This window comes from Acinonyx jubatus, chromosome A1, assembly GCF_027475565.1.
Source record: "Acinonyx jubatus isolate Ajub_Pintada_27869175 chromosome A1, VMU_Ajub_asm_v1.0, whole genome shotgun sequence".
NCBI classification, from domain to species: domain Eukaryota; kingdom Metazoa; phylum Chordata; class Mammalia; order Carnivora; family Felidae; genus Acinonyx; species Acinonyx jubatus.
In genome coordinates, this window is record NC_069380.1 from 170,029,102 (window position 1) to 170,581,373 (window position 552,272).

At 43.7% G+C, this 552,272-nt stretch overlaps 5 protein-coding genes, 4 long non-coding RNA genes and 1 other non-coding gene across 50 annotated transcripts; 7 read left to right on the plus strand and 3 right to left on the minus strand.

Moving 5' to 3' along the window:
* Nucleotides 1–5,146: 5,146 nt before the first annotated feature.
* Nucleotides 5,147–430,608, minus strand: MCC (MCC regulator of WNT signaling pathway). Of its 4 annotated transcripts, none has more exons than XM_027035816.2 (19): nucleotides 430,109–430,608; nucleotides 345,772–346,019; nucleotides 316,721–316,935; nucleotides 117,088–117,201; nucleotides 103,790–103,932; nucleotides 94,411–94,553; nucleotides 77,981–78,144; nucleotides 74,907–75,113; nucleotides 55,874–56,020; nucleotides 54,843–54,932; nucleotides 53,592–53,740; nucleotides 49,089–49,229; nucleotides 46,183–46,286; nucleotides 42,671–42,854; nucleotides 32,814–33,048; nucleotides 27,784–27,990; nucleotides 23,186–23,286; nucleotides 9,365–9,487; nucleotides 5,147–7,575 (listed from the first exon to the last, which is right to left on the minus strand). In XM_027035816.2, exons 1-19 carry the CDS (start codon nucleotides 430,591–430,593, stop codon nucleotides 7,395–7,397), a joined length of 3,381 nt encoding a protein of 1,126 aa, XP_026891617.1. In that variant the 5' UTR covers nucleotides 430,594–430,608; the 3' UTR covers nucleotides 5,147–7,394. The 4 variants fall into 4 exon arrangements, with proteins under 4 accessions (XP_026891617.1, XP_026891613.1, XP_014925702.2 ...); XM_027035812.2 differs by having other exon boundaries at nucleotides 430,097–430,608; XM_015070216.3 differs by lacking the exons at nucleotides 316,721–316,935; nucleotides 345,772–346,019; nucleotides 430,109–430,608 and adding an exon at nucleotides 276,298–276,437.
* On the plus strand, nucleotides 276,771–374,637 carry LOC113593012 (uncharacterized). Of its 12 annotated transcripts, none has more exons than XR_008300105.1 (6): nucleotides 276,771–276,909; nucleotides 279,224–279,476; nucleotides 281,373–281,565; nucleotides 291,188–291,388; nucleotides 300,036–300,159; nucleotides 314,856–315,184. It is a non-coding gene; the product is annotated as an uncharacterized LOC113593012 (long non-coding RNA). The 12 variants fall into 12 exon arrangements; XR_008300107.1 differs by lacking the exon at nucleotides 281,373–281,565 and adding an exon at nucleotides 308,141–308,215 and having other exon boundaries at nucleotides 314,856–315,182; XR_008300108.1 differs by lacking the exons at nucleotides 281,373–281,565; nucleotides 314,856–315,184 and adding exons at nucleotides 308,141–308,215; nucleotides 308,899–309,111.
* LOC128316351 (uncharacterized) lies at nucleotides 281,842–283,553 on the plus strand. The gene is made up of 2 exons (XR_008300115.1): nucleotides 281,842–281,999; nucleotides 283,025–283,553. It is a non-coding gene; the product is annotated as an uncharacterized LOC128316351 (long non-coding RNA).
* A 20,909-nt stretch (nucleotides 430,609–451,517) lies between the features above and the next one.
* Nucleotides 451,518–451,624, plus strand: LOC113594965 (U6 spliceosomal RNA). Its single transcript, XR_003415448.1, has one exon. It is a non-coding gene; the product is annotated as a U6 spliceosomal RNA (small nuclear RNA).
* Nucleotides 451,625–474,663: 23,039 nt separating this feature from the next.
* FAM193B (family with sequence similarity 193 member B) lies at nucleotides 474,664–508,397 on the plus strand. Of its 20 annotated transcripts, XM_053225876.1 has the most exons (15): nucleotides 474,852–474,990; nucleotides 475,614–476,080; nucleotides 476,422–476,540; nucleotides 481,256–481,316; nucleotides 486,609–486,688; nucleotides 487,605–487,667; nucleotides 489,131–489,373; nucleotides 490,151–490,379; nucleotides 491,616–492,003; nucleotides 494,065–494,266; nucleotides 495,188–495,427; nucleotides 501,514–502,534; nucleotides 502,692–502,767; nucleotides 503,606–503,703; nucleotides 505,704–506,086. In XM_053225876.1, the coding sequence occupies exons 7-14, from the start codon at nucleotides 489,260–489,262 to the stop codon at nucleotides 503,700–503,702; spliced, it is 2,367 nt and encodes a 788-aa protein (XP_053081851.1). In that variant the 5' UTR covers nucleotides 474,852–474,990; nucleotides 475,614–476,080; nucleotides 476,422–476,540; nucleotides 481,256–481,316; nucleotides 486,609–486,688; nucleotides 487,605–487,667; nucleotides 489,131–489,259; the 3' UTR covers nucleotide 503,703; nucleotides 505,704–506,086. The 20 variants fall into 20 exon arrangements, with proteins under 20 accessions (XP_053081810.1, XP_026891439.1, XP_026891437.1 ...); XM_053225883.1 differs by lacking the exon at nucleotides 486,609–486,688; XM_027035697.2 differs by lacking the exon at nucleotides 476,422–476,540.
* On the minus strand, nucleotides 502,646–508,306 carry LOC113593000 (uncharacterized). Its single transcript, XR_008300172.1, has 3 exons — nucleotides 507,104–508,306; nucleotides 505,675–506,053; nucleotides 502,646–503,214 (listed from the first exon to the last, which is right to left on the minus strand). It is a non-coding gene; the product is annotated as an uncharacterized LOC113593000 (long non-coding RNA).
* Nucleotides 508,398–508,625: 228 nt separating the features above from the next.
* On the plus strand, nucleotides 508,626–514,074 carry DDX41 (DEAD-box helicase 41). The gene is made up of 17 exons (XM_015072750.3): nucleotides 508,626–508,790; nucleotides 508,872–508,982; nucleotides 509,237–509,396; nucleotides 509,474–509,548; nucleotides 509,675–509,735; nucleotides 509,863–509,999; nucleotides 510,386–510,458; nucleotides 510,580–510,733; nucleotides 510,810–510,946; nucleotides 511,800–511,962; nucleotides 512,142–512,273; nucleotides 512,565–512,636; nucleotides 512,772–512,868; nucleotides 513,008–513,157; nucleotides 513,241–513,312; nucleotides 513,429–513,539; nucleotides 513,720–514,074. The coding sequence occupies exons 1-17, from the start codon at nucleotides 508,764–508,766 to the stop codon at nucleotides 513,854–513,856; spliced, it is 1,869 nt and encodes a 622-aa protein (XP_014928236.1). The 5' UTR covers nucleotides 508,626–508,763; the 3' UTR covers nucleotides 513,857–514,074.
* Nucleotides 514,068–528,988, minus strand: LOC113592998 (uncharacterized). Of its 2 annotated transcripts, none has more exons than XR_003413009.2 (3): nucleotides 527,557–528,985; nucleotides 526,657–526,756; nucleotides 514,068–514,627 (listed from the first exon to the last, which is right to left on the minus strand). It is a non-coding gene; the product is annotated as an uncharacterized LOC113592998 (long non-coding RNA). The 2 variants fall into 2 exon arrangements; XR_003413011.2 differs by having other exon boundaries at nucleotides 514,552–514,712; nucleotides 527,557–528,988.
* On the plus strand, nucleotides 514,479–520,665 carry DOK3 (docking protein 3). The gene is made up of 6 exons (XM_015072751.3): nucleotides 514,479–514,631; nucleotides 515,990–516,185; nucleotides 517,150–517,455; nucleotides 519,245–519,344; nucleotides 519,455–519,627; nucleotides 519,748–520,665. The coding sequence occupies exons 2-6, from the start codon at nucleotides 516,120–516,122 to the stop codon at nucleotides 520,444–520,446; spliced, it is 1,344 nt and encodes a 447-aa protein (XP_014928237.1). The 5' UTR covers nucleotides 514,479–514,631; nucleotides 515,990–516,119; the 3' UTR covers nucleotides 520,447–520,665.
* PDLIM7 (PDZ and LIM domain 7) lies at nucleotides 527,079–545,277 on the plus strand. 7 transcript variants are annotated; one of them, XM_053225918.1, is made up of 14 exons: nucleotides 527,079–527,236; nucleotides 528,180–528,286; nucleotides 532,071–532,222; nucleotides 532,303–532,333; nucleotides 532,823–532,941; nucleotides 533,343–533,363; nucleotides 533,607–533,743; nucleotides 533,905–533,941; nucleotides 534,906–534,976; nucleotides 535,134–535,371; nucleotides 536,372–536,552; nucleotides 544,454–544,574; nucleotides 544,667–544,782; nucleotides 544,937–545,277. In XM_053225918.1, the coding sequence occupies exons 2-14, from the start codon at nucleotides 528,191–528,193 to the stop codon at nucleotides 545,021–545,023; spliced, it is 1,407 nt and encodes a 468-aa protein (XP_053081893.1). In that variant the 5' UTR covers nucleotides 527,079–527,236; nucleotides 528,180–528,190; the 3' UTR covers nucleotides 545,024–545,277. The 7 variants fall into 7 exon arrangements, with proteins under 7 accessions (XP_053081893.1, XP_053081903.1, XP_026891531.1 ...); XM_053225928.1 differs by having other exon boundaries at nucleotides 534,915–534,976; XM_027035730.2 differs by lacking the exon at nucleotides 533,343–533,363.
* The last annotated feature ends 6,995 nt before the right edge of the window (nucleotides 545,278–552,272 follow it).

The following is a 552,272-nucleotide window of genomic DNA, read 5'->3' on the forward strand; positions in this document are numbered from 1 at the left end:
TAACTAAGGTGAGATATTCTTATATATGAGATTGTCTTTCATTTAATCAAAATAAGGATATGCAGTTTAGTTTGGATGGGAAAGAGGATAAGAATTTTTTTTTTTTTTTTAACCCTGCTATTTCCAAAACAAGGGTTTGAAGTGTCTTTTATGCTGTGGAGACTAGGTAATGTTCATGGAAGATGTGTAGTCTTAAAACCGTTTTCTTGGAAGTAGGTTTTAGTGTATACAAGGTGAAGCTATTTATGCTGAGTCATGTTAAATTTTATGTGGGACCTAAAAAGCTGGCAGAAAACAATTGAAGTGGTCTCACTAAATAGGATATTAAGAGAACTGGACTTTAGAATAAATGTTATAACTAGGTTTGTAAACTATTCAGTAATCATTTGTCTTATGTGGAATGATTTAACATTTAATTTTTGCCTTAATTATCACAGCATTTTATTACTTTACCTTCTAGGGCATTGTAATGTTTGGAAAAAGACTCTCAGTAAACCATTGGAGCAATTCTATTTATGGTAGTAATGAAGTTCCTGGTGCTTGATTTGGTTGTCAAACAATTAGAGCAGAAAAGGTACCCTCTGAAACACCTGTGGGGTTTACCGCGTTCTACAAATTGAGACCTTTAGAGTGGATTTGTGTTTCTGGATTTATTATATTCTGGCTAAACAGTAGCTTGGTCTCTTTCCCTCTGTGTTAATGGAAGGATGAGGACTGATTTTCACTTAATTTGGGTGTGGCTATTATAAATTAAGAATTTCCAATGAGTTTAAATGTTTGCCGGATAAAGTCTACTAGAAATGCCAGCTGCACTCTCCACTGAGAAAATGAACAAAGACCTGTCTTAACAGTTATTCTTTTTTGAAAGCTTTTTGATGTAAATAACATCAGTTTAGAAATTAAAAACCTTTTATCATACAGAATACAATTTGGATGAAGGGAAGTTTCCTTTGTATTTTAAAACATTTTTACGGTTGATTGTTCAAATATTGGCTTTCTGTAAAAATATTATCGTGTTACATTTAGACTGTTTGTAGTGCAATATCAATAAATTTTGCTGCTCCAGCAGTTCTAATTACTACCTTAACCTGGTTTCTGCTGCTGTTACTTGTTACTATATTTTGGTTGTGTCTCTTTGGACCGATAAAAAATGACAAGTATGAGATAAAGACCTGCTTACATGATGAGAAGAAATCTTAAAAGGTAGAGTGTGTCTGCAAAAGTGAAAATAAAGAACTGGTATGTATTCTCCATCTCAACAGTTTGGTTATTGCTTTAAAGCAGAATTACAGTTACATACATACAATCCCTTATATTTCTTCTAGAACCAGGCTTTCCAGATAGAATGCTTGACAGTCCCAAATAGAATGCTTGACAATCCTTGGATCTTCAGAAAAATCTATTCTTCTCCACTAGAGACCTCAGCTGTATGATAATTTTTATTTAAAATTTTAAGAGGCAGCCCAAGCTTTCATACTGAGAGCTGACCACACACTTGCAGGAAGAGTGTTTCTCTAACAGACGTGTTGCCATCCTTTCTTGTATTTGTGTGTGACTTCCTTGCTCTTCCAGTTCTTTTTATTTTTTTAATGTTTTATTTATTCTTGAGAGAGAGAGCATGAGCGAGGGAGGGGCAGAGAGAGAGAGGGACACATAATCTGAAGCAGATTCCAGGCTCTGAGTTGTCAACACAGAGCCCCACGTGGGGCTTGAACCCACAAGCCATGAGATCATGACCTGAGCCGAAGTTGGTCGCTCAACCAACTGAGCCACCTAGGCGCCCCCTCCAGTTCTTAATTATATTCCATTTCCCTGATTTTTCGTTAGATAACTTCCCATTCATTCCAAGTTTTAAAAGGCAGCTAAATAGAAATTGGCGATAAATGAGGTTTCTTTGGCTGTTTTGACCTAATATACTATTTTCTAGTCCCCAGCTCTGACCCGGGCTTTCGATTTAATGTGAAGCATCACAGGTTTGATATTTACATGTTAAACAGTATTGCAGGAGGGGCACTTGGGTGGCTCAGTCGGTTAAGTGTCCGACTCTTGGTTTCAGCTCAGGTCGTGATCTCGGGGTTGCTAGTTAGTTTGAGCCCCATGTGGGGCTCTGCACTGACGGTGCTGCAAAGCCTGTTTGGAATTCTCTCCCTCTCGCAAAATAAACTTAAAAAAAAATTAAACAGTATTGCAGAAGGACAGCCTTACCCTTTAATGAACACAGTTAAAGTACATCATGGAATTAGAAATATTTATTCAGAATATAAGAATGTTTGTAAAATATTATAAATGTCTCTGTATAAATAAATGGAGTTTTTTTTTAAATTCTATATCAAATAACACAAAGTAGCTATTTTACAGCAGCTAAAACTAAAGGCATCTGGAAACATTTAAAGCATACAAGTGAAGAATCTAAAAAATTACAAGGTATAGTACAGTGTTAAGTGGCAACTTTAAAATGAGACTCTCAGTACAAACAGTAGAACAATACTGACAAATGCAAACTTAGTCACATGTGCTTTAATAACTGACAGTACATTCAAGCAGGTTTTTCTAATTCAAGTGGTTTAAAAAGCACATTTTCAAATAGGAAACTGAAATCTCATGCAAAGTAAATAAGTCTTGATAATATGTCAAGAAACTGATTAGAAATAGAAAAGTGAACATTTCATTATCTTTGCATTAGGTTCAAACAAAAGCAGATTCTTATTAGGGGCTCTCACTTGGCAGTCCTGACAGGAACACTCTCCGTGAATTCTAGGAGTTCTACAAACAGAACATTTTCTACATGGATTTGATTTGCAAAAAGTGCCAAAGTGAACAGTACAGCAAGAACTACCTAAAGGCAGGTCATCTGTGTGAATGGAGGGTGAGAATTCTGTATATAGCTTGCTTTATTCTGCTGAGCTGGGATTTCAAATGATTAGTGGGTGATTTGTAGCAACCTTGACTATGGAAAAAATCAAGTCAAGGGTATGGTTAGGGTCTGGTTATTCCAGTAGCAGTTGCTGTTACTGGGCAATGATTTCTTGGTCATATGTAAGATCTTAGATGCAATGTGATGAGAATTTATCAAATATTAATCACAAATGCAACCATTGTCTATGTGAAACGGTCTTCCTCTGTACAGGAATTGGTAAAATGAGAACGCACGTATGGCTGCTTTTCAGCTTGTACCCTTTTCACTTGTTTATATTTTAATAGCCATGGAGTGCTCAGTGATGATACGGTGGCAGCAGCCACCATCATTAATAGTTCTTTTTCCAATTCTAAAAAGTCCATGCTTGGCAGCCTAAGGCATGTCTCTATTAGTGAGTCACATGAAATTAATTAGAAAGTAACTTCAAGTGTGTGAAATGGGGAACTTGAGAAGGCCACAGAGTCAGCGCTCACTTGAGCCCGGCTGACATGAACACAGGTTTCAGCGACCCAGAAGAGGGTTTGGATAAACTTCAGTAAGAACTGTGTGTGCAGCAGGTAGAGTTTGCAAGCCTCAGTGAGAGGTGATGATTGTGGCAAATAGGCCATTGGACTGGATAAATCAAAAAACATTTGCTGTGTTTTTTTTTTTTTGGAGATTTTAAAAATACGATTCTACAAAGCTGTCATTTAAGAAAAAAACCTCCACAATGTTGCTTCTGCTCCCTTCCCTCCCAAAATGCCTTGGCAGCCCTATGACTGCACCCTGTTGAATTCAGTGAAATTTCACTCTTCAGGTGATTCTTTCCCTTTGGGTCTCTGCTGCATCTAGAAATGTACGTACAGCTGTAAACTAAGTGAACATGATCTTTGCACTTTCTGCAGTTTCACAGATGAGACCTAACTCCCAGTTAGGCATTTGCAAATGGCTTCAAGTTTTATGGATCCTTAGGATTTCCGTAAGTCATTAATAAAAGCTTTGGTCATTTTCTGTACTCCTGATGTCTCTTCTCACTACTTTACTTAGAACATGAACATGATATTCCAAACACGTGAGAGCTTTGAGTTAGGTAATTGATAGAATTAAGAATTTTTAGGATACTATAGAGGTTCTTAAATTCATGCCATTGACAGACTCCAGTCCAGATGAGCTAAAACTATGGGGTGTTTTTTTTTCCTTCATTTAGAATAACATAATTGGATCTATATGTAGGTGGGAATTAGGAGATCTTCAAATAGTTTCAAGTTTTTCTTAGAGCAGTAAAATCCTTACTAGCCTCATCCTAACAGTTTTTGAGAAAAAAATCGCATTGGGTCTAATTGGGACTGCCTTTCTGGAGTAGAATGTCAGGGCTCTAATTAAGTTCTCTGAGATCCCTGTAGAAAGTACTGACGCAGGCTCAGAGGAGGACTTAGCAACAGGTGCATGCATCTCCAAGGAGAATTAAGCAATTATGTTTAATTGGCGCTTAATTTTTTTATTAACTGAACATTCCAGTTTCAGGCAACATGGATATTAACTTCAGGAACTTGACATGCTTGCAGATGAGAGCGAATATGAAACAGTTAATTACCTGCATTGGCAGTGATGAAACATCTAGTGTGTACCGCTGGGACTGGAGCATGAGCTGGATGGAGGAAGGGCATGAGAAATCTCACCTGTCTGATCACACAACATACTTAACCATAAATAACTTCTGGTATGTCTCAAAGAGGAATCTTCCCACCTGCAAGTCCGTTGAAGTTCGGCAGCTGGTGCAGATGGGGTTTGGCAGAACATCAGATCAGTTGGCGGGCCCACACATGGATGCCGCTCCAGCCACAGACTGCAGTCTCTTTTGCCTGATTTTTGCCTTAATTCGGCAGTGGGAAATACAACCCTAAGGAACTGTGAGATGGATCCTTTCTTCCTGTGCCTGTTTCTCTGAGAGCCAGAGACTGAACTCTGAACAGAGAAGGTGACTGCCTAAAAGGAGTAACCACTGAGGAAGCCGCAAAACAAAAACATGAAAGTCAAATCTGTTTCATTGTTTACCTTTTATGGAGAGGTCAATTAACCAGCTTCTATTTAGAAAGAAAAACTCAGGTTTTCAGGCACCTGCAATTTTTTTACTTTTAATCAATGTGGTTTTAGTGGGACTCATGATTAGAATAAATCAGTGCCTCTTGGTTCACCTTCAACCAGCATCTTGTCTTAGGGAGTATTTGAAAAACACAAGGAAAGGAAATCAACTATTTAATTGCTTTTTTATTCCATACCTTTATAAAAGTAACAGTTTTCTGGGGAAATAGTTTGGATCTAGTCACCACATATTAAAAAGTATGATGTTGAAGGATAAACTCAAAGGAGACCAGGTAGGGTAATACCGGGCTTAAAATGGAGGAGCTGAGACCTCCCGAGTCTGAAAGAGTTACATGACCCTATATGACTTACCTAACCTAAAAGAGTGAGTTCTCTTTTAACTTGGACCAAGAATGGTAGACAGAGGTCAGCAGACGATTTTATTCCTGTGTCAGCTATACCTTTCAGTGTTGGTGAAATTAAAACTTCTGATGCCTGTTCAGTCAACAGGAGAGCCATGAGTGGTTTCCCACCCTGGACATCCCAGTTGGCTAAGGGGAGGCTGTTTCCCCTAGGCAGACTGGAAAAATGGGGAAAACCAGCATTTTGCCTTTTAAACCCCTTTTGCACATACTTTTTTAGCCATAAAATTTTCCTTATGACAAAATGAAACTTTATCACACGCGTAAAAATTAAGAAAAAAAAATCACAAGAACCATCTTTGCTAAATAGTAGAGATACATAACAGAAACAGGAGCCAGTGGGCACTTTCACAGTGATCAAAGCAGCCAAAAGCTGGTCCTTCCAGACTTACACGGGTTTTTGTTTTGTTTTGTTTGAAGGCAGGCAGCTTCACTGCTGGCCTGAGAAAGAAGGGTGATCACTTTTGGGAAAGAACTGCCCTGCCCTCCAAGGTGGTGGCTGGAGTGGCCTTCGCCATTGCAAAGAAGGCTTGATGAATTCAGCTTGTCTGAAAACAGACCTTTAGTAGCTCACGGATATTGGGGCTGTAATGTGACCTGGTCATAAACAAAACTTCGTGCACTGTGGCATTGAGATACAGTTCTCAGGAGACTGGGTGGATCTTCAGGTGCTACAGAATGAAAGGCAAGTGGTGTTTGAAAATGTCAGTGTAGGGTAACTACAGAAGAACTGAAAGACAGGAATGGAATAATGAATTTAAGATGGTGGAGGCCTTCCTGAAAGAATTCAGGTACTTTGGTCCCCGCCCAGCCCTGTCAGCATTTTTCTTGAGATTTAACCTGTTTAAGGACTAAGTACCGTATACTAACTGCCATTTCTCTAGGGGGATAAAAGGAGGTCTCAACAACCATTTCTTCACCCCCTGCCCTTCCTAACAGCAGAAGTGAAGTTGAACTGGTGGTTCAGTAGCAGTCTCTTCAATAGGTGGTATCAGCCTGCAAAACATTCAGTCTACTCCATGTCCTGCCTCTTGCCTTTAGAGAAAGAGAGGTCCAGAGCTATGTTTCTCGTCCTGTGCATGAGCTTTGTTTGATTCATGCAGAACAGCAATTATGTGGTGCCCTGGGGTGGGCAAAAGTACTAATGCTCCTCTGCTCTTGAAGAAACTCCTGGTAAAATTTTAGTTCCACTATATGTATCAATAGGACTATCTCAGCTCTAAGTCTTGGCTTTAATAAGGCTCCACTGGGAGGGAAAATCCCAGAGTCAAAAGAAAGTGCCCTTCCCATCCCTACATCCACAGTGAGAGGTGAAAGAAGTCTCATTCTCCCAAACAGAGCTGTCAGGCATAGCCCTGGGGTTGCTCCCCCATAACTTCAAATGTATCAGGGACCAGAAGCGATGCCTATGCACCACCCCCCTGTAATCTACCTTCCAGAGCACCTCTGAGCGACCGTCTGTCTTGGGGTTGGTAGTGGGACTTGAACACCAAAGGCCTGGTTGCAATAAGCAAATCAGTTCTAGAGGCTGAAGACAACCCCTCCCCACTCCCATGTTTTGTCAGCATTTATCTCTGAAGAAGAAAGAGGAGAAATGGGGTGTCAAAGATAAGGAAAGAATGGACAGTCTTGTAAAACAAATGCCGAGGGTACCACCGATGCACAAGCTCCAGAACAGGTGGGAGAGTGACTGCCGGGGCTGAGAGCAGAAGCAAGGCCTACTGAGCATGGCGCACAGAGCAGGTATTTACAGGCTGTCCGTGGGCCTGGGAGGGGAGGGGCGGGAGCCTCTGGATAGTCTACACGGTGTCACCAGGCCACTCGCCCCTGGGGCTGATGAGTCCATGGCACTCCACTATGCAGGTGCTGACCTACCTGCCAACCTTCCTTTTTGTCACTCTCCCACCAGGTGCTCTGCCTCCGGGGTGCTTCTGTCCCCGGTTAACTGCTAGAGTTTAGCTTCCATGGAAGGAGCTTTGGTGCCCAAGTGCTGATTAAAGTGAAGTTTCATTGGTGTGTGGCCTTGAGTTCTCCTCCTCCAGCAGAGCTATTCTTTGCTTAAGCATCCTCACTTGGGTCTCGTGTCTCTCCACCATGGCCATCATCTGAGACTCCAACTTCTTCAGTTTGTTCTGATGCTTCTTCTTTGCTTTCTCATAGGCAGCCACCAAGTTGCTGTGGGAGGAAGAGGGGAGGAGAAGGACGAATTATTTGGAGTGTTGAGGCACACACTACCGTCTGCTGGGTAACCAGGTCCAGAGAGCGGTCCCTCGGTCTCTAAAGTAGGAATCTGAAGTCAGGTGTTCTGCGCTCATGGCCATTCACCTGTTGGCTTAACTGTAGTTAGTTTCCGTGCTAGAGACTTCTCCCTAATCTGTTAGGAGGAGTGTAAACCAACAACCCAGACTAGCCACATCCAAAATCAGTAACAGAAAAGGCAGCTGAATTCCAGAAATCTGTCATTTAAATACAAACGGTGAATCTGGATCTTTTTGTTGTTCCACGGCTGCCTACAACAGATGGTCGAGTGTAAACTACCAAGAGTGTTCCTCAAGCCCTGCAGTCTAAGTGACCTCACCTAGGAGGTGGGCACAGAGGCTCGATGACTTCTCTTTACACTTTGGGCTGGTGGGATTCAGAGCACGAGGCCATAAACTAACATTGCCAGCCAAACATGGAATATAAGCCTTTGTGAACTTACAAAGTTCTTACAAAGAACTTATAAAGAGCATGGTGGAAGAGAACAGGGGGTGATCAAGTCCTAATACCCTGTCTGGTTCAAAATAGCACCCCAGTCCATTCCATGTACAGTGAGGTCCTCCAAGTGTGGTCTGAGAACAGACTCCCAGAGATTCCCAAAACCCCCTCAGGAGAGGCCTTGGAGGTCCTTTACCTCTTAACTACACATCTGTGTGAAGCTAGATATTCCGGATTTATTTCAAAACAATATATTGCCTGTAGAAATGGATGTGTGTCCTATTACACCAGTTTATTTTGAGAGCGTGCGCATGTGTGCAACAGGTGGGGGGGGAGGGGCAGAGGGAGGGAGGGAGAATCCAAAGCAGGCTCTGCGTTGACAGCGTGGACGCACTCCTTCGACAACCTGTAAGATCACGACCTGAGCAGATACCAAGAGTCGGATGCTCAACCGAGCCACCCAGGCGCCCCTAAACCAGACATTAAATAGATTTCCAAATTGTAAAAACGGTACCACTTTTCTAATTATCTTTTTGGAAAATAGTTATTTTTTAAATAAGTGCCAGTTGCATTATATGTAAATTTATTTTATTTTCTTGTAAATGAATAAAAAGTTACAGACATTTGTCTCGGTTTTAGTTTCTAAAGTGAGATTTATCAATAAATAATTTGAAAACAAAGTTCTTTGAGTTCCTCAAGTTTTATGAACATAAAGGGGTCCTGAGCCCAAAAAGTTTGAGACTGCTGCCTTAGAGCAGTGCTCTGTAAAGTGTTCCACCGGATATTAAGTGTTGCTCAAATAGGGGTGCCTGGCTGGCTCTGTTGGTAGAGTGAGCGTCTCCATCTTGGAGTTGTGAGTTCAAGCCCCACGTCAGGGGCAGAGTTTACTCAAGACAAATAAATACAAAATAAATGCTCAAGAAAGGTTCTGTAGCCAATTTTGTTTGGAAGACGTTGGCTTAAACACAAACATATCTTTTCATTGTAGGACTTCTCAGAACCTTTACTGTGTTAATTGTTAAGGGGACCACAGTGTGCTGTATTTCCCAAACATGTGGCCCAAGGACAGGCCTTTACTGAGTATTTCTTAGTCATCTATGTAACATACGTAACACTATGTAATGCTCTAGGGAAGACCAGGCTGGGGGAGTGGGGGAGGGCAGGTGAGGACTTTTCATTCCAGTACTGGTTTCCAGTAATTATGGACCTGCCCTCCCTGGTGTGGGAGTCCAGGCACCCTTGAGAATCCCACAAATGGAGATTTTACCTGTTGGCTCGCTTTAGGTCATTCACGAACTCTGCTGATTGCTGGTGTCGGATTTCACTGCTCTTGGTGAGTCTTTCCAAAGCGCTCACCAGCTCTTGCACTCTGGCCTTTAACTTCTTTTCTCTGTATCAAAGGAGAGACAGAGCACGCCTTGAGTAACTTGACATGATGGGGGCGGTGGCTATTACCCTGCAAGTGGTGGCAGAGAGGAAGGTTTAGCTTGTGAAGTCAAAAGGCAGGTACGAAGAGGAAGTTACTAGAGGGTCAAGAGTTCACCTTCCGCTCAGCAGAACCAGAACATCTCAGCACTGCTTTCTTTAATGAGAAGAGCCCCTTAGAGATCTCAGCTGTCCGTCTTGTGTCACAAAGGAATAAGGCGGGAGGTTGTAGCCTTCCAGCTATGGGAAATAAGGCAGTCTAGAAGTTTCTGCTTGGGCATACCAAATGCTCAGCCACAAGTACAGCTTGACCACAAAACCTTATCTGGGGCCCACACTCCTCTTTTCCAAGTGTGCTGAAGCATCTCTTGAATCACCCTGATTTGAGTACAAAACCTCTGGTCTGGGCTGCCTACCCTGGACAAGTCCCTACTAGGTGAAATCAACATGTACTACTTCTGCAGAAACACAAAAAGCAGTACTGATGGAGTGGAAATCAATATTCTCATTTTAAAGGTCCTTGTTCCCCCTTTAAAGTATTTAAATTAGATTTGCACTTTGAAAACCCCCTGCCCCATGGTTTCAAGTTCCTTGGGCTCTTTCCTGCTAGAGGAACTCAAAGTAATTGACTTAGGGTTCAGTTATGGGAGGTTTCTGGTGTCCAATGTGCATATTGCCTTCCTGTGATTTCCTCAAGAGCGTGAGACCTGGGCAGGGAAGCATTAATGAGACCTTCCCTCAAGAGGCACAGTGTTACCACATAGTCCCAAGTGTCACATGCAGCACCATCTGATCTGTTTTATTTGAATTCACTCACCAAGTTCCCCCATTAGCATGTAGGCTCTAAGGTGGCAAAGACCTTACTCAAATATACTCTGGTGGTACCCAGCACCATGCCTGGGTGACAGCTTCTCCGGGACAAAAGTTGTTAAAATAGCTTCATAACAACTCACTGAAGGTATCAGATTCCTTGGAGCATAATGAGAAACCAGGATTTACGGAAGAAATTCCTCTAAAAATGATGCATGAGTGGACGACAAATGTACGTGAGCACAACTGTTCTGGAAGGCAATTTGGAAGCATGTAGCAAAATAAAAAGTGAACATACTCCTTGAGTAGACAACCTGATTTCAAGGAATTATTCTTACAGCACATGTAGGTGCCTAAAGACACATGAGATTACAGCTGGACTCACTTCAGTACTGGTTACAACAGCTAAGAATGGGGACCAACCAGGGGACTGGCTAAGTTCATTAAGGTATACTGGTTCTATTGAAATGCCCTGCAACTATTTGTTAAAAATGCAGATCATCGTGCACTGGCATGGAAAGGTATCTGATGTATCGTTAAGTGAAAAGGACAAGTTCTACTGGATGCCAGTTTTGCAAAGACAACTAAAAATCTGAGCGGGAACGGCTCAGACACTCTAACAACTACCAGACGAGACACTCTTAACAGACCAGAGAGCTACCCACCACTCAACAACGGGTAACTCCCAGAAGGGGTGACTGATGGCTCTCTCATGTTTTACTTTACTCACTTCTGCATTGCTTACAGTTTTTGTAATTTCTTGTATGCTTTTTGTAAAGTGTGTGAGAACCAGTCTCAGTGGTAACGCTTCCTGTAGGAGGGCTGTGGGAGGGTGCACAGATGGGCTAGCCCTTCCTGGCTTTTCAAATATCTTTTACGTTTCTGCTTCCAGTTACTCTAAGCGCAAGTCGGGCTTTCCGACAAGCTCACTAATGAAAGAACTGCGACACAAAAATCTAGGCTTGCTTTTGTGAGGATGGAGGGGGAAAGGTCTTTTTAAAGGAAACCTAACAACCAGCCCTAAGTCCCTATGACTACTCAGTGAATCCTCGCACCCACCCTAAGGGAACTGGAGCCAGGGCGGCTGCAGAGCAATTCCTGAGGAATGTGAGTGTCTTAGGGGCCCTAGCAGCACCCAGGAGATCTCAGATCTGGTTGCATTTACTACTGTAATGCAGAGAGCGGACAATTTTCTAGCAGAAGTGAGAAGTGTCATGGAGGGTGGTGACAGGCAGCCCTCTGTCAGTTGAGGCAATGTGAGGACAACAGGAAAGATTTCTCCCCCTTCCTTCTGGCTATTAAGAATGGGGAAGGGGTTATTTGTCCTACATTTTTTGTTACTGTTCCGATTCTTTTGTCTTTTGTTCTAAAGTTGATGAATAGTGTAAAGGGGAAAAAAAATCATGAAGTGAATTTAAAATGTCACCATGAACTCAATAAATTCAAAACAAAAAAACTGCCCAGAGCGATACCCTTTCCCACCCCAATTCCATCCACACCCCTGCCCCACCAGCCTAGAGAATATGGAAATCCCAGGCTCACCACAAAACAAAGGGTTCCTTTGCCCCAATACCCAGGCCCCTGGGGGACCGGAGGGAATTTTTCCGGACCTGGCAGGCTTTTCAGGACTGGGAAGACAGAGGAGAGGCCCTGCCCAACTGAGGGGCAGGGGCACACTGGGAGCTGCGAGTTGCCTCTAAGAACTCCCTGGGCCTCAGGAAGGAGATGAGAGTGCACCTGTTTGTACAGATTCCAGGACAGAACCAGGATGCTGATTTATTTACTGATACAAAGATGAGGCCAAATTTCAAACCTACCCCTAAAACATGGGTTACTTTACCTGTTTTCATTTGAGTGAGGCAGACACCTGTCATAGGAGTCATGGTTCCAAGTGTCACTCGTCGACTGAAATACGAAACCACTTTGAAGTGACCATGAAAGAGGACTTTACCTCCATTTTGACCTTAGTCTGCACTTTCCAATTAAGTTTTTCTTTCCAGTTTATCTCTGAACTCAGGCAAAAGACGTGCAGGCAAAGCATCCCCTGATGGGAACCGAAACTATCCCCTTAAGCAATGACTACCCTGAGCCAGCAAAACCCTGCATGCACCCGCTGACCTCTGTCCCACCTTTTCCCTACATAAACCTAGAAGTATCTTCAGCACTATGGAGGCAGTATTTAAGCCAACAGTCCACGTCTTCCCGGTGTTGGCCTCACTCAAGTAAATTCCCTTCTTGTGTCACTACCACTCACCTCTCTGCCTTTGGATTTTGTCAGTGGTGAGTGGCCAAACTTGGTCTGTGTGACCCCCAGCACCAGGTGCTCTTGCACCCCTGCGCCCCAGCTACAACTCTACGTCCACACCACCAGTAGGGCAGCACTAGCCACCGCGGCCATCTGAGCACCTGAAGCATGGCTGGTCCAAACCCAGATATGCTGCAAGTGTAAACACACACCAAAATTTCAGGACTTGATGTGGAAAAAAAAAGAAAAAACGTAAAATATTTCAACAACTTTTAAAATATTGCGGGGTGCCTGGGTGGCTCAGTCGGTTAAGCGTCCAACTCTTGATTTCAGCTCAGGTCACGATCCCATGGTTCGTGGGATCTGTGAGCCTGCTTGGGATTCTCTGTTTCCCTATCCCTCCCCTGCTTGCGTGCTCAAGCACGTGCATGCATTCTGTCTCTAAATAAACTTAAAAAAAATATTGGGGTGCCTGGGTGACTTGGTCAGTTGAGCGTCCGACTTCAGCTCAGGTCATGATCTCATGGTTCGTGAGTTCAAGCCCCATGTCGGGCTCTGTGCTGACAACTCAGAGCCTGGAGCCTGCTTCGGATTCTGTGTCTCCCTCTCTCTCTGCTCCTCCCCTTCTAGCTCTCTCTCTCTCTCTCTTAAAAATAAACATTGAGGGGCTCCTGGGTGGCTCAGTCGGTTGGGCGTCCGACTTCAGCTCAGGTCACGATCTCGTGGTCCATGAGTTCGAGGCCCGCGTTGGGCTCTGGGCTGATGGCTCAGAGCCTGGAGCCTGCTTCAGATGCTATGACTCCGTCTCTCTCTGCCCCTCCCCCGTTCATGCTCTCTCTCTGTCTCAAAAATAAATAAAACGTTAAAAAAATTAAAAAAAAAAATAAACATTGAAAAAATATTGATTATATGTTAAAATGATATTTTGGATATATTGAGCTAAACATTTTACTAGAGTAAATTTCATCTTTTGTTTTTTTAAGTTTTAAACGTGGCTACTAATAAAGTTTAAATTGCCCACATGACTTCCATTTGTGACCTGTGTTCTGTCACCAGGGGACCAGCGCACGTGCTTGCAGCACAGCACCAGGGGTCACCCTGGATTCCACGTCAGTAGGTTTGGGGTGAGGCCCAAGAGCACCCAGGTGATTCTAACTACCAAGCAAATTTACGAAATGGGTAAGGCTAAGTGTTCCTCGCCAGATGTATGATGTACCTCACGCGGTCTCAGAAGGTTCTGGATCTGAATGCGATAGGACACGCAGGGGGGCACACTTTCCTTAAGTCTACCACTTTCCTTGGTTTCTGGAAGTTCTTATTCCAGTCACTTTGGAACCTCAATCATTCACGTCCTGTTCCCTCTAGTTTCTGGTTCAAATTTTTCTTGGCCTTTAGCCGAGAAAGAATTTATACTGTGTCTAGATAAGATAATGAGGCTAACACACCACTTTCTTGGCTCCACACAGAAAAGAAAGTAAACATTAAACACGACATGCTCCCTCTGCCCCTCCAATACGGTGTTTTCTGGAACGCCCAGAACAACATCATCCTTGCCTTCTTCCTGGTTTCCTGACTCAGGAACACGAGCCTCCCCCAGCAGGTGAAAAGTCTCTCTTTTTGGTAGCACTCTGTGCAAGCCTGTGGCACCCGCCTGCGCACACATTTCAGTCAAGGGTCCCCCGCTCCACCCAAAACGATGGTCCTTCCTGCTCCCCGAGGGTCCTGTGAGCCTCTCACCACAGAGCCAGGGGCGGTTTTTCTTTTCAACGTCAGCACCTGTAAGTGGCAGCACATGTGTGGTCCAGAGAGGGCCGCAGTGCCCGGGAGGAGGGGAGGGCTCACCAGCCACGAGGGAGGGGGTACGCTGTCTCCAAAACAAAAAGGCCGGTGGGCACTATAATCACAAACCCAAACGTGGTGGGCACGCCAGGGGAGCAACAGGGCGAGAGGCTGTGAGGACGTCAGGAGACCTTCCGCACAGGCTGCGATCAGACCAAACCGCGGGGAACTGCAGCCACACAGCCACACGGCCTGCAATCTCTGGGTAATTGCTCGTTATACACACAATTACTCAATAGCGAGAATCGTCTGCATATGTGGTTCCTCTCTCCCTCCCCTTCCACTTGTGAACCCCAGCAGGCTTCCTCTCCACTGCCACTACTCGTCAGGTCACCCAGGACCTCAGCTGCCTACCCCTTCCCCTCTTCCTGGTGCACGCGCACCTTCATCCTTCACTCGGGAGCCCTGAGCCCACTCGGCCTTCCACCGTGTGGTCCCAGCCGTCCCTCCCTGTTCCGCACAGACTCCTCTTTCACTGCCCGACTCGAAATCCCCAAGTATTTAGGACTTGGGCCGAATTTTGGGTCCTACCCTTTCTTTACTTGCCTCTCTCCATTCCCATTTACGTTCCTAAAAGTGACCTACGTGCTGGAAGCTTCCAAGTTGTTATTTCCAGGCCCTTCCTTGGATCTCTGGACTTGTCTATTTGACATCTCTACTCAAAAGGCGTCTATTTATCATGCCTGGAGCAGAACCTTCCAGATCATCGTTCCAATCCACCCTTCCTGCCCTGTCAGCAGACAGCAACACAGCCCAGCTGCAGTCACCAGTCTAGAATCAGCCCAACTCCTCCCTTTCCTTGTCCTCCACCTCCACTCAATGGCAATCCCCATCCACCAAGCCTTGTGAAAATTCTGCCCCACCGCCTAGAGGTCCAGGCTGCCCTCACTGCCGACCATGAGCGCCTCCTAACTGGGGTCTCTGCTTCACTTCTGCACCCTCTGGACTGGTCCTCACACAGCTACTGGCTAATTCTTTAATAGGACAAATCAGATCATATTATTGTCCTTCAGTGCCTTCCACCTGCACTTAGAGTCAAGTCTGCGGTCTCACATTGATCTCAGAGGCCCTGCTTGACCCGACCTCTGCCTACCCAGTGTTGGGTATCACCCTCCCCCTTGCAGCCTGGAATCCTCTCAGTTCCCCGCACACACTATGCTGTTTCCCACCACACAACCCTGTACTAGGTTCCCCCTGCTCGACATGTGCTTCTTCCACTTGGCTACCTTTCCTCTTTCTCATGTCAGCTTAAATGTCACCTCTTTGTGAAAGCCCACCTTGCCTACCCATCTAAACATATGTCCCAGAGGTATGCCGTCACAGTACCTTGTCATTTCCTCCATACTATTCATTGCAATCTGTATTTAATTTAAAAAAACCCATCTCCATAGTGACTGTATCACATCACTCTAGTTATTTCCCTCATGGTCATCATCAGAGTCTGTAACTGCACTGACCTTTGAGAAAAGCCAGGCAGCGCTAACAGCAGTCTCTAAGTCCGTCACACAGATGGAGTTACTTACTTCTCACAATGACCCTTGGCGGTCAGTGCTATTAGTACTCTTCTAGTTTTTCAGATGAGGAACTTGAGACCCACTTAAGCGACTTGCCAGTATGCCCATGGAATTGGCATGTGCCCCACGGTCTGTGTGCAAGCCTGTGCTCTTCAGCAACTCGCTGTGGGTCACAAAGGGAGGCACGGGGCAGGGGGATAAAGACCTCTAGAGAAGAGCCCATGCCTGTGGCGCTGAGGATGAGGTGGCCCCAGGTAATGACGCTCTGCAGGTGTTAACGTTGGAGCGTGGCTACATTTTGCTGGGAGTAGCAGCAAGATGAGCATAACCATCTTTTCTGGCCCAGACTTCCCGTGACCATGTTTCTTGCCCAGGAAATGCAGCTATGTGTCCACAGGCGGGCCACTGCTTTTACCTGCGGCTGCAAGGCACTCTGCTTCTAGGAGATCTGGGGAAAGGCCTTCTGTCTGGGCTCTGGGAGTGGAGGGGATGGAGGGGACGACAGAAATGAAAAGAAATGTCAGTTACCCAAGCTCCGCCCACCTCACGGGGGTGTGTGTGGTGAACATTGGTTTTTACCTATGCCCTTTGAGGCCCTGGCTCAGCAAGTTATTTACATGCTAATCAACTCACAGGTGCACTTTGTACCCCATTAACATCCTGCAGATCCACGTGCATCTACAGAATTCTAAGCACAACTTTTGTTATCTGATTGCTATTCTAAATCAGCCAAATATGAAGAATCAGCAGATACAAGTTTAATAAAATAGCACCGTTTAAAATAGTGGCCCTACTGACAAAATAGTGAAGATTCTGCTGCTGTTTTGCTCACGGGGGCTCCTGCTCTAAAAAGGACCACAGCTAATTCCCTCTTCATTTATTCTACTCTTTGTATGGCTCAAAGCCATTATTAATCCATAGCTGCTAATAACAGGGGTCAACTGGTGCCATCTTTTGTCCTTTCATGGACATGTGCTTCCTACAAGTCTGGAAGACTTCTAGAGCCGGGCACATTTTTGTAACTTGGACTTGGCTTTGAACTGAGAAGGCTCCTGGTCAGCACCTGTAGGGGCATAGAGAAGAGCAGGTAGGTACATGGTGGAGGTGATAGGAAAGCTTCAGGAAGGTAAGTGTCCTACTGGAGGGGATGAGACGTGGGGTCCACAGGTTGAGAGAGACAGGGGCATAAGGTGAAGAGGATGCTCCCGGGAAGATGATTGTCCAGATAAACTTGGACTACAGACTCTGTACAGGAGAAACACCTGAAAATGGGCTAGCAAGCTAATATACAGACGATCTCAGATGCCAAGACTCTGAAGATGTCTGCAGAGCAACCTGATCGGAAGTGTGCTGCTCAAAGGCATATTTGGTGGCAGAATGCAGGGTGAGCCTAACGGCAGAATGACCAGTCAGGATGCTACTCCCAGAGTCCTGAGGAGTCGAGGGCTAACCTCAGGAGAAGACAATGCAAATGGTCAGGAATGACTAGGATTTTAAGGGAAAGAACCACCTATGCTAACAGGAGGTAGAGAGAGAAACTTCAAAGTTGTAATCCTGGATCATTAGAAAAATATAATTTGTAATAAGTAAGAATTCTGAAGAAGAGGCCAATTTCAAAGTGCAGGAGCCAACAGATTACAATTTGTTTTGGACATGCCGTGGTTTTTTTTTTTTTTTTTTTAATACTTTTGTTGTTGTTGTTAAGTTAGTTAGAGCATGAGCACGCACGTGCAAGCCAGGGAAGGACAGAGAGGGAGAGAGAATCCCACGCAGGCTCCATGCTGTCAGTGGAGAGCCCCACACAGGGCTCGATCTCACAAACTGAGATCATGACCTGAGCTGAGATCAAGAGTTGGACACTTAACTGACTGAGCCACACAGATGCCTCTGGACATGCTGTATTTTGAGGCTCTAGCATTTTCTCTCTAGCAGAGAGAAATGAGGCTGAGAGAATTTAGGGACCATTTAGAAGGAACAAAGGCATCCGAGTTGAGGTCATATACCTGGGTGAGTAAGCCATGATCCCTGCCCAAAAGGGACTCTCCTTCTGCAAGGGGTGGCAGGTGAAACAGAGGCACAGTGACTTGAGTGCTTGGGGTGTGGGGTTAGGTGATATGAGGGCAGGAGCAGCAGCAGGAGTGAAGTCCCAGAGGCACAACAGAGAATAAGTGGTCTGGTGTGACTCAGGGTGGCGGTGGGGGCGGGGGGGCGGGGGGGCGGGGGGGTGGTGCACATGATAGGAGGTGAGGGTGGAGAATCAGGCAGGGGTCAGATCACACACTGGCTAAGGAATTTGGACACCGACGACTGTGAGTCACTGGAAGGTTTTAAGTAACCAGGAGAACTGGGTAGAATTCTAAAATGGCCCCCAAGATCACAGGCGTGAATAGACACACCTTCAACACACCAGTGATTCAATCAAAACTAACCTAGGTGCTGCTGTGAGAGATTTTTGCAGATGTAATTAAGACCCCAAACAGCTGATCTTTTAAGATAAGAAGATTATTCTGGGTAGACCTGACCTAATTAGGTGAGCCCTCAAAAGGGGCCGGGCTCTTCCTGGAAAAGATTTAGAGCAGGAAAGGGATTTGATGAGTGGGGAGGTTCTCCTTGCTGACTTTCAGAATGGAAGTGCAGAAGGTATTTCAGAGGCCTCTAGGAGTCGAGTTATCACTGGCCAACAACCAGCAAGAAAATGCGAGGTGAGCCCTACAGCCACAAAGAACTGACCTGCCAACAGGCAGAAGGAGTTGGAGGCAGATTCTTCCCGAGAGCCTCAGATGAGAGCATGGCCCTAAGCGAGAGGAGCCAGTCATGCTGTGCCTGGTATTTCTGACCCACGCACAACACGAGCTAATAAATGGGTGTGGTCTTAAACCACTAAGCTTGTGATGATTTGTTACATGGCAACAGAACGCCGATGCAGGGTAACCATCAGATTTGCATCTCACAAAGTCACTTGGAGAGGCCCAAAGACCCCCGCCCAACTCCGCTGCGGCATTCTCGAGCACACACACGTGCTCCGGAGTCTCCTTCCTTGGGCCCGTTCCTCACGGATCTGCTCCTGGCACAGCACCCTTCTCCAGCCAGCTCTCCCATTCTCAACCAACTCCAGTTTGAATGGCTGGCCACCTTGCTCTCAAACATCTTTTCCTGGTTCTTGTGTCACTCCTGCAGGTAGGTGTGTCGAGGTCTGTCATCTGGAATTCTTTGCCTCCTGCCTTGCACGCACACTGGCAGGCCCACGGGCCAGAGAGAATAGGAGGTGTTCCCGCTCCATCTCGATGAACTCTGAGACATTGCCTCCTGCACCCACTCCTTCCTGCCAGCTCCACTCCCAATTGGGACACATCCAGGTGACCCAGATCTGGTGTCTCATGACCACACCAGTCAGGGGGGGCCCACCTGCCCTAGAGGTCTCCTCTCAGGGATCTGATATGCAGCTCTTCTCCAAACTGCAGTGGGCTCATTACTCATCAGAGAGAGAAAAGGATGTCTAGGTGCATCTCTGCTTGATGAGTCGGGCACATCTGGTCCCTGGACAGAGTGGCCACGGTCATGTGTGGATGACACCTTTAGGTGGCATTTTACAGAATGATCTGGCACACGTGCATGCACAGGTGGTAGATTCCAGTTCCCTACAGGGCTCAGCAGCGCCCCTCGGGGGCCTGGGACTAGATGCCCCCAGCAGGGTGGCCGGCTTCTGCAGGTGGCTGTGTCGGAGTCGGAGCCAGGTCCTGATCTCCCCAGGTGGGGTCTTGCCCTGCTTGGGGGCCTAGTGACAGGTGGATGTGCAATCGTCTGAGGTGGTCACCATGTCACAAGCTCCATTCTTGTTATCTAGCACTGAAGAGCACAGTATCCCTACCTTTTAACCAACAGGACCCAGAGTCTGTGCGTTTGAGGAAGTTTGCCCCCCGGACCCCAGCACTTCATTTGCCCTCAGCATCTGCTAGACAGATGCACAGTCATGTACCAGGGGCACAGATGTTCCTCTCTGGCCAGACCATGCACACTACAGTGGGCGGATTCTTCAAGTGAGCCCATACATGTGAGCTCAGCTCACACTCATCTGTTAGCACTTCTGCCAGCACACGGCTGGGGGGGGGGGGAGCGCAGCAGAGAAGGTAAAAGCGCACAAATGTCCCACTGCCTCCCTGTGTGACCTTGGGAAACTACTCAGCCTTGCTGTGCTAGTCCCCAGCCCACCCCCATCACATGGAGAGCAGTGCCTGCTCCTCACTGCCTCCCAAGAATATGATGGAGATGAAACAGCCTCTCTTTTCAGCTGTGCTCAGGTCCCAAAGGCAGGCTACGCAAACACCATGTAAGTACAGAGAGTCATTTCTGAAAATACATTCTCGACTGCATTTTTACAGTTCACTTCTTCGGTGGAAAGGTCATTCACTTCCATTTTACTAGGACAAGAGCAAGAGAGGGATCTGAGAGGAAGCAGGGTTTCGTGGCACACAGCTTGTGTGGACCACAGCAAAAACAAGGTGCCCTGATAAGAAAACTTCTGTGCAAGACTGGAAACCTGGTCATCCAGATGGGGTTTTATGGTCATGCTGGTGCCAGTAAAGCACAATGAATGTTCGTGCAAGTGGAGGGAACGAAATCAGACCAGATGGGAGTTACACAGTCAACGTGTGATTGTCTGGAGTCTTGGTTTGATTCCAAACAGAAGGTTGGGAGAAGACCCAAGAGGGTGGGGGTTGGGTGGGGAAAGACTGACGGAGGCTGACACCCAGAGAGGTAGCTGGCAGGGAGACTTGCCTGGGGCAGTGACCTAGAACCAGCAAGGCACCTACCTTCCTGAGAGGTTTCTCCTCAAAAAAAGAGTGCTGCTTAGCCCGTCTCCCAAGCCCCTCTCTACCCCCGCTCTGTGCAGCCTGGATGCCTGGGCCCACAACTTTGTTGTTTGCAACCATCCTTCTTCCAAGGGAGAGATATTGCTGAAAATAGAGGGCGATTCCCTCAGCTAACTTCCACCACTAGTTCGGCAGTGATTTAAGAGCTTCAAAGAAGATGTGAGCTTCCACTTGATTTTTAAAAATAAAAACACCCCCAAAACCTCAGCTCTCAGGTTATTCGTGTTATATACCCTCATGAAATGATTATTCCAGTTCCTAAGCTATATTTACGGTATAATGATGTTATTTTCCTTTTTCCTGCAGTCCTGTGGGTTCTTTCTTGGCTCCATCTATCTGGGTCTTGATTAGAAATCCATGCTAACCAACTTTCGGCTGGTGATTGGAAGCCTGTCGTGACTGACAGAACAAATGAAGTCTCTCTCTGTTTAGTCAGCAGAACCTGCATCCTCCTTGTGCCAGCAAAGGCCTTGGGGGTTTGGGGAATGTGAAAAATTGAGAATACAATATCCAAATGGCTCCCAGTTGGAAGCAGGGAGTGGATTCGCATCCCATGTTTCTGGCACAGTCAAGTCATTAGGATTTGTTGCGGGCATTTTCCTTGGGCTGCTTTTCTCCTCCCGCCTCAAGCAAAGCAATTAAATCTCACCTCATGGCCAGAGGGGCTGGCAATGTGAAAACAGAGCCACTAAGGCTTGGAAGGGGAGACGAAACGGGACAGTGAGTAAATCAGGAGGGTAGTGAAGTTCCCCACAGGCAGCCTTCCATCCCCCCCCCACGCCCCATGCTTGGAGGCCACACTGTAACATAAACAGCCCCAGCTGGGTCAGCACAGCAGCCGGAAAGTCTACTGTAGCCGTCCCCTCTGACCCCCAAGTCCCCAGAAATGACAGGAAACCCATTTTTTAAAAGTCCTCAAGCATGTCAAGAAAGCAAGGAGTGCTCTTTGTATACCAGAAACCATGAGCAATCATAAAAAAATGAAAGGCAGGTTTTTTTCCTTATTGAAAAGGGAAACAACGCAAAATGCACAGAGAAAAAAAGCTGCTACAAAAGGAGGGAGGGGATTCTGAAGTGCTCCAACTGGAAGCGCCAGCCATCTGGACAGGAGGGGACCAGACAGGCGGGCCACATATGCAGCCAGACAGCTGTTGTCAGCCGGGAGAACAGGAAGCCCAGAAGTTGGGCTTGTGACCCCAGACGGAGAGTCACAGAACTCCACTCTAAAAAGAACTTACGTGTGAGGAAACAGAGTTAATACAGCAGACAAAATAATGTCTTAGAATATGTCTAATAAATATCCTCAGATAGCCTCATCTTGTTAAAAAAGAGAGGATAGTTTTCATCACCCAAATAAAAAAAGAGATTATCGATTTCATCACCCAAATAGGAAAACTCAGTATGGAAGCCAGACACAATGGGTGTAGCTTAGAATCCATTTGTGAGCTGGAAAACTGAGTGGAAGAACCTCTTCGGAAGGGCTACGTGAGCTCCTGTGCACTTGACACTTGGTTTGAATTTGAGATGTGCTGTGAGTGTAAAATAGATACTATATTTGAAGACTTAGTGAAGAAAAAGGAAGAAGGAGAAGAGGAAAGAGAAGAAGAAGAAGAAGAAGAAGAAGAAGAAGAAGAGGAGGAGGAGGAGGAGGAGGAGGAGGAGGAGGAGGAGGAGGAGGAGGAGGGAAAACTATCTTAATACATCTTTTAAAAAAATACTCTACACGTTGAAATATTTTGGATACACTAGGTTAAATAAAGTGGATTTACTGCTTTCTTTTTACTTTTGGAGTGTGGCTACTAGAAAATGTTAAATTTCCTAGGTGGCTTGCATTCCATGCCTACTGGATAGCGCTGCAAAAGGATGGCGGGAATATGCAATGTTACGATCTGGGAGAGAGATCTGGAGGAGTCAGCACCCTCCTTGCAGGAAGAGAGGAAGAAGGGAGGGGTAGGAACACTGAAACAGTAGAGAAAAAATGTCCAGGACTGAGTAAATACACATATGACGACTTCACATATGATGCTGAAAGGCAGTATTCCCCCTGACGATGCCTGTTTGATCATCACCATTTGACACTGTCCTGAAGGTTCTAGTCAATACAACAGCACAACAAAAAAGCAAAGACATTTTCTACTCGCTGATGAAATGACTGCCTATATGCTGTCCCCTGCCACTCCCCTTTCCAGAGGCCTGGCACCAGCAGGGCTTCTCCATGTTGAGCCTCCAAGGCCTGGGTAAAAGTGGACATACCAGCACATACTCTTTCCCGGGCCAGTCTATAATGACCCATGAAGAGCTGACATGAGCAGCCAAGAGAACTCAGAAGAAAGCCATTGCTTCCGGAATAAACTGCTCACCAGGGTCACGGGAAGGGTGCTTACCGACGGATGGCATTGGCGAACTCGGCAGCCAGATCACTGTCGCTACATGATGTCCTCAGTTCAGCCAGTGACAGAGCTGGGGAGGCGGCATCAGCACACTCCTGGGAGGAGGGGGGAGGCAGTAAACACATTCTGGTTAGACCTGGAGTCAAGCCTGAGCACACACTGGAAGCACAAGGCAGCTCTGCCCCACTTCTTGGGACCTTTGTAGGCTGGCCGGTGGATGAGGGGGACTCCCAGTGTTCTCTGAGCACTCCACACACATGTTCTCCCACTTAATCATCGTGGTGACCCTTTGAGGCAGATACAGTCGTTATCCCCATTTACCAAGGAGAAAACTAAGGCACAGAGAAGTTACGTTGCCCCCAAGTAACCAGCTAGGACGTGGTGGAAGCAGCAAACCCAGGTCAGCTGGCTCCAGGTCCGTGCTCTTCACCACCGGATTAAGCCTCTGGTGGCTCGTAAAAGACAAGTGGGAAATACACCTGAGTTTCCTTGCTCCCCTCCCCCAACCCACTTCTTGGGAGAAAACCAATCTTCTCTAGATTTAGGGGCTTTAGTGGGTTCAGTGTCATCACCTAGAAAACCCAGGAAAAAAGGAAGAAAACAGAAGTGCACCCTCCATGTTTGTCCTTTTTAATTTTTTTTTTTTAAGTTTATTTATTTTGAGAGAAAGAAAGTACAAGTTGGGGAGGAGCAGAGAGAGAGGGAGAGAGAGAATCCCAAGCAGGCTCTGCACTGTTAGCACAGAGCCCAACACAGGCCTCAAACTCACAAACCACGAGATCACGACCTGAGCCGAAGTCAGATGCTTAACTGACTGAGCCACCCGGGTACCCCTGTCCCCCCCCTTTTTTTTTTTATTTAAGTACAGTTGGAACATGTTACATTAGTTTCAGTTGTGACCCCACTCATATCTTAACCTTAGACAGGAAACTTGGCATCATCTAAACCCAATCCTCTCGTTTTATAGATGAGGAAGCACAAGAGCCAGAACTCCTAAATCCTAAACTGAGTTAGGACTACTCACAAAGCAATCATCACACCCTCTGAGCACTCTACTTTCCTGTGTGGAGACAGAGGTCAGCAGCTACATAACCAAGTGCCTGGAAGGCCCTCATCTGACCACCTGCTCAGCAGACCTTTACTGCACCCCAGGCTTGAGAATGAAAAGCTTGTAGTCTGTTGCAGGAGACGGCAAATAAACAAAGTTATATCATGATTGGAGGTGAACCACAACGAAGTATGACCTGGGCACTAGGAGTCCAGATGACCAGAGGGCACAGGGTCCCCTCAGCACTCTCCAGCCCAGGGACCACACCAGAAGGCCTCTGCAGCGGCACCGCCAGCCTCGGAACGATTCCCACCACCTGCACTGCCTTCCCTGCCCCTCTCCACCTTGCTCCTGCAGACCCAAGCCTCCATCTACCAGCCCTGGGAGCTGTTGCGATTCCAACACCCTCTCTTTTCGTGCATCAACAACCACGCGAATATTTCATAAGACTACCTGGTGCCTCTCACCGAACATGTTTGGTAGTTAGTCTCTGTTGCAGAGAGAGAGACAAGTGCTGCAAAAACTACAACTTAAAACTGCTCCCAACAAAAACCGCTCCAAATCTGCAACTTAGTAAGATTTGGAACCCAGGTTGCTGGCTGGAGAGAAGTTTTAGAATAAGCACAACACCCACCCTACGTAGCCAGCATGGATGTTCTAGATCCAAACCTGGCTTGCCACCTGTTTTTATAAGGCCTGCAAGTCTAAGCGTTGTTTTCTAGTTGTTGTTGTTTTTTTTTAATGTTTATTTTCGAGAGAGAGAGAGAGACAGAACCCAAGAGGGGGAGGGGCAGAGAGACAGGGAGACACAGAATCCCAAGCAGGCTCCAGACTCTGAGCTGTCAGCACAGAGCCTGATGTGGGGCTTGAGCCCACAAACCACAAGTTCATGACCCGAGCCAAAGTTGGATGCTTAACCGATTGAGCCACTCAGGCACTCTGCATTGTTTTCTATTTTTAAAATCATGAAAAACAGAGTATTTTGTGATGTGTAGAAATTACAGGAAATTTCAATACCCATAAATGAAGTGTTATTGGAACACAGCCCACACCCCTCTGTGTCTGCGTGTTCTCTGCTTTCACACTGCAGTTCTAAAACGGCAAAGTTAAGTACTTGCGGAGGAGTCTGTGTGACCTGAAAATTGTAAAATAGTGACTTCTGGCTCTTCACAATTAGGCAACCCCTCTTATAGACCGCCCACCTCATTTACCGACAAACAAGACCAAATCAATAGCCCAGAAGGGAGATTTCATTGAAATAGTAAATGGATCTAATATTTGAAAGACAAGATAATCAGCTTACAATAATTTCATTACCTGAACAACACAAGGTACTGTTGGATAAAGCTTCTTACTCCAATGTAAAAAAAAAAAAAAAAAAAAAAAAAAGAAAAGAAAATTAAAAATAAAACCATCTGGCCTTTTTGTGTCAGATTTCTGTACTTTGAAGCCATTCCACAAAATATAGCGCTTCCCTCAGTCAAAATAAACACCAAGAACTAGGAGGAAATGCTCAGCTCATGGGCCTTCTGGCAAGAACGCGCTAAGTCCATTTCCACCACACCCTAAGAACACATAGGCGAACACTGGAGCTCTGTCAGCTCCGTCCCGAAGTGACTGGTGACAAACTCAAATGGCTCTACAAAGATTTTTAAGGTGTTGACACAGAATGGGAAACCCCATTTTCTTGAGCCCCAGATATTACTATATGAAACTCTTCACAGGCCGCTGCCCTCCCCAGGCTCGACTCCCCAGGCACTGGGCAGATGGTTTCCTGGGGCATCCACACAGTGACCTTCCCTAAGCCCAGCCTGTGTACATCACACCCTACTGCAAAGCCTCCAGTGATTTCTCACTGTCCTCAGGACAGCACAGTAGGCTTCAGCCAAATCAAATCCTCTTCCCCCTGGGGGTCTTTGTCCTTGGCGTTCCGTTGACTTTACAGTGGACCGACCTCTCGGCCCCAGCCCTCTTCCTCAAGTTAGCGCCCACTGTCCATTGGGTCCCAGTTCAGGAAACCTGTCCCAAATCTCCACATCTGGGTTCCGTGTTGGGTCTGTGCCCTTCCATCGCACTGGGAATTGATCCTTGGCCTTAGGTCACCGTGTGACGATCACCTGTGTCCCTCTCTGGAATGTAAACCCCTGAAACTGCCTCCAGTCCCCATCAGGACCCACTCACATCTATCACATGAAGGGATGACTGGAAAGCAGCCAGGTCTTGGGAGAGGTGGCCCAGCTGGGTGCCACGGCCATGAACTCCCTTTGCTCCCTTCTTAGGTAAGAGGTGGGCAGAGTGTAGTGGTGGCCCTTTGTGAAGCATGCTCCAAAGTTCTTAGTTGTTTAGGCAGGGACCATTCACTGCCACACCAATCAGCAAGTTGCTTCCTTTCCAAGTACTAACTCTCTCAGGGACACCCCTCCATTTGGGCTGTGAGATGCCATTCATTAGACTGACAAGTCAACATATGTCTCCATGTCCTGGGCCGGAAACAAACTGGGGTCTGGAGAAGCTAGCATTTATCAGGAATAGAAAGTAGGACGTAGAAAACAGAGGTTCACTACCCTGGGGTGAGGGATGTAATTCTTTAGGGTCCAGAGTATTTTTTTCTCCAATGCAATATTTGGAATAATTCTGAGATACAGTATGATGGAATGAGCTTGGATTCTAGAGAAAAAGACTTCTGGGCTCATGGGAATGTGAGTTTGAGAGATGACACCACCTGACCGCCCACACTCTGTGACACTCTCTACGTGATCCAGTGCTTGCCTTCCTACTCATCTGCCTCAGCTGCTTCCGGCTTCCCACCTCACCCACGGCGGAAATGCCAAGCTGGGGTGGCAACATGGATGAGAGGGGGGAGGACGGTGAGCCAAATCTGGGTTAAATCCCAATTCTGCCACTTATCAGCTGTGAGACCCCTGACTTCATGTGAGCCTCATTTCCCTCATGTAAATGGGGGTACCTACTCCTTCAGAGATGAGATTTACAGGAAGTAGCAAATGCAATGATCAGTTCAGATGTGACCAACAGGCGATGGCCGCTGTGCGAGGTGGGGGAGCCAAGGAGGCAGCCTGGTACCAGACCACTGGACGCCAGCACAGATCACTCCGCTCATCAGACTATGGCATATGAAAATGCTTTCACTAGTACATAAAGTGCAATTTTTAAAAACGTGGATCTGACATACACCTGGGTGGCTCAGTTGGTTAAGCATCTGACTCTGGTTCAGGTCGTGATCTCATGGTTCGTAAGTTCGAGCCCCGCATTGGTCAGGTGCTGTGCCGTCAGTGCAGAGCCTGCTTTGGATCCTCTGTCCCCTGTCTCTCTGCCCCTCCCTGCTTACACTCTCTCAAAAATAAATAAAATGTTAAAAAAAAAAGTGGATTTGGTTTTTTTGCACCCAAAACGTTACCTTCTTTAAGGTATCTAGAATAGCTTGTAGTCCTCATGCAAATAAGGAAATTGAGGCTGTGGGGCAGTGAGGGGAGGTGGCGGTCACTGGGTGGGAAGAGCCCCAGGGGTCCCCGTGCCTTTGTCCTACCTTGCCGGGCTTGTCTTTGCCACCGCTGCTGGTGGAACTGAGGGATCGCATGCGCTGCTCCTTCTGCTCCTCCACCTCGGACTTCAGGTGCTCGATGTGCACCAGGTAGGCCTGCTCCTGGGCCTCCCGCGTGCTCAGCTTCAGCTCCAGCGCCTTCTTCTCCTTCTCCAGGAGGTAGAGCTGGGCCTTCAGCTCGGCCATCTCCTCCTACGGAGCACACATGGTATGAGGCACCCACGCTGTGAGAGCAGGGCCAGGTGTGGGAAAGCAGGCAAGTGACAAGGGGCCCTGAGGGTGTGACCCCCAGCCCTGCGATGGAGTTACCACTTTGCAGCCGGGACAAGATGACTGGGAGGAAATAAGCCAGCTGTCTCTACCATCTGAAGGACTGATGTGCGGACAAAGCCATGTGCTTTGTCATTCTACAGACCAGAACTGAGATGAATGAAGGAGTTACAGGCAAGCAGATTTTTGGTTCATTCTAAGAACCTAGTAACTGGAACACACGTCCCCTGCTGCCCCTCACCCCCCACAGTGGGCACACCAGTCTTGCTGGAAACCACTCTTCCGGCATGCACAGGCTGCGCTTGTCAAAGAGGTTGTGAGGGAGGGGCATCCACACAAGGCTGGGCCTGGCTAGTTCCCCACCAATTCCCACTCCCTTTCCCTTTTCCATGGCACCAATCCACATATTCAATGCCCCCTGGTGGCACCCCTGGCACCCTGCAGCTGAGCCAGGGTATCACCTCAGCTCTTGTCTACCTCAGGAGGCCCAAATAAAATCACTAGAAACTGAGTCCTTCAGAGATGACTACTCATTAGATAGCTTTGCAAAGTGTCTTAGAGAACTCAAATTAGAGTTTTCTGGGGAGACAAACAAGTAACTCCAAAACAGGGAAATGCTACCTTGGGACCAGCAGCCAGAAAACAATAGCCACCAGCACTTACTGAGCATGTAATGCTGCTTTAAAGGTTTATACAAAGTAACCCATTTAATTCTTCCAACCTGAGATAGATATTATGAGCATCTCCATACTTGGATGAGAAACTGAGGCACACAGACAGAAATCCACCTGCCCGCAATTACTGCATAAATTGGTAGCCAGAGTTTGAACCCAGGCTGTCTGGCTCAGAGCCCAGGCTCTTAACCACTAAGCTACAGTCCCTCCCTCAAGGTGGGCCCATGCATGACTCTTGTCATGTGATTCCACCAGTACATGACTGCCAGGTCAGTCTTCCCACCTATCTCTGGGATAGACTCTCTATAACTGAGTTTCTATAACTGAGTCTGAGCCTTAAGAAGGATTCACCTAGGTCACTGATTCTAGTTATCCCTGAATGGATCCTTCGAGGTAATAAGCCACGGGCCTAGTATGCTCTTCTTGATAAGCCAGACCTGGAGTGTAGATGTTCTCACCCTCCAGTGTGGGGAAATACCTAGAGGGCACCCACTATGGCTTATAATATTCAGATCAGGGTAGAGGGAGGGGGCATTAGACATGCAGAGGGCAAGGTGCTCAGCGGCTACTCAAAAGAAGACTCCAGATCTTTCATAAAGATGAGATTATAAAACCAGAATGAAAGGTGGTTCCATACACCGGAGCCTTCTCATCTTTTGCCATTAGAAGCAGAATTCTGAAGGTTCTGGCAATACTGCATACTGAGCTAGTGGGGACAGTCACACCCAGAACAAACATATAAATAAATGCAAGCTCAAAAGAAGGAAAAATGAATCCATGGGTGCCAAAAATGAAGAGGGGAACTCTGCCCAAGAGGAAAGGCAAGGTGGCCATAGTACAGGCCAATGGAGGTGTTGGACCAGGATGAAGGCCCTAGGATCTAGGGCTTTTGGCACCTGTGCTAAGGGCAGGGCTGAGTGCCAGAACAGAGACCCTCTACATGAGCCAGGACTCTCAAAGTACTGCCTAGAGTAAAAGACTAGATTTATTTTCTGGAGATGTGGTGAGGGAACTTATCCCTCAAGGTCTGGGTGGGAAAAGGAAGAGCCTCTTTTGAGGAACCAGAACCACAAACTTGTCATGTGAAGATGTGAAACAGGAATCCTAAGCAAAGAATGTAACAGAAACTAGTTCTCAGTCTTTGAAACCCATGGGTCCAAACAGATCCACGCACAGAACTATTCTGTAGGGACATCTACTACCCAAGAGGACTTGGTAGAAGATACGATCTCCACTGAAGATGAGCTGGTGTTCTCCCAACCCACACGGAGAGAAAATGGAAATGAATCATGATGAGATAAAATCCACCTTTATAAGAACCAGAAATAACAGGCCAAACACTAGAAAACAAATCTTTAAAACAAAGAGAGAAAGAAGAGTTGTAACAGAAGGAAAGGCTATTCAAAAAAGAGTGGATTTGAAAAGCAACCAAGTAGATCGTCTAGAGACAAAAAGTTCATGTACAGGAAGTGAAAAACCCAGAAAACTTGAGTGTCTCAGCAATTGTATCCTAGAGTGAAATGGTGAAATCCAACATAACCTGCTGCTAGTGGCCCTGGAATGGTGTGCATACCCTTGAACATGCTGTGTAGGGAAGGGAGAGGACTCTGATGTTTACCCTTCAAAAACCTCAGAGGAAGGGAACCAAGCCAGATGGCTGGCAATGGCTGCCTCTGGATCATATTATGGGTTATTTTCTCCCAGCTTTTTATAATTTCTGCTCTTTTAGATAATTTCTATGATGTATACACATTTTATTTTCAAATAGCAAAGGGAATATTAGAGCCTTTATTCCACCAAAAAAGTCTTTCTTGGCCAGAGTAACCCGGAATTTATCGCACAACATGTTGGCTTGAACATAAAAAGGAAATCCTTAGTCTTTGGCCAAAGGAAACGTGTTTGGAACACATAACGAAAGGGCAGCTTCACAGCTCATGCCGTGGGGTGCAAAGGCCCACAAAGAGGGCTCCTGATTGGGGAAAAAGGCACTGTGATGATGGACCCAATGCCTGGTTCATGGGCAATGAGCAGAGACATCAGCCAAGGGTGCATGAGGATTCCCCAGAGGGAACAGAAATCAGGGTCTGAGCTGAGTGGGAAGGACACAATAAACCAGCTTAGAAGCAAAGAAGCTGATTCCTAATTTACTGCCACAGCCCAAAGTCTTCCCAGGCTTCAGTTAGACTCAAGACTGAGCAGTCGCTGAGGACAGGGACACATTAAGCAAGTGACCCGAGTGTGTTGGGCTGACCACAGCTGGCAGCTCCTCTCTGCTCTCCAGAGGTGAGCTAACCAGAGGGGACCCTGCTCTTTTCTGAGGACAGTGTTGGTCCCAACAGGAGACACCAGTTACTAGCCAATAATTCAGCACTTCCTTGACCTACCTGGCCCAGTGGACCTGCCTATGGTTTTAAGCTGGCTTCTGTCCCTGAGCCCCTCCCTCACGTCTCAGTACCTGGGAGTAAGAGACACTGCGGAATCCAAGGCTGTGCAAACCACACTTTTGTGCAGAGGAGAGTGGAGTTTGGAGAGCAGGCTTGGGAACACAGCTCCTGGCCCTGACTCCCCATGTTAGTAGGTCTGGCAGCAGAGTCCTGTGCAGAACCAAGACCTGCAGGAGCAGCCCTTACCAGTGCCCACCTCTGCCACAGGCAGAGAGCTGGTTGCAGCCATATAGGAGCTCGGTCCTGGCAAGTGGTTCTTTATTTCCACTCCAATTGGGTGTATACAATACAACACACTCTGACCTGAACTTCCTGGAGTTCTCCCAGGCCCCACAAGGTAAGGATAGAGTCCACGACTGTCTTCACTTCAAACACCAGCCATGAGTGCTGGGGGCGGGTGACGTGGGGAGGGGGTTGTCCCCAGGTCACTTGCACTTCCCACCAACTGCTTCCAAAAACCAGGTTTCCACAATCCACTCATGATCAGTAACTCGCTAGACTCCAGAAATCACTATCAATATCTAGTTTTACCATAAAGGGTGTACACAGGGTGTGCCTGGAAGTGTGCTGAATGCAGATCTTCTCTGCTTCAGTGTCGAGGAATTTCACTGGGGTTTCAGGACTAGGCACAATTGATGAAATTGCAGGCCACTCAGTGGAGCTCAATCTGCAGCACTCCCTACCCTCACTGGGGGTCAAGGGGCTGGAAGTCCCAACTCTATAATCACATGCTAGATCCTTCCAGGGACAGCCCTGGTATTGCAGCTTCCAGGGGGCCTGCCTCCTTAGCATAACAAAGACACTCTGGAAATTCCAAGGGTTTGCAAATTCTTGGCCTGAATTGGGAACAGACACCAGATACAGTCTTCCGGCACCACAGCAGTCTTCAGAGAAAGCACTCAGGAGAGTAAGGCCAAGTGCTTGGCACCCCTGGCCGGAAACATGCAGAGTGTGTGCTGCTGAAGGGATGGCAGTTTAACCACTTCTCAATGAGGGGCACCAGCTTTCCAAGAAAGCTCCCCCTGCTCTAAAGATGCCAGCAGATAACTCAGCCAGCTGGGCAAACAGCCCAAGATCTTGTCAGAAACACTGACCTGAACAGCGCTGGGAAACTTCACCAGAGAGCAGAATGATGCAAGCAGGCTACACATGGCACCAAAGGGACAAGGGCGTCAGGAAACTGGGGCTCTGGTCCAAGTTACGCACCTGCCCTTGCCCTATCCTCTCCCCCACTCCACATTAACATCAGCCTCAACCCAAGAAGCACCATACGCTTCTGGAGATTAGGGGTCCTTTTATGTGGACACAGGCCAACCTGGAGGGATCTCATCTGGCTTCTCTTGGAGAATGAGGTGTTCCAAAGTTGAGCTGGGACACCCCTAGGCATTCTCCTGAGTTCAGCTGACCCCTCTAGGGACATATCCAGCTCAAGTGACCCCAGGCACACTGATACTATTCCTGCCTACAAATGAGGCTCTGGCTGTCCTCCAGAGGGAGGTGACTGAACCTAGACGGGGTTCATATATCATCATCGTGGACCTGCTTTCAGAGGGCCTTTTCTTGTCTCCTTCTGATGACATGGAAGCAAATGGGCACACGGTTCCAGGGGGCCCCACCCCCACGGTACCTTCATGGCCATCAGTTCCTGCATTAGCACGGCATTTTCTAGATCCAGCCGCTGGCTGTCCCCCCGGGGCTTAACATCATAGCTGAGGGGATCGATGTGGATGCTCTCCAGCTCCAGCATGGTCAGCTTGACTGCGGCCCTGTCATTCTTGAGCTGCTGGATGTAATCCTTCAGCCTTTGCTCATCTTCTTTAGTGAACTCTGTGTCGCAGCTACTGGCTGTGGAGCTGGTTGTGCTGAGGAGACAGAGAAAACCCGTCACATTCCCCCTCCACTGTGAACAGGTCTTTTTCCTGACTCTTCCCCATACCCATCTCTCCAATGGTGTTTAAATGGTAATCTCCCTGCACCTCCAAAAAAGAAAAAAAAAAGCATTCTTCATGGCATGGTAAATTGATACAACTTTTTAAGAGAGAAATAAGTCTGAAGAGTAACAGAAATGCTTACCCCCTTTAACACAACATGTGGACCCTAAAAATGAATTCTGAGGAAATAATCCCGCAGAAACAAGATACACCTAAAGATATTTCATGGCATAGAGGGTGTAGTTAGTTATGGTACATTCCAAAAGGCCGTAAGTGATGTGGACGTTACAGTAATAATTATGACAATGGTAGAAATATTTTAAGTGGAGAAATAGGATGAAAAGTAGTATATAATAAAAAAAAATCGGTGTATGTGTGGACAGGACCTAAAAAGGGGAGATGTTAAGGAACAAAGCTGGAGAAAAAAATGCCTATGGTGTGATCTATAGACATGCGTGTGTGCACATACTCACTTGCGCAAACACACGTCCAGGACTTTGAAAGCAATCCCCTCGGGGTGGCAGTGGAAGGTGTGGTAGAGAAAGGGGAGTGCTGTACCGTGAAACAAACCCCTACGTGTGTGTGCTGTTACTGTGACAACTTAGAAAAGCAGGATGCCCCTGGCCTCCCTGCCATTCCTCCTGCGTCATGGCTGAGTATAGCATCCACCACAGGGACTCAGGCCCATCCAAGCGGCCCTTGGATGCTCATGCTGAACGGTGATGGCTGCCAGATCTGAGGAGCACTTAGGATGAACCCTGAGAACATGGTGGCCCATGAAGGTTTGTGTGGGACCCAGACCACCATGCAGGAACAAGCATCATAGGAAAACTCAGGCTCTGGCTCTTAGAGAGGGCTCTGGCTTTTTCTGGCAGTGGGCAGGCTGCCCCCACTGGCTCAGAATGAGGCCCTCTGCACCCTGTCAGTCCTCAAGCATTGAGGCCAGTGTGGACCTACAGTTTCTCTGGATCTACACTAGACTTACCTACACTTGATGCAGTCCTCGTGGCTCTGGCCTTAGCACAATGGCAGACAAACAGGCAGAGGCCCATTTAACTATCATCAAAACAGGCCAGTTTGGCATTATCATCTGTTATTACCAATTTGGTGACTGAGGCTCAGAGATATTAGGTGGCTTGCTCGGTCATGAGGCCAGACACCGGACTTGGACCACCGTCTTCGCATGCCTCAGGCCAGCATTCACACAGCTCGCATTTGTAGAAGCTGTGCCAGGAACAAGGAGCGGTCTCCATGGGCTGCTGGCTGCCGTAGGCCCAGCACTGCCCTCCTCACCTCAGCCTAGAACAGGGGTAACAGGCCTGGGATCCCAACTCAGCAGATGCAATTGCTCTATAACCTAGGTGTGACCAAGGCCCATTACACTCTTATGGGATTGACACATATCTAGACACATTATAGAAGACTAGGCTTCTGCGGAGACAAAGGTGAGGAGAGGTGATAAGCTACAACTCCCCGACTCAGCTGGCCGTGCACAGGAGGAAGAGAACCCCCTAGGGCGAGAACTCCTGCTGGGACTGGAAGCTCCTGAGGACCACAGACTCTGGGATTGCTCCCCCCACCCCCCAGTCTCTTCAGCCCATCAGGACAGGTAGGATGTATCTCATAGATGAAGGGAGCAAGATCAGCCTGATCAACACACAACACCTCCTCCTCATAGGCTGCGACAGTTAATTTCGTGCGGCAACTGGGCTGGGCTACAGTACCCAGGTGCTTGGCCAAACACCCATCTAAATGTAACTGTGAAGGTATTTTTAGATGTGATTAACATTTAAATCAGACTTTGAGTAAAGCAGACTACCGTCCATGATGTAGGTGAGTCTTGTCGAATCAGTTGAATGTCTTCAGAGAAAAGACCCAATATCCCCCCGCCCCAAAAAGAAGAAATTCTGCCTCCAGACAGCCTTCAGATTCAAGATTGCCACATCAAGTCTTCCTTGGGTCTCCAGCCAGTCTGCCTGTCCTACAGATTTACTACTTGCCAGCCCCCATAATCATATGAGCCCATACCTTAAAATTAGTCATTCTATTCATATATTGACATACCCCCACCCTATCCCTATTGGTCCTGTTTCTCTGGAGAACCTAATTCAGAGGTGCTACCTTTACCTGTGACCCAGGCATCTTCTACACTTTGTAGATTTACCGGTAGCCTGACTCAACCTCTCTGTGCCTATCTCCCCAGCTATAAAAGGTAAAGTGTTTAGAACAGTGCCTAGCACATGGTAAGCACTCGACAAATGTAGCTATCATTCGTTTAAATAATACTGGAGTACCACTATGGGGTACTCTTCTAGGCCCTAGAAAAATCTGTGCTCTCATAGAACTCATTTTCTAATAGGGGAGACAAACAAGTAAAATAAGCAGTAGATCAGACAGTGAGCAGTACCATGGAGAAAAAGGAAGCAGTTATGGGTAGCACAAAGAGAAGATGGAATTATTCTTTGCAACAGGGTTATAGGGAGGGCCTGCATGATAAAATTACATAAAGCAGACCTCATGGAGGTGAGAAAGGCAACTGTGTGGATTTCTGGAGGAAGAGTGATCCAAGCAGAGGACACACTGAATGCAAAGGCCCTGAGGCAGTGGGTGTGGCCATCAAGAATTAGACTGTGGCTGAGTCAGAGACAGCTAAGGGAGAGGGAGGAAGAGAACTGGTCAGAGAGGAGAGTTATGTAGGGGAGGTGGCAGGGTGCCAGGTCATGTCAGGTTTTATCAGGTTTTTTCTCCAGAATTAGAAAGGAAGCCATTGGAGGGTTTGTAACAGGGGTGATGTGATCTGCCTTACATCTTAATAGGTTCCCTTTGGCCACTGTGCTGAGGGGAGATGGGGAGATGTAGGGAAGCAAGGGGAGAGGTAGGGAGACCCATTCTGGGCTATTGCAACAACCTCGGGAAGAGATGGTGGACGCTGGGAAGGCAGAAAAGAGGATAAAATTGTTATTATCAATCACCACTACTTTGTTTTCTCAAGCTGTATTTTATTTTAATTTATTTATTATGAGTGTGACAGGGACAGCATGAGTGGGGGAGGGGCAGAGAGAAAGAGAATCCCAAGCAGGCTCCACACTGTCAGCACGGAGACCGATGTTGGGCTCGAACTCACAAACCATGAGATCATGACCTGAGCTGAAATCCAAAGTCAGATGCTCGACTGATTGAGCCATCTAGGCACCCTCAACCTGCATTTTATTTATTTATTTATTTATTTATTTATTTATTTATTTATTTATTTTTGAGACAGGGAGAGACAGCATGAATGGGGGAGGGTCAGAGAGAGAGGGAGACACAGAATTTGAAACAGGCTCCAGGCTCTGAGCTGTCAGCACAGAGCCTGATGCGGGGCTTGAACTCACGGACCGCGAGATCATGACCTGAGCCGAAGTCGGATGCTTAACGGACTGAGCCACCCAGGCGCCCCTCAACCTGCATTTTAAAAAGGATGAGAAGGGAGAGGCAGGAACAGCCTCTGGCTGGAACACTTGAGGGACAATTTCCCTGAGAAATGAAGCAGCTCAAGAGAAGGGAACAAGCTAACAGGACCCCCAGCAGAGGGCGCTGGGGAGGCCGGTGGGACTTCTGAAGGAGAGGGACCTTTCTAAACAGCCTTCCTCCTTCTAAGAGAGGAAACAGCCTCCCTCTCAGCATCTCAGCCTTCTCCAGTAAAGACCTGCCTCCCTGAGCCAGAAGGGGTGGGGGCAGGCATGCCTGGAACAAAACCATTCAAGTAGGGCTCAGGGCTCACCTCAACATGGACACGGAAGGACAGACATCCAAATGTCCCACAGACAAATAAGCAAACTGAAGTGGTGGCATTGTTCTCAAAGCATTCCACGGGGCTGAGTGTGTTTGCAGGTGCGGCATGTTTGGACAGCGCGGCGCTGGGAAACATCAACACTTCTCCTCCAGTGACTCGGGAGGAGGCTTCAGGTATGAGATCCTTTCCCGTGAAGATGGGGCTCTGGACCAGAGGTTCGCATTACAACCCTCGTCCTTCCTTACATTAACACTTATTTTGAAAAATTTTAAACACACAGAAAAACACAGAGATTCGCCAACACCCATGTGCCTACCACCCAGATGACTTTGTCATATTGTCTTTGGCCTACTTTTTTACCACTAGAACCCTTAGACTTGAGGTAACGTTTGTTATCTTTCACTTAAAAAAGAATTTTCAAAATTCAAAGAGAACTAGAAGCTAGAGTTCTGTAATCAGCCTGCAGGCACTGAAATGATACTACTTTGGCAGATTTTCCATTTAGCAGGACTGGCGTACCCCAGTGGTTGTCAAAGAGTAGTTGCTGGTCTAGCTGGAGCAGCCTCGCCTAGGAAGTTGTTAGGAATGCACATTCCCAGCTCCACTCCCAAGACCTCTAGAATGGTGAAGGAGCAGAACCCAGCAATCTGTATTTTCATGTACCCTCTCATCATCCTGAGGCACAGCTAGATTTGAGAACAACTGGTCTACCCCATAGGGTAAGTAGGCATTTGCACAGTAGCCTATGAGGTAACGGGACCCTTCCGAAATTCTCTAGGGAGAGGCCACTACACTCTTGGGCTGATCCGGCCGGTGCCAGGGATTATGGGATCTTTGGTATCAGACAGACCTGAGTAACTGTGCCTCCTCTGACACTGCCTAGCTTTATGGCCCAGATGAAATGACCCATCCTTCCTGGGCTGCAGTAATGTGGGGATACGAATAGCTCCCACATCACCAGGTTGTTGGAAAGGAGACAGTGGGTCCTGAAGCAGGCAGGGCCAGCTAGTGTAGCACTCCTTCTGGAAGAGGAGAGACAGCTGTGCCAACATCTGGCACCTCCCTACACAGACTTAGGGGCTCCCTCTAGCTACCTAGCAAGTCAGGCAGAATACTTCAGCTGAGGAAGAAGCAATGCAGCAAGTGCTTGACCAAACTTGAGAAACCACCTAAAACTGTCTAGGAAACACCAATGTGAGTGGGCAGGGCTGACAGGCTTAGGGGTCTCCTTGAACCCTTGAACACCCCTTAGGGGTGTCTGGGGCCTGATACTAGGCCAGGTAGGGAGGGCCTTTATTTCACCATCTCTACCATGGGTATAATTTTCAGAAAAGAAGAAAAAAGACCCCTCCACAGATCTACCCTTCTGGGAAGCTCAGCACTCTAAAATACTCTTACTGGGATAAAGTTTGATTTCCAGATAAGCACCTCGTCCCCACAGCCCCTCTGGCCTCCCTCTCTCCCTTCTGGGAAGCCAGTGGGGAGAGGACCAGGGTTAATTACAATTCTGCTTTGTGCCCTAATGTTCCAGTACAGAATATGATCATGACAAGTGTAAAAGGCAGGGAAGCCGCTGGCCTCTCCTCTGCCTCCTGCAGACAAAGGCACTGCTGGTCTCCCGGGGGCCCGCCGCTGGCTGCTGGGCCTGGGTTAGGTCATCCATTAGCTCTCCCAGCTTGAAATGCTGGATGGTCTTGGCTGTCAAGGGGGAATGAATCACTGTCCACATAGGCCGGTTACTCCCCGTCTCCAGGATGGGAGGCCTGTTCTCTGAGAGGGATTGTGGGGAGGGCCGCAGGTGGGGAGCCCCAGCCCACCCCAGAATGGCTGAGCAGCACATCTTTGCATTCTGCTCTGGTTTTCCAACAAGCTGGGGCAGGTCACATGGGTTTCTCCTTTCCGGGATGTTCTGCTGGAGCCCCCTCCTGCTGGCTTCACTCCACGGCTATGACTTGCCAGCAATCTACAGCCAGCGGGGTGCACGCTGGCGGCCTGGGACACCCCACCATTCTGCCTGCCCTGCACAATGGGACACAGACTCAGGTTTGGTCAAGTAGTCATGGATTTCAAATACCTCTCTTCGGTCCCCCTCCTTCATGTCCCAGCCTCGTCCTCAAGACAACCCCCTATCCTATTTAGAAGAAAAATCCATTTTTTCTTCAGCCTCGTCTTGTCTTGGCTAAATGCTAGAATGGCATTTCACTTCTTTGCCACAAAAACCAGAAAGGGATTTTTCCTCTAAGTTTTTATCAATCAATGCCTAACCTGGCACCCTAAATTAAGATCTCATTTCCACCAAGGGACAACTCATTTTCAGAAGGAAAAAGCCATCAGGCTGGCCTTCTGTTTTGCTTAGCATTTTAGATTTGGAGGAGGTGGTCAAGGCCAGGTGACATTTGGCCATGTCAGCCACTCCTAAGTGGCCCCATTCTTCCAAGTTGAAGGTAGGCTTTGTCACCTGCCTGCATCTTTTAGTGTCGTGTTGTGGTACTCCCCTCCCTGTCAATTCTTTGTCACAGAGGACTAAAGACACCTAAATACAATCCTAACTCGGGGCACCTGGTGGGTCAGTGGACTGAACATCTGACCCTTGATTTCAGCTCGGTCATGATCTCAGCGTCGTGGGATTGAGCCCCCATGTCTGGATTAGAAGGTGAAAGCAGGGCATCGTGAGCTCCACTGCCCTTATTCCAATTTGGGGGTGAGTGGTCAGTCTGGTGGGACCCTGACTCCCAGGAGGTGCCCAGCAGCTCACCCGCAAGGTTACAGTCACAGATCTCCCACGGCTCACCATAATCTCCACCTGACAGTGGGACAAAAAGGACTTAGCTCTAGTCTCTGTGAGGGCAGATTTGCTGAGGCTTCCTCTGTCTTGGCCACATGTCCTTTCGTAGATTTAGATCAATGATTGTGCGTCCATGGAATGAAGTGATATCGTGATGCTTGACAGAAAGGGTGGGCTTGATTAAGGATTCCCTGTTCCCACTTCAACTAGTCCACTGGCCCTTCTGTCATGAGAAGCTGATAAAGGTATCCAGGAAATCAACATTACTTAGCTACTCAGTCCACGGAGACAATTACAACTCCTGACAAAGCTATGATATGGCCATATTTTTCAAAAGTAAAAGAGCAGTGTCTCTGGGCTCCTGCCAACAGTCAACTGAGAGGCTGGCTACCATTTTTATTCTCCTTGCTGGTAACCACTCTTCTTCTGCTCCTTTCCCAAACCATGACCCTCCTGTCATCAGGAGCTATTTGCCCACTGCCAGCAAGGCATCTGGGAGCCTGACACTCAGCATTCCTTTCCTGAGACCTTGAGGAAGAGCTGACACTGAGTAGAATGCTCTGTGCCAGTTGGTTATAGTGGGGGGAAAGAGGACGACTAGCTTTCTTTCTCCCATAAACTCAACAGGGGGGGATGTCTGAGCTGGAACAGCAAGATGTACACACAGAATTAATCACTGTAATTATAAAAAGGGTTGGTGGTTTGGGACTTTTTCTCGGAGCTCGCATTTAGTATAAAGCCGTCTGGTTGTGTCACGACCACAGAATGTGGTGCGCCGCACAAATGGCCTGTGTGTGGTTCTTTGTACCCACCCTGGCTGTTCTGAGTTGGGGGGGGGGGGAGGGGGCGGGGTGTGGAAGTGAATTTTTAAGAAAGACAATAGAGTGAAATCTAAAGTCCTCTGTATTTTGATAGACCTATTTGAGACTGAAATTAGTTCAAGGGCCATTCTTTCATGAGGTCATCCTTAAAAATAAAGGCCATGTCCTGAATTGATCTCAACCTGAGTTACTATATCACCAAAAATTAAATTTATCTAAGAAAACTGTCTTAGAATCAAAGCTCATCTATACATTAAAGTATTTCTAACAAATGTTCATAACCAGGATCTCCACTAAATAGATGGTTAGAGTTCTTACTTTTGACGGACTCCAAATGTACCCCTGATTTGGATGAAAACAAAGTTATTCTGGGGATGGGGAGGTGTGAGCAAAAGATCCATAACACGTCCCTTATAAGCTACTGAAATAGCATATATTCCTTGTCAACTTACTTCTATGTTCACCAATTCAACAATGTTGCTGACAACACAAGGTCTACGTTTCTACTCTAAATGACAGAAATTATAGATCATACACATCTGGAAAAGTCATTAAGAAGAGCATCTGCTTGCTGTATTAAAACAGAAGAATGTGGTTTTAAGAAAAAAAATAAATTATGATCTGTGTTTCATGGAATAAGACAGTCGGTGCTGGAGTCACAAGGAAATAATTCCCTTGAGTTTGTGAGCACCTGGACAGCTACGTTGTTGGAAATGTCCCCTCTCCTAAGGCACCAGGTCTGGGACACGTAGATAGATGCACTTAGACAGGGGCACCTGGGTGGCTCAGTCAGTTAAGCGTTCGACTTTGGCTCAGGTCATGATCTCACGGTTTGTGTGTTCAAGCCCTGTGTCAGGCTCTGTGCTGACAGTTGGAACCTGGAGCCTGCTTCAGATTCTGTGTCTCCCTCTCCACCTCTCCCCTGCTCATGCTCGCTCTGTCTCCCTCTCTCTCAAAAATAAATAAGCATTAAAAAAAAATTAAAAAAAAAAAAAAAGATGCACTTAGACAGATGGCTGGGTCCTGCCAGTGGGAACGGAGATGGGGACAATAGATTGCTTTCAGGCACCAAGAAAACATCAGTCTTTCTCCTTTGGTGCTTGAGATTCGATCCACCCTTATGTGGTTCTTGTCACTTAATTTGCAAGTAGACACTGTTTTTTAATGTCATGATATTCAACCTGGTATAGTGGAAAGAATAATGCGCTTGATGCCAAAGTCCTGGGTCCCAGTCCTGATTTCCCTCTATCAGCCCTGAGACCTTATCTAGGCAAGTCACTTAGAGATCTCTGAGCCAAGGCTTTCTCACCTGTGTGAGTGGGTAAGTTACCTGTCCTGTCTTTTATGATTTGGCTACCACATGAGAATCTCTAACAAAGTACTTTCTAGATGGAGAACTGATATATAAAGGGAAGGCATTCATGTGCTTCTGTGGTAAGAAATGAGAAGATCACTAGAAAAGGCTTCATTCTGATCCTCTACCCGCCTCCGAAAGAATTCAATGGCTTCAGCAAATTATGCTCAGCAAGGTCTTCACTACTTTCCTCCCCTTGTTTTTCATGTACCCAGTTCAGTTCTTGATTCACAGACACTGAACTTGAACTCAGGTTCATGATTGGGTGTCTGCTAAGTACCTGCTGTGAATATGGTATCACTCTGGGAAGCAAAGAGATGGGAAAAGAGAAGGCTATTGCCCAAGAAGAGCTTATAAAGGGCAGAAGCCCAAGGGGAGGTGGGGAGAGAATGGAGCCTAGAAACAGGATGCAGTGTGAGTCGTGGGTGCTTAGGAACTACTTGCAGCAAATGGGCCTTAAGCTACCCCCAAATACTCTTGGAAATCAAGAACTATGAAGAAATGGAAACGGAACAAAATGGGAGAGAGGGAACCAGACAGAAAGGTAGGTTCAGGTTCCATCTTCAGGTGACACTTTCTCAAGCAACTCTCCCCTTCTCTCTGGGCTGTGGTTCCCACGCTGGCCACAGAGAATGCCCTTTCCAGCCCTTCCGTGTTGAGTCACTGACCCCCAGATGGGGCAGGCTGCAAGCAGGGGGACAATTCCGCCCTCACCCAAACCTCACCGTCTCTGAGAGCTGGGTCACCGCACGTCAAGCCTAGTGAGCAGACCACATGTGGACACACGGCCATTTTGTGGCAGAAGGGCTGCAAATTACCTGGTGTGGCTGTTGGAGGAGAGGCTCTCCCAGGGCTGAGCGCTACAGCCAGCCACGGCAAAGGCGCCCCCGCAGCTGCCGTCCAGCTTCATGAGCAGGGCCTTGGCAGCATTCTCAGCTGTCTTCCGGCAGTCGTGAGCGCGCTGGAGCATCTGAGTGATGTTGTCATCCCCTGACTGGTCTCCTATGTCGCAAAGAAGCCAAAGGATTAGTCAACCAGGTCTACATGAGCCAAGTCTGGGAGTGAGCTTGGATCATCAGTTCTCAGTTCCTCAGGGCAGAGGTGGCCTGCTGGAGAGAAACTAGCAGTGGATGGCCAATGAAGAGATCCACATGCTGGGCCGGGCTCCATCACTTAGAAACTGTACTTAGCATGGCATGTCTCTGCTCTGGGCTCTACTGTCCTCACTGATGAAGAGTTGGTCAGTGTGATCTCTGAGGTCTGTCTCGAGCTCTAACATGCTATGATTTTCTAATTATCCAGGCTCCTGACTTCTCCCACTCAGTTTCAATCTACCACTAGGCCATTCTTTCCTGTGTCAGCACTTCCTTGTGAATGAGGCCCAACTGTCTCCTCCACACATCCAGAACTTTGCTCAGAGCTTCGTGTAGGCTAGAGAAACAAACCTAATAGTTAAAATGAGAACTTCAGCTTGGCAGTGTATTTTCTGTACCAGTGTTATCCCTTTTTCTCTCAGCTTGGGCACTGTCAGTGGCGAGCCCAAATGCCTCCATGAGCCAGGGAGCTGCGCTGGAGCAAGACCTCAAGAGTGGTGGGCACCAACACAGAGTTAGACAGCAAATTCCCTGCCTAAAATGGACACATTCTTGTTGTGTTTTAGAAACCATACTGGCCACACAGGTTACCAGTTTGCTACCTCTGCAGCCTAGATCCCTAGTCTTCCAAATATTTTCCAATGAAATTATATACCAAAGCCTAAGATACAAAAATGGTAAAAATGGTAAACAAAAGAAAACAAAACAGTTGAAGTGGGCGAGGGTGGAGGTCATACATTCAGTTTCCCCCACTCCAAGCCCACTGCTGAGGCCCAAAGACACTCTTTCAGCTTCCCAGGGTATAGTTTGAAAACCATTGGTCTAAATCATCTAGAATGAATGTAACAAATGCCTGTGTAGTCAACACAAACCAGAAAAGGGGCACCTGGGTGGCTCAGTCGGTTAGGCATCCAACTCTTGATTTCGGCTCAGGTCATGATCTCACAGTTTGTGGGATCGAGCCCCATGTTGGAATCTGTGCTGAGCCTGGAGCCAGCCTGCTTGAGATTCTCTCTCTCCCTCTCCCCTTCCCCTTCATGCATATGCACATGGTCTCTCTCTCTCTCTCTCTCTCTCTCTCTCTCATAAATAAACTTAAAAAAAAAGAAACAGAAACAGAAAAGAACCAGTGACTGGTACTGTGGGTAAATGTCAGTACATGCTCTGCTGTGCAACTATAGGGCCCGCTAGAGCAAAACGCAGGTCAACGGCTGCCGTCAGCAGAATGTAAGGGAGGTTTAATAGGGAACTGCTCATGATAAGCCAACTCACAGCTTTATGGAGAGTGGGGAAGAAGTGTGGGTGTATACGTCCTGCAGGGCTAAGCTTACCAGGCCAGCTTCCCTCTGGCCATTTCTCGGACAACATTCATAACTTACTTCCTTCCACAAATGAGATATTTTCCATACATCTCACCAATTGACTATTCTTTGAATTCTGTTCTAAAGTAGGCATAATATTACTGACTGGCTCATTTTATAAATATATCATGAGCTACCCAGGATTATGTTAATACAAAGCATTTCATTATTGATTTTAAGTATTTTAAATGCAGATTTGTATAAGCCCTTCCAGCTCTTACCCAGTAACTGTGCCAAGTAGATACAAGCCTAATAAAAGGTACCTTTCCAGGACAGGATGGTTTAAGACAACCTCTGATGATACAAACTGGAACTAAGAGGATTGATTTTTTTCCCGTTAATTGATCATTTTCCTTAATACATATATTTAAAAAAAAATTTGACAGCAGGCCAAGATCATTTTAGGATCAGTTTAATATGAGGTATAAAGTTTTATGGTCTAGTGAAAAGATCCTGAAAAATGAGGTTTCTAATGGAAATGCTGGCAGAGTTTCTACTTCTGGGCTGGGATGTTAATACTACAAAAAATATATATAAAAATAAAAATAAAAAGCAGAAAGAGGGAAAGGAGGGTGGCCACCCATACAAATGCTCCCTTGCCTGGTAACTTGGATATAGAGAAGGAAATTAATGCCCAGGATACTTCCTTTCCTTCAGATTTGCTGCAGATTCCTGGACAGGTCAAAACTGAAGGGGAAAAAACTTGTGAGTATTTAGTGCAAACGGTAGACTCCAGGCGAGGGGGAGGAGCTGGTGAGAATGTCAGGGTCGGGGTGGGGATGCACTTGGGAGGTGCCATGAAGTCGACCTTCTTTGCCAGGTGTATCCTGGAAGGAAGGCCCTCCTGGAGGCTCCCAGCCCTTGCCCAGAAGCGGGTCCTTGACCAATGGCCTGGTTCCCATGGCCGAGGACTCCCGGCTCACCCACACCACCCAGTTTGGCTCTGCCATTATACAGTGTTCTGGTTACGTGCTGTTGCTTCTCCCAAGAGGCTGCTGCTTTAAAGTGCAGGCTGAGGTAACGTCCAAGCCTCAGTGCTGAAATACGGCAACGTTCTCCCTTGATCTCTCTTTCCTTTCAAGCACTATTTCTACTGTGTCCTCCTCACGTTAATCCAAGGCCCAGAGCCATGATCACGGGCCAAGTTTTAGCAAATGTTGCTAACCAGAATGCCACATTTGTGCCTTTTTCAATTATATATCCCTTCCAGTCACTCAAAAGTGACGGGTACTCGTGGGGGGTACTGCAGATCTAGAGGGACAGATTGGGCCAATAAGACACATGACATGACCCCAGGGCGGGGGAGGTGAGTGGGTCAGCAGACACCTCCGCTCCCCCACAGGGCTGGACTCCAGGGATAGCCTCTGAAGCAGACGGCAGGGTGTGAAACCATTTCCTCTCTGTTCACAAGGCACCTGGAGACGAGGTAGGGGGGACCCATGCCTCAAAACTACCCAAAAAAACAAACCTGGGGGAAAAGGACAGCCAACAGAGCAGTGAGTCGCAGCAAAGGCCACGAGGGCAGCAAAGGGACCCTTAACAATCAGCATCACAGAGAGGCTGCGGGAAAGTTGGTCCCTTTCATCACAAACTGTGGGCTTCCTGCTCCATCTGGTCCTCCTGTTGGCCCGGGAGAGTATGTTTCCTAAGAGGGCCTGTTTGTTTTAACTTGTCTGTAATTCTGTTTCCACTCCAGTTCTTGCTGCATTCAACATAAACAATTTACTCACTCAGTCATGAGGAAAAAACGAAAAACACACTTGACAAGCGAATTTCATGTTGTTGGGAGGTGTTCCAATGCCAACAGCAAAATGAGGGCACCGCAGAGCAGAAGAGGCGGGGGACAAGAAGGAAGAGGGAGGGAGACACACTTACCAGAAGAGGACCCCACGCCGGCTGCCCGGAACTGCCCCAGGATAAGGCTCTGCTCACTCTCAGCCAGTGCCAGGAGGAGTTCATAGGCTTCTATGCACTGCTCACTGAAACAGAAGCACACAGTGTCCTCAACTCTGGCAGAGGACAGCGAGCCTCTTCAGTGCAGCACTGTCCCCCTGGGCGAAGTGGCTCCGGACCTGCATCTCAGCACTGCTGTCCATGTAAGCAAGAAAATATCCACAAATATTCCTGCACAAAGCCAAGGGCGTGCTTTGCTATGTTGCCCCTCCTTCCCTTTTTACTTCACTTACACTTTTACTTTAAACTAACATCTAGAAAAATACAAGAGTAGCAATAAAAGTGAGAGAGTTAAGTTCATTGCCTCTTTGATGATCAGCAAAAAAGGAAATGTAATATGCCTGTGGTAGCCAGCCTCAAAGATGGCCCCCGCTGATGGCATACGCTGGTATCCACACCCTTGTGTTATCCCCTTCTGCACTGTACCAGAGTTGGTCTATGTGACTAAGAGGCTATGGGATGTCACTTCCAAGATCACGTTATTAAAAAGCATGGTGACTTCCATCTGTTCTCTCCCTTCACTTTCTCTCTTGGCTCACCCTCTCTAGAGAAGGCCAGGTGCCATGCCTTGAAGACTCTCGAGCAGCCCCATGGAGAGACCCATGTGGTGAGGAACTAAGGCTTCCAGCCAACAGTGAGTGAAGGACGGAGGACTCCACCCAACAGCTGTGTGAATGAGCCTTCTTAGAAGCAGATCCGCCAGCTCCAGTTAAGGTTTCAGATGACAAGGCCCTGGCTAGCAGCTTGAGCAGAACCTCCTAAAAGCCCCTGAGCTGGAACACTACCTAGCTACACCACTCCCAGCTTCCTGACCCTAGAAACTGCCACAAGAAACAGTGACAAAGGAAGGGAGGGAGGAAGGAAGCCCCAGAAAGAAGACTATTTGACCTAAACCTTCAGGAGCCACTAGCCACATGTGGCTAATTAAAAAGAATTTAAGTAAAATGAAAAATTCAGTTCTTCTGTTGCAATCGCCATATATCATATGTTGAAGAGCCACATGTAGCTAGCAGTTACCATATTGGACAGCACAGAGAACAGGTCTATCATCACAGAAAGTTCTATTAGATGCTTGTAAAACTATCCCTTGAATCACACAAAATCTCTGACAAGTTTGGATTTCTAAGAGGAAGATATGTCTCTCTTCTTTTGCTGATCATCAGTGAACACACCAGGTATAGGTTCTAAGAGTGACCCTTTCCACACTGCCACCCGTGACCCACGTGGACCTGCACAGGAGGTGGAGCGTGTGCTCCTGAGTAGTCCTGACAAGTAGTCCTGAGTAATGCCTGAGTAGTCCTGGATAAGATGCCTGCAGTGCAGAAATCTCCCTGCTAAGCAAATAACTGATTAGCTTCTCTAAGCTAAGCAGGGGAAATGTTGCTTTATTCAACATTTAGTCATCAGACCATCTGTTTTTCGATTTTCTCTACTCTCATCTTCCTTCCCTAAGAGATCAGGAGCCATCACTAGCTCCGGGTGCCGGTAGCCCCTCCTTTCAAGGGCAGTCCATCTTTCAGGTTAGAGACATGGTGACACTGCTTTATCCACACAGATCAAAGGCAGACTGTTGTCACAGAACAGCCTCTTTCAAAAGTTATCGTAGGTGGATTGTCTGTTTGCTTTGGTGTGTCTGTAAACTAGCATGATTGTGTTTTAGCTGTGGTCTCCTATGATTTGGTTTGATTTTGTTTTTTGAAGAAACAAAGCTTCTTGAAACATGCTGATCTTTTCAGAGGATGCTAACAGTAGGGTAGTCACTACTCTGGGATCTTGGCAAATATGCCTAAGTGGTGCCACTAATAAAATAACCTCTGAAAACACTAATGCATAGCTTTGTAGTTAGTAAACAAATAGTAATTTAAAAATAAATAAATTCTGGGGCACCTGGGAGCTCAGTTGGTTAAGTGTCCAACTCTTGGTTTCGGCTCCGGTCATGAGCTCACAAGTTTGTGAGTTTGAGTCCCACATTGGGCTTTGCACTGACAGTGTGGAGCCTGCTTGGGATATTTCCTCCCTCCCTCCGTCCTTCTCTCTCTCTCTCCCCCCACCCAAAATAATCTTAAAAAAACAATCTTCTTAAAAATAGTTAATTCCAAAGCTGATGAGGCTGAAAAAAAGTGGTACATTCATATACCCCTTGCTCATTGATGAATGAATTGTATTCACTTAAAATGACTTGTTTGTCTGGGAGCATGCCTGAAGAACTATGGAAATATTCATATACTTTGACCTATAATTCCTGCTTCGGGGATTTTATCCCAAGGAAAATATTCAAAAGAAGGAAGATATTATCTGTATTAAATTATTTCCCATAAAATTATTTTCAATATCCAAAGCCTACAAAAATCTAAACGTATTTTAGAGAAATGAGTAAATAAAATATGTAAGCTTGATGTAGGGATACAGTCATTCAAAATGCATGCAGACTATTGACCAGCATTACAGAACTACCATAGATGGAAGAAACAGAATATCCTAGGTTTTAACAATGTAAAATACACACAAACATGAATAAAGACTGGAAAGAGCAACAAATGAATATATAAATGCAAAAATAAATATTTTCAGTGATATTGCTTGGATGGAATAATATTTAAGTTGAACATGCTAACAGAATGGTTTTCTAACACCATACTCATTTCTCTTATTTTCTTAATTGCCACAAGAGTGCTAATGGATTTTCCATACATATCACATTAGTATTTGCTGGCCCAACCCCCTGTATATGTTCTAAAAGCCTGTTTTCTACTTTTATGCGGGTTACTGTAAATGCATTTCTCAGCTGAAATGCCCCCCACCACCCTTATGCAGCCTCACTTCCCCACCTGTACTGCAGGGCCAGCCTCAGCGCCGTGGCGTTGGATTCATACTTCCCCACCAGCATACTCATGCGCTCAGCGTTGCTCTTGCATTCTTCCAGGGTTATGGTCAGGAGGTCATTTTGGGATTTGAGGTGTTCAATGCGGCTACAAAGGAAGAAAAATCTCTTTCACGATTTCACGCTGGGATTATAAGTCATTTGCCAGTATTTGAGTCATCTCCTGTAGACCCAGGCCAGACACGTGCATTAGGATGTGAGCTTGTCAGAGGTTTTAGCAAATGGAACTGACATGAAGTATTTAAAGAAAGCAACTCTGAGCACAAGAATCACTTAATTCTGTGTGAATTAGAAATACATGGAAGTCCCCTGAGTATTTCCTACTCAGCCATCAACACACCATGTGCCATGTATGGTGTGAGGCTCTGAGCATACACCAAGGAAAGAAGCCAACTGTGTGACCTCAGGCGCTTCAATAAACCACCCTCCACAGGGACAAACAAAATATCAGTGCCATAGTAATAGCTACTATTTATTAAACCCCTGCTCAGTGACCCTCTAATGGCCCTCTGACTTAAGTACTATTATCCCCATTCTCAGAGGAGGAAGTAGAGTCACAGAGGGGTTAAGGACATTGCCCTGGGATTTGAGTCAAGAAGTTTGACCTCAGATCCTGTACTGTTCACCACTCAGGGCAGAAGCAAAAGATGAATCAGGGAGTGAGTACGAAACTCCCCCTAAGGGTCTCTGAATGGGCAGTGGACCAGGAACCGTGGATTATGTCCAAAGCTCCTTCCACTTTGGACACTCCTGCAACTGTTAACTACCTGTAGGGCAAGCAGCAGGAACTTTACGCTTTATAGGAACCAGAACTATAAATTCAGAACAAATGAGTTAATGGCAACGGCAGAAAAACATAAGCATTCAGTTTCTCTGTTTTCTGTCCTAGGACAGAGGCTCTGGATGCAATGATTCATTTCCCATCGACACACCCATTTATAGTACTCTGACCACCAAGTCTTCAAGACACAGGGTTTCACACATACAAAATGCAAGTGACTCGATGCTTTGGTTTCTTGCATAAATCTTTCACCTTTTACAAAATGCAAGTGACTCTTGAAAAAGTAACAGGCTTCGAAGCCATTTGCTTTGTGGATCAATCTTAGGACCACATATCTTAAGAGAAGAATGTGAACACACTCACCAACATTGGAGATGGCTGGTGAGTGTATAATTACGACCACTGTGAGACTTTGGCAACTCCAAGGTCAAGTCAGTGTAAGGTGCTACAAGAACATACTTTTCTGTTCTTGTTGAGATTAAGACTTCTTGAGACAGTCCCCACTTTCCTTTATACTCCACCTTGCTCCAATGTACATTTGGACCCCACCAATTAGACGAAACTCTTTTAGCCAGCTCACAGACCTACATGCGACCAATCACATCTCAGGGCCCTTCTCAGGCAACCCCACTTAATAGGCTACTCCTTCCTTCTGAAAATGTTGTCTCTCACTTAGGTCATGACAGGTCTCTACTGGTTTTCTTCCTGCCTTAAAGGACGTTTCTTCCATCTTCTTTGCTGGCTCCTTATTCTTTATGAAATCTGTGAGGGTTGGCATTCCCTCAGGACTCAGTCCAAGGTGCCCTTCTGCATCAGTTCCCATCCCTACCCCAGGGTAATTTTATCCAGTTCATGACTTTAACAGGCATTTATGTTCCTATGGCTCCCAAATTTCTCTAGCCCGGACCTCTCTTCTGAGTGCCAGTCTCACATCTCCAGCTGTTTCCTGATACTTCCATTTGGGTGCCACACCAGCACCTCAAATTTAATATTACCAAATGAGACTTATTTCCCCCAAACCTTGCCCTCCCTCATCTTCTCCATTCAGTAAATGCCACCACCATCTTCTCAACGATACAGGTGAGACACATGAGAATCTTCTTTGAGACCATCCCTTCCTCTTACATCCAGATCTACTACAACTACAGTTTCCATTGATTGCTTCGCATCATCTCCACTTTGGCCACACTGGGCCACTGCAATCATTGCTCTGCTTCCACTCTTGCCCCCACCCCCTTCCGTTCTTCACACCTGAGTCATCTTTCAAAATCTAAATCAGGTCTGTTCTTCTATTACTTAAAACTCTTTAATGACTTCCATTGATACTTAGAATAAAGAGCAGACTTGGTCCATGGCCTCAAAATCCACATCCCACCAAGCCCTGCCGACTCTGCCACCTTATTACATGTGACTCCTTCTTTCATCCACCCCATTTCAGTTCCATTGGCCTTCAAACAGCTCCTACTTCATGTCAACCTTCTTTTTGGCCATAAGATTGTTAAGTTGGTTTGTAAGACTCTTAGTTTGTCATATGGCTGCTTCCCTTTTCCCTTAAACTCTCAACTTACAGCCCCATCTTCAGAGATGCCTTCCCTGGCTACCTATCTAAAATCAACCCCCTCCCCTCTTACTCTATCACAGTGCCCTATTTACTGGGAGTTTTCTTATGATCTCATTTGTTTGCTTCTTATATAGCTTCCCTAACAGAATACAAACTCCATGAGAGTGGACACCTTATCTCTTTTACTTTCCCCTGCATGACAAATAGCTTAGCATGGAGGAGGTGCTTAAAACAGATTTGTTAAGTAAGGACATACTTCTGAGGAAGTATGGCCTCCCAACCCACACACTATCACAAAGCTACAGCTCTCATATTTGGACGTGTAAGAGGGCCTCCAACTGTGACATAGGTAGTTTAACATGAGGATACACTGATAGATCATTTCTAAGATTATTCCCGTATTCTCGCTATAGCTACAGTCATAGACAGGACACTGGAGGGGAAGTCCAAGGGCAGGGGGAGAATTCCAGCTAGGCTATTTAACAGGTCTGGACTCAAGGCAAGTCACTCAACACCAAAGCCTTTGTTTTCTTATTTGCAAAATGAGACTATTCTTCCCTCCCAAGTTGAAGATTAAGTGGTTGTTTGTGAGAACCCTTTGTAAACTGTTAAACACTGTAATAACGTGAGCTACAAGCACCAAATATTTCCCTTTCCTTTGGTGTCTCCTAGGTAAACAGAACTGAGGAGAAAGGAACCTCCCCCAAGTTCAACCACAAAGCAGGCTTGTTAAATCCCAGAATCTGTGGAGAGGAGATCCTCACTCAACAGAGGGTCCCTGAAGGCATCTGACTTCATTAAACTGCAAAGGGCATATCTGATTCAGTTCTTAAGCACTCCCTGGCAGTGGTACTGAGATGGCGGCTTCTTTACTGCTACAAGGTAATCATCGGGATTGTCACTCTTAAGTATTTTGGATTTAATAAGGAAACCATTTAATTTCCAGATTTGAAATAACCTAGATTGCCATATTTCCTTAGTCCTCAAGCACTGTATTAAACAGCTTCAAATCAGGGAATGCTAATATGATAATTCAATTTATTTAGGTTTGCCAGACACAAGGGGAATGGCATTAAGCAACGGTGGATGGGGACTGGCATCCACATTTCTTCCTGGTCAGTTCATAAGCCTTTCAAATTCTAACTACCGTCTCCCACTGAAGACTGGTAGGTCAAGGCAGCCATGCCATACTTGGATATGATTTAGCAGTGCACTCTGTCCCTGCGGGACTCATTCTGAGCCAGGGTGGTTTACCACGGTTTGGCCCTGGTCCTTCTCCTTTGCTTTTTCAGCAACTCTCATTGCTAGGATGACCTACCAGCCAATCTTTGCCGAGAGGCTTGAGTGCAAACTTTAACTACCTCTGTTGTGAGATTTGAGAAGAATCCATAAAACTGGCAAAAATTTCTAAGTAGGACAGTTTGACCTACTTAGAAAATTATTCTCAGTAGGCCTAAGTAGGATAGAATGTAAGGACTGAGGGTTGTGTACCCTGCAAAAAGCATAAATAAAATTAGGCAGCCTTCCAAGAGAAGCAGGGAGGGTTAAACCAGCATGCCTGGTCAATCCCAGAATGCCTCCATCAGACCGCCTTTGCTACTTCCTGGTTGCTCCAGGCGCCCCTAGGATGCTGACTCAACATTCCAGAGTTTCTCTCTGTGGTTCCTGGCAGCATCGGCCTACATGCTAAGTAGCCATCTTGTAATTCTGACCCACTCGTCATTCTATACAACTGCTCCCAGGACTTGCTACATAATTTGCAAGGGCCGGTGCTCAATAAAAAGGTGGGGCCCTGGTTCATCAATTATTAAGACTTTAAAATGGTAACACTAGAGCAGTAAAGCCAAGAGTGGGGTCTTCCCAAACATGAGGTTTGCACATTTGAAAACACAGGTCACACAACACCCTTGAAGCCAGCCCCAGCTGCTGTAAGCACTCCTGCAATGCACAAGGAGGTGGAACTCCCCACCCATGAGCCTGAGAGCATCTCTCTGTGTCACAACTCATAAGCCAACTTGAATTGATTTTTGAAAGGGAAAGGAGGGCCGTTCCACATCCCCCGCCCCTGCCCCAAAGCAACCACTCCAATATATAGGATTTCTCCTTACCTATTCAACCGCTCTGTTTCCACCTCAAACTCTCTAATTTTGCTTTCTGAGATGGCAGATCCATGTGAGTAGAGTGTTTGGAAGATCTCCTGGATGTTGGAGCAGTCCTGAAGAGAGTGGGCCAGGTGTTCCGCCACACTGCTGGATACCTGTATAGGTGAGCACAAATCCTCCTCTAGACACGTTGCTTGGGGGACCAGTCCTCAGGCATGCTTTGCATGCAAGAGAATTTAAAGCTGATATCCCTTGACAACCAGGCACCAGGAGATGGTTACCCCGATCTTTCTCGGTTTGTATGATACAATTCTGTGATAATAAGCTAACTACTGTGAAAACAGTACATAAACAGAATCAAAATACAGCTGTATCCTCCAGGCATATACTGCTGGGTGGCAGGCCTGGGGCAGCATGCTGCTTTACAGTTCCTAAATTTGGGGATATTGAACAGAGTGTGGACTCCTTTCCCCTTCCTGAGCTCCCTGTCCCTCTAGGTCCTCGTCTCTGGTTGCTGCAGCCCAACAGAGCAGCTGGTTCCTTTATTTTCACAGTTTGGCTTCTGCACCAAATCTGGATGCATGCAATTGTTCTCAGTGCAAAATTCTAAGTTTAGGGCCTTAAAAAAAATACTATTCAGGCTTTCCCCCACCGCTGGGGATCAGACAGTTGGCTCTCTCAGCCTCACCCCCAATCTTAAAAAAAAATCCTTAGGGAACTCCAACTACTCCCTTTTCACCATCCATCAGCTGTTATGGGCCCAAGGGGTTTGTAGGCTCTCTAGATGAAAACCCTGATAACTAAGCAGGAAGGTTCCAGTCTTTCCTGGCATCAGGCTACACTTCAAAGGCAGCACTCATCTTCACTGGACAGCACGTTCCCTTTTAAGAGCCATGTGCAAAAGGTAAAATTCTCTTAGAGCTTCCTGACCTACTCGGTCTCTGGGGTAGCAGGGTGATATACAGCAGGTACTTCAAGACTTTCATCTACATCACCAGTAATGAGACCTAAATCATTTCTTTCTGAAAGGTTTCAAGTAGAGAAAAAGAAAAATTCCCTTAAAGCCGAATGAGTAATTCCCTGATGAAGAAACCACTCTACATTTTAATCTGATCCTCTGGAAGGAAATGGGGTAGGATTTATTATTATAATTAACTGGTTTATGGGAGGTGAACTTGGGAAGTTCTGTCATCTACGAGCTGCAGCCTGTGCAGCTCTACTGGGCACTTTCTTGCCTTGCTTCTTGTGAACACTTACCCCTATACTACTGATTTCTGATCCCAGGACTGGTCGATCAGATGATGAAGACTCGGACCTGGTCTTCGATAGCTTCACCCTCTCAGCAATCTTGAAAAACAAAAAATTATCGAAAAATGACATATCACTCTCTAGATACACTGTTGAGACTGTGTTTTACAGGGCTCTTGTTTAGCCATGGCAACTAAACTGATCAATGAATTTCTTAAAAATTACTCATCCAATTTTTCTACCATCTGCTTAACCCAGGGTTTTCCAACCTTAGCACTAGTGACATTTGGGGTTGGATATTCTTTGCTGTAGAATTCTGTGCACCATAGGACGGTTAGCAGCATCACTGGCCTCTAGCCACAAGATGCCACTAGTACTCTAGTTGTGACCACCAGAAAGGTCTCCAGACATTGCCAAATACCCATTGAAGGGACAAAATCACTGCTGGTTGAGAAACACTGGTTTGACCCAACTTATTCAACTTGATGATTGAGAACTAACCTTCTTGTGGAGACTGGTAGATTACCATGGAAGAGAATATGTGTCATCTGACCAGTCCCTCTGGGGCAGACTCAACATATAAGCAGGCATGAGGCTGCCTCTCTAACTGACATGGCGTGCCCAGCAGAGCCTATCTGTCTGCAGGCAGGGCTGTTGGTCCTATGAGAAGGGAGATCATTGATTTATTACTCAGGGTCCCCTCCTGGGCTGAATCCCAGTCCTCAAGAGCAACTATCCATCCACCCCTTCTACTGTAGAACCTGACAAAACATCTTGCTTTCCACAAGTTGACAGCCATGATCTGCTCCTGCTAGCTGATTAATGAGAATTGGCATCCAGGTCACAGCTGAGAGAGACTTAAAACTACTAGTGGGTTATCTCTCCCTGCAGCCCCAGCATAGGAGGCCTGTGTGAGATGCTAGGGAAGAGCCCCTCACAGCCTTGTGCACTAATCACATGCCTGCACAGTGGCCATGCTTGGGAGGGGCTGGTGCTTCCAGATAAAAGAGGTGGTGCTCCCACCCGCTCCTGGAGCTCACCTTGGCGATCGGAATGTCATTGCTGCTGCTGCTCGTGCTCAACTCCCCGGTGCTGGGGTTAACTGGGCGGTTGGCGGAAGTGAGGCGGCCAGGGCTGGCGGGCCCTGTGGCCTGAACGCTCTGTAGTCGCGTTTGAAGCTCTCGAACCTGAAATAATAATGCCTTTAGACACAGTCTATAGTTTCCCTGGCCAAAGAGCAAAATAGCCAGATGGGTGGATGGCTGAGTTTTCATTTACATTAAGAGATCAGCTTCACTGAAAAGCTAACTTGGTTAAGTCCACATACAAGTTTGCCGTATTCTTAACTAGACCTGCCACTGGCTGGCCATCATCTGTTCTTCACAAGTATGATGTAAAAATGGTTTTTAAGGCTCTGGAAGGTTCCAACAGAGCTGCAAGGACCATCTTTAAGGAATGCTTATTCCTTGAACCTCATGGGCCTGAACGCCTGAATGGCACTGCAGATAGAGAACCTGGGATGAAATCGCCACTCTCATGGAACTCAAACATGAGAGAACAGATAATTTCAATGCAAGTGCACATTAATGTTATAGATATCCACCTAAGGTGTTGTAGGAAGCAAAAAAGAGGAAGAATGTGTCTCCATCTGAAGTCGACAGGGAAGGAGGGGGTGGTGCTGGAACACAGTCTTCGAGGTGAGCTGGTTGTAACAGACAAGAGTAGGGGCTGGCTCTCGTGGTGCTATGGGTGAGCTGAAGTGTAGCTGGGAGAAGAGCATGCACAGGAGCACAGGCAGCCGGGTGACACCCTAGGCCTGAAGAGCTGCATGCACTGGCACTGAGGGGAGCCTAAGGGGAAGACACAGATGCACCTGAGCTTTTCCCCAAGAGACGTCAAGGAGGGCTTATCCTGGGAATAGTGGAGTGTGTCAACAGTCTTTCTGTATAAAAGAGAAACACGGGGCCCTTTGAGTTGAATTTAGAACACACATTTACCTACACAGAATTTAAATGTCCAAACTCCTTTCTCTAGGACTATGGCTCAGCGATTTCCAAAGTGAGAAGTGTTCCAAGTAAGTGAAGGTAATTGTTTGAAATTGGTCTTCCTGATGACCTGGATCACAGCTTTATCATCGGGTACAGTGTCTACCTTGAAGGGCAAACGGACTATGGCACCCGAGGGACCTTCCAAATGGGCACCAGGTCCTGCTGGGAAGAATCATCACTGGCACATCTGAGGCAGTGCTTTTCAAACTTGTCAGTGCACCAGAATGTCAGGGAGGCTTGTTAAAACACAGAGTACAGGGTCCCACCCCCAGGGATTCTGAGTTAGTAGATAGAATCTGCATATCTACCAGGCTCCCAGGACCTGCAGATGCCCCAGTTGGGGGCTCACACCTTGAGTCTTAAGGGACTCCCAGGGCCACACAGCACCTCAGCCACATCCCTGATACCAAAACCCTTTTCTAAAAGCGACTGGAAAGCTTTTTATATTAAATATCTTGGATGTCTCCATCCTGCTAAATTGGGAACCAAAAGTAATTGAAATTTCAATAATTCATCAACATATTAGAAGCCAAAATTGGAAAGTTCCCTCGGAGCAAATTGCATTCAATAGGGTAACAGCTACAAAGTGCCTAATGCTTTGCTGAAGCTTCCAGTAACTGTGGGTTGATGGAAATGTGGGTCGTCCTCATAGTACACCAGACACAGAGCTGACCTCAAAATAGTTTAAAGACTAGAAAAACATATGCTTGTTAAAGCCAAATGGTATTGCTGGGGAAAGATGACAGGGCTCATTCTAGACTGGTCCCCAACAAATCAAGAAGAGGCATAGCGTGGAGGCCTCTTTATGCTGCATGGCAAAGGGAGAGGGCCCACTTTCCCATCAAGCTGGCTTCCTGGCACCTGGGAAAACTCCCTGGTGGAGACCATGGATTTCAATTACTTATTGCTGTTTAAGTCTGATGAGGGCCTTAATAACGAACAATGTTAACACCACTCCAAAATCTAAAGAGTATCTGGATCATTCACAAAGCAATCAATGGTCTGTTCCCAGAATGCCAATTGGCCCACCTCATCTTACTTTTAAAATATATATGTAAGGCGTACGTGGGTAGCTCAGTTGGTTAAGCCTCTGACTCTTGATTTCGGCTTAGGTCACGATCCCACGTTTGTTGGAATTGAGCCCCACATCGGGCTCTGCGCTGAGCGTGGAGCCTGCTTGGTCTCTCTCCTCTCTCTGCTCCTTCCTCTCTCACCCTCTCACTTTAAATAAATAAGCCATATATATATACACACACACACACACACACACACACAAAAACATATAAATTTATTTGTAAATATATATTAATTTCATTGGGCAAATTTATAAGAACTTCATTAAAACTACCTAGGTTATTGGGGCACCTGGGTGGCTCAGTCAGTTAAGCGTCCAACTTCAGCTCAGGTCACGATATCATGGTTCATGAGTTCGAGCCCTGAGTTGGGCTCTGCTGCCACACCTTGGATCCTCTGGTCTCCCTGCTTCTCTGCCCCTCCCCTCTGTGCATGCGTGTATGTGCATGTCCTCTTTCTTTCAAAAATAAACATTAAAAAAACCTGCCCATGTTATTAAAAAAAAAGTTTCTTCTTCTAATCACTAAAGTGAAACATGTCCACTGTGGAAAATTTAGATGGCACTGAAAAATAACAGAAAATGTTCTTTTTTTACTGCGTTTCCATGGCTTGTTTGCGCACAGGCATGCATGCTTAAAACCATTTCTAAATCTAAATATCCATTTTCCTTGAAAAAGTTTTAGACCTAGAGAATGTCTTTGAAAAGCACAGAATGATAAACATGTTTATTTTTGGTCTACGCTTTATCATTTAATGATAATTGTTAGGCAGTGAAAAAAAATCCAGCTGAAGGGAGTAAAGTGAGCTTGTTATGAAGATAGACAGCCAGTTGGATTAAACAGCCTTCTCTCTTTTCTTGATTTGGGGGAGGGGGGGTAGGGCTTAATTAATTTAAATGAATAAATGCACAGAAATGAAGGCTACAATCAATTTGCTGATTCAGCACAGATGAGGCTTGGGAGAAGGGAGAGACACAGCTCTGTCCTCATTCCTATTCTCACCCACTATAGGAGATTGTGTCATGTATCCCCCACCCCCCCCAAAAAAAAGACAGGCCAAGTTCTAAACCCCCAGTACCATGGCATCTGGGTGGCTCAGTCAGTTGAGCATCCCACTCTTGGTTTGGGCTCAGGTCAGGATCTTGCAGTTTTGTGAGTTCAAGCCCCACATCAGGCTCTGCGAAGGTAGCAAGGAGCCTGCTTGGGTTTCTCTCTCTCCTTCTCTCTCTGCCCCTTCCCCACTTGAGCTGTCTCTCTCAAAATAAATAAATTTAAAAAAAAAAAGGTCAAGTAGTTGTTCAACAAGCAAATAAAAAGGAAAAGGCAATGGGGGCAGGGTGGAATGGGGTTGGGTGGGGCGGGGTGGAGAGGACTGTGAAAGGTTCAAATAAGGAACTGACATTAAAATGCCAGAACTCTGCATTTCTCATTTATACTCTGACTCCCACAGAGAGTAAAGGGTCTTATAAAAATCATTTGATTAGAAAAGAGAATGAGGGGCACCTGGGTGGCTCAGTCAGTAAAGATCTGACTCTTGATATGGGCTCAGGACGTGATCTAGAGGTCATGAGATAGAAACCTGCATCTGGCTCTGCACTGAGTGTGGATCCAGCTTGGGATTCTCTCTCTCCCTCTCTCTCTGCCTCCCTCCTGCTCGCAAGCATGCACATTCTCGCTCTCTCAGAATAAACAAGCATTTAAAAAAAATTTTTTTTAATGTTTTTATTTATTTTTGAGACAGAGAGAGACAGAGCATGAGTAGTGGAGGGGCAGAGAGAAAGACACAGAATCTGAAGCAGGCTCCAGGCTCTGAGCTGTCAGCATAGAGCCTGATGTGGGGCTCAAACTCATGGACTGTGAGATCATGACCTGAGCCAAAGTCGGACGCTTAACTGACTGAGCCACTCAGGCGCCCCAAAAACAAACATTTTTTAAAAAAGAAAAGAGAATGAACTAAATGAACAAGAAAAAGGAGGTAAGTCAAGAGATGTACTGACAGTTCAAGAAAAAGATAAGGTTCAAACATCACAATGGAAGCAAAAATGGTAAAATACACCCTAGACTAGCATTACCCAACAACTTCTGGTACCAATGCTGATGTTGTACAGCTGCACTGGCCACATGTGACTTCTGAGAACTTGCAATGTGCCTACTAGACCCAAGGAACTAAATATTTAACTGCATTCTATTTTAATCAATTTGAATTCAAATGTAAATAGATGTAGCCAGTAATGACTGTATTGGTCAGTGCAGTTCTAGAACTATTCTAGGAAGTTAAACACACACACACACACACACACACACACACACACACACACAAACACAAATTGGTGGCTGGTGTGATTTAGTGAATCAGGGTGCCACTCAGCACAATGGCGAAAACATAAGAAGGAGCAGATTTTTCAAAGAGAAATAAAGACGCTAGCTTTGGACATGCTCAATTTGAGAAAACCATGGGGGTATCTAAGTGATTCAGTCAACAATTAGAAATAGAACCCAAGGGAAGGAGAGCAGAATTGGGCATACAGTTTAGGAATGTTACATGAAGATGAGGCTGCCCAGGGAAGAGGCAGAGCAATGGGGGTGGGAGGAGAGCCCATACACAGGCAATTGATCAATGGAGGACTGACAAGAAGGTGCTTTTGCTCTGGGATGGAAAAGAGGTGAGGATAGGCAGTAAGAAAGGGAGTTTGCAGATAAGAGGAGGAGGATGGGAAACAGAAGAGCTCCCATCAGATGGGATGTTTCTCTAAGAGAAAAGAGTTAAAGTCCTCTGCTAGGAGTGAGGGAGGGAATAGCAGGTATCAGAAATGACAAAGGAAGCTGAGGACCAAAAAAAAACAAAAACAAAAACAAAAACAAAAAAAAACCCCTGTCAACTGAGAATGCACTGAGCTCTTTCATTCAAGACAGTAGACTGAGTCAATGCATTGTTCTCTTCAAACTCTGGAGACCTCATGGAAATAATAGTGAAGAATAAAAAGAACAGATTAAAACCGTAACAGTGAAAAGCACATGCTTAGGGCATTAGCAGAAAGATTTGGGCACATTCTGTACATGCAAAGTAGAAAGAAGAGTAATGATAGAAAGAACAGAATGGAAACACCGAATTCTATCAAATACACGAGGGAAGGCGGCCTGTCTACTCCCAAGAAGGTTGGCAGGGCTTAGACGCAGCCTTGGCAGGTACTATGAAGGACGAGAATGAAAAGTAGGCTGAAAACAGGAATAAGACTGTCTGTATACAGAACAAATGACAATTTCCAGCATATGACAGCCTCAGCTAAAGTAAACAGGCATTCCTCTTACTAAGAATGCAGAGAAATGCTGCATAAAAGAGCAACAATGAGAAAGAAATTTACTGCCAAGGTTAAAAGAAAGGCGGTGAGAGCTCCAGGTGCCAGAAATGAAGTGGGAAATAAAACTACAGAGGTTAGGGGGAGGTGGTGCCACAGCAGCCCTGGGAATTGAGAGCAAGGTATAGCATGTGGGGCCAGGAGGGGCAGAGAGGCACCCCTGTCAGGCTCTCTGAGCAGATCCTCCTCTATAAGCCTGGAACTTTCCTGCTCCGCTGTTCTGTGACCAGTGCACTAGCACAAAGGGAGTTGCTGGAGAAGCCAGAAAGAAGCCCCAGAACTGTGCCCAGGGGTAAACCGTAAGAAGCCAAAATCCCAGACCCAGGACGCATTTAGGTGTTAAATCCAAATCTACAGTATCTGTGTATGGCAGGGCCCCAATCTTATAAATTAAGAGTGAACACTGGTCTGGATTTTGCCAGCCAGGCACTGCCTCAGAGACCTTATTTGTAAATCACCCATTATCTCTGGGGGACATAAGGCTCCCGTGACCAGAAGCTGCTGGACATGGGGGGATGACTGCAGAGAAGGGACAATGACACAAGAGAGGCAGCAATCTAAAGCAGAGATGAAGCCACCCAAGAAGAAATGAAAATAAAGCAAACGGCAAACTATGTCACAATCAGTCTACTGAGGGCCCTTCGAGAGAGGAAAGGAATAATTTCTATAAAAAACAGAAATTAGGACACAGGGGCACCTGGATGGCTCAGTCAGTTGAGCACCTGACTTTGGGTCAGGTCATGATCTCAGGTTCGTGAGTTCAAGCCCTGCATTGGGCTCTCTGCTGTCAGCATGGAGCCCACTTCAGATCCTCTGTCCCCCTCTCTCTGACCCTCCCCCACTCAAGCACTCACGCACACATTCATGCTCGCTCACACTCTCTCTCTCTCTCAAAAAAAAGTTTATAAAGTTAGAAAACAAAATCAGGAAAATATCAAACAAGACTAGGTGGATAAAAAAAGCCAGGAGAAAATGTAGCCAATAAATAAAATCAATGTACTGGTTAAAGTCTAGACTGGATAAAACTGAAAACAGAATTAGTGACCTGGAACAGAGAAATTAATTCAGAACCCAGCACAGGGAGCTGAAGAGATACAAAATATGCACTAGTCACTGATACCACAAATAGCCACCGAGGCTCCAACATACTTTTAAAGAAGTTCCAGAGGAAGAGAACATGACATGCAATGTCATGACAGACAAGGAATATTTGAAAAGAAAATAGATGGGTTTTCCAGACATGGAGGCAGACCTAAGTCCAGACACTGAAGAATCACATTAGGTTCTAGCCAGGTGTGGTCATTTGCAGATACATCTGCAAATTCTTTGATATTCCCTCCATCAAGGGGTGGAGTCCAATTCCCCTCCCCTTGCCTGTGCCTGGCCCGAAGGTCTGCTTCTAATGAACAGAATGTGGTAGAAGCTAGACCATACAACTTCTGAGGCTCGATTAGAAAAGAATAATCAGTCTTGCCCACTCGCTCTTGGGATGCTGGCCTTACAAGCCACTGGCCACTCCACCATGAGGAAGCCCAGGCCACCTGGAGAGGATCTTTGCAGGTGTTCTGACCAACAGTCAGAGCTTAAGGTCCCAGACAACAGCCAGCCTCGCTCCACAGACATAGGAGTAAGGGGAGCCTCCAAGATGACTCTGCCCTAGCCACCATCTGACTGCAATCACATGTGAGCCCAAGTGAGAACTGTCAACCAGAGCCTCTTGGTTCCCCAGAACCATGCAGATAGTAATGAATCATTGTTTTAGGTCTTTAAGTTTGGGGTGGTTTGTTGTACAGTTAGAGCTACTTGGAAAGTGAGGATGAAGTCAAAATTGCATATGTAGCAACAATGTAGTGCAAACGTAGGGGGGAAAAGGAATAAAGAGATAATCTTAAGGCTGTCTGGTGGGATGCCTAGCCACTTAGGTGAAAGGAAAAAAAAACCTAAAAAAACTAGAAACTGTCATCCTAAAATTTAAAACATAGCTAGACTATTGTGGTAGGCCCAATAATGGCCTCCAAAGATGTCCACATCATAGTCTTAGAAAGCTGTGAATATGTGACTTTACACAGCCCAAGGGAACTTGCAGGAATAACTAAGAATCTCACGATCAAGAAGAATCTTGAGATGGGAAGATTATCCCTGATTATCTGGTGGGCCCAGCAGCCGGAAGCATTCTTGCAGGAGAAGCAGGATGAAGGGGCACGAGGCCTGCTGCTTCTAGAAGCTGGAAAAGGCAAGGAAGCAGCTTATCCTCTAGAGCCTGAGAAGGAATGCAGCCCTGACAACATTCAGATCTTAGGGGGTGAGATGCACTTCAGACTTCTGACCTTCAGAACTGTAAAATACGAAATCCATGTTATTTGAAGCCACTAGGTTTGTGGTAAATTGTTACAGGAGCAAGAGGAAGCTATGTAATCGTCATCAAGAGCAAGGGCAAAAACAAAGACATGCTCAAAGATTAAGAATTTACCCAGCGCAGACCTTTATTGAAAGAACTTCTTTAAATTTTTTTTAATGCTTATTTTTGAAAGAGAGAGAAAGAGAGAGGGAGAGAGAGAGAGCACGTGTGCATGCGTGGGGGAGGGGCAGAGAGAGAGAGGGAGACACAGAATCTGAAGCAGGCTCCAGGCTCCCAGCTGTCAGCACAGAGTCCGACGTGGTGACCCACAAACCATGAGATCATGACCTGAGCTGAGGTCAGACGCTTAACCCACTGAGCCACCCAGGGGCCCCTGAAAGAACTTCTTTAAGGATACGTGCTTTCAGTAACAAGAAAACCGAACCCTAAAAACAAACCCTATGAAAGAGACCACAGTGAGCACAGATGGCAGGATGAAGGGGCAGGAGGAACCCTCCTGAGCTGCCCATGAGTGGAAGGACTGGAAAGCCGTTCTGCAAAGCCATGCTGTGGGGCTTGGTCAAAATATGAATATGGAGACCCAGGACTCTGCACCCTAACTGCTGGACATGTACTGCAGAGAACTTCCCACCCAGGCCTGAAGGATACAAGGGTACAGGCACTGCAACCATGTGTGTGGTAGTGAAGTCTGGCTGTCAGGTACAGTCCATGTGGCAGGTGACTCTACAGAACACGAGGCAGCCGTCAGCTCACAAGGCCGGATGGATGTGCAGCAATATGGACAGACCCAGAGTGCTGAGCGGGAGAAAGAAGTCTACAGCACAACAACATTTATATAAGTTAAAACACAAAACACTGTGTATAAAAACATATACAAAATGGGGAAAGGAAATGGGATATAAAAGGAATAAATAAAGCAAGGAACCTTTCACAGATCAGTGAGTGTGCCTTTAACAGACGAATGTAATTAGCTTATCTCTCTTCCCTTGCAGGCCAAATGAAAGCAAACAAATGCAAGAAGGTAAATACCAAGATGAGAGATCAGGAGCCTAAGAGATTATGGTGGCCAGACAGCGAGATGCTGGTGATGAGGAATCTGGTGCTGGAGCTGACAAAGGCAAACATCCGGTGGGGCGGGCACAGGGAAGGGTTTCCAAAGTGAGGGGAAGTCCCCTGAAAAAGTGACGTTAGGCCAAGTGTAAGATGGGTCAGCTGCTGGACACTTTGATCTCCCAGGACAGCTGTAGGAACAAAGACAAGGCCACTGCATCTGCTGATGAAGTCATCTGTGAATGTGGTCCACAGACCAGTGACAGGCAGGAATGAAAGGTGGCCTGGGAGTCCTGAGCAGGATTAGAAGCACCATCATCACCCAGAGAAGGAGAAGTTTGTTCCACTTACGATGTGCAGCAGTACTGGCTGGGTGGTTGTAATTTCAGGCAATTAGGGTGTAATTCATAATTTCACTGTGTAATAGAGCTCGTTGAGAGGAGAGGATCTACTCTGCAGAAGGGCAGAACCGCTGGGCCGCAGAAGCTCTACTTAACAAGCTTCAGGCAGTTGGTCCCATGTGCTTCTCAGAGAGCAGCCTCCTCCAAGTCCAGATTTGTGGGTATTCTGCAGAGAATCACTTTTTTTTTTTTCTTAAATGTTGGTTTATTTTTGAGAGAGAGATAGAGAGGGAGAGAGAGAGAGACAGTGCGAGCGGGAGAGGGACAGAGAGAGGGGGAGGCACAAAATTCCAAGCAGGCTCTAGGCTCTGAGCTGTCAGCACAGAGCCCGACGCAGGGCTCGAACCCATGAACCATGAGATCATGACCTGAGCTGAAGTCGGAAGCTCGACTGACTGAGCCACTCAGGAGCCCTGAGAATCACTCTCTTACTGGAGATTTTAGAAGTCTTTTCTTGGAGTCTTTAAACAAATGAGGAATCCGAATTTACTTACAGAAAAGACACACATTTGTTCCTATTAATCTCATTTCCACAGTGTTTCAGGAAAGTTGTATTTTATGGGTTATGGCAATTCTGTGTAGGCTGAAACACAAGGGGAAGGGGACCACAAGACAGAAGAAGGAAAACAAACCCGACAGCATTTCCATTCTCTGAAGATTTGATAGGTGCATTGTTTTCTTTGTGTTCCACAGCCCACCGAAGAACCTAGACTGGATTATCAAAATGGCTCCATCAGGGAAAGGGGCAGAGTTTTGGCTGCCATCTTAATTTCTCACCGGCATTCCAAAAAAAGGGAGTCAGCTATTTCACTTATAGCCAAGAGTTCGCCTTTAAACAGCCTGACCTGGGATTTAGGGGTCGGGGTTGGAGAAATGGTAAGTAAACACTGGCGCCCACAACTAAAAAAGTTACCTCACAATTTCCATGGCACAAATGTGCATGAAGTGTTTTTAGAGTAAGTGGAACTGTTTTTAAAGAAGACATGAAAAGAATCATAGTTCTGAGAATTCTCGATCTTGGATCCCACTTCACACTTCCTCAAGCCACAGAAAGGAGGGGTGATAGGTTTTACCAATAATGCTTTGTTGGGCTCAAATCAAGATAAATACACCCACCATTAACTTCTTCTCTGTGAAACAAACTCATTTTGCCTTCATTTAGTATTGTCTTAGCATGCTAGCAAGATTGATCTATAGAAGCCTAAGGAATCTGGTGTCCCTGTTACTGTCACAAAGGATGGTTTATTAATTTGATCTGTGTAGAAGCAGGAGATAGGATGAGGAAAAGGGGGAAGAGGACCCAGGAAAAGCATTTGAACAATAGGACAAGAAAAACTGCATCACATATTAAGGCTAGGAGAGCCCAAGTTTCGGTGCTAAGAATTAATGTCAGTGTAGACGAGGACAAGATTATCAAACTTCTGCGAGCGTTGGTTTTCTCATCTCTAAGAAGGGTATAACACTAGTACCTATCTTGTAGAATTCTGGTGCAGATTAAACAAGACATGTATAAATCATCGTTCATCACAAGTAAATGCTCAAAGTATGTTTTGTCTTTGAATTTCAGTTTTAAATCCTGCTTTGCCTTCAGAGGTATCTGTTTTTAGTCCAAGAGGGGTATGTTTACTCTGAAAACATTCAGAGAGTGTTAATGGTATCAATGTTAACAGGTTTTTAAAAAATAAGCTATCAAGATTGCATTAAAAAAAAACAAGATTGCATTGGTAAGTGGTACCTTGTAATCCTTTCCTGGATGAGCACAAAAAGTTGTCACTCTGCTAGGTGATGCCTCCTTGCCTTTGGAGCCCCAGGGTGCCCATGTCTTGCCTGGTTCCATGACAATCACATCCCTCTCCAACCTCCCTCCTCTAGCTCCAGTGACCCTCCTGAGTGAATGGAGCAGGTCAAGCTCTTTACAGCCAGTGGCTTCCCCCTCAGACACCAGGCTCATCACTGCCACACTGTGGGTGCCAGGAGGAACAGGCCAGGTGTGAGGAGAAGGTGCCTGAAAAGCTGAGGTTCTCGTTTTCACTCACCCTGCAGGAAGAGAGGTAAAGATGCTTTGAGAGGGTCTTGGCCCACATCCACTGGGTGACTGAAGGACACTTTGTTCTCTTTCCTGTCCCAGAGCACTTGCTGGGATCAAGATGAGGAAGTGTGCCAGGGTCCAGCACCCCATCCTTTGATTCAGTGGCTCATGGAAGGGCCTGAGCACATATCCTTCTAAAGAGCTTCCCAGTGACTCTGACATATACACGGAGAGCCACCACAAGATGGAGGGTCAAACGGCCTATTTCTCTGGCATCCTGATTCACATCCAAGTCTGTCTGGTATAACGCTCAAAGCAAACATGCCAGCTGAGTTAGGAACATTTTCTGCTCAACAAATATCCACATGCACTTTCACATTTCTCAGGCCCTCTGTGGTTAAATGGAACATCTGTCCAGTTCTGGCCAACTGGCTGTGGGCGGAAACACGTAAGTGCAGAGATGTTGTAGACAACGGGTGCCATCAGCCTGGGTCCCTGGAACAGTGCTATGTGCTCATCTCCAAATATGCACTGGACATTCAGTGCAAGCAGGAAATCAGCTTTTTTGGTATGCCATGCCACTGAAATTTGGGGGTTAATTTGTAACTGCTGTATGACCTACCCTTATCCTAATATATCAGTCATACAAAAGAAAGAGCCACCTGAGACCCCAAAATAGGAGTTGGAAGGAGAGCACTGGGCCAGACCACACTCCTCTCAGCTCCCTTCCTCATGGCCAGATCAGGGCTGGGGGTGTTAAAACAGGTGGCCTTTCTCATTCTCTTTCTTTCTCTCTCTCCTTCTGTCTCTCTTTATGTCTCTCTCTCTCTTTCTCTCTTTCTCTGTCTCTCTCTCTCCCCAAACCGCTTAACTAATACTAGCAATGTCTTTCTCATATAAAGAAAGTCCTAAGAAGAAATGGAATAAGATATGAACAAAATTCCATTGAGGACAAAAGAGAAGACTATTTGTGTCTGACTACTACTTGCTAAAGCTGGGAGACACAGATCACTGTCCATAATCCTTCCTTTTTCTTAATTTGAAAATTAAGGTAAAGTATAAACAAGAAAAATATGCCTAATGTTTCACTGCCTAGATTCAGCCTCTATTAATATTTTGGCACATTAGCTTTCCTTCTATTTCTTTTTTTTTCCACCTAAGTATTTATTTATTTATTTATTTAGAGAGCAAGCGAGCGAGCACATAAGCAGCGGAGGGACAGAGAGGGAGAGAGAAAGACAGAGAGAAAGAGACACAATCTCAAGCAAGCTCTGCACTGTTAGTACAGAGCCCAACATAGGGACCAAACTCACGAACTATGAGATCATGACCTGAGCTGAAATCAAGAGTTGGACACTTAACCCAACTGAGTCACCCAGGCACCCCTCATTCTATTTCTATGTATATATCTCCACCTATTAAAAGTTATACAAAAGAACACATTCATTTAAAAAATAAAATTAGAACATCGTGGAAAAGTTTGAGTACCCTTTGACCTACATTCCTAGGTGCTTGCTTCCCCTTCTTGCCATAACTATTATGAGACTGGTTTATATTGTTCTGGTCTATCTTAAATACATGCACATGTAGCCAATGTAAGTTTATGCATATATAAATTCATAGTAAATATAAAGTACCATTTTGCAGTGTTGCACTTTCCATATACAGACACTGTGGTCAAGAAAAGCAACATGGAGGGGGAGGCAGAGCGGAAAGAGCTCAGATGGGGCTTAAAGCCAAATAAGGCAAATCGGAGATGAATCTTTATTTAACCTACATAAGGTCACAACAATTTCACTTCCAGAAATATTCCACTGTTACTGATTTTTAGTTAAAAATATCAAAGAGATACTGAATTAGCATATAACAGGAGACCATTCAGACAAAGTGAATGGCTGCTTCAGGGACAGACAGTGCTCTAGACACATCCGTATGATACTATAAATCTCATTTCCTGGTAGAGGTGGGCAGCCTACTAGTAAATATGCATTGCAAATGGATTAATTAGTAGACAAAAGTATGTAATAAAATACACAGTCAACCTATAAGGTAATTATTCTAACAGGCTCTTTGGCTTAATATGGATTCTTCTTTCCAATTTCTTTAAGCATGACCACTGATGGACAAGTGCCCTTGGAGATAACACAGGTGAATACTGAAGACGGATCTAGTGTTTAGAACCAGTTCAGTGTTCAGAAGCTGGCACCAATGGATTTAGAACTAACGGCTCTAGAGGAGGACCTGGTGGTCATAGAAGATGATGCTCTGTAAATGGCCCCAGTTGGTGAGTTCATGGGACACATGCACACCCGGTTGAGACGAACAGCCCTGGACCCTCACAACCTCCTGGAACTTTAGGATAATGACAGTGGCAGACACAGTGCACCTCTATCATGTGTGTCATTAGCACAAACTTAAAAGTAGCCTGAAGGATATCAGCCTCATCTCCCCGAAGCAGAAGCAGCTGGGAATTGAGGTCAGCCACATGGCCAATAATTCAAGCAATCACACCTACATCATGAAACCTCAATAAAAACATTGGATACTGAAGCTCGGGTGAACTTCCCTGGTTGGCAATACTATGAGTATTGTCTGAAAAGGAAGTAACACCGTCCAGGATTCTACTTAGGGAAGACAACAGGAACTTCTGCATATGGACCCCTTCCAGACCTGTGGCATCTTTATTTTGGCTCGTTCTGATTTTTGCTATAATAAAACTATAATCCTAAGTTTAAAAAAAGTGGTCCAAAGTAATATATGACAGGATTATTACTCTGAAAAGCTTTAGAATTAATGGTCCACAGACAGTACAATGTGTGAAGGAAATTTCTTTTTACCTGTGGTCCTCCTTTCCCAGCTGTCCCCTCCCCTCCTCCCCAAAGGCTATATATATGACTAGGAACTTGAGGCTACTTTCTTTAGGAGGGATGAGGTAAGGGGGAAGGATAGGGGCACTGCAGCATTCTAGAAATTTACTCATCTTTTTTCCTGGCCAAGGAGCCAAGTGGCAGCCATTAAAAAATCTGAAGCTGAGACCCCATTTATATTTTAAAAGACTTTAGCTGAACTGATTCCATTTGTATTACATGGGCCCTATGAACACAAGACAATGAAATCCCTTCACAAATGCAACACTACATTTAGGAATCAAGAGTAATTGGTTTGGAAAAGACACACACTTGTATCTTCTTAGCACTAGTGGAAATACTGCCCTTCCCCTGCCCAGCCAAGTCAATTAACTAACACTAAGGGTTTTTAAGACATTTTGAGGGAAAGTAGAGGGGGAGAAACCTGAGATTAACATCACTTTTATTTAGTTCAAAACAGTGTGTCTTCTAGTCTCTTGAATTTACTGTGGTGATAACCAGAGACTCAAACTTGAAGTCAAACCCCAAGGATGAAGGAAGCTCAGGAGACGTTGATGAAATTCACTTCCAGACACGCTGGAAATACCCAGGTAGGGCATGGGGTATACAGAAGAAACCCTCCTACCACCACTTTATGCCATGAATTTGTAGAACTTTCCGAAGAATTTGTACCAAATCTCAGAAGGAACTGTATGGCCTGATTGTGATTTAAGTCTATGACTCAACGGGATACAGATTCATGAGCCCGTGGTCATATCCAATTTGCTTTACCCAACTATCTGAGGAAAGCACTAATGATTTTTGCTACATGGCAGTTGACCTAAACAATTAGGTAAAAGATGCAAATAGTGTGGTGAGGCTGGACCTACTGTCCAATGACGCTCCTTTGGACTGCCAGGGTGCCCTCTGTGTTCATCCCTCCCTACAACATGACATACACCATTGTGACAACCTGTTGGCTTGCCTGTCTCTCCAAGACCCATCAAGCCAAGGACTCTGTCCTATTTGTCACTATAACCTCTCTGCCCAACACAGACAAGATGGCCTATCATGTTTATGAAATGAATAAATGAAGAGCAAAGAGCTTCCTTTCTAGAGAAATTAATTCTACCTTGCCTAAATTAAGCCCACTTCTTAAAGTGTGAGGAAATGAGTGGTTATATTATTGAGCATGCAGACATAAATGATTATCTCATTTAATAATGAGCTGGGCCCAATAATAAAAATTGTCTGTCTGTTGTTCCTTAGTTACTGCTCTGCCAAGTAGCCCAATCTGTTAACTGACATTAAAGCTCTAATTTAATTAAATCTTGAATCAGGCCTAGAAAATCTACTGAGAGCACTTTGTTTAATTACAGGCAGGGGGCAAGCACCAGTCCTATCGATCTGGTCAGTTCAAATTCTACTCGATGAATGTGAGCAGTGAAAAGAAATGTGGCCCCACTTGCTTTTCAGGCAACTTTGATGAACTGTGGATTCAGACCTGCTCTAAAGACAGCCAAGGCAAACAAGCCATGTGCGATGTGGCATCACAGAGATGGAAACAAAACTGTACCTTAATCTTTCCAAAGAGCGACACATCAGGCAGGAACAGAAGAAAACAAACCACAAAAGACAGATTCCTCCTCAGGGAAATGAAATATATTGGGTGGTGGTGGGTGGAAGTCATCCAGCATTTAAAGTCTAGCAAACTGGCATTCTAACACAGCTGGCAAATTCTATGAGACCCACAATTATTTTGCAATAGAGAAATTAATTGTGGGTAGGTATACAAATTTCTGAGGACATTTCCCATTGACGAAGAGACACAAGGCTACTCAACATTTTATGATTGGGATGTAACGGAAATATAAATTATATAAAATCATATTAACTGCAAACCTTCAAAGATATTAAGTGTGATCAGAATTAAGGTTATCTGGGGCACCTGGGCGGCTCAGTCGGTTAAACGTCTGACTTTGGCTCAGGTCACGATCTCACAGTTTGTGGGTTCGGGCCCCTGTGTCGGGCTCTGTGCTGACAGCTCAGAGCCAGGAGCCTGCTTGGGATTCTGTATCTCCCTCTCTCTCGGCCTCTCTCCCACTTGTATGCTGTTTCTCTGTCTCAAAAATAAGTAAAAAATATTTTAAAAAATTAAGAAAAAAGAATTAAGATCGTCTAAGTGCTTTATGAGTATTAACTAATTTTGGATACTACAGTGGATACTATTCTTATTCCCACTTCATGGCAGAGTAAACTGAGGCTCAGAGAGGTTAGGTAACTTGCTAAAGGTTCATGGTGACTTGGCAGGTCAGGCTGTGACCCCAGGTACATAGTACTACATAGTACCACCACAGTATGCTGTTCTTAACACTAACCTCCAGAGTTGGAGACGATACTTGAAGAAGGGGGACTGGCTTTTCATCCTTTGCTTGTCACAATCCAGGGATGTTTTGTACTTTAGTAACTCAAGTTTAGAGGAGAAAATTTATTCTAATACACAATATGTAATTACATCTAAGACCAACATTTCCTTCACAAAACATGCACCATCCGAACGTGCACACTAAGAGCAAGCATGCCTAATTAGGGCATTAGTCATAATGATCAGGGAGTGTAACCCAGGAAGCTCCAGGTGGTGTGGGCCTCAGCACTAAGTAAATTTCACCAGCTTGCCCAGATAAAGTCTTTGCTGACTGGGATGATTTACACCTGCTGATGCAAGTGCAGAGAATGGCATCCCATACAGCTGGGGACTGAAAATAAGCTTAGGCACGTGAGTTCAGACAAACACGTTCAGATACGGGAGATAGGAATGCGGGCCTTTTAATTATGACATGAGCCAGAAATGAGGACAAGAGCTGATCATGGTTAAAAATAGTAATTTCTTCCATATTCATATGTAACGGCAACCAAGAAAACTTGTCTGTGGATTAAAAACAGAATGATGGGGGCCGCCTGGGTGGCTCAATCAGTTAAGCATCTGACTTCGGCTCAGGTCATGATCTCGCAGCTTGTGGGGGGGTTCGAGCCCCAGATAAGGCTCTGTGCTGACAGCTAAGAGCCTGGAGCCTGTTTCAGATTCTGCGTCTCCCTCTCTCTCTCTCTGCCCCACCCCCACTCACACTCTGTCCTTCTCTCAAAAAATAAACATTAAAAAAAATTAAAAACAAACAAAAAATCAGAATGATGTACACATGCTGACCTTAGTGAAGACAAGTTAAATGTAAAGGAGAGGAGGGGCGCCTGGATGGCTCAGTCATTTAAGTCTCAGACTTCGGCTCAGGTCATGATCTTGTAGTCCGGGAGTTCGAGCCCTGCGTCAGGCTCTGTGCTGACAGCTCGGAGCCTGGAGCCTGCTTCAGATTCTGCATCTCCCTCTCTTTCTACCCCTCCCCTGCTTACACTCTGGCTCTCTCACAAAATAAATAAGCGTTTAAAAAAAAAGGAGAGGAGGGGCGCCTGGGTGGCTCAGTTGGTTAAGTGTCTGACTTCAGCTCAGATCATGATCTTGCAGTGAGTTCAAGCTCTGTGTCAGGCTCTGTGCTGACAGCTCAGAGCCTGGAGTCAGCCTCAGATTCTGTCTCCCTCTCTCTCTGCCCATCCCCCACTCACATGCGCGCACGCACACACTCTCTCTCTCTCTCCCTCATAAGTAACTAAACATTAAAATAATAAAGTAAATAAATAAAAGTAAAAGAGAGGGGCATCTAGGTGACTCAGTTGGTTAAGCATCTGACTTTGGCTCAGGTTATGATCTCGCAGTTTGTGAGTTTGAGCCCCTCATCAGTCTCTCTGCCGTCAGTACAGAGCCTGCTTCTGATCCTCTGTCCCTCTCTCTGCCCCTCCCCTGCTGGTTCTCTCTCTCCCTCTCTCTCAAAATAAATAAATAAACTTAAAAAAAAATAAAAGGAGGAAAAGCAATGGTGAAGGATGAGGGGATCTACTAAATGTATTTTACCTAAGTCAACTTTATCTTTGTGCACAATTGCCAGTCAGAGCACAACTAGAAAGCAAGCTTCTAATATTGCCAAGATTGAAAAAGAGAGTAAAGTACGTCCAGTAATTGAAAGTGAAGTTCAGAGGGAATGTGTTTCTGATTGAAGAATTCATTGCTTTACCCCAGACCAATCACAGATCAAAATCACAGCCAAAGAAATACTTGTAGGTTCCTGAGAAAAAAAACTCCATCTTTGAAAAACCAAGTGCTTTAACAATTCTGCCAAACATTTTTCTCCTGAAACATCAGCTCCTTTAGTAATGGATGTATTTCCTAAGCAAGTTGCTCTTAAAACTGGTTCAGGCCATAGAGCCATTTGGTATGTTGGGGTACACTGGGGTGAATGCCAAGAATTACACACACACACATACACACACTTAACACACAGAACATGTGTATGCACACACATATACACATGATTATTGTAACATTAATACGTGCACTAGAGGAAATGACATTTCACATTAGACTCAGTGTAGATAAGCGAAAGCAAGTACTATAAACTGAAAGGAAGTTTTATAGAAGAAATTGCAAAGGGGGAAATTCTATAAATTTTAGCCAATTATAAAATATTTTTAGTCTACCTTAAAAGAAGATAATTTAATTGAGCTTGGGGAAGATGTGCATACACTGGAGAATGGTTTGAGAATCACTGAGCTGATATAATTTTACCATCTACTTAGATGTGTGATTCTAGAGAGTGGTGTTTTTTAAAAGCTTACCTGCACACCTCAGCACTTTCAAAATACTCCCCTTTGCAGAATGACTTCATGATCAGAAAGGGATGGAGATTCCTAAAACTGCAAATCCCACAACATTCTTGGGGCTGCCCCTGGCGGTATACGCTCATTTGTCTTTCAGCCCCACAGCCTAGGGGAAAGGCCTGGCCATGTTGGATTTGGTGCACTCACCCGCCTCCGGAGCCGGTCCCGCTCCTCCCGGATAGCGTTCATGGTGGCCTTGGTCCTGTTCAGCTCCTCCTCTTTGCTGCACAGCATGGCGGTCAGGCTTTCATTCTCTTCCCTCAGCCCAGCCAACTCCTTCTCCCAACGAGACCGCTCTTCAGCCAGGTTGGGATACAGGTCCCGGCCAAGTACCCCCTCAATCTCCTCGACTGTCTGGAAAGCACAAAGACAAGGTGAGTGGGTTACCTGGGAGAAAGGTTGGGGGAAGAAAACAGGCACGATGGGAGCAAGTACTGACAGAAGAGTAGGTTCTACAGCTCTTTCACTGCAAGCAGTAACCGTGACTACCCTCAAATTATCCCCTCCCCATTTTCAGATAACTTGCCTGGGTCACAGTCTGTGTTTCCCAATAGTCCCCAGAGTAAGAACAACACAGTCCCTCCAAGGTAAGTTGGTCTATCTGTGGCTCTAACTGCCATGTCCACACAAATGTTTATCTCCTCTGCCCATGTTCTAGAGTCAGAGAATACACATAACTGGACAGCAAGCCAGTTGATGATCATCATGGTTGCAAATGTGAAGTTGCAAACAGCATACAAAATCTAACTTGAAGTTTCCCAAATTATAAGCCTTGCACATTCCAACTCCAAGATAACCGGGGGTCACATCACCATTTCTAGCTTTTAGTGTCACATCAGAATTCAGAAGGTGTGAATGAGGTTCACTCCCAAGATGTGAAAGATAAAAATAAACCTCAGTGACACAGAAAAGATGAAGCTCATTGTGGATGCTTCTAAGACAGTAGGGATTTAATTAATTAATAAGACAGCTATGAGCTAAAAAAGAAAAGAATCTTAATAGTACTTGGAGTTTTTTCCCCCACAAATTCATTTAAAACACAGTATTAATGGAGAAGAAAAATGCGTAAAATTAGAAAAAAGGAAGAACTCATTCCACTTGCTTTCAGAAACTATTTGTTCACATCCATTGCCCTTTGACATAGGAAGCATAAGCCAAAGGACATGGAAAAAAGAGGGAGTATTACCATGTAGCATAGAAGGCAGTGAGAAGATGTGAGGAGAAACAGGTGGTCTCAAAATTTCAAGAATGTGAGGGAATGACTCCCTTGGACACCCACGTTGGTTCCTTGATGAAAAGTTACCCAAATCTCGTTGCCACTTTCCCTATGTAGGGCTTCATCCTTTCTCTCAAATCTGATGCTCTTTTCCTTGTCAGCCCGGCTCCAGGCTCTTGCTGGTTGGCAGAAATCCTCAGCCCCTTCCTGCCCTCTCCAGGCTGAGGCTAGGGCTGGGCACCTAAGCTGACATTACAATCAAATCTAGGGCCTGGGAGAGGCTCCTGCGTGGCTCAATCGGTTAAGCATCCAACTTTGGCACAGGTCATGATCTCATGGTTCGTGAATTCGAGCCCTGCATCAGGCTCTGTGCTGACAGTGTGGAGCCTGCTTGGGATTCTCTCTCTCTGCCCCTACCCTGCTCACTCTTTCTCTCTCTCAAAATAAATAAATAAAATCTTAAAATGTTTTATAAAAATATAGGGCCTGGGAGGGGCACCTGGGTGGCTCAGTTGGTTAAGCATCTGACTTCAGCTCAGGTCATGATCTCACGGTTTGTGAGTTCAAGCCCCGTGTCAGGCTCTGTGCTGACAGCTTGAAGCCTAAAACCTGCTTCAGATTCTGTGTCTCCCTCTCTCTCTGCCTCACCTCCACTCACACTCTGTCTCTCAAGGATTAAAAAAAGAAAAAAAAAAATACAGGGCCTGGGAGACTAACATGAAAGAAACATCTGTGGTTTGCTTCCCCAAACCACATCAACTGTATATTCATAACTGAGATGAATAAGATGGAAAACCAGTTGTGCTACACACATGAATCATGGTTTACCTGGAAATACCACAGCTCTTTTGTGAAATCCAGAATTCCTGTGGACAGAAACCTGCGCCTAGCATCGAAGGTATTTTTCAATTAACGTGTCACATTTTCCCTTTACACAGGCTCCTCCCAGACTTTTCAGTGTGAACCGCTGTCTAGATTACGGAGCTCGGGTGAAGGCGCATAAAGATGCCAGAAGCCCAGTAACAACAGGACCTGGAGTTCCCATTGCTCATGAGGAGTTTGTGCAGATGCAGCACCTTCCACTGGTGCTTCCTAAGCAGGAAGACGGACGGCTGTGACAGGCATGGCTGACACCTAGCCTAGCATGCTCAGGATAGAGGACTCATTCAGACCCTAAATTAGCACCATGAATGGGTAACTTCTGAAATAATATTCTAGGAGCCTTAAAGGTGAAATAAAACTTCCAAGTTAATCCTACAACTTGCAAGTGCTACATGATGGGCCATAGTAAAATGATGTGGTTCAATACTAGCAGTCTAAGAGTTTTCAAGGAAATCTCTGCCCCCCCCCCCCCGCCTTTTTTTTTTTTTTTTTTTAAGAGAGAGAGACAGACTGAGCAGGGGTGGGGCAGAGGGAGAGGGAGACACAGAATCCAAAGCAGGCTCTAGGATCTGAGCTGACAGCACAGAGCCCAACACGGGGCTCGAACTCACAAACAATGAGATCATGACCTGAGCCCAAGTCTGACGTTTACCCAACTGAGCCACCCAGTCGCCCCAGGAAATCATTTCTGCTGCAAAGCCAGTGACTTTGCTGAAATAATGAGTTGTTTCTAACATTTATTTATTTTTGAGAGAGAGAGAGCACAGGGGACAGGCAGAGAGAGAGAGGAGACAGAGGATCCTAAGCAGACTCTGTGCTGATAGCAAAGAGCCCGATAAGGGGCTTGAACTCACAAACCGTGAGATCATGACCTGAGCCGAAGTCGGACACTTAACCAACTGAGCCACCCAGGCGCCCATGACTTTTTCTTTTTTTAATGTGACTCAACCCAACAAAAATTTATAGGACTCCTACTTCTCCCTGCTGCAATGTATAGTATGGTTTTCTTAGAAACACTCATTCCTAACAAATATTTGCAAAAACCACACTTCAAAAGGGAGAGAGATGTGACCATTTCCCTTGGATGCTCTCAAAAAGCCGGCCAAAGGGTGGGGTGGCGTACCTTGATGGCCAAGTCACAGTGCTCGCTGGCCGTGGTGAGCTGCTCAATGTGCCTGTCCACTTCAGCCACGGAGAGGCCACAGCTGCTCTTCTTCCTGCAGCAGACAACATTCTCCAGCCCCGTCAGCACCCTCTGCAGCTCCGAGTTCAGGTCACTGCAATTATCTGTGAGCAAATGTGGATGTGAGGAGTTAAATAGGCAGGTGGGCAACAACGAATGCTCTCTGTTTCACTTACATGAGGGACCCAGTCACGTAAAATGGAATGGCAACGGAGCTTCATATTTCCAAATTTCATGCCACGTGGCCTCATCTTACAGGCTGCTGGCACTGCCTCTGAGGCTTAGAGCCAACATAAAGCCTTAACTTATGTTGGCCACTTTCGAGATAGCCATGCCATGCTCAATGCTCTCGTCTTTCCCTGGAAGACAGCTATGTTCAAACTCTTTGGTAAGAATGAAGAAGGGTCCCAGAAGGGGCTGTTGGGACTTCAGAAGCCTTCTGGTCAACTTCCTCCTCAGCCATTCAGATGAGCAGACTTCAGAAAGAGTTTCAGCTGAGATCTCATAACTTTATTAAATAAACAAAACAAAAAGGCCCAGAGTGAACAGGGACACCAAGCATTTAAAAAAATAAAAACTGTTAAGAGACAGTCCTTGCCTTCAATGAGCTTATAATCAGGATTTTTTTTTCTGATATGACCACTGAACGTGTTCTACCATTGCAATTTAACCCCCTTTTCCATCAGGGGAAAAGTAAACTGTTCTAATAAAGTTCATTTTGTTCTCCATGTCAAGGTCTTGTAAACAATTCCAATAATTTGATTCTGACTTAAAAATATGGGTTACTTTTAATTGCTGGACACCTAGGGCCTGGTTTGGGAAGAAAAATTAATTATAATTTAATGTGAACTACAAATATTTTATAAGATAATTTTGTTGGGGAAAAAAATCCCCTTAAAGCCAAACCCAAATAACCTGTTACTTTGGATTCTTTTCTTATTGCAAGACAGGTGTTAGCTCTAAGCAGCCTCTCAGGGTACATTCTTCCCCTACAGCCAGTCTGCCTCCTGCATGAAAGGAGCTCAACGTCTACAGTTTCTCTTCTCCATCCTCCACCCCCTTCCTCAGTACATGCACTACAACAGTCCATTGTTTTTGGTGTTTACCTTTGGAAGACTTCAAAACACTCAGTGGGCTTTATCAGAATATTTTGGCCAACCTTATTTGACTTCCCGGATCTCCAAGTTACCTCAATCTAGAGAGAAGACAGCCTGAGGCTTTCACACCAACCAATGGACCCAATTATTCACCCTCCTCTCCCACCCGTTCCTGCCCATCTCTGGAAGGGCATCACCATCCACTCAGTTACTCAGGTTAACTCTCAGGCAAGCTTCATTTCTTTTTGCTTCACGTCCAGAACCCAATCCATCTTGTGAGTGCAACCCCCAAAGTTTATCCCCAAAGTGAGTTCTTCTTACCATCTCCACAGATATCAACACAGTTCAAACTACCACCATTTCTCCATGGAACCACCTGAACAACCTCCAACCTCCGCTCCCCACACTGCAGCCAAAGTGAGCCTCTTAAGGACATAAGTCAGCTGTTATTCCCCTAGCCCAGACCACTTAATGGCTTCCTGCTGTCATTCAACGAAAGTCCAAACTCCTCACCAGAGTCTGTGAGACTCTGCATCATCAGGACTGATGATGTTCTCAACCCAGGCTGCACCATGGAATTTTCTGGAGAGCTTTTATAAATTACCAATGTCCAGGCCCCACCCCAGACCAATTAAATCACAGTCTCTGGAGGTGGGGCTTGGGTACTGGGAACATTTTTAAAGTTCTTCAGATCACACTCACGTGCAGCCAGCGTGAGAACCGCTGACGCTGTCCTTGCCTCATCTGCTCAACTTCCCTTCCCCCTCACTCCATTCATACTCCTGACCTTCTCTCCATCCCTGGAGCATGCCAATCTCCTGTCTGCTCCAGGACTTCCTTTTCCTCTGCTGTTTCCTCTGCCAAGACAGATTTCTACCCAGGTCTCCACTTACTCAGTTCTTAGTTCAAATGCCACCTCCTCATCAAGCCTCTTCCCTACCTAAAGCCTGGGGTTCCAGCTCCTCTCCCAGCTCAGTCCCTACCCTATTATCCTATCTCCTTCATGCCAATTACCACTATCTGATCTGACTTAGGTGTTTCTTATCTCATCTCTGCTGAAATGTGAAAAGAAGAAACTTTGATCTTCCTCACCAGTGTGGAAGAACAAGAAGAGATCAACAAGAATAGATCACTATTCTTCAACAAGAATAGTGTAGGCGATCAAGAATTAGTTTTAAGTGGGCAAATATGAACCTCACATCATATATTTAAGAGACAGACTACAAACACAGGCTGCCAGTAGCATCATGTTTTCTATCAACCTTACTCTTTTTGTCCTCATCACAGACCATGCCCTGAGCTGCTGACAACTGAGAGGCACTCCTCACCATAGAAGGCTCTCTGGAGATGGAGTACAGGCGCCTACCACCAACTCAAGGCCAGGAGGTCCGGAGCATGCCAATAGAACTGTCTCTGGAGCACACTTCATTCTAAGTAATAAGCAGAGAAGTTTCTCCAAATCATCTTTTACCTCGAGGTGCACGGTTCCTGCTCCACTGTGATGGAGTAACACACACTCCCGAGTGACTTGTATTATTTTTTTTTTAACTTTTTTAAATGTTTACTTATTTTTTAATTTTTTTTTCACGTTTATTTATTTTTGAGACAGAGAGAGACAGAGCATGAATAGGGGAGGGGCAGAGAGAGAGAGGGAGACACAGAATCTGAAGCAGGCTCCAGGCGCTGAGCTGTCAGCACAGAGCCTGACGGGGGGCTCGAACTCACGGACCGCAAGATCATGACCTGAGCCAAAGTCGGATGCTTAACCGACTGAGCCACCCAGGCACCCCTAAATGTTTACTTATTCTTGAGAGAGAGAGACAGAGACACAGACAGAGACAGAGCATGAGTAGGAATGGGCAGAGAGGGAGAGAGACAGAATCTGAAGCAGGCTCCAGGCTCTGGGCCGTAAGCACAGAGCCCAATGCGGGGCTTGAACTCAAGAGCCACAAAATCATGACCTGAGCCAAAGTCAGATGCTAAACTAACTGAGCCACCCAGGAGCCCCTGCATGATTTGTATTATTAAGTGCTTAAAAGTAGGATGAGGAACAAAGATGCCGCTATTCAGCCATTCCATACGGATTTCTCTAGCACAGCTGCACTTGATACAGTGGTTGCAATGTATCACACGTCTGCTGATGGTCTCTCATGGCAGGACCTGAGAGGTGGAACCAGCCTGTATGCCAATGATATTGGGTCATAGGGAACAGGAGGAGGGTATATAAATCTGGCCAGTGCGTCTTTCTTATTGCTTAACCAAACAGTTGCTGAGCCCCACCTCAAGCTAGAAACAGGATACAAAAATGAATAGGAGACTCTCCTCAACCCTGAGAGGCTCACAGATGTACGAGAAAATGCCACGGTCCCTTCTCTCAGCTGTCTACCAGCATCGTGGGGAAAGTGACCATAGGGAACATGGTGCTAGTACAGGATGGAGAGTCAGGAGAGCTGAAGAGGGGATGTATATTAACATACAGACTGAAAGCAGATGAGCGTCTTCTCTTCAAACCAAAGAGAGCTATAAATGCTTTCTCTGGTCTTAGGAAGCCAAATGTGTAATGCATAGGTTGGAAGATGAACGCCACACACTCCTGCCTATTATCCGCAGAGCTCTGCACCGTGGCTTTACACGAATCAGGGGACACTTGGCTGTCTCTTGCTATTGTTCGGTTTAGGAGCACAAGGTGGCTAGGCGGGCAGAAGCAGATATTCTCCACCCCCCCACCCCCCCATAGCACGAGTCACTCACTACCATTCACCTGAGCACTGGGGCTGTTCCATACAGGGTGGAGTAATCTTTCTGAGTCTGTGGTATATTCCTCTAGACACTGACTTGGAATAAACTCTCCATCCCTTCTCCTGGCCTACAGTGCCCTGCATCACCTGGCTCCTGCCACTGAGAGTCTCTACAAAAGGCGAGCGAGATGAAGGGACTGCTTGTTAAGTTAAGGGACCAGAGGAGCAGGATAAGACAGGGACCAAATATTCCAGACTGAACAAAAGGTGCCTCATTTACAAATCAAAGCCACAACAAGGTATCACCTCACACCCATCAGGTTGGCCACTATTTAAAACAACCACCGGAGAAAATCACGTGTTGGCGAGGATGTGGAGACAAAATTAGAATCCTTGTGCTCCACTGGTGGGAATGTAAAAGGACGCAACCTCTGTGAAGAACAGTACGGCAGTTCCTCAAAAATTAAAACTAGAACTAGCCTATCATCCAGCAATCCCATGTCTCAATCCAGTTTCAAAAGAATTGAACATAGGGCTCAAACAGATACTTGTATGCCCATGTTCATAGCAACCTTATTCACAACAGTCAAAGGTGGACGCAACGCAAGTTCGCTGACCAATGAACAGGTCAACAAAATGTGGCCTATACAAAACAGAATGTCATTCAGCCTTAGAGAGGAAGGAAACTTGGACACATGCTACAACACGGATGAACCTCGAGAACATTATAGTAAGTGAAGTAAGCCAGTTAGGAAAGGGCAAGTGGAGGACTCCTCTTATAAGACGTACCTAGAGTAGAGGCAGAAAGAAGCACAGAGGTGACCATGGACTGGGGGGAATGGGGCAATACACACTTTCAGTTTGAGAGGATGACAAAGTCCCGGAAGTGGGTGGTGGTGAGGGTTGCACAACTCTGAATGTACTTATTGCCACTGAACTGCACGCTGGTCATGGGACGGCAGCATGAGGACTACACTGAGGCAGACTCGCTATAGTACCTCAGGCTGTGCTGTGCCTTATGTCACAAGGTGATGGCTTGGTCCCTTGTCTAGAGGACAAAGAGGAAAGGCCCTTCATACCGAATACACATTCTGTTAATGGAGTTAATGGAGGTTATTTTTATCTTTCCAAAGAAGAATCTCAAGTAGCACATAGCAAACACCACATGTAAGGGGGAAGGACAATAATCGGAACCAGGGAAAGGCTGAGGATGCAAATGGAGACTCACACAACTGCTGGGGCGGACACTTCCACTTAGCCCTGAGCTTCCTGGCAGCCAGAGCAAAAATGAAACATGTCCTGTCAGAAAGGAGGAAGCATGCCAGTTTCACAAGAGAGACAATGTGTTCTTAAAAACAAATGCTAAAAGAATTTAGGTATAAGGGACTTCACATGTGCTGTAAAGCGATGTGACTGCCAGTCTCCTCAGACACACTTTTAAACACAGACGAATTTCATGATTTCTTACACTAACCTTCAATTAAAATTAAGCTGTGGGCCATTAAAGTACAATGTGGAGGGAATTCTGGGAAGGCGTAAGTTCACACAGTCTTGGCTTTGTGCCTTTTAGTTGTTTAATTTGCTGGAAAGATGAAACAGAGGACACAGATGAATAAATGGAATGAGCATCTCCCTTTGGCCAGAGGAGGCAACTAGCCACCTGCAGTCCAGGATGTGTTGTGTTTGGACAAGAAGGGGTTGGTATCTGGCACAGCCCTTTTGGTTTTTTTGAAAACAGTTTTGAATTAATTGTCAACATTTGAAAGTCATTAGAATTTATGGCTATTGTTGTAAAATCAGGTCTGGCAATACTGGGCCTGGCTCCTCACACGACAACCATCTGTGGAGTGGCCAGCAGCTGGCCGCTTTGGACTCAGCATGGCCACGGTGCTCCTCTGCTTCCCTCACAGCCGCACACTGAACCCCACCTGCCACGTTCCCCCCCCCCCCCCCCCCATCCATCAGTCTGCAGCCCTGCCTCTGCTGTTAGTTCTAGATACAACTTTTCCCAGTTAGATTTCAGACAGGAGCTGAAGACAAGAGAGCTCAGGTTCATCTTCCAATGAGAACCCAGAGGCTTAGGTTTTTACGTTGCTGTCTGAGGGAAGACCCAAGTACTGGGAGAATCGGGAAAGAGGGTAAGAGGGTGTTCGTGGCTACGAAAACTAACCCAGACCAGCATTCTTGCTTGGTTAAACACACACAGTAGTTTTCTTCTTTCTTTCTCAGGATCAATGAAGCCTAGCTCTAGAGTTCCATACAAGAAACTATCCCAGAGTTAGTTCATTTTGCATCAGGTGTCAAAGGCTGCCTGTTCTCTGTTTTTTTGAACCCCCTGTAAAAGCCCTAACCCTGATAAAACATTAGACATTAGAAACACTTCCCCTGGTCCGCCCGATTCTGAGCTGTGCACCTTTACCAGAACAGCTCTGCTCCAAAACACGGTTGCAGCTTCAAGAGCTCACGCTCCTAGGGCTTCTGCTCCAGAGTTAACGGTCATTTGCCGGCTTTGTTTGGACGCTTCTCCCTCTCTTCTTCCTAGCAGCTGTTTTTCAGGCTTTGCCTCGAAATACCCTTTTTCTAGAAAGCCTTCCCTGATTACCCATGGTCTTAAAAAAAAAATTATTCCTTAAAATTTTTTTAAATCGTAGTGTAGTTGACACGCAACATTACATTAGTTTCAGGTGTAGAGCGTGGCGACTGGACAAGTCTATACACTATGCTGTGCTCACAAGTGTAGCTACAAGTGTAGCTCACAAGTGTAGCCACACAGCACAATTATAATGCCACTGACTATATTCCCTGTGCTGTGCCTTTCATCCCTGTGACTCCTTCATTCCAAAAGTGGAAGCCTATATCTCCCACCCCCTTCATGCATTTTGCCCACCCCCTACCCACCTATAGTCTTGTATTTACTTCTTTTTTGGAGGCATCGCATTCCCTGTAATTACTTATTAACTGACATATCGACCCTACTAGGTCCAGCCCTGGGGACCAATGACTGTTTATTAGTCCTTGTGTTCCCAGATGCTCACAACAGCGGGCACGGAGCAGTGCTCGAACAAGACCACCTGAGCTGAACGTGTAAAAGAAATGAAAGACTTTTTTGTGAATCAACTTTTACAAGTATCCAGTTTCTGTTAGTCGGCTCACTGGTAAAGAATCATCAAATCTAAGACCTATCACGTGGCATACCACACCCTGTTAAAAAGGCAGAAAGCTTTCAATCGGGTGGATCCCTAAGGTGGATGGGTCCACTCAAGTTACAGATGCTAGGCACAGTGAATTTGAGCAAGTCTTAGAGAGAGAAGCATCAGAAGGCCTGCTGTGAACAGTCCAAAGGCCTTACCTGTGTGGTGCAGCAGCCTAGGGCATAATCATAACTCCCACGGCCTTCCAAGGGCCAGCACACGTCCCCCCTACTGCTGTTTCGCCTGGGCATACATTGTGCCTTGTAAGGCAAGTCAAGTGGAGCAAAGGGCTACAGATTCTTTCAGCACTGCCCTAGACGTTCCATTAAGAGGCCAGATGTGAATTCCTAAGGATGTAACAGTTCGGCTGCTGTCGTGGCTCTAAGGCTGAAACCAGGAGGGCTGTGGCTTTCCTTTGTAAGCAGTCCCCTTCACACAGCATGCAGCAAGGAATAAGCAAAACCAGAACAAAGCAAGACAGAAAAGGAAGAAACAGAAGACAACAGAAGGGTCCGCAAGAAGGGAGTAAGACGGTATCCATAAAGGTTGCACACTGTGTAATGTACACAGGGCCTGTGTCTCCTGAAGACAGGAAGACTCAGAAGAACAGTGCTGTGATAGCTTAAAAGCACCTCAAGATTGCCATTAACGGACAAACTGATTATCATGAACTTCCTGTGGCAACACAGTACTAGTGAAGGCACATCATCACCCATGTATATTCTTGCAAAAACTACTAACCTCAAATCTAACACTAAAAAAAACCAATCAGACCATCTAGATTGAGGGACTCTACTAAGATGCTACTAACCTGGCCTCTTCAAAAAGGTCAATGTCATGAAAGACAAGAAAGGTGGGGGACCTGTTTTAGATTAAAGGAGCATAAAGAGACATGGTAACTAAATATCATGTGTGAGCCTTGACTGGATCCTGGATTAAACAAAAGCAACAAAAGACATTAATGGTACATTTGGGAAAATTTGAATATGGACTATATATATCGTTCCATCTGGGTTAAAATTCTCGGGTATGATAAAAGTGCTATGGTTAAAAAAGAGAAGTTCCCCGTTCTTAAGAGGTTTGTGCTGATATATTTAGGGTGAGGCATGAAGTGAGTTGCATGATGTCTGCAACTTACTTTCAAAGAGTTCAGAAAAAAAATTCATGCATGTGCGCAAAAATCAAATAACAAAAATCGCATAACATTAACAGCTAGTGAATACAGGCAATGGGTTTATAGGGGTTCATTTTACTCTTTATGTAAGTTTGAAGTTTTTCAAAATAAAAAGTTGAGGGGGAAATAAATACTTGAGCATTCAAGGCCAGAAGGTACGACAGAGCATGGACACACTGAGTCTAGATTTAATGTAGGGACCCCTGTGATGTTCGATTTCTCCGTGCAGCTACGAGAACCAGAATGCTTTCTGGAAAGTGTCACTGCCACACCCAAATTATCCCCCAAGACCACAGACATGAGTCAGGCTGGGAGCCACCAGCTACCATGCCGGCTGGGTCCTAACTTCGCTGGAAGGGATGTGTTTCTTTTCCCAAAAGAAACCAAGTTATACTTTAAGGATTTTTTTTTTATGTTTATTTATTTTTGAGAGAGAGACAGAGACAGAGCATGAGCAGAGGAGGAGCAGAGAGAGGGAGATACAAAAGCAGGCTCCAGGCTCCGAGCTGTCAGCACAGAGCCCGACACGAGGCTCGAACCCATGAACCGTGAGATCATGACCTGAGCCAAAGTCAGATGCCAAACCTACCTAGCCACCCAGGCGCCCCTGTACTTTCAAGACTTCTATTTCAGCCCAAACGTACCAGCCTGAATTTGTTTTCATTTCTGCTAATGTCACTTTGCAGTTTTAACACGCTTTGTTTCTCTGCAACATCACCTCTGATCACTCTCTCCCCAAGCTCACTAACCTCTGGTCCAAATGGTCCTTCCTCAGTGCCTGGATCTTCCATTTCAGCTCAAGGGCCTTTTTCAGACAGGCCCGTCTCAAGCCTCAAGAGCCAAGAGTGGCAGTGCGGAGCAGGCTGTCAGTACCAGTCCCAGACCCCGGGGCTCTCACTGTGGTAGGGATGGGAAAATTTCCAAAGCTTCCAGGAGAAGGGAGGAGATGTGCCTCTGACATCCAAATATGGTTGACACAATCCTTTCTCCCAGGAACAATGGCCACAGTGCTGGTCCGGGTTATAGTAACACAGATGAAGGTCCCGTACTTTATTCCCATTACAGATTAAAGCAGGCTTTCACAGGCTGGTCTTGGAAGCGAACACTCCCTTATAATGCTGGTTTTAAGGAAAAACATGTCATGCATTTCCAACAATCAAAAAAACAATTTCACCTGAAGAAACACAGCCTGTTTAAAAAATTGAGACAACTTACATTATAAAAGGAGTTCCTGAATCCCAACATTTATGGAAACTCGCTTCGAATGAATGTGGTGGAGTCTTTTCGAAAAGTGTCTTTTCGGGGGCTAAAAAACGATTTGAAACATTTTCCTCAAATTGTACTCAAGTCACATAAACTGAAGTAGAGCAGTGACCCTGCCTGCTTTCAAGCTTGATTACTGTAAGGAAAGTTCCAGAATGATTTCCAATGCACTCCTCACTCTGCCCTGTTGACATTCGCAGACAGGTCTTATTTGACCAGGCTCAGATCCCATGGAGAAAGCACACAGCCACCTCAAAGAGTCCTCCAGTGAGTCAATGTTCAGAACTTCAAAGTCTCCTCTAGGCTTGGTTCTCAGGGATGACCAACACTGTGCACGGCTTAGGGGAAATGTAGCCGCCCAGTTAAAGTGAGGAGAAGGAAAAACAAAAAGGCAACAAAAGGCTTGGCCTATTCCATCAACTACTCAAGATGCTATTTTCAGTCCCATCTAACCTTTCCAACCTGTGGCCTGGTTCCTCAAAGTTCCATAAACAGGTTATAAATGATTTGACTGTCAAACATTTTTTGCTGCAGGATCCATTCTAATCACCCTCATTCCTAATAACATGCAAATTTTCTCCAGACAGGCTCCCTTGCCTTTGTCAACACTTCTCTCCAACCCTACAGAAATCGTTTTTGGAGGAGGCAGGGCTGCCTTTCCCTGCCCCGACCCCCCTTTCTCCTCACTGGGAGTGGCTGCTTGACACTTTGGAACATTTTTCCTGAAGCCATTAAGCCTCATCGGCCATTAAGCCGGGAAAATCTGGCTTTAACGTTAAACATATTTCATAGTCACAGCTGTGCCAAAGAGCCAGGTTTCATGTGTAAATTCTTCCTTGGTTGTCCTCCAAAAACTATGCATAAGGAGGAAATCTCTATCTAAATGATCCCACCAGCAAACAAGGTATCATATGCTTCCTTTCATCCCCAAGGGTGGAATAGTTGGGCATTGCTAGATCCCAGAAAAGAAGAATTTCTCACCTAAAACAGAAGAGATCTCAAAATAAGGAGCAGAACCCAACGCAGGCTGTGCAAAGGTCCACTGGATCAAGGATTTTGTTTTACAAACAATTGCTCCAGATGAGCTCTGCTGTTCCATTAGCAGAGCTGGGAGAGCAGCCTGCTGGAGAGTGTGCCACACACGCACGAATATGCACACACATTTGTGTTCTGCTCTATGGCAAGAGCCAGAATCGTTTGGCCTAAAAGTGTTGTTTCTAAGATGGAGGTCTGCAAAATCTCGATTAACAACAAATACTCTGCTACGAAGCCAGGTGCTGTGATCACACAGCTGCTCCCTAAATTCCCCCATCAGCACTAGAGACCTCAAAGGATCGCAGTTAAGTGGAACACACTAACCGTAGGCACGTTTTACAATTTAGGCAGAGGCACGTAAGAGCAAAGCCATCTACAGAAACACGGGCGCCAACAACAGTAACAACTGCTTAGCTGTGTGGCCTTGGACAAATGACTCACCCCCTCTGAACTCTGTTAGCCCAATTTTACAGATGAGGAGATTTACAGGGCCTCCTTTCAAGGCTGAAGATTAAACATGAAGATGCATGTAAATGCTCGACACAGAGTGAGCAAAACACGTTATCTGTTCTAGCCACCCTCTCCCTAACTAGAGCTCTTTGCCAAATTGAGGGAATAAAATTCCCAAGCCGTAATGCCTACCTTGTCTTTGTCTACTTAATTACCTTTATTTTCCAAACAACTGTGTGACCAGGTTTGAACAGAGGTAAAGCAATTTATTTTAAGATGCCGTGTGACACTGCTGGGATCTGTCTCCTTCATAGGACTGGTTAGGTGTGTCGAAGCACTTTCTAAATTGCTGGTTTACTCCTTCAGGGCCCAAGGACACCACCTAGGAGCCAGCTCACTGACTGGGTAGCCTGGCTCTGATGGGTGGGGTCGGAAAACAAGAAAAGTGCTTCTGATGAAGGGAGCAGATTGGACTTAACTCCTGCTATCTTGAATGAAGACTGGTGAATATACTGCAGCAAATTCTGCCTATAAAATCTGGCTCAAGAAAACCTCTGGGTTGCTAATGCAGGTTTGCAAATATAGCAACCATAATGAAATGGCTGCTTTTTAATGATTTCCTATAACGGTGTTTATATGTGGAAGCTTTTTCCCCTATTGAAGCCATTTAATTGGAAAATGGCAAAGGATTAAGAAGGGGCAGCCGTCCAGTTCCGATGAACGCACACAGGGGCGGCACTCTGCAGAAGCCCTGATGCGCTCCTCCTCCTTGATGTCCCTGTGCCTGCCCTCCTCAGGGACCCGGCAGGTGCCAGCCCTCTGCCTCCTAGGCTCTCCCCCTGCATCGCTCCCGCCTGTCCCCCGAGTTCTGCTAGATGTGACCTCTGGGATGTATTTTCCGATGCTCTTGCCCAAGGGTGTTGCTAGGAGCCCCTGTCCACCTCCTCTTGTGGCCCTTACCTCAGTGCTGGTCATTCCCTGTTTTCTTGTGTGCATCCTCTGGAGAGCCGTGAGCTCCCAGACGGCATTCCCTAACACTTAGTACTGGGGGCCTCCTCTGTGTGGGCACTGTTATACTGGCACACAGGACAGCGGAAGTCCCTGCCCTCGTGGTGCCTGCATTCTAGATTCCAGTGTGAGGGACTGGTAACCACTGGTAATGCACAGTGAAATAAATGCACATACAATGTGTCACCAGGAAGCACTAAGTGCTGTGAGGAGAAATGAAGGCAGAAAAGGAGGACAGCACCTGGCAGTGAGGGTGAGGGAAGGCCACAGTGCTCCACCAGGGCCCTCTGACTGGGGCTGGCCAGCAGCCATGCACAGGAAGCCGAGGGTTGGCTCTGGGAAGGAGCACTCCAGGCAGAAGGAGCAGGGAGACAAGATGAGCTGGTCAGGCGTGAAGGGCAGCAAGGAGGCCAGTGTGGCCACAGCTGGGGGAAAACGAGGGATGGTTAGGGAGGGGGCCGCCTGAGGTAGGAGATGCTCAGCTCTGTGGGGGCCTATTGTCAATGGTCAGGAATCGGGATGTTACTCTGGGTATGAGAGAACAAAGTGTGAGAGTACAGATATCTGAGGGCAGATCCTGTGACTCATATCCCCCTTGCACAGCACCCAGTGAGTTATTCAACAGATGAATAAGGGCCGCCTGTGTGGGCAGAGAACACATACAGGCATTGCGTCGACAGAGTCCTTTCCACCAGGAGCTCAGTCCCATCAGCAAAGGTACGATCCCTGGCTATAACAAACATATATTTGTAATGAGGAAAAGGATGGAAAGAAAGGATTTGAGATTAATGATTTGGAAAAACTAAGCCAGCTCATAGCGCAGACAGCCTGAGCTATCGAATGCTCCATCAGGAGCCCCGAGAAGCCCCACCAGAAAGATGCCCGGTCCACTCAGGCAGGTTTATCCCCCCACTCCCCCACTTTGCTTAAGCAACATTGTTGGAGTATTGGGCACTGATTTAATTTCATAAAACACTTTCAGAGACATGAATGGAGGGATCAGTATAGGCACATCTCTCTGCTTGAGTGGGAACATCTTGGCCGTCAGCACCTGTCCCACTCCCAAGGCTGGAAGACGGAGTCCAGAAGCCTGGGACCACAAAGGTTTGAGACCCCGATGCTGATAGAGCAGCACGTGGGACTTGAGCCCACAGCTGGGATGGTCCCAGGAGATTGTGTGTGTTCTAATTTAAGGACTGGGATATGGGTTCAGGTGAGTTTAGAGAGGCAGTTTCAGCCTGAAGCCAAGAGCTTGAGGACCTAGAAGGTGTCTCCACTCCTCACTCCTTTTCTGTTGAGGTCACATCGGTTTCAGTTTACAGCTCTCAGTGACTTTGCTGGCATTAGGAGCAATCCATCCTGCTGACCTCTTCCTTCCTTTTTGAGTTCTCTCTGCCCCGCTGGCTTCCTAAACATGGCTCTCCTCGTTTCCTTCCTACACCTTTGGCTGGCCGACTGCTTGATGGACTCACCGACTGCTTTACTTGTTCATTCCAGCAAGTATCTCTGGACACACACCGTGTACCAGGCCTGGTGGTGGGCTCTGGAACTCTATTAGTAGAATAAATATACTTCTGCCCAGTGGAGTTTAGTGGGAGAGTCAGTCAAGCAAAGAACTAGAAATATATCATTTAAAATTTCAATTCGAAGGGCACCTGGGTGGTTCGATAGGCTAAGCGTCTGACTTCGGCTCAGCTCATCATCTCACCGTCTATGAGTTCAAGCCCCACATCAGGCTCTGTGCTGACAGCTCAGAGCCTGGAGCCTGCTTCGGATTCTGTGTCTCCCTCTCTCTCTCTGCCCCTCCCCTGCTCACGCTCTGTTTCTCTCTCTCTCAAAAATGAACAAACATAAAAAAACCTTTTTTTTTTTTTAAATTTCAATTCAGTAGAAGGAACAAGTGGGGCAGCAAAGAGTCAACTCAGGAACGTACACAGACTGGTGCTCACGAGATGCTTTCAGAGGAGATGCATTTAAACTGAGACTAAAATGATGAGAGGCATGTCCCTGCCAGGAGCTCTATAGAGTCTCCTCTTCAGCTGGCGGCCCCCAAAGCCCAGGCTCCCATTCCCTGTACTCCTCACTCTATGCATGGCCTCCCACTGCTTCAGCAACTATCTGCAATAACCCAGTGTCTCCTAACTGCTTTCCTTCAGCCTAGACCTCTCCTCTTGGCTTCTTATGTATACCTGCTGCCTTCTGAAGCATCTACACCCACAGACTTCGAGACAGACACCTCAGACTTATGCCCACACAAAACATATGACCTCCACCCTACATTCCCATCCCCTCAAGTAAAAGAAAACCAAACAAAACTCGAAGCAAAACCACCTGGCTCTTTTTCCTGTGCTCCTGTGCTGGCGACTGGCAGCATCATCCGTCCATTGTACAATCCAGACACTTAGAGAACATCTCCATACACACACTTTCTCCTTTCACCCTCTGTTTCTATTCCTTCAGCAGATCTTGCCAGTTTTATACCTTTCTGGATCTCAACTACCACCACCCTGATCCTAGAGATAATTGTGCCCATTGAGACATTAGCAATGGTTTCCTAGCTGGCCTCCCCCATTCATACTTTTTGTTTTTTTAACGTTTATTTATTATTAAGAGACAGAGAGACACAGAGTGTGAGCAGGGGAGGGGGAAGACAGAGGGGGAGACATAGAATCCGAAGCAGGCTCTAGGCTCTGAGCTGTCAGCACAGAGCCCGACGTGGGGCTCGAACTCACAAACTGTGAGATCATGACCTGAGCCAAAGTTGGTTTCCCAACCAACTGAGCCACCCAGGCGCCCCACTTTTTGTTTTTTTTAATGTTTATTTATTTTTCAGTGAAAGAGTGAGAGAGTGAGAGCACACAGTTATGCAAGCGCATGTGGGGGAAGGGTGGGGGGCGGCGGGGACAGAGGATACAAAGCAGGCTCTGCACTGACAGCCCGTGAGATCATGACCTGAGCTGAAGTCAGACGCTTAACCCACTGAGCCACCCAGGCCCCATTCATTCTTGATCCACCAATTCTCTTACTACAGAACGATTGATTCAAAATGCAAATCTGATCATCTCACCCCCTTCCCCCACTACTAAAACCTTTCAGTGGTTTCTTGTGCATCCTTGAATATAGGTCAACCTTCCTCACATGGTCTATAATATCTTGCATGCTATGGCCCCTACCTATCTCTCCAGCCTCCGTCTCACACCTCTGGGCCCTCCATACATGATGAGCTTTTTTCATCTCCTAGAATGCATCCACTTCCCCCACCCTCCCCTGAATGCATCTCTTCATTTACTTGGTTAATTTCTACTTACCCTCCAGCTCTCAGCTCAAATGTCACTTCCTAGAGGAAGCTATTCTAGAATCTTAAACTGAATCAAATTCCTTTGATAAACTCTCATGGTACTGTGTTCCTAAATTTTATAATGAATATAAATGTGTACTATTAAAGTCTCTCCCCAGTGAAATTTTAGGTTCCAAGAAAGTTACACTATATTTACAGCTCCTTCTTTTTCCTCCACCTCCCCCCTATATGTGACCATTTCCTAAGATATGGTTGGTGCTCCTCCTCCTTCTGACCCCACACGCTTTGGACCACAGAGATCACCTTACCTCGTAACTTCAAAGGCTTTATCCTCAACCCCAATCTCTCCAAAGATCCAGTTAAGCATCTCCAAGCAGACCAGTGGTTTTGCAACATTTTGTGGGTTGACTACAGCCCACAGCTGAAATGTTTCATTTCGCAACTTACTACATACATACACACACACACTCAACAAATAAGTCTCATGAAGCAGCATTGTCATTCTATTTTTTTCCTATATGATTTCACTTTAAAAGTATTTTTCATATAATCTCAAGATCCACTATCAGGTCACGACCTGCAGTTTAAAATACCAGGTATTCCCAGATGGGCATTTCTCTACAACCTCAAACATAACGTATCTATTTCCCAACTCATTTCTCAACCAAACTTCCTGACTAAGAAATATGAGCATGTCCTTAGTCACTTAGGATCAACATGTTGGAGTTATTTCAGATTCCTTCTTACCCAACAGTTGCTAAAAACGATTGGTTCTTCCACTATAATGTGTTGCCACCCATTCCATCCTTCCCATCCCCGCCATCATGGTTCAGATTTTACTCGAACTTGGAACACTACAATAGCCTTTTCCTTACTTCCAGATTTTTCAAATAGAGGTGGCATATGTTTGAATCACAAATATCAGGGCAGAAAGCTAATTCAGCTCTTCAGTTCCAATAAAGGAGCATATAAGGGACCTTCAAATGGATATGCCTTCATCTACTCACCAAACTCCTTGACTAATTAAATTTTAATTCAGGCTGCCTCATATTTCTAAAATTCCCATTACAATCCAGAAATCAAACTCTGGTTTCATGCAATGGCAGGCAGACTCACCCATGTCAGCGGTGACCATGGTGGACTGGTTTTCAGGGATGGAGACAGAGGTCTGGTCTTGGTCCATGCTTCGAGAGTCTTCGTTGACCTCGTGCTGACTCTGGCTGAGTTCTGATCGCAGTTCTGAGTACTCATCTTCCTCCCTGAGAAAAAAGGAGAGTCAGCTACCACTGACAGAGATAGAAGACAAATTCCTAGAGAACATGGCTTTGAAGGGCAGGAAAGAAATTCAGAGAGAAACAGATCTTCCCCACCCTATCCCCTCAGCCATATGAACTAGCTAGGACTCTTTTCAGGCCAGATAAATGGTTAGTCACATCCACAGTCAGTATGTGAAACTGAAAGGTTGCTTCTGTGTCCACACACACACACACACACACACACACACACACTGAACAAGATTCATCTAACAGCCCACTAGAAACTTTTTTCCTTTAAAGATTTCCTGAAGAAATTAGATTTCTTCACCTCCTCAAATTCTGAGGTACAAAAGAACCCAAGATCCGAAGCAGTGTTAGTCTGAGTATGGAGGCTACAGTGGGCAAAATAAGCAGGAGTCTGGTGCACAGGAATGTCACATCCCATCAGCTGGAGAGTCCCACTGGTGGGCTTTCTCCTTGGAAGGGGATGTAAAAAGGTGTTGGGGCTGGAGCTACCAGAAAACCAGTACCTCACCTGTGCAGATCAAACTGGATGCTTTGAGAGGTATGTCTAATAAATACCACGCTTACTTTCCCCAAAGTAAGTCAGTGGCATTAGGGGATGGGAAAAGGTGGGGAGAGGAGAAAAATGGACACAGTGAGTGAGTGCACCCCTCTCAGTAGTCTGTTTCCACCAGTTAGCACTTGTAACAGGAAGACAACATTTAAATGCTGCCATACACACACACACCCACCCCTTCTCAGCCCTTCACAGTCCCTCAGTCTTTGGTTCCTGAATTAGCTATGAGCAAGCGAAGGAAACTTAAAATTGTACCAAGTCTTTCAAAGCACATGCATGCCTCTTCCTCACATCACCACCATCACTACACACACAACGGACACAGACATGGAGAGCACAACATTAACTCCCTCTGAAGCATCTACTTAGCAAGTAGATGAGAAGAGCCAGAAGAGAAAAGAAGAGAAAGCCAGAAGAGCCAGAAGAGAAAACTGTCAGGGGATTTACTATGGGGGTGGAAAGCCCATAGGTGTCTATGAAGAAAGCCAAGAAGAGAAGTCCCCTTGGCTTGGCATTCACTTAAAGTAGTTGACAGCAGGAGGGCAGAAAATCTTACAGTCTTGGGTTTGGGGTGGACCAAGATGGTGATGGCTGACCACTGGAATCTGCAGAAGAGGCAACTGCCATTTTAAGCTGGGGAGACACATCTATAAACTAAAGAATGTGAAGAACTCTCCAGAGTTCTTAGTTCACTTCAGAAATCAGTATCCTCACAGGGAAGGAATTCAGCTGAGCCCCTGCTTTATAAGGTGTTTTTAATAAAAGCCATCCTGAAATCTGGGGAGACTTTGAATAGATATTAAGCCCCCAGACATGCAAAATATGAATTAGAACGGGAGTAGTGAAGGCAAAAAATATAGGTTAATGTTCTATGAATAAGTTAATTATTAGCCACCTGCAAAGCTAACAATAATTAGGTTTAGGAATGAAAACAATTAAAAAGTACCTTAAGAGTAGCCTTTTTGGTCCAGAGGGTAATTGTGTCCTGATACATCAGTTCTCCTTTCAATCAGCACTTAGAAATCTGATTTTAGTTAACGGGAGGTTTTGTGTGTGATGAATAAATTACCTTTGTTGCATGGCCAATGTAATCAGCTTCAGCTTGGCTGAGACTCTTTTACAGCCAAGAAAGCCAGATAAATGCTGCTGTATCTCTGGTATAAATGGCATTTGCAAAATCATTAATAGCCACCTTAAACACTTCTGGCTTGGCAGGTTCTAAAACATACAGTGGCTGCCAAATCTCCTGCTTTGTAAGGAATTACTTCTAGGGATTATTAGGATGAACTTTATACAGCAATGAAGAGGGAAGGGGTAGGAAAAGGAGGCTGTTGATTGCAGGGGCCATTCCTTACCGAGGTCAGAGCACACTCTGAAGGAGAATCACACCATACTAGAAATTTTATCTTAGGCAGAAGACTTTCAGGGTCATGAAATGTAAAGCAAGGATCCTTGGTCAATGTATCTGAGCACCAAAATAAGGACAGGAAAGCAAAGACCAGATGGATGCTGTCTTCCGGGAGTCAAATGTGTTCACAACAAATTCTAACCTAAGAAGGATGCTGTGTGTGGGCACAGGAGGGGCGTCTGGCACTGCAGGTGAGTAGTGACCAGGGAAGACTCCTGGCTTTCTTCACAGACACCTACGGGTTTTCCATCCTCACCGTTTGTTTTGAATGTGAATGACGATGGGAACGGAGAGGAACAAGTGACCAGTAGAGCTGAGACCACATGGGGTGCAGGATAGCAACATGAGGCTGGAGGGAAACTCAGGCTGCATGTTGAGTGGGCAATTTTGATCAGAAGGAGAACTTACTGTACTGAAGGAGGCAAATCATGAGGGTTAGACGGTAGAAATAAAAAGAAAATGAGTGAAGTCCAGGAACTCGGAAAGAAGTGTGTGCTGCTGAGCTGTCATATGGAAACAGAACAAGCAGGAGGGAAGTGTGGAAGGTCTAGGTTCTCGACCCCAAAGGGAGGGGCTGAGCTGAGCACACAAAATCTCTGGGTAAGATTCCTCCTTATGGTAATCGTGTTGAGCACTATAGTACAAACCAGCATGTGCAAACAAAGTAAATAGCAATTAGAGGCAGAAAGCAACCTTGTGAGATCAGGCCAGGTTTTGTACCACGAAGAATGAGGTATAAAAATGGTTACACAGAATCTAAATATTAAAGTTGGTGCAACCTTGCTATTTCTCCCACTGACTTTGGTTAAAGAATTCATAGAGCTGCATATTCTTATCATCTCCTGAACATCATGACTGGGATCATTCTTGAAAAGAGGCTGGACTCTGGGACTGAGAAAGAACAAAAGCCAATTCGCTCAGGGCCTTTTGTAAGCTGATAGTCAATCTGTGATTGCAGAATATGTAGAACACTCATGCTTGAGGTCTTCTCTCTACTGTGTTATTCGGGAGCACGGTTCACCCAGAGCAATAGAGCGAGAAATCAGAAACATCCCACCGGTGCCAGCAGTTTTACAAAAGCAAGAATATGAGGTGTGTTTTCAAGGCTGCTCGGTGCGACAGGAGTCTCCTGGCTGGTAAAGGTCTAGTTAACAACACAGCATCAGTGCCTCAAAGTGACTTCATTATTTGCTTCTTTCTGTTATGTATACAGTCGCTCTTGGCAAACGATAACTTATTTTGGGGGGGGCGGGGGGAGGAAGAGAACCTCCCCAAAGAACACCAGCTGCCAGTGACGCTGGTGAAAAGGAAGAAAACATGAAAAGATCCAAGAAGTGACCATTTTAAGCCAAAAAAAAAAAAAAACCCCAAAGCCAAAAACGAACAAAAAAACCCCGGAAGCTTTGATATACTGATAACTGTTGATAATTAGACACTATTGTGGTAGTTTCGCAATTATGGAATTACAAAGTTCTCAGGTGTCTCTCTTTGGAACATCAAGAATCATCTCACAGAATTCTAAATGTACCTTGTTTCATTTCATTCACTTAGAAGCATTTGTGAAGTGCTTCCAAATTGCTCTTAGAGTAGCAATGATTAGTGCTTGCTACTAGCTTAAACGACAAAACAAAAGAAAAACGCTCCCAAGGAGGCAGGCATTAGATTGTCCCCACCACCTGTGTAACTAAGCTGTGGCAGAAAAGTCCCAGACTGGCAGAGATCTTAGGGCTCATCAAAGCTGGGATCAATACCTTTATTTTACGAACAAGGCAGTTGAAGCTTCAAGAGGCTTAAGCAGTTTACCCAAGATTCTACAACTAGTGAGCAGTACAGCGTCACTCCTAAATTTAGGACCAGTGAAACAACAATCAAATATGGTGACCCATGGAAAAGATTTTGTTGTTGTTGACGATGATTTTTAAAGATTCCTTCTCATTATTGGCTAGGGATGAAATGATCCCTTTTCGGAAAAGGGAACAGTCAATGAAAGTGTAATTCTTATCCTGCTTTCCAGACCTTAAGCTGAAGTACTATGGAATTAGTAGTATTTGATATAAATATTATTTCATTAGCAATCCCCATGCCTTTTTATTTTGGCATGCACATTCATGCCTTGTCACTGGATTGATTTGTGAATAAGACGTGGATGGACATCTGCCTGCCTTGACACCTGTCAGTCAACTATGTCCAGCTACCCCAGCCTACCTGACCCAGTGGGGGGTTTTGCTGAACTACATTCTTCTTATAAGTAAAGGCAGACTTGCCTTGAAATGCCATCATTCTTTTAAAGAACAAAGATTTTTTTAGATACAAGGAGGAAATGTATCCCTTTCAGCTCTTTTAGAAGATCTAAAGCAGGAAATCAGTGATGAGCCCTGATTCTTCCTGCAATTCCATCTCTCCCTATTTTTCCATCTAGCACAAAGCAAGATCAGTCTCATCTATGAATCTTTTGGTGAATAATTGGGCAAATGGAAAGGTCAGGCTCATGGAGCAGGCATGAGATTTTAGGGGCTAGATTATGTTAGAGTAGATGGAGACTTTGGATATTATCTCTGTTGGCAAATGAAGAGCATTTTGCAGACAAAGAGGCAGAAGAGTGAAGTGGGAGGGAGGTAACACAGATAGGCGGGGTCAGCTTTTTAGGGCTACAGCCCTTCAAGGTGAAAGGTGGGGAGAGAGCACCCAGGGTAAGAGCCAAGGCTGAGGGTCAATCTTAGGGACAGAAGAAATGATCTAGGTCCTAGGAGTTCAAGAAGAACATACCAGGAAGGAGAGAAGATTTAGGGGCACAGGCTGCAGAAAAGGACCAGAAACAAGAAAAGGTCACTGGAGTTTTCAGTTAAGAAGTCACTGGTAGTTTTCAAAGAAGTATCGTAGCCTAGGCTACTGTATAAAATACTGTGGACTAGCTTAAACAATAGGACCTTATTTTCTCTTAGTTCTAGACTTTGGTTTGAAGTCCAAACAAAATCAAGGTGCCCACAGGGTCAGTTTCTGGTAAGGGCTTTCTTCCTGGCTTACAGATGGCTGCCTTGTCACTGTGTCCTTACACGGCAGGGAGAGAGTGTACCTGTGAGCAAGCCCTCTGGTGTCTCTTCTTATAAGGGCACTCACTACAAGCACCATATGGTCCCCATCCTCCTGACCTCAACTAAACAGAATTATCTCCCCAAGACCCCAACTCCAAATGCTATAACATTGAGGGGGCAGGGCTTCAACATATGAATTTGGAGACATAATTCAGTCCCTAGCAAAAGAAACTTCAGCAAACTGTTGCACTCAGAAGCCAGACAGCCGTGGGCTAACAAGCAACAGGAAACGGAAGCGGAAAACATGACTGATCGTGAGAGCCGGCAGTGAAAGGGTGATGTTATGAGAGTAGCTTTTGGGCAAAGAAAATGATCTCCTCAGGAAACAAGAGTTCATGTTTAATTTGCTTAGAACCCACCCACCCCTCCATTCCAAAGTGAGCTACTGATGTATTTTTCCATTTTCCCCATCCCATTATATAACCTCTCCAAGTCAGATGAGCATTTAAAACAGCCATTCATAATATACAGTTAAGTGAAAAAGCATAGATTACAAAACATTGTGCGTGCTATGATCCAATTTATTTAAAATATTCATGAATAAAATTTTTTAGAAGGCCATATATACAAAATGTTCAGTGTTTATTCCTAGGAGATGGGATTTAGGATGCATTAGGCAGGGTTCAGTTAGGAACATAAACTACAGTGGATGTTTCAAGTAGAAGAAATTTAATTTAGGCAGTTCCATGCTTGCATAACGGTTAGAAGAACCAGAAAAGTGTGGGTGGAGGCCACCAGGAGCTGTCACATTTGCCATCACAGTTGTGGACCCCCCCCAAAAGTCAGGTAACTACCTCTGCCTTTACACCTGCGCACAGCCCCAGGCTCTGGCCAGTCAGTGCAGGACCTCATGCCCACCAAAGCTTATATGTCAGCTGCTGCCATCCTGGCCTGAGTAATAATGGCTCCCACCTCCTTTTCCAAATCCACGTGAAGGCACCTCACTGGCAGACAGAACCCAAACTGTATCCAGATCACAGCTATTAAGGCAATCTGGGAAGTAGTCCCAAGTGTCCAGCCTCTTTGATTCCCGGGAGAGTAGAGAGGAGGAGTGGGAATGGTACCAGGTGCTAGATAACATGTCACAGGCCACATTCCGTGGCTACTTGACAACCACACACATGGTTGAAATTTCCAAACTGACATTTCCAATTGCAACAGCAATGACTCCAACCTTCTCTAACTATCTCTCATTCAAATGTAAATGAAGTCACCTTCTCACCAAAATGGGAGACCCAAAGTCCCAGCAGTTATTGTATCCATTGTCAGGTAACCACTTCTCTTCTAGTTCAGGGGCAAATCCACCTAGATACCATCTAACCTAACCATCAGACAAGTTTCATCACCAATACCAGCTCACCCGATGTAATAGGAGAGAATAAGAAGGTAAAAAAAGGAAATTGGATATATGCATAAACAAGCAAGAAAATATGCACAGCCTTGCATCTTTTTTGCAACTGACCATGAGGCTACAGTTGATGTTTCTAACTTCCTTCTTCCACTAGGAAATCCCTATTTCCTTTGTGTTTGGCCAGCATCTTAGTTGGTTAGAATTCTTTACCTAGTGAAATAATTATAAATCTTTATTCCTGGGCGACCTGAGTGTATACACCTGGCACCCTCTACCTGGGATCAGATTGCTGTAGAGTCTCCAAGCTTTATCAGACAAGGAGGAGAAGTGTTTCTGCAGAAGGGGAAACTCAGTGGAGTTTGTAGGCTCTAGGAATTGTGATTCATTGAAATCTACCCCAATGTTTCCATTCAAATTCTCACCATTTCATCTTTTCCTATCAATGCTTAATCTTTACCTAAAAGATCTGATGTGGCCGTGACTTCAACTTACACTGGAATTCAGCCACCTGCAGTGTCTGATTCTTGGCTACATTAGCCCTGTGGCTATAGGAGATGGGAGAGTGTCTTGTAGGATAGTCACAGAAGGTCCCAGTTCTGACTGTGACCTGACATAAAAGTTTAAAACTATGAGATTATCATTTTTCTTACTTAAGCAATTTAGCTTATGGATAGCTTATGTACAGATATATCATAGCTTACATAAACTATTCCCGTATTATTTTTCAGCATTTCCAATACATTTATTAAAAATTTTTTTTAACATTTATTTATTTTTGAGAGACAGAGCATGAGTGGGGGAGGGGCAGAGACACAGGAGACACAGAATCCAAAGCAGGTTCCAGGCTCTGAGCAGAGAGCCTGACACGGGACTTGAACTCACGAACCGTGAGATCATGACCTGAGCCAAAGTCGGATGCTTAACCGACTGAGCCACCCAGGCGTCCCTCCAATAAATTTCTAACTCAGGCCCAACTAAAGGGACAAGAAAGTCTGGAAGGTACTAGTATTGTACCTGACTAGTATGACAATCAATTCTCTAGACCCTGGATATGCTAGGGCATCTGGAGTTCCTTGTAGGTGTGTGCCTCCTTACCACTCCCACCCCTGCCCAGCTTGGCCTAGCACAGCATCTCAGCACATGAGGGCAAACCCATTTCTGGCAGTGCTGGGAGCAGGAGACAAGCCTTAGCCATGGAAGTCAGAGGACAGGAAGAGCCTTGTCTTACTGGCCCACAGTCTGCAGGGAGACCCCCGAAAGGCGGGGGATAGCTCATTTACATAATGAAAACTGGCAAATTTAATGTGACATCTGCACAGATGCAATCTCCCTTTAAATAAAAGGCACCAATAAATGTTTATGGTCAAGAAGCTCACTGTATTTTAACATGAAGCCATTTGGCCATTATATTCAATTTAAACATCCTGAAATTGAGTTTTCCAGGTGATGTGTGATGCTTTTTTTCACAACTCACTGAGCCCATTTTCCCTCACCTTCTCAAGGGTTTAAAAGTGCAACATGTTTTAATGGAAATTACAAATTTACCAATGTACTCTGCCAGCCTCCTATAAGTCGGCTCTAATCATTTCTTTGGTCTGAAAATTCTTCTCTGCTCATGCGTTTCTAACCTACAATCACTCCGAAGACCAGGATACAATTTAAAAGATTTGAGGTTCTACATTGGAATATGGAATTTATCGTGTGGGTCCAGTTCAGTGTCAAGTTTTCCATGATTTTTCCCAGAAATCAGAGGCTGTCAGTACTCTCACCAAGTAGTCCTGTCATTCCTGTAACTCTCAGAGTTGGAACAAAATGCACCCAAAGTTTCTTCTAACCCACTAGGACTTCTAGAGGGACAGTTTAAAGTAGTTGCCTCTAAATGGCCATAATTGTGGCTTGTACAAACATTCAGTGAACAAAGCTCTTTTCTCCAGAAAGGTAGATGCCAACTGTTTGCTTTCCTCAGGGCTGTTCCCTGAGCACAAGCAGCATGATAAAAAGCTCTCATCCTTGGCTAAGTCACTCAAAGTAAACCCCTCCTCTGAAAAGCAGGGCAGACACACGCCAATTAAAATTGTGCTGCGTGCAGGAGACTTTGGGGCTAACTGATTGATAAGGAAGGCAGGACCACCAAAAGTCACTTTCATGGAAAGACTATTAAGTAAAAGCAGAGAGACTGTGGGTTCTAACTCTGCTTCTACCCTCTGCTAAATTTAACTTCAAAGTCATCAACTTAGTATTTTTAAGCTCTCGCCTTTTTGCTAGGTAAAATGATGTATCAGATCTTGCCCCCCACATTAGGAGTTTTTATAAGGCCACATCAACGTTGGTAGATCAACTCTAGGTGAGCTCAAAATATTAGATTACCTAGAAGCATATGTACTATTTAGTTATAAGCCACATTCACAGTGCTCTCAAAATCCCCAAGGGAGGCACACAGTTTGCCCATCTAGAGAAGACCACCTAGATTCAAGCAGTGGTAGGGGTGTTGGTAGGGAGACAGAGGGGCTCCATCCAGAACTGGTTAATAAAGCATTTCACCAACTTCTGGCTCCACACTCTTATCAGTACCTGAGGAGTATAACTCCCACCCTGGCTACCTTCCAGGACTATCCTGACGATCAAGATGAGAACAGAACAGTGGAGGGGAAAGTGCACGACTATCAATGTAAAGAGAAAGTAGTTATCAACAGCAAAAATCTTGGTTGCAAATAAAACATCATTATATTTCATTAGGATGATTTCAACCCCAGGAGCCACGTCAGAGCCCAGAAGGGCAGAGAGAAAGCTGCACTAGGAGCCCACTACCTGATGGTGGTGCCTTGCAAACGGTCTATCTTCTTATTGAGCTCAGCAATGATGCTGTGGAGTTCCGTGATGCGTTCCTCGTACCGAAGCGTTGTTCGCTCCTGGACGTCCTCATGTTCTCTCATGAGGTGGGACTGTTCACACTGGGATCAAGAGAACAAGACAGAAGGGCCAATGAGTTGACGCACCTATGGGTGAATGATTCCAAGTTTTATGGTTTCAAGCCACCACAGCCTCAACATTGAGCACACTCCAAATAAACATATGCCTGCTCATTGGCCGGAATCCCAGAAGCCACAACACCAGCTAACTTTTATCATATCCTTTGCCTTTGTAGCATTCATTCTGTCTTTAAGAGGGAAAGTCCCTCTGCCATTGCTCACAATCTCTGTGGCATTATCCAAGTCTCCTGCTTTCCACCCCCCTCCAAGAAGTGGGCAAGTGGTCTGAGCTGGATCCATCAGATACCTTCTTTTGGGAATGTTTAGTGAATAGACTTAAGATTGCGTGGAGTTGATTCACTTGACTGAGGGTCCTGAAAAGACTGTCCCTTAGTTCCTGAGACCTATACCCCTGAGCTGTCGTCCCACATTCCTTTATGGCTGTTCAGTTTCTATGTACCCTTTTAGCTGATGTTTGCTAGGGTACATTTCAGCTGCTTTTCAACCAAATAGTCCTAAGTGGTGTGACAATTATTTCTATCTGGCCAGTTATCTGCAGACTTAATTTTTTCCAATATCCTTTTCTACCAGACTATGAACTCTGGCAAAGCAAAGACTAGGTGATTCTGTAATTTAGCCCTAACACCTGGCATGTGGCTTGCTTCACTGTGGGTGATCTAGTAGCGTTATGGAATGAATGAATTGCAATATATCACACTGTCAAGGAGGCTGCTTTGCAGAAACAATGACAGAAGAAACTGAGGCGCTTCCCTTGCTCAGCATCTGATGGTGTAAGAGGCAGCAGATGCTATAAAAACATTTTTGAAGCTAGAGTTTAAATCCTAAGGAACCTGTTCATCTCTTTCACTTCTCTAACCCCTCCTCAACGCCCTACCAGTCACCGAGCATTTGGTCTCATTTGCATAACAATAACACACTCATCAATGATGGAATAAGGAATCTAGCTTCTGTCCCTGTCTACTGCGTTCAGCGCTGATTAATTTCCTGTCCAGCAGAGGAATTTTAATTTCATTTCAGCAAGGTTTTCCTAATGCCAAGAGCCATATGTACTTGCCAGCTTTGCACCTTCAGGGCTAGTGGCAGACGGAAAAGGGTAAGACTTCTCACCCACCACGTCCCACTGTCCTCCTACCTCCCTAAATCTGTGGTTTCCCATGGTGTAACCCAGAAGCTACCGGGCAGGGACAAAAGCCTTCAAAGATAAGCAGAACACTACACCAAGCCCAACTCAATACTGAAACAGAAATACACAGCAAAGAAGTCTGATAAATATGGTGGTATATATCCCGGCAGGGACCACACCTATGAACGACTTGATCAGTATTAATGTGGTAACTTCCTGGGGGCTGCTCAGAGCTCCAGGAGCAAGATTGAAGGCAAGGAGGTTGTGGAAGCTGTGTCACAGATCTTTGGTGCGACAGCTGCTTTCACAGAAATAGCGATGTGAATTTCTGTTCTTAGGGACAACCTGCAACATCAAATAATGTCACTCAAGGTCACACGCTCAGGAAATAAGTGGAAGGAGAGGCAAGAATGAAGGGTGAGTCTAAGTCCCATTTATAGGGAAGCTTTCCTAAACAGAACAAAACTGTAACAGGCCCCAAGTACTCTTTGCATGAAATTATGCTTTTCATCCATGATCCACCATATTTTACAAGGGACAACGTAAGTCCACAAAATGACAGGGTGTCAAAGACAGTATCTGTCAAAAAGTGAAAAAGGCTCACATTTCTTTGGAACATAGCCACAGCAGAATACTGTTTTTCTCCATCCCCACAAAGTGTCTGTGAGTTTTTGTTATCAGTCTTTATTCCCACCTTCAAATTGTGTGTGTGTGTGCGTGCACGTGTGTGTATGTGGTATGTACATGTGTCAGTGTAGCTGGCACTCTCATGAAGATCACCAGTTCTAGATCTTAAAATAATTACAAAATCATGCCCAGTTTGACCTGAATCTCATTTCCACCACGACTCTTCCTGCCATCTTGCTGGCTCCTCCTCTTTGCTTTTCCATATTCAGCTCTGTAGGGCTACAAATCACTGTGAAAGGCTTCCCCTCACAAACTTAACAGCTCTCCCTCCCCACCAATTCCTCACTCACTCTTCCTCTTCCACAGTCTTCAGAGGTCAACAGCCCACTACAATCACCAAGGCAGACCAGAAACTGCCAAATTCACTTAAAAATGAAGGTGTGCAAATATTCATACAAGAAAAAGGCACACAATCAACTGATAACCACCAAGACAACTCTGGGCATCCCTGGTGACTGTTGTGAGCTACTTAACAGGCAAGATTCGGGTTGCTGGAAAAGCAGATGGCCAATGCCCAGATAATGAGAGCATGTTATCTGGGACTAAAGCATCTTCGCTCCTGCCTCTAACTGGGGAGTCTGCCTAGAGGGTATGAGTATGAACAAGAGACAACAGGAAGCCTGATGATTCAGACAGAATGGCACTTGTAGCTAAAAGGAGACAAAAGACTCAGAATGTATATTTGGAACTTACGGGTTCATTTGGGAGTAGCAACAAGAATATATTGGAGAAAAAAAAATTCCTAGCTGAAGGCAAAGATATCTGGTTTACATTCCTATATTTTTTTCCATAAGTATGGTTTCCTAAAATAGTGGAAAGCCTCTGTAATTTAATTCTTTCTCTACAAATAATAGATATGTCTCGATTTCCTATAACATTTAAGATGGTGTGCTGGGTGCCACAGTGGGGGTCACTATGACACATACTTTGAAGCAAACTGTAGTCACAGCTTCCGGGTGGAATTCTGTGCTGGAGGACAAAAGTGGGGGTTGGGGGGAGGAGAGATGGTGGAAAGGTACTCTGGGGATTCTTTACACAGTGACAAGAGAACACTGGAAAATAATTATCCTCTTAGCCTCAAGGTGAATGAATGGCTGGAGAAGACATTGCCCAAGTCCCACCTGTACGTGTCCTTGAGGTGTCACATTAAACACACTTGACCCATTCTGTCCACACTCATTGCAACCAGACCAAGATATATTGAGGCACTCATCTCCAAGCTTAGTGAAAATCCCTTGAGCTTTTCCAAGCTGCGGTGCCTGCACCACAACTCCCATGAAAGCAACAGGGCAGGAGAAAACAAGTCGTGACCTGCAGGAGCCAACAGAACCCAACAAAACACCCTTGTTAAATAGTCCTCATAAAGCTGCACAAGACCAACCCCAGCAAGGGACACTTTGGTGCAGGAAAAGTAGAAGAGGAGTAGCGGCACCCAGGACAGACACAGCCATTCTGTGCACGATCATGCCTTCCTGCCCTGGCAAGCTCCTGCACGGGCAAGCCTGGTTTGTTCAAGTCATGACGGATTTTATTATCACACTCCAGTATTGTTACTGACCCATGCCTCTCCCCACCCTCAGTTTTCATGATCTGTGAGAGCAATTTTTTTTAGCCTGGGAGGGTGTGTGATTTCAGGCATTCTGTTTCACAGGGGCACAGGTGAGGTGAAGCTGCATATCATACCACCACAGAAGAATCACCCAGGGTCAGGTAGCCCAGTAAACCCTCAATTGAGAAGGTAATACAACAATGACAACTAAGCAGGAAAAAGGAGCATTACCTCTATGATTATAATTTTTTGACTTTTAACTTACAAGTTTAAGTACTTTATACACATTAAAAAATGATAGATGTCCACTTTCTCCATAATCCATGAATAAAACCCTTTTTCAAATGATGTTCATTTCTCTCCAGTATTTTCTTATGGATATGCGGCTCTACCGGAGCCACCATGTGGGATGTGCATCCCATAAGCGCCAGCACCCCTGCAGTACCCAGCAGGGGCGGTCATCAAGACTCTGGTTCACCTTCACCCTTGCACATGGTGGGATTATACTTCCCCTTTCCCATGAAGCCGGATATGTGGCCATGTGACTTGTTTCAGCCAATGAGATCTCAGTGAATTGATACCATTTGCACCTGGAAGCCTTTACCAGCTCCTTCAGCATTTGCTACATTCCCTTCCCAGGCCATGGCTGCTGGCAATGTTCCAGACGGTGGAAGCCCTTCAGCTTAGGAGGCTGGCTGAGGACAATGCCACACAGAGTTTTCTGCCAGCACTACTGAGCTCCTAGCAAGGAACCAGAAATACACCTTTCATATCTTAAGCCACTGCAAATCTGCGGTTATGTGTTATCACTGCATATTCTGATGATACAACCATTTTACAGATGAAAACAAATTAAATGTAAAGTTACTGATTTGTTATATCCCAGACAAGCAGAACCCTCTGAAAAATCTTTCTGATTCCTGTTCATGCCATCAAAGGGTTAAAGCGATTGTAGCCACAATCTTCTCCCCTCAACTCCCTCCCAGATCCCTGACCTGTGGGCTGGTCTCTGTACCATTTGCCTAAAGATCTCCAGGGGCACCAGAGTCGCCCTCCTTGGTCCCCTTCCCTGACCTGCCTCTGTTGAACTCCAAGAAACACCAAGTATTATGCCTTCCAACATCAGAGGAGAAGTAGAAAACCCAGACAATTCTCTCCTCAACCCCCTGGAGCACCGAAATAAAAAAGCAGACACACGGGGCTGTAAGACAGGACATTCTAGATCCCTCCAGTTCCCATAAAGCCAGCGTTAGCTGCCCAAGTCAGTTACTCAGCGATGACTTTCTTAACAGGGAGGAATGGCAGCTTCTTCCTGCAAAACTTCCAAGTGAGAAATTATTTTCTTCTCTTCACCATACACAAACGTTCCATAGGATTTCAGTCGAACAAAGTAAGAAATGGTCTCAAACAACATGCTGCCTATGATCCCAGGGAATTGCATCCAGGGTTCTCCCTCCTCCCAGCCTGTATTCATCAGTTTTTGGACTGATCCTGCAATACAGCAGAGAAAGCAAGCCCGTGGTTGCAGCATCTTGCCTGCCATGAGTTTCCGGAGGTCAGAATCATTAGGATTGCTCCTACAACTACCAACCGTTGGTCTGAAAGGCAAGGAAAAAAAGACTGGGGTTGGATAGGATGAAATTGCGTTTTTCCTGAATTTCATCCTGACACTTAATGTATACTCTGAGCATTTTCCCTAGGTATCAGCTCTCCTATTTGATGATGAAGCAAATTTAAAATCTATATAAATACGTATGTCTAGCCACATATATTGGTGAAATTGCCTATATGCAAAAAATGTTTATTAAAAACAAGCAGTATCATTACAACCACCAAGAATAAAACCCTTTAGTCTCATGTCTGCTATTGGTGCAATCCAGGGATAAAGCCATGAGTCAGCCTTGAGACAGAATGGTCTGAGAACTTGAGCCCTTGTTGGAAAAACCCTGTGCAATGTGCTGATGCTAAGGAGCTTTATGGTTTTGTTAATGTTCTTCACTGGGTTTTATCTTACCCCCACAGAGGCCACTGATCTTTAATCATCACATTAGTCTCAGCTGTCAAACCTAAGAGCATTATGAACTCCATTCTTGAAAACTGCAATGCCATCATTCATCTGTTAACCCTCTCAACCGTCCTGGGGAAGGGGGTCAGCACCACTCCCTTTTAAAATACCCAAAGAAGTAATGCTACTCTCTCAGGATCACAATGGATTGGTCTCAGTAATATTACTAAGGGTATTTTCATCTTCATTCTAAGGCCTGGCCCAGGTCCTCCCAAGGGGAAGGTGGGAGGAACAAGGCCAACTAAACAAAGAGGCCCAGCACAAATGGAAATGCCTTTGATGAGCAAAACAGCAAGAGCAATTTACCAAAGAAAAGTATAAAACCAGTAAGAAAGGAATAGAGAACATTCCTGACACAGAGAATGCATGCCAACCACATCTGTAAGTATTTCATACAATGAGAAAAAGAGATAAGAAAGGACTCTCTCCATTACATTTAATGAAAACTATTTATGTTTTCTTCCTAAAAGCCAAGAGGCAGAAAATTCAGAAGACTTGCTTTCCAAAGACAGAGGGCTTAGAAATAGAAAGTGTTCTGAGGGCGCCTGGGTGGGTCAGTCAGTTTAGCGTCTGACTCTTCATATTGGCTCAGGTCACGATTTCATGGGTTCGTGAGATGGAGTCCCATGCTGGGCTCTATGCTGACAATGTGAAGCCTGCTTGGGATTCTCCTCTCTCTCTTGCTCTACACCTCCCCTGTTCTCTCTCTCTCTCAAAATAAACATTTTTTTTTTTATTTTTTAATGTTTATTTATTTTTGAGACAGAGAAAGACAGAGCATGAACGGGGGAGGGTCAGAGAGAGAGGGAGACAACAGAATCTCGGAAGCAGGCTCCAGGCTCTGAGCCACTGGCCCAGAGCCCGACGCGGGCGGGGCTCGAACTCACGGACCGCGAGATCATGACCTGGGCTGAAGTCGGACGCTTAACCGACTGAGCCACCCAGGCGCCCCAAAATAAATAAACATTTTTAAAAAATCTTTATGGAGTGCTTGGCTGGCTCAGTTCGGTAAGTGTCCAATTTTGGATTTCAGCTCAGGTCATGATCCCATGGCTTGTGGGATCGAGCCCCATTTTAGGCTCCATGCTGTTAGCATGGATTCTCTCTCTCCCTCTCTCTCTCTCTGCCCTCCCCTGCTCACACACGTGCATGCTCTTTCTTTCAAAAACTCAAAAAAAAAAAAAAAACTTTAAACAAGAAAGTGTCTGTATTACTACTGACTGATTTCATTTCAAAGGGATTCAAAAGCTTGTTTGAATTATCATTTTATAGCACTTAAAAATGCAGCAATTTAAAACGGTTGGTACTAAATAAATAGCAAATATGCTGAAAGCATCAAACTAGTACTATATATGATCTTTGCCAGCTTCCCACAAGGCTGTTCCCTATGAGGCTATTTAATGTTGGTGCAAATGCATGCATGTATCTATGTGCCTGTTTGATTGGGATGGAAGGGATGTTTAAACCAAATGGACCTGTGCATCATCCCCTCCTTGTGACTTCGAGATCCCCTCTGGATGCTAAGAGCAGCCTGGGCAGCTTAAGAGACATACAGGGATCAGTACAGCTGTGGATTCTCACAAACCCTGGCTTCAAATTCTAACTCTTGGTTACTTTCTAGCTACATAATCTCAGGCAAGATACTCAAATTCCCTAAACCTTAATTCTTTCATTCATAAAACAGCCATGTTATTAGTACCTGCACCATAGGTCACTATGAGAACTCCCTGAGATAAAGCATGCAGAATGCTTGGCACACGCCTGGCACAAATATAGCTCAAGAAGTATGGTGATTATCACTACTGGCATAAGCTAATAGTGGTGTTGTTAATCAAATCCCCCAGGAAGTTGTGACGAACAGCCTCCAAAATGCCCTTATGATCCCTGAATCTCCTTTGTGTGATACCCTCTTACTGAGCCTGCATGGGACCAGTGACTGGCTTCTAACTAATACAATGTGGCAAAGGTGATGGACATCACTCCCATTACCTTATATAAGACTGTCTTATCAGCAGACTTATTCTAGAATCTTTCTCTGCATGGATGGCTTTGAAAAAACAAAGTGTCCTGAATCCTACAACCACAAAGAAATAAATTCTGCCAAGGACATGGGTGAGTGGACTCTTCACCAGTTGAGGCTTCAGATGAGTATTCAGCTCTGGCCAACACCTTGATTACAAACACGCATGGAACCCAGTTAAGCCATACCTGAGCTTCTGATGCACAGAACTGTGAGCTAATAAATGTGTGTTCTTTAAAGCCAGTTTTTGTGGTAACTTATTACACAACAATAGAAAATAAACACAGAAGTACTTTGCCTTCCCCATCACACTGATATAAGCTCCTTATTCTTAGAACTCTACTGGCAGGTTGACTTTATGACCACGTATAATAAACATTTTTGTATTCATCTAGTTCCAGTGTCACCATCAATAGTGACTCAACAGATGTTGAAGCTCTTTTTGCAAATTACTAATGAATACAGCCACTGTTTGCATTTTAGTTTAATCATGGTTCCATAGTATTTAGAGAGCTGGTAAAACTTACTAAAGCCACAGAGCATAAATGTATGCATGAACTTGCTCTTCCACAATCTGGTCAAGCCTCAAACATCAATCACTCACCAAGGCATATAACAAAGGAAGCGTGGCACAGCCATTTCATTTCTTATTTTTTCTTGCATAAATCTTAACTTCATAAAAGATATGAGACTGGCGAGTCTGACCTTTTTTTCATGTTCTCTTTCTGGGTCCCAGTATCTGAACTGGGGAGACATCTCCATTGAAAGGAACAGAGAATAATTTTTAAGTATATTTAGTATAAGAATGCAAACAGGATAGAGTCAATTAATGGCACTATGATATAACGAGCCACCAAAAACTCTTACATAAGATTATCTTAACCATAAGTAAGTTAAAAGGGAGCTGACTCAATCCTTGATCTAGCAAAGAAAAAAGTTTTCCATTATCCTCTACCATCCTCTGCACAAGATGTTCTGTCTTTGTAGTCTTACATTTTAATAAATACCCTCCTGGTCATCTTTTAAAAATCCAAGGCTGTAGTACATGTCAGCTTCCAGTTAAGGGCTTTCATAATTTCTTTCCTCTTAAAAAAAATACTCACTGATAAGAACTAATAACAATAGTTGACTTTGGATGGTTGTAAATTAGAAAACATGGTCACTTTAACACTATTTTATATTTTTCTTCAATACAAAAATAATCACTCTCTCAAGAAACCCTTATGAAACAAACAAACAAACATTAAAACATGTTTTAATTCACCAGGGCCCATTACTGAAACATTACAATGCTTTCTTTCCAATTTTTCCTATCATATTTTTATTACTTTTACTATCAGAAGGAAAATATTTTAAGTCTTCACCTAAGTACAAACTGACAATTTTGATCTGAATAACATCCTATATGAGGAAAGAACACTGGGGACCTTGTCTTAGCTCTGGTGCTAAGCTATTCACTTGACCTTCACTAAGCAAGTTAACCTCTCTGGGATGCCTGACAAATGTGGAAGTAAATGATCTCAAGTATAAAGGGTCTTTCCTCCATACTCAAACCATCTACGATTATGAGACATGAGTTTTCAAAACTTTCCATAGGTCATCTAGACCAATGACTGGCAGCCTGGTCTTTAGATCTCTCTTGAATTCCCACGTGAAAACAGAGCACCTATGCAGCACAACTAAAGCTTAGAGGCAAGGTATCCTCTTGAGCAACAAAATACAAGTAAGTAAGGACAAATCCACACTATCCACAAGCCCGGAAGGGTGTCTGAGTGGGCAGAAGCATGGAGGGAAGCAACAAGGTTGGTGGACTTGAGAACTGGAAAACCCCAAAATAATCAGTAAAGTATACATAGGAAAGTGATGAGGGCCAACTAAAGAACAGTAGCTAACACTAGGAAGCTTCTGCCTGAGCCAAGAGTAAATAAAGAAGGGGTCCACACTAAGATCTGAAAGAGCTAAAGCAGCTAGTCCTTGAGAACTTGCAAGACTGGCCCCAGGACTTGCTTCTAGGAGGAGAAACTGCTGACAGTGGGATCAGGATTGAACAGGATTGAACTGACTCAGGCAGTTGAGCACCTGACTCTTATTTAAGCTCAGGTCATGATCTCACGGTTCTCAGGATTGAGCTCTGCACTGGGCTCTGTGCTGACAGTGCAGAGCGTGCTTAGGATTCTCTCTCTCCCTCTCCCTCTCTGTCTCTCCCCTCTCTCAAAATAAATAATAAACTTCAAAAAAAAAAAAAAAAAAAAGGACTGAACAGAATGGGGTAACAGAGACAAAAGAAGGAATAGATCCAAATAGAAGTAGGTGAGGGGAAAAGATCTAGGAAGTGTCAGAGAGCGGTCTGCCTTATTTCTGACAAAACGAAAACAACAGGAGACTAAGCCTTATGAACTTATAAAGCCACCTTAAATCCTGCCTCCTAAAAGTTCAAGGAAACTATTTTTCACATAAAAATAAAAAATGGAAAAGTAGTGAGGTCAAATTCTATATAAAGTTATAAGAAGAAAGAAAAAAAGAGTAGAGTAATATCCCTATATACCATGAAAGCATACCACAAAAATGGAACATCTCCCCCCACCCTCAAAAGCCCCAAACAATAGCCTACTATTTCAAAATAAGCCAAAAGACTTGAAGGAAATAAAATGACATAAGACATGAAAGAATGTAATTCAGAATTAGAAAAACTCAGTAACAGAACACAGACAAAAATCAGAAATAAATAAAAACGCATTTCAGGAATAAAGACTAAACTAGAAGGCACACAAGAGAGAATAAACACAACATATAATGTCCCAAAACAAATATTAGATGGACAACAGGAAAAAACAAGTACAAAGGGAGAGATAGGATATGGATAGTGAGATACTGAAAACAGTCAAAAATGATCTAACATACAAATAATAAGCATCCTTGAAGAAAAAAAATCAAAGAGAACAGAACTAATATTCAACTCTATAAATTTTTAAAACTTCCCTGACATTAGAAGATTAAAAGAGATAATCAAAACAATACACAGAAAATCTGATAATATCAAACCAGGATGACTAAAATTAAGAGTTAACTCCACCCAGAAACAAATAATCCAGTGAAGAAATGGGCAAAGGACATGAATAGACACTTCTCCAAAGAAGACATCCAGATGGCCAACTGACACATGAAAAAAATGCTCAACACCACTCATCATCAGGGAAATACAAACCAAAACCACAATGAGATACCACCTCACACCTGTCAAAATGGCTAACATTAACAACTCAAGCAACAACAGATGTTGGCAAGGATGAGGAGAAAGAGAAATCTCTTTCACACTGTTGGTGGGAATGCAAACTGGTGCAGCCATTCTGGAAAACAGTATGGAAGTTCCTCAAAAAACTAAAAATATAACTACCCCATGACCCAGAAACTGCACTACTAGGTATTTATCCAAGGGATACAGGTATGCTGCTTCGAAGGGCACATGCATCCCCATGTTTATAGCAGCACTATCAACAATAGCCAAAGTATGGAAAGAGCCCCAATGTCCATCGATGGATGAATGGATAAAGAAGATGTGGTACTCAGCAATCAAAAAGAATGAAATCTTGCCATTTGCAACTACATGGATAGAACTGGAGGGTATTATGTTAATCAAAGTTAGTCAGAGAAAGACAAATATCATATGACTTCACTCATATGAGGACTTTAAGATACAAAACAGATGAACATAAGGGGAGGGAAGCAAAAATAATATAAAAACAGGGAGGGGGACAAAACATAAGAGACTCTTAAATATGGAAAACAAACAGGGTTACTGGAGGGGTTGTAGGAGGGAGGATGGGCTAAATGGGTAAGGGGCATTAAGGAATCTACTCTTAAAATCATTGTTCTACTATACGCTAACTAACTTGGATGTAAATTTAAAAAAATAAATAAACATGGTTAAAAAAAAGTTACTCTAGTAGGGGTGCTTGTGTCTGGCTCAGTTGGTGGAGTGTATGACTCTTGATCTCAGAGTTGAGTTTCAGCCCCACACTGTGCATAGAAATTACCTAAAAATAAAATCTTTTAAAAAAGTTACTCTAGTAAAATTACTGGACTTAAAAAAAATAAAGAAAAAATATGCCATGGATGTCTAGAGTAAGTGTCTTGTGAGGCAAAGAAAGCTGTATTATCAGACTTTGAGGGCAACGCTCTGTGTTGAATAAAAGAATAAGGAGACATAGCCAAGAAAAGATGGGCCAAGGGTTTTATATCTAGCAGAAATGCCTTTCGAGTACAAAGGGCACACACGCACCATCATTAATGAGCAAGAGCTTGGTGAAGATTATTCCCCTGAGCCCTCCCTGAGGAATCTACTAGAAAATAAGCTTCAGGCAATAAACAAACAGAGGAACATTGACATAAGGACCACAGTAAACATGAAATATATATTTACTTGTCGAAGACCAAATGAGGACTAGAAGGGAAGAATATGAGTTGCAATGGCCATATGGTCAGGCAGGGTGGATAGAGGACAACTGCAAGTAACTGGAGGAGTGAAGAGAGCATAATGCAACCAAAAACAAACAAACAAAAAAACCAAATTAAATTCTTCTCAGGAACTGCATTTGTCATAGTGGTAGTAATATTCTTTTTTTTTTTTAATTTATTTTTTAACGTTTATTTATTTTTGAGACAGAGAGAGACAGAGCATGAACAGGGGAGGTGCAGAGAGAGAGGGAGACACAGAATCGGAAACAGGCTCCAGGGTCTGAGTGGTCAGCACAGAGCCCGACGCGGGGCTCGAACTCACGGACCGCGAGATCATGACCTGAGCTGAAGTCGGACGTTTAACTGACTGAGCCACCCAGGCGCCCCTATTCTGAAACCATATATACTATGGAATGAAGCAAGTAAGTAATTACAGAATATTCTAATTTAATCATCCTCTGAAACCTTAAGAACCAGGATTCTTAGCGTGAAAGGAAGGAGATACAGATAAACATACAAGAAGCTAAATAAAAAGTGCCTTTGTAATCCGAATTTAAACCGCAGCTATTAGTATGAACTCCTAAAGTATTTTATCTTAATATTAATATCTAAATAAATAAGGAATAAAGAATTCCCTGGCTGTGTCTAATAAAGGAAGCTTGAAAGCAATGACTAACCTAGAAGCAGTAAGCAACCTTTGCACCCAGACTGTGGTACTGAAGTATCATTTTCTGCAGAGAGAAACAAGAGCTACTTGGGGAATGGTCACTACCATATTTGGGACAAAAAATGCACTAGATGAGTCTGGAGTAACTACCAGACTCATGTCAAAAGACTCAAAGCCAACATCAAGACATTCATACTGGCCAAAGATAATACGATTTGAGTTTCTGTAAGGAAAATAATTACAACAGAATAAAACCCAAATATGTTTAAATCTACAATTTCGTAATAATATATTTAAAAATTCACTGGGCAATTTCCAAGGATTATAGGTAATTAATGAACTTGAAAAATGTTAATGGAAAGATGAAGCATTCTGCTCTTCATTTGTTGAAAGCATGGTTTCAACAAATCAAGGATAATGGGACATGTCATGACCTGAGCCAAAATCAAGAGTCAGATGCTTAACTAACTGAGCCACCCAGGTGCCCCTCTGTGTTTTCTCTTAAAATAAAAAACACAAATGTTTTCTAAAAACTTTCCAGATCCCTTACCTGTGCCTTGGCCAATTTCTTTTCCAGAAGGTCTCGTTCCCGCTCTGTTTGCTGCAGACGTTTATTAAGCTCCACTATATCTCCCTTGAGTGATGCCAGGGCTGCCAAGTGGAGCTGTGGCAACAGAAAGAAAGGAGCACAAGGTTAGTTAGATCCTTTGGCAGAAACATTCCTTCCCTTCATTCCTTGTAATTAGTGTGATCATATTAAAAAAATGCATCATCTCCAATGGGTGCTATTAAATCAGGTGTCTTCCAGGCAAGCCAGGTTATATGGTCACCCTAAATGTAACAGGGAGAAGATTTATGTGTGGGCAGCAGGACCTAATTTTGGTGGTTAAATCAGGACAGAGAGCAACGCTTCTCATTCTCAGGGCCTTCACTGAGTTACTCAGTGAGAATGAGATTAAGAGCTGGTGTGGGGTCGCCTGATTCTCAACCTGAGCAGCAAGGGAAAGGGAGAACCAAATTAGCTTTTTACCTTTGGGAAATATGAAAGGTGAATAGGGCAGTTCAATCACCCATATTGCCACATGTACAGACAGACCATGGGGCTGAATATTAAGAAAAACTGGGAGAGGTCTTTTTTTTTTCCCCCAGGACCTCTTTAAAGTGGTCCTTGCCAGCTCATCTTTCCTCATTGTCCCCCACACAGACTACCCTGACTAGATGCTCCTTCTGGGCAAGTAGACCCTCTCGTAGGAGCAGAACTAGAATGCTGATAAGGATGCTAGGAAAAGACAAACAAAGAACCCCTCCAGATCTCTGTCCCCAGCCAACATCCTCAGGTTAACAGGAGCTACAAGTGATGTTCTTCAGCACAGTAGCAAAGGGGTACCACCCTGCACTTCTGGGATCTCAATCTGCTCAACATCCAAGCTCAAACACTGAGCTGCAGCTGCACCAACAGCTACCACACCTGCCTTTTGTGGCCTTCCAGGCCAATGGCTTAAACAGATCTGTTTAGGATCTGTTCAACACACTGATCCCAGAGCAACACCCTTCAACCTTCTTGGCCCTTTGAGTCACTACTTCTCATCGGTCTTCATCACCAGTTCCCAGGGGGAACTCAGACTGTTCCCCAGCTGAATTGTACACTATGTTTGGGTGAGTAGCTGCAATCAGAACAAACCTTCCTTCCTTGCAGGTTTTTAGTAGCTTCTGCCAAGAGGGAGTTAAAGGAGTGAGCAAATAAACATGATCTTTAAAGATGGACGTGGCACGACAGTACACAGTTCAACTTTGAAGATTTTAATTTCAGGTTTAGAAAATGCTTTTCTGCAACTGCATGTTGGCTGGTAGGTTTGTTGGGGGGCGAGGGGGAGTACAGGACAAGGATGTACAGGGCAGAGTCTGGGCTATCAAAGCAGTTGTTTATGTTAGACTAGAACAGCAGTGAATGTGACTTCGCTTAATTGCATCAGGGCTGCAAACCAACAGATCAATAGCCGATTTGAAATTAGGAATGCTTGAAATTTAAAAAAGGAAATGTCAGGCAATCTGGTGGTATTTGCCTTCTCGTGTAGGGCTACGGCTGCCCAGAAAAAGGTCACTTTGGGTTTCAGATACAAGGTTTTATGTGATGAATTCTCAGCACAAATACCACAGTGTTCCCATTGTACAATCTTTTTGAGGCTGTTCTGCTTCCAGGAGGGTGGAGAGGGACTCAAATTCACTCCTTTAGACAGCTGGGTTGCCCCCTCTGCCTCTGAACTGTCAATCTGAGAATTTTCTTTCAGTGTCAGACATTGTGGTCTGTTACACATTCTGTCGAGTCTTGGGAGAGGCTTTACCACTTCTCTGGAGAGAAGGATAAAATACTTGGGGAGCTGAAATGTTCTTTAAGAAATACAGGAGTGGAAACAAAGATTCCAACTATATAAACCTAGACATGCCTCCTCTCTCCCACATCTCCCTCCTACTTCTGGGGGAAGGACAACCTGAAGGACTTGGGGGAGAATTAGGAGGGAAAAGTTGACAGAGGAAGCTCTACATTCCACACTAACTTCATAAACTGGGCCAGATGAGGAGACACACAGAGTAGTTATTTCCATCAAAGCACACGGCAGAGAGGGTCCAGGGGGTCATCCCTACTGGGGAGAGTATCCAGCTTGGAGCAGATAACACCTTTGGGCCTATCAGCTCTCCAGATTGCCAGGAAGATCCATACGATGTGCATCTGGGCCAAGTCTCTTTGTTTTCCTGGATGGAAGATGCCTCTCTATGAAATGAGAGTAGACTAGTTGTTCTTCACCTTCTTTGGGTCACAAATTCCTTAAGAATCCATGCGGGTGACAGATTCTTCTCTTAGAGAAGAATATAAATTTGGGGTTGATGCATGTATTTCACCTAATTATGGTGATAACACAGTCTGGACTCTTTCCATAAACTCCAAATTAAGAAGCCACAGATGCCACATAAGTTTTGTAGACTCTCTCATGGGTCATAATCGTAGTTGTTTGGGGAAAGGGCCCTGGGTACTTGACATCTCCCATTCCAGATTTGCCGGTGAGGACCTAAAACCCAGAGATTGACTTGCTTACTCAAAATCCTATGGATAACTCAACACTAGCACCAAGGCCACCAGTGTCCTTTCCCCGCTATATGATGTTGTATGTGATGGTAATTTTCAATTTTTTATGTGGATGAAAACTTTACTTAAAGTATTTCCCTCTGATTATAAAAGAAAAAAAATGTAACAGAAAAATAAACATTCTAACGTATTAGCTAGAATTAGAATTGTTTAATAAGAATTAGAATTAGTTAGAATTGTTTAATAAGTTTTTTTTTAATTTATATGTATTATTTTTTAATTTTTTTAATGTTTATTTTGGAGAGAGAGAACACACACGAATGGGTGAGGGATGGGCAGAGAGAGGCGGGGACAGAGGATCCAAAGCCAGCTCCATGCTAACAGCTGAGATCCTGATACGAGGCTCAAACTCACAAACCCCTGGATCATGAGCCAAAGTCAGTAGCTCAACCAAATGAGCCACCCAGGCACCCCAAGTGTTATTTTTAAAAGAGGCTTTTGTATTAAAGAAACAAAAGAGTTGTGGCTATATATTCTGCACATGATGGCTGTAGCATAAAAACTACGAAGGGTTCTTTCTCCTCCTGGCTGCATCTTCTTTCCCCATCAACCAGCTCTTCTGATAGAAGATAAAAATTAAAAACAACAACAAAGTAGAATATACACATGTTCTTTAATGTTGCTGACAGTTACTCAACAGAAACTAACTACAGAGTGGGGGGCAGAGTGGCTAAAACAGACATGTTGCTTAGAATCGGGCTGACGGCACCCCCTTACTGCCTGATGACTGAGCATGAAGTACGCTAAGTTGTCACTACAAGAAGACCCCCCCATCAATAACTCAGTAATCAAAAGTTAGTTCGACCTCCCATCTTTTTGGGTTTTGTTCCCCTTCATTCTGACAGACCTCCTGATATCCCTGCAAATTCAAAGGCTAGAGGGTTTGAGAGCAACACTACAAGTTATCACACAACCTATGTCCTGCCAAGGCAAGTATTAAAAAATAAGAAGCCGAGAGGTCTTTTTGGGTATACTTTTTTAAATAGGCTTCACACCCGGCTCGAAGTCCAACATGGGGCTTCAACTCACCACCCTGAGTTCAAAAGCCAGATGTTTAACCAACTGAGGCACCCAGGTGCACCTATCTGGCTAATTTTTAAAAGGGCTAACAGTGGGTTTTAATTCTAGAAAGATAAATTTAACAAAAGTAACCAAAATTGTTAAATATCTGTAATAGGAAAATTACACGTATACCATTTTTTGAGATCTCTTTACTTGTCTTCTGAGTTTGGAAATGCCCTCTACCTTGACTCAGAGCTTCAGACATATGACCCATAAAGTACCATTAAAAGATGTTTCACTAACCAAAGAGAAAAAAACATATATAACGTTCAGAGTTTGTGCTAGTGTCCTCCCCAATTCATTCTTCTCTTCATACTCAGGAATGAGACCCTAATTTTGGGCTGGTCATACTGTCATTCAGCTAAAACATCCCAGTTGCCAGCCTCCCTTGCAGGTGGAGCTAGGAGTAGCCGTATGATGAAGTTCTGACCAATGAGACATAAGCAAAAATATTATGTGGGAGTTCTGAGAAAATCTTTCTGAGAGAAGTCATACCCTTTTTTTTTTCCCCCTATCCTTGCTGCTTGGGGTACATGAATGTGGTAGATGGAGCCCCAGCAGCCATCCTCCTCCTTAAAGATGAGGTCTATACTCCAGAGAGCCAAAACTTGCTCCTACCACCTTTGGACTGTTGACTCCAGACTTCTGTTGTATAGGCCACTACTATGCTGAAGTATTCTAGCAAATGAAGTCGATCTAATCCTAATTTATAAAGAACCAGAGAAGCCTGGATTCCAATCTCATTTATGCCACTTGTAGGTGGACTACCTTTAGATAGTTTATTTAATCGCTTTGTTATAAGGTTGCCATAGAGACAAATGAGACAGCATCCGTAAACTAACTCGCACAGCGGTGCCTGGGTGGCTCAGTCAGTTGAGCGTCTAGCTCTTGATTCTGGCTGAGGTCATGGTCTCACAGTTCCTGAGATTGAGCCCTGTGTCGAGCTCTGTGCTAACAGCATGGAGCCTGCTTGGCATTCTCTCTCTCTCTCTCTCTCTCTCTCTCTCTCTCTCTCTCTCTCAGCCCCTCCTCTGCTCTCACACACACTCGCTCTCTCAAAATAAATAAATAACTTAAAAAAAAAAAATAACTCACACGTTGTGTCTGGAACCACATAAGCTTTCAACAAAGGCCCATTTTCCCTTTCCCAGCCAAGTTTTAAGTCAACAAGTTTCAAGTCAACAAGCTTCCCAGACTAAGCCCCATCAAAGGTAGTGGGTAGGACACTCAGATGAGTGAGTAAGCCGGTCCTGTCATGGAGCAGCTTACTTCCTTGTGGATATCAGCATAGGATTGAGAGACCATAGCTGCTTTGTCTGATTCTGCTGAAGTCCTAAGGTTTATCTTAAGGAACTGACTGCCAAGGCTCTTAAATCTCTGTGAAAATTTTACCCGAGGCCTAAGCAAGGTGGGGATGGGACCTTGACAGACGGATATAAATCCATACTTACTTCATCGTTCTGGAGATATGAGGCACTAAGTCCCCAGGCTGCTTTGAGACCTGCCTCACATTCATTTTATAGTGTGTGTCCAAATGAGACTAAACCACCTGGAAATTTGACTGCAAGATAACTGTCAAAATGGCTGTTATTTTTGGATGAAACATTACTTCGCTAGTATTTCATCATTCAACTAGCTCTAAGAACAGGCTTGCTTAGCCTAGGACAGACGCCAGAGGCCCGGGTGACAAGCCAGCAGTGCCTTTGTGACAGTTCCTCCTGGGCTACATGGATAGATGCTTCTCCTGTTACATATTAGCTGTGTGACAAAGGGCTTTTTCACACTTCTTAAGATGCCCTTTTAAGCCAGCAGCCCAGTGACTCAAAGGAGTCTCCAGAAGCATCGCTCTGTATTTACAATTGTAAGGTGCTTCTCCACCTTGCTACTACTGGCAACAGCAACAAACATGTCCCCACACTATCCAGTTTGCACAGCACTCTCCCCTGCATCAGCCCACTGGACCTTCGCCATCACATTCGAGCTCTGTGGCCTGCAGGGAAGCCAGGGTTTCCTGTTTGCTGAGGGACAAGTACTTTTCCCAAAGTCCACAGTTGGTGAAGGACATCCAGGACCTGAATCTAGGCTGCCAAATTCTACACCCGCCATTTTAACCCATCTTTCTGGGACTCTGGTTTACCCTTCAACAACACTGTCTTCAAAGGGGCCAAAGTCTTCCATAGCCACACCTGAGACAGAGGAATGAATTCATTCCAGAATCTCCATCCAGACACAGGCACCATGGAGCACTAATGGTGTGATGGCAGAGGCGGCCTTCCCTGCATTGGTGGGAGGTAAGCTCATCCAGGGCAAACTGTGCCTGTTCTTTCTTTCTGTCTTACTTGCTCTGGTGCTACCTGAGGTGTTCTAGAAGTCATTCCCTGCCAAGGTACCTCTATTTCCTTTCTGCTACGTGATGATGGGAATTACCATTCTGTCCTAATTGAGCCACCTGCCTTCCAAATACAAGGTATACCCCATTTTTGCTTAGGTTTGAGTGATGACGACAGGTAGTGCCAAATTCTTTCACCTAGTGAACTGTTTTCTTTGCTAAAGAGGAAGAAACCAGCACAACTCAACATTACTGAACGTACACGCTCTTGACAGGTTCTGCTGTTTTCTACACATTACCCAACTGAATCAGCTGCAGAGCCCTGCAGAAGAAAGGGCAGTGTCAAAACCCCAATGCCAATCTTTAGGCATACTTTGAGAATTCTATCTTGGGAACTGCTGCTTGGGCTAAGTGCATTTCATGCAGTATCTCATTTAATCCTTGCCACAATGCTGGGAAACCGGTATTGTTACCTCTTGACAAATGAGGAAACGCAGGCATGGAGTGGGGCAGAAAATCAGTCAGGGGCAGAAAACCGATAAAAAGTGGAACAGAGGCTAATGCAAAGGCACTCGGTGCTCTAATCTCTGCCATGGGCCTCGCTGGCACTTCTAAATCATTACATCACTGTTCAACCTTGCTCGTGGGATGCGTATGCTTGTGCCTGTATGTGTGCATGTATGTGGGTGGGTGGATGCGAGGTCAGAGGCCAAATGCATGCATTGGCAGGGGAAGGATCTCTGTGGATGGGAGGAGCATGGGGAGGCGGCAGGGCAAGCCCTTGAGCAGCAGTGATGACATTTGGGGCTGGCGGTCAGCTGAATTCAGTGTGAATTTGGGGGAATCACTTAACTTCCTCAGCTTTTACACTCCTCTGAGAAGGGCTTGTACCAGATGGTCTCTAAGATTCTTCTGGGTTTACACCTATACGCGTGTGTTCCTGGCACGTTCCACCTGACCAGGCCTCATGCTGAGTTCTGCACTTGGGGCTTTAGGTACTTTATTTGCCCAGTAGTCCCAGAAAGAATCTGCTGAAGCTCACCATATAAGGATGCTTCACTATACATAGAATTGATCAGCAAAGATCGTTCTCGTAGAAACTGAAAGAGCACGCAGAATCACACGCAATCTTCCTGCTGGCGAGGGAAATCGAGAATATCTAGTCTAATTCCCTCACTGTAAAAAAATGAAACAGACCCAGAGAAACAAGGCTCATCAAATCCACATTTCCTCTTTCCCACTCTCCCATATGGCAATCCAGGAGCTCCCGGGTAGTGAATAAGTGTGTGTATCCCAGCCCTGTCCTTGGAAATAGCAGGAGACATCTGCACACGAAAAAGCAGCCTCACTCAGCTTCCACTCCAAGACTCCCCACATCCCGGGTGCTCTAATTCAGATACACAAAGAACAAATTCCCTGGCAAAAGGGTAATGTTGCCTCCCAGATGGACACAATCAGGCCTGTTCAGTGGCTTCCAGGACTAGAACATTCCGATTTATTGCTAGAACTCCAGCTAGGAGTGCCTGCTGTGTATTAACTTCAAAAAACGTTGCTCGTGGCCTTAAAACTCAAAACTCATTAAATATCATCTACGATTTTGCTCACTGCATGCAAATCACTTTTTGCTGCCCTCCATCAACTCAGAAAGCATCAGCTTTTTGTCCTTCATTTTTACCTGATACTTCCACCGAGAGATCAGTGGCCCAAGTTACTTTTTAAACCTCCATTGAAATTCAGTTGTTGAAAACAGCATTTAAGTCTTCTTCAACATGGTAACACGAGAGTATCATTCATAGAAGAAAAACTGTCCCCATCCAAGGGTGCTTGACATAGGTGATGGCACCAAATCACAAAGCAGGGCTCAGGTACTAACCGTGAAGGTGGCCACACCTAAAGCCACTCTTTCTTTGTCTCAAATAAATGGTCAGGGAGGTGGCTCTCAAAAAGGGGAGCTGTCCAAGATTGGGCATCGCAGCTTTGAAGCAATCCTCCGTCCTACCCATCCATGAACATATGCTTCAGTAAAAATACATCACATGACTAACAAGTGGGTACTTACTATGTGCTAGGTGCTACACTAAGCATGTAACATGCACTTTCTCAATCATTCTTCACATTGCCTTATGAGTATGCTTCGTTGTTAGCCCCAATCTAAGGAGGTCAGAAATTGAGGCTTACAAGTTCAGCACCTTGTCAAACGAGGAAGTGGCAGGGCTAGCATGAAAGCTCAGGTCTGTCTAATCCCGGAGCCCGGCTCATAACTGCCATGCCTCCTGATTTGCAAGAGACTATCCTAGCCCTTCTGAGATCCTCCCAGACACCCATGAAACTGTTGAGAAGATAAGGTCTCGACAGAGGGTTCTTTTTATAAGAAGGGAAAGCAGAATTGCAAAGTTAGCACGGGCAAAAGGACATCAATTCTTTAAAACTTCCAACACTGAGAAATAAAAGACCATTCAGCTGATATCACACGCAGGTAGTTATCAGAGAGAAATTAATCTCCAGCTATTTCCACACCCTACAAGGTAAAGAGGAAAATACTGCAGCGTAGGTGAAAAGCTAAATAAACAGAACATAGGAGAAAAGGTTACTTTAACTGATCTTCAAAAATAAAAAAAAAATTGAGCTCTCTCCTTGTAACTTCATTATTGCAGTATGTGCAATTAACTGTTCCTCACTGTGTATTCTCATGACTTTGAGGATCCAGAGATTCCTGGCCAAGAAACAAAAGCAGAACCTGAACTCCACCCCCACCCCAGCCATCCCCTTGTGGATCTGGATGAAAACTGGTGATAAAATCAGGTACAGCTCCAGGAGGCGGCACTGGAGAAAAACCAAACTGGGTCTACAAGTAATCACAATGAGATGGCATACCTATTCATGCCCTATCAAGGTCACGTGAGATGGTGCATATGTTCATGCTTTATCAAGCTCACACTTGATGGTGCCCATATTCATGCTCTATCAAGCTCATTCGCTCATACCTATCACTTTAAGTATCACTACCACCTGGGCAATTGACATTTTTGCTGGAAAAATGATTTTTCTGTTCCTGGAAAAATGATTTTTCTGTTCCTGGAAAAATAATTTTTCTGTTTCTGTACTTCCGCACTGGTGGGTTGGTTCAGTAATAGGTGAAACCTTTTGTTTGAAAAAAAAAATGATAAATTAAAAAAAAATCTGTTAAGTTTACTAAATTAAAAAAAAAATCTTAATAGATTTTTAAAATTTACTATACAAGTATTATAGTACAATATTTGCCAGTAAGTTGCTTACTACTTTCTGTTAACAAATTCTTACTGTTTGTAGTGTTATTTTATTTTCATGGAAAACCAAAATTACATGTATATACAAGGATATTTGGAAAGAAACACAGACAAAATAAAGACACTGCAATAAACTGGTAGCACCCACTTAAATTTCAAGGTGTGTTGCATCCTAATGACACATCATGGAAGAGATGACAGTGTAACAATGAAATCCTGCTAATCAGAGGACATTAAGATTTCAGCGTGCACTAAATACTGATGTGATCCCTGAGGCAGAAACTCCCACAGAGAATTCTATGAACAGGAGTAAAAGAGTTCCCTGATAAGGCCTGCACTGTTCATAAATTTTTATACTGATCCAATTTAGCAGGTATTGAATTCCCCATTCTAGGGAAACCAAGTACCTTTAACGGCGAAACAGTCAATAAACTCTGCAGATTAGCAAAGGACAAGGTATGTTTATAGCAATAGTTGAACTGCTCTGGAAGGACCCTATTTTTTACTGGATTGAGGACAGTGTTTTTTCTTTGGGAAAACTACTGAACACTTAGATTTGAGTGTCTGTGTGCATACATACACAGATACATACTTATACATATAACACTAACACATGTATACATACATGCGAAATTTCTAAGTATACAAAACTCCAGGCATGTGCTTTCAGACTTTTCACTAAAGCACAGGACACAGCTAAGATGTTGACTACTGAAATATTCGATACAATCATTTTTAAGTGCATACCTAACCATTAAAATTACTGAGGGGCGCCTGGGTGGCTCAGTCGGTTAAGCATCCGACTTTAGCTCAGGTCATGATCTCATGGTTTGTTGGCTTCGAGCCCCGCATTGGGCGCTGTGCTGACAGCTCAGGGCCTCGGGAGCCTGCTTCAGATTCTGTGTCTCCGTCTCTCTCAGTCCCTCCCCTGCTCGCACCCTGTGTCTGTCTGTCCGTCTGTCTCTCTTTCTTAAAAATAACCATTTAAAAAAATTAATAAAATACTTTAATATGCACTACATTTAAAGAAAATCCCTTTAAAACGTCTGATGCCAGTTCTCATTTCAGCAAAGGCACAGGCAGGAGAAGGCACTGACTTCTCCCTCCTCACCACAGGCTGCTAACTGATGGGCCATTTTACACTCACTGTTACATCTAATCCAAAGCACCAGGAAAGAGCAAGAGACACACATTTCAAATCTGCTCAAATGTTCTCTCCCATCAGGGGTCCTGCTGATTGTTCAGAGAACAGTGCGTTCAGCTACAGAGAAAAGGTCTGAATCCTCTCTCCTTTCCAAATCGCCTAACCCCGCCAATATCAGCCACAACCAGAATTATCTTGCTCTCTGAAAAGGAAGAAAATGGGAGAAGAGGGAAGAAAATGATGGCAAAAAAACGTTCATGATTAAATACAAAGCTTTATCACAAACAAAAATAAATAAAAACCCCAGACCTGAGTACCAGTTCAACCTTGGGTACACTTTTACAATTTTCCAAGCCTCAGTTTATTCACCCTGTAAAATGGAAACCATACCCACCCACCTAACCAAAGAGAGTTGTAAAGGGTTCAACGAACATACTATAAGTCAATCACTTAACCACAGTGCTGCCTGGCTGAACGTGAGCCACAATGACCATTATCGTCTTAATTATGCCACACGTTGAGCTTGCTAAGAAGCGTGAAGATAAAATTGAGCCTTGAAAACAGTGATGGTTACTATTCTATCTTCTTGTTTTCACAAACCCTGACTAAGCAATCAGAATGACTCATCACACTGAGGCCTAGAACACATTAATCACAGTAATCTACACTTTGATTTCCTCTTGTGCAACTGAATCCACTGCTCCTGCACCAGGGCTGGTCCTGCAGAAAAGCACGCAAACACATTAATCCTCAGCAGCCTAGAAACTGGGTTTAGCCTCATGCCCAGTGTGTTCCCCCGGACTTCCTAGCTCCTCATATCACAAGGTAAGAGATGATCAAGAACCAAGTGGGATACATACAGTGACCCCAAAATGAATTTTCATGAAAATATATCTGAATGGTAAAAAGATACAAGTTACTGTGAACAGGGATGTGCACAAAGCTCTGTTCATGATGGTAGAAAAAACAAAAGATTAGGTGAAAAGACTGCATGATATGAATAATACACTATGCTGTCAACAAAACAGAAATATATATATAATAATCAACATGGTATTCATTATTTCACATATGTATGTTCATTCCCTTGGTTCATTCAGGTTGCTTTCTACCTGTCTCCACCAGCCACCTGGAACAAATTTTCCTTACTCCTACCCCATATCTACCCTTTTACTCCTCTTTATTTTTCATAACACTTATTAGTACCTGACAATGTATCATATAGGTTTTTTGCTGACCCATTTCCCTCGTGAGACTATGAGTTCCTGGGAGGCACACAAGTCAACATACCAGGGATACAGCCAATACACAAGATGAACTAAGCCTGGCCCATGATGGAACTTCAGACAATATTTATTAAATGGACAAATTTAGAAAATTCAGATAGAATTTACATTATCCTTAACCCCACCACCTACAGATCACATCACTCGCAAATATAGGTCAGATATTTTTCTACATGTAAATATATACTTAAAATAGCTTATTTTAAACAATACGTTTACTATACCAAATTCTTCAGGTAATTCACCAAATCGTTAACTCCTCTCCAGGTTATCAAACCTCTAGGACAATTCTCTATCCCTCCAGCAGGTCAATGTTCTTTTTGTAAGTACTACCTAGAACCAAGCACAGCACTCCAGATGAATTTTGGCCAACATACTTCCTATGAGCCAGAGACCATGCCAACTGCCTTCCACGGGTTTCACTGAATTCTTACCCAACAAGATAGAAGCTATTATTACCTCATTCTGCAGATAACAAAACCAAGGCACAGTCAGTTTTTCTAGTACTTGAAACCCCAAACTCCCAAGCTGACCTATCCCATTTACCATTACTGCACCTCATCTATCACAGCTATCCAGGGTTGCACATTCCCAGATCCCGCGACGTGACTGGACCAAGAGAGAGAATCAGAGTCGTCAAGATTGCAGACTTGGATGGTGTCCAGCACCAGATGGTTTACAGCAGTGCTGCACAAACTGGAAAAGCCGCTGGTACCAGAAGGGAGTTGCAGTGAGATCCCCAGTACTTGCTTTGACTGTGTTCAGGGCTGAAGGGAAGGAGCTACAGGGTAGGAGAGGGGCCAAACAAACCCACACAGACCCTGTGCATGCAAGTGAGCCATTAACCCACCAAGGCGGGGGTGCCCCCCACCCGATCTGCCAGCACCAGCTTGGCCAGGATCGGTGAGTGTTGCACAATCCCTTGCCAAATCACAAAGATGTCACGACTGCAACTCCAAACTCTGACACAAGTAAGTGAGCCGCTAATATGAAACACTGTGGTTTGCGTCCAGCTTGACAGCATTCCTGCTCCTTTCCTGTAAGGAGCCCTCATCCTTCAAAGGCACCCGACTCTCCTCTTTTGCCTCTAGAAATCACAACACAATAGAAATTCCAACAGGTACATCACAGCTTGGCGTTATTTTAATAAACAAAGCTTCAGGGAGCCTGGGTGGCTCAGTCGGTTAAGTGTCCGACTTCAGCTCAGGTCACGATCTCGCGGTCCGTGAGTTCGAGCCCCGTGTCGGGCTCTGGGCTGATGGCTCAAGAGCCTGGAGCCTGCTTCCGATTCTGTGCCTCCCTCTCTCTCTGCCCCTCCCCCGTTCATGCTCTGTCTCTCTCTGTCTCAAAAATAAATAAACGTTAAAAAAAATTTCAAAAATAAAATAAAATAAAAGAACAAAACAAAGCTTCCTTCCCCCCCCCCCCCTCCCCTACAAGGAGCACATTTCATCACATATGCCTGGACAACTTTCTTATTGGTTTATTCCCCTTTCCTGGACCCTCTGTTTCACGGACTAACTCTGAAATGAATAAATTCCAGTGGGAGTCGTGGCAGAACTCACCGACTGCAGGTGGGGAATTAAGGACAATGTGAAATCTCCTGCGCCAGGGCCCATCTCTGCCCTTCTGCTGTCCTGGCACTTCTATAACAACCTGGTAGCGAAGCAGCAGAAAAGATAAAGAGGCGGCCACACCAGAGGACTGGTGAAAGCAATGTTCCCTTGGGCACAGATACTATGAGCTGTTTCTGACTTTCTCGAGTGAAAGGAGCCCCCAGTGAAGAAGGCACTGTCTCCCAGCCTGTAAGGCATGGCTCGCAACAAATCCAAACATGCTTCTGGACTTAGCTCCATGATGGGGACAGAGACAAACTATCTGGCTGCCCAGGAGGTGGGGAGCCTTAGCACAGGGCCTCCTAGAGGTAAGGTGTTCTTTTATCACGTATTTTGGATAGGGCATCGCTTTCTTCCCATCACACAGGTTCACCTGCAAACTACATTCCTCCTGTGCTTATAAGGGATGAACTGTGTTTTCCCAAGCCCAAGAAGTTTGGCCTGATAGGAGTTCAAACATGCCACAGCCAAACAAGGGGACATCTAACCCTTGACTTTCTTGCAATGTTTACTTCCTCCATGCCCCTTACTTCCTTCCTTAGAGACAGAGCACTAGTAAAAGAAAAAAAAAATTCCCCTAAAACTGCTTTATTTTGTTTCCTGAGAGCAGAAAGGCAGTGAGCAGAAAACGTATTAAAGATTCCTAGGCAGTTTAAGAATGAAACATTTCCAATCTAAATAAAAGTGTCAAAGGAAAGCCTAAATCTGGCAGCGACTAGAAATATTGCAGTTTCAACAATACAAAACCCAAAATTTACCCAAACTATTAAAGCTTAGCGTCACTGCTAAAGAAGTTGACGCTGTCAGTCATGAGGCATAGGCCTAAACGCAGGGGTGGAAAAAACGGTGAACAAGATTTTGCCTGATATTTAGACGCACTCTCCTTGGAGGCTGGCATGCACCGCCCTGTGCAGTCACAACTCTGAAATGCTAACTATAAAACTGTGCTGATTCTATTATACCATTTTGAGATGGATGAACAGGATTACAAATCTAAAGACACGGTGAGATAATCTTCCCATCAATCTCAATCCAGGGCATCATTTTATAAAAAATCGTGAGCTTCGTTCTGGGCTCCCAGAAATATATCACAAATGTGAAATGGGATTATTTAGCTCTGAGGCAAGAAGGATGAAGGCAAATTAGCACTAGGTGAGAGGCATATGATGAGCTCTTATGTGGAGAGTCACCAGAGTGCATACAGCTGAGATAAAGAATTTACATTTCAGCATGAGGATTCGGGTTTGCTCCCAAAGACTCTCCTGACACTGAGGCTTGTTAGGTCTTAGAAGGTGCCACAAGGGCTGTGGAATTTCACTCCCAGAAAACCTTTCAAGATAGGGGCGAGTCTCAGCTCTCTGGGCTAATGTGGGTGCAGTCCTGCCTGGGAGTTTAGTCTACAGCCTCTTGAAATTCATTCCTGTCTGATGATTCTCTCGTTTTACACCAATAGACTAGCTGGGGCAAAAAAAAAGGCGAGTCAACACACAGAGCAATTATGGAGGACATTTCTTCTTATGTGGCAAAGAAAAACAGAGGCTATTTCAAGGGAAGCACAGGCACCTCAAAGTAAGCCTTTTGTTTCTTCTCTGGGTTTTTTAAAATCCCTAGCGATAGCGATTGCTAACAGAACAGCATTTACAGGAACACAGGATTGGTGCACTTCGTTCCCTGCTGCACTGTGGCCAGAGAACTATAGCATTTACATACCTGCAGGGGCAATAGCTACCCACAAAATGACTGAAACGGAACTGGATATTTAAAGTGATTGATACATAAGGAACAGCTCCCCCTCTCCCAAAATGACAGGGTGAAAAAGTTACAGAGAACTTCCACCTTAAATGGCAATGGAAGAGATGGAATCTCCCCTCACACCTTTAAAACAATCTCTCCTAGGGGAAGCACACCTAATGTGTGGTATGGGTTTGCCCTTTCAATTGCCATCTTAAAAGAAACTAAAATTATTCAAAGAGTCCCTACTGCCTCAAAACTTTTAAAATTACAAACTTAACCCACCTCATTCCAGATTTTATATTCTTTTGGGCAGTAGATTTATGTTCACAGAGAAAAAGTGGGAACATATCACATCATTTCCGGAGGACACACAGAGCCTGAGAGAGTCCTCGTAAAGCAACAAGGTTAAGCTGACTTTTCCTTAGTCATTTCACATAGCTCGTGCGCATTAAACTGTGGACATGACCCAGCAAGCCTATCTGGAGCTTAGAGAGCGTATGCAGTACCCCCTCACACCAACATGGCAGCTAGGGAGCCTTAAGGAATTGATAACTTAAATGTGGAGCATTACAATTTTGCTGAATATGTGTTCTTTTTTCCTAATAAATTCCAGATGTTAAGAGTAGCTTCATATCCATTCAGACCAGTGCTTTAAATGATCTGTTCTTTGGAACCTTCTGAAAAAACATACTTGCATTTCTTTTTCCCGCTGCATTTTATGGACAAAAACAACGTTTATTCATGTACTTAAAAAAAAAAAAACTTTTAAAAAAGATTAGCCATGCCCCATAAGTTAAATGATTTCCACAGAAATACATTAATAGAGATACAGAATGATAAAGCTGTGCTATGAAAGATGATAATGTAAAGCAGACCTCTCCTATAGTGAGTTCAAATTCCAAAATATATCATATGCACAAAACTCTTGTGGTTTATGGAATTCTGGATCTCCAAGTTTGAGTGGGGTGCAGGCCATAGCAACCCATGCTTTTCTGCTGTGTCTGTGGTTTTTTATTAAGCCCTCTTAGTGACTGGGGGTGGGGAAGAAGAGGGCAAACAGACTGGAGGTGGGGAGGGGAGAGCAAGGCAGCGACAAAGGACTGGGCAATGCTAATTCCATGTACTGCATTTTACCCCTTAAAGTCTGTAAAGCAAAGATCCCTTGAATTTGGGCTAGACTAGTAATAATAGCTTAGGCAAGCTTCAGCCCCCATAATACCTGCTAGCTCTCCTGCAGGCATCTAATAGAAGCAATCAATCCAGGTAGAGATTGTGTTGGCTAAGAAAATAGACAAGGTAAGACCTCTGTGTCTCCCCCTCCCCAAACCCCTGCCCCAGAGTATACTGAGTCCTTGCGGTATAGAAATTTTGGAATTGTCACCATCCCAGATGCCTGCTGGGGAGGAAGAGATACTGATTTGCATTGCTCTTGCTCTTTTGTAGGTAAGGGAAGAGAGAAAGGGGGAAGGAATTCAAACCAAAGGACAGGGGGAAAGGAGAAATGAAATGGACATGCCATATACAAGGAGGCAGCCATTAATTCTGAAGGAAGCCAAGAAATCCAGAAGGAGAAAGTAAGGAAATAACAATGATGAAAATTAACATTGTAGGTTTTAAAAAAAAAAAAAAAAAAAGAAGGTGGGCTCTTTGGGGAAAACAAAACAAAACCAAGCATACAGATGCAGAGAACAGACTGGTGGTTGCCAGAGAGAGAGGAGAAGATGGGTGAAATTGGGTGAAAGGAGTCAAAAGGTACAAACTTCCAGTTATAAAATAAATTGCCATGGGGATGTAGTATACAGCATGATGACTGTAGTTAAAACTGTATTGCATATTGAAAGCTGCTAAGAAAGGAGATCTTAAGAGTTCTCATAACAGGAAAAAAATTCTATAATTATGCATGATCATGGATGTTAAATTAGACACGGTGTTGATCATTTTGCAACATAGACAAATATGGAATCATTATGCTGTATACCTGAAACATAACATTATATGTCAATTATACCTCATTTTTTTTTAATGGGCTGTTTGAAAGACTTCTTGAAGGACCACTCACTCCTGTACCTAAGTGTGCCAAAGCCTTCATTTTGCATCATCTCCTATAACACCATGCCCACACCTTCCCAGCCAAGCACACCAAGGAGCATTTATCCTTAGATAATTAGGTGGAGTTGAGTTGTGGACCAAGATACAGCTTGAGGTTGTTCTCAAAAAATAATTCTCTCATTCAGACCTGGTCAAACTGCTCAGGTGCAGAGCCAAAGAGGTTAATGTTCAAGTTCAGATATTCTGTGCAGGTCACATTCTGGCTGTGGGGAGAAACAAGGCTGGTTTCTTAAAATGCATTGACTTGCACTCTTCCCCGTGACAGATCACCTTTTGAACTGCTGTGGGATGACCTAGGAGAAAAATAGAAAGCTCTGCAGCCAGGCACTCCTGTGTGAGTGTAGGGAACAATCAGAGGGCTGTCTGGAAAACAAAATGCCTCATTTCTTTAATAGTAGCTATTCACGCAGCAAGAGGCAATTCAGAGACCAGCCAGCAAAGTGCACTGCTTGGGAGATAGGCATAAATGATATGTTTCTATTCTGCCCCAGCATTTATGCATTGTCCAACTTCACTTTGGTTAAATAGCGTACTTTCTTCTGGGGATGGCAAATGCACGATACCTTGGCTATAGCTACTGTGATAGATTAGATGAATCTACCCCATATCTCAACTCCAGTGTAAAATTAGGAATTTTAATAAAAAGCACAAAATTTATTGTCAAAGGACAAGATCATTGACAGGTCTTGTCTTCATGGAAAGAAATAATTAATTAATGTGGTATCCACATTATTTTTTTTTCTTTCTTTCCTTCCAGCAACTACTTCTTTGGAACGAGGACAAATGGAGCCACAGGATGTACCTGGTTCCATTATTTCTTTCATTTTTTTCCTTCCTCTTCTTCAATGTACTTTATTTCTACCCCATGGCAGAATCATCCTTCTCTTCTGGATTGGGCAATATGCAATTTTCTACCTTTCAGGCAGGAAGCCACATTCCTGAAAATTTCTGATAAAACACAACCACATGAATGATGAGAAGCTCACTGCTTTTTTTGTGTGTGCCTGTAACTAAAGTACCTCAGGGCCCAACCTCTGTCTACCCCCACCCACTCCTGTTTACTTTTCTGTGAAAGCTCATATTCACCTTATCTACCTCCCATGGATACTGGGTATAAAAATATACGATACAGTTCAAGGGGGTATTTACTGACTTTTATATTTAACTTATCTTACTTAGGTCTTTAAAATTCATCTCTAACACACTTTATGCTGCCTCTGTTTATTAAGTCTGAAAACAAGTCATGTTATGGATGACAGCCTCTTTGCTAATGGAGTCAGCAGTTACAGTATAAGCAAGCACCTCTGATGTTTTCTGCGCCCACAAAGGAGCCTTAAGGAGAATGGATCTTTAAGGGCAAGTCTTGAAATTTGAGGGTCAGGATGCAAGTATTTCCAAATCACTTGCACTACTGTTACACTAATGGTCTCCTAAAGTCAAGGATAGGCATCTGGCTCCCATACTGGGATTTCTGCATCCTGAACTGACACTTCACTAAAGTGTTGGGAATGACTGTCCCTAAAAGCTTTGGCTTTTAAATATGTCTGGTGCTTCCGTGGAGCATTTCTGCTTTGTTGGGGCATTTGGCCATGACCTCAATGAATCACAGAAAGTGAGTTACTGCAAGTTCACTCAGATATCTGCTTTCAGCACAAAACATCTTATCACAGCTTCGTACATCCACAAGGAAGTTCCAGAGACAAATTCTGCAAGGCATAACCATAGCAAGGTACAAGGTAATTTCCCATCAGACAGGGAGCCATAACTCTGGAGACTAAAGGAGGATGCACAGAAAATAAAGCTGTTTCATCACGTGGGTACCGATTAGTCTGCATTCCTGCCCCAAACGTATTAAGGTTTCGTCTGGCAGTTAGCTAACAAGGGCAAAAATGCACAGACAAGCAGAAGGTGGAAACCCCCTTAACCCAAAAAATGTAGCTCCGTGTCCCACATCATTTCACAGTGGTTCTTAGGCAGCCTCCAAGAAAAGAAGTTATTGAGAAGGAATTCTCCAGAAATTGTGAGGTATCAAAGCACAAGGAGTTTCAGAGAGATCTGTTTGTCAACCAAAGAGTCATGGAACTCGTCAGTAATTGACACTACTGCAGGAAGCCCCGCCTAAGGAAGGCTCTCCCCTCCCTGCCTCCATGACTCATCTAGCATCAGTTGAACATTTTGTCCTAGAGAAAGTAAAATGGAAAGCTATCCAGATGTGGCTGACTGACTTCAGGCACTGCGTAAGCCTTAGAAAGAAAAGTATTTAGGGAAAGGATTCTTTATGAAAACACATAGGATACTTTTCTCCACTCATTGAGTAGAGACAGATACCAGTGGAAAGTTATTACCAAAGCACATAATTCAGTTCAAACAATCCAGGTACCTAACTTAATACTGATGACCAAATTTCACTTAAAAATGAGACAGGATTCTGGGGTGCCTGGGTGGTTAAGTATTCAACTCTTGATTTCAGCTCAGGTCACTGATCTCACGGTTCATGAGACTGAGCCCTGTGTTGGGCTCTGTGCTGACAGCAAGAGCCTACTTGAGATTCTCTCTCTCCCTCTCTTTGCTCTTTCCCCACTTGCATGTGCATGCTCTCTCAAAATACATACATAAACTTAAAAAAAAATGAGACAGGATTCAGAGCTGACTGGCACAGCTTCTCCATGTGACCACAAAACAACACAAGTAAGTATCTCAGGTGTCAAAATCACCTCCTCTTTAAGGTTATTGAATAGCCTGGGTAAGGTTTTGGAGGTTATCACAGCTTCTTTGCTTCTTCAGCAATTCATACGGATACAGAATATGCCTCATTTTCTTTTCATTCCATATGTGGTCGCATACTTCCTACAGGTTTATAGTTGAGAAATCTTTATTTTCCATATACATATCTTCCCCTTCTAAGTAATCTTGTTTGAATAAAAAGGACCAGGGTGGCAGATCCAAGAGTTTTCTCTTTCTCCACACTTTTTACACATTGACAGAACCAAGAACAAATCAGGCTACAAGAAAGACGACCTCACCCATGGCCATCTGTCCATCTTAACATAATTACCTATGTGCTAGACGTACCATATTTAACCAACAACCAATGATTGGATGTGTAACCAATCTTCCTTGTCGTATAGTGCTGCAGTGAAGAACATTAGGACAAATTCCTGGAAATTGAATTATTTGGCCAAAGCCTCTGAATATGAAATTGCTTCCCCACAACAGCTGTTATAAAATACTTCTGTTAGGTGTATCTATTTTACTTTACTGCCAACAAATCTAGACACATCATTTAAATACTCTTTTTGCCAATATAGTTCCAAAATGACTTCTAGTCTTCATTTCCTTGGTTATTTGAGGCTAAACTTTGTTCAGAAGTTTATTAGACATGTGGCTTTACTTTTCTAATTGCCTGTTCATGTTCTTTGCCCATTTTGACAGGATGTTGACTTCTTAGAGTTTGATGTGTATTAGAGATACTAATCGTTCACCATATGTATTGAAAATATTCTTTCCTAAGTGGCTGTTCACCTTTTAACTTATATAGCATTTTTTTACATCTGTGTTTTATATTATTGTCTTTTCCTTTACAGATTTCTTCCCTCTGCTTTTGTTTAGAAATTCCTTCTCCACTCTAATCAGATAGCTATGTGTATTTTCTTCATTCTAAAAATGCAGTTGTTGGGGCGCCTGGGTGGCACAGTCGGTTAAGCGTCCGACTTCAGCCAGGTCACGATCTCGCGGTCCGTGAGTTCGAGCCCCGCGTCAGGCTCTGGGCTGATGGCTCAGAGCCTGGAGCCTGTTTCCGATTCTGTGTCTCCCTCTCTCTCTGCCCCTCCCCCGTTCATGCTCTGTCTCTCTCTGTCCCAAAAATAAATAAACGTTGAAAAAAAAATTAAAAAAAAATAAAAATGCAGTTGTTTTTAAAAACTTTACTCCATTGGGGAATTGCACTGTATACATAAATTACAAATCCAAATTTGTTTTTACTTAATAATTATCCTAGTACTACTAAATAATTAAGCCCTTTGTACTGTTCTTATTGCAGCCATTATGATATAACTAAATCCTTTTATGCTATTTTAAATGACAGTATTTTAATGTTTAATGTTACATTAATGTAAAATATTCCCTTTGTTTTTCAAAAATATTTTAGCTATTTATTATTCAGATAAAATTACTATGAAGATTTTTTTTTAAATCTCATAGGGCTTGGATCAGAACTTCCAGTCTCCCCATCCCCACCTCTCCCAAAGTCAGTGAAGTCAAGTATAAGACTGAATGCCACCTGAAAACATGGACATTTATCAACTGCAATTTTCTTTGTAGTGGCTCTCCTTACTAGACACAAATTCCTTGAGGAAAAACACATCTGTTTTATCCTCAGTGTATTCTATTCCTAACAGCTAGTACAGTGCAAGCACACATACAGTTACTGAAAGACTGAAATCAAAGTGACCTACGACTTTTTTTTTGTCTTGAATATCTTATTTGGGTTAGTAGCTCTAACCCAAAGTGGCTAAAACAGCATCCTTACTCTGCACTTGTTGTATGTAAACTGAGCAAAGGTGTACAAGGGAGTTACAGGCCACTGCACCCAACTCTGACCAACGGCATAATGAATCCAAAGATGGGGACCTCTCTAAATTATGGCAATAGCAACACAAAGGGCAAAAGAAAGAGGAGGGTAGCAATGGGGTATAGTAAGATGAACTAAAATCACAGATTAGGAATGTATGCTTGAGAACCACAGAAACCTTACTAGAGTGGGGTCCTTTTTATATCATTGCCATGGAGGAGTAGAGAGAGAGGAGGAGAGAGATCAGAGAACTACTTTTTAAAAGTCCTAGAGTTGCCTGGGTTGTTCGGTTGGTTGAGCATCCAGCTCTTGATTTTGGCTCAGGTCATGATCCCAGGGTCATGAGATTGAGCCCCGTGTTGGGCTCTGTGCAGAGCATGGAGCCTGCTTGGGATCCTTTCTCTTTCTCTCTCTCTCTCTCTCTCTCTCAAATAAAAGGGGAAAAAAGTCTTAAGAGCTGAAAAACAAAAACAAAGTCCTAGAGCCAATGCTAAGAAAGATTTAGGACACTTAAAGAGTGATAGCCCAAGGACATGGGTAGGTAGAGACAGAAGCAACCTGGGTCCAAAAGATGGCTTGACTCAGTGCTCCTGACCCATCTTCTTCCCAATGTGCTGCTGAAGGAACTCAACTCAGAAAAATCAACCTGCTGGTGGAGCCTGGAAGGAATGATGTGAATCATGTTCAGTCTTCCGGTAAGGATCACAGGATCACATTCATTATTTAGGATATCCAAGGAGCACCTCTTTTGACTTAATTTACTGGTTTTAGGATATATTTACAAAGGTGCTATAGCAATGTAATGATGACAACAACTGAACTAAACAACCAAAACACAGTGATCATCTACAAGGGAGTGAATACATAAACTGTGGCATACCCCATATTTTGCGTCTTTGAGAAAGAATGAGGTCTATTGGAGATCTTAGAAAACTATGGTATAATATTTCATTTAAAAAAGTTAAAATTAGGATATATATAGTCTGATCTATTTTTATAAAAATGTTCACCATATTTGTGTATTTTATATGAGGAAAGATAGGTATTGAAGAATAAACACAAAGTTGTTAACACGCATCGAGGAGGAAGATGGAAATATATGGAGGAAAAGGGACTGAGTTGGCTATTTCATGGGATACTTCTATGTTGTTTGACTTATTACAATGGGCATGCATAGCTTTTGTGCCTTGAAAGGGAAGCCTAATAAATTATTATTCCTGAAAATAAAGACATGTCAACAAAATTTGAAAAATGGATATTAACAATGCAAATGTAAAATTATCTCAGAATTATCAAATGTAGAACAAACAAAATAATGAACCCCATTAGAACATACTTGAGACAGTCAAGCTTTGATGACTCAAAGCTGGAAAGAGGTACTACAATTAGTTTCCCTTTGATTTCAGGGACTCATTTATTCTGCTTATCTCAAGACAGAGCTAATAGACCAAATGGTTTTGAAAAGTCTTAAATGGTTCTCAACATTTGGGTATATTCCAGGAAGACTAGTTAATTTAGCTATTCAGAGAATGGCACATTTGACAGGGAAAATGCAAATCAGATTACTATAGTTGGTGTTCAATTAGCCTCTCACACTGGAGGAAAAGCAGTGACAGATAAGTAGAGATGATGCTATATCCACCATAATTTATTGGACTTTTGAAAGCCTCGTTCAACTTGCTCAGGAAAATATTAAGAAAGCTGTATGCAATTGCAAATTTGCTATGGAGGAACTGGGGGATAAATTAACAGTCATATGACATTCCTTCTAATATACTCTAAAACATAGTTAAATCCAAGAAAGAGATAAAATGATCCCCAGTCAACTATCCCTAGAGTACTTTTCATGAGTGTTTTCAACCTGTGGGTCTTGAGCCATGAATCACTCTAGAAATAAATTTAGTATGTTGTGATCAGTATAGGTCTAGATAAACAATCAAAACAAAACAAACACGTTTGAAAACCACTGCACTACATGAAAAGATGCCCAACGTCGCTCCTCATCAGGGAAATACAAATCAAAACCACACTCAGACACCACCTCATACCAGTCAGAGTGGCTAAAATGAACAAATCAGGAGACTATAGATGCTGGCGAGGATGTGGAGAAATGGGAACCCTCTTGCACTGTTGGTGGGAATGCAAACTAGTGCAGCCACTCTGGAAAAGTGTGGAGGTTCCTCAAAAAATTAAAAATAGATCTACCCTATGACCCAGCAATAGCCCTGCTAGGAATTTACCCAAGGGATATAGGAGTGCTGATGCATAGGGGCACTTGTACCCCAATGTTTATAGCAGCACTCTCAACAATAGCCAAATTATGGAAAGAGCCTAAATGTCCATCAACTGATGAATGGACAAAGAAACTGTGGTTTGTATACACAATGGAATACTACGTGGCAATGAGAAGGAATGAAATATGGCCTTTTGTAGCAACGTGTATGGAACTGGAGAGTGTGATGCTAAGTGAAATAAGTCATACAGAGAAAGACAGATACCATATGTTTTCACTCTTATGTGGAACCTGAAAAACTTAACAGAAGACCATGGGGGAGGGGAAGGGAAAAAAAAAGGTTGGAGAGGGAGGGAGTCAAAACATAAGACGCTCTTAAAAACTGAGAACAGGGGCGCCTGGGTGGCTTGGTCGGTTAAGCGTCTAACTTTGGCTCAGGTCATGATCTCACGGTCCGTGAGTTCGAGCTCCGCATCGGACTCTGTGCTCATGGCTCAGAGCCTGGAGCCTGTTTCAGATTCTGTGTCTCCCTCTCTCTCTGCCCCTCCCCTGTTCATGCTCTGTCTCTGTCTCAAAAATAAATAAACGTTAAAAAAAATTTTTAAAAAAAACTGAGAACAAACTGAGGGTTGATGGGGGGGTGGGAGGGAGGGGAGGGTGGGTGATGGGTATTGAGGAGGGCACCTGTTGGGATGAGCACTGGGTGTTGTATGGAAACCAATTTGACAATAAATTTTGTATTAAAAAAAAAAGAAAAGAAAAAGAAAACCACTGCATTACATATTCTTTTTTTCCCTGCCCCCATCCCTATTCCTACTCCCAACCAGCAGGAGCAAAACACTTTCAAGTCTGTTGGCCACATCCTGTGCTGATTTTCAAAGAGCTGATTTTGCCATTAAAAAAAAAAAAGTCAAATTCCAGTATCCACCAGAAAATTAAAGAGATAATTCTATTCTCTCCACCTCACAACAAAGTGTTTATTATAATGGGTAAGTGCTTTGCGTTTGGATTTCTCCCTGAGAAATAATTCGTAAATTCCCCTTATATATTAAAATGCCACATACAAATGAGGGGGTTACAACAATAAAGTTGTAAGGCTGGGATCAGGCTAGGTTCCTAAGGATTGCATTAACAGTCCAGCACCAGCAAGAGCACAGGAACTGTGCCCTGGGAGCAACAGCTAATAGTTAAATTCTCAAATCTCAAAAGTTACTTCTCACAATGTGTTGCTGGCACCTGGAATTCCCAAGACTGCTGTTGTCAGCAGAATTCAGGGTGAGTGACATCTCCTGTTGAAGCTCTACCATGTGCCTCACAAAAGTAAAATACTGATTTCAAACCCAATAGCCAGGAGGATATAGCTCCTTGTACCTCCGACCTGTATGTTCAGCAGCCTACCTGACCTCTGCACCCAGAGACGCACTCAACGTATTTCAAACTCAACCTGGCTTCTTCCCTTGCCAGCCAACCCATCCCACACATCACCAGGCTGCCAGGCTGGTTGTTCAACTAAATGAGCAAGTAAGTGCCAAGAGCCAGGTTCTACATGCCTATTTGCCCAAACCAAAGCCTTTGGCATCCTTTTTTGAATTATTCCTCCCTACTCCTTGCTCTTATCATCAGTTTCTTTCTCTCTCTCTCTTTTTTTTTTAAGTTGATTTATTTATTTGAGAGAGACAGAGCACAAGCAGGGGAGGGGCAGAGCATCTCTCAGAGGGAGAGAGAGAAGCCCAAGTAGGCTCTGCACAGTCAGCACAGAGCCCGATACAGGACTTGAACTCACAAACTGTGAGATCATGACCTGACCCGAAACCAAGAGTCAGACACTTAACTGACTGAGCCACCCAGGCACCTCTTATCATCTGTTTCAGTTCATCTTATCTCATAAATCTTTCTGGAAACTGTTCATTCCTCCCCATGTCCACTATCATCATTCTAGCTCAGGATACCATTGCTCACCTGGATTGCAGAAACAGAGCTTTACCTGGCTTTCCTGCCTCTGGCCTTCTCTCCAGACTGTTCTCCAAAGCCAGAGCCAACAGTCTACACACAATTCTAAGCACTGTGTATCACCTGTCATGCTACAAGATCAGTATCAACAACAACAACCCTTCAAACGACTTTCCTTTGCCCTTAGGTAGATCCAAATTTCTCAAGGTGGCCTAAGAACCATCCTCTCTCCTCTCCCCTCAAAATCTAAGTTCTCTGGCCATACTAAACAAACTGCATTTCTCCGGGTAAGTTGCAATCCCTGCCTTCCACCCCAAGCCACTTAACTGCACATCTCACTCAGGTGGTTTCTGGAAAGACTTCTTGAATCCTGGTGGGCACCACCCCCACGTGCCCTTCTTCCTTCCTACCACAGCACCTACCACACCGCCCACTGGCTCCATTTCTTGGGTCTCCTCCTCCAGATCCCCCCTGAGGAGCAGGCTCGTGTCTGACTGGTTTACAACACCCAGCACTATGCCTGGCTGGCAGCAAATATGAAATATGTGTATGTTAAAATTTAACATCACTCAGTTTCTCTATATGGGGCAATGGAAACTATGGAAAAGTTAAACCAGGCATTGGAGGGTCATCGTGTGATTTGTACAGTTACACAGTGTGGACTTTCGGCAGTGGCTGGGAAGCCACAAAGCCTCTCAGGCACACAAGGACGGATTGTATGTCTGCCACACAATCTCAAAACAAACCGGAGCATGAAAATCAATTATGGAAGTCTGCTTGGGATTATAAACAATGTTAACATTAACTATGTTTTATCTTTAAAACCACTTTGTAGAAAGAAATTACATTCAGAAATCACAATTATAACAGCTATTAGATTTTTCTACGGTCCTTTCCATTTTTTTTTTTTTTTCAAAAAAAATTTTTTTTTTCCAACGTTTATTTATTTTTGGGACAGAGAGAGACAGAGCATGAAGGGGGGAGGGGCAGAGAGAGAGGGAGACACAGAATCGGAAACAGGCTCCAGGCTCTGAGCCATCAGCCCAGAGCCCGACGCGGGGCTCGAACTCACAGACCGCGAGATCGTGACCTGGCTGAAGTCGGACGCTTAACCGACTGCGCCACCCAGGCGCCCCGGTCCTTTCCTTTTTTTAACCACATATTTTTGGTCTTTTTAAATGGCTATCATCATCGTATACATGTATTGCTAATTTAGGTTTTCCCAAGTAGGTATTAATATTCATGTTTTTAATGGCTGAGTAAAGTCCATCAAGTAAGTGCACAATTTTCTTAATCTTATTTAGGAAATTTCTAATCTTTACTAATTTAAATAATACTGTAACATATACATAAAACACGTATATATAGGGGCACCTGGGTGGCTCAGTCAGTTAAGCGTCTGACCCTCGATCTCAGCTCAGGTCATGATCTCACGGTTCGGGAGTCAGGCTCTGTGCTGTCAGTGCAGAGCCTGCTAGGGCTTCTGTCTCTGCCCTCTCTCTGCCTCCCCTCCCACCCCCCCATCCCCGCCACTTGCACATGCTCGCTCGCTCTCTCTCTTAAAATAAACAAACTTAAACACCCACACATAAAAATTTTTTCAAATTAGAACAGAGTAGATTTTTTTTTCTCATTTTAAAGGACTATTTCACCACCTCAAAGAACCACAAAAGAATGCCTGCTTGGACACTGTCCATACAAACAATATTCATAACAGTGGCTAACATAATTATAGAAAAGAGGGCTTGCAGATCAAAACATGTGCGTGGTACACAAAGAGGAATAAGCAAGAAAGGAAGCTGTGAGTGGTGACAAAGACCAGAGAAAGGAAGAGATGCTGCTGAAACAGATAAGGAGAAGCAGGAATTCAGACAGGCAAGGTGCCAAGCGGAGTATGTTCCTGAAAGACAGGAGAAGGGCAATTCTAGAGTTACTCTCCGTTCTTAGTTAACTAAGATGCTACCTTTCAGCTGTCCCTAAAAAGCACATCCCAGTAGTGAGTGGACCATCTTGACATCTCATCGCCCAGCAGCTTTTCTACCAAGATGGCTAGGTATCCAATTTAAACATGAAAGCCATGACTGACAGCAGAGGACTTTGAAATTCTTCCAGTAGCTGGGGGCTAGGAGGCAGGAAGAGCCAACAAGGGAGAAGTGGCTACCAGGGCAGAAATGTATTTATGAGGGACACTGTGGGGAGCATATCCAAAGGAACAGCAGAATCTCTACCCACTTTGCCCATAACCAGTGGTCACTCTATCATACTCCCTCCTCACCCCCACGTCCTGTCCTGCCAGTGACAGCTGAACTTCTGCCAGCAGCCCGATCCCTTCCTCAATAGGCTTCCTATAATTAAAATTTGATTCAGCACTCATGTAAATATTATTTCTCACACAACTGTCATCTTCTATCATTCTTGTGCTAACCTCAACAATTTTCCCACTCCACTTCCACTGTCAAAGAGTAATAAAATCCTCCTAGATGTCTCATTCTTAATGAATGTGCTGTTTTCTTTTTCTCCCACCCTGGTAGCGCGGATCCAGCTCTAATGGAAGGCAAGGGAGATCTCAAGTCTCCGTGCGAACACCAAGCTGTGGTCTCAAGTCATTACAGTCCTAGGTCTGTCTATTCTATTTATTTTATCAAAAAAAATCTTCTAACAATATTTATATATCCTCTAAGAAGCCAGGTTACTGTTAAGCCTTGAATTCAGCAGAGCTTAAAAATAAGAGGACAAAATGGTCAACAAGTCATACTTTACTGTTAAAAATGCTATATATCTCATGTACCATTCCCCACCCCCACACCTCTTCTGTGTCTCATTCAATACCCTACAGAGACCCTTTAAGAACACAGTCTGTGCTTTCAGCAATAACTGACATCCTTGTAAATCCATGTAATGTTCAGAAAATAAATCCAGTGCTCTCTCTGCCCATATAGCAACATTAATCTTATGAACAGTACTAGAGAGCACCATCCCCTCCCCCTCTCCTCCCCTCCCTCCATCTGCTTTAAGTAGGGCAAGTATTTTACTCATGTTAATTGTTCTGACAGATGAGGATCAACACTGCTTTAATCCATTTGCAGCCTAGCACTGGGTACATTTGTCTTCTCAAATGCTGTTAGAGGCAAGTACACGGGCTGTTAGTAACACAAGAGCTACTTCAGGGCAATGCTCAGTACTCTTAAGTGACTGGTTCTACATTCCTTACAGAGCAAATCCAAGGGAAATTCTTCCCCAAACTGGTTCAAGGCTTTTTGATTGCCATTGTGCTTGTGCTTCAAGACTTTAAAAACACTAGATAGTAGGATTTTGTTCAATTAAGGCAAATTGAATCGGTTACTATTGATTTCTTTTAAGATGTTAGTGTATTGTCTCATTTACTAACTAATTGTATGCAAGTTCTCTAAAAGACAAAAGGATGAAGCTGAATTCAGTAGGACTTGACTATAAAATTGGGCAACTCAGGAACCATGTGTGTTTTACAAGGATATACCACCTATTTACAGCTCACACTGGGGAGCATTAGAGCCAAGGTCTGCTGGTGTTGACAAAAGCATGAGCCTTAGATACAGGCAACACCTGGGTTCAAATCCCAGCGCCACCATCTTTCACCTCTGTGCCCAGCTGCCATGGGTACTGTATCAAATGATTTAGCACATTTAACACCCAGCCCCATACTCTCCCTACCCAAGGACTTTGGGTGTGTTCACTTAAGCTACTGTTATGCATACCTACATCTTGATTTTGAATTACCTGAAAAGTAGCTTCATATGCTGCACTATGTATTTGCTAGATAGTTCTACTCCCACCTCACAAGTGTAGCCAAAAAGGACTTCTACAGACAGGGAGCACAATGCTGGCCTGACACCCTCCTCCCAACATTTTAGCACAGATGTAGCTCATCGCACTGTGCTCCCTGAGCACTATTTCTTTGCTGGCTCTGGACTCCACTGGCCCATTTCCGCTGCTTACCCCTGACCTGGTTTTTGAATTTGCCATTTTCTCTTTCCTAATGCCTCAATTGGTCTTACTTCTATTTCTTCTTCAATTCCATCATCTATCTCCCGTGTTTTCAATTTAATAACCTTATACATTTCAAGTTTTCAGTATAGTCCTTTCTAGTTCAGAAATTTAATGAAGAAAAATATGGTATGATTCAGATTTATGGAATATATTGCATAGAGAACCCACCTGCAAAACTTGTTATCCCTCACAGACAGGGTCACTGATTTCCTCCCTCACCACTTCCCCCTCCTCCTCCTCCTCCTCTCTCTGCTTTCAACCCTACTTAGGCTACATTGGTGAACAAAGAGTAGACAGGCAGAAGAACGGTATTCTAGTTTGTTGGCTCTTTCTTCTTCACCTTTCAGGTGTGTGTGGCAGGGAGGGGTGGCCCATGAGAAGCTACTTAACAGAAATTCCTACTACAGACATGAGAAATGCTTATACTACATTCCAGCCCTTCTTATCCAAAACAAGTATACATTTGCACATGTTAGGATCTCAACAATGTAAACAAGATCAACTTTTTCTCTATACAATAGAAAATATCAAAGATAAATGGTAGGGGTGCCTGGGTGGCTCAGTTGGTTAAGCATCCAACTCTTGATTTTGGCTCAGGTCATGATCTCACAATAGTAAGATCAAGACCCGTGCATGCTTGCGTTCGCGCGCGCGCGCTCTCTCTCTTAAAAAAAAAAAAAAAAAAGATAAATGTTAAGTTTATCTGACTACGGGATTTTAGGTAATTTTGGTTTTAGCATCTTTCTGACTTCCTATATTTTACAATGAAGAGTAGAATTATTTCTCTTATCAGAAAATAACTGTAATTATGTGAAGTCATTGATGCCCTATCCCCATTCAGCGCCCTACTTTGCCAACCATCATTAACTGTTTACAATTTAGTCTGAAATAATCCTGAGTAGCCACTTCTAATTTTGAAAAGCCAGAGTTCTGACTAGCCAAATTGATTATATTGATGGAGTAGTGCCCTAAAAACCTACATGCATTCTTCTAAGCTCCAAGTTTAAGACCAAAAAACGTCTTCATGAGCTAGCAACACCCATTTAAGATAACTTAAATCACGAGAAACAATTTAGACAGTTGCCAAATGTAGACAATTCCTAAAGGTGGATTTTGATGGGAAACCTTGATTCCCAAGAAATAGTTTTCCTGGTTCTACTGCTAACAAAATACACGCGGATGCACACGGGCCTTTTTAAAGACCAAATCAGGCAAATTTTAGACCAACACAATGTGTCATAAAACCAGGGCCAGCCTTAAAATGTCCGAATCAGAATTCAGAAATGGATTCTGGTGAGCTACACTTTTACTGAGACTCTAAAGGAATTTAGCTTGGCTGTTGTATTGTTTCTAATAGCTGAAATCAGTATTTAAGGAGATAAAAGGTAACATATATGAACTCCATAGACTAAACTGATAGCGCCCAACAAAAATCCCTTGCATCTCTAACTACAAAATGGAATATAACCGGAGAGAAAGCACTGTGCCCTGCAGTCAGAAGAGTGGGGTCAAATCTGACTTTATTCTCTGGGCCCCAGTTTCTCCAGCCACAGGATAATGAGCCCACTGGAAATGGTGCGGTCCAAGGATGAGTATGAATGAGTGGACGTGGTGACAGGGCTGACACGTGCAAGGTGTTGGGCTTCCAGTGTTACCCACAAAATGCACATCTCAAACCAAAATGAAGATCTTAGACCTGGATTGTTCATTTCTTCTCATGTAAAAATCACAGCTCCAAAACCAACACCGCGTAAAAATACCAAGAACATCGTGAAACTGGTAATTCTGAAGGACAAGCGAGTTTCTTCAGCTGTGACTGCAGCCACCCCTGCTACATTCCGAGTGCCTGTCCTGCCCAGGTGCTTGTAACAGTCCCCACACAGACACAGCACTCTCCACAGGACCAGCTCCCTGTATCATCTGTTCTTCCCGAACCACCCAGCCAGAGGCCCTGCTGCTCCCACCAGGTAGAGCCAAATTGTGCTCTGTGTCAGCTCTCTGGGCTCCACTGGAAGGGTTTTTTTAAGGTAACAGCCACAGGGCTCTTCTTCACTGGGGTCACTCCTTGCCCGTCAGTTTTGTTTCTGTATCAGGGGAGCTCCCCACAACTGAAATGCTCTTAAGGAGGTTTTTATAGGAGAGGAGGGATTAAACTGCCTTCTATACATTATACAAAATGTCTTCATTCCATTAGCATTTACCAAACGGCTTATGCGAAAGGCACTCTTCATGTCTGTTCTATTAGAGCATTCAAATCAGACCCGCTGTTCTAGTGCAGTTAATTGGGCACACATGCTGTCTGCTAACTAAATGGTAAGTGATTCATTTAATATGCACATTCTGGGTACCTATCAGGCACTGGGCATTCTGTTAGGTATGTAAGTCAAGATTGATAAGACAGTCCCCAACTTCAAAAGGGAACACCTCAAAAAGCTATGCAGAGGCACTCACTTCTAAATATTAAAGCATTTGGGGCCCCTGGATGAACCAGTTGGTTAAACGTCAGACTTCGGCTCAGGTCATGATCTCGCAGTTCATGAGTTCGAGCCCCACATTGGGTTCTGTGCTGAACACTCAGAGTCTGGTGCCTGCTTTGCATTCTGTGTCTCCCTCTCTCTCTGCCCCTCCCCTGCTCATTCTCTCTCTTTCTCTTTCTCTAATAAATAAACATAAAAAACCCTTACAAATAAATAAATATTAAACCACTTGCTACCTCCTTTCACCATACAATATATATCAATCACTGTGAGTTTTGTATTTACATGTCAGCTCCACATATGATGGTGAGCACCTAAAGTTAAGCTATGTCTAGTTCCCAGCACAAAGACTGGTAGTCAACACTCCTTGCATGTTTAGCCAGTGTGGACCTCACAATCTAGACAACAGGAAGGTATACACCGAATAACAGTGCTGTCCACACTACCACAGAGGCTTACGACAGGACACAGTGCAAGTTCCAATAATTTGCCATCAGACAGCAAAGGGGACTCCATGCAGTTCCCACCTGCGGTGATTTAGGAAGATTTTACTGGAGAGTGGGCATTTGGGCTAAGCCTGGAAGTAGGATTTCAACAGGTATAAAGAAGGAGGGAGGGGGGAAGGTGTCCAGGTGGGCAGAACAGCTTAAATGAAAGCATCTTATGATTTATGTTGGGTACCTAGCTGCAGGGAGATGGCCTTACACAGCTGGGGCTCTGGATCGCTCAGCATCCCCAGCTGCTCCTTATTGTTATGATTTAGAAGGTTAGAGGCTGCTCTAGCAGCCAAAATGCAGGCCCCCTAGCCTTCTGATTCAAAGTGGAGGGAGGTTTAAAAAGTTTAAGCTGTGTGTGTATGACAGAAAGACAAAGTTTTTTTTTTTTAATAATAAGTATCTCTAAATTCCAATGCTGTCAATATATGACTCCTTTCAAATCTTTTTTCCTTTAGGTACCAGGTTAGAGAAAACCTACAAAACTACTCTTTAAAAACCTTCTTTCCTGGGGCGCCTGGGTGGCTCAGTCGGTTAAGCGTCCGACTTCAGCTCAGGCCACAATCTCGCGGTTCGTGAGTTCGAGCCCCGTGTCGGGCTCTGGGCTGATGGCTCGGAGCCTGGAGCCTGCTTCCGATTCCATGTCTCCCTCTCTCTCTGCCCCTCCCCCGTTCATGCTCTGTCTCTGTCTCAAAAATAAATAAACGTTAAAAAAAAAAAAACAAAAACGCCTTCTTTCCTTTCTTATCTCAGAAAAGAAGAGTACACAGTCGGTCCTCAGCCCTGATTAAAACATCAAGGTCATAGACCCAGCAGCATCCTTCCCCCTCAGACATCTCCCTCCTCAGCAGGGGCCTGGCCTCACCCAAGGGTTTCACAGTTCCAAGTAAGCCTGGAGGGGACACTGTATTAACTGCCCCAAATGACAATCCAACCTTAGCTGCATTAATAGGAATACTGTATCCAGCACAATATCGAGAATATCGACCCCGAGCTAGTCAGACGCCTGGAGAAGTACGCACATGCAAAAACCCCATCCTAAGAGCGCCAAAGGGAAACCCGACCATCCAGAGGGACGTGAACTATCTGGAAACCCTCACTAGTGAGGAATAATTGCCCAAAGTCTCTGATGTTCTGCCTGACACAAGATATGCGGAGGAGGGAGGGTAAAGAACTACCATTACCCAGCTCCTGCCACTCCAGCTCCTTTGTTACCTTCCCCCCTTCCAACATTCCAACACCCGCCCCTCTATCTTCCCAATTCCCAATTCTGTTCTCCACTTGCACAAACTGAAGCCCATGTAGGTTAGGGTAACTATCCAAAGTCACAAAGCTGTGAGCAGACCAAACGTCTGATGCCAAAACCCATCTCCGCCTAGCTCCAAAGCTCATTACAGGAGAGAGCTGGCGCTTAATTTCTAGTAATCTTCCGAAGAACTGTCATCTCTTCATGTTACAGTTTGCTCTTATGAGATTGTTTTCCTGCTTATTAGCACCATGTATTTGTTGAGATGAACTTGGCAATACAAAGTATCAATACTTTGGCAGAACATAATGGGATAATTCAGGTCCTTAACCCAAAGCTTTGTTTCTACTTAAGATAGTCTAAAAAAGCTACAACATCAGCTTCTAATTCTCTGCCACCCACTCTCCCACCAGCTCAGTTGGTTTTCCTTAACTTCTAGGCATAACTTTTTTTGTTTGGGCTGGTCAGAGAGATGCTAGAAGAAAATGAAACCAACTTGTAAAACTTTATTTTGCTAATTTGTGGAACAGCACATGGCTTTCCTCTATAGTGGTTCAGTTTCTATAATCCTATAGGAAGAGAGGTCAACCAGGCTTTTTATTAAAAAATCAAAAGAAGAAATGGACAGGTATAAGTCAAATGAGTCTGTCCAAAGGCAGAACTTCCATGTAAAAACTCTCTATTCCATCGACAGAAGTGTACTAGACAGCTAATGGCTTGAACTTCACATCTCCAATTCTAGGATTATACTCTAAAATAGGCAATCTTAATTTTTTTTAAAGGACTTACAGACATACACTGTAGTCAAAGGAAAATTTGCTCTGAGAACTTCTGTCCCCAAACTAAAATCTCATCTCCTCCACCTTTTAATTGAAAGGAGAAGAGGGGCGCCTGGGTGGCTCAGTCGGTTAAGCATCCGACTTCAGCTCAGGTCACGATCTCGCGGTCCGTGAGTTCGAGCCCCGCGTCGGGCTCTGGGCTGATGGCTCAGAGCCTGGAGCCTGCTTCCTATTCTGTGCCTCCCTCTCTCTCTGCCCCTCCCCCGTTCATGCTCTGTCTCAAAAATAAATAAACGTTAAAATTTTTTTTTTTTTTTAAAAGAAAGGAGAAGAGAGAAGGATGACAAAGACGCCCAGGGGGCCCCATGGAGGATCTAATGACCATGTACCATTGCATCTACTACAGCACATTGGTCAAAAACCATGGAATAAATGTTAAGCCACAGAAGGCTGTTAACCATTCCACGTGTAAATGGCTTTTCCATGATGGTCGAAACTTCACCTTTATAAGGAGAGGGTGGGCGTTAAGAAGTTGAATGCATCCATGATCGAGTCCTGTCTATGTGGTGTTCAAGACAAGGCCTCAGCTCCCCAGGCAGTTGGGAGAGACAAGACGGTGAGGAAGGGCAGCTGTTTGGGAAGAGTTTCTCAGCTGTCAAGTCTTACTTGACAAGATAGAAGTCCTAGAAGGGACAACTCTTCCCCAGACCTGAAAACTGGGAAGCAAAATAAATGGCTCTGACCAGCCAAAGAGACATTAACGTCAAACCTGTGCTCAGATACTTGACCCATACTAAGGGTCCACACACAGAGACCATCTATCTTGTCTGAAATTCTAGAAACTCTGGTTATATGATTCTAAAATTCCTGGATGCATGAATTCCCAACACTAGGAGATTAGAAGCAGCAAATAAAAAGGACCACAGACAGCCACACAGTGACTGCCACACTGACAACTGATGAAAAAGTAAGAAGGACAATTATGTTAAAAAGCAAACATATTTAAACACTCAGCAGCAGCCCAGGATTGCTGAGAGGAACAAACAGCTTTACCAACTTCAGGCGTTCAAGTAATTACCATCCCCAAGCATGCTAAAATAATTTATTACAACTGTAGGAGAGAAATACAGCTTGGTAGCAGAATATATAAAAGAGATTTACAAATTCTAGTTCATACTAAGTTCATGGTGAATTAAGCGTGCCCATGGCTGCCAAGGAACTCTGCAGTCTCAGGACACGGTAACAGAGGCTGGGTGGGGAGTATGAAGAAGGAGTTAATTCCTCCCCACCCCACACTGGTCAGATGAGTTCATTTCTGGAATCCTTGACTCAAGAAGGAAGAGTAAATAAGCGTGCATTCAAATGAGAGGCACCAGCACCCTGAGATTTGGAAATGGGTAATATGAGGAAGTTTGTGGGGCTTTTTTTTTTTTTTTAGTGGAGGGATGGTGCATGTATGTTGGAGGGAGGGGGTGATACATAAACCCAATACATAGGATTGAATCAGAGCTGCTGCTAAAAAGCAGGGTAAGGGTCCCCTGGGGTTCCCAGAGGTCCCAGCACACCCCTGTGCTACAATGATCCTCTCAGGTTACTAGGGCTCTGACCACATCTGCTTGGTCTCCCTGGCTCAGAGGCTGTACTTCTCACACTGGGGGGACCCCACTGTGGGTTACAGGGTACATGTCAGTAGGCACTTGAAGCCACAGCATATGTGGCTCTGGGGGGAAGAGGAGGTATAAGCTGGCCATTCAGATACATTGTGTTTGGTTTGCACAGTCTTCCTTATTTAAGCCTCTCTTAAATATTAATGGATTTAACATGAAAACCTGTGGATTTCTTTAAATGACCTGAACTCTAGTAACCCAGGGCCTGCAGCAGGCGTGGTGACAATGGACTTGAAGTGAAGACAGCTTTCCCTCTTGACCACGGTTCTCCATAATTAACACCATCTTTTAGACAAAAACAAATAAACCTTCTAAAGCCCACTTTGTTGATTTAGCCTACCTGCTTGGCATTTGGGTTTGTGGAAGGCTGCCCTACAGCAACACTGTACTTGATTTAACCAGAACTTAAAAAAAAAAAATTTAAGATTGGTGTGGATATATTAAAGAACAAAGTAAAGCACATATGCACTTTCAAGAAAAAACCTCTATTAGCCCTGAGATGTTGAAGAACTTTCAAGTCATGAATCCTTTGGAAGGTCAGCACTGTCTGCACTCTTGCTTCCTGCAAGGAGGGCAGTTTCTAAGCCTGCCTTATTTAAGGGCAGAGTCTAGTCCCTGTTGTGTGTCTTCAACACAATTCCTAAAATAGATATTTATAGTTTACTATGACACACCCCTGAATGCCATTTCATTAATACATCATTTAGAGTCTACGCTGGCTGTGCAAACACTCAGCAAGCTCCCAATCAACCTGTAAGTATCATTTAGTCTGGCAGAGAATGTTGTGATGAAACACACCAACAAAAGCAAATGTGTACACTCATGATGAGAACAGAAAAAACTAAACTCTTTCCCCAAGAGGTAACTTCTCACAAATGTGAGCCACACCAGGTTAGCCAGACCCCACATTATAAGCCAAGCTCCTCACAGTTCTGTTACATACTCAGAACAAATTGAAGAACAAAGATGTAACGACAGGGGCATAAACAAGTCTAGTGCACAGGCCTGCTGGAGCATGATCCCATTACCATTCTAGAGATGGAGAAGTAGAATCAAGTAAACCACGCCATCAAGAAGCCTCTCTCATTCGCAGGGGTTTGCAAAGGGGATGTAAAAGGGGTCATGCAAGATTTAGAATTAAGGAGGCGGAGATCTCAGATGGGAATTGAAACAACAGATATAGTTGATATCAGAGCCAGCTTGTCCATGTTACAGGCAAGCCTCTGGTTGTTTCTGGATGCCCCATTTTTCCATTATAAATTCATCGCAGCCACGATGGGATATTGTTAAGCTTCACGAAAAAGACAAGAGCCAGCTGACAAACGAAATTTCTTTTGGTTACCAAAAGGAGGCCAAAAAAAAAAAAAAAACATTCAAATTATTCTAGCATCTTCATCAAACAGGTAACCAAGAAACACAAAATCACGTGTTCTGCCATAGAATACCTTGTAGTCCAAATTTAGTTTCAAAAGGACAGCCACAGTGACTGCAGGCAGCAAAGTTTCTATTATTTAATAAATAAATTTGAACAAGAGTCTGAAGGCTTTATGTTTACATGATCATTAAGTAAAGATGTATTACAAACAGCCCAATAGCACAGAGGCGAGGAGGGGGAAATCAAGACTGAGGGCACACACATGGTTAATCAGAGTAAGGTAGGAAGATGCTGTTCAACATTTAACCTGAATGTCACGATGTCATGTGCAAGGTATTACACACTCATCGGATCATTCAATCATCACAATGGCCCTTTGAAGAAGGCGCTATTGATATCCTCCTAAGTGGGAGTTAACAGAGGCTGAATAACGTGCCCAAGGTTGCAAAGCTGGGTCAGTGGCAGAGCCAGGAATCAAAATACCTGACTCCAAAGCCATACTTTTTACTTAGGTAAACTGAGTTCAATGAACTATTAAAACAAAAGAATATCAAAAGCCAGTATTAGATAGCATGGATGAGAAATGGATACTAAATAAGTAAGTGTGAGGGGCGCCTGGGTGGCTCAAATGGTTAAGCGTCTCACTTAGGCTCAGATCATGATCTCGTGGTTTGTGGGTTTGAGCCCTTTGTCGGGCTCTGTGCTGACAGCTCAGAGCCTGGAGCCTGCTTCAGATTCTGTGTCTCCCTCTCTCTCTGCCCCTCCGCACCTCGTGCTTTGTCTCTCTCTCAAAAATAAACAAACATTTATAAAATTTTAAATAAGTAAGTGTGAGAAGAGAAATGCTTGTTACCCCACAGGACAAAGTAGAACTTTGTACAACAGATTTTCTGACTGCAAAGCCTAGAGACAGTTTCACCTTCAAGAGTCAGGATGTCTGTCTACCCAGCCCTGTGAAAGCAATCACTGGAACGCATCCAGAAGATGTGCCTGGACAGAATCCCTAACACCTCAGACTTGACTTGCCCACTGCTTGCTTGCTTCCAAAGGCTTCTAACCAGAGTTCAAGAACAATCCAGTGTGTCCACCCTGAGCCCACTGCCAGCCACAGCCCTTAACTTGCTCTCATGTCCTGTCTGGAAAAGGCTGACCTCCTATATGGTGACCAACAGTCAACTGGGCCCTGGAGTGTGGCTCTGGTGGAGGGACTCACTATAGGACATCCCCTGATTTCACAGGACACGAGACAGAACCTTTGAAGTTCTAGCTTAATTTTACACTTAGAAAAGAATGGCCTGAAGGACCCGGTGACAGGAGCAGAGACAGACCACGAGGGTCCAATGGAAAACATATCAGACTGGCTGTGAGGCAGGTCAGTAACAAGGATGACCTATTAACAAGTAGGCCTAACTTATACATTGATGTGGTTGCATTCTGTCCTGAGAAGTCTGCTCCGGAGGACAGGCGCTTGCTTTCTCAATGCTGCTGCCACTCAGACACTTACTCTCTCCCTGACTGCCACACCAAATTCTTAATTAAAAAACAGCATTCTCCTGATTTATTATCTACCTCACTCACATTCAATGCCAATTGCCCTTTACTTTTAAAATAATCCAATTTGCCCTCAAAGGATGAAGATGTGTAGCTACGAAGAAAAGGTCACAGCAAGAACATGTGACAATCTTTGTGAGGAATTCCAAAGGAAAAGTCCCCTGAGTGTCGTCTCACTGTATTTTATCAGAAAATATTTAGAACATACACAAAAGTAGAGAGTTGCGCTATGTATTGACTACCTCAGTTTAATAAATGTCAATCTTTGGTCATATTTGCTTCCAGAGTTTTTGAAAGGAAGTATGTTACAGCTACACATTGAAGCCCTCTTTTGTGCCCGTCCTCGATCCCATTCTCTACCTCAAAGACAGCTACCCCACCGAAGCTGGAGCCAACCTGCCCTCCCAGGTTTTCACATAACACATCTTTCCATAAATTTCTAAAATTGTTTATCTTGCTCTAAATATTATACATGGCATTCTCTTATACACAGTCTTCAACATGACACCGCTCCCTCATTACCAGTATGCATTTTAACTGCTTCCTTTTCCCTAGCTACAATCTTCAGAAAGTGCTCATTTCAAGTGCCATATGGTATTTCATCATATGGTGATTCCATGATTTGTCAAGCTGGAAGTTTCAGTGCCCTTCATTTGTTTACTGATATGAACAGCATGGTGATGTAGTGTTCTCTACTTGTCTCCTTGTGCTCATGAAGGAGCATCTCCCAGATACACCCAGAAGCAGATCTGTTAGACTACCTTCAGTTTTCTGGAAAGCTGCACAAATGTTTTTCATTTTTTTAAACTTTATAATTTATTTCGAGAGAGAGCACACACGTGTGTGTGCACAGGAGTGCAGGGGAGGGTCAGAGAGGGGAGAGAGGGGAGAGAGGGGAGAGAAGAGAGAGAATTCCAAGTAGGCTCCTCACTATCAGCCTAGAGCCTTATGTGGGGGGTTGGTCCCGTGAGATCATGACCTGAGCCAAAAATCAAGAGTTGGACACTTAACCAACTGAGCCACCCAGGCTCCCCCCCAAATGCTTTTCTAAATGGTGGTAACAATTTACACTCCCATAAGCACTGCATGAGAGTGGCTACTGCTTCTCAGCCTAATACAAATCATATAATTGGAGTTTAATTTTTGATAAATGGGTGTTGAAACCTTCCTTTAATATTTACACCGTTCACATCTCAATGTGATGAGGAATCTGAGCTTTTGAATCAGAATCATGGCTTTGAATTCTGGCTCTATCATTTGTTGCTCATGCGACGTTAGTAAAGTTCCTTGGCCTCACTAAACTTTGGTTTTCTGGCATGTAGCATACATGGTGGGTATAAAAATAGCATCTTCCTCAGAGGCATTATTATGGTTATATAATGTACTTAAAGCAACTAATACAATATCCCTGGCACAAAGCAAGTTCTCAATTAATGTCAGTTGCTATCATCATCATCAAAAAAGTCTCTAAGTAAAAGCCTGTCCTTCAGGTATAAGTCCATTTTACAGGTGATAAAACAGAGTCTGAAAACTTAACTGGACTGACCCTCTAGAATCAGTGATTTGCTAAAGCACAGCCAGGAATCAGGTGACTCCAAGCTCCCCCATCTACCACTAGACCACACTGATTCACATCTCCCTCTGTAATCATGCCGCACAACAGAGAATAAATCAAGAGTGAGTACAAACCCACTGAGCAAACAAGAGCCTCCAGGTGCTGAGGCAGTGATCAGAGTTTGGTAGAATCACAGTTTCAGCTTGGAAAAGAGAAGTACTTTGTGTTCAAGGACATGGATGAGACTACCAAATTAAGTTTTACAAGGCTAGCTGCTTACTATTCATCAGCCACAATCTTAATTAGACAGTCACACAGAAAGAGGAAGACCTATAACCGCCACAGCTGTAGAATGTTTCCCGCAGGAGGGACCCCAGGGTTCCTTCTTTGCTTGGGTTACCAATATGGCAGCCTCTGCGGACCCTGGCCTGAACAGTCAGCTGTACCCAGTCTAGCCACCTTGCAGCAGCACCCCACCACTCCTCCGCCCAGGGTCTTCCATTAGCATCCAATCAAGTGTCGAAGTGCCCATGGCATCCCCTATTTCCCGCCCTGAGAGCTGTTCTAACAATTTGGCCAAACTGTTGTTGTAAAGTGGTCTAGCTCCACAGCTTACAGGTCAGGTGACAAGAGGTGAGGGGGCTAGCAGTCTTCCGCTTGCATTTGCAAGGCTGCTCCAAGTCCCAAAGGCTTTGACTAGCTGCTTGGTCTCCATTTCCATGAGAACCAACAGGTGACCGCTAATTGTGCCTTCCCAGATCCAGGCTGCTTGGCCTACCTGGCAAGGGCAAAATCTGGCACAAAAGGAAGGCTATCAGAATTCTCCAAGGTGGGAGAACTTCAAGTGATGCAACCCACAAGAAAAGGACACCCTTGGAACACAGAAGAGAAATGTTCTGGATCAGGTGCCCGGGTGGCTCGGCTGGTTAAGCATCAACCCTTGATTTCGGCTCAGGTTATGATCTCACGGTTTGAGTCCGAGCCCCACATTGGGCTCCCTGCTGACAGGGCAGAGCCTCTCTCCCTCCCTCCCTCTCTCTCAGAATAAATAAACTTAAAAAAAGAAAGGGTTCTGAATCAAAACACAGAAGATCCCCACTGCAGAGAGGGATCTTACCCCAGAATCACAGCTGAAGAATGCAGAGCTGGTCAGTATGAGCTCTCCCTTCTGATAAAACTCAACAAACAGACAAAACCACCACAAAACTTAGGGTGTAGTGGGGTGAAAGCAGGAGCTGGTACAATACAGAAATAGGTTACTGGTCGAGAACTACAGCATCTAGAGATGCAAAGAGGCTGTGTGCCAAGGGACCCCATGGCAGAGGCAAAGGCAGTGTGAGAAAACACCCTCAGAGCTGACTGCTTGTTCCGAGCATCTGCCTCATTCTGAGAGACAATGAAAAAAAACATCTTCAAGTTTCAGAACAGAAACGGAAATGCCCCTTGGAAACAAGAAACAAGCCCCCTCACCACATCCACAACTGTGCTTAGGGCCAAACAGAAGTACCCTGAAGTAGGTGGGAGAGGGAGATGAAGGGAAGGTCAGAGCTGGGGGTGGGGGCGGGGAGGCCCGAACAGAGCAGGCAGGATCAGAACACCAGGACCTGAGCGGCCAGCCTGCAGGGCCAGGGCCAGGGCCAGGGCCTCCAGATCATATGAACAGAGTTTTACAACAACAGAAATCATCAAATACAAAAACTACGGTCACCCCCGTTTGGAATTATCCACCACACTGCATATAGGTTCCCAAAGGTCTCTGAGCAGAAGCTGGAGGCTGTTTACCTGTACATGTTCCTGATTTCTTGCCATCCAGATGTGACACGAGTCAGAGGTGGGAGAGTTAAGAAGGGTGGTGTGCCCCTATCAGCCTCCACAGCAGACTGGCCACACATTTTTCTGACCCTAGCTCTCCTGGCCTCTTGGGTTTTGAGAACTCCTTGAGGTGTCCATCCCATCCTCCATCTGCTCAGCCTCGCAGTCTCCACATTCCAGACCCACTGGGCTTTGTTTCTGCCACTCTCCTCCCCTTCTACCCCTTCAGAGGAGCAGGGTGTCCCTGATCTTTTTTAACCTCTTCTTCTGGCCCTGGCCTGTGCAAAAGCATTGTGGTCCTGGGGCGACCATGTTCCAGACCGCACTGTGGGGAAATGGGGGCGTTCTCGAGCATGACGTCATGGCACCCGGGCAGCACCCCGACGGTCTTCCTGCTGGGCCTGTGTCCCCACAGCCGGCCTGTCGCCCTCAGCTGAACAAAGGAAGGCCAGCAGACAGGGGAGAGTGGGGCCCACGGAGAGGGAAGAGGACAACCACGGGGGCTCCCTGGTCTCATGGTGATGCCGGTAGAGAGTTCCTCCCTATCTTCAGCAGCACTTTTCCTTGAACTACACCTCTGTGTGCATGAGGGAGAAGAGAAAGGAAGCAAGGTCATGGAGCTGAGGATGGGGTAACTTTTTTTTTGAGATTTTGTTTTATGTGACAGTTAAAGTGACACAACTAACGTGCCCAGTGGCACACATCCCATGTTGCCTGTGCCCGGAGCCATGTGTCCCACCATCTGTGCTCCTCACCTGGCCCCGGACATGACCCCACACCTGAGAGTCATCAAAGACAAAACGTGGAGATGTTTTGATAAGGCCACACTCTTAGATCAGAGCGCCCTTTGAGACCCATCTTGGAGAGGGCTTCTGATCCAGAAGAGAAACATTCTCTGGGAGACTTTATTGTCAGGGACGATAAACCCTAAGAGGCAAGATACCAGTATTCTACTAACAGTGTTTTCCCCTCCTCTTGAACATAAGATTATATATTCTCTGTAACAAATGTGTAAATTAAAAAAGCAAAAAATACCATAAGCAGAAAATATCACTTGTAACCCCAACTACTGCTTACAATTTAACATGTGTCCTTTGCATGTACTTCTAAGAAGTAAGGGTTAAAGACACATACATATGCATGGGCTTTGGGGTCATGCGGGCCAGAGAGAATCCTAGCTCTGACACTAACAATTGTGACATAAGATTCTTTTTGTAATTAAAAAAAATTTTTTTTTAATCTTTATTTATTTTTGACAGAGAGACAGACAGAGCATGAGCAGGGAAGGGGCAGAGAGAGAGGGAGACACAGAATCCGAAGCAGGCTCCAGGCTCCGAGTTGTCAGCACAGAGCCCAACGCAGGGCTCAAACTCACAGACTGTGAGATCATGACCTGAGCTGAAGTCACTCAACCGACGGAGCCACCCAGGCGTCCCAGTGTGACATACAATTTAAGCCTTATACTGAACTTATTTGCAAAAAGGAGAGTTACACCACCTTCCCCATAGGTTTGTGAGGACTCAGAGATGACACACGACATAGCCTAGACACAGAAGCACTTGCTGAGTGACAGCAGACATCATTAGGGAAGTTTCTCATCCATTCAGATTCTTAGTTTCCTGTTGCTACTGTAACCAATTACTATGAAATTAGTGGCTTTAAACAACACACGTTTACTACCTTACAGTTCTAGTGGTCATGAGTCTGAAATGGTTTCACTAGGCCAAAATCCAGGTGTCAGTAGGTCTGGGCTCCTTCCAGAACCTCTAAAGGAGAGTCCCCTCCTCTCCTCTCCCAGCTTCTACTGGCTGCTGGCATTCCTTGGCCTGAGGTCCCTTCTTCCATCTTCAAAGCCAGCTGCCTCGCTCTTCAAATTGCTCTCTGACCCTCTGCTTTCCTCATCACATCTCTCTCTTCCCACTTCCCATCTTCCTGCGTCTTGTTATAAAAGCTCCTTTTGATTATATTAGGGCCACTTGGTGATCCAGGATGACACTTCTATCTCAAGATTCTTAATCACATATACCAAGTCACTTTTATCCTGTAAGGTAACCTATTTGCAAATTCTGGGGATTAAGATGCGGACATGGTTAGTGGGGTGCATGTTCTATTCAGCCTACCAGATGTTTTTACTGTATTAAGCTCTTTGAGGATGGTAAAGTAGATTTGTTGGAAATATTTTCTCTAGTTTATCTAAATTCTTTCCACAAAAGTAACACGTTTGTTGTCAAATCCTATCGATCTAGTCTTTTGTTATTTCTCCCACTAATTTTAAGCCTAGAAATTCCTTCCATATCCAGTCAGTTTAGTACTCGTGTGTGTGTGCATGCATCTGCACGTATTTTATGCATTGTTACAAATACAAACACCACAGGGATGGGGAAAGTAAGAGTAAATTCTGCTTCTTATAGGAAACCACTTAATAGCTTAGGATCCACTGTCCAGGAGCCTATGCTCTTCAATCACACACACATGTGCATTCCCATCTGTTTGTGGGGCCAATTTGTACACCTCTGTCTACAGACCACCTGGGATTTTCCTCAATGAATGCTGTACACCTAAGGATTCCTCCTCTCATTTGTTTGTTTCCTAAGAATGATTAACCAAAGCATCACTTAGGTAATATGTGCTATTTTTCTATGAAAGCACGTTCGGCGGGCTATTCCTGTTTTTCCCCCTGGTTACTCACACCTGGCGATCATCCACCTGTCGCTTCTACCCCATGTCTGCAGGTACCACTGGGCACCTGGTGGCAGTTGCACAAACTACAGAAATAGCACTTTGGCAAAATTAACCAGCGTCCAGAGAACTCACTTTGTAACCCAAGCATATGAAGTGACAACCATCACATTTCTAGTTTTATGGCTAAGGGAAAAAGAAATGGTTGCACCTGACAAGTCAATGATTCTGCCTATCATCTGTCACAGCAATCAGGGCACCCAGCAGGCATGCATGGTGTGAACTTGTCTGTTACTCACTTTGACACCTCCACAGCTTTGCCTGATGCTTAGTGCACACAAAACACACTCAAGACACTTACGTTGAATAAATGGGTTAAACAAGTCCAGCAGAGCCCCATAGAAGAGAAAATAACTGGACACTATTTGAAAGGCCTCCTGATGCCACATGGTCGCTATGTGATCGCCACTCCGCTCACTAGGAAGAGCTCTGCAATCTCGAATTCCTTTATTAACAATCATTTCTCAAGGACCCGTTGTGAAACGAATTTAGATGCAGTGCAAAAAGCTAACAAAATAAACCAAACCTCAAAGTGTCACCAAGTCAACAAAGGAGAGTGCACCCCTGCAGCTCCAAGGGCAGGCCTCACTTCTGTGCTTCCTGTGGGGACACTCCAGCCAGGTTGGCAGTGTCATCTCTGGAAGCAGTGACGTTAACTCTGAGTGAAACCAGATCATCCCAGCTAAGAAGCATCTGTATGCGTTTCTAATGGCGACTGCACCATAGGCTTTCTGAGGGCACAGAATGGACTAGACACAGCCAAGCATTCATCAACGGGAGCAGAATAAGCCAGCTCCAACATGGCAGGTGGGTCTCATTTGGCGTGAGGACAGCGGCAGACTCGTGCAGATGTCAATCAGTAATTACTCAGCTGCGGCACTTCTCACCATCACTGGAGAAGACAGAGCATCTCAGCCAGCACTTGCCGTCAGGCAGCGGATTATAACCATCAGATCCCAACCAGTCCCACTTAGAGAACGGAACCCACAGTCTGGTTGGAGCCAGACACAGACGACTGTCCGAATAGGCGTGACATCACCTAGAGCAGCCCCAAACATGTTTCCAATCTCTTTATTAGAGACAGGTAAACTCCTTTCCAATTATCACCACCCCCCTTTGATGTACTTAAAACTGCATGTGAAATTTATCACTTGTCTCTGGGCCTGGGGTCACTGGGGCTCTGCCAACCTGACAGAAGCCACAGGCCGGAAGGAAAACGGACCCTTCCCACATCATTGGAGCACCGCGTGAAAACATGGTTTTCAAGAAAAAGCAGGAATAGAGGGTACAAGGGCCAATCAGGCAAACATGTTAACAGCCATTTCTGCCCCTGCGATGTTTGCTGGCAGTTGAAAAGAATGAATGTTCATTTCTCAAGCTCCTTTGATCACAATACTCTCAAAAATCTTTGGCAGCTTCCTAGTGCCTATTTCCCAAATGCCACTGTCTGGCCTTCAAGGTCCCTTGTCTGACCCCTCCTCCCTTTCCAGCTCCCTCTGCTCCTCCATGTGTGGGTCAAACTGGTCATGTCACAGCTGTTTTTTCCTGCATAGGTCACTCCCTCCAGGGAGAAGGCCATTTTCCCCTCTAGATGTTGAAATATTATCCCTCAAGAGCAAAGCCTCATTCCTGAGACCTCCGCCCCAAGCAGCTCAGGCAAAATTACACACCACTCCGTTCAATTCTGTTTCCACCACTCACCTGGCACCTGTCACCTTCTACAGCGGCCACACCCAAACGTGGACCACTGTCCTACTATGGGTATACCTATCGGTGATATACATGGACTAATCCTGTTCTTCATTCCCATCTCCCTCGCCCTCCCCCAGCACCCAGTGCCAGGTTTTAGAAGCAGCACTGAATGGACGACTCACCCTCCTTCCTGGTATCAGGCTCTCATAACACGCTGCGGACAGGCGACAAACTCCATTCCCAGGAGGACAGACAGGTGAGACACGAGGGAAGCAGGCTGGGTGAACGTGATGGAGCAGGGGTGTCCATGACAAACGGGACAGGCGTGCCCTGCTTACTACTGGGCATGTGCTTCTCAACACCAGCATTCATTGCCAGATGGGAATGTGGACCCCATGTTGCTAGACAATTTTTTAAGAAAATCCAAAAATCTGGATTTTTAAATGAAATATTTTGATGTGAAAGGGCTATTTCCCAACGCTAATAAAAAAAAAAAATCTGTGGGGTAGCCTGGGTGGCTCAGTCGGTTGAGCATCCGACTTCAGCTCAGGCCATGATCTCGTGGTCTGTGAGTTCGAGCCCCACGTAGGGCTCTGTGCTGACAGCTCAGGGCCTAGAGCCTGCTTAGGATTCTGTGTCTCCCTCTCTCTCTGCCCCTACCCTACTCATGCTCTGTCTCTGTCTCTCTCAAAAATAAATAAACATTAAATTTTTTTTTTTAAAAATCTGTGGGTAAATAGAAGCATGTCTAGGGCTCCAGGTTTCAACAGGTCCAGTGATCTAGAACCTCTACTGATTTCCTTTCCAACTACTTATTAAGGGTGTCATCTTGCATGTCACATGGACAATAAAAGACACAGTCTTTGCCCTCAGAAAGCTTGAACCTTAGTTCTGAACACATAACATGTCTGTGTAGTAACAGGAACAGGAAATGGCAGCGTGTGTTAATAGCATGGAAACAGGACTTTAGACTTTTTGAAGTGAGAAAGGTTGTCCTGGGCCAGAGGTCACCCTGACAGGCTCCTTTCTTACTAAAAGAAGCTCTTATTAGACCCCTTCTAGCACCCAGGAAGTCTGGTATCTCAGACTACAGGTGACAGAACCCATCTCTTTCATTTTCACTTCCTATTTCTTGGGCCATGGCAGCCCAAACCAATTAGAAGTGACATCAAATATTGAGAACTTACTGAATACTATGTACTAAAGCACTTTATTTCATGGATTAATGAAATATGGGCATTTGGATCATTCAACCTCATAGCACCTTATGAGGGAGTTATCACCATCGTCGCTTTGCCCTCAAGGGAAGACAGGAGAGGGCACTAAGTAATCTGCTCAACACAGACCACCTGGGAAGTCAGGACCTGAACCCAAGGCCACAGATACTGAGTCCTGTGGTCTTCAAACCACACTATGCTGCCTTCCGTAAACCGAGGTGGGAAGAAGGGGAAGGAGAGTCATGTGAGAAGAGGAAGGCGCATCACCAAATGCCGTGTGAGCTGGAGGCACAGCACAGGTCTAAGGAGGAAAGTGGGGGCTGCTGGCTGCACCGTGAGCTGATACAGGTTCAGACCCAAGGGAAGTAGGGGCACTGTGGGTTTCCTTGTTCATAATATGTGTACATCTGACTTAAAACGGGTCTCTTACCATACAGAAATGGTATCACCCAGAGAAGGTGATTCAATTTGTTTGTGTCTCTGCTGGTGTAATTATTTGAACGTAAAGGGTTTTGGCATCTTCTTCCACCTTCCCCTGCCGTTCAGTATCTAACACCTAGTAGGTGCTCAGGTATTTTAAAATAAATAAAGTATTTAATACTTAAATTCTTTTAAAAATTAAAATATATTCAAAATATTATAATAAAAAACCTCAGAGAACTCCTAGGTTTCTTGAGAGGAATTAGGAACTAAAACTGTATCCCTGCTGACCCTTTAGAAACGTACATACATGGCAAAATTATTTCTGAAGAAAGCAACTCGACAATTGGTGTAAGATTCAGGAGAGAGGTGACACTGGCTTGGGTTGGTAGGACGACACAGGTGGAGGTAAATACGGTCAGGTTTTAGTTTCTGAGCTCACAAGTGTTCGTTGTTACACAGAAATACAAGTGATGCAAGAGGGCCCTGTGTGGACCAGTAAAGAGGACGACATGAGCTATGATTGGCCCTATTCTGTATACCCGGGGCTGAAAGTAAATAATAAACGAAACCACACAACATGCAGAACAGACGATCTGTAACACAGACTGTAATAAAAATAAATTGCCAAGTTTCAAAGCCACCATGTGTACGGCTTATGCAAAGGATCCTTCACCTGGAGTTCACACACCTTGGTCAGCATCTGCCAAATCCCCTGAAACTGGACACAAATTGAACATGTGTGTATTTCCTCTGGGAGGAAGGCTTGCAGCTTTCAGACTCCTGAAAGGATTCATTATCTAACACGAGTCACAAACAGGCTACGGGTTAAGCAGGGAAGCCCCAGCCTGGCAGCAGGGATTGCAACCATGGAGCACAAAGGAGTCTCAGGGCCACAGCAGGGGAAGAGGGGGAAGCTGCTGGAGACCCTCATGGATGAGATCATTACTCCCCAAAGGTGCAGACTTCCTGAAGAATATGATAAATGGTACAGAGAAGGATGCGACAGCTTGCCAATGCTGATCCCACCCTCTCTTCTCCTCATCTGCTTTTTTACGCAGGAACAACCATTAAAACTTCCTGAACTTTCTGAGGACAGTCCTGAAAGCGAAGGGAGGTATTTTCCTGGCTTCTTCCAGGTGAAGGTCATTGATTTTCAAAGATAAAGTGGACATGGATTGTAACAACATTTGTGATGATGCCCAACAGGATTTTTATATTTTAGGCAATGTATAAGGCACTAGAATAAAGACCCCTAACGGGGAAAAAGGGTACCTCCCAAGCTCGAGTGAAAAGAAATTTGCAATGACAAACTGACCCAGTGAACAAATTTTAATGTGAAATATGGGAAGTGGAGAAAGACGCTTAGGTGAAACTTAAAACCTAGCTACAGAGGAAGGAAGGAAGATAGAATAACAGGGGATTCAAACCCAATAGGAAAGAATAAAAGGGAGCTGGAATGCCATCATAAATGCATGGACTATGGGTAATAAACACCATGAACCTGAATATATGAAGGAAAGGTGATCTCATACAAATATAGCCTTGGTGGAAGCAACAGAATAGGAAGGGGCATCTTGTTCAAAGAAAGCCATCCAGAGAAGCGCATAGGAAAACAGCCGTGTGTCAAGATGACAACTTCACAGTGGAACCACTTGTTGCTGTAAGAATACATCACTGCCTACATGTCCACAGATCCACTCCCCACTAGAACACTGTACAAAGGAGGGGCTAATAGGGTTCCTTCCAACACTAACACTTACTGGTTCAACTTAGAGAAATGTTCTATCATCTTCAACTTCCCAGCCCACTTAAGTTTAGACGTTGGGTCTATAAAGCAGACTGAGCTGACACAGAAAGCCCCTTACTTATTTCAAATATACAGTAATTTTAGATAAAACTTAAGAAAAAAAAATCTATCCAACTTCATCAGCAAGAGGGTCAATTCCCAGAAACAAAGCAGAATTTCAAAGACAGAGCAATGAAGGGGTGTGAAGCTAGACAGCACCCCCAGAACTATCTGGATGTGTCAGATGTGTCCAGGAGTGAGGTATGAAGACCTCTTAGCTGGCGGGGAACTAGCGCTGTCCTCCATAAACCCAGGAGAGGGAGATGACTTTTATCAGGTTCAATCTTTAAATATATTTGCATTTCTTCAACACAAACCAACTTGACCATGCAGTTAATGGGAGGCTAATTTTCTGCACTGGGTCATTGACAGGTCATCTGGAATATGGCAGGTTGAGATCAAACACTTCAATTCTCATTTTAACCACTACACATGGGAAAAAGCTTCTGATCTATCCCTCCAAAATTCATCTTCCGTTACATATGCTCAGATCTAGAGTTAGAAATGACTGGCCCACTGCAATCTAGCGTCCCACGCCCCTCCATAAATCAAGAGCTCCAAGTTAGGTGAAACTGCATCTGTGGCTCCTTGCTGGTGACTTACAAAATCCAAGAACCGATTAGCTTTTGTTTTTCTCCCCAGTTATGAGTGTTGTTAAACAAACGTCTTCTATTTCAGAGTTGATGCTTTTGACATTCTCCTTTTTTTGAACTTTTATTAAAATTTGAAAAAAAAATATTTCAACTCTATTCTGGATCATACTTCAACATTTTTAGGTGCTCCTTCACTTCAAAGTGAGTAATTTAATTATGCAGGAAGGTTAGTTTAATAGAGGTTCATTAATGCCCAAGACACACATTCCTTTCTCTTTAAAAAGGGAAAGTCTTATTCTGCTAGAGGGACAGATTAAACCAACCAAGTTTTTACACTCAAGCTAATTGAGACCAGGGGAGCCAGGAATGAAGTGGTTTCCTGACGGGCCATCCAAGCAACATGACATCAGACAGGCTACACTCACAGCAGCCAGGAAAGAGGTGACAGGGGCAAGGAATGGACTCCCCCCGCCCCAACACACATATACCCTGTTCTCTTCATCTTTGCACTCTTTCCTGCCCAATCCTTACTGGCTGCCAACACAACCAATTAAACAGCAAACTTTTCTTGCACCAAAACAAGGTTTCCTTCTTCCCTGACCCTGTACAACCTCTATCCTCCATTACTAATATCCCCCATTTACTGAAGCCACCAAACATCTGCTGTCTGCCTTCCTTGCCTTGGACACCTCTGAACAAATTGAGATGAATAGAACTCAATGTTCAGCTCTGCAAGAGGGGGAGAAAAGGGGAGAGCTAGAGAAGAAATTTAAAAAATAAAGCAACCTCTCTCTTCCACCTGAAAGCACAGGGAGCTTCAGGAAGAAATGACTTCTTACTTTAATAAAAAAAAAAAAAAAAAAAAGAAAAGAAAAAGGATTCGTCTAGTCCAAGCAGCCATTTTTTCAATCAAGATTTGCCCAAATGAATTCTCCAGGACTCATAACCTACAGTGGAGAGTTCCGTCATTCAGAGTTTACCTTGAAAGGTGTTCTGCAGCCACCATCAATTTCCAATCTTTATTGACAATGTACACACAGAACTGGTCCACAGATTCATCTCTATAGTTCCTTTTTTTGGTCATGTTCACTTATTAATAGTCATTCAGATGTATCTACAGTGTCTGTGGTGGAGACACACAAACACACATGCCTTGTCCACCTGGCCTGCAGTACGCCCTCATATACACCGAGTGCTGCCATCTAAGGCTGGGGACAAAACTTAAGGCAAAGACCAGAAAACTACCCTCCTTTCCTAGAGAGATGAGACTTCAGGACTTCTGTCCCCATTGCCCCCCACCCCAAATACCCTCCATTTCCCATACCCCCAGTCCCAGTTCAGACAAAAATTGGCCATTTTTGCACTTTTTCTAGTAGCACAGAAGCTCCAGACTAACTATATGGAGCCCATGAAAGAACAGTGACTTAACATCCTTAACCCTGTTTTTCTCACCCACACCAACAACGCCTGCTCACTGCCAACTTTAAACGGGACCTTAAATGATGCCCGATCTGGAGAAATAGTATTTGTGACTGCTGGCTACTCGTAACACATATACAATTTCCTCTCTTCCCTTTCAGAATTTCTGAGCCACCAAGACAGGCGATCTTCTGGTGGCCAACCCCCTTTGCATCTGCACAGAGAAGCCCGCACTCAGGACCAGAGGCTGAGGTCCTATGTTCCAGCTGGGGCCTCACTCTTCCACGCCCATGGATCTGCCCAGGGGCTCTCAGCTGTGTGTACCTGGGGCCTGAGACAGAGATTAGCTTCTCAGGTTCCTACCTTGTCAAGGGCTGCTGTTCTCCTCGCCTGGCGTGGAGTGGAGTCTTCACCAACCCAGAGGTGTGGGTGTGGTGGCGGCACAGTCCAGGGACTGGCCTTGCTGCCCGCCCGTGCAGTAGCCTTTTAATGAACTCAGTGACTCAGCAGCGTCCCCTTCCCCCCACTGGCCTCCCACCTCACTCCACTCAATTGCAGTGATGCCCATGTGACAGCGCGTTGTCTCCACCGAGACTAATCTCATATCAATAAGAGCTTTCAGCACGACCCAGACCAGATTACTCTGTCTCACAACCACTTTGCTGACCTTCCCCGGGGGCCAGAGAATACTCCCCCAGCGCGTACTATTTACAGAAGAGTCGACATAAGCCGGATCGCTTGGTGTGATGATTTCACTTCCAAAGTTTGTAGCTTTAACAAAGCAACTCGGCAACCAATATTCAACCACACAACCAGGCACTGTGCAAGCCACCAGGATGAGAAAACTACGTCGGGTTTCACACAGAGGCAGTGATAAAAATCGTTCTTGGGCTCCATAAAAGAGTACATACATCACCACTACCACCAGATCAAAAGATTACGTAATAAAAGCTGCATATGAAATGGCAGGTTAAGAGGGGCTCAAAACCACCAGATGTCTGGGCTTTGCTATTAGATTTCTTTGACAATAGACCCAAGGCAAGGCAACATGGCATTTTATTCTCAGATTAATCTAGACTAATTACGATGCATTTTTGTTAAAGAATGCTAAAACAATTAATAAGGTTTTTCATATCCAAACTAGTCTAAAGCACTCCTTAACCAGAGGTAAATGAAACTAAACTTGAGAGAAAGTGCCAGGGAACCAAACTGAGTACAGATCAATCTTCTCTACTTTCTCATCTTTCTCCAGCAATTTTTATCCTGTTCTTAAAATATGATGGCTGGCACAGGGGAACACTGGTCTCTCTCTACAGCCTTTTTCAGCAGATAAGATAAATAAGAGGGATGAGTACACAGCCTACGAACTGTCAGGGAGATCTCTGGGTGTTCCCAGAGAACCATTAACATACGTGCCTGGAGAGGCAGTCTTGAGATTTTGTAAGAACAGTTTAATCAGCATTACGCATAAGAACAAGAATGTGAGGCCATATATAAAGTCGTCACAAAGGATTTTTCCAGCACTCGATGTTAAGTTACGAAGCCGGCTTGGCAGATGAAGCTCTTTGCACACAGAGCTCTCTCCCTCAAAAAAGCTCTACTTATTGATCTTGAACACAAACGTTTTTAGCTCTAAAACTGTGATGATAGCAATTCAAAATTCAACCTCTTTTCCTCAGAAATACACAAAGATTAAAAAAAAATGCACCAAATAAAAATTTACTTTGACTATTGAAATACCTGAAGCTTATATTCCAGTCTCTATTCCAACCAGTGGGGCGGCTCTGAGGGGTGCTGGGGCAAACACTACAGAGGAGAAAGCCTGGGGGGAGAGCCGCTCTCTCCAGGCAGGAAAACAGAAGGGGAGAGCAGAGATGCCAAGAAACCAGGAGAAATTAAGGGGAGATTCATTCCAAAGGGGTTTGCTTTCTGACAATTACTACCAGAAGGGAAGCTAATTCCAACGACTTTCTGATCACAATGCTTTCTGCACTTTGTCAGATATTAGACCTCGGATTCAAGGTGGATTAATTTGGAAACTTAAATTGAATCCATTTTGAAGTCTTAATTTTATATGCACCAACAGATAAATGCAAACAGGTAATGATAGATCCCCAAATACTTAGTGGGAAAGTGGAAATGTCCCTAACTTTCCCCTAAACACATGACGAGGCTGACACAGGCAGTCGAGGCTGACACAGGCAGTCGAGGCTGACACAGGCAGTTGAGGCTGACACAGGCAGTCGAGGCTGACACAGGCAGTTGAGGCTGACACAGGCTAACCCCCTGACTAGGGGGGCTAGCGTATGGTTTTACAGACAAAGCAGCAGGGGTTTCCATCACAAGGTTGCTGCCCACTGTTGGTTAAGGAGGCAGGCAATCCAAGTGCTGATCTTGGTCTTTTTCCCTCTTTCTCCTTTCTCCTAGCATTTTCCTCAACGAGTCCCTAAAACATGATGTGTTTTATGCTGGCGAGATGGTGGCGCTGCCTGAAGCTTTTACATTAAGTGCTGAAATGGAAATCAACTGATAGAGTGCAAAGAGTCAGAAGAGGGGGGTTGGAGACAGAAGAGTCAACAGCCACAGGCTTGTGCGCAAGGAGTATGACTTTTGAGACTTCATTTCCTCAGCTATAATGAGGACGTTACCTGCCCTGCTTGCTTCCTTCATGGGACTGACCTGGAGCCTCTATGGGTCAAGTCCATGAACATGGCTTTGTATCATCGAGAAAGGGCCTCAACAGGATAAAGGAGACAAAGCCTGAGACCCAGCTTGCCATGTCTCTTGTGCACTTTTCTTCCCGTTTAGGCCATTTGTAAAGCGTGGATTGTCATTTCTGCTCTGTGTACCTGCCAGTGTCAACATGGAGCTTGAACAATGCACTTGAAAATGAATGTTACAAAACAAGATGCTATCACAGGGCACATTCTTATCAGTCCTAAAAACTCTACGTTTTTAAAATGTAAGTAAATAGTTCTAAGATTGAAATAAAGTCTTAAAGAATATTTTTATATTGTACTCCAAGGGAAAAAAATGCACTTGCTTTAAATAAGGGAAATCTAATAGTTTCAAATTGATGGATTGAGGGTGTGGGGGGTGGGGGTGGGGAATAAAACATTCTCCCAAGTACGACTACTGCATTAGAACTAAAGGTGTGAAGAGAAGCTCAGTTGACATGGTGCACAGACCAGCTGTGGAACCCAGCACTGTTCTACAAGACATTTGAAGGATACACAGGGATCCTGCTGTCCCAGCCTGTGAGGTTCTATCCAGCCCTTTTGCCAGCAGGGAGAAAGGCCAGATGCAGCACACAGACACCGTGTGCTGGCACCCAGCACAAACAACCACACAACTGGAGAACTCATTCAGTCCCGCAGGACTGCCCTAGACCCTCAAGTTTAGAATGACAGATACCACTAGAGCCTGGAGTCATTCAGTTCGAGTATCTCATTTTACAGATAGGGAAACTGAGGCTTGGCAGCACAATGAAGGCACTTCCTTGGGAAAGGTAGCATCCCAGCTCCACTGAGCACCCTCCCCATCTGCTCCACTAACCTGGGATGCTTATTGTCACCTCGCTGTAACTGTACTGTTTGCCCCCTTGCCAATATGTGTATACACACCAAAAGACCTTAAATTATCTTAAGGCATTTTCTCCTCCCAGCTTGATCAAAATCTTTGTTCCCTTACCCTTTGCTTAATTATTTTCTAAATATTTAAATATTTCAGGTGCTTTAGGGGCCTCGATGGCTCAGTCAGCTAAGCGTCCAACTTCTGCTTGGGTTATGATCTCACAGCTTGTGGGTTCGAGCCCCGCACTGACCCATGTACTAACAGCTTGGAGCCTGGAGCCCACTTCAAATTCTGTGTCTCCCCCTCTCTCTGTCCCTTCCCCACTCATGTGGGCTCTCTCTCTCAAAAATAAATAAACATTAAAAAATTAAAAAATATATTTCAGGTGCTTTCAGGAGCCCTAGAGCCTTGAATGGTTTTGAACTTATAAAAGAGGTAAATTAGGTAATTAGTCTATGAATCCTTCCTATATAGCTCCTTGTGGTTTCCAAAACTTTTTTCTTTTTTTTCTCTTTTTAAAAAATATTTATTTTTACTTATTTTTGAGAGGGGGAGAGAGGCAGAGAGAGAAGGGAGAAAGAGAATCCCAAGCAGGCTCTGAGCACAGAGCCCAACATGGGGCTTGAACCCATAAACTGTGAGATCATGACCCGAGCCAAAATCAAGACTCAGATGCTTAACCAACTGAGCCACCCCGGTGCCCCTCCATAAGCTTTTTTCTCACCTGACCCTCACAATAGCTCTGTGATGTAGGCAGGGCAAGGATTATTTCCCTAATTTATGTGGTGCTCTAGAGAGGTCAAATGATTTATCTGGTACCAGAACCAGAGTTAGACCCAGGTCCTCCAACCAAAACCTTGACCTTTCTTTCTCCATTCATCCACACTGGGAGCCTATTATACACCAGGCACAGCAGGACAAAGGTGGACAAAACAGAGCTCAGGTTTTCAGGGAGCTGGCATCTAGTGGACACACACAGAAGTTACAAACACATGGCTTCAGGGGCTAGAAGCTTTGGGGTCAGACTCACATTTGAAACCAGACTCCAATATTTACCAGTTATGTCAACATGGCAAGCCATGAGCAAGTATCTTTAAACTGAGGTTTCCTCCTCTCATAGGACCTGCCTCCAGGATCACAGGAGCTAACAGATGAGAGATATTAGCACAGGGCCCAGTTCACAGTAAAGCATCAGGTACACTCTGTTTTAATTAACATTAGCATAGTACAACATACAAAGGTCATTATTGGAGCAGGGACCAAGGACACCCATACTTGATTTGGGAGACAGGGCTTCTGGAGGAAATGAATCTTAGAGAATGGCTCTAATGAAAGGGTTGTCATATAAAAGGATCTTCTTTTCATCTGTCCATCCATGTAGCTATCCTGTGCCTACTCTGAGCACAGCGCTTTACAAAATGATTCTCAGCAGGGCTCCCTTGAATAAGCATTTTCCTAGAATACTTAAAATATGAGCTCATTTATAAGAGTTATACTCACAACTTTTCAGAGTTACACCTACTGGGTGAAATGAGGCATAGCTGCATGGTAATAGCTTAAGAGATAGACACCGATAAAAAGAACCTCAACGAAAGACTTGTGTTAGCAATACAAAAAAAATGCTTCCCCCCACCCCCAAGGCTCGACATTAGAGTGGCCTGCTGAAAGAGGACCTTACTCTCATAGCAGAGGTGGAGCCTGAGAAGTTTGAGAGTTCAGTCATGTTTGAACCTCACCTTCCATTTGAAGGAAGAGATTTTACCTGGCTAAATGCTTACACATAGGCAATATTTGCTTACCAAAGGTAACGTAGATAATAATCCCACAGTTTCCACTTTGTGCTATGATTTCAACTTCCTCCCCATTTATACATTTCAACTCACCTGCTCCTGGTATCTAAAGAAGCTAACATGGAAAGGGGCGCCTGGGTGGCGCAGTCGGTTAAGCGTCCGACTTCAGCCAGGTCATGATCTCGCGGTCCGTGAGTTCGAGCCCCGCGTCAGGCTCTGCGCTGATGGCTCAGAGCCTGGAGCCTGTTTCAGATTCTGTGTCTCCCTCTCTCTCTGCCCCTCCCCCGTTCATGCTCTGTCTCTCTCTGTCCCAAAAATAAATAAACGTTGGAAAAAAAAAAAAAAAGAAGCTAACGTGGATGTAGTAAAGATAAGGACAAAATGGGCTAGCCTATGAATTGTTTTTTAAGAAAAAAGTTCTGCTACTAAAGATATAAGAAAGTCACAAAGTATGATAATTCGTAAGCTGGATAATTCAAATTCATAATAAATCAATCCTTTGCATGGCCAACTTTAGGAGAAGGAAGTTGGCATCTATCTGTGCTTTAACCCAATGGACAAGATTAACTTCTTTCTACAAAGTTCCTAAATCTTATGCAGAAGAAAGACTACCAACTTTCAAGAATACCCAGAAGCTATTTATAGCTGCCTCCCAGATGGCTCTCATCTGTCTCAGGCTGCAGCCCTGTAAAAAAAATGAGGGACCAAATCCTTTGGATAATGATCTTTGTAACTTTCTTCAACCCGATTCTTTGAGATGGGAGATTTTCCTTCTCCTCTGAAATGAGGTGAAAGAACTGAAGAAGAAAAAAAAAAAGACCCACAAGTTTTTAACCATAACAAATATAATTGCTGTGAAGAAGCTAACACTTGCTTTTAAGTGTACCAGAAACGGAGACAAAGAGGAAGTCACAGAAATTTTAGCAAACAACAGTACCACATTAAAAAGTAAAAACACTCGTTTCTTAAAAAAAAATTAAAGAACTGAATCTTTTAAGTTTTTTTTCTTTTTTAGTGTTTATTTATTTTTGAAGGAGACAGAGTGCAAGCTGGGAAGGAGCAGTGAGGGAGGGAGACACAGAATCCAAAGCAGGCTCCAGGCTCCAAGCTGTCAGCACAGAGCCCGACGCGGGGCTCGAACTCACAAACCATGAGATCATGACTTGAGCCAAAGTCGGATGCTTAACCAACTGAGCCACCCAGGCGCCCCAAAAGATTCAGTTCTTTACAGATACATCTCTTGCCTGAAGAATTATAGAGGTCCCTACTGTATTACCCAAACACAATGTCACCAACAACATGGCCACAAAAATGCTGGCCTGTGTTTCTTAATGCTCTAATGTATTACAAACTCACCATAAAATTCAGAGGCCTAAAACTGAGGTCAGATTCTGAAGTCATTCTGTGAGGGGTTAAGGGATGTGGTGTACATCCATATCCTATAGTGATCTAATTTTATCCAAGAGCAGATCCTAAAATACTTCAAGAAGTGAATACGATTGCCTCTTAAGTTCCTTCCTCTAAATATCATCTCTTATAACCAGGGTTTTTAAAGAAGCTGTATATCCAACAGAATAAGATTATATTCTGTATCAAGGGTCTGGGTTTTCCTGACAGGTTCTTACATCTCAAGATTGATGTTTTAAGTAATTCATTAACTCATGCATACAGAACTTATTCAGATTTTAGGGAATACTTGACATGTTTACCTGAAGTCGTAAAGAACAAACTTATTAAAATGCTTTAGAAGTAGAGAAAGTAAGGCTTCAAAAATTATTTTCATTCCCAAAGTGTTATTGTTCCCAACGGTCATATATCAACGGTTCCCAATCAGCCATGCTCTGCTTAAGCAATGCAAGAAAACACCAGACTGTGCCTAAGGCAATTCCACTGGGTTCCTCCAAACAGAGCCCATAAAGACTACAAAGGAAATAGAAGGATGACAGAATGTACAGTTATTTTAGACCTATCCTGATTTCCTTTAGGCTTTGGATACATGACTACATTTATGGCTGCAATAATTTTATTATAAAGGCCCAGTACAGAAATTTCTTCTGGGAAAAAGTTTTATATTAAGTTGTCAAGCAAAAAGCAAGGTATGTTTTTTTCTCATTCAAGGCCACCACTGCACTCAGAACAGGAAAGGAGCTGCTTTCAAACATTAGACCATAGCCCCTGGTGTCTGTTCATCTACTAACACTCTCCTTCCATGGCTTTTCCTATAAGGAATCATCTACTTCCTGGGATATCATGTTTTGGTTAAGTTCCACATTCATCTTACCTATTCTCCAGGGGGGTGGGAGGGAACACCAAATCTGGCGCGCGCGCGCGCACACACACACACACACACACACACAAAAGTGGAAGTAGAAAGAAGTAGATAATGTTTTTGTTAAATTTGTAAATGAATGTGTCTACAGGCTATTTAATTTTTGCTTATAAAAATGGTGTCCATACTTATAGCCATTTTTGTCAACAGTGATCAGATTTGTAAGATTTAATGCCAATAGCATTTTTCACAGAACTAGAACAAACAATCCCAAGATTTATATGGTACCATAAAAGACCCCAAATAGCCAAAGCAATCTTGAAAAAGAGGAACAACACTGGAGGTCTCACAATCCCTGATTTCAAGATCTACTACAAAGTTGTAGTAATCAAAGCAGTATGGTGCCGGCATTTAAAAAAAAAAAAAAAAAGGCACAAAAGTTCACAAAGAACAGAAAACCCAGAAGTAAACCCTCAACTATATGGTCAATTAATCTTTGACAGAGGAGGAATGAATATACAGTGAGAAAAAGACAGTCTCTTCAACAAATGGTGTTGGGAAAACTGGACAGCAACATGCAAACGAATGAGACTGGACCACTTTCTTACACCATACACAAAAAAAACCCTCAAAACGGATTATGGATGTAACTGAGACATGAAACCATAATAATCCAAGAGAAGAGCACAAGCAGTAATTTCTCTGACTTCAGCTGTAGCAACCTATTTCTACATAGGTCTCCTGAGGCGAGGGAAATAAAAGCAAAACTAAACTACTGGGACTACATGAAAAATAAGCTTCTGCACAGCAAAGGAAATAATCAACAAAATTAAAAGAGAACCAACTGAATGGGAAAATGACATATCTGATAAAGGGTTAGTACCCAAAATATATAAAGAACTTACAAAACTCAACACCCAAAAAAACAAACAATCCAATTAAATAATGGGCAGAAGACATGAACAGACATTTCTCTGAAGTTGACATCCAGATGGCCAACAGACACATGAAAAAACGCTCAATATCACTCACCATCAGGAAAATGCAAATCAAAGCCACAATGAGACACCACCTCACACATGTCAGAATGGCTAAAATCAAAAACACAATAAACAACAAGTATTGGTGAGGATATGGAGTGAAAAGAACCCTCGTGCACTGTTAGTGGGAATGCAAACTGGTGCAGCCATTGTGGAAAACAGGGAGGTTCCTCAAAAAATTAAAAATAGAATTACTGTAGGGCACCTGCGTGGCTCAATTGAGCGTCCAACTTCGGCTCAGGTCATGATTTTGTGGTTTGTGAGTTCAAATCCCCATCAGGCTCTCTGTTGTCAGTGCAGAGCCTGCTTTGGATCCTCTGACCCCCTCTGCCTGCCCCTACCTGCCTCTCACACACATACTCTCTCAAAAATAAATAAACATCGGGGCGCTTGGGTGGCTCAGTCGGTTGAGTGTCCGACTTCGGCTCAGGTCACGATCTCACGGTTCGTGAGTTCGAGCCCCGCGTCAGGCTCTGGGCTGATGGCTCAGAGCCTGGAGCCTGCTTCCGAATCTGTGTCTCCCTCTCTCTCTGCCTCTCCCCCATTCATGCTCTGTCTCTCTCTGTCTCAAAAATAAACATTTAAAAAAATAATAATAAATAAATAAATAAACAAACATTAAAAAAAAAATTACCATACAACCCAGTAATCACAACAAATACAAAAACGAGAATTCAAAAGGATACATGCACCCCTATGTTTATAGCAGCATTATTTACAATAGCTAAGATATGGAAGCAGCTCAAGTGTTCATCAATAGATGAATGGATAAAGAAGATGTGGCATGTGTGTACACACACACACACACACACACAATTCAGCCACAAAAAAAGAATGAAATCTTGCCATTTGCAACAGCATGGTTGATCTAGAGAGTATAATGCTAAGTGAGATAAGTCAGAGAGAGACAAATACCGTATGATCTCACTCATGTGTGGAATTGAAGGAACAAAACAAGCAAAAGGAAAAAAGAGGGGAGACAAACCAAGAAACCAACACTTAACTATAGAGAACAAACTGGTGGTTACCAGAAGGGAGGTGGGTGGGGGGGTGGGTAAAAGAGGTGACAGGGTTTAAAGAGTGCACTTGTCAAGATGAGCACTGGGTGAGGTATGGAATTGTTGAATCAGCATATCGTACACCAGCAACTAAACACTGTATGTTAACTATGCTGGAATTAAAATAAAAAACTTAAAAGATTTGTAAGATACACTCTCTGACTTAAAGGACATATGGTTGAGTATTTTTTTTTTCTTTTTATTGTAGCACCACAACTAGATGTCACCTATTACATTCAGTAGGCTCTTGTAGCACATATTTTGACATTAACAGAGGGATAAATTAGGGCAAGGAATGTGGTGACAAAGCTGTGGCTGTAAAGAGTGAAGTGTTAAGCCCTCAACAGTACAACAGGACATTTTTCTGCCAGACAAGTGACTCTGACCAGGAATTAGAGGGCATCTAAATACACCTTTCCATAATTTGTCCATATCCTCCCTTCCTGCTCCCCAATTCTCCCTCTTAAATATTCATCCAGCACCTATTGGCACTTGGTGCTCTGTTAAATCCGGGTGGGAGTAGTTTAGAAAACGCGTATGAAGCCCTCATCATAAATTTCTATTTTAGTCTGGAATGCAAGGAATATAATAAGACTAACACACACCCCCACTCAACACACACATAAAATCTACACTGACTATGAGCCAGCCAGTGTATCTGATGAATGTATGTCCCTAGACTCAATGTGGCTGGGATTCAGAAGGAGATTGGCAAGTAGGAAGACAAGTGTGGTGAGGAATCCGAAGGTGGAATTTGCAGAGGTGAAAGCAAACAGGATGTGTGGGGGCACAGGAACATAAATACACAGGCAAAAAGAAGGATCTGACCTGAGTGAACACAGTAAGGAGGAGAAACCAAGGTTTGTTTACTGGTACTACAGAAGTTCCATAAAGGACGAAATTAATCTCCAGTGAACATAGAGCTATAGGAACAATAATTTAGCACAGACCATAGGATAGGGATGTGTTCATTTTAATCTACCCCTTAGGCACCAGGATCCACCCCAACCAGGCACACATACTCCCAATATTCCAGAAATGTGCGGCTAGCATTGGCAAGCTAGCCTCACACCAGAGGCATCTACTTCACCTCTCTCCGGACCCTGAAGCCTTTGTAAATTAGCTCAGTGGAGGTCAGAAAACATTTCTCATTGGTGAAAGTAGTGGTGTTTGAGAGATGTAGGTGGGCTAGAAGTGTGGTAAGGCACTCTACCCAAGGACAAACAAGATAGGGGAATCTAACAAGCCCAACCTTACCCTGTGTAATGGTGCCCACCTCTAGATTCATGAACAATCCTGCATATAGCCACTGGCTTGGAGGCTTCTCATCATCGGATCCTGACTAGGTTGGCAGAATTTTGCCCCCAGAAATGTCACATTTGCTTCACAGTAACTTCTCACATACGGTATTGACAGAACATCTGAAAGTTCAGAGAACAGGCTCAGTGGCTGTTTCATGCCTACTTAGTTAGCCAATCAGCGTCTGCATATGCAGCAGGGTGGATAGGAGTCCAGTCTCACAATGGGAACATGACAGAAGAGTAAGACTTCTAGAAATCCCTCATCTACCTTGACTGCTGAAGGTTAGTGATGGCCACCCCAAACCCCACTCAATCAAACATAACCAAACTAGCTGAGAGGTCAGTTTGCAGCACACGTGAATGAAGACGTTTTATTAGAAACTAACGTATCATAAAAACTAACATTTTTTAAAGTTTATTTACTTATTTTGAGAGAGCAGGCAAAGGAGAGAAGGGAGAGAATCCCAAGTAGGCTCTACACTGCTATCGTAGAGCCCGACACAGGGCTTGAACTCACAATCTGTGAGATCATGACCTGAGCCGAAATCTAGTTAAATCCTTAACTGAATGAGACACCGAGGTACCCCTGAAAGTTAACATTTTTTAAATCATGAAAAATGAGAGTAGTTATGTGTGACACATGCCTGAAAAATGGATACTGCAAACTAAAATGGATTTTCCTTAAAATCAGAACCTAAACATGAAAAATAAAACGCTCTAAATTTTAAACTCATTCATGGTTTCTCCAAGAGAATGTCCCTAAATGCTGTAAGACTCCAAATGATTCCAAGAAGAATACATATTTGCAGTTTAGTATAGTGCATTTTGCTAACATCTGACATTTTATTTTAATGTTTGTTTATCTTTAAGAGACAGACACAGACTGCGAGCAAGAGAGGAGGGGCAGAGAGAGGGAGACACAGAATCTGATGCAGGCTCCAGGCTCTGAGCTGTCAGCATAGAGCCTGATGTGGGGCTCGAACTCACAAGCCATGGTATCATGACCTGAGCTGAAGTCGGCCACTCAACTGACTGAGCCACCAAGGAACCCCTTGCTAACATCTGGCATTTAAAAACCAGTGGGTCGGGGCACCTGGGTGGCTCAGTCAGTTAAGCATCCAACTTCGGCTCAGGTCATGATCTCACAGTGAGTTAGAGCCCTACATTGGGCTCTGTGCTGATAGCTCAGAGCCTGGAGCCTGCTTCAGATTCTGTGTCTCCTCCTCTCTCTGCCCCTCCCATGCTCATGCTCTGTCTCTCAATGATAAATAAACGTTAAAAAAAAATTAAAAATAAAATTAAAAATAAAAGCCAGTGGATATTTGAACACTCTACTAGATCTCTCAATAAGAATACATCAGCAAATAAAATTATGTTGGTACATAAATTACATACATAACCAATCTTTACCAATTCATTATACATACACACACACACGTATTTATATTTATATGGCCGGGGTGGGGAAGGGGGGACGACTAACAATACATACATATCCCGTGCTAAAAGGCAGGAAAAGCCAGACCCCTCTCTTTGCCGAGCAGCATGGTACACATTTCCTTCTCACTAAAGTTAAATCCCTAGATACTTTGAGCATGAATGTTGGTTGCTGACAACCACCATCCGACAGAGCTCTATGACCTGACTCCTCCGCAGGGAAGGCCAGAGACAAGCCTTCATACCATTCTTGGAAAGTATTCTCACTGCCTCATCTTTTAAAACCAAAAGAATCCCACACCACAGACAGCTTTGCTGTGTTTGCTTGCAGTTGTTATACTTACACAACAAAATGTAAGCCTCAAAATATAACCATCTTTTTTTTTTCTTAACTTTGCCAATATTCAAACACAAAATCTCTACCGGTTCGGGAAACATTTATCACCACCTGCAATTTCATTCTCAATTCCCAGCCCCTTACTCTGAAAAACTGTTCCTACTGGTCATGCACCAACACACACCAAATGCCAAGGCACAGAATCCCAGGCACAGAGCACAAAACTGGACAGAACGCACTTCCTGCCTGCATGGCGCTGGGAGGGAGACCTTCTCATACTCTCCAGATTGCACAATTTCTACTGTGTCAGTCTGCTCTGTTGCTTCAAGAAAAAGCAAAAACAAAACCCACCTTGCTCCAAAGCTTTACCCTCGTCCTTGCTGCTGCTTCCCTTTCCCGCTCAGTTCTGGTTTTTCTTTACCTTTGATTTACACTAATCATTTTCATCTTTAATTCCTCCCACTCTTCTGTTTGTCGTGTTCCTTCTTCCTTCTGAAGTGTACTTGTTTTTCTGCATTTTATATTTAATTTTTTTAAATGTTTATTTTTGACAGACAGAGAGCACGAGCAGCGAGGGGCAGACAGAGGAAGACACAGAAGCTGAAGCAGGCTCTAGGCTCTGAGTTGTCAGCACAGAGCTCGATGTTGGGCTCGAACCCATGAACGGGGAGATCATGCCCTGAGCTGAAGTCGGACACTTAACCAACTGAGCCACCCAAGAGCCCCAAGTTTTCTGCATTTTAGAATTGTACTCCGCAAGTCTTGTTTTCCAGTGAAAAGGTTCCTTGACCTGTATTTTAGAATAACCTAACCAAAACTGTTTTCTGTAAGATTGCAGTAACTGATTGCTGCTCTCATGTGCCATGTCATCACTATTCCTATTTGCCACTTTATCCTGGGGTCTCTGTTCCTTAGTGACCACCCCACACCTCCCTAATCTTCTGCTGAGGAAGCAAACTCGTGGAACTAGGAATAAATATGCAAAAAATCAGAGTCCTTGGGAGCTAGGGTTTAGCTAGTTGATAAGATAGGCCATGAGGCATTCAAGCAGTCAACAGATTGTGAGCATGGCCCTAAGAGTTACACAGTGCCACGGAGGCTTGGAAGGGACAATGAACAAAATCTGTTAAATCTCATTCCAGAAGCCGTGTGACAAGTAAAGCATGATGGCCACAATATCCATAGCTTTTCAGAAATGCTCATAACCACCATAACCCTTCAGGCAGTGCACAGCAAGCAGGGTCCTAACAGAAAGATGTAGTCATAAGGAGAACACTAATGTCAACTGAAGCACGTGCAGACCCTTAACGAAGGAGGCCAGGCTAGCTACACCAACAGGCTGCCCATGGTGTTGATGGTCTTGTCAAAGGGTGTCTGGTAAGAGAGAGAGGCGGGCTGAAGGTCCTTCCCAGTGCACGGAGAGAGGGTGGCAACAGTTACCAGGCTTACACGTTTCAGAAGCCGCTGGACAAAAAAAGTAAGGTCAATTTCTAATTCCAGACACGTGCTGTCTTTCACACACACTCACAGTGGACTGGCCACTTCCTTTTGTTACCCTTGTCACTCAGTATTCTGTATTTCCCTCCCCAGAAGCTACTCTGTCCGGAAGAGGGCACACACCAGCTAATCCCCAAGTCCTGCTGAGCACTAAAGCGTTTCCCCACAGGGTGCATCATTCATTTGCTTGCCACTTCCTAAATCCTCCTCAGACACAAGACACAGCACAAGAGGACCCAGGCAGCCAAGTCAGAATTTGTTGGATTGGCAGTTTTTGCAGAGGTATTGTCTCTCTGCGTCTCTCCTCCCACCCTGTCTCCATATTCTAGACTTTGAATACAAGACCATGCACCATGGTGTGAATGCACAAAGGCTCAAAGCCACACACCAAGCAGCTCTGAAAAGTGCCCTGGGTTGTGGCCAAGGCCTGACATGCCCCCTGTTCACTCCCCTGAGCCTGCTTTCAAAGCCCACAAAAGGCACCGGTGTGGAGGATGGGGAGACACCACCCCATGCTCAATCCTGTGTGCTCATGGGTCCCTTCTTGTCAGCCACACCCACAGATCTTTCCATTCAACCCATGGCCATAAACTGAGGCCACCTTGCATGTTCATGTTGCTCTCTTATGCTGGGTTCAGTGGATGCAACGTTGAATCCCTGAGTAGCTTTCAGTCCAAGTGGAGAATCTCAAAAGTAAACACTTAAAATACAAGGTGACATGTGCTAGGATAAAGACACACATGAGATCCAGTAGCAAGCCAGGTCTGTACCTTGACTCCTCCCACTTTGTCAGTCCCACAACCTGTGTTATCAACTCCAGCCCCTAAATTCTGAGGAATTTCTACTTCCCCACTCAACACTCACTCAGTTCATCAGCCTCTCCCTCCAGGATCACTTCAGTCTGCTGACAGTTCTTTCTGCTTCTGTTCTCACCTCCACATGGCAGCCAGGCACATCTTTCAGACCTCTACTTCAATGCAGTGCCCTGCCCCCAATCCTTAAAAATATCAGTCAGTGGTTCCTCATTACCATCAGGATAAAGTCCATAGCACAATGCCATGTAATAACCCCTCTTGCCTTTCCACATTCCCCTGGCATCTGGTTTAGCCATACTGAAACACCAGTGGTACTCGCCAATCACCATGCTCAACACTGCCCCTGGGACTTGGCACACAAACCCTTCCCAGAACACAATCCCCACCTCCCCTCACATCCACACCCTTTACTTGGCTAGCTGCACCCAGGCCTTTGAAGTTTGAGTTTGGATATTTCCTCTGTGCTGCTCCTTTAAGCTCCTGGTATAAAACCTATACCTGTATCACAAATGCTTGGTAGCCTAACTCTTTCCTCTATCAGATGTCAGGCAACCCAAGAGGACTAGAGCAGAACCTCCCATGGTCTCTTGATATCTGTTACAAGTAAGAAATCACAGGCCAGGAACTAGGACTTGGTTGCCTTTGTATCTTTGTCCTTAGATTTTGGTTTTTTTAATGTTTTTATTTATTTTTGAGACAGAGAAGAGACAGAGCATGAGCAGGGGAGGGGCAGAGAGAGAGGGAGACACAGAATCCGAAGCAGGCTCCAGGCTCTGAGCAGTCAGCAAGCACAGAGCCCGATGCAGGGCTCGAACTCACAGACTGTGAGATCATGACCTGGGCTGAAATCGCTTAACCAACTGAGCCACCCAGGCGCCCCAGCATCTTTGTCCTTAGCATAGTGCCTGACAGAAGCAGGTGACCATTTATGGAATGGACAAACTCTGTCTGGAGACTTCAGTGGAAGGCTTCAAACAGGAAGAGATCGTATGAGTCTTGAAAGAAAGAAAATGGTTCACCCAAGGTTTGGGAAGACCCAGTTATGATTATGGTTTTGGTGGCTGTCATTCTAGGAGATCCTCATATTAAAACAAAGGCAAAGCCTAACTTCCCATTAACCTTGTGCTCCCACATCAATCATGGCTGCCAGAAACAGGCCCTGTCTTCCCCAGTACAAGACAAAGCACTTCATTTTGGTACACCCTAAAAGATGACTAAGCTGAATTACTAAGACTAATTTTTATTCGTACAACTGACCTGTGGACAACTATAACTCAACGACTGTAACTCAAATGATAGAGCTGGTTTGTTACATTATTACTTATGTTCAGAGGTAAGAATATAGTGTGAAATGCATCACAAATATTCTTACATTAAATGAGATGTTACTAAAATCACTTCAAAGCAACAAATAAATGGATACCTTTAAGCTTAAGCCTCACCAAACCTCTGGCCATATTCAAAAATCTTTCCTGTGCCCTGCGGACAATACACATCCTCAGATTTTTTTTTTTTTTTAACATTTATTTATTTATTGGGTGGGGAGGGGCAGAGCGACAGAGAAAGCGAATCCCAAGCAGGCTCCATGCTGTCAGCACAGAGCCCAATGTGGGGCTTGAAACCACAAACCATGAAATCATGACCTGAGCTGAAATTAAGTCACATGCTCAAGCGACTGAGCCACCCAGACACCCCAATCCTCACATTTTTAGTAAGAGATCAAAACTTTCTTCATTAATTACCTGAATATTTTTGGACACTAAGTACCAGCACTTCCATTCTCCCCCGCACCACCCCCCCACCCCCGCAACAAAGAAATAAATAAAATAAAACCAAAAACAATAGAATGCCTGCTGGGCCCAAGACAGGTGGCCAGCATTACAAATCAATTTAAAAGTAAGACTAAGCTTTCAAACAGGCTATTTTTTTCTTTAGAATAAAACATCAAGTATTTTATACATAATTCAGTTAGAACTTGACTCATACTCCTACCAAATTCTCTCCCTCCACTATCATATTGCCTCAATTACTTAACTATAGGCTAAACAGAAACCATAGTTTAGTCGTTTGACAAACACTTACTAAATGCCTAAAATATGCTAGGTAGGGGCTAGAATAACCACACTCCTCTCTCAAAGTAGCCACCGATTTCTTTGTTGTTCAGTCAAAACTGTTACTTTTCAGTCATACCTTGTTTGGTAACAAGCCTCTCTCCTTCCTCTATTCCAGGGGTCAGGAAACTACAGCCCATAAGCCAGATCTGGCCTGCTGCCTATTTTTATAAATAAACTTTTATTGGAACACAGCCATGCCCATTCACTGACACGGAGAGGATGTGCTTTTGCTGTTTTCAGGGCAAAGTTAAGTAGTTGTGACAGAGGGCATATGGCCCACAACACCTCTAATATTTTCCATCTGGCCCTTACAGAAAAAGTTTGTCAAGCCCTGCTCTATCTATTATAACTTTTCCTTTTTGTTTCCTCCCTACCTTAGTGACTGTGTCTTCACAGGCTTTTGTCATTCTGTGGCCCAGTGAAAGTGTAAGCTGGTGTCCCCAGGATCTGTCCGTCTTTCCACCTGACATTCTCCCTCCATCCCTCCATCATAGTTCCCACAGCACCCAAACATCCCTCCATCACAAACCTGGAGGGTAATTCTCCGTGAGCCTGTCTTCCCCAGCAGACTAGGCTCCTTGAGGACAGGGCCCATGTGTTACAGCCGTAACTCAGCATACTACAAGGCACACAGTAGCCATTCAAAAAATGTCCACGAGACAGACAAGTGTTTACAAGGATAAATATATTTAAAAGCTCTGAAGGGGTGCCTGGGTGGCTCAGTTGGTTGGACACCCCACTCTTGATTTCAGCTCAGGTCACGATCTCACGATTTGTGAAATCAAGCCCCACATCAGGCTCTGTGCTCACCCTGCAGAGCCTGCTTGGGATTCTCCCTCCCTGTCTCCCTCCCTCCCTCTCCCTCTCTCCTCCCCTACTCTCTCTCTCTCTCTCTCAAAATCAATAAGAAAAAATAAGCCTCTGAAAAAAATTCAGCCATAGTCCCCCGGGAAAAACACAATAGTTGTTCAATTCACAAAATTTTTATTCTTTTGTGTTATCAGTTCTGATGTGTCTATAGACAACACAGGTGGGTGACAAAGTGGAACCCCTACTAGAAGGTTTCTCTTTGAAATAAGGGTTGAAAGCCTACGTTTGCCATCTACTAGCTGTAGAATTTCAGTTAAGGTGTCCACTCTCTGACCTTCAGTTGCCTCATCCAAAAAATGAAGATAATTAGATAGTAGGTGGTTGTGAAACCAAGAATATGTGTCAAATGCCCACCACCTTGTCAAGCAATTTCAGTGCTTAATCAACAGGGGCTATTATTTTTATGGACAAGTTCTTCTGCTTTAAGGCTCCAAGTACACTGGCAATGAACATGGCTAGAATTATCGTTATCTGTGTGTCCCAGCAGCACACTTCAGCTTTTCATAGCAGGAGCCCAGGTTCAGGTGGTTGGTTCATATTTAACATATGACAAGCATTTGGGTCTTAGAGCAATAAAATAAAACCTCCAACTATAGGAGCAGAGCTTTTCACTCTCTTCCATAAAGCTTCATCAGGTACAAAACATCAGTGCTGGGGGCACTTCGGCGGCTCAGTCGGTTAAGCATCTGACTCTGAATTTCAGCTCAGGTCATGATCTCATTGTTCGTGAGTTCAAGCCCCACATCGGGTTCTGGGTTGGCAATGCAAAGCCTGCTTATGATTCTCTCTCCCTCTCTGCCCCTCCCCTGCTCACTCGCTCTCTCAAAATAAATAAACTTTAAAAAAAATAGTGCTGATACAGGGTGCCTGGGTGGCTCAGCCGGTTAAGCGTCTGGCTTCACCTCAGGTCACGATCTTGTGGTTCTTGGGTTCAATCCCCCCACATTGGGCTCTGTGCTGACAGCTCAAGGCCTGGAGCCTGCTTCGGATTCTGTGTCTCCTTCACTGATCCTCCCCTGCTCATGCTCTGTCTCTCTCTCTCGCTCTCAAAAATAAATAAAAATTAAAAAAAAAAATTTTTAAGAGTGCTCATGCTAAATGGAATCAACAAAATATTCTGTAAATTGTCTTTTCCAGATAGGTTTTACCATTATGGTTTTTTTTTTTTAAGCTATAACACGTGCCTTGGAATTCAAGCTGCCAATTTTTTAAAGTAGGTATTTAGGTATTCAAAAGGACAATTTTAAGTGAATTTTTAACACTTATTTTTAAGTTAAATATTTTTAACATTTATTGTCAAGACACTTTTTCTAAATCAATGAATATGTGTGAAACTTCATCTTTTTTCAGGTAAAGGCTGTCATACGGGCATTGGGACAGACATACATGGGACAGACACGTCAAAATAAGAAGAGGGAGTAATACTAACAAATGCACCAAAAGGGGAACACACAGATATCCCACAAGCATATTAAGACATTTGGAGAGGCTGGGAATTAAGGAGAAGGATGGAGTCTTAAGCTAATCAGGGGAAAAGCTCTGCCCTCCACCTCTACCCCTAAACTGACGCTCTGGTTCCATCATGTGACTATGATGGATGGCCATAGCACTGTCATTTATCTTCCAGAGTGAAACCGGAGAATCCAGGCAGAGCTCACTGAGCATTGCTCATGGAAGTATTAGCCTATCTATTCCCAGGAGACAGGAGAAACACTGAAAGGTCAAAAAGGACATGTGCACTATGTGCACACCATGCCCAAACATCTCACTCTTCTTGCAACAGAGCACATTTCTGGGAGCCAGGGAAGTATGCAGTAGATATGCAAAACCTAATTCTTCAGTATTTTTATTTTCTGCAGCTTGATCTATTTTCTATTGACCAGACTTCGCAAATGGCTTAGCTTAGAAAGGAACCACAACTCCTAACTGAGCATCTGGCTCCTCAGAAGATGGGCAGGGAAGAGGGTAGGGGCTTCTCTTACTCACCGACCTGAGTGAGGCTGGCTTATAAACACTTCATCTATAATAAATAGCTTTTAAAATGTATGCTGGGTAGGTGGATCCATACCCTGGCTTTTATTAATTTTATTCTTTTGCATCTCTAACATTTGCATCTCTTGTGATGAGCGGGTAGTTTTATCACTAAGCTGAAAGGTTGGGGGCTGGGCCGAACAGTTTCAGAAGCAGAGTGAATGTCAGACAAGGGCAAAGGGCACTGTGTGATCTGCTGAGTGCCTCTGCTTTCTCCCTATTACTGACATTACCATCCACTCAAACAGGAGGATAGAAGGTAGGTCAGGATAATCAGTTAAGTGCATTAGGGTTTCCCCCCCCCCTTCTTTCTTACAAATCCCACATGGGCAACTAATGAGAAAATGCCTAGAGGTAGAAATGAACTTCAGGACACCAAAGTGTGGGTGCATTTTGATTCACGCAAGTCAAAAAGTAAGTTACCCACCAATAAGTTAGGGAGCTATTTTTTCACATCACAGATGAACTCACTGTAGAATTCTGTTAGAATACAAATGTCTTCTCAGGCATTTTCCATCATGAAAACCTTTGATTTGTACACAATATGTTTGGCAATTATTCCAGGCAAGTCAAGATATGCTCAGACATGAAGAAACCTCAGTTTTAAATGTTTAGCTACTTTATCAAATAAAAAATAACTATCATTCTAATAGAGAGGCAACATTCTAAGAATGGCTTTGGAAATAACCTAGAATGAAGATTACCCATAGAAATTGCTGACATATTATGGACAATATGTAATTTGTGTGTTTTTAACGGGAGTAGGGATAGAGTCTAAAACAAATCCCTATACAAGAGAGAAATGTAGTAAGACAGCAGTTTCTAAACTGTCCTCTGCCTCCTGAAAGGGTTCACAGCTTCCTGCAAACAATCAGGTATTTGCTGTCAAACCCAAAATGCCTGGAGAGGTAACTTGTTAGTTCCTTTTAATGTTTCTGGTTGTTTTCAATGGTGGGGTGCTGAAGATTTCATTTGAACAAAGAGTTCCGTTGCCAAGTCAGTTTGGAAACTATTGTTTGGAAGGTGCCTAGCAGTCTGTGCACAGAGAAGTTTGAGGAAACAGCCTTTGGCATTGAATTCACTCCAGCGGGCTTTCCTTGGGGCCGTCAGCTCCTGCTGTGACTTCCAATAGTAAGTTACTGGCATTAAGAATCAGCAATTAAACACACACACAATGATCAATTGTTGTCTTTATCTACAAATTTATCTACAAATGGTTTTAACATGATGTTTTTTATCTTCAAAAATAGTTTATCTGAAGAAATGTGAGGTTACAACATTAATGTCTCCTAGAATAAGTCGTTTCTCATTTTATTAGTAGTAGCCTATTATTGATAGTCATTCATTTTTAAAATACAATGTGTAAGAAGTCCCAGCTAAGGGACAATATGACGAATCCCCTTCTATCTATTTTCTTGACTTTTACATATGGCTAAAATTTGACGTAACAGAGACCTCTCAAATCCCAGCAGGCCGGACAGATGTTGTTTATGTTAAAGGTAAACTTCCTGTCCCTTGAACACAGTCCAGAGGGTTTTTGGGTTCTGCTCTGATGAGGGTATTGATCCAGCTCCAACCCCCTAAAAACTGGCCTTTCTGGTTCTCGTTGTTGTTCTCACCTCCTTTTCTGCTTTACACCCAGGTGTGCTATGGAACCTGACCGCCCAGGTCCAAGTACCTGGTTCATCACACCCTCCTGGTGAACAACCAAAATAAAACCAACTGAACTGAGCAACAAGCCTTCTCTCCAATTCATTTCACTTGGAGTTTCTAAAAACATCCATATGGGGATCCAAAGACAAAGTGACCAAGGTCCTTTACAGAAGAAATACCAAGGTACATTACTGAGAATGATTTGTACCCAGCGTTTACTCAGGTTTCGTTGAAGTAAGAATGACCATCCTCTCTCAGAATCAGGCAGGAAACTAACTGGAGTGTCAGTGTGACTTACAGAAAGCATCGGCCACATAGAACTCATTAATCAACAGGATTGCTCATAAAAGTGAAACCGTTTTAGGCAAAGGCTTCACTGCAGTACCAGCCTGTGTTCTAGAACTACTCAGGCCCAGTTTACTCACCTATAAAAACCAAGATTGCTTTCCTATACCTCAGGCCCCTCTGGGCATATACGTATACAAGCTCAAGGCTCTGTCAGAGCCAAACACAGTTCTATTTTAGTCTTTCTTTCAGAAACAAGTCTATTAAAGACAAGAACATAAACGCTGGGGTAGTTTAAAAGGACCGGTGGTCCCAGCCATAAACGAAGCTTTGACTTGTAGACTCTGTAGTGCTTCCTCATGTGTTTTCCTAACCCACTTTCTCCCACATCCAACTTAAAAAAAAAAAAAAAATCAGGAAATAATTAACAACCACCTCTTATTAACAAGGGTGTTTTCTAGACAAATAGACAAGATCAAAGAAATATAGGTCCTGCCCTTTTTATTCAAGTTTTGAGGTATAATCGCCCTATAATCAACCTCACATATTTCAAGTATACAGAACGGTTTTGACATTTATATACCTGTGAAACCATCACCACAATGAAGAGAGTGAACACACCCATGACCCTCAGAAGATTCCCTAGCCCCTTCCCACTTTCCCCAGCCCCAGGCAACCACTGACCTGCGTTCTGTCACTACAGATTACTTTGCATTTTACACTTTCATATAAATGCAATCATACACTCTACTTTTTCTGTCCTGTTTCACTCAGCCTACTTTGAGATGCAACCATGTTGGTTGTGGCATGTACCAATATACTTTTCATTGCAAAGTACTTTACTGTACCCATATAACACAGTCTGTCTATCCATTCACTTGCTGATGGGTAACTGGGTTTTTTCCAGGTTTCGGCTGTCGAGCTGTTCTGAACGTTCGTGTGTAAGTGTTTGGAATGGCAAGGTGATATAGCAGGTTTATGTTTAACTTTTAAGAAATTGTCAAACTGCTTTCTAAAGTGGTTGAACAATTTTACACGCACACCATCGTGTCATCAGGGCTCCATTTGCTCCACTTTCACGCCAGTCTTTGTTTACTCAGTCTTTTTACTTTTAGTTATTCTTGCGGGTATGTAGTGGTTCTGGGTTTGCAAAGATGTGGAAATTCAGGGGAGAACAGCAGGGTCAGAGAGCACGGAAGCCCCACTCCTCCTCCAATATAGCCTGCTCTATGTATCTCTTCATCTGGCTGTTGATTTGTATCCTTTGAGATCCTTTGTAATAAATCAGTCATCTAACGAGTAAACTGGTTTCTAAGTTCTATGAGCCACTATAGCAAATTAATCGTACCCAAGGACGGGATCATGGGAACCTCTGATTTATAGCCTGTCAATCACAAATTCAGGTGACAACATAGACTTGCAATTGGCATCTGAAGTGGAGGGCAGTCTTGCGGGACTGAGCTCTTAACTTGTGGGATCTGATGCTCTCTCTGGGGAGAAAATAGCAGAACTTAGTTGAATTGTAGGACAACCCAGCTGGTATCTGAGAATTGCTTGGTGGTGTGGAACACACACATCACAACTGGGTGCAGAATCTTACTGGGATAGGTTGCAGAAGAGATCACCCAGGAAGACCCCCTGAGGGCATGATACTTGAGCCAGAAAACACAAAGGCACTCAGGGGGAGGACTTTCCCACCCAGCACTCAGCACAGTGCCTAGGGCTCAGGTATTTTCCCCAAAATGTAAGAGCAAGACTTGCCAGGCCAAGTGTGAGGATGTCAAAACACACATTCCAGGAAGCCAGGATTTTACTAATAGGGGCAGAGGCACAGGTAAAATAAGGGGGTGCAAAAGAAGAACCACCAGCTGTTAAGACCAGCTTCAAGTGTGATCCAAGGAGTGCCACAAGATGGGGATAGAAGGCAAGCAGGAGAGTGGACACGGAAGGTCTCGTGTCCCTAGACTTGGACATTGAGAGATGTTGCAAACTAGCAGCTGTAGACCTACTGGCCCACAAGCATGTCCTGTTTGTGAAACATTTGAACTAATCACAAAAGTTTAAAACTCTGGGGATTTATATGCAAATTGGGATTTTTGGCTTCTATTAAGAAGATCTGACCATACAGAGTCTGTGACCCCCAGAATCGAGAAGCATGGGTTCCCCTTGGAGTCCCCCTAGTTCACCAAGGTCCCCACCCAGCCTGGGCCCTCCAAGGCATTTCAGTTTGTGGAACTAGGTGCTAGATAAAATCACTGTGGTGGCAGTGCCAAGCCTGGCACAGGATGACTGGTTGTAAGGACTGGGCAGAAGAGGCAGCAAGCCTCTATTAGGGCAGTGGAAGCAGGAATTAGAGAGGAAGGAGAATTTTTTTTTTTTTTTTTTTAAAGCAAGGGTTAAAATGGTGATTCAATCAAGACAGAAGTCAACGTTCCTAACCTAGATAAGAGAACGACACTTGAAAACTGGCACTCTTTCCAAGCCCTGACATACTGGCATGCTCTTCAGGTCTCTAGGCCAAGGATTCCTGAGGCCTTCACTTGAACTTCAAGCTCCTTGCTTTGCAGCTATACCAGCAACACTCCCTGAGAGCTTACTATGTGCCAATCTCTACTTTTAGCCTTCTATAAACAGTAACTCGAGTAATACACAATTCTTGGAGTAGGTATTGTTAATATTTTTTTTCTACAGGTAAGGAAATAGAGAAGTTTATCAACTTGCCCAAAGAAACACAGTGAGTAAGTAACAAAGATGGAATTTGAATCTAGGCACTCTGACTCTAGATAGACCATATGTTCTTTACTACATTTTACCCTGTACTTGAATGATCTGTAACCAACAGACTGAGAAAACTCAAAATATAAAGCAACTTTATAGGCTAATATGCTGATCATCTCCACATTTTTCACCACCCCCTTCCTAGACACTGTCTAGCCTTGTGGTTTCTAAGCCTGGCTCATCACATTCTCCTAGAGAACTGTTTACAAGTACGGATCTCAAGTTCATCTTGAAAAAAGCCATGTTGGAAGACCTGGGATCCCCACCCCCCACACACCACACCCCTGGCTACACACCCTGGCTACTCAGCCTGGGGCACCAGATGCCCCACAGTGCTCGACTCACTCTGCAAGCATGCTGAATGGTAGAGCACATGGGTTACAATCTCTTACTTTACAGTTACAGATCCTACAAGTTCAATCAAGTGTCCCACAAATCTCGAAAGGCAGACCTGATGCCATTCTCATGTGAGCATCCTTCAAAAACCTCAAGTCAGCTACCATCTTCCCTCAAGCTCTTCTTCTCCAAGTTACTTCTGCTCTATGGATAGGGTCCCTAAACTATTACATGCAAGTCAAATTCTCATGCCTTTCCAAACATGAAGGTATCATACATGTTTAATCTCTACTTCTGATCTTCAATTAATTTTCACTTCTAACATTTAAGCTTTAAGCTCCATTGCCACCAGCCTGTATTTTAAATAATTTAATGATCTACAAAAGACTTGGAAATAATTATTAACAATTCTTTTTCAAAGTCCATGAATTCCCCTCTATCTCCATTATCTTTTAAAGTTCAAATTTTACAATGGAAGAATCTTTCTTAATTTTTTTAATGTTTATTTATTTTGAGAGAAGGAGAGAGAGAGCACGATTGGGAAAGTGGCAGAGAGACAGAGAAACAGAGAATCTGAAGCAGGCTCCATGCTGACGGCAGGGAGTCCAATGTGGGGCTTGGACCCACGAACTGCGAGATCGTGACCTGAGCTAAAGTCCAACACTTAACTGAGTCACTAGGGCACCCCTATAATGGGAGGGACTTTAAGTGGGGCACACCTGTATGCTATTTCTCCTTTGACCCTTAATGGTTTTCCCTCCCCTCCACCCTCTTTTAAAACAGCCTGCTTTTATATACTGAATACATGCCAACTATTTTTCCTATTCCAAGTCTGAATTAGAGGGGCCTAAAACTAAAAGTGCTTGTTTTCCTCAGAGGAAATATCCTTATCCTTAAGGATTTTCTAACAGTGACACAACACTGAATTTTTTAACATCACTGTGGGAAAAACAGAAGCCTTTTAAGAGTCCCCAGGCTCAGTCAATAGTATGTTTTCTTCTGTGTAAATTCCAAAAGTACCACCACTAATCCAAAAGGCGGCTCTTCAAATGGGAGTAAATAGAGGAAAAACCTTAGCTTAAAGGTCATAAAAAGGACCTTTCTGAAGTCCAAACAATGGCTATGCATAGTAGCTACTAATTCCAAATCTCTTACAGAGGCAATGAGGGAAATCTAAGTTGACATTCCCAGTTTCACAGAGACCAAAAAAAAAAAAAAAAAAAAAAAAAAAATCAACCAGGGGATATCAAGTGACTCTTTAGGAAAATTTTTTGTCAGACATCAATTACATAGGATAGACAGGCTGAAGAGTGAAAAGAAGCTGGTAGGACATAAGAGATGTACAAGTGGTGGCCCTGCTCCCAGCTCACGGTCTGCAGAACTGAGAGGAAGGGCTTAAGAACGAGGTCACATCCACGAGGACCAAACAACAACCGACATATCTACACAGTGCTTTCTTGATTGCCTACGGCCTTTATATACACTGCCTGATTCTGCAATAACCTCTCAGATGGGTATTTACAGATTTGTATAGAATCAAAGATACCAGTATCACTAAGCTGGTTATTACCTGAATTTGTGATCTGAACCCAGCCCTAATACTACACCTTACATGCTTTCCCCTGGGTTCCACTGAATTAACATTATCAATGAATTTCCTTCTGAAATTTGCAATGGAGGTGTTCTGATGGCCGCCATTCTAAAGATCTCCATCCCAATCCAACTCCGGCAGTCACCATTTAGACCCTGCACCATTTAGAATTGCTCTACCTCTGAAAGCTCACTACTAAGGTTCCCTTCTTGAATCAAACCTCCTGGCCACCCTTCCACTTGTCCCACCCTACTCCTATTGAACTTTCTTTGGGCCTCAAGAATTCCCTCTAGGCATTTACTGAACATTGGTGCAATTTGGCTAAGTTCTTCCAGTCACTTCCTCTGCACACTCACACTCTATCAACCCTCCACTCCAATGAGTACTTCATGACTACAAGGCCCACCCAGTCCTTCACCTCCTTGATCTTCTCACATAATTACAACACAAGGTTGTGGATTACAACCCAGGGAACCTGTACAGGCACCAACTTCCTCCTGGGTCACTGGTGTGTGCTGGACAGTCACAGACTGTCATCACTGTCATCTGAGAAGCAGTGAGAATCATTCAATGTCAGAGCTAGAAAGTATACTGAATGACTCCTCTAATGTCTTAACTGTAGAGATGAAAAAAATGGTGTTAAGGTGAGTGCTAGCAGCCAGTAGGCTGAGCAAGAATTTTACTAGAGGAAAAAAAGTTTTACTAATATATTTAAGAAGAGCCAGAAAGGACCAAAAACAATGACTTATAAGGGACTAATGTCACTGGAAAGCCAAGAGCCAGGATAGAAAAAAATGACATGTGCTCAAACATTACTTTGCAGGCAAAAGGAAATCCATAAACACTTCTGTATAAGACGCAACACTATCAAAAAGTTCAGAGAACACTGTTCTGGCACCCATGCATGGGACAAAACAGGCTTTCAAATAAGAGCTTTTATTTTCAAATTATATTATATGTATGTCTAAATGCTACATTTGCAAGTAACTAACCATTTAATGTGAAGGTCTAGGTCATTAAACCCCATTTTTGAAGAGAAGATGTTATAACTTAAATAATTTCCATATGTTTTTCATAAGCTTTAAATTAAGCTAACTGAACACTGCCTCAAACCAGTAATGAACAATATCTCCTAAAATATTAAAAGCTTTTATCACTGGGATATGAAATTATGTGAAAACTACAACAGTTTTCTTTGCAGCAAATACTATTTGTCATCAGGTGAAAAGTCTTCTAGAATGGTTTTGGTAGAGTTCAAAGTCTGTCTCTGCTATTAGCCCACTAAGTCACTTCAACTGGATTACTCTATCTTAATATTGGTTTTTGCATCTGAAAATGGGGACAATTGCACCTGCAACTGTATAATATTGTATATTGTTGTGAAAATTAAGGATGTATATTGTTATGTGCTAAGGATAAAGCAATGCAGTTTTATCAGATATATTTAACAGTAGCAGCAAAACCAAGCCTCAAATTTCATTTTACTTTTCAACCAAAGTGATAAGACAACCTACTCCTAAAAGGAACTAATTAAGTATTTTGGTTTAGCATTAGAGCATTATAAAATTTTGGATGGCTAACAAAAATTGCCCATAATGCTCTAAGGCACATAACTTCTTACAATGGTCTCTGCCTATTATCTCAAGGTTAACCAGGGTCTCCCGTGTCCCAATACCATCTTCAAATAATAACTTTTATCTTTTCTCCAACATACCAGAAAATGTAAGCATTCTCAATTTTGTCAAATAATTTCATATTAAGTACTATAAAAGATATCAAAACATTAGAGAAAATAGAATAGGAAACCTCACCAAAAGATAGCATATTGTATATCTCAAATAACTCAGGCATACATTTTCCAAATCTTTCTTTCCACAATCGAACCATACTTCGTGGCAACTCAGGTTGTCTATACAGTGCCTTCCAGGTAGGGAACATGGTTCCCAAATTTGACTTCAGTTCCTATCCTGTAGCTGTGGTGCTTCATTCACTCATACACTAATCTTGTGCTTTAAGTAAATATGGCTTCTACTACCCCAGTGATTTTTATCCTTAAACAAAGGTCAAATTACATGTTTTAGTAGACGGTAGAGTTTACTTAAGTCTGGATGAAACAACACTGAGATTGCTTATAAAATCCTCATGGGCATATACTACTTTTCTACAACTATAATAGCTATAAAGTAGGGGGTGGATGTCAAACATATTCTGTTCCTATCATACAAGTGAAGTAAGAGGCAGTCTTTTCCCATTAGATCTATTACTTTCTCTTATTCCCCACTTTTTAGCACCTGTTATGAAAATCCTATAGAAGAAACCTGTAAGGAAGACTGCTCATCAACTATGCTCCTCATCATTCACTCTTGAGTCAACCCCTCCTTCTGCTTAAAGACTAGTCCGGGCTAACCAAAACCAGTTAAAGGTATTAAGTACAACGGAGTCGATGCCAGGCCACTTGCAATCAATCCACAGGTTTATGCCTTTTAGCCCCAGTCAGTCTAGGGTCAATGAAACCCAAAAGACCAGAATATCTGACTACTCAAGTCCCTGTTAAAGAAAAAAAACCTATTTCCAAACTGAAGATAAGAAGATCACCAGGGGAAAAACCTTTAAACATTCAGAATAGGTATGGAGCCCTCCAAAGAGTTAGATTCTATAAGTCTACATGATGCACTAAAACTATGAATGAACAAATGAATGAATGGCTAAATAAATACATAAAATAAAAACAAGCCAAAATCTCTCTCCTGATGATCACATACATTTGGAAACCACTGCTAAAGTGAGAGACCCAAGCCTTCTTAGACTCTGCCAAATTGTCCTACTCAGGGTGGGAATGACTCCAGGAGAGAAGGAGCCCAGTTCCAGACCTGCCTCAGCCCGAACAGCATTTATTGAGTAGCTGGCAGAAAGTCAGCTGAACAAGCTGTTCACCCTGGGACACCCAAGGCCTCTTTACTGTCCCCATGGACAATCTACCATATATCTGTTCCCTTCAATGTTATACACTTCTTAGTAGACTCCTTTTTATCTCCTCAAATATCTAACCATATTGAAAAAAGGTACCTTGATTATTTCCTCATCAAAACTGGGATACAGAACTCATCCTAGTCAAATGTGGGACAATTTGAGTATCAAAACTAATGACAGTAATGATTATACCACACATGATAGAAACTACTTCACTAATTTATATTTACACTGAACAAGACTTAAAACAATGGAGAGACAGAAGTGAAAGCTTTTTACAGAAGAATATCGACTAATATGGAAAGAATCATAGAAAAAAGAAAACTACCATTTTACAGCCACCACAGTAATTATTTCAGACAAGACTCATTGGTAGAAATTGATACCACTGCATGAAAGGTTGTTGGGAAACAGGATAACCACACAGTCTCAAAGTGTCACTTCAGAGACCACTTACTAGGAAAGGAAGAAAGACATCTTTACAGTAAATAAATTAGTCGACACCATCCTAACCAATGACCTCAACTGGCATCACCAACAATGAGACAAAGTGACCTCATGTGCCCTACTGATGATGGACTGAGTAGCACCTGTATCTCCTGGTTAGTCTCCTGCCAAAAATATTTTCTCATGACTAGACTCCAATTATACAATCAGATAAATCCAAATTGAAGGACATCCTATCAAACATCTGGCCTGGATTCTAAAAAATGTTAAGTTATAAAAAAACAAAATCTAGGGAACTGTGACCTAGATTTAAGGAGATTAAGGAAGCATGACTACTAATGCAATTGATGAACTTGATTTTTAAAAACAGTTAAAATAGACATTATGGAAACAATTGTGAAATTCAAATATAGACCATATTAGGTAGTAGTAATATATCAGTGTTAGATTTTTTTGGAAATGATACTTATATCATGGATATTTAGGAGAATGTCCTTGTCCTTAGAAGATACACCCTGAAGGGTTTTATGCATGAGGGTCATGATGTCTACAACTAACTCAAATTCAGAAAAAAATTATAAACCCAGGTAGAGATAGAGGGATTTCTTAAAAAGTGGCAAAATGTTAGAGTCAGTGAAGGGTATACAAGTGTTAACTATGCCTGCAACTTTTTGCAAGCTTTGACATTTTTCAATAAAACTGTAATATGGATAGTTAGGCTTTTTAATAGAAGGAAATTATTCAGGAAAATAGAAAAGGATTACTGATAATTTAACTATCAAAAGTGGCATAAAATGTATTCATGCAACTCTGGCAGAGGCCCAAAAAAAAAGGATCCAAACTCCATTCATTCTGTTAGTATCTTTGGGTGTCACGTACCCAGCAGCACTGCACCAGCTGCCGGGAAAACAAGCCCCTGCCCTTGCAACTTGTACTTTAGTCGGGGGACAATAAAGAAAGATTTTAGGTTTTTTTAGATTTATGCGTATGTATTTGTTCATATTATAAATGTATTCATAAATACACTTAATAGAAAATATGAATGTAAGTAAATAAAAACATGTATGTAAACAAGTTATAAACATTAAAAACTCAGATGGTGCTAGGAATGCAGGAATGGAGGCACAGGGAGCATGTTTATAGGCTCATCCAAAAGGCCTCATTGATAAGGTGGTATTTGAGCAGGGACCTGAAAGAAGCGAGGGAACAAATCATGTGGCTATGTGGGTAAGTGTGGCCCCAAGAGAGAAGCTGTCAGCATGCCAGAGGGACAGCAAGGCACCCAATGTGTCTGGAGCAGGGAGAACGAGGGGGAAATTATAGGTGGTGGTGGCGGCAGATGACCACATAGGGCCTTATGGCTCACTTTTAGGACTTTCAGCCTTTATACTGAACGAATGGAAAAAGAGGGTTTGGGGGCAGAGGAATACCATGAACTGACTCACTTTTTAAAAGGATCACTCAGCTGCTGTGGTGAAAACAGACTGTGGAAAGGCAAAGGAGGATACAGAGAGACCAGTTACAAATACAAAAACAGACACACAGGGGACAGTGAGTTGGCTGTGTGTACACACACTACCTAGATTCCAGGGGAGCTTTGAAAGGCAGACACAATAGGACCTGGAGGTATGAGAAAGAAGGCTCAAGGCAAACCCCAACATTTCCAGCATGAGCAAATGGAAGGACTGGGTCCCCATCTATACCCATGGGACAGACTATGTGAAGTGCAATTTGACTTCAGCATATTTATTTTGAGATGCCTCTTAGATACTCAATAAAGATGAGGAAGAGGCAGTTGGACATGGATCTAGAATTAGGAGAGAGGTGTGGGCTGGCAGTATGGACTTTGAAGTCCCTGTTTAGATCGTTTTACAGCCAGGAGATATGGCTTTAGGACACCTTAACGGTAAGAGCTGGCGAAGGATGGAAGGACCAGTCACAGAGCTCAAGAAGGGTGGCCAGTGGGGAGGGAGAAGAGCCCAAAGAAGCAGCGTTCTGGCCACACTATTACATGTGAACTAAAAGCCAATTTAAAATTGCAGAAACTGATAAAAAGACTGCTTATTCTTTTAGGGAGTGTACAGGTAAATACCTCGTGAGTATATACATAATGGTGACATTGCAACTATGTATTTTTCTAAGTGCCTAATAATGTAAAATATTAGTGATTTCAATTTGTACACAGACAGAGAAGCTGGTTTTAAAAAAAGATGGAGGAGCACTGGGGTGGCTCAGTCAGCTGAGTGTCAGATTTCCGGTCTTAATCTCACAGTTTGTGAGTTCAAGCCCCACATCAGGCTTTGTGCTTACAGTGTGGAGCCTGTTTCAGATTCTCTATCTCCCTCTCTCTCTCTGCCTCCCCCTCCCCGCCCCCCACTCATGCTCTCGCTCTCAAAAAAAAATAATTAAACTTAAAAAAAGATGGAAAATTCTCAAGTCAGCAAAACAGTACTTTTGAGAACCACAGGTCTGACTCTGCCTTTTCTAATGCCCTCTATATTGGTGTGAACACAACACTCCATGCAGGGCTAAGCAGTAACCTAGAGAACTAGAGAACTTTTTGGAAGTTACTATATTCGCTACATTTCTGCTCCACGAGAATTCTTTCTGCTCATGTGTCATTGAAGGAGGAAAGTACATTGCCGTCTTCATATCACCTCGATAATTCTCAGTCCGAGAAGATAAATAGTGGATGCTAAAAATGGCCATTCAATCGTTCAATTATCTAATCCTTTTTCCTACTAAATTAAAGTGGTGATAGGATTTTTTTTAATTGGTCATGGATTTTAAAACTTGCTTTCACCATTTAAAAATATCCTCATTAAAAATTCAACCTGAAGACACTTAAGGCAATGAACACGTCCATGTCCTTGAGAAATGACTTTGAGTCCAATTTTAGATGACACGGCAGGAGAACTTCCATCTCATGAACACAGAACACCACTGCAGTTTCAGAAACTCATCTATCTGATATCACAAATGTTAAGAGGGCCCTAATCAAATTCTTCTATGCGACACTGCACATCTTACTATTCCTTCTGGCACGGTGAATAGAAACCTACAGTAATCTGACATTTCTTCCTTTGAGAGAGAATAATTCACAATAATTTTTCAATTTGGCAAAATTGTGCCTCTGATCCAGTAAGAATTAAGTAACTAGTCCATCCAAAGCAGAGAGAACATGCTAATGTAGCCTGATTTGGAAAAAGGTTTACTCTTCTTCCTCATTGGAAGCTAAAAATTACTAACTTGCAGATAAAAAAAAAAAGAATATTTGGTGCAACTAGCGAAGAACCCTGGTGTCCATTCCACCTCAGGTACATGAACCTGGCCATGTGACTGCATCTCCTCATTGTGGTTTCTCCCAACAAAAACTATAGTTGCCTTGACTCTCTTCCAGCAGATGAGCCATATTATTTCAAAAAAAAAAAAAAAAAAAAAAAAAGAATGGACCATTACCTTTCACCTCTGATTAACAAGCTCCCATGTACTTCCTATACCTTGCAAGGAATTATTTCCCAATTCTGAAGAGATGAGCCCAACACACGCATTTTGCCAGCTACAGAAATTCCTTGGATTGCAGAATTTACATACTGCAATCAAAATGTTCAAGTCGTCATTCTGAAAAGCAAACCCTATTCTTCAAAACTCTTATCTAATTCCAGAAATGTTTCCTTGGGGCAGAAAAAATTTCAAGAACCCAGCCCTCAAACACTGGTGAAAATTGCAGAGCTTAAGTCTTAGTTTTTAAAGGGAGTATTAAGGTACAGGAATGCTTTCCTATTTCAATGTTTCTCACGAGTCTCACCACTTCCTCATAAGAGAAGTTTCCCAGTTTTAAAATTCTGTCACACTTCCAACTCTAATTTCATTTAAGAGCTCAGCTTGTATTGTACTCTCACATATCACCAGTAAAGATGCTCCCACCTAAAAACAATCTTAGAGTGCAAATCCTTAAAAAGAATCATGCTTTTTCAGTTTTGCAAATGAGATATTCTTAACCTGTTTACTTAAAATGAATGAAACCTGTTATTAAGCCAGATCTCACCTGGAATAGTCACCTGACCACAGGACGTAGGTGAGGTTTCCTTCATTTGTCATGGCGGTCTTCCACGTTTGCTTTCTCCGTATAACCAAATATGCTAAGGAGCTTTCTCATTAATCCTCCCCCACTATAACACCTCCAGACTGGAATTTTCTCCTAGAAAGGAAATGCTCACAAGTTTTTTTGACAGCTATGAAAAGTTACAAGTAGTGTGTCTAAGATTACCATGATTACCAATTTGCTGATGTGTGAAAGATATGGAATATTTGCATTGAATTTTGAAACAATAAAGAATATCATGGTTTTGATGATCCTCAATGCGTTTTGTGAGCTTTCATATTTATTTCAAGGCTACTTCACATAGTTAGTGTTCCTTATAAACATCCAAATCATCATCTACTCTTTAGTACATACACTTCAACTGTTTATCTATACTAATCCCTAGTTTTTACTATATCCAACAATTTATTACCTGAGACTAAGTTCTACAAAACTTTGACTTTGAACTTAACCCTTTGGTTTTATATGCACTAAATATTGGATTCTTAAGCTACAAAATACAGTTACCAAGATAGTTTATCACCACTTCAAGCACAAAGATTGCACACTAACTCTCATCTTACATAAAACTCTTAACACACAAACAAAAATAAAGTTTACCACTTCTAATGTTGGATTTTCTAAACTCCAGGGGAAAAAGACCTAATAAGTGTGAAAACACCACTTATGCACATGAGGTAGGGAAACAACATACTCAGAAACTTTTTTCAGATGTGAATACTTAACCCATATAATATAAAATAACCATATAATATAAAATAACCATATCTCATCTCCCAGTGCTGGAAGATTGGGCCTCAGTGTGTAAATGAGAGCTTCAGTTAGTTGGCTTCTGGAGTCACTCTAGCACACAATAGCGATATCTGTGTGAGTCAACACGTCCACACTTTTGCCCACATCCATCAGCCTTTAGGTCACCCCAAATGCTCCTTTTCCCTTCTTCTTCTGGAGTCACAGGCCCAAAAAGCTCCAAACAGCTAAGACCTGAGAAACTGTCAGTTTATTTTGCAGGTTTTCTTATTTTGGGTTCAAATTCAGATTAATGAGTAATCCTACACACATATATTCAGTATGTCAACACTTAAACCTCTAACTCTTAAGAAAGGTACTTTGAAAATTGATTAAAGCAAGAAAGGACCAATTTGAACACTAAGAGAAATCTAGAATTGCAAATTAAGTATAATTAATGTACGTTTTACATGAAGCAGAACTTTCATATAGATCTTCAGAAAAACACAGACTCTTATCCGTGTGCAGAGTGCTTTAGGGGTTTGGGGCCCAACAATCCAGGCTTCAAGCCCAGTTCTTCCACTTCCTGTATGACTTGGGGCAAGTGTCTTAACTTCTGTCTTCTCAACTATAAAATGTAGACCATTAAAACTATCTACCCAGGAGCAGAACCAGGTTTTGAGAAGCTGAAGTTTATAGAGTTGAGCAGTTCTTTGCCAAGATGTATGACTGTATGAACCCATAGCTAGGCTCTTCCAGAACTTTGTAAGTGGCCATTCAAGTGAGGAATAGCCACATAGTAAATACACCTCTGTACCAACCACAGAAGCTTGTTATAGGGATTAAATAACACATGCAAAGTGCTTAGCAAAGCATCCAGCATGCAGTAAGTGCTGTGTAAACTTGATTATCACTAATATTAATGAAACAAAATTGAACAAGAGAGCAAATGGGTGGTAAAAGCCCATTCACTTTATTTTAAACTTTTTAAATTTTTGTTTTTAACATTTATTCATTTTTGAGACACAGAGCTCAAGCAGGGGTGGGACAGAGAGAGACAGGAAGACACAGAATCCGAAGCAGGCTCCAGGCTCTGAGCTGTCAGCACAGAGCCCAACGCAGGGCTTGAACCCATGAACGGTGAGATCATGACCTGAGCCAAAGTCAGAGGCTTAACCAACTGAGCCACCCAGGCGTCCCTATCTTCAACTATTAAAGCAAAGGGAAGAGGCCCCTTTGAAACAAATAGTTTGGAGGACAGATAGAATATTTATTTACACAAGTTCCCATAGGAGTTGTAAAGGCTGAATACCCATATTCAGGGAGGGGCAGGGGGAGTAACCAAAAGGGTTTTAATGTTTCCCTTAAATATCTTAAATCATTAAACTTAGATCCCAAATTATCCTCAATGGCTCAAGACCATGAAGTACCTCCAGTGATGAATTTAAGAAAAAGTGACCAAAGTAATCATGCTACTGGCTCCAAACACAAATATGAATGCAATTAAGTCTCAACTGGTCATTCTCTGAGACTCCAGGTATTAAGTCTTATTATTCCAAGAGACTCTCCAGTGATTTAGAATAGGCTCGGGCACCTGGGTGGCTCAGTCGGTTAACTGTCCGACTTTGGCTCAGGTCATGATCTTGCAGTTTGTGGGTTTGAGCCCCAAGTCAGGCTCTGTGCTGACAGCTCAGAGCCTGGAGCCTGCTTTGGATTTTATCTCCCTCTCTCTCTCTGCCCCTCTCCCACTCATACTCTGTCTCTCTCGTTCTCTCAAAAATAATAAATAAATAAACATAGAATAGGCTCAAAATTCTCACTTCTCTATGGTTTAGAGTTTTGAGGTGATGCTAACTTGCATGTGTGTGCATTCTCTTTTCCCTCCCTCGAGTGTCCTCCCTTCCCCCATTCCACATCTGTCAGTTTGGGGTAGAAAGTGGCATTTCATTTACCATTAAATCAACATTTTGAGAATTAGACCCAAATCCATCCCAAGTCACCTAAGATATATTTAGCTGCCCCAAATCCCTAGATTACAAATAATATTCAATCTTAACTACTATGAAATGTGTCACACTAACAGATGGCCTGGGAGGACCTTGATTGTCAGAACCAATTCTGCTTATCTGATCCTCCCCTGCTCCCAAACAGAAAAGAATTCAACAGAATGGGGAGACCCTGTGGAAAAAAGAATAGAGAGACAAAAGTATATATGCTAAAGAATAAATTCTTCCACATTCTACCATTAAGAGTAGGGGGAAATGTTCTGAGCCACTTGGCACAACAGTGTGATGCTAACATACCGTGCAAATATAAAGAACCATTCTTACTAGCATTGAAAAGAATAATAGGCACTGAATATTTGTTGACTGACTGAACTTAGTGGTGCTGACCCACTTTCAGGAACATTTTGATACTTCGTGAAAATGAAATTGCCTCATCATTGCTTTGATGAGGAAAGACATTTAAACATGTGAAGAAACCTATCACACAATATACTGCCAGAATACTGAAAATTACTTTTAAATAAAGCTGCTACTTTGATCCATGGTCACTTTCAACAGCTAACATACATGAGATCAACTCTTCACATTGACTCACATTACCAGAAAAAGTCCAAGGTCTCATACAAATATAGGTTTGGATAAAATCAAGTGTTATGAACCTGCCAAGAAAGGAAGGCCTCTGAGAGGAACATTTCAGTAATAAAATGCAAGTAAGCTTACCAATTTCCTCCTTTGTGAAATGTGACTAGAAGCAGGGAGTCTGCACCAGATCAGAGTAGAGGAACAAACTGTAAGACCGTGTTATGCTTTAGGATGCCAGAGCAGGTCCCCCCTAGATAGGCTTTCTATAATACCAAATCCCTGAAGAAAAGGTCTCTATCTCTACCCATAGTTTTCAGTTTTCCTTCAAAAAGATAGAAAAGTAGAAAGCAACACTGAGTACAAATATTATATATAGAAAACAACCAGTTAAAATAGTACTCTTCTTCCCACCCATTTCCTCAAGGAAACTCACCGCCCCACCCAGCCTCATACATAATACTATACTACTTCACGGATCCCGGATATGCAGGCTCCAAATAAAACCTAAGCTGCTAAAAGCAGCTACAGGTTTCTCACAGAATAACAAACTCTTGGGTTCTAGCAATTCAGCCCAAAGATACATGAAAGAGACAAATGTCTGAAGAAAAGGAGACAAAACCAGGGTCCTGATCCTTTAGTCAGGAGTCTTGAGCTCCCGGCCACAGATTTAGGCAGTAACTTCAGTCTTCTTTCTAACTTTCAGCCACCTTCCCAACAATACTCCTAAAGGGTTCCCTTGAACTTCTGCTTCTCCCAGGCTGTGCCTGACAGATTTTCTACAACTTTAGGGATGAGATAACTCTGCTCAAGGAACTGCCCAACATGAAAGGTGCCATATAAATTCTAGACTGTTCCACAATGAAAATGGGCTTGATTTAAAAATATATCAATACAGGCAACAACACAAAACTCCTATCTTTCTTTTCACTTCACATCTTGGGTTCTCCAAAAGTTTCATTTCAGTAGACAAGAAAAATGAATCCTAGAAAAATTTTCCTCTGAGTAAAAACATCAGCTTCCTTATTAACTTAGATGCCAATAGCCAAACATACACATACCACAGTCTTTCCCAAAAGAAATTCCCAAATAAAATTTAATCTGATTCGGGTGCAAGTGGATTAGTTTCTTTAACCCACTTAATATGAGAAAAGTAAATGAGCCACAGATAAAAAGTATATTTAAATGGAATTTAGCACTTGAGAGTTAAGAAGATCCAATTATACTTAGAGAAGTGGGGGAGAGGGGTTATAATAAAATCAGATGCTGACTTAACTGTCATGCCACTGGAGGGCAGAGTGCCTGGGAAACACTCTCCTGATCCCCATCCCTTCCGTGATAGAACCATACAAGGAGATTTAGAGCTTGGAGAAGCACATCTTCACTGCAGGGGTAAGGAAGTTACTTTGGGTATGATTTCTACTATAGAGATTCCATTTTGATTAAAAAAACAAAAAACATAAAAACTTTTAGAACTTACATTTCTCCAGAAAACAAAACCATTTTGAGGGGACATCCTTTTAACTTCATTATATCCAGCTCTACAGCTCCAACTCTACAGAAGCAGAAATAGCTAGAATCTGAACATTCTGCTTACTTGGCCTAATTTTGAGAACACAGCATTTTGTCAGGGTCTGCCATACCTCTTGGGAGTTCAGAAGACCAAGGCAGCATTAGTGATGCTCCTGCTACCACATCCCTGGTTTCCCAACCTAAGTAGTCCAGATTCCCCATGTTCACGTCAGACCCTTGAGTGCCTCAAAGGTGGAAATCTTGTAATAGGGCAAGATGCTGGATGCAGTATCCCACTCTCAGGTTTTCTCTGATTCTGATTCTCTGAACTAAGCCATGTTCCTAAGAGCGCACAAGATGGCAGTTAGTAGGTGAGTACACATGACTTTAGGTTTGAAATGACATCACTACATTTATTGCATAAACCCAGAAGGATACTGATAATCTGGAATGCAAATTTCAACAAATCCTAGAAATGCTGGTGGCAGACTTATCAGATGCTAGCTACATTTGTGGTCAGCATAGCATAACCTATAGAGTTCTCTATTATGTTGTACACCTGAAACTAATGTAACATTGTGTGTTCACTATACTTCAATAAAAAAATAAAACCGCAAAGGAGAGAGAGACAGAGACAGAGAGCAAAGAAATTAGAGCCTCAAGTTAAGTTGCATTCACTCTGACTGCTTTTTAAAAGTTGGGGAGGATGGTTAAAAAGAGCTCCTCATGTACTAAAAAGCCCTCATGGTATTCAATAAATACTTGCTAATTGACTGAACTTGTCTGTTCAAAGAGAAGTTGGAAATGTATATGCCTTCAGGGAACAAATCTTGGTATATACAATTCACTAAGCAGCTCGCTTTTTTTTTTTTTTTTAAGAGAAAGAGCGTGCATGTGCATGCATGAGTGGGAGTGGGAGAGGGACAGGGAAAGAGAGAATCTTAAGCAGACTCCATGCTCAGTGCAGAGCCCGATCCCATGACCCGGGGATCATGACCTGAGCCAAAATCAAGAGTCAGACACTCAACTGACTGAGACACTCAGGCACCCCTTGCTTCTTGATAGTAACCACAAAATACAGTTTATATTTAAGTTAAATATTTAATTGGTATAAATATATTACTGAGATCACAAAGGTGAAAATGTCTATTTTATTTCTATTTTTTAATGGGTACAGTTTTGGCCATTATGTTTCAACTCAGAAATTTGAGTTTCATAGCTCAAAGATACTTTGTGATTTAGGGATTTTCACTGACATCATGCACCACATTATGGGGAAATAACCGGGCATGCTCCATGGAAAGCAACTGCCACCTGCTTCTACAGCTCATTTATCTTAATGTTCTTACAATATTTTTCTGGAGAAACCCAATAATAAAATTGCAAACTAGGAAAACTGGTGCCTCTAGGATTAAGAGGTCATAAAACTATCTAATCTTATTTATGCCAAGAAAAATCCAAGTAAAGTTCAAATCTACAGAAGAGTCATTTACTTTAAAATGACAGCTGTCCACCAAGGAGCCGGAGAGGAAAACCCAGAGACTTCAGATCTCAAACAAGTAAGAGAATAAGAACCAGTTGTATTTTAGAGAAAAAATGGCATATGCATGGGCTACAAGAAAGACTGTGTTTGAAAAATAAAACCAGGCTTCCTCATGGATTGGTCTCAGCTCTATCGTAATTTCTAACTGATTCTGAAATTTCTAAGGTTCTCAAAGCAAAACACAGACAGGGGTTTTGATGTGTGTTGGCTGGATGCAAAATATTGCTGGTGATTTAATTTCTTCTAAGGCAAGAGCAGTGAAAAACAATCTGGGTCATCTCATGCTTGAAGTTACCCAAATTGAATTATTTTTCAGCAACAGCAGAAAAATAATTTCCATGAATTGAGTATGGTGGGGAGAAGGAAAGCAAAAACCAAAGTAGGAATTCAGAGAAGGAAGGAAGTGTGCCTCATGGATTTTCCCTCCTTCAATAATAATGGAGAGTACAGATATTTCTGGCTATTAGACTAGTACCAGACAGACATCAAGAATGCAGCCATATTTGGTTTCTCACATGGCCTAAGTAGCAGCCACACCAACAACACACACTCAGCCTTACAGTCGCTTAAATTCAGTAAGGAGGTATTGCAAGAATTACAAAGCTTTGGGGTTAGGGGCACCTGGCAGTTTAGAATACAAAATGTAGTAAGACATTAACATACCTTACCATCCCTATCACTACCTATAGATGTACACATCTTAAATCAGGCTGATGCATTTTTGGCACTTTTAGAATGGCAATAACATTCAGAAATTCTTTTTCTGTTTTGTAAACAAAGCGATTTTATCACTGGAAACTGAGAAGAAAAAAAAAGCCACCTACACTATCACTGTCTACAACTAATTGTTAATATTTTGGGCTTGTTTTTTTTTTTTTTTCCCTATCTTCCTATTTGGCAGTTAAACATGGTAACACACAAGAAACAAAGTCTTGCATTTTATTCTCTCTTCTCAAGAAACTCTTCACTGAAGCTGTTAAAACAAAACAACCCAGGGGCGCCTGGGTGTCTCAGTAGGTTGAGTATCTGACTTCAGCTCAGGTCATGATCTCGCAGTCCATGAGTTCGAGCCCTGCATCGGGCTCCGTGCTGACAACTTGGAGCCTGAAGGCTGCTTCAGATTCTGTGTCTCCCTCTCTCTCTGCTTCTCCCCTGCTCACACTCTGTCTCTCTCTCTCTCAAAATAATAAACATTTTTTAAAAAAACAGTAATTTAAGCTAAAACTAATTTTGCTCATAGATTTCTCCCAATTTTAAGTTTTTGTGGTGGTGGTGGTGTTTTTACTTCAAAAACAAAGGCTGTTGGGGAGCCTGGTTGGCTCAGCCGGTTAAGCATCCGACTCTGGATTTCGGCTCAGGTCTTGATCTCACAGTTCATGAGATCTGTTCGGGCTCTGTGCTGACAGCGTGAAGCCTGCTGGGGATTCTCTCTTCCTTCCTCTATGCCCCTCCCTCATTCATGCTCTCTGTCTCTCCCAAAATAAATAAATCTTTAAAAAAAAAAAAAAGAAAGGCTGTTAAATCTAAGAGTTAAAAGTATAGATAAAGAGCCAGGAGATTAGGGAAAAAACCCGTCAACACCTTGAAGAACTCCGGGGCTTTGTGTTTGTGCTCCTACACTCCAAGGGGAGGTAGTGAGGATGCTTACATCCCATCCTTCCTACAGTTTATCTCATAGTCTCAAGGTGATACAACATGGCAGCAGGGAAATACTTGGGGTATCAAATATATAACAAAGTTACAGCTCCCACTTTTGCAAAAGTGGTTGTTTGCAACTTAAAACACATTGTCCAAGAGCCCCCAAATAAATCCACATCTATATGGTCAATTAATCTATGATAAAGGAGGCAAGAACATACAATGGGAAAAAGACAAGTCATTTCAGTAAATGGTGCTGGGGAAACTGGACAACTACATGCAGTGAAACTGGACCACTTTCTTACACCAAATACAAAAGTAAACTCAAAATGGATTAGAGACCTAAATGTGAGACCTGAAACCATATGTCTCCTGAGGCAAGGGAAAACAAAAGCAAAAATAAACTATTGGGACCAAAATAAAAAGCTTGTGCACAATGAAAGAAACCATCAACAAAACTAAAAGCTAACCTGCTAAATGGGAGATGATGTTTGCAAATGACATTATCTGATAAGAGTTAAATATCCAAAATATACAAAGAATGATACAATTTGACACCAGAAAAAAATAATAATTTGATTAAAAAATAGGCAGAGAATTTGAACACTTTTCCAAAAAAAGCAGATGGCCAACAGACATATGAAAAGATGCTTAACGTCAGTCATCATCAGGGAAATGCAAATCAAACCCACAATGAGATATCACCTTCACCTGTCAGAATGCTAATATCGAAAAGAAACAAGTGTTGGCAAGGACGTGGAGAAAAAGGAACCCCTGAGTGCTGTTAGTAGGACTGTATACCTGGTCCAACCACTGTAGAAAACAGTATGGAGGATTCTCAAAAAATTAAAAATAGAACTACCATCTGACCCAGCAATTCCACTACTCGATATTTACCCAAAGAAAACAAAAACACTAATTTGAAAAGATGTGTGCATGTATTGTTTACTGCAGCATTATTTATAATAGCCAACATATGGAAGCTGCCTAAATGTCCCTCAATAGATGAATGGATAAAGAAGATGTGGTATGTGCGTATACATGCATGTGCGTGCGCGCGCACGCACACACACACACACACACACACACACACACACAGACAGCAATATCAGCCATAATAAAAGACTGGACCTTGGGGCACCTGGGTGGCTCAGTCGGTTAGGTGTGTGCCTCTTGATTTCAGCTCAGGTCATGCATGATCTAATGGTTTCTGAGATTGAGCCCCTCATTGAGCTTTGTGCTGATAGCATGGAGCCTGCTTGGGATTCTCGCTCTCCTTCTCTCTCTGCCCCTCCCCTGCTTGCACATGCTCTCTCTCTCAAAATAAACAAACATTAAAAATTTTAAAAAAAGATTTAGATTTTGCCATTATGACTTAGAGGGTATTATGCCAAGGGAACTAGGTCAGACAGAGAAAGACAAATACCACAGGATTTCATTTACATGTGGAATCTAAAAAACAAAGCAAATGAACAAAAAAATAAAAAGGCAGACAGATTCTTAAATACAGAGAACAAGTTGGTAGTTGCTGGGGGGGGGGGGGGGGAGGTAGGCCAAAATTGGTGAAGGGGATTAAGAGTACAAACTTCCAGTCATAAAATGAGTAAGTTACAGGGATGAAAAGTACAGCATAGGGAATACAGTCAATAATATGGTAATAATGTTGTATGGTGACAGATGATAACTCTACTTATTGTGAGCACTGAATAATGCATACAATTGTCAAATCAGTGTTGTACACCTGAAACTAATAACATTGTACGTTAATTATACTTCAATTAAAAAACTGAACAACAACAACAAAAAAAACCCAACACATTTCCAGGGAAATAGTACAAGAATGGGGGTGGGACACATTTCCAGTTGACTCTGCAAAATCTAATCCATGTAGTTTGAACCGAAGTTCTCCAAGACAAGGTAACTGTGACAATTCATTGCAGTGTGAGAACATTCATCTGTTTATTTCTCACCTTTTCCTTTAATGCCTAGTTCACATCTTATAGGATATGTAACATTAATATAGTAGGAAAAGTAATTTCTAAATATACAGAAATTGGCAATATAAGCTGTAAAAGCTCTGACTTGTTACTTTTAAACACAGAGGTTTGGAGACCATTAGTCCATGCAGTAACACCAGTATTCCTCATGTTTGCTACCATATTAATAACAAGATCTCTTTATAAAACCATGTTCCATGTTTCAACTGGGACAGTCCCAGGAATAAATCTGTCACTGCAACATCCCATTACACTGTGGGTCTCTCACATAAATAAACTGAGTAATGAGAGTTTGGAATCCCAGAACAGGGGCTCTGAGAGGAAGCTAGGCTACTTCATTTCTCCAGGGGGACTCTCAGAAAGCAGTGGTTCTTCATCGCCTTCAATTTAGCCCCCTCTTAATCTGGTAAGTACAACAGACCTTCTCAGACATTTTCAGGGGTTTGATTGATGTACCTGCTGACACCCTTCCATGGATCCCCGGAACCATGATTGTAGGAAGGAGAATGTGGATTCAGCCACAACTAGAAAGGCCTTCAGGTGAAAGTCAAGATGAGGGAGGGGACCTGAGGTCTGACCCATCAAAGTACAGCACACTCGTGGCAAATTCTCCAGTGGGAAATGGCTTGTGTGGATGGAGCCCAAATCTGAGACGCTTATCATCATCAACCATGGTATATATGCTCATTTGTCACACACACATTTCTCATTTGTCAGATTTCCCACAGTGAACTGCCAACTCCTCTCTGGGTGAAATCCAAACACTGAAAAAGACAGATCCCTGGTTCTGTGCCAGGTGCTACCAGTTTCTGATCATTACCTGGTCTCCTATTTCCAACTCAGTTTAACTGACTGATTCTCCACACAGGGCCCAGATCCAGCTTTATGACACAAGTCTCAACAGAGTGTTCGTATGTCATTCATATCCTCCAATGGCTCCCTCCTACTTTTAAAAATCTAAATCCTGCTCCTTTCTGGTTTCCTATTCTGCAAATTAAGTTTTTACAAGTGACTGTACTTCCCATGTATCAAACAGAGAGGTGGTGGGGCTATTGTTATTACCCACCCTAGTCCTTTGGGAAAAGCTCCTCTCTTCTGTGTGGTTGCGAGAGGTCTACTGCCTGAGAAAACACAGTCATGATACCCTCTCCCCAGCATAGTGACTGGCCTGGGGTTGGAACCTGATCCAAGGGAGTCTTCTCTGAGGTCAATATGCACAAACACAACTAATAGATGAAGAGAGAGTAAGGTGTAAATACCTGGCCTCAGGATCTGGCTATGGGTAAAGTCACTCCTGCACCTGTAAGTTTTGTAAGCTAATTTTGTTTGTTGTTGTTTTAAGCTAATGTGGAAAAGTTTCTAATTTTTTAACTGATCTAAACCTAGAACTTAGACCATATTGAACTGCCCTGCCTATAATAGTCGTGTAGTCTATTTATAAGGCTACAGGAACAAATATGTCCAGATCTTTCAACTCAACAAGGCAGAAGCATATAACATGCTCCATGAACTCCACTCTCTAGTTTATGTAGCTTAACCATACTGAATCCTTCCCTCCTCGCTACAGTATGGCTTGTTTAATAGATCAGCGGGACTAATGACAGGAATACAGTTTCAATGGAGACTGCACTAATATCACATGGACCTTCCTCAGAAAGTGTAATGCTAACTGTGACATAGTTTCTAGCCTCCTAGCCTCTACTCAGCAGAGAGCAAGCTGGGTGATTTCACTCACACAATTAACACACCAGCTGCCACAGAAGAGCAGATGGGAGTTTGCATTATAGCCAACCAGAATCTGCTCCAGGAACTAGAGCCTCTGGACCAGAAGAGCTGGGAGCCAGGGTGGGCCGCCGTGCTCCACTTTCCAGACGAGGCGATGACATTTCCCAGGTATTTCAGTTTCTCTGGGCCTGAGTCTCAAGATCCACATTAACAACCCCGCAGTGAGGCACACACAGACAAGCCATCCTCCCTTGCAGCCATTAGCACAGAGAATCACAGACTGTTTACCCTAAAAGTCACCTTGAAGACCAGACCCTTTATTCACAAAACAAGGAACTAGGTCCTACAGTGGGGAATAATTCAACTCCCAGCACCACAGAGTTAGGTGAGAAGAGATCCTTGCCTAGCCCCACGCCACTGCCCTTCCAGGACATCACACAGCCTCAAACACACAAACACCAACATACTGCCATATTCTTCAGTTGCCCTATAGACTGGTTAAATCAGAAACTGAGGAAAATCACTAGGTCATTTAGAAATATCTTCAATTTCTGGGATGCCTGGGTGGCTCAGTGAGTTAAGCATCCAACTCTTGATTTCAGCTCAGGTCATGATCTCATGGTTGGCAGACTGAGCCCTGAGTTGGGCTCTGTGCTGACAGTGCGGAGCCTGATTTTCTCTCTCTCTCTCTCTCCCTCTCCCTCGTCTCTCTCTCTGCCCCTCCCCTGCTCATGTGCATGCTCTCTCTCTCTCTCTCGCTCTCAAAATAAATAAACATTTTAAAAAATCATGGCTAATGTTGTGGGTTTTAACTTTATTTATTTTCTATTTTGAAAGAAAGCACAAGCAGGAGGGGCAGAGAGAGGCAAGAGAGGATCCCAAGCAGATTCAGTGCTGTTAGCACAGAGCCCGACACAGGGCTCAAACCCAGAAACTGGGAGATCATGACCTGAGCCGAAATCTAGAGTCAGATGCTCAATGGACTGAGCCACCCAGGTGCCCCTCATGGCGAAAGAAAGAAAGAACGAAGGAACGAAAAGAACGAAAAGAACGAAAGAAAGAAAGAAAATTAAAAAAGAAAACCACATCTTCAATCTCATAGTAATAACAGGGTGAGTTATAGGACATTGATATATTGATATCACTGTATAAAACCTCAACTAACTTCCAGTCTTTTCTTTTCAGTGTGATAATATAGGCCTCTGGTTAAACGTAGCAGATTGACCACACACTGTTCACCTTTCCTTTCCAAAGCCACCTAAATGATGGCAAGACATTTATTCTACAAACATGTGTATGTATATATTATATACTTATGTATTGCTTATATATTCATTATATGTATTATATATTCAAAGTATGTATTTATAATGTATATGTGTGTGTATATATAAATGTGTACATGTGTGTGTATGTATATATACACATATAAGAAATCGATGAGAGCTAGAGAACAGGAAAGGAAATAGCAGAAGATTATTTTCAACAAATTTCAGGAAGACAAAGCAGACAGAGCAATGCCTAACCTAACTTCCTCAACTCTGCTATAGCCAAAAGAACCTGCAGAGGAGATATCAAGAATAATTTGCCTTCACAAAAGCCAAAGAGGCTCAGGTTTGGAGACACTGAGTACCTGGAGGACAGAAGTAAGACATGACCCTGCAAACTTAGGGTCATGTTTGACCCTAAGGATTGTTTGAAAGTTTATTTAGAAAGAAGCCGGACTCCCAGATCTCTGCCTTAACCCTTCATAGGTAAAAGCATGGTGTCTTCTCACCTTGACCAACTTCCCTCAACTAGAGAGCCCTGGACAATGTAAGGTATTAAGGACTGCACACCTCAGGCACTTACAGCCAACACAAGTAAGGTTTGGAATGAGGGGGAAAGAAAAGGCATTAAATAAAAATATGCATTCTGAGTCATGGGACTCAATTGCTCCTTTTCTTCTCCAAAGTTTTGTTCCTCCAAATGTCAGAAGCCAGATAGAGATCCCCAAAGTAGGAGATTAGGAGGCTTCTTTGGAAAAACTTAGACAAGACCTCCAGTTATCGTATGGAAATTCAGATTGGCAAAGCGGTTGGCTCCAAAGCCCACCTGTCAGCTAGGCCACCCTACTCCCACAGAGCTTCCAATCAGCTTTTTCATATTCTTTTAAACAAGAGCCAATGACCAAGAGCACCACACATTTGAGGAATTACTCCAACAGAAATGAGAAACCAAATTAAATAATATAGTATAAAATGAGAGCTCTCCCTCTCATAAACCACACTTTAATTTTTTCCATCACTCTTTCACCCCTTCCTTTACCAGAGCTAATCCAATCCCTCACCATAACCATCTCTAGCAGCAGACCAATATGCCTGGTATGCCTGGACTCATTCACAATACTCTGGGCTTCAGCAAGGTATTAACAAATTCCTCCAAAAGATCACTTGAGTTTCTTGTGTCAAGAGATGGCTAGGCTGAAAGATTAAACTTCAGGGAGGAGATGGCCTCCTGTGGGATGTTACAAAGCATCCACTCCAGCTTTCTCAACACTTATTGACAAGCATGTCAGTGGTATGGTTCTCAAACTTGAGAGGATGTCACTCCAGCTGGGACACCAAAAACATAGGCTGACAGAACCAGGATGCCACCCAAACAGAATTTGAAATGATAGGCAGAATAAGGACAAAATTGACTGGATCAAAAATGGTCTTATATTCTTATTTTTTAAAAAGCTATACAAATAGAGGGAGATTTAAGTAAGGGTGACTTATTAAGAAATTTTAAAGAAAAATATAACGTCAAGACTCTGAGTTTCCTATACACGTTCAGTGACTCTTTTATAAAAATAGTTGCCCAGAAGACTACCAGTCTTAGACGGCAGCAGCAGAAGTAGAATGCCCAAGACACTGGGCAACTTCTGGACTTAGCTGTGGTGATGTACAGGCATCACACTTCAAGAGGGTGGTGAACAGGGCAGAACATGACCAGAGAGTGTTACCAGATTGACAAGGCTCAAGGTGATGCAGGAGGAACAACTGAGTGCTGGCCACTTCAGTTGCTCAGAAAGCCATTCTCTCCTATCTCGTCAAAAGGAATAGAAAACAGAGTTGTGGTGGGCCACCTGGGTGGCTCAGGTCATGATCTCACAGTTTGTGGGTTCAAGCCCTGCGTCGGGCTCTGTGCTGACAAGTCAGAGCCTGGAGCCTGCTTCATATTCTGTGTCTCCCTCTCTCTCCCCCTTCTCTTGCTCTCTCTCTCAAAAATAAATAAATTTTTAAAATTTAAATTTAAAAAGAAAATGGTGTTGTGGAAACTTGAGAAAGTAAAGCTGTGACTTCACAATAATAGGGGTCAAACAAGACCAAGACAAGAGAACAATCCCAGGGTGGAACAATCAGCGGGAGCCAGTTTCCACTCCGCATTCGGACTAGGATCATCAAATAGATCCAATTCACATTGAGGTGCCATGTAGAGTCTTTTGTTTCTAGTGAATTAATTATAAAAAGAATTTAAGCCAAAACACCCAGTCAAGCAGTTTACTGAATTCTGAAACTAACAACCATGCCCTCTGCATCCTACATCTTGCAATCCATATATTCCAGAAGCCCAGGTCTAGAAATGGCAGTCTATAACCAGGTTTTTCTTTCTCTTTAATAGGACGGGATCAAGTAATGGCATGATCTAGCATTTTATTGCAGTTACACCAACCCTTCTCTAGTAATGAATCATCAACACATATAAATGGGAGGTTTTAAAAAAAGATTTATATTTAAAATTAAAAGAAAAAACCAGGCACACCTGGGTAGCTCAGTAGGTTAAGCCTCCAGCTTCGGCCCAGGTCATCACCTCGCAATCTGTGGGTTTGAGCCCCGTGTCAGGCTCTGTGCTAACAGCTCAGAGCCTGGAGCCTGCTTCATATTCTGTGTCTCCCTCGCTCTCTGCCCCTCCCCCGCTTGTGCTAGCTCTCTCAAAAACAAAAATAAAAATAAGAAAACAAGTATTAACTCACATGCCAACAAAGCTTTGGCAAATATAAACACTCATGAAAGCCAAGTTAGTTGGTTAGTGGAAAATAATTCAAGAGTACTGGCCACACCTACTGTTTTCACCCTTCTTCGTGTTTAAAAACTACCATCAGCTCCCTAGGACTCCTGAACTAAGTCACCAACCCAGCCTGGCATTCAAGGCCTTGGCAATGAGACTCATGGCTCTCCGGCCAAGCTCTCAGTGATGCCCTGCATTTGCTCCACGTCGTAGCCAACCAGCACTATGACAGTTCTCAATACATCTGGCATTTACCTACTTCCTCTCCTAGCTTCGGGCTCTACTACCATCATCCTCTGCTTCTCCTAACCATCCAACACTCAGCTTGACCCAGATTTGAGTTTTATGTATGATGCCATGCAAGTGGATCAGAACACTAAGTGCCTAGCAGCAGGAAGCGGGTAATAGGATCCAATTCTACAGAATGGGCAAAAAACTTAAAAAGTAAACATACAAAAATCTGGTTAAGAAGTTTCCTTGTATAGTATATATGGAAATATCAAAATTATCTAAATCTAAAATAATTGATTCTGACAGACTTGGTTTATGTAATAAACAGATTTCTAAATGGGAACATGCTGTCACCCCCAAACTGCATCTGTAATATACTTTGGGTCTCAGTTATGTATGCACTTTTAACACATGGAATGGTCATCTATATTTCAATGGAATATAAATACACAAAATAAATACCCACAGTTACGTAATCTGTAAGGAGACTTAAATATCAAAGCTATTAGGAACAACCATGATATATTTTTATCTTTCAATAGTTAGACTCTAAGTAAATGGAGGAAATACTCTGCATTATATAATACTTGATATAATCTCTAGAACTGGAGGGGGAATGTGTTTAACATCTGCTCTGACGTTTAGCCTATACATTATGAAACTTTAGTCATCTCAGCTTAAAAAAAGACCAAAAAAAAGACTTAAATAACATTTCTAAATACATTTGGCTACTAGGAGTATCTCTTGTGACTGAGAATTTACTTAGTCTGAAAGATGAAATGTCAGATTCCAAAAGGAAGGGAAAAAAAAAAAAACTGCAAATCCAAACCCACTCTCACACTGAAGAAATGATGTCACTTAGTTTACCGAGTTCTGCTGTTGGAGGCTGGTAACACAGATAGCAATGCGAAGAAACACCTCCCTAAAGTAACTAATAAAACAATGTTTCTTTCACTTTACTACTGTCCTCCACCACCACATCTATAAATTCTTATAAGTAGAACACTCCCCCAGTATATATGCAAGTCCACTGTGACAATAAATTTGTCAGATAAAATCAGAGTTTCTCCATTGTCCCACCAGCAATGTTGCCCAAAAGTATGCAAAAATTAGTATCCATTAGTCAATGTTTGTTAAAATTTTAAAAATCAGGGGCACCTGGGTGGCTCAGTCGGTTAAACATCCGACTTCGGTTCAGGTCATGATCTCACAGTTTGGAAGGTTAGGAAGTTCAAGTCCCGCATCAGGCTTTGTGTTGACAGTGCAGAGCCTGCTTCAGATCCTCCGTCTTCCTCTCTACCTCCCCAGTTCACACACTCTCTCTCTCAAAAATAAACAAACATTAAAAAAAAAAAAAAATCACACAAACCTGTTCGATTAAGTCACTTGGGTAAGCTCTTGCTTTTGGGAAGAACATAAATTTTTTTCCCCGTGGAGTTTCAACCCAAAGACCCTTAAGGAGCAAACCAAAGAAATCTCTTATATACTCTCTTTTGTTTTCTCCAAATCATCTGATTTTTTTCACCCAATTGAATATTTTAAGTTGATTAACTTAACTGTGCTGAAGCCAGGAACCATGTAACTAGTCAAAGATAAGGGTTAGCAGAATCGAATTTTAAAGCTTTAGAGCAACCAACGACACAGGCCAGTAAGACAAGACGTGTACCACCAGGATAATAGGTGGTTTGGAATTCAGTGTTAGAAACAAAACTCCTAACGATTAATGTTGAAGCTGTGCTATCACCCTGCAGCCATCCTAGGAGGTACAGCTTCTCAGCTCCAGTAACACCTATCTGACAAAGCCTCATACTTTTTATTTTCATTCCCCTGCCTGAAATGATGGAAAATCCAAAGGGATCTGAGCCATAAAGAATTCCTACTGAGACAATTTAAAACTCATTCAATCACAGCAACTGCCACTTTGAAAGAGAGAGAAAAGTCACCAGGAGTAAAGGCCAACAATGTAATCAACATCTAATGGGATCAGAAAAATGTCTGGAAGTCTGGGCAGTCAATGACACAGAGGCCAAAGAGAACAGTGTTACTTCAGAGGTTTTAGAAAAAGATCTTGTTAGAATGGCTTTGAGATAAGGTCCTAACCAAAAATATTCCCCCAAGGGGAAGATGGGGAACAAAAAGAATGAAGTTTTAGCAGAAAAGAGAAACATCTGGATTCAGTTATCAAAAATGGTCTATATTAGAAGAAAATTTGATAAACAACGGTAGGAGAGAGTATTTGGCCAGAATTTCAAGACTATCCCAAACAACTCAGATTCTAGAAGTTTTAGACTTCCAGAGACAGTTAAAATGTTTCTACTTGCTTGCTCCTAGTCTGAGATTTAGTCCAGTGAGATTCCTACCCATGGAAACATTTTTAATTGGTAAATGGTAAGTCTGCCCATTCTTCCACGAGCAATTTCTTGTACAAAGTAGTCTCATCTTCATTTCGAGGACAAAGGATATAAAGGGGAAAGAAAAGGAGAAAGAAAAGCAGTGCTGTATTGTGGAACTAAAAGGAATTCTGATTATGTCTTCCAGATCGAGGGGTGGGGCAGGGAAGAAGGGGCGGATTTGATTTTTAGAACAGGAAAGCCAAGTTAATGGTTTGGTAAGTGCCTGCTATTGCCAATTCAACCAGGAACTCAGGAATGGAAAGAAGGGGCAGCTAATCCTATTTAGGACAGCCTGAGGCAGAGAGCCAAGTAAATGAATCCTAAGAGGAGATACTGTCTTTTGTCTCCAGTTGGGCTTTTCATTATTTTCTGAAAGTTGTCTCATCATTTTCTGTGACTGTAAGAAAAAATCCTCCCACTTTATTTTGGAACTCTGTTGTCTTTATTAAGTTATATATTGCTTTTGCTTTTGTAAACCACTCTACTCCACTGCTTGTAACAGGGACAGGAAGGCTGCAACACAGATATTGTTTCCAAATCCAATCACTGGAGCCATTCATAGAACATTAGGTTTAGGACCTGAAAAAGGACTTATTTCCCTTCCCTTCAGCAAAAACTGAGGCCCAGAGAGATCAGGAGACATGGTAAGGTTCTCTGTGACTTTTAGAAGTGAGATTCTAACCCAGTTTTCCTCACTCAGTTCATTGTTCAGTCCATTTTGGGACCTGTTCTTTTCTTTGTCCTCACATTTTTTGATGAAGAGGAAGGTGTTAGATACTAAAGAAGTAATCTTGAAATCTTGAATCTCCATTTCAACCTTAGTCTATACTTTCTAACTGATGACGTTCTTTCTAGCCTAGGACACGTAGGCAAAGCATCCCCTGATGAGAACAGAAAATACCCCCTCAAGCAACTGACTACCCTGCGCCAGCAAGACCCTGAATGATTGACTCCAGGATAATGATGGACCTGACCTTTCCTGCCCACTTACATGTACCCCCCCTGACCTCTGTCCCACATTTTCCCTACATAAACCTAAAAGTATCTTCAGCACTTTGCAGGCAAAGTATTCACAGTCTTCCCAGTGTTTGCCTCACTGAAATAAATCCCTGTCCGGTTTCACCACCACTCATCTGCTTTTGGATTTTGTCAGCCACAAGTGGACAAATCTGGTTTATTTGGGACCCCTGGAGCCAGATGCTCTTGTACCCTTGGGCTCTGGTTACATTCTTAAGATATGATCAGTGCCCTGGAACAGTTTACAACCACTGAGGAAAACAGGGCTTACACATGAAAACATAGGTGGTAATATGGTTAGCAAAAATCCTACAGGAATCCAAAAGAGGGAGTCTTTGCCAAGGGCAGGGGCAGGGCAGGGGCAGATGACCATGAGGGGCATTTGGTGGTAAGAGTAGACCACAGGTGAGGGCAAGAGAGCACTCTAAGTGGGGGAGGACGGTAGGGATATGGTCCCATCCCCAGCACACAATCACATTGGAATGGCTCATGACATATTTCAGACGACAGAACAATGTAAACAGGGATGAGAAGGGAGTAGAAAAACTATAGAAAGTTTTCAATGCCAGGCTAAGGAATTTCAACTTTATTTACCAGGCAGCTAATAAAAATTTCTGCTGGTAAAGATAGAAGTTTTAGTAGAAATAAAAGTGATGTAGGAGCACCTGGGTGGCTCAGTCCGTTAAGGGTCTGACTCTTGGTTTCAGTTCACGTCATGATCTCACAGTTTGTGGATTTAAGCCCTGCCTTGGGCTCTATGCTGACAGTGCAGAGTCTGCTTAGGATTCTCTCTCTCCCCCTCCCTCTGGGCCCCTCCCCTGCTCATGCTCTCTGTCTCTCAAAAAAACAAATAATTAGGGGCACCTGGGTGGCCCTGATCATCTGACTTCTGCTAAGGTCATGATCTCGTGGTTGATGAGTTCGAACCCCAAGTCAGGCTTGCTGCTGTCATCCTGTTAGAGGCCACTTTGGATCCTCTGTCCCCCCTCTCTGCCCCTCCCCCACTTGCTCTCTCCCCAAATATTTAAATAAATCAATAAGTAAACCTTTAAAAAGGGGAAATAAAAGTGATGTATACAAGGCAGCATTTTAAGGAGTATAAGGTGGAACTGCAGTATAAGGTGGACTGAAGAAAAGACTGGAGTCGGTAATTTGAGAGGAGACCAGCAGTTCAGGTGTGAGGTTGGGGCGGGCGGCGGGTAGTCAAAAGAGGAAGACAAACGGGTGTAGGAAAGAACGTTCAGAGAATGATCAGTGGGATATGGCCATCAACTGGATGTGGGGCAGGAAAAACAGATGGAGGAATCAAAGCTCCAAATCTTCACGTACAGGTATGGGAGGATAGTGTCTCCGTGACCAGAGAGAAAGACGTCAGGGAGACCCCAACAGGTGGCAGCAGGGGTAGTGTGCTGGTCCAAGCACACTGATGGAAGACAGATCCAAAGGCAGAGATCAGATGCTGAACTGCAGCTCTGGAAAAACACTAGGAAGCAAAATGTTGGGAACCACACAGAAGTAATGACCAACCCCTAAGGATGAATGAGCTATCCAAGGAGTTCCAGAACTCAGCCTGGCATACACCCCATTGTTAGGGGGCAGCAGGAAGCAGGAAATGTCAGGAAAGCAGAGAGGAAAAAGCCTTAAGAGGAGGCTAAGAATGAAGACAGAGTGTAAGAGAAAGCCAGGAGGAAGTTTCACAAATCAGCATTTAAATGTCCAAAGAATCAAAGTCCATGAACATGGAAAACACATGGAAAACTACGAGATCATGGGTATTAGAAGAAAAAGAAAGCTGATGTTAAGCAATAAAATGGTCCAAAAGGGGATATGACAATTTGAACAATCTACATTAATTATCTTTAAGTAAATAATATGAAGTTAGCAAAATGTGAAAGGCAGAGAAACTGGAGATTTGACCATAACACCGGCTCTAAGGTGCTGAGCATGAAAGGGTGCCATGCGCTGTACTGAGCCTTGTATCTGTGTTAATGAAGTCAATCTTCACAATAGGCCCACAAAGTGAACCCTACTAGTTCCTTTTTTTTTAATGGCATAAAATGTAGCACTGAGAAGTACTAGAACTTGACCAAGGGAGCAGCTGGGTGGCTCAGTCAATTAAGCATCCAACTCTTGATTTTGGCTCAGGTCATGATCTCACAGTGCATGGGATTGAGCTCCATGTTGGGCTCCGTGACAACAGCACAGAGCTTGCTTGGGATTCTCTCTCTCCCTTTTTCCCTTTTTTTCTGCATTCCCCCCACTCGCTAAATAAATCAATTTTTTTTTAATTAAAAAAAAAAAAAAGGTACTTGACCAAGGACACAGCCGTTAAGTGCGCCGACTATTAAGTCAGAAGCCTTGAGTGCACCTTACTCACTGCTCTTCTCCTCCAGGTGTTGTGTAGCCTTGGACAAGAGCAGGTCTTTTGAGCTTCAGCTTTCTCACTTTAAAAATATGGTTAGGGGGGTGCCTGGGTGGCTCAGTCCATTGGGCGTCTGACCCTTGATTTCGACTCAGGTCATGATCTCACAGTTTGTGGGACTAAGCCCCACATCAGGCTCTGTGTCCTAACAGCCCGGAGCCTGCTTAGGATTCTCTCTCTCTCCCTCTCTCACTGTCCCTCTTCCACTCATGCGTGTGTGCACACTCTCTCTTTTAAAATAAAGTTAAAAAAAAACACATATGGTTCGACTTCACTGATATGCAACATTTCTAGCCTTAACGTCCTGAGACTCTTAGGCTTGGTGTTACAGAACATCTTTGCAAAGTCTTCCCTAAACACCCAGCTTCCCTTTCCTGGCTTCTTTACATCTCAACAAAGGGCTGCTTTATTTACAATTAAGCCAGGAGCCCAAAAGAGTGACTTATCCTCAGCTTGCCTTCTCCTTGCTTTTAACAAGCAGCTAGAGATCAGAGTCACACAGGAGAATGTGAAGGAGATCAAGTACAATACCCAGTTTTATTACATGTGACCATTCTTCAGGGCCCGGGGAAATATAAAAATCAATTCTATATGTAACTAAAGTAGAAATAGGAGGATAGCCTAAGAGATGATCTGGCTGCTTTCTGAATTTCCTCAGCATTGCAACTCTAGTGATTTTCTAGGGGCGCCTGGGTGACTCAGTCAGCTGAGCGTCCAACTTCAGCCCAGGTCATGATCTCACAGTTCATGGGTTCCAGCCCCACATTGGGCTCTGTGCTGACAGTTCAGAGCCTACAGCCTCCTTTGGGTTCTATGTCTCTCTCTCTCAAAAATAAAAAACATTAAAAAATTTTTTTTAAAAGACAGAAACTCTAGTGATTTTCTAAATGCTAAAAGGGACATGGGTCAAGACTTCTTGGGCTGACATATTTAGCAACAAGGGTTCTGAATAGTAAAGCTATTGCCACCCTCTTGTTCCCTGGTCACAGCAGGGCTCTAATAGTAAAAAGTTCTCTGCACCAGGAACAGGACAGAATGACAATCTCTGGTTCTGAGGGCACATGAGGCAATCCCTCTTTTGTTTAAATGCCTGATTAGACACCACACTCTGCAGATTCGGAAAGGGAATAGTTAGCGGATGTAGAGCAGACCGAGTTCTGTTGTTTACAGTTATTCTCCTTCAAATGTCCATCCCAACAGCATAAAGGTCCATTTAGAACCAAATAAAACACAGAAAGATCAGGAGGTCGGCGGAGAGAGGAAGACGGTAAGACTTCCCTACTTTACTGAGGACGAGTCAGATTAACAATTCCTGAAGGCCCCATCTCCCCTGTGTTCAAACCATATACTATTCTTTTATTTCACAGCTTTCTGTGATAACAAGATTTCCTCTCACGTCTGACAAACCCTTACACTCTACCTACGTTCCAATCCCATCCTTTCCAGCCTCTGTCCAGCTCTGGTTGTATTAGCAATTTCCTCTCATTTGTATCTTCTCTCCCCTCCTCTTGGCTCACCCCACAAACATGCTCAGTGGGACGTGGCTGCTTCTGTTTGTGTCTGTGTGTTCGGGGCAAGTACAATACACCTGTCACTGTTGAGTGTCAGGGGCAGAAAACAGAGCTGGTGCATAGCAGCAGGCTTCATCTCACTTCCATACCTGCTCAACCAGGACCAGGGTGGGCAAATCTATCAGAGTGGTGAACCTGGCCTTCAGGCCCTCTGATCCACTATCCCTTATTCTGGTGTCCCCGTCTACCCCCAATCCTTCAGTGTTGCCAGCCACTAATCTTTTCTGATTCTAAGACTTGCCATGTTACTAGCCTCTTCAGGCTCCAAAACAGTCTTCAAGAGGGCCAGGGCAGTGGCGAGGGGGAAGACTAAAGAAAACAATATTGCTGGATTTCAGAAACCACTACACAAGAGTAAGAGAAACATCTAGAAGGAATAGAACTTCCCTGGCATTCTGAAACTCAGACAGAAAAGATGGTCTCCCCATGAAACCAGTCTTGCTTCCCACGGGATCTCCAGATGCACTGCATACAGCAGGAATTGAAGATGGTCATGAAGACTCGCCAACATCAGAAATTACACAGGACACTGTTACCTCAGAGAAAAAGAGGCTGACAAGATCACTGATCCGACTGTAACTGAGGAGCGTCTTGCCCAGGATTCTCAATCTCTCAAGCAAAGACAATGGGAGTAAATGACTGCTCGAATGTCAGAGACGAGAACACTGGAAGACCATCCATAGTTCAACTGCTTCCGTTTATACAAAAGGAAAAGGAGATGCAGAGGAAATTTGCTCAAAGGTCACACAGCAAGACAGAGACAAGCTGGGACTGGAACCCATGGTTCTTGAGTCACCATCTCAATTCATCCTGTTACCACAGTCCACGGCCTCCCCATGTCAGTCTTCTTACATGCTGAGACATGTCCCTTTGTAAAGTAATCAAAGTTACTTAGATTATCAGACCTTTTCTGTGATCGTGTGTTGCTACTGGAATTTTAACATCAATCACAAAGTTATGTCACACACTTCCTGAGAAGTGCATGGAACTGTTTATGTAAGCAGCATGGGGAATTCAGATCAAGTATTCAGTGAGTGACTCAAAACTGAAGACAAGGAGGGCCAACACTGGAAACCACATGTGACTTCTGCTAATGGGCTGGGTTCCAAGCGTATGTAATACTACTCCCTCTACTTCCTATGTCCTGTGACTAGAAATCTTGGAGTTAGTCCAAGGTCGACCTACACGCACAAAGGGAACTCCCTAGGATGGTCTTAGGGAAATATGGCTTCCAAAAGAGGTAGATTTAGGGCACATCAATCCAATAAACTATCTCAAGTGACAAGGTTCTTTCCAACTGTTACAACAAAGGATGAATATCTTTTCCTTATTAACTGAACGGGCAGAGATTTTATCCAGAAGGATTTCATAAGGTACTGCTTCAACAATGCAATTAAAACCGTTTCATTCAGCTCCACTTTCTTCCATGTTAATACATTACTATTGGGGCACCTGGGTGGCTCAGTCGGATAAGCATCAGACTCTGGCCCAGGTCAGGATCTCACAGTTCATGAGTTCCAGCCCCACGTTGGGCTCTGTACTGACAGCTCAGAGCCTGGAGCCTGCTTCAGATCCTGTGTCTCCCTCTCTCTCTCTGCCCCTCCCTCCCTTCCCACCCCCCCCCCCTCAAAAATGAACACTAAAAAAAATTTAAAAACAAACACATGGCTATTGTCTTGAGGAAAATCAAGTTATCCCATCTCTTAGCTTATGAACTTCAGAAGGAGAATTCCAGTTGTCACCTCACCGCCTTGTGAATAGCAGATGTGCTAACCACATCGTCAAGAATATTTACATCAGTCTGGCTAGTAAGTATTCCCTTTCATAACTTTTAATCAGTGCTGCCTGCTCTTTTCTTTTTCAACAAAAACACTGGATTTCCCTAGGTTAGATTTCAACTTTTAGAATTAAAGTTTCCGTACGATCCCATTCATTTGTGCATAGAGACAAAAAAAATACCACGAAGTGTACTAAAAGAAATTTTAAGCTACAGACAGCTTCCCTGGTAGTTTGGAATCTTTTGCAGATTTATCTCTATAACCAGGATGACTAATGCAGGACCACAGGGTCTTGGCAGGTAACTAAATGAGTCAAGACGTCAAGGCCAAGTTCACATGCAAACACAGAGTGGTAGGGGCTCCTGCCAAGTGGAGAAGGGACAGCCTGTCTACAGGGGCAGCAGTTGGGAAGGCTTAGCTCATTACTACTGTGAGGAAGACCATTTCAGTGTAGCCAGATCTTCCTCTTTGTCAACAGAAGCCACAAATCCAGGTTTGGAGGGAGGTCTCCATTTTTTAAAATGTCAACTCAAAGTGAAAACAAAACACTGTGCCCAACTAAACATGCCCATGGGCTAGACTTGGTTGCTGAGTTTCCAGTTTGCTATAGGAAGTGGGAATAATATCTATTCAGTGAGTACAACAGTGTTAAAATTCCTTTAGAATGTTAGTCTCAGAGGCCCCTGGGTGGCTCAGTCGGTTAAGCGTCCAACTTAGGCTCAAGTCATGATCTCATGGGTCGTGGGTTCAAGCCCCACATCGGGCTCTTTGCTGACAGGTCAGAGCCTGAAGCCTGCTTCAGATTCTGTGTCTCCCTCTCTCTCTACCCCTCCCCAACTCATGCTCTGTCTCTGTCTCTCAAAATTGAATAAACGTTAAAAATAAAATACAATAAAAAGAATGTCACTCTCAGAAACCCTCCAGTGGGCTAAGGAAATGTGTAAAATGAATAGTAACATGAGCAGAGACGGCAAATTATTAAAGTTTCATAGACTTAGGGGACAACGAAAGCATTCCGATTCTCTGTAAAGTCACTGGGTTAATGCAAATAAAACCCCACCCTTCATCCACTGCAAAAGTCAACCAAGAGTCCTGCTCTCCTTTACCACTCTCCATGCCCCCATTTACTCCAGCCATCCAACCATGCTGCTAACACCCAGCCAGTGGCCAGCACCAACAAGCACCCGTCCCTCACTCCCTTCCCATGAGGCCACTGCCATCACTATGGTACCCCCAAATTCCAGTTTCTCTCTCCTCCTGCCTCTCTCCAACCCTGGTTCATTCTACACAAAACTACCAAAGTGATTTTTCTTCAATGTGCACATCATCAATCCTCTGGAAGTAGGAAGGAAACTGCTAACAGTGGTTGCTCCCAGGAAGGGGACCTGGAGAATGGAAAGCCTGGGTTTGAGGAAGTCTTACCTGCCCCTGCACCTCCTTCTGTACTTTCTGAATTCTGTTTTCAGCATGTATCACTCTCTCAAAAATATATTAAGTTTTTAAAAATGTAATATTCCAGGGCTTCTAGATTAAGAAGCAAGGCATTGCCCCATTCTAACCCACAGGGACACAACCGTGGACTAACGATGTTAATAAGATCAGAGCATATTGAGAAGTAAAGCACAGGAGAGCCTGGGACACAAGCAAGCAAAAGCCAGAGCGGAGCCGGCAGCTGGCAGGAACTGAGATTGCAAGTGTAGGTACTAAAAGGAGAGTCTGTCTGAAGCACTGACTGCAGAATGGGGGCCAAGCTTGAGCTCCCCTTCCTTAGCCTACAAGGGCAGGGTAGGACTGCTCCCTGTCCGAAGTCAGACATCTACTCTCCAAAACAAGCAAGTGACCTGCCAGGAAGGAAGGCACCCCTTAGTAGGGACCTCTTCTCTGGCACTGAGGGAACCTCAAACATGTTATGCTGGCTCCACCCTAAATTGTTACACCCTAAACTGAAACCTACTCTTTGACACACTGTGCCTTCACAGTTTCAGAACTCACAGCCAGCCCTGCCAACAAAGGAAAAGGTCAGCAGGGACAGATGTTTGGAAGAAAAGGGAAATTAAGTGAGCTACCTAGAACCATAACCTTGTCCTTCATTTGTGAATATGGACGGGTAACCAAGGATCACCAGATTTGAGGAATGCTAAAGGAATAAAAGAGAAAGACAAGTATGAAACAGAACTGATCCAGAGAGAAGAGAGACAGTAAATTCATGAAGTAGAAGAGAATGGGGGTGGGGCAGGCTAGATCCGAATACAGTCAAAGACATCAGAAAACACAAAATACGCACATGAAATAAAACACGTTATGAAAAGGAAAAGACTACAGAAATTAAAATTTGACTTTTGAAGTTAAAAATTCAATAGAAGGGCAAAATGAAAGGGTGATGACATTCTCAGAAAACTGGTCAGGGGGAAGGAGAGAAGACACAAAGTGTGATTAAGGAGACTTAAGAGTTAATCCAGGAGATGTAATATCAATCCATTGAATTTATCCCCAAATAATGGGGGCGTGGGGGAATTATGGAAAAGAAGTATTGAAAGAAATAAGAAATTTCCAAGAACACAAGTCTTGACATTACAAGAGTCCACAGGTGCTGAGCAGGATAAATGGAAAAAGATTCTCATGAAAGTTTACAGTATCAAGGAGAAAGAAAACATTTCTAAGCTTCCAAAGAAAAGTCCATATGAAGGCACAAGACTTAGTAACATTGGCTGCTAGAAAGAGATTCCTTTCATATGCTGAGGTAAAATTATTTTGAATTTAGAATTTCATACCCAGCCTAATTACCAATTATGAGAGCAGATAAGCATGAGTTCAAAGTATGCTTGCCATGCACTCTTTCTGAAAACTTACTTCAAAATATACTCCAGCCAAATTAAAAATATATCTAAGAGGAAGATATAGAATCCAAGAAAAAGTAGAATTCAAGAATAAAAGGAAACTTCAGGATGACAGGTATATAAGCAGGCCTAGAAAGCAGTTAGTTAATTAAAAAAAAAAAAAAATACAGGGGTGCCTGGGTGGCTCAGTCAGTTAAGCATCTGACTTCGGTTCAGGTCATGATCTCACAGTTCGTGAGTTCGAGTCCCACATCAGGCTCTGTGCTGACAGCTCAGAGCCTGGAGCCTGCTTCAGATTCTGTGTCTGTCTGTCTGTCTCTCTCTCTGCCCCTCCCCTGCTTGCGCTCTGTCTCTCTCAAAAATAAACATTAAAATTTTTTTTAAAAATCCAAAAAGCTGTATAATTAAGAGAATACGTTTTTATAGCAGCAAAAGAAAGAAAAACACATTACTTCTGTTCATGGAAAAACAGGTAATTAGAAGGTCCAGGAAGAACAAAGCTGCACAAGAATGTCATGGCCCACACATGAAGCAAACAAAGGTGTGCCATGATCCTGAGTAACTGATAGAGAATTTGACTTCAATGATCAGACTATCTCCTTTCAAATGGCCTACATTGTAACACAGATTTCTACATTTCTGGTCCATTTGGATACCATTTTAGTTGGATCTAACCAACTAAAAAAGCAAACTGTCTCCTGCATTTTCCTAATATAAGAGTGTGAAAGGTACTGTTAGTTGGCTGAGGAAACCTCCATTTCCCATTCTTGATTTCCTAACCTCCTTTTGAATGTGACCACAGTTAGAGCCAAGGTCTTTGGGTGGATAAAAAGGCCAAGACTTGCTAAAGAGAATGGCTTGCCCTTTTCCCTTCCCTGTTTTTCCCACCATTTTGCTTCTTAAGATGAAAGCCACATATTAAGAATGGCGGGCATGTGGGGTATGCATGTGGCTCAGTTAAGCGTCCCATTCTTGATATCGGCTCAGATCATGATCTCACAGTTCGTGAGATTGAGCCCCGAGGTGGACTCTGCACTGAGAACATGTGGTCTGCTTGGGATCCCCTCACTCCCTCTGCCCCTCTCCCACTTGCATGCACATGTGCTCGCTCTCTCAAAATAAACAAACAAAACAAAAAGAATGGTGGGCATGAGATCAGAGAGTCCAAAATGACTTCCATGAGCACCTCTACCAACCCTGGATGGCCTTCCTTTGGGCTCCATGTCACAGAAGAGTAACCTGTGTCTATTTAAGATGTTATCTGTTTTTGTTGGGGATCACATTCCTAACTGAAACAAGAAATCAGTTTCTATTTTGAATAAAACCCAGTTTGAGTTGGATTACCTGTGAGCCAGAAAGATCTAACTAATACAGGCTCTTTTTCCTTTGGAGCAACGTGCAAAGAAAGAGCATCACAAAGACCAAATATTTTACCCTAGCCTTGAGAGGAACAGGATGTTATGTAGGATTTTCCACAGAGCTTTCATTTAAATACCTACTTGGTTCCAACCACAGGCTAATTCCTAGGCTGAATTTGGGACACCAAATTCTTGTCACCAAGCTGACAAGACACATTCGTCCTCGTGGGACCCAGTAAAATGGGACAGAGAGTTTACAAACACATGAAATATTGCCAGAGTATGGGATTATGTTATGCTAGCAAAGTGAAGGGAGTAATTTAGATCAATCTAGTACTATTTCAAAACATAGCAAATTCTCAAATTCAGGAGTGCTTGTTTGGTCTGATTCGGTCACAGCAACATTTCATTCACCAGTAAACTCTCAATAATTTACTGAACAATTCCATAGAAAAGCCAAAGTAATGTTTTTCTTGAACGAATGTATATGTTAAACTGGGTGTGTCTGCTGTTCTGGTAACTTATCACACCCCAAATAGATTGAATCCAAATGGAAGGGTCCAATTCAAAAGAAACCAGCATGATGTGCCAACCCTATTATCCTTAGTAGAGTTATTCCTGGTTCTCCCCCATCTCCACGTTAGAGGCAGCTGGCTGACACCACCGCTCTATCCTCATCCTAGCACTGCTTATTTCATTCATTTTGCAATATTAAATGAGTACCTACTGTGTCAGATGCTCTGCCAAGTGTTGTGGGTATTCTAGAATGTAAGACAATATTCGCCTTCAAAGGGCTTATGTCTAACAGATGGCAGGAGCAGGGTAAGAGTTTAGACAGAGGAAAGTCACCAAGCTATTATGATATATTATACTGAAAGGGGAAATTAAAGAGTACTATGTTAATACAGAGCAGGGATTTGGAGAGTAGTCAGGAAAGGAGCCCTAGAAAAAATATGGGATGCTAAGGATGGGGTCTCCATTTCCACTAGGAAATGCACAAGTCTAGAGGCAAGACAGGACATGATATAGTCAACGAATCTAAAGTTCAAGTTGAAGGAACTGGTCTACCTGTGTATTTAAGCAGATAGCAGGTTTGAGATATTCAACCAGGATTCCAATGGGTAGTCACGTAAGAGTTGTACAATTACTGCAGACTCCACCTCTTTCGAGATTTCAACCGGACACACTTAGCATAGCCTCAAATCAGAGACGAGTCACTGTGGCCTTCAAACCCGGATAATGCCAGTTTTTGCTTTCTTTCTACACCATACCAGCTTTTTGCTTATTTTTCAGGAAATGCTAGTAAAGCAATACACAGCAATCATCCCAAGAGCCAGATTACAACCTTCCTTGGCTTCTCCAAGGTAACCAATTTCAGCTAATCTTTTGAGTAAGAGGCGAGACCCAGCAGGAGGCTATCAAGCTCCATTACCCCTCTTCCTTGATCTGTCGGCACCAAGCCAGTGTCAAAAAATCATCCTATTTTGCCTTGTACCTTCTATCTTGTTGGTGGAGATGACCAGATTTTTGTGGTATCAAGATACATAGGCAGCTGGGTCTTGTAGGGCTGAGCATGTTCAATCTTAAGATTCAGAGGATTTGGCAAACACTCCATCCAGGCACCACTTCCAGTCATCCTGGCCCAGCAGGGTGAGACTATGGTTCAAATGGTGATATCTGGAGCCTGCGTGGACAAAGGGCACCTCTCCCATTAAGGGAGGGAGAGGAGACAGATGGACAGATGGTACTAGTGCAGAAACTTGCAGGTTGGTGACAACCTGAGGAAGTCACAACTCAATGGCTCCGTAAAGCAGGAGATCAGGGCAGCTGCTGAAATTGACAGAAGTGATCAGCTAGGAGTACAGAAGATAGCAAATAGCCATTGGGGTGAATGGCAGAGTTGTCCAAGTCAGTGTTTTCCAGTGAGCTGGTTGCAAGGGATCCTGAAATCAGTTTTGTTTTTGTTTTCTTTTTTTTTAAAAAGGTATTTTAAAAATGAGAGTATGGGGCACCTGGGTGGCTCAGTCGGTTGAGCATCCGACTTTGGCTCAGGTCATGATCTCACGGTCCGTGGGCTCGAGCCCCGCGTGGGGCTCTGTGCAGACAGCTCAAAGCCTGGAGCCTGCTTCGGATTCTCTATCTCCCTCTCTCTGACCCTCCGTCCCCATCTCTATCTCTCTCTCTCTCTCTCTCTCAAAAATAAGTAAACATTAAAAAAAATTTTTTTAAAGACAGTACATTGCATACAGTAAAAGCAGTAATTGTATATAATAAAAATTAATATAACATGTTCATATGCATACTGAGTCATGATATGAAAGTGTTCTTTCTGCAGTTGGGAGTCAAAATAAAGAAAAGCCAACAGACTAGCATAAACAGAAGGAAAGGCTCAGAAGCACAGGGGGAGCACCAGGGAGACCTGGTGATGTTGGAAAGAATTCCATTTGTGGCTATACCCAGCTACATCATTACGATTTGTGCCTCACACCTGGCCTGCCTTAGAGAAGATAATTAAATTGGAAGGCTCCTGTTAAATGCAGTGACTCAGGGAGAGAAAGCATATAAAAACACATAAAGTAATAGATCTTATAACTTATTCTACTTAATTATGCTAATTAAAAATTTTATGGTAATTTGACAGTAAATTAAGAGACTGTACTTCTCTGCTTGACCACGTAATTATGCTCTTTGCTATCCATTAAAATTCTTCTATCAAAAGATCTTTAAGTGATCTATTTAACTTGTAAGATAGATCATGCGCTGGGAGTAAAAAGGTTAAAAGATGTTTTATTTTAAAACCACCCACATTTTATGATTTACAATACCAAAAAGCAAGACAAAAAAAACTCCACAGAAACCCCATTCTTGTTAAATACTCTCTAATAAATGAAGCCAAATAAATCCTCTCTTAGAAAGGTGTTCCTCCACCCCCAAAGGAACAGTAAAAATAACTCCTTTAGAGAGAAATGCATTTACTTTTCCAACCTCCGTCATTTGTGAGATGCCTCATTGTCACAGATGAATCCCAACTGAAACAATCAAAAAAATGAATACTTTCTCATTTAGCCAAATAGCAAATACTATTCAGAGAACAAGGCTGTCCTTCAAAATCATTCAGCCTGGACTTCTAATTCCATGTATCTACTTCTCAGGTTAGAAAGACAGACATCCTTGGAAAAAACAAAGTTGCCAGGTAATGGACTCTACTCCCACCTCCAAGTCATTTAATGACTCATTATTTACCACAGGAAAACAAAATTAATTGGAAAGCATGTTGCTCTTAATACGCTTCAAAAGTTATTTGCAAAGAACTGTGAAGCATTTGTTTCTTATCTCCAGGAATCAGCTTCAACCTTGGGGCTGGAGCAGGTGGGGTGAAAGGCATGGCTATGATTCCTCCCTCTAGGAGGGTTCCAACCCCTAGCATATATTAATCATCACAATAAAAGTGAATAAAAGTTATTTCATATGTGACTATTTTGGGTACCGCAGAATGCAATATTTCAGGTAAATATTTATTTCTAGGGAAAGTTAAGCCTCAACTTAACCAAGATGTCTAAGTAAGCTCTCTCTACAAAATGACTCTCAAACAGATAGAAAAAGATGAACAAGTTAGCTCATTAATGAACATTATCTTTCAAGGTGCCTGAATTGATTACAAATTCATGGTAGAAACAGGAAATCAATGACATCCAACTCTGGAAAAAACTCAAAAATTTATCTAACCCAATGGTTTTCAAACGTTTTGGTCTCAGGAATCTTGTACACTCAAATTACTGAGGACCTCACAGACCTTGGTCATGTAGATTATAACTATCACCAATCACTGTATTCAAAATTAACAGAAATTTTTAAAATATGTATCCACTTAAAAATATTTTTTAATATTTTTTTTAATTAAGTAAACTCTATGCCCAACATGGGGCTCGAACTCACGACCCTGAGATCAAGTGTCAAACGCTCTACTGAGCCAGCGAGGTGCCCTGATTTTAAAATATTTTAAATTGCATGTTAGCATAAATCCTTTTAATGAAAAATAGATCTTCCAAAAGAAAAAAGATTTAGTGAGAAGAATGGCATTGCTTTGCATTTTTGCAAATCTCTTCACTACCTGGATTAGGAGAAAATAGTCTCCTGCCTGCTTCTGCATGCATCCTGTTGGGAAAGGCTGTACAGGCTCAAGTTCATGAAGAAAATCCGGCCTCACAGCTAAGTAGTTAGAAAACGGAAGGATAGGGGCGCCTGGGTGCCGCAGTCGGTTAAGCGTCCGACTTCAGCCAAGTCACGATCTCGCGGTCCGTGAGTTCGAGCCCCGCGTCAGGCCCTGGGCTGATGGCTCAGAGCCTGGAGCCTGTTTCCGATTCTGTGTCTCCCTCTCTCTCTGCCCCTCCCCCGTTCATGCTCTGTCTCTGTCCCAAAAATAAATAAACGTTGAAAAAAAAATTAAAAAAAAAAAAAAGAAAATGGAAGGATATTTTAATGGCCTTTTTGGATAACTGGATGCTCTTCTTTGGTATGTCCCTAAAATTCACCAAGTAGTAATTCCTTTTTTTCTTTCTTAACCTCCTGATTGAAATAGGATTGACATGCAAAAAGCTGTACATAATGTATACAACTGAGGAGTGCATACATTTTGGTCAGGGTAGTTTCTTAAAAGTTCATTGCAATGTGGAATCTGAAACAGATAAACTCACTATACTGTTACATTAAAATCCAATGGTCCAGGGCTCTGCCAGATTTAGGAAAAATCTTGGTTCACTGAGAAATGATGACACATTTCTTCAGGACATATAAAAAAAAAAATCACATTCCTTAAGATTACCGTCAGTCTTAGCAAGATGTCTTTAAAGTGTTGGGAAGCTGTCAAGTACAGAGTTGTGAATACAAATTTTCCGACAATTTTCACTTCTTACTCGACGGCTCAAATTTTATGATTGGCAACATAGACTGTCCAGGGTTTTTCCTGAAGTGATATGAGGAGCCTATCAAACAGCTTAAGTGCTCAGAAAGATTAAAGTTAGGATATGTCCTGATGAATTACGCAAACATTGTATTGCTGACAAATAATTTAATGTATAGAAAAAGGCTCATGATATGTTAAGTGGAAAAATGGAACAAAAAATGCTGATTATGGTATCAGGTATGCTCTAAGAAGTTTGTATTTCTTGCAGTTTTTCTGTATTAGACAAAACAGCCACAAAACCAAACCCAGAAACTTTTCTTAAGCAGAGGCAGAGATCATTCCTGTGAAATAATTTACAAATGAACACTCATCAATACCAAATTTTAACACTGATGGGAAGCCTTACCAATATTATCATCTTCAAATTTAAAAAACAAAAAACAAAAAAACCTTGACTTCAACATCACTGATACAAGCTAAAAAGAATGAAATACAAATCCTATTCCATCCCATCCAACATGAAAGAAGTGAAGCCCTGTCTTTTGGCACAGGAGGTAAAAAAGCAGCATAATTTCAAATGTCTTTTCCCCCAAAGACTGCCCTCGTGTAATTTTGACAGAACAAATGAGTTGTCCAAAATCCAAGACATTTCTGCTAATCACTTCCTTCTATTACAGAATCAACACAATGCTACAGAATTCCTGAAAGCTATGTTTAAACTATGAATAATTTGACATCATTTAATGTTACCTGAAGTGATTTTTTTTTAGTTGAAGGGTCCATGCATCCATCTAGCCATCTGCTAATAAAGAATAGGGGCGTCTGGGTGGCTCAGTTGGTTAACCATCTCTCTCTTTGGCTCAGGTCATGATCTCACAGTTCATGGGTTCGAGCCCCACATCACAACAGGCTACACAGCCTGCTTCAGATCCTCTGTCCCCTTCTCTCTTTCAAAAATAAAATAAACATTAAAACAAAAAAATTGGTAATAAAGACTTATTAACCAGGGTGCCTGGCTCAGGCAGTTGAGCGTCCGACTTCAGTTCAGGTCATGATCTTACAGTTAGTGGGTTGGAGCCCCACGTCCGGCTCTGTGCTGACAGCTCAGGCCCAGAGCTTGCTTGGGATTCTGTCTCCCTCTCTCTCTCTGTCCCTCCCCTGCTCATGCTCTCTCTCAAAAATAAACAAACATTACAAAAAAAAAAAAAAAAAAAAGACTGGATTAACCAATCCCTCACCAACTCAAAAGCATTAACTTCTTCGTGTCTGTCTCAACAGATTTTTTTTTTTTTTTTCAATACAAGGTTCATGCAGAACTTAAGGCCTGTTGCGTAAAGTTCCCTGGTGTATATACACACACACATACATTTATATATATATATATACACACACACATACATACATTTATATATATATATACACATACATACATATATATGTATGTCATGTCTTCTTGACTGCAAAACCAGGGCTGAGCCCATGTTTTAGGCCTTTATCTTCCCATTGTCTATCACCATACCTTGTAAAAGATGGTACCAGCAGTTACAGTTTATAAGTACTCATGTACAAGTATTTATACATATCAGCTTAATAATCCCACAGTGACTGTGGAAGGTAGAGATGGTTGCCCTCTTTTTATAGAAGGAAAACTAGTCCCCAGTTAGCATTTAGGTAACACAACTAAGATGCAAACACAGGCTTGGCTGTAAACAAATGGTTCTCAAACTCTGGTATACATCAGAATCACCTGGAGGTCCTGCTAAAAAAAAAAAAAATGCCTGGGCCTGCCCCCTGATTTTCTAATTCAGTAAGTCTGGAGTGGGGCCTGATAATTTGCATTGCTAACAAGTCCCCCCCCCACCCCACCCCCCGCCGCCACACACACACACACACACACACACACACACACACACACACACACACATACTGCTCATCCAAGGATCACACTTTGACAACTGTTGTTGTAAACCACATCAGCCAACACGACTTTGCGGAGGGTTCAATGTGCATGCAGAAAGCAAACGCAGGGTAACAACACAAGTTTATAAGGAATAAAAAGGTTAGAATTCTGACATTTTTCAAAATTCAACTTTCATACTTGTGTATGTTTCTACTATTTATGCCCTTCAAGAAAACCTACTTCTGGTTTCCATTTGCCTCATGGCACCATCAACAAGTCTGCAGAGCAACAACCACTCCCCCCCTGCCCCCCAAGCATATAGAGAAGAGCTGATAGGAAATCGTGACTATCCAGTCCTCCACGTGGTAGACGGGGAGTGTTCTCAAGTCAGGAAAGAACAAAGAGACTAGCCCTAACAACCCGAGTGTTCAGGTCTCTTCTAGAGCAACAGTTCAGCAGCATCTGCTGGAATTAGACGGCAGACAGCCTTCCAATTTGACTAGTGGGGGGGGGGGGGGCGGGCAGGGGACTGCAGCTAAATCTAAGTGACTGTGACGGAGAAGACCCTTAAAGGGAATGGAAGCTGAAGGCAAAAGACAAAGGAAATGGGATGCATGAGAGCAGACATCTTCTTGGTACATTAACTCTGGATCAGATATTGGCTGCTATACCCAAGAATCATAGCTTGGTTCCTATTGATTAATCAATAGTGGCCCTGATTCACTTGGACAGCTGAAGAGCTACAGGTTCAACGTAGCAAACCTCCCCCTAGTAAGCTGCGAAATTGGCACCGTTAAAACGTGGCTCTTTCAAATTGTTTAAAACTCGCCTACTGAGATACACACATTTTCAGCAACATTTCATTTCTCAGAGTAACATAACTCAAGGACAGGGCAAAAAGACGGCAATAATTTCATTGCAGGGAAGCCACTCTGAAAAGTAAAAGCTGTAATACAGCTATTACCTAAGGGGTTATCTCCAGGAGCATCTTAATTTTCTGGAGAAATCCGTGGTGCGGCCGACAACAGCTGGACTCGCGGATGCCAATTCCACACAGATCAAGACACAAATCTCACATGTCAATGTGGCAAAAGCAACATAACCGAAGGGACTAAAAAAGGAAAGGAAGAATACCAGTGGGCTTATATTTAAGGAGAAGGAGAAAGAAAAAGAAAAATCACAACCCTGGTCAGACTGGAAGCCAAACAATCGGACTTTGCCTCTGTCATGCATCTTATTTGCTCAGTTTACAGGAATGTCCATGTCCTGTGAACGAAAAGAGATGCCTAGGTATTAGCGCTCTTTGGAAACAAAAATTAAGTGATCCACAAGGATGTGATTTTCTGTATTTAAGAATGTTTATAAGGCAAATGCCCACTAACACTGCCTTCCTAAGTCCAGCACACTTAGTCAGGATTTAGAGGAACTAGAACCCTCCTACATGCTGGTGGGAATGCCAAGTTGTCACAACTTCTCCGGGAAACAGTCAGAGTTTCTTGAAAAGTTAAACATAGGCTTTCCATGTAACCAGCTATCCCATTCCCAGATACTTACACCCAAAGAAATGACACCATAAAAAGACCTATTCACAAATGTCAACAGCAAATTTATTTGAAGTGTCCAAAAAGTGGAAACAATTCAAATGTCCATCAACAGATGACAGGATAAATTGTAGTACACTCATATAATGAAACATTACTCAGCCACATGGAATGGATCACTGATACATGCAATGTGGATGAATCAAAGTCATTACACCAAATGAAAGAAGTCAGACAAAAAAAAAGAAAAAAAAAGGCAGAACATATTATAAGATCCCGTTTACATTAAATTCAGCAAAATGCAAACTCATCTATAGTGACAGAAAGCAAATCTGCAATTATCTAAGAAAGAGAAGGGGGATGGGGAGTAGAGAGAGGAAAACTTTGGGGGATGAGAGATATGTTCAGTTTCTTGACTGTGGTCATGGTTTCATGGATGTATACATATTTCAGAATTTGTAAGGTTATACAACCTTAAATATGTGCAATTCATGGTTAATTATTGCCTCAACAAAACAGCGTTTTTTAAATTTTTATTTATTTATTTTGAGAGAGAGAGCGCGCAAGCACGTGTGTGCGAGAGCAAGGGAAGGGGCAGAAAGAGAAGAAGAGAAAGAGAATCCTAAGCAGGCTCCACACTGCCAGCACAGAGCCCAAACTGGGGCTCAAACCCATGAACCATAAGATGACGACCTGAACTGAAATCAATAGTTGGACCCTTAACTGACTGAGCCACCCAGGTGCCCTAAAACAGGTTTTTTAAAAAAACAACATACTTTAGATCTTTCAACTATTGAGTAAGGGAAGGCGTGAATTTTAGCAGCTACACTACAGAGTAGAAAACTAAACTCTAATTCTAATCTGGGCTGCACATAAAGCATTACACAATACTCGAGGAGCATGAGGAAACTGCATGGGCTCCAGCTTGCTGCATTGCACAGGGGGCCTCAGTCACGGGTCAAGCACCTCAAAGACTGGCCTGGCAATCATTAGCTCCCGGTTCTAAAACTAGCTCACTGAACGTGAAACCCTTCCTCTATCTCCAGGGTTAGTTACGACACTAGCCAGCAATCTTACAGAGATCTGGTGAGGTGAATGAAACGGTTAAAATAGTCAGGACTCACATTTGATGAAAGCCGTTCTCACCCACCTGAGCTATTATAGAATAAGGGTCCCTTGGCTTCCCTGTCATGCTCTAAGGTCTGTCAACTACAGCCCATGGACCAGATCCACCTCACCGTGTGCTTCTGCAGGACCTACAAGCTAAGAAGTATTTTTACATTTTTAAATGGTTATTTTTAAAAACATCATCTCCTAACATGCAAAAATTTTATGAAATTCAAGTCTTTGTGTCAGTAAATAAAGTTGTCCTGGAACACAGCTATACCCATTTGTTTACATGTTGTCTATAGTGGCTTTTACCCTATAATGACAGAGTTGAGTGGCTGAGACATAGATCATGAGCCACAAAAATTAGAGAATATTTACTATCTGGCCCTCCGTAGAAAATGTCTGCCTTGCTCTGGGCCCAAGTCCTACATGCCTCTCAGGGTTTTGAGACCCTTAGAAAATTAATGCTGGAGACACACAATTATAATGAAAAGCAGTAAGGTAGTTGTTTTATCCCACCCCAACGTGGCATCTTTAACAAATGCTTCTCCTTCTAATTAACAGCAAGGCTATGGTGTGCCCCAGCTTCAACGTCTGTACTCAGAGGACAGAGCAGCTCTCTCCATGAGGCCACTTTTTCAGTAACTCAGTCCCTACTTCTATCCTCTACTTTACCTTCTAACAGGTCCTTAAAGCAGCTATAAAAATCTCAGACTGCTTTTAACTGCTGTATTAGTTAGGGCTCCTTTGGTTTCAAGTTCCCAAAACCACTTGAGATAATTTAAGCAGAAAAGTGAACCAACTCCCCTTTTTCTTTGTTATCAGTACACAACAGTCCCCAGGAGCTTGCAGGTACCATGCAGAAACATGAGCACATCTTTTAATTCTGCCCTTCTATGCACATCTCCGCCATTCTTTCCTCACTGCAGACCAACCCCCACCCCCCTTCCCAGTTCTTACGCCACCAGGGTTTGCATCTCCCGTTTCAGAGACAATCAAGCTAGGAGTGAAATTATACCCTGCTTCCAAATGCCCAGGAGCCAGGTGGAGCACAGGGCCTAATGTAGCAGTATAAATAGAATGCAGGGTGGTTCCTAGAAAGTGAGGAGAGACCTAGACAAACAATACTTTAAGTATCCACCTTGCCTACCAAATACAGGGGTAAAAAATAAGCTACGTGCATTTAAGAAAGGAGACCGTAAATCTCCTTCCAAAGCCAAGTTTAATAAGACTCTCACAGTATGGGGAAGTCTCAGGCAGTTGATTTCAACTTTTATTAAAACCATGAGTCCCACACCGAACTCTAGGAAAAATGGATGTTCTACTTTATGGTTCCCTTTGTTTCATTCCCTCTGGAAATTTGAAAACTATCTACACTTTTTGGTCCTAGCTCAGATGACCACCACCTCTACTTTCCATCTACATTTCTTTTTTAACTTTCTTCCCGTCTCACTGCACCTTCTCCACACTCCCCTCCCTCTAGGCACACAAACCAACCACTACCCCCTCCCACCAGGGAAGCCTCACCAACTCTCCTTGGGGGCTCAGTGGGGAGAGCCTAACAGGAAAAATATTCAGCCTGATGTTCCATCTCCCAAAATGGGACTCTTATTTACCCAGCAACAATCAATTACACCAATTACAAATGTGTTACACAACAGAGCAGGGCTTCCTGCAAACGCAACCACAGTCAGTCCTTGGGAAATTCCCATTATCTTACATCTGGCTTTATTTCTGTTTATTTGGGAGAGGGATGGGCAGCAGATGGGATAGCACCAGTCCCTCACATTTAAAGGCATCTCAGCACTTACAAAGCCCATCTGCACATCTTGCTGCATGTGAGGCGATCTTCAACACCCCAGCAAGGAACCTAATGATCACGAACAGACCAAAAAAACAAAACTAAACTAAACTAAAGCTCAAAGCAATTGGGTGTCAAGCTCAAGACAACACACTATCTAGTGGAATCTTGGCCCCAAGATTCAGGTCACATTTCCAGCCCAGGGCACTTTATTGTTTTGTTTCGCTGTGTTTTAACTAAGGGCCTAAGTTACTGACCAGTTAGCATGTGGGCCTGGGCCAATAATAAATTGGGTCAGAGAATCCTGCACAGACATGACTTGGCCAACAGTTAGCTAATTAAGAGAACTGAGCAATGATTGCATTATTAAACCATTTCAGCAGAACAGGTTTAGCGTTACCATGTATCCTAGGGCTCTCTCTCTGGAGCTCCTTCCTCCCACACTCCCCCACCAGCAGGCCTTCTCCTCATCTCAGCCCTCTGCTCTCCCTTCTCTAACCTCTGCCCCGGGGAATTTCATTGGCTCTCATGGACTCAACTACTGACTCAACAAGCATGACTTCCCAAGAGGCTCTTGCAGCCAACAATTCACACATGACCTGCTATCAACCCAAATGGGAGGAGGCCTAAATTTTATCCCCTTACCCCTAACATTCACCTTCTCTTCAGCAAGATAGGTCACGAAAACCCCTACGTTTATATACAATAAAGGTTCATACAAGTTACCTGGTCTTCACAGTAACTTTGGAAGGTGCTGTGATCACTCCCATTTAATAGGCCACTCAACCTCCAAGCTTCTTTCTCTTGGGGCACTATTTCCCATCCATCTGACAGCCAAATCAAAACCCAGCTTCATAATGAGACACGCTACAACATAGCTAAACCTTGAAAACATTATGTTAAGTGAAAGAAGCCAGTCACAAAAGCCACATGCTGTAGGATTCCCAGAACAGGGAAATACGCAGTGACGGAAGTAGATTAGTAGTCACCTAGGACTGGGGAGGCAGGGAGCGTCTACTAATGGGGTTTCCTTCAGGGATGATGAAATGTTCTAAAATTAGATGGTGGTGACGGTTGCACATCCTGTGTATATAAAAAAAAAAGCACTGAATTGTACACTTAAATGGATATATTGTATAGTATATGAAGATCTTAATAGAGCTACTAAAAATAAGTTGGTTTTTTTAAGAGTTTATTTTTGAGAGAGAAAGTGGGGGAGGGGCAAAGAGCGAGGGGGGGGGGGAGAGAGAGGGAGAGAGAGAGGGAGAGGGAGAGAGAGAGACAGAGAGAGAGAGAGAGGATCCCAAGCAGGCGCCACACTGTTGGCACAGAGCCCACCATGTGGCTCGAACTCACAAACTGTAAGATCATGACCTGAACCAAAATCAAGAGTCAGACACTTAACCAACTGAGCCACCCAGATGCCCCAAAATAAGTTCTGTATTTATCGGTAACATCGCATAAATAAGGTATGTCTGTTGAAACAGAACTGGTCTTAAAGTAGAATGACAATAAAGTAGAATGAACAATGGAAAACCATTTCCACCACCACCCCCCAGCTCCATCTTCAACCCCTCTCTGTTTCTTTCCTTCACAATCCTCACTCGGTCCTATCACCCTCGTACCCAGCACTTCCTCTTCTCAGTCCAGGCCCAGTCTCTACAAACATGGGTTATGGAGACAACTCCCCAAGCGTTCTGCCTCACACCCAAATGGCATCTCCCTGTCCAACAATCCACACAAAGATGTTCAAAATTCATCTACCACCAAGCAGCGTTTTCTGCCCTGCTCCCCCACTCCACAATGATTTCTCCTCAAGTGGCCAGCAGATGCTGGTATCTAACTCCACCTGGAATACAGAGGCCCTCGGGAGCCTGGCTGAATCTGGCCTTTCCCACTCCATCTGGAGTCCCATCGAGTCGTACTTGTCCATTCAGCTCTCCCTGGGTCTCTCTCTGCCTCGCTCTCACAGCACCAAGCACCACCAGAAATCTCTCTTCCTGCTCACAGGAGGTTGTCCAGGATGTACACCTTCATCAGTTTCCCAACCATTCTAGACCTTAAGTGTCTTTCTCTCAACACCTACCATTAATCTCTAGGACTCAAATGACCACTTACATAACAAGAGGACACAATGTTGTGTTCTGCCTCCCAGTGAGCATCAAAGGGCAGCTCAGGCAGTTAGAGTCGCATCTCTTGTGTCCTCCCTCCATCAGACCTAAAACAGAACACTGTTATTCAGTGTCCCTCAATTTATCGACCATTAAAGAATACCATGAAATAATAGTTACCCATTCACTGCCTATATAACACTCCAGAAGCTGTTGGCAAAAGAAAGACTTTTGGGGGGGGGGGGGGGGGAGTGGATTTTTTTTTTAATGTTTATTTATTTATTTTGAGAGACAGAGACAGAGCATGAGCAGGGGAGGAGCAGAGAGAGAGACACAGAATCCGAAACAGGTTCCAGGCTCTGCGCTGTCAGCACAGAGCCCGACGCGGGGCTCGAACTCACAAACCATGAGATCATGACCTGAGCTGAAGCCGGATGCTCAGTCGACTTGAGCCACCCAGGCGCCCCTAGATTTTTTTTTAATCCATTAATCTTTGGTTATTTGGGAACTAGTTTCAACTGGCTTCTAGAATGGTTCCCAACATTGGGTTTGAGGGGGAGAGAAACATCAGCTAAGGCAGACCAGCTTGGAGAAGCTAAGGATTTTACCCACTAGTGTCCTGATTGGTTAGTACAGAACACAAAGACAGGAATATTAACACTGACTGGTGTTATCTGCAAAGGCCAGACTTGCTTCTCAAAGGAATGCAGGAAAGAAGCAACGGGGACCAAGGGGACAAAAGAAAAATGGCAGCAAAAATCACAAATAGTGAAGGTAAATGCAGAAATAGCAAGGCCATGGGGTGGGTGAGGTTCGACAGAGAAGCCAGGGATGAAGAAACAGAAGTCAGACCAGCTTTGCAAGCTGGAGGGAGACAAGGCATAATAATTCCCTGCTTACAAAAATCCAAGGAACACCAGCAGGCAAGTTCCTTTCCTGGGGTCAGGGCCTTAAGATCTCTCTCCAGGTGGGGACTGGGCTCTTTGACTCCAACAGGCTCTAATGCAGGGAACCAGAGGCCAATGGACTCCTAGCCATAAGCCTTTTCAAATAAGGCCTGAATGATAAAGAACGCCGATGTGGTTAAACACCACATCGGAACTTAACTACTATAATGATAACAACAACAACAACAACAACAAAAAGCATTTCCTTCACATCTTTAGAATATGTTTTTTTCACCCTGACTTTGAAACAAATTATTAAATTGTATTCGCTTTCTAAATCTGATGAATGTTATTCAGGGACTCCCACAAACTGTTTGCCATTTATTACACTTGCTAATTAGGAGTTCTAAGGTCTTTATCTTCCCCAACCTACAGTCACATGCCCAGGATGGAGCTTTGCTAAAAGCAGGACTCCTGGCTAATACTGTTAATGAGGTTAGCACTGCCAAAATGTCAATGGTTTTTTATTTGGTCAGAAAGGGCCTAATTTATCTAGTTCAGCTGCCCTCGGTAATTTGCATGGAAATGTCAGAGTAGCAATCAGGAGAATCGTATGGCGATAAAGATGATTACTAGCAGGGTAGCAAGAATACCCCACTGATAGACTGCTTGTGTTTTCCCTTCACCACTGCAAGATTTAGTTCAGAGATAAGGCAATGGAGTACAGAGAGCTAAGAACCAAAGCATAACTCCACATGCTTGTATGAAGTTTGTCTGAAGTACAATTACATTTTTGAGATTTTTAAACATATAGGGTATAAGAAGCTTAACTATAGAAGGAAGAGAGCGTAAGAAAATGTTTCAGGGTAAGAGATGGAAAGAGCAGGGCAGTTGAACAAAATTTGCTTCAGTTTACAACGAATTTTAGGGTGCTATATAAGAAAAGGGTACCTAAACGAACTAGATCTAGATTGCTTTCAGCACTTTTGCACTGGAAAAAAAAAATCTGCTAATGACTTAATCAGGGCAGAATAAAAAGAGATTTCTTCTTTAGCCAGTTCAATTTATCCCTTCCTAAATAAGTGTTAAGTGGTAACAAACATAATCATTGTTAAGAGTCGGTAATGGATAATAGGGCTGTTCACTTTTAGGTCATCGATGTCTGGAGGTCCAAGCTCAGGAGGCATTCACTTAAGCTAAGTGCAACGGAAGGGTGGGGTGGGCAGGGAGAGCCCATACATGTGTGTTGATTTGAGGGGCTGGACTCAGCCTTTCATTGACAGAATTCCAAAATTTACAATGGGGACATATCAAATTCATTATGAGTGTCATGAAAAAGGAGAATCATACGAAACAAAGGATAAAGAAAATAAAGCACTCAGTCCAGTCCCCACGGACTGACCTCTATGGAATAAAAATTCCAGGCTCCCAAGATGTTCTTGTCATCCTCTTTGCCAGCCAGCCTGATTGATACAAGGAGCATTGCAGCTCTTTAGTTTACCAGATGAAGCAGAGAAAATGCTAACAGGGCCTCTGCTCAGAAAGTAGAGAAGCAGAAATCCCAGTACCAAACTCCATGCAACCAGAGCTCCCCACTAACTCCCACACATGTGGTCTTCCAAGTAGCCTGGAAGGTCTTTGCTTTCAATTAAAGGGCCCAAATATTACCAACATAGGTGTTTAAGAAAAGCCTTGGGGACGCCTGGTGGCTCGGTCAGTTTGAACGTCCTACTTCGGCTCAGATCATGATTTCAACAGTTCATGGGTTCGAGCCCTGTGTCCAGCTCTGTGCTGACAGCTTGCTCAGAGCCCGGAGCTTGCTCGGATTCTGTCTCCTCCTCTCTCTGCCCCTTCCCCGCTTGTGCTCTGTCTCTCAGAGATAAATGTTAAAATTTTTTTTTTCTTTTAGTTAAAAAAAAAAAAAAAAAGCAAAGCCTTGGACAGAAAAATAACTATTTCACTTTACCTCTTCAATTTCCCTGCAAAAACTAAACAAATCTACAAGTAAAATGTTGGCATACATGGGCTTAAGATTTAATGTCTCCTTAAAGAAAATTAAGTTTGCTGTGACAAGGACAAAAACATTTGCTTCATGAAATTTTCAATCAACTAGTCTACTTAACTAAGCAATTTAACCAAGTCAGTGATTGCAGCTGTACTATTTAGAATTGGACCTTTAAACGATCAAACAAGTTTACTTTAATGGAAGGAAATATTTTTATCTAAGAGGTCTTTGTTTACATTTCCAAGCACAAACTCACAAGGATGTAATGCTACTACTTGGCTACTGTGGATTCTTATGGCAATATTTTGCTTTTCCTTGATTCCGTTTCCCCATCACTAACACTGGCATAGTTGTTATCTTTTCCACTAACCTCTCAGAATGCTGGATTCACAAGTTATCAGGTAATTGCTAAACACAGTGTAGGCAATGATGTCTCCAGGCTCAAATCTTTTTTTTTTTTTTTTATTTTATGTTTATTTTGAGAGAGAGAAACAGAGGAGAGTGGAGAGGAGGAGATAGGGAGAGAGAGAATCCCACTCAGGCTCCGTGCTGTCTACGTAGAGTCAGATGTGGGGCTCAATCTGACAAACCGTGAGATCAGGACCTGAGCCAAAATCAAGAGTCAGAGTTTTAACTGACAGAGCCACCCAGGTGCCCCCAGGCTCAAATCTGAAACAGAAGACAGACATAACCCACAGGCTGGAGACCTAGCTCATTTAAAAACAAAAACAAAAAAGACAAAGAAAATTTTAATCTGAGAGAGAATGAGAGAGCACATGCGCATGTGAGGGAGGGGCACAGGGGGAGAGAGACAATCTTAAGCAGCCTCCATGCTCAGCATGGAGCCTGACATGAGTATTGGGGGGCTCAAGCCCACAACTCTGGGATCACAACCTGAGTTGAAATCAAGAGTCAGACAGTTAACCAATTGAGCCACCCAGGAGCCCCAAGAACAAGAAATTCAAATGAGTAAGAATATCTGCCTAATCAAAGAAAACTAATTGAATATAGTTACTTTAATTCGGGGTCTTTTTGCATTAAAAATTGGAGCCTGACTAGCTTTAGCCTGTGTATATCTTCTCTGTCTCTTGATTTTTTTCAGTTTCACCTAAAGAGAACTAGGTGTGTGGGTTTACGTATCCAGGGCTCTGCCACTTACCCTGTGACCTTCAGCAAGTTATTTCACCACGGTCTCCAGTTCCTCATCTGGCCAGGCACACAGTAAGCATTCAAATGCGAGCCAGCATCATCACCTCTAACACTGGAGGCCTGGTGCTATAGCTATAGCCATGTCAGTCCTGCTGGTAACTTTTAGATAGCCGTCATCATCTGTATAAATACTGTGGATTTCTTCTTAAATCTCAGAAGAATCTACAAGTACAATCAAGTTAATGTGTTCTCACTTAATTCCTCCCCTTTTTCCTGACAGAGCTATATAAAGAATAAAGATGCAATTTGATTTCCTTCTTCAATTTAAAATCAGGCTCTACCATGCTCATTTTAGCATAACCAAGTGTTAGAAAACTCTTATAATGACAAAATATCATTATTTCTTTCTGAGTAATTTCTAATTACCAGAATACACTTGTCCACTTTAGGATATGTTCCCTTTTCCAACAGCTAAGCTAGAAATAGGAACAAGCTTATTAGAATTCTAGCAACACCAGTAACAAAATATAATTAGCTTCTTGGAATTTATGAGCCTATTCTTTCAACAAAATACAGTAATTATTCTTTAAAAATGAATACGATAATGCACGGATTGCAAAGAAACACTTCACTGAATGAATTAAGGGACATTACTCTCGTATCTATGTTTCTTTTACTTTGTTGTCCCTTTATTCATTTGAATTTTCAATCTCGAGCTAATAAAACCACTGACTATCACGTGAGTAGGCAGCACAGAATCACAAAAATGTAATAATGTTGACAAGATGGCTGCTGATTCTTGGGGCTGCTAGCAACAAGGACTGCAGAAATGGGGCGAGCAATAGTTTAAAGAAGTTACCATTACTATTTCACCAATGTTAATGAACTAAGGAGAGAGATTAGTCCCGTGATAATAGAGAAGAAAATAAAAGAAACTCTCTATCTACTGTATTTATCAGAACAGTACCTAAGGGGCTGAGAGCGACACTGGACAAACTTTTGGAGCGGAAAGAAAAGCAGCATTTCCTCCAAAGCAGGAAATTGATTCAATACCAATGACTGAACCAAAGCACAGTTCCTGGCAAACACTAGGAATGCCATGAATGTGTGTCCTTTTCCCCTTCTGGCAAAGTTCCATTATCGGCTACAGCACATTACATAAAGGGATCAGAGTTTTCCCACTTGCTCAGGGTTTTCTAGCTGCCTGCAGGGAAAACCCTGTGGATGAGCCAGGAGATCTTGGGGAGTTTATACAAAGCTGAGAGTCAGGGATTCGGGCCTCAATTTGGAGTCATGCCTTCAACGTGCAGTCTTTTCAAACAGGTCTTTGATTTTCCCGTATTGTGTTAGGTATTACAGGGGGTCAGCAGGAGAGCACAGCAAGTACCAGACATTCCAAGCCACTGAAGGTGTTTACAAGCTTGTGGGGCAGGGAAAACTTCCGCAGGAGATGCAGGATGAGGCCACACATTGTAAAGTCCTTAACATGTGCGTGTAGAGAGATTAAATCCAGTAAGATTTTTAGAAAAGCAGTGAGAGTAGGCATGTAGTGGTGCCAGGTTGAGTCAGCTGGATCGAAATAAGGGCATCTTCATGATTAATTTGGATTAAGAAATGCAAATAACACTATGCAAATGGCCATAGTAATAAAGATCAGGAATCTCTTCATCCATAATAAACTAGATGATGAAAGAAACACAGTAATATCAAGGGTGGATAAGTTAATAAAACCTTCCTCCACGAAATATGCTCTGTTCCCTGTTTCCGTTCTTCATCCTCCCAGTCCTGCCTATCTTGCTCTGCCTCTAAATTCTACTCCTAATTATGTACAGTTCACAGGTTTATCTGTACTATTGACATTCAGAGGAAGAGAGTTTTATCTCTACATGGAGAAATGCTAGCTTCTCCAGTACACACAAATTGCTGAACATTGTACACCCACCAGCCATATGAAGCAGGGTGCGGGACTTCCAGGAAGTCACCGATGAGTGCCACATAGGGACTGACTTACTTCAGTCATGCAATCAGATAATACCTATTTCCTAAGATGGCCTGAATTCTTGTCCCAGTATGTAGTAGCAATTCGAGCACAGCACAAATCAGATTCCAGGATTAGTTAGTTCCTTCCTACCTTGCGGAGAATGGTAATTCTTAACAAACTAACTTCCTTCCAGAAAAGAGGGAAACCAATAGAGAAGCATCTGTACTAAGCTGGGATCATTTCATTTTGACTAAAGATACCCCGAGGGCTACTGAAATGGAGGCCAGACTGGCACTCAGAAAACTACTTCCAATCATTCAGTCAAGTTTCTACTCCAATCCTTTGTTGGGCCTAATACTAGGCTATTGGAATCACCAAGTATGAAGGCTTCCGTCATTCAAGTTCCCACTATCAACTCTTTCTATTTGCATACTCATTTCTGAATGTTCTGTCTTGTGCTTAAGAAAGTATGTTTACATTCAGTGACATCTCTGGGCAGGAAACCCGGCTGTGACACCTCCCTGCACCCTGCCTATATTCCCAGGTTGGCTTTCAACATGTCAGAGAAGAGGAGAATTGGGGTACAGAGGACAGCAAGGCCAAATTGCAGCTTGCGACCTTCCCTTCGCTTCTTAAAAGCAGCAAAGACCTGACACCATCCTAGCAACCAAAGCCTCCAGACAGGTCATCCGAGGTTTGTCACAGGATTACTGAGCTCCTTAAAAAACAACAATAAACCCCCCCCAAAAAACAACTTGAAGATACAAGCAGGCCCTTTAGCTACAAAAATAGCGACTCTGGGGGGAAAAAAATAGTTACTCTGATTCCAAGAGCTAAACCGACTACCTGGCATAGTTTGCCAAGCTAGTAGGTTAAATGTTGCTCTACATTAGCATTTTGGTCCTATCCACTTGAAACAAAAATTAAGTAAAGCCTTTAACCATAGACTGGTACTTAGCAACATAGTTCAATTTAGGGATTTTCAAGTAATCATTTTGTTATTTATAGGAAGTCACCATTAAAACAGAGAAACACCAGGGTGCCTGGGTGGCTCAGTCTATTAAGACTCCGACTTCGGCTCAGGTCATGATCTCACAGTTTGTGGGTTCAAACCCCACATCGGGCTCTGTGCTGGAGCCTGCTTTGGTTTCTGTGTCTCCCTCTCTCTCTGCCCCTCCCCAATTCGTGTGCACATGCTCTCTCTCAAAAATGAATAAACATTAAAAATATATATATTTATATATGTTATATATAATTATATTATATATAAATTATATTATGTATAAATACATAAATATATAAGTATATAATGTATACAAATATATAGGGAGTATATATACATTATATATAATTTATATATATTTATATATAATATATGTTATATTATATGTAATAAATATATAAAATATAAAATATATATAATTATATATATATAATATATATAAAGAGAAACACTAGCGATTCATAATGGTAACACTCTTTGGCCAGAAAATAAATTTCAGCAGCCCCTATAATTAAAAAGGATTCCACTGGACCACAGGAATTAAGCATCCTGCAAAGAGAATGGTTCTCAGAAGACTCTGCAACAATAGATTAGTAGGAGATCGTGCAGAGACAGGTTAGTATCAACATACATGTAAGAAGGAAGTAATACATTATTAGATTTACATGTGAAATAGTCTCTTTAAAAACACCATTCTAGGGGCACCTGGGTGACTCAGTCAGTTGAGTGACAGACTTCAGCTCAAGTCATGATCACACAGTTCATGCGTTGGAGCCCTGCTGGGCTCTGTGCTGACAGCTTTGGAGTCTGGAGCCTGCTTTGGATTCTGTGTCTCCCTCTCTCTCTCTGATCCTCCCCTGCTCACACTCTGTCTCTCTCTTTCAACAATAAACAAACATTAAAAATAAAAAATAAAAAAAACACCATTCTAAAATTGAAAGAAAAAAAAAAAAAGGCAGGCTAGCTCACTCCCTAACCCCTGCATCTTCCTGCCCGGTTACACCCATCCTACTGCCATGGATCAGAATGTCAAGACCACAGTAGCCAGTTATGTTGGCCCCAAAGGGTAATCGGATGGAACTATACAGTAACCCATTCTGGCTGCAGACTTGCTGCCCAGCCTTGCTGGCTGTTCTGCACTCCGTCCGTCATGCCATCTGACACTGGTCAGCACTCCGTCACCCCTGTAGAGACATTCTTAAATAAGCAACAGGCAGAAAACTACATAAGTGGGCCTAGGTAGAACAACAGATGGTCCCAATTTATTAGAGCCCATGTGTGGTTTTGTTTTGTTTTGTTTTTAAATTGACCTCTTTAGTCTTTGGATTCTGTTACAAAGACCATCCCAGGCCTCAAGGCACCCTTGTTTTTTCGTCTTTAACATTAGACACCAACTCTGTACAATATACTGTTCAGTTTCTCCATTTACACACATTCTCGCGCTCTCAATCTCTCTCCGTCTCCCTCCCTCCATCTGCCCTCAAGATACAAGAAAACACGAAATTGTGTTCGTACATTACTTACATGAACAAGGATTGAAAACCTAAGCATTTATTCCATAGTTAACAGTCCATCTCGTATACCATAAAATGCTTTAGAGTTATTAAAATTCAAGTTTTTAAAAAAGAAAACATATCAAGGAAAACTTGAGAAAAAGTAGGATCTAACACTATAAAATCCAAGTATGATCCCTTTAAAGAAATTTTACTTCAAGAATATATTAAAATGTTACCTGACAGTATAATTAAGAGACTTTGTTTACCCATTTATTTTCCAAATTTAATATGTATATATATTACTTTTATGATCATTCCCACATGCCCCTTATTGCTTTCCCTGCCCTTTAAGGACCAATCAAAGGTAGAAAAGCTCACGTGATTCGTAGTGAGTTAATCAGATTCTTTAATTAAAAAAGCATCACTTTAAAAAAAAAACATAATTTCAATTATAATGCTGATTCTGAACCATCAGCATCAATGTATATATTATAAATACATAAAATGCAGGGCGCCTGGGTGGCTCAGTCAGTTGAGTGGCTAACTTCGGCTCAGGTCATGATCTCGGGGTTCACAAGTTTGAGTCCCATATCAGGCTCTATGCTGACAGCTTGGAGCTGCTTGTAGCCTGCTTTGGATTCTGTGTCTCCCTCTCTCTCTGCTCCTCCCCCAGCTCATTCGTTCATTCTCCCTCTAACATAAACAAACATTAAAAAAATTTTTTTTAAATACATACATACATACATAGGGGCGCCACATAGGTGGCTCAGTCAGGTAAGCATCCAACTTTAGCTCAGGTCATGATCTCGTGGTTTGTGGGTTTGAGCCCCACGTCAGGCTCTATGCTGACAGCTCGGAGCCTGAAGCCTGCTTCTCCCTCTCTCTGCCCCTCCCATGCTCATGCTCTGTCTCTCGATAATAAATAGTTGAAAAAAATTCTTTTTAAAAAGTACATAGATAAAATCCTAGAAAGCAGAGACCATAGTTCTTTGACCTGCATTTGAATACACAAAGTACCTTGTTGCTTCATTCTACTCCTTAGTTATGTCTATGAGGTACAGGCATCTACTGGGCAGTGGCTAGAACAGAGCACAACATCAGCCCCTCTGTATTGGGAGCTAATAGCCATGAAGGCCAAAGATTCCCAAATCCTGGCCAATTTTTGAGCCTTATTATCCCACAGGCCACACCTGCACATTTCCACCTAGAGGAAATTCAGCACAAATTCAGCATGCCCAAATCCATACTCATCATTCCTTACAAATTAGATTTTACATGAAATCTCCAATCTCGCCTATCAGCATCATCTGCTCAGAAAGCTGGACATCATCCCCAATGCCGCTCCTTCCCTGCAACCTATCAACCCACCCACCAACCCCAGGTCCTACAGATGCCAGTTCTAGAGACCATGGCCACACAGCCTGAGAAGGCTGTAGGGACTATGCACACAATAGGGACTTCTGGAATCAGACCCCATTTTAAATTTCGCCCAACACACCTACTAGATGTATGACGTTGCGCAAGCCCCTTTATCCGTCTGAGTTTCCATTCCCTCACTACCAAATGCCCCTAAGATAGGGCCTGTGTCACGGGGCTGTTGCAAAGTTTAAATTAAGGTCATTCACTCTAAAGGAAATGTGGAGGGCTAAGTTGTGTGCGAGTATTAGTGATGGGCAGTGAACAGGAGCCACTCTTGTAAGAAATCCCAAGTCCACAGTCCTGTGCAGTATATTAAGTGCCATATCGCAGACATAGCTGATGCTAATGGAACCCAGGGGGCAGTATGGCATCTAGACCAGAGTGGGAATATGGGGGAAGACTTTCAGAAGAACACACACTTGAACTAAGTCCTAGGAGATGAACAAACAGAAAGTAGATACACAACAGTTGAGGATATGGACTGTACAGAACAGCAGATGTGAAGTTCTAAGGCCATGAGATAGGCCCCTTGAAGGTACGGAAAGTAGCTGAGTTGTCTGGAGACTAGGATGTGAGGATGAGAAGTGGCCAGAATGAAGCTAGAGAAGTCACCAAGGGTAACCTGAAATGAAGGGCTGTAAGCAAAGAATGGGCATAAAAAAATGCATTGCAAAGTGCTTCACACTTTTGAATGCTACTCCTCAATACTGTATGTAACTGCCTTCGATTTTACCACGATCTAGTCTGCTTTACGCTTTCCGCAAATATATAACCTAATGTCTTTTTTCTTAAGCTGGCCTCTTCCTATTAATTATTAATATGTCAGAGTATTTTTAAAGAGCTATTCAGGGGTACCTGGCTGGCTCCGTCAACAGAGCATGCAACTCTTGACCTTAGGGTCATGAGGTCGAGCCCCATGTTGGGAGATTTCTATAAAGATTGCTAGGGAAAAAAATCATTTTAGAATTTTTCCACAATTTACTTGGTAAATTAACGGTGGGAATATAACGGGAAAAGCTCATCACTCTTTGACAGTCAGAAGAGCATGAAAAGGTAAATTTCTTATCATAAACCTCAGAACTCTCTGTAACTGATCACACTAACTTCCCAATTCCACCTGCTGTGCTAAGGTGTTTAGAAGATACCGCATCGGCCTCATTATTTCAAGGCATAATACATGCCCATCTTCCCATCCAACCCACATCAGCTCCAGTGGTTCAGGGCATTCAGTCACCCAGAGCATCATCTGCCCTCTGCTTTGATGAAAACTTCATTCAACCACTGAGGAATACTGCAATGCCACATTCTGGAGGTAATCCACCCCAGTAACTCAGACCTCACTGGAATGCCTTATTAGCTCCATATAGTAACCTACGAATACTGATATTTTTAAAATTAGTGAAATGAATTGAAATCTTTATCCTTCCCACCAGATTAAGAATCATTCATCCAAGAAAAGCAATTAACATATTTCTGTCACTTGCAAATGAATACAGAAGCTTAACTGCAGGGACTTCCCTACCTTTTTAAGAAAGGATGTCTTTTTGCATGTAGGGCACAATAATATATAGAATTACCCTCCACATCCTCAACCTTAAATACCACATATTCATTTCTAATTTGCAGGGGGGAAAATATCCTGATGAGGTTAGAGGTATCAGATTAGCCATTCTTGTGAGTTCTACATTTTCACTTTAGGTCAATCATAGTATCAATGAACAACAGAAATTTCTAATGGGATGCTTTTGAATATAAGAGCTTTCTTGTACTCAAAGTGATGCGTTTTAGAAAGTGTAATTTAGGGGGCACCTGGGTGATTCAGTCGGTTAAGTGTCTGACTTTGGCTTAGGTCATCATCTTACGGTTCATGAGTTCGAGCCCCACATCGGACTCTCTGCTGTCAATGCAGAGCCTGCTTTGGATCTTCTGTCCCCACTCTCTCTGCCCCCCTCCCCTGTTTGTTCATTCATTCTCGCTCTCAAAATAAGTAACTTTTAACTGAAAACAATCTGAGAGTTGATGGGGGGTGGGAGGGTGGGTGATGGGTATTGAGGAGGGCACCTGTTGGGATGAGCACTGGGTGTTGTATGGAAACAAATTTGACAATAAATTTCATGTTAAAAAATAATAATAAATAACTTTAAAAAAATATAGATTTAGACTTTGATATGCATAGGGAAAAAAAACTTGCAAGATGAAACAGAAGTAATTGCTTCAAGTATTTCAACAAAATCTTAGTATTGCTGTCCTTCACATTTATTTCTAATACAATAGCACACTCTAATTCCAGCTCCTGGAGCTACTCCTACCATCCCAGGACCAGAACCTACCTCCAGCCAGCCTCCACTCCGATCTCTCTTCCTAAGACAGAACACCAAGCCAGGCTCAGGTACTCCTGTGAGTACAGATAGAAGCACATCTCTCCAACCCCAGCTGTACTGGGTGCGCCCCTGAAGCCAAGACCAGGGTTTGCCTTCAGGATGAGAAGGCAGGCGGGTATAGCCAGGATCCATCTTCAGGGACAGAGAACCTGAGGGTGGAGGGTGGGGCTTACACCACTAGCTGGTACATAAGTAGTTGTCCTTTCTGTAGTTTTTTTGTTCGTTTTTTGGGGGGGGTTCTTTTAATTCCTCTTCATGATTATTGTTATGTATCCTGTCTGCCACGCTGCACGAATGTGCTCTGAGAAGAAAGCATTTCTCTGGCCACAGGCCACCTCCGCCAGCTAAGCTTCTGAGAAATACGTGAATACACCGTATGGTGGAGCACTGGGGGGTGTCAGTGAACAAGTAATGCTGCCAGACTGCAGGGGGTACTTGGCAAGCACTGACTGCAGGTTGAGAAAGGCCTCCTGAAGAAGGTGACATGTAGGGTCTAGGATGAGCCGCGGTCCCCAAGGAAGGAAAAGAATTGCAGGAAGAGGGACTGGTGTGCGATCCTGTTTTTGAGGGAGGAAGAGGAAGTTTTGTATTACACACAACCTGTGCTCCAGCTTTCCCAGTTGGACATTCCCATCATTAGACACAGACCTGTGAGGCAACAGCTTAGCTAGAGACTAGCTTCAGCGGTGGGAATGGGGGTCTACGGAGGTCAAAGTTCAGGGAATCTAAAACCTGACAACCAAAAAGCGAGACTCACAACCTCAGGCTTATTTAGGTCTACAGCCCCCGGCCATCTCCTTCCTACTGCCCTCAGGTATATACTCATCAGCAAAGGACCAAACCTTCCAACTTCAAAAGATGAGACAGAATATTCTACCACTTACTTCCTCCTTTCTGACCTTTAGACAAAACTGCAATCAAGAGACTTAAGGAAAAAAAAAAAAAGTCTTTCAAATGAAAAGTCAGCCAGCCATAAGCAGTACCAGAGTGGCCTTCACTACTGTGGGGCACACTCCCACTCTCCCAAACCCATGGACCGCAGTTCCTCTCTCACCTCCAGCAGACGTGCCCCTCCAGCACCATGGCTAACCCAAGCAAATCTCCCAGGGTGCCGCTGCTATCTTCCCACAGTTAATAGATCAAAACTTGTAAGGGAATTCACAAAGTATGTGTCATTGACAAAGCCTTATCTTCATGAAATAAACAGTTACACAATACACGATCACAGTCCATTTCTCTGCAATGCGTCCTCATTCTAGGCTTGGGGGGGGGGGGGGCTTCCCTCCCCCACCATTAACCATTGTGGTTGTCCTAAGGTCAGTTCCTGGGCATACGAGGGGCTGAGGACACTACAGCCCAGACAAAATAAAAACAAAATTAACAGAGATGAGAAGCCAAAAGAGTAACACTGAAAAAGCAATTAGTGTTGCCATTTGTTAGCTCATTAACATTCTCGCTCTATGAATCCAAAAAAAAAGAAATTAGCCACCTTTCTTTTCTAAGATTTGCCAATATTTGGAAGAACGTTTTCCCCAGGTAGCTTTTGGCATTAAGGTCCAGAGACAAAACTACCAGCAGGCTAGAAGACTCTCAGGATTCCTGGATATGGTCTTCATGACTTATTTGTCTACACTTAAGAACTACTTCTACATTATTTCAGCGCTCACAAATAACAACCGCTAATGTTTTGTTTATAAATGTTTCTGTTCTACTTGGCACCTTCACTGTATCAAGTAAGCACTGTAGTAGCAAGTAACAACACAATTGTTGTGTTGTTAGGATTAGGGCAAGAGCTAACAAATAGTATTTACCATTTTTTTTTTAACGTTTATTTATTTTTGAGACAGGGAGAGACAGAGCATGAACAGGGGAGGGTCAGAGAGAAGGAGACACAGAATCCGAAACAGGCTCCAGGCTCTGAGCTGTCAGCACAGAGCCCAACGTGAGACTCGAACTCACGGACCGCGAGATCATGACCTGAGCCGAAGTTGGCCCCATAACCGACTGAGCCACCCAGGCGCCCCAGTATTTACCATTTTGATAAGCACTGCATAGACTATTTCACTGGCCTTCAAATATCTGTCGAAGGTGGATATTCTTATCATCACCACTGTATAATAGGGAATGTGTAGCCCAGAAAAAGCAACTTTTCCCAGATCACCTAGCCAGGACATGGCAGAGCTAGGATTTCAGATCACACTTCACACCACACAGTTTTGCACACACACCAACTGAGGTGACTGATCAAGTAACTTGACCCAGGAAAGAAGTTAGTACAGAAGGTGGCCAAAGAAAACACAACACAACAAAACAACAAAAACAAAAACAAACAGCCTTTCCTCATCATTCGACATATTCCTCTAACCCCTGTATTAGCTGGGGACATTTTAATGCCAAATAAGAGATATGCCCCATCTTTCACACTTGAGGAATTAAAGGGTCTGAAGGCAGCTTTCTTTCTCAGCATCACACACTTTCTTCGGCAGTAATCACATGTGTGTCCAGACAGCATTTTCGTAAGCAACTCAGAAGCCCCAAATGAAAACACAGTCTTGGAAGTCATTATCAGTCTTTCTGCCCCACACGTACATCAAGGCATCCTGAAAAGAGGGGACCCGACATTCAAATTAAAACCTACCCATTCTCAGCTGCAAGTAAAAACTCCTCCTGTCCTGGGGGTCCAGCTCACCTATTTTCCCCCTACTGACTACTAACGCTCTATTAATAATCAGTCTGGGCCAGCAGCCCCTGGACTCACTCATTCCCGCAGCACTAGCGCTCCTATATGATGCTTACTCTCATCCAAACACTTCATCAAAAGTGCTCCCAATCAAGCATGAAAATAAATTAGATTTTGGTTTCACCAGGATTATATTCACAGCACCAAGAAATAAAGTAACAGTTATCTAATCTAACAGGCCAGTCTCAGACTTCTTGGCTACTCTCCACAGGCCCCTCTTTCTAAAAGCCTTTCCTAAAACTCCTCTTTAAATACTGTGAAATCACAGCATGTTGTGGAACAAAGTAACTCTTCAAATGCCAGGGACATAACACTTGTAACTCTCAGTCAACTAAGCATCTGGCTTCTGGCTTCAGCTCAGGTCACGATCTTGCGGTCTGTTAGTTCAAGTCCCAAGTCAGGCTCTGTGCTGACAGCTCAGAGCCTGGAGCCTGCTTCACATTCTGTGTCTCCCTCTCTCTCTGCCCCTCCCCCCACTTTCTCTCTCTCCCTCTCTCTTAAAAATAAATAAAACCTAAAAAAAAACCAAAAAACTCGTAGCTCTGGTGCCTGCCTAACACTACTAGAGAGCATCAAGCCAGTCCACAGGCAAAGCTGCTGGTCGCCAACCTATGAAGTGCGTGCTGGCCCCACAATGTGTCCGGAAGCACCTTCTTCCTGGACACGGAGGAGGAAGGAGCCTCCTGGCTTGGGCGGAGCCTGTTTGTTTTCCGTGGGGAAACCTCCATTCTCCTGCCTGGCTTCACACTCACTGTCTCTCCATCTGGAACTAAGCAAGGCATAAGCACCTGCAAAGCCCCAACCATGGAGAACACAAGATCTGCACAAAGGAGAAAGGGATAGGGAATGAATATCCCAATTATAGGAAGAACTGCTACAGAGCAACAACAACAAACAAACAAACAAACAAAAACCCAGCTCAATTTGAAAACAGGCAAAGGGGGCACCTGGATGGCTCAATCAGTTAGCATGGGACTCTTGATCTCAGCTTAGGTCTTGATCTTGGGGTCCTGAGTTCAAGCACCGAGCTGGGCTCCACACTGGGCATGAAGCCTACTTAATTTAAAAAAAAAAGGGGGGGGTTGGGGCGCCTGGGTGGCGCAGTCGGTTAAGCGTCCGACTTCAGCCAGGTCACGATCTCGCGGTCCGTGAGTTGCAGTCCGTGAGTTCGAGCCCCGCGTCAGGCTCTGGGCTGATGGCTCGGAGCCTGGAGCCTGTTTCGGATTCTGTGTCTCCCTCTCTCTCTGCCCCTCCCCCGTTCATGCTCTGTCTCTCTCTGTCCCCCAAAAAAAAAAAAAAAAAAAAAAAAAGTTGTAAAAAGGGTGGGGGGGCAAGGACAAGGTCTTGAACAGACATTTTTCCAAAGACGCTATGGCCAATAAGCACGTGAGAATATCTTCAACATTCAGGAATCATTATGAAAATGCAAATAGAACCCAGGATGAGATACCACCTCACAGCCATTAGGAAGGCTATTATATAAAAAGCAAAGCAAAACCAAAAGAACAAGTGCTGGCAAGGATGTGGGGAAACTGGAACCTTTGGGCACTGCTGGTGGGGATGATGGAAAGTACAGCAGCCACTATGGAAAATGTGAAGGTGATTGCTCAAAATTTTAAACACAAAATTACCATATGGTGTAGCAATTCCACTTCTGGGTGTATACCCAAAAAAAGTAAAAGCAGGGAGTAAGATATTTGCACACCTGTGTTCATTGCAGTGTTATTCACAACAGCCAAAAGGTGCAGGCAACCCAAGTGTCCACTGATGGATGGATGAATGGATAGACAAAATAGGATATGAACATACAGTACACACCCTTACATAGGAAGAAAACTGACAAGCTACTGTACTGATGAATCTTTAGTACAGTACTGATGTACTTAAGACCTTATGCTAAGGGAAATAAACCAGTCCCAAAAGGACAAGTTTTATGATTACACTTACATGAAGGATCTAGATTGGCCAGATTCACAGAGAGTCAAACAGTGGTTGCCAAGAGGGCGGTAGGGTAGAAATGGGGAGTTAGTGTTTAACAGGAACGGAGTTTCAGCTGGGGGAGATGAAAAAGTACCAGAGATGCAAAATGAGGATGGGTGCACCGCAGTGTGAATGTACTAATGCCACAGCCCTGTGTATCTAAAAATGGTTGAGGGCGCCTGGGTGGCTCGGTCCGTTGCACCAACTCTTGATTTTGGCTCAGATCACGATCTCACTGTTTGTGAGATCAAACCCTGCATCAGGCTCTGCAATGACACCACAGAGCCCGCTTGTGGTTCTCTCTCTCTCTCTGCCCCTCCCCCACTTGTGTGTGTACACTCTCTCTCTCAAAACAAACATGAAAAAAATAATAAAAATGGTTACAATCGGAGATTTTATGGTATGTATAGTTTACCACAATTTTTAGAAAAGGATAATATTGACCAAGTCATGCAAACATCAACAGAGAGCAGCTGGCAAACCAGCCCAACACTAAGCACATCTCTCCTTTCACCAAAACAGAACACAACTGCCCCTCTGGATTTTTAAGATTTTTAGGCCCCAATAATCTCAGCCAATTAAGAACCCACTGAGAGGAGACTACTAAAATATACCCAAAAGATCAGAGCAAAAACTAAATTCTAATTATTTTAATAGTGCAGTTAGTAGTAATGTATAAAACAAGATTTGCTAAAGAATTATGCTTCCTCTTAAGATAATGACAGAACAATAGAAGACACATACTTTACAGCAAATCCTGTGATACAGAAACAAAGTAAGTTGAGGCAGAAGAGGAAGTATTATCCCTAGGAGTTTAAAAAAAAATCTGGGTTCCACACTTCCTCCTCTGCCCCTAGCCTGCCTTATTCAGCCCTCAGTTTCCTCATCAGTCATGCAAATGGCTTGAATAAGATAAACCTCCAATCAAAAATGGCTAAATGGTACCACCCAATTGAAAAATCTCCTTTGTCCAATTCCATGCTTACCAGACAACTTTCTGGTATAATCTGACTACCAAGTAACTTTTTTTTTTTTTAATGTTTATTTACTTTTGAGAGAAAGCACAAGCAAGACAGGGTCAGAGAGCAGAACAGAGGATCAAAAGTGGGCTCTGTGCTGACAGCAGCAGGCCAGATGCAGGCTCAAACACAAACCATGAGATCATGGCCTGAGCCAAAGTTGGACACTCAGCCAACTGGGCCACCCAGGTGCCCCACATTTTTAATTTGAGAGAGAGAGAGCGCGCAAGCGAGTGTGCATGTGAGTAGGAGAGGGGCAGAGAAGGGCAGAAAAAGAGAAAGAGAGAGAGAGAGAGAGAGAAAAAATCTTAAGGAGACTCCATGCTTAGCATGGAGCCCAATGCAGGGCCTGACCCAGGAATTGTGACCTGAGCCAAAATCAAGAGTCAGACACTCAACCAAGGGAACCACCCAGTTGCCCCCACAAATAACTTTTCAACAGGAAAAAAAGTGTCAGCATTCCAGGCTCCTCAGAACTGATACTGAATTTCATAAAAAATAAAGTCAATGATTCTAAACAGTGGAAGGAAACTGGTCCAAGTGATAGTGGAAAGGAGAGCCCAGTTTTCCTAATTCAGAACCCAACTATATTCTACATCATCATCCATCAACACTGAACCATCCATCAAGGGAAGGCAGTTTTCAAATCATTTGTGACCAATGTCCATGCCACTCAGTTCTTTAAATCATTCAAGAGGAAAATGATCTTAAATATTCTGAAAATGTCCAAAAATAATTTTAAAATCACACAATTTGAAAATTTGGGAATATGCCAGGCTTTAAGGTAGTGAATGAAACAAAAGGGAGGGATGGGGCATTTGTGAACTTCACTCTCTTCTGAAAATAACTTCTTTAAATTGGCTTTTGGGACACAATCTTCCTGGCCTTTTTTTGCTAACACCTCCTCTTCCCAAAATTTCCTCCACCCTGCCCCACAAATAAATAAATTATGTAAATAAATTATGTAAATACATATATGTGTGTGTGTGTATATCCACATGCACACACATTTATATATCGGTTCAGGCATATCAAAACTCTCCAGAGAAATCCAAATTCTTTTCCATAGCCTAGGAGGCTATAGGTAATCTTGGCAGAACCATTTTTCTCAGACATCTTCTCTTTCCACTGTCCCCTTGCTTCAACCCCTTGTTTAAACACACCATGTGTATCTGACCTCTGCCTTTGTTCTTCCCCCACTTAAAATGATCATCTCCCATCTTTGCGTGGCTCTATCCCTCATTTCATTCAGGTCTCATCAGTTCAAAGATTCCCACAGACAGGTCTTCCCTGATCACTACAATGGCATCCTCCCTCCTTCATTCCCTGTGAATTTTCTCTTTCCAGCACATACCATCAGTGGACATACACCTGTCACATGTATGGTCTGTCTCCCTCTAGAGTGTAGGATCCATCAGAACAAGGACTATAGCAGTTTTGTTTCTGTACCCCCACACCTAAGAACAGCACTTAGCATGTAGAAGACCCACTGTATTTGCTGACTGAATAAACCAATGGGGAATAGAGGGTAAGTTATGGTAATAATGACCAAACTAAACGGGGCGCCTGGGTGGCTCAGTTAAGCAACCGACTTCGGCTCAGGTCATGATCTCAGTCCGTGGGTTCGAGCCCCGTGTCAGGCTTTGTGCTGTCAGTTCACAGCCTGGAGCCTGCTTCAGATTCCGTGTCTCCCTCTCTCTCTGTGCCTCCCCCACTCATGCTCTCTCTCTCTCTCTCTCTCAAAAAATGAATAAATGTTGGGGCGCCTGGGTGGCTCAGTTGGTTAAGCGTCCGACTTCAGCTCAGGTCATGATCTCGCGGTCCGTGAGTTCGAGCCCCGCGTCGGGCTCTGTGCTGACAGCTCAGAGCCTGGAGCCTGTTTCAGATTCTGTGTCTCCCTCTCTCTGACCCTCCCCCGTTCATGCTCTGTCTCTCTCTGTCTCAAAAATAAATAGATGTTAAAAAAATTTTTTTTAAATAAAAAAATTTAAAAAATGAATAAATGTTAAAAAAAATTTTTTTTTAAATAATAATGACCAAACTAAATTCCCCCAAATGTGCCCTTCAACCAAATTATAGAAGTGGTTAATCCAACACATCTGTCACACTCTAATGCCAAGCTGAAGTTTGGTCCAAACAAGTAGCTTCAAAATTTGTTGATGTGGATGCTCTACCATGTCACATACTGACTAAGTGCTGGCAATAGTGAGGGGTTTTCCTCCGTCCCTGCCTTCAAAGATCTCCTGGTCTCACACGAAAGCTATGGATAATTATAATAAGTGTTGTGAACATAGGTGAGGGCAGGAACAACCAACGTGGGAGGCCAGAAACCGCCCAAAGTGAGTGTGCCACATATTCTGTGCACAAGTCCACACAGCCCATAGGAAACAGGGACAAGCAATTACTCCCACTCTTACCATGCAACCAACCAGAGGACTCCACTGCTTTTTCTAACTGCCAGGCAATCTCTTCCCATGTTGGCATTCTTCCCTTGACAACTGCTTCAATATTTTTCACAAATCCAGCTGGAATCGTTAACTGACGTGCATGCATACACACAGAGGTTTCATGAAACTTTCTGTTCTCAGGTAATCAAACACTACAGCCTTTGGCTTAAGATGCATTTCCATCTCTGGTCCCATATGCCCCATCATGGGTTGTTCCAAGCACTGTTCAAACCTCAGGACAAGGGATCTGCCTCAAAATATCCCACCCGCCAAAGCTTCAAGTAGCTTTTAGCACACAATGTTCCCAACCCAACAGGTTTTTATTGCTTGTTTACAAAGTTAACAAACCCTAACCTACAGCTTCTTATATAGCAAGTGGAATCAACAGCTGCTAATTTGGGATTTTTGTTTCTCCTAGATTTGATTTGGTTTAACTTCTTTGCTGAGTTTAAGAAATATCTGAAAAGATTTGCACATATAAAGTACTCTGCAACCTCAATCACTCCTTATGGTAACACAAACCTTTCAAAAGGTGTCCTCCTTCCCCCAGGAACTAATTTTGGCTATTTCTGTTCAGTGAGAGAAAAGGACATTTGCTAGAAAGAGAACAGCTGTATGGTCCCAGTAAATATTTACTCTATAAATTGAACTTCTGTTTATCTGTGTAATCCAGGTTATTCTCTCCTTATTTCTTTCAAAAGTGAAAGATACCAATGTTAGGAATCTGGGTGTAGTTGGGGGTGGGGGAAGCAAGTGAAGGGATGGAGAAAATAACTGCATATAATCTATCTCTGCCCTGACATGCCCTCCCTGATGCACAAGTCCACATCCTCAGTACCGTCAGTTTTCAGAGTTTTTTGGCTTATCTGATTCTACAATCTCACCAATACAAACCTCTTTCCCAGAATCGAGAAATTACTTAAAATGTAATCTTGGTTTTCTGAAATTTGATTCCTTAGATCAAAACCTGAATCTGAAGTCTTTGTTCAGCAGCATCTTCTTAATGTTGCCATAAATGCAGCTTTTATCTTCCGTTCCAGTCTCATTTTGGAGGAAGTGTTCCACATGGCTTGTGCTGGGGTAAAGGAGCTTCAGGCAGCTACTAAAGCACCCTGGAGTTTACCTCCTGAGTATTGCCACCCCTTTCCCTATCCTGCCCCCACCCAAAGCTCTGGTGCCTCAAATCCGGTAGCCACACATCCTGTAAGTACTTCCTTAATATGGAGAAGTCTTGGGATTCATTTTACAACTACCCAGTTGGACAAAGCACACCCTTGGAATCAATGTTCTCTCTGGGCTTTCACGTCTATGGCCACCTCAGCCCCAATCACCTGCCTGGTCTTTGACTAACCTCCTACTCTCCTATCCCATTTCTCCTTTTTCTTGTTACTTTGGCGACCCCCTGGTTCCAGCCACATTTAATCTATTTCCCCTGGCCAGCTGGGACTGAGTCATGGCCTCACTGCCACATTCAGCACGTGCTTCCTCAGGACCTGACCACCAGCAGCTGCCTTGCCACGTGGCCCTGGCCACCAACTTCACTGTGTTTCCTGGCTTTCTCTGCCAACCTCTGCCCTCTGCAGTGCCACAGTGTAAATTTAGCAAACTGTCGTAGGAGCCTAGAGCCCCACCTGCAGGGGTGGGAGCACACCCATTCTGTGACAAAGGAAGCCTTATTCTGGCACCTCAAACATGGTAGGTAGGACTAATCCCTCAGGTGCCTCTGAGTACACAGCCAGTGGGACCTCTTAGTGGGGGACAGAGGTCGCCGTGCCCCTGTCTCCCTAGCAGTAAACAAGGACAGAAAGGAAGGCCCTCCTGGATGAGGATCACCCCATTCTTTATTGACAAATCTGCTTTTAGGGCTCTGGGAAAATCAATGCATAGAATTCCTCAGCCAGTTGAAGGTGATGGCAGTGACCATATCCCTTTAATCATATTCATTTCATTTTTATCAAAAATATTTATCTGTGTATTGCACGGAGATTACAATACACATCAAGTTAAAAAGGTCTATTATACAGAATGCTCCCTCCTGGAAACATGTGATCACAAGCTGAGAGCACGAAGAGAAACTGATGAAAGAAAACCATGTACAAATGATGGACCTGGGAGAAAGACTACTAGGGCTGGAAACCTGATTCCACCACTAATAGTCTGTAAAACCTCAGTAAGTGTTTTCACCTCTTTATGCCTCAATCTCCACACCTGTAGAGTGGGCCTAACAGAATGTCTCTCACAGGGTTTTGATAATGAAGCAGGTCAATACCCTGGAAAACCACTGAATTAACAGCTAAGAGACCAAACAAAAACTATTGCCAGGCACTGAGAATTAAGAGAAGAGGGTTTTAGACAAGGCTTTGTGTTTTTGAGGCCTCTGGAGTAGATTAAAAATGGTTGCAAAAAAAAAAAAAAAAAAAAAAAAAAGTTGCAAATTCTTTGTTATATACGCCTTGGAGAGGTAGAGTCTATTTCTTCACAGCTTTCAATCTGGGCTAAGCATATAGCTGTTTTTGACCAACAGATGCACAGAAATGACTCTGTGCCAGTTTCAATCCTACATTTTAAAAGAACTGCCTGGGAATGCAAGCTGGTGCAGCTACTCTGGAAAACAGTATGGAAGTTCCTCAAAAAAACTAAAAATAGAACTACCCTACGACCCAGCAATTGCACTACTAGGCATTTATCCACGGGATACAGGTGTGCTGTTTCGAAGGGACATATGCACCCTCATGTTTATAGCAGCACTACCAACAATAGCCAAAGTATGGAAAGAGCCCAAATGTCCATTGATGGATGAATGGATAAAGAAAATATGGTGTGTGTGTATATATATATATATGTATATGAATATATATGTGTATACACACACACACACACACACACACACACAATGGAGTATGACTCGGCCATCAAAAAGAAGGAAATCCTGCCATTTGCAACTATGTGGATGGAACTGAGGGCATTATGCTAAGTGAAATTAGAGAAACACAAAAATCATATGACTTCACTCATATGAGGACTTTAAGAGACAAGACAGATGAACATAAGGGAAGGGAAACAAAAATAATATAAAAACAGGGAGGGGGACAAAACAGAAGAGACTCATAAATATGGAGAACAAACAGGGTTGCTGGAGGGGTTGTGGGAGGGGGGATGGGCTAAATGGGTAAGGGGCATTAAGGAATCTACTCCTGAAATCATTGTTGCACTATATGCTAATTTGGATGTAAATTTAAAAACATAAAAAATAACATTAAAAAAATAAAATAAAATAAAAGAACTGCCAGGGGTGCCTGGGTGGCTCAGTCGGTTGAGCATCCGTCCGACTTCGCTCAGGTCATGATCTCACAGCTCTTGAGTTTGAGCCCTGTGTCGGGCTCTGTGCTGACAGCTCAGAGCCTGGAGCCTGCTTCGGATTCTGTGTCTCCCTCTCTCTCTGCCCCTAACTGACTTGCATTCTGTCTCTGTGTCTCTCAAAAATAAACAAACACTAAAAAAATTAAAAAAAAAAAAAAAAAGAACTGCCAGCCTCCACCTCTCCTCTTGGAACCCAGCTGCCATGTTGAGAGGAAACTCAAACAGTATAGGGGTACACCCACATGGAAGAGAAGAAGAGAATAGGGGTGATCTCCCATCCACAGACAGCACCAGTTTGCCAGCCATGTGATTAAGCCATCTTGGAAGTGGATCATCTGAGTCCAGTCAGACACAAGCCTTCCCTCCATGAGCTGTTCCCAAAATTGCAAAATCATGCACAAATAAGATTTTTTTTAAAGTCTCTTAATCTGGGGGCAGTTTGTTACACAGCCATAAATAGTCACACACACACACAGACACAAGCCTCAGACCAAGCACTTAAAGCAGTTCCTCAAATTCCATATGTATAAAAAGGGAAAGGGAGGGGCCCCTGAGTGGCTCAGTCAGTTAAGTGACCAACATTGGCTCAGGTCACAATCTAATGGTTTGAAAGTCCGAGCCCCGCATAGGGCTCTCTGCTGTCAATGCAGAGCCCACTTTGGATCCTGTCAGCCTCTCTCTCTGCCCCTACCCCACTCACGCTCTCACAAGCTCTTGCTCTCAAAAATAAATTAAAACAAAACAAAACAAAAACAACTATTTGCAACTAAGTGGATGGAACTGGAGGGTATTATGCTAAGCAAAATTAGTCAGAGAAGGACAAATATCATAGGACTCCATTCATGAGGACTTTAAGAGACAAGACAGATGAACATAAGGGAAGGGAAACAAAAATAATATAAAAACAGGGAGGGGGAGAAAACAGAAGAGACTCTTAAATATGGAGAACAAACAGGGTTACTTGAGGGGTTGTGGGAGGGGGGATGGGCTAAATGGATAAGGGGCATTAAGGAATCTGCTCCTGAAATCATTGTTGCACTATATGCTAACTAATTTGGATGTAAAATTTTTTTTAAGTTTAAATTAAAAAAAAAAAAATGGAAAGGGAGATGCAAGGTGTTCATTCATTCAAATGTGTGTAGAACACCTACCATGTGCCAGACTCTATAACAGGTCTTCACACTGTTCTTCTGGTGCTGATGGTCTATGGCTGGGAGAGACATTAAACAACTCGTTACAGCGAAGTTGATTCTATAAAGACAAAGGAGTATAAAGGGGTATGGGAATACTAGGTGATTTCACAGGCCCCTCCAACTCTGGTATTTTATAACTGGATGACGAAGCCTACATCTATCTGTTAGATGGCCCCTGAGAGACAGTCATACAGGATTATCCATGTAGAGAACAACTTTCTCCTATACAAATCCACTTCTTAATTAGAGTATCAACGAAGATGTGGAGTTTCCATAGCTACCCAACAAGTAAATGGTGAAAGCACACGAAGAGTTGCCTCTATAGACTATGTTCTGGAGTGGAATCATGTCATGAAAGCAGCTTTGAATAAAGGGATAAGGAAAGAGTAAGAGAAGTAGGATTTCCAGGGGCAACTAAGGTAAACATTGTTTAATGTTTAAAAGGCAAAAAATATGTAAGTTGATTGCTTCAGACAAATTATTATATTTTTTTTTATTCCCCAGGGGTTTTAATGATCACCAGGAAAGAACCCTTAAAGATAATTTTTTATTTTGCTGCATAAATAAGTAGCTTTCTACCAGACAAGCAGATCCAGTAGACAGCTCTCCTGTAAAGATTTAGTGAATTCAAATCAAACCTTGCAAATACTGTGCCTTGAGACCTCCTTCTCCCCAAATCTGAACTATTCTAAGAACTAGGAAACGCGACCATGGTAATGCAGCAATGTCAAACTATATACAGGTCCCACAAGTTTCATCAAGACAAACATAACTGAGTGCAAACCAAAAAACCATGGTGAGGAGGAAGAATTAAGAGCCTTCCCTTGATGAGATTTGGGAGAATTTAATCCAGTGCTGCTGACCGTGTGCTTGATTTTCTAAGGACTCTTGATTTGGCTGGTGTTGAAGTCCTTCCTTTTAACCTCACATTAGAAAAGAAAAACATCCTTTGATTCTTTGATAGGGTCAGCTAAGAGCCAAGAAAAGAGAACAGCCAATTCCTGCCGCTCAGATTTTCCTTTCGCATTACTGTGGTTAATGCTAAGGATTAGTTTGCTCTAGTTAAAGTGTTCAGACTTGATATAAGCCATCTGTGGTCATGGATAAACACAAATGTTTTGAATGCCCACAGGTAGGAGTAATTTCACTATCTCCTAGAATCATCTCACAGGATCTTAAACAGCTATTGTTCCAGCTAAAGACACAAAAGGAACACATTCATGAATTTCCTGTTTTTCGACCTTAAAAGTCCTTACACATGCAAAACACCTCACGCCCAACACCCAGCTCTAGGTCAGGTAGCCCTCACACCCAAATCCCTCCTGCCTCTCTTGTATCTGAGCATTCCTGGAGTAATTGTAGGCAGAGGTCAGCACCTCAGCAGCTGACCAAAGCTCACTGCTCTCATTGAAGGGACCAGCAGATTACAGCTGGAAAACTGATGCAAGTCTCTCCCCTTGTTGAAGATGTGATAGAGTCCACGCCAATATTACTGCCAAAGGGTCAGCGATTCCTGGGCCCACAGGGCCCCTGTACAAGGGGTCAGCTCACAAGTCCACGCCAACGAGAGAGGCCTCTTGTTTCTGACCCCCAGCATCCTGGGCTCTTTCAGGGTTTTTCCTGCCCCTGAAATGCCTGGTGAACAACAGGCTGAATCTGACCCCGCGGTGACCTCCAGACAGCCTAGAGGCTCCTGGGCAATAAAGACATGGTACTAAAGGGGTCCCTGAGGGGATTTTATTAGCTCTGCTTCCAGGTGAGGAGGAGGAACCAACCATCAACAGGGGCTGGCAACTTTGCCGCCCAAGACGTTAAAGCAAAGCTAGCATTTAACAGAAAAATTACGTGAAAAGAAGAAACAAACGCTCCTTTACACCAGAGACCTAGTTGTGAGAAATACAAATGAATTGTATTCAGAAATAGAGGTATTATAAAAAAGGTCAGGGGGGTGGGGGGGGTGATGAGCATTGAGGAGGGCACCTGTTGGGAGGAGTACTGGGGGTTGTATGGAAACCAATTTGACAATAAATTTCATATTACAAAAAAAAAAAAGTCAATCCTCCAACTATTGCCCGTGATAAACTGACCTGACATTTAGGGTCCACAAGTATGACCCGCACATACCCCCTTGCCTTACAAATTCTCTTACACATACCCTAATTGAAAACATGTCCAAAAACTAAAAAATAACTACCCTTACTGTCTATGGCAACTACCAGATCTGCAGGGAAACTGGGACAAGGGGAGACAGAGGGGCAACTAAATCACTGAACCTAGAAAGAAGACCCCAGAGAAGTTAAGAAATGATCAGCAGATTTTCTCTCCCTTTTCTCAGTGTCTGCTCAAGGATATGAATGGGCAGAAGCTTATTTCCTCAGGGACTAAACGGTGTTCCATAATGCTCAAGTATTACCGCTCCAACTAACGCGGGGGCCACGAAGCACCCTCCACCCTTCCCTTTGGCCACAAGTTTTCTAAGGAGTATATCGGAGTGGATACAAGTAGGCAAGGAACCCCCCTAACTCTGGGTTCAACTAATGCCCTTCCCTGATCACCCCAACACCAGGAAAGTCCATTAGGACCTCCTCTCTCTCTCTAGCCAGTATCCTAGCCACCTTCATCCTAAACCTGGAATTCATTCTGAAAACAAAAGGAAACAACAACACACTTCAGGTAAGGAGAATTAATGCTGCCACAAAGAAATAATGTGAAAGACCAGGGAAAGACTTTCTGCAGGACAAACACCTTTAAGTTTTTGATTTTTAAGTGACCTTACAAGGTAAGTCACAGGTTTCTCCTTAAATAGGGTTTCTCCTGGGTCCTTGGTCCTAGCAGGGCCCTAGGTTCTATTTTTGATGTGAACTTCTCCCTGCTTGTAAAATTGGCAAAAATCACTTAGGTCTTCCTGCCTCTTCCCTTAACCTCTTGTTTTCAAGTTACGTCCTCCCCCTCTTAGCATCTCCTCACCTTGTAAACCACAAGGGAATCCACCAGGATTAGGAAATGCCTCTACCTCATTCACCAACACCTCCAAATGCTACTCTAAACCCTAGCAGGGACAACACACAGAGCACACAGAGCACCAGACAAGGGCCCAGGGCATTCACTGCTGGATACCAGCTGCAGACCCACTCAGGTTTCCCCGGCCTATGCCCCCCCCCACCCCTTCCCCATCTCCAGCCCTCTCCCACAGCCAGGGCTGCATCCTTTCATTTTTCCTTCATCCTCGGTAATCTCACATCACCTCTGTCTGCCTTCTGGCTGTTTTTACACTGGTCTCCTTTTCTTTCCCTTTCCTCTCTTCAGCCATACTCAAGAAGCACAGACTATTTATTCTACTTTTGCCCCATAAATAGCTCAGGGATGATGTTAGGAGGAAAACCTACAGCCACCAAGACTCCTGCTGTAGACATCGGTCACACAGAATCCTCCTCTCCTCTCTTTTGAGCATCCACTTAAAAGAATACTTTTCAGGTATTCAAAGCCGGGGGGGGGGGGGGGGGGGGGGGAGGGCGCTCAGGGGCATGGGGCGGGGGAAGAGGGGCTGTGCCCGAGGCATCCCTAAAGTCATCAAAAAAAAGGTGGCTTTGAGCATCTCACCGCTGACATATTTGCATACCGTTTGATGTAGCTTTAATTTCAAAGACAGTCTCAAACACTCAAGTGGGTATGTTACAGTGAGAGCCAGGAATTGCAAATGCGCTTGCCTCAAAGACTCAGGAGTCCAGTCCAGGGCAGGAAATAAAGTTCTAAGCGGCTTTGATGTGCTTCCTCCCCACTCCCCTCCCCAGCGTGGGTCCTTCATCTCCGCCGACGAGAGACCACCTTGCCCGAACTTAACCAAACGCATTACACGTGGGAGCCAAGTGGTAGATTTAACAATCCAATGAGCTCCGCAGCCCCACCAAATTAGTTACCAACGGCTTCGGCTCAGCTTGGGATCCCCGACTGCTAAGAAAAGGAATGTTGAGCCTAAACTGGAGGAACCGGGGTAGGAAGGGACGGAGGACCCAGATCCGCGGAGAGCAGAAGGTCTTGGCGGCGCGGTGAGAGCGTTTCTTTTTTGAGCCACTGATTTCAGACTGAAATATCAAGCCAGTTCAGGTCATTTCCTGAGTAGCACTACAAGTTAAAACAAGATCCAAAAAATCTATTAATCTTTAATTGCGCTGCCTCCCGCCTGGGAGCACGAGGTGGGTAGGGCGCAGGGGTGTAGGGCGCAGGGGTGTAGGGCTGGGGGCGATCGGGAGGGACCGGCCGTTTGTCGGAAACCAAATGCCTGAGAAGCCAGAGCTCGCGACCTCAGCTGTTCCTTACCTCACTCAGTTCCGCCGAGGAGTCGTTTCCATATTTCATGGCAACTCCAGAATTCATGACTGCACTTTTCAGAGCCGAGCTCCTCCTCCTCCTCCAGGTCTCGGAGCTTCTGAGTTGGGCTTACCAGGCTCGATAGCCACCGCTTGGTCCCTTCTGGCACATTTTAGTCTAGACAGCCATTTTCACCCAAGACAGTGGGGAAGCCCCAAGGAAGGATGCAAGCTCTCCTGGAAGGCACAGAGCCGGCTGGCGTTTCACGGACGAGCCATTGCTGCAGGAGGCTCGGCGGTGTGGCGCGCTCGCAGCTGCTGCAGCGGCCGAGCCGGCGCGGGGACCCGCCCGCGCGCTCCCACCGCTGGGTCCCGGGGAACTGCCACCCTCCGAGCCGCCGAGCCGCTCCTACGGGGCCTCGCCGCCCCCCATTACCAGGCTGGAGGGCACCTCCCAGTAGGATCCGGCACCCCGGAGGGCTTCAGCGAGCTCCCGAAGAAACCAGGGCGGCGGGGAGAGCGAGACCCGCGCCTCGGGCTCCAGGGAGGGAAAGAAAGCTACAGAAAGCCGGAGCGGGGCTGCACTTCACGCTGAAGTTTCCCTTTTGAATCGTCTGGAGTTGTAAGTGGTTTCTGATTGAACACAGCTGTCTAGCTGCTCGGTGCGCGGAGAAGGCGGGGCCAGAAAGAGAAAAGAGGCGGGGGGGGGGGGGGTGGAGGAGGCCGAGTAGAGGGGACCTTGCCGGGAGAGCAGGCATCCTTCCAGCTCTCTGCGATAGTAATTACAGGACCCAAGTCCAGGAGGAAGAGAAGAAACAGAAAAGGCCACCTGAGTATTTGTGCAGAATTTTTTTTTTCAAAATTCCTCCTAGAAGCCCCTTTCCATGATCTAATAAGGTCAAGACAAATCTGACCACTTGTACATCAGGCAGCGCTGTGCACTTCTCATGGCACATTAAGATTTTACAAGAGTGTAGGACGGTCATTTTCCCCTGATCTGTCTAAAGTCAACACCGAGGGTGTAAATTCACTGTGAAACTCCCTCTCTGTTGCTGGGGCAGATTACATTTTCTGCATGTCGATAATAAAGATGAAGATGCCCCATTCCTTGAGAGGTATAAAATAGGCTTAAATTTTCCATCCTCCCCAACGCTAGACTGTCCTTTTAAATGTTACATTCTCCATCCTCTTCAACCCCCATACCCTCCTTAAAAATCTCACTGCTCATCTGAGCAGAGCTAGGTCCATATTTCTGGGGTTTGGAGTATGAATCAGAAAAGATTCAATGGACTGTTATATCCAGTAGACTGGTGAAATCAGAACTCCCCTCAGTTTTGAGTTTCCCTGAAGTAAAAGCATCCCTGTGTAGGGAGGTGACAGGGAAGGGATTTTTCTCCCCCTAAAGGTTAAAGTCCCTCTGAACTTGAAATACACTGAAAAAATGTTCTGATCCTTCCAACAGTAGGTCTGCAGGATTGCTTAAGAGGCCGCATCAGTCTCTTTCTACACAATGGGAACAAAATGTCTCCATCTCCAGTGACAGACTTGGCATTTCCTAGAGCCTTCTATGAAAAAGCCATTGTATTGTTAATTTCCAAGCTCTTTTTTTTTTTTTAACTCAAATAGGATGTTTATTTTGCTCTTTAAGAAGGAGCAAAGAGCTTGACCATTTGCATTTATCTTCTTACCCAGCTGCCTTCCTGGTGAGTTCATTCATTGCCTGATAGAGGCACTATTGGAATAAAAAAAAAGTTTGCTGCTTTGGGGGAGCACTGGGTCCCAAGTTTCGGGGCACTGCCAGACTAGAGCACATTGGGAGAAGCTCTTCTGCATGGGGAGAGGCTAGGAAGCCACATTTATTTTTCTTATTTACTCATTAAAACCTATTGAGAACTGGGGTGCCTGGCTGACTCAGTCAGTGGAGCATGTAACTCTTGATCTCCAGGTTGTAAGTTCAAGCCCTGTGTTGGGTGTAGACATTACTTAAAAATAAAATCTTTTGGGGCGCCTGGGTGGCTCAGTCGGTTAAACGTCCGACTTCAGCTCAGGTCACGATCTCGCGGTCCATGAGTTCGAGCCCCGCATCAAGCTCTGGGCTGATGGCTCAGAGCCTGGAGCCTGCTTCCGATTCTGTGTCTCCCTCTCTCTCTGCCCCTCCCCAGTTCATGCTCTGTCTCTCTCTGTCCCAAAAATAAATAAACATTAAAAAAAAACTTTTTTTAATAAAATAAAAAAAATAATAAAATCTTTAAAAATCATTAAACAAAAAAAAACCCTATTGAGAACTGAATGTGTGTTTGAAGATGGAGATGGTGGTGAAAGACTATAAAAATATAAAGGAGACTCAAACACTAGCCCTGCCCATAAGGTGTTTATAGTGTCATAAAACATAAAGAACATCACAGTTCTGGATAGAAAATGAAACTTACCATGAAAGCAACACAAATGAAGATCTAGTGCAGTTCAGGGGAGGAAATAGGATTTTGGCTGGACTGAGTTGGAGGAGAACTGTGAAGGAATCTTAGGAGAGGCAGCATGTGAGTTGATCTCTGGAGGGCGGAGTCCAGCAAAGATAGGGAGTAAGGTGAAGGTACCCTGGACAGAGGGACCATGTGAAAGAAAATATGGATGGAGGATGGAATGTGCTGGGCGTGTGACGGGAATGGCAGGTGTTCCATTTTGGAGTGGAACCTGGATTAGGTAAGTCAGTTACAGCCAGATCATGAACAGTTTTGAGTGACAGGCTAAAGGAATGGGACTATGATAGGCAATGGAGATCCACTAAGGGTTTCTGAGCACAGAAATAATAGGATCAGAGCTTTGCTTTGAGACATTCCAGTGGATTTGTACCACCCTCGTGAGCAACTCACATGAATTCAAATAGACTAGTGTTGAGTGTGATTCTGGTGTTTAAAGAAACATATTTTTCATACTAGATGGCCCCTAAAACCAAGCAGATGACTTCATCTGGTGTTCAACCAAAAGAAAATGATCTGTTCCAAGACTGAAGGAAAAATTGGCAGTGTTGAACTTATTAAGAAGCAGTATGACTGCAGATTCTACTTTACGGACAATATAAGGCATTTTCAAGAGGAAAGTTGAATATATGGAATTTTCTTCTTAAATAGTGACTTGAATACTTAACCACCACAGAAGATGCAACTCCATGACAATCTGGCAACAGAGAATGTAAGTTGAAAGTGGGACCTGAACATGCCAATGAGACTATCCCAGTAGGTCCAGCAAGAGGCTACAAAGGCCTGAATTAAGTTGGAGCAATGGAAATGGATGGGAGGGGACAGATGGAAGAGATTCTATAGGAAGAGAGTAGACAGGGGCACCTGGGTGGCTCAGTCAGTTGAGCATCCAACTCTTGATTTCAGCTCAGGTCATGATCCCACAGTCATGGGATCAAGCCCCACATCAGGCTCCATGCTGATCATGTGGAGCCTGCTTCGGATTCTCTCTGTGCCCCCCCTCTGTCTCTGCCCATCCCCTGCTCATGCACACTTGCACATGCATTTACACGTGCTCTTTCTCAAAATAAATAAAACTTAAAACAAAAATTTTTTAAAGACTCTCTCTCTTTCTCCCTCTACCCGTCTCCCTTGCTCCATTCTCACTCTCTCTAAAAATAAAACAAATAGGCGTGTCTTTCCTGACAGCTCAAAGCCTGGAGCCTGTTTCGGATTCTGTCTCCCTCTCTCTCTGCCCCTCCCTCCCTCATGTTCTGTCTCCCTGTCTCTCAAAACTAAATAAACATTAAAAATTTTTTAATTAGGTAAATAAATAAATAAGGAAGAAAGTAGACAGAGACTGTGGTGGAAGGAGGAGAACTTAAATGTGACTTGTAGATCTACAATGTGGCTGAGTGTGGTTTCAGGCAATGTCCTCAACAAAAACAGGGATTCCAAAGAAGGAATAGGTTAGGGAGGAAACTATGTTTGAGATATCATAAGTTTGAAGTGACAACTGGATATTCAAGGGGAGCTGTTCAGCCAGAAGCTTGCAGGGGAGCTACAGGGATAAATCAGGGTTGAGATGGAGATGAAGGTTTGGGGTTACCCTATTAAAACAATAAATAAAACCGTGAAATCAAGTATGGTTGCCAAGGAAGAAAAGACAGGGAAAAGAGGTCTGAGGACATTATCTTAAGGAAGGTCTTTTCATGGAAGGTAAAAAAAAAAAAAAAAAGAGGAACCAGCAGGGAAGGCCAGTTAGCAGAACTAGGGAGATAACCAGAAACTCTGGTCTGGGAGTCTAAGGGAGATGTTGTCAAGGCAAGAGGGCAGCATCTATATTATAAGCTACAGAGAGAGCAGAAGCCTGAAAACTGATAAAGGAGCACTTCAAAGACATTAATGTCCATCGAAGAGAAATTTCTACAAAGCTAAGGAGACGGAATGCAGATTACCAGAGCGAATGAAAAGGACCTGTGATGAGTAACTGTGTACTACTCTTTCCATGAATTTGATGCTGACAGGAACTCGGCAGATGGCATAATTTCTTAGAGTAGGTAAGCAGTACTGAGTAGAGGATAGGAGGGGCATATGTGAAGTCTGGAGATAAAGAGAGAGAAGGCGGATGGACCAAAGTTCCTGAGAAGGGAGGGAAGGACAGAGCCAAGGACCATGAGATTAGCTTTGGATAGGCTTGAGGAGGTAGAGGATTCTGATGCTTCTTCCCAGGAGAGCAGTAAGGGTTGAGAGAGCTGGAGACTTTACAAACTAGTAGCAAGAAGACTTCAGACATACATACTAACTAATAGCACTTATTGAAGAGCCATCCAACTTCCCTCTGTGTGATTGTGGAGGGGGTAATGAAGACTAATAACTTGTAATTAAATTTTACTTTAAGGAAAGGAAGACCTGTCGATGCAAGAATAGAATAGTCGTGACCTTGACCTCTGAAATTGTTCAAGAATGGGGGAAGGCTGGTGGGACACACTGAAAGTCATTCGAATGTGGAGAACGGTTTCATGCAGAGCTTTTCCCAATCTAAGATTCCATGAAATGAAGTGTTTTTTTGTTTTGTTTTGTTTTTTGCTATCATTTAAACATTTTGTTATTTTTCTTAACCTGTTAGTCTAGTCAGAAATCAAGCTGGGAATCTCTACCATCAAGAAAGCTAAAGATAAATGCTGTACACAAGATGTCAACTGGGTCAACATCCTAAGTACCTGAGAAATGCAAGGAGCAGCCCAGCATGTCATCTCAGCACACCGGAGGGGAATAAAGCCCCAAATGCATTTCCAGTATAATAAGAGAAAGGTCTCAAGGTTAGCACTCACCATAGTTTACCAAGTATATAACTGAATGCCTACAAATCCTTCCACATTGTGGCCACCTCAACGTGATACCTCTAGAAGAGCTTCTCCAAGTTCTGCTTCAGCAGAGAGTCGGCTCCAGTCAGAGGTGTGGGTAGGAGGTGGCAGAGGTGTTTATCAGCATCAGAGAGCAGGGCTGGGAGGAGCAGGAAAACCTGCTTTCTAATGGGGCAAGACCCTGAGTTCCCTTCCTTCCTGGGCCTTGTCTTCCCTAAAGGCTAATCTCTGGGATAAGAGGCAGCCACAGCCCTGGGAAAGTTTCTGGGAAAGCAGAGGTTGCCGTTTGCAGGAGTGGATGGGACTGTGCGCTGATCACACACTGTAGCCACACTGGCTTTCTGCTGTTGGGGGCAGTCTGACCCCTCTATGTATGGCTGCTGACCTTGGTGAGTTTCTATACAGTAGGGATAATATTCTGGGTCTTGTCTGTAGTCTCTACTGGTAATGAATATCAGATTAATCAAAGAAACCTTAGGCAAAGATCTTGAACCTCCAGCATTAAGGAAATTGACTGAAACTTTGGGGCTGGCTAACCTGAGCCCTCTGTCTCTACCCCCCGGGTATCCAAATCACCCTTGCTTGCATAGCAGTCCTCTGTGCTGGGTCAGGCTTGTCCTCCTCCAGCCCACACAAGAACCCAAACTCCAAAACTGTTCCATGCCCCCTTGAGTCTCTCAACCTAAACACAACAGTTGATACCTCAGATTTTAAGAAGAAAGCAGTAGTTAAGCTAATTCACACAAAGGTGAAAAACACCTCCTAATCTTCTCAACCAAGCCCAAAGCATTTGCATTGGAGAAAGAGAATGCTTTTTTTTTTCAACGTGTTTTTTTGTTTGTTTGTTTGTTTTTTTATTTTTTTATTTTTGGGACAGAGAGAGACAGAGCATGAACGGGGGAGGGGCAGAGAGAGAGGGAGACACAGAATCGGAAACAGGCTCCAGGCTCCGAGCCATCAGCCCAGAGCCCGACGCGGGGCTCGAACTCACGGACCGCGAGCTCGTGACCTGGCTGAAGTCGGACGGTTAACCGACTGCGCCACCCAGGCGCCCCGAGAATGCTTTTTAATGATGCTAAAAGGTGGGATTTCTTGAAGAAGAAAGTTACTTTTCAGGGGAAAGGGAGATTTCAGATCTGTGGGGATTCAGGAAGTCCCAAACCCCTAATTCCTTGAGGGTCATAAAAGTCAAACTATACACTCAAAAGAATTTCCTGCCCTAAATCTTTAAGCCTACCCCACTGTCCCACCCCCATGAGTCCAGAAATGCTCTCCATAACCCAACTCCTATGGCCCCCGTGCTCAATCACCAAGCCAGCTTTTCTCTCAGGCACTGGGCCAGGCATGAGTCCCAGGTTGGGAACCTCCCGACAGCTTTGATGGCCTGTCCCATCACAGACCTCAGTTGCTCCAGGTGCCACAACATAAAGAATTCAGAGAGCATTGCACTGGACAGTCTTTGTCTTGGTCTCCATGCCCTCAGAGAACAACATTAAAAAACTGGAAGAAATCCTATAATCACCTAGCTCCTCCCTGCATCCCACTTACCTAGATGACGATATGCAGAGTCAGCAAGTTTGTGGTGTTCATTCAAAAAAAGAAAAACATCCACTATGTGCCAGACATGTTGCTATGCCTTGGGATTTAGCAGTATATGGGGCAGAAAAAAATCCTTGCTTGGTGGAAAATGATTATAAACAAAGAATACAGCCTGTGATGGGTGTTATCAAGGAATTAAACAGGAGCTGTGATGATGGAGAGCAGGCCCATTAAATGAAGCAATCAGAGATGGTCTCAATGAGGAGATGACATTTCAGCATGAAGGTCAGGAAGGAACCAACTAGGCAGAAAGTGGGAGAAGACCAAGCAGTGGGAGCAGCAAGCGCAAAAATTCAGGGGCAAGAAAGGACTTGACTTTTCCAATAAATTTCAATAAACTTCAAGTCTGTTATTTAATTTTAAATATTGAGAAAAAGTAGTGTGAAGGAACATGATGAAAAAGATGATGGAGGAAACAGACCATGCAGAGTATGTGTAGGCCATAGATTTCATTCTGTGTACATGAAGATGCCACAGGAAGACTAAGTGGGCCAGAGACATGTTCCAATTTACATTTTTAAAAGGTAAATCTATTCCTATACAAACTTTACCACTGGGCAACCTAAAAAATAGACAAAAGAAAGTTCTTGCTTTATAGAAGTATTCCTTTTTTTAATGTTTTATTTTACTTATTTTGAGAGAGAGAGAGAGAACGTGTGTGCACACGTGATTGGGGTAGAGGGCAGAGAGACAAGAGAGAGAATCCCAAGCAGGCTCCATACTGTCAGAGCAGAGCCGAACATGGGGCTCAATCCCACGACCCTGGGATTATGACCTGAGCTGAAATCAAGAGTTGGACCCTTAGTCGACTAAGCCACCCAGGCGTCCCCTAGAAGTAATCCTGTGAATAAGTGAAGAATTGATTGGAATGGAATATCCCTATTTTACAACCACTAAAGAATTGATAGATTTAGGTATAAAGCACATCTACTAACATCACAAAACAACATAACACCACCACACACACGACTTCTGATGGAAGAACACACCTATGAAGACATCTCAGCAGTGTTTAACATGAGGAAACATGTTAAATTAACCACAGGGTGCAATCAGTGAAATCCAGACTCTACAGGACAAACAATCTGGGTTCTTCAAATAAATTGCAAGGGGAAAAAACACAAGTGAACGAGTAAAATATTAATGGAAGGGGAAACCTATAGACATATCAGCCAATTATAATGCGTGGTCCTCATTGGGATCTTGAGTCAAACAACCTGACTGTAAAAAATTAAGATATTTATGAGACATTCAGAAACAATACTTTTCAGATATTTGATGATTTTAAAAGTTACTTTTTAGATGTGTTAATGGTCTTAAGGTTATCCTTAAAAAGAGTCGTTACCTTGTGTAATTATATATTGAAATATTTAGGTGTGAAATGACACAATGTCTTGGATTTGTGTCAAAATACTAGAGGAAAAAAAAATACTAGAGGAGACAAGGATATAGGTGGGGTTTTCAGTGAAACAGACTGACATGTCCTTTGGTTTTGGAGATTACTGGTGACCTTGAGAGAAGCAATTTCATTGAATGGTGGAGAGAGATAGAAACTAGATTTGTGTGGACTGAATAGTGACTAGGAAGGAAAATGTTGAGAGAGCACAGGGAGAGAACTTTTGACAAGCTTATTGCCCAAAGTCTCACTATTACTGAACTATCAGATGAGATCTTGAACCAAAATCCTAACTTCTACTTCTGAGCTTTTTTCTCCCTGCATGAGGCTCCTTCAGTCAAGTTATCCTGGAATCCGTTCTTGGCCAGGATTAGAAACTGAGTTGTTACCATGGTGGATCTCTCCCTAAACTGGTACTTGAAGTCTGTTTCGTCATGCTGGGTCCTCACCTTTTTGTTTATGAAATCAGTCACATTGTTTTTAGACCCAGTGACTTACTGCTGTGAAATAGATGGAATGCAGTAGATAATTTGGTTTGTCTGTGTTTAAAAATCTGCTAAGAAAAGAAATACTTGAAAACTATTTCCAGATTAAATCTCACACATAGAACACACAAACCCAGCCTTTTCCAATGGCAAATGCAACTCAAGAGAAGAAAGCACCCCTGTGGTGTTTGTCTGTCTCTTTAACTGCATTCATGGTCTGCCTCACACCCAGACTAGGCATTCAAATAACCCAGAATCGCATAGACACCCCTGACATTATTAGTGGGGAAATCCTAGCTGAGATTCACCGCCTTATGCAAGCATCATGTGATGCTTCAAAAACCTCTTTGCCGTCTGATAAGATATTTTGGAGCCCAATAAGTATCTATGTCATCTTGCCTTAAATATTCAAAGTATCTTTCCAAATCTTTACTCATTTGTTGTCCAAATGTCTTTAAAATATATCAGGTTCTTCATAGAAAGGAAAATATAATCAGTGGAGATTAGGGATTTGGAAATCCAAGGGAGTTTAAAAAGGCCGGGGGGTGGGGGGGAGGCTAAATCTTCCCAGGAGTACTTGCATATGGTCAATCTCCTGGAGAGGAAAAGGAAAAAAATATATATTAAATAGATGCATGAAAATAGATGTAGTAAAATTGGAGAGCATGCTGAAATTAAATGAATTCCAAATGCCTGCCACTGTTATTTGTAGGGCTCTTTGGGAGGCTAAAACAGCATTATTCCATTACTCTCTTTTAGCTAGAATATGCTACAGGAGTTGCCCAAAAGGAGTAGAGAAATAATTAATCTAATATGCCTCATAGACCTAATGACAAAAGAGGCAATTCACTTGGCATCATACCAAGCTGATGGGTGAAGAAGGAAGATCTCGGGCACAGGCGGGGAAAGTCATTCCCAGACTTTGAGTCCACAAGTGCCAATGGATGGGCTGCTATGGAAGAGATCTCCCACAGGAACAAGCCAAGGCATGAGGAGCAGGCTCCTGCCTATCCCTCCCAGCCCTCCTCAGTTGTTCTGCATGATTTGACACATGAGCTCAAACTCTCCCTTCCAAGCAAATGCTGTGTGATCAGCAACTCTAGCCTTGACCCTTGCTTGTGCTCCAGTTAATGTTTTTTCAGGTAACTACCAGATACTTTCATTAAGTCTTGCCATCACCACCATAAAGCCTGTCTAAAACTGAGCTTGTCATGTTCCACCAAAAACCAGCTTTAATTTCAGCTTGCAAATTTCTGTTAGTGGAATCAGAGTTTCCAGTCTAGAAACATTGGAGTCATTTTCAGCCCCCTCCTCCGTCATCTCCTCTGCCAGTCATTTAGGCCTTTCTCTCCACTTGGTCTCCATTTGTACTGTTAGCAGCATCTTCCAGGCCTTGTCTCTTTATATTTTAGTAACTATAACTTAGCAATATGACTCAACTCCAAATCATTCTGCATATTCTAGCCCAGCTATTTTTCTCCAAAATACAGCTTTCGATCATATCATTGCACAAGTAAATCTTTTTTTTAGATACTTTTATATGCTTTGTTGAGATATAATCCACACAACATAAAATTCACTTTTTAATGTGTACATTTCAGTGATTCTCAGTATATTTGCAGAGTTGCACAACCATTACCACTATCTAATGGCTGTGTCAATATTAGAGAACAGAAGCAGTTTGGGTCCAGTTGGTAAATAACCATCGACCCAAATCAGAGGGTGCCCACTCCCTAACCAGTCACTGCCCAGGCTACCCCAATTCCTATCTCCAGAAACTCCCAGAACTTTCTATAGTTCAGCTGCCATCAGACTCACAGCTGGCACAATCAAGGACTCTTGGCCCTTCCTCCATTTCTGTGGCTACTCCCTGCTATCAAGTATTTCGTAAATCACCCCTGGAGAAAAGAGGTATTATTTCTTAAATGAAGACAGAATCAAAGAATGCTTTTCTTTATTAAAGGTACGCAGTTACATGGTTCGGTTAAATCATCCTCATACTCGCACAGAATTTCCTTACAGCATGTGAACCCATCTTCCCCAGCGCCTTTACCACTCTCCAAATATGAAACCCTTTTAAGGTTCCATATTCTTTACAATGCCAATCCATCTTTGCTTTCCAGCTCAAGTTCCTTTCTGTTTGTGTCTCATACCCCCAGGATCTTTTTAGGTTTCATATTCCTGAATTAACCAAAATATTTGGCTTATTTTCCCAGTTATTAGGAACAAAGCCATTTGAATGCACTGTCAGCCTCCTCTTGGCCCTTCAGAGTCTGTTTTGTGAAAGTCCGTGGCATATGAGGAAGTGTGCACAGGCCACTATCCAAACTAACAAAAGCTACCCTGTTTTTCCTTCACATCCCAAATATTAAGTTTTTGCCCTCTTTCTTCATACAACTCATGTTTAAATCTTTTCATTTGAACTTATTTTTCAAACACCTTCCATTACTGGCAACAAGGATAAAGAGAGAGAAATGTATCTCATGGGAAATAAAAGCTAGCCCCAAGATGCAAACAGCTGTCATTTGGGTGAATTTGGAAATTTGAAGAACAAGAAATGGAAAACAATTTTGAACTAATTTCTTTTACTTTTCTTAAGGCAGGAACCTCCTCAAAAGTGATCATTCCTCCAGATTTTTGAGACAACAGTGTCAGATTGATGCCTTTTCAGATGTAGCCTTGCCTTCATTCAAGAAATATTTATCAACTACTATGTGCCAAGCATCTTGTTAGGGACTAGGGACGTAATGATGAATAAAAAGAGATACCATCATTGCCTTCCACTGATCCTAGAATCATATTGTGGGAGGACACCAAGATGCCCCCAACCTTCACAACTCCTTGTCAACATGTCCTTGTCTGTAACTTTGCAGTGCCCTCCCACTCTGATTCTGGACTTGTCCGCGTGACTTACTTTGGCCAGTAGAATGAGCCAGAGGTAATGGTGTACCTGTGCTGCCTCAAGAGCCTTTCATGTGTCCTCCTGAACATCTGCCACTAACATGAGAGCGTGCCTGGGCCATTCTAGAGGATGAGAGACACAGGGAGCCGATGCCCCAGTCTTCAATCAGCAGTCAGCCAGCTCATCCTCAGATATATGGGTTAGCCCAGCCTCTCCAACCAAGATCAACAGTTGCCCTGCCAACCTGCAGCTGACCCCAAATACATGAGCCATAAACACTTACTGTTGAGTGCTACTGAGATTTTGTGGTGTTTTATCACACAGCATATGTGGCAACAGATTACTGCTACATTACTTAACCATAAAAAGGAAACACAAAATTAGAAGCTGCAGTGTGTGCTCTGAAGGGCAGGAGTATAGAAACACGAGAGTACATGAAAGCTACATCTAGCCTACAATAGTGGAGAGGGGAAGGTCAAAGAACACTTCTTTAAGGAAGAGATGTGTGGGCTAAGATCTAAAGGATGTACAGAAGTTAACTAGGTAAAAAACGGGAGAAAGAGTTATTTAGGTCACTGGAACAGCATGTGCAAAGGCTTTGTAGGGAAGGAATACAGGCAGTGAGTTACTAATAAGAAGGCCAGCAGGGGCGCCTAGGTGGCTCAGTCGGTTAAGTGTCTGACTTTGGCTCAGGTGAGTTAGAACCTGTGCTGACAGCTCAGAGCTTGGAGCCTGCTTCAGATCCTGTGTCTCCCTCTCTCTCTGCCCCTCCCCTGCTCACACTTCGTCTCTCTCTCAAAAATAAATAAACATTAAAAAAATAATAATTAAAAAAAAGAAGGCCAGTGTTGGGTTGCCTGGGTGGCTCAGTCGACTAAACATCCGACTCTTGATTTCAGCTCAGGTCATGATCTCACAGTTTATGGGACTGAGCCCGAGGTGGGCTCTCAGCTAACAGCATCATGCCTGATTGGGATTCTCTCTCTCCCTCCTCTCTGCCTCTCCCCCACTCATTCTCTCTCTTTCTCTCTCTCAATAATGAAAAATGAAAAATAAAAGCATAGAGAAGGAACATCAAAGTCTGTGAGGGCCAAATTACACACTGGAAGAAAAATGGGTTTGAGGAAATCAGAGCTCCTATTCCGGCGTAAGAGTTTTTGTCCTATCTGACCCTGGTGGGTGAGTATGCAGCTGGGCTGGAGACATAGGAGAAATGGGCAAATAACAGGAATGTCCCAAGGCACCTTCCTCTGTGGAAGTGTGTCTCCTAATCCAGAAGTCACAGGTCAGTATCAGCACTCAGCTATTTTCTTAGGTTCCTGTTGTTTTGGGGTGTTTTTCATGCATCCTTTAGTGGAAATCATAGTCCGAGAAGATATCTGAATTCAAAATAGATATTGTACGCTCTCTCAAAGCTCCTGGAGAGGCCCATATAAGAATCTGCCATTTTATAGGCAAAATGGTAGAATAAAATCAAAAGGTCATGGGGCTTCACTTTGCCTTTATTGGCCTTTAAAAATGATAGGCATACAAAAGCTCATTTTTCCAATTACAATATGGTTGGACTTGTGAGTCAGGGTTGGAGAACTTAGCCCTCTGTTTTAGAGATTTTTATGGGGATGCTATTTTCCTGCCAGTCCTGAGGTGTTTGTACTAGAAAGGGGGCACACGAGCACCATTACTGCGGTCTCACCTGAGAGAGGTGTTTTGCTCAACTCCGCACAGCATGCAGCCAGTGTGATATGGACCAAGAAAGAGCCTTGCTGGGGCTCCACTGGGCCACAATGTTCATTTCGGCAGGTCAGCTGAGGTTCAGCAGGACCTTCTCATTTCTCGTCCAAGGATCTGGATCATTCCGGGCCTTGGACTCTGGCCTCCGATTTGCATACTCTGTTTGCAGATTTAATCTGCCCAGGAGCTTTGTTCTCAAGCAACAAGAAAGGATTTTTTAACAAAATGCATTATAAGCTCTATTTAGTATTCATGTTCTCCGCAAATAAAGTTGGTGATTTTTTACTACTGGATGAGGTTCTTTTAAGGTGAGGATTATAAAATGTTAAATTATAAATCCCAAATTTAGTGCCGTGCTCTCATGCACATATCCTCATCCCTGCTAGGAAATCCCCAAATTCCTAACAACAGCCACATCAGTGAGCTCTTCTTCAACAGTAGTTCCCAAAGCTCTGTCTCTTTTATTGGTAGAATTTGCATAGTCTCCATATACTGAGCACAGTCATTTATCTAGTGGGGGCTCAACAACTTACAGGTATTAGATTGAACCTGATGGGACTGACAATGTTCATAGAACATAAATGGTAAACAGCATGATTTTTAAACAGTTCAACTTAATACTAAGTTCTGTGGCACAAAGCCAGTTTAGAAAGTCTAGTTTGAATTGTTATGTAAATAATCTCAATAGCATCCAGAGAGGTCAAATGCTCTTCATTTGACCTTTTTTTTTTTTTTTAATGACAGCAAAAGATTGGGATGAATGGATTATTTCTCCTTACAAAGTACCCAGACCCTGCTGGACACAAAGTAGACTCTCAAGAGATGTTTCTTTTAATAAGTAGGAGAATCTACTTCACATTAATCATATTCAAAATTGAAAGACTATACAGATAACTTGAGAATATTGCTTAAACTCCTTTGTATTGCTAACTGAATTAAAATAACTATTACAAATAATAAGAACAAGGGAAAAATAAATTTAAAGGCCACATCTGCTAGCAAAGCCAACTACCTATTCTTGACGGAAATGAATTCATTTAAGAGTTGCATGTTCTCCTAGAGCTCGTTAATATTTCTGTCATGATCCAGTAAGTTCTGGAGTGAGAGAAACTACATTTCACACAGCCCATGTGAGCCCTGGCACATCTAATCTGCAACCTCCACTTTTAATTTACATCTGGAAAATGAATGAATGAGCCACTACAGGGACATTAAAGGCAGGGTCACACAAACACAGTGCATCATCTTATTACACCTGCTGCCCAGCTCTGCACAAATAAACTCCGTTTTATGTGCTGGCTTTGTATCTAAGAGGGGAAACCAAACTGCTCTCCCATCCTGGGGCAGACATACAAAATCCTTCAGCTAACACAACACTCAGCCCAACCCACTGACTTGGTCCTATGTATATCTGTATTTCTAAAACCAAGTTTTCATTTTAATAACATTCTTTTATAACTTAAGCAAAGCAAAATGGAAACAACACTGGAACAGATGCAGAAGTCTAATAAGAACGTCTTCTCGGACAAAGTTATTTTAATGAAAGCGACACTCTGTGCAACCTCCCTGATTCCTCCTCGTGTTCAACCACCCAAATTAGATTCACTTCATTGGCTGTTTTCATCAGGTTTCACAACACTGGGGACTATCCAAAAGAAATAAAAGGTGAGCATTTTCCTTAAAGCAGGATGCTAGGTTTTGAACACAAACATTCACATTAAGTGAAGGAACTTGATTAAGCCCACAATTCAAGATGATGATGAACCGAATGCTGGAACTCAGCTGCCTGACACACTTTAGCATATGAATTAAATTTTCTGTTAGCTAACTCACTTAAAAAAAAAAAAAAAACAACTGTATTTAAACATCTCCCTTCAGGGAACTGGCCATATGTGGAATTAACAGACTCTTGGGTCCACATGGGACTTGGGTTGCAATTTCTGAGTTTGCTGGGAAAGTGAGTTTATTACATTGTATTAAAATGGACACGGGGAGATTTATTTGAGCATATGACACTCTAATAGGGATGTCTACTTAATCAGATGTGCCATCACTCAAATATATACAGGTGTACCGGCAGTTGTTTAATGAGTGATCACACCAAAAAGGGATGTAGATGGCCAGATGCTAAAGAAGGCACTTCAAATAAGGAGGCGAGTGCATGTGCTGATGATAGGGAAAGAGCTGTCATGATGTACGACATGGATCTTCCTAAGTACATTCACAACTCTGTAGCAAAATGTTTTCCATAAAAACTTCATTCCACAAATAGAATTAAAAAAATGGAATAGTAGCATATGGCCATGTAAATTGTACATGCAATCCACATGTCTTCAACAATGCCAGCGCCGATGGGCTCATGAAGATGCAAACGGGGAAGGGCATACTATGGAGTTGGCGACCTCACAATACCCAGATGTCCCAGAAATTCCAGAGCCATTTTGTGAATATCAAAAGGAAAAACCTGATCAGAATACAATTTCAGCTTTGATCTTTACAGTCTTACAGACTTCAGATGTTACATCGCTTAAATATCATCAGATGCATCAGGAGACTTAAGTGCTTTATAAATCATACAAGGACAAAAGGGAAGCAAATCAATTATGAAGAGGTGGAGGCCAGATGATTTCCAATTATTGATACCGCACTGTAGGGAGATGGCTCAAGATTGATCTGTGAAGGAAATCAGATATAAATGATGAAGTCCTGAAGAGTTTAGTTAGCTGGGGAGGGACTACGTTTTTAGTACATTCATTTTTTTAAAGCACTAGACTACGTACTTTACATAAATGGTAAGTTACTGCCATTTTGAGATGAAGATGACAAAAACTCAAAGATGAAATAATTTCTGCAAAATCACAAAGTAAGTACCCCAATAGATATGTGAACACAAGTATTTACAAGGCTGTCTTCCATGTATCACCTTTGTAACTTTTGCCATACCATGGACCATCTGTGTTATATTATATTTAATACTTTTCTCTAATTCATAGATTTATATTTTTAAATATTTATTTAAAATAAAAAATTTGGGTCGCCTGGGTGGCGCAGTCGGTTAAGCGTTCGACTTCAGCCAGGTCACGATCTCGCGGTCCGTGAGTTCGAGCCCCGCGTCAGGCTCTGGGCTGATGGCTCAGAGCCTGGAGCCTGTTTCCGATTCTGTGTCTCCCTCTCTCTGCTCCTCCCCCGTTCATGCTCTGTCTCTTTCTGTCCCAAAAATAAATAAACGTTGAAAAAAAAAATAAAATAAAAAATTTATGGGGCGCCTGGCTGGCTCATTCAGTAGAGCATGCAATTCCTGATCTCCCGGTCATGAGTTCAACCCCCATGTTGGGTGTAGAGCTTACTTTAAAAATAATAAAATTAAAATTGTATAATACTATTATTGATAGAAAATAATTATCATTTGCAGAAGGCAACTATAAAAATAAATTCTATCTAAACAGTGTTACCCATCCAAAGCTCTGAACCTGGGGCCGGCCTCTTTCTTATAAGGAGGGCTTATGGGGTGCCTGGGTGGCTCAGTTGGTGAAGTGTCTGCCTTTGGCTCAGGTCATGATCTGGCAGTTCATGAGTTCGAGGCCCACGTCTGGCTCTGTGCTGACAGCTCAGAGCCTGGAGCCTGCTTCAGATTCTGTGTCTCCCTCTCTCTCTACCCTTACCCCCGCCCCCTCTTAAAAGTAAATACACATTTAAAAAATTTTTTTAAATAAGGAGGGCTTGCAAAATTAGGGAGGTATTAAAGACCTCCATGCACCAAAATGAGGCTTTTCTCTTGATATAAACAGAAGGACTGAAAGAGCACTAAAATGAAATTCTATTTTTCTACTGTGGTATAGTTGTATTTGATGACCGTATGTGCAACATGTGGAGGTACCAACTGGAATTACCCTACCTACTACCTGTGGCATGCTGGCCACACTTTGGGGAATGATGCGTCATTGGATGAGCATTTTTTGCATTGGAGCAAGGGAAGATAGAAGGGAGTTGATTGCATCTTATCTTTTTCAAATCAAAATTCAACTTGAAATAAACTAATCTCTGCTTCCATATACAATTTGATTAAATTTTTAAAAAAATTTTTATTAAAATTTTTTTCTTTATTTATTTTTGAGAAAGAGAGACCGAGCATGAGCAGGGGAGGGACAGACAGAGAAGGAGACACAGAATCTGAAACAGGCTCCAGGCTCTGAGCTGTCAGTACAGAGCCTGATGCAGGGCTCGAACTCGGGAACGGTGAGATCATGACCTGAGCTGAAATCGGATACTTAACCGACCGAGCCACCCAGGCACCCCTCAATTAAATTTTATATGTAACAAATCTGAGACCAAACTCAAAATTAAACATAGGGCTGAATTCTTTCAAAATACTGATATTCAACAGGCTTCAAGCACATTGGATCTAGGAACTATTGAGTATCCTTTACCATGGTTCCTGGTTAAACTACTGCAGGACATCATGATAAAAGGCATCACCAGGCCCCTCTGTCTTACAAAACTTGGAGAAGACAGGCTAGAAGTTCCTCATACCTTGCCTATTCCAGGACAAACCTGACTCAAAGAGTGGCCACTTGGGGCCCAAAAGTCATTTCTCAGCATCATTTTGTCCTGACCTTCCCATTTCTTTTCTAAACAGTACAGAATGGCAGCGTGGCTATTAAAGTACCAAGATTATCACCATCATCACTTCCATATGTCCAACAGAAGATATCTACATCTTTGTTTCTTAAGTATTTTGTTTCCTAATCTTCTGTAATTTGACTCACTAGCATGTTTAACAAGGCATATAAACTTCTGCAAAAACACAGGGGTGCCTGGGTGCCTCAGTCGGTTAAGCATGTGACTTTGGCTCTTATCTTTGGGTAAGATCTCATGGTTCATGAGTTCGACCCTGGCATCAGGCTCTCTGCTGTCAGTGTGGAGCCCACTTCAGATCCTCTGTCCTGCTGTCTCTCTGTCCCTCCCATGCTTGTGCACTCTCTCTGTCTCTCTCTGTTTCTGTCTCTCTCTCTCTCTCTCTCTCCTCTCTCTCAAAAACAAACAAACATACAAAAAAAAAACACCCCACAATATCTTGGCTTTCTGTATTTTTATATGCATGTACTTGTCTTCCCAGAAAAACCCACATTCATAAGTGGACCAAACTTAATATGTAATAATACATATACACATACACACACATGCACATACACACATAAGCTGTCTTTAAAAAACTGAATGTCAATAGCAGATATGGTAATAGATCCTAAGTGAGAAATACATTGAAAATGAAAGAAATGCAAATTCAGAAACATGTCAGGAAACAGATTTTCCAATGGTGATAAAATTGTACACGAGACAAGACTATTTAAGAAAATGCACCAGAGTCACTGCAAAAAAAAAAAAAGAAAAAGCAAAAAAAGTAAATGTCTGGGAGGAACAGAGTACTTACTGGCAAAGAAGCCTGATAACCTATAAGCCTCTACTCGGTCCAAATATTTATATTTCTGGAGAAATACATGTTTATTTTAGCATTAGGAAAGCATACTGCTTACATCTTAAACTTTCCACTAGTCAGTAACTAGTTTGATTATTAACAGAGTTCCCTGACCAAACTATTGCTTCAAAAAAGGTAGTTCCCTCACAGATTACACCCTTCTCTTTGCAGTCCAAGGCGGGGCCCAGTCACTGGCATGCGGATATTGCTGAATGAAACCTCAGTGGGCAAATCAGTATATGGATGAGATCTCGCTCTTAAATATAATTTGGCCAGATTTTGGAAACGTGACAGGAAGCTTGACGTGAACGTCAGTCCTTTTGCTTCTCTGTGGGGTGTGAATATAGCACTAATGACACTTTCTCAAATATTTTTAATGTAATATCCTGTACTTTCATAGTTGACACAATTATATAAACAGCTTTAGGAAATTCAACTGCTCTCATTTTCTAAAGCTAAATTTTTATTTAAGAGAAAAAGCACAGGGGCACCTGGCTGGCTCAGTCAGCAGAAGCATGCAACTTTTGATCTCAGGGTTGTGAGTTTAGGCCCCACATTGGGCATAAAGCTCACGTAATAAAACACACACACACACACACACACACACACACACACACACACAGACATGAAACAATATTTGATCGTACACTTGTGGCTCAGTAGTCATTTTGCTCTGTTTTCATGAAAAACCCTCAGAGCAACTGAAACTGCAAAATATAAAGGAAAGAAAATGAGAATGATAAGCAATTCTCATTTCTACTGAAATCTGAAAATACAGAATGTCTATTTTTAATCTGAAGTCTAGACACTAAACTAGAATATGTCTTTTCATAGCCGAGTTCTAAAAACCAATGTTTCTTTCTAAAATAAAGCAAATATGAAATTTTTTCCAAAAAAAACAATATGGAAAAGAATTATTCTCAGGGTCACATAATTTTAATAACTTTGACCTCAATTATCAAACTTTGGTTTTGGGAACCGAAACTGGTTTACTAATGTGAGGTAAAAACCTAAGTCAGAGCTCAGCCTTCTGGATGTAGGAGGAACTGCACCAGGCAGGTGCTGAGGCCACATTAGGAAACCCAAGGACAGTGATGTTTTGTAGTTGACGCCTAGAACACATAAAAATATCTTAATTAGAAGCATCTCAATTATTAGAAGATGGGGACTTTTATTCCTGGACTTGACTCCAGAAAAGCATATGCTCCATTTTTGTTAAGTAAAAAGGCTTTCTTAAATGTGAAGCCCCAGGTTATGTATTAAAGAGCAGTGCTTCTCAAACTTTAATGTGCATATGAATCACCTGAGAACTTGTTAAAATGTAGGTTTTGATTCACTAGGGTTTGGAGTGAAGCCCAAGATTTGCATTTCTAACAAAATCGGTGGTGTGGATGCTACTGATTTAGTCACCATATGTGAGTGCAAGGATATAGAGAACATAAAACGGTGGCTTCCCCAACTTTACCATCTAGTGGAGAAAACCCATAAGTAAACAAGTAACCATTGTAGTTTGCCTTTAAATCACTTCTACCTACTGATTCTCATATGATGGTAGTACTTTTTTGAATCATTTCTGCATTAAAACTTCTTTTCATGGATGGGATTGAAAAAACTACAGCTGACCCTTGAACAACCCTGGGGTTAGGGGCACTGACCCTCACACAGTTAAAAATCTGTAGATAACTTTTGACTCTCCAAAAACTTAACTACTAATAGCCTAATGTTGATGGGAAGCCCTACAGAAAACACATATTTGCATATTATATGTATTATATACTGTATTTTTATAAGAAAGCAAGCTAGACTGGGGCACCTGGGTGGCTCAGTTGGTTAAGCGTCTGACTTCGGCTCAGGTCATGATCTCACGACTTGTGGGTTTGAGCCCCACGTCAGGCTCTGTGCTGACAGCTCAAAGCCTGGAGCCTGCCTCCTTCTGATTCTGTGTCTCCCTCTCTCTCTGCCCCTCCCCCGCTCATGTTCTGTCTCTCAAAAATAAACATTTAAAAAAAGAAGAAAGAAAGAAAGCTAGAGAAAAGAAATTGCTATTAAGAAAATCATGAGGAAGAGAAAATACATCTGTAATACTGTATTTACCAAAAACAAACAAACAAACAAACCAATCTGTGTATAAATGAACCCATGTAGTTCAACCTTGTGTTTTTGTAGAGTCAACTGTAAGTAAAATGATCCCACAGAAAAGGACACAAATAACAAATCTGTTGTGAACAGTTTCACTTAAAAAAAATCAAGGAAATCATTTATGAAAAAGAATTTTAATTGTACAAGTTTCCCAACTGAAATAAATGAGAATGTTTCAGTAAATAAAGAGGAAATCACCTCCTCTTACCTCTATCCAATTATTCAATTAAAATTTCTTGGATGAAGTCAACATTAACCAGCAAGGTTCATTTAATCCCAATTTATACCCCTGTTTTAAGCAATCAGCTGAGATAGAAGGTAGGGGTTTCCCATTCATTCAATAAACACTTATTGTGAACCAACAATGCAGTAGGCACCGGTCTGGTGCAGAGGACAGAGAGTAAATGAGTAGGGAGAGACAAACAAGCAAATAAACAATTAATTGGAAATAGAAAACATCCAGCACTGCCTTGGCAGACAGGTGAGTGAGCCACTCTGGAAGCAGAGCCCACAGCCCCAGTCGAGCCTTCAGATGACCCCAGCCCAGGGTGACCCACCCGGCCCCGCCACACTTGGATTAGTGACCCACAGAAGCTGTGTGAGACAACAAATGCCTGTTGTTTTAAGCCATTAAAGTTTGGGGTGATTTACTGTGCAGCCACAGGTAACTACTATAGAAGAGACCGGGTGAGAGGCAGAACATGCTGATTTAAACAGGGCAGTCAGGTAAGCCCTCCTTAAGAAGGAGATAGCTAGGCTGAGATAGATAAAATGGAGTCAGTACTCAGTAGAAGGTGGCAGTAGTGGTAGCAGGATGAAGAATAAATAGCATTGCAGAACAAGGGCACCAAGTGAGGATCCTGAGCTGTGTGTGGAGTCCGTGTGGCCAGAGCTTATTCCTACAGGGAAGTGGGAAAGGTGAGGTCACAGAGGCTGTCTTAGCCAAATCGGAAGGGCCTCTTGTAAAGAGTTTAAATCATATTCTTAATGCATTGGGGATCCTTTGATGAGTCTTTACCAGAAGATTAATGTGATCCGCTCTGTTTTAAAAACCTCCATGGGGCTGCAGTATGGGTGAGGAATACCGATGCCTCATCTGCCATCTACTCTTGAGTTATTCAGAAGCTCAAACAAGAATGATCAGGAATGTTTTGAAAGCATTAGGAATGATGAAAAGACCTAATTACTGTCACTATTACTGATGCCATTATTCCAGACTCTGGCCTGGTGTGGTCTCTGGGCTGTTGCAGGGGAGAGAGCAACAGGGGTCTCTGCTGGTTTCTGCAGGACCTCAGGGCATTTCTTTTCTTTTTTTTCTTTTTTTTTTTTTTTTTTTTTTTGAGTGGGCTCCACACCCAATGTGGGGCTTGAACTCACAAGACCCTGAGATCAAGAGTTACTACTGACTGAGCCAGCCAGGTGCCCCCTCCGGGCCTTTTCTGAAGCAGTCTCTGAACCTCATTGAACCCAATTCCAAACACAGGAGAGAGTTATCTACTTGCTAAGCCTAAAATGTTGATGTGGAACAAGAACAAATTTACAGTACAAATATTTGCATTTTGGTATGGGCATGTTTTTTTTTTTAATATAAACTTAATGTTTTATTATATAGATAATGCTTACTATAGAAAAATGCTCATTTATTATGCAGGTAATGTGAACTGTAGAATAATTAAGAAATGCAAATGTGCAAAAGAGAAAGAAACCTAAAAACTTCCAGTCACCCCAATTACTCCAAGATAGACACTGTTTTCATGTTGTAAGTGTCCTTCTAGTATCTCCAAGCTTATATGTAACATATACTGGTTACTACTAAGATTTTTAAGTTTTTTTCCTTCTCTACTATAAAAGCCATAAGTACTGATTTTAGGTAGTTCAGAGATACAGAAAATATAATGAAGAAAATAAGTAGCACCAATAGTGTTACCTCTGTTTCTTTCTGAGAATCTAAAGGCAGCTGATATAATCCATTCAAATCTGCAGCTGTCATTCAGCACTGCCATTTTACAAATATTCAATTCCCTAATTTCAGCCTCCCTCCTTAGCTTATTAGTAAAGGAAAATGAAAGTTGAGGACTGTTTATTACATAGAGGATTTTGGCACCATTTTTTGTACCTCCCATTGAAATAAATAAGTTGGGGGTGGGTAGAGAAAAGAGGTTTCTTCTTGCCACAAATTCTAAAGAACAACTCCCCTTTGTCATGTTGTAAGGGCAGTAATCTATCTGGAAAAGTATATTAAATTCTGGTTGTCCTGGTTGTCTAAGTTTCTCTCAAAACATATTTCAAAACATATTTTTAATCACCTGAATCCAAGTTTGAAATAAAAATTCTTCCCCTCCTAGACATTAGCCATTCTTATTTTCATATGATTCCCTGGACATCCTTTGCAAAGTCTTTTGTTGCTGTCTTAGGCAGTTGCCCAGAATCACAAGTGCTGTGGGCCCAGAGAAACTTAAATCTCAGTGATAATCTTGCATATTTTATTGAACAACTAAAAGCCATTTACTTGATGGAAAGTATTACAATACATGATGCCATTCCAATCAGGGTTTAATTCATTTGAAGGCAGAATTTCAAGAGTGTAAACCTGTATTTGCTTATAAAAGGAGCCAATCCAAAGTTAAATTTCATAGGAATTTTAAACTATCCAACCACAGCCAACCCTGATATAGTTTTACCCCTCTGTTACTACAGTTACCTTTTTGGATTCACTGGAAACGGTTTTAGCCAACAAGCTCTGACAGAGACATAATCTTAATGTACCTGAACTCTAGAAAGCCATGGTGAAAGCCAGGAATTTGGACTGCATTGTAAAAAGGTAACTTGAGATGATTCTAGGTGGGGGCGTGGGGGAAGGGGGAAGACAATGAGCAAATACAGGAATTAGGGTTTCATTTACACCTTTGGCTGTAAATTAGATGTTTTGTCTAGATTAAAGCCATTAGTGGTTACAATTGGAGAAAATGTGTTTGAATGTGATATGGTTTGAATTTTTCACATCTAACTATGAATCAGAACTAGGGATAAGAGTAATATGAGGCATACGGAAGAACTGAAACAGAACCAGGACTGTCTGGTTAAAGGTTATATATAGTTTCATGGTAAAGGGGAAATTAGGACACACAATAGAAATCACTATATGTGGAGTACCCGGGTAGCTCATTTGGTTAAGCATCTGACTCTTGATTTCGGTTCAGGTTAGGTCATGATCTCACCATTGTGAGACTGAGCCCCACGCTGGGCTTCACGCTGGATATGGAGCCCGCTTAAGATTCTCTCTCTCCCTCTGCCCCACACTTGCTCACTTTCTCTCTCTCTCTCTCTCTCTCAAAAAAGTCAATATATATAACTGATGTATAGTTTTGGTGCTATATTAAGTTTTGTTTTGTTTTGTTTTGTTTTGTTTTGTTTTGTTTTAAGTAAGTTCAATGCCCAATGTGGGGCTTGAACTCATGACCCTGAGATCAAAAGTTTCATGCTCTACTGACTGAGCCAGCCAGGCACCCCATGGTGCTACATTAAGTTTACAATGAATTTTCTGTGGTTCTCACTAGAGAGTATGGATTCAGTCATCCCTGATACTGTCATCTTCATAAATTCCCGTGTTAATGAACCCCTTCAATTATTGTTAAACATAAGATATCTGAATTGGGGTGGGGGATGTCAGACCATTTAGAGTCAAGATTCTGTAAATGGTCCCTCATTTCAGAATTCTGCCTTAATAAGGTCTATTTCTATAATGAAACAATTTTATTCACATATAATTTCCTGCAGAGTTTCTTTAAAAAGAATACTTTGATAAACCACAAAGGGTGGAAATGTAAGATGCTAAGGACCTGTTTAGTAACAAAGGATGGTTTCTACACTACAACATATAGTATTAGGAGAGGAATTTGCATCCCTCCTGTGAAAGAGAAGGACATAGAGAAGAGTGGGCAAGGGCTCTGCTGGGGAAAAGGGTGTAGAACATAGAGAGAAAAGCCTCAGATCTGGGATGGAGATGGTCTCCAGAGGACATAAGTATCTAATATGGACTCTTAAACTCCTTGCTTAAGAAGAGGTGTGTATGGGCACAGTGTGTGTGTGTGTGTGTGTGTGTGTGTGTGTGTGTGTGTGTGTGAAAGAGAGAGAGAGAGAGAGAAAGAGAGATTTACATGTGACACAAATCTCTCCATGTCCTCATCCCTTACAGAATCTATGTTGCTCACCAATTCATTTGTTGTTGTTGTTTGTAAGATTTTATTTTTAAGCAATTTCTATACTCAACTTGGGGCTCAAACCCACAACCCCAAGATCAAGAGTCCCATGCTCTACTGACTGAGCCAGGCAGGGGGCCGGCTCACCAATTCATTTGTGAACATAGATTCCTCTTCTCTGAGTTCCAATTCAGAGTTTCAATAAGGACAAAATTAGAGACAGCACAGACAGATCCTGAAGCTGAAGGACAAAGAGGCAGTTGACATTTGGGTTATTATAACCCTACTACTACTAATTATTATTATAATATTTAACATGAAACACATTACACTGACATCTGTAAACACAGAATACAATCTAACAACAAAATGATTCTTCTTAGAAGTAAAACTGATGCATACTTCATGGACCCGCTAATCCTTTTCTGCCTCATTAATTGGCAGTGTTTATTTCCTCTTGAGTGTATATGAATGCCACTCTTACAAGCAGGCAGTGCCTTCCCCCAACCTTCAGAGAAACAAATGGCACAATAAGTGATAACAAGTTGGGGGAGGGCTGGAGAGGGTCGGGGGAGGGGCTGGCCATCTAAGGTTTAGAGGAGATGATCCAGGCAAGATCCTCTCAGAAATATCCAGCACATCATACACACTTAACAAATGTGACCGATTAGTAGTAGTAGCAATAGTAGGAGCCGTTAGTCCTTCTGCCTGCTTCTGTCTCTAGCGACAAGTTTGGCCCTTATCCATGGCACAAGGATAATTACCTCAAAGACCCAAGAGACACAGGACTGGGGAAGAGATTCTCCTTTGCCCCCGAAGAATCTACTGACAAGTTAAAGTGAGGGTCCACCTCTCTCACTACTACCTCTTCTCTCCGCCTTTAAGTTTAGCTGAAGAAAGCCTGTGCCATTCCCAGCAATTAGACTGAGGCCCCTGCGTTCCAAATGCATCTTTGATAGATGCCTGTAACTGCATCACAGTGGCAGGTGCATTTCTCTCAGCATTTAATGCTAATCTTCCCTGTCATCTAGGTATAAATAACTACACAACCATGCCAGAAGGCCTCACCATAAATCCACCAGGGGTTTTAATTACTCTCCAGTGACAATGTCTTATACAAAATCAGACACATGAAAACCTAACCAATGAATGTGTGTGTGTGCATGTGCGCGCTCGCGTGTGTGTGTGTGTATGTGTGTGTGTGTGAGAGAGAGAGAGAGAGAGAAAGAGAGAGAGAGAGATGGTGCAGTCTATCCCCAGAACAGCCAGATTATCTGTGCTGTACTTGGAAGGAAGAAGGTCAGAAACCTTTACCCAGTTCAGGGTGTGTGAGACAGCAGCACGCCCTGTAGGTCTGGCCAGGAGAAGGGAGGATTTTGTGATGGCACCACCTGCAGCATCCTTCCTTCCTCTGGGGGCACATAAATGATGGTCACAAATTCATGCTGCAGAGTCAGAAGACCTGGGTTCAAATCTCAGTCCACTGCATCCTCACTGTTTCACCACAGGCAACCTCTCTAACCCTCAAATTCCTCATCTGTAAACGGGGATCATAACCATACATAAGGCATAAGGTTATTGTGAGGATTAAGCAAGATAACCTATGCATAGTACTGAACACAATACAAGGTGTCCAGTAAGTGCTCAATAAATATTAGCAACAGCAGGAGAAATGCAGAGGGAACCGCCGTCCCCGTGGGGCAAAGCACGGGCTGTCATGAGGGTCCGGGTATCCTTTCTCCCACCCAGGCCTCTGGTTGGGTGAATCCGAAAAAAGCATCTTATCTCCCACAAGTACTTAAAAATAAACATAGTGAACAAACCCTTCAAACGCTTAAAAAATATATATATGTATGTATACGAACACAACTGCTATAGATCTCACTAATTCAGAAACAAGCCCCGGATGTTTATTCTATGTCCCTTTTATAAATCTAGGGACTCACGTAATCCAGGTTCACAAGGTTATCCCTTTCAAAGAAACGATGACTAGAAGTAATTTAAAGTAAATCAAACTCTTTATTTAGGTTCCTCAGATTCCGTCTTAAGTAGACTCATAAATAATACACTGATGTACTTCTCAGCATCCCTTTGCTTTCCTCTTGAACTCCGTGCCATGATTCAGTGTCATTGGAACTTCTGTCTTCAATACTCCAGAACTCTGCAAACACAAAGTCTCATGGCTGCATGGTCTCTAAAGCTGCTCCCCCAGCCCCCTCTCTTTATCATACAGACCTGCTCCACCTCTGTCAGCAAGCAGGGCTCCTACTACTTAGGAGCTGAAAGAGAGGTAAACAGAGTTAGTTGAAACATGATTCTCCTTAGTGATCATGGCCCAGGGGGCAGCTCTGTAGACTTGGGTAAATGATTTTTGCCTCTGCATATGCAGAATACAAGAACCCTTCACTCACTGTACTTTTCTTCTTCCTCATTCTTTTTTTAAAAGTTTTTTTATTGTGAGAGAGAAAGAGAGAGGTGGAGGGGCAGAGAGAGAGAAAGAGAGAGAGAGAGAGAGAGAGAGAGAGAGAGAGAGAGAGAGAATTCCAAGCAGGCTCCCTGCTGTCAGTGCAGAGCCGATGTGGGTTCAGTCCCACAAACCCTGAGGTCATGACCTGAGCTGAAATCAAGAGTCAGACGCTTAACCAACTGAGCCATCCAGGAGCCCTTTCTCCCTCATTCTTAACTCATGACTTCATTTGCAAATGGAAAGATGCAAAGCTAGGAAACATTATTCCCCCCAAATTAGGGGTGTATATTTCCCACCTTTCCTTAACCTTGTCTTTAAAAAAGAAAGAGGACATTAAGATGTGAACAACTAACTCTATTGTTAGAGCCCCACTGAGAAGTGATAGGAAGAAGGATGGAAAAGAAACTACACGGAATGACAGACAGGATGCTTGCCAAGCAGCTGATTTATATTCATAAAACACTTCAGACATAAATGGTTTGTCTGATGTGGAGAAGACTCCTCCCTTCCTCCCCTACACAAAAGAAGGGCAGAGAGATGTGAAGACAGTGGTAATTGTCGGGTGTGTACATATGGGGCCACTGCCCTCTAGTGTACACTTTAAAATTCACAAAATTCCTTTATCCTGGCAAACCAGAGAGGTCTTACCCCAAAGGCAGTAGAAAACGGAATAAAACATGAACCCCTGTTGAACTATTCCGCAGAATCATTTTTTAAGATTTTATTTTTTTTTAATTTTTTTAAAATGTTTATTTGTTTTTGAGACAGAGAGAGACACAGCATGAGCAGGGAAGGGGCAGAGAGAGAGGGAGACACAGAATGTGAAGCAGGCTCCAGGTTCTGAGCTGTCAGCACAGAGCCTGACGCGGGGCTCTAACACATGAACTGCGAGATCATGACCTGAGCCGAAGTTGGACCCTTAACCGACTGAACCACCCAGGCGCCCCTAGATTTTATTTTTAAGTAATCTCTACACCCTATATGGGGCTCGAACTCACAACCACAAGATCAAGAGTCACACGCTTCACACACTGAGCCAGCCAAATACCCCCTCCCACAAAATCATTAAAAAAAAAAAAAAATTTGTTTAGGGGCGCCTGGGTGGCTCAGTCGGTTGAGCGTCGACTTCAGCTCAGGTCACGATCTCGCGGTCCGTGAGTTCGAGCCCCGCGTCGGGCTCTGTGCTGACAGCTCAGAGCCTGGAGCTTGCTTCCAATTCTGTGTCTCCCTCTTTCTCTGCCCCTCCCCCGTTCATGCTCTGTCTCTCTCTGTCTCAAAAATAAATAAACATTAAAAAAAAATTAAAAAAATTAAAAAATTTAAAAAAATAAAAAAATTTTGTTTAAATGTTTACTTATTTGTGTGTGTGTGTGCGTGTGAGAGAGAGAGAGAGAGAGAGAGCGCAAGCAGGGAAGGGGCAGAGAGAAAAGGAGACACAGAAGCTGAAGCAGGCTCCAGGCTGTGAGCTGTCAGCACAGAGCCCGACATGGGGCTCGAACTCATGAACCGTGAGATCATGACATGAGTCGAAGTCAGACACTTAACCGACTGAGCCACCCAGGCGCCCCTCCCACAGAATCATTTTTAAAAATTACTGAGAGAGTAAGATCCAATGGCTGCCTGTCACCTTGCTATCTGTTGATATCCACACTCTTATCAGGCCCTAAAACTGGATTTATTGTTTCAGTCCAACAGGTTGCCAAAGGGCAGAAGAGATACTAAAAATATTTAACAACTGGTGTGGCACAGTCAGCAGAATCTAGAACACATGCCTGCAAGATGCCAGGTGGCAGCAGTGCCGGGCCCCTGCAGGGCAGTCCTTACCCCTTACAGGCTGAATCATGGGGGGGTTGTGGGGTCCTGGGAGACAGCACCAGGTAGCAAGGACAGTGGGGGCCTGATACAGAAGTATGCCAATATTTTAATAACTGGTTGTCTGTACTAGGGAGTTCTGGCTGAATGTTAGCTCTATAAAGGAGAGTAGAGGACATAAGAACAACAATCCAACACCACACAGCAGAGCAGAAGAGTGACCCAGAGCCCAGTAGCAAAGATCCGAAGGAGAGGACACAGGGGTCCCTCGTAACCCACCGGCAGCTGTCCCTTCTCTTGCCAGTGGTGAGGGACATCTCCTAGTCCTAGGGAGGGCATGGTGGGGTGTGAGGAAACCCACCCTCTAGTCTAGGTTTTACTACTTCTCTCTATGTGACATTAAAAGGATATTTTGATCTGGGCCTCTACACCTCCATTTTTTATTAAAAAAAAATTTATTTTTGAGACAGAGAGAGACAGAGCATGAACGGGGGAGGGTCAGAGAGAGGGAGACACAGAATCTGAAACAGGCTCCAGGCTCTGAGCTGTCAGCACAGAGCCCAACGCGGGGCTCGAACTCACGGACTGTGAAATCATGACCTGAGCCGAAGTTGGCCGCTTAACCGACTGAGCCACCCAGGTGCCCCTACACCTCCATTTTTTAAATGGAGGGTTTGGACAAAGGCAGGAATTATTACCTTTTTGCATGATCTGATATTTTCAAGTGAATTCTACATACAAGATTGCTCGGCATAATTTTTAACAACATCTTTGAGACAGCTCGTGGCTCATAAAAAAGTGCTCAATATCTGGAAATCTCAAAATCTTGAGAGATGTCATTTCTTCAGAATGTTTTAAGTTTTTGTTTCCAAATTCCACCCCAAACTTATCCACTTGTAAGTAACTCTTGAGGCTTATTTCTGATAATTAGGTGGGGAAAACAGCAATAACAACCACGAATATTTACTGAGCACCTATTTGCATGAGACATTGTATTAAGCCCTTTCTATGCATTACCTTGTCCTATTCCTATTTTGTGAGAACACAGATACTAGCAGAGGCTAAATGACTTGCCCAATGTCAGACATACAAGCACAGTATATGTGGCTGAAGTCCACATCCACAGTTACTCTGCTAGAGAACGTCATCCATGCCGAAGTTCCCACTGGTAAATGGAGAAATGGGAAAAACAAGAACAACTGTGAATTCCTCCATGAAGTTAAATTTACCTTTTCCATGTATTATTTAGAGATGCCTACCTACCTTTGTGCCAAAAAAGTCCTCTCGTTTATGGAATGATGGTGGTATTAGATGGTAGTTTAGAGTGGCTTTTGATTTTTGGCAACATACAAAGTTGGCAAGTCTCAAGTTTTTGACATGTTACTGGTCCATGGATTTGCAATATCTGGGAGTCATTGTTCTCCAGTAGAATGAACATGTGTTATGCAGGGACTCTGTTCATTCCCAAGAGTAAAAGCTTCAAAAGGATGGTATGCCTGTCTTTTGTGCATCTTACTGGTGATAATTTGTTGATAGGGAGAGTCAGGTTATCATTTCTTCACAATCCAAATAAACTAGAGGGGAGAAAGAAGAGGATTCCTCGGCCACCCTATAAGTTGGTTAGTCATTCCATTTGTGACAAAGACATGGAAACAGAAGCTAAACTAAGAGCAGAGGGGGAAAAGTAAGAATAAGTTCAGATTCTGCTAAATAAGAACAGAGAACCTCCCCAGAGAAAACCAATAACTTATACCACTGCTCCTGTATTTGTAGATTTTATGCTAACAATAGCAATAATAGTGAAGCATCCTTTGAGAGCATCTTCATTTTCACAAATAAAGACCTTTGTCAAATTTAAAATTCTCCCTATAACAAGTATTGTAATTTCAATAGGATGTTAGAACTTAATCTTAAATTTATCACTGTGGAGTACTTCAGAGATTAAAAAGTACTTTGAAGGCTTTTTAATAACTCAGTCTTTACAAAGAATTAGTATACACCAGAATAATCTCTGTACAATTATGGAGATCTCCCAAAAGGCAAATAAATATCCAGAGAAATAACTCTTCCACTCTAGTGCCTTTTTTTTTTTTTTGTGGCAACTTCTGTATGCTTCCATGCTATGAAATGCATGAACTGCAATGATAGTTTGTGTATACATCCATGTTATCTTTTATACTGACCAAGGATTGAGCTAAGGTGACTCGTTTGTAAAACCTGGCAGAGCTTGCCACCACTGGTTCCAAGTTTTCCTGGAGATGTAAAGAATTTCTTTGGGACTAAGGGATTTACAGGACTCTATATTTCTTTCTATTCCCTTCCAGGAAGCACCAGCTTCAGGACCTAAAACACATAGGGAGATTTTTCTCAAGAAGAGAGTTGAAGGTGGTGGGGTGGAGGTAGATATAATAGACAAAGAATAAAAGGATGTGTGTGTGTGGGGGGGGGGGTCTGTGTGTTTATTTCTTGTGAAGTCAGCTAACAAACAGTGTAGTCTTGGCTTCAGGAGTAGATAACCATGATTCATCACTTACATAAAACACCCAGTGCTCATCCCAACAAGTGCCCTTCTCAATCCCTCCACCAATTTTCCCCACCCCCATCAACCTTCAGTTTGTTCTCTGTATTTAAAAGTCTCTTATGGTTTGCTTCCCTCTCTGTTTGTATCTTATTTTTCCTTCCCTTCCCCTATGGTCTTCTGTTAAGTTTCTCAAATTCCACATATGAGTGAAATCATATGATATTAGTCTTTCTCTGATCGACTTATTTCCCTTAGCATAATACCCTCCAGTTCCAACCACATTGTTGCAAATGGCAAGAGTTCATTCTTTTTCATTGGCGAGTAGTATTCCATTGTATGTATAAACCACATCTTCTTTATCCATTCATCAGTTGATAGACATTTGGGCTCTTTCCATAATTTGGAAATTGTTGATAGTGCTGCTATAAATATTGGGGTACATGTGCCTTTACAAATCAGCACTCCTGTGTCCTCTGGATAAATTCCTAGTAGTGCTATTGCTGGGTTGTAGGGTAATTCTATTTTTAATTTTCTGAGGAACCTCCACATTGTTTTCCAAAGTGACTGCACCAGTTTGAATTTCTACCACCAGTGCAAGAGGTTTCCCCTGAAGAAAATGATTCAAAGTCCTATAAGAAATAAGAAAGGAAAAAGCTAGTACGAGGCTGACTGGGTCTAGCCTAATCTAAAGGTAATGACGGGGTAATTTACATGGCAACCAGTAAGTGCTGCATTTGTTAACTCCTACCCTATCCTATCCTATCCAGCAGTAAATAAATTAAAAAAAAAAAGAATAGAGTGTCAAAGTATAACTTTCAATAAAAGGAAAAACCATGACATTTATATAAATATAGAATGTCATATAAATATAGAATTCATATAAATATAGAAACATTCTATATTTTTCTAAGATTTATTTAATTTATTGAAGAACCTAGCAGGATGGTAATGCTGATTCAAAGGACAGGAGTCACCATGCTCAGTCGGTTGAGCATCCGACTTCAGCTCAGGTCATGAACTCATGGTTCGCGAATTCAAACCCCATGTCGGGCTCTGTGCTGACAGCTCAGAGCCTGGAGCCTGCTTTGGATTCTGTTCCTCCCTCTCTCTCTGCCCCTCCCCCGCTTGCGTTCTGTCTCTCCCTCTCTCAAAAATAAATGAACATTAAAATTAAAACAAAAACAAACACAAAGGATAGGAGAAGCTATATAAACAATGGGAAAAATGCTGGAATAAGACGTCAAAGTTAGTTACGAAACTGGTTAATGGGGACTCCTGGCTCGCTCAGTCGCCATTATGACTCAGCATATGACTCTTGATCTCGGGCTCATGAGTTTGAGCCCCACATTGGGTATAGAGATTACTTTAAAAAAACTGGTTAATGTCTTATCAGAGCAAATAAAATGTGACATTTGAGGTTATATTTTCTGCTTGGAAAAAAAATAATTTGCATCTTTACCTAGACAAAAATCATTTGATAATTTACCAATCTTCTGCAAATTCATATCCAGATTTATAGAGTCTAGATCCTAATTAATAGTATAGTGGAGGAAAAATAATTTTCCCCTCTACCCTTCTTTTTTTTAGATTTTATTTAAGTAATCTCTACACCCAATGTGAGGCTTGAACTCACAACCTAGAGATGAAGAGTCACATGCTCCATTGACTGAATCAGCCAGGTGCCCCTTCCCTCTACCCTTCTGAGTTCTTAGTGGAGACCTCTATAATAAATAAATTAACAAGAGGAAAAGAACCAAAAGTTTATTAACATGTATACAATGGAGATGCCCAGAAAAAATGAATACCTCCCTGAGGTGGCTTAGAATTCAGGATTAAATACTATCTTAATAGGGAAAGGGTAGGGGGATATAGGACTCTCAGGGGGAGAGTAAACGACTTTTAGGAAAGATGAATGGGCTCTTAGAAGAATAGATGGAAGGAATGGCAGTTTGTGATCAAGTTTGGGTGTGGGGTCAAATTCTAGTCTTCTCTCCTGTAATAGGAGTCAATTTGCTCTAGTTGATGAACTTCCGGGAGGGGATCAATTTGAGTTCCTTTTGGAGAAACTCCTTTAGTCAGATAAAGGGAGTTCAGAGAAAGTCTCTCCCTGAACTTGCTGTTTTTTCAAGGCCTAAAGCTCAAAATAATCAAAATACCAAAGTGGAACATCTGGAGGTGACATGTCCTTAGCTCTGACACTCATATTTTGGGGTGGCATTTTCTATTCTCCTTCATTTGTAAACAGTAAGCCCAACAAAGCTCCATCTCCTGTAGCATGAGATGGCTTGCAAGGGGCTCTAATAGGACTTTGAAAGGGCCACCAGTAATCTTTCTGTTCCAAAATGTTGACAACGTCTTGACAGTTTTCACACCCCTTGATTCTAAAACACCAAGGCAGCTGATCCAAACAAGAGGGCAATAGGATATGGATGGTGGCAGCTGAAAAGTATTAAAAAACCTCAGTATCCCACACTTGGAATAAAGAAAAGGGAAACAAATCAAAAGTTAGCATGAAACATGAGACGTTGGTCAAGTGGTTAAACCAAAAAGGCAACTCTTATCTGTCTCACCACTACTTATTATTTCCTTATTTACTGATAAATTCCTTATTTATTTACATACATTTTGAAAATTTTTCTGTATTGGCTGAAATAAGTGGATTTGGAGTATTCCTCAAAGTAATATCACTCTGAACTCTACATCTAATAAAGTTGAGTTAATAGTGAATTATATTAATAATTATGATCATATAGAAGATTTGCATGATAATGGACAGCATTTTAACTCAACTTCCAACACCTGTATGTTATCACCAAAGAAAAAAAAAGCTGCTTGGACTGTTGGATAAACAGAGTAGCAAAACTTGTTATGTCCATTTTTTTAATGTTTATTTATTTATTTTGAGAGAGAGAGAGAGAGCGGTCATGCACGCACACACTCGCATGAGTGGGGGAATGGCAGAGAGAGGGAGGGAGAGAATCCTGACTCTTGGCTCAAACTCAAACTCATGAACCGTGAGATCACGACCTGGGCGGGAATCCAGAGTCAGATGCTTAACTGACTGAGCCACCCAGGAGACCCGTTACTCCCATTTTTTAAATTCACTAATTGTATTTGCACAACTCATAACTGTCTTTTTTTTTTTTCTCCTTTAAAAATGTAAATCACAGCAGACACTGGCACAATGCATAGCTCACTAGACTTCTAACACAGGGGAAAATGTAAACCACCTTTGCAAAAAGACTTTAAGCATGAAATTAAATCTTTAAAATGGGCAAATTTGAAGCCAAATTGTCCAAAGGATTCTAAAGGAAGCTGGCCTTAGACAACAGGATGCACAGAATTACTCCATCTGCATCAAAATGAGGCAACTCTGCTTATAATGTCATCATTTGAAATATTAGGGAAAACTCATGAAACAGCGATAGCTGGCTTTTCAAATAACAAACAACACAAAGTCAACTGGATTATTTGCCTCTCCATATAACCCACTAATTTGTTTATTTACTCTAATTCAGCTTCAATCATTTGGAAGTAAATGGTTCAAGATTCTGATAAGTTTCTATCAACCCTATATTCTAGACACTTCTGTAGCTCCTCTCAGAAATCCAATATTTTATTTGTACTGTCCCAATTCTCTGAAAACCTAAAGGGTGATAAGCTTGCCCTGTGCTGAAGAATCTCTTATTCTTTGATTCTGAGCAATCACTCAGAGCCCAGAAGAGGGTGCTCACAGAACAATCTGCTTGCTTTAACCACAGCCAGGATACATCCTCTCGACCAAAGGTTTCAATATGGTAATCCCAAATTAGGCAAGAACCATAATGATCATAGCATCTTAAAATTACAAAAGGAGAAACGGAAAGTTCCCTAAATTAAAAGCAATTCAGGGATACATAAACAAAACTGGTGAAGACCTTCTATTTTTTTATTTTTTTTAAAGTTTGTTCATTTATTTTGAAAGAGAGAGAAAGCATGAGTTGGGGAGGGGCAGAGAAAGAGAGAGAGAGAGAATCCCAAGCAGGTTCTGTACTGTCATCACAGAGCCTGACATGAGGCCCTAACCCATGAACCATGAGATCATGACCTGAGCCAAAGTTGGACACTTAACTGATGGAGACACTCAAGCACCCCTGAAGACCTTTTAAATGAGGGAATATGGGGAGACAAATGATGACTTTAACTTTTCATTAAATTTCTGTATTGATTCAAACACTTTATATCTTGTGCATGACTTCTTTTATAGTATAATTACTTTTCATTAACATCAATTAGTTAATGTCTTTATTAGTAAAAATTAATAAAGCTGATAATGAATATTTGAAACAAGTAGCGTGGCTGAAAGAATCTATCAAGAAATTGGTATTTTCTTGAGAGGTTTATCAGTATTGTAGCTAGAAAATAAAACTTCAGTTATGTTTTTTATTTTAAGTAGGCACCATGCCCCACGGGGGGCTTGAGCTCATGACTCTGAGATCAAGAGTCACACGCTCTACCAAGTGAGCCAGGCAGGTGCTCCTGTTCTATGTCCTATACTTAAATTATGTCACTACTCAGAACCTAAAGCATCACGATTAATACCCTCTTCCCTGAAATACAAATCTTTGGAGAGAAAATCCATCAGAGAACAGATGGTACCCCTTTCCCATTGCCTCTCTTCTTTACTAAACTCCCCGAGGGTCTCATCTTGCTTTGCTGATAGCCATATGAATTAGGTTTACACGGTACTGGGAGTTTCGCCGCTGGCCTGTGGTAGCTTGGTGCTAAGTCAATTTAGCTAACCTGGAATGTTTCCCAGAGGTTTTTTTTTTTTTTTCCTGTGTGATTCTTTATGGCCACGAGAGACATTCTGTGTGAAATCCAGAAGGTAGAAGTGAAGAAGTCATATTTTTTATGCCCTGGACATTATTGTTAATCTGCCGTTAACTTACTGGTGTATCAGGCTTGTAGCAGCTCCAGGTCCCCCGGGTCTTCTCTTCCTGCTTCTCTGAGTCCTGGGCCAGGTATGTGTGCAGCTCCATGATAATGGGTGCCAACTTCCCCTGCAGGGTCACCCACAGCATTGGGGTTGGTCATAGTAAGAGACAGAAGTGGGTTCCAGTGTCTCCTTATGGGTTCCAAGTTTTCCTCATGCATGCTGGCTTGTCTTTGCCTCCTCTACACCCAGCTTTCCTTCTGGTGTGCTGATCTGACAGACTTAGAGTAACTTCAGGCTCAACCCTAGACATAGAGTCAACAGCCTGCACAGATCACTCCACCAGCTCCCACATTCGTGTAAAATCTACCCCTTGTAATAAATCCCTTATTCTATGTCAAGTGCAGCCATCTGCTTCTCAGATGAAACTCTAACTGCTATAAGCTTCTATGTACATCGCCATCTTGTTGCCTTTGCATTTTGAATAGTGTGTTGAGCCTCAAACTCATAACATCCACTGTCTTCGGTAGAAGGCAAAGACAGGTGGTATTTGGTTGTAGGAGAAAAGGAAGGGATGCTTAGAATGGTAAAAGTTTGTAGAGTAAGCTCCCAGAAGCTTTTCAACACTAAAAATGCCTGTTCCAGTTACTGATTTCCTCTCATCTCCAAATCCATCTTTCCTTGCCTTGCTTTGTGATGCTGAACCTGAACCTGTAAACATTTATTCCATAAGAAGCACTGGAGGGACACTGGAGGAAGAAGGGAATTCTCATCCTGGTTTTGTGGTACTCTTCTCCCCTGCTTGCTCTTGGGGTGGATGGAGGCCAGAAGTGTACGGACATCCAGTGGTGCTCACCCCTAATAAGTTTGATGGCACCATTTGGGGGACTTTCCAGTGGGTTTTGCCACCACTGCAGCAGGCAGCTTCCCAATGAATTCCTCTCGCACCTTGAGTGGCACCTTCTTAGTGATGCTCAGTGAGTCTGGCAGATGCCCAAATGGGTAGCTTCCAGCAAGTTTCCTACTTACTAGCCCCCTCCTGTAGCATCTCAGGGAATTTCTCTGCCATCCAGTGGTCCCCAGCCACTCCCTTTCAATGGAGACAGGTGAAGAGAGGGCCCTCTTCTAAATTTGTTTCTTCCTTGAGCACCACGCCTCAGCCTTAGAGGGAGTGGGTACTGTTTACACGTGCTACTCGTGTGTTCATTAGAATTTTCTTTACTCCTTAGTAGGTAATCTGCTACTAGTTAATAATTTTTATGTCAGACTTCCCCCGTGTGAATTACTGTGTGCTTTTTGGATGCTTGATAAAATGTCTTTTGCTCTTAGTAGCTATTAAAGAAATAAAACTTAATCTTAGTTCAGGATTTGTTTTAGGAGGAACATAAATTATGTGTAATGTGAGTGCATAAGAGAAGGGATCACCCAGGTGTGCAGTTTAGAAAAGCTATTTGCTTTCTCTGGCCACCTCTACGAGGTGATCCTCAAAATGGGATCCATGGTTCCCTGTGAACAGACCCCAAGTCCACTATTGCTGTGAAGCAAACCACCCTAAAAATAATGGTTAAAACCATAATCATTTATTATTTCTCACGTTTTTCAGGAAGACTCCAAAGTCACACAACAAATGGTGAAGATACAGGAAAGGGTGAAGAATCAAGGCTCAAAAATGCACCCTACCACAGGGTCCCAGGGATATTACCAAAGGTCTTCAAGTTTAAACGGTATTTTGAAATTTGCAATTCAGTGAGAAAATAAATAATGTGATCACCTTGTGATAATGAAGTCACAGAACTTCAGTGCCTGTATTTGCATTATGGTCCTATTCTCACCAAGGAATCGCCTTAAGGGAGCATGTACCTCTGTTTGTGGAGTTATAGTTTCTTTCTTTCTTTCTTTCTTTCTTTCTTTCTTTCTTTCTTTCTTTCTTTCTTTCTTTCTTTCTTTCTTCCTTTCTTTCTTTCTTTCTTTCTTTCTCTCTGTTTCTCTCTCCCCTTCTTTTTTTACTTATTCACTGTAGTCCAATGAACAGTCACCATTTTTATTATGTTTGTCATAAGCTTTTTATTGAAAAAAAATTTTAAGTTTATTTATTTTGAGAGAGAGAGAGAGAGAGAGAGAGAGAGAGAGAGAGAGAGAATGGCAGGGAGGGGCAGAGATGGAGAGAGAGAATCCCAAGCAGACTCTTCACCCTCAGCACAGAGCCCAATGTGGGGCTCGAACTCATGAACCTCGAGAAGATGACCTGTGCGGAAATCAAGAGTCGGATGCTCAACTGAGCCACCCAGGCGCCCCTGTCACAAGCTTTTATACACATAAAACATGTATATGAAAAGTGTACAAACTGTAAGGGTATACTTCATGAATTTTGGTAAAATGAACACTTCTGTATGTTATAGGCTTACAGAAAAGTTGCAAAGATAGTTCTCATATACCTCATACCCTGTTTCTGCCATTATTAACACCTTACATTATTATGGTATAGATGTCACAATTAATGAACAAATATGGACACACTATTATTAACTAAAACCCATAATTTATACAGGTTCCTTAGTGTTTTACCTAATGTCCCATCAGGGTGCCATATTACATTTGAGTTTCTTTTTCTGAGACTTTCCTTGCCTCTGATATCCTTGACAGTTTTGAGGAGTACTGGTCAGGTATTTTATACAATGCCCTTTTAATTGGGATCTAAGAACTGTATTTTAATTATTGCTGGAATATTTAGAATTGTTAGCTCCTTTGAACATGTCACCAAAAGTGTCAGAATCAGAAAAGTATCTCAAACACAAAAAGTTTGAAAATCAGTTGTCTACATCAAAGCAGACTATAAGTATACATAAGTGAAGTTGTCAAGATGTCTATTCTACCATTCAAACTTCAATTTTAAAAAGCAATGTAGGTTTGCAGACCATTCTCACAGTGTTTGGTTAGTAATCTTAATTTATAAGCCGTCTGCCTGTCACCCAAAACAGCCCAGACTATCAGCCACCCACCTGCATTCCCCTGCTCTAACATCACATGGAAGATGTTCCGAAGTCAGACGCTGAACTCACTGAGCCACCCAGGTGCCCCAACAGAAAATGCTTTTAAAGTACAAGCAGAAACAATAATCAAACTTTCAATGAAATATTTCCCTCTTTGCATTTTAAAGGATTAACATCCAAATTAGGGAGCAGAAAGGATTACATCCTATCAATTTGCACTCTGGTCATGGAAAAGCTGTTGTCAATACTCTAGTAATTAAATCCATGCAAGTTACAGACTTCATTGAAAAGCCTTTGACAAGAGTGAAGTCACTGATAACAAGTGTTTGTGGAGCACTTAACATTATTGGCAATGCTGTAAACAGTATATGGTTGTTTAGCTTCATAAGAAAGATAATACCAGAGCTCAAAATTAAAATACCTGTATTGGAATACATACAGGCCTAAAGATGTGTTTTATGAACCAGAAAGTACTCACTGTGTTGGCCAGCTCCAGATAGCTTCCTCCTACAGAGCTGCCAAAATGCCGTGACTGTGTGAGCAGTTTGTGGAGGGCAGCAGCCTGCTGATGCAAAGAGCGTCCGCCACACTCGAGAAGCTTCTGCAGGGCCCACTGACTTTGCAAGTCCGGGCTCTGGAGGTCCCTGGCACCGGAGTCATACTCCCAGCTCTCCCTGGCTGCTGACAGGGCACCTACGTCCAGGAGAGGCAGGGGAAATAAAAAGATATTTCCTTCATTAGTCTCTGGGTGGCCAATAAGCAATGATTTGGAACCCCCTAAGCCTTCCGCGTGCCAGCATGTCAGAACACACGCGGTGCCCAGACTGCAGGCTAAGTGCTTTCTCTTTCAAATTGACACCCGGGGAGCCTGGAGATAAAAGTGGTTTTAGGCAAATCATTCAGAAATAACTATCCAATGACTTTGTGCCCCCCAAACAGAATTACTTAGCAAAAAAGCACCAGAGAGCCAAGAAAAGGGAATCCGGAGCAAAGCCACCTCTGTCTGTGATCAGCCTTCTTTTTTAAAAAAAAATATTTTTTGAGCATTTACTTATTGTTGAGAGACAGAGAGAGATGCAGAGTGTGAGCAGGGAAGGGGCAGAGAGAGAGGGAGACACTGAATCTGAAGCAAGCTCCAGGCTCTGGGCTGTCAGCACAGAGCCCGATGTGGGGCTTGAACTCAGGAACTGTGAGATCATGACCTGAGCTGAAGTCAGACGCTTAACCGACTGAGCCACCCAGGTGCCCCTCTGTGATCAGCCTTCTTACTGTAAACCTTTTCTCCTGGTTGAGGAAGAAGGGAGCAAGTGAGAAGACAAAAAGTTAAGATATGGCACTTTATCATGATTTTCTCTCTCCTGGAAGTAGCTACAGGAAGCTGAACCGTGTTTGCCAGTTAGGTGTGGCCATGCAGCTGAGTCCTGAGCAGAAGGTGAGCAGAAGTGACAAGCATCGCTTCAGGGCCCGGCTCCCAAAACCACCGGCGTGCAACTCTCCATGCCCTTTGCCTTCCAGCCTGGTGCAAATGGCCAGGCACCCTTGGAAGCCATGTGGTACAGATGGTGAGGCCGTAAGATGGACGATGCCCGAATCCCTGAATTATCTCTGGCAGCAGGGCTGGCTGCCCATTTCAGGCACCCTGCTTCGACTTCATGTGATTAGAAAAGGGAAATGCCTTTGGTGTTTGAGTCACGGCATATTTTTTATTTGTTTCTCAGAACAGTTAGTATGACCTTAACTGTTACAACAGATTTAAACCTAATAAAAGATGCTAATAATTACGATACAATGACAAAGTAGACCTGGAAAGGGGTGGGGATGTTCAAGGAAAGCTTTCTGGAGGAGAAAGCCTGATGCTTCAATTGTCCCCTTGGCTAGAAAAATTAGATTTGAGGCATAGCGCTCTTCTTTGTGTTGCTCACTTCTGAACAGAAGACCCTTGGGTGCAGCTGGCTGGTAGAGTCTGGGTCACGTGCCTCTGTCTCAGCTGCAAGGGAGGCTGGGAAATTTGTTTCCTGGCTTCTACTCTGGGGAGGCAGGGTTTGTAAGGTGAGACCTTTCCTAAACATAGGAGTGATTCAAAATGCCTGGGCAGATAGAAAACATGACAAAGGTCTATACACAAACACTGTGCCCGGTACTGGGGATGAAGCAGTGAGCGCAACAAACTGTTGTTCCTGCCCGTAAAGTTTTCATATTGGTGCATCTTCAATACGTAACTTTTAATGGCAAAAAGAGGGGGACTCATTAAAATGATTTAATTTGTACTATGAAATGAGAACTTATACAGATTACTCTATAATTTATTTGAGTGTAATTACATACAGCAAACTACAAATTATGTTCATTGGTTTCTGATATGAACATCCAATCTTCCCTTAATAGGTATTGGTGAGTTTAATCAATGTGATTGGGTAAACTGTCTTTGTCTGGAACCACCCCTATGGTTCATGTTCTGATCTTCTTCAGTCAGTTTGACCCAACACACTCTCTCTCTCTCTCTCTCTCTCTCTCTCTCTCTCTCTCTCTCTCTCTCTTTTAAGTAGGCTCCATGCCCAGCATGGACACTGACCCAGATGCCCCAGACCAACACTTCTTTTGTACAGTGCTGTATGGCTGGAGCAACAGTCTTTGTATCAAAGCAGACAATCAAAGCAATCACTATGTTTGCAATTGTTTAAAGTTTCTTTTAATATTAAACTCTGTCAGCTGTATTGCAAGGACAGTTTTGTTTTCCTTCAACATAGACTGCAATAGGCCTGCCCTCCCTCCGCCTGCTCCTCTGAGTGATTGCTGCCATTTGTCTAGCGCCTCTCATTCTCTGTCCCAGCCCAGCAGCATGTGGCAAGAGGACTGACAGAGGTCAGAGCTGAAAAGTGGGTTGAATCACAGAGGGCCTTCTATCTCCTATATAAACAAGCATGGGCATGGACCCTTGCCTTTATGTTCCACCACAGGACCCAGTACCTTGCACACACACAGCCTGAGACAGCAGGCATTTAATATACATTTAGTGAGTGGATGGCTGAATTATCCATGGTTGTGGTACCATAGGGTTTCACTTATTAACAGGAAAAGCAACATGAAGATTAATTTTTAAAATCAAAATAAATTATACACTTAAACTTTATCTCTATGCAAACAGGGAGCCTCGTTTTCAAATAATAAAATACAGCAGTTGTGGGATAAGACGGCCCAAGGAAGCTTCATTTGAATTTATGATGCTGTACTAACAGACCTAAACCCAGTTTCTGACAGAGTCATATAATCAGGTTAGCCAAGCTCCATGTTAATCAGCAAGATCAAAAGGCCCTCACACTATTACATAACAATTTTTGCTGAAGTGATGCTGAGGAACTCAGGTCTTCTGCTAAGAAGTCAAGTCAATCACATTAGCATCCACATAAATGGACCCCAGAAAAGGAAGTGCACATTTAAAATACAGTACACAGGGCGTCTGGGTGTCTCAGTCGGTTGAGCTTCTGACTTCGGCTCAGGTCATGATCTCACGGTCTGTGAGTTCGAGCCCCGCGTCGGGCTCTGTGCTGACAGCTCAGAGCCTGGAGCCTGCTTCAGATTCTGTGTCTCCCTCTCTCTCTGCCCCTCCCCCGTTCATGCTCTGTCTCTCTCTGTCTCAAAAATAAACATTAAAAAAATTTTTTTTAATAAAATACAGTACGCTATTCCCATTACTCTCTTTCAATCTGATTTTTCTGGATATAAAACCAACATTCTGGAGACAAAATTAGTCAGTAAATTGGGATGATCTCACTGAAAGCCATCAACAGTGTAGGTCTGATAACTGTCTTCCTCCCCCCCCCTTTTAAAAATTCATTTATTTTTGAGAGGGGGAGAGGGGGAGAGAGGGGGAGAGAGTGGGAGAGAGGGGGAGAGAGGATCCAAAGCAAGGCTCTGCACTCACAGCAGAGAGCCCGATGTGGGGCTCAAACTCACAAACTGTGAGATCATGACCTGAGCTGAAGTCAGATGCTTAACCAACTGAGCCACCCAGGCACCCTCATCTTCCTTTTGCCCTTTGAAATATCATGATGCCTGATGTTTCCAGGCTCACACTCAGCCTCTTGTTGGCCCCATTTCACTCCTTTGCTAACCTCAAGAAAAGCCTGTTGACCTCAGGGAGATGGCTGTGCTTCTTTTCCTTCACATGGATACCATTACAATTCTACTGTCTCCCTGTGCTCACCATGCTCTCTGGTCTCTTCTAATAAGGACACTGATGTCATCATGAGGGTACCATCATTCATGGCCTCATCTGACCCTAATTACCTCCCAAAAGAAACACCTCCAAACCCCATTACATTGAGGAGTTAGGGCTTCAACCTATGAATTCCAGGGGAACACAAACAGTCAGTCCACAACAACCAATGATGAGCTGCTGTCCGGGCAACTTAGGAAACCGACGGCATGGCATCCCTTTAAAGACCAAAGGCCAAACCACTGCCTGGGCCTAGAAATCTCTGCACACACAGAATCAAAGAAGGCCATCATTTCTGCCATGATAATTCTTTAAAATTTTTTTTTAATGTTTATTTATTTCTGAGACAGACAGAGAATGAGTGGAGGAGGGGCAGAGAGAGAGGGGGACACAGAATCCGAAGCAGGCTCTGAGCTGTCAGCACAGAGCCTGATGTGGGGCTCGAACTCACAGACTGCAAGATCATGCCCTGAGCCGAAGCCGGACGCTCAACCGACTGAGCCACCCAGGCGCCCCTGCCATGATAATTCTTTAGGGCAATCTGAAGTAAGGGATGAGGTGTATTCTTTTATTTTAAATGTTTAAAGGCGGCAGGCACATATTCTAAATGTTTCCCTGATCAGAAAAGCACAGAAAACAAGTGGCATTTTAACATGTTTATAAAATACATCATTGCAGAAACCCTGATCTCAGAGAAATGATGAAACAGAAAACCTGCCACACATGAGACCTTTATTCTGCTGGGTACATGGCAGCTATCAGCCAGTGCTCTAATCCCACCTTCAAAGTGTCACCCAGCTTCAGGTCCGAGGCCTGCAAATACTGTGCCTATTCACCAAAGGCATTATGAGACCTTCCTAGTAGGCCAAACCCCCCATGAGGATAAGGCAGGACAAAGAATTTAAAACACCTATAAGTTGGGTGCCTGGGTGGCTCAGTAGGTTAAGCATCTGACTCATGATTTGGGCTCAGGTCATGATCTTGCAGTTCCTGGGTTTGAGCCTGCTTGGGATTCTTTCTCTCTCCCTCTCTCTCTCTCTCTCTCTGCCCCTCCCCTGCTTGCTCTCTCTCTCTCTCTCAAAATAAATAAATAAACTTCTTTTAAAAAATTAAGAAAAAAACACCTAGAAGTCACCTTAAAGATAGTAACAATTTGGGGTGCCTGGGTGGCTCAGTCGGTTGAGCCTCCGACTTCAGCTCAGCTCAGGTCATGATCTCATGGTTTGTGAGTTTGAGCCCCGCATCGGGCTCTGTGCTGACAGCTCAGAGCCTGGAGCCTGCTTCAGATTCTGTGTCTCCCTCTCTCTCTGACCCACCCCCGTTCATGCTCTGTCTGTCTGTCCCAAAAATAAATAAACATTAAAAAAAATTTTTTTTAAAAAGCAACAATAATCATGATACCTAACATCTACTCAAAGCCACTAGGAGCTGGGCACTGTTCTAAGTATCTTCCATATATTATCTCATTCAGTTCTACCCACAGCCTATGAAAGACAAAATCATTTTTCCCAGTTTTAGAAGAGGACGTTTTCTCTCTTTCAGCTTCATTTTGTAGACATTGCCCGTTTGCATAGGATAGCGGTTAAGAGCTGGGGTTTTGTAGTCAAGTTGCTTGGGGTCAAATAAGACTCACCATGACCAGCTAGCTACGTGACCTCAAGCAAATTATTTAAACTAAGCCCAGGTTTCTTCATCTTTAAAATGGGGATCATAACATGTTCTTCACAGAGGTGTTGTGAGAATTAAACAAGATAAAAATATGTAGAAAATTTAGACAATCCCTGGCACACAGTAAACTGATCAATGAATGTTAGCAATCATCTGGTCACATCTCACAATTTTAGTTATTTGGAATCCATTTTGAATAACTCCATAGGGACAAACATAAGGGAGAAATATATACTCTCTCCCAGCTTTTAAAGGTTACCTGTTGAAAAACAAACCTTTGGCACCTAACTAGTGGCTAAAATTTCATCAATGATTTTATATTTAATATTAGGGCTATTGTAAAGAAAAGAGCCAATTAAGTCAGAGCCAAAGTTATATTTCTCTGAGTAAAGAATACTCCATTAGTAACTCAAAGTCTTTGGTTATTGGGTTTGAAAGACTTTGCTTCCCTATTCTACTTGGCCTACTCTTATCTCCAGAGGACAATCCACCTTCCTAAAACTGGTGGCAGCAGCTCAAAAGCAGAACAAGTATGAGTTATTCATCAGATCTGTGCTCTGGCTGCTCTCACCACTCCTCTGTTTTCTACCTGCATTTCCTTCTTTTCTATTCTTCATTTGAATGTTGGGGCCTCACATCACATTATGGGCAGATGATAATGCAGAGTGGTTAGGGGGTCCCGAGACCTGTATTAATAGCATCCTATGATACTGTCTGTATCTAGTGATCGTTAATTTTTCATTTCTGTGGATTATTTAGACAACATTACCTAATTTATTCCCTTAATGGCAAGAGAGAAAATACTCCTTTCAAAACACCAGGGGCAGCTACCTTTCTGAATTTAGACGTACCACACCGATAGAAAGAAGCATGGGAGAATTTGAACAAATCAGCTTCCAGGTGTCAGCCTTCCCTGTCATAGCACATTTACTATTCCCAGATAATAGTGACATCAACAGAAGCAGCAGTAAATCGTTTAGTCCAGAAGGGAAGCACTGTTTGAGTCTTTAGTCATTTATTAATGTCAGTGCTTGGTACAAAATTCAGGAGCGCAACTCCCATGAGGACCTCTAGCTTCCTCTAGCACAGATTACATTGCAAATGCAGGCCAATTGTCTTAAGAATCTGGTCTGTGATCACAAGGAAAACTGGGTGGTAAAGGATTGATAAATAGAGCCTACCTATCTTTCTGGGAAAAACAAAAACCAAGAGCAATTCAAAGCACATGTCCTACCTACTAAGGGAAGATAAATAATATTAGCTCCCAATGATAAAATTCAATTCTTTGGCCTTTGGCTATCTTCAGGAAGTGAGCCTTTTAGTGTCCTATTTTGAATATATGTCACATGTGTCCTATCTAGGGACAATGTACTGAATTTCAATGAAACTTTGGGAATAGAGTGGAAGATGTAGTTTGAAATGCAATTCCCTTTCCCTGCCTTAAGACTGTTGATAGGTGGCAAGAAGCAAAGAAATGAAAAAATGCATTTTTCTTACTGAAGTGTGCTTACCAACATCATCATCACTGGCTATTTCTTTTTTTTTTTAATTTTTTTAAATGTTTATTTATTTTTGAGAGAGAGAGAGAGACAGAGACAGAGAGACAGAGCACGAGCGGGGAAAGAGCAGAGAGAAAGGGAGACACAGAATCCAAAACAGGGTCCAGGCTCTGAGCTGTCAGCACAGAGCCTGATGCAGGGCTCAAACTCACAAACCGTGGGATCATGACCTGAGCTGAAGCCAGATGCTCAACCGACTGAGCCACTGAGGCACCCCTACTGGCTATTTCTTAATGCTGCACTCTTTACAAGGAAGTTCAATGATCCTTGGTGTATTTAAGCACAGGCTTGAGAACGTCTAATGGAAGGTAGTTCAGAGACAACCAAAAGGAAGCAAGAATAAATAACCTTTAAAATTCTTCTCCAGCTCTAGATTATTCCCAGATTCTATTGTCCTGGTTAAATTTAATATAAAGGAGAAAATGTCTGCCCTTAGGCAGTTAATAATTTAGTTATAAAAGCACAGCTGAGGCAAGCATCTTTAACTCTAAAAAGACAATTAAAAATAATATTTGGCAGCTTATTATCTTGGCTTGTCTAAACTAGATATATGAAGGAGATAAGCAAGAGGGTTGATTTAGGGCTAAAGAATTCAAAGGATTGTTTAGGCAAAGTGTTAAAATGAGCATTAGAGCAAAGAAGTATTAATTGAATTTCACTTGAACCTGAGGCTGGCTTGGGGTTAAAGGGGCTAATGTTCATGGTCCACAAAGTTTAAGATTTTATTATTAGATTTTTTTTAATGTTTATTTTTTTTGAGAGAGAGAGAGAAAGAGCACAAGAGGGGGAGAAGCAGAGAGAATGGGGCCAGAGGATCAGAAGCAGGCTCTGTGATGACAGCTGAGTGCCCAATGCAGGGCTCAAACTCATGAATGGGGAGATCATGACCTGAGACGAAGTCAGACTCTCAACCAACGGAGCCACCCAGGTGTCTCTAAGATTTTTTTTAAGACTTGTCTCTCTTGGTTAGAAGGCAGAGACTGTATTGTGGATCAACTTCTCTTCCTCTTACAAGGCATATTAATGGGCCATGTATTCAGTAAGCCCTTGTTAGTCACTAATTTTTAAGTACCAGACTGAATGAGGAGAATGCTAATCTGGGCCTATGCTCTGTAATGAGAAGCATCACACAGATCCTTTGATTGGCATGGCCATAGGGTTTGTCATATTTCTTGGCTGAAGATTAGCCTAATCAAAATGGAAAATGCCAGGCAGGAAAAATACACAAGCAGGAATTTAAAAAATGATTCTGATTCCAGCTTCTTAGCAAAAAATAGAATTATATTATGCTTTATTCCTAAAAAGTTGCTACTTTTCACTTAAGTTTTTTAATGTGTTGGATCATATTAATTTTCTAATGTTAAACCAAACTTGCATTCAAGAGACAAACCCAACATAGTCAAAATATGTGATATCTTATTTATTATTGATTTTGGTTTGCTAGTATTTTGTCTACTATTTTTGCGTCTCTGTTCAAAAGTAAAATTGGCCTTATAACTTTTCCTTCATATACTGTCCTTGTCACATTTTGGTATTAAGTTTATGTGTGAGTCTAATTATTTGTTTTTGAATGTTAAGTAGGCCTCACAGTGAAGTTATCTGGGCCTTGTGGACATTTTGAAAATTACTGTTTTGATTTTATTCTTAGTTATAGAACTATTCAGATTTTATACTACTTAATAAATTAGTTTTAGAAAGTTATATTTTCCTGGAAGTTTCCTTCTTCCTTAAAAAATTTTTTTTTAAGTTTATTTATTTATTTTGAGAGAGAGAGACAGTGAGTGCAAGCAGGGGGAGGGGCAGAGAGCAAGGGAGAGAGAGAACTCCAATTAGGCTCTGTGCCATCAGCACAGAGCCCCACATGGGCCTTGATCCCACAAACACTGAGATCATGACCTGGGCCAAATCAAGAGTCAGATGCTTAACAGACTGAGCCACCCAGGCACTGCTCCTTATTTCTTTTAAAATTTTAAAATATATTGGCAGAGCTGTTCATAGTGTTTTCTTTTTGTTCATTTCTGCAGTATCTTTGTACTCTTGATATCAGTTATAACAAACCCTCACTTGGCCACCTAACCTGCCAACAGCTAGGCTTGGCTGGATGACACAGTCTTGACTTAGTTGCTATGTGTGCATATCAGAGGCCCCTGGATGTCCTATTCCTGCTACACACATGCCTCACCTACATAGCATATTACCTTCGGCCAGCCCAGTGTGTAGCCAACCAACAAACCCAGATATTGCCAATCAACAGTGCCCAGGGGCTTCGCATTTCTGATAAGGACCTAGACAGTTTGTGGTCTTCTTTTCCCCCAAACTGCAACCTAGAGAACTTTCCTGGACTCCATGCTTGATTGAGTTGCCGGTTTCCCCACTCAGCAATCAATCCTAGGTCTCTAATGGGCTCTATTTGTTGTCTTTAACAATTATTTGTGCCTTCTCTTTTTTTACTTTAGCATTCTTGCCAAGAAGTTATCAATTTCATAAATCTTTTTAAAAACTCATCTTTTGTTTTTATTGTGCCTCTATATTGTGTGCTTGTTTCATATTTCATTAATATTTCTTATTTTTATTATATCCCTTTTTCTATTTTGTGTTTATTTTGCTGCTCTTTTTCTAAATTCTTGGAATGGATGCTCAACTCAGCCCTTTTTTATTTTCTTATAAAGCCATCACATTTCCTCTAAGTGTTGCATTTCAATTAATATTTTCATAATCCTTCAATTCAAATTATTTTTAAATGGTCATAATTTTGTCTTAGTTCCATGGGCTATTTCAGAGTATGTTGCTTAATTTCCCATCATATGGGGTTTGGGCAGTGTTATTGATTTATAGGTTCATTCCAATATATGTAGAACGCAGGGCAATGAACCTATAGATCAATAACACTGCCAAGGAGATGTTTGTAATGTTTATTTATTCTGAGAGGTAGGGAGAGAGGTAGAGAGAGGGGGAGAGACAGAATCCCAAGCAGGCTCTGCACTCTGAGCACAGAACTCAACATGGGGCTCAATCTCATAAACCATGAGATCATGACCTGAGCCAAAATCAAGAGTTGGATGCTTAACTGATTGAGCCGCCCAGGCATCCCTGTCAGGCAGATTTTTACAATCCATTCTTACCATCTGTTTTTTAACTATAGAATTTAATCTATTTATTTTCAATTGAATTACTAATACAAGGATTAATTTCTTTCACCTCATTTTCTTCTTCCTATACATCTAATTTGTTCTATATTTATTTCTCTTTTCTTGCCCTTTGAAAAATATTCTCATTTCACTTTTTAAATCTATAGGTTTGACTGTTAAACATTTTCTTTCTAGGGGTGCCCGGCTGGCTCAGTCAGAAGAACATGAGACTCTTGATCTCGTGGTCATGACTTCGAGCCCCATTTTGGGTGTAGAGATTAGTTAAATAAGTAACTAACTAAATAAATAAACTTTTGAAAATAAATAAAAATTTAAAAAAATATTTTCTTTCTGGGAATGCAAGCTGGTGCAGCCACTCTGAAAAACAGTATGAAGTTTCCTCAAAAAACTAAAAATAGAACTACCCTATGACCCAGCCATTGCACTACTAGGCATTTATCCATGGGATATAGGTGTGCTGTTTCGAAGGTACACATGCATCCCCATGTTTATAGCAGCACTATCAACAATAGCCAAAGTATGGAAAGAGCCCCAATGCCCATCGGTGGATGAATGGATAAAGAAGATGTGGTATATATATACAATGGAGTATTACTCGGCCATCAAAATGAATGAAATCTTGCCATTTGCAACTACGTGGATGGAACTGGAGGGTATCATGCTAAGTGAAATTAGTCAGAGAAAGACAAAAATCATGACTTCACTCATATGAGGACTTTAAGAGACAAAACAGATGAACATAAGGGAAGGGAAACAAAAATAATATACAAACAGGGAGGGGGACAAAACAGAAGAGACTCATAAATATGGAGAACAAACTGAGGGTTGCTGGAGGGGTTGTGGAAGGGGGGATGGGCTAAATGGGTAAGGGGCACTAAGGAATCTACTCCTGAAATCATTGTTGCACTATATGCTAACTAATTTGGATGTAAATTTAAAAAATTAAAAACAAATTAAAAACAAAAACAAACAAAAAATATTTTCTATTTTAGTGATTATGCTAGAAATTACAACATGCATCCTTAATTTATTAAAATCTAAAGCTTATGAATTTATTTACCTATCTCTGGACCATATTAGGACCTTAGAAAATTTGAAATCTATCCATCCCACTCCCAACTTATAGGCTACTATTGTTTTATATTTATTTTCCCTAAAATCTCCAGAACACAGTATTATTGTTTTACTCTGCTTATTTAGGTTTATCCACGTGTTCACCACTTTCTTTATTCTTCTTTTTCTCTTGCAACTCAGAACTTCTGTCTGGAACCACTACCATTTTGCTTGAAATATATCTTTACAACTTATCTTAATGAAGAGAGGGATAGGGGAGGAGAGAGAGGGAGATACAGAATCTGAATCAGGCTCTAGGCTCTGAGCTGTCAACACAGAGCCTGACGCAGGGCTCGAACTCACAAACCGCAAGATCATGACCTGAGCCAAAGTCAGATGCTTAACTGACTGAGCCACCCAGGCGCCCCATTTTAATGTTTCTTTTTATCCTATTCTTTGTGTGTGTTTCTGTATGTGTGTGTGTGTGTGTGTGTGTGTGTGTGTGTGTGTGTATTTTCTCTTGTATTTCATAATATATTAAAGAGGGATTTTTTTCTATTTTTTAAATTTGGGGCAGGCAGAGGGAGAGGGAGAGGGAGAATCTCAAACAGGCTCCAATCCCAGCATGGAGCCCAATGTGGGGCTCAAACCCACAATCCTGAGATCAGGACCTAAGCTAAAATCAAGAGTCAGACATTCAACCAACTGAGCTACCTAGGCACCCATGAAGTGGGATTATTTTGAGTGTTCTACTTGCAGAGTCTCCATTCCATTTAAATTAAGTTTTTCCTCTTGTTTTGGTCTCTATTTCTCATTTTAGAGGAATTTCTCAGACATCTGGTGCTTCTTGGTTGTTTGCCCCATTAGGCCATATGATGTATTCCAGATTTCAGATCAACATTCCCAAAATGACTATAGTTTATTGGGTCCAGTTCAGGAAACACTGATCTCTGCCATCTTAGATGAATGGGAACTTTATCAGACCAGGCATAGGCAGGAGTAACACAGACAAAATGGTTTTCATAAGCCTCACCCCCCCTTCCTTCCTCAGATTTTTCTCCACAACTCAAATTTTCCTTCATCTACTGTTGTCCTTCAAGACCTTTCCTGTGGCTCCTCCCTCAATAGAATCACTTCAAGTAAAAATCTGGTTATCTTATTAATATACAGTATGAATGACTGATAAGACTAAATATGTTGTCTGGTATTTGGTTTTTAGAAAATGGGGACAAAGCATTTCTTGGGGATATACCAAAGGAATAGACTCTCAGGATATAAATTAGCCAACATCAAAGCAAATCAGCAGAAAGGTATATGAAAATAGTCAACTCCCTTAATAAAAACAAACCTCTTATTCTACAAGACTGGCAATGGATGGAGAATCTCCACAACGGATGATGAAGAAGAACCTCATAACCTTAACTGTTGTCCTCTATGATTCACCTTCCCCTTTAGGATTTCCATCTAATTATGCCTGCATCCATTCCCAGGCCATAAAGAGGTAGAACTAGTTCCCTTTGGTATGGTGGCCCAAGAATGGACAACTCTTAATTCCTTAATACCCCAAACAAAGCAAAGTGGCAGCATTCATAGATCATTTTGCAAATGTCTAAAGAGAATTAACATAGGAGTGGCAAGAAACTACTACAGCATATCTGAGTGACTTACCATTCGTGGGGTACTAGCCCTACCCCATCGTAATTCCCCGTACAGCCCTATCTATCGGGTATTATCACAGTTCCCAATATTTACAAGCATAAGACCAGATAATCTAATTCCTCTCATCCCAAAAGCAAGGTAATGAAGACTGAGAAAGAAGCTATCTCCTACACAAGTAGCAGACTGGTGGGCTATGAACTATATCTAGCTCACAGATATATTTTGTCAGTTCTGCTCTACTTAAGAATCCTCTTTTAAAACTTTAGCCATCAACATTGAGAATCTGGAGAAATCATATTTAATAAAGGCAAAAATATGTTTTGGCATTGAACACACACACACACACACACACACAGGCATGAAACACACACACAAGATCTGGAAACATGTGGCCCCTTGTCCCACAGGGCAACATTCGGCTACAGTTGAGCATTAGCTACCCTTGGCAAACAGGCACATGCCTTCCAGTTTGCTGGAGCCTCCATCTAGTCAACTTTGCTTGCTTACATTGTCTACCTGCCTTCGGTAAACATTTGCAACCCTCATGAACTGCAGGTCTGCGTCTGATGACCTACTCTTTCTCAGGTGACAGACTGGGAGGAACTACTGGCAATCACCTTCCCCTTCAGAGGACACCCCACCCTTCTCAGGGCTGTGGCTTCATAGACCTAAGTATGCACCATATTATAGTCCCGATAGTCATATAAGAGGCATACACTTAAAATGGGGTGCTTTTGTTATGAAGAGGGCTTTTGCCCAAAAGCCAGTACCATTTCACTAAACACTAACACACCCTTAGTGAGATTAAATCTCACTAAGTACTGTGTTGACATATACACAGCAAGGTGAAAATGTTGATGTTTACATCCCTGAGATTCTGGGTCTAGTTACTGTTACCCAAATGAGATATATGTGAAAAATCCTTTGAAAGATAATACAAACTAAGTAAAAAGAAAAAGGCATTGTGTAAAGTGCTAGAAAAATCTAAACATTATGAGTGTTTTGGTTTTGGCATGAAAGCAACTGAAATAGGTGGCAATGGTAATTAAATTAACTCTTTAGGAGTCCAGGGTGGCATTTTCACACCTAAATCTCGATGAAGAAATTCTTAACAAGAAAATGAAAACCATCTTGGAAATTGGAATTCTAAGTTTTTGTTAATACAGCAGGAGAAAAATAGAAAAGAATACAGTGGTGTGAACTGTTAGAAAAACAATTAAGTCAGGAGTCAGGAGAGGTATAGTCTAGCCCCAGCCATGTCACCAGCTAACTCTGTGACATGAGAATTATCATTATTTAACACTTCCTCTCCATTTCCTCATCTATACTATGTAGAGTAAAACTAGATGATATGTAACAAACCCTCTGGGCTGTACTATAATTCAAGGGCAAACTTTTATCAAAATACTCTAAATCTTAAGTCAGATAAATCAAAGAAAACACTACAAATACCAAGAGACAAATCTGACATGATAATTAGTTTGCATTAAAATTTATCTAGAACTGACTTATACACATCCATAAAATGAAAGCTAAATAAAAACACAACATATCAGATTAAATTCTGCTTCAACTAGAAGTGAGAATGTTTTTCTTGTAGATAGCAAACATAAATGGATCCACTGGAAACCATACAAAATGCTTCCAAAACAACCATAAAAATTTAACTGATTTAAACAGTCACTTACTAATGTCCTTTTATTAATATTCTCCAATGAACTTGCAGTAGCCTTGAGAGAGATAAAACAGAAAGCAAAAGCCTTCCTGAGCCTTTTGTGATTTTAATGTTGAGTGACAGATTCTCTAGAATGAACAATGGACAATGAAAGAGTCTGGCCAAACTAAACACTTTCTGTGAGCAGACTGAGCCTTTATCTCAGCCAAGAAATCATTTTTACTCCATGAAAAATATCTAAAATCTTGCCAAGTTGTACCACTGCCACTGAAATTGGAATGGCTTCAACATCCCATAAATACAGTGACACTTAATGAATTGCTTCAGTTAAATCATGCTGGAGGGAAAATAGATGAACAATCTTATTGTGTTATATGTCATTCAAAAGATACAATCAACACAGGTAATCAGGGGCGCCCTTCATGCCAGGATTACCCTTGAGATAGGCACATCTGGATTCCCATGAACTTTTTATTTTTTGCTGACTAAAATGAAGTAATTTATACCATTGGGAAGTGAGTTAAAATAGTATATTCAAAAAGAGCAGCACCAAATAGCCAGAAAAAACAGCAAAAAATTAAATCAGAAAGTAAGAAGGACCAGTGTGTAATACTTGAAACATCATTTTCCAAGAATTTCGACCACCACAGAACAGCATAGTGACTTATAGGAGGTAATGACCTGCAAAAGAAATATAAACTATTTAATATCTCAAGAAATAAGGGTGCCTGGGTGACTCCGGCTTGAGTCACTCTGGTTGAACATCCGACTTTGGCTCAGGTCATGATGTCATGGTTTTTGAGTTCCAGCCCCATATTGGGCTCTCTGCTGTCAGCACAGAGTCTGCTTCAGATCCTCTGTTCCCCTCTCTCTGCCCCTTCCTGCTCTCGTTCTTTCTCTCAAATATAAACATTTAAAAAAAAATCTCAAAAAATACCTGAGAATCCGGTGATCTTATATATGCTTGCTTAAAAGTTTAAAAAGGAATACACCAGGGGTGCCTGGGTGGCTCAGTTGGTTGAACATCTGACTTTGGCTCAGGTCACGATCTCATGGTTCGTGAGTTTGAGCCCCGAGTCGGTCTCTGTGCTGATGGCTTGGAGCCTGGAGCCTGCTTCAGATTGTGTCTCTCTCCCTCTCTCTGCCCCTCTGCCGCTCGCTTCTCTTTCTCTCTCTCAAAAATAAATAAACATTAAAAAAAAAAAGAATGCACCCTGTTCTTTCCTTCTTACATTGTCCTTTATTGTTTCCTTTTGCCTGCAGTGACTGCAAAATGGACAGATGATAGTCAATGTACTACAAATAGATTTGACATCTTTAAGTGCAAAATTCAGAGTTCAGACTATGAAAAGCCAAATAAACACAAAGAATCAAAGTCCAAATATATCCAATACAGAAACATTTTCAGCCTGATAAATAACATACATCTGATTCTTGATTATTTTCACTTTCTCAGATGGTGTCAAAGTCATTTGTTATCTTTGATTTCATTAGCTGTTTAGCACTTACATTCTAATATATGGGTTCAGTTATCTGAGATCCCACAACACCTAAAACAACCAGTGAGGTCATAACTTGGTAGGGGTTTGAGGTGAAGTGATTTACAATATCCTCTCCTATTCCCTTGTTCAGAAGTTCTCTTGGCCTCTTCATGACAAATTACATGATTTCTCAGGCTAAACGCAAACAGATTTTCTTTCTATTTCAATATTTTCTATTTTCCCTGAGTTAGGAAAAAGGAAAATATTTAGTTTTAGTGGATGCTGCTGATCTGTAGGTTACTAGATCTGAGATATATTAAGGAGATTATCATATTATATCCTTAATTATGCTCATAATTTGAAAGCAATATATGCCACATATAAGCTGCTGTAATAACCAAGATTTTTCTGCATTAATACACTTTCATTGTAGGATTATGTCCCTGTGTAGGCTGAGTTGAGCCGCCTTCTTCTCCTCCTCCTCACCTTCTCCCCTTCCTCCACCCCTCCCCCCCCTTCTTCTCCTTCTCCTTCTCCCCCTCCTCCTCCTCCTTCTCCTCCTCCTCCTTCTAAATAGCAAAGCCATTGCAATAGTCATTCTAGAAAATGTCTTTGCTGGTAATCTTAACAGTGTTTGGGCAACCTTATATCCTTTTTACCCCCTGACCCTGATGGGCTCTGTAAGTTACTGTCTGATAACAAAGTGATCATCAGCTTAAATGTCAAGAGCCCTAAACAGCCCAAGAAGACAAACTAGAAGAGAAAAAAAGCTCTAAGGTTTGTACGTGAAAGAATTCTTTAATACAGTGCTTCTCTCAGTCTTCACCCAAGTACTCCAAAGGCAGTGGGCAAAGAAGTGTGTAATTACCCCAAGCCAGAGATTTCTTTCAAGTCTCATGTTTTACATTGAAAATTCAGGGGCGCCTGGGTGGCTCAGTCAGTTGAAATTCTGACTTCAGCTCAGATCATGGTCTCATGGTTCATGGGTTCAAGCCCCGCATTGGGCTCACTGTTGTCAGCATGGAGCCTGCTCCAGATCCCCTGCCCCCACTTCCCCTTCCATGCTTGCATTCTCTCTCTCAAAAATAAACAAAACATTTAAAAAAGAAAGAAAGTAAATTCATATATATTTTGAATTCTACTACTCATATATCAGCATTTCCTTTAATACAATTTTTTAAAACTTATCAAGTTATACAACTTTTCCTCCAAATAATCAATTACACTGATGCTTGAGATTATGCACCATGTTTGTTTGGGGGCATTTAATAACCTTCCCAGCACCCCCAACCACTTCCATGTGCTTCCCAAATGTTCACAGAACTCAGTGTGAGGTACAAGGACATTTAACTCAATTACAGGTTAAATACTCTCTAATGAACTCTTCTCTACCTCATCACCACCTAGGTATGTTTTCTTATTTCTACATCCTTTTACTTCTTTCCAATTCTCCAAGATCAGCTTGGGCTTTATTTACTTATTTTTTTTACAAGAATCTTGTCTTGTTTCTCTATCCAACAATGATTTTCCTTTCTCATCTCCTTTGCATACCTTGTTCACCTCACATGTGTTTTATTTGATCATATAGAACTCTGAACTAGTTCTATTTATATATTTTGTGTTTTTTTCCAGCTTTATTGACATGTTACTGACATATATATAACACATGTAAGTTTAAGGAGTGTAAAGTGATCATTTGACACACCATATATATTGCAAACCGATTACTGCAGGAAGGTTAGGTAACACGTCCATCCCCTCACATGATTATTATTTGTGTTTATGTGTGGTGATAACATTGAAGATCTACTCTTAAAAACTTTCAAGTATATAATACAATGTAATTAATTATAGTCACCATGCCGTACATTGGATCCCTAGAACTTACTCATCTTATAACTAAACTTATACCCTTTGACTGACATGTCCCCATTTCTCCTGCCTCCAAACCCCTGGCAACCACCATTCTACTCTATTTCTTTGAAATCAACGTTTTTGCGTTCCACATATAAATGAGAACATACAGTACCTGTATTTCTCTGACATATTTGCTTAGCATAATGCCCTCATGGTTCCATCCATGTTGTCACAAATGGCAGGATTCCTTCTTTTTCATGGCTGACTAGTACTCTGGTATAGATATATATGCCATATCTTCTTTATCCATTCATCCATCAGTGGACACTCAGGTTGTCTCCATGTCTTAGGTATTGTGAATGATATTGCAATGAACATGGGAGTGCAGATACCTCTTCAATATAATAATTTCATTTCCTTCAGACATACACCCAGATGTGGGATTCCTGTATCATTTGGTAATTCCATTTTTAATTTTTTAAGGAACCTCTACTATTATCCACAGTGGCTGCACCAATTAATATCTACACCAACAGTGTACAAGGGTTTCCTTTCTCCACATCCTTGCCAGTACTTGTTATCTCTTGTCTTTTTGATGGTAGACATTCTAACAGGTGTGAGGTGATATCTCATTGCTGCTTTGATTTGCATTTCCCTGATAATTAGTAATGTTGAGTATCTTTTCATGTACCTGCTGGCCATTTGTAAGTCTTCTTTGGAAAAAAAGTCTATTCAAGTCCTCCACCCATTTTCAATTTGCATTTTTTTCCCTGTTATTGGGTTACAGGAGTGCCTTATATATTTTGGATATTAGTCTTTAATCAGATGGATGGTTTACAAATATTTTCTCCCATTCTATAGGTTTCCTTTCACTTTGCTAATTGTTTATTTTGCTGTGCAGAAGACTTTTAGTTTGATGTAGTCCCACTTAACTTATTTTTGCTTTTGTTGCTTGTGCTTTTAGGGTCATATGCAGAAAATTACTGCCAAGGCCAATGTCAGGGAGCTTTTTCCTATATTTTCTTCTATTAGTTTTACAGTTTCAGGTCTTATATTTAAGTCTTTAATCCATTTCAAGTTAATTTTTGTGAATGGTGTAAGACAGGGGTCCAATTTCATTCTTTTGCATGTGAATATCCAGTTTTCGCAATACTCTTTATTCAGGAGACAATCCTTTCCCTATTCAGGATTCTTAGCTCCCTTGTCAAGTATCAGCTGATACTATATGCATGGGCTTTTTTTCTGGGCTCTTGATTCTATTCCTGTGGTCTAGAGTCTGTTTTTATGCCAATACCATATGGTTTTGATTACTATAGTTTTACAATATAGCTTGAAATCAGCAAGTGTGATGCCTCCAGCTTTGTTCTTCATTCTCAGGATTGCTTTGGCTATTTGGGTCTTTTGTGGTTCCATACAAATTTTAGGATTGTTTGCTCTATTTCTGTGAAAAAAATGCATTGAATTAAAAAAAATTTTAATGTTTATTTATTTTTGACAGAGAGAGAGAGAGAGACAGAGCATGAGCAGGGGAGGGGCAGAGACAGAGGGAGACACAGAATCCGAAGCAGGCTCCAGGCTCTGAGCTGTCAGCACAGAGCCCGATGCGGGGCTTGAACTCACAGACCGCGAGATCATGACCTGAGCTGAAGTCGGACGCTCAACAGACTGAGCCACTCAGGCACCCCAAATTCATTGAATTTTGATAGGGATTGCATTGAATCTACAGATGGCTTTGGGCCTTTTGTTTTCATTCATATTCATAATAATTTCACAAACTTAAGGGTAATTCTTTATGTGTATCACTTATCTACTGACACATAACAAGCCATTACAAAACTTAGTGACTTGAAACAGCAATAACTCATTGTTTCTTGTGATTCTGTCAATAATTGGTCAATAATTTGGGCGGGGCTTACATGGGCAGTTCTCCATCTTATCTCATCTAGACTCACTAACATAACTTGTAGTCATCTGGTAGCTTGACTGGGGATGGAAGAACTAAGACATGCACACATATGTGTCTAGGCCATGATGCTACCTATTGCCTAGGCCTCTCTGTGTGGTCCCTCACCGTTGTTAGTCTAGCCCAGACTTCTTTTCATGGTTGCAAGAATGTTCCAAGAAGTGGGGGTGCCTAGTGGCTCAGTTGGTAGAGCATGTGACTCTTGCTCTCCGGGTCGTGAGTTCAAGCCCCACATTGGTCATAAAGCTTACTAAAAAAATAATAATAATAAAATTAAAAAAAAAAAAAAAGAATGTTCCAAGGAGTGAAGCAGGAAGCTGCAAAGCATTTTGAAACCTAGGCTCTGAGAGGTATGAACAGACAAATCAGGAGGGTTTAGGAACTGCTCAAAAATAGGAAAGGCAATGATTAGTAAAAAGAGATATAAGTCAACTAAATTAATCAGAGAACTGACCAAATCTACCCAAACTAAGTCTAAAGACCAATCAAACTGCAGACAGTTGCTTGACAGTATTATTATTATGCAACAAAAGAATGTGAAATGACTGTTCCCATAATTTGGCTATTGTAGATAATACTGCTATAAACATAAGGATACATGTATCCCTTTGAATTAGCACTTTTGTATTCTTTGTGTAAATACCTAGTAGCGCAACTGCTGGATCAGAGGGTAATTCTATTTTTAATTTTTTGAGGAACCTCCATACTGTTTTCCAGAGTGCCTGCACCAGTTTGCATTCCCCATCAACAGTACACCAACACCTGTTATTTTTTGTTTTTATTTTAGCCATTCTGACAGTTGTGAGGTGATTCTCATTGTAGTTTTGACTTACATTTCCCTGATGATGAGTGATGTTGAGCATCTTTTCATGTGTCTGTTGGCCATCTGTATGTCTTCTTTGGAAAAATGTCTATTCATGTCTTCTGCTTTTTTTTAAATTGGATTATTCATCTTTTGGGTGTTGAGTTGTGTAATTTCTGTATATATTTTGGATATTAACCCTTTATCAGATATGTCATTTGCAAATATCTTCTCCCATTCTATAAGTCGTCTTTTAGTCTTGTTGATTGTTTCCTTCACTGTGCAGAAGCTTTTTATTTTGATGTGGTCCCAACAGTTTATTTTTTATTTTGTTTCCCTTGTCTCAGGAGACATATCTAGAAAGAAGTTGATATGGCCAATGTCAAAGAAGTTACTGCCTGTGTTCTCTTCTAGGATTTTTATGGTTTCAGGTCTCACATTTAGCTCCTTAATCCATTTTCAATTTATTTTTGTGTACGGTGTAAGAAAGTGGTTCAGTTTCATTCTTTTTCATGTCGCTGTCCAGCTTTCCACAACATCGTTTCATCGTTTGTTGAAGAGACATTCTTTTTCCCATTGGATATTCTTTCCAAGTGTCCATCAATTGATGAGTGGATAAAGAAGATGTGAGATTATATATATATATATATATATATATATATATATATATACACACACACACACATGGAATGGAATATTACTCAGCCATAATGGAATATTACTCAGCCATAAAAAAGAATAAAATCTTGCCATTTGAAAGGACATGGATGGAGCCAGAGAGAATAATGCTAAGTGAAGTAAGTCAGTCAGAGAAAGACAAATACCATATGATTTCACTCATATGTGGAATTTAAGAAACAAAATAAATAAGCAAAGAGGAAAAAAGAAAGAAACCAAGAAATAGACTCTTAACTATAAAGAACAAACTAAGGGCTACTGGAAGGGAAGTGGGTGGGAGGATGGGTTAAATAGGCCATGGGGATTAAGAAGTGTACTTATGATGAGCACCAGGTGATGTATGGAGGGTTGAATCACTGTATTGTACACCTGAAGCTAATATGGCACTGTATGTTAACTAACTGGAATTTAAATAAAAACTTAAAAAAAAAAGAAAGAAGGCAATTCCTTCTCCAAACTGCAAAATTTTGGCAAATCAATATAGGACCTTGTAATGCAACAAAACTATGTTGTACTTGTTGGAATCATAAAAAAAAAATGTGAAATGGTATCTATTACTTAAAGACTTTAAAAGCCTATTCTAACTCCTGATTTAGGAGTAGAATAAATTAAATAAACATATTGTTCACTCTGTGACATAGAGCTTAGAGTTTGCAAAAAAAACTACCACTACCGCCAGTAAAAAAACAAACTTCCAGAACCTTCAAGTGGGACCAAAATCTACTGTGATTTCAGTCTAGTTTTATGCTAGTTGGGCAGTACGTTTAACACTGAATCACTCTCATGAGTGATTTTATTTAAAAGGCTCTGTGTTAATTATTAATTGCTCACACAGAACCCATAGGGGATTTAAAACATTTTTTTATTTTCTTAATTCACCAGCCAGAAACCTACATACTAGGGATAACCCAGCTGAATTGGAAAATGCCTTCTTGTTTCACTTAATTTAACCTGTTTCAAGAGTTTAGAAGAATTTTTATATACACAGAAGTTTCAAGAGTTTAGAAGAATTTTTATATACACAGAAAAACCCCCAACAATATTTAAGAGTAACATTCATTCTGGAAAAAATTGGGATGTGTCAGGACTAGACAGGTTTTATGTATATTAACTAATTGTGGTTTTGATTTTTTGAAAGCAAGATACTAAACCAACATTCAGGGAGCTGCTTATTTATTTCTTTAAATCTGATAAGCAATCAGTATCTCCTTACATGTGGGGTTTGGAGACCTTTCTGCCTAAACTATATGTTCTTTGATCTATTTTTTTTTACTTTGAGTTCCTGTTAAGTAAAAGCCTTGCTATTTTGGTCTCTCTGAGACACTACGGTACTTTGTATGTTCCTGCTGGACCACAGGGGCATTACCAGAGCAGTAATGAAGTCTGAAACATCAGGTGGGAATATAACTTAAGGCAAGACCAATAAAGTATCTTTGAAGATACAGGTTATTGGAAAATGTGCCCAGTGTTCTAATCTTAGCATAAATTAAACTTAGTTGTATTAATTAACAGGTTTTAATGTCTGCTGTCTTAAACAATGTTTTAAAACTATAGGGATTTGATTCAAATAAGTTCTTGGGGTCTCTGAGATCTGACCAAAGGAAGAAAAACAAGTGCCCCCAAAGATCTAAAAAGCATAGGCTTGTAACAACCTCATTAGGCAAACTTGAAGGATTTTATCAATTCTCCTCAGGCAATTCAGTGGTGTTTTTCAGTGGTCCTCACCCTGAAGCACTATCTCTTTCACAAAATTCACACATTTGACAAAAATATGTGGAAATCATGTGTAAAGTTTACAGGTTGGTTGAAGTAAAAAACTATTTATTTAAAAGGGCATGTTTAAATAAAGGCTTCAATGGAATGGTGAACATGTATAAATATCTAAAGTTAGGATTTTTTTTAACTCCAGTCTTTCCTAATCACAAAGAAAATTGAAAAAAAAATTAAATCATGGTTTTTAAAATGTGATTTAATTTTTAAAATTTACATTTCAAAATGAAAAAAATTAAATCACAAAATTTTAAATGAAAATTACAAGTGATTATAATAAACCTAAACCACTTGTTTTCCACTGGGAAATTAGGGAGCACACATTAAACCTCATAACTATTTTGATGTAATGTATGCCATCACTTCATTGCCAAAGGGATGGGTTTACCTAGCAGGAATTGTCCTCTCAGATCCCTTCTCAAGACCCTGGGGACCATGTGCCAACAATTTCTGGGAGTGGCCTCTGGATGGCAGTATTCTTTTAGTTGGCATCTTGATCATTAAGACTAAGTTCCAGGGGACTCCGAGAATCATCTTTTTCAATAATCAACGTTTTAGTGTTCTCAACTCCTTATTAGCTCTGTGGCTTAGAGCAAGGCAAGTAACTTCTTCAAGTCTCAGTGTCTTCCACTGTCTATGGAGGATTCTATTCTAAACTTGGAAGGTAGTCACAAGGATTAGAGATGATAATGATAATTATTATAGGAACACTATTATTTATTGAAAACCTAATGTGAATAGGCACTGTGTAGGAACTTTACAAATGATATCTCACTAAGTCCTTCCAATTATCCTCTAATGCAGGTATTACCACTTTATCTTTACAGATAAGAAAACTGAAGCTGAGAATGATCAAGAATGCAACCTAAATCCCATAGCCACTCAGTGGTAAACCTGGAATTTCTTTCTAAGCATATAATACAAGTAAAGTGCCTACCAAATTGCCTTGTGCACAGTAAATATTAGTAATTTTTAACCATTTTTAATATTGTTATTTCTATAACTTAAGTTTTATATAACTGTTGTCTGAAAGACATTAAAAATTTTTAATATCATTTCTAAGTGGACATAAAAGAGATATAAAAATCTATTATGATCTAGTTGTTCAGATATCTTAATTTTTCCCCAAAGTATATTTCAGCAGAGAATGTAAGGACAAAGAGAAGATTTGTAAATAAAAGTTATGGTCAATTAAATGTGTGAAATGTTATATATTTTATTCTTCTCCTGGAGAGTCGCAAGAAATATTAGCATATTAAAGACTCAGAGATGTCTTGTAATAAAGAAAACTATTAATCTAGTTTAATCCAAAGCTTTCAAATGTATTTTAAAAAGTAATTCTTTCTTCACAAAATATTTATGACCATCCTTTGAAATCGGTGTTCTGTGGAAAACATTTGAGAAAAATGAATCTTTCGAAATTCCTCTTCCAACTTGAGCATGTAATGTTTTGATAACTCTTCTTTTTCTGCCAACTCAACTCCCTGCTGTGGATGTGGTGTGAAATGTCAGGACTGACAATAAAATCTTTCTGACACTTTACTGTTAAACCTAACTTTTTCTCAGGCTTTTCTTACAGCAGTACAACATTCTTTCTACTTCTGTCCATATTGCAACCACAGGTAAAACTTGCCTGAAACTCCTGCTCACAGTCTTTCTTATCTTCTGCACCATTCAGTTGCTTCTAAACCTCTGTTGACTCTAACTTAAATTTTATTGCTACTTAAATTGCCATGTGATTATAACTTCACATTTAAATTATAAGTTCCTTGGTGTCTGGACCCATGCATTGTGCTGCCATTTATCCCTGAAAAAGCATGAACACTGTGCACTGCCCATTCAGCAAATGCAACAAATATACACTAAACATCTCTAATATGCCAAGCTCTGTTCCAGGTGCTGGGGTATAGTAGTACCCCTGTAAGGCTGTCAGTACTTTAGTGGAACTTTCATTGTACTAGGGGAGATACATAAATGAGTCTTAGAATAAGTACATAATGTAATGTCAGATAAGAATAAGTGGTATGAAGCAACAGGGCATGTGAAAAGGCCTCTAGGGGCGCCTGGGTGGCTCAGCCGGTTAAGCGTCCGACTTTGGCTCAGGTCATGATCTCACGGTTCATGAGTTTGAGCCTCGCGTCGGGCTCTGTGCCAACAGCTCAGAGCCTGGAGCCTACTTCAGACTCTGTGTCTCCCTCTCTCTCTATCCCTCCCCTGCTCACTCTGTTTCTCAAAAATAAATGCTAAAATTTTTTTTTTTAAAAAGAAAAGGCCTCTAATGAAGGAATATTTAAGATGAAATCTGAATAACCGAAAATGAGGTCAGAAAGAAGAGTGTTCTAGACAAGAGGAAAGGGCCAGGGCAAAGGCTGAAGGCTGGCTCAATTTTCTAAGTTAGAGGAAAACAGGAAGGTCAGTGTGGCTAGAACAAGCATAATAGGTCAGGACAATCAGCATGATAACACTTACAGTGGTGGGTATGAGCAAGACTGCAGTATGGAATTTGGACGTCATTTTAGATGATATGGAAGCCATGGAATGCTGCAGACATGGGAATGAGCTAAGCATGTTTCCATAATGTTAAGAAGACCACTCTGACTGCAGGATAAATAATGGAATACAGGGGGTCAAGGTAGGCATCAGGGATGCCAGTTATAAGCTATCTTAGTAATCAAGGCAAGACATGATGGTGATTTAGGCAAGGGTGGTGGCAAGGGAGCAAAGGAGAGTAGACAGATTCTGGGTGTGTTTTGACAAAAGAGACAACAGGACTTGCTGGCTTGAGCAAATGAGAGGGTGGTGATATTGGCAATATGGGGATATCTGGGAGATCAGTGACCCTGAGAGGAAGACTAAGGAAGGGGGTCAAGAATCCTTTTGACCGTGTTAAAGGTGAGAGGTCTATAAGACACCCAGGAATATGTGTCATTTTTACCTGATTTGGCAGCTCATGGGAAAAAGCAGGGCTAGATACATACATTGGAGTCGCTGGTACAAAAAACATTATTTGAAGTCATGGGCACTAAATCATCCTGGGAGAGATCGTAACTCCAAGGCACCCTAGAGACCAAGACTGAGAAAGGGAAGCCAAAATGGCAGGCAGAAACCCAGGAGAATGCGGTGTTGAGAAGTCCAAAAGAATAAAGTGCAGCTGGAGTGAGGGAGTAGTCAGCTGAGCAAAATGGCAAAGATCCAGAAGAGGACCCATCAAGTTGGTCAACATGGAGGCAATCGGAGCGGGTTCATTGGAGCAGTGATGACCAAAGCTGGGAAGAGTGGGTTGAAGGCAGAGGTGAGGACTGGTAAACACTCAGTGTAGACAAACTCTTCATAAAGTTCTGCTGAGAAGAGGAGCATAGAAGTGGGACAGGAGCTGGAAGGGACGCGGAGCCAGGAAAGGGCTCCCCTGACCCCAAGATGGGAAGTACTAGACTCTACCTACATAGAGTCAGAAGGGAAGATTGCAATGTGGAAAAGAGAGGGACTCATAACTCATTGTTTAATTATTGTAGAGTTTTAAATGTATTTGTCTCACATTGGATTGAATAGGAGACTGTTCTCCAACATACGAGTTGCAACTGTGACAATCAATAGGAAATGAAACTGAGTGGCAGTAACGATAATATTAACTTGTATATAGGGCTAATTATGTGATAGGCACTGTTTTATGTGCTTTTCATATGTATATTTAACATCTAAATTCCTCTAAATAACAATTATTGTTCTCACACTACACTTGATGAGGAAACTGAGATATGGAGAGTTAAGTAACTTGTCTGATGTCATGGAGGCAGGAAGTGACAGAACCAGGATTCACACTCAAATGACCTGACTTTGAAGCTTTAACTACCAGGATAAACTAGCACAGGGTTGCACATCTGCTGGCATTTCCTCAGTTCACAAACTGTTTTATGACTCACCAGCCCTCAATTACCTCTTTTTTCTCCAAGTCATACAGTTACAAAGGTTGAAAGGAATTGTTTTTCAACTCTTTCTCTAGTTAGGGCAATCCTATGAAATGGACTGTTCAATTAGATGTGGGCAGCAATTCTATCAAAACTGTCCCTTTTAGAATATTTATAAACTACACATTAAAATAAAAATTTTGACTGTATAGGTTGTTTTCCATACAAGCATTCCTCCTATATACACAGTAAATATTACTTCAGTGACCACATGGGATTCACTAATTGGGATATACCACAGTTTACTTCAAATGTGTCTGTGTGTGTGCTTATTAATTTATGTAAGATGGCCATGTTCTTGGCAGAAAAATTAGAAAATACAGCTTACAAAAAGAATTCCACTCATTCTTTCATTTAATACACATTACTGTGTGTGCATTTTAGGTCATGCAAGTATTACAAATCATACTTTCAAATGCTATTTAAAAGCATGAGGAGGGGCACCTGGGTGGCTCAGTTGGTTAAGTGTCCAACTCTTGATTTCGACTCAGGTCGTGATCTCACGTTCATAGGATCGAGCCCCATGTCGGGCTCTGTGCTGATAGCACAGAGCCTGCTTGGGATTCTCTCTCTCTCTCTCTCTCTCTCTCTCTCTCTCTCTCTCCTCTTTCTCTGCCCCCCACCACATGCATGTACACACACATACACACACACACACACACATGCTCTCTTTCACTCTCTCTCTCTCTCTCAAAATAAATAAATAAACATTTTAAAAAGCATGAGGAAAATGCAAAGGAAGAATTTCAGGATACAAAACTATAGAAAGTATGTGAAAAAATAGTAAAAAACAATTAAATCACATATACACACATGAGAAAGAGAGAGAGAGAAATCTAAACAGTAGCTATTATTTCTGGATGTGAGATATTAAGGATGATTTTTATTTTCTTCTGATTGCCTTTCCCCCCTTATTTTTCTATAATGAACATATATTACTTTAATACTCGGAAAAACGTTACTTCAAAAATTAAATATTTCTACCTATTATGCTGAGAGCACATGCATTACCAGACATCTGATTTGAAGCTAAAATGGAATCCATTAAGATAGTAAGGCATAGGGGATATGAGGACACGTTTATTATTTCAATTACTCAATAATAATGTTCCAAATGATTTCACTGCCAAGAGCACTGTTCAGGATGTGTGTGTGTGTGTGTGTGTGTGTGTGTGTGTGTGTGTGTTGTGGGGCACTACATAATTATCTATGCTAATTAGTATATATTTAACAAATGATGGACAATTAACATGGAGCTTTGTTTCCTGCCACTAGATCTACCTCGGAGAAAAAGAAACAGAGAAACAGAGAGATCCAGGAGACATTTTCAAGGAAATTTTTTTTTTAATTCCTTTAAATATAATAGAAAATTCAGATACTTTCCTCTGGCCCTTTGTTCAGGCTACCCTTTCAGATGCCTCTTGTTTTTCCCTTTAAATCTTGTAAAAATTGTGAAAAATTACAAATATACTAACAATACGTAAACATTTGAGTGCTCAAAAAAATGTACTATAAACCCCATGCTCCCATCACCCAGCTTCAATAATTATCAACATTTGTGGGGCCTTTCTTTCTAATTGCTTATCTTGCACTAGTAGGAAACAATAATACTTATGAACAGGAAAACTCTGTAGAAAAAATTTTAAAGATTAAGCAAACAAGAGATGGGTTTTTTAAAACTGCACTGCACAGAGCTGCACTAAACTTTGAAGGAGTCCCCAAATAGCTTCTGAGGCCTACTGGTGCAGTCACCACCTTTCCCATCCAATGTGCCCCCTTCTTCTCCAACAGCTAAATAGCTATGCATTATTACGCTTGGAAAATGGAAGAACTAAAATAAAGAATGCACTAAGCTCAGAACTGAAACTGTAAGACAGAATTGGGGGAAGTAGGGAACATTCACCCAGGGAAAGTGTGGCCAAGAAGACAGCCTGCGGATGAGCCAGCAGCAGGCTGGGCAGGCTACTCTCATCTACAGAGGTCACCAAGCAGGGCTAGTGCAGCACTACCAAACTGTCACCTGGTTGTACCTACCCAAACTGTTGTCGCTGCTCGTGGGCCAGGACGCAATTCTATCCCTCAGCTTCTTCTTTTTACAGGAGTTGTCTGACTTCTCAGAAAGACCTACTTCCTCCTTCCTAATTTCTCGAACGAGCTGCATGCGGCACCTTGTAAAATCCTGAAAGGAAATCTTCCCATGTTCATCTGCGCCCAACTGGTTCATGATCTCAGCCACAGACTCTTCCATATTCAGTTGGCGGCAGACCATCAATAAGTCATTTCTACAGGAGGGTTGGACAGAAGAAAACTCGTTAGGAGAGACATTTGAGCTGGAGAACGTGGTCAATGGGGGTGGGGGAGGGGTGGAAAGAGCATTTCTTGAACATATCCACACACAGGAAACCTATTTCCAACTTCCTCATTGCTTCTAGAAAAGTGGTAAGTGTGCAAAAAGATCTGTTTCATCTGGGTGATTCTAGACAAGAACTCTATTTAATTATTTGGAAGAGTGTGGTGCCTGGGTAGCTCAGTTGTTAAGCATCTGACTTCAGCTCAGGTCATGATCTCACAGTTCATGAGTTCAGTCCCACATCAGGTGAGCACAACCCCTGCTTTGGGTAAAAACACAAGCCCTGCTTCAGGTGAGCCCTGCTTTTCTCTCTCTCTCTCTCTCTCTGCCCTTCACTCACTTGTGTTCACTTGCTCTCTCTCTCTCCTCAAAAAAAACCCAAAAAATTATTTGGAAGAGTGGAGCAACTTAGAATCTTTTGGTTCTCTTTTCCCTCCTGTCTCCAGGCCTCTTCCTCCCTGTCTTTCTTTTGAAATTGATGGAGCACCTGTAGAGTGCAGCCCTGTAATCTCACTACAAGATAAAGTTTCAGAACATAGAAAAGACATTGTTTCTCCCTTTGGCAGAGTTTAAAATCTAGTCCAGTTCTAAAAGAACAACAAAGATTTTAACAAGCTTGTTCTGAACCAAACTTCAGCAAACTTCAGCACTTCTTTCAAAGACTATTTAATCTCAACTTGCATGACCCACTGCTGGCCTACCTCTGGTTTTTCTTAATCTTCTTTGAGTATTTTCCATCTTCTCACCAGCAACTAGCCCTAAGACTTAGAGCAGGAGTCAAAATCCCACACATCTTCCAGGACTAGGACATTATGTAAATGTGAGAAGTGGATGGATCTAAGACAAGAGGGGCTGGTCGAGTCTGGGGCTGGACTAGAGAAGGATACCCAGCCTGTATGTTCTCAAATTTAAAAATCAAAAATAAAACTAATTAAAAAGGAACAATAAGAACAACAACATGATGCTGGCCAAGAGCACTTATCTAGAGGACATCATTTGACCCCTGACACATAAGTCTTGTTCTTTTCTATCTGCATTCCTTGGGGAAACATATTGTTCATATTGCTCCAACTAGAAGTCTCAATGAAGGTCAAAGGATTACAGAATTTAAGAGCTGGAAGAGACATAAGAAACTCGTCCATGGTCACAAACAAAGCTAACTTGTGCTCCTGTCTCAACACACCACCAAAGCTCAATTATTTTGAGGACATGGCCAATTTGATGTTTGCTGATATCTGAAACCTAACCATGCAAAGTAAGACCAATTGCTGTCTTCCAGCCACCCTTCACCACTGCTGCTCCTGGTCAGTACTACTACAGTTTCCCCACCTTCCCGACGCTCACGGAATGATAGATAATTTTAATTTCTTCTCCTTCACTCCATCTTACCCTTAATTTCCCCCTCCCTGGTTCCCAGTGTCCAGTTTATTGTCAAATTTCTGTTGCTCCTGTCCTTGGAATGCTTTTATATTTACTCTTAATTGGGGTTTTCTGCTATATTACACTAGTTTCTCTGGCCAATCACCCTGCTCCCATATGTCATTCCATCTTCATGTTTTAGAAATATTTTTACACATAGCTACATGTTTTATTTTATCTTGTGTGTATGTGTGTGTACATATGTGTATTATGTATATGCCTATGTACATTTAATTGTATCTATTTGGAGGGTAGATGGATGGGTAGATGAATAAATAAACATACACATAAAAGTAGGAATGGCAGATTAAATTATTAGTCTTAATTTTTCATTCCCCTGGAGTAGTGCTATACATCCATATCCTTGCCTTGACCTCAGGGCTAAGGACACTCATGGTAGGTATGTCTTTCCTTTTCCCTTAACTTTAGGCTTGACATCAAACTTGCTTTGGTTCCCTGGGATGTTAGCATATATATATTTATGCAGTTGGGCTTGTCCCCGGCCATTTTTCCCTTCATTGTGAAAAGAACAAACCACAGTAGCCATTAACCCTCTAATTTGGACCCCACTTCAGCCAACCTGTAGACCCGTAGCCTAAAAAGAGCCACTTCAGCTGACCCCAAGATGTGTGATCAAGGATAAGTTCTTGTTTCTGCCAGTGAGATTTTGTGATTCCTCCCCAGCAATAACTAACACTGGAACAGTGTTTTGTTTTGTTTTAGTGCATTCATATGCTTATCTTTTTTTCCCTTCCCTGAATACAACCTAATACTCAGCTGGATTCATCCAAGACTTCAGGATGTTAGGATCGCTAAAGCAGTAATCCAAATAGAAGGCAAGGGTCAATGTTCTAATATAGAAATTTCTTTTTTATATTTTCAGATAATAGTCTTAACAGTTAGGCTTGGTAGGAAATAAAGAGGTTTTCTAAATTCCAGAAGTTGACGTAAAAAGATGTCACTAACATTTTCTGAATGGTAGGAAAATGGTGTCTTCACTCTTATGTTTGCCTATCTGTATTTTGTAACTTTCTATAACATACTCCACCACTTTCATAAATTCCTGTGTCATTTTTCAGGTTTTAAAAATGAGAATAATAGGGGCACCTGGGTGGCTCAGTCGGTTAAGAGTCCAACTTCAGCTCAGGTCACCATCCCACGGTTCCTGGGTTAGAGCTCTGTGTTGGGCTCTGTGCTGACAGCTCAGGGCCTGGAGCCTGCTTCAGATTCTGTGTCTCCCTGTCTCTCGGCCCCTCCCCCACTCACACTCTGTCTCTCTCTCTCTCTCTCTCAAAAATAAATAAACATTAAAAAAACCTGAGAATAATAAAAGCACCTATCTCAGAGCAGTTTTCTGAGAATAAATGACATAATGCATGTAAAGCACTTAACAGTTCCTGGCATATATTAAGTACTCAATAAATAGTATCCATTAATGATTACGTTATAACTATTGATCGCACATCTTTCACAATGCCCCAGTTTCGTGATTAAGTCTTTAGTAATTAAGCACAAACTGCTCAGGGGAAAACAAGTGCTAACTGACTACCTCACTAAGTGGAGACATCTGTCTGCAGAGGATGCCTTTCCTCTGCCTGTGGCACACTTATGGGCGCACCCTGGTGAGAAACCCAATTCTGTCCAGACTTGTGAAGCTCCAGTCTACAAAAAGTGGCTTAAATAAAGAATTTGTGTTCTAGAAAAGCCACCTCTGAAGAGAGTGCGTAATGATACACTTTTATTTTAAAACGGGGCCGCTGAGAGGCTCATCTAAAAGATCAAAAACAAAATACATTGCCCTCAACTAAATATAGTCAAATTGTAATCTTTAAATAGAAATACGAGTTTCTTTCTTTTTTTTAAATTTTTTAAAATGTTTTTATTTATTTTTGAGACAGAGAGAAGACAGAGCGTGAATAGGGGAGGGGCAGAGAGAGAGGGAGACACAGAATCTGAAGCAGGCTCCAGGCTCTGAGCTGTCAGCATAGAGCCCGATGTGGGGCTCGAACTCACAGACTGCAAGATCATGCCCTGAGCCGAAGTTGGAGGCTCAACCGACTGAGCCACCCAGGTGCCCCAGAAGTATGAGTTTCTAAAAACTAAATGAAAGCTAAATTCTTTCAGCTAGTTCTTCAGAACTAGCAATAACGGCCAACATGCCTGCAGAGGCAGTGCTATTATCCCCATTTCACAGGTAAGGATGTGAAGGCTGAAAGAGGCACAGCACTATTATGTGGCAGAGCCAAGAACCTAAATCTGGAATCAGTCTGATTCCAATGCTCTTACCCTTTCCCTTCTATCATCCACCATCTTGAATGTCAGCGATACCTAAATTTTGGCAGGTGAACACAAGTGAGGACAGCTTGATTCAATATCATTAATTAATAATACTTTTATATTAAACCATAAAGACTATATATACCTATACATTATTACCTACTATGTTAAATATGGATGGAATAATAAATTACTTTTTGTTATCAACATGATGAGAAAACTAAGTTACACGAGAAGAAAAAAAATTGCCAAAGCTCTCCTTTACATACCAGGAGCTAAGCCTACAGAACTTGGATCACAGAGTTTTACCATGAGCCATTGTGCTAGGTTGTTTAAAATGGCTCTCAGTGAATTATACTCTCCTGTGACTGTGCGCCTCTACAATGTGCCTTGACTATCCCTCCCTTCAACAGGCAGAGGCGATTTCCCTGCCCTTGAATCTGCGTTGGCTTTGTGACTTACTTGGACCAATGGCATGTGCCAGAAAGAATATTTCAGGATTGCTGAATACAGGCCTTAGGAAGCCTTGTAGCTTCCACTTTCAGCACAAGTCCGTCCAATCCAGGCAATCCTGTAGCCCACTCAGGCCCACAGGTGAGCTCTTCCTTCTAACAGCAGTTAGCCCCTGCACCATTCACTCAGGGCCTATACACAGTTGCATGACAACTTTTGGATGCAATTTTGGAAACTTGCATTTCTCTCCCTCTCTTGTTATTATTTTCACATGCTCGAGTCTAACCTTCCCAATGTGACCACAAGGTCCTGGACGCCAGTGTGGGCCATGCATCAATCTCCCTTAAGATCTGTGCCGCACCTAGGACATTGCCCTATACATGGCAGAGCTCCATGACATTTGTTTTGATGGACTGATTTATAAAATTCTCAGGAGTTAAAAATGATGACTCTTTGGAAGGGAGTTCCCAATTTATTTGATATTTCCCCACATATACCTCTCCTGGTATTTTCTCACATAAGGCAGCACACGGATGCTCAGTAAGTATGAATGACCAATGGGCACCATAAAAACAACAGCCCTGTAGCCTTAGTGACAGAGCAGCATGACAGTTTCTTTGCTCTAGGCCAGGAACATGTCTCAAAGGAAGAGATACTAAACAGCACTTGTCCCAGACCAAGATCATTTAGTGAAGTACTATTTCAGTAGCAGCAACATCTCACAGAAGACACTTGCATTCAATCCAAAACTCAACCAAAATTTTGTACATTATTTCAGAAAATACATTCATTCATTATAGAAAATGTAGACAAGCAAAAAGAAGAAAATACGAATTACATGCAGTCACTCTACCCAGCAATAACCACAGTGAACATTTTGGTTAATTTCACAAAATTTTGGTGAACATTTCTACCTCTAAAGTTCTTCTAAATAAATAAATGTCCTCTAAACCCGTTTTTTACTTTCATCATTTCTACAAGGTTTTTCATATTTATTCATATTCATGTATGCATATCTTATCTTCAGAAGATGTTACCATGAGCAAGAAAGGATTCCAGTTTATAAAAGAGGAACTGGCAAGTCAGATAATATTTAGTTCTGTAGAGAACACCAGTCACCAGGCAGCAAAATTAAAATATGACTGAAGACCGATGACTCTAGCTCAAAACTGCATGTTTTTGCAATGTACAGCTATTACTTTATATATAAAAGCCTTTTTGTCTCTTGGCTATTCTTCTTCCTTTAACTTATAAAGAAATTGAGTAGGAAGTGGAAATTCAATGAAGCTATTTATCATTCAGGGAAATTCACAGCCTAACATCAGGAATAGCTAATGGAAAAGATGGGCTTACATCTACAGAGGCTCAGAGGCAGAGAAAAACATTATTCTTCCCCATAATGATACTAAATCCCAAGCCCAGTTGGAATGAAGGCTGAGCAAAAGCAATCATTACTTTGAGTAAGAGGTAGATGCCTCTATTCATAATTCTCAGCAGACACCTTTGTAGGTAGGCCAGAAGGAGTTGCTTATGAAAGAACTAAAAAAAAGTCTGAAAGTTCACTTTGCCCCTAACTGTTCAATTGGAGTCACACAAAAAAAATGTAATTTACAAGACTCTAATTTCAGTTCTATAAATATTCAAAGTGTGAAAAATCATAAATAAGACATAAAAAAAGCCAGGCTCTGGGCTACTGTTGGTAATTTCTGGGGATAGCTGTTGGATGGAATGAATACATCTGCCTTTCATCATTGCTCCCAAGTGAAATAATTAAAGTGATGAACAAAACAAATAGGGAAATAAGGAAACAAACCCATAGTTAAGATAAAAACAGAAGAGCTTATCAAAGATAAGGGATTTCAACAAATTCCAGCAACATGTAAGAGAGATGGGAGCAGCTAGCCAGGATGATGAATGGTAATATTTAGAGCTGTGTACAGGGGGTGGCCTTACCTTTCATAGCATGGAATACAGAGATATTGTTCACGTTGATATATCAGGATACAAGGTATAAGTACTTATGGAGAAAATGATCAGGAGAACTAAAAGCACAATTGGTAGAAAGAAACTACCCTAGGGAGTGGTGTCGGCGTGGGGAGGGAGGGAGGGCAGAAGACTTGCATTTTGTCACAAGCTCTTCTGTACCATTTTATTTTGTTTTTTTTACCACGTGCATGAAGTGCTTTGATAAGTCATGTTTTCAAATTTTAAAAAACCAAATAAGTCATTAATTTAATTTGAGATATGAGAGACAAAAGATTAGTATTTAAATATAAAATGAATTCCTACAACGCAATAAGAAAAAGATAACAACCCCACTGAAAAATGGGCAAAAAATTAACATAAAAGAAAACCTGAATGGTCAAAAAAGATGTGCAAAGATTCTCAACCTCACTACACACAAGGAAAATGCAAATTAAAGCAAACAATGGGGGCTAGAGTGCCTGAGTGGCTGAGTTGTTTGAGTGTCATGATCCCAAATCATGATCCCAGGGTCATGGGATCAACCCCCATGTTGGGCTCCACACTGAGTATGGAGCTTGCTTGGGATTCTCTCTCTCTCTCTCTCTCTCTCTCTCTCTCTCTCTCTGTCCCTCTCCCCTGCTCATTCTCTTAAATAAATAAATAAATAAATAAACAAGCAAACAAATAAATAAATATTAAAAAATGGGATACCATTTCAACACCAAGGATTGGCAAAAATGATTGTCTGACAATAACAAGTGTTGACAAGGAAGCAGAAACTTTCATGTGTCGTAGGTGGAAGAAGGATTGGTACCACATCTTTAGAAAGGATGTATGCAACATTTATAATGGTAGGGTTAGACACAGATTTGGTGTTCTGGTGTTAAACACACCAGAAATTTGACTTTTAGTTATATATGATAAAGAAACTTATGCATAGATATAAGGAAAGAAACACAACATTTCACAATATGTGAGCATGTCATATCAGAATGTGACAGCAAAGATTTGGAAAGAACTTAATAATAATATTATTGGTCATACTGATAAGAATAGCTAATGTGCATTGGATGATTATTGTGTTTCAAGGCCTGACTAGTGTTTTACATATATTAATTACTGTAATCCTCAAACCTCCTACGAGATTGATACTATTACTAGCTCCATTTAATAACTGAGGAGTTCAAAGAACAGAGGTGTGCAGGAACTAGTCCGGGTGCCTGCCAACAGAATGAATATATAAATTGAGGTTTTGTCAGGTAACAGAATACTACAGAATGAAGTTTTTGAAAGAAATATAGGTACCATATATGATCATAAATAAATCTCAAAAACAGTGACGAGTAAAAACCTCAAATTGAAGAATAATATGAATAGTAGGATAGCACTTATTTAAAGTTTAAAAATATGCAAAACAACACTATAAATTATATATGAGTTTACACACAAGCAAGTTATTAAAAAAAAAGCCAGGAAGCATAAATATCAACTGTAAAGTGGGGAGGGAGGGAGGAGAATAGGATTGGGGAAGGGTATAAAGGGGATTTAACATGGATTTGTAATATATTAAAAAATCATAGGCAGATATGGTACAATGTTAACATCTTTTCAATCTGGGTAATGGGTACATGCATGTTCCTTGTATACTCTAATGGTCAGTATTTTAAATATTTCTTAATTTAAAAGCTCTAATATATAAAAGCTAATGCAAACAAAACAAATTTGGTCTGAGGCCATGGTTAAAGGGTAAAACAGTTACTATGTCATTTGTATCAGTAAGCACTTACAGGGCATGTTTCTTGGAATTGATCAAATTAAATGATCCAAAATGTCATTTTGGAACTTTTGTTCACTGTTACCGACTACAGAGCATATGATTATGTTCCTGGCACGATTTTCTAAGAGTGAAATTACTTGTTTTTAAATGGTGGTATCTCTCAATACAGTTTTCCAAACATCTGTTGAGAAACATCTACCAATTTATAGCTCCACCAGCAGTGTCTGAGATGCCCATACTTCAGCTAAGTTTCTGGGGAGCATAGTCTCATTCCGATCTCTAAGGCCTTGCTTTTCTTCTCTGCAAAGGTATCCATACCACAGAACCCCAGAGACACTTTTCTCAGCACTGACTGCTGCCGTCTTGAAACTCTTCCCTTCAGCCTGGGTAACAGCCCTGTCTTCCAGTTCCCTCCCACCTCGATTTGACTGCTCCTTCAGAATTCTGGTTCCATATATGCATATTACCCAAGGTTTTCTCCACTGCTGTCCTGTCTATTTTGACACCTTACAGGCTCTCTGTGGGTGACCTAATCTAAATGTGTGGCCTTATCTATCACTGGGCACACTGACTCCCGAATCTCCACGTCCACTTTAGTAGCAATCCGTTTTCTATTGGGGAGCTACACTTCAGTGCCATGTATTTATCCTGAACTCAAACTCCTGAACAAATTCATCATCTTCTACCCCTCCCCAGGTTTATTTCTCCTGTCTACATAAATTACATCACCCAGTCACCCAAGCCAGAAATCTAGAAGGTGTCTAAGATGTTTCATTCTCATTTATCCCCATGTGCAAGCAGTCACCAAGACGAGAGATTCTGTAGTCTAAACAGTGCTCACATGAATCCCATCCTGGTCATGCTTGCCACTCAACCATTTTCCGTCTGGTTTACCACAGTAGTACAATGACTGCATCTCCTCCTCTCCAACGGGCAGCCAATGAATTACTCTTCCCTGCTTAAAATCCTTTATTTGCTCCTCCCAAGACTGTTAGCTCCACACCCATGCTTCTCACTTCCTAACCAAGGCCCATCAGAATATGGCCCAGCCTCTCTAGCCCCATCCTTCTGCCCAAGTAGGCAACCTGCATTCTAGCCCCACTGGATTGCTTTTAGTTTCTAGAAGAGGCAGTGTTGTTTTACATGCCCATGCTTTGCACGTTTGTCCCTCTGCTTAGAGCATCCTTTCCTTTTCCTTTCTCCAAACTCCAACCCGTGCTTCATAATCCACTTGAACAGCATCTCCTTCAGAATCTTCCCTAAGTCTCTCAGGTACTGATGGCCCTTATCTTGTGTCACCTGTGCTCACTTTGATCACATACTCTACTCTACAGTAATTATTTATTTTCTCTTTCTTCTACCAGACCAGAGGTTGGCAACTAAGGCCTGCAGCCGAATCCAGACCATTGCCTGTTTTTGTAAATCAAGTTTATTGGAATGTAGTTATACCCATTTGTCTAGATATTGCCTATGGCTACTCTCTCACTACAACAGAATTTAATAGTTATAACAGAGACTATATGGCTCATAAAACCAAAAATATTTACTTTCCAGAAAAAGTTTGTGAACTCCCCTACTAGATTATAAATTTGTAGAGGATAGGGCTCATTCTTTGTTCATCTTCCAATCCCTAACACCTGGAATATAATAAGTGCTAAATAAATAAATAAGTAGATAAATAAAATGTTAAATTTTAAGTAAAAAGAAGCTTCAATCCCATTTCTCCTTTGCTTCTTGTAAATCTCAATTTGCAATCACAAATCAAAACAAAATAAGTTGATATCATTAGATTTAAAAACATCTTCTTGTATATATGCTGGCTCCATATCCCTTAAGCCTTTCTATGCTAGTAGCACTCAACTCAGGCAGCATGCATAATTACCTGGAGTGATTAAAACATATTGATACTCGTGCCCCATGACAAACTAAATCAGGATGGGGCAGGTTTGGGCAGCATCAGTATTCACTAAAAGGCTTCCTAAGTGATTCAGAGTAGAACTTTGGTTCTACACCAATAGTACTAAGGAATGAGGGCTTTAAGGCAACCCAGAAATCTTAGTAATCGAAATCAACCAAACACACTAGGTTGTGATAATTCATGTACTTGCAGGATGAAGGGAAATAGATATTTTCAAAAGATTATCTATGGAAGTGGAACAAAAAGGATTCTGCTAGAATTTAAGCTCCATGAGGATGGAGAATTTTATCTGTTTTGTTCACTGTTGTATTCCCAATATTGAGAACATTACCTGGGATATGACAGGTTATCATAAATAAATGATGAGTGTATGAATTATTTTTTTCATTTTACTTTTGATCAACCAGAAGCCCCTAGTTGGAAATATTCCACTTAATTGAAATTATATATATATTACATATATTTTATACATATATTACATATTTTATATGTATTATATATAATATGTATACGTATATATACAACATATATACATATATGTATATATACAACATATATACATATATGTATATGTACAATATATAATATGTATATGTACATATAATATGTATTACATATAATATTGCATATATTGCATACATATAAATTACATATATATATATATATATATATATATATATATATATATATACACACATATGAAGGCAAATTGGCAAATACAGTCTCCAGTTATTCAACAGACAACTTTCTTTAGAGTCACAATCACATTCTATAATTTTTTAAAGTTTATTTATTCAAATAATCTCTATACCCAATGTGGGGCTTGAACTCACAACCCTGATGATCAAGAGCCACACACTCTTCCAACTGAGCTAGCCAGGTGCCCCAATGTTCTACAATTTAAAATGGTGCTTTGGGGAAGGCAAAGACAAACTGCTATGGATAAATGTATCCCAGCTCCTTTTAAAAATTCAATCCTTATTTTTTAAAAAAGGTCAGTAATACAAGCAATCCAATTAAAAAATGGGCAGAGGACCTGAATAGACATTTTTTCAAAGAAGACATACAGATGGCCAACAGATATGGGAAATGATGCTCAACATCACTAATCATTAGGGAAATGGAAATGCAAATCAAAACCACAATGACATATGACCTTATACCTGTCAGAACGACTAGAATCAAAAAGACAAGAAATAACAAGTGTTGGTGAGGATGTGGAGAAAAAGAAACCCTTGTACACTGTTAGTGGGAATGCAAATTGGGGGAGCCACTGTGGAAAACAGTATGGAGGTTCCTCAAACAATTAAAAATAGAAATATCAGGGGCATCCAGGGGCGCCTGGGTGGCTCACTTGGTTGAACGGCCCACTTCAGCTCAGCTCATGATCTCGTGGTCTATGGGTTCGAGCCTCGCGTCGGGCTCTGTGCTGGCAGCTCAGAGCCTGGAGCATGTTTCTGATTCTGTGTCTCCCTCTCTCTCTACCCCTCCCCTGCTTGCTCTCTGTTTCTCTGTCTCTCTCTCCCTCTCTCTCAAATAATAAACATTAAAAAAGAAAGAATGAAAGAAAGAAAGAAAGAGAGAGAGAGAGAAAGGAAAAGAAAGAAAGAAAGAAAGAAAGAAAGAAAGAAAGAAAGAGAAAGAAAGAAAGAAAGAAAGAAAGAAAGAAAGAAAGAAAGAAAGAAAGAAAAAGAGAAAGAAAGACAAAAAGAAAGAAAGAAAGAAATATCAGGGGCATCTACCTGGCTCAGTTGGAAAAGACTATGACTCTTGATCTTGGGGTTTTAAGTTTGAGCCTCATGTTGGGTGTAGCAATTACTTAAAAATAAAATCTTAAATTAATTAATTAATTAATTAATTAATAAAATAGAAATAGAAATAGAAATACATATGATCCAGTAATTCCATTACTGGGTATTTACACAACGAAAACAAAAACACTAATCTGAAAAGATATATGTACCCCTATGTTTTCTACAGCATTACTTACAATAGCCAAATTATGGAAGCAACCCAAGTATCCACTGATAGATGAATGGATAAAGAAGATGATGGTGTCACAAATGGCAGGATTCCTTCTTTCGCATGGCTGAACGGTATTCCATTATAGATATATATACCACATGCATATGGCTATTACTTGGCCATAAGAAGGAATGAGATCTTGCTATTTGCAACAACATGGATGGACCTAAAATATATAATGCTAAGTGAAACAGAGAAAGACAAATACCATATGATTTCACTCATAAGTGGAATTTAAGAAATAAAACAAATGAACAAACTAAGGGAAAAAAGACAAACAGACAAAAACAGACGTAAATACAGAGAACATACTGGTGATTTCCAGAGGGGAGGTGGGAGGGGAATGGGTGAAATAGGTGAAGAAGATTAAGAGTACATTTATTGTGATAACACTGAGTAATGTACAGAATTGTTGAATCACTATATTTTACACCTGAAACTAATATAACACTGTATGTTAATTACATTTCAATTAAAAATATTTTGGGGGAGCGCCTGGGTGGCTCAATCAGTTGAGCATCTGACTCTTGATTTTGGCTCAGGTCATGATCCCATGGTTGTGGGATCGAGCCCCAGGTTGGGCTCCACACTGAGCGTGGAGCCTGCTTGAAGTTCTCTCTATCTCCCTCTGCCTCTCTCCCCCATTCATGCAATCTCTCTCTTTCTCTCTCTTTAAAATAAAAAAAAATTAATTAAAAAATATGGTCTTAATTAAAAATTTTTGAAAAGGTCAGCTGTAGTTCGCAAACACATGGAATGAGATTATGAAAAGACATGAAAGAAAGAGAAATGCCATAACAAACAAAACACCATACGACACGCATCCTAAGAAATTAACTGAAATCATCTTGGACCTCCCACTATGGTCTTAAAGCCAAGTCAGCAAAAGTAATAAACATCTGAGACTGGCTCAAAGTTTAACATATTCACTCTCTCTCCCTCTCCTTGCCTGTCTGCCTGTCTCTCTCTCTCATAAAAACATACAGCTAGAAATGATAAAGCTGTTGACCTAATTTTTATTATATCTGAAAAATGCTTTTGGTTGAAGTTACCAAATTGAAAATAAATATGAAAAAATAGAAAAGACAACATAAAAGTTGAGATTGAAAGAAGAAACAACACTTTATTATCTAATTTATATTATAGAGATCATTTTTTTATAAATTCCACACCCAGTGGAACATTGAGATAAAACTTTTTGTAAAACCAGAATCTCCAACTACTAACCTTCTCAATATTGTCTATGCTGAAACCTGTTTTAACTCTTGTGAATTAATACTTATGGTCTTGCATTGTGCTGTTCAATAGGGTAGTCACTACACACAGGTGGCTGTTTTAAGTTTACATTTAAATTAATTAAAATTAAATACAATTAAAAATTCATTTTCTCAGTTGTGCAAGCTTAATGGCCACATTTCAAATGTTCAAAAGCCACATGTGTCTAGTGGTTACCACCCTGCCCTGTACAGATATAGAACATTTCTGTCATAGCAAAAAGTTCTATTGAATAGCATTAGGATTACAATATTCTTAAAAATCTTCAGGCAATAGTATTAGTCAAGCAAGGAAATTGTTACAAATGTCAGTTATTACTTCTAGGTAAAGAAAGAACAATGAAACTGGAGGCATTTCCCCTGAATATAGGGGGGAAAAACCATCGTATCATAAATCTGTTGGTTTTCTTTGCAGCTGATTTTCCAATTTTGGAATTACCCCTATTTGGAAGACACACACAAAAATGCCCACTTTTTACATAAGGAAATCTGATCAGATTCAAATTCATGTCCAATACACTACCACTCACACACGCGCGCGCGCACACACACACACACACACACACACACAAAACTGGAGTTGAAAGATTTATCAGACTTCAGGGAGCAGGTGGAAGGATGTGTTTCCAGAGGAAGCACCAGCTTTGTCTTCTTAGACTTGAGTTACTGTGATATTAATTCTTTCTGATGTTCAGACTGAACTTCCTGAGAGTTCACGGAAATGATGAATAGCCAAGATCAGTCACTGACACGATGGTCTCCCTTTCTCCAGGTAAAATGTCAAGAGTGACTAAAAGTCAACATTCAAGAAGAAAGCATCTGCAGACAACTAAAGTATTACTTTTACATATTTTTAAAAAGCTCTTCTATAATTCCTTTCCATGTGACTGTTTTCTAATACTTTTACTCTTCAATGTTTTGGCAATCTATCAATTTGGTGTTTCCTATTGATATTCCAAAAGAAGAAAATATACTTTAAAAAATGTTTTATAATATACTTTTTATATTTATTTATTTTGAAAGAGAGAAAAAGAGAGGGGGGGAAGGAGCAGAGAGAGGGAAAGAGAGAATCAAGAATCCCAAGCAGGCTCCTCACTGTCAGTGCAGAGCCCCACATGGGGCTTGATCCCATGAACTGTGAGGTCACACCTGAGCCGAAATCAAGAGTCAGATGCTTAAATGAATGAGCCACTCAGGCACCCCAATAGAAGAAAATATTTTAATGTATTTTTTCTTTGGATTATTTTTTTTAATGTTAATTTATTTATTTTAAGAGAGAGTGAGCACGTGTATGAGCAGGGCAGGGGTAGAGACAGAGAAAGAGAGAATCCCAAGCAGGCTCCACACTGTCAACGCAGGGCCCCAAATGGGGCTCAGTCCCATGAACCATGAGATCATGACCTGAGCTGAAATCAAAAGTCAGAGGCTTAACTGACTGAGCCACACAGGTGCTCCTGATCAGCAAATTAACATTCAAATTTTTTTTAATGTTTATTTATTTTTGAGAGAGAGAGAGACAGAGTGTGAGCAGGGGAAGGGCAGATAGAGAGGGAGACAGAATCTGAAGCAGGCCCCAGGCTCTGTGCTGTCAGCACAGAGCCCAATGCGGGGCTTGAACCCACAGACTGCGAGATCATGACCTGAGCCCAAGTTGGACACTCAAACGACTGTGCCACCCAGGTGCCCCTAACATTAGATATTATGCAAGATTCAGCTTATCTTCTCAATGACCTGCAAAAACTGCCATTCAATCTCTGCCATTCCTGGGGGAAAATACTCATTCAGAGTACCTGTTTCAGGTGCTTTAGAAATATAATTTCATTTAATCCTCATAATACCTTTAAAAGGTATTCTCTCCATTTTACAGAGTATATCAGTTCCTTATAAGAGGTACCTGCCTCAAATTCCTGGCACAGCAGGTATTTAAACAGGTTGGTGGATGAATGAAGGAACAGAGGGCACCTCTTTTGTAATCCCAGCAATAGACCTAGAACCTTGCAGTAAGCACTCAGCAATAATGGTCAGTATGACAAATAGATAAGTGGTTCCTAATATATAAATGGTCCTCCCAGACCCCAAAATTACGCAAGGCAGTCATATCTGAAAGATAATAGAATGAAAGGGTACTGGGAAAAGACTGGAGGGATTTCAGTGTGGAGGCAAAAACGATTTGGGGAAATGTTCCACTTTTTAAAGATGATTTTAAGTGTATTTTAACAACACTTCCAGAATAGTTATCCTTTCAGATCATTTTAGGTCACACTTTTATGGGGAAATTACAGCACACACATAACACCATAATTATAAAAAGATAATTGCACCCACATTTTTTCACCAAGGCAAAAAGATTCATATTACAACATGTTTTTGACATATAAAAGACCTCATAACCTACTGTGAATGATAAACTTGTAATTGTATTTATTTTTTCCAATGTAAAAGAGGAGTAGCTAGAAGCGATAACAGAAGATAAAGCAGAAATTTTCATCAAGTGCTCTTCAGTTGAATAACCAAGGCTAATAAAATTTTTTATGCTAGGCTCCAAACGTATACCTGATCCCTGGCCTTTATAAATGTAAGTGGTCCACCCACCAAGCCTGTCACCAGGAGCCTCAAAGCCCAGCCAGCCTGGAAGCCTCCCACCTATCCCCATCCTTTTCAGTTCTCTTTTGGTCTCTTTCTTTCTACCATATAATATCCCTCTCAGTTCTTCTTGCTTCACCCGTAACTTAGACCTGTACGCCTGACCCCCTAATCCCTATCAACCCTGCTCTCACTACTAATGCCTGCTGCCTAGACAAATGTTGCCACTCAGAACAAGGCGGTGTTGTCAATGTTTACTCTGGCTCTGTGGTTGTACTTTGGCTGGGACAGAAACCCAAACCTCTCCCTGAGGCTGACACTGTGACTCTTGCTAATGTCCCCAAATTTTATTATTTATATACTCTTCACCAGCATTTAAAAACATTTCTGAGTGCAAACCCATCATGTTAAAGTTCTCCTAAATATCTTCCAGAGTACTTTACTTTTAGAAAATGGCACTAAAGTAGAAATAATATGGGAGGAAATGTTATTACACTTTTCTTTGAAGGGTAAAAAAAAAATGCAATGTTCTTTTCATGACTAATTTTCTCTTATTCCACTCACTCTCTCAGATTCTAATTAAAATATCTTAACATGAAAAGCAGACGAGGCCTTGTAGTCTGATGACAGAAATGAGAAGGGAAAGATTTAATCTTGGTGTGCGCGGCAGCCGCAGGCGAGGAATTTTGTCATTGTGTCTCATTTCCTGAAGTTTTACACGGGTATATATCACTTGTCACACTATGAAAGCAAGCCAGGTCAACAACTTTTAGAGCAATGCATCTGCCTTATAAGCGAGAGAGTCATGGAAATTTGAGGAATTTTCTAGACTATTGTAGAAAATCTAATCTGTGATAGATTGACATTTGGTAGAATAAAATAAAATGAGTTTTCAGGAAAAAAAAGATTTTAAAAGGACCTATAAAAAATATAAGCTCAATTTTAAAAATTAGATTCAATTCTTCCAAATTGATATAAAAGTTTCTGAACTTTTTAAAATTTCCAATTCCTGTACTTATTTCCAATTCTTGTACTTACTTTATTGCAGTCAGGTAAGAAAAACACTTAGTCTGTGGGCCATTCTTTGAGTAACACTGTCCGAGGTATTGTGCATGTGGCTAAAGCAATTCCTTAGTCCCTAGAAACGGATGTCGGAAGCAATGGTACCGAACAGCAATAACACCAGGATCCTTCATAGCTCTCCATTTTGTTCACTTGGACAGATCATTCTAAGGAAAGCAAGTATACAGTGCAACAACATGTAAGTCTATATTCAGGATTAGTAAACACCATATTGGGGAAATAACCCACAGAAAAGCCATCATAATCTTATAGTTATATTTAAGTTAAAATACTTTTTTTTTTTTTTTGCTGCTTGGAATCAGAAGGTAGATTTAAAAAAAGAAAAGAAGAGGGGCGTCTGGGTGGCTCAGTCGGTTGAGCATCCGACTTGGGCTCAGGTCATGATCTCATGGTCCATGAGTTCGAGCCCCACGTCGGGCTCTGTGCTGGCAGCTCAGAGCCTGGAGCCTGCTTCGGATTCTGTGTCTCCCTCTCAATCTGTGCCCCCCCACCGCCCCCCACACTCATGCTCTGTCTGTCTCTCTGTCAAAAATAAATAAACATTAAAAAAAAAGGAAAAGAAGAAAAAAACTATACTTACTTGACTGAATTCAAGCATTTAGGGTTGGTTTGTTGAATTAAATTTACTCAAATTGTGTACAGAACCACAGTTCTAAAAAACATTTATATTTATATTTATATTTATATTTATATTTAAAAATATAAATATTAAAATATAGTGCTGTGAACTGTACAAAAAGGTTCTTTATGTTTTAGAAGTTTGGCATACAAACTATATCACAGATTATAAAATAGCAAGCCCAGGAGGGAGATCTATAGATCTAAAAATCAAAGAGAGCTCCTCCTGGTTTGTGCCTGGACCTGCTATGTAATGATAATGGCTTAGGGTGAGGTGCTAAAGTCCCAACAGGAGTCATAGAAAGTTGTTTGGATAAGAAGGAGGAGAGGAGATGGGCAGGTGAGGAAGAGGAAGGAAGGAAGTAGCAGAGGGACAAGGATATAGCCCCCCAACACCCCACTCCCTGAGGTGGTAGGGAGGCAGACCCTGGAGTGAGCATGTGATGTCTGGTTAGCAGAGACAGTGGCTCAGTGGTGAAGTGGTAACTGTAAAACCAACACTTTAGTTTTAAAGGTGAAAACTTGTTTGTTTCTTTTACTGAAGGTTGGGCTGATTCACCTCCTAGGGTGATTTTCAAATCAAGAAAAAGAAACCAACCTCTCCAATGCCTCCACATTACCAAAACTCAGGGGTTCTCAAGCATCAGCACCTTCCCTAATTCCCTCATCTATGAGGAAACATAGAGAAATATGTCTACTTCCTATTAAGGCCGTAAGCAATGCCCTCAAATGGTTGGAAAAAAATACAGTGTCTTGGAGTGTTGGAAAATGAGCACTGATCACAGACAGAAAGTCACTAATGTAACATGAGTAAGGCCAGAAGCTCTGGACTGTGACCAGGTTCAGAAAAATACAACCTTCAGTGACAAAGGTCAGGTTTAGGATTTAAAAAGAGCATACCCCTCTCATACTCTGCCAGTGGGCGTATAACTTATACAAGGTGTACTGCAGTTTAGCAGCATCTGTCAAAATAAAAAATGCATATATCATTTGACCAGCAATTTTACTTCTAGAAATATCCACCCCATAGATATGCTGATGTACACAAAGCAATGAATGTACAGAGTCATTCAATGCAGCACCGTTTGTATTTGCAAAAGACTGAAAATCATATAAACATCCACCAGCGGGGGTGTGGTAAATAAAATAAAGTCCATCATACAATTAAATTAATACTAAACAGACTTTAAAGGGGTGCTTGGATGGCTAAGTCGGTTAAGCATCTGACTCCTGATTTTGGCTCAGATCATGACCTCATAGTTTGTGGGATCAAGACCCACGTTGAGCTCTGTGCTGTCAGCACAGAACCTGCTTGAGATTTTCTCTTTCCCTCTCTCCTGCCTCTCCTCCGTGCTCTCTCTCTCTCTCTTTCAAAACAAATTAATTGATTAAAAATAAATAAAAATAAAAAGAATGAGGCAGCTCTATATAATGAGGGCATAATCTCCAAAATATATCAAGTTTTAAAAAGGGCAGATGCAGATCAGTCTATATGTTATATGACCACATGTTTAAAAGAAGAAGTAGAATGTGTGTCCGTGTGCCCATGATATGCACAGCTTATCTCTGGAAGGATATCTAAGAAACTGTTACCAGGGACTGCATCTGGCAGGTGGCACCGTTATCTGGAGAACAGGGGTGGGACAGAAACTGATTCTGCCACCTGCCCTTTTTTGGCACATTGTGAATTTTTATTCATGTACACATACAAGGCTTTTTTTTTTCAAGCTACATAACAGGTCTACAATGACAGAATCCTGGTATCTGAAGAGCAGTGTCAGAGAAAAGTGAGCCAAGATTAGCTTTGGCATCCAGCGCCTTGCCAAGAGGAAAATCAGATGCCTCCTTGTGATGTATCAGCTTACAGGTTATTCCAGTTATTATCCTGCCAAGAGATTTTAGCGGCTTGCAATTCACACTTGGCCTTGACAATAGTTCACTTCGATTGTCCAAAACTCATTAGTTAATCTTTGGTAGGTGACTTATGTAATATGGACAACAATATATAAGATATTTTTAAAAGATTTAATTACTTGGGAGTTGGGGAGGATTTGAATTCTTCTCACTCTCCAAACTTTGTAAAGATAAAAACAAAAAAGTGCTCAAAACCTACCCAGCAAAGTGATTTAGGGGGAAAAGAGCCATACAAAATTTTGCAAAAAAAAAAAAAGTATAAATATTTCAAGTATATAGCAAAGTCTACATGACTATGCTATATTTTCCTTTTAAGCATCATTGTATGATTTTCAGTGAAGGGTATCATTTTTCTTCTGAAGATTCCAGAAAATCAGGATGCTTTCATGGTCCACCTCTTTTCTAAACAATTACGTCTCAAAAGCTAGACAATTCATGGGCTAATTACTCCAAACCAATGTATAAATTACAAGTTCATAGGTTCATCTTAGAAACTGAGACTGGAAAAAAAAAAAACATTTACACTTGTTAAAAGCCTTACTTCTTGCCTGCACTAATGTGCAATTTGTTCATCCTGAAAAATTATGGTGAAGTTAAACACAAACAGTACTTTCTAAGTTAATTACAGATATCTTCCCTGCAGTTTACATTTTAGAATCCAGCTCTATGCCGTTTTTTTTTTTCCTTCCAAATGAAGGAAAGGAGTTGCCACCTTAAGATCATTCTTCATGTGCATATCTGATTTTCATCAAAAAAATCAGAGGAATCACAAATTCACTTGCACCATGGAGTGATGACTCTAGTCCCACTGGGGAATTTTCTAAAACTACCCAAATCAGACCCATTCTGCTAGGACATAATAAACCCTGGCCTATGTAAATGTAATGTAAAGTCTCCTCAAGCTGAAACTCTATCATGGTCCTTTGACCTCTCTTCTGAACCAGTAATAAAAATAATCCTCTACAATCTCATTGGTAGTCTACATCTGTACCCACTAGTGAAAGCATAATTAAACCACATTTTTAAATCGTCTACATATAGCTGGATATTCATTCAGAATAATATTTGAAAATAACTCATTCACAGAAAAGAAAATAAGAAACAAATTAAGAAGTAAAGATTATTTTTATTTAAAAAAATTTTTTTTAATGTTTATTTATTTTTGAGAGAGAGCAAGAGACAGAGTGTGAGAGGGGGTGGAGCAGAGAGAGAGAGGGAGACACAGAATCCAAAGGAGGCTCCAGGCTCTGTGTTGTCAGCACAGAGTCCAACGTGGGGCTCGAACCCACCAGCCGTCAGATCATGACCTGAGCCGAAGTCGGATGCTTAACCGACTGAGCCATCCAGGCACCCAAAGAAGTAAAGATTATTTTTAAATTTGAGGTCATGCATCTTACATAGAGAATTGAGTATCCCTGCTATCCTACCAGCAGGTTCAAGGAGATGACCTGCCTGCAGAGAATCTCAGTGAGGTTTGCACGGATCCATGAATAGAGCTTCCACAGATGGGGGCAAATGCCATCATTAGGTCTGCTGAAAAGCCACCTTGAGCCTTGCCCATCTGGTGAAGGGGAGAAAGAACTAGCATTTCTTGAGAGTGCATGATGCACCTGGCAAAGTGTTAAGAGTTTTATAGCTCTTGCTTGCCTTACTTAATCTTCACAACAATGCTGCAAAGTAAGTTTTATTATTGCCAGAAAATTCAAGCAACTAATCCAAAACCAAAGAGCAGTAGAATTAGAAATTTTAACTCAGGGTCCCCTGGGTGGCTCACTCAGTTAAGTGTCTGACTCTTGGTTTCACGTTAGGTCATAATCTCATGGTTCATGGGATCGAGCCCCGCTTTAGCTCTGTGCTGACAGTGCGGAGCCTGCTTGGAATTCTCTCTCCTTCTCTATCTCAAAATAAATAAATAAATAAACTTTTAAAAAATAAAGAAACTTGGGGACACCTGGGTGGTTCATTCAATTAAGTGTCTGACTTTTGATTTTGGTTCAGGTCTTGATTTCACGGTTTGTGAGTTGGAGCCCCACGTTGGGCTCTTGGTTGACAGTGCAGAGCCTGCTTGAGATTCTGTCTCTCCTTCTCTCTGCTCCTCCCCAACTTGTGCACACACACACTCTCTCTCAAAATAAATAAACTTAAAAAATTTTTTAATTCAGCTACATCTGATTCTTAAGGTCTGTATTCATCCACTGTAATAAAACAAGCAATAGGACCTAAATATCAACTGCAGCAGGATAGATGAGTAAATACTACTTCTCCACTTAGTGAAAACAGATGCAGCCTCTAAATACAAATATGAAGATCCTGGGCAACGTAAGAAATGCTTATAATAAGCTGTACAAGAGAAAAAGGCAGAATACAAAAGTTTACCCACAAGTACTATAACTCCAGAATAAATTAATATAATTATTAAGTATTGAGCCATACTTTGTGCTCAGCACTTGACATAATCCTCATGATAAAGGTGCAAAGAAGATATTATTATCTTCTTTTTAAACTGAAGGAGACTAAGGATCATGCAGGTTGAGTAACTTGTTAGCTGGGATTTTGGCCAAAATCTACCTGGTTTCAAAGGACACACAGGAAATGTTTAAAAAGAAAACTGTTTAAGGAAAAGCTAAGCAATACGAGTATTATGGCAGCAAACAGAGTGAAAAGCATTCTTTAGACTCAGAGATAGATTGAGATCCTACTAATACTAGCTGTGTGACTTTGTTAAGGAACTCTGTCAGTCTCTATAGCCACTTTCTATTCAGGATAAAATCTGAGAAAGTGGTGAGTCCAGGGCCTCCCCTGCAGCAGGGTCCTTACATTCGATCCATTCTGCACATTACATTATTCACTTGGCCAACATCACCTGCAAGCTATAGAATATGAGGATTGTGAGCGCTGCATACAACTGGTTAAACCTCCTCAGTTAACAGATTAGAAATCTGAGGCCAGAGCTGAGTTTGTGGCTAGTTAAAGGCAGATCTTAAGTAGGTCTCCTAACTCCCAGTCCAGTGCCCTTTCCAGTTCATCAAGAGGCCTGGCTAGGAGAGGGGAGCAGAGGAAAAGGAAATGGAGATGTAGTAACACAAACTCCTAACATGACTCTAGCAAACAACCTCAGGTCTATCTGAAAGAAATATGCCTTGGACAGAGAAATGCTCACTCCCAACTCTTCCATTAGGTTGGTTTCTTAACGTAAAAGTTATACCTAGGACAGTGGTCTAAGACATAGAAGGCAAATTCTGGGGCAACAAAAGTAAACCTCAAGTATAGTTTTGCCCTGATTGTGTTCCAATTTTTCTAAATTCCACCTTTGACATACTATATTATTTACCATGTTTACTCTATTTTTAAAAGAAAAAAGAGGGAGGGTGTTCTGTGGTAAAAATACTAGATCTTTCTCTTAGGGATGTAAAATGTACTGTATCACTAAACACTACAAATTTAGAAGAAACCTGTTTAATCTTCTTAACCTAACATTTTCCAATCTTAACCTGACAATGGCCCACTAGGTATGAAACAAATGTTCCATACCATATACCCAGACCTGAGGTTCTCAAAATGTGGTCCCCAGACCACCAGCATCACCTGGGACCTGGTTAGAAATGTGAACTGCCAGGTCCAAACCCAGACCCATGGAATTAGAAGCTCTTGGGGTGTCTTACCAATTCTGCCAGGGGATTCTGGTGAGAGCTGAAGTCTGATAACCACTAATCTAGGCAAACCATGAAGGCTGTTTTATCATGAATACTGGTTGTTTTGGGGGGGTTCCCTTGGGCCAGTGCCTTCAAACCTCTCCTCTCACCTGAAGGAACAAGGGAGCAGGAGATGGATGAAAGTGTGCCAGGTTTCAGGGCAAATATCCACCCTGTCATCACTGTGCTTGTCTGTTTTGTATATTAGGCTACAGATTAAGACTTTATTTGAATGCAAGTTTTCACAGCTTAAACAAAAGTTTGAAGCTCACTATTAAGGAGCTTCAGGATTTTAAGGAGTTCAGGACCTAGATCAATTGTAGTGCCTGCTAATTAGTCAAGGGGTCCTTTGATGGCTTAGGCTGGAATGGCAGCACATGGAGTCCGCACAGCAAAACAGGGATCGAAATTCTCACCGCATAACCCTGTAGTTACCCTTCTTCTGCACTTGAGAATTTAAAAATGTGTATTTGCACTTGTCTGGAATGTGGCTAACTAGAAGAGGCATTTCTGGACCTGGGCTCTGATCTTCATTTCCAAGCCTCCTTATAAGTCTTTTTTTTTTTTTTTTTAAGATTTTAGTTTTAAGTAATCTCTACAACCAATGTGGGGCTCAAACTCACAATCCCGGGATCAAGAGTCACATGCTGCACTGACTGAGTCAGCCAGGTGCCCCAAGATAAGTTAAGTCTTGCCACAAAGCCCTCTTTTCAGGGACAATGGAAATGCAAAACCCAAATTCTATTAACAGAGTTAAATACTTGCGCATTACATCTAAATCATTAAGATAATTCTTACCAATTGAGATTCAGTAATTTTAAAGAAACGTAAGAATCCTGTGCTACTCACTCAATCCTGCCCCACTCCAAAACTCAAAACGTGTACATCATATTGGGAGGATAGGGATATTTAACTGGTCTCTGTCCCTTCCCCAACACTTAGACCAAAGGTTCACGTGGAGCAGGCACTTAATAAATGTCACCTGAATAAATTATTTTAACATATTTAACAGTTATATTTGGTGCTATGGATTGCACATGAAAGTTTCTTTCCATTCTATTATTTTGTCATAAAAAATAAACAATATGCTTGCTACATACAGTGTTTTAATATGGAAAATAATAAAAGCAAAGAAAAATTATCTGTATTTTTGGTAGTATGCTATGATCATACTTCCCATTACAAATTTGTGCATTCTTACAGACATTGCTCAGGTATATCTACACATAGATATAGATATGTAGATCTTCATTTATGTGATTGTATCATCTATGCAATGATATTTATTTCTCAAATCACACATCTATGTTTCTACCTCTCCATATCTTCCCACTAAATGGAATAATGCTAAATGTACTGTTTTATAATCTGTGTATTCATGAAACAAAAAATCAGGAACATCTTTCCATGATAATATATATGTGGCACAACATATCTTTAAAGTACCTGCATGGGGGCGCTTGGGTGGCTCAGTTGATTAAGTGTCCAGCTCTTGGTTTCAGCTTAAGTCATGATCTTGCACTTTGTGAGTACGAGTCCCACATCGGATTCTGCTCTGGCAGTGTGGTGCCTGCTTGAGATTCTCTCTCTCCCTCTCGCTGCCCATGCCCCACTCATGCTATTTCTGTCTCTCTCTCTCTCAAAAATAAATAAATAAACTTTATTAAAAAAATAAATTTTAAATTAAATACCTACCTGCCTGGTATCCATTGTATAGATATAGCATAATAATATGTTTTAAAAATCTATTTCATTGGTTGTTTCCATAATTTTTCTCTTATAAAAATGCTGTGATGGACATCCTTGAGTATTTGATTACTTCCTTAGGTTACAGGTAGGACTGGTAGAAATGGGATGGGCTCAAAAAAAAGTATACTTAGTAAGGACTTTCACAGCCCTACGGAAAGGCTGAATTGATACTACTTTTACCAATATGTAAAAAAATCACACCTACACCAACACTGAGTATTCTCATATTCTAAAATATTTTCCAAAACAATAGGAAAAAGGTAGTCTCTTGGTTTTCATCCATTACTGTTGACAAAAATCAAACTTCTGATAACATTTTTGGTGACTGTGGAGTAACAGCCAATTTCATACATTGTTAGTGTAAGTGTAAATTGCTACAATCTCTATGGAGAAAATTTGGCAATATCTATGAAATTAAAAAATACACACTCCCCTGACCTAACAATTCTGCTTTTAGAGCATTCTTCTGCTGATATATTCTCAGATATGCCAAATTACCTATGCATAAAGATTTAAATGCAGCATTATTTTCTAAAGACAAACGATAGGAAACAATTTAGATATTTGTCATTACAGGAGCGGTAAAAAGAAATTGTGGTGTCTACATAATGAAATACTATGAAACTGTTCAAAAGAGTCATGTCCCAACTTTACTGTATGCTTGGAAATTTTTACTTTAAAAATGTTAGGGGAGGGACGTCTGGGTGGCTCAGTCAGTTGAGTATTTGACTTCAGCTCAGGTCATGACCTTGGGGTTCCTGATTTCGGGCCCTGTATTAGGCTCGCTGATGTCAGCGTGGAGCCTGCTTTAGATCCTCTGTCCCCTTCTCTCTGCCCCTCCCTTGCTCACACTCTCTGTCTTTCTCAAAAATAAATAAACATTTAAAAATAAATAAATAGGGGGGCCTGAGTAGCTCAGTCGGTTAAGCATCCGACTTCGGCTCAGGTCATGATCATGCAATTCATGAGTTCGAGCCCTGCGTCAGATTCTGTGCTGACAGCTGGGAGCCTGGAGCCTGCTTTGGATACTGTGTCTCCCTCTCTGCCCCTACCCTGCTCACACTCTGTCTCTCTCTGTCTCTCAAAATGAATAAACATTAAAAATTTTTTAATAAATAAATAAATAAATAAATGTGTTAGGAGAATAAAGAAAAGACTGCTTATATGTATTATATGGAAATATTTTCAAAAATAACTGTTATAAGAAGAAAGAAAGGTGTAGAAAAACAGTGTTGTAGTGTTATATAAATATGTGTGTGTGTGTGTATATATAAATATACATATATACACACACACATATATATACAGATACAAAAATATATGTGTGTATACCAGTGTTCCCAGACAACCACAAAGGAGGCCCCCCAAAATGGTAATGGTAATTGTCTTTGGGGAGGAGAATGTGGTAGCTGGAGAACAGCATGGGAGGAAAAATTTACTTTTTGTTGCACATAATTTTGTATTCTAGGATTTTTTACCATGTGCATATTCCTGTTCAATAATGAATAAGTACATAGGTAGAACTTATATCTCATTTTGATTTATATTTTATTGAACTAGAGGTTGGCTAGATTTTTATTCACCTATTGGCCATTTCTATCTCTTATCTAGTGAATTACCTTTATACACTCTTGCCTAAGATGCTTTCTAAAATCCGGTAACAGATTTTAAATCTACAAGCATTTTAGGAACATCTAGATTTCATAAAGCAGAGCTGTTTGTTACGACACTATGAGGGGCCACGCTCTCATTTAGGGAAATGCTGTTACAGCTCGTACTGTGCTTCACTAAGAAAGCAGTGATTTCCCTCAGCACCAGTACAGTAAAGCAGGTCCACTGAGGCACAAGACAGTTTCCACATATGAAAAGCTACAACCATGATGAATGTTGGAAAGAAAGAACTTTCATCTTGGGGATCGAAAGCCAATAATGATTAGTGTACACTTTTCTAGGTTTATGATGTGTATGTGTAAAATACCACACCAAAGTGAAAATAAGAAATAATCTCCCTAGTGGCACTTACGAAGGATAGTAGACTTAAAAATTACAAGATTTACCAGGGCGCCTGGGTGGCTCAGTCAGTTGAGTGGCCGACTTCAGCTCAGGTCATGATCTCACGCTTCATGAGTTCGAGCCCCGTGTCAGACTCTGTGCTGCCAGCTCAGCGCCTGGAGCCTGCTTTGGATTCTGTGTCTCCCTCTCTTTCTGCCCCTCCCCCACTCATGCTCTGTCTCTGTCTCTCTCTCTGTCAAAAATAAATAAACATTAAAAAAAATTACAGAATTTACAAGGTGATTGCATGCTGCTTCTGTGGTCATTCCATCTCTCACGTATTTTTTCAGATACAGGATTTGAAACCACATGGTGGGCTGTCAGGTTTTTTTTTTTCTAATTTTTTTTTTTTTTGAGAGAGAGAGAGAGAGAGAGAAAAGGAGGGAGAGAGGGAGAGAGGACAAGTGGGGGAGGGGAAGAGAGGGAGACAGAGGATCTGAAGTAGGCTTCTCACTGACAGTGAAGAACTCATTCGAATTCATGAACCATGAGATCATGACCTGAGCCAAAGTCAGACACTGAACCAACTGAATCACCCAGGGACCCCACCACATGGTGGTTTTGTCTAGGGCCTTCCGTTTTCTTTTCTATTTGATATAGGCTTCAGGTGTGATGTCTGTTTGCAAGTACAGTAGGGCAAACTAGAATCAAAAGAACCACATTTGAGCAGACACATGTTAACCCTTCCAAGAAGTGGGAGGCCCCGGCACAGCAGCACCTTCTCGCCCTTCTGCCAAGCTCCAGTCACGTGAAACATCATTATCAATTTAAATGTTGGTCTGGGTAAGTGAAAAGGGGATTTGAAATATCCATCTCGGAGGTGTATTGTGAGGTCTAAATAAAATAATGTCCCTAAAGCTCTTGGTACTTGCCTTACACAGGGAAAGCACCCAATAAGCTGTGATGTCATCACCATCACCACCACCATCATCCTCCTCAAGCAGATGAACACAAGAATGCAGCCATTTATCAAGGTGAAGGCAGAATAGACACAGAAACCACAAAGGAATCTACACACCACGGTCCTGGGACTATGAGGGTCTTTAAATAAATATTTCCCTACAAGTAGCAAACAGAGCAAAATGAACGCAGCTATTCCACAAGTGACACCAGGCAGCACCTCATCATGGAAGTCAGCTGTATCATGTCTCCCACAGAACATCCCAGCTGGCACAACTGACCAGAGAGGGATGCACATTGTCAGAGAACTGAACAATGAAGGTCATAAGAGTAAGCGACTAACCAAAATGAAGCCACTGGGAAGCCGTTTGGCATTTCCCCAAAACGTCAAACACAGAATTACCACGTGAGCCAGCAATTCCACCCTAGGTGTATGTCCACGAGAACTGAAAACATACCTGCTAAGAGGTATGGGGATTCTTTTGGAGGTGATGGAAAGAAATGTTCCAGAATTAGATAGTGGTGATAGGTGCACAACAGAGTGAATATATTAAAAACCACTGAATTGTACACTTTAAAATAGTAAATTGTATATTATATGAATTATATCTCAATTGGGGAAAAGTGGGGAAAAGTCGTGGATTGTGCCACAGGCTACCCATATTTAAGATTCAAAGAATGATTTCATGGGCTCAGTCCATTAAGCATCTGATTCTTGGTTTCGGCTGAGGTCAGGATCTCACAGTTCATGAGTTCAAGCCCCGAATCCAGCTCTGCGCTGATGGCGTGGAGCCTGCTTCGGATTCTGTCTCTCCTTTTCTCTGTCCCTCCCCGGCTTGTGTGCTCTCTCTCTCTCAAAATAAATAAATAAACTTAAAATAAATAAAAGAATGATTTCATGTTGTCAATGAAAGGGAAGAAAGCAGAGGAAACAACACCACCAAAACCAAGTTAAACACAAACTAGTAACAGTGAAAAGAAAGGAAAAAAGTCATCTGATGGGACTACTTGTAAAATCTCTGTTATATTAAGATTATACCCAACAACCCTGGAAAACATTTTTGCCTCATCTCCTGAGCAACTTTATGAAGTCTTTCAGTTCATTTCAAGGGCTAACACTTCTCTGTGAAGCAAATTTTAATATATAAACCGGACAGCAATTCTTCCTCCACCAAAGACAGGACACTACAGGGTCCCCAAACCAGAGTTTGGAACAAAAACAAAGAATGAGTGTGATGTGAGGCCCAGAGGTGCACCTTCCACTGCACACTAATATTCTTGTGACTCTGAAGAGGAATGTTTTATTTTTTAAATATAAGCAGTTTTTTCATGGCAATGATAGTAATGGGGGACAGTAGCCTACTATTTTCTATTTTTACCTCCTATGTCGAGGTTTTCTCCCTCCACTGTCTTTCCAGACATATATCAGTCAGATCTTTTTGTTCTTTGGGAATCCACCTAAAGTTAAAGCACCATCTAAGCACTAAACTTAAATCTAACACATTTTAAGTCTCCTAAAAATAATTACTGACTTTCCATTATAAGTCAGTAACCTGAACTTCCAAAGATCTACAATTAGTAGAAATTTTGTAAAAGAATTTTAAATATGATTTTTTTTTTACTCCCGGGTTTTTCTGGAATAACTATTTCAACAAACTGCCCTTGAGCTACTGCTCAGGGCAAACACAACTCTTTAATTTCACAACAGTAGTAACTGGTCAGAGAAAGAACATGTCATACAGGTCGATCATCTCTTATTCAAACATATTATAGGTTTCCTGTGCAGTGTTATTCCAACTTGGTATCAATAATTTTTAATCTCCATCTCTTAATTATAGAAGCTTTAGCTTTTTCAAGCTTACATATCCAAGATCCTTTGGCTCAGCTTGGTCATACCCTTCATAATACATTGCTAGAAGGGCCCAGATTTTTTTTTTCTGTGACTCAGTTCTATCTTCATTTCATTTCCTTCTTTATTTCTGCCTAATAAAATCCAGGTAGCTAATACATACCTTTGGGTCTTTGGTTCTAACTACTCTCTCCTTCCCCATTGCCTCTGTCAGTTAATCTCTATTTTTACTCAGTTCCACACAAATTTTCAGGCTACAGGGGTGTGCTGGTGAATGTTTCACAATGGGCTCTCTGGGGAGAAGAAGCCCAGATTTGAAGCATTTGCTGATTTCCATAGTATAAATACCTCTGCCACTGCTGATTTTAAACCATCACTGTCATATCACCGAATGTGAATTTGGAAGAGAGGCACGCAATAACACACCAAGATCCAAGAGACACAAATAACCTCAAGAACATGGGTATAGTCACTAGGAAGTGACACGTTTTGAGTATTCATTACCTATGCTGTTAATATAATATATTTGATTGCAAGTTTATGTGATTTAGTTTTTAACCGTGCTTATGTTTAACAATGGCCTGACAAAATTCCTAAAAATTTCGCAGTTGGTTTTTGTTAGCCAGTATGAGCCAGCTCCAGCACACCACCGATCCTGGGATATTTTAAAAACCTATACATTATATCAGTATTTTGTGGCATGGTTGGGCACAGCCAGGCTTGTTGGAGAGGCCTGCGTCACCTGAGGAGCATTGGGGTCCAGGCCTAGATGAGCCCAGTGGGGATACATAAGGATGGAAGAGACAGACTGAGCCAGAAGAAATCTGAGAGGTCACTGTAGACAAGTAGGTATCAGGGGGTCCCATACAAAATAAGGAGGATGACAGAGACTTCTAGCTAAATATGGTGGATTTAATATGCTTATTTATCTCATTTCTTTTCGATCCTTCCTGAAGCCATCCTAAACAGATAAAGGAATTTTAAAAAGCATAAAACTACAGTTGATCCTCATTACCTACACATTCTATGTCTGTGAAATTGCCTATTCTCTAAAACTCATTTCTATTCCAAAATCAATACTGACAGTGTTTCCACAGTCATTGTGGACATGCTCAAAGCGGTGAAAAATTTGAGACTCCTGATGCTCCTGTTCCTGAGGTTGAACGTGGCCACCCTCTAACTTCTTGTTTCAGCTCTCACACTGTAAACAAACATCCTTTTCATAGTCTATTTAGTGGCATGTTTTTTGTATTTTTTGTGCTTTTTGCTGGTGATTTTGCTGTTAAAATTGTTCCCTGAGCACGGTGCAGAAGCAGTCTAGTGTTCCTGAGCGCAAGAAAGCTGTGATGCACCTTATGGAGAAAATGTATGTGCTGGATAAGCTTCACTCAGGCGTGAGCTCCAGTACTGTGGGCCATGCCTTTGATATTAATGAATCAATAATGTGTTTTACATAAGGTTTCTTGAAAGAAATACACATAATAACAGGTTATGTATTGATTAGTTGATGAGGCTTGCAGGTACCTAACCCTGCATTTCCTTGGAGCAATGGTTCAGTGTTAATTAATTAGTATTTGAAGCAACTTCATAGAACATAATTATTGCAAATAATGACAGCTATTCTACAATGGCAAGAACAGAAGGGAAGATCAGAACGAAATTTCAGAAGCTGCAAAGCATACAAATGAGTAGATTTAGCACAGCAGAGAAAGAGTGAAGCAACACCTTGGACCGGCTCAAAAACTAGGGAGCCAGAGAGTACACATTCAGCTCAAAACGGTGGATTAGTTGAAACCCAGCACAGTCAAGTCTTCCCAACCCAGGAAGAAAACCAGAGGTTTATCCTCTACAGTAGTTGATTCCAAATTGATTCTCGATTCTGGGCCTGAAATTGGGGAGTTAAGGGAAAGCCCACATGTTGAATGATAAAACCATTGGCTCCTTTTCCCCCACTCAGCTCTGAGAACCCTTGCTACTAGCTTTATAACATCCAGGCAGGAGACTGAAGGATGTCTCTCTAGAGATACTACCTGGGCCAAAGGAAAATACCTGTATATATTGGGCAGGGGAGGTATGGATCACCCAATGAAACAGCCCTCTAAGATCATCCTATAGTGAAGCCCACTGACCAAACAGTCCTCCTCACCTAAACACACACACACACACACACACACACACACACACACACACACACACCCATACCTTCTAATTAGTTTTGTTGTGCCTTACTCTTAAATATGAAGAGATATATAATAACAACTACATATTTGAAAAGAGTATCTAACATAAAAGGGAGAGACAAAAACAAATAACAAAAAAGGGAAAAACAACTCAGATGAAACGGAGAAAAAATGCTGGAACATAAAAAAACAAAATTTTCTAATTTTTTTTAAGTTTATTTCTTTATTTTGAGGGGTTGGGGGAGGGGAGAGGGACAGAGAAAGGGAAAGGCAGAATCCCAAGCAGACTTTGTGTTGTCAGAGCAAAGCCTGACCGTGGGGCTCAATCTCACAAACCACAAGATCATAATCTGAGCTGAGACCAAGAGTCAGACGTTTAATTGACTTAACCACCTAGAGGCCTCAAGAAAATTTCTACAAAATTATCATGGGTACCCACAGAGAGTTAAACAATGGTATAATATTCATGGAACAAGAACAGGAAATTTTTTTAATGTATTGATAAATGTCTTTTTTTTTAATATGAAATTTATTGTCAAATTGGTTTCCATACAACACCCAGTGCTCATCCAAACAGGTGCCCTCCTCAAAACAGGAAAATTTTTAAAAGAACACTCAGAGGGGCACCTGGGTGGCTCAGTCGGATGGGCATCTGACTTCGGCTCAGGCCATAATCTCATGGGGGGTGGTTCAAGCCCCGTGTTGGGCTCAGTGCTGACGGCTCAGAGCCAGGAGCCTGCTTTGGATTCTGTCTCCCTCTGTCTCTGCCCCTCCCCCACTCACGTTCTGTCTCTCTCTCTGTGTCAAAAATAAACATTAAAAAAAAAAAGAACACTCAGAGACAAACAACATAAAAAACCTTGGGAAATTAAAAGCAGAAATTAAATTTTAATTAAAAAATTAAAAGGTAAAGTTGAGTAAATCTCCCAGAAAATAGAATAGCAACATTAACAGTAAAAAGAAGTAGAGAATATGAGAGACAAAGTAAAATTATGAGGAGATATTTAATATCCAAATTATAGGAGTTCCCAAAATATGACAGAAAAGATGGGTGGGAGGAAACTATCATTGATATACATTTTTTTTTAATTTCCTAGAACTTAAGGTTATCTGTTTCCATAGGAGAGGGTCCTTCATGGTACCAACATAACAGATTTTAAAAAAATGGTACAAGAACAGATACTCAGATCAATGGAACAGAATAGAGAACCCAGAAATGGACCCACAAACGTATGGCCAACTAATCTTTGACAAATCAGGAAAGAATATCCAATGGAATAAAGACAGTCTCTTCAGCAAGTAGTGCTGGGAAAACTGGACAGCGACATGCAGAAGAATGAACCTGGACCACTTTCTTACACCATACACAAAATAAACTCAAAATGGATGAAAGACCGCAATGTAAGACAGGAAGCCATCAAAATCCTCAAGGAGAAAGCAGGCAAAAACCTCTTTGATCTTGCCCGCAGCAACTTCTTACTCACCATGTCTCCGGAGGCAAAGGAAACAAAAGCAAAAATGAACTACTGGGACCTCATCAAAATAAAAACTTCTGCACAGTGAAGGAAACAATCAGCAAAGCTAAAAGCAACTGACAGAATGAGAGAAGATATTTGCAAATGACATATCAGATAAAGGGTTAGCATCCAAAATCTATAAAGAACTTATCAAACTCAACACCCAAAAAACAAACAATCCAGTGAAGAAATGGGCAAAAGACATGAATAGACACTTCTCCATGGAAAACATCTAGATGGCCAACTGACACATGAAAAAATGCTCAACATCACTCATCATCAGGGAAATACAAATCAAAACCACAATGAGATACCACCTTACACCTGTCAGAATGGCTAACATGAACAACTCAGGCAACAACAGATGTTGGCGAGGATGTGGAGAAAGAGGATCTCTTTTGCATTGTTGGTGGCAATGCAAGCCGGTGCAGCCATTCTGGAAAACAGTATGGAGGCTCCTCAATAGAACTACCTCAATAGAACTAAAAATAGAACTACCCTACGACCCAGGAATTGCACTACTAGGTATTTATCCACAGGACACAGGTGTGCTGTTTTGAAGAGACACATGCACCCCCATGTTTATAGCAGCACTATCAACAATAGCCAAAGTATGGAAGGAGCCCAAATGTCCATTGATGGATGAATGGATAAAGAAAATGTGGTGTATATATATACAATGGAGCATTACTCGGCAATCAAAAAGAATGAAATCTTGCCATTTGCAACTACATGGATGGAACTGGAGGGTATTATGCTAAGGGAAATTAGTCAGTCAGAGAAAGACAAAAATCATATGACTTCACTCATATGAGGACTTTAAGAGACAAAACAGATGAACATAAGGGAAGGGAAACAAAAATAATATACAAACAGGGAGGGGGACAAAACAGAAGAAACTCATAAATATGGAGAACAAACTGAGGATTGCTGGAGGGGTTGTGGGAGGGGGGATGAGCTTAATGGGTAAGGGTCACTAAGGAATCTACTCCTGAAATCATTGTTGCACTATATGCCAACTAATTTGGATGTAAATTTAAAAAAATAAAATTAAAAAAATCATAAAAGAAAGACCTACACCTATACAAGACACATCAACATGAAATTTCAGAACACAGGCAAAGAGGAGTCTAAAAGCTTGCAGGAAAGAAAAAGAGAAACAACAACAGGTCTCATGCAAGAGACTGGGAATTGTAATAGCACTTACTTTTTCACTAGCAGTTCTGGGTACTGAAAGATACTGGGACAATCATTTCAAAATCCCTAGAGAAAAATACTTTCCAGCTTCAAATTCTATGCCCAAACTATCAATAAAATGCAAAGGCAGAACTAAGATGTTTCTCAAAACACTGAGCTGTCATGGATGCTTTCTCAGGAAGCTACTAGAGGAAGGATACACCAAAAACAGGCTGTTCACAAGAAAGACAGAAACGTGGTATATGGCTTTGGTTGCACAGAAGCGATGACCAAGTAAAAGCGGCATAAGCAAGACAGTTGATTCTCCTCTTATGTAACAAGAAATCTGAATATTGACCTAACCAAAATTTATGATTAGGAGAACAGGCAAAGTGGAAGTGGGTGTGTATTTGGAGAGGGCACCAGATTCACATATTCCTTGTAGAAAATCAGTACATAATATCTAAAATTGAAGTAAATAGCAATATAACAATGGAAGAAAAGCAATATAAACAAATCATAATTATAGAGGGAAATGAGAAGAAACAGCTAAAAGTGTTAAATTGTTAAACAGAAAGGAACTAGAAGTAGGAAGGGGTGGACAAAACAGTGCCGTTTCTCATTATGAATCTTGAATATCTATCTGATTTTTTCTTTTTTCTTTTTCTTTTTTTAAAGTGTTTATTTATTTTTAGAAAGAGAGAGTGAGCACGAGTGGAGGAGGGGCGGAGAGAGAGGCAGAGACAGAATCCCATACTGTTGTCACAGAGTCTGACTCAGGGCTCAATCTCATGAACCGAAATCATGACCTGAGCTGAAATCAAGAGTCAGATGTTTAACCGACTGAGCCACCCAGGTGCCCCGAATGTCTATCTGACTTTTTAAACCATGATAACTTCGATCAAATATGTGTATATGCATACATGTGTGGTGGTGGTGGTGGTGGACTGGTAGGTGGAGGCCAAGCCAGGGATGTGGTGTCATGGGAGCCTGGCAATGTTCTGAAGCCCGAGGCATCATTAAGTGAGTTTGTCAGCAGCGGCAGATCCCTAGCCATTAGGCAGAAGCTCAAAGATAGAATATCTCTCCCTAGAGGGAAACAAGTGAGATCTAGGCAGGCCAGGTCCTCCAGTGAGAGGACTGAGAGTTGCTGGGTTTTCAAGGCAGCGAGTCAGGCCCAGGAAACAAGGTAATGTGGGGACTTGGGTATCAGAACTGGGACACCACATTGGAGCCTGTCTGGCAGCCAACGTGAGCAGATGCTGAGGCCCAGAGTACTCGGGGCTCACTCTTTATCTCCATCTTGCCTGAGCTCAGAACTGGGATCAGGCTGAGTGGAAGATGAGAGCAACAAAGGAAGCAAAACTAGAAACCTGTGTGGCCTGACAAATACAAAGTCAACAACAGCTACTAGATCTGAGAGCTACAGATCGTTGTCTTCCTTTAAAATGTCTGTTATTCCCCAACTGGGTGCCATACAAAGCACCCCCAAAACCTAACCTCAGGACTAGTTAAATTGTGCTTCATCCATACAATGAAATGGTATGCAGCCAATGAAACAAATGTTAAAATTTCCAGGCTAAGCTTTTCTTTCTTGATATAGGTGCCACCATGTCCTATTCCTCTTTCTATCCTCTTGATGCCTGCAATATGGTACCTGAAAATGGGCAGGGAATCTTGCAACCCTGCAGCAACAAGCATTCTGAGGATGGCAAGCAGAAAGACAGATTAGGTAGGTAGGTAGGTAAGTAGATAGATAGATAGATAGATAGATAGATAGATAAGAAAAGGAAGGAAGGAAGGAAGGAAGGAAGGAAGGAAGGAAGGAAGGAAGGAAGGAAGGAAGGAAGGAAGGAAGGAAGAGAAAGGAAGGAAGTCAACAAAGGCATAATTGAGCCACCTACCCCAAAATTCTTGGCGCCTGAACACATTCCTAACTGGTGTGCCTTCCCAATATGATGGGAATGGATTTGACTGGAAACCACAATTTTTAGGGTTTTGTAATATTTCAGAAACTCAAAATTTACTCCTGTATGATCTACTAGGAGTAGAAAATGAGTTCAATATTCTCCCCCCAGGACTCCTGTCTGGAGTAATTACCTTTCCACAAACAAAATCCACAAAACTCATCCTCAAATAAAATTGCCCTTGAGGACTATGGAGAACTCAAAGTGTGCACACTTAATCACACATTGCCTTATCACATCCTAATTGGCATTATTTTGTGCAGATGGGAAAACTGAGGGGCACACCTTCTCCAGGTCCAAACAATTCATTAGGATAATGAATTACAAAAGACACTTATCCTGAAAAGTTTGCTAAAAATAATCTTGAATATATCACATGAAGGACATTTATAACCAGTTTAAAACTTCTTAGGCAATTTAAATGTATTGCTGATTTTGAAAGGGGTATAAGAAGTTTGTGTCACTTCACTGAAATGCAATTAAAGCAATTAAAAACATTTCCCAAATGCTTATGTGGACCACCACTGATACAAGCTGCTGCTGTTGAGGAGTTGGTTGGAAAGTTCCCACTGATTTCTCTACATGGAAGAAACATATTGTTGCCATCTTGCAAGAAAATCAAGTTATTCAATTTAATGGATCAGTACAGAAAACAAAACTCTGTTTGCCAAGCAGAATATTTTGCTGTGTTTGAGTTTCCTCTGATCTAAATTTGCTAGCTTTGAATGCTGCTTTGAAATAAATGCACACAAATGGCATTTGATATGGCCTGCTTTATTCATTAAAACAAAGCGAATAGCATTATGGAGTCACTTTGAAAGGTAGTTTGGGCTTTCTTATTTAATTAATCCATTACACTTAACCTTCCATTATTTCATTCTCTGAAAGTCCTGCAACCATTATTAACACTCCAAAAATATGTTTTGCATTATTAAATTTAAGAATTTAGTACCCAATAAAATTCTCAGCAGGAATATTGTTATTAAATGAGTTCATTAAACCTAACCACACTAATTAACAGTCAAGTGTTGAGGAACACTTATACAGCACTGAGCCATATTCCATATTCATAACTCCTCTGCTAATTCTAGCAAATGAACATAAACACTCTCAGAAAAAAAAAAAAGTCCAGGAAGGTTACTGAAACCACATGTACCTCTGCAGAAATGAGCTCCTTCAAAATAAATGTCCAGGCTTGTCTAGAACTTGCTCCTCGTCACATCCTCTATCAGTTATTTTCAGTTAAGTGCACAACTAGTTCTAGCTCCTCCCTCCCTTATGCTTGTAATGACATGACTGGAATTATTGTGCATTTTAGTTTTACAATTAATTACTACTCTTAGCTGGCCAGAACCAGCATTTTCAGAGGGCTTCTACATACAAAATCTGTAGCCTCTAGCACAAGGGTGATCTTTTAACCACACACGCGTGCGAACACACACACACACACACACACACACACACATTGAATCCCAACTACAGGAATATACAACAGATTTTTTTAAACATTTTTTAAAGTTTATTTATATTGAGAGAAAGAAAGCACCTGTGCAAGTGGGGGAGAGGCAGAGAGAGACAGAGGGAGAGAGTGAATCCCAAGCAGGCTCTGCTCCGTCAGTGCAGGGCCCAATGCCAAGCTCAATCCCGTGAACTTTGAGATCATGACCTGAACGGAGATCAAGAGTCAGACACTTAACCGACTGAACTACCCAGGTGCCCCTATCAACAGTTTTAATGCATAACTAAGGGCTCCTTGGCCTTAGCTCCTATCCTGTGGAGTGGATGCAGTGATACAATACCAGATGCCCTCTTTATGGGCTAAAGCTGTGAGGAATGTTACCTGCTGAAGGCTCATGACCAAGTCCTTTTCTGGGAAATGCCCTCTGCAAAAGGCGGTCACCTTGCCCAAAGTTATACCCCTTCCCCAGAGGCAGCCAATATCTCATGACTGGTTGACAAGGGGGTGCAAAGGCCTGACCCCCTTTCTTCAACTCATAGAGGTGCTAAAGGGCCATCTTACTTCCAGAGCTTCCCATAAGATCAGCTGAGACATCTCTTGTAAATGTGTCACAGTTCAACTTTTCTATCTGCCTAATCCTGCTTCCTGGGACTCCCTCACAGGTGGTGACCCCAGAGTGCTCCCCAGCAAGCCTTCTGCACCCAAATCCCCATCCAAGTCTGTTTCCTGGGAAACCAGAACTATGATATCCTTACCTGAAGAACCCAAACTCAAAGAAGGACTTAAGAGGAATCTATCTGCATAGTTTGGCTTTCTGTAAAGAAATAAATTAATTCCAACCAAACTCAGTTGAACTTTCTAGATTACGGGTTTGATCCTTCATAGTCGAAAATATATTAAATACAATTTAGACCTCCCAATAGAAGAACTGCCTTTGAAGCCCCCAGGCTCACTTATCTTAACATAACAGGTGGTATCAAGCTGAGTTGCTTCCTGGTCTGGCTAATAACCTAGATCCCTTAGGCAGTTCTGTTGGTCAGAACTTATTGTATTCCTAATCACACAATACCTGAGTATCCCACTATCCAGTTGCTCTCCCTCACTAAAGCAATGGGGGGACAAAAACCTTTACACATACTTTTTGTGAGGGAGAGTGTTATGGACTGAATTGTCCCCCGCCCCCCAACAAATTCATATGTCAAAGCCCTAACCCCCAATGTAATTGTATCTGGAAAGAGGGTCTTTAGGAGGTAATTAAGGTTAAATAAGGCCATAAAAGTGGGGGCTTAATCCAATAGGCCTTCTAAGAAGAGGGAGAAGGAGAGACATTTCTTTCTTTGCCATATGAGAGCACACCAAGAAGGTGGCCATCTGCAAGCCAGGAAGGGAGCTCTCACCAGGAACCAAATCAGCTGGCACCTTGATCTTGGATTTGCTGGCATCCAGAAGTGTGAGAAAGTGAATTTCTGTTATTTAAGCTACTCAACCTATGGTCTTTTGTTATGGTGAAGATCCTCCAGGGGGTGAGGGGCATGTAAGATGAGTAAACTACAGCATGGTGCTAGTCCTCACAAAGGCACCACTTGTTTTCCCTTTCAGCTCTGCTTCTCTCCTTTCTCTCAACTTCTTTTCTTCAGTTCCTTTTTCCCCCTCCTCATTCAGTGTCAGTGCCCTTAACTCATGAATGCTGTACATTTTTTTAAGTTTATTTATTTTGAAAGAGTGAGTGGGGGAGGAGCAGAGAGAGGACAGGGGGAGAGAGAATCCCAAGCAGGCTCCAAACTGTCAGTGCAGAGTCCAACACGGGGCTTGAACTCATGACCCATGAGATCATGACCTGAGCCAAAATCAAGAGTAGGCGGCTTAAAAGACTGAGCCACCCAGGTGCCCCAATAATACCATACATTTTTATTTTCTTGCCCTGGCTGGACCAGCTGGTGTTGTTCTTTTCAGGATTTCAGAGACTGCTAAGTGGTAGCCTAAAACTTATTCAGAGAAATTCTGAGGAGCTCAATAGTAAGGAGCCCTTAGAATTTGAAGATAAGACTGTTTCTTATCTAAATTAGAAAACATAAACAAATGAATGAACAAAGGAACCAACACTATAAATGAGGTTAGCAACCTACAAAAGTAACAGGATTGTGAGACAATCATGTGGTTAGGGAAACACTAAAATCCAATCAAGGCCACATCTTTGTATACTCAGATATGAAACACAATCACAACAGACGCTATGTCCTTCATGAATTTTGTTAATGTGAACTAACTCAGCTGAGCCAGGTCACCTCTGACAGAATGATAAAATCTAGTTTCACACCATAAGTTTCTATTAACAGATGGTCTAAGTAAAGCTCTTCCTGTTGGGCTATTGGTCTTCGTTGGTTATTTTAGGGGACAATATTGAGGTAAGCTGGGACCCTATTAAAGAAGGGCCTTGGGGCACCTGGGTGGCTCAGTCGGTTAAGCGTCTGACTTCAGCTCAGGTCATGATTTTGCAGTCCATGAATTTGAGCCCCGCATCGGGCTCTGTGCTGACAGCTCAGAACCTGGAACCTGCTTCAGATTCTGTGTCTTGCTCTCTGTCTGCCCCTCCCCTTCTCATGCTCTGTTTCTCTCTCTCTCCCTCTCTCTCTCTCAAAAATAAACATTAAAAAAAAAGTTAAAAAAAAAAAAAAAGAAGTGGGGCACCTGGGTGGCTCAGTCGGTTGAGCGTCCGACTTCGGCTCAGGTCATGATCTCACGGTCTGTGAGTTCGAGCCCCACATCAGGCTCTGTGCTGACAGCTCAGAGCCTGGAGCCTGCCTCGGATTCTGTGTTTCCCTCTCTCTGCTCTTCCCCTGCTCATATGCTGTCTCTCTTTCAAAAATAAATAATGGTTAAAAAAAAAAAAAAGAAGTGCCCTGAATGACAAATTTAAGATAGGCCTTTCTTTTGTATGCAGCCAGGGCCTAACCCTGTACGGCAGTGATGTGAGCATAACTGTATGTCTGGCAGCGTATGAATGACAGGCTGGAAGCTAGCGCGAGTAGACAAGAAGGACAGTAGGCAAGCTGGTGCACTTGCTCAGGGGGGGGATGTAAAACAGTCAAGTGAAATTGGAAGCATGCCCATGGAAGACACTGCAAAGAGAATCAACATGTCTTGGCCATGTCTTGGCAACTTTGTTGGCAGGAGGGCATGGGAAAGAACGTTTGGGGTCTGGTTGACTGTGGAAACGAGAGAAGAGAGAAGCTGCCATAGAGGTCAGATGACTTGCCATGTTTACAGGGCGAGGGCGGTCAGGACAGAAGAGGCTGCAGGTGGGGCTGACCACCAGGCAGCTGTAAACGAGAGCCATGGGCTCTGGAGACAAGCTGGGTTACAGGAATAAGCTTCAGAGTTAAGGGAGCAAGGCCGATATTGGAAATTATGGAAATGAATATGAGCGGAACACGCGGAGAGAGAGAAGGACAGGAACCAAGCCATGGAAAGCTAACATGTGTGTGGTGGGAAGCGCAACAGCCCAAGGAGGATGAGGGAAGGGGGAAGGTCTCACAAGAGGCAGCTACGGCCTCAAGGGAGTAGAAAGTGCAATCTTCTGTGGACACATGAAGGAAGGGGATGAGTCCAAGGTGGTGAAAGGATGGGGGAAAGCAGTGCAGTGGGTTAAGATGCAGAGTTGAGAAGAGGTGAAAAGCAGGCTGACTGAGTGGTGGTAAGGGACCAACCACGGCAGCAATATATGGTTGGTGCTTGCTGGGGCCACCGTAACAAAGTACCACAAACAGAATGGCTTCAACAATGGAAATTTATTGCCTCACTGTTCTAGGGGCTAGAAGTCCAAAATCAAGGTGTAGACAGGACTGTGCTCTCTTTATAATATTTTTTTAAGTTTATTTATTTTTGAGAGAGATTGAGCGAGCATGTGAGCATGAGCGAGCAGGGGAGGGGCATAGAGAGAGGGAGAGAGAGAGAGAGAGAGAGAGAGAGAGAGAGAGAGAGAGAGAGAGAATCCCAAGCAGGCTCCACGCTGTCAGGGCAGAGCCTGATGCAGGGCTCAAACTCACAAACTGTGAGATATGACCAGAGCTGAAACCAAGAGTTGGATGCTTAACCGACTGAGCCACCTAGGTGCCCCAGGACCATGCTCCCTTTAAAGGCGCTAGAGAAGGACCTGTTCCAGGCCTCTGTCTTTGCTGCTAGTAGTTACCTGACTCACAGCTGTGTAACTCTTAACTTCACATGGCAGTCTCTCCTGTGTGTGTGTCTGGGTCCAAATTTCTCCTTTTTACAAGGACACCGGTGTTAGTGGATTAGGTGCTCAGCCTACTCCAACATGATCTTGTCCTAAATAATTACAGGTGCAATGACCCTATTTCCAAATAAGGTCATGTTCTGAAGTACTGGGGGTTAGAACTTCAACATATAAACTTGGGAGGGAGGGCAACAATTCAAGTCGTGACAGTGGATGAAGGGCTTTCTGAGGCACTGGAAAGCTGGAAACAGAGGTGCTATTCGAAGACACCTGGGCACTGACTCTGAATTCTTCCTGCACTCAGCAGCAACAATCCATGATGATATGGTCTTCAAGGGGTACACTTGGAAGCAACAGCTCAGAAATTAAGAATGTGAGCTCTGGAGCATGACGGTTTTAAGCTCAACTCTGCCACTTATTTACCATGTGACCAGGGGGAGGCAAGATGTTAAAACTGACTTTTTCCCAATCTCCTATTTATAAAAGACCTGTCCCATAGGGTTGAGAACTAAACGCATTAATAAATAGCACACCTAACATTATTATTCTCATTTTATAGATGAAGAAACCGAGACTCATCCTGGTTGACTAACTTGCCCAGGATCATGCGTGTAATAACAACATACAGAAATCAAAACTTCATGCTCATAACAATTCTGTTCTATTGCTTCCCATTAAGTTGATATTAGCATTTAAATAAAAAAGTATATGAGCGAAAAAGAAAAAGAAAACCCTTTCCTTAGTTTAGCAAGTTTTTTTCTGGGGAGTATGACAGAGAAGAAGTAGTTATAATATCAGTTACAAAAAGAAGGATCAAGAATACAGAAGAATTAGAAATGGAAATAAAATTTCCATATTCTCTTTCTAAAACATTACCACTACACTTTCAATAGGAGAGAGAGTACTGAGATAAGAAAATAAAAATTGAATAAACCAGAGGTTAGATTGGCTTCTATTTCTTCTTCTCTTCCCTCCCACTTTCTCCAGTCTCTGTGCTACCCCTGAGAATCCAAGATAATATTGAAAGAAGCATATATGGGGTAAGAGATTTCCAGCCTTTCTGTCAGCTTAATGCTTTAAAAATATTTTTCAAGCCTTCTTTAAAAGTTTATCTTTATTGCTGTCTACAATGACAAACATCCAATGTTATGTTTACCCTTAGGAATAAAACAGCTAAGACAATTTTATTTTGGTCCCAATGCTGTTATCTTACAGAGGAAATAGGGAAAGACAAGCAGAGGCAAACAAAAGAGAGCATCAAGGACGCCAGCTTCTTGCAAACTGGGCTTTCTCATCTGTGTCCCCTGGCTGCCCTCAGCACAGAGCCTCAAACAGCCGTGTGCTGAATAAACACTGGCTGAACCAACCAACTGTGGCCCAGGAGGGGAGAGGGGGAAGCCCATTCTTTGTTATTACTCCTTTATCTTCTTTGTGTTCTATGTGGTCCAAGGATAAAGACAGGGAGGTATGAGGTAGTCACACAGAATACAAGTAATTTCCTTAAGATTATGCAGGAACATCACCCCTAAAATTCTAAATTGATGGGATCATTGAATATTTGCATTTCACAAAAATCTGGGCAACAGATGACACACACACAGGCTCACATGTAGACATATACACTCACAACACTTGGAGATAAAGCAGAAATAGTTCAGCACTCAGATGATATCTGTTTTTGCTCAAAATTCCCTGAGCCAAACTTCAAAATTCAACTCCCCAGTCTCCCCCACCCAATTTTTGTCCTGCTTTGATTCTTTAGATGCTTTCAGTACAAAGGGTTCCTTATCTACTTTCCAGAGTAATAGAACTATTCCAGAACCCTGACTAAGGCATTTTATTATTGATTAGGTTGCTCTTGGGTATAGAACGAATGGGTATATATACTCTGTAAATTTTGGTGTGGTGGAGTGGGGGGCAGCGAGGGACAAGAAACCCCTCAACTTTTGCTGCTTTCATGCTGAACGTCTGATCCTTCAGTGCCTTGTGGGATTCCCTGTGGAAACCATCCCACAGTTGATGAAGGTGTCCTAAAATCAACACGAAAGCTGTTGGCCATCACCAGTCCATAAAACCTAGTGACAGAGCAAGCAGAACTCTCAGGATCTGGACAGGAAGACAGGTATCCTATGTGGAATGCATAAAAGGAGACCTGACTCCTATTCCAAGAGCTCTGACAACTTATTTTGTGATCTTAAGCAAGAGATTTGTACCTCTTCTCCCTTAGGGGAAAAAAAAGTATTTTCACTAGAAATTCTTAATGTTCTTTCCACATCTAACACTTTGTGATTCCATAGCGAATGAGCTGCATTCTCAGGGCCCCATCTGCCACATGGTAAGGCCCATGAGCTGAGTCAGGTTAAGAACACCAGATATGGAGCAGATAAATCTGGTTTTGAACCCCAGTGGCTCCTTCTTATTAGCAGGATGATGTTTGGAAAGTAATTTACATCCTTCTCGGGATATCATCTGTGAAATGGGGATGCACTTCACACAGTTATTGTGAGGGTTACATGTGGTAACTCCCAGAAAATTATCTCTTATTATCCTGGGACTGCATTATGTCATAATGGTCTAAACCAGAGCTATTAGACTATATTGGGCCCAAGTTATGTACAAAATGACATTTATATATACCTTAAGAGCATTTTAGAAGGGACCAGGTAAACAAGTAAGTTTCAAGTATCTATTGAGCACTTTTCTCAACACTATTAGGCACTGTGGGGAAGCTAAAAAAAAAAAAAAAGATGAGGTATGGCCTAATCTTTTAAGAAATTTTTACATTTAGGTGGGGAAATCACTAGAATATATATGAATGTTATAATATGAAAACATTAAACTTAAGTAGATGGAGAAGTGCTAATTTTATAACAAATTTCCTTAATCTTAAGGAGAGAAGACAGGAATCAGAGAGCAGGGGTTGCCTGGGAAGGTGTAAGAGCTGCCTCATCCCCTGAGTGTGGGGGCAGTGTCTTCTCAGAACACAGTTCCTGAAACCAAGGAACAGATACCACAGACATAATTGTTAGGGGTCAAGGATCACTCTGGGTAGACATTCCGCAATGCAGGGCCAAGGTCTGAGCTAAGGAAACAATAAAAAAAAGCAAGTTGAAAAACACAAAGGATCAGATGGAGAAATGGGAACCAAAGTTCAATTTGGAGAAGTCGTAAAGAGCAGACCAGACCCAGGGGGTGCAGGTGTGAGACTGGCGGTAAATAAGAGGCTCAGAGTAAAATTTTGGCCAAGTCCTAGACTTGACTGTGAAGGCATGCTGATGCATTGAAAGTGGCTCACAAGGGGCAGATGGAGGCTCATATGGAGATGAGGAGACAGCAGGCTTGAAATAAGGGGAGGAGTCAGGTAGCCGTATATAGATCGAATAGGAAAGAGAAACAGTATCTGAATAAATCACAGAGAGATATAGTAAAGAACAAACCCTTATTATAGGAAAATTACCCCAGGGGAGATAGGGGTGAATATAACATGGCAGGTACCCTCACAAGGTCTCTCAGTGCCCTGGACACCTCACAACTGACAGGACTAGGAAGAAAAATCCAATGGTCAGTAACACATTTTCTGTTAGAGATCCCTGCCATTGATGATAGATGCAGAAGCAAAATCCCACGCTGGGGCCACAGGTAATCAATCATCTCATTCAATCTCCTTGAGCCTCAGTATCCACATTTGTAACATAGGGCCAGTGACATATCTACCCTGTAGGATTATTGCAAGGACTCAATAAACAATGATGGATAATGCTGAGCAAAAGGCTAGCACACAGTAGGTGCTTAGCTAGTGCTGGCTGTTGTTATTATTATTAATGGTCATTTTATTACCTCTGGGCCTTAGCTGCTGATGCTGCCTTCATGCATCCCCTCATCTTTCCTCACGCTGTTGCTGTGACAGCCCCCTGACTGGTCTCTTTATCTCCAGTCTGGCACTTCTCCTCAATGGAGCCTCGGTGTTCTTTTATTAAAGACAAATCTGGGGGCAACTGAGGGGCTCAGTCAGTTAAGCATCCAACTTGGGCTCAGGTCATGATCTCACGGTTTGTGAGTTCGAGTCCCGTGTCAGGCTCTGTGCAGACAGATTAGAGTCTAGAGCCAGCTTCTGATTCTGTGTCTCCCTCTTTCTCTTCCCTCCCCTGTTTGTGCTGTCTCTCTCTCTCTCTGTCTCTCTCTCTCTCTCTCTCAGAAATAAAGAAACGTTTTTAATGAGTGGGGGAGGAGCAGAGAGAGGGAGACACAGAATCCGAAGCAGGCTCCAGGCTCTGAGCTGTCAGCACAGAGCCCGATGTGGGGCTCGAACTCACAAACTGTGAGATCATGACCTGAACCGAAGTCAGACGCTTAACCAACTGAGCCAACCAGGCGCTCCCTTTTCTTTTTTTTAATGTTTATTCATTTTTGAGAGAGAGAGAGAGAGAGCGTGCATGGAGGAGGGGCAGAGAGAGAAGGAGACACAGAATCCAAAGCAGGCTCCAGGCTCTGAGATACTAGTACAGAGCCCGATGCAGGGCTTGAACTCATGAACCGTGAGATCATGACCTGAGCCGAAGCCAGACGCCTAACTGACTGAGCCACCCAGGCGCCCCCAATTTTTTTTAATTTAAAGACAAATCTGAATATTTTTAAAATAATTCTTTAATGTTTAATGCTTCAGATTCTGTGTCTCCCTCTCTCTGCCCCTTCCCCACTCATACTCTGTCTCTCTCTCAAAAATAAATATTTAAAAAATTTTACTTTGAATGAATTTTATTTTTTAATGTTTATTTATTTTTGAGAGAGAGAAAGTACAAGTAGGGAGAGGGGCAGAGAGAGAGAGGGAGAGGGAGAGAATCCCAAGCAGGTTCTGCACTGTCAGCACAGAGCCCAACAGGGGCTCTATCCCATGGAACTTGAGATCATGATCTAAGCTGAAATCAAGAGTTGGATGCCCAACTGACTGAGCCACCCAGGTGCTCCCAAGTCTGGATATTTTATTCCTCTGCTTCAAATTCCTAAATAGATTCCCACAGATTTCTTTGGAACCTCCAGCCCTTCAGCATCTGGTTCTTGCTATTCTCTCCTGACTCTCAGATATTATATTTGAACTACATTCTCCACATCTCTCATCTCTGAGACTTTCCATGTGTTGTCAACACTGTCTAGATTGCCTCGTCCCCCCTTTTCTGCCTGGCTGTGTCTTCATTTCAGCCTTCCCTGGCTTCCCTCTTTACCTCATCCCCAATCAGACCACAACACCTTGATCTCATTTTTACCATGGGCACATAACACTCTGCAGTGTAGTTGTTCATTTACTTATCTGTCTCCCCAACAAAGTGTTTCCATGGCAAATATCACATCTTATTTGTCCCTGGAGTCCCAGTGCAGTGGTTTATAGGTCCTCAATAGAGACTTGTATAATGAAAAGAAGGAAAGAAGCAAGAAAGTAGGAAAGAAATGGAAAGAAAGAAAGGGAAAGGGAGGGAAGGAGGGAGGGAGGGAGGGAGGAAGGAAGGAAGGAAGGAAGGAAGAAATGGATGAAGCCTAGATCCTTTAAGAGAACTGTAAGAAACTCATTTCTAGTAAATTTTTCAGCAAATCAGCAAATGAAGACAGAGGAGGAACAAGAGGGAACAGGAAAGAGAAAAGAGGAAGAAAGAAATAGGGGATATATCAGAAGTTAGAAAATGACATATAACTGCTCTGGTTGATAATGAAAGACACCACCTGATTTTTTAGATTATTGCTGCAACCACGGTGTGACTGGGACAAAAACTGTTAATTGTTAATGTATAAGAGTTCATAACTTCTTCCCCTCTCTACCTCCATCCCCACTGTGTATTTGCAGATTAGGTTAATAGGGCAGATGAATAGCCAACAAAGATAGAGAGGGAATTAGAAAAAAAAAAGTTATATTTGCAGTAGAGAATGGTGTAGAACAGGTGTTCATAACATTTTTTATAAAGAGACAGATAGTAAATATTTAATGCTCTGAGGTTTGAATGTGGTCTCTGTCGCAAATTCTTTAGTTGTTGTACACTTTAAAAACAAAAACCACTTTTAGCTTGAGAACTATACAAAAGTAGGTTATAGAACAAATTTGGCTGACAGGCCATAGTTTGCCCATCCCTGGAAAGCAGGGTAAAAAAAACCAAAACAGCTTGAAAACCTGGAAAAGGTTTCAGTTGAAAGTTGAAAGCAAGAGATGAGAAGAGAGATACTAGGTAGCTACAAGGAAAAAGATAAAGAGATATTGGGATTATTAAAATTACATTTGTAGGTTATGAATTGGATGTCCGTTGCTATTCTCAAGAGTTACTGGATTGAGTTTTCTTTGAAGCAAGCAAGAAGGAAGCAAGACTGGGTCATGTGGACACCACATTTATTTGGGTAACAATTGTATAGTCCAGATCCAGACCATACAACCCTGAAGACAACCAAGCGAAGGGTGGGTAGCCATTGTCCTTGAAGACAATCAAGGAAGGATGGGGTTTGGCCCTCAAGCCAACGTCTGGTTTCATTACTGGGATTAAAAGGCCATCTGTCTCCTTCTTACTGCTGCTACTGACTCCTGGCTCTGTTGGTTATGTTAATGGAAAAGGCTTTTATTGTTCATCAATTATTACAGCTCTTTTAGGTTAGTGGCTCATTTAGTATTCTAATTCTCTGTATTGAATCAGTTTCTGGGCCAATGACCCAATGATAATAACAATAGTAATGTAAAATGGGCTTTACATTGTTTTAGGTCACTTATCCCTAAAATAACCCTATGAAGGAAGTAACTGCTGTAGAGGAGAAAGCTGAGGTTAAAAGAATATAAGTAACTTATTCAAGCTCAGAGCCAGCGAAGGGCCGAGCTGTATGCTTAAACATAACACAATACAGTCTCTTCATCTTAGATCAGTCTCCCTGAATGATCACAAATCTGTAACTCAGATCCAGCCCAGGCACTTCAACTCTCTTTATCATGGAATATAGTCCCCTGTCTGACTTTCCATCTCCACTTTCCAGGAAGGCTGGAGCAGCTTTCTTTGTCTGAGAGCTAAATCGGTTTCCAGGTACCAAGTCTGGAGAGTCTTGGGAACATGACATTCCTATAATTTGTAGTAACTGGTCCAGCCCTCTCTGCATCCACCTTTCCTCAGCTCTGATTAAACCTCTCTCCCTGGGGGTTTGCAGGTATCTGTGTACATTAAGATCCCACTTTGATTTTTCAACAGCTGAATTTAGAGCTAGAAGAGGTCTTAGAAATACCTAGTCCAACCACCTCTTTTGACAGATGAGGAAGAACACATGTTCAATGTGAATACATTTTGACATTCACTTATAGTTGGCTCATCCCCCAAGGATTTTTTTAAAAGATATATCTTTCTTTTTTAACTGGAGACACTATTAAATTGGCTAGAGTTCAAATAAACACGTCCTCCCCACATTCTCTCTCTCCAGATCGGCTTTCTCAGAGATGGAAGGCGCTACCTCTGAGACTGTTCAACACATGGGGCCTCTGTGCTCATGCCAAAAGTCCAGCAGTGTCTGGAACTGCCAAGGGGCAGCCCACCGAGGGAGAGCATTTTGAGACAGAGGGCCAGCTGCCTCATTCCGGGGGAATCTCTGGAAGAGAGCCAGCACATAGTTGTGGTTTGTGGACCTTCTTCAGGAGTCTTATGGGGCTGGAATCTGGCCATTATTTGGGGAGAGATGGCAGGGCCTATTCAAAGGGAATAGGAGGAGGAAAAAGGAAAATGAAATCTGTCTTGAAAACAATACATTCGAAATGTGAATGTTACCACCACCATAAATAAAATAAGGAACACGTATGACATCTCACAATAGGACAGAATCACATCCCATTTCCATCATCTGCCTCTTTTCAATTTCCAAAATTTTTTAATTATGCCAAGACAGAGAGCCCTTTTTTGAGAGATGGAGCACCCCCGGGGCAGGGGTGGAGGCTGTTCTGTCAGTGCGGTCAGTCAGTCAGTCTTGCCTCTCCTCTCCTTTTGGTGCATAATCTCTGAAGGAGGAACATATGTGGAAGAGCTTTGAGTCTGGTAAGGACACATAACTCGTGAAAATATCATAGTTCCAGACACAACTGGCTTTACATCAGAACAATCGTTCCAGGGTAAACATTTTGTTTAAATATTAATCTTAAGTAAAGCCAGACACAAGAATACAGTCTTAATAACAAAGAAAGGCAGCAAAGTCCTCAAGTGAAAGGGAATTAATACATGTTTCACCAGACTGACAAACCCTACTGACACAGAATGGCAGCTTTAGGTCCAGTGACCCCCTACGGTCTTTTGGTTTTCAGATTTGATACACTGCCTTCATCTGTAATGCATACAGACCCAGCTTTTTTTTTTTTTTAATGTTTATTTATTTATTTTTGAGAGAGAGAGACAAAGTGTGAGAGGGGGGAGGGGCAGAGAGAGAGAGGGAGACACAGAATCCGAAGCAGGCTCCAGGCTCCGAGCTGACAGTACAGAGCCTGATGCGGGGCTCGAACTCACAAGCTGCGAGATCACGACCTGAGCCGAAGTCAGACGCTCAACCAACTGAGCCACCCAGGCGCCCCCTTTTTTTTTTAATTAGCCATTAGGGGCACCTGGGTGGCTGAGTCGGTTAAGCATTCGACTTTGGCTCAGGTCATGATCTCATGATTCGTGAGTTTGAGCCCAATATTGGGCTCTCTGCTGTCAGCACAGAGCTTGCTTCAGATCCTCTTTCCCTGCCCCTCTCTGCCCTTCCCCTCTTCTCTCTCTCTCTCTCAAAAATAAATAAACATAAAAAAAATAGCCTTTATACCGATATTAGGAATAAATACTCTGTTTTTGTATATTAAGAATTTCTTCTTTAATACTTTTTTCCCTGGCATTATAAAATTGTCACCTTAAAAACATCAATACTGGGGCGCCTGGGTAACTCAGTCAGTGGAGCAGCTGACTCTTGATTTCAGCCCAGGTCATGATCCCAGGGTCATGGAATTGAGCCCTGCACTGGGCTCCATGCTGAGCATGGAGCCTGCTTAGTATTCTCTCTCCCTCTACCTCTGCCCCTCTCCCCAGCTCACGTGTGCACACGCTCTCTCTCTCTCTCTCTCTCAAAACAAAAACAAAAACAAAACCGTCAGTACTATAAAGTCCTGAGATTTCAATGCCAATGGGGAAAGAGAAGGTATTTTAAAACAAGGAGGGATGATCTTCAAAGAATTCTCCAATGCAACTACACAAATAAAGGTATAACATTTGATTCTGATCTTGTCACTCATATTTGATTTTTTCCTCTCCAATAAAGAAGGTTTGGGGTACCTGGCCAGCTCAGTTGGTTAAGTGTCCAATTCTTGATTTCAGCTCAAGTCATGATCTCTCAAGCCCCATGCTGAAAGCATGGAGTCTGCTTGGGTTTCTCTCTCTCCTTCTCTCTTTTGCCCCTCCCCAGCTCACACATGCCTGTACACTCACTCTCTCTCTCAAAATAAATAAACTTGAAAAAAAATGAAGAAGGCTTGCAATATAGATTAAATATATATATATATTATATATAGTATGTCACATATATTGCATGTAACAAATAAAAGTTAATACTGTTTGTCCCATGCTCTAATTTGCTATTAATGTCCAACCATTCATCACTGCCAGCCTGATCTCTAACAATCACCAGGAAAATCCTACAAAGGGCCAGCTCGCCTGCTTACTGGGAATGAAATAGCACAAATGGTTCATGAACTAATAAATTGTGTAATTACTTTCAGGTCAGGGAGGATACTTAACAAAAAGCCAGTTTGATATCCCTCAGGACCAGGGATTTAAGTGAGAGAAAAACAGCTAATTGTAAAAGCTAGAGAATAGGACCTATGAGGAAAGCTAAAAGAAACAAGTTACTTAGCCTGGAAAAGACATAGCTGAAAAATGTTCTAATAAAGATATTCCTGCATATGTGAAAAGTAGAAAAGATGATTGAGGCAAGGAAGAAAGAACAAGAGTAAAATGAGACCAATATAATGATGTCAGGGATTCAACACTGTAACCAGAAACTGAGAAAGAGTTGTTTCCTTCTTCCCTGACTTCCTTCCTTCCTTTCTTCTTTCTTTCTTCCCTTCCTCCCTTCCCCACCCTCCCCCACTTCCTTCCACAGTGTGCACTAGGTATGTACTGTCAACAAGATACCTGCCTCAGCAGAGGCCAGTAGCCCTTTCCTGTGATGATTTCTCTGGACTTTAAAGACAAATTGGGAGTTAGCTTATTTAAGATTCGTATTTTCTTTTTAAGGGAAGCAGAGCAGGGTAAAGTGAAATAGGAAAAGAGCAGTATTCAAGCTTGGAACAGTCAGTGAGTAGGCTCTGAGGTGAAACTGCCCATGGGTTACAAGTGCTAAGCCCCAGGACAGGCTACATGTGGATCTGGGAGATGGAAGAAGACAAAAACTAGCCATGAGCTTATCTCTTTGGTCACATACGTCTAAACTGATCCAAGAAGTATCTGCAAATCACAACAAATAAATTATGATATTAAAATGTATGTATTTCCAGAGTAGAAACTTTTAAAAATTTATAGTTCTGCATGGGACAAAAAAAAAAGATCACCTTTGTTTGGATGGGGAGGCCTGGGTGGTCTCACATGTAGGTAGAGAATATGGCTGCCTTTGCAGTATGACTTATTTCTATTACAAAAAAGTTTACTTTTTCCTTCATAAAAGGAACACATGCTCATTATGTACAATTTAAGGAATGCACTGCCAATATTTTAGTGAATTTGTTTAAAATACGATTTTACACACATTAGAAGGGTCTCTCCCTGTATACACCCTCCCACAGGTCCCCAAGAATGAAATTCTTTCATTAGACTCTTTCCTTGAGTTAAAGTTCATAGTTAAAATCAAATATTGGGTCAGGAAGAAATAACATTAAATATTACCCTGTTATTAATACCTTACTTTGAATTAGTTTATTAATTTAAGCCTGAAAAACTGCCTGCCTCTAAGAACTTGAGAGGCCACAGAGGTGTTCAGGGTCCTGAGGGGTCTCTGGGAGAAGGCCTCCATGGAGGTAGCATGACTCCATGCTACCATGGGGTCAGTTGTGGGCCTGGCCCTGCTGGGGACCCCGCAGCCTGAGACAGTTCTTTTGGCAAATATAACAAATGGTCTTTGACTGACATGGTGCCCCCAAACCGGCAACATCATGAACAGAGATGTCTGCAAACCCCAGGAGATAAAGCACTTTGGCTAGGATCATTTACTTATCATGACCCATATGGGACCTAGCACTGCTTCTGAAGCCACTTAACAGATGTTCTCATAGCATATGCTACATTAAGAAGTGCTTATAAGGTGGTTCAGAATTTCCACAACTCTCTCTAAAGATGATTTTGAAATTCTTTTCCTAAGCATTTTGAAACACATTCCCCTTAAACTGACCCATAGTACACCTCTACACACACGCCAGAGAGAATGTCAGCCTCGAGAGGCAGCATTTCTGTAATGCACCATCAGCATCTTTGATGAAGTCTACACAATGCAAATTCCTGAAGTACTTTTACAAACACTCATCTTTCTCTTCAGGAGGACAGTTCGTCTTCATTCTTAGCAATCAAAATGTATTAACAGAAGGGCCTTGTAGGTTGTGATTCATCCTTTCTGAGGACAGCACTTAAGCTTTTTTTTGTTTTTTCTCCTCCATTCTCTCTGCCCTACATCCTCTCTGCCGTTTTTATTCTCGTGCATCTTTCCTTGTCCACAATTGTATATTCTTCTTTCCTACCTATGACGTAGGCCAGCACATGCTGCCACAGAGGAAGTAAAATAAGAACTCCTAGCTGGTGGCATTCTTCTGACCATCTGATGCCCTTCCACCTCTTCTACAGACCCCTGAGATGAAGCCAAAGTGTCTGTGGAGGGCTTCGAGTGTGGGTGGAGAGATTAGAGTGAGGGAATATGCATTTATTATAATAATAACAGCTAACACTTATGAAACACTTACTGTGTTCCAAACACTGTTCTACATGCTTTCCATTTATGTAAAGTTCAATACTTTAATACTTTTTCAGCTGCATACTTCAAAGCAGAAAACTGACTATGCTCCACGTCCAAACCCTGTCATTTGTATGACCTGCATGAAGAAATTTAGAGGCAAGCCTCTTCCCAACCAAACACTGACATGTTCCTATATTTTCAAATAAGTAAACACATACAGACATATATACATATCAAAATGTCAAAAGAAAAAAGGCTAAAGGTAGAGAAAAGTAACACCAAGAAAAATGTTTAAAATATCTTAACTGAGGTTGTATTTCTTTACATGTAGACCCTCCACAGGGTCTTTCCTTCCCTCTGTACTATAACAAAAGGCCCTAAGGTAAAACAAGGGATTCTTCAGGAGATGAAAAAGAGTAACAATTCAACAACTAGCTTTTTAAATTCAATTTATAATTTATCCAGAACATTTACTTATGTTATCTTACCAGTCACTGTGACAACCCTGTGAGGCAGGTATCACCTATGTAATGTCCATTTTACAGATTAAGAAAATTGAGGTTTGTAACTGTCAAAGCATTTGCTCAAGCTACATACCAAGTGTTTCAGTTATCTACTACTATGTGACAAACTACCCCAGAATGTCGTGGCTTAAAAATCAATTTATAATTACTCATGACTCCGTGGGTCAACCAGGTTGGCTTGGCAGTTCTTCTGCTCCACAAAGCATCAACTGGGAGGTTGGCTGAGGCTGGAAAAATTGAGATGGCCTCACTGTCATGGCTGGCCATTGGCAGGGCACCTCAGTTCTCTTCCACTTGGCCTCTTCTCTTCCAAGATCTCTTTTTTCACAGTCTCTCTAACAGGATAGCCCAGACTTCTTTACATGGCAGGACTCAAGAGGGACAAAAATGGAACCTGTCAGGTCCCTTAAGGGTAGGCTTAGAAGTCACACAGAATCACTGCCACTGCCTTCTACTGGTCAAAGCAAGCCACGGCCAACCAGATTCAAGGGGAAGGAAGTGGACTCAGTCTGTTGAGACAGAAGCCACATGCATGCACAGGAATGGGAAGAATCATGGGCAGCTATGTTTGCAGACAACTTACCACACTGTGAGGGGCATAGCTGGGACTCAGAAAGATCAGTAAGGATGCCATTATGTTCAAGTCTAGGGTTATGGTTTCATTACAGACCCATACACACGTGCAGGGGAGTAGTTCCCCACTTGCTCTCAGGTGGTCCTGGCATCATTGCAACTATGCCTTTATATGTCATTTATCTGGAAGGCAGAGATTAAACAAGGCCCATATGTAATTGTCTGTTGATTTGACTTAATGTGCCAAATGTTAATGTTCTCAGTGACAAACAACTGGCCGAACAATGGCTACTCGCTGATGAATGTTAATGACAAAGAGCCACTTGGCAGCACAAATCAAGGGAAGAAGGTTGTCTATGTGACTGACTCATGGCCTTATTGAATTTTCTAGCTTCTAGACACATTTAGCAGTCATCCCATCAAACCCTCTCCTTTGACAGACACACTGTCACAGCTGAGATTCTTTTAGGCATGACACTCCTCCAGTGTCTAACTCACCTAACACACCCACTTGTCCCAGTCCTGCACGCACCTGTGCACACACACACACACAATGCACACAGTTCAATTATTAAAAATGCTATAGAACAGCTAGTTTAAATAGGTGAAAATTAAAGTTGACACTTTTTCCCTAAGATTTTCACAAAGCTTGGGAAGTAACCAGAGCCACCATGGAGTGCCACAGTCTGTCACAACTGGTGCTTCACAAGCAGTCACCAAGCAGCGGTGGTTGTGGTTCTTCCACCTCCTTAGCCAAGGGCAATCCTGACGATGCCCTTTCTGTTTTTATGAACCATCACAAAAGGTGTTTTCCTCTTGTGTGAAAGCAGGCCTGATTTATAAGGGAATTTACAGGGGCACCTAGGTGGTTCAGTCAGTTAGTGTCTGACTTCAGCTCAGGTTATGATCTCATGGATCGTGGGTTCAAGCCCCACATCAGGCTCTGTGCTGACAGCTCAGAGCCTGGTGCTTACTTCAGATTCTGTGTGTGTGTGTGTCTCTCTCTCTGTCCCTCCTCTACTCACATGCTCTCTCTCTCAAAATAAATAAATTTTCAAAAGCATTTAAAAATTAAAAAGAATTATATATATATATATATATATATATATATATATATATATATATATAATGAAATTTACAGTTGCCTCCCAGGTGTTTTATGTGTCTCCACAGTTAAACTGGATGGGACAAGAAGAAAGACACAGAAGAGACGATCTCTGGGGTAGGGGTGGTGCAGGGACTAATTTAAGAATTATTAAAGCAGTAAGCACTAAATATAAAATGAAGAATATTTTTTAAAGAACAACCTAAAAAGCTGTTCATATCCCTCCTTACTTAAAAAGGATTACAAAAATAAACAAACAAACAAACAAACAAATAAATAAAAAGGATTGCTTTGTTTGTTTCTGTTTTCATGTAATTCAGTAGATTTTGTAGCAGAATCCAGGGCCCAAGGCAGATGGGTGGTTTCCTTGATAATATGTCATTCTTCTAGCTAGATATCAGTCATAATAAAACCTTAAGGAAGACTAACTGAGCTAAACATTTTTAAAAAATTTGGTGGGGGGGAATGCAAGCTGGTGCAGCCACTCTGCAAAACAGTATGGAGGTTCCTCAAAAAACTAAAAATAGAACTACCCTACAACCCAGCCATTGCACTACTAGGTATTTATCCATGGGATACAGGTATGCTGTTTCGAAGGGACACATGCACCCCCATGTTTATAGCAGCACTATCAACAATAGCCAAAGTATGGAAAGAGCCCCAATGTCCACTGATGGATGAATGGATAAAGAAGATGTGGTGTATATATATATACAATGGAATATTACTTGGCAATCAAAAAGAATGAAATCTTGCCATTTGCAACTACGTGGATGGAACTGGAGGGTATTATGCTAAGGGAAATTAGTCAGAGAAAGACAAAAATCATATGACTTCACTCATATGAGGACTTTAAGAGACAAAACAGATGAACATAAGGGAAGGGAAACAAAGTGATATAAAAACAGGGAGGGGGGGACAAAACAGAAGAAACGCATAAATATGGAGAACAAACTGAGGGTTACTGGAGGGGTTGTGGAAGGGGGGATGGGCTAAATGGGTAAGGGGCACTAAGGAATCTACTCCTGAAATCATTGTTGCACTATATGCTAACTAATTTGGATATAAATTTAAAAAAATAAAAAATAAAATTAAAAAAATTTTTTTACATTTATTTCTTTTTGAGAGACAGAGTGAGACAGAGTGTGAGCAGGGGAGGGGCAGAGAGAGAGGGAGACACCAAATCCTAAGCAAGCTCCAGGCTCTGAGCCGCCAGCGCAGAGCCCAACGTGGGGCCCAAACCCAAAAACCGTGAGATCATGACCTGAGCCGAAGTCAGACGCTTAACTGACTGAGCCACCCAGGTGCCCCAACATTTTAATTTACTTTAACTATATCAACTGACTTCAAAGAGAGGATCATCAACAAAATTATAAGAGCATATAAATTCAAAAGATGCTCCTACACCATCCTCATCAACTGGAAATACTGAAATTTGCTGTATGAGAGGGACAGATATGCTGTTACACAGAATATATGAAAAGTATTAATCTGGGAGAGGAAATAATATGCACACACACATAGATTTATACACTGAATAATATGAAGCAAATAATAACTGACTGAAATAAATTACATCCTGAGGATGTAGACATATACACACTCAGAGTTGTCACTCATCCTTCACTATGTGTCCATGGCCTCCAGAGTAAAATCCAAACCCTTTTCACTACACAAACCAAGTATTTCATGTTGCCCCCTGCTTTCCACCCATTTGCCTCCTCTCCACACTCCCACGGCTCCAGTCCTACATGACTTCTTGCAGTCCCCAAGAGCACCGCAACCCCACTCTCTGGTATCCTTTATCCTCTACTCAGAAAAGCCTTCTTTGTGCCCAGCACTTGGCTCAGCTGACACCCCATGCTAGAAGACTCCAGGTCCCTCCTTAACAAGCCAAGCCTGCAAGGCCACCTGCCATCCTGCCTCGCTTTCCTCACCCTGCATGTTTGTCCTTCAGTGGACCAGATTCCTCGAGGACAGAGGTGGCATCTTTTATCCTGCCTTGTCATCACCACCATCACCCTCCACCCACACTTGGCACATGGTAAGAATTCAATAAATATTATTTAGCAAGAGTGACTGGGTGGTTTAGTTGGTTAAGTGTCCGACTTCAGGTCAGGTCATGATCTCATAGTTCATGGGTTGAAGCCTCGCATCGAGCTCTGTGCAGACAGCTCAGAGCCTGGAGCCTGTTTCAGATTCTGTGTCTCCCTCTCTCTCTGACCCTCTCCTGCTCACGCTCTGTCTCTCTCTCAGAAATAAGTAACCATTAATAAAAGATAGATAGGTAGATAGATAGATAGATAGATAGATAGATAGATATTATTTAGTAAATAAGGTCATATGTCAGGGGTCTGTTACAACTAACATAATGTATATGATAGGCATTTACAATACATTTAATCCTCACAGCAGCCCTCTGAGGCAGAAAGTACAACTCTGAAGGCCTTTTTCCAAATCTCTTAGAGTTAGATATGGTTTCAATTTCAGAAAGTTTTGAATTTTAGAAAGGCAGTATGTTGTGTTGAAGAGTATATATAATAGCCCCAGAGATTTGGCCAGCACTGATACTCATACATACATAATCACCTACAAACAATCAGAATGATATTCATACACATATGAATAATCACACTAAGTGATATAAATAAGGACAATAAATAGACTCTGGTCAGTTCAGGTTAAGTTTTGCTTCCTAATGAGTTTGCAGTAACCTTATGAAAAAGTCGTCAGTTTTAGAGCTTTTTAGATTTCAGAAATACTAATAGAGGAGTAGGAGCTGCTCAATGGTCCCTATATATTTTAGAAATGAAGAAACAGCCACAGAAGGGTTAAATAACTTGTCCCAAATCATACAGCTAATAAACTAGAATTCAATGCCCAACTCCAGAACCCTACACTTAAAATTTGTAAAAAGGTTAAATGATGTAGTATTTGATACACACAAAATAATACAAGTGATACATGTAAATTAATGCCTAATAATTAAAATAACAAAATGAAAATTAACCTGCTACCCAACTTACAAAGATGAATCCTGATCTTAACTACCACCTCCCTTGGGCACAGCACCCCTGGGCAACCTAAGGCTGAGTTATTTATACGGCTGTTACACAGGCTGAATTTTAATGGTTTTGAATGTCATGTTCTCGGGTGGGGCCAGGAGATCACAACAGGGAAATTAAGTCCTTTTTATAATATCAAGGGACCCATGAAGAAGGGAGGGAACAAAATCATACTGCTTCCAAGATGTAAAAATGATGCAATTTGAGGTATAAATGAACGAGGGTTTTTACAAGGCACCGCAGGTAAATATCTAATGATTTGCGAGACCAGAACAGATTGATATGTGCTGCTCAAGTAGGCCAGCATACCGGGAGCCAGGACTGTTCCTTGATCTAAGCTGCTGGGCCAATTAGAAGGAATTAGAGAGGAAGGCTCTAGGGGTTACCCAAAGAAAGAGTGTCAGCCCTGACCAGTGAGGGCCTGGTGTGGTTATCCACAGACAAACCCAAAGTGGCCCGGCTTAATAAGATCTCACTTTCAGGGGCCTGTGCACAGGAATTGACCAGAGGAATCTTCAACTCACCTACATCAAAGTTTAGAGGATGACAGAGCTTTCATTTCAGCAAAATGGAACTGCCTTTGTGAGAAAATTACTGATTCACAGCCCCTCATCCTGAAAACAAACATCCCAAAGTTGTCAGATACCAGCGGGTCCCAGATAGCTTGCTCAAGAAGATTCGGGCAAGCTGAGAGGTCCAAGACCAGGGCTGTGTGTGCTGTGTTGTGTGTGTGTGTGTGTGTGTATGAATGAAGATTCCAGAAAAATAAATCTTTTGAAAAAAAATCAGAATTCTGTGTTCGCAGAAACTTGTTTGACCTACATTCTTCTGCTCTCTGGTGGGGAGGATTTTGAAGCACCTTTTGTAGAAGTATCTGGTAATCATGGGCTACCTCAGAAACCTGTGTTGCTGTTGACCATTCAACCTTAGCTACCGCAAGGCAATCACTAATCTGGAAGTCAAAAGGCAGACGTGCTTCAAACAAAACTGGAGGACTCAGACATCTACTCAAAAAAAAAAACAAAACAAAACAAAACTCAGAATCACTACGGGAAACACGCCTGTACACGCACACACACAAGCACACATCCACCTTGGTTCTAATCTGTGGGTACAGACAAAGCAGAGCTACACATCCTGGGCCAGGGAACTGGAAACATGTGCTCCTGTTCACAGGATATTTGGGAAGGCTGAGAAAAAAAGGGAAAATAACTAAAGCCAGAGAGATTAAGCAAGTTACCTAAGAGTCCTTTGCATGAAACCAGACACAGTGTTTATACCTCAATGATAAAGAAAGAATAAAAGGGGAAAAAAAAGAAGCCTCCCAAGTGTTTGTAGCTTAAGTTATTTCTAGCCTTTCATTATTGCCACAGGTAGATTTGAAGAGTATCTTCAGGGAAGGGAACCTTCTTTCCATTGGAAATTCTTACAATCTGGAGGCAGGTAAGAGGCAAGACTGAGGCCTCTGACACATCGTCCGAGGCACCTGTCAGTGTGGTTCCCCCAAGGGAAGAGGCACAGGAACTCTACAGGGGTGTGCTCATTTTTGAATCAACTAATATTTGCATCGGAGTCTCTTTTCCTGTGAATTTTCTCATCAGCATTCTTTCCTCTTTTCCTTCTCTTCCCCCTGAAACACATAACACACACACTGTGTCAGCAGCTCACCCCTGGTGGTTCGCAGAGCTAACTTCCAGCGACAAGGATGATGGCTTCACCCCATTAAGACCTGTGAGAGGACTGTGGGAGGCTGCACGCTGCTCCAGGACCCTCTAACAGCCCCCCGCTCTACACTGTGTGCAGTGTGCCCAGAGCTGCAAAAGAAAGGATCCTTTTTAAGCCCCTGCTTCTCATAAATGTAGCTTGTCACCTCCGAGCAAAATTTTGGAGACAGAGCTCAATGCCTTACATTTGGCTGCTGCTACCCCACACGTGGGGCTTCTGGACCTGAAACATCTGCAACACCCGGGAGCTTGTTAGAAATGCCAAATCTTGGGGCGCCTGCGAGGCTCCTGCACAGCTCAGTGGGTTAAACGGCAGACTCTCGATTTCCGCTCAGATCATGATCTCCCGGTTTGTGAGACTGAGCCCCGCATTGGGCTCCGCATGGATAGCCCAGAGCCTGCTTGGGATTCTTTCTCTGCCCCTCCCCCTCATTAGTGCATGCATGCGCGTGCGGGGGCTCTTTCTCTCAAAATAAATAAATAAACTTAATAAAAGAAAGAAATGCCAAATCTCAGGTCCCACACCAGAACTGCAGAGCCAGAGTCTGCGGTTTAACAATCTCCCCAAATGATTTCTATGCACACTGAAATTTAACAAGTACTGGTTTCTGGAACTTTAGCACATTTATCCTATTTAAGAAACATAGTAACTATTGCAAGCCAAGCACTTTTTTTTTATATGAAAGTTATTGTCAAATTGGTTTCCATACAACACCCAGTGCTCATCCCAACAGGTGCCCTCCTCAATGCCCATCACCCACTTTCCCCTCCCTCCCGCCCCCATCAACCCTCAGATTATTCTCAGTTTTTAAGAGTCTCTTATGGTTTGCCTCCCTCCCTCTCTAACTTTTTTTTTCCCCTTCCCCTCCTCCATGGTCTTCTGTTAAGTTTCTCAGGATCCACATAAGAGTGAAAACATATGGTATCTGTCTTTCTCTGTATGACTTATTTCACTTAGCGTAACACTCTCCAGTTCCATCCACATTGCTACAAAAGGCCATATTTCATTCTTTCTCATTGCCAAGTAGTATTCCATTGTATATATAAATCACAATTTCATTATCCATTCATCAGTTGATGGACATTTAGGCTCTTTCCATAATTAAGCCAAGCACTCTTAAAAACAGTAACTCACTCTTTCGAAAAGTAACTCATTTTCCATTCTGAACAACTCCATTTATAATAGTAAACTAGATAGGTACTATTATACCCCCATTTTACAGATCAGGAAGCCTGGGCATGAAAGTGTTAAGTAGTTGCCTAAGGTCACACAGCTGGTATATGATGGAGTTGGGATTAGAACTCCAGAATCCATTCTGAATGTCATAATCCTATGACATAGGCTGCCTGCCTCTTGGAGACATACAAGAAATAATTAGAACAGATATTAAAGAATAAACACTTTGCATCAGAAAAAAATACCCACAGGTGTTTAAAATAGCAACTATTCTAGAAGCTACAAATTATACTAGAATCCCAGAGAGATTCTTTGCTCCAAAATGATTTTTAATTCAGGAAGGGCTGCAAGAAGCAAAAAGCTTCTTTCCATTAGACAATCAGGCATCCACCAATACTACACTACACATTAACTAATTTAAATTTAATTTTTTTTTAATGTCTATTTATTTTTGAGAGAGAGAGGTGGGGGCGAGGGTCAGAGAAAGAGGGAGACACAGAATCCGAAGCAGGCTGTAGGCTCTGAGCTGTCAGCAAAGAGCACCACATGGGGCTCAAACCCACGAAGCGAGATCATGACCTGAGCCAAAGTCGGACACCTAACCGACTGAACCACCCAGGCGCCCCTTGAATTTAAATTTAAAAAAGAAGAGAGGAAGAGAGTCTTCTTGTTCATAAATATGGAATAACTCTTGATTTACTTTTTCCTTGAGCTCATTCATTAGAGTGTTGTAGTTTTCCTTATATATATCTTACACGTATTACATTCAATTTATACCTAAGCATTTCCATTTTTAGGTGCTAATGTAAATGATATAGTGTTATTTATTTCACATCCCACTTGTTCAATACTAGTTCATATGGAAGCACTTGATGAATATATATTAAACACATATCCTACAACTTTGCTGTAAATGCATACTAATTTCAAATTTTCTTTGTCAATTATTTTGGAATTTCTACCCTAAGTGATCATGTCATCTAAGAATAACATAGTTTTACTTTTCCCTTCTAAAAAAAAAAAAAAAGACAATCAGGCATCCAAGATAAGCAGGAGTGACAGCTTACTAAACAGAGGGCATACAATTAAATAACAAAAATGATTACATTTTAGTGATACATTTAAAAATGTTTTTTATAACGAAGTTCAGTCTGAATAGTAAAGTAAAAAAGTTTAACCCACATGCATGAGAACTTTCCCCTGCTAATGCCTACACAAGGCATTAGAAACTGAGAGAAGTAAATAAGATTTAAAAATTGGTAGTTTTCTTGGCTTGTCAAAGTCAGGTCAAAATACTTTAAAACTAGTTGCGGACCATCCACGGAGCTGGGCCTCTGGCCTTCTGGAACTGTCCATGTGGGGATGTGACTGCAGGTGACCCAGCCATTCACCCACTTTCGACTTCTGGGCCTTGCCTCCTTTTAAAACACCTCACAGCTCTGATCTCAAATTTGGGCAGACTTGGGTTTTCCTGGCTGCCTGTCTCACAGTGTCCAGAGCAGTCCTCAGCAGAAACTGGGAAAAGCACTGCAGGCTGCAATCATTTCCTGAAGTCTCCAGAAAGTGGATTTCGCCTGAGTCAAAACAATATCTTTAACATATCTGGAAATAGCATTAACAGTGTTGGATAACTATCAGCACAGACTCTTTGCATTTACTCAATCCTGAGCCTAGGCGGTACACACAGAGGATAAAGGGCAGCTACAGCAGATCTTCTCTAGCAGCTCCAGAGTTGCTAGAGTTTTGAGAAACTTCTCAAAAAGAGTACTTTTTATGTTTATGGAAATAAATTGCTTATGCAAATAAAAATAAATGTACTGGTGGCTAGTTATACAAAAAATGTACCTTTTTGGTATAATTCTAAGCAAAAGGGGTTACATTGACTTCTTTCCACAAATATTTACTAAATACCTACAATGTGCCAGGTTACTGAGCTAGGACTGAGCATTCAGCGGTGAACAAAAACAGACACAGTCCCTGTTCTCTCGGAGCTCGTGGTTGAGAGGGCCAGAAAGACGTTAATCAAGAATTCCCACAAATAAACATATCATTACAAACTGAAATAAGTGCTCTGAAGGCAAAGAAGATGAGAGGCCCAAAGAAGGCTGAAAGACAGTACCTCAAGCTGAGCACACAAGTTCAGGAATAGCTGGATATATCCAGCTGCATGGGAATCTGCTGGGAATTGAGAACCAGAACACACTGGAGAAACTGACATTCAATAGGGTGGTTTGTGGACAGAGAGCCAGGAGGAGACAGAACAAGATAAGGCAGAAGAGGAGGGAAGAGGTGGAACCTCTTAGGGCCTTTGTTGGCCAAGTTGAGGATTTTGCCTCATTTGGAGGGATTTAAGCAGGGGCTATATGAGCAGACTGGCATTTCAGGAAGAACTCTCTGGCTACAGTGTGGAGACTGGATTGGAGGAGTTCCTAAGGAGACACAAGACGTCAGCAGCAAGTGGTATTCAGTACTCTAAGTGAGAGAATTAGGGTGGTAGTAATAAAGACGGAAAATAATAGGACTTGGTGATGAAATGAATATGGGAGATGAAAAGGATGTCAAGAGTGATGCCAAGATTTCTTCCAGTTTGTGTATATAAGTGTACAGTGGTCTCATTCACTGAGACAGCAAAACTGGAAGGCTAGATTTTGTGGTGAGAGACCATGAACCCAATAGTGGATCTGTAGAATTTGAGATGTTTTAGAAATACCTGGTGGGAGATGATATACAGGCAGTTGAGATAGGCAGTTGAGTTCCTTGGTTATGTAGGTCTGAGACTCAGAAGGGAAGTCTGAGCTGGACATTTACTGGGGGAATCACTGGCATCTACAATGACAGCTGAAGCTGGAACAGGAGAGATGAGGCACAAATGCCTAGAGAAGTGTGACTCTTCAACCCTTGACTGCGGCCTCATGAGAGTCCCTAGAACAAAGGACCCGGCTACGCTGTGCTTGGATTCAAGACCCATGAAACTGAGATGATAAATATGTGTTGTTTTAAGCCACTGAGTTTTGGGGTAAGCAGCAAATAACTAAGACAGAAAGTAAAATTAAATTTCTATAGAGAGATAACTAGCATAATATATCAAGTTTTAGATACACAATACACACACCATAGAATAATTAATTTAAAATGGTGATATATCTATATTTACATAGAAAGTTTATATGATATAGTTTATGAAAAAAACAGATTAAGAAATAGCATGCATAGTAAAATCTCATTTACATAAACACATGAGTGTTCTAGGATGCTTTGGGGTTTAAGTCAAAAAGACATAACTCACGCAGTCTTTAATAAAGAAATGTATTGAGGGGCGCCTGGGTGGCTCAGTCGGTTAAGCGTCCAACTTCGGCTCAGGTCATGATCTTACCGTTCATGAGTTCGAGTCCCGCACCAGGGTCTATGCTGACAGCTCAGAGCCTGGAGCCTGCTTCGGATTCTATGTCTCCCTCTCTGTCTCTGCCCCTCCCCCGCTCACACTCTGTCTCTCTCTCTCAAAAATAAATAAACATTAAAATGTTTTTAAATAAAGAAAAAATAAAGAAATGTATTGGCTTATACAATAGGGAAGCTAGACTCAGGGTGGGTTTCAGTGGTTCAATCACAATCAAGGCTCTAGCTTTTTCTATGCTGTTCTCTCCTTTCAAAGTGTGGTTTTTATCCTAGTATTAACTTCCCTTTGGATTTGTGGGTGGCTGCTACCAACAATCAAGGGCACTTGTACCCTCTTCATGTCCATGTCCCACTTGGAAGGGAGAAGAAAAGGAGTTGCTTCCAGAAACTCTACCAGAAGGATGTGGAAAACTTTTCCAGAAATCTCCAGCAAACTTTCTAGAGACTCATTAGTCCAAGTCGCATCAGATGCCCAATCCTAACACAACTGTTGCTAAGAGGCTGGGATTACCTTAGATCAATCAGGCTTCCCCTTACATTTGGAAGTGGAACCCTGCAATACCAGGGTTTCTTGTAGGGGGAGTGGCTGCCTGAACTTCTATTTAGGGATCTGTTGGGAAGAAGAAAAGTGAGGATAGAAGGCATGGGGGCAGCTAATAATGGGCACTACATCACATTTGTGTGTGTATCTCTTTATGTGTTTACTATTTTGAGTGGATGAAATTAAGAATAATCTCATTTTCTTTTTATTTTTCCTTAGTGAATAAGTTTTTTAAATTTTTTTAATGTGTATTTATTTTTGAGACAGAGACAGAGCGTGAGCAGGGTAGGGGCAGAAAGAGAGGGAGACACAGAATCTGAAACAGGGTCCAGGCTCTGAGCTTTCAGCACAGAGCCCGATTCGGGGCTCGAACCCACGAACTATGAGATCAAGACCTGAGCCGAAGTCGGATGCTTAACCGAGCCACCCAGGCGCCCCTGAATTTTTTTTTTCAGTGAGGCTCAGGGCATATGCAGCCCAATGTATTTAAACAATAATCTCCTTTCCATGAGCTGTTTATATGAGTTCTATGTTAAGCTTACATGCTTATATTTTACTGGGGATGCAATCACAGGGAAGCAAGAGTGAGGGGAAAATTTCGGTAAGTGAGGAAACAAAGCTGGGAGAACCAACACATGAAGGTGCACAACCAAGTTGGCCATAGCTTTGAAACAGCTGGTTATTTGGTCTTACACAAAGTCTCCAGAGAGGCCAGAGAAAGCTACTGCTTTCAGAATAGTTTCTCAGGGAGAAGGAGGAGTAACTTATCAACTGGTTCCTCCCATCTCCTCTCTCTCATCATTGCTGCCCCTCAGGGTGTGACCTCCATAATACAGGGATGTGCACCTGACTCTTCCAGGCAGCACAAAGGAAGCCAGGGCCTCTGCATGGTGGTCTCCCCTCATGTCAGTGATGCAGAGGGCTCTTTGGTCTGGGGAGGGAGAAGGGAAGCAGGGAACAATGTGAGCAATCACTAGAGCCACCCTGGCTGAAGTAAAGAAAGGGGCCATGATCTAGAAGGGAAAATGAAGGTAAGTGGACATTCAGGGCCTTCTCCATATTCTTTGCAACAAACTCAGCCTTGACTAGAACATTATCCTCCTATAAAGCCCAATTGGTTGTTTTTCTCCTTTCTGGAAACTTCCTAAGCACATTGTACTTTTCCTTGTTTCTGGTCATGTATGTACTTACTACATAAGACCAAATACTCCTTAAGGGCAGGAATTATAACACACCCATCTTTGTATTCCTCCATGCATACAGCGGACATTCAATGAATGTCTAAAAATGAAAAAAAATATATATATACGTATATTATATATTATATATCATATATCATATATATGATATATAATATATTTGAGAGAGAGAGAGAGCACAAATGGGGGAGAGGGGCAGAGAATCTTTTTTTTTTTTCAAGCCTATTTATGTATTTTGAGAGAGAGCGCACATGTATGTGCACAAGGTTGAGGGGGCGAGCATCCAACTCACCAACCATGAGATCATGACCTGAGCCGAAATCAAGAGTTGTATGCTTAACTGACTGAGCCACCCAGGCACCCTAGAGAGAGAGGATCTTAAGCAGTCTCCACACTCAGCATGAGCCTGGCGCAGGACTCAATCCCACCACCCTGGGATCGGACCTGAGCCAAAATCAAGAGTCAGACGCTCAACCAACTGAGCCACCCAGGAGCCCCTAAAAATCAGTATTCTTAAATTCACTCTCCTATGCTAGTTCTCAGAGACTATGAGTACTGAAGAGTCACAAGGAAATCTAGAAAGTGACAAACCATTGTGAATAGTAATCATTCCTTTAAGGAAACCTGCGTTTTATATCAAAACAGGGAGGGGGCTGTAACAAATTAGCTTACAAGATCAAAAGACAAAATCTTCTGTGATTTTCTTATCCCATGTTATTTCACAGATGGTAACACTGGAAGCATGGAAGCATACAGTTAGGTTAACATGGGCATAGGAGCGTTTCTCTATTTTAGGAATGAAAAAAACCAAAATCCTATCTTGTGAGTGTGGCAGCAGCAACATATTTTTATCTTAAAGTAGTAATAATCCATCAGTTCATTCATTCAACATTGACTAAGCATCTATGTACATATGGCATCTATATACAAAGGGATGGCGTTGGGTGGTGTGAGAGATACAAAGGCTCGATTGCTATATTCATGAAGCTTACAATCTAGTAGGCAAGCAGAGTTAAATTGCAATTACTATAATACAAGTTAGGATTGGGCAAATTCCCTTATTTTTAGTCTATCATTAATGTTTATTTTTGAAAGAGAGAAACACAGAGTGCAAGTTAGGGGGTTGGGTTCAGAGACAGACAGACAGACAGACAGAATCCGAAGCAGGCTCCAGGCTCTGAGCTGTCAGCACGGAGCCCGATGTGGGGCTCAAACTCACAAACCATGAGATCATGACCTGAGCCGAAGACGGACGCTTAACCAACTGAGCACCCAGGTGCCCCTCTATCATTATTTTAAAATGTTAGTTTACTGTGAATACCCAGTAACCAGAGAGGAATAGCCTAAGAAAAGTGAGCTATAAATATTAATTTGAAAATCTTCTCTTTCTAAACATTTATATACCCTGAAAGAGTCAGGATAGTACCATGTGGACAACTGTCCATCAACTTTTTAGTAGCTAGGAAACAAAAGTAAGAATAGGTTTTAGGTTCACTTCATCTCATAACCTGTACTTAGGGATGGACAAAAAAACCTAACCAACAGTTCATTTTTTTGAAAATACTACTTACTAGATGGTATTAAAGGCTATTGGATGAAAACAGCTATTAATGTAGAGAAACTATGGATTCATCAGGGCTAGTTGATAAGCAAACACCAGTTGCCCAACAGAGACAAATTTAAGCAGCATGAATATGCTACCACTAAAATTCTATTAACTGGGACCTTTAGTCTACAAAATGAAGATGTTTCAGTCCTGGAAAAGATGTTAAAATTATTTTACAGAAGAAGAAACTGATTAGAAACTGATTGTGTGACTTGCCTAACATCTCATAACTAGTTAGAAGCAGGGGTGCTGAATTCCCATCACACTGGTATGTTAGATTAATGCAAGAATATGTATGGTAAAATGCGCATGATATGCATTTTCAAATATAAATTCCTCAGTTTCTTCTGAACTGGACAAATCCTGAAAAATCTTTTTCTAGGGGAGCCTGGGTGGCTCAGTCAGTTAAGCATCTGACTTCAGCTCAGGTCATGATCTCGCAGTTTGTGAGTTTGAGTCCCGCGTCAGGCTCTGTGCTGACAGCTCAGAGCCTGGAGCCTGCTTCGGATTCTGTGTCTTCTCCTGTCTCTGCCCCTCCCATGCTCATGCTCTGTCTCTGTCTCTCTCTCTCTCTGTCTCTCCATAATAAATAAACATTTAAAAATTTTTTTAATCTTTTTTCTAAAAAGTCTTAAGTGTTTAAAATTACTATTACCCAATGAACACTTTTATTTATTTATTTATTTATTTATTTATTTATTTATTTATTTAGTAAGTTGCTATTAAATGTTGGGCACTATGGTTACAAAGACAAAAAACAAGAAAAATACAGTCTCTGCCTTAAGCATGTTAAGTATCGAGAGGAAGGAAATGGAAACAGTGAAAATATGAAATGTGAGCAGTGCTGGCCTAGTAGTGTGTGTAAGATCCTGAGGCATCAGGGAACTCTCCAGAGAAAGAGCTACATAAAAACTGAGTCTAGAAAAAAATAAGAAGGTGCTCATTAAGTAGACAAGGAAGAGAGAAGGACACTTACAGAAGGAGCTGTGTGCGCTAAGCATGATCCTTGGAACAGCTGGGCAGGCATGCTGGAAGGTGGACTGTGGCAGGCCATGCTGAACAAAGATATAGTCACTGTGCCAGATGGCCAAGGGCCTTAAATTAAATGCCCCTAGAAGGAGTCTGAACTCATCTATAAGGAATGGGCAACTGTTGAGGGATTTTAAGAAGGGCTTCCTGCTCAGTTATAGAAAAATGTTAGAGAAAAATGACTTTCGTGTCCATATAGAGAGGCCTGGACAGGCTGAGCCTACAGGTTAGAACACTAGGACAATAACTGTGATCAGGAATGAAGGAACTTGGGAACCAAGAAGGTGGAGGAGGATGAGTGGCACTGATGTCACTTTGAGTGGCATTTTGCTTATAATACATATAAAACTGCCAACACATTTTTTAGAAGAATAAATACTTTCCCAACAATATTCTCACATTGATTTTCATCCTATTTAATATCATGAAATAAACTCAGGTTAAGAATCTATAATACATAAAATTGTCATGGTAATGCCATTACCTAAAGGCATTAACCTCAAATGTAGAATGTTCTGTTAAGCTTGTTATTTCAAGGGCAGAAGTTCTAAATTTTTGTAAATAAGTGAAAAAATCTGACATTTTAAGGAAACGCAGCCACATTTTTACAAAAATACCGCCCTTTACCCCACCTATTTTCTTAATTCTTTCATCTGTATCATTCTTTCATATTTGCATACGCTGATGTTTTAAACAATAGACAACAGGTATAACCAAAGGCACTTGCCATTATGTTGAAGAGATGCTTAATTAACACCAAGTCTAAAATAAAATGTGTTTTCAAGTATTTTCTACATTTATATTAGCTGTTGCGAATGTAAAAATAATAATAGTAATGAACACAAAGTTCATCTATCTAGAATTTTTGGAGCACAAATTTCACAACTACATATTCAACTGAGGCTACACTTAAACTCAACTAACACCTGTCCCATCAGACAGACACATGTAATGCTTATTGGTCAATCCCAAAACGTGTTCCATTTACATTGTCACCTCATTAGGAATCCAAATGTTTGAAAAATGACTAGGTCCAGGATTCTTTACCCAGGCATGCTTACCCACCTTTTTTTCTCCCATCAGGTAAAGTCAGCAATAATCAATGGCATGAACTGAGTAATTACTCATTTGCATATTTAAACTGACATTTTGAAACGACAATGAGAAGCTGACAATTAACCGTTCTCTAAGGAAATGCCCTTTCTCTCCATATGGTTTCTACTCTGGGACTAACACTTCAAGGGGTTTTTCAATCTGCGGAACAACAGAAGAGTCTCCCCAGCTGAGACTCCCATGGAACTTCATTTAGCATGCAAATGTCTCACCTTCTGTACCAAGTATTTAAATGCCATTCCCTCTTATGCTAAGAAGCCAGTTATAAAATGAAAATTCATCCTCACCATAGATCTTGGGTAAATTAAACAGTAAAGAAATTTAAAGCTTTGGGGAAAATACATTTTCTTGTGTTAGCCTGGCAGCATGTATGATGGAAAAGGCCCTCAAGTAGGGCCACAGATTCATCCTTCCCCCAGAGGCTTTGTTATCATAGCCCCTTGTCTTAAAATAGAGATGTGACTTCCTATTGCAAGGATTACATGAGATAAAGTGTGGACTAACTGATTATAAACTATAAAGTCTTCCATAAATTATGCTATTATTTAATGTTTTATTTGTTTTTGAGACAGAGAGAGACAGAGCATGAACAGGGGAGGGGCAGAGAGAGAGGGAGACACAGAATCCGAAACAGGCTCCAGGCTCTGAGCTGTCAGCACGGAGCCCGACGCGGGGCTCGAACTCACGGACTGCGAGATCATGACCTGAGCCGAAGTCGGACGCTCAACCGACCGAGCCACCCAGGCGCCCCTGTTATTTAGACATTTACTAATATACTGACTGACCAAAATAAAAAGACTGTAAAATAAAAATGTGGGCTAGAGGAAAAAAACCAAAAATACCCTGAAAAGATAAAGTTGCTAAAAATGCATGTGAACAGATTTGATCTATAGATTCAATACAATCTCTATCAAAAATCCCAGCTGCTTGGGTTGAAGAAATTGACAAGCTGCTCCTAAAATTTGTGTGGGAACTCAAGGGCCTAAGAATAGCCAAACAATCCAGAAAAACAGAATAAACAGTTGGAAGGATTCAAACTTTCTGATTTCAGAACTTAATGACAGAGCAACTGTAACCAAGACAGTGTAGTACTGGTACAAGAATAGGTATCAATATCAATCAAAAAGAACTGAAAGTGCAGAAATAAACTGTTACATATATGCTCAATTGATTTTTGACAAGAGTGTCAAGAAAACGAGAAAAGAGTAGTCTTTTCAACAAATGGTGCTGGGACAGTTGGATATCCACATGCAAAAGAATGAACCTGGACATCTTTTCACACCACCTACAAATATTAACTCAAATGGATCATAGACCTAAATGTGGGAACTAAAACTATAAAACTCTTAGAAGAAAACATAGGTGACCTGGGATTGCAAAGTCTCCTTGGATATGTCACCAAAACCCAAGCAACAAAAGGTCACATAATGTATGATTCCATTTGTATGAAATGTCCATAGTAGGCAAATCTTTAGAGGCAGAAAGTAGATTAATGGTTGCTTAGGGCTGGGAAGATCGGGGGGAAGATGGAGGAATACTGCTAAACGATACAGGGCTCCTTTCGGAGTGATAAAAATGTTCTAAAATTGATTATGATGATGGTTGTATAACTATCAATATACCAAAAAACCACATTGAATTGTACACTTAAAAATTTTAATGTTTATTTATTTTGGACAGAGAGACAGACAGACAGACAGAGCATGAGTGGGGGAGGGGCAGAGAGAGAGGGAGACACAGAATCCAAGGCTCCGAGCTGTCAGCACAGAGCCCGATGCGGGGCTCAAACTCACGGACTGCGAGATCATGACCTGAGCTGAAGTCAGACGCTCAGTGGATTGAGCCACCCAGGCGCCCCTTGAATTGTACACTTTAAATGGGCAAATTGTACAGCATGCAAGGTATAGCTCAATAAAGCTGTTAGAAAATATCTGAAAGACACACATGTGAAAAGCAGCACGGAATAGTGGTCAAAGCCCTCATTTGAGAACCAGAGATATCAGTTGAATTTCGGGTCTTGCTAGTGTGGAATCTTGAGCAAATAGCAATATATATCCCTGAGCCTGTTTTTCTCATCTTTAAATTGCATGTAATAATAATTCTTTTTTCAAAGGGGCTATTATGAATAGTAATTGAGGTCACATATACAAAGTGCTGATTTAGCATACAGCCTAGCACATGGGAAGCACTCAATAATGTTAGCTGTTTAAAAAAAAAAAAAAAAGATATGTGGGCCTGTAGGTAGTAACTTAAAAATAGTAACATATTGTTGTAAATGTTATATAAAATTATTTATATGTAAACTTAATAAACAGAGTGCTTCCAAATAGGCAGGCCCACTTTAAGACACTCAAAAAGAAAAATCACAACTCCACTTCAGGTCTTTAGATAATCACAGAGACTGGACTTACTTTCCTACCTAAACAACTAGAAATCCAGACAAAATATAAGAAATAATAATTTCCAGACATTATATTACAGCACAAGACTACAATCCCTGAGTAAAGGTAAACCAGCAAGATGAGTCTACAATTATACCAACTTACTGCCTGGGGGCAATTTACAGGCTGCAGAACAGGAGAGGGAATCCATCACCCAGTGGTCCCACTGAGTTGAGAAGATAAAGAACAAAGTTCAGGAAATCCAAGGTGGATAGAACTTGTGGTACAGAGGGAAGATGAGGGAATGTCTCAGAAAGAGAGCTCCAGAGATCTGGAGAGGCCAAATTAACCCTAGACTAAAGGCTATTCTGATACTGCCTAACAAAGCTTAAAGGCAAGCTCCCAAAAGATCCAAAGTCAACAGCATGTCAGAACAAGGTAAAGGAACACAACAAAAGCCAGAACTCAACAAGTTATAATGTCCTATCTCCAACCAAAAATTATCAGGTATACAAAGAAACAGAAATATGTCCCATAGGCAGTAAAAAAATTAATCAATAGAAATAGACCCAGAGGGGCACTTGGGTGGCTTAGTCGGTTGAGCGTCTGACTTCAGCTCAGGTCATGATCTTGTGGTTCATGGGTTCAAGACCCACATGGGCTCACTGCTGTCAGCCTGTCAGCGCAGAGCCCACTTCAGATCCTCTGTCCCCCTCTCTCTGTCCCTCCCTGGCTTGTGCTCTCCCAAAGAATAAATAAATTATTTTTAAAAAGAAACAGACCCAGAAATGACAGAAATGATTGAATTAATAGATAAGGAAGTTAAAGTAGCTATTATAAATAGTCTCCATATATTTAAATGGGGCTCCTAGAAATGAAAAATACAATGAAATATGAATGGGATTAATAGCAGCTTAGACACTGCAGAAGAAAATATCAGAAAATTTGAAGATATAGCAATAGACACTATCCGAAAGGAAACACAGAAAGAAAAAAGGGGAAAAAATTAACAGAACCTCAATGAGAAGGGGGCAAATATCAAGCAATCTGATATGTGCATAATTGGAGTCCTAAAAAGAAATTAGAGAAGGGACAGAAAAAATGTTTGAAAAAAATAATGGCTGGTTAATTTCCAAGTTAGATGAAAATTAAATCTACAGACTCAAGAATTTCAACAAACCCCAAGCAAGAGAAAATACAGATGAGTGTTGTATCATCTCACTTTATAGGTAAGGAAACTAAGACAGAGGCAGGGACTCGTACCAAGTCACATAATTACTTAGTAGCAGAGCCTGGGGTGAACCCAACTTTCCTGACTCAGATCCAGGGCCCTTTCCACTATGTTGCAGAGGAATAACATCATCTGACTGACAATAAGTCACCTGGCTGCAGTATGCATAATCTGAATGTGTGGAGGGTGGAGGGGGCAAGGGCAGAAGGAGGAGCCTGTTGTACTAATCTCAGTGTGAGATGGGTGATATTTTGTACCTAAGTAGGAAGGTGATGAAAAACTGTCACGGTGAAGCTATACATATATTTTTTATATATTTATTCTTGAGAGAGAGAGAGAAAGGGGAGGGGCAGAAAGAGAGGGAAAGAGAGAATCCCAAGGAGGCTCCACACTGTCAGCACAGAGCCCAATGCAGGACTCAAGCTCAAAAACTGTGAGATCATGACCTGAGCCTAAGTCAGACACTTAACCAGCTGAACCACCCAGGTGCCCCCAAGAAGCTATATTTTAAAAGCAGAATTGGTGGGTTAGTTGATGGACTGAATGTACTGATAGAAAAGAGAAGAATGCAGGATGACTTTATTTTCTGACTTGAGCAACTAGCAAGGGAAAAGACATTTACTGTAATCAAGAAAACAGAGGGAGGAAGAGTTGGGGAGGGGAGTCAAGAATTTTGTTTTGTACATGCTGAGTTTGAGATGTCTTCTGACATGTAAGTCAAATATGCAGTTACTGCATATTCCTGTCTTAAATTCAAGGAAGAGGTTGTGGCCAGTGATATGGAAAGATCATAAATGTGGTAGACAAATGACTCAAGTTTGGGAAGTTCTAGGTGACATGATTCTTAAGAATCTTTACATGTGAAAAAATTGTGATTCAGGAAATACTGCGTATCAGAGTTGGTTCTTCTGGATGACTGGGTACAAAATTTGTCCCACTCAAAATTTTCTCCCTCATATTAGTTATAATGGATTTCCTTTTTTCCCTCACTTAGGTTCAGTTTGTGCCTTTCCGAGTGACGTTATGGTTTGATTATAGTTTTGAAGCTTTCAATATTATTCAGTTTCTTCAAAGTTTGGCTTTGGTTATACTGTTCTTTGAATATCACCAAAGACTCTCTTTTTAAAATTGTGGGAGCAGGTCACCTGGTGGAGCATCTGACTTGATATGGGCTCAGGTCAGAATCTCACGGTTGTGGGATCAAGCCCTGCCTCAGGCTACCTGCTAAGCTTGGAGTCTGCTTGGGATTCTCTCCCTCTCCCTTTCTCTTCCCCTGCCCCGCCTACTTGGTGCTCGCTCCCTCTCTCTCTCTCTCTCTCTCTCAAAATAAATAAATAAATAAATAAAACTTTTAAAAAATTGTGTTCCAGAGTTATCACCTTTAAGAATAATCCTTATGTCATGGGATCTACCTGGCCATGACATAAGGAATCTAGAAGGCATAGTCTTTCTACCCCATTTACCTTCTGTTTAAGTGTCTCCTGTAACTTTTAAAGCCAAATGACTCCTCTCTACCCTCCCTAAACCATATTTCTGCTAACTGTCCGGGGGAAGAATAATAGAGTCTGTTTAATTTGCAAGTCTGTGGTTCTTTAAACATTACAGTAGTCTCCATTTGACCTGAAAACCTCTTGTTGTAGTTGCTGTTATTGTTCATAGAAGATGAAGCAAAATGTTTGCAAAGCAATTCTAGTTCATACATTTCACTGATAATTCCACTTTTGACTCATTCTTTAGTAATACAGTACATGGAACATGAAGGTGTTTATTCTAGCATTATATAAAATACTGTATTTCAAACTTCTAAGATGCATAGTTTAATATTGTGAAATCTAAATGTTTCTTATAATTCTGTTGGCCTGGCGCTGACACAGTTATGATTGCTTGTGTAGTGTGAATCATGTTGTTATTCCCGGTAACATGACTAGCATAAGACAATAAGAATTCTTAAGGAAGCATAACTCTCATGCTTCCTTAAGAATTCAAGTCCTGGCTACTTCCATTGACACCTTCTGGTAAGTCCAGAAATACCAATGTCAGTAATTGCAAAAAGGTGTCAGCATCTTTTTTTTTTTTAATGTTTATTTTTGAGAAAGAGAAAGAGTGTGAGCAGGCGAGGGGCAGAGAGAGAGGGAGACACAGAATCAGAAGCAGGCTCCAGGCTTTGAGGTGTCAGCACAGGCCCAGTGTGGGCCTCAAACTCATGACCAACGAGATCATGACCTGAGCCAAAGTCGGACACTTAACTGACTGAGCCATCCAGGTGCCCCAAAAGGTGTCAGCATCTTAAATGACAATCCTGTAGCAAACAGTGGGGCCTCCTTTAAAGAAATGCTGCATCCCTGAATGTTTTGATGCCACTGAGGCTGATACTGGATATTAAAACCCAACATCAATACTCTGAACCAAAAAGTGATTTGGAAGACTTGCATTTTAATTGGGAAGAAGTTTTAGGATCATTTTGAACAATATGATAGCCTATTCTCCTTTTTTTATGTATGCACAACAGTAAAATATAAAATCTATGACTAAAGAAGTTTAAGGCAGAACTTCCAATATAAATAAAATTTAAAATCTATTCAATGATCTGTATCTTATCATAGTGTGACTGATACAGAAAACAATGTGTGTTCCAACCTGTAGCATCTTAGATTTAACAAAATTCCAAAGCAAATAACTGGAAACAATCTAAATGTCCAACAATTGAAGGATAATCAAATAAATTGAGTAAATAAATAATGGGATATTATCATTACAAATCACATTTTCCAATCTTTTTTATTTTGATGATAGCGTCATTGAGATATAATCCACTTACCATAAAATTCACCCATGTAAAGTGTACAATCCAATCGTTTTTAGTATATTCATAGAATTGTGGAATTATCACTACAACCAACTTCAGAAGATTTTCATCATTTCAAAAAGAAATCCCGCACTCTTTAGCTATCGTCCTCCCCCAGCCCTAAAGCAATCACTAATCTACTTTCTGTTTCTATAAATGTGTATATTCTGGACATTTCATATAAATGGAATCATATATTATATGGTCCTTGGGAATGGACCCTTTCACTTAGCATAACACTTTCAAAGTTCATCCATGTTGGGGCACCATGATGGCTCAGTCGGTTAAGCATCCGACTTCAGCTCAGGTCGTGCTCTTGCAGTCTGTGAGTTTGAGCCCCACATCAGGCTCTGTGCTGATAGCTCAGAGCCTGGAACCTGCTTCAGATTCTGTGTCTCCCTCTCTCTCTGCCCCTCCCCAGTTCACCCTCTGTCTCTCCCTTTCTCTCTCAAAAATACATTTTAAAAAAATTTAGAAAAAAGGTTCATCCATGTTGTAGCAGGTGTCAGTAGTTCATTCCTTTCTATGACGGTGTAATATTCCACTGTATGGATAGATCACATCTTGCCTGTTCATTCATCAGTTGATAGGCATTTGGGTTGATTACATCTTTTGACTATTATAAATAATGTTTCTGTGAACATTCATGCATAAGTTTGTGTGAGGACATATGTCTTCAGTTCTCTTGCATATATACCTAGGAGTAGAATTGCTGGAATATATATATGGGAATTCTATGTTTAAGTTTATGAGGAACTACTAGACTATTTTCCAAAGTGACTGCACCTTTTTACATTCCTACCAACAGTGTATGAGCATTCTGGTTTCTCCACATCCTTGCTAACACATGTTATTATCTGACTTTTTGATATGGCCATCCTACTGGATACAGACTAGTGACTCATTGTAGCTTTGATTTGCATTTCCCAAGTGGCTAATGATGTTGAGCACCTTTTCATGTGTTTATTGGCCATCTGCATATCTTCTTTGGAGAAAAGTCTATTCAGACCCTTTGTCCATTTTTAATTGGGTTATTTATCTTTTTATTATTGAGTTATAAGAGTTCTTTATATAATCTATATACAAATTCCTTGCCAAATATATGATTTGTAAATATTTTCTCCCATTCCTTGGGTTATCTTTCACTTTTCTGAGAGTGCCTTGTAAAGCACCAGTTTTAAAAATTTTAATTAACCCCAATTTATCTATTTTTTCTTTTGTAGCCTGTGTTTTGGTATCATATATAAGAATCCATTACCAAATCCAAGGTGACAAAGATTTTGTTCTATGCTTTCTTCAAAGAGTTTAATGGTTTTAGCTCTTAGCATTTAAGTTTTTGATCCATTTTGAGTTCATTTTTGCATGTGAGGTATGTGAGGACTATATACATTTTGTATATGAGGAATATATACACTTTTGTATGTGAAGAAAGTGTCCAAGCTCATTCTTTCACATATGGCTACCAGTTGCCCCAGCACCATTTGTCAAAAAGTCTATTCTTTCCCTATTTCACCCCTGAATTTGAAACCCTTATCTTCACACTCCTGTTAAAAATAAATTCACTATAGTGGGGTGCCTGGGTGGCCCAATTGGTTAGGCATCCAACTCTTGATCTCAGCTCAAGTCTTGATCTCAGGGTCATGAGTTCAAGCCCCACATTCAGCTCTATGCTGGACATGGAGTCTACTTTAAAAAAATAAAATAAAATAAAAGTAAATTCACTATAGACACATGGTTTGTTTCTGGACTCCCAGTTCTATTTCATTGATCTATAGGTTTATCCTTTTGCTACTACCACACTGTCTTGATTATTGTTGCTTTGCAGTAAGTTTTGAAATTGAGAAGTGTGAATCCTCCACCTTGGTTCTTCTTTTTCAAGGTTGTTTTGACTATTCTGGGTCACTTGAATTTCCATATGAATTTTAGGATCAAATTGTCAGTTTCTGCATAAAATGGCAGCTTGGATTTTGAAAACAGTTGCATTAAATCTGTAGATCAGCTTGGGGAAGCACTGACATCATAACAATATTAAATCTTCCTATCTGTGAACATGGGATGTCTTTCCTTTTATCCAATCCTTTTTAATGTACTAGAGGAATAATATGATGTAGCTATGTCACCAGGAAAATAGAAATGATATTCCTTGGTTATGGGATAATGGATAATTTTTATTTTATTTTTAAACATTTCTGTATTTTCCCATTTGTCAACAAAGAATATCTTTTATATAACCAGAAAAAAGTTATTTTTAAAGGAAAATATTCTTTAATAAAATACACTTACATTTAAAGTACTTTATAAACATGGAATATGCTTGGAAATGAAAATGCTTGGAAGATTTTTCAAAATTCATGAACATACTAATCTTTATTCTTGGTCATTTCTTCATCAGAATTTACTGATTGTATGCTGTATGGCAAATACTGCACTAGATCCTAAGTGTACTGGGTTTTTTTTTCAAAGTTTATTTATTTTTGAGAGAGAGAGAGACGGAGCATGAGTGGGATGGGGCAGAGAGAGAGAGAGAGACACAGAATCTGAAGCAGGCTCCAGGCTCTGAGCTGTCAGCAAAGAGCCTGACACGGGGCTTGAACCCACGAACTGTAAGATCATGACCTGAGCTGAAGTCGGACACTCAACTGACTGAGCCACCCAGGCACCCCCTGAGTGTACTATTTAAACAAAATAAGCATAATTCCTACCCTCATGAAGCTACAACTAGTGGGAGACTGACAATGAACAGGCAAACAATGTAGGAAATAGAAATGCAATTACAAGTTGTAAAGAGTACTTTGGAAGAAAGCCCTTGGTACTATGACAGAGGATATTGGTGGGGAAGAGCTAACCTTTGATACAGTGGTCAGGAAAGCTCTCTCTAAGACACCAACATTTCAGCTGAGGCTTGGCAACTAGATACAAAGGTAAATGGTGGTTTTTAATATTTGTCAAATGTTCAAATGGTTTCTTAAAACTTAAAGGTAAAAATAAGAAGCTTTACAATTCCAAAGGGAAATTAATCTCAACAAATAGAGTAACCCCACCACCTCCTATACCACGATAAATAGGGTCCAAAAAATTCAATACCATAAAATGTGGGATTAAGTCATCGTAGTTAATGAAATGACACTATACAGTCCCAATCCTACCCTGTCCAAGCTGCAATTTGGCTCCACCTAACAGTAGTTGTCAGTTCCAGCTTAACTATCCATGGGGATTATTCTGGGTCCTGGTGGCAGGCTGGAAGTTCCTGGGCAGAGGCAGCAATTCCAGGAATCTCCAGTTAGCTGGTGCCTTTTTTGTCAGCCTGCTAAGGAAGCTTGGGCCAAGAGAATATTGAAGATTCAAAGCCCTACCCTTTACTTCCCTCTTCCTGAGGTGGTGTGCCCTGACATTTCCCCTCCTGGTCTCAATCTATCTTCCACTAGCCTTCCTCTAAACATGAGACCTCCAGCCCACTTCTGTTTGAGAATGAGAGTTAAGCAAAGGACCAAAGCCAATATAGTTGAATGAGGGTTACCATGGAAGTTTTATTATATGTTTTGGTTGCTTCTTGCCTACTCAATATCCATTCCCTGCTCTTACTAACAGAACTCAGATTTTGTTTAGGAGGCAATGTGACTAACCAAATTAGATGCTTCCTTGAACTCTACTGAAAGTCACCATGGTAAGGTGATATAGTTTGACCAATAAGATTTCAATTAAGGGATTTGAGAAAGCTCTGCCTTAATGATATATGCTCTACTCATTTCATCTTCCTTTTGTACCTTCCTGCCTGGAACCTGGACATGAGGCTGGAGACAGGGCAATCATTTTTTAAGACTATGAGATAACCATGAGGATGAATATTTTATATCAAGAAAGCGATGTAGAGAGATAGAAGGAAGCTGGGCATTAATGCCATTGTGGAATGGCTGTCCCAGCCTGAATGAACCACCTCCGGACCTCTAGGTAAGAAAGTCTGTACTTATTTGACTATAGTTCGTTTTCCATTATATACAGCCAACTGAAATCCTAACAGATACAGTGGTGTACTACGAACATAAACTTAACATCTTTTAAAGAATCCAAGATTTTTAAGGTCTTAATGTAGAAAGTCCAACTCTCATGTTTATAAAAGAGAAAATTCACAGCATTCCACTCCTTATCACCTACTGTTGAGTGGTCAGTAAAGGTCATTAAACAAAGGGAGCACAAAGGAGCAACTTCAGAGAGGGAGTCATTTAATGCCACCTAACTTCATTAACCCCATTTCCCATGCCACATCAAATAAACATATATTCCAGGTAAAACTGTGCTTGCTATGTAAACATACTTCTAGAGAAGGTTCTTGGTGCCTCATTTCAATGAGATTGCCATCCCTGAACTCCTCTTAAATGGGAATTTTGTCATAGCATAAAATAACTTCAAGAGCAACTCTGCCCACAGGCAAAATTATGGCTTAGGGTTCATTATTGCACACACCTTTCATCTTTCAAGCAGATATATTAAAATGATATGACTCAAGGAATGATACAGTTTTTTCCACTTTTGCCTTAGTAGGTTTCTACTTTAATATGAAATCTCCTCTTTACTACCCCCTTACATACAATGCCTCATCCTCCAAAACAAAATCCTCAAATTAAATTATGCCTCCAGAATTCATTATCTTTTGGGGTAGAGACAGCCACCATTTAAAATAATATGAACAGGGGCACCTGGGTGGCTCAGTCGGTTAAGCGACCGACTTCGGCTTAGGTCATGAACTCACAGTGTGTGGGTTCAAGCCCTGCATTGGGCTCTGTGCTGACAGCTCAGAGCCTGGAGCCTGCTTCAGATTCTGTGTCTCCCTTTCTCTCTGTACCCCATCCCCCTCAAAATCAAACATTAAAAATTTTTTTTTAAATGAACATTTGTACAAAAAGCGTAGTTCAGATAAAGCAACATACTAATAGGCCAAATCAAAGGAAGGGAAGGAGAGAATTCTACTAGTGTTCTACATACACCCTTGCCCATGTGAAATTAAACTCTTTGTGCATCCTAATGTGAAGAATGTAGACTGTTTTTTATTATTGTAAATAACACAATGGCCATTTGAGTAGGAAATTCAAGTAGGCTTTTCAAGTAGGAAAAAAATCTACACTCTATGATGAAATTTTTTATCACAGAACCAAAACAGGGAAAGACTTCCAGATGAAAATCTATGTGGGATTAACTGCAATTACATTTTTTCCCCCATTTCAGAATAGAATTACTCCACAAAGTTTTCTGGTATCTTTCTCAATGGTTCCTAATGAAACTCTAGAAAAGTAATAAAATTCAGCCAAGAATTATCATAATTGAATGGAGTCCCAAATAAACTATGTTTTTAATTGCCAAAATCTTACATGTCAAATTACCTGATTCAGAGATCTTATAAAAATTGGGGGGTTGGGGTGGAAATTCCCCACTCTTTTTTTCTCTAAGTAGGCAAGGATAATCAGCAGGAGGCAGCCGGGCTTTTTAGAGATCTTTACTATTACCAAGACAAAGGCTAAACTAACATGTCATATACAACTTAGGTGGACTTCTTCCTAGAAGGCAATTCAAATTTCAGCATGAAAGGTCTTCAGTGCCTTATGTCAACCTTTCAAAGAAGCATACCACAAGACATTACACTGCCTTCTTCACCATCATTGTATGATAAGTGATAAAAAAAATGTGGGCAGAAGTAATCATTTCGCCAAGCCCTGCGGCTTGAAGCCTCAACACGGCTTCTATACGGAATCTAGAAGCAAACACAGGGAGGGTTATGAGTGGACACTCAGAGGTGTCCTGACACCCCACTCACCTGGTTAGCTTCTGGAGCTGAGGTACGGAGTCGGGTCTATATTACAGACTCACCTCTAAACCCCCCAATTTGTGCCTACGCACTTGGTTCCCCTCAGGCTAACAGGTTTAAATCAGTACTGAGTGGCAAGCTATGTCCATTCTGTGGGTTCCCCAGTTTGGAACACAGAGGCTCTGCAGCACCCGAAAGTTCTTCGCAGCTTGTTTTCACGTCCAAAGCTGTCACTGGGAGCACATCCCTATCCTGGTCTGGCCCCAGGGCTGTCCACTGAGGAGCCGGACTGATCGCTCCCTGGTGCCAAAGCATCTTGACACCCAGGAGCCCGAGACTGCCGAGCAACCCCTCTGACCTGGGACAAGCGGCCAGAACTCCTCCCCACAGACACGAACGCTCCACGACCCGGAAAGGACTTGCATCCTAAAGAGATGTCTCCCGACGCCCAGACAAAGACAGCGCTGGGAAAAGTTGGACCAACTAGCACCACCAGAAGGCGAGCGGATCAGCCCCTAGGCTTCAGTGGCCGAGCCAGCGATGCGCTCTCTGAGTCGCCGCCAACTTTCCCCGTGAGCTTCTGAGCAACTTGCTGGAAGTTGGGGAGAGGGGGCAGAGGAAGGGTCGGAGAGGCTGGTCGCGCGCCCCAGCCCGTTCCGCGTACCTCCCCGAGTACCTGCTAATGTATCCGTCGCCGTCGCCGTCGCAAGTCTGGAAGAGGCGCCGCATCCGCTCCTCCTCGCCAGTGCTGGATGTGTCGCTGCTGCTGCTGCCGCCGCCTCCGCCGCTGCTGCCACCGCCGCTGGCGCTCCCCGCCGCCGCCATCATGCGCCCGCTGCCTGCTCGGGAAGAGGAGGACGCGCGGCCGCAGGAGGAATCCGCGAGGCGCAAAAGCGGCTCGCAGCCCCGAACCTGCCTGACAACGGAGCATGCCCAGTGGCCGCCGGGGCGCTCCCGGCGCGGGATTCCAGCTCTCCGGGTTTTGCCCGGGCTGGAAAGATGGGCGCCCTGCAATCGCGGGAGTAGGCACCTCAGCGGAGAGGGAGGAGGGGAAGGTGGATCGTGGAGTCGGGGAGCCAGGGATGGCGAGGGGACGCGAGGGGACGCGAGGGGGGGCAGAGTACACAGGAGGTCTCCTGGAAGGGTGTCAACTCCGTGCATCCAACCTCGACGCGGGCCCTTGACACTTGGGGACTCCAGCAGAAGGGAGTGTGCTGCCGGCGGAACTCCTCCAACCGCCCAGAGTCGTGGATTTCTTTTCAGGAAAAAGATAAACACTCCCGTTTTGCCAACTCAGAGCGGTTCTTCTAGTCCCAGGCTGCAAGACTGCGCTGGATTCTGAACCCATAGCCCCAGATGAGACCCTTTAATGTCTACGGTTTTGTGCATTTTTAACACCTGTCAAGAAATCTGACCCTCCTTAACTCCGGCTGATCGTCAACACTATACTGGAAATAATCTGCTCTCCTGTGTGGCATTGTGAACGTTTGGTCCATTTCTGGAAACAGCTCCTGACCTGACGTCACTAGAATTTGCCCCAATAGTTTTAATAACATCAAGAGCGAACATAATAGATGGTCTCATTTGACCCACACTACACACCTGAAAGATATCTCTTTATTATCAACCCTGTGTTTTAGGAGGTAGGTAACTACTTCATATAGTATCTTGATTACAAAATAAGATAGTATATTTTGATACCTACTAAGCACTTAATAACTGTTAGCTCTCATTATCCCCAATTTACAGATAAGAAAACCAAGGCACCCAGACTTGCTTTAAGGTTCCAGGCTTAGTAAGTGTCAGGGCAGAGGCAAGCCCAGACAGGCAGTCTAACTCCAGAGCAGGAGGCCTTAAACACGACAGTTATCCTTCCACCACAGCAGAAAAGGAACCACAATGAACCAATTTGTGGTTTAGGGAATGACTCATTATTCTGTCCCAGACTTTCTGCCAGAGGTCTGAGAATTCCTGTGGTAGTTTTAAAACACATCTGCAGATTCTTTGGTGCACCTCTCATCAGGAGGTGGAGACTGTTTGCCTTCCCTTGAACCTGGGTGGGCCTTTGTGATTCTCTTGACTTCTGAGGCTGGTTTAGAAAAGACACTACAGATTCCATTTGGCTCCCTCACTTGGGACAGGGACCTTGGAAGCCCTGAACTGCCCTGAAAGAAATTTGTCCACACTAAGCTTCCATGCTGGAGAGACCGTGTAAAGACAGAAAGAGATGTCCAAGGACCCTAGGACGTTCCAGTCTTCTCAGCCCAGGTGCCAGACACAAGTGAATGAGAGAGCCTTCAGATGATGCTAGACCTAGACACTGAAACTGCATTAGAGACCCTGAGCAAACACTGTCCAACTGAGCCCTGACAACCCCCAGAGATAAGATGGCAATAATTAAAGGATTGTTGTGGTTTTAAGCCACAAAGTTTTAAGGTCATTTGTCATGCAGCAATAGAACCAGAAGATATCCATATGTCTTGGAATTGTCTGGCCAGGTCAGAAGGAAACTGTTTTTGCTCTCTTTTCGCCCTTCTGTGCCCCATCCACTCCATCCGACTTCAGTTCTTTTTAATTCTGTTAAGTTCCCAGGACTTCAGGGCACTTATAATTTGTACATTGAATAAAATGTCATCTTAGAAAAATTCTGTCAGTATATCCAACAGTATTTGCTAAAAGATGCTACTCTCAACACAAATACTCCTGTCTACAATAGAGCAAGGACCAGTGTTCAAGTTTCTAAAAAATAAATGAATATTTAGAATCTTTTTCTCATTTTTCACAGAATAAAACTTTTATTACTGTCTGAGAATACAGCCAGACAGGAGTTGTTACCCTCAAATCCTCCTATACAATTGATGGTTTGGGGGCAAAAAACAAAAAAAACAAAAAAACAAAAAAAACAAAGAAAAGAAAAAAAAAAGGGCATTTTTCTAAATACACATGTATGGAGGGTCTGGAAACCAAAGGATTTTCCAGGATTTGAGTAGATCTCTTTATAACCACACTTCATTTTTACAGAAAGTAGAGTGTAAACCTCAACCAATTATATTTCAAAGCAAAGAATGTTTTTCTCCTGGGAGAATATGTGCATGACAGCTCTGGAGGTTTAAATTTAAACCATCTTGAATTAAATCTGAACATACAAAAAAGTGGATCTTGACAAATTTCTTAAGCAACATTATGCTCATGCTTGGGTAATTCAGAAATGGCTGAACAGATAGGTTCAACCTTCCAGAAAAGAATTTGCTTCTGAGCTAATATGAAGCATATGAAATTTCAGCTGAAAAGGTTACTAGGAGAGAGAGAAATTTGTAAGACATTGAAAATAGAGATGCCAGATGAATATAAAGATGATAAATGTAAAGTAGGAGCTTGGAATGAGAGCAATACCCATGGCCATAAATCTAACAGTACTGGTTATGTCATAATTCCAAAGGTTTTATGTATTTATCCAAGATGAGTACATAGCTCAACATCGTCCTTATCCAGTTTTTTTTTTCTTCTCAGATTCCTTTTGGTTATAATAACACTTCACATTTATGTCATACATTTCAAAATACACCATGTATATTATAAGACATACTGTCCTTTATGTCCAAAGTTACCAGTTATAACAAATAAAACCATTGCAGAGTTGTGAAAACTTGATTACCTGGTGCTTGCCATTCCAAATTCTCTTTACCTAAAGTAGGACCACATGTTAGAGTTGGAATGAGGACACACTCACACACCTGCCCTGGTGCCCTCTACCCACCCTTCTCTCTCTAAGGTGTTTTTATATGCCCAGCTAAGTTCCTATATCCCTCAAAACGCCTTCCTTTACTTCCCCACGTCACAATGATGTCCCAGAGCTCTCTTAGCTTGAAGCACACATTTTGAGGACAGAATCATATAGTTTAATGGTGATTTGCCTTCCCTACCCACATTACCAATTATTTATTAATAAATGAGGTTGTAAATTCCTGAGAGAAAACAGTAAGGTAGAGTTGAGGGAGCTCAATGAACATTTATTGAGCCCTTATCACAAATCAGTAAGTACTGATTTAAATGTTTAAATACCTTATTTAATGCTATAGAGTGGAGGAAAGTACTTATCATCCCTATTTATGGGGTGGAGGGAGGTAAGTGAAGAGGAGTAAATCCAAAAAATTAATAGCAGTGTGCCCAAGTAAAGAGTCAGTTCCCGATGGACTGACAGCTGAAGGTTGTTTTCTGACAGTACTCTTAGAAGCTGGGCAATAAGTCCTTTCTTTCTTTTTTTTAAAATTTTTATTTATTTATTTATTTATTTATTTATTTATTTATTTATTATTTATTTGTTTGTTTGTTTGGTAGGGGGAGGGGAAGAGGGAGAGGGAGAGACAGAATCCCAAGCAGGATCTGCACTGCCAGCACAGAGCCCGACACAGGGCTCGAACTCATGAACTGTGAGATCATGACCCAAGCCAAGATTCAGAGTCAGACACTTACCTGACTGAGCCACCCAGGTGCCCCAACAAGTCCTTTCTTGAAGGGAGAACTGTGTGGTACATTCCCTTTTTCATCACAGGTCACTTCTTGAGCCATTGGATCTACTCCTTCATATATATTTGGGGAGCCTCTCCTCCAAGATTCTGGTGAGCCTCTCTTTCAGGGGGAATCTTAGAAGAGGAAGTTTAGTGGGAAAATTATAATAGCCACCACTGCTTTAGGTCCTAGGGTCCCAAATGCTACTCATTGTCCCCTTCCTCCACTAGCAAGTCAGATCTCACCCTCAAGAGCTGGCCTAGGCTGTTTACTGGGTGACACAACCCAGATTCTCATCTCTGATTGCTGCACTTGTTCATTTACTGTTAAACTGAAGGGAGAACAAAGAGGTATAAACCTATTCCTCTTTGCCTCTATTATGTAATTGTAGCACTGCCTCTTCTTGATGATCAGTGTCAATTACCTCAGCCAAGATAATGACTCTTCTTGCCTGCTGCTGTTTGTATCCCTTGATGGAAGTGGTCTTCCATTGGAGAACAGACCTCGTAACCCTGCAGAGGCAAAAGCTTTGGGGACAAGAGGCACAAATTTCCCAATTGGATAATTTCCCAATAGTGAGTTGAGGCAAGTGTGGTCATTCCTGCTTCTACCTTTTGGTTTCTAGACCCATGGAAACCTCTTATTGGGGATGCAGCACTATATGAAGTCTTTGATTCAACATATATACTGAGCCCTGGAAGGTGGTTCACCATCCTCATAAAGTATCACCTTCAAGATGACAAATTAGCTGTGCTTCTAGGGGGCTGTTCTACTCTTTCCAGCAGCTTTTTGTGGTACAGTATGTAGTATGACCAGTGGGTGGAAAATAAAAACACTAATTCAAAAAAGATATATGTACTTCTATGTTTATTGCAGCATTGTTTGCAATAGCAAAGATATGGAAGCAAACCAAGTGTTTATTGATAGATGAATGGATAAAGAAGACGTGGTGTATATACACAATAGAATATTACTCAACCACAACAAAGAATGAGATCTTGACATTTGTGAAAACATGGATGGACCTAGAGGGTATTATGCTAAGTGAAATAAGTCAGACAGAGAAGGATAAATTGATTTCACTTATATGTGTAATCTAAAAATCAAAGAACTATTTCTGTTTGTTCATTGATTTTGCTTTTTAGATTAGACTCATAAATTCGGAAAACAAATTGGTAGTTGCCAGAGGAGACAGTAGAGGAATGCATGAAATAGGTAAAGGGAATTAAGAGGTACACAAGTCCAGTTATAAAATAAGTAAGGCACAGAGATGAAAAGTACAGAGAATATAGTCAACAATATCGTGATAATGTTGTATGGTGACAGATGGTGACTATACTTCTCGTGGTGAATATTGAATAATGTAATGTAATAATGCAATGTATAGAATTGTCAAATCACTATGTTGTACACCTGAAACCAATTTAACATCGTATGTCAACTATACTTCAATAATAAAAAAAAAATTAAAAAAATCTGGATCAGGCTATGCATCATAATATATCTAAGATGTTTATTGTTGGGTAGCTGATATCAGACCTTTTCTTTTTCATATTTTTCCTTATTTTTCATATATTTCCATATTTTTCCTTTTCCATATTTTTCCTTCTGGGTTCAGATATAGGAAGTCAGCTATATAGGATTTAGATTCAGATTTCTCTAAAATGGGCCTGGTACTTTCTTTGCACACACAGCACACAGTGAGAGGCTTGCATTTCTTCTTGCAGCTGAAGGGTATGACAAACACAACAGGAAATTGAGGGGCAGGCTGAGCATTTGCATGGCTACCTCAGATGATGGCTGACTCCCCAGCTGCTTCCACCCCAACTGTGGTGACTTTGGCAGGCTGTGAAGAGGAGCCTTCTATGTAGCAGGTACTCAGTATTGATTGGATTTAAATAATCCCTAGCTAAATATCATTTCCTGTAAGGAGTCTGGGTATCCTGGATTCAAGCTGAGCAACCATACTCTGTGAGGGATCAAACTGGCCGCCAGTGAAGGAAATGGTGAGTCCAAGAACCCCAGAGAGAGGGGCATCAACCCAATATCTCAAAGACTTTAGGCATAGTTTTAAAACTGCAGGTCTATATCCTATCTAAGGGTTACAAAATCATTTTAGTGGATGGTGACAAGCTTTTTTTTTTAATGAGCTAGAGAAATATATTACATAAGTTTTCTGAAGCTATATATATATATATATATATATATATAGCTTCAGAAAACTTTTTCATTTGTGAATGTATGTTTTTCTGGGGTATAGCATAAAGTGAGTGTGTATCTGGTTGTGTATCTGGCTAAAATATACTGCCTTAGGGGGAATATACTTAAATTTAGAATTATCACCCTGACACTCAGCCTAGAAGCCTTACTTTTGCTTTCCTTTCTTTTGATCATGAATAGCTTGAGGCATCTCTCTTACTCCTTTCCATTTCATTCATCCTGTATTCATTAGACTTGGGGTGATCAAGAAGAACGCACCTTATTTCTGTTCCTTCTATGCCCCTTTTCCCTTCCAGTTGGTGACATGGGTGGACAAAGAAGGCTGGATTCCTCCATTTCTCTCTCCTAGCAGGCAAAATAATCAAGAGTGAGCTAGGCTGTTGGGTTCTGGGAAGGGATTGGAACAGGCTTCTTATCTGAGATAGGTGGAGCCAATGAAGAAATTACTAGAAATATCATTTGGATCTTCAAATCCAAGGAATGAGGCAGAAATCCAAAGCCAATGTGCAGAGGCAAACAGTGTGAGACATAAGGGTGAAGGAGGAAGGGTTGATCTTGCAGTGTTGAAATGGGAGGGCAGGAGCAAAGGGAAGAATCCCCAGAATGAGGAACATCCACAGCAATGTTTCATGATTTGAAAATGAGAAAAGCTAAAACATACCAACTATTACCTTATCTACCAACTTATATATTTTAAATGTGCCAAAAGAAGATGACAGGGGTATGGATTACATGAGTATATCCATTTCCAAATTATATAGCTAAAAATTGTGCATTTCAATGTACATATATTTTAATTTTTAAAATGACAATAATTAAGAGTAGGAAGTGTGTAAAGGTACAGATGGATCAAGAATGGCAGATTGTTGGGGCACCTGGGTGACTCAGTCCATTAGATCACATTCTCATAGTTCATGAGTTCAAGCCCCACATCAGGCCTCATGCTGAGGATGAAGCCTGCTTGGGATTCTCTCTCTCTCTCTCTCTCTCTCTCTCTCTCTCTCTCTCTCAAAATAAATAAATAAACATTAAAAATCCCTAAAAAAAAAGAAAAAAGAATGAAGCTGTGTGATGGGTACATGGGGATTCATTATACTCTATTTACTTTGTATGTGAAATTTTTCCACAATGCCTCAAAATGTCTTTAACACTCCTCCTTGTTATTAATCTATCCAAAGGCTAATATTGCCTTTTCTCCATAACCTCTCACCAACATGGAAGCAATGAATTGACTGTTTCCACATTTCTGGCTGCTCCCAACAGCCAAGTCCTGAAGTTGCTATAGACCAGATGGTCCAGGAGCAGCCTATCTGCCATAGTCACACCAGGTTCTGGTCATGCCAGATTTAGAAGGAATATAAGAGATAGAGATGGTGGCTTTGTGTCTGAAACATGTATTAAATCCAGTACGTCTCCAACCCACAGGGCTCTGTGATGTCAGATCTTCCCAGGAACCTGTAAAGATAGAAGAGACTCATGCTTGTTATTTCACTGCATTGATAATTAAGGCAACAAGACTTGTGTCTACCTGGAAAGTGCCAGACATTCTGAATTATGAATAGAGTAGGTGAGGTGGCAACAGCTGGCAATTCAACATGTGTGGTTTGCTTTAACAGGAAATCGCAAACTAATCTTTGAGGCCTAACACAGCATGAAACTCACAGAATTACGTGCTCAGGGCTATGAAATTAAAGGCTTGCTGATGAGGAAATGGCCCCCTCATCTACCTCCTCATTAACAGGCCCAGAGAGAGGGTGTGCTGCCAGAGGCTGGTCTTGATGTCTAATGATCTGAGACAGAACTGGAGCACTAATATGAAATGGTATAGTAGAAAGGTGTTCTAATCTTGGATCTTCAAGTTACTATGCAATATTGGGCAATCCACCCAGCTAAGCTATACTTTCATTTCCTCATCTGTAACATGATCTGGCTGATATTTCTAAAATTCCATTGTTTATTTGCCAAAAGGTTTCATTCATCCATTATTGGCAAGTTATCAGTAAGGTAGAATTGCCCTTGGCTCATGTGTCACCTATTTCTTGACAAGGGTCAGTCTCACAAGCAGAGAGAATAGTGACTACTTTGTGGTGATTTAGAGCATAAGGAGATGAAATCCCAAGTTTGCAAACTCCTCACTAGCTATAGCATTTCCTGAAACTAAACTAGAAGAGATTTTTTTTCTTTGAATTTTGGAGGTTCTTTTTAAGAATCCCTATTAAAATGGAAATGCCCCTGGAAGACTACTCAGCCCTTAGCACTCATTTAAAACTTTGCAGAAATAGTCCATTAGATAAATAGGTCTTGTGGGCAGTAGGAGAAGGGACTGAAGAAGAGTGTGAAGGCACTGATGTGAGTCTAGTGCACTTGGACTCCACCACCCCAAGGAATAGACCAGTTGTTGCAGGAAATGAAATACAAAAGGATTAAGGTTGGGGAATAGTTTGAGGGGACTTGAATCAGTAGCAGTCCATGTGAATTTTAGCACATGATTCCAAAGTTCCTTACATCTGTGTTAAGTACTGAATGTTTGTGTCTCCACACCACCCACAAAATCTACATGTTGAAACCCTAAGCCCCAATGTGATAGTATTTGGAGACGGGGCCTTTGAGAGGTAATTAGGGCTAGATGAGGCTATGAGAGTCCCCATGATGGGATTAGTGCCTTATTAGAGGAGACACAAAAGAGCTTGCTCTCTCCCCCTTGGCCACACACACACTCCAAAGAAAGTTCATATGAACACACAGCAAGAAGGCAGCCATCTATAAGCCAAGAAGAGAGCTCTCTCCAGAACTGGATGCTGCCAGCCATTGATCTGGGACTTTCCAACCTCCAGAACTGTGAGAAAATAAACTTTGGTTGTTTAAGCCACCCAGCCGGTGGGTATTTTGGCACAGCAGCCTGAGCTGACTAATACAATCTCCTTTTAATCACATGCCCCCCTTCCCTTCCAGTGTTAGCCATGAGTCAATTTGCCAAATCAGGCATGAAAGAAATGTCCCTGGCAAGGGAATATTCTTAAACATTATTCCTCTCCCAGAGACTACCAGGCTGGTGCTATTTTTACATGAATCCAGAGCACTTCTCAGACCCCAAGAAGTTTTCTGACTACTTTTAGAAGACCCAACCAGACAAGGTGGTTGCATTTCCTAAAGAAACCTCCCTCTTGACCTATCCCACATGAGAAATAGGTTTACCAACGTGCTAGGTATTGAAAAAGTTGGAAAGACTTTTAATGATTTATTTTTTAATTATCAAGTTTCAAACATACTCCAAAGTAAAAAGAGAGCAGTACAAAGAGCATCCATATATTCACCACTCAGATTCAGTGATTGCCTGTGAAGATTTTAAAGGAAAATGCCAGTGAGAGACAAAGCATTATATCTACAAAGTACTAAATGTGCCATGGGGGAAATAAACTCATTATTTTGTGGGATATAAATACACTATTGAGCTACAGGAGAATGTGTCTAATTCTTCCTCAACCACATGCAAGGGTAAATCTGACCTAAGCTTTAAAAACTGGATCCTTGGGGCACCTGGGTGACTCGGTTAAGCATCCAATTTCTGCTCAGGTCATGATCTCACTCTTTGTGAGTTCAAGTCCCGCATCGGGTGAGCTCAAGCACTGATTTGGGCTCCACACTGAAAGTGCAGAGCCTGTGTGGGATTATCTCTCTCTCTCTCTCTCTCTCTCTCTCTCTCTCTCTCTCTCTCTCTGCCCCTCACTCGCTCCCTTTCTCTCTCTCTCTCTCTCTCAAAAATAAGGGAAATAAACTTTTTAAAATAAATACATAAATAAATAAAACTGGATTCTTTAACAACAAATGAGCAGAGGAAAAAAAAAAGAGAGAGAAACCAAGAAACAAATTCTTAACTGTAGAGAAAAAACTGATGGTTACCAGAGGAGAGGCGGGTGGGGGCACGTGTTAAATAGATGATGGGGATTAAGGAGTGTACTCCTCATGATGAGCACTGGATGATGTACGGAAGTACTGAACCATTACATTGCACACATGAAAGTAATATAGCACTGTATGTTTACCTATACTAGAAGTAAAATTAAAAACTCAATAAAAAATAAAAACTAGAGTGTTTAATAAAATGGAAACATTCAATATTCAGGGATAAACCTTTTTTCTTTCAGCAGGTTTTTTATGTTTTCTTCTCTTCAGAGGGCCCCAGGAAGGGATTCCCAGGAGAAGGATCCATGGACAGACAGACTTCCCTTTTTCATATCCAAGTCCATCTTAGCAGTCTCCTGAAAGAGAAACCTAGGGACATCACTCCTCCAACCCTACTGCATCCTCTTATAGATCCCCATCTGATTCTTTTTACAAACACAGTTAAATCCCTAAAGTGTCATAATTTCCACACTTGATTTTTAGAGCCTACCTTTGACTAGCATCCTAACAGCATGGTTTCCTTGACATTCTACAAGGACATATGTATGTCACTTCCATCTTTAAATCCATAAAGTGGTTCCAATTCCAAGGAAAGTAAATTTTCTCTGCTACCAGACCACAGACTAGACTCCCATGGCTTACATTGGGTCACTGCTTTCTTTCTTGCTTCCTTCCAGATACCTCTTCATGTTCCCAGTGAGTGATCTTCAGTGTTGTGACATGGTACTTTCTCTTCTTTACCAACCCTATAATCAGAAAGTTATTCCTGTGACCTTTTCCAAACTTCTTCTTTCCCCTTTACTGTACATCCCTTTAAAACTACACTTACTGGTGGGGCACCTGGGTGGTTCAGTCGGTTAAGCGTCCAACTCTTGCTCTCTGCTCAGGTCATGATCTCATGGTTTGTGAGTTTGAGCCCCACATCAGGCTCTGCAGTAAGCGCAGAGCCTGCTTGGGATCCTGTCTCTCCCTCTCTCTCTGCCCCTTCCCTGCTTGTGCTCTCTCTCAAAATAAATAAATAAACTTAAAAAAAAAAACAAATTACATTTACTAGATAGGAGAAGGGAACCTAGCAAGACTGACTGAAAGAGGTATATTTTACTTTTTTTTTTTTTTACTTTAATTCCAGTCAGCATATAGTTTATATTAGTTTCAGGTGTACAATGCAGTGGTTCAGCAGTTCCATATTTTACTCAGTGCTCATCAAGATAAGTGTACTCTTAATCCTCTTCACCTATTTCACCCATTCTCCCTCCCACCTCCCCTCTGGTAACCACCTGTTTGTTTTCTATAGTTAGGAGCCCGATAAAGAAGATGTAGTATATGTATATATACAATGGAATATTAGCCATAAAAAAGAATGAAATCTTGCATTTGCAACACCATGGATGGATCTAGAGAGTACAATGCTAAGGGAAATAAGCCAAGCAGAGAAAGACAAATACCATATGATTTCACTAATGTGAGAAATTTAAGAAAAAAATAGCAAAGACCAAAAAAAGAGAAAGAGAAATAAACCAGGAAAAGGAGCTTTCCCTCCTCTTAGTCATTCATAGTATGAGAGCAAGGGCTCCAGAAGTTACAGGATGCATTTGCCAACCTATTGTGTTCACATTTGGGGGCTGAGCTTTTTATTGTTTGGAAGACGGCTAAAGGGTGTTCCAGATGGTTTTGAGGCACATCTTATAAAAATATCCATTTAAATGTTAAACTCTAAGTCTTAAGAGAGTGTGTCTATTTACATTTTCTGTATGACTACTGAATATATTAGTGTTTGGTGCTTTGGGTAATGATCGGGTTATTCTATGATGACATGACAGTGGGTAAGGAAGAGGAAGAGTACAAACTAGTTGGCAGCATCTTCTAGAGAGCCTGTTTTTATGATTTTTAAATACAAACACTGCGTCACATGAACCCAACTACTTCCATCTCAACTTTTATTATGATTCGTGCCATTATTACAGTAGTTTACAGTTGTATAGTAAAATCAGCAACTTTCAAAGCCGAGGACCAAAAGCCAAAGATAGCTTTCTGGTACCACCTTGTGGCTAACATATTAATACACATTTTAAGCTGATTACTAACTAGATACATAGAGTATTAGCAAAATATGTATTTTTGGATGTATATATAATTCTGTATATAACAAATGATAGAGCTGGAAGAAATTTTACAATTACTTAAACCTCAGGTGGTAAGAACAGATTTCATTCCACAGATGCGTGGACTTAATTTCTCTCTAATTAACCTAATCTCCGTTAATTTAGGGGTCCCCTAGTCCATCCCTAGGCTTGCTTCTAAATTCTCGGGGATTTAAAGGGTGTCAAGTCATCAGGAAGTGTGGGAAAGAGTTTCTGATCCTTGGCTGTCAAATAACATAGGTCATATCTGAGTCTTTCATTGCTTGTTCCCAGCTTCAAGACAGCTTCAGGTCTGGTATATAAGTGTTGATTCTGGGTCTCTCCTGCTGCTCTACACCACACTGAGCCCCACCTGCCTAGGCACATAACACCACCATTTTTCCTGGGCTGCCTCTCTGGAGCTCCACCTGGGGAAGCAGCACATGTCATTCTGTTCTAGGATCTCCCAAACCATGCAGAGTTTGTGTTTTTTTCTCTTCTAGGACAGCAGGACTCAGGGCTTCTTTTTAGCAACTCACAGGCATATTAGTACCTGACTTCTTCCTCTCCCAAGTATTCCTGTTTCTCCCACCCCACAGCCTCTAGCAACAATTCTTCTACTCTGTTTCAATAAGTTTGACCTTTTTTTTTTTTTTTTACTATGCAGTATTTGTCTTTCTCTGTCTGGCTTATTTCACTTAGTTTAATGCCCTCCAGTTTCATCCACGTTGTAGCAAATTACAGGATTTACTTCTTTTTTAAGGATGAATAATATCTATTATATAGAGACATAATATATGTATCACATTTTCTTGATCTATTCATCCATTGACAGGCACTTAGCTTCTTCCATACCTTGTCTATCGTGAATAATGCTGCAATCAACATGGAAGTACAGATAATGGTTCCATTTCCTTTTAATATATACCCAGAAGAGGGAAAGCTGGATCATATGGTAGTTCTATTTTTAATTTCTTGAGGAGCCTCCATACTGTTTTTCCATTAAGTAACTATAAGATCCCTTATAGAAAAGTAGCAGCCCTCTTCACAGTAGATCAATTTGTTCATGTTTGTGAAGGACACTGAGAACAGGGTAAGGCGGGCTTTGACTCCTTGAAGCCACACCAGCCTTCAGCATCAATGCCTAGTCCTCCATTTCTCAGAGGAGGGCCTGTCTCCTCACAGGCAGGAAAGCTCAAGGAGGATCATGCTCTTTGCAAACTGCAGAATACTGTGTATTGGCGATGCTGGGATCTGAGACTTTCCAGCCCAAACTAATGCCATTTCCCTCATACCTTCCCCTCTGGTCTGGCCGATGGGGGTCTAGGACCTAGACCCTCAGATTTCCTCTCCTGGAAGCAGGTACATATGCTCACTGGAAGCTGAGTCCTCTAGAAACTTCTGGTCCATCAGTATGGCCTTCAGGGAAGCTTCACCATCACCTACCTCCCAGCCTCCCCAAGAGCACCAAATCTGCCTTCATCTTCAGTCCATCCACTTCACCCTCCTCTATGTTGGCAAGCTGGTGAGTGCAGCAGGCAAGAGGCTGACCATTTCATGGGCTCAACATCTCCATCCCTGGGGTAAGAAGGGTGCAGCAGGTGGTGCCTGGATGGGGGCTGGGGAAACAAGGGGATACAGGAAGTAAGGGGATACAGAAAGTAAGCATACAGAGAGGGGATGAAGATGAGAGGGTACCCTGTGAGGGAATCATTGTGACCTAAAATCATCCCTTGTTTCCCTGCCATCCCTAGGATAAAGACCAAGCTTCATAATGTGAAACTCAGAGCTGTTCTGTATCTCAGCGCTCCCAGGCTCTCCGTGGTCACCTCTCACCAACACAGTACTTCTAGTAACAGTCTGTCTCAAACACTTGAGTCATACCTCTACTTCTCTGAATATGTTGTCCCATCCCTTCTGTCATTTGAACATGGAACTCTATGCAGGCAAGTCCTGATCTGGTGTTCAGCACCTGGAGCAGGGCCAGTCCCTAAGTCAGTGAGTGTAAGGAACTGAACTGCCTGTTCAGGCCAACACTGGGGCATGGGAGCTGGGTTTCTGGCAAGCTCTATTCAGGTTCTATGTAGAGCCAAGGTCCCTGACCCCCACCTTCGGCTTCCCTGTTCCCCAGGTCACTCACTTGGACATGCAGTTGGGTGGACATACCAATGACTATGCAGAATTTGGGGCCAACAACAAGCTAACTTGGCAGCATCTGTGCATGCAGCAGCTGGTGGAGCAGGTGGAGTAGACGAAGCAGATCCAGAAGAAGCAGGACTACTGGAGGGTGAGGGGCTCAGCTGGCCCAGTTGGGAGGAGGGATGTGTAACCTCCCAGGGAGTAAGTCTTCCACCTCTTGAGAGAGGGGAGAAATTCAGTCTAGCCAGGCACCTTCTCCCTTCTCCCTTACCACAGGCAAGAGGAGCGCTTCTGGCAGGCCAGCAAGAGCACCAATCAGTGGGTGCCATTGTGGTCCATTCTATGGACCTTAATCCTTGTGGCCATTGGCATCTGGCAGATACAGTACCTCAAGAGCTTCCTTAAAGCCAAGAAGCTTGTGTAGATGGGTCCAAGAGACCTAGCATCCACTCACCACCCTCTGCTGGTTGGTGGGAAATGGCCTGGCCTGGTCTATCTCTTGGCTTTCCCCACCACTCCCAACCCCACAAGGTTTCCTTGCTATTTGGAGGGGAACAGAACTCATTTCTTGGCCAGCACTGGGGAGAGAATGGGTTTCCAGTTGGAGATGCTTGGATAAGAGAAGATGTGGATTCCTTTGTGATTCATCATGCTAAGCAGGAAGGGGTTAAACAGGATGGATGAACTATCCCAAGAAGGAGAAATAAGAGTGAAAATAAACTGCAGACTTTCTAACCTAAACGTTTATTGCCTCCTACTCTGCAATTCATTCTGGTGTTTTCTGTGTCTAACCAGATATTAACATGAAACCCTGCATGCATTGGTGGGGGACTGATCTCAAATTGGTTGGGGTGAAGAGATGCACCCCAGAAGCCTTCACAACATGTGGAGAGCTCTTTCCAGAAAAGGCCAATTTGGGCTCATATTTTGGATAACCTGAGTGCTTGTGATGATCTTATGCCTCTCTTTGAGTTCCAGTCAGGTTCATGTGCTATTCCATTCCAATCACCCTGACTTCTGGGTTTTTCCAGGAGATCACATGAGCATGTTGGTTTTCCTACTAGTTTTCAGTCAATCTGGGTCTCTATGATGTCATTGGTTAAATTTTTTCAGGAGATGTTTGCTTTTATATGGTTCTAAGTCACTGTTTCCATCATATTCAGCATGCCCTGTAACTCAATCTTTACATGTGCACACAGGTGATAACCAGGCACCCATGCCCCCATTGCTTCTGCCTGATCTCACCCACATGTTACCAAGCCTTGTGCTGGTTGCCCTTTTGGAATATAATCATCTCTTATTTGAATTTGACATTTTATGTTATAAGGAAATTCACTGGTTGGCATCTTCAACAAAATCAAGTCCAAATTGTCAAAGCCAAGGATGTCATTAAAGGGAGACTCCACATGAAGAGGGTGAGCCATGACATCCCTCACCTCTTGGCTCCTGAAATAGACTCACCTTCTCCTGGGATACTATTGAGGGATGACTGCAAACCTCGGGGATGCTGCTTATTTGTGGGTCTGGCTACAATTGGTCTCTGAAAGTATCAATGGGATTTAATTGAAGCTGGGTGGAATAGAGTGGTGGAAACCATGGGAAAGTAAACTCTGATCAGAGAATGTGACCTTAGGGTCCATTTCCTTCACCTAAAGCTGAAATTGGGGTGCTCTACTCTCCACTACTGGGGAAACACAGTGACCCAGATAGGCACATTCTTGCCCACAGAGCGTGAGGTCTGACACCAAATGAGGCAGGAGGTTGAACAAGACATAAGGGTGATCATATTTCTGAGAAGGGCAGAAGCCAGGGGTGACATGACAGGAGTCCTAGCCTAATCTAGATGGTCAGAGAAAGCTGCTTTTTTAGAACTATGACTAATAATAGGAGTTAGCTGAAGGAAGACTATTCTGGCCAGAAGAAAGAGCACATAAAGAAGCCCTAAAGCAAGATGATTTTTCAGCAGAAACTTTGCAGGCCAGAAGGAAATGGCATGGTGTATTCAAAGTGCTGAAAGGGAAAAGTCTGTAGCCAAGAATACTCTATCCAGCAAGGCTATCTTCAGAATAGGAGAGGTAAAGGGTTTCCCAGACAAACGAAAGTTAAAAGAATTCATGAATACTGAACCAGCCCTACAAGAAATGTTAAGGGGGACTCTGTGAGTGGAAAACAAAAACCATAAGAGTAAGAAAAATAGGAAGCACAAAAACAGTGGAAGTAAGTGTATCTGTAAAAATCCACCAAGATGAGCACAGAATAAAAGAATGTAAAAAATGATAGCAAATATCTCAAACATGGAGGGAGTGGAGAGAAGTAAAGAATGGGTTCAAAAGTAAGTGATCAGCTTAATATAAACTGCTATATGCAGAAGATTGTATATATAAACTGAATGGCAACCACAAATTAAAAAAAAAAACAGTAATAGATACACAAAAAAATAAGGAGTAAGGAATATCCAAGTATATCACCAAAGAAAACCAGCAAACCAGAAAAGAGAAAAAGAGAAGGATCACAGAAAAACTACAAAACAACCACAAAACAAGACACAAACAAGTTACAAGATGGCAATAAATATATATATATATATCAACAATTACTTTGAATGTAAATAGACTAAATGCTCCAATCAAAAGACATAGGGTGACAAAGTAGATAAAAAAGCAAAACCCCTCTATATGCTTACTACAAGAGAATCATTTCAGATCTAAAGACACTTGCAGATCGAAAGTGAGGGGATAGAGAAACATTTATAATGCAAATGGATGTCAAAAGAAAGCTAGAGTAGCAATATTTTTATCAGACAAGAAAGACTTTAAAACAAAGTCTGAAAAAAAATAAAACAAAGTCTGTAAGAAGAGATAAAGAAAGACACTGTATAATAATAAAGGTAATAATCCAACAAGAAGATATAACAATTGTAAATATATATACACCCAACATGAAAGCACTCAAATACATAAAACAGTTAATAACAAACATAGAGGAACTTATCCATAATAGTATAGGACTTTAACATCCCATCCAAACAGAAAATCAACAAGGAAAGAGTAGCTTTGAATGACACACTGGACTAGATGGATTTAACAGATATATTCAGAACATTCTATCCTAAAACAGCAGAATACACATTCTTTTCAAGTGCATATGGAACATTCTCCAAAATATATCACATATTAGGCCACAAACCAAGCCTCAACAAATTCAAAAAGACTGAAGTCATACCATGCATCCACCAAGCTATGAAACTAGAAATCAACCACAAGAAAAAAATCTGGGAAGACCACAAATGCATGGAGGTTAAATAACATGCTTCTAAACAATGAATGGGTCAACCAAGAAATCAAAGAACAAAAAGTACATGAAAACAAACAAAAACAAAACACAAGGGTACAAAACCTTTGGGATGCAGCAAAAGCAGTTCTAAAAGTGAAGTTTATAGCAATACAGGCTTACCACAAGAAGAAGAAATATCTCAAATAAACAACCTAACTTTATACCTAAAGGATCTAGAAAAAGAATAACAAACAAAACCCCAAACCAGCAGAAGGAATGAAATAATAAAGATTAGAGCAGAAATAAATGATATAGAAACTAAAAAACAATAGATAAATGAAACCAGGAGTTTTTTCTTTGAAAAGATCAACCAAATTGATAAACCTATAGCCAGACTCATTAAAGAGAGAGAGAGAAAGAGAGAGAAAGAGAGAGAAATGACTCAAATAAACAAAATCACAAATGAAAGAGGAAAAATAACAACAAACACCACAGAAATACAAGTGATCGTAAGAGAATATTATGAAAAACTATACGGCAACAAATTAGACAACCTTGAAGAAATGGATAAATTCCTAGAAACATATAACCTACCAAAACTGAAGCAGGAAGAAATAGAAAATTTGAACAGAAGGATTATCAGCAAGGAGATTGAATCAGTAATCAAAAAACTCACAAACAACAGTCCAGGACCAGATAGCTTCCCAGGTGAATTCTACCAAACATTTATTTTTTAAGTTTTTATTTATTTATTTTGAGAAAGAGAGGGAGAGAGAGAAAGAGGAGAAAGCAGGGGAGGGACAAAGAGAGAGAAAGAATCCCAAGCAGGCTCCAGAGCTGTCAGCACAGACTCTATGGACGGCTCAAACTCACAAACCATGACATCATGACCTGAACCAAAACAAAGAGTCAGTCGCTTAACCAACTGAACCACCCAGGCACCCCTATCAAACATTTAAAGAAGAATTAATACCTACCCTATTCAAACTATTCCAAAAATAGAAGAAGGAAAACTTCCAAATTCACTCTGAGGCCAACATCACCCTGATACCAAAACCAGATAAAGACACCACACACACACACACACACACACACACACACACACACACACACACGAGAGAGAGAGAGAGAGAGAGAGAGAGAGAGAGAGAACTACAGGCCAATATCTCTGATGAACATAGATGCAAAAATCCTCAACAAAATACTAGCAAACAGAATCCAACAATACTCTAAAAAAATCATTCACCACATCAAGTGGGATTTATTCCCAGAAAGCAAGGGTGGTTCAATATTTGCAAATCAATCAACATGACATATCATATCAGTAAAAGAAAAGATAAAAACCATACGATCATTTCAATAAATGCAGAAAAAGGATTTAACAAAGTACAACCATTCATGATAAAAAAAAAAAACAAACAAACAAAACCCTCCACAGTGTAGGTTTAGAGGAAACATGCCTCAACATAAAAAAAGCCATATAAAGGGGCGCCTGGGTGGCTCAGTCGGTTAAGCGTCCGACTTCAGCTCAGGTCACAATCTTGCAGTCTGTGAGTTCAAGCCCCACGTCAGGCTCTGGGCTGATGGCTCAGAGCCTGGAGCCTGCTTCCGATTCTGTGTCTCCCTCTCTCTCTGTCCCTCCCTCGTTCATGCTCTGTATCTCTCTGTCTCAAAAATAAATAAACGTTAAAAAAAATTTTTTTAAAAAGCCACATATGAAAAACCCACAGCTAACATCATACTCAGTGAGAAAAAACTGAGAGGTTTCCTCCTAAGGTCAGGAACAAGACAAGGTCTCACTACTATTATTCAACATAGTACAGTAAGTTCTAGGGTCAGCAATTAGACAACAAAAAGAAATAAAAGGTATCCAAATTGGTAAGGAAGAAATAAAGCTTTCACTGTTTGTAGATGACATGATATTATATATAGAAAACCCAAGGACTCCACCAAAAAACTAGAACTGATAAATGAATTATCAGTAAAATCACAGGATACAAAATCAGTGTGCAGAAACCTGTTGCATTTCTATACACTAATAATGAAGCAGCAGAGAGAGATTAAGAAAACAATTCCATTTACAATTGCATCAAAAATAAGATACCTAAGAATAAATCCAACTAAAGAGGTAAAAGACCTTTACTCCAAAAACTATAAAACACTGATGAAAGAAGCTAAAGACAACACAAAGAAATGAAAAGACACTGCGTGTTCATGAACTGAAAGAACATTGTTAAAATGTCTATACTACACACTTAATGCAATCTCTATCAAAATACCAACAGCATTTTTCACAAAACTAGAACCAAAACATCCTAAAATTTTTATGGAATCACAAAAGACTCCAAATAGCCAAAGCAATTTTGAAAAAGAAAAGCAGAGCTGGAGGGGCATCTGGGTGGCTCAGTCAACTAGGCGTCCAACTCTTGATCTTGGCTCAGGTCATGATCTCGTGGTTCACGGGTTCAAGCCACACATTGGGCTCTGCACTGACAGTGCAGGACCTGCTTGGGATTCTGTCTCTCCTTCTCTCTGCCCCTCCCTTGCTAGTTTTCTCTCTCTCTCTCTCTTTCAAAATAAAAATAAATAAACTTTGAAAGAAAGAAAGAAACAAAGAAAAGAAAAGAAAAGAAAAGAAAAAAGAAAAGCTGGAGATGTCACAATTCCAGACTTCAAGTTATATTACAAAGCTGTAGTAATGAAAACAGTATGGTACTGGCACAAAAATAGACATACAGATCAATAGAACAAAAGAACAGAATAGAAAACCGAGAAATGAACCCACAATTATACGGCCAATTAATCTTTGATGAGGCAAGAAAGAATATCCAATGGGAAAAAGACAGTCTCTTCAATAAATGATGTTGGGAAAACTGGTCAGCTACATGCAAAAGAATGAAACTAGAACACTTTCTTACACCATACACAAAGATAAATTCAAAATGGATTAAAGACCTAAACGTGAGACCTGACACCATTAAAATCCTAGAAGAGAGCACAGGCAGTAATGTCTCTGACATGGGACGTAGCAACACTTCTAGATATGTCTCCCAAAGCAAGGAAAATTAAAGCTAAAATAAACTATTGGGACTACATGACCTCACCACAGCCTCAGGATCTCCATGGTACCTTCTTCCCTACCCCAATACAATCCAGCACCTGTCCCTTCCCCACCCTGATCCAATCTCCTTCAGCTGCTCTCCACATCAACCTCTCAACTGTGCCTCTGGATTCCCTGGTTCATGGGAAACAAATCTCTGCATTCTCAGCCTCTTCAATGCATTTCCCTCCACCCCTGCCTGAACCACAACATGGAACTCCTCTAATGCCCCTTCTTCCCTGTGTCTTCTCAAGCTAGGCTTTCCCATCCCCCAACATCCATGGATTCCCAGGCCTAGAGAGGGATGTGCATTCTCCCTGATCCCCAGAGGTAAAAGCCTCTTCCCTTTAAGACCCATAGCACATGGCTCCACCATCTTCCCACACTCCTACTGTGGCTCTTGCTTCTCCCCAACAAAGGGCATACACAGGGCCTGGACTCTGGGTTCCCTGATTTTCTGTCCTCATCAGGCTCTGCTTTAATCCTGGAGGACTCTACTGTTCACTCTCATATTAATCCTTCCCTAGGGGCATCTAGGTGGTTCAGCCAGTTAAGTGTCTGACTCTTGATCTTGGCTTATGTCATGATCTTATGGTTCAGTTAGTGAAATTCAGCCCTGCATTGGGCTCTGCACTGACAGCACGAAGCCTGCTTGGGATTCCCTCTCTCTGTCCTCCCCATCTCCCCTCCCCTTCCCATTCCCCCACTCACACACATGTGCACATGCATTCTCTCTCTCAAAATTAAACATGAAAAAAATCCCTCCCTGATCACCCCTTCCCATCCTACACTTATCTTAATGCATCTAAATTCTGATTTCTGTGCTCACTTCGGCAGCATGTATACTAAAATTGGAACAATACAGAGAAGATTAGCATGGCCCCTGTGCAAGAATGACATGTAAATTCATGAAGCCTTCCAAATTTTATGCAGCTCTCCAGCAAACTGCCACCCTTTGTGGATTAACTTAGAGGAAACAACATGAGTCAAAGCACAACTGTGATACTTGGGAACAGAAAAGTGGACAGCAGGCAGCAACAAGCACCCGCACAGAGGGAACTACCAACCTGGGCCTCCCACCTCTCTGTCTGTAGCTCTTCCCATGCTCCTGTTTGGCCTCCATCAGCCCCCAAAGCCTTTCATCAATGGATAGTCAAGTCACCCCACCTTCTCTGGAGCCTCATCCCTTCCCTGTCCTACCTGAGGCTTCCTCAGGATGTCAGTAGTCAAACCCTTCCCTGCGGAGGCTGTTGAGTAGGGCACCGGCTACAGACAGCAAGAGGGCTAAGGGCTCAGCACCAGCACACACTTACTTAATCTCACCTGTGCCTCCCTGGCTTGCCAGGCACTGGGAAAGGACAATTTGCCCAAATGGGAGGATGCCTGCCCTCTACTAGGCACCAGTCGCTCAGGCCTCCAGCTACCTCCCCTAATCTAAGCAGAAGAAAGAACAGGAAGCAGGCCCAGGAAGACTTGGCCTGGTGGTTGAGGGCTACAGAGAAAGGAAGGAGGAGGTAGGAAGTGCCCTGTGGAACTGGCAGATGGAGAAAGACTTCCAGGTGGGGGCAGGGACATGATGCACAGCAGAGGAGAGCAGAGATTGTTTCTCTGCCTGCCTGCCTTCCAGTCTTGTGTTTATTCTTAAAACAGACCTAGAGCTGATCAAGGGCATGACTCTAACTTTGACAATGGGACACAGATGAGTAAGACCCTCTTTTCGGAGAGGAGCTTCCAGTGGGTGGGAAAGACACTTGCATAAACAGAACTATGCCCAGAGATCAGGGCCATATGGGCCTGGGGGCAAATGATGTGCTGTGGGCATCCAGGGGAAGTGCAGGGATAACCCTTCACAGTAGAGTAGGCTCTGAAAATCTCCTGTACCTACAGCAGAAGCCAAGAGCCATAGATCCAGAGCTTCCAGGGTAGTGATGAGAAATATCCTCATGATATACACTCATGGGAGGGTACTGAGCCCAAACAGTGAGAATTTCAAAGGGACATCAGGGCAAAATTGCAGGGAGGAGGCTACAACATCGAGACATTCCAATCTCAGCTTAGGCTGTTTTAAACACCTGAGTAAATTTGAAAATCTAATTGGCTTTATTCAACAATTCATGAATAGGACAGCATCCCATGTAGCAGTCAGAAAGGAATTCTAGGGAGCTACACAAAAATGGAAGGAAGGCTTTTACAGGCAGAAGCTTTTACAGGCTTTTACAGGCTTAGGCAAAGGACACTGGGGGGTCAACAAGGGAGGGAGCCAGGTTTTAGTTAGGCCAGGGAAGACTGTGAAGACTGCCCTTAGGATAGCAGTAGCCTGTAGGGAGAGGTGGAGAACACCAAGCACAGTGGAGACAGGCCAGATGACCTGGTGAACTGGCTTTAGAGGATCAGTTGGAAAACACCAAGGCTGAGAGCCCTGGGTGATCATGACTTCAAGGATTATGAGCCTCCAGTATCCTCATAAAGAAGTCTGGACCCTTCCAGGTCATAATGCTCCAGAGAGGCCCAAATCACAGGCAAGTGGACACAGACCCTGCAAGGGCCCAACACAACACCAGGTGAAAGAGGCCCAGTTACCCTCTAAGGACCCAGTCCTGTTGGAGATCTCCATTTCCCCAGAGAGATCCAACCTGGACAGGTTTGTGATATGATTTGAGAAGATGAGGTAGAGAGAAAACCCCAATGTTGATTTCAAATGGGAGCAACAGTTAGCCAAGTATTTTACACCAATTGTTCCTTTATATAAAGTGGTTTTTCTGCCTTCCTATAAGGCAACTATTTGCTACCACATTATGGAGATGGCTGGATTTTCTCCACATTCAGAAGCAATGTTTGGCATAGTTTGACTTAAAATATGAACTATATAATACACTTGAAATTTAGTTTTAAAGGCATTGGAGCATTTCATATATTTTTACTATAATAAACTGAAGTATGTATGGGAGAGGTATGTACTCCTGTACAGATTTTGAGCTAAATTCAGAAATTTACGTGTATTTATTTTTTTAAGTTTATTTATTTATTTTGAGAGAAAGCATGCACACAAGCTGGGGAAGGGCAGAGAGCAAGGGAGAGAGAGAATCCCAAGCAGGCTTTGTGCTGTGCTGAGCACAACATGGGGCTCAATCCCACAACCATGAGTTATGACCTGAGCTGCAATCAAAAGTCGGACATTCAACCAAGTCAGCCAGGCATCCAAGAAATTTACATATATTTAATTTTGCCTTCATTTTATAATCAGGGACGGATTGGAAGGTCCAAATTTTCATTACTTCTTCTTAAGTGTTTGCTCTTGGGAGTTCTCGCATCAGAAGAACATATGAGAAAAGACTCCTCATAATTTCCTTTCTGCCTCGTCCCCAAACCCACCAAAAGCAGCAAAGCAAATAAAAAACAGCAACTCCCTATCTTTGATTAAGTGGAGTTAGAGGGAAAACCTGTAACTCCAAACTCTAAAATAAATTAGAAAGACTGATAAGGGCAGAGAACACCAGGCCATCCAGGGAGACCTTCAAGGCAGGGGCAGAACAGGACAAACCCATACAGGTCGATGGCCCACCTAGGAGCAGGGGCAGGGGTGGGGGGACAACAAAACAATCACATTTGATACAGTAGAGTGGAAGGAGACACGGTGCTCAGAGAGATAAGAGACTGCATACAGCAGCAAACCACTACATTGGCTAACATGGGGAACAGAAAAGGGGTCTGGGGGAGGTAACAGCCCCAAACCTGCAGCTCTTGATCAGCTCAGCAAAAAAGAGGTTGGCAGCCTTAGGCACATGTACCTGTCTTCGCCATGAGACAGTACAAATACCTTGGCTTCTCCCCAACCCCATCCTTGTGCAAACAGCTAATCCAAGAAGAATTTGACCACAAAATGAATAGGCAAAGAATCAAGGGGGGGGGGGGGAGAACATGGTGGCAGGGACGTAGACAGAGGATAAATAAAGGAGCAAGTGAAGAACATCTCTCCAAAATATTTTAGTGTAGAGGGAAGGAGCCAAGATGGTGGAACAGTACAGAAGTTTTTTGTGTGTCTCCCATCAATGAAATACAGCCATACCATACACTAAACCATCCTGCACACCTAGAAAACTGATCTGAGAATTAACAACAATCTGCACAACCTGAACCACAGAATTCAGCAGGTATGTGGCATGGAGAGGTGAACTTGGGGAGAGAGAAGGCACAGAGGGTGGGGAGCCACTTTTGCATGCAGAGAGAGGATGGAGACTGGGGGAGAATATGGGAAAAGCACCCATCCCCAAAAGCAGCTGGAGAGAAAGTGGAAAATTGGAAACAGCCACAGGGACTGAACTAAAAAGGCAAAAAGGACAAAGGAGAAAGGAGAGGGTTTAAATTCCATTAAGACTGTAATCAGGGGGAACACAGAGTCTGAAACTTCGCAGCTCGATACCTGGCGGTGCTCTGGTGGAAAGGGCGAATCCCCAGGAGCAGAGTGGGGTCCGGGAGGTTCTTGGGCCACACGGGGAGAAGTGGTTCCACTGCTGGAAGGACATTTGGTAGAGGCTGTGAGGCCACCTGGGCCCAGCAGACCCCAGAGAATGGCCACATTCGCTGGTGCTGGAACAAGATTGTTGGGGGTTAAGCCTGGTGCCAGATGTGTGTTGTGATTTTCCATAATCCCTGAGGTGCTGCTGCTACACTATCTCGCGAACTTTTTCTGGGGTGGGCTGGCACCTGGCTGCAGTCTCTGGGCATCAGTAGCATCATGGTCCCATAAGTGTTCCTGAGTGTGGCAGGCACCGGGCCATTGCTTGGTGAGATCCTCCGCAGGGGGCAGAGCAGGTCAAAGCCGCAGTGCCTCAGAAATGGGGGGCCGGGGAAGTCAGCCACATCTGAGACAAAACTCAGGAGGGAGGTGCTGCCTGGGGCGTGGTCACAGACAGTGTGGAAGCGGGGAGTGGACAGAAGCCGAAGATGGACGGGTGCGTGATTGCAGATCAGGGAGAACAGAGTTCTGAAACTAGAGACTGGGTAGCTGGGTGACACCATTTCACCACTGCCACGCATGTGCATATGCACCTACAAGCGCCACAACAATTCACCCCAGTAGGCTAGCAGTGCCATCTAGTGGAGAATGGAGCCATTACACTAAGCCCCGCCCAACTGGGCCAACCTCACTCTTCAAGAACACAAGTCTCACTGCCTGCTTAGTTTATGGACTATAAAGCACTTTATTGTTTGACTTCTAGGGGAAACAAAGTAATTTCAGTTGTATTTCAGTCTGTTAGCTGGTCCAACTATTCAATTTTCTTTCTTTCTTTCTTCTTTTTCTCTTTTTCGTTTCTTTTTCTTGAATACAAAAAGAAAAAAAATTCAATTTATTTTCAATTTTTATTAAAAATATTTTTCTTTGTTTTTTTACCACATGTTTTACTTTTGTATAAATTTTTTAAAATTCTATTTTGCTTCCATCATTTCATTTTAGTCTACTTCAGTGTATTCATTTTTTCAAATTTTCAAACGATTTCCTTTTTTTTTCTTTTTTCCCCCCTTTTTTCTCTAATCTATCAAGCCACTTTCAACACCCAGACCAAAACACACCTAGGATCTAGCATCATTTATTTTATTTTGTGTGTTTGTTTTTAATTTTTTAACTTTAATATTTTTTAAAATTTTTTTAATTTTTTATAGCTCATTTATTCCTTTTCTCCATTCAAAATGACAAAACAAAGGAATTCACCCCAAAAGAAAGAGCAGGAAGAAATAACAGCCAGGGACTTAACCAACACAGATACAAGCAAGATGTCTGAACAAGAATTTAGAATCACGATAATAAGAATACTAGCTGGAGTTGAAAATAGATTAGAATTCCTTTCTGCAGAGATGAAAGAAGTAAAAACTAGTCAGAATTAAATAAAAAATGCTATAACTGAGCTGCAATCTCGAATGGATGCCGTGGTGGCAAGGATGGATGAGGCAGAACAGAGAATCAGTGATATAGAGGACAAACTTATGGAGAATAATGAAGCAGAAAAAAAGAGGGAGATTAAGGCAAGACAGCATGATTTAAGAATTAGAGAAACCAGTGACTCATTAAAAAGGAACAACATCAGAACCATAGGGGTCCCAGAAGAGAGAGGAAGAGAGAGAAATAGGGGTAGAAGGGTTATGTGAGCAAATCATAGTGGAAAACTTTCCTAACCTGGGGAAAGACACAGACATCAAAATCCAGGAAGCACAGAGGACTCCCATTAGATTCAACAAAAACCAACCATCAACAGGCATATCATAGTCAAATTCACAAAATACTCAGGCAAGGAGAGAATCATGAAAGCAGCAAGGGAAAAAAAGTTCTTAACCTACAAAGGAAGACAGATCAAGTTTGCAGCAGACCTATCCACAGAAACTTGGCAGGCCAGAAAGGAGTGGCAGGATATATTCAATGTGCTGAATCAGAAAAATATGCAGCCAAGAATTCTTTATCCAGCAAGGCTGTCATTCAAAATAGAAGGAAAGATAAAAAGTTTTCCCGGCAAACAAAAATTAAAGGAGTTTGTGACCACTAAACCAGCCCTGCAAGAAATTTTAAGGGGGACTCTCCGAGGGGAGAAGAGATAGATAGATAGATAGATAGATAGATAGATAGATAGATAGATACCAAAGCAACAAAGATTAGAAAGACCAGAGAATACCACCAGAAACTCCAACTCTACAAGCAACATAATGGCAATAAATTCATATCTTTCAGTACTCACTCTAAACGTCAATGGACTCAGTACTCCAATAAAAAGACATAGGGTAACAGAATGGATAAGAAAACAAGATCCATCTATATGCTGTTTATAAGAGACCCACTGTAGACCTAAAGATACCTTCAGATTGAAAGTAAGGGGATGGAGAACCATCTATCACGCTAATGGTCAACAAAAGAAAGCCGGAGTAGCCATATTTATATCAAACTTTCTAGACTTTAAAATAAAGCCTGTATCAAGAGATGAAGAAGGGGTCTATCCACCAAGAAGACCTAACAATTGTAAACATTTATGCACAAAATGTGGAAGAACCCAAATATATAAGTCAACTAATCACAAACATAAAGAAGCTCATTGATAGTAATACCATAATAGTAGGAGATTTCAACATCCCACTCACAGCAATGGACAGATTATCTGATCAAAAAATCAACAGGAAAAATGGCTTTGAATGACACACTAGGCCAGATGGTCGTAACAAATATACTCAGAACATTTCATCCTAAAGCAGCAGAATATACATTCTTCTCCAGTGCACATGGAACATTCTCCAGAATATACCACATACTGGGACACAAATAAGCCCTCAACAAGTACAAAAAGATAGAGATCATCATGCATATTTTCAGACCACAACTCTATGAAACTAGAAATCAACAAGAAAAAAATTGGAAAGGTAACAAATACTTGGAGACTAAAGAGCATCCTACTAAAGAATGAATGGGCCAACAAAGAAGTTAAAGAGAAAATTAAAAAGTATATGGAAGCTAATGAAAATGATAACACCACAACACAAAACCTCTGGGACACAGCAAAGGCAGTCATAAGGGGAAAGTATATAGCAATCCAGGCCTTCCTAAAGAAGGAAGAAGGATCTCAGATACACAACCTAACCTTATGCCTTAAAGAGCTGGAAAAAGAAAAGCAAATAAAACCCAAAACGAGCAGAAGACAGGAAATAATAAAGATTAGAGCAGAAATTAATGCTATTGAAACAAACAAACAAAAAACAGTAGAACAGATCAATGAAACCAGAAGCTGATTCTTTGAAAGAATTAACAAAATTGATAAACCACTACCCAGTTTGATCAAAAAGAAAAAGGAAAGGACCCAAATAAATAAAATCAAGAATGAAAGAGGAGAGATCACAACAAACATAGCAGAAATAAAAACAATAATAAGAGAATATTATGAGCAATTATATGCCAATAAAATGGGCAATCTGGAAGAAATGGACAAATTCCTAGAAACATATACATTACCAAAACTGAAACAGGAAGAAATAGAAAATTTGAACAGACCTATAACCAGTAAAGAAATCAAATTAGTAATCATAAATCTCCCAAAAAACAAGAGTCCAGGGCCAGATGGCTTTCCAGGGGAATTCTACCAAACATTTAAGGAAGAGTTAACACCTATTCTCTTAAAGGTGTTCCAAAAAACAGAAATGGAGGAAAAGTTCCAAACTATTTCTATGAGGCCAGAATTACCTTGATTCCAAAACCAACAGAGACCCCACTACAAAGGTGAACTATAGACCAATTTCCCTGATGAACATGGATGCAAAAATCCTCAACAAGATATTAGCCAACTGAGTCCAACAATACATTGAAAAAATTATTCACCACGACCAAGTGGGATTTATACCTGGGATGCAGGACTGGTTCAATATCCACAAAACAATTAATGTGATTCATCACATCAATAAAAGAAAGGACAAGAACCATATGATCCTCTCAGTAGATGCAGAGAAGGCATTTGACAAAATACAGCATTCTTTATTGATAAAAACCCTCAAGAAAGTAGGGATAGGAGGATCATACCTCGAGATCATAAAAGCCATATATGAAAGACCCAATGCTAATATTATCCTCAATGGGGGAAAAACTGAAAACTTTCCCCCTAAGATCAGGAACAAGACAGGGATGTCCAGTCTCGCCACTATTATTCAACATAGTATTGGAAGTCTTAGCCTCTGCAATCAATCAGACAACACAAAGAAATAAAAGACATCCAAATTGGCCAGGAGGAGGTCAAACTTTCACTCTTCGCAGATGACATGATACTCTATATGGAAAGCCCTAAAGATTCCACCAAAAAACTTCTAGAACTGATTCATGAATTCAGCAAAGTGGCAGGATATAAAATCCATGCACAGAAATCAGTTGCATTCCTACTCACCAACAATAAAGCAACAGAAAGAGAAATCAAGGAATTGATCCCATTTACAATTGCACCAAAAAACATAAAATACCTAGGAATAAATCTAACCAAAATCTATACACTGAAAATTATAGAAAGCTTATGAAAGAAATTAAAGAAGACACAAAAAAATGGAAAAATATTCCATGCTCCTGGATGGGAAGAACAAATATTGTTACAATGCCCATACTACCCAAAGCAATCTACATATTCAATGCAATCCCTATCAAAATAACACCATCATTCTTCACAGAGCTAGAACAAAGAATCCTAAGATTTGTATGGAACCAGAAAAGACCCTGAATAGCCAAAGCGATCTTGAAAAAGAAAACCAAAACAGGAGGCATCACAATCCTGGACTTCAAGCTATACTACAAAGCTGTAATCATCAAGACAGTATGGTACTGGCACAAGGACAGACACTCAGATCAATGGAACAGAATAGAGAACCCAGAAATGGATCCACAAACATATGGCCAACTAATCTTTGACAAAGCAGGAAAGAATATCCAATGGAATAAAGACAGTCTCTTCAGCAAGTGGTGCTGGGAAAACTGGACAGCAACATGCAGAAGAATGAACCTGGACAACCTTCTTACACCATAAACAGAAATAAACTCAAAATGGATGAAAGACCTCAATGTAAGACAGGAAGCCATCCAAATCCTCGAGGAGAAAGCAGGCAAAAACCTCTCTGATCCTGGACAGAGCAAATTCTTACTCAACACGTCTCCAGAGGCAAGGGAAACAAAAGCAAAAATGAACTACTGGGACCTCATCAAAATAAAAAGCTTCTGCACAGTGAAGGAAACAATCAGCAAAACTAAAATGCAACTGACAGAATGGGAGAATATATTGCAAATGACATATCAGATAAAGGGTTGGTATCCAAAATCTATAAAGAACTTATCAAACTCAACACCCAAATAACAAATAATCCAGTGAAGAAATGGGCAAAAGACATGAATAGACACTTCTCCAAAGAAGACATCCAGATGGCCAAGTGACACATGGAAAAATGCTCAACATCACTCGACATCAGAGAAATACAAATCAAAACCACAATGAGATACCACCTCACACCAGTAAGAATGGCTAACATTAACAACTCAGGCAACAACAGATGTAGGTGAGGCTGCGGAGAGAGAGGATCTCTTTTGCATTGTTGGTGGGAATGCAAGCTGGTGCAGCCACTCTGGAAAACAGTATGGAGGTTCCTCAAAAAAAGCACTACTAGGTATTTATCCACGGGATACAGGTATGCTGTTTTGAAGGGACATATGCACCCCAATGTTTATAGCAGCACTATCAACAACAGCCAAAGTATGGAAATAGCCCAATGTCCATCGATGGATGAATGGATAAAGAAGATGTGGTATATATATACAATGGAGTATTACTCGGCAATCAAAAAGAATGAAATCTTGCCATTTGCAACTATGTGGATGGAACTGGAAGGTATTATGCTAAGTGAAATTAGTCAGAGAAAGACAAAAATCATATAACTTTACTCATATGAGGACTTTAAGAGACAAAACAGATGAACATAAGGGAAACAAAAATACAAACAGGGAGGGGGACAAAGCATAAGAGACTCTTAAATATGGAGAACAAACAGAGGGTTACTGGAGAGGTTGTGGGAGGGGGGATGGACTAAATGGGTAAGGGGCATTAAGGAATCTACTCCTGAAATCATTGTTGCACTATATGCTAACTAGCTTGGATGTAAATTAAAAAATAAATTAAAAAAATTATCTATAGGGGTGCCTGCATGGCTCAGTTGGTTGAGCATCCAACTCTTGATTTTGGCTCAGGTCATGATCTCACAGTTCATGGGTTTAAGCCCTGTGCTGTCAGTGCAGAGCCTGCTTGGGATTCTCTCCCTCCCTCTCTCTCTGACCTGCTCTCTCTCTCTCTCTCTCTCTCCCTCCCTCTCTAAAAATAAATAAACATTTTAAGAAGAAGAAGAAGAAGAAGAAGAAGAAGAAGAAGAAGAAGAAGAAGAAGAAGAAGAAAGAAAATGCCCCCTCCATAACCCAAGCTCTGTGAAAAGCTACCTTGGATGTGGAAATCCTCAGCCCTGGAGGACCAGGCTAGAAGCATAGGACATTTCTAACACAAGGTGCTCTCCAAGAAGATTTCTGAAGGGAGGGTGTCATCCTTGTAACTAACTGCAAAGACTTATCTACAGAAAAGAATGTAGCCACATTAGCTTCCTCTCATCTCCCCAGGGGATGTACCACCTCTTGGATAGAAAATGAGAGTGGGCTTTGGAACAGAGGGAAAGAAGTGCCTCAAATTCAAGGCCACCAGTGTGGTTCAGCCCAAATCAGAGTCTCTGGAGGCTCTAACAGAGAACCGCTTCCTTCTTCAAGGAGATGGCCAGGGTGAGCCAGATTCCTGGACCCACTGCTCTCTTCCTCCCAGAGCCACTGATATACAGAAGCAATAACAGTCTGTGCGATGGTGGCAGAGACCCAGCTTCCTAAGGGCCTAAGGGCATTCCAGCTACACCAGAACAGACTTCCCCACACCATACAGTGGGGTTCTGGAAGCAGCAACATCCAGAGAAATCAACGTGCTTCTGGAGATTCTTCAAGCTTTCCAGGGTCCTATCCTGTAAACACCTTCACCCAGGACTGACCAGGGCAACAAAGTTGTGGACCCACCATGGGAAGGAAGACATTCTTGGAATGGTAAGTAGGGCCCCAACCCAGTTAACAGGAACATTAAAAGACATGCAATGTGTTGGGGTTTTTTTTTTGAATGGGGAGGAATCTAAGCTATTCCTATCACCATGATGTCATTCATTTAATAGATCAGCATGACACCATGTGGGTGAAGGTTGCTGTGCACTAAGTTGTTGCCCAGAGACTGGATATATCTTATGGCATCATGAGGTTATGTATGCACTCCATCTCCTAAAGTTCATTCACTCATTGTTGCTCACAGGCTTTCAAGGCTCACTTGCTACAATGATGTGCCTCTTTCTCCTGACCCTGAAGATGCATTTTCCTTTTTCTCAAGCTGAACAATGTATCTACATTTCATATAATACTTTGTGTTTGGAGTGGGGGGACCTCTTCTTTTCTCCTCCATCTTGGTAATCCAAGGATGCATGAAACAGCAGCCCTGTGGCAGCCAGCTTCCAAGATGACCCCTAATGGTTCTTCCTTACTGGTATCCATGGTCCCGTGTAGTCCCTTCTCACACTGAACAGTATTGATCTGTGCAACCAATAGGATGCTGCAGAAATGAGAACATGTGACTTCCAAGGCTGGGTCAGAAAGGCATTGCATTTCTGCCTTGCTATCACTTGGATCACTTACTTGAGGGAAACCAGCCACCAACTCAGGAGGACATTCCACTAGCCTTGTGGAGAGGCCCACGTGGTGAGGAACCAAAGCTCCTTCCAATAGCCATGTGATGAGCTATCTTGGCTCCATCCTGGGAGAAGATCCTCCAGCCCCATCAAAGCCTTCATATGATGTGGCCCTGAGTGACATCTTGACTACACCTCATGATAGACCCTGGGCCAGAACACCCAGATAAGCTGCTCCAAATTCCTGACCCACAGAGAAATGATGTGAGATAATGTCTATTTTTGTTTTAAGCCACTAAGTTTTAGTGTAATTTGTTACTAAAACAGTCCCTCTTGCCAATTAACTACTCTGAAGAAGCCACCTTCTTACAGGCCAACTTTTAACTGGTGTTATTATTTTTAAATTCTCTGCAGACACACCCCTTATTGCCTGCATCCTGAATAGAAGCTTTCATCACATACCCAATGTGTGGCTACACGGAAGCCACCCTGAATTAACTACTTGTCAAGAAGCCAAAGTAATGGGCATTGTGGATATGAGCAATGTAGGATCCCTACTCCCCACAGACTCAGGTCCCTGGGTGTGGGCTCCAAGCCCATTGGAGCTCACATCTCTTGCATACTATTAGTCCTCTCATCTACTGGCCCCACTTGAAGCCAAGAAATAATAGTGGGACTGGGGAGTGTGAGAGTGGGCTGCCCCCTGAAGACTCCCCATCCATACTCTGCCCTAATCTGAATGATTTCCTACCACAACTATGTATTCTCAGGAGTGCAGATGAGACTCTTCCTCATTTCCGGTGAGGTAGAAGAATTCTTCTTATTACTTCAGTTTGACTATTTCTGTCTGCAGAGAATTTAAAAACCATGACACTGGTCAAAAGTGCAGACATGGAATGCCACTTAGGAAAAATTACTAAAACCTGGAGTTACAACATTATCATACTATTAGAAAATTCTCTCTAGAGCAGTGGGTGGCAGGGGGATGGAGGGACAAACTTAAGAGTCAGAATGCACTGCAGTGGAGCTATTTTTGGCCAACATAATGGTGATGACTTCATTGTTGTTTCCATGATAAATCACTGTATTAGCTGACTTCTGACAGGGCAGGCTATATTAGTTATCACAGTATTTCAGAATGCTCTAGCCTTTAACTCTCTCTTGGCCAAGATCTTGTTAGAACACTTTTGTTTACAAATATCTTACTATATGTGCCAGGCTCTGTGCTGAAGGGAGCAGAATATGCCACCCCAAAAATATGCCTCTTTGGCATAAGGATTATTGAGCTATAGTCCCTTGAAAAACAGTAGGTACAAGAAAGGAACTCTGACCTCCCTTTTACTTCCTGAAAGCAGGAGATAAAACTCCCATGTGAAAGATGGTCTGCCTATACCAGGAGTAGAGAAATGTTATTATCACCAGAAACAGGGAACTGAGGCCAAGAGAAATCTGTACAAATAGATTTTGTTAAAATAATTCTTATCTTTAGTCTTGCCATTTTAGTTACTTTTCCACAATTGCCTCTTTGTTCAACCTACTATATAAACACTTAGGCCTGGCCACCTCTGTGGGTCTTCAATTTCCTGTGGTGGTTCCCATGCACATGTGAAAATCTATATACTTTCTCCTATTAATATGTCCCAGGTCAATCTAGTTCTCTGACTCAGCTGGAGACCCTAAGAGGATGGAGGTAAAGTTTTGCCTCCCTAGAGTACTAAGTTCTTGGTTTATATGTCACAATCCCATGGGACACTACTTTTATCCCCATTCTCTATATGATAAGACTGAGTCCCAGAGAAATCAAGGCCTTTCCTGAGGTCACATAGCCATTAAGTGGTCGAGCTTGGACTGAAATCTAAATGTTTGAGTCCCAAGCCTACAATGTACAGAGGAGTGAGTCACAGATGGATTCAAAGAAAAAGACACCCTTGGACTGGCCATTGAATGGTCAGTATAAGTTTATCAGACCCAGGAGGAGTAAAGGAGAGAATATAGTGTTTGAGCACAATAAGGTTGTAAGATGGGTTTGAAAGGTTGAAACCCAGGGTTCAAGGAAAACAGTGCTGAGGATAGAGGCTGCTACAAGCAAAGGCCAGCTCATGAGGGCCCTTAAATACCAGGCTTGGGGACTTGAAACTTACCCTGGGTGGCAGGGGGGGCGGGGCCTCCTGGGTGGTCCTAAGCTGGGGAGACATAGTCAGACTTGGTATTTCAAGACAATCTGGGGACAGCATGGAGGCTGAATTGGAACAGCAGTTCTCAGCATGGGTGTGGATCAGAATCATCCAGGCTGCTTGTAAAACACACCTGGAACCCACACTCAAAAAGTGTGATTCAACAGGGCTGGAAAGAGGCCCAGGGATCTGCATTTTAACATTTTCCAAGTGATTCTGATGTGAATCATCACTTGAAGAAACACCAGTAATCCAGAGGGAGAGAAGCAACAAGGAGGCTAATTATGAGGTTGTTGCCAGAGACAAATGATGAGTCCTGGACTCCAACAGTGGTAAGAAAAATGAAAACAGCCTTACTGCTATGGCAAGATAATGTTTTTATAATGTGACCCTTTGTTTTTCTTTTTTCTGGTAATTCATCCCCCAGCTCCTTTCAAATAGCTAGTCCATGATGTGATCATTGCCCCTCGGGAGTGGGATGTTACAGGACAGAAACAAATCTTTCTGGTATGATGTATTGGACATGTTCCAAATAATACAGGAGTTGAGGGTGGGGGTGACAGTTTTAGATGAATCAAGACTGGCCATGAGTTAATAACTGTGGAAGCTGAATGATGGCTGCAAGGGATTCATTATAGAAATATGTCTACATTTTTTTTAGTTTTATTTGAAAATTTTCAAGTATTACTGGATTTGGTTTCAAAAAGGACTTAGGGACAAGGAGAGAAATCTCAGACCTAGCTTAAAAGTTCTGCGAAATTCATGAGTAAGAGGAGGTGGGGAGAATTGGCCCAGGAGAAGAGGCTCTGCCTATAGGATACTTCTGTGCCTGAGGGAGAGAAGAACTCATCTGATTTATGTATTTGGGAAGAATACAGTGCATGCTCTGCTCAGCTCTGCTTTTCTTCCTCTTAGGATCTGCCACATCCACTGCCCCTTCAGGGACTCTGGGAGGGAGGCCCACCCAGTCGAGCACTGCCATGACTGGAGGACAGGAAGGTGTCTGCCTAGCTCAGGGGTTCAGTTGCCCACACCGAGCAAATGCTCCACCTTGGTCTTTGTCAGCAATTAGGCAATGTCCTGGCCTTCACCCACCTCTCCTTTGCTTCATTTTGTAGTATGTTTAGAACCCTAGTCAGGAAGACAGTGCCATCTACTGAGGGTCCTCCAGAGACCCCAAAACGAGGGCTTCTGAGGTCTGGAGAAAAGGGAGTGCAAAAGAGGAGGATGGAGGGAAGTGATGAGAGTACACAGGGGCTGGAGTACAGGGCAGAAAACCCAGGGGCAGAGAGGAACATTGCCCTGGGAAGCAGCAACACCTATCATAGAGATGGCTCCGAGGCACATCTAGGCAAAAAAGTACCTAGCTAATCCCACAGGCAAGAGTGGCCTGCAGCTGGAAGACAGCTGGGGTCTCTAGCAGATGAGTGAGTGAGAACAGGCAGGTCTCAGCAGCAACCAGCAGCACCAATGACATCTCCATGAATGTCTATGTAGACAGATGACATTGAGAACTAGATCCCCAACACATGCACACACACACACACACACACACACACACACACACACACACATTAGATAAGTTTCCAGGGCCCCAAAACAACCTCCAGGGAAGGGGTAAAACCCTCAATTAGCTGAGATTAAGTTTCTGCCACTCCAACAGAATGGGAGTTCAAAATAGAAATTAAGTTGAGTTAAAAGAAAACTTTAATTATATTTCTTGCACAGGTGAATTTATGGACAGATTCCTCCTTGCTGGAGTAGATGTTTTGAAGGCAGAATCAACAAGACTTGGAAGTCAGATGGATGATGGGGTGGTGAGGAGGAGAAAGTCTCTCCTCCATTTAAGAGATTTATTTCCTGAACACCCCAGGCTAGTTCAGGTTCTTCAATACTGTCTGCAAAGTTCTCCTGCCTCCCCCTAATGGTCTCCTCTCATGGCCCTGTAACATAGGTTCAACTGTTCTTACCCACTCAATTAATGATTAGGAACAATAACCAATTGCTCTAATAAAGCAACCTACCTAAAGACTTTTTCTATTTACTACCTAGAAAAAAACATATTAGAATTGTACCATTCAGTCTGTACTAGAGTCACTGTAACAGTGGGGCTTGTAGGGGTGCCTGGGTGGCTCAGTCGGTTAAGCAGCCGACTTCAGCTCAGGTCATGATCTCGCGGTCCGTGAGTTCAAGCCCCACGTTGGGCTCTGTGCTGACAGCTCAGAGCCTGGAGCTTGTTTCAGATTCTGTGTCTCCCTCTCTCTGACCCTCCCCTGTTCATGCTCTGTCTCTCCCTGTCTCAAAAATAAATGAAACGTTAAAAAAAAAAACCAGTGGGGCTTGTAGGCCTTGAGAAAGGTTAGAGCAACACACTTCCCCTTCCAGAGCACCTCATCTAGATGCCCTTTTTCATTCTTCCCTTGTGCCTAGACCCCACCACCCTCATAGAAGGTCCAAATCTCACCCTGGGTTTCAAGACCTTTCACATTGGACCCTAGCTCTCATCCTCTCCAACCTTATTTCTTCTCCTCTAACCCCCCTCTCCCTCTTGGGGGAAGTGGGGAGAGTCAGCCTCAGGCCCTCCTGCCCAAAGGTACAAGCCCATTCTCAAGTTTAGAGGGAGTTGAATTGAAGGAGAGGGAAGGAAAATTGGCTACCTCCATCAAAAAGTGCTAAGAAAGTCCTTAGTTAGCCTGAGGTACAACTACAGGACTCAAGGGGAGGAAGGGGCCCTGATCCGCTTTCCTCTGGTAGAATCACTTCTTCCCAGAAGCTGGCCAGGATGAGGGTGGTGTGCTGGGTGAGGCTCAGTAACTGCATTGGGGCTGGATGAAGCTGAAGCTGGCTTCCCATCTGTGGAAGGCCCACTGATGCCCAACATCACCTGTGCATATGGAAACAATGCCAAGGTGGTAATCCACTTTGCACTGCCCTTAGAATTTCCCCTGTCCCCCTCTCCAGTCAAGCAATTAGTTCTGTACCCACCACATTGGGTGGGAAGGAAAGTAAGTCAAGGTAAAACTGGCAAACTATCCTGGATTTTGTATTCCATGCCCAAGCCCTTACAGACCTAAGTGATGAAGCCAGTGGTCTTCAAACTTTTGACTGTTTGAAAGCAGTTTGAAAAATTACACACTCTCTTGCATGGGACCTGCAAAATAAATTGTAACACCCAGCACAAAATGAAAACATAGGTCCCTTACTCAAATCTTATCAAGAATTTCAAGAGGATTGGGGTGTCTGGGTGGTTCAGTTGGTTAAGCGTCTGACTTCAGCCCAGGTCATGATCTCATGGTTCATGGGTTTGAGCCCTGCATCAGGCTCTTGTGCTGACAGCTCAGAGCCTGGAGCCTGCTTCGCATTCTGTGTCTCCCCCTCTCTCTACCCCTCCCCCACTCATGGCTCTGTCTGTCTCTCAAAAATGAATAATCATTAAAAAGAAAAAAAGATGTTCAAGGGAATTAAAGAGTATACTTATCATGATGAGCACTGAGTAATGTACAGAATTGTTGAGTCACTATATTGTACACTGAAACTAATATAACACTGTATGTTAACTATACTGGAATTAAAAATCTTAATTTTTAAAAAATTTTAAGAAGACAAAGGCAAGGCATTAAGCCAAGCTCACAGCCCTTCTCAAGGTGGTGCCCTGAGTGGCTACACAGGCTGTGCATCTAGGAAGCTAGTCCTGCTTTCATACACTTTTGAGTTAGCATGTAAAAATATACATATAAATACACAGTTGCAGAAGATGTAGCTCCAGTATACTGTATACGTGATTTAAAAATATTTTCTTCCAAAATGGGCAAAAGACATGAATAGATACTTCTCCAAAGAAGACATCCAGGTGGCCAACAGACACATGAAATGATGCTCAATGTCACTCATCATCAAGTAAACACAAATCAAAGCCACACTGAGACACCACCTCATGCCAGTCAGAGTGGCTAAAATGAACAAATCAGGACTATAGATGCTGGCGAGGATGCGAGGAAACGGGAACCCTCTTACACTGATGGGGGAATGCAAACTGGTACAGCCGATGTGGAAGACAGAGTAGATGTTCCTCAACAAATTAAAAATAGACCTACCCTATGACCCAGCAATAGCACTGCTAGGAATTTACCCAAGGGATACAAGAGTGCTGATGCATAGGGGCACTTGTACCCCAATGTTTATAGCAGCACTCTCAACAATAGCCAAATTATGGAAAGAGCTTAAATGTCCATCAACTGATGAATGGATAAAGAAGATGTGGTTTATATATACAATAGAATGCTACCTGGAAATGAGAAAGAATGAAATCTGGCCATTTGCAGCAACATGGATGGAACTGGAGGGTATTATGCTAAGTGAAATAAGTCAATCAGAGAAAGACAGATACCATATGTTTTCACTCATGTGGATCTTGAGAAACTTAACAGAAGACCATGGGGAAGGGGAAGGGGGAAAAAAGTTACAGAGAGGGAGGGAGACAAACCATAAGAGACTCTTAAATACAGAGAACAAACTGAGGGTTGATGGGGGTTGGGGGAGAGGGGAAAGTGCGTGATGAGCATTGAGGAGGGCACTTGTTGGGATGAGCACTGGGTGTTGTATGGAAACCAATTTGACAATAAATTATATTAAAAATAAATAAATAACATAACATAATATAATATGACATAAAAAAATATTTTCTTCCAGTTCTCAGAGCAGCAAAAAAGTTAATTTCAATTTTTTTTAACGTTTATTTAATTTTGAGACAGGGAGAGACAGCATGAACGGGGGAAGGTCAGAGAGAGAGGGAGACACAGAATCTGAAACAGGCTCCAGGCTCTGAGCTGTCAGCACAGAGCCTGACACGGGGCTCGAACTCACGGACTGCGAGATCATGACCTGAGCCGAAGTCGGATGCTTAACTGACTGAGCCACCCAGGCGCCCGGCAAAAAAGTTAATTTAATGTATGAGAAATGTTTGTCCTGACAGCTCATCTCTGTTGAATGGATAAACAAACTATGGTACTTCCACTCAGTGGACTACCACTCAGCAGTAAGAATGGATGGGCTATGGTTACACACCACAACATAGATGAGTCACAAAGTAATTATGCTGAGGAAGAGAACTCAGGCAAAACAATTCATACTATATGAAATGTAAAATATCCATAGAAACAGAAAGCAGATCAGCGGTTGCCTGGGAAGAGGGGATGGATTAGAATCAGGTGGAGCCATATGGCTAACATCTCACCAAGGGAACGTGAAGTGAAAATGATGTATAGTCATTTCTGGGTATTGCTCATAAAAACATCCCATGCAACCCTCACTCTGTCTTCTTCCCCATCCTCTAGTTGAATGGAGAGAACCTAGATGAAGGGACAGCCACAAGATAGGAGGAGACTGGATTCCTGAATAAGTGCATGAAGCAAATCGCCTTTGACTGGCATTGGACTATAACATGAAAAATAACTAAATTATTATGGTGTTAAACCCCTAACACGTTGGGATTGTTGGTCACAGCCAGAGGCCAACCCTAACTAACACACAATCCAACGCAGTCTCTACCAGAAGATAGCTAGCCAGTCTTCTCAAAGTAAGGTTCCACCCCAGGGGCTTAGGCTGGTTTCTTGACTGGCAGACTCAGCACTGATAGTGGCGAGGCTAGCTGTGGGACGGAGCAGTCCATGTTGCTGGGCCAATTTTGTCATAAACCCACTGAGAAAATCCCAAAATGGCTAGGAAGGGGGACTGCCTGATAGTCACAGAAGGTGTCATACTGCCCACCAGGTAAAAGAGGTTCTTCCATAGTGAGGCCCTTTTGGTGAATGTCCACCTGAGACACAAATCACTTAATGCTCTGAAGCCACTCTGGGTAGTTTATGCACATTTGTCTTGCTCAAAACTTACTATCACTAACCTTCAGTCTGTTTCCATTCAAGTTTCTGACCAATAGACTAAACCATAATCCAATGCCCAGGAATCAGTGTATCTGTATTTCAGGGCTTCCGGGCACATTTCCCTTTCCTAGGTCCCTTAGGCTCTCTTGGAGGAAGTCTGGGTGAAGCCAGCACACTGTGCAGAGCCATCTATAAAATGGGCTTTAGATTTTTCTTCCTCAGTCAACTTATATCGTAAACAATTCCCCATGAGACATGAATATCAGTAACAGGAGAGGAATGTAAACAATTTGCTCAGACACTTGTGCACTTGTGCCTTTAGGGCTTGCTTGGACCCAGGCCATATATGCCACTCCTCTTGGTAATAGAGTACTGCTGGCCACCCCTGACTTTATGCCTGGGTAGATCAGATAACATGGTACCTTAGGTCACCTGGTAACCTGGTATGCCACGGTCAGACAACCAGTTTCACCAGACTCCTGGAGCAAGTCAGGAGCATCTCAAAAGGAGATGCTACTTGCCAAAGGAGGGCATAACTTTGTTCCAAAATTCAATGCCTGAATATAAAAACCAAAGGCAGAACTACTTACTCTGCAACCTGATCCAGTAAAACCTTCTCTCTTCGTATGGTCCCCCCTAAAGTTGACAGCTTTCAAGTGACCCAGTAATAAGTAAAAGTAATATACCTAAATACAGTATATTTTGCCACACAAGTCTAAAGAAGCCCACCAAGTATAGTACCTCTTTTATTAGTGATAGGGAGTGTGATGTACAGCAACTTGTCCTTAATTTTATAGGGAATATCTCAACACACCCCAGACCCCTGGATAGTGCACTGAGTGGACAGACCACTGTATATTTGTGAGATTTATTATCTGCCTTCTAGCACACACATCATGCTTACCAAGTCATCTAGGGTATCTCCTACCTCCTGTTCTCAAGGCCCATCAGAATGATGTCATCAGTGTCACAGTAGATTACCCTGATAGCCAATGGAATGGTGATTTGGTCAAAAATTCCTGTAAAGTAAGTGTGTTCAGAAAGTGACATATTCCTGAAGCAAAACAGTAAAGGTTTACTGCTGCCCCTGCCAGAGGAACACAAACTATTCCTGAGGTTTGGTATAGAAGAAAAAGCACTTACTAGACCTACAGTTGTCTATTAGAGGCCAACAACTGCACCCACATGATCCAAGAATGACCACTCTGAAAAAGTGCCTGCAACTGGAGTCCTTACCAGAATAAGTTTGCCATAATGCTCTGTAATTCTTCAAGACAATCTATCTTCTCCATCAATAAGGAAAATGTGGCACATGAAAAATACATGTAAAAAAGTATAAAAAGACATACATACATATATATGTGTGTATATATATGTATATATACATATGTATATACATATGTATATATGCATATATACATATGTATATGCATATATACATATACATATGTATATATACATATATGCATATATACATATGTATATACATATATGCATATACATATACATATATGTATATATATATAAAGGAATATTATTCAACCTTAAAAAAGAAAAACATCCTAGGATGTCTGAGTCAATTAAGCACCCAACTCTTGATTTTGGCTCAGGTCATGATCTCATGGTTCCTGAGTTCCAGCCCCAGAGCGGGCTCTGTGCTCTCTCTCTCTCTCTCTCTCTCTGTCAATAAATAAACTTTAAAAAGAAGAAGGAGGAGGATGAAGAGGAGAAAATCCTACCATTTGCAACAACATGGATGAACCTGAAGGACGTTTTGCAAAGTGAAATAAGCCAGTCACAAAAAGACAAATATTGCATGATCTCACTTATATGTGGAGTATTAAGAAAAAAAAAAAAAAAAGCTGAACTCATAACAGAAAGTAGGATAGTGGTTACCAGAGGCTGGGGTGTGGAGAAAAAGGGATTTTTTTTTTTTAAGGTGGAATGGTGGTTTCCCGGGGCTGCTGTGGGAGGGGAGAATAAGGAGTAATTATTTAACAAGTATGGAGTTTCAGTTTTGCAAGATGAAAAGAGTTCTGGAGATGGATGGTGGTAATGGTTGCATACAATATGAATGTACTTAATACCACTGACCTATATGCTTAAAAATGGCTAAGATTAGGGGGTGTCTGGGTGGCTCAGTTGGTTAAGTGTCCAACTTCAGTTCAGGTCATGATCTCACCATCAGTGAGTTCGAGCCCTGTGTCTGGCACTGTGCTGACAGCTCAGAGCCTGCGGCATGCCTCAGATTCTATGTCTCCCTCACTCTGCCCCTCCCCTGCTCACTCTCTCTCTCTCTCAAAAATAAAATAAAACACTTTAAAAAAAATTTTAATGGCTAAGATCGTTAAGTTTTATGTTGGGCATATTTTGCCACAATAAAAATAAATAAATGGGGGGGAAAAAGAGTATCTAGCTTCTATTCTGTCCAAACTAAGAGGTCATGTTGATGTAGTGGGAATCACCCTGAAATCCTTCAAATCTTTGATGATGGCACTAATCCCCATAATGAGATGAAGTATTTTTCTTTTTTCTTTTTCATTTTTTGGGGACAGAGAGTGAGGGAGAAGGGCAGAAGGAGAGAAAAAGAGAATCCCAAGCAGGCTCCACGTTCAGCGCAGAGCATGAGGCAGGGGCTTGATCCAGACCCTGGGACTGTGACCTGAGCAGAAATCAAGAGTCAGACGCTCAAATGACTGAGCCACCTGGCCACCTAAGATGAAGTATTTTTCGTTTAGGTTCCTGGCACTTAAGGAAAGCTCCAAGGCCATGTAGCACTGCTTCTCAAGATAGCCCTTGCTCCCATTAATTAGGCTAATGTCATTATTCCGTCTTCTTAGTGATACCAAGAGCAACTCTACATATAACCACTACATAGTTGCAGGGTACCACTGGTCCTGGCATGAGAAAGATTGCACTCAAAACTTTTTCTAAAAATGTGCACCATGTGCATATCTCATATATTCAAAAAAGTAGGGAAAACTCATTTTAACAATTAAATACATAATTATTACATTTTTAAATGCTCCTTTGTGTACCACTCAAAATCCTCTCCTGCACACAACTTTTGGGAAAACACTGACCTAGTATGTGCCCCAGTCATTTTCATCTCATCACACTGGTTGTAACTGTGTATTTAACTATCCACTTTCCCCACCAGACTGGGGACAGGAGTGGGGTCTGAGCTCTGCTATCCCAAGCAACGAACGCTGGACTCCTAGTTGACCATACGTTGCAAACAAAAGACCCAGACCATTCCCTCGTCCCTTTCACCTCAAACTATCCACGGGCCCATGAGTTCCGGCTGGCTGATGTTGAGCAGCCACTTCGCCTTTTTTGGCCTCGATTTTTCTCCGCTGCAAAATGGGAACGACCATACCTGCCTCCTCGTGTGAGGAGCGACTCTGCAAGGAGTCAGATGGTGGGTGTGAAAGTACTCTAGAAAATAATTAATTCACTCATCCATTTAGCAGGCAGTTATTACAGGCCCGGGGCGGTACAGCACGGTTACCACAGCAACCACCCTTCCCTGGCACAGGTCGCATCCCGGGAGTCCACCAGTTTCTCACTCTTACAGAACTTCAGGTGGTGACCTTATTCAAAATGGCGCAGGCAGCCTCGGGGGCTAGTGCGGCGGCGCGGCCGCCGCGCCCTATGACCTGCTGGCAGCAGCAGAGGGGGGAGCCGGGCGCCGCCATATTGGCTGTTGTCCTGCGAGGGGAGCGGCGGCGGCGGCGGCGGCGGCGACGACGCGTGTGGAGCGAGGGATCGGCGCGAGCAGCGGCATGACTCGGAGGCGGAGCAGGCCGAGCGGCGGCGCGGGTCGGCGCGAGCGGGTGCGAGCCGCGGGGCAACAGAAGCCCCAGGCTCCCGAACCCCCGCCGCCGCCGAGCCTGGAAGCTGGAGCGGGTGCAGGGCCCCCGGAGGCGCCCGCGGAGCCGGACAGCCACGGCCCCAGGGAGGAGGACGAGCCCAAGTTGGCTCCCGGACCACAGGTAGGAGCGAGCGAGGCGAGTCCGGCCGCTCCGGCACTTTCACCTCCCGGGAGCGGGGCCGGGGTGAGCTTGGGGATGAACCATCTTCCACCGGCTGGGGCTGAGGATTTCTCCCCCGAGGCGGGAGTGGAGGCTGGACCCTTCTCTCCAAGCCGGAGCATGGCCCGTCCTGTCCTGTGACCAGGCTGCCTGCCCTCTCCCGCCGCCTCCGGGCTGGAGCAGGGGCTAGACTTTGTGGTCCCATACCCACCTACACTGGGACTGGGCTCTGATCCTGAGGCCACAGCCCAGCTCTCTGCCCTTCTCCCCCTGGGCCCACCTGCTCCACCACCTACCCACAGAGCAGCCTGGGGCGCTGTGGCCTGGAAGGCTATAGCCTCTTCCCTCTCCCCCCACCCTGGGAACGGCCCCACCCTTTCCCTTCACTGCCTGCAGCCACTGCCCCCTCAGCAGCTGTGTGCCCCCAGCGTATGTCTCCTGTGGCCTCCCTCCTCTCCCTGCCCAACATAGCAGTTGGAGCAGACTGTCAGGCAGCCCCGAAGACTATTTAGTGGGGCTCCTGCACTGAAGTGAAAACCTAGCAAAGCCTTCCCTTTCTTCCCTCTATACCCCTGACCCACAAGGTGGCCCATCTCAACCCTCAGATCCCTGGGTTTGGTGAATCCTGCTGAGAGTGAGCAGTAGTAGCAGGATTCCGCAAAGACTCCAGCTTGCCACCTGGAAGAAGGTCATTTTCTTTTGAGCAAAGGAGATAATGGGAGGTACCCTGCCAGTGTTCACTGAGAGCCCGGGGTGACATGAGCCTCAGTTGCTCCGGGAGGGTTGTGGCACATGGGGCTGGGTGGCTCGCCCTAAGCTTGCTCTGACAAAAGAGTTTTGAGTTGGTCTTTTGGCTGAGCCTGCCAAGGAAGGCAGGCTCCTGCAGGAGTCTTGGAGGGTCGGATGCAGCGCCGGATGAGGATGAGGCGTGGCGGAAGATGCGTTTGGCTCTGCAGACACTGCATCGGGCAGCAGGGGACTCTGGGAGGCTGGTGCAGCCAGAAGGCATGGCTCTTGACAGCCTTCTAGTAGAATCTCTGGAATTGTGCATGTGAGTGGGGATGTCATTTGGGGTACCATTGCCAGAAAGCCTTCCCTAACTTTCCCAGTTGCGTGAGGTGCCCCCTTTGTGCCCACAGCCCCCTGTGCTTCCCTTTGGTAGCACTCCCCATTCTTCAGTGAGACATTCTGTTGATGTATCTGTTCCCTGCACTGCACTGTGAACTCCGCAGGGGCACAGACTATGTCATCTATCTCTGATTCTCCATGCCTAGCCCTGGGCCTTGCTGACACTGAGTAGAAATAACTAGGTGAATGGGAGAGAGAATGAATCCGTTGAGAACCTGTGCTTATTGTAACCTAGTTTTGATGCTGGTCTCCTTTGTGTTTCAGATCACAGTAAGATTTTTAATTAATGAAAATGTCACCACTTATTGAGTGTCAGAAGCCCCACCTTCACCCCCACCCCCTCCCCTGGGCTGAGACTGGTTCCAAAGGATGCAACTCCCCAGGTTGGACCCCACCCTTGCCTGGTCTGACTTTAGACCCTGAACCTGCTTCCCCCCTCTAGCTTTCCTCTTTTGCTTCTCTGGGCCACCCTGGGAGTCCAACAAAAGGAGAGAGTTGGGATAGGGAGAGCCAGGGGAGCTGTTGTTTTCTCTCCTTCCCATTCAGACCAGCAATATTTTAGGGTCCCCTGCCACTTAGGTTATAGTATTCATGGCCAAAATTTTGGATAATGGCTTAATCATTTAATTTTTATTTAGGACGCAGCTTTCCTAAGAGCTATAATCATCATTATCTACTCCACTGCCTGACCTGCAAATTCATTAATTTATTCATGCCAGACACTTTACATACCATACTAATAATCTTCCCACCACTCCTGTTCTTTCCTCAGCATTTAGTACAAATGTGATGAGTTAACTATTGGTTTAATTATTAGTCTACTTTTGCTACATAAACTCTGAGAGTGCAGGAACCACGTCAGTTACCATTGTACCCCTATGCCTGGTGATTAACAAATATTAATAAACTGAAGGATATAAATACGATTACACTGTTTTTCAGATGAAGAAACAAATGCTCATATGACATATGCCCAAATAACTCCCACTATAGGTCACAGGTGCCTCCTGGCCCCCCAAAAAGGACACTCTTGTGTACTATGTGGGATTTACAAGGCATTTTTTTTTATTATAGCCACAAAGAGGTAAAACAAACTGACAAACTCTTTTCTGATTGTACCCCACTTTTTTGCTGGGGAGGGGGTTTCTGAATGCCAGAAGCAGACTTTTGTGCCCTGGTGAGAAGCACCTGCTGAAAGGGTTGGAGTCATTGTTCTGCCCCCTAGCGTGCCTGTGGTGAGGATCTCTGTCTCCCACTGCCACTTAAAACTCTGTGTACACAGAGTGGGTCAGCAAGGTGAAACTCACTGTCGCATGCCAAAGACAGCGAATAAGACCACTTCCAATCCACAGATAGGTTCTAATGTCCCAGGTCACATATTGCTTTGGTTTTGTTTTAAGCCAATTTCTTAAAAGCCAAAAGATTCCTACAAACTGGATTTGTGCCATGTCTTAAAACTCTAAAAATCTGGTGCCACTGAGCCCAATTTCTGCAAGGCAGTAATATGAAGTTTTGAGTAGTGTCTGCCCCTTATATGAAGGACACCCTGATCTGTGCCAGGCCCTGGGCTAGCTGGGAATGCAGAAGTGAATCAGACATGGTCCCTGCCCACAAAGGGCTCGTGGTTCAGAGAACATGTATATAGTAATCACAGGTAGGCTGGAAGAGCCATGATTACTCTGAATTCGGGTTCAAAGGCCACTCTGGTTCCATCCAGACCCTTTCGCTCACTTTGGTTACTTGTACACGTTTAATTTTTTTTTTTTTTTTTAAGTTTATCTACTTATTTTTGAGAGAGAAAGAAAGGGAGAGCATGCACATGCACAAGCTAGGGAAGGGCAGAGAGAGAGAGGGAGACAGAATCTGAAACAGCCTCCAGGCTCTGAGTGTCAGCACAGAGCCTAACACAGGGCTCGGACCCACGAATGGTAAGATCATGACCTGAGCCTAAGTTCGATGTTCAACCGACTGAGCCATCCAGGCACCCTGCATTACTTGTGCACATTTAAATGTGGGACCTTGAGCTAGCTTATTGGGGATCCCAAAAGTCCTTATTTAGAATTGTTTCAGGTCACTAAACTTTATTGATCTGTTCACTAACAATCGAAATCCTCATTCACTAAACTAAAACTGTTACTACCTTATTAGCAAAGAACAAAAAACCTTACAAAGCAGCTGAATAAGGCAATAGTGAGAAAGTGTTTAATGTTCCAGACTTGGGGTGAACTCCAAGCTCAGTCTCTTTCTAGCTTTGTGTTCCTGGGCATGTTTTTTTCCCCTCCCTGAGCCTCATCAGCAACATCACAAGAAAATGGAGCAACCCACCTAGCACCTAGTACATCAAGGCTAGAGCAGGAGTTGGAGACAGTGGGAACTGTGCCAGATGGCCATCCAAAGCCTGCCAGCTCTGCTTCTGTCTTTCCATCTCTCTTGGACCACTCAGCCTGCAGTCCAGGGGCACACTCAGTAAACCCTCAGGAGACTTGCCAGACTGTAAACCAGCAGTTGGTGCTGGTTGAGCTCATCTGGTGTTTCCCATCTCTCATCTCTACGGCACCTGCTGAGACCTGCCTGGCCCAGTTTAAAGAGACTCTAGAGACCTGGTTCCCCACTGCTCAGAGTTAAACCTGCTCCCTCAAGAGACTGGAGCACAGGATTAGTCAGTATCTTTATTGAAACCATCTCATTATGTTTGATCCACTGAGCAAGCATTATGACCTCTGTGCTAGGGCTTTTATTTTGGGCACAAAGATAAATAAGATAGTCCCTATACCCAGGAAACTTCCCCCTTAAAATCATTGCCCACCCAGCCTGGCCACTTTCACTGCAAGTAGTAGGAAACGATACAAGAAGGGGTGGATCCCTACCACCTCTGGTTCTTTGTAAGCCAGTAGAGATTCACTATGTAGAAATGTTAAAGGGCCTTTGAAGATGAAGACTTAGCTGCTGAGATTTTTTTAATTTTTAATTTACTTAAAATATCCCCAGAGCTATTATCTTAATATCTAATATCAGATAAACTATTAAGATCCTAACGACTTTATATACTGAACCTAGAAGTTTTAAGAGCAGGGGCTATATTTAACTCATTTGTGGGGTATTTAGTGTGTACGGTCCTCATGTGCTCAATAAGTGGCTGTTAAACCAAATGAAAATAAAAGAAGTAAAAGTTAGGTTTCTTCCACTTTGTGCTTACCAGCTTCTACTGCTGGGCCAGGCTGGCAGTCATTCATTCATTTAGGCCCGTGATACACACATCACACCCAGTCTCCCTCTCACCTGATCTGGTGTTCATTTATTCTGCAAATACTAATGGACACCTGATCTGTATCAGACCCTAGGCTAGCTGAGGATACAGAAGTGAATCAGTCCCTGCCCACATGTGTGTATTAATTGTAGTTAGGCTAGAAGAGCATCACTTCCTCTGAGTTACGGTTCAAATCCTAGATCCTAGTATGCAGCCTTTCAAAGAGTTTTAGCCCTGTTAGCATGTTTTCTCACATGTATGACAGTGATGCCAGAGTCACATTAGGGCAGCAAGTGCTGCGTGTCAAGCACTTAGCACAAGTGGTAGCTATGATTATTATAGATATTTGGTGCTGAAGATGCACAAATATGATAACCAATAGAAGATTTCTCAGAGCTGATGCTTCAAGGTTGAGTAGAAGTTCCTTTAGAGAAGGTGAGAAAGTGTCTAAACAAAGAAAGCAATGTAGAGACCCAGAGGCGAGAATTGCCCAATTCAGGCAGAGTAGCATGAGGTCAGGCTGGAGAGGTTAGCAGGGTTCTAGAAAACCACAGCAAGAAGTTTGGGCTTTATCCTGCAGGCAGTGAGGAATCAATGAAAGCTTTTAAATAGGAAAATAAACATGTTCTTGGGTAAGTTCTCTGATAGCATGAGAGGACGTAATTCTCAGTGGAAGAGGTAGCTGTGATTGCTTGATTCCACCTCTTCCTCATCCTAGCCTAACTAATCATCAGATCCTCCGTGTTTTGCTGGATTCTGTCCCAGACCTACAGAATTAGAGTCTCTAGGTCCAGAGCCCAGGAATCTTGTTGTTAAACTGCCCCAGGTGATTCTGGTATGTGGCTGGGTCTGCTAACTGCTCAGTTGAGGGTGGTATGAGGAGCTTTGTGGAAGCCTAGGATATTCTTCAAAGAATAGGGCTTCCGGAGAGGGGAGCTTTTCCATAAGCAGGAATAGAAACAGCCTTAGTTTTAAAAACAAAAAAACAGGCTTTCCCCAGTTTTCCAGTTGTTGCCCCATTAATGTTATTCTCCAACTGCTGATCTTCCCTTGTGTATCCAAACTCTTACCATGCCCATTACATGCTGTCATCTCTGCTGAATGATCAGGATGCAGTGAGTCATGGGACACAGGTCCTGCCCTCAGTGTTCTCAGTGTTGTGGAGAAGACAGATCTCAAAAACTGGGACACGTACGATAAGCTCTATTCAAGAGGTATGTAACAAAGCATTAGGGCATCCCAGAGCAAAGCAGTTAATTCTGCCTGTGGACTTAGAAGGAAGTAACACCCTAACTGTGCCTAAAAAAGAAGAGGCAGAGGGGAACAACATCAGTGAGGGTGTGGTGCTTTATATATTTGGGGAAAGAATGGATATTGGGGAAAGAAGTGGTTAATGGTTTTTCCTGGCAGGATGTGCAGAACAGAAAAGGACTAAGGAGAGAAGGTCTTGTGTCCCAGGAAGGGCCCTTTGTTTACACCCTTTGGTTCTGTGCCCTTGCTCCCACACTCATCCTTCAACCTGTAGGTGGATGAACATGCTGCAGTCCTAGGCCATCTCCTTTTAGTCCCTCCTCAAGGCTCTCAGCTCTCCAGCAACTTTTGTGGTTCTCTCTCCATTCTGAAATGAATAGGTTCTTCATCTACTCTGAAAAGTGATATAGGGAAACTAGATAGTAAGAAGGACCCTGAAACATGGAAGGGTCTTATTAGGAAGTTGTAGCCAGAGATCGTGGATGGGGGGGTTCAAAGGGGCCTTGAAGGTCACCTGTCTAGTCCTCTGTCCTGTGCTTCAAGTAATAACTTTGGATTGGGCAAGTCTCACTTAGTAAGTTTCCCTGTCATTTCTTCCAGGACAGAAGAGGAAAGAAACTAACGGGTATTGAGCACCTACTGTGTGCCAGGCCCAGGCCAGGTACTTTACATAATTTATTTCCTTCTGTCCTCACAACTCTGTGAAGTATGGTTTTATTCTCATTTCATAAATGAGGAAATTGAGGCTCAAAGAAATTGAGTAATTAAGATAATACTGAAATGGCAGAACTGGGTTTTGAACTCACAACAGTCTATCTCCAAAGTTCATACTCTTCCACCCATGAGAAATCCATGCTCGGGTGACAGAGTAGGTTATATGATTTGCCTGAAGTTCTAAGTTATTAAGCAACAGTTTAGGCCTTCTTGTGGCTGACTGCACCCAGAAAGCAGGTTCAACAGATGAGCTAGCCTTGGGCAGGTGGAAGGCCACTGGGGTCAGAGAGACTCGTTACCCTATCCTTGGCTGAGCTTGTACAACCAGAAAAGATTCTCCACAAACTGGCTGATATGAAATAGCTGTTCATCCAGGAAGGAACTGAGACAACAGACTGAGTGGGAGTTTGGGTGAAAGCTCTAGGGCACTGAGGTGCACTTATATCACCTCGTTAAGAATTAAATGTAGCTCTGATTGCCAGCCTCAGAATGGTCTGAGATTCTTCACACTGATGCCGCTCATCAGTAGCCCAGAGTCACAAAGATAGGCCTTTTAGCATAGCATATCCAGGAAGTGGCTAGTTCAGCTTGTCTTTAGACTCTGTCCTTTGTATAGAGCAACTAAAATGTGAGCCAGGTGGGCTTTTAAGCATTTATTCATTTATTCAGTGAATGCCTGCTATGTGTCAGGTCCAAGCCAAGCCTGGGTTCCCGGGCACACTTAAATGACCACGATGCACTCCCTGCCCCCAAAGAGTCCTCATTCCACCAGGGGTTTGAGACAGACAGAATATGTCTATGGCTCAGTGTGATAGGTACTATAGTAAAAGAATTAGTTCTACTCAGCCTGGTCCAGCAAAAGCTTGACCTTTGACGAAGATCTTAGGGCATGAGTACAAATTTGCTGGGGAGTGGAACTGAGATGCTGAGGTTTCCAGGGCACAGTGTATTTGCTGGAGGAGCAGTACGAATAGAACCTAAGATTCTCAGATGTTAAGCTTGGAAATGAAGCATGGAGAGGTCAGCTGGGGCCAAGTCATGAAACACGGGGTCCAGAAAGTGCTGCAGTAGTGAACTCAACCAGAATGCCAGGAGATTAAAGAGAGACCAAGGTGGGAAAAGGAGCTAAAAGAAGGAGATACTCAAATTGGATAGGTACATGAGAAGGCACATAATAAGCTTACATGAAGCAGAGAAGCCCAGTGCCCAGGTTGGTTGGTTGGTTGTTTTAATTTGTATATTATTTTGTTACATTAATTTTAATTGTGTGTTATTTTAATTTGTGTCCCTGCCTGATTCTCCAAAATGAATATGAGGCATCTGGGAGTTTGGGAGTATTGATGTCCCCATGCATGAACCTGCCTGGTTTAAGCATGTGTTCTTAAGGCAGAAATTCTATGTTATTCGATGTTTCCCACTACCTAGCACAATGAGAATGGGCTCTGAGCATGTTCACTGAAGGAGGAAATGAGTGGGTGAATGGAAGAGTAAGTGGCAGTGACTGAGCTGGTGACTTTTGGTAGGCTGGGTATTAATAATTTTCTCTGCTTCTGGAAGGGAATTTTAGCTGCTACTGTTGTCTTCTGCCTTGGTGACAGGGAGGCTCTTGGAGTTGGGTGCCTTGAGAGTTGAATGCTCTAACGGGCCATTTCAGAATAGAATTTGGAAGCTATTGCAGGACCACTGGTTAAATACAGCATATGTCTTGGGGGAATCCTCTACAAACATACACAAACTCTTGGGATTAAAAGGAATCCATGAGAGAAATGAGAACAGGTTTAGTGCTGGCTGTTAGATCCAGCCTCAGAGCAGACCTTGATAGCTGCCTCGCCTGGTGACCTGGGTTATTCTCCAGCAATTCCCAAATTGTGGACAGAAAGATGAGGTGGGAAATTTATGCCCCAAAGAGCTATCCAGATACGCCATGAACTGTATCATTGTTAATAATCGCTATTGCTTACTGTGCACCCACTGGGTTACAGGCACCATACCATTAGAGACTTTACATTAGCAGTTTTCAAAGTATTTGGTCTTAGGGACCTTTTATACTCCCAAAAATTATTGAGGACCCAAAAGAGCTTTCTTTTGTTGGTTTTATCTGTTCATATTTACCAAAATAAGTATTAAAGCTGAGAAAGTTTAAAAATATTTAGTTACTAAATCATTTAAGAATAACAACATTAAACCTGTCATGTTAACATACATAATTTTTTAATGGAAAATACATTTTCCAAAAAAATAATAGAAGACTGGTCTCATTTTCATTTTCACAAATTTGTTTGTCTGGCTTAATAGAAAGAAGCTGGATGCTCATATGTGTTTTGTATTCCGTCTGCTGCAGTACATTGTTGTGAAGTATATTTTTAAAATCCAGCCTCAAACAGATGTTGTTGGAAAAGGAAGGAGTATTTAAAAAAATTTTTTTTAATCTTTATTTATTTCTGAGAGAGAGAAAGAGAGACAGAGCATGAGCAGGGGAGGGGCAGAGAGAGAGGGAGACACAGAATCCGAAGCAGGTTGCAGGCTCTGAGCTGTCAGCACAGAGCCTGACGCAGGGCTCGAACTTATCAACTGGGAGATCATGACCTGAGCTGAAGTCAGATACCCAGCCAACTGAGCCACCCAGGCGCCTCTAGGAAGGAGTATTTTAAAAGCCTTTCCAGGTGATTGCTGATAATTCTTTGCAGTGTGGAATCTGAGACCATTTTAATGAAGTCTTTGCACTCATTACATTAAAATCTGTTGGTTTATCTAGCACTTTGAATGGATTTTTTTTAACAATGCATGATCCTGAAACATCATGCTTTGCTCATTTGGAAAATAGGTTCACTGAGTTATGCAGCTCTTCCAAATGTTTTCCCATTTCATTTTACAATATCAAAAAATAACATTTGTCACTATAACCACCATTTACACCAGAAAAGTCTAAGGATTGGGAAGCTTTTGATTTCATGATGGTGGATACAAAATTCTAATTTCCAAATTTCCAAAATTCTGAATTTTGCCTGAAAGCTTGAATTTTGTCATTGGCCACAAGTAAAAAGTTGTTTTCCTGGAAGTGATGGGTTCATTTTGTTCATTTTTTGAGAAAATGTCTGGCATTTTTCAAGTCTGAATAACCAGAGTTTGTCAGTCATTCTTCAAGTAAAAATGGTGTTCCATGAGAAAAATTGGCTTCCTTTTCCTTTGAATTTAACTATTCTTATCCAGAAATATCTAGAATACCCTAGCATAATGTTTCTCAGGCCAAGACAGAAAAGTCTTGGACCTGGTCAGGTGAGAGAGCAGAGATATAGTTGCATATGCCTGCCCCCTGGGCAAGGAGTGGCTACAGTCTAGGGTTCACCTGGCTCCTTGACTGCTCTGGGAATTTGCATGCTAAAACAGGACCCTTGTGTGAGTAACCCCACACTCCAGAGATTCTGGTTTTGTCTAGAGTGAAGCAGAATTTAATCTTGGAGTCTTTTTTGAGCAGATCCCAAGTCTAGAACCTTTCCTAGCTCTTCCCCTATCTTTTTCCTAGTTCCAGATCTTTAGCTGGAGAGGCTCTGACATTTAAACTGAAGTAAGAAGGAATAATTATTGTCCAGGGCTCCTGAGTTTAAGGATCAGTTCCCTACCCATTATGATGAAGAAGAATGGTTGGGTGTTTCATTCATTCTATAAACATTTATTGTTCGTGTTCTTGTGTGGGGATACTGTGCCTGGTGTAAAAAATGCAGCTTGAGAACAGCTACTTTAAAAGCCTGAGTTGACTTCAGGACATAAGGGGTAATGATTGACGGGAATTTGAAAATGGCAGGACATTGCAGTCAAAGAGAATTCTGAACCAAGAGCTTTTCTATAGCAAAGCAAAAATTTGCAGGAACAGTGGTAGTACTGACTGAATATAACATCTCTAGGACTTGGGATTCTCACCACCCTCTGGCAGTAGAGATGAAAATGTCAGAGAAAAAAGTCCCCAGGTTCCACCATGCATCGTATTCAGGGGCAGGCACTAAGATTTAGGATTAAGACAGCTTTGGAGATAGCCCCAAGAACTGCCAGGCCAGAAAGAAGAAAAGTATACCAAGCTCATGACAGTGGATAACTGGTTTCCAATGTAGATTTATTAAGAACAGAACAGCCAGAGGGCCTAGGTGATGATAGATTGAGTGTCTACTGTATGGCTCCTTTGAGCTAATAAGCTTTGCATCTCTAATGTCACTTAGTCTAGACAACCTTATGCAATGTAGGTGGTATCATTCCTGCTTCAGTTAGGACCTAATTAACTTTCTATGCCCTGTGTTTTCTTTTCTTTAACTGGAAAGACAGCCTGTCCTGTAAGTTCACTTCCATTGATGGCTAATCTCATTTATAATGTGGACCAGTTTGGCTCTAGGGAGAGCCACATTATTCCATAAATGAGGCCATCTGATTGTAATCCCCAAGGACTGTGATCTTTCACTCTTGCATGCTTGAGATTGGAACCATTCAGATGAAGGTCCAGGGTAGGGGGATGGCCTTTCTCTGTGAGAAGCAATAATTTCAGAATTTCAAGCAATGTCTCACTAAGCTGTATTGCCATAGTGACATCTAATAAATTTGAGTTAGCCACTATGTGCCCAGCTGATCCTATGCCCTTTGGTACATTGTAAGAGATCCAGACAAGAATTATACCTGATGCTTGCCTTCTAGGAGCACATTCCAGTAGAAGGGACAAAAAATGCAGGTAAATAAATTAAGTGGAAGGCACAGATGCTGTAACCAAGGCATAATGTGCTATGGAGATATGGAGAGGAGAGGTAAATTATGACAGGAACCCTCTGGGAAAGACTGGATGAAGTTGGATTTAAGCCCTGCCCAACTACTTATTGATAAACTTGGGAAGGAAGGGGATTTAAAACAGAAGATCCCCTTTAGCAAAGACACAAGGTAGAGGTAGGAGAGTATAGAAAGTATTTGGGGAACTTAAAGAATGACTTCATGGGGTAGAGGGCAGAGATTAAGATGTCTAAAAGTCACCTTAAATTCACTGCACATTAGAGATGCTTGTATTAAAAAGTAGAGTGACATATTTTCTGTATTTTTCAAGCTTAGGCCTGATTTTAAATGTTTCCCATCACTCCCATCATGTTCATAATTAGTACCATATGTTGAGCAACGTATTATGGGCCTGGCACTGGAGTAGGTGCTTTGTCCATTTTAGTATATGTGCTGCCAAAGTGAGCATGGTGCTTTGTCCATTTAATATTCACAGCCAACCCTACAAGTTAGGACTTAATCCCGTTTTACAGATGAAGAAACAGAGAGTAGGACTTGCCCAACATCATACAGCTGGTAAGTGCTCGAGGCCCAAGATTAGTGCCAAAAACCAGTGTTATTTCCACTACACCCAGTGCCTCCCACAAGTACTTTGGCACTAAGTATAGTCACACTGATCACGTGTTTAACTTACAAAAATTCTGTATTTGTTTTTAAAAGGAAAAAAACCGCTTATTGAACATTGCGCATATATGTTATACATTTGAATTCTTGGTTGTGCCAGAACTATATATACTATACTTCACAATGCATACAAAGAATTTCAGAATAATTTTACTCATAGATTTTCCTCTTATGTAGTAACTTTAGAACCTAATACCCAAATGAAATGAAACTCTGTTGTAGTAAAATGACATGTCCTGGTGTTTTCCATAAGAATATGGATGGTCACCATCAGTACAGGAAAAGGGACTTGGGTGTTGACCTCACCTGCTCCCTCTGGAGTTACTATGGCACCTTATAGATAGCTAAGAAAATTTTCCTGGGGATACTTCTCAGAAAGGCCTCCTCTGCCTTAACTTCTCAGAATACCATCCTCCTCCATCAGACTCCCACCCTTTCCATAAGATGCTCACCACCAGTGGGTTAGAAGCTATATCCTTATGCAGGTACAGTTAAGCAGTTGCCTTGTCCACTGAAATGTGCCTTTGACAGAAACCTTTTAGGTAGTATCTCACATGAGTTCCACATATAAGATTTCTCTTTCTCTGGTACTCTTTTCGAAGGTCTTTGTACTGCCCCAAATGTTTCATTATGCTTCTGGTACTACTATTTGGTTCTTTTTTTTTTTTTTTTTTTTTTCCCCTCCTAGAAACCAGAGACCCAGGTCAGTGTAATTGTAACATTACAGGTTTAAGGATACCCTAATGCCAACTTATTGTGAGAAAGTGATTTTATTCGAGAAAGATGATGGCATTTATTTTCTTGGTAGGATGAGGATGATACCCTTATTCCTTTGCTTAGGCCTCTGCAAACACTTGTTACCTAGTGGTGGGTAAGTTTGGAAGGTATATCAGTTAATATAACTATTGCATGTAATAAACCACCCCAAAACTTAGTGGCTTAAAACAACACCATTTATTATTTCTCATGAGTCTCTGGGTTGACTGGGTATTTCTGCCAATTGGGTTGGCTTGACTGATCTCAGCTGGGCTCACTCATGTTATCAGATCCACTGGCCAGTCAGCGAGGAAGACTCAGATTTCTCCACGTGTCTCTCAACATCCCTCCAGCAGCTAGCCCAGTCATGCTCTCGTGGGAGGCAGAGGTGCAAGAGCGAGCAAGCCCAGCCATGCAAAGAAGCAAGTAGAAATGCATACATACTTTTAAGCTTATGCTGGCAGCAAATTTGCTAACATCCCATTGGCCAAAGAAAGTGACATGATGAAGTGTCAGAGAGAGAGGGTTCTACAAAGTTGCAGAATGGCCCTGGAAGCAGTGGCATTGGTGTAGTGGTGAGCAAAGCTGCCTTCCAAAGTTGCAGGATATAGGAAAGCCATTAATTGGGGTCATTAAATGCAATCGGGTTCCCAATCATACCCCTCAATGTGACATAAAACCTATAGACTTATATTTCTATGTCATTTGTCCTAGAAGGAAAAAAGAAAGTCCAAATAATAATTACTGTATATTGGGTCTATGCTTTGAGCATGCACAGGGCTAGGCACTTTCCCTGTTTATACACTGAGTCTCACAACAACTCTGCAAGGTAGGTAGGAAATCAGAGCTCGGGAAGTTGAATAACTTGCTCAAGGTCACCCAGCTAATGTGTGCTCAGCGGGGAGGCATTAGAATGTGTGTCAGTCTGACCCACAAAGCCCAGATTCTTTTCACCATACCTCACTACCTCTCAGAACGCCAGGGTCTGCCTTACCTTTTCTCCAACTCAGTTTTTTATTGAATTAATGCTTTCTGACGAGCTGTGCAAAACCCTGCCTCCAGAATTCTGCTGTGATCCTAATGGAATTGTGCAGCTTTCAGGAAACCCTGACATTCTCCCAAACTCTGCATTAACTGAGAGCATCCCCCACCCCCAGATGGGAATTGGTCTATGGACTACACAGACAGCCTAAGAATGGAGGGCTCTCCCAGACATACCAGAGAAGGAAGAGGACCTTCCTTTAATCTTCAAGATTTGGAGACATCAGGGCATTGGAGCATGAGCTTTGAAGTCAACCTCACTGGGACTCAACTCCTAATTCAGCCATTCACTGGCTCTAAGACCTTGAGCAACTTACTTAACTTCTTGAAATTGTTTCTTCATCTTTAAAAAAAAAAAAAAAATGGAAATAACACCTAGTCTGCAGAGCTATCACTAGGACTAAAATTATGTAGTGCCTAATAAAGTGCCTAACCCAGTGCCTGGCACATAATAAGTGAAGGTATTAGTTTTGTTGATATTATTTCTAAGCAAAACCTTTCCCCTCCTGGGAAACCCTGTTTCTGTCTATTGGACAGGTTCCCCCCACATCCACCCAGTCTGTGCAGACTTGCTGCCTACTATGTCATCGGGAACGCAAAGGCTGGGAAGAAGGCCCTTCCCAAAATGGACTGGTGTTGCAGGGTGAGAAGCTGCCCCCTGACTTCATGCCAAAGCTCGTCAAGAATCTCCTAGGCGAGATGCCTCTATGGGTCTGCCAGAGTTGCCGAAAGAGCATGGAGGAAGATGAAAGGCAGACAGGTCGAGAACATGCAGTGGCGGTAGGTAACAGCTGAGGAGGGGTCCCTGAATGCAGGAGGGCTGCCTGCCCAGAGAGATCAGGCTGTTGAGCTGTTCCTTCCCTGTTCTCTCAGGTGCTCTCCAGCAGACCCTGCGCCCGAGCACTTAGGGGCTGCGGGTTGGGTTCACAATTGGGGCAAGAACAGAGAGGCTTCAGGGAGCCCCCTTGCCCCTGAGGAGGGTCTCTGCAGTGTGAGGGCCAGCTTGTAGGTACTGGTCACCGTGCTGCCTTCAGCTCTGTGGCAGCTTGAAAGCCAACCAGTATGATACAGAGAGCAAAGGCTGGTTTGAGGATCTACCATGTGCCTCAGTTAGAAGGCCTCCAAGATGCCCAAGAGCCATCTAACTGGCATCTCCTGAATCACAGCAGTCAGACTTGCCTCATTTCTCATTCATGCCCCTCCAGCCCCTTTCTTTTCCCCAGGGTTATGTCCGTTTCAGGACTTTTGACTTAAAGTCCCTTCCTTTCCTTGGCAGCTATCAGGACTCCCCAAAGGCCCACAGTTGACAGGCAGTCTGTATCCCTACCAGAGTCTCTGTCACCAGTATCCACACACTTCACTTTATCGGGAGCACCTCGGCCTCTCCCAACAAAGGCCTGATCCACGTTGGCCCTTTCACCTGGGGTTGTGGGACTTGGGCTTTGACCATGGCACAGGACCTGGAGGAGGAGGTGCTCCTGGGTAAGTTAAGGCCACAGAGGGTCAGCTCTGATGTTTGCTGTTTTACCATGAGCTTTTTTCTTCCCCCTTCTCCAGATCTCCTTGTCACACACATCCTGCAAATCACAGTCTTGTGGGGGTGACTCTCATTCCTCTTCGTCCTCCTCTTCATCGTCCTCGTCCTCCTCCTCCTGCCATGGGAACTCAGGGGACTGGGATCCCAGCTCCTTCCTGTCAGCACATAAGCTCTCGGGCCTCTGGAACTCTCCGCACTCCAGTGGGGCCGTGCCGGGTAGCTCACTCGGGAGTCCTCCTACCATCCCTGGTGAGTCTCCAAGCTCGGGAGAGAGCCAGGCCACATAAATGTAGAGAGCTATTTTCCTGTCCACTTTATTAAACAAATCAGGAGGCCAGTTATTAAAAGAAGTAAAAGGAGCTGTTCTAATGGAAGCAGGGGGTACCTAGCCCTTGACTGTCTCCGTGGCACCCCTTTCCCCACAACCCTGAAGTTGAAAAATAACTGTCGTTGGCTGCGATAGCTTTCCCATCAGATTCAGGAGGGGGCATGGTGAACACTGGCTGAACAGAAAGTGGAGTGTGGGAGTATCCTTAGGGAATTAGGACTACAGTCACCTAATACCTGACCCCTGCAGCAGCACAGAGGTCCTGAGTGCTTTTGTCTTCCCAGACCTCTTTTTCTCCACCTAAAGAACAGATATAAAAGCACTGCACTTCTATCAACAAGAAGTTGGTGCAAGCTGCCAGGATTATTAGCCAACTTCACAGATATATAAGCCTTCTTTAGATCCTGAGATAACCCTTAGAGACCCGAAGAAAAGGTCTTGGGTTATTGAGGTATGATATAAATACTAATTATTGTCTGCTACTAAATTGAGGGCCTGAAACTGGTGTAACACCATATGTTAATTATACTGGAATTAACATAAAAGATAATAATAACTAAATTAAGGGCCTGAGTTCTCTAGAGGGGTGCTGCTCCCAGAATTGTGAGAGATGAGTAGAATTCCACTTATTTTAATGCATAAGTGAAAGTGAATCCTCAAAGCCTTTTCCCACTTCTCTGAAATCTAGAGCCACCTGAGAGTCTGGTACACCCTGGCTGCCTCAGTCCTCATGGCCCAGAGGCAGAGCTTTGGCCTGCTGCTCCACTGGCTTCTGTAGACCCTTCCCTGGGCCTGAGGAATACCTATGAACAAGCAATCCTAGAGAGGCCCCGAGAGACAGAACACATATCCCCTGTTTGTGCCACAGCAGAGGTGCTAGGACCTTCTGTGGGGCGGGCATTCCTGGTGCCTTCTCTCTCAGGTCTGGGCTCCTTGAGCCTGTCTACCCAAGTTGCTGCCTGCAAGGAAAAACTCTCCAGTCCGAGGCACTGTTAGACTTTCCCAAAAGCTCACAGGGTCCGCTGTGCTGAGAGGCTATCCCCAGACAGGTTCCCTCTGGTCATAGTAAGCAGGATGTTGTAGCAGTGAGCCCTTGGGCTTTCCTTCCCAGGGTCTTGGCTCTCACTCTGACCCCTTTCTTCCCCATCCGTCCACAGGTGAGGTTTTCTCTCTCTCGGAGCACCACCGGCACTCAGACCTCACTGCTCCACCTAACAGCCCCACTGGCCACCACCCCCAGCCCGCGTCGCCGATCCCATCTCACCCCGGGTCCTTTGGCTCACCACCCCATCCACACCTGCCACCTGCTACCCCGGCAGCGCCTTTCCCTGCCCAAGCTTCAGAATGCCCTGTTGCCGCTGCTGCCGCCCCACACACCCCAGGGGCATGTCAGACTCCCCACCTGCCCTCCACCAGCATGCCGCTCCTGAAGATGCCTCCACCATTCTCAGGGTGCAGCCACCCCTGTAGTGGGCACTGCGGCGGGCACTGCAGCGGGCCTCTCCTCCCACCTCCCAGTTCTCAGCAGCTCCCTAGCACTCACAGGTAAGTGAGTGGCACAAAGGGTATACTCCCTGCTAACTTCGACTTTGAGTTCTGAGAGACTTTACAGAGCATACATTTGGGGTAGAAATTGAATGATAGATTCTATGTCTTTTGTATCATTTTTACAATCCTAAAAGAAGTAACTGTTGTCTTTTAAAAACTTGGAAAAGTTCAGGGTGTCTGACGAAGAAAAAATTTCCTCAAAACCTAAAGATAAACCTTTAACACTGGTATATTTTCTTCCTGATGTCTCTGTATATAAATTAGGTCTCTGTTTATATATTTTTGTGTAGTTATTTTTTTTAACATTATAGATCATTTCCCCAGTTAAAATTCTTTAGAAAAGTTTCCAGTGGTCTCAAAATGTCTTCTTGCATAGCAGTAGCATAATTCATAAATTATTTTATCATTCCCCTATTCGTGGACATTTGGGTATTTCTAGTTTTTAACCATTAAAAACAAGGCTGTAATAAACATTCTTGTACCCAAATCTGTGTTTGAGTCAGGAATTATGGCCTTAAGGATTCCCTAAAGTAATTCTAAGTACTGAAGAAGTTTATATTAATATGTATGTGAAAGATAAAATTCTTTGTGGAGGAGAAAGGTACGTATTTTTGTATTAGAAATCAGAGCTGTGTTTATTATGCATTTGAATTTTCCCATTCTAAAATCCCACCACCCCGATGCCACCACTTTTAGCAGTTTTCCCTACGGGTCTTACCCACACAGTGGTGGTGGTGTCTATACAGTTCACAGTTTTTTGTTGTCCTCTTTCACATAGCATTCATTGTGTGGTTCCTATGTGGTCTTCTGGGTCTCAGCTGAAGGGTGGAGAATGTTCTCCATAGTGCACTTCCCTGTTCTCTAGTTGCTAATGATTTAAATCATTCCAGTATTTTAACATTGTAAATAATGTCTCTAAAGATGTCTTTGCCTAAAGCTGTTTCCCTCTTTTGGGGTTTTCTCCTTGGAAAAGGTCCCTCAGAATGAAAAAAGTTCTCCGTTTAAAAGATGTCAGAAGGTCTTTTTTGAGAAGGGTTCCTAATACATATTGAAAAGTTGCTTTCCAAAAGTCTCTCCAAATTTATGTAACCACCAATATTAGGGTGCTAGCTTCTTCATATTCTCAGGAGCATGGGTTATTTTAATTTTGCTAATGTAGGTGAAGAATGGTCATTTTGGATTAAGCTTCTCTGAGCACCACTGATAATGGTTCCTGCCCCTCCTTTTCTACCCCTTGCACAACAGACTGCCCTGGGAGCCAAGCCTTCTCACTGCTCCTTGCCCTGCCCTTTCTCCTGGCTCCCACCATCCCAGCCTCACCCCATGTCCCCAGCCCTAGGGCATTCCAGCTTCTGATGGCCAGGCCAGGGCTCTTGTTCTTCTGGCTCCAGTTTTGGGACTTTGTGGGCCAGTGTCTTTTTCTCATCCTGGAAAAATAGTCTATGTTACGTGATGCCCCCAGTGCTTCCTGAAGTCCAGAGACAGAGCAGTACAGTGGGAGAGCATGAGCTTTGCACACAGGCAGGCAGGCACAGGCTGAGCCCTAGCCTCTCCTTGGGCAAAGCAGTTAAGCACTCTGACCCTTAGTTACCTCCCTTAGTTACCTCCACTGCAAGTTACCTCCACTGCAACATCTATTTTGCAGGACCTGGGAGATGCTTAGAATATGCTAACTATAGTACCTGTCCCAAACAGTACAGTAGCTCTTAGAGTCTGGCCCACAAGGCACATTGACTTTCCCAGATTTAAGACCCCACAGCTAAGACAGCTCCACCCACTGGTGCAGATTTGGTCTAAGGACCTAAAGGGTAAAAGGAAATTGACCCTGTTGACCTCCTTTGGATGCTTCAGGAGAGCCATCAGCTCACAGCCCACAGGGTGATGGCCCTGTTTTTGTGAGAGGCACTGATAACAATCTGACTGCTTCGGCCTTTGTGGGATGAGGCACATGAAGGGTAGTTGGGATGGCAATGGTGAGAATGCTTCCCCGGGCTCCTGCTACAGCCTGCTCCTTCCATGCCCTCCCTCATCTGTGGGCTTATCTTTCTCCCCCATCAGCAGAGACCCTGGGTGTAAAGGGCACAAGTTTACACACAGTGGCCTGGCCTGCCAGCTTCCCCAGCCCTGCGAGGCAGATGAGGGCCTGGGTGAGGAAGAGGACAGCAGCTCAGAGCGCAGCTCCTGCACCTCATCCTCCACTCACCAGAGAGATGGAAAGTTCTGTGACTGCTGCTACTGTGAGTTCTTCGGCCACAATGCGGTGAGTGAGCCTGCCCAGGCCAGAGAGGGCTGAGGGCCAGTTAAGGTGAGCCAAAGGAGCACCCTACTCTCCCCAGAGTTCCCCTTGCTCAGGGGGATTATAACCACACTGGAACCTTCTGAGTTCTCGCAGCCTATGTCCACTCATTTAACCCTTACAGCACATTTGTGAGGTAGGGATTTTTCAACACTTTGCTCCCTTTGCTCTTTTCCTGGTTTCTCCTTAAGATTGACTTTTTTTTTCCGTAGGCAAAAGGAAAGGAAATGGTAGAGAGAAAGCTATGTTTCTGATGAGTATGTATATGTGTGTAATCACAGAGAAGTGAACAACACTTGTGCGTGATGAAGGCAGAGTGGAAGCAAAGGCTCTCAGTCCTCCAAGTGTGAGAGACTGCGAGGGATAGGCCGTAAGCACAGGCGGCACCAGGAAGAAGGTTCAGGGCAGAGTATGTGCTGTCTGTACAGAGAGCGAAAACAGTTCAGAAGTCTGAAAGTGCAGAGCAAAGGGCCGCCGGCTAGGGGAGAGCAGTTGAGGACAGAAGAAATGAAAGTAATCACATTGTTAGTCACTTTTGAGCTAGGGGTTATTATTCTCATTTCAAAGATGACAAAATCGAGGCACACAAAGACTAAGTGACCTGCCCAAGGTCATACAGCTTCCAAGTGACAAAGCCCGGGCTCAAACTTGCTTTCCTGGCTCCCAAGTCAGTGGGCTCACAATGCTGTTGCATACCTCCCACTCCCTCCGCCCACCGCTGCCTTAGCTCTGGGCCTGGCCGAGGCTGAAGCCACTTGGCCTTTGTGGCTGTGGTAGAAAGAACAGTTGTCTCGCTTCTCACCACATGTTCGGTGCCAGCGGGTGGGAGTGCTCCGGGCTTCCCCGGCCCAGGGTGTGTAACGTCAGCACCTCCCCCTCCCCCAGCCACCCGCTGCCCCGACGAGTCGGAATTATACAGAGATCCGAGAGAAGCTCCGCTCGAGGCTGACCAGGCGGAAAGAGGAGCTGCCCGTGAAGGGGGGCACCCTGGGCGGGATCCCTGGGGAGCCCGCCGTGGACCACCGAGATGTGGATGAGCTGCTGGAATTCATCAACAGCACGGAGCCCAAAGTCCCCAACAGCGCCAGGGCCGCCAAGCGGGCCCGGCACAAGCTGAAAAAGAAGGTGGGTGTGGGGGGGAGCCTAGCTGTACCACCTCTCCTCCCTAAGGAATCCCTTGCCCCAATCCCCCAAGACTTCAGGGGCACAAACAGTGCTGGCTGCCAGAAGCCTTAGCACAGCTCACTGTTATGGGAAGGTCTGTATGAGTTTGGGAGGCATAAGGGTCAGGGAGCCTGGGGCCAATGATTGGAGAAAAGACGAGTCCTGGCCTCAGAAACTGCTGGATTCCTCAAAGCACAAGAATTGCTTCAGTCAGTCAGTCATGTATTCATTCAGCAAACACTTCTACAAATACTGGGAGCCAAAGCATGACGCAGTTAAGTTCTCCCTGGAGAAGCTCGGTCCAGTGGAGAGACTGACACAAAACTGGACGAGCACATTAGCATGTGTCAAGCACTGGGATAAGGGAACCCCCTCCCCCCATCTTGCCTGGGCACGCTGGAAATGGCTTACCAAGAGGCTGACTTGAAAGCTGAGTTGTAGGGAGTGAGTTCAGATTCCTTAGGAGAGTTCTGGCAGCAGGCATAGCACATCCACAGCAGTTTGGTGTAACCAGAGCTCAAATAGAGCAGAGGCAGGACAGCTAGTAGAGGTGAGAAAGGGCCTCATAGGCCCTGCTAAAGAGCTTTGACTTGATCCTGTAGCTGAGGGGAGTTCCTGCAGGACTTTTATCAAAGGATGCGCTAGGTCAGATCTTTATTCCACTGTGACTGTGTAGCAATATGGAAGGTAGCCTGGAGGGTTGACACTCCAGGAAGGAATATCGAGGGCCAGGGGAGAGCTGAATGATGCTGGGGCTAGAGCAAGGGAAGCAGACATGACCAGCTTTGGTAATCTGATTGTAGAACAGAGATGAAGGAGTCAGGATTTCTCCCGGGTGTTTGCTTGGATGACTGACAGGATGGTGTGCCCTCCATTCACTGAACGAGGATGAGATTGGCAGAAGACAGGAAATTCAGTTGGGGCACGTTGACTTGGAGATTCTCAGGAGAATTGTGCCACCTCCAAGTGGAGATGGAGGTGTGGGACTGGGAGTTTCCAGCTTGGAGGTGTAATTGAAGCCATGGGAAGGACCCAGCCATGGGCTGGGTGAGCTCCTCAGAGGGCTGAGGAGAGAACCCAGTGAGCTATTTCTGGGCAGCCCTGCTCCCAGGCAAGCCCCAGGGCTTGACGGCCCGTCCCCTGCTGCCTCATTACCTCTTCACCTGCCCACCCCCAGCTGTGTCTGCACAGTGCCACACTCGGGAGCCCAGCAGCCGAAGAGTTGGGTTTGACAACCAGCTTGCTCCAGGTCCTGGGTGGTCAAACGGCCCTGGTGCTCTGGAAAGCAGCAGTTCTACATCTTTTTCCAGCCCAAAGGACAAACCAGGACCCTTTCCCTGCAGCCTGAAGTAGTGAGCCAAGAGGTTCCACCGCTGCCTTCAGAAAATGGTCAGCACTTTCTTTCTCCCATCCAGTGCTGCCTGGCCAGAAGTGTCTAGTGGGCAACAGCAGTCTCTTTAGCCTTCCCTAGCCGCTTAAGGCAGTGGTTTCCAGTTAGGTCCCAGCGAGCACACCTTGAAGTTCGTAGGCCTGCGTGCTTTCCGTAAATCTGTGCTCATACATCCCTACCCCTTTGCTGGTAACGCCAGTAACAGTCTCTTTTCTCCCCTCCTTTTCCTTCCAACAACTTCCTTCCAAGCTCAGACTTCAGGTAACTCCTGCTACTGTACTGCCACTCTACCTTGCATGTCTCCCTTGGCTGCCATTTATCACCCTCTATTCACTCATTCAGAAACTTGCTGCACAACTACTGTCTGCCCAGCCCAGTCTAGAGGCCAGAATACAACATAGCACCAGGCAGTTGCAAGGTCATGTGATAGGGAGTCATGGTCATTATCTGTTTATACATCAGCCTCCTCTCCAGTGTCCTTCCTCTCCCTCAGACTTAACCACAGTCTGGCTGTCCATCACAAACACAGCTTCCCCTGGGAGCCGTCCAGTGGAGACTGCTCATTCTCTCCCACCTCAGGAGACCAATAAAGCTAAGTGTCTTTCTGCTCCCTTATATCATTTGCAGACCCATGACTGTCTGTCCCTCATGTACTAACCCCTACTCCTTTGAAACTGACCCTGGCTCTGTCATCTGCAACCTTTCAGCCACTCCTATTCGTCCATTAAAGGCTGTCACCAGCCCCTTCCTCCACTACCCAGGCCATAGAGATCCCCTGACCATCATTGACTCACTGTCTTACCAATACTCTCAATTCCTTGCCCTGTTGCCCTTACATTACACCCACTCAGAAAAATCGCAGCCCTGGGTTTGACCCCTACCTGCCTCTCCCCTTTTGTAATTCAAGGAAAGCTCTAGATCAGATCTGTCTGTGGCACCAAAGCCCCTTGGTCTCCTGCTTGCTTGAGCCCTCACATTGCCCAACAGGCATAGCTCCCTGATCTACGCTCTTCATCATTTCTGTCTACCACAGCTTCTTTGTCAGACCTCCAGATTCTTCTCAAACCTCCAGGCTTTCCCCACCCAGCCTTTCTTTTTTGTTAGATGACCTCACTTCCTGTTTCAGCAAGGGAAAAAAGCCAGCAGACAGGCACTCTCTCAGCATCTTACCACTCCACCTGCAGACTTGTTGTCATGAGGGAAGAGTTTACCCCTTCTCCTGCCTAAGGCCTTACAGTCCTTTCCTGCCTCCTCAGTCTAACCTCAGCTTCCTGCTCTGGCTTTGGTCTCTCCTCTGGGCTGTCTCCCAGTGTTTCACTATGCCCAGTATTCTCTCTTTTGAAAGCAAATTGTGCCTTGAGGGTACAGCCTCCCTCCCTCCCTCTCCCTCCCCCCCCCCCCCCCCCACCCACCTCACCTCTTTCTCTTTCCTGGCAAATTTCTTGAAAAATGTTATCTGCATTCACTGTCTTTGCACGGTCTTCACAAACTATCCCCCGCCCCCTCAAGCCACCAGTGACAACTTTGTTGCCAAATCACACTCTCCTGGCCCACCTTCTTTGTCAGCTAGGCAGCATCTCACATTTTGTATTGGTTGTCCTTTTCAAATATTGCTTTCTTCGGCCCTGTCTTCAGCCAGGCGGGGACAGGGAAAGGACAATGGGAATGCCGTGTTCTCCAGATTTCTCACCTTCTCTGATCTCTCTTCTGTCTCCTTTGTGGACTCCTCTTCCTCTCTCTGACCCTCCCCCTAAAGGATATCTTTCTGAGAAAGAGAAGCCATCTAGATAGTGTTGTTCCTGGTTCGTTATGTCCACCTGTTTCCTCCCTGCCCTTCACACTGATACCTGCTGCTACTGGGCACCTCCTCACAAATGTCATACCAGTACTCAAACTGAGCACATCCAAAACTGAGCTTGTTATCTTTCCCCAAAGAGGCCTGCTTTTTCTTCTTCGTTGTCTGTCTAGTTAATGGCACCACCACCATCTACCCAGTTGCCTGAACCAGAACCCAGGATGCCATTCTGGGAGGAACACATCATGGTGATTGAGAGCAGCGGGCCTTGGAATCGGACCTCAGTTTGGAACCTGGCTCTGCCACACTTGCTGGATGACCTTGGGCAAATCACTTCATCTCTAAGCCTCAGTTTCTTCATCCACAAAATGAGAATAACAGTAGAACCTAACTCAGATGGTTGCAAGAATGAAATGGAGTGATGCACAGAAAGGTTCGACAAAACGTGTGGTCAGGGAAGCTGCTGCAGCAGCACCAGTGGTTGTCAGTGTTCTTGTAACTCCTCTCATTCTCTCCCCACCTGCCACCAAATCCCAGCCACACTACCTCCCAAATAGCTCAGACCATCCACTTCTCTCTGCGCTGTACTACTACTACTACTTAAAAAGCCTTCAGTGGCCGAACATTGCCCTTGGGATCAAACCCAGACTTGAGCATGGCCTGCAGGGCTCTTAAGGATCCAGTCCTTGCTTAGCTTGCCAGCTTTCTTTCTCAGTCTCTCCCCTCTGGCCTTCCTGCCCACCACTCCCTACCACTCTCCTAAAAGAAATTGGGGCTCCAGCTCTCCCTATGAATGTTTGCGTTCCCTAAAGATTGTGTGTGCCCATTTCCCAGTCTTTGCACTTGCTCCTCCTCCTGCCTAGAAAGTGCTAGTCTCTGTCCAGGACGATACCAGTCACCCTCCAGTGCCCAGGGAGATACTGCCTCCTCTGTGGAAAGCACCTCTGATGGCCTGGTCTGGGTTCCCAGAGTATCGATAGTACTTTCTTCCCTGTTACTCAGCATTAAACAGCCTGTTTGCATGTCTGCCTCCCTCAGCAGAGTTCTCATGCATAGTTAAATTGCCCAGAGCCCAGCCCAGTGCCTCCTAGTTGATGGTCAAGAAGTGATTGTCAAACAGGATTGAAAGCCATAGGAACTGCAGATCACACCTGGATGTGCTGTCCCAACTCTGCCACTTTCTAGCTATGTAACCTTGGGCCAGTTCCTTATTCGTTCCAAAGTCACATGTCCTCATCTGCAAATTGAGGATAATGTTTGCCAGGGGCCATTGTGAGGGTGAAACGAGATGACATGCGGGAAGGGTCAGGCTCATGGCATGTAACAGAAAGTTAGTGTTCTGTGCTCTGTCCTCCTCTCACTACCAAGCCATACGTGGTCCCACATCGCTCCCTCTAACTCGTTTTCAGATTTGAAATCCTCCATAGAACTTCCATTCCTAACAGAAAAAGTTGGCTGGTGCAGGGGAGGAGTGATTTGAAAGGCCTTCCATTCCTTTGTCCATCCTCATGGCCTTAAACTTCAGGGCACATGGCTGGAAACACTGCTCCAGACTGAGCTGCTTCCTCACATGAGCACCATGGTGCCAAGGCACAGCCTTGTCAGCACCCAGGGAAAGGGACGCATGCCCCCTCAGATGTCCTCCTAGCAACACCATGAGGAATAGGTAGGTAGTTTTTCTACCGAATTTACAAAGGGGGACAATAAGATTCAGAGAAAGTGATTTGTCCAAGGTCCCACAGTTGTGGCGCTAGTCAGTTGCAGAGCCATATTTAAAACAGATGGATGCTTGCTGGGGCACAGAGTCACGCTCTTTAAGTTGACTCTGAAGTGGTCGCAAGCCCTCTTTTCTCTCCCCAGTTTCGTTTTCCTGTTTCTCCCCTCCATTCCCACATCAGCTAGAAATACGTGAAATGTGGAAGTCATCTAGCCCCTGGCCCAGCACCACCATCACCTCCTTCCCGTGGGCTTTTGACATCTGTCTCCCATCTCCCTCTAAAGGCCTGTTGGCCTGCTGGTCACTTGAGGTTGAGCAAAGGAATGGGGTGACTCAGAGCCCAAAGACTCTCATTTTTACTCTCCAGAACGAGATCTGTTGACACTAACAGTCCAGCCCCCAAGTTCTCACATAGGTAGAGGGGCTGCTTTTACATCTTGTTGTGGGGCCCCATGTGGCTGCCACTGTATGCCATCAGGCACATTTCAGGCATGGCCTTGATTACTGGAGGCAGCTGAGTGGTGAGTGGCCTTCGTATGGGAACTTCGCCCTCTTCCATAGTGCCCATACACACATTCCTGCCATCCAGAGCAGTCTGACCTACCATGGTGGCCATGGTGGTCTCACAGCCCATCTTCTTAAAGCCCTCCCCCCCCCCCCATGATACCACAGCTTTTTTCCCCTACCACCAGCAGAATTGGAGAGAATGCTTCTGTAGCAGCCATCTGCCTCACATGCATCCCCAGTTTTGTCTTCACTCCAGAATTATTGTTCCCCCCTTTTGCAGATGAGTCCACGGAGACTCAGCAAGTGATTGAACTGCTTAAGCTCAAGCCTGGAAGGCAAGGTACAATTAGCTGCATTCCTATCCCTTTGAGTCCTAGTGTCCGTAGGCCCTACGACACCAGGGCTCTGGATGAACAAGCTATAAAAACCCTATCCTTTGTGGGTCTGTCTCCATCCCCAGGACATGCACCTGTCTGCATTTCATCCTCACTCCCACAGGGTGGGTGAGCAGGCCAGGATGGCAACACCCTGCCTCTAGCCAGTTAGCCGCAAAGGCGGGCCCCAGGCTGATGTGTCAGGTGTCACACTGTGCCTGGTAGCTGCCTGGCCTCCGCTGAAATTGCGTCTTATGTTGGCAGGAAAAGGAGAAGGCCCACTTGGCAGCAGAAGCTCTAAAGCAGGTGAATCGTAGTGTTTCTGGAAGCCAGGAGCCAAGGCCTGCCAGGGAGAGGCTCTTGGAGTGGCCTGACCAGGAGCTGGATCGAGTAAATAGCTTCCTGAGCAGCCGTCTGCAAGAGATCAAGAACACTGTCAAGGACTCTATCCGTGCCAGCTTCAGTGTATGTGAGCTCAACATGGACAGCAATGGATTCTCTAAGGAGGGTGCTGCTGAGCCAGAGCCCCAGAGCCTATCCCCCTCAAACCTCAATGGTTCCTCAGAGCAACGGCCTGACATTAATCTTGACCTGTCCCCTTTGACTTTGGGCTCCTCTCAGAACCACACGTTACGAGTTCCAGGTGAGCCAGCCCCACCATGGACAGAAATGAGAGGCTCCCACCCACCATGGACAGAGGTGAGGGGGCCCCCTCCTGGTATCATCCCTGAGAATGGGCTAGTGAGGAGACTCAACGCCGTGCCCAACTTGTCCCGGGTGATCTGGGTCAAGACACCCAAGCCAGGCAACCCTAGCCCTGAGGAGCCAGGCCCAAAGGAAGTTCCCAGTTGCAAGCAGGAGCTGCCCGAGCCTGTGGTCTCAGCTGGGAAGCCGCGGAAGGGCAAGAGACAGGGCAGTCAGGCCAAGAAGATCGAGGCAAGCCCAGCCCCACGGTCCCCTGCCAGCCTCGAGGTTCCCAATGCCAAGGGCCAGATCCCCAGCACCAAGCAGCCAGGCAAGGCCACAGAGCCTCCCAAAGTGGGCAGCTGTGCTGAGGCTGGAGAAGGGAGCCGGGGGAGTCAGCCAGGACCAGGCTGGGCTGCCGGCCCCAAAGCTGACGAGAAGGGCAGCTCCTGGCGAAACTGGCCAGGTGAGGCCAAAGCACGGCCTCTGGAGCAGGAGTCTGTGCAGCCCCCAGGCCCAGCAAGGCCACAGAGCTTGCCACAGGGCAAGGGTCGCAGCCGCCGGAGCCGCAACAAGCAGGAGAAGACAGCCGCCTCCTTGGGTGAGTGCACCAGGAATTGAGTGGCTGACCCCCCACCCCCACCCCAGCCAGGCCAGAGGGTGGAGGGTAATCCTTGCGTGTGGGCAGTGCTGCCCTAAGAGCATGACCCCAGAGGCCTGGCCATGGGCACTAAGCCCTCCTGGCTGTGTCTTCCTAGACGATGTGTTCCTGCCCAAGGACATGGATGGGGTGGAGATGGATGAGACTGACCGGGAGGTGGAGTACTTCAAGAGGTAGGTGTGGGGATGCCTTCTCGCCCACCCACACTCAGGCTCTCCCTCAGCCCGACTCCCTCAGAGGGAGAGCCTCTCCAAGCTCTCTCCCACCAGTATATCTCCTGGAACCCAGGTAGCCACATGGCAGGACAGGGCATCTGGAAAAGTATAAGGGACAGGGAGAAGGAGGCATGTCAGGCCCCAAGAACCAGGGCTTTCTCCAGCTTTATTCATTTGTTTATTCATTTGCACTTTCTCTGCTCTGCCTGGGCTGAGCTCTACGGTAGAGGCAAATCAAACACAGCTTAGGTGGGGAGAGAGAGCCATAAACAATGTTGAGTGCTGTTGGAAGAGTAAGGGTATGGGGCCGTGGGGGAGGCAGCTAGAAGTGGGGCGACAGGCGAAGCTGAAACGTAGGCGAGGCCAGGGCAGCCTTCCTAGTAGAAGTGGCAACCAAGCTGAGACCTGAGAAATAAGAATAAGTGGGCAAGGTAAAACAGGGCCTTCGTGACAGTGGAGCTAGTAGGTATAGACGTTTGAAGCTGAAAGCAACATGCAGTACCTAGGGGAACAGAAGGCAACCCAGTGTAGCTGCAGTAAAAATACAGTGTGAGGAGCAACCCTGTATCCTGAGGCAGTGTTGGTCTCTTAACACATTGTTCCCTTGGCTTGTGGGCACTCTGTCCAGAAAGCCAGCAGAGCTCACATAACCTGCTAGATCCCAATACCCTGGAACCAAAGGACTTGTACAGAGCTGACTTGGTTCCTTTATTGACCAGGACACACAGGTCTAGAAAGGGGGTCTAGCAGTGAGAACCTCTAATTGTGCTTTTTTGGTGTCTCTCAAAACCAATAGGTTCTGTTTGGATTCTGCAAAGCAAACTCGTCAGAAAGTTGCTGTGAACTGGACCAACTTCAGCCTCAAGAAAACCACTCCCAGCACAGTTCAGTGAGGTATGGAGACCCCTAAGTGTTGCACGTACTCCCTCTCCCCAAGTTCTGTCACTTCTGTGCCCCCGCCAGACCATTTCATGCTCTGGGGCACATGGAGTTAGCCTAGCAGCTTGCCAGCCCTGGCCCCTGTACCTCCACGGCAACAGCACCACAAGTTACACTCTCTGAAGATATCCTGGGCCAGACCCTCCTGTGTTCCCTCTTGCCTGTGCTCCTGAAGGGTCCTTCCTGCACTGCCATCCTTGGACTATCTCTGCCAGGCCCCTGCTTCCCTTACCATCTGCCTCTCAAGCAGCCTTAGTCCCCAGAGGACTGCCCCCACCGCTGACATTATTAGCCTCAGGGTTGAATCTCATTTGCCTGGCCTGGTAGGCTACCAGGATGCTTCCCAGCTAAAACCATACAAGAAGGGGCCAGCCCCAAAGAACCAGTGAGAAGGCAGATGAGGTAGACCAAGACCTTGGAGAGGTCATTTAGGCATGGAGGAGTTGGTGAGCACTCTCCACAAATATGACAAGCTCCATGAAGAAATGATAGCTGGGCTGCCTCCTGAAGAAGAGATCTGGCCCTGAGCTGGGCTCTGGCCTCCTCTCCGAGCCACCTACACTGGTCCTTTGTCTGAAATATTGACATATATATTTTTTTAATGTTTTATTTATTTTTGAGAGAATGAGAGTGAGGAAGGGCAGAGGGAGGAAGATAGAGGATCTGAAACAGGCTCTGCACTGACAGCAGCAAGCCTGATAGGGGCTTGAACTCACGAACTACAAGATCATGACCTGAGCTGAAGTCGAATGCTCAACCGACTAAGCCACCCAGGTGCCCCTGCAATACTAACATATCAGATGATGTTCTGGACTGCAAACAGAAGACCAAGAAGGGCTGAGAACCATAGTGTAGGAGAGAAGGCTGGCTAGCAGACAGGCCTTGGTGCTGGGTTTGCAGCCTAATGGCTATGCAGTGCCCTGTCTTAACTCCATGCTCTGTCCCTGGGATCGGGCCTTTTCTGGCTGGCAATCACACAACTTGCCCTTAAGGCAACAGGAAACTGAGGCAGGTAGGCTGAACTCAGGGACCCCTGGGAGGGTGTCCTCACCTGTACTTCTCTTTTCAGTGCCAGGAACACGCCTCTCTGGGCCAGGGCAGCAGACTTCCTGGACCCTCAGCCGAGTCCCTTTGTCATTTTTGGGGTCAGGATTCCCCACCCTTGATGCTGGCCTCAGGCTGCCCGGAGTCAGGACTGTCTTTAGACTCACCTTAGCCCCTCTCTCTGAAAGGGCTAGGTTCCCTGGTCTTTGGCCAAACTGAAATGTCCACACCCTCAGGAGCTTCTGCCAGGACCAGGGTGCCCTCCTGTCTCTTTTTTCTACCTCCACAGGATCCAGGAGTGACGGGGACCCCAGGCACTTTCATCTTTTGCCTCTTCTGAGAGTAAAAGGGGCACATCTTCTCCCACAGCCCAATGCCCTTGTCAGCCAGGAAACCTCATCCGGCCATCTTCTCTCAAGGACTCCCTCTTTGGTTGATTTCTTTCCCAAGACTGGAGATGTTCCCTTCCTGTCCCACTCCCACCATAAGGGCTCTCCACTGCTTTTTCCACCCTCCTCAGAGTGGGAGCCCTGAGAGTGCATGAGAAAGCAGTGCTGGCACAGATTCGGGACCTAGCCTGGGCTGTGTACCCAGAGCCTGAGGCAGGAGTCAGGATGCATATGCCGCCTCTCCCCTTCCTGTCAGTAGGAGAGCAAAGACCAGAGGCTGGGCTCTTACCCTACCCTGACTTGGAAAGAGGTGTGACAGGGGAGCTGTCCCCTGGCAGGGTCTTAACTTTCATCCTCTGCTGGAGGTAATCAAGGAAGTCTATTCAATATTTTCAGCCCAGGGAGTAAAAATAGCAGGCAGTTGTTCCTACCCATGGGGACCCATGGAAACCCAGAGCCAACATGGGGAGGCTAAGTCAAAGGTCTCACTCACGGTGCAGCCATGCTCTCCTGTTTTCTCAGCCCCTGCCGGGTCAAGCTTCTTCAGGGTGTCCTGAGACCCCAACTGCCAGCTGAAGGTCTACAGTTTCTTCCTCCACATCCCTATCCACCTGCCCAAGATCCTCCCTGCTCCTCGCCATCCTGGACCAACCAAAAGTTGAATGGACGCTGTGCCGTGCTGGGGCCCCTCAGGACCTCCGCAGAGCCGCTTCCTGGTGCTACGCAGCCTCCTCACTCAGAGCCCGGGGGCTGGACTGGCTTGTGGGCTGGGGGCTGATGGTACTGCTGGCCCAACACTGCTCTCTTTGTGTTTGGTTTTGTTTTTGTTCTTGTTTTTCAATTCTTTACTTTTGATACTGTGAAGATCTTTCCTGCCGAAAGATAAAGCAACATTTGGACACAGAGTCGGTGTGTTGGTGGTTTGCTGGTCTGGGATGGGGGTGAGGTGAGGAATGTACTCAGAAGCATGGGCTCTGCCTTAGTCATTAACCTCATTGAGCACATACTATGTGTCAGCAGTTCAGTAATTTCCTCTTAATTCTTACAGCAGTTCTAAATGGGACTGTTATCCCAATTTATAGATGAGGAAACTAAAGCTAAGACGGGCAAGTGACTTCAGTGCACTCAGTCTGGCTGACTAGGATTAGAGCATAGGCCTGTATAACAGCAGCATCTGTGCTCTTTCCTCCTGTTGGGAGGACTCTGGTATGTAAACTTGAGCAGCTGTTTCCCCATACTGTGTTTGTTTCCCCCTCTGCAAAACCAGTGAGTTGGAGGAGTGAGACTCGATCTCTTTGCAACTGATGTGAGATGGAGTCTGGGAAAGGCTTACGGCCTTTATGGACTGTACACCTGTAACGTGGGTGATTCACATTGTCAGGAGAAGTGGAGTAAATGAAGTTCCTATAAATTGGATTTGACTTTCCAATGGGAATGAGACCTATAACCTAAGTACTGGATTGTTGAGGATAATGAACCCTTCTGTAAAGTAAAGCAAACTACCTCATTCCTACCCCACCACCCCCCACAGTAAATCTGGTTCTTAAATTCAGATTTTAATATAATAGGTTTGTTAAACAATGCTTTCTCGTACACACTTGTGTTTCCAATTCCTTGTCCCCAATGTCATTTTCTCTCTAAAACTGACACTTAACTTGAGCTTGTGTGGGAAGCAGTGGAGGCTGTGGCCACTCAGTCACTAAGAGCCCTTTATGGAGAGGTGGGAGCAGGATCAGAAACTGTTCCCTCCCCCTTCTATTCCTCCCAGGTTGAATCCCACCACGGGCTGTCAGTGCCAGCTTCCTCTTCTAAAGATGTTAAAAACCATCACTCACAGGCTCACAATTCCTGGTCCCTGGACTTTCCTAATCTCCAAGAAAGTATGCAAACTCCCCTGTGAAACCTGTCTGTATATGTATTACCTTTGTTCTTCTTTCCTTTCAACTCTTGCACCAGGCTCCCATGCTGCAACTGAACTGGCATAATTACCTAAAATTCTGCTTCATCATTCAAAAATTGCAGGTCTGATCAAGGAGCTGCTTTACATATAGAGAAAAACCTGTGGGTGGCATTCAGAGGCTTCCACAACCAGCCCCCACCTCCCAGCACTTCAGCAATACCAGATGACCTCAGTCTTCATCTAGGCCTGGCACTCTCAGGTCTCCCAACTTTCGCTCACACATTTCCTTTTTCCTAGATTACCTTTCCTTTATCATTTCCTGCTTATCCTTCACATTCCAGCTGAAAGGCCATTTTACAATGAGAATCAATTTGCCCTGCCTTGTGATGCTTCCAGAAAGTACTACCTTATCTGTCTTAAAATATTTCTCCTGAATATCAAGATCCATTATATTTCTGTCTCAACTAATCCATAAACTCACAAGTCAGGTTTGTGTCTTCATCTTTCATTTGCTTCAGCACTGTGCACAATACCCAGCACGTGCTCATGTTAAATACATGAATGGAGGAAAGAATAGTACTGACCCATCACTCCTCTTCAAAAGTCACCAGTGGGCTTGCCTGGGTGGCTCAGTTGGTTGAGCCTTGACTCTTGATTTTGGCTCAGGCGATGTTCTCCCAGTTGGTGGGATGGAGCCCGGAGCTCAGGCTTGGCAATGACACCGCAGAGCCTGCTTGGAATTTTCTCTCCCTCTCTCTGCACCTTTCCTGCCCTCACGCTCATTCTTTCTCAAATAAAAGTCCCCAGTGAAGTTGAAGTTACTTTTGACAGGGCCCTGCATGCCCTGGTCCCTGTCTACCTATCCAGCTTTAGCTCTGACCACTCCTATCCCTACAGCAGCCGGCCACGTGACCCGTCTGTTCCTTGAGGAATCTGTGTGCTTGCACAAGGCCAGACCTTCACTCCTGCAGGGCCCTCCCTCAGAAGGCTTCTCTCCCTTTCCTCCCCTCCCTGTTCTGAGATTCTACACTTTTCTGGAAGCTCAGATCTAGGTCTCCTCGAAGCCTCTAGTTCCCCAGGCAGTGAGTTACTCTAAGCTCTATCACAGCATTTGCAATAATAACTTCGTACATAAGTACAGACCCTCAGCGAAAACACTGTCATCAGTATTTTATTTATCCCTCACCACTCTGAACATACGTGTTGTCACATAGATAAGGACGCCAGTCAGAGCTGCAGTGCAAGTTGATTCGTTACCCGCGCCCCGTGCCCGGGATGGAGTCCCCGGTGGGGTCCCAGTTGGCCCAGTCCCGGAACGTGCCAGATGACGTCAGGCTATGGGCGAAGCTAGGCCTCCGGTAGGCGGGTCTCTTCTGTATCTCCACTCGTGGGACCTTCCACCAGGCTTCGTTTGAGCTTTTAGCGCATGCTCCAAGTCCTCCAGCGTCCCATAATGCATTGTATGACGCTTCGCCCTCGCCCCTGGCAACAAATGCGCAGCCGCCCAAGGGTACTTTGACGCTGCACTGCCTGACAGTGTCTCGGGAAAGTTTGTCCCTCTGCGCGATCCGGCACTCAGAGGTCGTTGCTAGGTGCCGACCTTCCGCTTCTTCACATCTGATTGGATCTCACGCAAAAATTGAGGCGGGGTTTTACCGTAGCGCGCCTGCGTACAGCAAAGGATGGAGGACTCGGAACCTGAACGGAAGGTGGGAGCGAGGTAGGGGTCGGTGCGGGTGGCGAGCAGCTGTGAAAGCGGGGGCCTGGGCCTGATTCATGTGGATCTGTAGCGTGTTCGCACAGATGAAGCGACTGCCACAGGAAGCCGCTCCGAGGCGGAGGATGAGGACGACGAAGACTACGTGCCTTACGTGCCTTTGCGACAGCGGCGGCAACTGTTGGTGAGGGCCTCGGGTCAGAAGAGAAATGAGGGTGTGGGAGGGAGGGTGGCATCCAGTGGAGTGAGCTGTCAGTAGTTGGGACCGTGGCCCCTAGGCAAACCAGGGACTGCCAGTCTGATCTGAGGGGTAGGGCACCTCCATGTCGCGTGGCACAGGACCCTCTCCCAAAAGCCAAGATTCTGACGCAGGCCCCCTGGGCCCGATACTCCGCTTTGTCTTGGGCTTGGCTCTGAGGGGCGCTGGTGGAACCTCAGCTCCAGAAGCTATTGCAACGAAGGCGCAAAGGAGCTGCGGAGGAGGAGCTGCAGGACAGCGGCAGCGAGCCCCGGGGAGATGAGGACGACATCCCTCTGGGCCCACAGTCCAACGTCAGCCTCCTGGATCAGCACCAGCACCTTAAAGAGAAGGCTGAAGGTGTGCTGGGAAGCAGCGGGGAGGCTCAATTTGGTGCACTGCTTTGGCATGTCTCTGACATCTGCTTCTTTTCTCAGCTCGCAAGGAGTCTGCCAAGGAGAAGCAGCTGAAAGAAGAGGAAAAGATCCTGGAGAGTGTGGCAGAGGGCCGAGGTATGGTTGTAGTCAGGCAAGGGGAGAGGTGGACTAAGCCTCCTCCCTAGCCCCAGGCATGTTATATCTGAAGGTCCTGGCCTCTGGGAAGCAAGAGCCATCCCTGAGCCAGATCTGTCTCCTCAGCTTTGATGTCAGTGAAGGAAATGGCCAAGGGAATCACATATGACGATCCAATCAAAACCAGGTATGTCTTTCTAGTCTGTGGAAAAGCAGTCATCTTTACTTGGAATGGTATGTAGCTGAGCCTGGCAGGGACACCCCAGAGCCAGCTGTGCCTGGGACCTCTCTTGACCCCCACCACCCACTCACAGTTGGACCCCTCCCCGTTATGTCCTGAGCATGTCTGAAGAGCGGCATGAGCGCGTGAGGAAGAAGTATCACATCCTGGTGGAAGGAGATGGTATCCCACCACCCATAAAGAGCTTCAAGGAAATGAAATTTCCTGCAGGTACTGGGAATTTGATGGTCAAACAACTGTGAGCCTGTGTCCCAGCCTCCCCTGAGCTTAGCATCTCAGCGATGAGTCAGGTAGTGAGAATGGAGGGATTTGAGGAGGGGTTTCTTTAGGTTTGAATTACATTTGCCCCAGTTGTCCCTATTTACTGTCCTCTGCCATTAGGGAGCTTCAGTGGGCAAGTGACATTAGCCTTAAATGGACCTGGGTGCAAATCCTGCCTCCACTCAGCCTAGAAGTCTTGGACAAGTCTATTTTTCTCTCTCTCTTTCTCTGGGCCTCATTTGTAACTCAAAGAGGGTAGTGCTAATTTTACAGCTTTGGGGGCCTGATAAAGTATCCATGAGACACAAGGATGATGCTAAAGTTGTTTTCCATAGCCATCCTGAGAGGCCTGAAGAAGAAAGGCATCCACCACCCAACACCCATTCAGATCCAGGGCATCCCTACCATGTGAGTATGGGGGGCCCTGAAGAGGGTGGTGATGGGAAGGAGTCGTCACTAGGTATCCATCTGGAGACCCATTCCCTGCATTCTACTGAACCTGATCATCGGGCCTGTTCTCTCCCAATAGCCTGTCTGGCCGTGACATGATAGGTATTGCCTTCACGGGTTCAGGCAAGACATTGGTGTTCACATTGCCTGTCATCATGTTCTGCCTGGAACAAGAAAAGAGGTTACCTTTCTCCAAGCGTGAAGGGCCCTATGGACTCATCATCTGTCCCTCAGTAAGTAAGCCAGGCTGGAGGGCAGGGCAGAGACAGGCCTGCCTTCTGGTGCTAACCTCTGCCCCTGTGCCTGCAGCGGGAGCTGGCCCGGCAGACCCACGGCATCCTGGAGTATTATTGCCGCCTGCTACAGGAGGATAGCTCCCCACTCCTGCGCTGCGCTCTCTGCATTGGGGGCATGTCTGTCAAAGAGCAGATGGAAACCATCCGACAGTGAGCATAAGCACCCCCTGGGCCTCCCCAGAGCCCCTAGATAAGCCAAAGGGCCCTTTGCTTTAACTACCCCCACATACCCTTACAGAAACCTTCTGTGGACCTAGTCCTCAAGAAGCTTTTTGTCTGATGGTGAGATCAGTTGGGTTGGGACAGAGGGATGTGGTAAGGTACTGTGGGAGGACAACAGATGGAATGGGGACATTTGGGAGGTCAGGGGGTCAGGGCATTCTGGGCAGAAGGCACAGAGGTGGAGGACCCAGGGTTTCCAGGAAGGTCAGAGCCATCCAGTGTGGTCCATCATGGAAGCTGAGGCACTAGGACAGGGCTGGATCCATGGCCTTTCCACACAGCGCAGTCCCTAGGAGACAATGCCAGATGCCCTGGACCAGGCTCTGGGGTCACAGACCGGCCAGACCTAGACCCTTCTTTCCAAGGCATTCCCAGTCTCAAGGAAGATTCAGATACAGAAAAGATTAATTCCGCATACCAGGAAAGTGAGCCCGTCAACACCTACAAAGGGAGTTACAGGAGCACAGACTAAGGCCTATTTGGAGATTCAGATAAACCCTCCTGGGGGCAAGGGGAGTGAGTGATCTAGAAGGGGGAAGGATATGCAAGCAGAGGTGACTCATGGCTGGGTAGGAGCTCTGGAGCAGAGCAGTGGTCAAGAAAGCTGTAGCCCCTTCCAGGAGAGATGTGTTTTGCAAGTAGGGCAGGGTGGCGGAAGTGATGAGGGGACAGATGAGGAGAGACAGGAAAGAGGCCAGAGGGCAGAATGAGCAGAGTGGCAGCCCTTAGGTGCAAGGATGGGCAGGTAGCCCTGACCTCAGGGTCTCTTCTTGATCTCCAGTGGTGTGCATATGATGGTGGCCACCCCTGGGCGCCTCATGGATCTGCTGCAGAAGAAGATGGTCAGCCTAGACATCTGTCGCTACCTGGCTCTGGACGAGGCTGACCGCATGATTGACATGGGTTTCGAGGGCGACATCCGCACCATCTTCTCCTACTTCAAGGTGCCCATGCCTGCCTGGCCAGGGCTTCTGGCCACCCTCCCCAGGACGCCACATTCAACTGTGGCAGGCCCTGAGGCCCTGCACTGCACACCCACCGGCCCTGATTCAGGGGGCTACATCCCAGCTCCTTGGTCTTCCCAGGCCTCCCATTCCCTCATTCCCACCCTGCTCTTTCTCAGGGCCAGCGGCAGACCCTACTTTTCAGTGCCACCATGCCTAAGAAGATTCAGAACTTTGCCAAGAGTGCCCTGGTAAAGCCTGTCACAATCAACGTGGGACGTGCTGGAGCCGCCAGCCTGGATGTCATCCAGGTAGGCAGGCACTCCTGATGAGGACACCTTCTAGGGTCTCTTTTGTGAGGGTTGGATCTGGCTAGGCTCCATCAAAGCTGTTGGAGTAGGGTTGAGGGACCACCTTGTGGTCACTGGGGGTTTCATCTAAGCCTCAGCCCTTAGCAGCAGACATTCTTAGGGTGACCAGTCCTTGATGACAATAGGCTTCTGGTCCCCTCCCAGCCAGGATTGGGGGCCCAGGCTCTGTGGCAGGGTCATGGCTGGTGAGCCCATTTGCAGGCCCACCTGACCTGGCCCCTGTGGTGGCAGGAGGTCGAATATGTGAAGGAAGAGGCCAAGATGGTATACCTGCTCGAGTGCCTACAGAAAACACCCCCACCCGTGAGTGCAGCCAGCCAGGCTGACCCTGGACCTCTGGGATGAAGGGGAGAGGGCAGTGAGGGGTAGTATGCTGGAGAAGGTTGGGCATGCCCAGTTGGAGTCAACCCTCATGACTGGAGTTGGTCCTCTGGACAGGTGCTCATCTTTGCGGAGAAGAAGGCAGATGTGGATGCCATCCACGAGTACTTGCTGCTCAAGGGGGTTGAAGCGGTGGCCATCCATGGGGGCAAAGGTCAGAGTAGTGCATGCATAGGCATGGATTCTGCTGCCATTGCAGCCCCTCACCTAAACCCTTTCCCTGCCTGGTGAGCCTAGCACTACTTCCCAGACTCCTGCTGTCACTCTGATGGCTCCTGCCTCACCTTCCCCAGACCAGGAGGAACGGACCAAGGCCATCGAGGCATTCCGGGAAGGCAAGAAGGATGTCCTGGTGGCCACAGACGTAGCCTCCAAGGGCTTGGATTTCCCTGCCATCCAGCATGTCATAAATTATGACATGCCTGAGGAGATCGAGAACTACGGTGGGGAGCTTGGGGGTCAGCGGTGCGGGCTAGACCCCAACCCATGGGCAGTGGGCCAGAGGATCTTTTCCCTCTCTCTGCAGTGCACCGTATCGGCCGTACCGGGCGCTCAGGAAACACAGGTATTGCCACGACCTTCATCAACAAGGCCTGTGGTAAGTCTGCCACCAGGGCCACCTCAGCTGTCCTCTGGGTCATCTGCCTGTGGCTACATGGGTCTTGGCTACAGGGCCCAGGGTTGGTCCTGATGGTTCCATCCTTACCTCCACAGATGAGTCGGTGCTGATGGACCTCAAAGCCCTGCTGCTAGAGGCTAAGCAGAAGGTACCACCCGTGCTGCAAGTGCTACACTGTGGAGATGAGTCCATGCTGGACATTGGAGGTGACTGTGGAGCAGGAGTGGGGGTCCAGTGGGGGGGTGGGGGGGGACATGACAGGAACACCAGAAAACAAGTTTGTGCTGCACATCAGAGGGCAGGGGCAGGAGGTCCTGGGGGAGCCAAGGTCTGGGATATGGAGCCTGGCCTTGCAATCATTCTGACTCTCACCCCTGTGCCCCCAGGAGAGCGTGGCTGTGCCTTCTGTGGTGGCCTGGGCCATCGAATCACGGACTGCCCCAAACTGGAGGCTATGCAGACCAAGCAGGTCAGCAACATTGGCCGCAAGGATTACCTGGCTCACAGCTCCATGGACTTCTAAGCCATCTATCATACCTTGTCTCCAAGAGGCCTCAGTCTCTAGCCACCTCCCACATACACACCAGCCCCTTGGACAAAAAGCCAGCATCCTCGGCCCAGCTGGCCTGGGCTGGGCCAGGCTGGGCCTGGCTGCCTGCTCCCTGTGTCCCCCAGGATTCTATTTTTGTTCCCCTTTACCCCAGTTGTCATTAAAGCACAAGCCTCTCTGGTCTCAGCCCAGCCCCGCCTCTGTGTTTCGTCTTACCTGACCCCTGCTTCCTGGGTAGGCCTCACCCTCTGACTTCCATAGCCCCTCTGAGGCAGGGAACTGGCATCTCCTACTGCTACCGCCAACACTCAGCCTGCTGGGTCTTAGTTGTGGAAGCAGCCATGTAGCTGGGGTCCCCTTCTGGGGGCTATGGCTATCTCCTCTGCTGCTAGCTGGATTGCTGACTCGAGAGACCGCATTGGTGGGCCAAGGGGAAATGGTTGGGTTTTCTGGTCTCTGGTTGGCTCTTTATAATCTCCAGCCTTGCCCCAGCCTCCCTCTTCCTGTCAGCTGAATGAAGCTCTTGGGGCCCCTTGGGAGGCGACTTCCTGCCTCAGGCCCCCTGCCCACTTGCTGGCCCACACAGGCTCCCAGTAGGAACCCTCTGTTCCCCTCACCGAGGGGGTAAGCAGATGCCACAGGACTGCTGCTCAAGCCACTAGTGCTCACTTACCTCACTCCGTGCCCAGCTCTCTGTTGGGCTCAGGATCCAGGCAATCCAGATAGACGTCTGCTGGGAAGCTCCTAGGTAAGTGGCAGAGGCAGATGAGAAATGAATAACGGGGTGGCGGTCAGGAGACCGCTGGCAAATGGAACAGGATTTCAGCATCTGGCAAGGGGTAGGCAGAGGAAGAGCACTGGCAACGATTTCTCTGTGCCCGGCACTTCATGTGCAAGACCACATGCTTATCCCAGCAGGACAGCAGTTGCTCAAGCCATGTTTGTCACTTGGTGTTTGGTTTGGGGCAAGTTACCTAATGTTTCTGAGCCTCAATTTCCTCATCATTGAAATGGCAATGAGCATGCAAAGGACATGGTGTCAAGCTACTGGAGCTCGGGGCTGCCCGGACTGCACTGGATACAAAGCCAGCTGGAAAGACCCTTGGAAGGATTTCCTGCCCGCACCCCATATGTGACCCCAAACGGTATTGCTTAGCCTGGTTACACATTCCTTTCTAAACGTGGCATTGAATGAGTGACATGAGTCTGTCCCCAGAATTCAGACACACACTCAGAGCCCCGATATTAGCCTCTGGCAAGGTGAGGCAAAAAAAAAAAAAAAAAAAAAAGTGCCCAGCAAGAAGCAAAGTTTAAAAAAGAACATGTGAACTCTCTAGGGGCCTACTGGGGGCACACCACCCACACTCATATGACCAGGCCTTGCCATGAGGACTGAGCTTCACTGGTGGGGCCCTGGTGCTCAGACAGCGTGGGGTGGTCAAGGGGACCTCCCAGGGGAAGAGGCAGCCTGGCGCTGGAGTGGCACAGTGATAGGGGGTTCCCTGGAGGCATTGGGCTGAAGGGAGGTAGAGGCCAGAACACAGCATCTTGAGTGATGCACTGAGGAGCCCAGGCTAGACCCAAGGGCAGTGGGAAACCAGGAAAGGCTTGGGAAGGGGAGAGACCGGTTGGTTTGGGGCTGATAGAAAGGACCATGGTGGGCCCTGTGGGACAGTGGTTCAAAGGGGAGATGTGAGGCTGGCAATGGACAGGGGCTGTGAAGACAGGAGCAAATGAATATTAGAAATATTTCCAAGATAAAGACAAGCAGAGTAGGACTGAGAGGGTACCAATCAGGGCTCAAGAGTGGGAAAGCAGGGAATTGGCCAGTCTGGCTAGAGAGGGGGTCCTGGGGCAGGGCTGTGGGAATGTCAGGTGCTGGGGTGTACAACCACCCTGCACAGAGGAGAGGTTGGAGCTTATGACTCACAGCCAGCTGACCCAGGTGCAGACATAGGTCATTTGCCATCCAGCGGTCTGAGGCCCCTGCCAGGGCCAGGCACATGTGGGCACCTTGGGCCAACTGAACCCCAAGGGAGAAATATGTGATGCCCCTACCCATTCCTAGCTCCTTTACTGAAGACAGGCTCCCCTCCCCCTCCCCAGCCCTGCAGCTGCCTCTCTGGACAGAGGGAGGGGGAAGTGGCCAGAAGGGGAAGTGTGAAGAGTTCCCCTCTGGCCTGTCACCAGTCTCCTCGGGCCGTCGGAGTGGCAGCCCTGGGGCCTGGCTGCGGCCATGGAGCCTCTGGAGACTCCCATCAAGGACGGCATCCTCTACCAGCAGCACGTCAAGTTTGGAAAGGTGAGGACCCTGGCTGGCAGGCAGCTGCCCAGGACAGTAGGCTTCTGCCCCAGCCTCAGCCTACTAGGACCTAGGAGAATGGGGAAGGGAGTCAGGGTGGGGGACCCAAGCAAGGTGTTGGGGAGTAGAACAGAACCCCATTCTCAGCCTGAGTGGGTTGGGCTGAGTGGGCCTTTTTGAGACTCTGCCTTGCTTACGGATGGGGAAGCCAAGTGTGGGGAGGATCTAAGACTCCAAACCTTGGGGCAGAGCAGAGCTGCAAGGGTAGCTAACCCAACAGCCTTCCGCCCTGTGTAGTAGAGGCACCTAGGCCCCTTGAGAGAAGGCCAGGGGCTGAGCTGGAGGAGCCCCACCCTGCAGAAGAGGGCTCAGCTCCTCCCAGCTCTGTTAAGGGACATAGGGGAGTTTACCTTTCTCACCAGGCGGTAGGCCCTACACCCTCACAGCTCAGCTGCAGCTGCTGCCTGGTCAGATAAACAGTCTGTTTCCTTTGCTTTACGCTATTTGCATGTTTCCTTCCTTGCCGTCATGAGACTGAGGCCTTCCTCCTGCCCCAGGCCTTGTCCCTCTGGCCCAAGTGATCTTTTCTTTGGGTGTTAGGGGGTACCAACATAATGGTAGTGTCAGGTGACCTGCTTAGCTGCTAGATACTTCGGAGACATGATCCAGTAGAAGCCTCAACCTTGTGTTCTCATAACTTTTTGAGATATGAGGGCACTAGTGCCCGGGGGGGGGGGGCGGGGGGTGGTCACAGGCAATTTGTGGAGTGGATTTGAACCCACAAATGACTGGCCCCAAGCACAGACTTCCCCCTGCTGGGCCGGCCCTGGCAAGGCCTCCTCCTCTGGGGCAAGCAGAGGCCAGCCTGGATGGTCAGGAGCATTTGCCAAGCAGCTTGTGCAGAGCTGAGCTATGGGGAGAACTGCTACCCAAGGGTCTTATCCCTCATCCTCATCTCCCACAGAAGTCCTGGCGAAAAGTATGGGGTCTGCTGTATGCAGGAGGCCCATCAGGTGTGGCACGGCTGGAAAGCTGGGAGGTCCGGGATGGTGGCCTGGGGCCAGCAGGTGACAGGTCTGCGGGACCTGGCCGACGTGGGGAACGGCGGGTCATCCGCCTGGCTGACTGCGTGTCTGTGCTGCCTGCTGATGGTGAGAACTGCCCCAGAGACACTGGTGCCTTCCTGCTCACCACCACAGAGCGCAGTCATCTACTGGCCGCACAGCATCGCCAGGAGTGGATGGGCCCCATCTGTCAGCTGGCCTTCCAGGTGAGCATAAGGCTGGTGGGCAGAGCAGCCAGGGGCCAGAGGTGGACCACCTGACTCCCCCACCTTGTTCATCTCCATGCTCATTCACATCCTATCACTCAGCAAGTACCTGCCAAGTACCCATAAGCCTAGGGAAATAGCCCAGAAGCTCACAGAATGAATCTCCAGTGGCCATACATGCTATGGAGAACATGAAAGCCCGAGTAGGACCAGGGGTGAATGGCAGGACATTAGATGGGAAGGCCTCTCAGGAAGGGACAGTGAGACTGAGTCCTCAAAGACAAATAAGGACCCACCAGGCAAAGATCTGAGGGAAGAGTGATGCAGACACTAAGGTCTGAGAAGCGTCCTGAACAGAGGGAGCAGAGTGGGCAAAGGCCCTGAGGCAGGGAAAAGTTTGGTATGTTAAAAGGGCAGAAAGGCCAGCGTGGCTGGAGGGTAAGGAATGGGTAGGAACCCAGGAGGGAGCAAAACTGGAGAATATGGTGGGACCAGCTGAAACTACTTTAGGACACATGCAGAGTTTGGAATTTTATTCTGAGTGAGAGAAGCCTTTGGCGGGGGTGGGGGGTCTTTGGGGAGCCAGGGACTGAGAGCTTTAAAGCTTCACAGGGTCTGTGATAGACCAAAAGGAAATGAGGCTGGAGGTTCCTCAAAAAGTTAAACATAGAGTTGCCATATGACCTAGCAATTCCACTAGTAGGTGTATACCCAAGAGAATTGAAACAGGTGTTCAAATAGCACTTGTATGAGAACACTCAGAGCAGCGTTATTCACAATAGCTCAAAGGTGCAGACAACCCCAATGTCCATTACCAATGAATGGATAAACCAAATGTAGTCCATCCATACAACAGAATGTTACATGGCCATATAAAAAAGAATGAGGTACTGATATATGCTAATACCATAAATGAACCTGGAGACCATCATGCTAAGTAAAAGGAGCCAGACACAAAAGACCACATATTAGTATGATTCTATTCATGTGAAACACCAAGAATAGGCAAATCCATAGGGACAGACAGCATATTTGTTGTTGCCAGAGGCTGGGGGAAGGGGGACCGGGGAGTGACTGCTTATGGGTACAGGGTTTCCATTCGGAACAATGAACAAATTCTGGAATTAGATAAAGGTGATCGTTGCACAATCTTGTGACTATACCAAAACCACTGAATTATACACTTTAAAATGGTGAAATGGTAACTTTTATGTTGTGTATTTCAACACAATATTTTAAATTAAAAACAAACAAATGAAGAAAATGAACAGGAGCAAGAAAACCAGTGAGGAAGCTGTTGCATATGACCCTGGCCATACTACTATGGGCCAAGGTGGTTGTGGAGGAGGTGCTGATAGAGCTCCGAGGAATTGAGGGGATGAGGAGTTGGAAGGGGGAGTTGGCGAAAGAGGGCTTGGGGAGGATCTAGTAGCCAGTTCACTCATGTGTCCCATCCCTGAAGCTCCTGCCCCTTTGTCACTCCAAGCTGTTAGGGACACATACAGGCAGGCCCAGTCCCTGGCCAAGTGCAGGTGCAATGGGGACATCCTCTTGTGTGTCACTACTTTACAGCTCTCGGCACCCTCAAGGGGGAAGCTGGGGGTTGCAGGTGGGAAAATAGAGGGGTGCCCAAGGTCATGCAGTGGGTCAGGGGCAAAGCTGGAAGTGGCACTCAAGTCCCTAGGTTCTCCTGCTTGTCCTGGAGTCCTGGTTTACTGGCCCAGGGAAAGGATGTGGGAAGAGGAGTGGGGGTGAGGGCTCTAACTTCTGGCCTTTTTTCATTCCTTAGGGCACAGGAGAGTATCCCTCAGGATCAGGGGAGGTGGAGGCTCCCAAGAGGGGCCTGGTCCCCATGGAGGAGAATTCCATCTACTCCTCCTGGCAGGAAGGTGAGTCAGGGAGGTGCAGGTGCAGACTCAGCCATCCTATACTTGGGGCTGGGGCCTTTGGAGGACCCATATGGGCTGTACCTGATGCCTCACCACCATCCTGCCTGCAGAGGGCGAGTTTCCAGTAGTGGTACAGAGGACGGAGGCTGCCACCCGCTGCCAGCTGAAGGGGCCCTACCTCCTGGTGCTAGGCCAAGACACCATCCAGCTAAGGGAGCCCTCCAGCCCCCAGGCCCTCTACACCTGGCCCTATCGCTTCCTGCGCAAGTTCGGCTCTGACAAGGTGAGGTGCTGGGCAGCTACCCCACCCCACTGGCCCTGCTGGGAAGGGTGACAAGTGGAGGGGTGCCCCGGGTCCCTCCACCTCTAATCCGCCCAAACCACCCCCCACCCCCATGTCCAGGGCGTGTTCTCCTTTGAAGCCGGCCGCCGCTGTGACTCTGGCGAGGGCCTCTTCGCCTTCAGCAGCCCTCAAGCCCTCGACCTGTGCAGGGCTGTGGCTGCTGCCATTGGCCGCCAGCGGGAGCGGCTGCCAGAGCTGGCTGGGCCCCGGCCCTGTCCCCTGCCTCGGGCCACCTCCCTGCCTTCACTGGACCCACCAGGAGAGCTACGGGAGGTGCCCCCGGGGCCCGAGCCACCCAGCGCCCGGAGGGCGTGCCTGGTTGAGCCTGGGCCCCAGAGCCTACCCCTACTGCTGAGCCCGGCACCCCATGATGAGTCGGCACCTGGGCTCTATGCCTCAGTGTGCAAGCGAGCCAGCGTGCCCCCAGGCAAGGCTGAGCACCTCTATGAGAACCTGTGCATGCTGGAGGCAGGTCCTGTGCTGCCCAGGGATAGGGACCCGGAGCAGGAGGGTCCCAGCCGCCGCAGCCCCCTGGCCAGCCCCATCTACCATAACAGTGAGGACTTGGGTTGGCCTAGCCCTGCCCACGACAGCAGCCTGGAGGCCCAGTACCGGAGGCTGCTGGAACTGGAGCTGGATGACAGTGATGAGGTGGGGGGCTCTGGCCGCCCCAGTGCTCACTCAGGCTTCAAGGCCAAGCTAGTGACGCTGCTGAGCCGTGAGCGGAGGAAGGGCCCAGCCCCCTGCGACCGGCCCTGAAAGCCTTGTATGGATCTCTGCGACAGGAGAGAAAGGCGCTCTGCTCTCCCTGGGCCGGGAAGGCGGGCAAACAATGGACATCTGGGACACACACCTGCATCCACTCTAGCCTGCGGATATAAGGCAGGCAGCTTGGGGAGGACCCCTCATGTGCCCTGTGGGCCCCCCAATGTATAGTGTACAGATTTGCTGGTAATAAAACCTCCCAGCTCTGCTCTTGGTCCCACCTTATAGCCCACACTGTGCACCTCCAATCTTCAGCTCCTGGCAATGGCACTCACTGATCCACATGGACACACAGCCCCTCACTCACGTGTACTGCACCTAACACCAGTGCCCTGTACTAGGTTCTGGGGGACACACATAAGCCAGACTTAAACTTTGCGACCCGTGGGCTCAAGTCCACTAGAGCAGATGTATGGGGTGCAGATAATTATGGCCCGTATAGTCCTGGGCAATAAAAATGGCTGGGACAGTAGGACAGGAGGAGAAATTGGGCTTGCTGATGAGTGAGGTGTGAATTAAGTGTGAAGGGTAGGCAGGGCATTACCAGATGGGCAGCTAGCCCCAGGGCTTTCCAGGCTGAGTGTAGGTATGCACTGGCCCTGAGATGAAGGGAAAAGCATGGTCACAGAGGGCTCCAAGAGGCTGATAGGGAGTTGGTGGCAGAGCATGAGAGGCCTGACCATCCTGCAATGAGCTTGGTCTCATCTTCAGCAGAGAGACACAGCCAGATAAAGAAAGGAGCAGCAGGAAAACAAATTTGAGGGAGTCCAACTGGAGGCCAGGAAGCCTGAGCTGGGGAGGAAATAATGGGGGGGGAGCGGGGGGGGGGTCAAAGGGACTTCAAAGATCTGCACAACCAAAATGCCTGCTCCACTGAGACTTAAAAATGTACAGACACTTCTAGGGAAACTTGGGCCTCAGTCTCCTCAACTATCAAGGACAAAATTCAAATTACCTACAGGGCATGCATTCATTCCTTAGAGTTTTACTTACGTGCCTGTTCTATGCCAGGCACTGGGGACACAGCCATGTTCAAGACAGTGAGGTCCTGTTCTCAAGAAGCCCACGTTCCAGAAGGAGATAAGCAAACCTCTTGAAGACTGTAGTGCCCTCATGCTACTCTGGTCACTAACCCTGGGGCTTCCATGCACAAAAGCATCATGCCCCCCAAGAACCTGCCCCCCCCCAGCCCCTTGACCTCAACTGCGCCTCAACTGCCCATGCCCTTGGCACATCCTGAACCTCTTCTTCATGACATTGATGCTCCCTCAGCACAGTCTTGTTTCCAAGCATCCACCTCTGGCCACCTCCTTTTCTCCTTCCAGCCCTCTTCCTCAAGCATGGCCCATAAAGCTCCTCTTCAGCCTCATTGACTTACATGACCCTTTCCTCACCATCTGTGCAGTCACTGTCCGCATCCTTGTCCAACTTAGATTCTGTGCTCCACCAATGGAGTGACCCCCTTGTGCTCCTCTCTCCTTCCATCTTATTTGTCTGGCAAAGCACCCAGCTTCAGATGAACCCAATTCCCCTCTGTGCCTGCACCCTGGCAGCTGCCCATGGCCACGGAAATTACATAACCAGGCTGACCACCTTCTCTCATGTTGTGATCTCGAAGCTCAGATAGACAGATTCTCAGGAGAGATGCTTTCCTCCTCCCAAGACCTTCCTACCTTCTCCTCTTCATCCCTACCCATTCTCATCTCAAAGATATCCTGGAGAAATAGCAGCTGACAGAAGTGAACGCCATTGTCCTTCCACCACTTCATCAACAAGGGCCCCAGCAGCTGCACCATGTCCCTCCACCCCTGCAATGGAAGAAATGTCTGTTCCCCAGCCCGCACTCCAACCCCAGCTCCTTACTGCACAGCTCAGCACACTGAGCTGTCCCCTCTCCTCAGCCCAATGAATTCTACCATTCATGTAGAATTCTACCATTCTACCATGTAAACATGCTCCATAATTTAACATCTTTGAAGGAAACCCTTGGGGGCACCTAGGGGGCTCAGGCGGTTGAGCAATTAATTCTTGATTTCAGCTCAGGTCATGATCTCACGGTTCGTGAGGGTCTGTGCTGACAGTGCAGAGCCTGCTTGGGATTCTCTTTCTCTCTCTCTCTCTCTCTCCCTCTCTCTCTGTTCCTCCCCTGCTTGTGCACGCTTGCTCTCTCTCTTTCTCTCTCAAAATAAATAAACTTTAAAAAATAAATAAAAATAAAGAAAACCTTTGACCTCACATTCTTTCTTTTTTTTTTAATGTTTGCATTTACTTATCTTTGAGAGAGCGCATGCACAAGCAGGGGAGGGACAGAGACAGAGGGAGACAGAATCTGAAGCAGGCTCCAGGCTCTGAGCTGTCAGCACAGAGCCTGACACAGGCGCAAACCCAAAAACTGTGAGATTATGACTTGAGCCAAAATCATGTGCTCAACCGACTGAGCTACCCAGGCACCCCTTGACCTTGCATTCTGCTTCAGACCCTTCCCCATTCCCTTTTCCTCTTCACAGCGAAACTCCTCAAAAGAGTTGTTGATTACTTTCATTTCCACTTTCTCCTATTCTCCCTTTTGCCAATTCAAGTCTCCCCGTGGTCCCCCCTGCTCCATTACATCGCTCTTATCAGGGTCACCAACTTCCTTGCTCCCCAAAACAAAAGCAACCTGGCCTCCCTGGCTCCTCAGCAGCATTTGACACTCCACTTGGTTTTCTTCCATCCTCACAAATCTCTCCTTCCCAGCCTCTTCTGGCTCCTCCTCTGCCAGACTTCTGCCTGGTGCTCTGGCCTCAGACATGGTGTAGCTCAACTCTGGCTGCACACAGAATAACCTGGAGCCTTTTTATTTTTTATTTTTTTAAATATTTAATTACTTATTTTTGAGAAAGAGTGGTAGGAGCGAGCGTGCATGAGCAGAGGAGGGTCAGAGTGAGAGGGAAAGAGAGAATCCCAAGTAGGCTCCACATTGTCCGCACAGAGCCTGATGCAGGGCTCATGAAATCATGAACCATGAGATCATGACCTGAGCTGAAATCAAGGGTCAGATGCTTAACCGACTGAGCCACACAAGCGCCCACCTGGAGCCTTTTTAAAAATGCCCATGCCTGGGTCTGCACCCAGGGCCTGAGATTCCATCAGTCTGGGTGGGGCCTGGGCACCAGTGTGCTTTTTCAATGTCCCGCGTGATTTCAGTGTGAGTCCAAGGTGGAAAACCACTGCCCTAAGTGAGCCAAACCCGTCTCCCAGTTTCAAAGACCATCTAAATGCTCATGACTCCAAAAGATATATCTTCAGCACAGACCAGTCCCCCTGAGCAACAGATTTAAGAATCCAATTGCACGCTAGACTTCTGGATGTCTGAAAAGTATCTCCAAACGCAATGTGTGAAAAGAGGTTGTGGGCAGGGGGGGTTGTTTGCAGTGCTGGCCACAGACAGAAAAGTCTGGAAGGATGTTGAAATCATGGGGAGATAGATTTCCTTCCCACTTATGGAAGCTCCTCCTAAGACTTTACCCATGACAGGGAAAGTCTTCCCATGATCGCTCAGGTTGCCGGCCATAGGGCAAGCTAAGGCCAGGGGGATCCCCAGTCACTCTGGCTACAGCAGAGACCCCTTCACCCCATTGTGACAAGCCAGCCCTTGGCAGCTCAGCAAATCCCAGGACACACTGGAGGTTACTCAAAGTATTAGGGTGATGGCCAGAACTGGAACCCAGAACTCTGGATCTCTGTTCTGGCATGCTTTTCATTACAAATCCAAGCCTCTTTGCTTTATGGCAAAAAAGTTTTTGTGAGGTCCCAAATGGTCTATAAAAGAGAATGTCTTTGCAGATCTCCAGGATTCTAGGGCCTCACCCCGGAACTGCAGGTGTCCCAGACACTAGGGGGCACTGTGTCCTAGCCTGAGGCCTGTTCCTTCCCTTGGGCTGCCTATGCAGGGAACACTGGTGGCATCATCCAGGTCTGAGCCTTGCACAATCTAAGGAATAGGACCCTGGAGTCCTCTGCTAGAGGGCTGCCAGGACCCCCAGGCTGCCACTTGTTCCTTTACTCATTTGCTGTTTCACTTTCTCAATCCTTCTTTCATCTGTTCATTCACATCTACTGTGTACAGACACTGGGGCAATGGTGGACAGGACAGACAAGTCCCTGCTCTAATGGGACTGACATTCTAATGGGGACAAAGGGCAATGAAGAAACAAGCACCTAATATAATGTGAGATGGTGGTAAGTACTATGGGGAAAAATAAAGCAGGGTAAGGGACTAAGTGCCTGATGCGAGTGAGGCATTAGGAGGCTATTTAGATAGGGTGATCAGGGAAGGCCCTTTGGAGGTGGCAGCAGCTGAGCAGAGACCTGAACAAAGTGAGAGAGCTGGTCGTTTAGATATCAGGGGAAACTGTTCCAAGCAGAAGGAGCTACAAGTGCAAAATCCCTGAGGCAGGAATATGCTTGATGTGTTGGAGGAACAGTAAGGAGGCCAGCATGCTTGGAGCAGAGTGAGCAAGGAGGAGAGTGGTGAGAGGTAGATTGAGCTTATTAATGCGATGTACATATTAAGGGCCTTAGTGTTATTTCAAGTGCAACAAGAACCTAATGGAATGCTAAAAGCTGAGGATGATGTGATGTGATTTCTGCTTAAAATATCACCTTGGCTGCTGCACGGAGACTCTGGAGTAGGTAAGGATGGAAGCGGGAAGATCTGTTAGACTGTTAAGATGTCCAGGCACAAGATGAGTGGCTAGGACAACACTGGCAGCAGTGACCAGATATGGAACATATTCTGAAGGTGGAATTTGCAGAGTCTGTGGTATAACAGAAAGGAAGGATAATGCCATATTTTTACAGGATCAGGTGGATGAACTGTGATGCCATTTACTAAGGTGAGGAAAAAGTTAGGCAGAAAATCACAAGTTCAAATTGGGATATGATGAGTTGAGATATCTAGTAAACCTCCAAACAGAGATTGAGCATGATGTTGGATATTAGAGCCTGGAGTTCTTGGGGTGATGTCAGGGCTGGACATATAACTTGGGAGTCCTTGGCATATAGGTGTTATTGATAGTCACAGGACAAGATGGGGTCCCAGAGAATGAATGTAGCCAGAAAACATATTATGGCCATGTTGAGAGGCAGATAAGAAGCCACCAAAGGAAGTGGAGAAGGAACAGCCAGTGGGGCAGGAGGAGGCACAAAGCCAGGGGAAAGAGGGAAGGCACCTGGACCAGTGCTGCTCCCTGGCAGGATAAGAGGAAGGCTGAGAAATCACCATTGACATGATGACGTGGAGGTCATTGGAGACCCTGAGAAGAGGAATCAGTTTAGAGGACTGGCGGAAACAATGGCCTGACTGAAGTGAGTTCAAGAAAGAGCAGGAGGTGGCTCAGCCAGTTAAGCGTCTGACTCTTGGTTTCAGCTCAGGTCACGGTCTTGCAATTTCTAAGTTTGAGCCCCACATCAGGTTCTGCGCTGACAGACTGGAGTCAGCTTAGGATTCTCTGTTTCCCTCTATCTGCCCCTCCCTCACTTGCTCTCTATCTCTCTCTTTCTCAAAGTAAATAAATAAACATTTAAAAAAGAAAGAGCAAAAGGAAAGCAAGAACAGGAGGAAAGCAAGTGCAGACAAGGCTATAGATAACTCCTGTGAGAAATTCTATTCCCAAGGGGAATAGAACAAAAGAGCAATAGTTGGAGGGGAGATGGGGTCAAAAGAGGATTTCTTTAAAGATAACTCTTACAGTAGTTTGTTCAGTGACGGGAATGATGCAGAAGAGGGAAATGTGATGATGGCAGAGGGGGAGAACAGCAGCAGCCATGCCCTAGAATGAGCTAAGGGGTGGACGCCTATTCACTTACCCACACACACTGGCTCTCAATTTCCCCTGCCACCTGCGCTGGCTGCCTGGGATGACCCATGGGGACAAAGTGGGGACTCTGCCACCCCCGCTAGAGTCACCCTGTTACACCCCCACCACAGGCGCTGACCGCTCTGGAGTGGGGTACCAGGCAACAGCCCATTTCATCAGTGTGGGGTTGTCCCAGGGCAGAGGGCTGTTGACTGCCTGGGGTCAGGGAATGGAAAGGCCCACAGGTCAGGCTGAGAGCCAAGCCAGGGGCTCCCTTCAACTCTGTCCGCTCCTGCCATTATCTTCAGCCTTCTGTAGAGGGTTCTACAAACCTGTGCCCTGTCCCCATATCATCTGAACCCACCTCCATGTGCTCCACACCCGCAAGTCCTTCCGGTTTAGAAATTCTGGAGCCGCTGATGGCTTGCACCTTCCGCGGAACAACGCCTATCCTCACGATGGGCCTGCAAGGCGAGTATTATTGTCCCATTTTTCCGAGTAGGAAACAGATTCAGGATGTCTAGGTCTGTTTGGTACCGAAGGCCGCTTTCTTTCGGCTCGGCCAGAGGGAGGCGCATGGGGCTGCTCGAGCTGCCAGCTGGTCCCTGGACTAGGCGACCTGCAGACCAGACCCCGCCCAGGCCCCGCCCAGGCTCTGCCCAGACTCCGCCCCATCAAGGGATCGCGGGCAGCCACAGGCCTTCCAGCTCAAAGTAAAACGGGACTTCGCGATTGGGCGGGGCGGAAGGATTGGGTGGGGCTTCCCAGTTGTAGAGAGGCCGCTCGCAGGCGTGGCTTTGACGGGGCGTGACCTGTGGCTCCGCCCCCTTCCGCGAGCTCAAAGCGGACTGCGGCCGCGGGGGCGGGGTCAGAACACGGGTGGCCGATCCCAACGCGGTTCTGTGGGGCCAGCCACCGAGCAGCGCCTCGGCGGGGCCGAGCAGGTACTGGCGACCGCGCGGGCGTCTCGGGCTGGGCCAAGCTGAGGGCAGGAGCCTGCTGGGGACCACGGAGGGCGCTGGGGTCGGGGCCAGTGTTGCGCTTCCTCTTGCGGGCCTGGGCCCCTGCCTCCGCCCCCGCCCCCGCCTTCCTGCGGCGAAGCCGGCTGCGGCAGGGCGGATTGGCGCCTGCGCTGCTTCCTGCGCCCGAGACTGCCAATGCTTTGGGCCCGGGTGGGGGACACGGGAAACTGAGTCATGTCGGGATGGTAGTAGGCCTGTGCGGGAGGCACCACGCCCATTGGACTCCAGGATGAGCCCCCTACCTGGCCACGCTTTGGGGTCCTAGCCTTCTCTGATTTCCATAGGGGCCACGGCCCCTCTGTGCCGCCCCCAGCGCCTGGGAGTCCTCATCAGCCTCGACCCGTCTGGGAATGGCCAGGACCCGCTCCAGCAGCCTCCTTCCCCACCCCTCCCCCTCGCGTCCCGAGCCCCCGTGTGCTCCCTCCGCTGGCTCCGCACAGTGTCAGCTTACACGCCTTATATAGTCCGAGCAGGCTTCTGCGAGGCCTGCCTGTCGGGACCTGGGGGCGGGGGAGAGGAGTGCCGGCCCCTGACTCACCCGTCGGTCCGAGGGTTAAGGCTGGCTTGGGGGGAAGTCCATGTCAAATTAGCTCTGCGGCCCACTCCTGAATGAAAAGAACCTCAAGACTGAGTGAAGGGATCCCCTCATCATCCAGTCCCTGGGGGGGGGGGGGGGGCGGGGATTGCCCCTGCCTCTGCAAAGTGAGGTCTGCCAGCCACACCTGACAAGATGAATGCCTGCTGGTGCCCTGGGTGTGTTCAGAGGCTGCTCGTGCCTTCCTGGCACCAGTCCAAGGTTGGTATCCAGAGCTGGGCCTGCCTGTACACCCACCATGCTGTCCACTCACCTTTTCTTTCCTCCCAGGAGCAGGCACCATGGATTCCTTCAAGGTGGTGCTGGAGGGGCCTGCACCTTGGGGCTTTCGGCTGCAGGGGGGCAAGGACTTCAATGTGCCCCTCTCCATCTCCCGGGTGAGCCAAGGTTGTGGGAGGTGCTATTCCCAGGGGTCTTTGGGTGTCAAGTCTGTGGTGGGTGATGGGAAGAATCTGAGCAGGAGTGAGCCAGGTCCAGTAGGGCAGGAGGTATCTAGGTCCAGAGATGTGGTGGGCACCCACCACAAAGGCTCTCAACCAGGTGGGTACTGGGAGAGGAGCACCCACAGTTCCCCAGCACTGTCTTGTACTTGATGCCATTCCACAAAGCTACTGGGGCCAAATCTGAGGCCCCTGGGGGATGCCCATTCTGCAGCAGGGGAGCCTGAGGTCTCCAGGAAGTATCTAACCTGCTTGAGGGAGCAGTGTTTGGAGCCAGGCTTCAGGAAGAGCACTCTTGACTGCAGGATCTCACTTCAACCTCATTGCCACCTGGGAAATAGCAATTGTCACCCTGTTTTTCCAAATGATGGAACTCAGGGCTCAGAGAGGTGGAGGGGCCCTTTCAGTGATTCCTTGGCAAGCAAGGATTTGAATTCAGGCACTGGGATGGTCTGCAGTTTGGTGGGGAGGAGGACACTCTCCAGCCTCTGTGAGGTTCTCTATCTTCATCCCCTGGTGCTATTTAGGATGCAGTGGCCTCTGACCCGAAGCAAGGGTGTGGAATGGGGCTCTAGGGTTCTAACTTCAGCTCCTGAGGGCCTTCCCTGTGAGGGGCGGAGCTGAGGGGCTGGCTCCTCCCTGTGGCAGGGGTATTGCCTTATAAGCCCAAGAATGCAGCCCCACGCTGGGATGGCCAGCTGGTGGCTGGAGTCTGCAGAGGTGAAAAAGGCTGGCTGAGGCCTGAACCCCTAAATGCCATCGGTGGACCCCTCAGTGGGTGACCATGAGGCCATGGCTCCAACTGTAGGGTCAGTTGTGGGACACAAAGAGGGTGCCCAGAGAGAATGAGGCCAGCCTTTGGGCTGGTGTCTGTGGCCTGAGGGTCAGGAGGGGGTAGGGACTTCCTGCCCCCACATCGCCTGTCCAGAGAGGCCCACCCATGAGCCCAGTGGGCAGGCAACTGTTGGCAGGAAGCCCAAGGCAAGCATAGCCTGGTGGGGGCCAGAAGGTTGTCTAGGCACTGCACAGCCTGAGAAGGGCCCCAAGATCAAGTTTGTCTATGGGAGTTGGCTTGGTGGCCAGGGCAGGCAGGCGGTCACTGTTCTTTCCAGGGACCTTTCCATGGGGTTCCCCTGGAAACTGCCCTGCCCCTGGGTAGCTTACGGCAGTGGTCCCCCCAACTACACAAACCCACCTCTATGCAATCTTCAACTCTTGCCAACCCTGAGAACGTATTCTACATCTCCCTTTCCGGGAAAGTGCTGACCACTGTGGCTGGGGAGCCATAGGCTGGACTCTGAGACTCAGTTTCTTCATTGGTGGAGATAGGCAACATAGTAGCCTGAGGGATGGACTTTAAGATGTGGCCTGTTGGGGGCACTCTGGGCCTGAGGTTCCTTGTCAGCAGCCCCAGCTGTGGGTGGGGCCACAAGCTGAGCCCAGCCCTGGAGTTGGACCTGGGCCCTGATGGGTGGTGGGGTAGGGTGGTCTTTTCTGAGGTAGGCCAGCCCCTCCCTCCCCCCTGACCCCAGGGAGGAGGGAGGGGCTAGGGCTGGCTGTGGGCCCAGGCCTGGGAGATGAGGTAATGTCTGAGACTTGGGGGTTGGGCCGCTCATTGGAGCCCTCAGGCTGACTCACCCCCACCCCTTGCAGTGTCCAGCCCTCTGGCTTTTCCCCTCCTTGAATCCTCAGGCCTCCCTGCTTCTCTAGCCACCCCACCCCACCCCACTCCCAGGGTTTTCTCCTGCTTCTCTCTCCACCTCTCTGATCACTGCTCTATCCCTCTTGTGCTTCCTATCCTCCTCAATCAGGAAAGGAAATTCCCAACCCTCAATTCCCCACCCCTCCCTGAGCGCCAGCTGCTCCTGCCCACCCCCAAGACCTCTATCTACCTCAGGCTCAGCCCACACCTCCCAGGAGTCAGCATGTGTGGGTAGGGAGTGGCTGGACCAGGTTTCCCTTCTATTGACTCACCATGACCTTGAGTAAGTCACTTCCTTTCAAGGGTGTCCCTTTTCTATGCTCATTATAAGGGGTTGTTGGATTGAACTGAAAGCAAGAGAGATCTAGGCCCCAGACCCAGCCAGAGAGTAGCAAGTTGTTCTAGGTGGGCTGACCTCTGAGTTGGGTCCCAACACCCAGCAGAGGTAGCCTACTAGTGGAGCCTTAAGGTCAGCGTCAGACCTGGCCCTGCCTCTTGACTAACTGAGCAGCTTGAGGCAAGTTACATAACCTGTCTTTTTTCTCATGTGTAAAATGCATATAATCTGAGACTCCACTCCACAGGTTGTTGGAAGATTCACTGTTAGTATGTGACAGTACTAGGTGTTCAATAAATGTAAGCTGCTTTTGTTACCATGTAGCAGATGAAGAAGGAGGCACCCAGCTGTCTTGCCCTTGTAACCTCCCAAGCATGCAATAGAGCCAGCTCTCTCTTCTTGCCCTAGTCAGTCTTGCTGTCAGTCTCTGCATCTGGTCTTTCTGCCTTCTGGAGATCTCTCTGGAACCTCCTACCTCCCCTCTCCCTGCCTCAACTCAGTCTGTGCTTCAGCCCACTAGGGAGCCTCCTGGGGCCACGGATAGCCAGTACCTCGGATAGCCAGTACCTCGCAGTTCTACCCCCCCCACCCCCGCCCCGACCTATGAAGTGTGAATTTGCCTTCCAGCACTTCCCCCATAAAAGTCTACTTAATGCCAGGCTTCTTGCCAGAAACCTGGGCAGTCCTGTGGGCTTAAACCCATGAACAGCTGTCCCACCCCTTTCTGGGTCGCTGCCTCCGGGCTAGAGGGCCAGTAGGGTCCAGTGGGATGTGTCAGGGTTACCTCTATCAGGGGTCTGGGAAATACCCCACTGGAGCTTTCAAACTGCTGATGGCCCCTCCTAACCTCAAGGCCAAGTCCTGGTTCCTTCCCCGCCCCAGCACTCAAGGCCATCATTAAGTAGACTCTCTCACCCCCTGGGCAACACATCCCGTTGTCCTTTCATCAAGGCCCACCACTTCCCAGAAGTCCTTCCTGGCAGGCTCAGTTCATGCTAGTGGTGACCATTACTGCCAGCCACTATTACCTTATTTGCCACAGGAACCAGAGATTCCCAAGGCAGAGCCCAAAGGATTAGGGAAGAGGGTGATGTGGCAATTGAAGGCTTGGGGGTGACACTCTTTTACAGCCCTAGCTGACACCTTGGGCCCCTTTCAAGCACTTCATGGGGTACCTGGAGATGATGGGGGCCTGTTCCTGGCTCTCAAAGGGTCCTGGCAGATCCCTGCAGATGGCTGCAGGACAGGGTGCTGGGATTGTAAGAGGTCAGTGAGAGCACCTCTCAGCGTCACAGAGGAGCTCACCATATGCACAAACCAGAGGGTGGGCGAAATAGCCCAGGCAGGAGGCCAGCAGGGGGTTCAAGGGCTGTGGTTGAAGTTGAGAAGCTTGGGGTTTAACCTGAAGGTGGCTGCTTGTTGACATCATAGCAGTTTCTGGGCTGCAGGGAGGAGGGTCATCGAGGTGAACAAACAACTAAATAGTGATTGGGGTGATTGTGAGGTTCAGGTGAACTCCACCCCTCCCAGATTGTTTTAGTATTCAGCAGCTGCCCAGAAATATGTTGAATGAAAAGGCCTCCAGGTTCTAGAAGTGGGGCAGCTTAAGCAGAGTTGACTAATGTTGGCTTCAGTTTGGTCTGCAGAGGCTTGGGCCTCCATGACCTTCCATCTGTCTGCAGCTGACTCCTGGAGGCAAAGCTTCACAGGCAGGCGTGGCTGTGGGTGACTGGGTGCTGAGCATTGATGGTGAGAATGCGGGGGGCCTCACACACATTGAAGCCCAGAACAAGATTCGTGCCTGTGGGGAGCGCCTCAGCCTGGGTCTCAGCAGGTACAAGGGCCCTGGCCTGTCTGGTGGATGGGGGCACCCTCAGGCCTGGCCTCCTATCACCCCTTCCCCTTCTCCTCCAGGGCCCAGCCGGCTCAGAGCAAACCGCAGAAGGTAGGCAACGGACGTGGGACATGTGAGCGAGACATCTGGGTGGTTGGAGGGGTAGGATTGGACTATTGGGCTGACCTGCCCTCCCCGGCAACTAGGAGCCTTGATACTTCCATCCCTGGCCTGGAGTAGAGGATGGGGCCAGAGCTGGGAGACTCTGGGAGACTGGGAGTTGTTCCGGGGGCTGCCGCACGGTCTGGGCACCATGCATGACTGCCTATCTGTCCGCTGCCTTCCGCTGGCCTGTGCTACAAGCCGTACTCGTCTGCCCTTTGGCCCGCGTGGGCTGAGATCATTCCTCCCAAATGGGCCCCTTGAAACCTGAGCACCCCCCCCCCCACCTCCCGTAGGCCTCTGTCCAGATGTGTGGGGGTGGGGCTGGAGCACCGCTGTCCTCTCCACGACACGCCAGGGGGGCATTCACCTCTGGCTGAGCGTTCCCCCTGCCCAGTGTCCTCCCTGCCCGCCCTGCCCGGCTCTGTCTCCGCCCAGGCCCTGGCCCCTGCCGCGGACCCCCCGCGGTACACCTTTGCACCCAGCGCCTCCCTCAACAAGACGGCCCGGCCCTTTGGGGCGCCCCCGCCCGCTGACAGCGCCCTGCAGCAGAATGGGTACGTCGGTCCTGCCCACCAACCTCTCACGCCCACGCCATCTGTCCAAGGCCCCAAGCCCGCTGCCCGCGCTGCTGCTCAGTCTGCGTTGCGCCTCAGCCCGGCTGGAACCATGAGGCAGATCCGTGCGGCAGTGACCCCTGGCGGCCGGGGCGGGGGCTGTAGATACAGGGCCCCTCTGAGGGTGTGGCTCCTGCCCAGGGTCTGCCCTCCTGGAGGCTCTGAACTAAGCAGGGCCCCCCCACTGGTGGCCTGGGATTGGGGTGTGGTGTCGGGCCAACTGAGCCCCAGACACTCAGTACAGCCTTGCCCCTGGCTACTCTGACCCCTTGCCATTTTTCTTCTTCCTTGTGTCTGTCCCTTTGTCCCTTTATCTGTCCATCTGTCTATTTCCTTCACAGGTGCAGACCCCTGACAAGTCAGTGAGCCCCCTCTGCCTGTTCCTTTCTTCCTTCCTTTTGGCATTCTGGGCGGTGGCCCCTCCCTACCCTAGCTGCCTTCCTTTCCTCTCACATAGCTACCCTCCCCACCCCTCACCTAGCAGGGCCCTGGCCTTGCCCTCCTCCACTCTCCTAAGCACCATAGCCCACATGCACCAATGCTGGGAGGGGCTGCCCCCACTACCCACCCCCAGCATGAAGTTCTGAGCCACGCCCTCCCCACAGACAGCCGCTCCGGCCGCTGGTTCCAGATGCCAGCAAGCAGCGGCTGATGGAGGACACAGAGGACTGGCGGCCTCGGCCCGGGACAGGCCAGTCCCGTTCCTTCCGCATCCTTGCCCACCTCACGGGCACCGAGTTCAGTAAGTGCCAGCCCAGGGCAGGGCGGACTCTCCTGCTGGCCCCTAGCCTGGGCCTGGGCTCAAATGGAGCCTGCTCTGGTGCCCTGTGACCTTCTGCTAGGGCTCAGGGCTGGGGTGGCCATCTGTCTTCCCTTGGTCAATGCCTGCCTCTGCCCTCTCAGTGCAAGACCCGGATGAGGAACACCTGAAGAAATCAAGGTAAAAGGATGGGCAGTAGCCCCTCTTTCTTACCTCTTGTCTCTTCCATTCCAGCCAATGCCCTATGTCTGCTTCTGAGGGTCCACAACCAGGGCTCTCCATTTTCCTTCCTTCTTTCCTTCCTTCCTTCCTTCCTCCCTGCCTCCCTCCCTCCCTCCTTCCTTCCTCCTTTCCATCCTCCATCCCTTCCTCCCTTTCACCTCCTTCCTTCTACTTCCTCCTTCTTCTCTCTCTGCCCCCCCAGGGAAAAGTATGTCCTGGAGCTGCAGAGCCCACGCTACACCCGCCTCCGGGACTGGCACCACCAGCGCTCTGCCCACGTGCTCAACGTGCAGTCGTAGCTTGGCCCTCACCGGCCGGCTGCCCTCTCTGCCTCTCTCTTCTGTTCCTCCCACCGAGGGCACCCCCCTTGGTTGCTGCAGCTTCTGCCTACCCACTCCTTTCCTGCCCCTGGACTGAGCCTCCTGCTGGCCTGGCAGAGAGCCTGGCTCTGTCTGACACTGCCTTCCCTCTTTGCCCTATGGTACTGCTATCTGCCAGGTCTGTGCTGGCTTAGGCATGGAAATAAACATTCTCAGCCCTGCTTTCTCCGCCTTTGTCTTCTATCTTTGTGGGCTTGTTTTGGGTGTGGGGGTGTTAGGTGTTCAAACCCAGTGTGGGCCATGCCAGTCTGGGTCTCAGTGAGGGGTAGTACCTGCCATCAGAGCTAGATCTCTGGAATGAGGAAGCCCCAAGAGCTGCCTCAGAAGGGAGAGCCCTTCTCCACCTCCCAGTCCCACACAACAGACCTGATGGCTAGAACCTGACTAGGAGAAGCTGCCCTACACATACCTATCCCAGTGGGACCTGGAGTCCAGCCCAGCAACTCTCATGTACCCAGTCATCTCCCATGGGGCCAGGAAGACCAAGGTTGGGGGGTGGGGCCATGCCAGGAGCTCCAGCCATACAGGGCCTTGAATGGCAGATCTTGCAGCCAGGTGCCCAGGACAGAAGCCCCAGCCCCAGCTTCAGCTACACCCCAGGAACCCTGGCCTGGTGAGAGAGAGTGGGCTTGGGCCTTGGGAAGGGTGGGTAGCCTCCAGGGGCATGCAGGGTGAGGGGGGGGGGGGGCTCCAAGTTGCCCCTGGCTCGACCCTCTGACACTTGGGGTCCCTGGGCAACCCCCTGGAGCCACTTTCCTTGGCCCTGGCAGGCCCTACCACCCCCAGCCCCACTAGCCGCCCACCGTGGGCTGTGGACCCTGCATTTGCTGAGCGCTACGCCCCAGACAAGACCAGCACGGTGTTGACCCGGCACAGCCAGCCAGCCACACCCACACCTCTGCAGAACCGCACCTCCATCGTGCAGGCAGCCACTGGAGGAGGCACAGGAGCAGGTGGTGGCAGCAATGGCAAGACTCCCGTGTGCCACCAGTGCCACAAGGTCATCCGGTGGGTGGCCCGGTTCCTTTCCTATCCTGGCCTTTCCTGTCCTAAAGCCTGGCCCTGGCATCTTTCCGACCTCTGCTCCCCCGTCTGCCTCCCCACTCATCTCAGCTGTCACTGTGGGAGGATAAGGATTCAGTTCCCAGTTGCAGTGGGGGCAGGGACCTGGCCTAGGTCCTCAGATTCTGCATCCTGCATTACTTCCCCCACCCCACCCTGCATCAGCCTCTTATCAGTGTTTGCCCTGCTGAAATGGAGGAAGTACCAACAATACATTCAAGCAGCACCCCTAGAAAGGCTGCTGTCTGGGCAGGGAAGGGCCTGCCCCTCCCAGCTCCTCTGCCTCTTCTTCCTGCTCACTTGGTCTCTGCCAAATCTCTGCTCTCAGAGTAGACAGGCCAGAGGCCTCTCTCTCCTTGCACTGTTCCCTGGGGCCCAGCAAGGTCACACAGCCCCCCAGAGTCAGTATGCTGGCTTCTAGAATCTTGGTAGTTCTCAGCCCTGGTCTTGCACTGCTCTTGACTCCTGTCAGCTCTCAGGCTCTGCAGAGAATCCCCTTCTTCAGACACCCTCATTTATTTGGGACCTGCAGGCCCTTCTCCAGGCCAGATGGACTAGGCAAGTGGGACAGGGTGGGCACCAGAGTCGGCTCAGGTACCTACTGGTTTTCGGAGCTGATGGGCACTCTGGGTCTCCCGTCCCCAGGGCACCAACTCCTCTGGTTTGTCTCATTAGGCCCAAGTCAGCCGCCCCCACCCAATGTAATCCTCCTTATTCCAATGCTGCCTCTGTCCCCATCTCTTGTCATCAAAGCAGCACAGTTTCATCACTGTGTCATCACTTGGGTCACCTCCCAAGCCTGTTTCTCCTTTATTTGGAAAATTGGGAGAAAGGGTTTCCCTTCCAGGCTTCAGAACAGGTGTTCACTAAACCCACTTGGGCTCTGGCCAGGACCTCCCACCTCTTCTGCATACACTCCCACTTACTGCCCTCGCCTCCCTCTTAGGGGCCGCTACCTGGTGGCACTGGGCCATGCATACCACCCTGAGGAATTTGTGTGCAGCCAGTGTGGGAAGGTCCTGGAAGAGGGCGGCTTCTTTGAGGAGAAGGGTGCCATCTTCTGCCCCCCCTGCTATGATGTGCGCTATGCACCCAGCTGTGCCAAGTGCAAGAAGAAGATCACAGGCGTGAGTAGGGCTGGCAGGTGGGTGGGAGGGTGAATCTGACCCTGTCAGCATTGAGGAATACTATTGAGCAACTCTTAGGCCTAGAGGCTCTCCTGTCATGAGCCCTTTGGATCCTTAGCAGCTTCATAAACAGGCTGCTACATTGGCCTCATTTTGTGTTAACCAGGATCCTCTTAACAAATGACCAAAATCCTGCTCAGAGGGGCTCAAGCAAGAAAGAGTGTACAGGTTTCCCCGGTTCTCTGAAAGTAGAGTGTTCCTATGAAAACTTTCCCAAGCCAAAATGGCATAAAGTGAAGAAGCAAGTACTGTTCATTTATATGGAAAAAAAACTTGAGCATTCCCAGACCCAAAAAATAACCTCTTGTAGGCTTTTCTGGTACCTTAGGACACATCTTGCTAACAGATGCACGAAGTAAATTGAGATAAAGCACAGATGCTCATAGACACAGTTCAGAACTGTGGCTGCTTGATGCTGAGATGCTGAGTGTGGTTTCCAGGGAAGGAGCTGGGCGGGGCCGCTTGCTGCTCAGGGTACAGGGTGTGTGCTGCCTCAGTAATGGCTCACTACAAAACAAAACGCTGAACGCTGTTTTCACTTTTCGCCTTTCTTCCTAAAAGCAAAATTCCTTATCGGATTCCTTTCAGTTGGTGGGTCTCTCATAAAAGTGAGGTGGTGTAACATTGACATTCGAAAAGCGAGGGATATGTGTATCAGCTCAAATAATCAGAACGCCCAAGGGGCACCAACTTCAGGCCCTGCTGACTGCAGGTCTTGGGGTCATCAGGACTTTTTCCACTACTTGCGTCTGTTTTTGTCTGCGTTGGCCTTGTTGCCCGCATACTTTTCCCAAGAAGGTGGCAAAGATGGTGCCACAGTGGTGCCAGGGTTACACCTCCCCAGCTTAGCACTGCAAAGAGAAGCTTGCACCTCTGTGCAAGCTGATGTGTCAAGGGGTCCGGTGCTGATGCTCACTGGAATAGCTTGTGTCACATGCCCATCTCTGGACCAATCCCTAGGACTCGGATTAGCCAAGCCCAGGTGACACCCACTGAAGCAGGGGTCAGGCAGCCCTACCTGAACCATAGACTGAGTGAGGGAGGATTGGTTCCCTGAAATAAAACAAGATGACATTACCCAAAGAAAGAAGGTAGGTGCTGATGAGGCCAAAATAAGAGATGCTGGCTGTGTCCGTGGGATTGCATTCAGCTGCAATAACTAAACCCTACTGCAGAGATTTAAACAGAAGCGGTTATTTACTTCAGCCATGAGAACTCCAGAGTTGGGGCGGCTGGGTGGCTCAGTTGGTTAAGCGTCCGACTTCGTCTCAGGTCATGATCTCACGGTTCGTGAGTTCAAGCCCCGTATCAGACTCTGCCATCAGCGTGGAGCCTGCTTGGGATTCTCACTCTTTCCCTCTCTCTGCCTCTCCTCTGCTTTCAGTCTGTCTCTCAAAAATAAAAAAAATAAACATTTAAAAAGAATTCCAGAGGGGCACCTGGGTAGCTTGGTCAGTTGAGCATCCGACTCTGGCTCAGGTCATGATCTTATGGGTCGTGGGTTCGAGCCCTGTATCAGGCTCCGTGCTGACAGCTCAGAGCCTGGAGCCTGCTTTGGATTCTGTGTCCCCCCTCTCTCTCTGCCCCTCCCCCACTCATGCTCTGTCTCTCAAAAGTGAATAAAGATTAAAGAATTTTAAAAGTAAAAAAATAAAAATAAATAAAAAGAATTCCAGAGCTGAAACAGCAGCTTAAGGATGCCTATTAGTCTTTTCCTGCCTTTGGCTCGGAAATCCTTAGCATGTGGACCCTTGTCCCCAAGCCTATCATATCATGGTTACCAGGTGACTACTCAAGCCCCAGGCCTGATATTCTTGTATATTCAGGCAGGAAGGAGAGGGAAGGGCCAAATGGCATTATTTTAACAAGGTTTTGCTTTTTGACTCTGGAAGAAAAACCAGAAACTTGCATCTTCATCTCTGTGTTTGGAATTGTTATCCTATGAGCACCTGGGCTGTGGGGGATTTTGGCAAACTCAGTATTTTAGCCTTTGTCTCCCATAAGAAAGGAAGGGGAAAAGGAAGAGGGTCATGACAGGCTTTGGGGAGGCCAATCCATAGTGTCTGCCATGTCAGTGCATGAGAGGACAGAAACTGACAGGTAACTCAATGTGTCTGAAGGGCATAGAACTATGGAGTGACAAAGCCAGAAATGCAGACACACAAATTTGTGATTCAAAATCCTGTTCTTTCCGGGGCTCTGGAGTGGCTCAATCGGTTGAGCATCCAACTTCGGCTCAGGTCGTGATATTACAGTTCGTGAGTTCCAGCCCCACATTGGACTCACTGCTGTCAGCACAGAGCCCCGCCTCAGATCCTCTGTCTCCCTCTCTCTCTGCCCTTCCCTTGCTCATGCTCTCTCTCTCTCAAGAATAAATAAAACATTTTAAAAAATAATAATAATCTTGATTTAAAAAATCCTGGGGTGCCTGGGTGGCTCAGTGAGTTAAGTGTCCAACTCTTGGTTTTGGCTCAGGCATGATCTCACGATTCATGGGTTTGAGCCCTGCGTCGGGCTCTGCACTGACAGTGTAGGGACTGCTTGGGATTCTCTCTGTCTCTCTCTCTTTCAAAGTTAATAAACACTAAAAAAATCCTGTTCTTCCCACTGAAACTAAGCACACAGTAGAGCCTGGCCATATTTTCTGCAGGGCAACCTAGCTGCCAACAGGAGCCAGGCTTGGGACTTTGGTCAGTGTGTGTCATGAGCAAAGAGTGATGGGCCATCTGCCTTCCCCCATTCATTCTCTTAAGTGTGGGCAGTGTGCCAGATAGTGTGACCCATGCTTGAGGACACGTTGTGAAGTAACAGGTCCTGCCCGCAGGAGCTCACACTAGGATGAGAAGACTCAGAGGATGTCAGGAGCCAAGGGTACAGTCAGAGGCAAAGGGGGCAGAACAGGCAGGGTGAAAGCTAAAGGGGTTCCTGTTGCATATGTATGGAAATTGACACCCAGAGAGGAGGAGAAACTGCCCAAGGTTACAGAGCATGAGAGCTATGCTGGAGTGGCCCCAGGCACTGTTGACTCCCCGCTTGGGCTCTTCCTGACATTCATGCCTCTCCTTATTTCTGGATACAGAGGCGGAGGTACCAGATGTGGCCAGAGAGCTCTGTGGTGATGTTCATATTAGTAAGGATTACTTTGAGCATGAGCAGTAGAAAACTCAAAATAGTGGCAGCTTATTTCCCACTTAAGAAAGTCCAGAGGTGGGCAGTCCAGGACTAGTAGACAGATCTAGGCTTCTGTATCTTGATCCTTGGCCATTCTCAGCACAGGCTTACTAAACAGTCCAAGAAGACCCTTGAGCCTCAGCTAAAATCTCCACGTTTCAGCCAGCAGGAAGCTGGGAAGGGAAGTAGGAATTGAAGTCTTGTGGCAGCCATCTTTAGAAGATGCTGCCACCCAACCCTTGTGCTTCCATCCCATTGGCCAAATCCCAGTCACTTGACCCTGCTGAGCTGTAAGAGAGGCTGGGAAATATAGTATCTTTGGGGCAGTCATGTGCCCAGCAAAAAATGGAGGTTCCATCAGTAGACAGGAAGGGGGAATTGGATATGATCACAGTCTTTGTCACTGTAATGCCAATTTGTGTTGTGGTACACTTAAAGTGTGTAGGCATCCGGCTTCACAATTGTACTATAGGAAGTCAGTTTGGTATTCCCGTCTTTTAGATGAGGGAATTTTGCCCAAGATCATAGTCATTTCCCAGCCAGCCTAGGCCACACCCCATTACACTGTTTTAACAGAATGGGCTGGATCCCAGAACCTTTCCTGAGCTGGGCATCTACAAATCAAGGCCCTCCTGTTCAATGACTGCTCTGTCTGTGTTACACTGCACTCTTGTCCTACCTCACTCCCCCTTCGCGGGTGGGCAGGGTTATCACCCAGGCCACAGATGGGAAGCCAAGGCTAATAGGGCCTGGCTGGCTCCCAGGTTCTGGAGTAAGCCTTGGGTGGCAAACCCTCTCGTGCCCCAACTCAGGCTAATGTTCCACAGAAACTCAGGGGCCCTTAGCTTCCCCTCTTACAAGGACTCAGGGCCTGACAAACTCTAGGAAGCCCCCACCTCACCCTGGGGGGAAGGTGAAGGAAGCTTACCTCCACAACCTGCTGGGTGCTCCATGCCCTGTCTGCACCCAGAGCTCAGAATTGTGCCTGCCCTGGGAGATCAGCGTGGAGCACAAGGAGAGAAATACAGGACAAATTGTCTCAGTGGAGGTGGAGGGAAGCAGCACAGCATGAGTGACACATTAGATGGGGCCTACCCTGGTTTGGGGACCGCATCTGGAATCCTATACTCTTTTCTTTCGTTCTTTCGTTCTTTCTCTTTCTTTCTTGAGAGAGAAAGAGCACGAACCAGAGAAAAGGCAGAGAGAAGGAGAGAGAGAATCTTAAACAGACTCCACACTCAGCACGGAGCCTGATGCAGGGCTTGATCCCATGACCCTGGGATCATGACCTGAGCCAAAACCAGGAGTCAGACGCTCAACCAACTGAGTCACATAGGTGCCCTTGGAAACCTATACTCTTTAGGCTCACCTCTCATCACTAGCCCCTCTCCAGTGCTCCAGTCATGTGGGCCCTTTCATTTTGCCAGTGTGCTGTTTTCCTTACCACAGGGCCTTTGCACATTCTGTCCTCTCCACCAGGAATACTAGTTTAGCCCCCTTTTTATCTTGTTCCTTCTCCTCTTGGACTCATATCATTTCCTTAGGAACACCTCCCGCGAGACGTAATCCTTCTACCAGGCTAGGGCTCCCACAGTTTGCTCATTACTTCCCAGTCCTTTTGCCCCATCTTTTCCCCAGGTGTGAACTCCATGGGCTGGGACCAGGGCTGTTTTGCTCTTGCTTTAGATTGGGCTCTGTGTAGAGGAGGTGGTCAGTAAATGGTTGAAGGAATGGATGGAAGTGGCCTCTAAGCTGAACTTTAAAAATGAGTAGGAATTAGCTTGAAGAAGGGTCAGGAAAGAGCACTCCAAGCAGAAGGAATAGCTTGTATCACAAGGTAACACCTGGGAAGGGTGTGAGATGAGGCAGAAGAGGTGAGCGGGGGCCGTGTTAGGAGATTGGAGCTGGGGCTGATGAGGTCAGCTGTGCTTCAGCAAGCTTCCTCCGGGAAGGGGGAAACAGAGCTAGGGAAGGGAACAGGCTGCTGGGGCCTGGGTCAGGGCAGTGGGGATGGGAGAGGCAGACAGATTTAGGAACTAGGGCGTAAAATAAACACTGGTAACTGACTTACAGGTTCTTCTGAATACCAGCAGAAATCTGCCTCCCTGCTCACACATCCACTGGACCCAGCTCTGGGCTGCCCATGCTCTTGCCCGAGCCCCCTGTCCTGCCAGCTTGCAGCCAAGTTCCTTCCCTTGGACCCTTGGTCCGCTCCTTGAAAAGAGGCAACACCAGACAGTGGGAAGAGCCAGCTTTGAAGCTAGCCAGACTTGGGCACAAAACCCATTTCTACCATCTCTTGACTATGTGACCTGGTGCAAGTCACTGTCTCTGGGCCTCACTAAAATGGTGGCAGTAACTTCCTGGCCAGGATGGTTGTGAGGTATATGTGAAATGTGACATAGATGCAGAGGGCACAGATAGGCCGTCCGAGAGCTAGGTGCCGCCCACATGTCTTGCTTGGTCTACATTGTCCTTTTAAATTAATGGGCAATAGGGGCTCCTGGGTAGCTTAATTGGTTGAGTGTCCAATTTTGGCTCAGGTCATGATCTTGCAGTTTGTGAGTTCAAGCCCTCCATTGGGCTCGCTGCTGTCAGCACAGAGCCCGTTTCGAATCCTCTGTCCACCCCCTCCCCCTGCTCTTCCCTGCTCACACTCTCACACACACTCTCTCAAAAATAAATAAACAACAACAAAAATAATAATAAATTAGTGGGCACCATTTGAAAATCAGATTTCACTTTAACACCTAGATTTCAACCTGACCCTTCCAGGCATTTCTGCACAAACTGGTCTTCACCATCCCTACAGGCAGAAATAGGTGCTCCCCCAATGACACCTTGGCAGGCACAGGGTCTGGGAGCCCCAACATAAATGTAGGAGCATTCTTTTTTTTTTTTTTTTTTAACGTTTATTTGTTTTTGAGACATAGACAGAGCATGAACGGGGGAGGGTCAGAGAGAGAGAGAGGGAGACACAGAATCTGAAACAGGCTCCAGGTTCTGAGCTGTCAGCACAGAGCCCGACGCGGGGCTTGAACTCACGAACCATGAGATCATGACCTGAGCCGAAGTCGGACACTTAACCGACTGAGCCACCCAGGCGCCCCTGTAGGAGCATTCTTACAACAACCTGCAAGGCTGGGATTAGGTTCCCAGATCACAAGGGAAGGAACCCTGTCAAGAGGAGGTAACTTGGCCAAGTTACCCAGCTAAGAAGCAAGGTCTGGTTGGAGCCACAGATCCGACCCCCTCAAAGCCCCACACTGCCTGCTCTAGATCTGAATGCTGCCCTCTGCCTGCTCTAGATCTGAATGCTGCTGACCCTGGTTGGCCCAAGGGTCCTCAGGATTGACAGCCGAGGCCAGTGAGAGCACAGACTCTCCCTGAGCCTCTGCTTCCTCCCACTCCAGTAGTGCAGGTTAACTCACAAATATTTGCTGATGAGCACCCACAGAGACAGGCACTGTTACAGTATATCCACTAATAGAACAGTCACAACTCGCTCCCTCCTGGACTTTACATCTGAGCAGGAAGAAGGGAGGAAAGACAGATGATAAGCCGTAGACACAATAAGTAAATTACTTGGTGGTGTGTTAGTAAAAGTGTTCAGGGATAAAGAGAACAGAGTTAAAAGTATTGGGAACATGGCATTGGAAAGGCAGTTTGGGGGCACATGGGTGGCTTAAGTCGGTTAAGCATCCGACTTCAGCTCAGGTCATGATTTCATAGTTCATGAGTTCAAGCCCAGCATCAGGCTCTGTGCTGACAGCTTGAAGCCTGGAGTCTGCTTTGGATTCTGTGTCTCCCTCTCTCTCTGCCCCTCTCTTGCTCGTGCTCGGTCTCTCTTTTTCAAAAGTAAATAAACATTTAAAAAAAATTTTTTTAATTAAAAAAAAAAAGGAAAGGCAGATTAGGAAGTATTAACTGGTGTTGTCAGAACGGGCCTCATGGAGAAAGGGATATTGAAGCAGAAACTTGAAGGCAGTGAGGGGTGAGACGTGGAGATACCTGGGGTAGAGCAGTCCAGGCAGAGGGGACAGCCAGCGTGAAGCCCCAAGACTGGTGGGCCCGGTGCATCAACCATAGGCAAGAGGCCATGTGGGGAGCTCAGAGGATACAGAGGCCAGAGGGAAAGGCAGGGAGGCATTCGAGCAGAGGGGAATGTGGTCTCACTCAGGTTGGTATCAGTCTGTAGGGGCAGAAGGAGGAGCTCAGAAGTCAGTGTTACTGTGCATCACCAAGGCCAGGGGTGCCTGAGGTTCACATCGCACGTCAGATAGGAAGTAAGAAGTGGGCAAGATCTGGATTCACCTTGAAGGCGGACCCAGCAGGAGTTCCTGGAAGATCCGATGTGGTGCATGAGAGAAAGCAGGGCATATGGCCTGAGCAGATGGAAGGATGGAGTTGCTGTCAACTGAGATAGGGACAGCTGTCGGGGAGGCAGGTTTGGGGTACAGAGGTTAGGAGCTGAGATTTGGACACGGCAAATCTCAGAAACATAGTGGACATCCACGGGGAAACCTCAGGGCCGGAGGCAGAGTGAGAATGGTGTATGTGCAGATGTAACATTTACCACAGGAAGGAAGAGGGCCCAAGGCCAGCCTTCCTGTGTCCCCAGCTCTGGAGAGGAGGGGCCGAGCTGCCTGGTGACTGTAGCATCCTCCTAGGAGATCATGCATGCCCTAAAGATGACCTGGCATGTGCACTGCTTTACCTGCGCGGCCTGCAAGACGCCCATTCGGAACAGGGCCTTTTACATGGAGGAAGGCGCACCCTACTGCGAGCGAGGTAGGGGGGTGGCGAAGGGGGGGCACGGGTAAGGGATGGGGGTGGGGCAGGCCAGAACCCAGTGCCCCCTTCCTCTCTGCCTCCATCCTCAGACTATGAGAAGATGTTTGGCACGAAATGCCGGGGCTGTGACTTCAAGATCGATGCAGGGGACCGCTTCCTGGAGGCGCTGGGCTTCAGCTGGCATGACACTTGCTTCGTGTGTGCGGTGAGTGCCCCCTCCCTGGACTTGGGTCTCACCCCTGTGCCATGTTCTTTACCAGCCTCCCTCCCAACCCCTGCCTCTGGAATTCCTGAGAGGTTGGGACGGGGACTCTCCTGCCACCCCCAACCGCATGTGACTTGACCTTGGCTGTCCTCAGATATGCCAGATCAACCTGGAAGGAAAGACTTTCTACTCCAAGAAGGACAAGCCCCTCTGCAAGAGCCACGCCTTTTCCCATGTGTGAGCCCCTCCCATCCACTGCTGCCTCATCCAGCCCAGCCAGAGGGATTGCCAGTTCTTGAGTCATCACCCCAGATTTCTGGATAGAGTTGGCAAAGGTCACCCCAACCCCAATTCCTGGCCTGAGCCTGGGGTTCCCTGGGCCCTGCCCTACCCCCTCCATTTCCCCCCACTCCCTCCACCACCACCACACATCGGTGCTGGCCACACCAGTCCCTGTTCACATTCAGTGCCACAATAAACCTATATCCAGCTATGCCCCATGTGTGCTGCCTATGCATTAGGAAAGGTGTGGTTTGAGGCACAGCAGGGTGGAGATTAAGATGGTTTTCCCAGGGCTAGCCATCCTGGTTATCCTTGTGATGGGGACTTGGACAGCTCATGGTCTGCAGGAGGAGGTAAATGGGGATCGCATGTGTGGGCACCTACAGAAGTGGGGGGTGCCTAATCTGGACTGGCTTGGAGGTCAGAAAGGAGGAGTTGGAGGTACATCTGCAGAGATGGGGTATGGAAAACAGTGACAGCCAGAGTGAAGGCCCAGAGGTGTCAGCCCTGTGCTGCAACAGAGGGTAAGGCTGGAGAGTGCAGCCCTCAGGTCCTGGGAAGCCACAAGTGCCAGGCCAAGGAGCTGGGACTTCATCTTGAGGGTGGGGTAGGGGTGTCAGGGCACAGAAGAGTGTGAAATAGGAAGCAACTAGTTCAGATTTGTATTGTAAAAGAGCTCCGAGAACTGTGAGCAAGGTGGACAGAAGGAGAGGGACGAGGAGGAGGGGCAGGAGCCACAGGAAGGGAGGAGCAGAGAGTGATTTGGCAGAGATGGGACCCGATGACAGATCCCATGGAGCCTAGAGTGGGGGCCTGAAGGATGAGAAGTCAGGAGAGGCAAGAAGGCAATTCTGATACGCATCTGGAATATACCAGCCACTGCTTACACTGTCCCGTGCCATCCTCCCAGCCACCCTGTGAGGTATTTACTCTCATTGTAGACATGAGAGGTTAGGAGACCTGACCAAGGTTTCATAGCTCCTGAGCCCTGAGCCACACTAGACACCAGGCCTGAAGCTGGGCACACAGTCGCGGGATGGGCTGGCACTAAGCACCTTCACCAGCGAGTGTCCCTTAAAAGCTCCCTTCTGCCTGCTATTTCAAAACCTGGAGGCTCTGGTGGTGGCCCCATGTTTCTCTGCGGCCCCTTGCTTACCACTGATGCCCTCCACCACCCTGGGAGGACTGTCCTCTCTCCCATCTCACCTGCACTAGAGAGGGACCGAGGAGAGGAGCCCAAACTAGGGCTAGGATAACTCAGCCTGCCCATGGCCACCTGTCCTTCAGGGCTCCCTGGCATGAGGACCCTTAGCACATCTGAAGTTGCTGACATTCTCAACAGGTCCTTGGGCCCATCCTTTTTAAGAGAAGAAACGGCCACTCTGTTGTGCTCTCTTGAGGACCCCTGGAGCATAAGTGCAGCGCTTCCTGTGTTATTGTCAGAGCCTAGAACAGTGCCTGGCACATAGTGGATGGCCAATGAATGTTAAATGACTGGATGACATGCCTGTGGGACATTTAGGTGACAAATTCAGAAAGCGGATGAAGAGTCAAGTCCGTATTCACCTCAGATTCAATTCAGGAATGAGTTTGGGACAGGGATGGGGAGGTCACAGATGCTTGTAATTGATGGCCGGAGAGAGGGCTGAGGAGCAGGACCCAGGTAGGCCACAGCAGGAGTAGAGCAGGTGAGATGCGGTTTCCTTTGGAACTAAGACATCCCTAGCATATTAAACACAGTATCTTTCACTTCCACAAAGAAATGCACTCTCTCCCACTTCTCTTGAACCATGAAGCCCTCTCAGTCCATCCTTGGTTTCCATGGATACAAGCGAGCAAGAACACAGGGAAGGATGCTGAGTGCTGCTGGGAGCAGTCTGGGGGGAGCTTCTGGGGGCAGCCACTCTCGGCCTGAAGCAAGGGCCGCCATGTGTGAACGCTGAGCTATGGCCACATCTGACAGTTTACCAAGGGCACCCAGAGATTCAGACTTTAATATGAAATCTGGTTTTTGGATGTTGGCAACTAAGTTAGATTCTTTTTTAACCTGTTTAAAAAAATAATAATAAACATGGAACAAACCCAGCATGAGGACAGCCACGGAAGAAATGAGAGGGCAGGAAGCGGCAACATCACAGCACTGGGCAGAGAAAGCAGAAGGAGCCTCCAGGGGCAGAGGACAGATGACAGCCTCTGGAGAGCTAAGGGCAGGGAGGCGAGGGCGGGGCAGGAGTGTTTCCAGAAGTTGCCAACAGTGTCATCCAGGCAGATAAGGCCAAGGAGTCCCCATCGCATTTCGCAACAAAGTGATGATGTTTGCCAGATCAGTTTAGCAGAGAGCTGGGGCAGCAGCCAGGGTTAGAGGAACTAGGTGGGGGAGGGCCGGTGAGATGTAGAACGAGAGTAGATGAGAGAGTGTAGACAACTCTCTTAAGAGGCTTGGCTGTGGTGGGCCAGGAGGAAGTCTGACCACTAGCAGCTACAGTCAGCTGGGCAGCCAAGATGGGTGGAGGGAGGAATATCGGCAGTATCTGCCCAGGGAAGGTGGTAGAAGAAAGGGAAGTTGGGGTGGGAGTGGGGTGGGGGCTGAGGCAGGGTTGGGGGAACAGTGGGGACAGAAGGGTGAAGAACAGAGAGTTGGAGACTGAATCTCAGGAAAGAGGAGCTAGCCTAGATGGAAATAAACACAAGCATGGAGCACCTGCTCTGAACATTGCCTCTCTCTACCTGGAACCACAGGGCAATAGCTTATATATAATTTAATCCTAGAAAATCACTTAAGAGAGATGTCACTAAAGGCATGTTTCATATGAGGGAACTGAGGCTCAGAGAGTGAAAATGACCTGTCCAAAGCCACTCAGCCAGAACATCCTGGGTATGTTCCTCCAAAGATCAAAAGCTGAGGTGCTCCCCACTGCACCTCCCAACTGTCCCCTCCAAACCTTAGAGCTGCAAGGATCACAGTGTTCCAAAGCTGGGGTGTGAGGCTGTGCGGGTGGAGGCCATGGGAACTGGGAAATGTCCTTGTGCCAGGCAGGGGAGGCCATTAGCGCCCTTGGAGAGTGCAATCTCCAACCGAGGGGGCAGAGCCCACAGCGGGGGCATGAGTGGGCAACCAGAGAGGCAGCAGGCAGAGGAGGGGCTTTTGCCTGCTCTGAGCAGTTTGAGCTCATTTGAAGTCAGCAGGAAGAGAGGCAGTGCAGGGTGAGGGACTGGAGTACAGAGGACAGAGAACTGATGATTCTGGTCCTGCCTCCTCAGTGCCGGCTCCGATGTAGTCTTGGAACATGCACAGTCCCGTGGACCCCTCCAAGCAGTCCTACTAGGGGAAGGCAGCTGAGACCATGGGGGAAAGGGCTGGGCCCCTCGGTGCACGGATTCCAACAACCCTGTGAGTGGAGGAAGGGCCCCTCCTCAATGGAGCCTAAAGGGGGGAGGAGGACTAGGGCTCCAGGGGCCGTAGTGGAGCAAGAAGCTTGCTGGGAGTCTGGGAAGAACTCACGGGGCCAGGCCAGCCCTGGGAGATTGTGTGGTGAGGTCACTGCGAATGGCCAGGGAAGGCCCCAGGACAGTACTGGGTCCTTCCACTCAGGGCTGGGGCAGGGTGGGGCACTAAAAGGCCAACTCGGCTTTCACCCATTTCCCTGTCACTGACAAAAGTGACTACTACTTGGTTAGATTAGGAGGGACTCCTGCCATTCAAACGAGTTTAAGCTAAAACAGGAATAATTTGGCTCATTTAGCTAGAAAAGTTAATGGCAGTGGGAGTCTCTCTGAGCTTGCTTTCTTGCTTACTCTCCATGTCTCAGCTCTGTTTTCCTCATGCTGGCTGTATTGTCAGGTGGCTCTCCCCATTATTGGCAAAGATGCCCCTCAACCAGCCCCAGGCCCACATCCTGCCGGCTCAGTAGCCCAGGTGGAAGCTTTCTTAACGGTTCCAGCAATAGGCTCAGAGCTAACACCCATTGGACCGACTTGGGAAACATGTCCATCCCTGAAGCAGTCCCTGCAGCTGACCACCAGCGTGGACTCCATGCTCCCCTCTGGAGCCTGTAGTGGAAAAGCAGCCAGAAAACAGGGATAGGGATGGCACTGGGCACACTTCCTCCCCTCCACACCCAGGACCCCGGCCCCCTGACTCTCACCCTAGTCTCCACAGCTATAGCCTCAAGAACTACTTCTGACCGAATTCTAGCCAGGCCACACCCCTGGAAATGGAGGTGACAGGAGGGGAAGCAGGGAGAGCATATGGTTGTGAAGTGACATGGGATAGACCTGGGTTCCCATCCAGGCTTTGTTCCTCACTAGCTGCATGCCTCTGGGCAAGTCACTGCTCCTCACTGAGCCTCAGTTTTCCCATCTGTAAAACAGTAATAACAGCTGACACATCAATAGCACCTACTGTATGCAGTTGTCATTTTAAGCACTTTCTAGATACTTTTTTATCTTTATTTTTTTTTCAACGTTTATTTATTTTTGGGACAGAGAGAGACAGAGCATGAACGGGGGAGGGGCAGAGAGAGAGGGAGACACAGAATCAGAAACAGGCTCCAGGCTCTGAGCCATCAGCCCAGAGCCCGACACGGGGCTCGAACTCACGGACCGCGAGATCGTGACCTGGCTGCAGTCGGACGCTTAACCGACTGCGCCACCCAGGCGCCCCTCTTTATTTTTTTTAAAGAACTTTATTACTTTTTTTATTTGAGAGACAGAGTGCACACAAGCAGGGGGGAGGGGCAGAGAGAGAGGGAGAGAGAGAGAATCTTGAGCAGGCTCCACGCTCAGCACTCAACTCGGAGTCTGATGCAGGGCTCAATCCCATGATCCTGGGATCATGACCTGAGCTGAAATCAAGAGTTGGATGCTCAATCAACTGAGCCACCCAGGCAACCCTCTAGAAATGTTTTAAAAATCTTCAAACAGACCCTGTGAGTAGGTACCATCATGATCATCCCCATTTTATAGGTGAAGATGGATGAGACAAGAAATGTCCAGCAATGAGTCTAAGGACACATGGTTAGCAAAGTCTGTGCGGTGACAGCAATGGACTTATCAGGAGCAGAGCTAATGTGGTGAAGTGGCTGAGCACTCTCACCCCCTAGGGGCAGATGCCTGGGAAATGCTGTAAGCACTGTAACAATGACAGGCACTCTTGAAGTTTTGCTTGGTCGGAACCTGGCAGAGGCAGGATAAGGACAGAGAAGGCTCTACCAGCTGATGCTGAAAAAGTCCTGAGGCCAACATATCAGCCTTAAAACCTTCCCTAAGAGATGCTGAGAAGCACAGAACCCTGAGGCGCCTGGGTGGCTCAGGCAGTTAAGTGTCCGACTTTGGCTCAGGTCATGATCTCACAGTTTGTGGGTTCAAGCCCCGCATCTGGCTCCGTGCTGACAGCCTGGAGCCTGCTCCGGATTCTGTCTCCATCTCTCTCTGCCCCTCCCCCACTCATGCTCTGTCTCTGTCTCTCAATAATAAATAAACATGCAAAAAATTAAAAAAAAAAAAAGAGAGGGAGAGAGAGAGAGAGAAAGAAGCACAGAACAAAGATGGGCATGGGGAACAGCCAAGCTTCAAGGAGAAAGGAAGGGGTTTCTCACTTTCAAGTCTCCATCTAGTCACATTTTATCCTTACACCTCATCAAAGAGGAAACTCAGAGAGGGGAAGCCTTTTAGCCAAGGTCACACAGCAAGCGGCCAGCTTCTGGATCTGAATCCTCCCTCTTTTTTGTTTTTTCTACTCTGGGGACCCAGAAGCCACTGGACCAGCCTACCAGTGTGGAGGGGAGCTTGTGCTTTGAGGATGGGAGAGACCTGATATGTTAGTGACCTGAAGGGTGATCAGTGCTGGGAGTGGTAGACAGGAAAGCCTGGTGGCAGGACCTCCAAGGAGGCACTCAGCACCCACCCAGCCACCAGGTGGGCTTCTGGGTTCATTTCAGGGGCAGCAGGTGGCTGAAGGAAGGCGGATGCACAGAGGAGAGAGTGATCAGTGTGACCTTCCTCTCACTGGTCAAGAAAACTGAAGATGACAATGGTGCCACTGAATTTGGGCAACTTAAGGGTCACTAGTGACCTTGGCTGGAATGATACCAGGGACAACAGGAGCAGGAGGAGACAGATTGCTGATATACAAATTATATGATGATGATGATGATGATGATGATGATGATGATGCAGAGGGATGAAGGGTGAGAAGATCAGAAAGAGTGGGCTCCAGGGCATGTAAGCCGGGAACCCTCTTTCTCTCCTGAAAATAGAGAAAACGGGGCATGGGACATGTGAGGACTCTGTACTGTCTTTGTAATTTCTCTGTAAATTTAAAACTGTTCTAAAATTAAAAGTTTATTTAAAAATAAGGATGGCAAAGAGGTGAGAATGGGGTGGCTGGAGAGAGTTGTAGGTGGCTGGGGGGAGGCAGGAATTTGAGGAAGGGAGAGCATGCTCATTGGACTTCTGTTTTTTGCATGTGAAACTGACTGAGCAGGAGGCTGGTGATGAGGAAGTGGTGGGGAGTCCTGGGCTAGGACATGTCAAAGGAAGCAGGAGGGGCATGAGGCCTGAGATCCCTCTACCTACCCTTCCCAGGCATCCTTCAGCCCTGCTGTGGTCTCCTCCCTAGAGGAATCCCAGGGACTCCCTAGAATCCCAGGGACCCTGCCTGGGCCTTGTTCCAAGTGGGGGCTATGGAGAAACTGCCGGGACCAGGGGTCCATGGGCATAGTAGGTGCAGAGTTCCCCAGGCAGGTGTCTGTGAAATGTTTGGGGTTTTATTCCTACTCCAAAGTACCAGGATTCACTGCTGATCCACTCAAACTGTTCTCCTCAGAATAATTGATTGCCCAACTCAGAACTCAGAGGCCCAGCTGGGGACCACCTCTCTACTTCCTAGACTGGACCAAGTAAAGTTGGCTTGTTTCTGTCACCTTCCCACAGAAGATGGGGGTGGGAGGCTTTGTAGGAGATGGAAAAGGCTTCTTAGAGCCGAGGAGGGTTTCAGGGTCTCACCTCAGCAAGGAGTGGAGATGTTCCAGGAGGCCCTGGCAATGGTGCTCACCCCCACACAGGGGACTTCTGTGCTCAGAGCTCTGGGAAACAAAGGTGCCAGGGGGACTGGCCCTGGAGTGTCCTTGGAGGAGCCCTGCCCTGGGAGTCTGCGGTTAGACGCTGCTTCCCTGCTTCCGGAACTCTATTTGGGATTCCTCTGAGAG

Excerpts from the sequence above, each read along its gene's own strand:
- DDX41 (XM_015072750.3), top strand. The coding sequence starts at position 508,764 with ATGGAGGACTCGGAACCTGAACGGAAG. Across the intron at positions 508,791-508,871 it reads ACTCGGAACCTGAACGGAAG|CGTGTTCGCACAGATGAAGC; the intron begins GTGGGAGCGAGG and ends GTGGATCTGTAG. Across the intron at positions 510,000-510,385 it reads GGAAATGAAATTTCCTGCAG|CCATCCTGAGAGGCCTGAAG; the intron begins GTACTGGGAATT and ends TGTTTTCCATAG.
- DOK3 (XM_015072751.3), top strand. The coding sequence starts at position 516,120 with ATGGAGCCTCTGGAGACTCCCATCAAGGACGGCATCCTCTACCAGCAG. Across the intron at positions 516,186-517,149 it reads AGCACGTCAAGTTTGGAAAG|AAGTCCTGGCGAAAAGTATG; the intron begins GTGAGGACCCTG and ends CATCTCCCACAG. Across the intron at positions 517,456-519,244 it reads TCTGTCAGCTGGCCTTCCAG|GGCACAGGAGAGTATCCCTC; the intron begins GTGAGCATAAGG and ends TTCATTCCTTAG.
- PDLIM7 (XM_053225918.1), top strand. The coding sequence starts at position 528,191 with ATGGATTCCTTCAAGGTGGTGCTGGAGGGGCCTGCACCTTGGGGCTTT. Across the intron at positions 532,223-532,302 it reads CTCAGCCTGGGTCTCAGCAG|GGCCCAGCCGGCTCAGAGCA; the intron begins GTACAAGGGCCC and ends CTTCTCCTCCAG. Across the intron at positions 535,372-536,371 it reads CAGTGCCACAAGGTCATCCG|GGGCCGCTACCTGGTGGCAC; the intron begins GTGGGTGGCCCG and ends CCTCCCTCTTAG.
- FAM193B (XM_053225835.1), top strand. The coding sequence starts at position 474,781 with ATGACTCGGAGGCGGAGCAGGCCGAGCGGCGGCGCGGGTCGGCGCGAG. Across the intron at positions 492,004-494,064 it reads CAGCTCCCTAGCACTCACAG|CAGAGACCCTGGGTGTAAAG; the intron begins GTAAGTGAGTGG and ends CTCCCCCATCAG. Across the intron at positions 502,535-502,691 it reads GAAGACAGCCGCCTCCTTGG|ACGATGTGTTCCTGCCCAAG; the intron begins GTGAGTGCACCA and ends GTGTCTTCCTAG.
- MCC (XM_027035812.2), bottom strand. The coding sequence starts at position 430,593 with ATGCACGGAGTTGACACCCTTCCAGGAGACCTCCTGTGTACTCTGCCC. Across the intron at positions 46,287-49,088 it reads AGGCTGGCCCTGCAGTACAG|TGAGCAGTGCATAGAAGCCT; the intron begins GTGGGGAAGTGA and ends CTTCTGTTTCAG. Across the intron at positions 23,287-27,783 it reads GCAAAGACAAGCCCGGCAAG|GAGTGTGCTGATGCCGCCTC; the intron begins GTAGGACAAAGG and ends CCCTCCTCCCAG.